This window comes from Bufo bufo, chromosome 2 (genome assembly GCF_905171765.1).
Source record: "Bufo bufo chromosome 2, aBufBuf1.1, whole genome shotgun sequence".
Taxonomy (NCBI): domain Eukaryota; kingdom Metazoa; phylum Chordata; class Amphibia; order Anura; family Bufonidae; genus Bufo; species Bufo bufo.
The window spans coordinates 69,073,532-69,650,247 of record NC_053390.1 but is presented as its reverse complement, the minus strand read 5'-3'; the positions used below and the strand labels follow the sequence as shown (position 1 = coordinate 69,650,247).

The 576,716-nt window shown below is 44.7% G+C and overlaps 4 protein-coding genes across 5 annotated transcripts in view; 2 read left to right on the top strand and 2 right to left on the bottom strand.

Annotated features, from left to right (window-relative positions):
• The first annotated feature begins 53,958 nt into the window (after nucleotides 1–53,958).
• Nucleotides 53,959–124,426, top strand: LOC120992288 (aquaporin-7-like). The gene is made up of 6 exons (XM_040421162.1): nucleotides 53,959–54,259; nucleotides 105,734–105,860; nucleotides 106,303–106,440; nucleotides 107,787–107,905; nucleotides 111,813–112,030; nucleotides 123,447–124,426. Exons 1-6 carry the CDS (start codon nucleotides 54,152–54,154, stop codon nucleotides 123,619–123,621), a joined length of 885 nt encoding a protein of 294 aa, XP_040277096.1. The 5' UTR covers nucleotides 53,959–54,151; the 3' UTR covers nucleotides 123,622–124,426.
• A 17,514-nt stretch (nucleotides 124,427–141,940) lies between these two features.
• On the bottom strand, nucleotides 141,941–156,883 carry TPGS2 (tubulin polyglutamylase complex subunit 2). Its single transcript, XM_040419611.1, is given in 9 exon segments — nucleotides 141,941–142,966; nucleotides 147,015–147,127; nucleotides 147,130–147,147; nucleotides 147,150–147,176; nucleotides 148,730–148,834; nucleotides 150,229–150,360; nucleotides 152,046–152,133; nucleotides 156,193–156,268; nucleotides 156,678–156,883. Coding segments are annotated over 9 exon segments (984 nt in total). The 3' UTR covers nucleotides 141,941–142,747.
• A 3,540-nt stretch (nucleotides 156,884–160,423) lies between these two features.
• Nucleotides 160,424–520,143, top strand: KIAA1328 (KIAA1328 ortholog). Of its 2 annotated transcripts, none has more exons than XM_040421160.1 (11): nucleotides 160,424–160,481; nucleotides 166,245–166,280; nucleotides 167,188–167,333; nucleotides 187,935–188,032; nucleotides 196,591–196,706; nucleotides 236,076–236,179; nucleotides 280,305–280,891; nucleotides 286,564–286,659; nucleotides 307,041–307,189; nucleotides 311,476–311,572; nucleotides 520,050–520,143. In XM_040421160.1, the coding sequence occupies exons 1-11, from the start codon at nucleotides 160,433–160,435 to the stop codon at nucleotides 520,111–520,113; spliced, it is 1,542 nt and encodes a 513-aa protein (XP_040277094.1). In that variant the 5' UTR covers nucleotides 160,424–160,432; the 3' UTR covers nucleotides 520,114–520,143. The 2 variants fall into 2 exon arrangements, with proteins under 2 accessions (XP_040277094.1, XP_040277093.1); XM_040421159.1 differs by lacking the exon at nucleotides 520,050–520,143 and adding an exon at nucleotides 336,260–337,412.
• Nucleotides 520,144–547,085: 26,942 nt separating this feature from the next.
• Nucleotides 547,086–576,716, bottom strand: part of CELF4 (CUGBP Elav-like family member 4) — a 1,014,616-nt gene continuing 984,985 nt past the window's right edge. The window contains exons 13-14 of the mRNA XM_040421161.1: nucleotides 569,635–569,800; nucleotides 547,086–547,635 (exon numbers count right to left, since the gene is read on the bottom strand). Of these exons, the coding sequence (XP_040277095.1) occupies nucleotides 569,673–569,800 (128 nt within the window). The 3' untranslated portion in view covers nucleotides 547,086–547,635; nucleotides 569,635–569,672. The remainder of the gene's footprint in view (nucleotides 547,636–569,634; nucleotides 569,801–576,716) is intronic.

The window sequence follows — 576,716 nt, the reverse complement described above, 5'->3', positions numbered from 1 at the left end:
TTGTTGGCACACCACAATTCAATAGGCGGCAGTGATCAGCTTACTTCAGCTGACACTTAAAGAAAAAACAATTCAGTCCTGAATCTGAACAAATCACATAGGAAGTATTAGGGCACAGTACAGTACTCCCTACGGAGTGGATGGGGACCTTGCTTTGTCTCTCGGCAGAGACCCTCCGGTTTTCACTCGGCTCCAAAAACACACAGTTACACAGAGCTCCACCGTCAGCCAGGTAATCACCCACACCCCTGACCCTGCTTGCTGATTTTTTGTAAGCCTGTCAAAACCCCACCTGGACCGTGGAGAGTAGCCACCCGCCCAGCACTATGGCTACTCCCAGTAAGAGCCGTCCCGGATTAGCTTTTCACAGCTATGCTAACTACCAAAGTGTTCATCAGCAACTGCTGCGGACATATGCACTACTCGCTCCTACTTCACCGAGGCCAGGAACTTCGGTGACACATATCTTCCATCTATGATGGTCCCTTGTGCCTTTCTACATACCGCCCCCCTCTGCCCAAAGCCGGGGGTCTGGGCAACTCAAGCAAACATGCAGTGTACTCTGGACAGGGCATCCACATTTCCTTGTAGCCTGCCCGGCCTATGCTCTACCAAAAACCTAAAGTCTTGTAGGGATAGAAACCAACGGGTGACACGGGCATTCTTACCCTTTTTCTCTCTTAACCATTGCAGAGGGGCATGATCTGAGACCAGTGTAAATCTCCATCCCAGGAGGTAGTATCGGAGATAATCAAGGGCCCCCTTAATGGCCAAGCATTCCCTTTCAATTATAGAGTAATTCCGCTCTGCCGGGGACAGTTTTCTGCTGAGGTAACACACGGGATGTTCCTTCTCATTTATGACTTGAGACATTACTGCCCCTAGGCCTACTTCTGATGCATCTGTCTGAACAATAAATTCCCAGGAAAAGTCAGGGTCTACCAAGATGGGCTGTCTACAGAGGGCGGACTTAAGTTTTTGGAAGGCATCTTCAGCCTCCGGGGACCACTTGATCACACCAGACTTCCCCCCTTTTGTAAGGTTGGTCAGGGGTACTGCTATTTCTGCTATCAAACTTAGGAACAAATCTCCTGTAGTACAGAGAAAGGCTTTGACCTGTTTCTTGGCAAGTGGGCAGAGCCATTTTTGGATAGCTTCTACTTTAGTTACTTGGGTTTTATTATTCCTCTTCCTACGATATATCCCAAGTATCGAGCCTCTTCCAACCCCATGGCACACTTACTTGAATTTATAGTGAATCCGGCCTTTCGTAGCACATTTAGGATGCTTTGAACTTTACTGAGGTAACTCTCTCCCAATCTTGACTGAAGATCACTGTATCATCCAAGTAAGCGGGCATATATTCCCGGTATAGGCGTAAGATTTGGTCCATAGCTCTCTGGAAGGTGTCGGGAGCCCCTTGCAACCCAAACGGCATCCTAACGTACTGGAAGGACCCTAACGTACTGGAAGGACCCTTCCGGTGTAGAAAACACAGTTTTTTCCCTAGCTCCTCTCGACAACGGAATTTGCCAGTATCCCTTCGTAAGATCCAGGTTCGTTATGTATGGAGCTGGCCCTAGTCTCTCAATGAGGTCATCCACCCGGGGCATGGGATAAGCATCTACTTTGGACACCTAATTTAATTTGCGGTAGTCATTACAAAACTGCCATTCTCCATTGGGTATCGGGACTAGCACTATGGGACTAGACTACGCACTTTTTGATTCCTTAATTATCCCCAGTTTTAACATTCTCTGGACCTCTTTGGAATCTCCCTTCGGGCCTCGGGTATCCAGTACGGTTTTAAATTTACTGGCGCCTGAGGTTCCGTTAGAATCTCATGTTCCACGACCTTGGTTAAGCCAGGGGTTTCTGTACACAAGTCCCTATTCTGCTGTAACAGGAGCTGGCATTGGTATTTTTGGGAAGGGGACAGGGTTTCGGCAATTTTTACATTGTCGATGGTGGCGTCTGGTTGGGTCAACAGACATGGGCTCTCAGGAGGGTCCCCATCCTTCCATGGTTTTAGCAAGTTGATGTGGTAGATTTGATAGGGCTTTCTCCAACCTGGCTGATGTACCCGGTAGTTAACTTCACCCACCCTCTCAGTTATCTCATAGGGTTCTTGCCACTTGGCCAGGAACTTGCTCTCTACTGTGGGGACTAAGACTAGAACCTGGTCCCCTGGACTGAACTGTCTAAGACGTGACGTCCTGTTGTATATGTTCGCTTGCGCCTCCTGTGCCTGGAGCATATACTCTTTCACAATAGGTGTTATTTGAGCTATTCGCTCCTGCAATGTAGTAACATGTTCAATTACACTTTTGTAAGGCGTGACCTCACTCTCCCAGGTCTCCTTAGCGATATCTAACAGGCCTCGGGGATGCCTTCCATACAACAATTCAAAAGGCGAGAAACCTGTTGACACTTGGGGTACATCTCGGATTGAGAACAGTACATAAGGCAATAGGTAATCCCAATCTCGGCCATCTTTCTCGACCACTTTTTTCAACATGGCCTTCAAAGTTTTATTGAAGCGTTCCACCAGACCATCTGTCTGTGGGTTGTACACTGAGGTACTCAACTGGGTAATTTTTAATACCTTACAGAGATCCTGCATGACCCTGGACATGAACTGGGTCCCCTGGTCAGTCAGGGTCTCCTTGGGCAGCCCTGTTCTGGAAAAAATCTGGAACAGTTCTCTGGCTATAGCTTTAAAGGTAGCTTTCCTTAAGGGCACCGCCTCAGGGTATTGGGTATGGGTAGCATAATCCATTACCACTAATATATATTGGTGCCCCCTAGCGAATTTTACCAAAGGCCCGACTAAATCCATCGCAATTCTCTTGAATGGTATCTCGATAATTGGTAATGGTATTAGAGGGCTGCGGAAATTTGCGACTGGAGAGGTTACTTGGCACGTAGGGCAGGATTGGCAGTAATCCTTAATTTCTCTGTAACACCCGGGCCAATAAAACCTCTGCAAAACCCTTTCAAGGGTTTTATCAGCCCCTAAGTGTCCCCCTAATACATGGCTATGTGCCAGGTCCACTACCATGCGTCGGTATGGTTTAGGAACCACGAGCTGTTGAGGGTACCTTTCGTCTGCCCCTGGCTCTTGAGGTGCCCCATTGACTACCCCTACATTGTTTAAGGCCACTTTTAGAGTCTCATCTCAGAACTGAGCAGTCCCAAAGTTTCCACAATACACCTCTAAGTCAGGGACTGTCTCCTCAAGGGCAGACTCCTCCTCATTCTCGCCTACCATGGCCGAGAACAGAAAGTCAGAGACCCTCTCAGGGTCAAGAAGCATGGGGCTGTCTGTGGCCCCACGGCGTTGTTGCACTACTGCCTTGGCCCACAGGTCCCAGAACACAGGACAGTCTCGGCCAATAATCATCTCGTGCATCAACCCCTGCACGACCCCTACCTGGTGGTATACCGTACCCTCTTCTGTTTTAAAGGTGACCTGGGCTATTGGGTAGACCTTGGTATGACCATGAATGCAGGTGACTCCCAAGGTCTTCCCAGGAACCAACTTATGAGGAATACGGGCCGTTAGGAGCGCAACCAGGCTCCCCGAGTCCAGAAGTCCCGTTATGGGGTTTTCATTCACATTAATTGCACAAAAAGGAAGTCTTTCCTCAACATTAGGAACCGCACTACACGCAAACATTGAGGTTCGTCTCCCCACAGAACAGTCCATTTGTTCTGGGCGGATGGGACATTGGGCTGCCATATGTCCCAGGCCATGGCACCTCCAGCAGATGACCTCTCTTAAGGACGGTCGTGGCGTTGGTTCTGGTAGACTCTTGGCCTCATAATGTCCACCCCAGGGGGGTTTTAGTCCCTTTCTCTGCACTTCAGAGTCAACCCGCGCCTTCCAGTACGGGGAGTTCAAGGATCCTGAGGCAGCTAGGGTCGGGCTCTATGGCATAGTACCTCTCTACCAAGCCTATTAAGTCATCTGCAGTCTGCAGATTTCCTTGTGCAACCCAGCACTGTACCGGCTTAGTGAGAGCATGCATGAATCGGTCTATTACGACCCGCTCCACCATTTTGGCTGGGGAACAGACATTCGGCTGTAGCCATTTTTTGGACGAGGTGCAGTAGATCAAACATTTGGGACCTGGGAGGCTTGCCTCTCTGAAACCCCCACTAGTTACCCCCAGACGTGCCAATAGTCGGGAGTATTCCTGTGCATCCTGCAACGATAAGTCATAATACGCCTTCTGGGATTCGCCTGAGAGAAAGGGGGCCAGCACCTCGGCCCATTGCTCAGCTGGTAGTCTCTCACACTCAGCGACCCACTCAAAGACGGTGAGGAAGGCTTCTACGTCGTCCTCTGCGGTCATTTTTTGTAAGGCAGATTGCACGTTTTTTCTTCCGTTCACATTCTGTTCAGCCACATACCCCACTGGTTGTGCTGCAACCCTCTCTCTTAGGCCTCTTTCACACGGGCGTTGCGGGAAAATGTGCGGGTGCGTTGCGGGAACACCCGCGGTTTTTCCACGCGAGTGCAAAACATTGTAATGCGTTTTGCACTCGCGTGAGAAAAATCACGCATGTTTGGTACCCGAACCCGAACTTCTTCACAGAAGTTCAGGTTTGGGTTAGGTGTTGTGTAGATTTTATTATTTTCCCTTATAACATGGTTATAAGGGAAAATAATAGCATTCTGAATACAGAATGCATAGTAGGTGATCAATTGAGGGTTAAAAAAATAAATAAAATTAACTCACCTTCTCCTCTTGTTCGCGTAGCTCCCGTCTCTTCTTTACTTCTCAAAAGATGAACTATCGGCTAGGACCTGTGGTGACGTCAGATCACATGCTCCAATCACATAGTCCATCACCACGGTGATGTACCATGTGATTGTGTAGTGTCCCACTAGATAGGCGTGGGCACTACACAAGGGTCAATTGGTGTGCGCGTTACTCCTACTCACAAGGGACAGGAATGTTATATTTAATTGTGCATTTAATGTATTTTTTGTATGTGTTTTCATATGCAATATTCCCCTGTGTAATGTGTAAGCAGGCCTAGTTGGGTGTAGTTAGACATCCCAGACACTAGAGGGAGATAGGGAGCCCCTAGTATAAATGTCCAGGCCTAGACAGGGAGAGGGAGTTCAGAGTCAGGAGTCTGCAGAGACAGAAGTTAGAAGGCACCAGCCAGGGACAAGCTGAGGGCCTCCTCCTGACATGCAGCTAGACAGCCCAGGCTTCTAGTTGTTACCAGGAGGCTAGTAGAGGGATCCTAGCCTACCTGCGGATCAAGAGAGCCTTAGTTAGCTCTGAAGACACCCCAGTCGCAGGACAACACCTCCTGGGAGAAACCTGCAGTTACCCTCAAGCCGAGTAAGGACAATACCAGGTCAGATAAGTACCCTGATGGGCAGAGGTTCTATAAAATACAGCAAGCGCCAATACTGGAGGAAGGATTTATATACCAAGGATTAAAGCCAGCATTTAGGCATCCGGGCCTTGGGATCCAGCCAGCTAGAATAGCTGAAGGGGATAGAGCAGCATTGCACTGCAAAGCATTAACCGTTGTGCCCTCCAAGTATCTTGCATGATTAATACCTGCCAGTATTCAAAGTCTACCTGCTTGTGAAGTATTGTTCAAGGGACTGCATTATCATCACAATCACCTGTAACTGTATGTACCAAGTTGGACTGTGTTCACCAAGTAAAGCAACGTTTGGTTTATCCACTGAGTACTCAGTTATTCCTCCTATAAATCGGTGTGCCACCGTTACAGGCACTGGCGTCACGAATCCAACAGGGACCTTGCCCCAGGCACTAAAAATACCAGTAACATCCAGGGCACCTCATCCACCATCAGGCCTGGTCCCTACATACCGAGTGTGCCCCAGAGGAACTGTGTCTACTTCTCCTTCACTGCCGCATGCCTGCCCAGGGTTCTCCAATACAGTGAGCAACCCTCGATTGCCTATAACCGTGACCTCGCTTCGCTATACCCTGCAGGTCTGGCGTGCTGCATAAATTGGCGTCCCCGAACAGGATTTACGGAACATTCCTGCGCCATTGCAGATTTAAGAACTGTGTGCTGAAAATTGCCTTAAAGTGACCAAGCCCTATTACTTTATTAAAAATTGCTGGGCCAAAGAACTGTCATAATTAGCGGTGTGAAGATAGTGTTTTCTGGACTGTTTGCTGCTTGTTTAAGCCACCGCTTGCTGTCAGTGAATAGACAGCGTTTTGCTAAAGATGGCCGCTGAGCTTGCTTGAATTTATTGCTACGTCATCTTCATCCTGAATTGGCGGTAAAAGTTGGCGCCTTTTTGCTGAAAAGAGCGGGAAAGGCTCAATGTCGGCGCCACCGCCCTGTCTGGACATTTGCATGTCTGCAGAAATGGGCTCCGCCTCCCCCATACTGGAGTACCTGGGGGGCGGCCTCCCAGTGCAATGGGAGGATCTGTCTGAACTTATTGGCGCCACCTTGTCGCTCTCCAGAGAAGGATCGAGCATGTTGGAGAGTGAAGACTGCTCTGTTGGGATGTCTGCGCCTGATTTGTTAAAAATGGACGATGTTGGTGTAGAGCCAGAGGATGCTCCACCGGCCTACTCTCCGGGACCGGAGAGACCCGCCTGCCCACCACCGAGGACGCAACCGGAGACCTACTATGGCTCCTGGAGAGACTTCTTCCAGCCCTCGTTCAAGTGGTCAGCGTTGATGGCAGAGATCCGGGAGGCCGCCAACAAGAAAAATACAAAGTCAAAGATATTCTACGAAGAACTGGCAAAGACCGTTCACGAGCGCCACACTGACACCCAACCCCGCCTGGAAAGGAGAAAGGGGTTGGTTGTGGCCTTCGACAAGAACCGTGGCTACGGTTTCATACAAGACTATACCACCGGCAGAGACTTATACGTAAACCGGAGATCCGTCAAGCGGGGTTACCTCCCCGAGCATATGCATAACCTCCGCGAGGGAGAGGAAGTGGAATTCACCCCTGCCGAGGGCCTGCGAGGCCCATATGCTACTGCCGTGACCCGTCCCAAGAAAGAACCGGAGGACTGGGAGGCAGATGAGGACTACTCTGGCTGCGAGTGCAAACCAGCGCGCTCTCCAGAACCGGCCCATCACGCATTCCAAGAGCGGGGCTCTTTCATTGGCCCTAACGTATTCTGGCAGCCAACCGTATTGGAGAAATGGGTGAGTCCCTATCCATCCCCCGAGCTGCCTCGCCGGGAGAAAACGATCCAAGAAATGGAGAATCTGAAAGGACTCCGCGTTACCCTGGATAATATCCGGAAGGGTAAGAGACCTGATGCGCCACCGGAGCCTGCAGCGGCTGCGTCCGGTGCACCATCTACTGTACCTGTGCCGGCGGCGACGGCGGAGGACAGCGATCCTGAGACCGAGAGCCTGGATGACCAGATCGTCCGTCTGGAGGAAAAGTTGCGGGAGTTACGCAGAATTGCCACCGCCAGGATCCAGACGCCACCTAAGAAGGAAGAGGTAAGGGTACCTGTCCCTACCGGCCGGCCACCTTCTGCTACCACAGCTGCGTTGAGGCCCCCAAGAAGGCCCTCTCACCCTGTGACTTGCTGCGCAGAGCCCACCGGACCGCTTGCGGCGGCGGTACCTAGGCAAGCACAACCTGCGATTGTTATCCCTGCACCGGTGCGGTCAGCAACTGTCGTTACCCCTAGGCCTATGGGGCCAATACCTATTAGGGGTCCCTTTATGCTGCAGCTGCCCCCTAATACCGTGTTGTGGGCACATCCGCCTGTGGAAGATTATTACAGGCCTCATTTGCCAGCAGAGCCAGGGAGCACCACTGAAATGCCAGGTGATTATGATATGCCCCTGTGAATAAGCCTGCTAGGCCGTTGATTTATTGCTTTCATCAAGGGACCTCATTGCTGAGAATTTAACCCTTCCAGGACAGGAGTCCTTTGTTTTGGTCCTTTGTTGCTGCTGCCAGTTCCCCACGGCTCAGTGGTGGTGGTCACCCACTGAAAACACTAGGGATGTCCCGATACCGATACCAGTATCGGTATCGGGACCGATACCGGGCATTTGCACGAGTACATGTACTCGTGCAAATGTCCCCGATACCACTGCCGATACCTGTGCGCCGCTTCTATGTGTCTGTGTCCGTCCGCGGCCCCTGCATCTCGCACAGCTAACAGCTTCACAGGCAGCAGCAGGCAGTGTAATAGGAGCCTAGAGTGGAAGCTAGCCCCGCCCCTCCCCGCCCTCCAACCAATCAGAGACTCACAGCACAGGGAGCGTAGTGCAGGGACTCAGAGAATCGTCTGACAGTTTATTAGTTTAGGGCTCTTTCACACTTGCGTTATTGTCTTCCGGCATAGAGTTCCGTCGTCGGGGCTCTATGCCGGAAGAATCCTGATCAGGATTATCCTAATGCATTCTGAATGGAGAGTAATCCGTTCAGGATGCATCAGGATGTCTTCAGTTCCGGTACGGAACGTTTGTTGGCCGGAGAAAATACCGCAGCATGCTGCGCTTTTTGCTCCGGCCAAAAATCCGGAACACTTGCCGCAAGGCCGGATCCGGAATTAATGCCCATTGGAAGGCATTGATCCGGATCCGGCCTTAAGCTAAACGTCGTTTCGGCGCATTGCCGGAGCCGACATTTAGCTTTTTCAGAGTGGTTACCATGGCTGCCGGGACGCTAAAGTCCTGACAGCCATGGTAAGTGTAGCGGGGAGCGGGGGAGCAGTGTACTTACCGCCCGTGCGGCTCCCCGGGCGCTCCAGAGTGACGTCAGGGCGCCCCAAGCGCATGGATCACGTGATCGCATGGATCACGTCATCCATGCGCATGGGGCGCTCTGACGTCATTCTGGAGCGCCCGGGGAGCCGCACGGACTGTAAGTATACCGCTCCCCCGCTCCCCGCTCCTACTATGGCAACCAGGACTTTAATAGCGTCCTGGGTGCCATAGTAACACTGAAAGCATTTGGAAGACGGTTCCGTCTTCAAATGCTTTCAGTACACTTGCGTTTTTCCGGATCCGGAGTGTAATTCCGGCAAGTGGAGTACACGCCGGATCCGGACAACGCAAGTGTGAAAGAGGCCTAAAAGAATCCAATGAGTCACAGACCGTGTCACCGAGTCCCTGCCAGGCGTCCTGCTCTGCGGCTCCCTGTAAGTCCGTCCGGGGGAAGGGGGGGGGGGGCATTATTAGCATAGCATGTAGTGGAGCTGTGTGTGTACAGGGTGCATGTAGCAGAGCAGGAAGTCTGGTAGGGACTCGGTGACACGGTCTGTGACTCATTAGATTCTTTTAACTAATAAACTCTCAGACGATTCTCTGAGTCCCTGCAATAACTATACATTGTAATTACATCAGTCTGCTCCACTGCATTCACTGCAGCAGAGCTGTGTTTGCCAGGAGCGAGTCCCTCCAAAGGTGATAGTGTCTGTCTTCTATGGCCTGGTCCTTCCCTTCCTGCCTGCAAGCTGCACATTGATCTCTAAAAAGCAGGCATTAGGGCAAGAAGAAATATACATTACTGTATGATGGCCACAAGACTATTATACTGAGGAGGGGGGCTTCAAAAATTGTTTTCCTGACTCCTTACAGTAGCGTCTCCTTGTGGCTGCCCCCATACAGTATAACCTCTCCTTGTGGCCGCCCCATACAGTGTAACGTCTCCTTGTGGCTGCCTCCATACAGTATAACGTCTCCTTGTGGCCCCCATACAGTATAACGTCTCCTTGTGGCTGCCCCCATACAGTGTAACGTCTCCTTGTGGCCGCCCCATACAGTGTAACGTCTCCTTGTGGCTGCCCCCATACAGTATAACCTCTCCTTGTGGCCGCCCCATACAGTGTAACGTCTCCTTGTGGCTGCCCCCATACAGTATAATGTCTCCTCCTGGCTGCCCCCATACAGTGTAACGTCTCCTTGTGGCTGCCCCCATACAGTGTAACGTCTCCTTGTGGCCGCCCCATACAGTGTAACGTCTCCTTGTGGCCGCCCCCATACAGTATAACCTCTCCTTGTGGCCGCCCCATACAGTGTAACGTCTCCTTGTGGCCGCCCCCATACAGTATAACCTCTCCTTGTGGCCGCCCCATACAGTGTAACGTCTCCTTGTGGCTGCCCCCATACAGTATAATGTCTCCTCCTGGCTGCCCCCATACAGTGTAACGTCTCCTTGTGGCTGCCCCCATACAGTGTAACGTCTCCTTGTGGCCGCCCCATACAGTGTAACGTCTCCTTGTGGCCGCCCCCATACAGTGTAACGTCTCCTTGTGGCTGCCCCCATACAGTGTAACGTCTCCTTGTGGCTGCCCCCATACAGTATAACCTCTCCTTGTGGCCGCCCCATACAGTGTAACGTCTCCTTGTGGCTGCCCCCATACAGTATAACGTCTCCTTGTGGCCGCCCCATACAGTGTAACGTCTCCTTGTGGCTGCCCCCATACAGTGTAACGTCTCCTTGTGGCTGCCCCCATACAGTATAACCTCTCCTTGTGGCCGCCCCATACAGTATAACGTCTCCTTGTGGCTGCCCCCATACAGTATAACGTCTCCTTGTGGCCGCCCCATACAGTGTAACAGGAAGAAAAGGAACATCTCTCGGCGCAAGGAACCAACCAGAGGTAGATGGTGAATCTTCAAGAGTTTTATTGCAATCACACAACGCGTTTCGGGGAAAGGGTCCCCTTCATCAGGTGAAGAAAATTGCATAGAGAGTGGACAAACATGCTGGATATATATACACAAAAATGGTCACATGCAAACAAGGTCAAAGGGGAGGTGGGCGTTACCTCAAGCAGAAACAAAAGTCATTGGTACATAAAATAATGCAAATGGGTATACAACTGAACAAACTAAACCTTTTGAGTTTACAGACTAATTCATAAATGTATTTATAAAACATTAACATGAAGAAGCATCGCCTCTAGATGTAGCCCATGGCTGGGGAGGAGGAACAGCATCACACAGAGTCACATGACCGCAGTTCCGATCATGTGACTTGTGATGCAATGCTTGTTGCTGGGAGACAGGATGCTAAACAGCCGGCTTAGAAGGAAGCTCGGCATACTGAAAGGTCCTGCGTCATGCTGCTTTCTTGATATGATCAGCAGCGCTACAGAAAGAAGAGAGGTGACGCCCTACTTCACTAAAAGTAAAAAAAAAAAAAAAAACATTAGCAGAAAGATTACAATAGATAGATAAATAAATGAATGCATGAAATTAGTCCAAGATACAAATTAATGATTTGAATGCAGAAAAAAGGAGCAATCCAAAAGCAAATATCTTGGATGTAGATTTATAATATGACATATATATAAAAAATTCATTAATCCCACAAATAATTCCACAAACAAACGCCATAAAATTGAATAGGTGATATCAGATCTGTACGTATGGGATATATGAATGTATGTATATATATATATATATATATATATATATATATATATATAAAAACAAATGCACATCTATAAAAATAGTGCATAATAGACACTACAGACTAAAAAATAAATAAAATAAAAAATAAATGATTAGATAATAAAAATCAAAATTTATATATAAATAGATAATTATGAACATGATTAAAACAACAATATTGATGATGTCGAAAATTGATAATAAATAATCTATAATATCAGTAACGGTAGTCATGTGACCCTAAAAGTTTATTTCAAAAGCCTCATTCAGACCGTTTGGATTGAGACAGTCGAGTTTAAAAATCCAATACATTTCACGTTTGCGAAGGGTCTGAATGGTATTCCGACAGCTGTCATTTACCTGTTCGATGGGTGTGACCTTAAACCCGGAAAAGCACCCATCGTGATGTTCTGTTGCATGGCGTGATATACTGTGCTGTAAAAATTTCTTTTTTACATTAGACCTGTGCTTGTTAAGCCTATTCCGTAGGGTTTGGATGGTGCGACCTACATACTGTAGGCCGCATGGGCATTCCAACAGGTAAATGACATTCTGAGAGCCACAACTAAGATGGTTTTTTATAGAAAAGGAATCTCCAGTAGATTTGCTGCGAAAGGATGATGTAGTGTTAATGGTCAAGCAGCACAAACACCTCGATAAATTACATTTATAGCTCCCCAAGGGTCTTGAGACTAGATTGCTCACAGTTGGCTTCACACACTGTGAGGGTAAGCGTCTAAGTCTACTGGGGGCCAGAACACTCTTAAGGGCTTGTGCCCTCCTGAAAGTCAGTCTAGGCTGACCGGGTAGCATTTGCCTCAGGTGTGGGTCCCTTTTTAATATGTGCCAATGTTTTGCCTACATTAGCGTTGTGCCTATAATTGCGCAACCCTGCAAGGTGAGCCTCCCAAATTGGGATTTAATCTGAATTTCCAAACGTTTTTACCCTATGGTGCGCCCTCTCTCTTTTGTTTACACAGTAAGCAACTTGCCTTTATCCATACAGTGTAACGTCTCCTTGTGGCCGCCCCATACAGTGTAACGTCTCCTTGTGGCCGCCCCATACAGTGTAACGTCTCCTTGTAGCTGCCCCCATACAGTGTAACGTCTCCTTGTGGCCGTCCCATACAGTGTAACGTCTCCTTGTGGCTGCCCCCATACAGTATAATGTCTCCTTGTGGCCGCCCCATACAGTGTAACGTCTCCTTGTGGCCGCCCCATACAGTGTAACGTCTCCTTGTGGCCGCCCCCATACAGTATAACCTCTCCTTGTGGCCGCCCCATGCAGTATAACGTCTCCTTGTGGCCGCCCCCATACAGTGTAACGTCTCCTTGTGGCTGCCCCCATACAGTATAACGTCTCCTTGTGGCCGCCCCCATACAGTGTAACGTCTCCTTGTGGCCGCCCCATACAGTGTAACGTCTCCTTGTGGCCCCCATACAGTATAATAGTGGCTGCTTCCATACAGTATAACGTCTCCTTGTGGCTGCCCCCATACAGTATAACGTCTCCTTGTGGCTGCCCCACACAGTATAACGTCTCCTTGTGGCTGCCCCATACAGTATAACGTCTCCTTGTGGCTGCCCCCACACAGTATAACATCTCCTTGTGGCTGCCCCCATACAGTATAACGTCTCCTTGTGGCTGCCCCCCATACAGTATAATGTCTCCTTGGAATGTTATAGTTCTGTTTTTGGGCCTTTTGGTTGGTTAGTGGTCAGAAAATACATGTGTGTGTATTTTATTGTTAAAATTAGTATCGTAATTGGTATCGGTGAGTACTTAAATAAAAGTATCGGTACTCGTACTCAGTCTTAAAAAAATGGTATCGGGACATCCCTAGAAAACACCAATGTCAGCAAAGCCATCTTGTTTCCAGGACCTCCTGCCTGCTTCTACAATGTCTCACCAAGTTGTGCCTGTTTCTACGTTGCACCTTTAACCCTTTAACCCCCTTTTCAGGTTGAGTAAGGGTATTACAGCACTTATTTGTACATTATGGCATTTGAAAAATGTGGGCCATTTTATTGTGCTGTCTTTTTATTGTGCAACTTAATTCTAAGGAAACGTGCCCAGTGATAGACTCAAAAGTACCTGAGCCTCTGAGATTTTAGCTTTTTTAAAGAAATGTGCCCAGAGATGGACTCCACCGTAAGTGAGCCTCTGTGATCATCTACCTTGCTGGTATCCTGACTTGTCTGGTGAAAGACACTTGTTCAGAATAAGAAAGAAACCTGGGTACGGACTCATATTTGTTCCTTGAGCCTCCAAGAACTTTAAATTGTTTTATATTGTGTCTTCTGTTCTATTATGGACAATTTGCATTTATGGACTATCCTGGTATCACTGATACGCTGCACCAGGTCAGCGCCCCTGTTCCCTCACACTATCCTGAGAGAAGAGAACAACGCCCCTTTTCACCGTCACTTGTTCCTAAGCCAGTGGAACTGCCTGATTTATGCATATAATGTATTCTTGCAAATGTAGATGAAATTTTCCTGCTTTGCGTTATTCTCTCTTTTTCAGATGCAGTATCCAGCTGGGCAGGGCCCCTCCATGTTGCGCCGAAGACGGGCAACGTTATGGCGTGGTGGTATGTAGTGTCCCACTAGATAGGCGTGGGCACTACACAAGGGTCAATTGGTGTGCGCGTTACTCCTACTCACAAGGGACAGGAATGTTATATTTAATTGTGCATTTAATGTATTTTTTGTATGTGTTTTCATATGCAATATTCCCCTGTGTAATGTGTAAGCAGGCCTAGTTGGGTGTAGTTAGACATCCCAGACACTAGAGGGAGATAGGGAGCCCCTAGTATAAATGTCCAGGCCTAGACAGGGAGAGGGAGTTCAGAGTCAGGAGTCTGCAGAGACAGAAGTTAGAAGGCACCAGCCAGGGACAAGCTGAGGGCCTCCTCCTGACATGCAGCTAGACAGCCCAGGCTTCTAGTTGTTACCAGGAGGCTAGTAGAGGGATCCTAGCCTACCTGCGGATCAAGAGAGCCTTAGTTAGCTCTGAAGACACCCCAGTCGCAGGACAACACCTCCTGGGAGAAACCTGCAGTTACCCTCAAGCCGAGTAAGGACAATACCAGGTCAGATAAGTACCCTGATGGGCAGAGGTTCTATAAAATACAGCAAGCGCCAATACTGGAGGAAGGATTTATATACCAAGGATTAAAGCCAGCATTTAGGCATCCGGGCCTTGGGATCCAGCCAGCTAGAATAGCTGAAGGGGATAGAGCAGCATTGCACTGCAAAGCATTAACCGTTGTGCCCTCCAAGTATCTTGCATGATTAATACCTGCCAGTATTCAAAGTCTACCTGCTTGTGAAGTATTGTTCAAGGGACTGCATTATCATCACAATCACCTGTAACTGTATGTACCAAGTTGGACTGTGTTCACCAAGTAAAGCAACGTTTGGTTTATCCACTGAGTACTCAGTTATTCCTCCTATAAATCGGTGTGCCACCGTTACAGGCACTGGCGTCACGAATCCAACAGGGACCTTGCCCCAGGCACTAAAAATACCAGTAACATCCAGGGCACCTCATCCACCATCAGGCCTGGTCCCTACATACCGAGTGTGCCCCAGAGGAACTGTGTCTACTTCTCCTTCACTGCCGCATGCCTGCCCAGGGTTCTCCAATACAGTGAGCAACCCTCGATTGCCTATAACCGTGACCTCGCTTCGCTATACCCTGCAGGTCTGGCGTGCTGCAATTGGAGCATGTGATCTGACGTCACCAAAGGTCCTTTAGCCGATAGTTCATCTTTTGAGAAGTAAAGAAGAGACGGGAGCTACGCGAACAAGACGAGAAGGTGAGTTAATTTTATTTTATTTTTTTAACCCTCAATCGATCACCTACTGTGCATTCTGTATTCAGAATGCTATTATTTTCCCTTATAACCATGTTATAAAGGAAAATAATACAGTTTATAGACTGTCACCTAGCAACCATGCGTGAAAATCGCACCGCATCCGCACTTGCTTGCGGATGCTTGCAATTTTCACGCAACCCCATTCACTTCTATGGGGCCTGCGTTGCGTGAAAAACGCAGAATATAGAGCATGCTGCGATTTTCACGCAACACATAAGTGATGCGTGAAAATCACAGCTCATGTGAACAGCCCCATAGAAATGAATGGGTCGGTATTCAGTGCGGGTGCAATGCGTTCACCTCCCGCATCGCATCCGCGCGGAATACTCGCCCGTGTGAAAGGGGCCTTAGGGTTGCAATTTTCTCCAACAGTAGGCGGTTCGTCTCCTGCTGTTGGGCATTAGTCTGCTGTTGAGCCAGCCGAGCCTCTGCATGAACCCTTTGCTGCTGCAGATTGCTCTGCACCATCTGCTTTATAAGATCCTCCATTTTCACCGACTCTTGTTAAAGCTCCGCTGCTGCTTTAACCCAGGACATCAATTGGAAAACTTCCTTTCAACAAAAAAAGTCCATTCAGTCATTTAGGCTACTGGTCCTTTAAGAGTCCAACCAGAATAAAAAAAACAGCTTCTGACATTTAACTTGTTGCTGCTTCAAGCAATCCTGGGTGTGCCGCATCTGACACCAATTGTAGGGATTTCCCAAATGGTAGCCTTCGGATAAATACACAGTAGCCTTTAAGTGGTGGAAATCAAAGTAATAAACATCTTTTATTGTTGGCACACCACAATTCAATAGGCGGCAGTGATCAGCTTACTTCAGCCGACACTTAAAGAAAAAACAATTCAGTCCCGAATCTGAACAAATCACATAGGAAGGATTAGGGCACAGTACCGTAGAAGTACAGTAGAAGTGAATGGGGCTGCGTGAAAAAACGAATTGCATCCACAAGCAAGTGCGTATACAAGGCGTTTTTCACTGACGGTTGCTAGGAGATGTTGTTTGTAAACCTTCAGTTTTTTTATCATGTAGGTGAAAAATGCATCAAAACGCATTGCACTACCGCGTAAAGAAACTGAACGCAATTGCAGACAAAACTGACTGAACTTACTTCTTGCGAAATGGTGCGAGTTTCCCTGAACGCATCCGGACCTAATCTATATTGTTCGTGTGCATGAGGCCTCATGTTCTGGTCTGCATCCGAGCCGCAGTTTTTGCGGCTCGGGTGCGGACCCATTCACTTCAATGGGGCTGCAAAAGATGCGGTCAGCCTGAATGTAAGGAAGCCTGAGTGTTGGGTGTGTAACAGGCTTTACATGGTCAGTGTGAATTTCCAAATGAAAATCTTCAACTTTCCAAACCCACAGAAAGGCCCCTTTCAGAAGAGCAAGTTCCACGCATCAGACTCACAGTGTGAGTATGAGGTAGCTCCCGTCCTGATCTTCCAGCTGTCACGGTGTGCTCTGTGCGGAGGTGGGGACGGCCAGGGCGCGCTCGCGTCATCAGCGCGCCCGGCGTCGCCCATTCCCATGGTAATCTCAATGGGCCTGAGCGCCGAGCTGCTCACTTGGCGCTCGGCTGTATTAGAACTCAGGAGTCATGTGACACTGGCCACGTCACATGACTCCACCAGCGCCCTATTTAAACAGGCAATCTGCTGGCCACAGATTGCCTGTTATTGAGGTCCTTTCTACGTTTACTTACCTGGTTTGCTGTTCTCCTGCTCATATTAGACTTCCATCCGTCTCATCCCTTGGTCTTGGCGTTCCCTCCTGGTTCTGACTTTGGCCTCCTCCTGACGATCCTCTGCTTGCTCCTCTGGTACCTTGTTGCTCTCCAGGTTTTGACTCGGCTCATTTGACTGCTCTGTTGTGTGTTTGTCCGTCTTCCCTGCACTTATCCTAGTTGAGGGTTTGTCGACCAGTTGTCCCTTGTCACTAGGACTTGCGAGGTAAGTAGGCAGGGACAGGGGTGCGGGTTGAGCTCAGTGGTCCCTTCCCTACCCCCTGTGTGTGTGACACCAACACTGACGAGGTCGCATAGCTTTATATTGATTTATGATGCTGTGTAACCCTTAGAAGTTTGGAATGTATTGGATAACACTGACATAATTCTGTTAGTGTTATTCTACACTCCAGAACTGTAAGGCTGTTTTCAAACGGGCGAGATTTCCGTGCGGGTGCAATGCATGAGGTGAACGCATTGCACCCGGACTGAATCCGGACCCATTTACTTCAATAGGGCTGTGCAGATGAGCGGTGATTTTCACGCATCACTTGTGCGTTGCGTGAAAATCGCAGCATGCTCTATATTGTGCGTTTTTCACGCAACGCAGGCCCCATAGAAGTGATTGGGGCTGCGTGAAAATCGCAAGCATCCGTAAGCAAGTGTGGATGCGGTGCGATTTTCACGCACGGTTGCTAGGAGACGATCGGGATGGAGACCCTATCATTATTATTTTCCCTTATAACATGGTTATAAGGGAAAATAATAGCATTCTTAATACAGAATGCATAGTAAAATAGGGCTGGAGGGGTTAAAAAAATAATAATAATAATTTAACTCACCATAATCCACTTGTTCGCGCAGCCCGGGTTCTCTTCTGTCTTCATCTTTGCTGTGCACAGGAAAAGGACCTGTGGTGACGTCACTACGCTCATCACATGGTCCGTCACATGATCCGCCACCATGGTAAAAGATCATGTGATGGACCATGTGATGAGCGCAGTGACTTCATCAAAGGTCCTATTCCTCAAAGAAGAAGACAGAAGAGAAGTCGGGCTGCGCGACCATGTGGATTAAGGTGAGTTAAAAAAAAAAATTTAACCCCTCCAGCCCTATTGTACTATGCATTCTGTATTAAGGATGCTATTATTTTCCATTCCAACCATGTTATAAGGGAAAATAATACAATCTACACAACACCGATCCCAAACCCGAACTTCTGTGAAGAAGTTCGGGTTTGGGTACCAAACATGGCAATTTTTTTCTCACGCGCGTGCAAAACGCATTACAATGTTTTGCACTCGCGCGGAAAAATCGCGCATGTTCCCGCAACGAACCAGGATCTTTTTCCGCAACGCCCGTGTGAAACCAGACGAAGGGTTACATAGCATCATAAATCAATATAATGCTATGCGACTTCATCAGTGCTGGGAGGTCAGGACGGGAGCTGCCACATACTCACCCTGCGAGTCCGATGCGTGGATCTCACTCGTCTCAAAGGGACCAAACTGTCTCTGAAAACCTCCTTTAATTTAGGAAGAGAATGAGGCAGCATGTTGATCTATGCATTGCTCGTACCAGGTCCAATCCTCAGAGAATCAGAAATACTGTATATCACATCACATAAATTGATGCTTCACCACTAGCAGTGGCCTAGTCAGACACTGCAAGTACTTTAACCCCTTAGGGACTAGACTGTTTTGGGCCTTACTGACCAAGCGATTGCTTTTCATTTTTTCATCATTGCCTTCCAAGAGCTATAACTTTTTCCATCTATGTAGCCGTATAGGAGTATGTTTTTTGCGGAACAAGTTGTATTTAATGGTGCCATTTTGGAGTACACATAACTTACTCATTACCTTTTATTAACTCTTTCTGGGAGGAGGATAGAAAAAACTGCAATGCTGGCACTGAGTTTTTATGTTATAAATTTTTGGACATAAATAACTTTATTCTCTGGGTCAACGATAACAGATACATATAGTTTTTTTTGCCACTTTTGCACAATTAAAAAAACCTTTTTTAAACAGAAGAAAATGTGTTCATGTTTTTGCATTGCTGCATCACAAGACCCATAACTTTTTTATTTTTCTTTCTACAGAGCTGTGTGAGGGCTTGACGTTTGCTGGACAACTTGTAGTTTTCATTGGTATCATTTTGGGGTACATAACACTTTTTGACCATAGCAACCAATCAGATCCCACTTTTCATTCTCCAAAGGAGCTCTGAAAAATGAAAGGTGAATTCTGGTTGCTATGGGCAACTCAGCCAGTTCTACTTTACACCGGTTTCTATAAATCTCCCCCCATGTCACCAGTCTTAATAAGTAATGCCCTGGCCCTCCAGTGAGCACAGTTCCCCAAATATACTGCAAAAAAGTCAAACCCATTGCTAAATCCCCAAATTAAAACTTACCACACTAATGCTATTATAAACATACACTGCGTGCAGAATTATTAGGCAAATGAGTATTTTGACCACATCATCCTCTTTATGCATGTTGTCTTACGCCAAGCTGTATAGGCTCGAAAGCCTACTGCCAATTAAGCATATTAGGTGATGTGCATCTCTGTAATGAGAAGGGGTGTGGTCTAATGACATCAACACCCTATATTAGGTGTGCATAATTATTAGGCAACTTCCTTCCATTTGGCAAAATGGGTCAAAAGAAGGACTTGACAGGCTCAGAAAAGTCAAAAATAGTGAGATATCTTGCAGAGGGATGCAGCACTCTTAAAATTGCAAAGCTTCTGAAGCGTGATCATCGAACAATCAAGCGTTTCATTCAAAATAGTCAACAGGGTCGCAAGAAGCGTGTGGAAAAACCAAGGCGCAAATTAACTGCCCATGAACTGAGAAATGTCAAGCGTGCAGCTGCCAAGATGCCACTTGCCACCAGTTTGGCCATATTTCAGAGCTGCAACATCACTGGAGTGCCCAAAAGCACAAGGTGTGCAATACTCAGAGACATGGCCAAGGTAAGAAAGACTGAAAGACGACCACCACTGAACAAGACACACAAGCTGAAACGTCAAGACTAGGCCAAGAAATATCTCAAGACTGATTTTTCTAAGGTTTTATGGACTGATGAAATGAGAGTGAGTCTTGATGGGCCAGATGGATGGGCCAGTGGCTGCATTGGTAAAGGGCAGAGAGCTCCAGTCCGACTCAGACGCCAGCAAGGTGGAGGTGGAGTACTGGTTTGGGCTGGTATCATCAAAGATGAGCTTGTGGGGCCTTTTCGGGTTGAGGATGGAGTCAAGCTCAACTCCCAGTCCTACTGCCAGTTTCTGGAAGACACCTTCTTCAATCAGTGGTACAGGAAGAAGTCTGCATCCTTCAAGAAAAACATGATTTTCATGCAGGACAATGCTCCATCACACGCGTCCAAGTACTCCACAGCGTGGCTGGCAAGAAAGGGTTTAAAAGAAGAAAATCTAATGACATGGCCTCCTTGTTCACCTGATCTGAACCCCATTGAGAACCTGTGGTCCATCATCAAATGTGAGATTTACAAGGAGGGAAAACAGTACACCTCTCTGAACAGTGTCTGGGAGGCTGTGGTTGCTGCTGCACGCAATGTTGATGGTGAACAGATCAAAACACTGACAGAATCCATGGATGGCAGGCTTTTGAGTGTCCGTGCAAAGAAAGGTGGCTATATTGGTCACTGATTTGTTTTTGTTTTGTTTTTGAATGTCAGAAATGTATATTTGTGAATGTTGAGATGTTATATTGGTTTCACTGGTAAAAATAAATAATTGAAATGGGTATATATTTGTTTTTTGTTAAGTTGCCTAATAATTACGCACAGTAATAGTCACCTGCACACACAGATATCCCCCTAAAATAGCTAAAACTAAAAACAAACTAAAAACTACTTCTAAAAATATTCAGCTTTGATATTAATGAGTTTTTTGAGTTCATTGACAACATGGTTGTTGTTCAATAATAAAATTATTCCTCAAAAATACAACTTGCCTAATAATTCTGCACTCCCTGTATAATACATGCAGAGGTCAGCACAATTCCAGAACACTTCTTGGGTCCATAGTGTATGGGAAGCCAAGTAAATATGGAGAAGAGATGATAAAAATGCTACCAGACACCTCTGACAGACCTCCCAAGTGTCCCTCTGCTGGAGGGACCATCCCTACTTTTGAGCAAAGTCCCTCTTTTTGATCTGAGGAATAGATTTGTATTATCAGATTTAGGCCTCCTGCACACAAAACTTTTTTTCCCGTTTACTGGCCGTTTTTTGCGTTCCGTATATGGTCCATATACGGAACCATTCATTTCAATGGTTCCACCAAAAAACAGAATGTACTCCATATGCATTCCGTTTCCGTATTTCTGTTTTTCCGTTCCGTTGAAAGATGGAACATTATTATTGCCCGCATATCACGTTCCGTGGCTCAATTCAAGTCAATGGGTCCGCAAAAAAATGCATCCGTATGTCTTCTGTATCCGTTCCGTTGTTGCGGAACCATCTATTGAAAATGTTATGCCCAGCCTAATATTTTCTATGTAATTACTGTATACTGTATATGCCATACGGAAAAAACGGAACGGAACGGAAAAACGGAAACAAAACGGAAACAAAAAACGGATCCAGAAAAAACACTGAAAAAGACATACGGTCGTGTGCAGGAGGCCTTACAATATGGATCCAGCGGTACGTGGAAGTTCTGTTATGAGCCTAAAGGGCGGAAGTTTTCCTTTATAAACTAGTATTTAATATACTGCTCTACTTATCATAAAATCAATAAGTAACAGGTAATAATCCATAAAAGATGATTGCTGAAGGATCCTACATAGTCTAGTGGTAATAAAAAGTCCATTATATGTGTGTAATAAGTCCACATTCTGTAAACGTGAGGTCACAGGGCACAGAGCACGTTCAGACTTTTACTGCCACTCATTGCATTATGTTCACAGCGTCTGTCAGATACAATGTAACAAGTCAACATTGTTTTATGTCTTTATTGACAGATCTCCTGATAGACCTTCATTATGAGGAACAAGCGCTGACATATCCTGAGGTTACCTGTGGTTTAGTACCTCAGGGTCAGACGCTGTCACTTCTCACAATCACCTAGCTGTAAAACGATTGCGATAACATGTGTTTTCTTGCTTTGAGCCCAATATGACCCTGAACCCCAAGATTATCCTGCATAATTTAGAAGCTTATATGTCTTTTCTCAGGGAGCGTGTCCTTTCTGCTGCAGTTGAAGGATGGAACTGAGCATGTGCTTCCATCCGAGTGAGCAGGACAGAGAAATTAGAAAAAGAGTAAACAGCAGGTGGCGCTATACATATGGAGTACAGTGAGTAACTCAGTGGCTATACTAAATGTTTAATTACATGCAGTTACAAAAGTATTCAGATCCAGGGGCTGGTTTTCTTATGACACATTGTACTTCATGACAGTGGTAAATTTGGGTCAGTATGTTTTAACTTTATTTGTAAAAAAATATATATATATATCCAAAATTTACAGAAAAGTTGCCAAAATTTGCAATTTTCTGAATTTGAATTTCTCTGATTTTAAGACAGTGACTCACAAAATAATTAATTAATCAATCAATCGGTTAACATTTCCCACATGTCTACTGAATCATTTTATAAATGTCCTTTTTTTCTCTTTTTGGGACGTTAGAAGGTTTAAAATTTTGGAAGCAATTTTAAAAATTTTCCAAAACTGACTTTTTTAAGGATCAAATTAGATCTGAAGTGACTTTGAAGGGCTTACATAATAGAAACCAGAAATATATGACCCCATTTTAGAAAAATACATATTTCAAATTGTTCAAAACTGATAATTAAGCTGTTAATTAAATCAAAATGGAGGTGAAATAAAAAAAAAGTGTTTTTTTGCAGATTTTCCACATTAATCTATTTTTCCTGTAGCACAGCAAGGGTTAACATCAACAAAAACCACAATATTTATTACCCTGATTCTGCAGTTTACAGAAACCCCCCATATGTGGTCGTAAATTGCTGTATGGGCACATAGCAGGGCTCAGAAGGGAAGGAGCACCATATGGTTTTTGGAGGGCAGATTTTGCTAGAGTGGTTTCTGGCCTTCGTGTCGCATTTGAAGAGACCTTGAGGTGCCCCTACAGTGGAAATCCTCAAAAAGTGACACTATTTTGGAGACTACACCCACGAACAAATTTTCCAAGAGGTGTATTGAGCACTTTGACTCCACAGGTGTTTCATAGAATTTAAAAACAATTGCTTGTGAAAATGAAAATTTTCATTTCTTCCAATAATTGCTTTAGCCCCAAAAGTGGTTATAGGAGAAAAAGCACCCCTGAATTTTGCTGCATATTCTTTTCCCCCAAGTTTAACAATAGAAGAGAAAGATGCCATGTGTATTTGAGGACTAGTTAGGTTATTTTTTATAGCACTGGCCGACAATTGTTACAAGGTCTGTGGAAAAAGTTTTAAAAAAAGAACCTCCCAAAGAAGTGACCTCATTTTAGGAACCTCACCCATCACAGAAATTACCAAGGGGTCTAGTGTACATTTTGACCCACAGGTGTTTTGCAAAAATTAATGCACAGCAGATGATGCAAAGTGAAAACTGCAATTTTTCCACAATTTTACTAATTCAGTGACCAATATATCGTTTGATCAAAACATTTAAAAAAACATTGTTTTTGTATCACCATTTTCTGACAACCTTATTTTTTTTTTATCATTCATAACGTTTATTTTTTTTCAGAAAAAGTATTGACAAGGTTACAAGGTAAATACAAGATTCTTACTGGTGAGTGTAGAATACATAAGGCAACAATAGTTTTTCAATACAATTGGGAGCCTATCCCAATAACAGTAATAACCGCAAAAGAGGAATAGTACCAAAAAGAGAAAAAATAAAAAAATAAAAATTCAACAATTACAAGGGACGAAAAAACAAGACACGGACAAGAGAGAGAGAAACGACAAGGGAGAAAGGAGGGGAGGAAAGGGGGGAACCCTATACGAACACTTGCTGCAGACACGCTTCCCGGAATTCGTCAGAAGTGCGAAACAGCTCCCAGGGGCTCCATACTTACTCCATATAGTAAAACGAGCAACATCTGGAGGGGTAACACAGATCAGGTCCTCCATTCTTTGGTGGAGAGCAATTTCCTCAAACCACTCCTTGAGTACAGGGGGGGAAGATGACTTCCAATGACGAGGGATGACCGTTCTAGCGGTTTGAAGCATATATTTCAGGAGGGAGGCTTTGTAGGCTGGGATAGTCAGGTCAAATATGGACAGTAAGAGGGATTCAGGCGTATTGGGAATAGGAATCCCTGTCACGCTCCGCGTGACTTTATGCACCGAGTCCCAAAAAGGTCGCAGGAGGGGGCATTGCCACCAGACATGAAGCATGGTGCCTTCTTCCGACAAACATCTCCAACAGTTATTGGAAACAGTCGGGAACCATTTATGTAGGAGAGCAGGGACTCTGTACCATCTAGACAGGACCTTATAATTTGTCTCCTGCGCCCTTGTGGGAATCAGCGCCTTGTGAGTCAGGAGGAAGGCTCTCCTCCACTGAGAAGGGGTGAGCTGCACATCCAAGTCACGTCAACCTTATTTTTTTAAAATTATTCTGGCGATAATCTTGTGTGAGGGCTCATATTTTGCGGGATGAAGTGATGTTTTCATTGGTACCATTTTGGGGTACATAAGACTTTTTGATTCCTTGATATTATTTTTTTGGGGGTGTTTAATGGTATTCACCTGACGGGGTAGATCATGTGATATTTTTATAGAGCAGGTGGTTATTGATGTGGTGATACAATAATAAAGGGCTTGATGAGGGCGAGTGGACCTTTTTTTTATACTTGAAAAAAAATTTTTTTAATTCTTATTCTATACTTTTATTTTATTTATTTTTTACATTTTTTTTTTTTTACACTTTGTGCTCCCCATAAGGTCATAAAAGACCTTTTGGGGGACATTTACTGGAACATCTTTTTTTAAATTGCTGATTTCTCCTGTAACTCCAGCATTGCACTTCCTCATCTGTATACCCAGCTCTCATTGAGGCTAATCTAGAATCTATGTAGAGGTGGTTTAGAGGAGTGAAGGTGCCTATGGACTCTGGGTACCAGAAGCTTAGGAGGAACCCTGCTGGCAGACTCAAAAAACAAAAATTCTCTGGAAAGTGAAATAATATATGAGTATGGTGTAACGAGCGAGCGAATGTGAAAAACAGGAATATGCGCTAAGTTTCTTAGTAGAACAGGGGTGCTGTTTAGGACACTGAGAGATAATCTCCGCTCCTGGAAGAGCTAAGAGATTGGGATCTCTAGGAAGAATCCTTGAAATTTTGGGAGCTAGCAGTCATAGAGGTGTTTGAGTTTTAAAAGAGGAGATTGGTGGAGGCTGAGCAGTGGCGTAACAAAAATTGACGTGGGCCTCATAGCAAGTTTTTGAACACCCCCCCACCCCCATCCCAGCAACTTCTGTGCAACCCCCACTCCTGCGGCTAGTCAAGATGGCGTTCTCAGACCAGGCCTGGCAGCCGCTGTGTCCGTTTCCTACTCGTCATTGTATAATACTTTTAGGAGGGGCCTGACAATAAAATCTTTTAGTCCTCATCCTGGGTAGGGCCCCTTTGAGTTTGGGCCCCAAGGCAGCCACTTCCCCTGCTATAGGTACAGCCCTGGGCTGAGAATAGATTAAAGTGTACCTAATTCATTTTTGTAATTTCGATTTTTTTTTTTTTCACGTTCTCCATGCAAAATAGACACATGAAGTTCAGGTGTCTATAGCGCTCAGGAACCCATACACTGGTACACTGCTAACATGTCAGTGGTGTACTGGTATACGTGTACTGGTGTACTGGTATACAGACTTTGCTGTGGGGCTGCAGTGAGCAATGTACAGGCAGGAACACACATTGCTGTGCCGGCTCGGCCCTGCTAAAGCCTGGTTTAGACGTGCCATGTCAGGCTTTGTCAGAGTGGGCACAGGCAGGAGCAGCAAAGCGCTATGTAGAGCTCCTGCCTGCGCCCGCTCGTTCCTCTCTGCAAGGTGCAGGGTGTAGCAGAGTGGTGTGACAATGTGTCAGCCACAGATGTCCCCATAACAGTGTCTCAGTTTGCTACTGTAAAATGCACTTACCTCCTTAGTAATACTTCCCCCTATTAGTGAGTAAAGGATATACAGTGTATTCAAGTGTTTAAGTGTACTGAATAGTGCACCCACTATTCAGCAACGATTTAGTTTACTTAGTGGTGTCTACATAATGTACTGTACACCGCTCCTATGGTTGAGATGAGGATTCAGATCTTTACTCTGCAGATTTCCTCCAGTCCTCATTGTCGAGCGTATTCTCAGGTGCTTTAAAGGGGTTGGCCTCTATATCAGTACTTTACACAACATTGTAAGAGGCAGGGTAAAAATTAGTTTCCAAATATACTTTATTTAAAAAATCTGTCTGCTAATCTTATTATAGTAAGCCCAGCTCTGCCGTACAGGCAGTTCCTCCATGGCTGCACGCGACATGGAGGAGCTTTAGAGAAAGCTCGTCCATGCCTTTATTGTAACTGCACATGCGCTGCTTTTCCTAATCTGCCTAAGAGCAGCGCATGTCCAGTCTGCCTCCCGGCGATCGCTCTGATTGGCTAGTCTGTACAGACTAGTCCATCACAGGATCCTAATGCCGGCTGAAAGGTTCTGATCCCCACAGTCCATGACTGTGGGGGTCAGAACCTTCTAAAATGTGTGTGTATATATAATACCCCCCCTCCCCGTGGGCTGCAGCCCCCATTGTGCCCCCCTTATTTCAGGATGGCCGGCGGCAGCACTGCTGATCCTCCTTCCGCCCCGATCTGTTTCAGGATGGCTGGAGCGTTACCAGAGTGTCAGATATAATATACAGCTTACGCTTTGCTTGAAACGGCCGACATCGGTGTTGGCACCGTTGTCGGCCGTTTAACCCCTTCCATGCTGTGGTCCATAGGGACCGCTGTATGGAAGGGGTTAAGAGATGGAGGGAGTTCACTCCCCCATTGGGCGCTGCTGTGGCAGTGTCCCGATGGTTACCATGCTAGGAGCCTGATCAGGCTTACTGTGAGTGACAATGCACTGCAGTACACTATACAGTGTACTGCAGTGTATTGTAAACCATCAGACCCACTGGATCTTCAAGAACCAAGTGGGTCTGGGTAAAAAAAAAAAAAGTTAAAACAAAATAAAATTTCTTTTTATAGCCACACATTTATAATTGATTAAAAATTTAAAAATTTAATAAAATACACTACACATGTTTGGTATCATCGCATCCGTAACGACCTGATCTATAAAAGGATCACGTTACTTTCCCCGCACGGTGAACGCCATAAAAAAAAAGAAAAACTATGGTAGATTTGAAATTTTTCCCACCTCACTTCCCCCAAAAAGGTATTAAAAGTGATCAAAAAAGTAGTATGTACCCCAAAATGGTACCAATCAAACTGCCACCTCATCCCACAAAAAGTGAGCCCCTACGTGAGACAATCGCCCAAAAACTGAAAAAAGATATGGCTTTCAGAAAATGGAGACACAAAAACATGTTTTTTTGTTTTTAAAATGCTTTTATTGTGTTAAAGTGAAATACATTAAAAAAGTATACATATTAGGTATTGCCGTGTCCGTAACAACCAGCTCTATAAAAATATCACATGACCTAACCCTTCAGGTGAACACCATAAAAAAAAAAAACTGTGCCAAAAAAGCAATTTTTTTTATCACCTTACATCACAAAAATTGTAATAGCAAGCGATCAAAAAGTCATATGCACCCCAAAATAGTACCAATCAAACCGTCACCTCATCCCACAAAAAATAACATCCTACCTAAGACAATCACCCAAAGAATTTAAAAAAATATGGTTTTCAGAAAATGGAGACACAAAAACATGTTTTTTTTTTTCAAAAATGCTTTATTATGTAAAAGTGAAACAAACAAACAAAGAAAGTAGACAAATTTGATATCATCGCATCCGTAACAACCTGCTCTAAAAAAATAGCACATGATCTAACCTGTCAGATAAACATTGTAAAAAACAAAAAATAAAAACTGTGCCAGAACGGCCATTTTTGGTAACTTACCTAACAAAAAACATAATATAGAGCGATAAAAAATCATATGTAGCCCAGAATAGTATCAATAAAACTATCACCTTATCCCGTAGTTTCCAAAATAGGGTCACTTTTTGGGAGCCGCTACTGTAGGTTGCATCAGGGGCGCTTCAAATGGGACATGGTGTCCAAAAACCATTATGCTGACTTGTCTGCGATGAAATGACACCTGAGGCGCTGCTGTTACTATGGTATCACAGTTGGCCAGGGATTTCATGTGACCACTCCTCTGAAGATGCTGGCTGTGATGCATGCTGGGATTTTTACTTTCACTTTGCAGCTGCTTTGCCCACACAGCCTCTCATCTATGGGAGCATACTATCGTTAATTTCTAACGATAATTTGTTTTCCCTTAGTCCTAACAGCAGCACAGATGGGGTTAACTGCCCCTGTGGACTGGTGGGACCGGCGGAATTTTAATGAGCCCAAGAACCAATAAACGATCTTCAGCTCCCTGAAAGGGAGGAGATTACCCCCCAGCCCACCGTGTTTTTAACAAGCATAATGTATTTAGGGTGGGATATTTGTGTGCTGCTGTTAGGACTAAGGGAAAACAAATTATCGTTAGAAATTAACGATTCCCTTACGTCCTCAACAGCAGCACAGATGGGGAGATAGCAAGAAGAATCCCCTAGGGAGGGTCCTCATGCCTGGCAGAACTAAGAACAGTCTGCCCAAAAGCCGAAAACTCTGCCATCCTAGCATCTATCCTATAATGGGAGATGAAGGTTGACTCAGAGCTCCAGGAGGCCGCCTTACAGATCAACTCTAAGGGGAGGAGTCTTCTCTCCGCAACCGAGGTGGAGACCGCCCTAGTAGAATGGGCTCTCACAAACTCAGGAGGATCTAAGGATTGGGAGACGAAAGCTTCCATAATGGCCTCCTTGATCCAGCGACTAATGGTGGCTTTAGACGCTTTACGGCCTTTAGACTTACCGGCAAACAGGATAAGAAGATTCTCATCTATCCTGAACTCACTAGATCTATCCACATAGATCTGGAGGCATCTTGAAATATCCAGCGGGTCTCTAGCTGGAGTATCAGAGGAGGAGGCTGTAAACAAAACTGGTAAAGATATTACCTGATTGATGTTCTGGAAAGTAGGCACCTTAGGTCTGAAGTAAGGTAAAAACTTCAGGAGTACTCTATCCTGTAGAAAAATAATGTACGGGTGAATTGCGGAAAAAGCCTGCAATTCAGAAACTCTTTTGGCTGAAGCTATAGCCAGAAGAAAGACCATCTTTAAAGTCAAAAATTTAAAATTTACCTCCTCCAAGGGCTCGCTGCTCCTTAGGGGAAGCCATAGTCTGTAATGGAAGAAACAAAACAGGTCATAACACCTACAATATCAGGAGGTGGAGAAAACCAGACCTTAAGGGGGCCCACCAGCACTAGAAGAAATAGAGCTGAAAGAAGAGGAAGTACAAAACCCAAGCAAAGCAATACTGCAGGAATATCACAAAGCACAGGAGAGCTCTGGAGCTAACTTGTGAAAGCAACGCAACCAGAGCACTGACTGATGGGCTCTGGGCGCTTAAAAGGAGGAAGCCCCGCCCAATGGGCGGGTTCCTGAAACGAGATCAGTCCCACTCCTTTTTTTTTTTTTTTCTCTTGTAGAAAAACCAGAGCCTATACTGGCTCTACCTATACGAAAATTGTCTCCCCAGACTAGTCCTAAGTCCAGGATGTCCTTCTAGGGAGCCAGTTTAAAAGAAAGGTGAGTTTTATACATCACCGCAACGCTTCGGAAAACCGGAAGTGACGTAGCGCACCTAGGGCGCGTCACTTCCGGAAAATGGCGGCGCCCATAGCGCCGCACACATGCGGTAACGGAGGGACGGAGCACCGTCTACAGATGATGAGAGAAGAGGGGAGGGGACGCCCCCCTCCCCGACGGTACCCCAGACCGAAATCGCCATGATCAGGCCTAAAATAAAGGCACTGAGATCCATAGAAAGCGAGCTAAGCTTAAGGAGGGGAAAAGAACCCCTAAGCAATCTTCAGCTCCCAGAGAGGGAGCGACACGCCAGTCCACCTGTCCAGAGGACAGAAAAAAACACGGTGGGCTGGGGGGTGATCTCCTCCCTTTCAGGGAGCTGAAGATCGTTTATTGGTTCTTGGGCTCATTAAAATTCCGCCGGTCCTACCAGTCCACAGGGGCAGTTAACCCCATCTGTGCTGCTGTTGAGGACGTAAGGGAATGCTGAATTATACATACACAGTATATCTCTCATTATACTAATACCTCGTGGCTTTAGTTATTATCTGGGGCTATTTTATTTATTTTTTTATGCCTATGGTGGGCAACCCCTTTAACGCTTTCCTATAATGAAATAATTCTGGGGCATGTAATGAGATGGGGCTATAGTAAATAACACAGCCTTTGCCGCCATCTAGTGTTCATTTTAAGGCAATGCCAGCTAAAGATTAATCAATGCATTTGTTCTACTGAAACATCTAATATTAATTGCTTTTTTTTTTTTTTTAATTCACAGCTTTCAAGATCTTTATCATTAATAAAAATAAAAAAAAAGTCATGTAATACAGAAATGTCTTGTTTCTCCTGCATTGGTGGTGCAAGGAAATTAAATGGTTGTGCAGTGGCATAATATTGATGACCTACTCTCAGGATAGGTCACCAATATCAGATTCGTGAAATGACACTGAGCCACCGCTACAAAGGAGACGTCATGCAGGTAAACATTGAAGAGGATGCAGCACTCACACTAGCCTTGTGACCCCTTCGATCAGCTGATCAGCGGGGCTGCCGAGAGTCCAACTTCCACTGATACTGATTATCTATCCAGAAGATAAGTCATCAATATTATACCACTGCCTATCCGCTTTAACCCTTTGGATACTGGAGGTTTTGTTTTGTTTTTCTTTTTTTTTTTTCCTTACCTATATTCCTGGAGCTATAACTTTTTTATTTTTCCGTTCACATATCCAAGGGCTTGTTTTTTGCGGAACAAGTTGTACTTTCTAATGCCACCATTTAATATGTAGTGGGAATTGGGAAAAAAAACCCCGCAATTCCTGCACCATTTTATCCCTACGGAGTGCCCTTTGTGGCAAAACTGACCCATGCCCTTTGTTCTCTGGGTAAGTACGATTACAATGATACCAAATATGTATAGGCTTTTCATGTCTAAATACTGTAAAATAAATTAAAACTTTGAAAAAAAAAAAAAAAATTTAATTACCATCTTCTGACCCCCATAACTTTTTGATAGTTATGTCTACTGAGCTGGTGCTCATTTTTTATTGATACCATTTTGGAGTGTGTGTGCCTTTCTGATCACATTTTCTAAAAAAAATTGGGGTAATAGAAGCAATGAAAAAATTGTGAATCGGCCATTTTGATACATTTTACGTTATGTCATTCGCCGTATTTTTTATTTTAATAGTACGGGCATTTTCGGATGTGGTGATGCCCATGATGTTTTTATATATATATATATATATATATATATATATACATATATATATATATATACACTGCTCAAAAAAATAAAGGGAACACTTTGTAACTCCAAGTCAATCACACTTCTGTGAAATCAAACTGTCCACTTAGGAAGCAACACTGAGTGACAATCAATTTCACATGCTGTTGTGCAAATGGGATAGACAACAGGTGGAAATTATAGGCAATTAGCAAGACACCCCCAATAAAGGAGTGGTTCTGCAGGTGGTGATCACAGACCACTTCTCAGTTCCTATGCTTCCTGGCTGATGTTTTGGTCACTTTTGAATGCTGGCGGTGCTTTCACTCTAGTGGTAGCATGAGACGGAGTCTACAACCCACACAGGTGGCTCAGGTAGTACAGCTTATCCAGGATGGCACATCAATGCGAGCTGTGGCAAGAAGGTTTGCTGTGTCTGTCAGCGTAGTGTCCAGAGCATGGAGGCGCTACCAGGAGACAGGCCAGTACATCAGGAGACGTGGAGGAGGCTGTAAGAGGGCAACAACCCAGCAGCAGGACTGCTACCTCCGCCTTTTTGCAAGGAGGAACAGGAGGAGCACTGCCAGAGCCCTGCAAAATGACCTCCAGCAGGCCACAAATGTGCATGTGTCTGCTCAAACGGTCAGAAACAGACTCCATGAGGGTGATATGAGGGCCCGACGTCCACAGGTGGGGGTTGTGCATACAGCCCAACACCGTGCAGGACGTTTGGCATTTGCCAGAGAACACCAAGATTGGCAAATTCGCCACTGGCGCCCTGTGCTCTTCACAGATAAAAGCAGGTTCACACTGAGCACATGTGACAGACGTGACAGAGTCTGGAGACGCTGTGGAGAATGTTCTGCTGCCTGCAACATCCTCCAGCATGACCGGTTTGGCATTGGGTCAGTAATGGTGTGGGGTGGCATTTCTTTGGAGGGCCGCACAGCCCTCCATGTGCTCGCCAGAGGTAGCCTGACTGCCATTAGGTACCGAGATGAGATCCTCAGACCCCTTGTGAGACCATATGCTGGTGCGGTTGGCCCTGGGTTCCTCCTAATGCAAGACAATGCTAGACCTCATGTGGCTGGAGTGTGTCAGCAGTTCCTGCAAGACGAAGGCATTGATGCTATGGACTGGCCCGCCCGTTCCCCAGACCTGAATCCAATTGAGCACATCTGGGACATCATGTCTCGCTCTATCCACCAACGTCACGTTGCACCACAGACTGTCCAGGAGTTGGCAGATGCTTTAGTCCAGGTCTGGGAGGAGATCCCTCAGAAGACCGCCCGCCACCTCATCAGGAGCATGCACAGGCGTTGTAGGGAGGTCATACAGGCACGTGGAGGCCACACACACTACTGAGCCTCATTTTGACTTGTTTTAAGGACATTACATCAAAGTTGGATCAGCCTGTAGTGTGTTTTTCCACTTTAATTTTGAGTGTGACTCCAAATCCAGACCTCCATGGGTTAAAAATTAGATTTCCATTTTTTTTATTTTTGTGTGATTTTGTTGTCAGCACATTCGACTATATAAAGCAGGGGTCTCCAAACCCCGGCCCGCGGGCCACAACCGGCCCGCTTGTGCGTTCGATCCGGCCCGCCCGCAGCTGACAGGTTGCAGGAACGAAAGCCGCACAACCGCCCATGCTGTCACGCTGTGCTTTTTGATTGGCTGCTGGGTGCGGCACCTCCCCTCTTCCCGCCCGCTGTTTGAAATAACAAATCCACGTGTGTAGCAGCGGGCGGGAGTCGGGACTCAGGAGTCCAAGAAGAAAAAAAAAAGAAGAGGAGCAGAAGCCGGCTACAGCGGAGGCAAGTGTTGCACAACGCTGATGGGGACACAATGGGGAACGCTGACATTGCTGTGCTGCGCTGATGGGGACACAAGCTGCTGAGGACACATACTGATGGGGATATTGCTGTGCTGCTGGGGACACTGCTGATGGGGACTTTGCTGTGCTGATGGGGACATTGCTGTTCTGATGGGGACACCGTTGATGAGGACACGGGTGTCCCCATCAATGGTGTCCCCATCAGCACAGCAATGTCCCCATCAGAGGTGTCCCCATCAGCGATGATGGGCACACTGCTGATGGGGACAATTCTGTTCTGATGGGGACATTGCTGGGGACACCGCTGTTTGGCACACTGCTGATGGGGACATGGGTGTCCACATCAATGGTGTCCCCATCAGGATAGCAATGTCCCCATCAGCGGTAACCCCATAATCGATGTCCCCATCAGCACAGCAATGTCCCCATCAGAGGTGTCCCCATCAGCGGTGATGGGGACACATGCTGCTGGGGACACCGCTGACAGGGACATTGCTGTGCTGATGGGGATGTTGCGGTGGACACTGCTGATGGGGACATTGCTGTTCTGATGGGACATTGCTGGGGACACCGCTGATGGGGACATGGGTATCCCCATCAGCGGTGACCCATCATCGGTTTCCACATCAGCACAGCGGCGTCCCCATCAGCAATGATGGGGACGCTGCTAATGTGGAAACTGCTGATGTGAACATTGCTGTGCTGATGGGGACATTGCTGAGGACACCGCTGATTGGCACACTGCTGATGGGGACATTGCTGTGCTGATGGGGACACCGCTGATGGGGACATTGCTGTGCTGATGGGGACAACGCTGATAGGGACACGGGTGTCCCCATCAATGGTGTCCCCATCAGTGGTGTCCCCATCAGCACAGCAATGTCCCCAACAGCAGCGTCCCCATCAGTGGTGTCCCCATCAGCACAGCAATGTCCCCAACAGCAGCGTCCCCATCAGTGGGTGTCCCCATGATGGGAATATTGTTTTTCTGATGGGAATATTGTTTTTTTGATGGGAATATTTTTTTTTTTATGGGAATATTGCTTTTCTGATGGGGACATTGCTGTTCTGATTTGGCCATTGCTGTTCTGATGGGGACACCGCTGATAGGGACACGGGTGTCCCCATCAATGGTGTCCCCATCAGCCGCGTCCCCAACAGCAGTGTCCCCATCAGTGGTGGCCCCTATCAGCTGCTAATGGGGACTCCGCTGATGGGGACATTGCTGTTCTGATGGGGACATCGTTGATGGGGACATTGCTGTGCTTAAGGGTGACACGGCTGATGGGGACATTGCTGTGCTGATGCTGACATTGCTGTGCTGATGCTGACATTGCTGTGATGATGCTGACATTGCTGTGCTGATGGGGACATTGCTGTGCTGATGGGGACATTGTTGTGCTGATGCTGACATTGCTGTGCTGATGCTGACATTGCTGTGCTGATGGGGACATTGCTGTGCTGATGGGGACATTGCTGTGCTGATGGGGACATTGCTGTGCTGATGGGGACATTGCTGTGCTGATGGGGACATTGTTGTGCTGATGCGGACATTGTTGTGCTGATGCTGACATTGTTGTGCTGATGCTGACATTGCTGTGCTGATGGGGACATTGCTGTGCTGATGGGGACATTGCTGTGCTGATGGGGACATTGCTGTGCTGATGGGGACATTGCTGTGCTGATGCTGACATTGCTGTGCTGATGGGGACATTGCTGTGCTGATGGGGACATTGCTGTGCTGATGGGGACACCGCTGATAGGGACACGGGTGTCTTTGCGTTGTTTTGCTAAAGTTTTTTCTCTTTTGTTCTCAGTCATATCATGCTGATTACAAAAACGATCCATGTAAAATATATACATTTAATTTAATACATAACTGATTTTTTTTTCCGGCCCCCGAATACTTGTAAAATCTTCAATGTGGCCCTCCTGTTGAAAAGTTTGGAGACCCCTGATATAAAGAACAAAGTATTTCAGAAGAATATTTAATTAATTCAGATCTAGGATGTGTTATTTTTGTGTTCCCTTTATTTTTTTGAGCAGTGTATATATATACATATATATATACATATAGTTTTTTTTTCTTCAGAGAGACCCAGCATATTAAAGTCAATTGCTGGCATCCCCATTGGCCACAGGGGGATGCCAGTGTTAGATGTCACGGCATCTAAAGGCTGTAATGACCGCGATCAACATTATTACCGATCGCGGTCATTAGCCGTAGCTCCACATCCGAGTGGGCGCTATGTTTACCCATTGCTCCAGCGCCATACATGTACTGCGCTGGCAGCAAAATGTTTAAACACTTGAGGGGTCATTTATTAAGACCGGCATTTTAAACGTTGGTCTTAATGAGCCCCTGCGCTGGCGGTGGATCCATCGATGTAAGGTAGAGTAGTCGGCCTCTATCCTGCACCAGTCTAAGGCCTCATGCGGACCCATTCACTTGAATGGTTCCGCAATTCCGGAGATGCGGAACGGAACACCGGAAGCACTACGGAGTGCTTCCGTGGAGTTTCTTTCCGTTGTTCCGCACAGCAAATAAATATGACATGTCATTTTTTTGGCCGTGCGGACAGACCACGGACCCATTTAAGTTGAATGGGTCCGGCCCGCTGCACGGATGTTACCCGTGCATTGGGAACCGCAATTGCGGTCCCCAATGCACGGAACGGCCGCACAACGGCTGTGTGCATGAGGCCTAAATGTAAGACAGCTTCCTTGCTGGCTTAAATTTAGACCATTTTCTACGCCTAATGACCCCCTTGCTGCCTGGTTCCTCCACAGATTACAGCTGACCACTGGGAGTCCTAACAGCAAGTCACCATGGGGGGAATTTATTGCTTCCTGAACTCCAGGATTCTAGCTTCAAAAAGTCACAAAAGTAGGGCTTTGCAACTTTTAGGCTTATTTGTGAACAGTGATGAGCGGCAGGAGTCATATTCGAATTAATGATATTTCGCAAATATTTAGTAGAATATTCGTCGAATATTCGCGAATTTGAATATTCGTTATATTCTACATTCTTTTTTTTTTTACTCAGAAATCTGCAAGGTAATGATTGCGTAATATGCGAATAATACGCGATCAATACAGGCGTGGGTCAAAAACAAATATATAGCACTATAGAATATAGTGCTATATATTAGTTTTTTAGAATATTCATCATTTTTTCCCATCTGAAGTCATGATTCCTCCCTGCTTAAGTTGCTTGTGTGCCAATGAGTCATTCTGTGTTCAGATGGAAAAAATGATGAATATATTAAAAAACTAATATATAGCACTATATTCTAATATTAGCGAATTCTCGAAGTTGCGATATTCGAGATAAAAATTTGTAATTCGATTATTCGCGCTCAACACTATTTGTGAAACATTTTGTGATTTTTTTTACTTTTACACCACTCACACCAGTTTGAAAAAATAGGTGGAAAGGTGAGAATGAGTAGCTATTGCTAATTACTTTCACGCCAAATTTACTTTTTAAAAAGTCACATAAAAGGTGCAATTTTGCTCCAGTAGGGGGCGACGTAGAAAACTTGAAGTATCATAAGTAGACAAACGTAGACAAACAATATGCTGTATCAAACAATGAGCAATATTTGACACATTTGTCACAAATTATTCCAACGCATGCTCAAGCAAAACTGACTTCAAAAACCCCCTCATGATAAATCCCCCCATGTGATAATATCATTTTCAGGCTGACCACATTCCATACTATCAATACTGCCATATACAGGCTACATACTGTGATAGTACCATATAGTGCCCAGTTGATATGTAGCATCCTCAATCCCATAATACACTTACATAACACCGCTATATTCTTCTCACATTATACTGCAATTCAACTCCCAAATAATATCGTCATATATCACTGGATAATACAAGATGTTTTTTCTTCTTTTCTGGGGTTTCCAACTTTGGAGTCCACCAAGGAAATGGCAACTCTGGGAAACTGTCACTCCCTAAAACCTTTAGGCCCCTTTCACACGGGCGAGTATTCCGCGCGGATGCAATGCGTGAGGTGAACGCATTGCACCCGCACTGAATCATGTCCCATCCATTTCTATGGGGCTGTGCACACGATCAGTGATTTTCACGCATCACTTGTGCGTTGCGTGAAAATCTTAGTATGTTCTATATTCTGCATTTTTCACGCAACGCAGGCCCCATAGAAGTGAATGGGGTTGCGTGAAAATCACAAGCAAGTGCGGATGCGGTGCGATTTTCACGCACAGTTGCTAGGTGATGATCGGGATGGGGACCCGATCATTATTATTTCCCCTTATAACATGGTTATAAGGGAAAATAATAGCATTCTGAATACAGAATGCTAAGTAAAATAGGGCTGGAGGGGTTAAAAAAAAGAGATATTTTTTTTTAACTCACCTTAATCCACTTGTTCGCGCAGCCGGCATCTCTTCTGTCTTTAGCTGTTAGCAATAGGACCTTTGATGACATCACTACGCTCATCATATGATCCATCACCACTTGATCCATCTTTTTTTTTAACCCCTCCAGCCCTATTTTACTTTGCATTCTGTATTCAGAATGCTATTATTTTCCCTTATAACCATGTTATAAGGGAAAATAATACAATCTACAGAACACCGATCCCAAGCCCGAACTTCTGTGGTAAAATGCACGATTTTTCTCACGCGAATGCAAAACGCATTACAATGTTCACGCATGTTCCCGCAACGCAACGCACCCGCACCTTTTCCAGCAACGCCCGTGTGAAACCAGCCTAAGGCTAGGGCAGGGATCAGCAACCTCCGGCACTCCAGCTGTTGTGAAACTACAACTCCCAGCATGCTCCAGTCACTTCTATGGGAGTTTCCAGAACAGGAGGTGTGTATGCTGGGAGTTTCACCACACCTGGAGTGCCGAATGTTACTGATCCCACATGACTGCAAAATGACATTCCCAAAAAATCCACCCAAGTTGGAATTTTGTACGAGTCACGATCGCAGCATGTCGCAGTCTGACACAATAGACTATCATTACAATAAATATTGCACGACGCATGTTGCAGTGTAGCTGTACCCCTTTGTCGCCGTGTAGCCCTAGACTTACACCCCCCCACACACTTCTTTTAACTCCTCTCCCCCCTTAGGCTGGGTTCACACTTGAGCGTTTGACAGCGCGTTCAAACGCGCTGTAAAACGCTCAACACATGAAAACCAATGCTTCCCTATGGCCCTGGTTCTCACTTGAGCGTTTTACAGCGCGTTTGAACGCGCTGAAAAACGCCCTACGCTCAAAAAAGTTCTTGAGCTTCTTTTGGGCGTTTTGTCGCACGTTTGCAGCCATAGGACACTGCTCACTGCTGTTAATCACACAAACGCACGTAATACGCGCGTTGACTATGGACAAAAACGCGCGACAAAAACGCGCGACACAAACGCGCGTTAAACGCGCATATCAAATATGCTCAGGTCTGAACCCAGCCTTAGGCCTCCGACTCATACTGAACTTATTTAAGCAAAAAATACAGTTTTAGTGAGTGCTGCTCGGGCTTTGTTATATTTTTAACTTTTAATTTTTATTTTCAGTTTCTATTTTATTGGCTGATAATAAATATTTGTTTATAAATGCGCATTTGATTAATCTGTGCAACACCAGATAGCAGAGTGCCCTCCTTTTTATACATTTCTAAATTACTAGGTCGACGGCGGGTGTGTCGTGTAGTGTGCACCTGGACCATAATTTTAGCCTGGTTCAGCCATTGTAACTTTGACTCATTCATTGTAAACTTCCAGCATTGCTCTGCCTCTCCCTTCACGTACCTGTCCCCATGTACAGACCTCACCGTAGCTTCTTCTCCTCTTCACTGCTGTCCTCTCCTGCACTGGTCACATGATGGTGACATCATCGCAGGTCCTTCTCAACCACTGCCTTTTTTACTGGTCACATGTGTTGTCATCACAGGTCCTTCAGCTCTTCCAGTGCATTAGATTCAACTGTATTGCTGTCCTGAGGACTTACAGTTGTATCTAGCTGGCAGGCAGGACATTCAGGGCAGACTAGATGGGCCAAATGGTTCTTATCTGCCGACACATTCTATGTTTCTATGTCTCAGGGCCTGGGACAAAACATCAGGGGCCCAGGACCCGAATGTTTTAACCTAGCAATGCCCCTGGTGGTAAAAGTATGTGAACCTTTGCCTTCAGTATCTGGTGTGGCCCCCTTGTGCAGCAATAACTGCAACTAAATGTTTCAGGTAATTGCTGATTAGTCCTGCACATCTGCCTGGAGGAACTTTACTCTATTCCTCCATACAAAACAGCTTCACCTCTCTTATGTTGGTGGTTTTCTCACATGAACTCTGCTCACTTCAGGATCTTGAACAACATTTTTAATGAATTAAGGTCAGGACTTTGACTTGGCCATTCCAAACTTAAAGGGGTATTCCCATCACATACAATGGGGGCATATCGCCACCCCTGGGACCCACACCTACAACGCGAACGGAGCGGGGAGAGAGTTGGTTGGACACCGGATTTCCTGTGTTCCATCCACCACCAAGCGCTGCTCCCTGCTGCTCCCATAGAAGTAAATGGGAGCGCACCACGCACACGCGGCCCCTGCTTCCATTCATTTCTATAGGGGAGACGGAAATAGCTGAGTCAGCACTAGAATGCAGGGCGGCTGCACATGCGCAGTGCGCCCTCCATTTATTTCCCCGCTCCGTTCTCATTGTAGGTGTGGGTCCCAGAGGTAGTGATATGCCAACATTGTCTGTGACTGGAATACCCCTTTAAACTTGATTCTTCTTTAACCATTCTTTGGTAGAACGACTTATGTGCTTAGGATCGTTGTCTTGCTGCATGACCTATGTTCTCTTGACGCTGGGTTCACACATGAGCGTACCTTGTTGCGCTCTGTATGCGCGATTTTAACGGGCGTCTCACATACGCGACTCCGAAACTAGCAAACGCCCATTGTCGCGCGTTCCCGGAAGTCTATGTACGGGAACGCGCGTAGGGCGTTTTACAGCGCGTTCGTACGCGCTGTAAAACGCTCAGGTGAAAACCATTCCCATAGGGAATTATTGGGTCTTGCCTGTTGAGCGTTTTACAGCGCGTAGGAACGCGATGTAAAACGCTCAGGTGTGAACCCAGCCTGAGATGCAGCTCATGGACAGCTGTCCTGACATTTTCCTTCAGAATTTTTTGGTATAATTCAGAATTCATTGTTCCATCAAGGATGAAAAGCGTTCCTGGCCAGGTGATGCAAAACAAGCCCAAACCATCATGTTTCACGGATAGGATGAGGTTTTTATGCTGGAATGCAATGTTTTCCTTTCACCAAACATAACGCTTCTCATTTAAACCAAAAAGTTACTTTTTGATCTCATCTGTTCATAAAACTTTGTTCCAATAGCCTTCTGGCTTGTCCAGGTGACGTTTAGCAAACTGTAGATGGGCAGCAATGTTCTTTTTTGAAAGCAATGGTGGGACAGTGCTGTTCATGTTTGTCACGAGGGTGTCACGACCTATCGCTGACCCTGTGGTGCCTGGGGTCAGAAGGTCGCAGCAGTTGGCTACTCGCCTGATTTCAAGGGATCGCTCCATGACCTAGTTGTGGGAATGGATTCTGGTCCAGGTTTTCCTGTTTTGGTTTACTATCCTTTTTTTCCTATCTAGGTATCGGTAGTTTTCCTTTCAGCTGTTCTGGGTCTGCCACTCCCAGCCACTATTTAGTCTCTCTTCCTACTTCCCTTGTTGCCAGCTATAGACCTTCCTTTCAGGTTATCTATTCTGACCTCAGGTGGTGTTGCTGTGGTTGCTGGAGCAGTTGGAACCAGTGCGGTTGGATCTCCGGTCCTCTTCAGTTTTTGTATACTGTTTGTTGTCTCCCTTCGGGGTTATATGTAGTGTTTGTGTTGTTTGTACACTCCCTGTTGTTGCCCTAGGTGTCAGTGGTGAGGACTAGTGCTCCCACCACCCTACTCACTACCTAGGGCTTCTTCCAGGGTAAGTCAGGGACGAGGCATGTGATCGGCGTACGGGTGAGCAACCCGTCTAGGGACGTCAGGGTAGCCAGGTGCCAGTGATAGGTGAGTTAGGGGTCACCCTAGGTGTCAGTGGTGAGGACTAGTGGTCCCACCGCCCTACTCACTACCTAGGGTTTCTTCCAGGGTAAGTCAGGGACGAGGCACGTGATCGGCGTACGGGTGAGCAACCCATCTAGGGACATCAGGGTAGCCAGGTGCCAGTGCTAGGTGAGTTGGGGGTCACCACTCCTCCCTCTCCCTTGTGTTAGGGCACCCGATTTCCCTTCCCTCTGCGCCGCACGTCTGGTACCTGCCATACCAGACATGATATTATATCTGGCCCTTATTTTGAAATAAATAAATAAAAAAAGTATATATATATATATTTTTTTAAGATCCACAATGGATCCTATTGCTGCTTTGGCAAAGCAGCTGCAAAGTCTGTCTCTTGAAGTCGGTAAGCAGGCTTGGTTTGTACTGTAATTAAACAGATGTGCGCACCATAGGGTAATACTGCGAGAACCAGAGAATAAAAGAATAATAAATTGCAAGGCTGTGCAAGGATGTGCAAATATTAGGCACAACTCTAGTAAAAGCTCATCAGAAGGACCTGAACACCTGTTCTGCAGCCACGGGATCAAGAGAAATCTTCTTATCGGAGATGCCTGGGATCCCCAAGAAGGTAAGTAGTACGTAGAAAACAAAAGCGTCCCGCGGCACAAAGAACCGTCCACAGGTCACCAGGGTCAGGAGTATGATATTTTATTGCAGCAATACAACGCGTTTCGGGGAATCACTCTCCTTCATCAGGTACAAAGGGCTGCACATGTACCTGAGCAGCCCTTTGTACCTGATGAAGGGGAGTGATTCCCCGAAACGCGTTGTATTGCTGCAATAAAATAATATACTCCTGACCCTGGTGACCTGTGGACGGTTCTTTGCACCGTGGGACGCTTTTGTTTTCTACATGTCTCTTGAAGTGACAGAATTGAACACGTCGGTCCTTCAGCAGCAGCAACTGCAGCAATCCTTGAGCCCAGTGGTTGCCATGGGTAACCAAGTTAATCCGGAACCTAAGGTTGCTCTCCCTGACAGATTTTCTGGAGGAAGAGACAAATTTGTGGTGTTCCATGAAGCCTGTAAATTGTATTTCAGGCTGCGGCCAAATTCCTCAGGTGATGAGGAACAGCGGGTGGGGATTATCTTCAAGGGGATCCTCAATCCTGGGCTTTTTCGCTGCCAGCTGGTACCCAGGCCCTCCGGTCGGTAGAGGTTTTTATTGAGGCAGTGGGTCTCATATACGATGACCCTGACCGAGTCCCTCTAGCTGAGTCCAGATTACGGAGGCTTCAGCAGGGAGATTGGTCAGCAGAGGTTTATTGTTCTGAATTTTGAAGGTGGGCCACGGATACTAAGTGGAATGACCCGGCTCTCAAGAGTCAGTTTCGCCAAGGGTTGCCAGAAAAGGTAAAAGATGCGCTTGCGCTGTACGAAACTCCTATATCCCTGGATGCCGCTATGTCGCTATCTATAAGAATTGATAGCTGAGGAGTTCTTGTCCCCCACCGACTTTTCTCAAGCAGGAGTCAGCTGGTCCTGACTCAGACGAACCTATGCAACTAGGGGGAGCCACTCGTCAGTTTGGTCCTCCTGGGGCTCGTCGTAAATCTGGGGTTTGTTTTTTCTGTGGTCAGAGGGGTCATTTCATTGGTGTTTGTCCATCTGTACCTAAGAAAAAGAAGCAACCGTCAAAAAACTACTGACCCCAGTTTGTGCGGAGGACAACCTGGGTGTATACATTTCCTCCATACGTACGTATCAGTTTGTTTTGCCATCTACGGTAGTTTCAGGTAATAAAACTGAGAAGATTTCTGTTTTCTTAGACAGTGGGGGGGGGTCAATTTGGTGGATGCTCAGTTTGCTCGGAATTTGGGTTTTACTCAGATCTATCTCCATATTTGCTATCGACTCTGCTCCTCTTACTCAGGGGAACCTGACGCACATTGTACAAAACATTTGTCTTCGGGTGGGGGCCCTCCATAATGAGGTTATTTCTTGCTATGTCCTGGAAGGGCTTCCTACTCCTATGGTATTAGGTCTTCCCTGGTTGGTAGTGCACAATCCTGTTGTTGATTGGCAGGACAAGGGAGATATTGGAGTGGAGTGAGCATTGTAGGGACAATTGCTTAAGTAGCAGTTGCTTAGCCACCTCCATTACAACCATACCAACATTCGTAAACGATTTTGAAGATGTTTTCTCTGAGAAGGGTTGTCAAGAGTTACCACCCTATCATCCGTATGATTGCCCGGTTAACCTGCTCCCTGGAGCAAAGTTACCTAAGACCAGGTTATATAATCTTTCTGGCCCCGAAAGACAAGCCATGAAGGATTATATTTACAAGAGTCTGGCTAAAGGACATATCAGACCTTCTTCACCTGTGGCTGCAGGGTTCTTTTTTGTGAAGAAGAAAGATGGGGGCCTGCGTCCTTGCCTAGATTTTCGTGAGCTAAATCGGATAGCTATCCGAGACCCCTATCCCCTCCCTCTCATTCCCGACCTATTTAATCAGATTGCTGGTGCAAAGTAGTTTTCCAAGATGGATTTGAGGGGAGCCTACAATCTGATTCGCATTAAAGAGGGGGATGAGTGGAAGACTGCGTTGAACACTCCTGAGGGGCATTATGAAAACCTGGTCATGCCTTTTGGCCTGACTAATGCTCCTGCTGTCTTTCAACACTTTGTCAACAATATTTTTTTGTCATTTTATCGGCAGATTTGTGGTGATATATCTTGACGATATTTTTATTTATTCTCCTGATCTGGAGACACACAAGATACATGTCAGGCAGGTGTTGCAGATTTTACGGATTTTTAAGTTATATGCTAAATTGGAGAAATGTGCATTCGCCGTACAGGAGGTACAATTCCTGGGGTATCTGCTATCGGCTTCGGGGTTCCATATGGATCCAGAGAAAGTCAGTGCGATTCTAGAATGGGATCTTCCGGAGAACCTGAAAGAGCTGCAGCATTTTTGGGGTTTTGCCAATTTCTATAGAAAAATTTTCAGAACTATTCAGTGATTCTCATGACTAAGAATGGGACTGATTTTTCTAAATGATCTGACGCTGCTAAACTGACTTTTCACTCTCTGAAGGAGAGGTGCACCACGGCACCAGCCGGATGATCTCAACCTTTTATTGTGGAGGTTGATGCATCAGAGGTGGGGGCTGTACTGTCTTAGGGTCCGTCTCCAAGTTAATGGCGTCCTTGTGCTTTCTTTTCTAAGAAATTGTCAACAGCTGTGCGAAATTATGATATAGGTAAGAGGGAACTTTTAGCTATTAATTAGCATTTGAGGAATGGCGTCACTTTTTAGAGGGGGCAGCTCATCCCGTCATGGTGATTACAGATCATGATAACCTGTTGTACCTTGAGTCTGCTAAATGTCTTACCCCTAGACAAGCTAGGTGGTCTTTGTTTTTTACCAGGCTTAATTTTGTGATCACCTATCGTCCGGGGGCAAAAAATACCAAACTGATGCGTTATCCCGAAGTTTTCCTGGAGGGGGTGAGGTTGTTGATCCGGTGCCGATTTTACAATAGTAGTAGGGCAACCTCTGAGCTATTGTCTCAACGTTTTTGGTGGCAGAGGTTGCATCAGGATGTAGTCGATTTTGTGTCCACCTGTACAACCTATGCACGCGCTAAAGTCTTTCATACTCGTCCGGCAGGGTCCCTGTTACCACTGGTCATTCCCAACAGGCCGTGGACACACCTGTCAATGGACTTTATCACTGACCTACCTGTATCTGCGGGTAAAACTGTTATTCTGGTGGTTGTAGACAGGTTCAGTAAAATGGTGCATTTCTTTGCTTTACCCGCATTGCCAAATGCTAAAACCCTGGCTCAGGTTTTTATCAGTGAAATTGGGAGCTTCACGGCGTCCCGTCTGATGTTGTTTCGGTTCGGGGAACCCAGTTTATTTCTAAATTCTGGAGAGCTTTTTGTTCTCATCTGGGGGTACATTTGTCTTTTTCCTCAGCCTTCCATGCGCAGTCAAACGGCCAGACTGAACACACCAACCAAAACCTAGAGACTTACCTTAGGTGTTTTGTGTCTGAAAATCAGGAGGAATGGTCATCTTACTTACCTTTAGCAGAGTTTGCTATAAACAATCGCCGTCAAGAATCAACTGGTAAGTCACCATTTTTTGGTGCATATGGTTTTCATCCTCAATTTTGTACTTTCAGTAAGGGGGAGCCGTCTGGAATTCCTGAAGAACGGTTTACGTCGTCACTCTCCTCTGTATGGCAGAAGGTTCAAAGCAATTTGAAAAATATGGGAGGCAGATATAAATGTTTGTCTGATGTAAGAAGGTACAAGGAATCATCGTGGATGATAGGTACGTGTCACCGAGATTCCTGGCCTCAGTGGAGTAAGAGCCGTTTTTTATGTGTCAGCAGCAATTGCTGTATGATACCTTGGTACTTAGCATGGCTGTAATAGCTGATCCAGGACTGCTCTTACTGGGAGTAGTCAAAGTGCTGGGTGGGTGACTACTCCCCACGTTCCAGACCGGGTTTTGCCCGGCATAAAAACCAGCCAGCACTGCCAGGTGGAGAGGATTACCTCTGTCTGACAGTGGAGCTCAGGAGTTCTGTGTGCTGGGATCTGAGGCCTGTGCTGGGCTGGAGAGCGGAGACCCGTGTGTCAGGGGAACAGGCAGTCTAAAGCCTGTATTTGAACTTTCTGAGGCAGAACTGCCACCAAGGTGACTTTTGTTTTATTAACTTGCCATTGGGTGTGAAGTTACACCAACACTGCAAAAGTGACGTTTTGTTTTTGGCAGCATGTGTGAATAAAGACTGACGTTTGACTTACGAACTTGTATTTTGCCTCTGTACTGCGCACGCTTACCCTAACGACCAGAGCAAATCCCCACACTGATAAGAAATGTTCGCCAGGTCCGGACCTAGGGCTGAATTACTATGTGTGGTTGTTGACTAGAAATATTAAGTTAAAAGTTCCCTCTTGGAAACTGGGTCCTAGGTTTATTGGTCCTTATAAAAAAGTCGCTGTCATTAACCCTGTGGCTTTTCGCTTGGAGCTACCTCAAACATTGAAAATTCATAACGTATTTCATAAATCGTTGCTCAAAAAGTATGTCACATCTCCAGAACCATCACCGTTACCGCCCCCTCCAGTTATTGTCGATGGCAATTTGGAGTTTCAGGTAGCAAAAATTGTTGATTCTCGTTTTTTCCGTCGCTCCCTTCAATTTCTGGTGCATTGGAAGGGTTTTGGTCCGGAGGAAAGAATGTGAGTGCCAGCGTCGGAGTAAATGCCAGCAGATTAATCCGTTCTTTTCACATCTCTCATCCAACGAGAACTGGTCCAGAGTGTCCGGTGGCGCCTCATAGGAAGGGGGGTACTGTCACGAGGGTGTCACAAACCTATCGCTGACCCTGTGGTGCCTGTGGTTAAAAGGTTGCAGCAGGTGGCTACTTACCCGATTTCAAGGGATCGCTCCATGACCTAGTTGTGGGAATGGTTTCTGGTCCAGGTTTTCCTGTTTTGGTTTACTATCCTTTTTGTCCTATCTAGGTATCGGTAGTTTTCCTTTCAGCTGTTCTGGGTCTGCCACTCCCAGCCACTATATATTCTCTCTTCCTACTTCCCTTGTTGCCAGCTATAGACCTTCCTTTCAGGTTATCTATTCTGACCTCAGGTGGTGTTGCTGTGGTTGCTGGAGCAGTTGGAACCAGTGCGGTTGGATCTCCGGTCCTCTTCAGTTTTTGTATACTGTTTGTTGTCTCCCTTCGGGGTTATATGTGGTGTTTGTGTTGTTTGTACACTCCCTGTTACCCTAAGTGTCAGTGGTGAGGACTAGTGACTCACTACCTAGGGCTTCTTCCAGGGTAAGTCAGGGACGAGGCACGTGATCGGTGTACGGGTGAGCAACCCGTCTAGCGACGTCAGGGTAGCCAGGTGCCAGTGCTAGGCGAGTTAGGGGTCACCACTCCTCCCTCTCCCTTGTGTTAGGGCATCCCGTTTCCCTTCCATCTGTGCCGCACATCTGGTACCTGCCATACCAGACGTGATAGTGTTGCCATTTACTGGCTGCGGTGGGTGTGAACTGTTACCCGTAACTTGTATGCTCCCTGTGTTTGATTATGTAAGGGTTGATGTTTCCCTGGTCTGAGTGTCTGAACATCAGGTGATCATTTGTCATAATTACTGTGCTATTAAGGTTAGGGCTACACAGCGACACGTGTCACGGCCAGGTTCGCTAAGTAGCAATGATCCCATAGAAATGCATATTAAATCCAGTCACGTTGGATTTCTTGTGAATGTCGCGGTAATCTCATGCATTTCTATCGGATCACTGCTGCTAAGCGATTCTGGACTCCATCTACAGTACACCTAGCCTTAGACCTGTGGGTAGTGTGCAGAAAAGCTGTATTCTGGGTGCTTGCTATCCTGACCAGAGTGTTTGTGACTTCGACCCTGACTCGTGTGGTCAGACTGATTGTTCATCAATGTCTGATATGTCTTCGTCATGTCTTTAGTTATGTCCTGGTCTGCCCATGAATGCCATGCTGACTGTGTGTGGTCCTTATGGGTTCTGGTTTATGCTTTGATCCTAATTCTGTTGATCCTGATACAGTCTTTGGTCTGGTTTGCTTGTGATCTTGATTCATGTCTGTTTAGTATGCTTGGATTACTTCTGTGTGAATAGGTCCCTGCAGTGCTTGGACTAGGTCCCTGCACTTAGCTAGCATAGGGACTGTCGACCAGTTGGGGGTTATCGTTTAGGACAGATTGTCCAAGCAGGTTGGGACAGTGGTCGGGTGATATTAGGTCAGCACTGTTCCCTTCCCGTATGTCCAGTTTGATTCTGATTCTGCTTATGTCTTGTAACCATTGTTAAATAAACCATTAATTTTATCCCTATTGTGTGTCCTGAACTCTTTTCCGCGACCACTTGTGATATGTTCACACTTTTCTGAAATTTGGAGAGACTTCAAAGGGCCTCCAAGTCTGTCAGCATGGTTCAAAGTGATTCCTTTACGATGCATCGAAGAGAAGGAAAGACATACAGTCGTGGCCAAAAGTTTTGAGAATGACACAAATATTTGTTTTCACAAAGTTTGCTGCTAAACTGCTTTTAGATCTTTGTTTCAGTTGTTTCTGTGATGTAGTAAAATATAATTACACGCACTTCATACGTTTCAAAGGCTTTTATCGACAATTACATGACATTTATGCAAAGTGTCAGTATTTGCAGTGTTGGCCCTTCTTTTTCAGGACCTCTGCAATTCGACTGGGCATGCTCTCAATCAACTTCTGGGCCAGTTCCTGACTGATAGCAACCCATTCTTTCATAATCACTTCTTGGAGTTTGTCAGAATTAGTGGGATTTTGTTTGTCCACCCGCCTCTTGAGGATTGACCACAAGTTCTCAATGGGATTAAGACCTGGGCAGTTTCCAGGCCATGGACCCAAAATGTCAACGTTTTGGTCCCCGAGCCACTTAGTTATCACTTTTGCCTTATGGCACGGTGCTCCATCGTGCTGGAAAATGCATTGTTCTTCACCAAACTGTTGTTGGATTGTTGGAAGAAGTTGCTGTTGGAGGGTGTTTTGGTACCATTCTTTATTCATGGCTGTGTTTTTGGGCAAAATTGTGAGTGACCCCACTCCCTTGGATGAGAAGCAACCCCACACATGAATGGTCTCAGGATGCTTTACTGTTGGCCAGTGGCGTATCTATCACGAGGCAAACAAGGCATTTGCCTAGGGCGGCACTTGCCAATGGGGCGGCAAAATGCCCTGTTTGCCCCTGTCCCATCCGTCTTATATGTTGCCGCCGTTATACTCAGAAGATCCGATGGTATATTCTAACCCCCAGGCGTTCCCATGGTGACGGGGACGCTTGCCTAGGTGTTAGAATATACCATCGGATCTGTGTTTTCACAATCTCAGTGAGATCATAAAAACTCAAATCCGATGGTATATTCTAACCCCCAGGCGTTCCCATGGTGACAGGGACGCTTGCCTGGGGGTTAGAATATACAGGGCCACGCCGCTCACAGGAGAACATTTATAAACAAATCATTAACTTTAACTTTAATCATTGCTAATCTCTTTACTGGATATCTTACTCTGTCTTGACTCTTAGCTCTGGTAAAACAGCAGGCAGTGCGGGCGGCGCTCACTCACTGACGTCACGCGCCTGCGCCGCCTAGTTGGAGGAGCAGGTGCGTGACGTCAGTGAGTGAGCGCTGGCCGCACTGCCTGCTGTTTTACCAGAGCTAAGAGTTAAGACAGAGTAAGATATCCAGTAAAGAGATTAGCAATGATTAAAGTTAAAGTTAATGATTCGTTTATAAATGTTCTCCTGTGAGCGTCGGGGAGGGGGATCTGTTGATGGCACTATTTAGGGGAGGGGGATCTGTTGATGGCACTATTTAGGGAAGGGGGATCTGTGGATGGCACTATTTAGGGGGGAGATCTGTGGATGGCACTGTTTAAGGAGGGGGATCTGTGGATGGCAGTGGCACTATTTAGGGGAGGGGGATCTGTGGATGGCACTATTTAGGGGGAGATCTGTGGATGGCACTGTTTAAGGAGGGGGATCTGTGAATGGCACTGTTTAGGGGAGGGGGATCTGTGGATGGCACTATTTAGGGGAGGGAGATCTGTGGATGGCACTATTTAGGGGAGGGGGATCTGTGGATGGCACTGTTTAGGGGAGGGGGATCTGTGGATGGCACTGTTTAGGGGAGGGGGATCTGTGGATGGCACTGTTTAGGGGGGATATCTGTTGATGGCACTATTTAGGGGAGGGGGATCTGTTGATGGCACTATTTAGGGGGGAGATCTGTGGATGGCACTATTTAGGGGAGGGGGATCTGTGGATGGCACTGTTTAGGGGAGGGGGATCTGTGGATGGCACTGTTTAGGGGAGGGGGATCTGTGGATGGCACTGTTTCGGGGAGGGGGATCTGTGGATGGCACTGTTTCGGGGAGGGGGATCCGTGGATGGCACTGTTTCAGGGAGGGGGATCCGTGGATGGCACTGTTTAGGGGAGGGGGATCTGTGGATGGCACATAGGAAGGGGTGAGGTTTAGAGAGAAAGGGGTTTGGCCTTGACAGGAAGGGGTGGAGTTTAGAGAGAAAGGGGTTTGGCCTTGACAGGAAGGGGTGGGTCAAATTTATATTAAGGGGGTGCCCGAGTTTAGTCTCGCCTAGGGCAGCACAAAACCAAGATACACCACTGCTGTTGGCATGACACAGGACTGATGGTAGCGCTCACCTTTTCTTCTCCGGACAAGCCTTTTTCCAGATGCCCCAAACAATCGGAAAGAGGCTTCATCGGAGAATATGACTTTGCCCCAGTCCTTAGCAGTCCATTCACCATACTTTCTGCAGAAGATCAATCTGTCCCTGATGTTTTTTTTGGAGAGAAGTGGCTTCTTTTCTGCCCTTCTTGACACCAGGCCATCTTCCAAAAGTCTTCGCCTCACTGTGCGTGCAGATGCGCTCACACCTGCCTGCTGCCATTCCTGAGCAAGCTCTGCACTGGTGGCACTCCGATCCCGCAGCTGAATCCTCTTTAGGAGACGATCCTGGCGCTTGCTGGACTTTCTTGGACGCCCTGAAGCCTTCTTAACAAGAATTGAACCTCTTGAAGTTCTTGATGATCCTATAAATTGTTGATTGAGGTGCAATCTTAGTAGTCACAATATCCTTGCGTGTGAAGCCATTTTTATGCAACGCAATGATGGCTGCACGTGTTTCTTTGCAGGTCACCATGGTTAACAATGGAAAAACAATGATTTCAAGCATCACCCTCCTTTTAACATGTCAAGTCTGCCATTTTAACCCAATCAGCCTGACATAATGATCTCCAGCCTTGTGCTCGTCAACATTCTCACCTGAGTTAACAAGACGATTACTGAAATGATCTCAGCAGGTCCTTTAATGACAGCAATGAAATACAGTGGAAAGTTTTTTTGGGGATTAAGTTAATTTTCATGGCAAAGAAGGACTATGCAATTCATCTGATCACTCTTCATAACATTCTGGAGTATATGCAAATTGCTATTATAAAAACTTAAGCAGCAACTTTTCCAATTTCCAATATTTATGTAATTCTCCAAACTTTTGGCCACAACTGTAGATATGATGTTTCCAGGTATCTTTCTCTGGAGAACAATGCCCTACAGAGAATTTTATTATCAGGAGACATAATTAGGCGGGATTACATTCATCACATCAGTGTGAAGCAAAACTTCACATTTACCTATTACTGTGAAGTTTATACATGATGCAAATTACATAGGGTACAGGAAACATTGCACATGTGTGTACATACGGTAGTTCTTCTGCCCTCCAATACTATATCAGTATGACCTGGTTTTGTCCAGTTTGAACATCCTATGGACATAGCTTATGAACAGAAATTTTACAAAAACATTTGCTTTGTGACAAAGGCCGCTCCCAGTCTTTGTACCCCTCAGATGCTGCGTTCTTCGCTGATCGTGGCATCTGACATTAATATTAAGGTCTATAATAATAATAAAAAAATAATACTTACCTCATCCATTTGAGCGCAAAGTGCTTGCCTTGGCCATCTTGATTGAAGATACAGCGTGAAATCTCGCGCGGCCTGGTGTGGTGACATCATATGTCACTGTGCAGGACATTTCGCACTGGATCTTCAATCAAAATGGCGGTGGCAGGCTCTTCGCGCTCAAACAGATGAGGTGAGTATGTTTTTTTGGGGTTTTTTTACGCCTTTTCAGGGAAAATCGATTTGTTACCACAAAGCACAAGGAAATTCAGCTTCTTGAATTTTCCCTGAAATTTGGATTGAAGTCGCTCAACACTACTTATGAACTCTAAATGACCCTACAATGAGATGAAGGGGGATGTGTAAGATGTATTGTAAATGCCATACTTATCTTTATCACTGTGTATTGGTGGAGTCCAAACTCTTTAGAGATGGTTTTATAACCTTTTCCAACCTGATGAGCATCAGCAACTCTTCTTCTGAGGTCTTCAGAAATCTCCTTTGTTCATGCCATGATACACATCCACAAACGTGTTGTGAAGATCAGACTTTCATAGATCCCTGTTCTTTAAATAGACCAGGTCACCCGCTCACACCTGAATGTCATCCCAATGACTGAAAGCACCTTACACTTCTCCTTCAAATTATTTGCTAATCGTATTGGTTCACATACTTTTGCCACTCACAGATGTGATATTGGATCATTTTCCTCAATAAATAAATTAAGTCTAATATTTTGACTTGGTTTGATTAGCTTTCAGGACTTGTCTACTTTCAGGATGTAGTTTTAGGTTAATTTTATGCAGAAATATAGAGAAAGGATTCACAAACTTTCAAGCACTTCTGTAGCTTTTTCACCAGGAGTCACCTGTGTAACATGTTTGTGGGTTTTCTGTAATATTTCAGAAAGTAATTTGGAAATTATCAAGAGCAGATGGATCTTCTCCAAGGACAATTGCATATATTCATGTAACAAATGCGGTGAATTGTGAGGTGTGACACAATGTGCCATCCAACTATGTAGGTGAGGTCAGGGGTGCACCACCAATGAGGCCAGATGAGGCGATTGCCTCAGGCAGCACCAGGTAGGGGCAAGAAGGGGATAGCGGAAGGGTGAGGGGCAATGAGCGCTTTCATTGTGGCAAAAGGGTTAGGTTAAGAAATTGGTATGGGGGTGGGGCGCCGTTTCAGTTTTCACCTCAGGCACCAGAAAGGCTCGGTGCACCCCTGGTGAGGTTCCTGAGATAATTACTGGGGAGATCTCATCGCAAACCCCATGATGACCTCTGTCATCATGCTGAGCATTTTCCAAACTGCTTCACAACCTACTGTACATCAGGTCCAGGTAAGTGATTGCATGCTCAGCTCCTGCATCTTCGACATTGTCCTGTACCCCAAGCGTCAGTGTGTCATTATCCTGTACCCCAAGCGTCAGTGTGTCATTATCCTGTACCCCAAGCGTCAGTGTGTCATTACCCTGTACCCCAAGTATCAGTGTGTCATTATCCTGTACCCCAAGCGTCAGTGTGTCATTGTCCTGTACCCCAAGTGTCAGTGTGTCATTATTCTGTATTCCAAGTGTCAGTGTATCATTGTCCTTTACCCCAAGTGTCAGTGTATCATTGTCCTGTACCCCAAGTGTCAGCATGTCATTATCTTGTACCCAAAGTGTCAGCATGTCATTGTCCTGTACCCCAAGTGTCAGTGTGTCATTGTCCTGTACTCCAAGTGTCAGTGTGTCACAGATTTTGAGGAATGATCCAGTAATATGTGGCGAGGAGTCTCACAGTAGCCCCTTTATATGATGGCTGGTAAATTTGGGCACAGTGCCCACGGTTGGCCAGGAGCAGTAAATCTATATTTATACTTGTGCTGGATCCAGGAGGGAGTGATCGGGTTTTGTCACCGCAGTGTGTCATTATAAGTGTTTCCAGGTTGTGGAGAGCTGTGTGTCTGTCACTAGAAGGAGCACTGACTGAACCTTGGAGCTATCAGCGTCGGCAGGTGGAGCTTTACAGCCCGATCAGCATATTGATTGCACTAATCATTTTCCTTCCAGTAACTTTTTAAGCAGCGCTGAGTCTCAGAGATTAACCCAAAGTATACCATCACCTCAGCCGGAGCAGAGCCATCACCATGAAAAGTGGGCGCTTTATCGCCAACAAGATCCGCTCAGCTATATCTATCCGCAACCAATGGGTGAGAGAGTCCATGGCCGAGCTGCTGTCTACCTTTGTGATGATGGTAAGAAATACAGAAAGGAGTTAAAACCATATTGTAACTTTTCGGGTTTGGCCACACAGAGTTTTTTGGAAGAGGTTTTGAGGCAGATCTGCCTGCAGGATTTTTTTGCCAAAGTCAGAAGTAGATTGGAAAAGAATCAGAAATATAAAGGAAGGATTTATACTTCTCCTTCCTGGTGGATCCACTTCTGGCTTCGGCTGAAACTCCTGCAGATCTGCCTTATAACCTCCTCCAAAAATCTCTGTGTGGCCGCACCCTTACTGTATATCACCATCTCCGAACCGTACGACACTACTACCCTCATTATGTAATGGTGCTGAGCTTTATTATGTAACAGTCCACAAGGACAATGGGCTGCACAGCTGGTGTATCTAAGCCTTTAGTGGTACTGTATGCTGGGCTGTTGTATCCTAGCCTATGCCATATAATACTGTCTGACGAATTGCTATATCTAAGCCTATCACATGTGAAACTGTCTGATGAGCTGGTGTATCTAAGCCTATCACATGTGAAACTGTCTGATGAGCTGGTGTATCTAAGCCTATCACATGTGAAACTGTCTGATGAGCTGGTGTATCTAAGCCTATCACTTGTGAAACTGTCCAATAAGCTGGTGTATCTAAACCTATCACATGTGATACTGTCCGATGAGCTGCTGTATCTACTAAGCCGATCACATGCAATAGTGTCTGATGAGCTGGTGTATCTAAGCCTATCACATGCGATACTGTCTGATGAGTTGCTGTATCTACTAAGCCGATCACATGTGATACTGTCCGATGAGCTGCTGTATCTAAGCCTATCACATGTTATACTGTCCAATAAGCTGGTGTATCTAAGCCGATCACATGCGATACTGTCTGATAAGCTGGTGTATCTAAGCCTATTACATGCGATACTGTCTGATGAGCTGCTGTATCTAAGCGCATCACATGTGATACTGTCTGATGAGCTGTGGTATCTAAGCCGATCACATGCAATACTGTCTGATGAGCTGGTGTATCTAAGCCTATCACATGTGATGAGCTGGTGTATCTTAGTCTTTGGTGTGTGATAATGTGCTGTTCAGTCCACGTATCTAAGCTTCTCATGTCTGATAATTGATCTGTATCTAAGTCTAACCCATGTGATACTTGTTGATCAGCCGGTCTATGATGTGTGGTACCTTGCTGCCGAGCGAGCTTGTGTAAGCTTATTATGTACTATACAGTCTGTTGAACCACTGTATCTAAGCCTATCATGTGTGATACTGTATGATAATCTAGTGCAGGGGTGGCCGACCTTACAGACACAAAGAGCCAGAAAAAAAACCGTATGACTGCCAGGAGCCACAAGCTATACATTTACACAAATATGCGTGCACCCGACAGTATTACTGCAATTGAGTTTTCAAACATTTAAAAGTGCATTTAAACCACCTTTCCTACCTGTAATGTAGACAGCTTTAGGGTCCATTCACACGTCCGCAAATGGGTCCGCATCTGTTCCGTTAATATCAAGAACGGGTCCGGACCCATTCATTCTCAATAGGGCAGGAATGGATGCGGAGAGCACACTATGTGCTATCCGCATTGCATTGCGGACAAGAATAGGCATTTCTATGGGGGTGCCGGCCGGGTGTATTGCGGATCCGCAATTTGCAGATCCGCAATACACCACGGACGTTTGAATGGACCCTTAGTGAGACTTCTGGCAATCTTTGTTTTTCACAATGTGTTTCAAATCTGGCTTGTATTCAGTCGTTGCTACTCAAGGCAATTCTTTAAGTGTACTTTCACACTAGCGTCAACGTTTTTCGGTATTAAGTTCCGTCATAGGGTCTCAATACCAGGGGAAAAAAAAGTTTTGTCCCATTCATTGTCAATGGGGACAAAACTGAACTGAACGGAATGCTTCAAAATGCATGCTGCGGTTTGCTTTCCGTCCTGGGATGCGGAGCATGACCCCCAATGCAAGTCAATGGGGACGGATCCGTTTTCACTGCCACAATAGAAAACTGATCCGTCCCTCATTGACTTTCAATGGAGTTCATGACGGATCCGTCCTTGCTATGTTAAAAATATGTTACAGATAATACAACCGGATTCGTTCATAACGGATGCAGATGGCTGTATTATCAGTAACGGAAGCGTTTCTGCTGGACCCTGCCGGATCCAAGAAAAACACTAGTGTGAAAGTAGCCTAACATGTGTGTCACTAAGAATCATCCGTAAGTAATCATCTCAATTTGAGTTGTTGCTTTATCTGTGACCAGCGGAGGGTTTCAAACAAATTATGTGGGAGGGTACTTTGGGGGTCACTTACTATTAATGTGAGGCACATGGGGTACAGTCCAAAAGCATGTGCCCAGGCTGACATTAAAAATAAATCACCCCCATCATGTTTAAAACATGGCAGTGGCAAGTGGCAGTGGCAAGATTGGGGTTAATGAGTCACATTAACCCCAATCTTACTGGCCGCCTGATACATATGTTTTCTGCCTGCCTCTATTTTGAGGCAGGCTCCTCTTGCACAGGACACTCAGAAGGAGGAGGTTGTTGCTGCTGCTGCTGTTCACCAAGCTCACTAGCTCAGACGGCGCAGCAGATTATTCCCTCCCCCATCCCTCCTCGTGCTTTAATTAGCCGCCCATTCATTGGTGGCAGTGGTGCGGGCAGCTTCAGAGCCTGCTCTTTCCATTGGACACATCATAGGAGGGAGGGACTCCCTCCCTCCGTCCCTCCCTCTGTCCCCCCCTCCTTCTCCACTGTCTGGCTGAAGAGACCATGTTCTCTTATAAGAGGAGATACAAGGCTGCGCAGCCTAGATAGTAAGAGCTGGCCAGAACGCTCCCTTGCGAGCCACAAATTAAGGAGCAAGGAGCCATGGGTTGGCCACCCCGGATCTAGTGTATCTGTGTCCAGTGTGTAATACTGTCTGCTGAGCTTGGTGTGTGTAATCATGTATTATAATATGAGGCAGTGTATCTAAGCCTATCATGTGTGATACTGTATGATGACCTAGTGTATCTAACCCTTTAATGTGTTATCATGTTTGCTGAGCTGGTATATCTAAGATTATCATGTGTGATACTGTATGATGACCTAGTGTATCTAACCCTTTAATGTGTTATCATGTTTGCTGAGCTAGTATATCTAAGATTATCATGTGTGATACTGTCTGCTCACATCCTGTACGAGGAGAGACTGCCCGCTGAGCTAGTGTATCTCAGCCTATTGAATGTGGTACTATTTGATGAGCTGGTGTATCTAAGCTTAGCACATGCGATACTGTCTGATACATCACAATCAGATGAATATGATGTGATGATGTGTTGAGCTGGTATATCTAATCTTGTCATGTGTTATACTTGGTGTATCTAATCTATTAAACGGAATCTGTCACCAGGAAATTCACTGATAAGCCAGGCATTGTGCTTTGTAGCACTAGCTCAGCTAAATGTAATGATACCTTGCTCTGTTGCTTCATTCTGGAGAAAAAGTACTTTTAATCCATATGCAAATGAGCAGTTAAGTGCACTGAGGGCGGGCCCAAACCACACTGTGCACCCTTGGTCCTCCTGCTTTCTCTGCCAGCTCCTCCCTCTTCTTCTTGACTGACTGGGCAAGAAGAGATGACTATGCAGGAACCTGGCCTTGTCAATCAAGATGAAGAGGGAGGGGGTTGCAAAGGAAGTAGGAGGAGCAAGGGTGCACAGAGTGGCTTGGTCCCACCCTCAGTGCACTTAACAGCTCATTTGCATATGGTTTAGAAGTGTTTTTTCTCCAGAATGAAGCAAAGGATCACTGCATTCAGCTGAGCTAGTCCTACAAGGCATTTTGCCTGGTTTATTGGGGAATTTACTGGTGACAGGCAGATGTGTTATACTGGTGTATCTAAATCTATCATGTGTGATACTGTCTGCTGGTGTATCTAAGCCTTTCCTTTAGCTGTCAGGGTGAGTTGCCCTTATCTCTTCTTTACATTGTCATTTATTAACCTTTGTGGTTATCCTTTACATTGTTGCCTGTCCTACGTTATTACAAGCAGATAAATGTTTTCCCTGCTGGAGGCTGTGTGTATATAAACAGGGACACGTGTGCCGTCGATTGCCATATCCCTGCCATGGAAATCCCTCAGTGTCCCCTTATGTACAGTAGATGACAACCATTACTTACAGAGGAGCGGTCTCCTATCCTGACATGTCTGGTTTAGTAATAACCTGCTGTATATAGAGAGTGACACCTGAGTCTTTATATCTCAAAGTATATAACAATTCTTATTGAATAAATATACATGACATAATAAAAAGAGATAAATCACATCAATATGAAGTACGGTACTATCCGAGGGAAGAATATGGGAGTATAATCGCAGTGGAGGGTGGCTATAGACAATGATCATTAGGTTACAAGGTATATAATAAATAGAAAATTGCAAATAATACTGTGAAATCAATAGCCAGTGCTAGACCCTAGCACATCCGTATTTTATAAATGGCCCTCCTCTCCTGCAATATTAATCAATAGACAAATTGTAAAAATCATAACATACCCATAATATGTATTCACCTCAGGAGAATGGCATACCACACCTGGTTTAGTAACTACTTGCATTCCCCATATAATGACAAATCTAGGGCACCTATTCTTATGACTCTATGTTGTGTCATTCCTCTGTTATTTCTACTAGAAGTTATGAATGAATTGCCAGCATTTGCATTAAAGGTACAGATGGGTATTACCATTTGGGGGTGTGTCCCTGTAAAGTCTGACACTAGCAGCATTGATTGCACAGAGTCAGACACACCCACTACTGGTAACACCCTTTACTTTACCTTTACTGCCGACTGCTGGCAATTTATCTGTAAACTTCTAGCAGGAATAATACAGGAATGGCACAACATAGCGTCATAAGAATATGCTCCAGAATTGGTATTACATGGGAAATGCAAGTAGTTACTGATACAGACATGTCAGGAGAGGTGACAGCTCCTCTTTAAAGAATAACTCCCGCAAAAAAATGTATTCTCTGCCCTGCTAGAAAGGTCCGTGATGTAATCTGTGGTGAATGTAATCTTCTTACCAGTGTCTGTAATGGTGAGTTATCCCCTCCCTTCTGATCCTCAGCTGTGTCATATGACCATCAATCAAACTTTCCAAATAACACAGCATTTTATGTGTGGACAGGAAATCAGTTTCTCTGTATTCCTATGGAAGCCTCAATGTCAGCCTCATAGGAATGAAGAGAGAAGTAACTGACTTCCTGTCCTGTGTCATTTGGAGATCAGAGAGTTGGTCACTAGAGATGGCCTTGCGGTTCGCCCGGCGGTCGTTTTGGGCAAACTTTACGCTTTCGCGATTTGCCGAACATGCGAACATATGGCGATGTTTGCATGTGCCATATTCTTTGCATTGCGCCGAACTTTGACCCATGACACATGCATCAGGTGGGACAGGACAGCCAATTGAGACGTTTCAGCACATGGACACACCCCCACCCTATCAAAGAACCCGATCTGGCAGCCATTTTACATTGTGTTTTGCCAGTGTAGGGAGAGGTTGCTTTGTGAATGCAGGGACAGGCTGTTAGGGACACCAAGCACTAGCTAATAGGGCCACAAAAGTCATTTTAAGGACTGGGATAGGTGTGCTATCGATAGGTGTGATATAGTGAGGGGTGTGATATACTTATAATATACTTTCTAACATAGAAAGTATATTATAGTGCATTTGTATTGTGTAGCAGATGTGTGCAGTTCTGCTGCGATACCGTAGGTATATAGAGGGACAAGCGCTATTGGAACAGATGTGTTGCCCCCAAAAAAACTGATTGAGGGGTGCAATATACCTGCTTCCACAAAATACTGATTAAGGGGTTTGATATACCTGCTTCCACAAAATACTGATTGAGGGGTGCGATATACCTGCTTCCACCAAATATTGATTGAGGCCTGCGATATACCTGCTTCTACAAAATACTGATTGAGGCCTGCGATATATCTTCTTCCACCAAATATTGATTAAGGGGTTCTATATACCTGCTTCCGCAAAATACAGATTGAGGGGAGCGATATACCTGCTTCCACAAAATACTGATTAAGGGTTTTTTATATACCTACTTCCACAAAATACTGATTGAGGGGTGCGACATACCTGCTTCCACAAAATATTGATTAAGGGGTTCTATATACCTGTTTCCACAAAATACTGATTGAGGGGTGCAATATACCTGCCTCCACAAAATACTGATTAAGGGGTTCTATATACCTGCCTCCACAAAATACTGATTGAGGGGTGCAATATACCTGCCTCCACAAAATACTGATTAAGGGTTTGATATACCTGCTTCCACAAAATACAGATTGAGGGGTGCGATATACCTGCTTCTACAAAATACTGAATAAGGGGTTTGATATACCTGCTTCCACAAAATACTGATTAAGGGAAGTTATATACCTTCTTCCACCAAATATTGATTGAGGCCTGCGATACACCTGCTTCCAAAAAATACTGATTAAGGGGATTGATATACCTGCTTCCACCAAATATTGATTGAGGCCTGCGATATACCTGCTTCCGCAAAATACTGGTTAAGGGGTTTGATATACCTGCTTCCACCAAATACTGATTGAGGGGTGCGATATACCTGCTTCCACAAAATACTGATTGAGGGGTTCGATATACCTGCTTCCACCAAATATTGATTGAGGCCTGCGATACACCTGCTTCCACAAAATACTGATTAAGGGGTTTGATATACCTGCTTCCACAAAATATTGATTGAGGGTTGCGATATACCTGCTTCCACCAAATACTGATTGAGGTCTGCGATACACCTGCTTCTACAAAATACTGATTGAGGGGTGCGAATAACCTGCTTCCGCAAAATACTGATTGAGGGGTGCGATATACCTGCTTCCACCAAATACTGATTGAGGGGTGCTATATACCTGCTTCCACCAAATATTGATTGAGGCCTGCGATACACCTGCTTCCACAAAATACTGATTAAGGTGATTGATATACCTGCTTCCACTAAATCTATCTGCACCCTCCTCACTCTCTGCTGTGTGCACCCCGAAAGACACCACCACCAAATCCACCACCATAGCCCCTCCACTCGAGTCAGAGGAATTATTTTCCCATCCATTCTTGGCATCGGATAAGGAAAAGGATGTAGCAACGGCCGCCACCCAGGGGTCTGACGATAGTACCTTGATCAGCCCAAGGAAGGTTGTTGCTGCCTGATCCGAGATCTCTAATGTCAGTGGTGGTGAAGGTGACGATGACGTGAGCAACAGCGTCAGAACCCACAAAGCCACACTCCCGGTGCTCCACGTCCTGCCTCTTCTCCTTCTCCTCTCTCCTTCCATTTGTCCTCCACCTTCCATCGTGCCGTAGTCGCGTTCATATGGCAGAAGGCAGGCTTCCGTGGCCCAAATGTTTGAGTGTAAAAAGTTGATGACGCCGGATAACCCTCTTGCCCAACGGCTGACCGCTGGCTTGTCGGAACTGCTAGCCCACCAACTACTGCCATATAAACTGGTGGACTCTGAGGCCTTTAGAAAATGTGTGGCCATTGGCACACCGCAATGGAAAGTCCCCAGAAGGAAATATTTCTCCCAGAAGGCCATCCCAGAGCTATATGGCCACGTTCAGTGGCAAGTGAATATATCTCTGGCACACAGTGTCGTTGCCAAGATACATCTGACCACAGACACGTGTTCTAGCAAACACGGGCAGGTAAGGTACATAACTTTACGTCTTGCGGCAGGCCAGGAAAATCTCATTTTAGAAGATCTTACACGGCCATGGCTCGCCTTGCTGACGTTCAGCGGTGACACAACTGCCCGTCAGACGTCTGATTTGTGACAGCCCGACAGCCAGGGCGCTCCACCGCTTCCAATTGGGGGCCTTCTTGCTCCAGTGTTTGAAGAGGGACCCCCGTATAAAAAGAAAAAAGGGCAAGGACCAGTACTGGGTGGCAACGTACTTAGACCCCCGGTACAAACACAAAATGGCGGACGTGTTAACAGCATCACAGAGGGCTGTCAGAATGCAGCATTTCCAGGCCTTGCTGAGAGAGATGCTGCATTCTGCTGTTGCAGGCGCTGGTAGAGGAATTTCCACCCACAGCGAAACAGGTGCGAGTACCAATCCTGCTGCGCCTGCAAGAAGAGGGCGGTTTGAAGATGTGTTGGTCATTTCGGATATGAGATCATTCTTGCAGACAACCTATAGACAGCCGCCTTTTGGATCCAGCCTCAGGGAATGCCCCCGATGTGCCGACAGGTGTTCGACTACATCGGGTTAACGGCCTATGTGGACGCTCTGAGAGGCGAGGAACCCCTGGACTACTGGGTGTTCAGGCTTCACCTGTGGCCAGAGCTGGCACAATTTGCCATGGAATTCTTGGCTTGCCCCTCGTCGATAGTCCTGTCCAAAAGGACATTAAGTGCAGCAGGGGGGACTGTGACCGATAAGTGCACTCGCCTAGCTCACGACAGTGTGGTCTAACTCACATTTCTAAAAATGAATTAGGCATGGATCTCGGAGGAATTCAACACCTGTGATGATCTCCGATGACCACGTGTAATTGAATTTCCTCATGCCAGCCCACACACATCTGCCACCACCCAGAACAAAGAATGGTCCTTGTCTTCTGTATATACAGCGGCATAAAAGGCCTTTTCTGTCAGGTGAATGCCTACTTTTTGGGGCCTCTACTTCAGTGGCCTACAGTAAAATTTTTATCCAGTGACCGCCTAATGTACCTCCAGCCACATCATCACAAGTTCTTTTCTGTCAGGTGAATGCCTAATTTTTGGGGCCTGTACTGGTCTACAGTAAAAATTTTAGCCAGTGACTGCCTAATGTACCTGCAGCCACATCATCACAAGTTCTTTTCTGTCAGGTGAATGCCTAATTTTTGGGGCCTGTACTGGCCTACAGTAAAATTGTTATCCACTGTCTAATATACCTCCAGCCACATAGTCACTTGTTCTTTTCTGTCAGGTGAATACCTAATTTCTGGGCCCTGTACTCCCATGGCCTAAAATAAACATTTTCTAGGCTCCAGCAAGGCACATTTTTGAGAGTTTCCCTTTAAGACGCATAAAAATAGCCTCGGATCAAAATACATATTTTTTGTGGGAATTTTTGCCTGGACTTACCTTCTCCAAGCGCTAGTATCCTGCACTGCGGCTGCGCGAAAACGTTAAAGTGCCCTCGGAATGAACGCTCACAATGCGCCTGCGTGAACACTTAGTGCAAAAATGGAGCTGCGTCTGGACTCACCTACTACAGGCGCTTGGACTGAGGCTGCGCAAGAACTTAAGGATGACTCTGGAGCCTCTGACCTCAATGCGCCTGCGTGCACACTTCGTCAGAAATCGCACCACTCCACCTCAGTGCGGCTGCGCAAAGACTTAGCCTCATAGTAAAATAGGTTTCAGATACATCCACAGCGCCACGATAAATTGCGGCTGCGTGAGGACTTTAAGGTATTTAAGCGAACAATAGTCACAAATCCTGCGTGCACACTTGGTCTCAGTGCGACTGCTTACATACTTAGTCTCGCAGTGTGATAGGTTTCGGGTGCATCCATAGTACCGCAATAGATTGTGGCTGCATGAGGACTTGGACATATGGGCAAACATTGGTCACTGAGGTACCTTCGCCATCTCTTAAACTCCAGGGTTACCACTATTGATGCCCTATTGGCTTGAGCATGATTGTTAGAATCTACATAGTTGCTTCTAAATTAAAGGCTTGACCATCAGCTCATTGCTGATGTGATACTATGGTAGCACTGTATCTTAATTAACAAATCATCCTTTGGACTTCAAACCTTTGATAAATATGGCATAAGGGTTGTAGTTACTATAGTATCCCTTGATCACACATAGAATTATGCATCCCTGACAAGGTATGCATTGTATCCTGTATGGCCATGTAGTATAAGGTTTCACAAATTTAACAAATGGTAGCAGCGTTCCATAATGCTCACAAGGTAACAAAATTTCTTTCAAAATGAATAACTGAAATGTGCAGATTAGTTATTCTAAAAAAGAAGAAAATGTAAAGCCTTCATTTAGGCCTTTCGGGCTGAGACTATTAAGGCGGTAAATCCACCTGGTCTCCTGTCCAGGTCACCTCTTCGTGCACCTAACGTCTTTTTACACCGGCCCCAAAATCTCAGACAGCCAGGATCTCCCCCATGGAAGGTTCTAACATGCCGGGCTATAGTGGTATCTGATTTAGTATTAATACTACTTATATGTTGGCAAATACGTCGTCGAAATTCTTAGGACGTCTTGCCAACATACAGTTTTAAACAAGGGCATTGAGCCACATATATTATACCCATTTTTTGGCAGGTAATAAATTGCCTGATCTCGTACTTTTTTTCATCCACAGGATTGACAAACTCTTTGATCTTTTTAATGTAAGGGCAAAAACTACATCTTTCACATGGATGACTACCCACTACGTTAGATCTGAGCCACATTGTTTTAGGGGGGTCTTTGCTGTAAAAACTCTGCCCTAGATGGTCCTTAAGATTTTTACCCCTACGGTAGGTGATACTAAGTTTATTCAATAACACCTCCCTAAGATCATTATCCGTCTGCAAAACGTGACAATGCTTTTGTAGGATTTGAAAGCATTGGCATACACCTAATAGTAGCAGAAGTGGCACTTTTCTCTCTTTTGCTTAAAAGATCAGAGCGCTGAGTACTCTTTGCTCTATGAAACGCTTTATGTAGGGTCTTCTTAGGGTACCCTCTTTGATGGAAGCTTTCAAACAAGGTGTCACATTCCCGAAGGAACGCAGGGTCATCTGAGCAATTACGGCGCGCCCTTATGTACTGCCCAGAAGGTATTCCTCTTCTGAGGGGTAAAGGGTGATGACTCTGCCAGTGTAACAGGTTATTTTTAGATGTGGGTTTGCGATAGACTTCAGTATTGATGCGGCCACCAGAACCAATGGAGATTCTAAGGTCAAGGAACATTCTAGTTTGTTGATGTATCTCGGAAGAAAATTTCATACCTATGTTGTTGCTAATGAGACTTTTTACAAATTCGTGAAAAAGTGTCATTGTACCATCCCAAAATAAAATATGCTCGGTGTATTTTATTATTATATGCAAATGTGCCTCTAGGAGAAGGGGGGGCACCTGCTCCTAGAGGCTCTGTTCGCCCACCTCATTTCCACACTCTTCTGTCTTGACTGATAGGGCCAGGCCAGCGTTAGTTCTCCTGCTGGCCCCGTCTGCCGTGTAAATCTCGCGCCTGCGCCGTCCCGGTCAGTATTCGGCGCAGGCGCAGGGAGAAAGCAACGCCTCCCCCTGCTCCTAGAGGCTCATGTGCATATAATAAAAGTTAAAATTACACGAAAAAGGGGGGCATACTTAAATAAAAGAAACGCAGTGTTAAATTCAGGTGACATTTTCACATCTATAACGTCAGCCTGTTTAATAGCAAAAATTGGGGTGACAGAAACCCTTTGAAGACAGTAAAAAACAGTCCTTGTATATAGTAACAGTATGTAAGACATACGTCCATACAGTATAGTGTTGATCCAGAGGAAGGCAAAAAAGGACCCCTCAAGAGGTAGTAGCCAATTTTCCTCATCTTAAGCTTGTTTCACATCTGTGGTTGATATCTCCGGCAGGCTGTTCCTCATTACAATACGACCAATCAAGATTGGTGGTGGCCCTTGGGCAAAACTATTTGAGGGACCACCCCACCCTAGTAGCAGTGTCACCTAATGTGTATGAGAGTACTCTACACCCCCAGTATCTGCAGTTATGGGAATTTCTCATTCTTTGCTGGACCTGGTGATATGTCCAGAGGTGTCTGGCGGTTGGTAATTTCCTTTACTAGTAGCAATAAACATGGTTGGTTACAGAATTTCTTCTAGCTAGACGTGTAGGTAGGGGAATAGAGTTCTGACTTCAATAATAGTTAGAAAAATGGATAATTAATCTTTGCTGGGTGATGTAGGCCCTTATGTGCAGGAGGTCCATGGGCATCTGCCCCATATGCTTTACTATAATCTGGCACTACTACTAGTTTTTATCAACGCAGCATAGTATTTCCACATCGAGAAATGTGTCAACCGCCTGTTAGCTTTTCTTACTTAGAATGGTATCAGCTGGCAAGTATACATGATCACATGGACTCTGCCCAGTTTACTAAAGATAAAAGAAAAAAAATGCAGCGGCACACAGTATATTACAGTGCAATATTCTTTCAATAGCAGCATATAGACAGCAACAATGATGGTGGTTATAGTACTCCTCTTTCTCTCAGCAGAATCACAGGCATGCTGTCACAAGACGGTAGTGCTAAGTGCACCCATTAGTCTCTAACCCACCACTTTCCCACAACCTAAATGGCATCTCCCAACTGGGCAACGGTCCCTACCCTGCTAAGTGCATGGGACTTGGGAGGGTAGTAAGACAGTACCAAGACAGAACCAGAAGAAACAAGAGAACAAATGCCAAACTAGAAGCAACCCAAAGTCAAAACCAGAGAAAAATACCAGACCAAACACAAGACAATCACAGACTCAATGCTGTTGTAGTCAGATACGTACCAGGAGGATACAAGGTAGTAAATGTGGCAGGAGTACTTATCATAGGCGACTGTGACCAGCAGTCTCTTATTTAAGCATGCCACCAGCAGTAATATGAAACACCAGCGCAGAATCTGATTAACCTGGTGTCCCAAATGCCCCCTTCAGTGACGTCAGTGCACTGGCGCTGAACCTGATTGGCCCGGCACACCATGTGCCCCCTCAGTGATGTCAGTGTGCATGGGACGCTGGTACCAAGCCTGATTAGCCCGGCATCCCTGCACACGGGCACTCCCAGCAGTACTGCCTCCAGGACCGGTCTCCCTGGTGATGGCGTGGCATCAAGGTCACCACTACACATGGAACATGCCCGTTGTGTGAATGCAGACCGGTAAATACATTACACATGCAATATGGTTCTTATTAAGTCCTTCTGTAGTTCACATACTGAGTGGTGCAGAAATTTTGAAATGGGTGGCCAATCCGTCTTACGTGGAGGATGCCTCAGCAATAATCATTCCACAGCAGCAAAGCCTTTCCACCTTGCTGTCTGAAGCTTGCACATCCTTGTTAGTTCTAGACTTTCTTCGATGTCTGGCCTATCTTTCTTTCTGGAGTACAAAGGTAGTATGGCTGCATGGGACCTAAAGGGGGATTGGGACTGGCTTAATAATGGAGGATTATTACTGTGGAGGTTTAATGGAATCTGTCAGCTCCGAAACACCATCCAAACTAGAGTAAGGGGTGTACAGTGTAAGTAGTGCTTACGTTTCGACACTGTGCTCCCACAAACCAGCAATAAAATGCATTGAGACGACTCCTCTCTGAGTCCTCTCCATTATGTGTGTGAGCTCAGGAGTCCTCTCATTGCACTTTACCGCAGCCTTGTGGGAGCACAGTGTTGAAACGGAAGGGAGTATGAAGATAAAAATTACATAGTCGACTCAGCACCACTTATAATATACACCGCTTACTCTAGTTTGGGGGTGTTTTTGAACTGACAGATTCCCTTTATGTAAAGTCTGCAAGAGCAAGAAGTACTAGTAAAATTTCCATGGGCCGCTATGTAGACCCTAACCCTCCTTATTAAGCTATTCCCAATTACTTTTTAGGTCCCATGCCCCCAGCCAGCCCCACTGAGAGAGCCAATGGGAATTTTACTTGTACTACTCTGTGGGGCTGGTTGGGGGCAGGGAGACCAAATTGGGGATTGAGAATGGAACCCCTTCCTGACCCCTGATGTAACAGTACGTCAGCAGAGGCCGAGAGATGTAAGGAGCAGTGTCATTTGCTGATCCCGCTCCATACACAGCTGGTACTGGCTGTGATGAAGCCGACATCTGCGCCCCAATGACCGGAGATAACTCCAAACATTTAACCCCTCAGATACCGCAGACAATATTGACTGTGGCATCTGAGCAGTTAGATATAGGGAGGAGGCTCCCTCTGCCCTCCAATCGGAGCTCCAGCAGCAAAAATACTGTGGTATACTGTGGGGCATGGTTCTATAAAAAAGGGCTTGTTCACAGGTTAGGGGGCGCAATACTTGGCTTGCCCCGGGCACTGGTAATACATGCTATGCCACTGTGTGCCACTTGGGGACATGTCACTGCTGCAGCCACTAATTGGCTGCAACGGCACCTCGTCCATGCCGGAAGTTTACATGCAATGACTGAAGTGCAGTGAAGACGGCGGTGGGCCACGGTGAGGCAGAGCAGGTAAATATGCTTCCCCTGACAGGTCTTGCTGGTTGGGTATTTAAAAAAACTATATGAAGTTGTACAACCCCTTTAGGGGAGTACTCCCATGTCAGCCATTCATGTCTGATATTGAGACCCCTGTCGTATGCAGCAGACAGGTTGGCAGGGGTTATGGAAACAACCGAGCGGGCTGTGCTATGCTGTCACAGGAGCTATGAATTTGTACTCACATTTGGCATGTGGTTACATTCTCTGTGTCCAATTTATTTTTAGGATCCCACTCCCTTTCACATATAAAGCTCAAGCTTGGGTAAAAATCTGGCAGCTGTAAAATGCAGCCTCGTGGTGACCAACCAGCCGTCACAGGCTGTTCTTAGTCTGATAGTATGACGTGTGCAGAACACTTGGCTCTATACATGAGTTTCCAAAAAATACGGCTGAATAGACTTTGATTTCCAAATCTATTTTACTTTATTGGAGCATTGACCTTTCTTAGGCCTCATCCGCACTTCCGTTTTTCATGGATGTGTGCTGTCCGCATTTTCCACAGACAGCACGCGTACCCATTGCTTTAAATATGTCTGTTCACATTTCAGTATTTATTTACTGACCATGGGTCATTAAAAAAATCACGGGGACATGCACTACTTTGATCCGTGATGCGGACCAAACATGCCCATTGAAGTCTATGGGTTCGTGACAACCACGGACACAACACGGATGGCATCCGTGGCGTGTCCGTTTTTCACGGAAGACAGATAGAAAATACTCTTGAAATTAATTTTCAGCTGAGCAACATCCGTGGATTATGGACGGCACACGAAGGGTAAAAAATGGACACACAGACCCATCACGGATCCTTCACGGACATCTTCCCGGGTGATATACGGACGCTTTTTCTCACGGACGTGACACGGAAATATGGACGAGGCCTTAGGGAAATTCAGTAACGTTGGAGAGACTGCAGGCAATGCTCTGTGGGAAAAATATGCGAATAGATCTTCTTTGACAGAAAGAAAAACTGCCAAGATTTTTGCTAAATAAAAAAACTAGGGCCAAAGAGGTGATTATTAGGATGAGGGAGGGTCATTCATCTCTCTGCGGCAGACGTCCCATCAAGTCACCTAACCAAACCACCCCATACATACATCTGCCAGATCCTGACCGCCATCGACCATGAGAAAGACAGCACTGTCTGCACCAGCTCATCTCACCAAATTTGGCAATAAGAAGCAAAGCACTTGCAGTAAGGCCTCTTTCCCATGTCCAGGTCCGTCATGACATCCATCACAAAATGGACAATGGTTTATCCATTCCAACACACTACCGTCAGAAAGGGGTATTTTAAAAAAAACCAATATTCAGAATTTTTGGGTCCATCTAAGCATTTCTAAAGGGAATCCATCTTCAGTATGAACTTTACACTGAAGATTGCTAACTGTAACACACACACACAGCCTGTCTCTCATCTCCCTTCTTGCCTCCATGCATAGAAGACAGTTTACAAAATATTTTACTAAATTGGCATTGGCGGCCCTGCATACCTCTATTTGCCCATTGCAGCTCTGGTTAGTAAGCACTGGAAGGACAGAGGGGAGCTGGGTTGCCAGTGAGCATATCTGACCCTAAGTGTACAGGAACACAGAAGGCTTTGGCTTCTTACCGCCTTTGTGCTTGTGTGTAACACTTGAAGGCTCTTTTATACAGATTGACAATTGCGCAGTTATTAGGCATGAGTGTTCCTAGAAATGATTGTTTCCAATCATTGCTCTATACTCCCAATAGTTGTCCTTTAAGGGTATGTTCACGCAGATTATTTTCTGAGCTGAAACCGCCTCCCATTGTTTCTATTGGGAGGCCACACCTCCATCAAGGATTTTTGCATGTGGTTTTACAGATTGCGCGAAGAGTGCACCTCGGAAATCGGATGTGGGAGTCTGCTTGTGGTTTAGCTCCATTCCATGGAGCTAATGGACTTTATAAAAGAGCGAGTCCGCACAAAAATCTAAATTAAAACCCACGGCAGAAACCGCTGTCTTTTCTACAGTGGGATACACAGTGTTATGTGTCACAGACAAAATCCCTTGTGTGAACGTACCATAAGGGCTGTTTCTGATTTATAATGCTGTGTGCCTCTGCTTGACCTTACTTCTACAGGATCATACTGACATAAAGCTGTTAGTATGATCCTGTAGAAGTAAGGTCAAGCAGAGACACGCAGCATTATAAATCAGTATAATGCCGTGTTCTCCTGCCGGTCCAGAATGAGGATCACGCTCACACACAGAGTGTGATTCCCACAATGGACTTGTTCTTGTGAAATAGCCCCAAGTGTGCCGCCTAAGGCCGAGTTCACACGAACGTGTGTGACCCGTGCCCGTGCTGCGGCCCGCAAATTGCGGGCCGCAATGCACGATCGCCGGCCGTTGGTCAGCCGCATCGGATCGCGGACCCATTCACTTTAATGGGTCCGGGATCCGCCCGTTCCGCAAAAAGATAGGACATGTTCTATCTTTTTGCGGAATGGAAGTACGGGAGACGCAACCCCACGGAAGCACTCCGTAGTGCTTCCGAGGGGCCCCGTTCCGTACGGCCAATCCGCAATTCCAGATTTGCGGACCCATTGAAGTGAATGGGTCCGCATCCGTGATGCGGAATGCACATGGAACTGTGGCCGTGTATTGCGGCCCGCAATACGGCCACGGATCACACACGTTCGTGTGAACTAGGCCTAACATTCAGGTTTTTTGACGCAGTTTTTGAAGACAAAACCAGGAGTGGATTGAAAAAAGTCGAGAAGTCATAGCTGTCCATAAAGGGGTTGTCTCACTTCAGCAAATGGCATTTATCATGTAGAGAAAGTTAATACAAGGCCCTTACTAATGTATTGTGATTGTCCATATTGTCTCCTTTGCTGGCTGGATTCATTTTTCCATCACATTATACACTGCTTGTTTCCATAGTTACGACAACCCTGCAATCCATCAGTGGTGGTTGTGCTTGCACAATATAGGAAAATGTGCCGACCTCTCCGGTGGCAAGGACTGTGGAAGCAAGCACTGCCACCGGATACAAGCAGTGTATAATGTGAGGCAAAAATGAATCCAGCCAGCAAAGGAGTCAATATGGACAATCACAATACATTAGTAAGGGCTTTGTAGTAACTTTCTCTACATGATAAATGCTATTTGCTGAAGTGACACAACCCCTTTAATAGTTTCTCTGCTTTCATAATTCACTCCTGAATTTAGAATATCATGCAAAAGTTCATTTATTTCAGTAATGCAACTTAAAATTTGAATATTGTGAAAAGGTTCAATATTCTAGGCTCAAAGTGTCGCACTCTAGTCAGCTAATTAATCCATTTGGGGTTTTGGGGTTTTCAGAAGCTGTAAGCCATAATCATCCAAATTATAACAAATAAAGGCTTGAAATATCTCACTTTGCATGTAATGAGTCCCATATGTTAGTTTTACCTTATAAGTTGCATTACTGAAATAAATAAACTTTGCACGATATTAAAAATTTTCGAGTTTCACCTCTATGTTGTTCCATCCCAGCTTTGGCAGCACTGCTGATATTGGTGTAAGGGACGGCCAGTGTTGCATACCTGACCCCCATTTTGAGCTCACTGTAGGGATCCTTCTTATGTATTGTCCACTGACTCACAAATGTAATTATAGAATATAGAAACTAACAGATGTGCGCACCTACAAAGTCTTATCTGGAAAATCTACGACACGTTCTCAAGAGAGGTTAATAGACGCCTCGGTTGTAGTCGTGTTGAGTGTGCGGTACCAATGTAATTACCCCTATAGTATTATTGCACTTGAGGTTTATACAGACGAAGAACAAATGTCACAGCGCTACACAATGTGTTTGGAGTTGTGCTTTATCTCCAGTGATTGAGTCCATTAACCTTTCCCCAAGATGTGTAATTTCCTGGCATTTTTCTTCATTAAAAGACAATATTTTGTCCTTGTTACGGTCTGGTTTCCCCGATGGGACATGTTTTGTATTTGCCTATATGTCACATAGTGCTCATTAGGTCGACTCCAGATCTCGGAGTGGAATCTTCTGCTTGATCAGGTGAACGTGTAAATAAAAGGTTTGCAGAGAAGGATACAGTGGCATAAAATAGATCATGAGGATTACTAGACCTATATGTCACGTGTGCATTGAAACTAGAATAAAAAAAAGCTAATGAAAAGTAGATTGGGGGGTTGCGATGGGGGTTACAAATACCCCAAAAGTCTATATATGGACACCAGACCACACACCTATGCATATGAGCTTGTTGGACATGTCCATGGGTATTGATATAGAGTAGAGCACCCTTTGTGTCTCTAACAGTCTCTCCGCTCTCCTGGGAAGGCGTTACAAAAGATTTTGGATTATGTTTGTATGAATTTGTGGCTGTTCAGTCATTACAGCATTCATGAGGCCATCCACTAATGTTGCATACAATTAATTATCTCAGCCGTGGCCTTTTTTTCTAGGCACTTTTCAAAAGTGATGATTTTAGCTGATTGGTGAAAGATGCAATCAATCAACAATAAACAGGCGATCGAAGGCACATTTACACAGGTCATTTGATGGGAACGAGCTTTCTCCGATCCTCGGCCAGTGTAAAAGGGCCATAATTGAGTTTGGAGAAATTATAGAATACAGATCCTCTGTCAGAGACCAGGGAGTGACAGGGGAGATGCATACAGAGACATATTTGTCCACTATGTAATACCAGAGCCAAAATGTATCCCCACATAGTTAGATGGGTATGAACATGCTTTATACAATAGAATATTAGAAAGGTGTGCACGTACATATATGCATTGAAAGATGTATAATTATATACATATCAAATAATAAGAACTGTAGTTTACAGAGAGGAATAAAATGCAAATGTCAGTTTCAACTGTAGTTAGTTTAAAAGCAAAGAGAGTCAATAGGTGTTCAATGTTACGCGTATAAGGCCACTCATGGACCCAGTAGTGTCTAATATTCTGCTAGTAAAAAAATGGTGTACTCCAGTGTGTCTTAGATGAACTATGGTTTTGAAATGGGTGAGTATATACGGCATGTAGTGATGGCTCTTTTGGTCTCGTCAGGTTCTGTACTAACGGTACCTGTTCGGTGATTTTTGGTTTTGAGGATTGAATTTCGAAGTGCCTAGCTAATGTTAATTTCCGGATGTAAGAGTTGAGGTCAACGAAAAGATCAAATTCGTTGAACTTCCCGCTTGGGCAAAATGACAACCCCTTTTGTAACAAGCTTATTTCTGCTTCATTGGGTTTGTGTGATGAGAGGTTGAAGATCCTCACTGATGTTTCGTTTTGTTCCGTTTGGGACTCAGCTGGTTTGGGGTCTGTTTCCGGATGGCCCTGGTTTTCTTTTCTTTCTGTTGTTGTTCTGCCTCTTCCTCCTCGTTGCCCTCTTCTAGGTTTATTTGTCTTTTTATTCCTCTGTTTGGGACTGGTCTGAAGAAGTCGGTAATCATGGTTGTCCCTGACGGATGCCACAAGGCATATGTTGCTTCCGGGGTCAGGGCCCCGGGGAGGGGTAAAAAAGAGGATGAGTGTTGATTGATTGCTTCAGTGATATCCTGGTTGCTGGTGTTGTGGACAGTGATTGAGGAGCTGTTCTGCTGAGAGTACCGAGAGTACTGTGGTTATGAATGGTGATAAGGGAATCTTCAGAGAGAGCAGATTGATTGAGTGTGAGAGTGGCGTGTTTGGGAGTCCGTGGTCGGGGGTCAGAGGTAGGCATAGGGCTGAGAATGGCAGGTTGCGGCGCTGGGGTAGGGGGAGGGAAAAAGGTGGTGGAGGGGAATTGTAAGCGATTGTTAGATAGGTGATGTAAGTCCGGAGGCGGGGTGGGACCATGGTCATTTGGAATGAACCATTTGATGGGAGTTAGTATCTGACTCAGGTCTGTGGGGCCTTTGGGTGTGAGGTTGGAAGTGCTGGGAAGGGTGGGCTGTGATATTTTGGGGTGACTGGTCTGGTTGATGAATGGTGGTTGGGGGTGTTTGGTGGATGTAAGGTTTGGAGGGTGTCTTTTTTTACCCACAGCCATCTGGCCACTCTTTTTGCCGACGCCCCCAAGGTAAACCTTCCTCTGTCCTACACACTTCCCCATAATTATACTTCAACAAACACCACAACCATACAAGCCACCATACAAACACCACACTAGGGACACCAAGTTTTCCCTACATGCCGTATATACTCACCCATTTCAAAACCATAGTTCATCTAAGACACACTGGAGTACACCATTTTTTTACTAGCAGAATATTAGACACTACTGGGTCCATGAGTGGCCTTATTGAACACCTATTGACTCTCTTTGCTTTTAAACTAACTACAGTTGAAACTGACATTTGCATTTTATTCCTCTCTGTAAACTACAGTTCTTATTATTATTATTTGATATGTATATAATTATACATCTTTCAATGCATATATGTACGTGCACACCTTTCTAATATTCTATTGTATAAAGCATGTTCATACCCATCTAACTATGTGGGGATACATTTTGGCTCCGGCACTTTTGTTATATTCTTTTAAGACTTGAGAAAGGAGTTGTAAACTCCAAAACGCGTTGTCTACTGAACAATAAAACAGCTATTTCACCAAAAGTCTCAACTGAGGTTGTATTTTGTGCGCCAAAGAAATACCCTACTGTGTGCATGCACACACAAACCAGCAACCTCTTCCTTCACAGTCCCTAGGAGTCCTTGGCAACTCCACCCAAAGGGACCGAACGGGTATTGGCAGCACCGACACTTCCCCCTTTTCTCTCTGTGCACCTGCCTTCACGGACGTTGTGCTCCAACCCGCACAACACCAAAAGGTGAGCACACTCCGTCCATTACGCTAAACCACATTATCGTTACCCACCACCCTATGAGCGCCTCGCCCTTCTTTTTGTGTCTCGCCGTAATTGCACTATGTAATACAGTGATACAGCTGAGACCAGTGATTGGCTGCAGCAGTTATTTAATTAGACAGCATGCAACCGAGACCGATGGGGACCAGAGAGCTGGTGGCAATTATTGTAACGCACTCCCATCCTTTAAGAAAAAAATGCCTAAACCTTTAAAATGACCATATACACTAGACAGGACTCGGCCAATCCCTCAGATTTCATCAGGATTGGCCAATGTGTATACTAACCACCTGACTCTCCCCAAAGGTAAATGTGAGGAAAGAGGTATCCTGTATGTTGGATTTCAACATGTCAAATAATTTGCTCCCATGCACGATGGAAGGTGTATGGAGGTGGCTTATGTCCCTCTAGCTTTTGAACATAACATACCAAGGCCAAGCCAAGAGTGTGTGCATTTGAGGAAGTCAGGTGTACATACTGTAGGAAGGCGCAGGGGTCCATCATTGACGAAAGGTACGTGTCACCAAGGTTCCTGGCCTCGGTGAGATAAGAACCGGTAATTTTGTGTGTCAGCCGCAGCTAGTGCTCGCTGACACTGTTTTACTTAGTGTGGCTGTAAAGCCGATCCGGGCCGGTTCTTATTGGGAGCAGCCAAAGAGCAGGGTGGGTGGCTGTTCCCAACATCCAGGCCAGGTTTTGGGCTGGGGTTTAAAAGCCCAGCCAGCAGCTCAGCTGGTGGTGGAATGAACCTCCAGGTGATAGTGGAGCTCTATGGTTTGGGAGCTGAGGACTTCTGCCCTACTACAAGGCTGAGAGCCGCATGAGAGCTGCCAGCTGGTAGCCAGGCGCCCTAAAGCCTGCTGTGGACTTGTTTTGAGTTCTGTGGACTTTTGATGTGTGGATTAACACGAGGATTCCTGCGGTGTGAATTAACACCAGGGCCCTGCCAAGTATTGTGTTTCTTTTCTGCCTTTTTGTGTGAATAAACACTGACTTTTGCTTTTCAACCGTAGTTTTGCCTCTGTCTTGCGTCCGCTTACCCTGCCTACCAGAGCAAATCCCTACAATACACATGAGATGAACATCAGCTGAGCCCTCTAATGTCCATCTAAAGGTATGGCCCCATGGTTAGGTTCCTTGATTCAGTTTTAGAAGCCGAAATCAGGACAGATATGAGTTTTCCTCTTTTTGTAATTCACTCCTAGTTTTGGGTTCCAGAACTGCATCACAAATCATGACTGTGTGGCTGCACCCTAATGTCTCCCTGGATGGTAGATAGGTCAGAAAAAGAAGGGTCAGGCATGGGTATGGAGAACTGGGAAGAATAGCTCTTGGTCACAAGCATTGGCCCATCAGCTATCTAAGGTGCATGTTAAACTTTATATCCTGCCTTATATAGGCCTCCGGAAGTACAGTGCAGCTGTCATTATCTCAGCTGCCCCTAATGATATTGAAATGACTGTGCTGGCTCTGTCCCAGTTTACACGTCAAAGCTGACGAGTGAGCTACAGAGCACCTATTGTGCCTGCTGAATTCTGCGTAGAAATGTCAATATTTTATGATTATTTTTTTTTATGTGGATAATCACAAAAGACATCAAGACTCAAACAAATATAATAAAACCCAATTTAAACTGAAGCTTTAATCACGTAAAAATGAAAGGGTAGAAACTGGATACTACATGTAACCACCTTGTATTATGTACTGTATATACTGTAGGCTCGCTGTTTGGACAACATACAGTTATGTGTATCCTTTATGTTATACCGCATTGTATGTGTATTTGCATGTTTATTACTCATCATTTCTAGCCATGCACACCCCAAACATAAAAATGCCCATATATTAGTAAACCATCGGTTAGATCAGCAGTCACAGTCTGGTAATCATCATCCTTTTACATAGATATTGTACATATTATGTTGCAATTAGAGATGAGCGAAGTTTTGTAAAAATCGATTCGGCTGCTTCGCTTAATAAAAAATGGCTTTGTGATGAATTACTTCGTCATGAAGGGCATTTCTTTTTAAACAGTGGGTGCAATGACAGGGAGCAGCGATTGCGCCGCCCCCCATCATTGTACCCCTCAGATGCCGCGTTCATAGCTGATTGCGGCATCTGATAGGAATAATACAGTGTAAAATAAAATTAAAAAAAATAATACTTACCTAATCCATTTGCTCATGACGGGCCGGCCGCCAGCATCTTGCTTGAAGGTCTGGTGCGAAATCTCTCGCAGCCCTAGATAACGCTGGCCGCCATGGTGACTAGGGATGAGCGAATCGACTTTGGATGAAACATCCAAAGTCAATTCGCATAAAACTTTGTTTCAATACTGTACGGAGCTCGGTACAGTATTAGAATGTATTGGCTGCGATGAGCCGGTTATTACTTCGCAAAGTCTCGCGAGACTCCCGCATAATAACTTCATAAATTGATTTATACTGTAAAACCCATTTACCAAACTTGGGTTCGGTTCCAAGGTACCACAGTTTTAGGAGATATAAGCATGGGCTATAGTTTTTGTTAATATCATTTTGGGGTGCATAAGTGGCGTTCATGTACATGTGACCTCTGAGGCTAGTGACTGGATGCAGTGATAACATGAACGATGAACAGCACATGATCGGAACAAGGGAGATGAGTGATGGCGCGAGACCAATAGGACAGTTATATGCGGGTTTCAAAACAGAATCTCCATGTGAATTTTTGTGCATATTTCTCTCCCTTTCTGCACCAAATCCACGTGTTATTTTCAGATTTTGTTCTGGACTTTGATACGGTTTTGCCCTGATGCATTGCAAAGGCTCAAATATGCATCAAAAATCCGCAGAAACAACTGACATCCTGCCGATATCTAAATCCACCCATCAGGTCAATTTCCGCACAGAAAATATACGCAAAGTCAATTGGCTGCCACTGTATTTATGCTGGAAAAACTGTGTGTAATCCGCAATGTGTGCAGTTACCCTAAGGTGAGTAAGGCTTTTTTAATTTATTTTACATAGTCCCTGGTTCTGTTTAAGTAGAATCTTCAGACACTTCATACAGTACAAGTATAGAGAAAAAGAGGTTTTGTCCAGCTTGTAGTTGTGGTAATCCAAAAGGCTTCTTTATTGAATATTCAGTATAAAATCCAGGTACAGAAAGCAGAGTCTACATGTTTCGGGCACAGTGGAATCTTAGCCCTTACTCATGACTGTTTCAAATACACTGTGAGTTACTTTTGTAGAGAAGAGGGGGAGGCTCCCTCACCTGAGATAATCAGGCTGAAATTCAACCCCTCCCTTCCACAAATGTGTACATAGGTAAAAACATGCCAAAAGACAATTCATATGGTCCGTAAAACAATATATTAAAGAGAATGGGAAATAAAGGAAGAGAAGAAAAGAAATAAACCATTAATTAATACTGCAAAATTAGATCCAGTTTCTTATTTAAACCTTGAGGCTGGCGACTTTCAAGTCGGAAAATCCAATATGATTCTCTGTTTAAGAGTTTCCTTTTTCTGTCGCCACCTCTTATTGTTTTTTTAACCTTTTCAATGCCTTGTACTGACATATAGGAGACATCACCACCATGTACCATGGCAAAATGGAGACTTGCCGCAGATATATTGCGGTTCTCATGGTGCGGTATGTCTGATATGTTTTCTGATGCGTGTTTTTATTGCATTTGTTGTACATCCCACATATTGTAACTTGCAACTTGTGCATGTTATGCAATAAATCGCATAGGTAGTATCGCAATTTAAAAAGGATTTTATTTTGAAAACCTGGCCGTTAATACTGGATTCAAAATTTTGACAGATCTTCATATATCTACAACAAATGCAAATGGAGTGACCGCATTTATAATTTCCTGTTGTTGACAACCATGTGTTTTGTGTTGTTCGGGACTTGTCATTTTTAAAGAGAGATGGGCTCACGGAACTGGCTATGGTGGGTACCTTTCGGGCTGCGCATTTAATGCCATTGTGTACCATGGATGCCCATATTTTGTCACACGCTAGCACTGGAAAGTGCTTTCTAATGATGTTACAAATTTGGGTGTATTCCTTACTATATTGTGTGACAAAAATATTTTTTCTTTCGTGGTTAGATGTCTCTCAGATTTTTTGTCTCTTTGTTTCTACAGGTGTGTTCAATAGTATATTCCTATTCATATGTTGAATATCTCTGCTGCATTTCTTCATCTTTTTTTCGGAATATGCTCTGTGTGTTAATCTACTTATGATGTTTTGCGCCTCTGTTTCATAGGTCGACTCATCGCTGCAATTTCTTCTAGCCCTAATTAGTTCTCCTTTTGGTATATTTGAGGAAGCACTTATGCAAATGAAGCAGTCCAAGTTTAATAGAGACTTACTTGATTACAGTCGGAAATGCGAGCACATACACCAAGATCTATACTAAGAGGCCTGCGATCCAAAAGGGCTCAGCGTCGCAGAGTCTCATTTAGCTCTACGGAGGCTGACTCACCTGAATCGGAATGTGATATCAACCAGACACAGACAGAGACAGAGACATCCAACAATCGCCCTATATTAGGAACCAATCCACACAGACAGGCGGGAAAAAACGCAGAAGAGGGCGACGACATCGCAAGTCGCCGTTATCCCGCAAGATTCAGGAAGGGGAAAATGACCTACAAATAATTAACTTGTCAGCCTGTTTACTGTCAGACCATGAACTTAAAGTTCTAGGTCGAGGTTTAACTTTTGCGCCGTCATGTCATTTTGATTTGTATAAAACCATATTGGACGTGAACAGACTAGCCCGCAGTCTAACTCTGCAGCAGCATTTCCAATCAACAGACTCACAGGTGTGTAGTCCAGGAGATGCTGCAGCTTGTGCGTTCACCTCCAATGTGGATTTTGATCCAGCCATGAATACAATTTTGATTCCAGACCATACATATGATCCAGCCAGTATGTCCTTTAATGAAATGCTACATGTGTATGATCTATTGGAATTGGGAAACATTTGCCCACCGTCTAATCCTGTTTATTGTTCGCCAGACTTCAATCCTTCTAATCGTGATTTCTATCCCGTGCAATCCAGATCTCATGCACTGGATAGATTTCAGGAATTAGTTGAAAAGGACTTAGTCTCTTTGTACAATTCTGCTGTTTCACAACAAAAGGATTTAAATACCAATAATCTATCCAAAAAAGAATCCCAAGCATTGCGCAATCTTAGTAACAGAGATGATATTGTTGTGAAGCAGGCTGACAAGGGGGGAGCGGTGGTCAACCTTGATAGTGAACTTTATAGATCCCTTATCCATCAGATGTTACATAATGACAAGATCTATGATGTTTTACCTGGTGACCCGCTCCCCTCTTTTCAGAAAGAATTGAAAGACTTGTTATTACATGGATCCAATATAGGTGTTCTTAACCAAAAAGAATGTGATTATATCTTTGTTGCATTCCCAGTTATTCCGATCTTACATGCTCTACCAAAAGTGCACAAATCAATCTTTCCCCCTCCGCTGAGACCAATCGTCTCAGGCATAGGGTCGTATTCTGAACGCCTATGCCAGTGGGTCGACTCACTACTGCAACCCTTGATTCCAAATATCCCTGTTTTTTGAGAGATACTAAATCGGTTTTGCAGGCTGTACAAAGCCTGGAATGGTCCCAAGAATATTCATGGGTGACAGCGGATGTAGTCGCACTTTACCCTAGTATCCCTCATAAATTGGTGAATATTTCCCAGGTATGGTTTTTGGAGAATTTTGGAAATTTTTCTGTGGTGCTAATGGAGTATGTGGTGGCTGTGGTGGACTTCCTCCTGAGGCGGAATTATTTTATGTTTGATGGAAAGTTTTTCCTGCAGACATCGGGTGTGTCGATGGGGGCTAAGTTCTCTCCCTCCATAGCCAATATTTTTATGGCATGGTGGGAGAGGGGCTTCCTCCTCATCGACACCAACCCATTTTCGGATAGCATAAGATGGTATGGCCGTTACATCGATGACCTGATCTTTATCTGGTCTGGTGATGTGGCGACCATACCATCTTTTGCTGACTATCTGAACGCATGTGTGAACGGTATCCAATTTACCGTTCAACACAGCGCCAGGAACATTGAGTTCCTGGATCTCCGCCTCAGGGGAGACTCCGCCGCGGCCTCCATATACACCAGCACCTACAGAAAACAAACATCAGTCAATACAATATTACATGCACAGTCATGCCATCCCATGCATACCATTAGAAATTTACCAAAAGGAGAACTAATTAGGGCTAGAAGAAATTGCAGCGATGAGTCGACCTATCAAACAGAGGCGCAAAACATCATAAGTAGATTAACACACAGAGCATATTCCGAAAAAAAGATGAAGAAATGCAGCAGAGATATTCAACATATGAATAGGAATATACTATTGAACACACCTGTAGAAACAAAGAGACAAAAAAAATCAGAGAGACATCTAACCACGAAAGAAAAAATATTTTTGTCACACAATATAGTAAGGAATACACCCAAATTTGTAACATCATTAGAAAGCACTTTCCAGTACTAGCGTGTGACAAAATATGGGCATCCATGGTACACAATGGCATTAAATGCGCAGCCCGAAAGGCACCCACCATAGCCAGTTCCGTGAGCCCATCTCTCTTTAAAAATGACAAGTCCCGAACAACACAAAACACATGGTTGTCAACAACAGGAAATTATAAATGCGGTCACTCCATTTGCATTTGTTATAGATATATAAAGATCTGTCAAAATTTTGAATCCAGTATTAACGGCCAGGTTTTCAAAATAAAATCCTTTTTAAATTGCGATACTACCTATGCGATTTATTGCATAACATGCACAAGTTGCAAGTTACAATATGTGGGATGTACAACAAATGCAATAAAAACACGCATCAGAAAACATATATCAGACATACCGCACCATGAGAACCGCAATATATCTGCGGCAAGTCTCCATTTTGCCATGGTACATGGTGGTGATGTCTCCTATATGTCAGTACAAGGCATTGAAAAGGTTAAAAAAAACAATAAGAGGTGGCGACAGAAAAAGGAAACTCTTAAACAGAGAATCATATTGGATTTTCCGACTTGAAAGTCGCCAGCCTCAAGGTTTAAATAAGAAACTGGATCTAATTTTGCAGTATTAATTAATGGTTTATTTCTTTTCTTCTCTTCCTTTATTTCCCATTCTCTTTAATATATTGTTTTACGGACCATATGAATTGTCTTTTGGCATGTTTTTACCTATGTACACATTTGTGGAAGGGAGGGGTTGAATTTCAGCCTGATTATCTCAGGTGAGGGAGCCTCCCCCTCCTCTCTACAAAAGTAACTCACAGTGTATTTGAAACAGTCATGAGTAAGGGCTAAGATTGCACTGTGCCCGAAACATGTAGACTCTGCTTTCTGTACCTGGATTTTATACTGAATATTCAATAAAGAAGCCTTTTGGATTACCACAACTACAAGCTGGACAAAACCTCTTTTTCTCTATACTTCCGTATTTCTCCTGATTCGGGTGAAGGAGTTGTTCCGTGCTATAACAGTGGAATCCTCGGCAGGTGCGAGCTGCTCAAAATCTCTGTTTTCTTTAGTACAAAAAAACATTCTTTAATTTTTTTTTACATTCATAGGTCAAGCAAGGTGTAAAATGTTCTTTCAAGGTTTAACAATCCACAGAGCGTCTTTACCCATGTGTAAGGCTATTCTCACACTAGCACAAGACATCTCCAGTAGGCTGTTCTGGCTCGGAGCAGCCAGCCGGATGTCTCTAGATCCGGCAATTAGAGTTGAGCGAACCCGAACTGTAAAGTTCGGGTTCGTACCGAACTTTAGGTTTTTCGGCACCCGGACCCGAACCCGAACATTTACGTAAAAGTTTGGGTTCGGTGCTTTCTTGGCGCTTTTTGAAAGGCTGCACAGCAGCCAATCAACAAGCGTCATACTACTTGCCCCAAAAGGCCATCACAGCCATGCCTACTATTGGCATGGCTGTGATTGGCCAACTGCAGCATGTGACCCAGCCTCTATTTAAGCTGGAGTCACGTAGCGCCGCACGTCACTCTGCTCGGATCAGTGTAGGGAGAGGCTGCAGCTGCTGTGAGGGAGAGATCAGGGAGCAATCTTATCAAGAACTGGTTTATGTACTCAACGATCTACAGAAAAAGTGTTTTATGGGTGCAGTGCACAATTGTTTTAAGCCTGCCCTGAGCCAACTACTGCTGAAAACGAACTTTTTTTTCTTTAGTTAGTCAATATCAATACATAATCGGCAACCATTTTATGCAACGATAGTGCACCAGCACAGGCTATCTGCAAGTCCTGAAATACAGCTTTTTGCTTACTGGGGTTAAAAGAATACATCTGTTAAATATAGTGCACATCTGGGATTACACGTGCATAAGTGATTGCCACATTTAGGACAGAAATACAGCTTTTTGGTTACTGGGGTGAAAAAACCCTCTAATATACTGGACATCTGGGATTAGACGTGCATAAGTCACTATCACATTTAGACCAGAAATACGGCTTTTTGGTTACTGGGGTGAAAAAAGCCTCTGATATACTGCACATCTGGGATTAGACAAGCATAAGTGACTGTCACATTTAGGCCAGAAATACATCTTTTTGGTTACTGGGGTGAAAAAACCCTCTAATATACTGCACATCTGGGATAAGACGTGCATAAGTGAGTGTCACATTTAGGCAGGGGCGTACATACAGTGGTCGCAGTTGCGACCAGGCTTGGCACTCCAGGGGGCCCGGCCGCCTGTGGACTCCTGGCCCCGCCCTGCAGTAGTGCTGTGTGTGCTGCGCCTGCCTGTATAACCCGGGCGGCCGACACGGGGCCTGGGGCCCGCCGCCCAGTGTTGCGTTTCTGCGCTGCAGTGCCAGGCCAGCCCTACCCTCCTTGAGTCTCCTCCCCCTGATTCTCCTCCGCGTGGGGGTGCGGTGTGCCTTGTCATTTCCTGTTGGGCGGCCGCACCGTACATGACGTTTCCCTAGGCTGCGCAGGCGCACAACAACGCCGAGACGCAGCAGGGAGAAGGCGCCGGAAAAGCTTTCGGGAGAGCGCGAAGAAGCCGGTGCGGGTCCGGAAGTGAAGATAAGATTTGTAAAAAAAAAAAAAGGTCTTAATAATTGCTCACCACATTTATGGTGAGTGAGTTCAGAGTAGGGTCTGATGGGGGCTGAGAGGGGCTGGCTTTATAACTAACTCTGCTATATTTCTGTAGCCTGCAACCTCTGACTGCCCAGTTGGGCTGAAACTACTACACCCAACATGTTCTGGCAGTAACAGTAAATGGATATTGGTGAAATTCTGAGCTACTAGTCTATATAATACATCCATTTACTATTACTGCCTGAACATGTTGGGTGTAGTAGTTTCAGCCCAACTGGGCAGTCAGAGGTTGCAGGCTACAGAAATATAGCAGAGTTAGGCCTCTTTCACACTTGCGTTGTCCGGATCCGGCGTGTACTCCACTTGCCGGAATTACACTCCGGATCCGGAAAAACGCAAGTGTACTGAAAGCATTTGAAGACGGAACCGTCTTCCAAATGCGTTCAGTGTTACTATGGCACCCAGGACGCTATTAAAGTCCTGGTTGCCATAGTAGGAGCGGGGAGCGGGGGAGCGGTATACTTACAGTCCGTGCGGCTCCCCGGGCGCTCCAGAATGACGTCAGAGCGCCCCATGCGCATGGATGACGTGATCCATGTGATCACATGATCCATAAGCTTGGGGCGCCCTGACGTCACTCTGGAGCGCCCGGGGAGCCGCACGGACGGTAAGTACACTGCTCCCCGCTCCCCACTACACTTTACCATGACTGCCAGGACTTTAGCGTCCCGGCAGCCATGGTAACCACTCTGAAAAAGCTAAATGTCGGATGCGGCAATGCGCCGAAACGACGTTTAGCTTAAGGCCGGATCCGGATCAATGCCTTTCAATGGGCATTAATTCCGGATCCGGCCTTGCGGCAAGTGTTCCGGATTTTTGGCCGGAGCAAAAAGCGCAGCATGCTGCGGTATTTTCTCCGGCCAAAAAACGTTCCGTTCCGGAACTGAAGACATCCTGATGCATCCTGAACGGATTTCTCTCCATTCAGAATGCATTAGGATAATCCTGATCAGGATTCTTCCGGCATAGAGCCCCGACGACGGAACTCTATGCCGGAACACAACAACGCAGGTGTGAAAGAGCCCTTAGGCTACTTTCACACCTGCGTTAGGTGCGGATCCGTCTGGTATCTGCACAGACGGATCCGCATCTATAATGCAAACGCTTGTATCCGTTCAGAACAGATCCGTTTGGCTGCAAGCAGCGTTTTGGTGTCCGCCTCCAGAGCGGAATGGAGGCTGAACAGAGGCAAACTGATGCATTCTGAACGGATCCTTATCTTTCAGGGCTCTCACAAACAGTTCAAAACTGATCAGTTCAGCCCCAATGCATTCTGAATGGATAAGGATCCGCTCAGAATGCATTAGTTTGGCTCCGTTCCTCCTCCAATCCGCTCTGGATGCGGACACCAAAACGCTGCTTGCAGCGTTTTGGTGTCCGCCTGGTGAAGCGGATCCAAACGGATCCGTCCTGACTTACAATGTAAGTCAATGGGGACGGATCCGTTTTCACTGACACACTAAAAGTCAATGGGAGGCGGATCCGTTTTCAATTGCACCATATTGTAAGACAAAACGGATCCGTTTGCATTATCTTTTCTTTTTTTTTTTTTGTGGTAATGCAAACGGATCCGTTCAGAACGGATACAAGCGTTTGCATTATAGGTGCGGATCCGTCTGTGCAGATACCAGACGGATCCACACCTAACGCAGGTGTGAAAGTAGCCTTAGTTATAAAGCCATTGATAGGCCAATGAAGTACTTTACCATAGGAAGGCAAAAGAAATGCATGACAAAACCAGCTCAGCTGTCGCCAAAACAGTTCGCCTGCTACTGGCCACCGTCACCAGGGACCGAGCACACCAAAGACAGCTTCAAGGAGTTCCCTGGCATGGCACTTCTTCACACAATGTGCTGACGACAAGACCCGAGTGGTTTGCACGCTGTGCCATCAGAGCCTGAAGCGAGGCATTAACGTTCTGAACCTCAGCACAACCTGCATGACCAGGCACCTGCATGCAAAGCATGAACTGCAGTGGAGTAAGCACCTTCAAAACCAAGAAAGGGCTCAGGCCCCTCCTGCTACCTCTTCTGCTGCTGCCGCCTTGGCCTCTTCTGCTGCTGCCGCCGCCTCGGCCTCTTCCTCCGCCTCTGGAACGTTGGCACCTGCCGCCCAGCAAACATGGGATGTACCACCAACACCACCACCTGCGTCACCAAGCATCTCCACCATGTCACACTGAAGCGTTCAGCTCTCCATCTCACAAACCTTTGAGAGAAAGTGTAAATTCCCACCTAGCCACCCTCGATCCCTGGCCCTGAATGCCAGCATTTCTAAACTACTGGCCTATGAAATGCTGTCATTCAGGCTGGTGGACACACACAGCTTCAAACAGCTCATGTCACTTGCTGTCCCACAGTATGTTGTTCCCAGCCGCCACTACTTCTCCAAGAGAGCCGTGCCTTCCCTGCACAACCAAGTATCCAATAAAATCAAGTGTGCACTGCGCAACGCCATCTGTGGCAAGGTCCACCTAACCACAGATACGTGGACCAGTAAGCACGGCCAGGGACGCTATATCTCCCTAACTGCACACTGGGTAAATGTAGTGGCGGCTGGGCCCCAGGCGGAGAACTGTTTGGCGCACGTCCTTCCGCCGCCAAGGATCGCAGGGCATCATTCTTTGCCTCCTGTTGCCTCCTCTTCCTACTCGGCTTCCTCCTCCTCTTCTACCACCTCCTCATCCGGTCAGCGACAGACCTTCACCACCAACTTCAGCACAGCCCGGGGTAAACGTCAGCAGGCCGTTCTGAAACTCATATGTTTGGGGGACAGGCCCCACACCGCGCAGGAGTTGTGGGGGGTATTGAACAACAGACCGACGAGTGGTTGCTGCCGGTGAGCCTCAAGCCCGGCCTGGTGGTGTGCGATAATGGGCAAAATCTTGTTGCAGCTTTGGGACTAGCCGGTTTGACGCACATCCCTTGCCAGGCGCATGTGCTGAATTTGGTGGTGCAGAAATTCATTCACAACTACCTCGACATGTCAGAGCTGCTGCATAAAGTGCGGGCTGTCTGTGCGCGCTTCCGGCGTTCTCATCCTGCCGCCGCTCGGCTGTCTGCTCTACAGCGTAACTTCGGCCTTCCCGCTCACCGCCTCATATGCGACGTACCCACCAGGTGGAACTCCACCTTGCACATGCTGGACAGACTGTGCGAGCAGCAGCAGGCCATAGTGGAGTTTCAGCTGCAGCACGCACGGGTCAGTCGCACTGCGGAACAGCACCACTTCACCACCAATGACTGGGCCTCCATGCGAGACCTGTGTGCCCTGTTGCGCTGTTTCGAGTACTCCACCAACATGGCCAGTGGCGATGACGCCGTTATCAGCGTTACAATACCACTTCTATGTCTCCTTGAGAAAACACTTAGGGCAATCATGGAAGAGGATGTGGCCCAGGACGAGGAGGAGGAAGAGGGGTCATTTTTAGCACTTTCAGGCCAGTCTTTTAGAAGTGGCTCAGAAAGAGGATTTTTGCAACAGCAGAGGCCAGGTACAAATTTGGCCAGCCAGGGCTCACTACTGGAGGATGAGGAGGAGGAGGAGGAGGATGGGGATGAAGCATGTTCACAGCGGGGTGGCATCTAACGCAGCTCGGGCCCATCACTAGTGTGTGGCGGGGGGGATACGGAGGACGCAGACGATACGCCTCCCACAGAGGATAGCTTGTCCTTACCTCTGGGCAGCCTGGCACACATGAGCGACTACATGCTGCAGTGCCTGCGCAACGACTGCAGAGTTGCCCACATTTTAACGTGTGTTGACTACTGGGTGGCCACCCTGCTGGATCCCCGTTACAAAGACAATGTGCCGTCCTTAATTCCCATTACTGGAGCGTGATCGGAAGAGAGCATTCCCACCTGACAGCGGGGGCACAGTGGAAGCACAAGGCGAAGGCAGAGGAGGAGGAAGAGGTCGCCAACGCAGCTGGGGCACCGCCAGCACCTTAGAAGGCAGGGTTAGCATGGCCAAAATGTGGAAAAGCTTTGTCAGCCTTGGAGGTGCTGACCTGCCCGGCAGCCAGTGTATAGCGTGAACGTGTGTTTAGCACGGCAGAGAGCATTATCACAGGCCGCAGCCAATGTGGACAAGCTTACGTTTATTAAAATGAACCAGGCATGGATCCCGCAGGACTTGTCCGTACCTTGTGCAGAATAGACATTTATACCAGCCTCAACCATCCATTCTTGTACTCAAGTGCACTTATTCTTTGTTTTATTTTGTTATATGTCCCAATATTTTGGGGGATATCCCAATTTAAAAATAAAAAATAGCACAAATCAGTGTTGGCTACCTATTCCTCCTTCACCGCCGCTTCCACCTACACCGCCACATCCACCCATCCACTTCCTCCTCAACCTCCTACTCCTAGATCCAGATTGTTATTTTTAATTTTTCAGTATTTTATGTTATTTTAAGTCATTTCGCTATCCACATTTGTTTGCAGAACAGTTGCCATGCTCTTAAGCACATTTTGATGCCTTTTGCAGCCCTCTAGCCCTTTCCAGGACTATTTTAGAGCCATTTTAGTGCCCAAAAGTTCGGGTCCCCATTGACTTCAATGGGGTTCAGGTTAGGGGTCAAGTTCGGGTCAAGTTTGGGGTCCCGAACCCGAACTTTTTTTTCAAGTTCGGCTGAACCTGTCGAACCCGAACATCCAGGTGTCCGCTCAACTCTACCGGCAATGCCAGAAGCTACCGCGTTGCCTTTTGGCCCCATTAACTATAAGAGGTTTTCGTCTGGCTGATTCTCTGCATATTTTCCGCTTTTCGCCGGATCCCAACCGGGCCCCATTATAGTTGAAGGGGCCAAACGGCAACGCGATAGCTTCTGGCTCTAAGATCTAGAGACATCCGGCTGGCTGCTCCGAGCCAGAACAGCCTTCTGGAGATGTCTAGCGCTAGTGTGAAACTAGCCTTAAAAAATGAAAAAAACCTACAGAGACATAAAGATAGATAGATAGAGTGACACAGTGAGGGGTTGTGTCTGGCAAGGCAGATATTTTCCTCCCAGCATGTGCGGCTGGGCTAATTTCCACCCAGGTGAGGTCAAATACTGGACCGGAGTTTAAGTGCCAGTCTGGGTTTTGGCAGCACTTGGCTGTCCTTAAATAGGCAGCTGGTCTCAGCAGAGAGGTCTCTGTTTTTGGGATCTGAGGCTTTGTGCCGTGCTGGAGGGATGAGAGCCTCATGCTGGTGAAACAGGCCCCCTAAAGCCTGCTGTGGACAACTGGAGGCAGAAGTGCCAGCAAGGTGACTTGTGTTAAATGAACTTTCCATTGTGTGTGAATTAACACCAATTGCCTTAAGTGTGGATAAACACTGAGGTTTTGAGTTAAGAACTTGTATTTTGCCTCTGTACTGCGCCCGCTTACCCTATCTACCAGAGCGAAACCCCACAATTGGTGGGGGATTCGGGCAAGAGCAGTGAGGCTGGCGTGAATGCCAATATTTTTGGTTTCTGCATTTTTCAGGCACGGTTAAATGTCGTACATTAAACCAGTTGTATTACAACCAGTGCCCCACGACAAAATGGAGGCTGTTGTGAAGGCCCTCATGGAGGCTAATCTGCAGCAGCGAGAGACAAACCTGCAGCAACGCGAGGCTAATAAGCAGCAGCAGGAGACTAATCAGTTGCTGCTACAACACGTGATGGCTTTGCAGACAGCAGGAGCAACCCTGAGCGTCCACGATGCCCGGAAAGCAGTCCGTGCCGCGATTCCTAAGATGACCCCCGCAGACGATGTCGAAACCTACCTGGCGATGTACAAGAAAGTAGCCATCAGGAAAAAGCTACCCCTTGACCAGTGGGCTGAGTTCGTCGCTCATTCCTGGCATCCGATTCCTGGCATGGATAGACTATTGGCTGATATTCTGGAGGACTCTGCCACCCCCTCTCCAGCACTGAATCGGCCAGGTGTCTCCTGGCAACGTCCTAGAAATCGTGGACCTGGTGGAGCGCTACGAGGCTATTAAGACCGTTACAGGGGGATCTTTTGGGAGGGGGGCAGTCAAACCCTGTAAATCTCCATTCCATACCCGGCGACTTATACCAACCAAACCCACCCGGGGTGTACCCTCTATGGACCTGGCACCAATAGAGCTGGCCCGTGTAAGAGCTGACTGTCCCCATCAGGTGGAACCCATGGATACTAACTATGGCTACCGTCAGTCGCTATATGCGAGGAAGTTGTGTGCAGCAGGTACCCCAAAAACTCTAAACCACCTGTGCCAGGTGGAGGTAGGAGACACTCCAGTGGAGGCTCTGCTGGACTCAGGGAGTCTGGTGTCCTAGTAAGGGCTACCCTGGCACGGTCAGCAAAGTATACTGGCCGGAAAGTCAGGGTCATGTGCATCCATGGAGACTTAAAAGACTATCCCACCGCCCTGGTGTCTCTAACCACAGGGACTGGCAGATGACCTCACGAAGTGGCAGTTGCCCCAAATTTACACTACGAACTTATAATAGGGAGAGACTTCCCTGGCTTCCCGGCACTGTGGCCTGCTATGAGAGTGACTGATACCCATGAGACAGGGGTAACCCTAGCAGAGTGGCTTGGCTCAGGGGGGAGACCAGGACCCTGGGAACCTGAGACAGAAGGGCCAGCGGTAGGGGTGACCACCACTTCTGTGGAAGAGGGGGAGACAACCCTGCTTAGTGTGATGGTGGGAGACGTGGAGGACCTACCGCCAGGTCCTGAATTGGCAGACCTCAATGTCTCCAGGGATAATTTTGGTACCGCCCAATGTCGGGACCCAACCCTATCCCACACCTGGGAAAATGTGTTAATAGTAGATGGTGAACCACAACAACCTGGGGCAGAGTCAATGTTTCCCCGTTTTGTGGTTCATCAGGATATGTTGTCTCGGGTAAACCAACTACGGGGGGAGCCTATTGAACAGTTGGTGGTCCCCAAGGCTTATCGCAAGCTTGTGTTAGATCTAGCCCACCAACACGTTCTCGGGCGTCACCTGGGGCTGCAGAAAACTCAGGATCGTATTCTACAGCGTTTTTACTGGCCGAGCATATTCAAAGAAGTGGAAGAGTTTTGTAAGTCTTGTCTGACCTGCCAGATAACTAGCCCCCATCCACATGTCCGTAGTCCCCTAGTGTAGCGGAGAGGCCGTATAATCCATAATAACTCTGCTGGTAGACAGGAACAGCATACAATAATCCAGGTAGCGTTAAAATAATCCCTTTTTCCCAAGAACTAGACGACACATAGCTTGGGAGTCAACTAAATTTATTTAGGCATAGCACACCTACTTTAAACCCCCCAACAGCCTCATTTACGTACAATAGGGTACATAGATTACTATGGTACAAGGAAGGGTGGGGCCAGCAAGGGCTGATGGGAGATTGAGGAAGGACAGAGCAGCTGGTTTAAACTGGTCTCCCAGTGTCCCTGAGACAACACCCTGCTGGGGAAACAATGGGACAGGAAAAAGGGGGAGGGGAAGAGGCACAGAAAAGCAATGCATTTAACATAGTAAACATAACAGTAAGAGCAAGATATATACAAAGACATTCTATAAGTGGCTAGGTTTGCCACAATGCTCGCCCAGAACCAGGACGGCATACACAGTCTGATCCAAACGGATCAACTTGGGGATGTCCGGAGGAGTACCCACAGATCACTTTTCAAGTTCAGTTTGTCTGGATAACCCATCGGCGTTGCCATTTTGCACCCTGTTCAGCCACACCAACGGGTTATGATCTGTGAGTAAGGAAAAGGGTGGTCCATACAAATAGGGCTGCAGCTTTTTAAGGGCCCACACCACGGCCAGGCATTCTTTTTCTAAGGCGGCGTAGCTTACTTCCCGGGGTAAAAGTTTTCTGCTTAAGTAAGCCACTGGATGCTCGCTGCCATCTGCTCCGACTTGGCTCAGTACTGCCCCCAATCCAAACATAGAAGCGTCTGTATGGACGAGAAAGCGTTTAGTTGGATCAGGGGCGGCAAGTACAGGTGAATTCACAAGAGACGTTTTTAGTTGCTGGGGTCCAGACTACTATCTTAGGGAGATTCTTGCGGGTCAAATCGGTGAGGGGTTTGGCCAGGGTACTGTAGTCGGGTACAAATTTACGGTAGTATCCTGCGGTCCCTAGGGATGCCAGTATTTGAGTTTTGGTAGGAGGGGTTGGCCATTTGGCTACAGCCTCTACCTTAGCCTGTTCGGGTTTTTGTTGGCCGCTTCCTACCCGGTGTCCTAGGTATTGGACTTCTGCCATCCCTATATGGCACTTACTGGGTTTCAGAGTTAATCCTGCCTCCCTAATACGGTCTAGTACGGCTCCTATGTGGGTCAGGTGTTCAGTCCAGGAGTGGCTGAAGATTGCTATATCTAGATAGGCGCAAGCGTACTCCTGGAACCCATCCAATAGCCGATCCACCATCCTCTGAAAAGTAGCCGGAGCGTTTTTCATCCCGAATGGCATGACCTTAAACTGGTACAGGCCAAACAGGGTGACAAACGCCGACTTAGGGATGGCGTCTTCAGCTAGGGGAATCTGCCAATACCCCTTACAAAGATCTATTGTTGTGAGGTATTGGCCCCTGGCCATTTTGTCTATTAGCTCGTCTATCCGGGGCATAGGGTAGGCATCGAATACGGTCCTATCATTAAGCCTCTGGTAGTCTACGCAGAAGCGGGTAGTCCCATACCACTTCGGCACCAGAACTACTGGGGAGGCCCAAGGGCTTTCAGAGTGCTCTATGACTCCTAGTTGTAGCATTTCTTCAATTTCCTTGCGCATATTATCCTTTACGGATTCAGGTATGCGGTAAGGAGGTTGGCGGAGGGGGGTCTGTCCTGGTGTTTCTACTCTGTGGGTGGCTAACGAGGTGTACCCGGGGAGATTAGAAAAAGTGGGTGGCCCTATCCGAAATAATCTCCTGGGGAAATCCCATACGGGAGAATATTCGCATAAGGGCATCCGCTATAGTCTCTGCATGTATATTGGTCAACGCCACTGCCTCTGGGTATCTAGTGGCGTAGTCCACTACGGTCAAGATGTATTTCTTGCCGGAGGGACTGGGTTTCGCTAGGGGTCCTATTATGTCTACAGCTACCCGACTGAAGGGTTCTTCAATTATGGGCAGGGATCTGAGTTTGGCTTTATATCGATTCCCTCTCTTCCCTACCCTCTGGCAGGTATCGCACGTTTGACAGTATTGTCTAATATCCTTTGAGATACCTGGCCAGAAGAAATTCTGCGTCAGCCGATGTTTAGTTCGGCTGATTCCTAAATGTCCTGATAATGGTATATCGTGCGCAATGCGCAGCAACTCTCGTCTATACTTTCGAGGTACCACTAACTGCTTAGTGGGCACGGGTTATATCTCTCTGCCTCCAACCCTCCTTGGTCCTTGTTTATCCTATCTTTATATACCTGCAGGGAGGGATCTAGGGCTACCTCACTGCCAAATTCCAGGGGGGCATCCCAGGGGAGAATAGGAGGGGTATGTGGCATATTGTTTACCTGAGCTTCAGAGTGATCGGAAGGAGCCGTGGTGCGTGCTTGCTGCCGGGTAACACCCTGGTAGGCCTCTTGGATAGTTGGTTGAGGGACAAAAGCAGAGGTGAGCTCCCCCAAGTCGTTGCCCAAAATAACATCAGCGGGCAAATCCTGCATAATTCCCACCTCCACATTTCCATGCCCTGCCCCCAAATTCAAATGCACCTTGGCAGTGGGAACTTTGTAAATTGCTCCCCCTGCCACCCGTACAGATACACAGTCTCTAGTGAGGGTGTGCTTAGGCACCAAATGATTTTGGACCAGGGTTAACGTGGCCCCAGAATCACGTAATCCTTGTATACTCTTCCCCTCCATGTGTACCACCTGGCGGTGCCCCTGGCGGTTGTCGGAGGCGGTTTGTATGGGGTTGGTTTACCTCGTGAAGGATCCCCAGAGGCTCTTCTATTGAGGTGACTGTGGATGTTGGGAGCACAGAATCTCTTTGGCAGCAGTGTACTGCAGCCCGATTGGGGGAAGGAGGAACCTGGTGGTTCCAGTTCTGGCGAGGTCGGTTACGTGGGCAGTCTCTCTGGATGTGCCCCTGTTGGTTGCAGGTGTGGCAGCGGATCGGTGGTCGGGTATTGTACCTAGGAGGGTACTGGTTGTGGCTCGTGACTGGTCGTGGGTGAGCCAAGGTAGTCTGCTGGCAGAGGGGTGGTAGATCCATACTTGGTCCGGTGTGGTGTGCGTTGGTCTCGCCTGGTGTCTTGGAACTCATCAGCTAGCTTGGCTGCCTCTGGTAGGGTACGGGGTTTGCGATCTCGTACCCAATTTTGCAGTTCTGTGGTTAGTCCATTGAAAAAAACTGCTCCATTACTATTAACTGGAACATCTCTTCCATAGTGGTGACCCGTGTCGCTTCCATCCACCCCTTGGCGGCTCGCTGTAGTCGGTGTGCCCATTCAGTGTGTGAGTCTTTTGTTTGCTTCTTGATGTCCCGGAATTTGAGTCGGTATGCCTCAGAGGTAATGGCATACCGTGCTAGGATGGCTTGTTTGACTTTGGGATAATTCCTGATGTCTTCGTCTGGGACGGTTCGGTATGCCTCTGCGGCGGCGCCTGACAATCTACAGCTGGGCTGATGTCGTGTAGCTGGTACAACCTTTCGAAATCCTGTAGGTATTCGTCGATATCACTTTCTCCTTCTGTGTAATTTTTAAAAGCTTGGTAGGGAATCTTAGCTTTTCCCTGGGTAGTGCTGGTGGGCGCTGGGGCTCCTTCCCCGACTCGCTGAATAGCGTTTTGCTTAGCTACAATGTACTCCTGTACATCTGCTATCAGTCTTTCTAGTGTCTCCACGGAGGGGGTGTTTGGGTAAAAAGCTAACCTGCTATTGAGCTCTCTTGTAAATTCCGTTGGCTCTGTCTCCTGTGGAGTTGCTGTAGTGGTTGCTCTGTCCCCCTCCATGAGTTCGGCCACAAGAGTAGCTTTGGTTTTGTTGCTGGCTATTCTTCCCCTTGCTTCCAATAATTCCTTTAACGTAGTTCGTTTCAATGTTGCATAATTCGTCTCCATTCACCGTTCGTTCGAATGACTGCACATATTCTCGAACTCCGGTATATCCGAATGGCTGTTTCAATGAACTGCTGCTTTGCTGTGCGGTTTGAATCCTGTTGCTTGCCACCAATTGTAGCAGAGAGGCCGTATAATCCACAATAACTCTGCTGGTAGACAGGAACAGCATACAATAATCCAGGTAGCGTTAAAATAATCCCTTTTTCCCAAGAACTAGACGACACATAGCTTGGGAGTCAACTAAATTTATTTAGGCATAGCACACCTACTTTAAACCCCCCAACAGCCTCATTTACGTACAATAGGGTACATAGATTACTATGGTACAAGGAAGGGTGGGGCAAGCAAGGGCTGATGGGAGATTGAGGAGGGACAGAGCAGCTGGTTTAAACTGGTCTCCCAGTGTCCCTGAGACAACACCCTGCTGGGGAAAAAATGGGACAGGAAAAAGGGGGAGGGGAAGAGGAACAGAAAAGCAATGCATTTAACATAGTAAACATAACAGTAAGAGCAAGATATATACGAAGACATTCTATAAGTGGCTAGGTTTGCCACACCTAGTAACTCTCTGGTGTCTCATGGCGGCGATCAACCGTATCGGCGGTCAGATCACTGTCGGAATGAGGAAACGGTGACGTCGCAGCGGTCCTCCCTGCGAACCGTCACCCACCCCGATAGTTCACCTCACCATCCACATCGTACACTGAGTGACCAGGGATCGTCCGAGGGATCGCGTGATTTGATGTTCCCGCGCATGCGAAGAGACTGAATGGGGACACCGCCGAGACCGCGATGCCGCATGTGTGCAGGCTATCAGCTGACTGTGAGTTTTTATGCTATGGTATTACACCCTGTACAGAATTATTAGGCAAATGAGTATTTTGACCACATCATCCTCTTTATGCATGTTGTCTTACTCCAAACTGTATAGGCTCGAAAGCCTACTACCAATTAAGCATATTAGGTGATGTGCATCTCTGTAATGAGAAGGGGTGTGGTCTAATGACATCAACACCCTATATCAGGTGTGCATAATTATTAGGCAACTTCCTTTCCTTTGGCAAAATGGGTCAAAAGAAGGACTTGACAGGCTCAGAAAAGTCAAAAATAGTGAGATATCTTGCAGAGGGATGCAGCACTCTTAAAATTGCAAAGCTTTTGAAGTGTGATCATCGAACAATCAAGCGTTTCATTCAAAATAGTCAACAGGGTCGCAAGAAGCGTGTGGAAAAACCAAGGCGCAAAATAACTGCCCATGAACTGAGAAAAGTCAAGCGTGCAGCTGCCAAGATGCCACTTGCCACTAGTTTGACTATATTTAAGAGCTGCAACATCACTGGAGTGCCCAAAAGCACAAGGTGTGCAATACTCCGAGACATGGCCAAGGTAAGAAAGGCTGAAAGACGACCACCACTGAACAAGACACACAAGCTGAAACGTCAAGACTGGGCCAAGAAATATCTCAAGACTGATTTTTCTAAGGTTTTATGGACTGATGAAATGAGAGTGAGTTTTGATGGGCCAGATGGATGGGCCCGTGGCTGGATTGGTAAAGGGCAGAGAGCTCCAGTCCGACTCAGACGCCAGCAAGGTGGAGGTGGAGTACTGGTTTGGGCTGGTATCATCAAAGATGAGCTTGTGGGGCCTTTTCGGGTTGAGGATGGAGTCAAGCTCAACTCCCAGTCCTACTGCCAGTTTCTGGAAGACACCTTCTTCAAGCAGTGGTACAGGAAGAAGTCTGCATCCTTCAAGAAAAACATGATTTTCATGCAGTACAATGCTCCATCACACGCGTCCAAGTACTCCACAGCGTGGCTGGCAAGAAAGGGTATAAAAGAAGAAAATCTAATGACATGGCCTCCTTGTTCACCTGATCTGAACCCCATTGAGAACCTGTGGTCCATCATCAAATGTGAGATTTACAAGGAGGGAAAACAGTACACCTCTCTGAACAGTGTCTGGGAGGCTGTGGTTGCTGCTGCACGCAATGTTGATGGTGAACAGATCAAAACACTGACAGAATCCATGGATGGCAGGCTTTTGAGTGTCCTTGCAAAGAAAGGTGGCTATATTGGTCACTGATTTGTTTTGTTTTGTTTTTGAATGTCAGAAATGTATATTTGTGAATGTTGAGATGTTATATTGGTTTCACTGGTAAAAATAAATAATTGAAATGGGTATATATTTGTTTTTTGTTAAGTTGCCTAATAATTATGCACAGTAATAGTCACCTGCACACACAGATATCCCCCTAAAATAGCTAAAACTAAAAACAAACTAAAAACTACTTCCAAAAATATTCAGCTTTGATATTAATGAGTTTTTTGGGTTCATTGAGAACATGGTTGTTGTTCAATAATAAATTAATCCTCAAAAATACAACTTGCCTAATAATTCTGCACTCCCTGTAATGGGACACACCTGCACCAATTACAAGTAATTACAGTACTTTATATGTTGGGAAACACTATGTAATTTAATATAGCACTTTTTATATGTACTGTATCTTGAAATATTTGCGATATTATTTACGAGATTTGTTTATTAGTATGAATTACTGCTCTTCTGAATTTAGGTTTTTGTATGTACAAATTGATCAGATTGTGTGATTAATTGATGCACCTTTATATTGTATGATTGTAACACATGTGCACATAGCTTGAGAAAGACCGCAACAAGCGGTTGAAACGTCGCTGCTGACACTGGGTGAATAAACTGCACGTTTTCCTTTGAAATCCGTGGTGTGCTGCTGGCTTTCTTCTATTTCTATTGAATTGGACCTTGGTGCTGGTCCACATCGGCCTGATTTGCACCCGATTATAACAGTGTGCTGCATCCTCATTCTCCAAAGTTTACTTCCTGCACCAGGGGACGCTTTGCACCTAAGAATGGCTACACCATTCGAAATCCGTGACCCAGATGTCTTTACCTACAGTAGGGAGGATGAACTGAGGATCATGCGGGATACGGTGAGAGACACCACTTTCCTATTCACTCCGTCACTGTTGGATACCAAAAAGCAATTTGAATATGAATCCAGACGCCTAATCAATTTGGAGCTCCATACGTTCACTCTCTGTGAGTATCATCAAAATCAAAGAATACCACGTGGCATGAGGTCACAGTTGAGACCGGATTTATTCCCCAACGATTTTTGCACCAGATTCACCCAAATATGCAATAAGTTTGCTTTTGATATGATATTGCTCAATGTGGAGTTCTTACAAAAAGAGATAATTGTGGTACAGGAAATCATCCAAAAAAATACAGCACTACTGGAAGAATTGATGTCAGCTGAGGAATATGCTGCATATATTACTTCATGTGCACCACCCTTGACAAATTGAAATCCGAATTGCAGGATAAGAAACGATATAAATGTATACGCGATATGGAGGACTATACACGTGGGTTTATTTATATATGGCAACGAGACCCCAAAAATACCAGAGAAGGGGATAGGAGACAGAACTATTCTTCTGACAAAAGAAGTATGCGACCAAGACCCCAAGATCATGAAAATCAAGAGCAGGGAGAGGCTGGTCTACAAGCAACACTCCCAAAACCTTTTTTAGGACTGGGTTTAGATTCAACAGAACCAGGAGGGGCGGTAAACGCCATCTCAAACGGGGAGGACAGAACCAAAAACCACAGACCCCAACGCCAGAAGGCATTAAACAAAAAGAGGACACAGTGGTAAATATTTCTTCTTTTGCCCTAAGTGATACACAGCAATCCGTGTTGGACAAAGGGCTCTCCTTTTGCCCCGTGTCCAAGACGGATTGGTTTAGCATGGAGTTAGATTTGTATAGGTTCCTACGGAACATTAAACTTAAGATTTGGTTTTCTACACAGGGTCAAACCCCTAGAAGTGATGGGGATAGACCAACTGAATTGTCCTTGTGCAATACAGGGTTATATATTAAGAGCAATTTTAATCCTGCAATAGATCACCCAGCAGTTGATGCTTTTTTTCTAGCAGTTCAGAGGGATATTGATGAGTTAAAACATGCTTCTGATATTAACTGCCTGAAATATGGCAATATTACATCGGATGAGATCACCGCGGTGGACTCTCTGGCCTCCAACCACAGCCTCACCATCAAGTCGGCCGACAAGGGTGGTGGGGTTGTGGTTATGGACACCAGTGAGTACATCCGGGAGATCTATGGTCAATTGAATGATTTACAGGTATACAAGCAGGTCACACAGGACACCAAATTTGGTTTATTAAGAGAACTGCGGGACATCTTGAATCAGGCCCGAGAGGCTGATATCATTGATGACAAACTTTTCTCTTATCTTTATTGCGATAAACCGTGTACACCCATTTTGTACACTTTGCCTAAAATCCACAAAAGACTGGAGGCCCCCCCCCCCCCCCCGGGCGACCTATTGTGTCCGGGAGGGGGTCTCTATTCTGTAATGTGGTGATTTTTCTTGACAGAATGCTGCGCCAATATGCCATATCCGCGAAATCTTACATCAGAGACACAGGTGACTTTCTGTCTAAGATAGATGATCTTGACATCCCTGCAGGTGCGGCTCTGGTATCATTCGACGTGTGTAGTTTATACACGTCGATTGACCATGAGTTGGGCCTCCAGGCGGTAGAAGCATGCTTGAAGGATTCAGATTATACTGAAGTTTGCCAAGCCTTTATGTTGACACTATTGAGATTTGTTTTAACCAAAAACTATTTTCTGTTCCAGGACGATTTCTATGTGCAGATGCGTGGGACGGCGATAGGGTCCAACGTGGCACCCACTTACGTTAACATCTATATGGCCCACCTCGAGGAGTCGTCTATATATGGCAGCCACCACTTCAGACATGTTCTGGGGTGGTGGCGCTATATCGACGATATCTTCTTGGTGTGGACAGGCGACACGTTGGGCCTCCTCGCGTTCCACGCATTTCTCAATTAAAACGATCCAACAGTAAAATTCACTGTGGTTCATTCCACTGATAAGCTGCAGTTTCTGGATACGGAGGTCCAGCTCGTGGGACGGGGATTGATGACTGATCTGTTTGTGAAGACCACCGATAAAAACACCTTGTTGCGTTACGATAGCCATCATCCCCGCTCCATGATCCGATCATTGCCTTTCAGTCAGTTCCTCCGGGTACAGAGGATCGTGAGGGATGGACGGACTAGAGACATGCGGTTTAATGAAATGGGTCAGAAATTCGCCACTCGAGGGTACCCCAAGAAATTGATCAGAGGAAGCATCTTGCGAGTGGACAATAATTCCACTTTAGTCAGCCCCAAGGCAAGTCCTAAAAAACCCTGCATTCCATTCTTCTCCCAGTTCTCTGCTGACAGTCCGCAAATCGCGGCTGTCATCAGGAAACATTGGAAGATGATAGGGAACAGTTTCCCTCAGGTTGAGGAGTTTGGTACACCACCTCTATTCTCCTATCGCAGAGGACGCAATTTGGGTGACAGATTGGTGAAATCGGACGTGGGCAGTGCAAAGACCAGCGTTAGAGCACTATGTGGCTCCACGCGGACTGGCTGCTACCCGTGCTATCACTGCATAAATTGCAACCTTATGCTGAAAGGGGATACATTTTTTAATTCAGCTACTAATAAAAATGATTAAAATTACCCAATACTTGACGTGTGACTCGTCCTACGTGGTCTACCAGCTGACATGTCCCTGTGGGAGGTGGTATGTTGGTGAGACCACGTGGGACGTGAAGACGCGGTTAAACCAACACCGATACTCCATTAGAAAAGAAAAAATGGACTTGCCTGTGTCCAAACACTTCAAAGAGGCAGGCCACACACAAAAAAGTTCCGTATTTTGGAACAGATAGAATTGGGAAGGCGGGGGGGAGATAGACAAGCTCTCCTCAAAAAGCGTGAGCTATTCTGGATTTTCACCTTGAAAACCTTAAGGCCCAACGGGTTGAATGTAGATTTTAGAGTGGATTAGTGGTGTCTCTCGCCGGATACTGTTTTGTCCATATTCCCTACTGTAGGTTGAGTGTAACATGTGTATATAGGAATCAAGTGAAATGACTTTGGTCTTTGCAAGAAAGATTTTTTTCTAAAAAGTCTTTCCTTTTGTTTTTAGATTTGTTTACTGATCATGGTCATGACTGATACCCTGCGCAGGGAGAAGAGCATCTTTGGTCCTAACGCACATATACAGGAGGCCCTGGCCGCTGCTATGCTCCGGTTGTGGAGTATGATCCATGGCAGTCGGGAACCTACCCACACAGTGTATATATATAGTTTTTAATATCCTAATGAGATTTTGTTGATAATATTAGTGTTAATTCAGTTCTGGCACTGGTCACTCAGTGTACGATGTGGATGGTGAGGTGAACTATCGGGGTGGGTGACGGTTCGCAGGGAGGCCCGCTGCGACGTCACCGTCTCCTCATTCCCGACGGTGATCTGACCGCCGATACTGTTGATCGCTGACGTGAGACACCAGCCTTCCCTATTGTGTGCACGTTTGAGTGACTTTATGGCCAGACTAAAGGGTTGATAGGACGCCGTATCCTGGATCGCCACATGTGTCTTTTTGTGGGATGTCCGGGACCGATGTGATCTAGACCCATATTCCAGTAAATTACTTAAACCTACTTTGTTTATCTGCTGTTGTCCGATCATGTGACACTGATCACGTGACCACTGGTGGGAGGTAGACGCTTCTGCATGGAAATGCGCACACTGGGTAAGGGGCCGGCCCGGCCATCTTGGATGTGGTTTCCAGTCAGTCTCTTTGCGTCCGAGGGATCGCGCGATTTGATGTTCCCGCGCATGCGCAGAGACTGAATGGGGACGCGGGCGAGACCGCGATGCCGCATATGTGCAGGCTATCAGCTGACTGTGAGTTTTTATGCTATGGTATTAATGGGACACACCTGCACCAATTACAAGTAATTACAGTACTTTTTATATGTTGGGAAACACTATGTAATTTAATATAGCACTTTTTATATGTACTGTATCTTGAAATATTTGCGATATTATTTATGAGATTTGTTTATTAGTATGAATTACTGCTCTTCTGAATTTTGGTTTTTGTATGTACAAATTGATCAGATTGTGTGATTAATTGATGCACCTTTATATTGTATGATTGTAACACATATGCACATAGCTTGAGAAAGACCGCAACAAGCGGTTGAAACGTCGCTGCTGATACTGGGTGAATAAACTGCACGTTTTCCTTTGAAATCCGTGGTGTGCTGCTGGCTTTCTTCTATTTCTAAGGAGATAATGGAGATGTTTTCCTGAGTGGGACTACCTAAAGAGGTTCTCACCGACCAAGGGACCCCTTTTATGTCCAAGGTGATGAGGGAACTCTGTAAGTTGCTGCACAGAAAACAACTACGGACATCCGTTTACCATCCGCAAACGGACGGTCTGGTAGAACGGTTCAACCAAACATTAAAAAATATGTTGAAAAAGGTAGTGTCTAAAGATGGGAAGGACTGGGACCTCCTTCTGCCCTATCTCATGTTCGCAGTGCGAGAGGTACCCCAGGCCTCTACTGGGTTCTCGAACTTCGAACTGCTATATGGCAGACACCCTCACAGTCTCTTGAGCCATGCCTAAGACAGGAATGCCCAGGTCACCAGATGGTTTTTGTTTCTGCAGAATTTTAAGTTCTCAGAGGTACACAGAGCAGGCCGGTTGCAGGGAAACGCGGATGCCCTGTCCCGGGTGCATTGTCTGGCGGGGGTATGTGACCCAGTAAGGTGTTGTGTCTGGCAAGGCAGGTTTTTGCCTCCCAGCATGTGCGGCTGGGCTGGCTTCCACCCAGGTGAGGTCAAATACCGGACCGGAGTTTAAGTGCCGGTCCGGGTTTTGGCAGCACATGGTTGTCCTTAAATAGGCAGCTGGACTCAGCAGAGAGGTCTCTGTTTTTGGGATCTGAGGCTTTCTGCCGTGCTGGAGGGCTAAGAGCCGCATGCTGGGGAAACAGGCCCCCTAAAGCCTGCTGTGGACTACTGGAGGCAGAACTGCCAGCAAGGTGACTTGCGTTATATGAACTTTCCATTTTGTGTGAATTAACACCAAGACTGCAAACTCACGTGCTGTTTTGTGCAATTGCCTCAAGTGTGAATAAACACTGACGTTTTGAGTTAAGAACTTGTATTTTGCCTCTGTACTGCGCCCGCTTACCCTATCTACCAGAGCGAAACCCCACAATAGATAGATAAATAGATAGATAGATATGGTTTACAAGCAGTGTTTACAACAAAATTTACAACTTTTTCGGGTTTTGTGCCCTGCCTTCCAAAAATTTGGTGGAGCGGAGAGGGGGCAGTGCTGGGCCGACACAGCACATTTATTATAGTTTATACCAGAAAATGGGTGTAAATGATGGCTGAAATCAACATCAGCTTCTGACTGGCATAGATCTCAGTCCGGGCGCACGAGTGGCCTGAGATGTCCTCAGGTACAGTGGGGAAAATAAGTATTTGATACACTGGCGATTTTGCAAGTTTTCCCACCTACAAAGAATGGAGAGGTCTGTATTTTTATTGTAGGTACACTTCAACTGTGAGGGATAGAATCTAAAAAAAAATCTAGAAAATCACATTGTATGATTTTTAAATAATTAATGTGCATTTTATTGCATGAAATATGTATTTGATACAATAGAAAAACTGAATTTAATATTTGGTACAGAAACCTTTGTTTGCAATTACAGAGGTCAGACCTTTCCTGTAGTTCTTGACCAAGCAGCAGGGATTTTGGCCCACTCCTCCATACAAATCTTCTCCAGAACTTTCAGGTTTCGGGACTGTCGCTGGGTTACATTGAGTTTCAGCCCGCTCCAAAGATTTTCGATTGGGTTCAGGTCTGGAGACTGGCTAGGCCACTCCAGGACCTTGAAATGGTTCTTATGGAGCCACTCCTTAGTTGCCCTGGCTGTGTGTTTCAGGTCATTGTCATGCTGGAAGACCCAGCCACGACCCATCTTCCATGCTCTTACTGAGGTAAGGTGGTTGTTGGCCAAAATCTTGCGATACGTGGCCCCATCCATCCTTCCTTCAATATGGTGCAGTTGTCCTGTCCCCTTTGCAGAGAAGCACCCCCAAAGTATGATGGTTCCACCCCCATGCTTCACGGTTGGGACGGTGTTCTTGGGGTTGTACTCATCCTTCTTGTTCCTCCAAACACGGCGAGTGAAGTTGATATCAAAAAGTTCTATTTTGTTCTCATCTGACCACATGACCTTTTCGTCTGGATCATCCAGATGGTCATTGGCGAACTTCAAAGGGCGTGGACATGTGCTGGCGTGAGCAGGGAAACCTTGCATGCCCTGCAGGATTTTAATCCATGACGGCGTAGTGTGTTACTAAAGGAAATCTTTGAGACAGTGGTCCCAGCTCTCTTCAGGTCAATGACAAGGTCCTCCCATGTAGTTCTGGACCGATTCCTGAACTTTTTCACAATCATCCTTATCCCGCAAGGTGAGATCTTGCATAGAGCTGCAGACCGAGGAAGATTGACAGTCAAGTTGCCTTGTCACCAAGCTGCTTGCCTATTGTCCTGTAGCCCATCCCAGCCTTGTGCAGGTCTACAATTTTGTCCCTGGTGTCCTTAGACTGCTCTTTGGTCTCAGCCGTGATGAGGAGGTTGGTGTGTGATTGATTGATTGATTGAGTGTGTGGATAGGTGTGTTTTATAGAGGTAACGAGTTCAAACAGATGCAATTAATACAGGTAATGAGTGCAGAGTAGGAGGGCTTCTTAACGGAATCTGTGAGCCAGAATTCTTGCTGGTTGGTAGAGGATCAAATACTTATTTCATGCAATAAAATGCTAATTAATTATTTACAAATCATACAATGTGATTTTCTGGATTTTTTTTTAGATTCGGTCTCTTACAGCAGTTGAAGTGTACCTACGATAAAAATTAAAGACCCTTCCATTCTTGTAGGTGGGAAAACTAGCAAAATTGCCAGTGTATCAAATACTTATTTTGCTAATTGTATTAAGAGGCACGTGACCATGGTGCATCAGGTTACACCAGCAGATTATGACCGGTCTTAACATATCTCCCCCATGTATTTTTGCTTCATTTTTTGTGCCGTAATTTGAATATTAATTAATGGCCGCCTCTGTTGCTCTTCTCCTCAGATGTTCGGCCTGGGAGCGGTAGCTCAGGTGGTTTTGGGTAAGAACCAATTCGGACAATACCTGAGCATTAACTTATCTTTCGGAATTGGAGTGACAATGGGAATCCATGTGGCCGGAGGAGTGTCTGGTGAGTGCCGCCGTGAAGAGGGAGGCTCGCTCAGCGGGGACATGCATGACGGGAGACGGTGACACCATCTGTCTCCATTCCTGCAGGGAATTAACTCTAAAACGGAATCATCCTTAAATCTCTACTGGTTAGAAGGTTCACTTGCTAAAAGCTAATAATAAAGGTTTCCACTGCTGGGACCCCAGCGATCAGCTATAAAACATGTGGGGAAACCAGGCAGTAAGTGTTCAATTTCCCTGCAGCGCCACCACAGGGCAGGGCAGGAGAGGTCCTCCACAACTAGAGACACTCTTTCTCCATTCTGGCCCTTAGATCCTGATACTGAACCTGAGATACACGCCCCCATTACCTCTGAATTCACTAATTGGGTGTAAAAAATGAGTTTTGAAAGAAAATAGATCTGATTCTGTGCTCACTTGACATTACATGTGTTCTGTTTCAGGCGCTCACATGAACTGCGCTGTGTCACTAGTCAACTGCGTTCTGGGGAAACTTCCATGGAGAAAACTACCAATTTACATGATTTCTCAAATTGCTGGAGCGTTCCTGGCTGCTGTCATTATATACTTTCTATACTATGGTAATAAACATTGTTAACATTTGTGTCATGAGTATTACACCCATAAGGTAGAGCCTCAAGAATGCAATCAATGAATTCTGCAGTCACCGGTGAAAGCAATAATAGATTTATATTTTGTCAATGAGATCAGTATTATAGTAGTAATATTATTGTACATATGAGGCAGTATTATAGTAGTAATATTCTTGTACATAAGAGCAGTATTATAGCAGTTATACAGTATTCTTGTACATAGGAGACAGTATTATAGTAGTTATATTCTTGTACATAGGAGGCAGTATTATAGTAGTTATATTCTTGTACATAGGAGACAGTATTATAGTAGTTATATTCTTGTACATAGGAGGCAGTATTATAGTAGTTATATTCTTGTACATAGGAGCAGTATTATAGTAGTTATATTCTTGTACATAGGAGACAGTATTATAGTAGTTATATTCTTGTACATAGGAGCAGTATTATAGTAGTTATATTCTTGTACATAGGAGCAGTATTATAGTAATAATATTCTTGTACATAAGAGCAGTATTATAGTAGTTATATTCTTGTAAATAGGAGGTAGTATTATAGTAATTATATTCTTGTACATAGGATGCAGTATTATAGTAGTTATATTCTTGTACATAGGGGCAGTATTATAGTAGTAATATTCTTGTACATAAGAGCAGTATTATAGCAGTTATACAGTATTCTTGTACATAGGAGCAGTATTATAGTAGTTATATTCTTGTACATAGGAGGCAGTATTATAGTAGTTATATTCTTGTACATAGGAGACAGTATTATAGTAGTTATATTCTTGTACATAGGAGCAGTATTATAGTAGTAATATTCTTGTACATAGGAGGCAGTATTATAGTAATAATATTCTTGTACATAGGAGACAGTATTATAGTAGTTATGATCTTGTACATAGAAGCAGTATTATAGTAGTTATATTCTTGTACATAGGATCAGTATTATAGTAGTAATATTCTTGTACATAGGAGGCAGTATTATAGTAATAATATTCTTGCACATAGGAGACAGTATTATAGTAGTTATAATCTTGTACATAGGAGCAGTATTATAGTAGTTATATTCTTGTACATAGGAGCAGTATTATAGTAGTTATATTCTTGTACATAGGAGGCAGTATTATATTAGTTATATTCTTGTACATAGGAGGCAGTATTATAGTAGTTATATTCGTGTACATAGGAGCAGTATTATAGTAATTATATTCTTGTACATAGGAGGCAGTATTATAGTAGTTATATTCTTGTACATAGGAGCAGTATTATACTAGTTATATTTTTGTACATAGGAGACAGTATTATAGTAGTTATATTCTCTTTCTCTGACAGAGGCTCTGTTTAATTACTGCCAAGGAAACTTCACTGTGACAGGTCCTTTGGAAACAGCCAGCATATTTGCCACCTACCCGCAGCCTTACCTGTCTATAGGTGGTGGCTTTCTAGATCAAGTGAGTGAATAACCCATTAGTTAATTATATTTACTGCATTCATTTTATGCAAATAGACTACAATTTATGGTCCAATTATGTGATGTAATGTAATGCCGGAATGCAGCCTCTACCAGTAGGCACAATACAGTATATTGAGTAATAGAGATACCTCATACTGCAGTCCCATCCAAATCTGCATCTACAATCTGTTATTTTTCACTCTAAGTCCTATAGCACTGTTCTTAAAAACACCCCCTAGAACCTTAGAAGGCCTATTATTCCTTGCTTATACTATCCACTATATAGAAAAACGTATTAGGACACCTACACATTACACCCGCAGGAGCTTTTATGACTTCCCATTCTAAATCCATAGGCATTAATGTGGAGTCCGCAATGCCCCCCCAGGGGCGTATTAAGTGCATGATAGGCCCGGGGCTGTTTACCCAACTTGGGCCCCTCCCTCCATTTTAGTTTATTTGTATGAAGAGGCTGCGGTGCTTCATGAGCGCCACAGTCTGTTCCTAGGCCATATGACATCTTCAGACTAAAAAAAATACCCTAAATTACCCCAAATTGGGTCCTAAACTGAAAAATTTGGTCGCCAAATTTAAAATACATATAATTATAATAAAAAAGACATGGTGGAGAATACAGCACCACATACCTCTTACATCCAGTGACATCTCCTGTCATGTAGACCTTCTCTTTCCTCTTCTCCTCCATTTGACCCAGACCACCATGGCAAATTCTTTCAGCCACATCTCGTCTCTACAGTTTGTAACACAGACACGTTAGATTTATCAATTTTTTCATCAAACCCCCCCCCCCCCCATCCTGGTGTCCCCACAGTGTCATCCTGCTGCCGCCCCCAATACTGTGCCTGTTTTGCTCCCCAATGCCCCAGGTACTATTCTGCTGAAAAAATAGTGACCCTAGTAGACATAATTGAAGTCATTTATCAAACTGGTGTAAGGTAGAACTGGATTTCCAAAAGAGCTGTCAAAAATTAATGGTGGAACCTGATTGGCTGCTATGGGCAACTAAGCCAGTTCTGAGTTACACCAGTTTGATAAATTACCCCAAATGTTCCTATAGTGTCCACAGCAGCTATAATGTCCCCTAGAGTGCCCCCAGTAATAATAACATCCTCTATTGTGCTCCAGGCAATAATCCCTGTATAGTGTCCCCAAAAATAATAGAATTGCCCCTACAGTGCCTCCCCAATAGCAACACCCCCATATAGTAATTTCCACCACACTACCTCCACATAGTAATCCCCCCATAGTAATTTGCCCCCACACAGTAATTTCCCCCAAACTGCCCCCATATAGTAGTTTGCCCCCACACAGTAATTTCCCCTACATAGTAATTTCCCCCATACTGCCCAATATAGTAATTTCCCTACACTGTCCCCACATAGCAATTCCCCCACACTGCCCCTACACAATAGTTTCCCCCACACTGCCCCCACATAGTAATTTGCCCCCACACTGCCCCCACATAGTAATTTGCCCCCACACTGCCCCCACATAGTAATTTGCCCCCACACTGCCCCATATAGTAATTTGCCCCCACATAGTAGTCCCTCACATAATAATTTGGTCCCACACAGCCCTCACATCCCCCCCCCCCCGATGTACTTGATGTTTCTTCACTGATATGTCCTCCTGTGTCCCCCCCCCACATGTGTTATCACGCCCGCCTGCGCCGGGATTGCACTACCGCATAGGCCTCAGGCCTACTATGGCAGTGATCGGCGACGGGACAGGGAGCTATGCGCTCCCGTGCCCCGCCGCAGTATGTGGGCGTTCGGGTCGGCTGCCAACCCGAACGTCCCTATTGTAATCCGCCACTGCCCCCTCCCCCTCCCTTTTGCAGCTAAAACATTTTTTGCTCGTCTGCAAATGCTTTCTACAAGATTTTGGAGGGAGTCCATTATGACCATTCACCCTGAAGAGCATTTGTGAGGTCAAGCACCGATGTTGGCTCTCGGTCCTGGCTCTAGGTCTGTTTTAGTTCATCTCAAAGGTGTTGGTTGCAGTTGAGGTCAGGGCTCTGTGCAAACAGACAAGGTCTTCAACACCAAACTCACACAACCCTGCCTTTATAGACTTTGCTTTGCACGTTCCAGAAAATAGACATTCCCAAACTGCTCCCACAAGAGTGGAAGCATACCATGATCCAAAATGTCCTAGTATGCTGAAACATTAAGACCTCCTTCACTGGAACTAAAAGGCCTAGACAGACCATGTAAGAACACCCCCATGGCATTATCCCTCCTCCACAAAACCTTACAGCTGGCACAGCGCAGACAGGCAGGTAACGTTCCTCTGGCATTCACCAAACCCAGACTCCTCCATCAGACCAACAGATATAGGAGCATGATTCATCACACCACAGAACACATTTCCACTAGTCCAGAGTTCAGACACTTGGCATTGTGCTTGGTGATGTAAGGCCAAGGAAACCCGTGCCATGAAGCTGCTGGCACAGCACAGTTTGCTGATGTGAATTCCAGAGGATGCATGGACTTTGCAGTTATGGAGTCAGCAGAGCGTTGGCGACTTTTACACATTATGCTCCTAAGCACTTGGTGACGCCGCTCTGTAACTTTACACGGTCTGCACTTCATGGCTGAGTTGTTCTGGTTCCTAAACACTTCTACTTTAAAATAATATCATTTATACAAACGCAAAACACAAATGTAATAGCACTCTGCAACCAGCATTCTGCCCTGCCTCTATGCTGGATGAGGCATTGGTGTACATTTTGGCCAAAGCGTAATAAGCCACTCACCACGTCAAGGTCGCCTCTATGGAGTGGTCCCTAACACTAGTTCCTACCTGTTTATGGGCCATGACAGCCACACAAAGTCCAGGGAATGCAGGTCAGCATGCAAGCCAAGCACACTCTGCTTTTAACCCCGTCCGGTGCCATTACAGCTTTCATCGGATCCAGGTATGCAAGTGCCAACATGCATGCTGAGCCCACTATATTTAAAGTCAGTATAAAACTGAGTCTGTGTATATAGCACCAACCAGTAGCCATTTGGCTCCAGGAGAAGTATATAGTGGGCTCAGCATGCATGTTGGCACTTGCATCCCTGGATCCGATGAAAGCTGTAATGGCACCGGACGGGGTTAAAAGCAGAGTGTGCTTGGCGTGCATGCTGCACCTGCATTCCCTGGACTTTGTGTGGCTGTCATGGCCCATAAACAGGTAGGAACTAGTGTTAGGGACCACTCCATAGAGGCGACCTTGACGTGGTGAGTGGCTTATTACGCTTTGGCCAAAATGTACACCAATGCCTCATCCAGCATAGAGGCAGGGCAGAATTCTGGTTGCAGAGTGCTATTACATTTGTGTTTTGCGTTTGTATATGTATTTCGCCATAGTGATGTGCACCTGCATACAGGGTTGTGCTGACTCAATCACCCACAATATCATTTATAGTTGATGGTGGGAAATCTAGGAGGGAAGGAATTTCATGAACTTTCTTGTTGCAGCAGTGACACCCTATTACAGGACCACGCTGGAGTTCAATCAGCTCTTTACAATGAGCCATTCTTTCACAAGTGTTTGTAAAGCTGCACGGCTAGAGGCTGGATTTTATACACCTGTGCCAATGGGACTGAATATAGAGGTGTGTCCCAGTACTTTTCTCCATCTAGTGTACATTACCAGCCACATCCAGAGCCGAGGGCACATTCTTATTTGCCACTTGAAATCCTCTAGTTCTGTTTAAACAGGCTTTCCCCCTTCCTAAAATCTATGCTGAGACTGCCATGAATTAGCAGGGGCAGATGTCAGATTGTGCAGCCTGAGAGGGAACAGGAGAATTTTGAATGAGGCTCTGGATGTGAGTGGATTGTACATTTGTATGGTCAGGGGGTCAGTAATCTTCTAAATGTTGTGTTTGCAGGTGATTGGCACAGGAGCCCTGCTGCTCTGTATCCTGGCGATAAATGATAAGAAAAACTTTGGCGCTCTGGATGGGACACAATCTGTGGTTGTCGGTCTCCTGGTTACAGTGGTTGGGATGTCTATGGGCATGAATTCGGGATATGCTATCAACCCCGCCAGGGATTTGGGGCCACGTCTCTTCACTGCAGCTGCCGGATGGGGAGTAGAAGTGTTCAGGTAAAATCTAAGCTACTGTCTGTTTGGTAATAGATGTAGCAGTGCTGAATTTGTCATTGAGTCGTATCTTTTATACGCAGTGAAAACCCAGTTAAGATAATGTACAGTACAGATGAAAACATTATGATATTGAAGCAGATCATGCCCAATAACAACTCAGCTCTGCTACACCTATGAATGTCCATCCTCGGCATATGAATGCTAGCAAGGGCAGAGCTTTTACACCCACAATTTGAATCACATAGGATTTAAAGGGGTTGTCCATTAGGAAAAAATGGCTGCTTTCCTCCAAAAAACAGCACCACACCTATCCACAGGTTGGTTGTGGTATTACAGCTCATTCACTTCAATGGAGCTGAGCGGCAATAACAGATACCACCCATGGACAGGTGTAGGGCTGTTTTTTTTTGGAATAAAGCAGCCATGTGTTTCTAGTCCTGGACAATCCCTTTAATTAAATGCTGTTGGTTCCGGTGATCAAGCCCATGGTCAGGCAAGGATCCGGCTCAGAACTGCACCTGTATTACACTTAGGTGTAAATCTCCACAGTGATCTACACTAATTACAGCCATTAGGCTCCATTCACACGTCCGCAAAATGTGTCCGCATCCTTTCCGCAATTTTGCGGAAAGGGTGCGGACCCATTCATTCTCTATGGGGACGGAATGTGCTGTCCGCATCCACATTTGCGGATCCGCACTTCCGCATCCGTGCTTCCGTTTCCGCAAAAAAATAGAACATGTCCTATTCTTGTCCGCAATTGCGGACAAGAACAGTCATATTCTATTATGTCGGCAATGTGCGGTCCGCAAAATGCGGAACACACATTGTAGCTTTCCGTGTTTTGCGGATCCGTGTCTCCGTGTATCCGCAAAACACATTGCGGACGTGTGAATGGAGCCTTAAAGGGAAGGTCCACCTTAGCAACCATTTTTTAAAGCTCCAGTGCATCTAAAATGACTAAAGAAGCCGTTCTGCATGTAGTCTCGTTTTGTGTTTGCAGCTCCCATGCCGAGCGATATAGTTCAATAGTAACAGACAATCAACAAACTTTTCGAAGCCCAATTACCATCCATGGTTCTTGCTAAACTACCAAATGTACATTCATAAGCATTAGGGGCACACAGGAGCTGTAGAAACAAAACTGTGGAATTTTTTTTTCTTTAAGGGTACTTTCACACTAGCGTTTTTGTTTTCCGGCATTGTGTTCCGTCCTAGGAGCTCAATACCGGAAAAGAACTGATCAGTTTTATCCTAATGCATTCTGAATGGAGAGCGATCCGTTCAGGATGCATCAGTTCAGTCCCTTTTACGTTTTTTGGACGGAGAAAATACCGCAGCATGCTGCAGTTTTATCTCTGGCCAAAAATACTCAACACTTGGCAGAATGCCGGATTCGTTTACATTGAAGTGTATTAGTGGCGGATCCGGCATTAAGTGTTCCGGCAAAATGGATCCGGCTTTTCGGTCTGCGCATGCTAAAAAAATAATTAATACCAGATCCGTTTTTCCGGATGACACCGGAGAGATGGATCTGGTATTGCAATGCATTTGTCAGACGGATCCGCATCCGGATCCATCTGACAAATGCCATCAGTTTGCGTCCGGATTGCGACGGAACTGCCTGCCGGAATCCTCTGCCACAAGTGTGAAAGTACCCTAAGACTATTTGTCAGATTGTTTCTTTTTTGTAGCTTTTATGAAAACAAAGTATTTTAAGTGCTGCTCCTATGTTCTATTAGGGCTTAGGTATGTCATAGAGGGGGGTTCCAGCTGATCTTAGAGTTGCCGGCAGATATATTACATGGCTCCCACGCATTTCAGTGGCCGCTATATAATTGTACATTCCCCTGGAATGGGGTCCTAATTTAGGAAAGGTTATTTAGATGAGACCACCCCGATAAATCTAAGCTCTGCCAGGACTGTTGCCGCTCATTTCAGCCCTATCGCCTCGACCCTGCTCTCGTGACCAAATGGCCCCACTACCAGCAGCACTGGGGGCTCAGGGTGTCATATCCAACCCTTTCTCAATCTGTACTGCAACATGTTTCATTAAAGGAATCTGTCACATAGATTTTTTAATTACTGGTTAATATGATTTTTTTTCCACTTTTTTTTTTTAATATTCTGGTAGATTTTTATTCTATTCCTGTACCTGATTACAGGGGCAGTCATCTTGCCTGACCTAGTGTTAACAGCATTCAGAGATTTGCTAAACAGCAGACCACAGAGGAGCTCATTAACCTCTATGGGACAGCGGTGTGAGCATGCTCTGTGAGGTCATTGTGCAGGGAGGGGGAGCAGCCGAGCTCTGATCATCACCTACTGTCAATGGTGGATGCGGTCATTTAAAAACAGGTGATAGGTTTGATGATTAGGGAAGAGCTATCCCGACGTCTTCAGGGTTCAGGGTTTGGTGGAATTCCATTATGGATTCTTTTATCACGAAATATAACAGAATTCTATGGCAGACTGCAAAACGGAAGCCTTCAAGAGGCACTCCGTTTTGACCCCCTATAATAGAAGTCTATGGTCAAGCATAATGGATCCGTCTGGTTTCCGTTATGCAGGATGGGAAAACCAAGTCCTGTCCTGCATAACGGAAACCAAACGGATCCGTTATGCTGCCCATTGACTTCTATTATGACGGATCAAAACAGGGTGCCTCTTAAATTGCGTTATATTCCATGATAACGGAATCCATAACGGAATTCCACCAGAACCCGAACCCGAACCCGAACGTGATGATAATGAGATGACTGCTGAGAAGTGAACTCTGCAGAACTGGAAGTGTCAGCCAATTGTGATGCTGTGAAAACGGCAAGATTTTTGGATTTTCACCTATAGTGACATGAAAAGTTAAAATAAAAAGTCTTAAAAAATTCTTTAAGATTGTACTGAACATAAAAAACGTTATTTTAACCATAGGTTATTTTCTGTTGACACAATCCCTTTCAGCCATATAACACGGTATAATATCATACAATTAACGACAAAATAGTAACATAAGAACATATTGGAGCACCGTGATAACACTGCCTGGCTAAAGTTCCCCTTAGTAAATCATGACTTTGCATTGTGTTTATTGGGTAGTTAATAACAATTACCTGAGTTCACGCCATGACAGATATTACACAGCTGACACACCGCCGAAGGATAAGGAGCAGCGGCGCCTGCTCGATGCGTGTCCCATGAATCTGTGGTCACGCCTGCGTTATCAGACATGTATGATTAGACTCTGCCAGCAAAATATTGTGTTTCCATTTACTAGAGAAGGGTTGACATAGGTTTACTTTAAGGAGCTATAATCGAGTCTTATACGATCCTACATGAAATCAGCCTGAGATATGGCGTGTCTGATAGGAGAGGCGTATGCACAGAGATATCGCTGCAACCTAGGAAGACTGGAGGCCAAAAATATTTGCGGCAAATATCCTATCAGGTGATTCATTTTTGGGATTCTGACTTCAGATTTGCAGACTATTAACATGGAGATGTAGGACTGGGGGGGGGGGGGGGGGGGGGTTTAGAAATGTATGAAGATCAATACAACATGAATACACAAGATGAAAAAAGATTGCGGTTCCACAGTGGTTGATACTTTTTAATGGCTAACTGAAAAGATGATGACACAATTGTGAACTTTCGAGGCTACGTGGGTATTTTCATCAGGCGTCTCTTACAGTGTCTGAAGATTCACATATTTTTTTACACCAAAGTACATAGGAATAAAGCAGATCAGTATGATGGAGGAGGAAACAAACAGTTGTAACAGTAAATTGTTGGAGCAATTATAGACAAGAAGTGTGAAAGTTTTATTGTCCTCAAATTGATGTTCTGTCCATGAATGCAATGAACCCAAGAGATCTGAGGGCCACATTCCTTAAGAGATGTAGACGGACATAAATCCATGAGACACATTTGTAACGACCAGGCCGCAGGGGCAACACATGAAGCTACGGTGGGCCGATGGGGGTAGTAGTTAATTTACTCATGGTTAGCAGAGCATCCCTGGGCTGGCGTACAGTGATGGGGAAGACAGCACTAAATCCTGCGGGGCACTCTCTATGGCAGGGAACACCAGCCAGATGGAAGTGGAGGTGCCCTTGATGCTATAGGTGTTTAAGGTGCTTTGGTGGCTGGGCCCCTGTGTTCGTGACGCCAGCACCGTAAGGTGCAAATGTTGAGTGTAGTAGTAGTAGAAATGATCAGGAGTCGGTTGTAATCAAACAGTTTTTAGCTTTACAATTTTAGCTTTATAGGCGAAGAATAATTAGATTTACTTTAAGTCCACTTTCCATAGCACTCAGGTACTAAATATACTGTTTTCTACTTATCTTGAGCTATCCAATAGGGGCGTTTCTCCCTCGTGGCAGGCAAACTCTCTGCGACATTATTTGCAGGATGCTCTCCTGAAGTATTCAGGTTCACTATATCCCGGAAGGCTTCTAGTGAATAAGGACAACTTGGCCCCTTGGTCATCCGGCTGTGTCCAGGAACTTGGAAAGTTACTCTTGGTCTCTTGTGCTTGTGAAGTCCATAGGCCAGACTCAGCTCTAACCTTCACTAGGCTTGCTTTATATTTAGACGTAGACTTACTGTCCAGTGCTAAGCTGCTGTAACTACTCTTAGTTTGTCCTCTTCAGGAGGGATCAGGTCCCAGAGGAAAGAAATTGTAGCTACATCGTTTCTCTCCTCCATACACTTGCTTTCCTCTCTCACTACAATACACTACACTGGAATGTCCCTGAGCTAGACACACCCCAAGCTATATAAATGAGTGGTGCCAGCACCACCTGGGGGCAAATGAGTGCAATGACAATGCCAGCCTGATAATAGGAAATACCATACATTGCAAATACACAGATATTTTAATTTTCCCTTTTACACACATACAGTCAGGTCCATAAATATTGGGACATTGACACAATTCTAACATGTTTGACTCTATACACCACCACAATGGATTTGAAATGAAACGAACAAGATGTGCTTTAACTGCAGACTGTCAACTTTAATTTGAGGGTATTTACATCCAAATCAGGTCAACGGTGTAGGAATTACAACAGTTTGCATATGTGCCTCCCACTTGTTAAGGGACCAAAAGTAATGGGACAATTGGCTTCTCAGCTGTTCCATGGCCAGGTGTGTGTTATTCCCTCATTATCCCAATTACAATGAGCAGATAAAAGGTCCAGAGTTCATATCAAGTGTGCTATTTGCATTTGGAATCTGTTGCTGTCAACTCTCAAGATGAGATCCAAAGAGCTGTTCCTATTAGTGAAGCAAGCCATCATTAGGCTGAAAAAAACACAACAAACCCATCAGAGAGATAGCAAAAACATTAGGCCTGGCCAAAACAACTGTTTGGAACATTCTTAAAAAGAAGGAACGCACCGGTGAGCTCAGCAACACCAAAAGACCCGGAAGACTACGGAAAACAACTGTGGTGGATGACCGAAGAATTCTTTCCCTGGTGAAGAAAACACCCTTCACAACGGTTGGCCAGATCAAGAACACTCTCCAGGAGGTAGGTGTATGTGTGTCAAAGTCAACAATCAAGAGAAGACTTCACCAGAGTGAATACAGAGGGTTCACCACAAGATGTAAACCATTGGTGAGCCTCAAAAACAGGAAGGCCAGATTAGAGTTTGCCAAACGACATCTAAAAAAGCCTTCACAGTTCTGGAACAACATCCTATGGACAGATGAGACCAAGATCAACTTGTACCAGAGTGATGGGAAGAGAAGAGTATGGAGAAGGAAAGGAACGGCTCATGATCCTAAGCATACCACCTCATCAGTGAAGCATGGTGGTGGTAGTGTCATGGCGTGGCCATGTATGGCTGCCAATGGAACTGGTTCTCTTGTATTTATTGATGATGTGACTGTAGACAAAAGCAGCAGGATGAATTCTGAAGTGTTTCGGGCAATATTATCTGCTCATATTCAGCCAAATACTTCAGAACTCATTGGACGGCGCTTCACAGTGCAGATGGACAATGACCCAAAGCATACTGCAAAAGCAACCAAAGAGTTTTTTAAGGGAAAGAAGTGGAATGTTATGCAATGGCCAAGTCACTCACCTGACCTGAATCCGATTGAGCATGCATTTCACTTGCTGAAGACAAAACTGAAGGGAAAATGCCCCAAGAACAAGCAGGAACTGAAGACAGTTGGAGTAGAGGCCTGGCAGAGCATCACCAGGGATGAAACCCAGCGTCTGGTGATGTCTATGCGTTCCAGACTTCAGGCTGTAATTGACTGCAAAGGATTTGCAACCAAGTATTAAAAAGGGAAAGTTTGAGTTATGATTATTATTCTGTCCCATTACTTTTGGACCCTTAACAAGTGGGAGACACATATGCAAACTGTTGTAATTCCTACACCGTTCACCTGAGTTGGATATAAATACCCTCAAATTAAAGCTGACAGTCTGCAGTTAAAGCACATCTTGTTTGTTTCATTTCATATCCATTGTGGTGGTGTATAGAGCCACAAATTTTACAATTGAGTCGATTTCCCAATATTTATGGACCTGACTGTATGTGGGACGCTGCACATTCATTCCTGATCTGAGTGTGTCAAATCATGAACTTGTATTCCCATATTCTCCTGTCCCTCTGTGATTTGAAATTCCCCTTTAATATCAATACTTTCATGACTGTGATGTTGTGGTCATGGCTGCAAAAGTGTTTAGGTAGGGGCAGATCTTACCTTTCTTCCTTTATTGTGTGGCGATGAGAGTTCCTTCTTGATCTTAGTTTTTGGCCAGTTTCACTGACATAGAGACTTTCAGTAGGACATTTTGTACTTACAATCAAATAGACCACATTTGACGTGGTGCTGGGGAATGTACCTGGGATCTTGTAGTCCTGATCTGTATTGGGGACTAGAGATGTCCCGAACTATTCACCGGCGAACAGTTCCCGGCGAACATACCTTGTTCGCGTTTGCCGCGGCGGGCGAACATATGCGATGTTCGGTCCGCCCCCTATACATCATCATTGAGCAAACTTTGACCCTGTACCTCACAGTCAGCAGACACATTCCAGCCAATCAGCATACCCTCCCTTCCAGACCCTCCCACCTCCAATCAAAAAGCAAGGACAGCATCCATCTTAGATTCATTCTGAAGCTGCAGTGTCACAAATTTGACTAAGTTGTAATCGCAATGCGATTAATACAGGTTATATTAATCGCATTGCGAATTCAACTTACCACACTCTGCGTCAACTACGTAATTTTCCATGGGAGTTTTGCCATGGATCCCCCTCCGGCATGCCGCAGTCCAGGTGTTAGTCCCCTTGAAACAACTTTTCCATCATTATTGCGGCCAGAAAGAGTCCCTGTGGGTTTTAAAATTCGCCTGCCTATTGAAGGCTATGGCGGTTTGCCCGTTCGCGAACATTCGCGGAAGTTCGCGTTCGCTGTTCGCGAATGGAAAATTTTATGTTCACGACATCTCTATTGGGGACCTGCACCTTGTCAGTGGTCATTATGTATGGACAGGTCTTACATCTGGTCTGTTTTCAGGGGAATGGGCACATTTACATGAGTGATTTTGAGCACGGACCTTTGGTCCATGGCAAGAAAATCTCAACATGTACCATCCATCTCCAATATTCCTTCCGGCCGGCGTTTGGCAGTGTTCCTCTGAATCCACCCTTACTTTTAAATCCTGTCTGACTGAAAGCTGCAGTATCACTATTGCACAACATGAAACCTGGGGCATTGCCTATGATCAATGTAAATGGTTTCACATTGTGACACTCCAGTCACCAAAAATCAAAACCTGACAGTGCGGACAGACGGATCCGTCTTGTATCTTTTTTCACGTTTTTACCGGTCTGCACATGCACGCACTAAGGGCTCTTTCACACTTGCGTTGTTGTGTTCCGGCATAGAGTTCCGTCGTCGGGGCTCTATGCCGGAAGAATCCTGATCAGTTTTATCCTAATGCATTCTGAATGGATAGAAATCCGTTCAGGATGCATCAGGATGCCTTCAGTTCCGGAACGGAAAGTTTTTTGGCCGGAGAAAATACCGCAGCATGCTGCGCTTTTTGCTCCGGCCAAAAATCCGGAACACTTGCCGCAAGGCCGGATCCGGAATTAATGCCCATTGAAAGGCATTAATCCGGATCCGGCCTTAAGCTAAACGTCGTTTCGGCGCATTGCCGGATCCGACGTTTAGCTTTTTCTGAATGGTTACCATGGCTTCCAGGACGCTAAAGTCCTGGTTGCCATGGTAAAGTGTAGTGGGGAGCGGGGGAGCAGTATACTTACCGTCCGTGCGGCTCCCGGGGCGTTTCAGAGTGACGTCAGGGCGCCCCACGTGCATGGATGACGTGTCGCATGGATCACGTCATCCATGCGCATGGGGCGCTCTGACGTCATTCTGGAGCGCCCCGGGAGCCGCACGGACTGTAAGTATACTGCTCCCCCGCTCCCCGCTCCTACTATGGCAACCAGGACTTTAATAGCGTCCTGGCTGCCATAGTAACACTGAGCGCATTTTGAAGACGGCTCCGTCTTCAAATGCTTTCAGTTCACTTGCGTTGTTACGGATCCGGCGGGCACCTCCGGCAAATGGAGTGCACGACGGATCCGGACAACGCAAGTGTGAAACGGGCCTAATACATAACTATGGGGAAGAAATGCCGGATCCGGCATTCAGGCAAATCTTCAGTTTTTTTCGCAGGAGATAAAACCGTAGTATGCTGCGGTTTTATCTTTTGCCTGATCAGTTAAAATGACTGAACTGAAGACATCCTGATGCATCCTGAACGGATTACTCTCCATTTAGAATGCATGGGGATATGCCTGATCAGTTCTTTTCCGGTATAGAGCCCCTAAGACGGAACTCAATGCCAGAAAAGAAAAACGCTAGTGTGAAAGTAGCCTAAGGCCCAGGGGAGTTGCTAGGGTCTTAAAAGATCCAGGGCCCAAGCCCCAATGAATATGGCCCAGTTCTCTAAGTCGACCCTCCCCCCGCACACCGCATTTTACTGTACTTGCTATACAGCAGCACATACCTCTCACATCCAGGACCTCCCAGGTGACGTCTCCTCGGATGTAGATCTTCTCTGTCATCATCTTCTCCATTTGGTCCATACAACTTCTATCAGGCGCCTCGTATCTGCAGAGTGTGACACACAGACATCTTAGCTTCCTCCCATTTCTATCATCATCCCCCAACCTGGAGTCCCCACAGTGTTATCCTGCTGCTCGCTGTGCTCCCCAATACCCCAAATACTATCCTGAAGAAAAATTAGTGCCCCTCATAGTAATACAGCTCCTCATAGTCCCACCAATAATAATTCCCTTCTAGAATGCCCTCATTAGTAATACTGCCCCCTACAGTTGCAATACGCCAGTCCTGCAGGGTGAGCGAATGTGATGTCACGGGTTAATAGGCAGAACGAGGGTTACTCTTGGTACTCACAATTTGTAGAAGACCCTGGGCAGGCGTACAGCAGTGATGGAGAGGCTGGCACATGGATCCTCTGGGGCACTCTCTGTATATAGGGACCAGGCCGGGTGGTAGGTGAGGTGCCCTGGGTGTTGGAAGTTTAGTGTGCCGGTGGCAAGATCCCTTATAGTTCATGACGCCAGTGCCGGTAACGGTGGCACACCGATTTGTTGTAGGAATAATTGAGGTACACACAGTTGCAGTGAACCAGAACTTCTTTTTACTGAACAGTTCAACTATTTACAGGCTTCAGATAGTTCCATATGTACAATGTTGGTAACAGGCAGGCTTCACATAAGTGGCAGGTAAAGTCTTTGCAAGATACTCAGAGGGAATAACACTTATGTCATCACAGGTCCTTCAACTCTTCTAGAAAATTAGATTCACTTGTATTGCCGTCCTAAGGACGACAATACAGTTGTATCTAGCTGGCAGGACATTTGGGGCCGGGGCTGGGACAAAATATCAGGGGCCCAGGCACCGAATGTTTTAACCTAGCAACGCCCCTGCTAAGGCCTTATGCACACGAACGTGTCTGTATTGTGGTCTTCAAAAAATATGGAGACCTGCTGTGTGCATTCTGCATTCTTCTCACTCCCGTGACTCTGATTATTCTTGTATGCAGTATGGACAAGAATATGACATGTTCTATAATTTGCAGAATGGAAATATGGATGTGAACAACACAAGGATAGACCCGTAAAACAAAAAAAGGGTCTGTATGCGATCCTCAAAAAATGTGGATTTATAGGGCATCTGTCAGCAGCTTTGTCCCTATGACACTGGCTGACCTGTTCCATGTGCACTTGGCAGCTGAAGACATCTGTGTTGGTCCCACGTTCATATGTGTCCACATTGCTGAGCAAAATGAGGTTTTAATATAAGCACGAGAAGATGTTAGGAGAAGTCAAGGCCAAGTGTGATGACATTTACGCCGCCTGGCTCGGTTACTCAAAGTGCAGAGGGCGCAGCAGTTGCTGAGAGAGCAGAGCCTCTAGGTGTAACGGCAACGTCCCCGTTGCTCCAAGAGGTTCATTTCTCTGCAGTGGGACTAAAACAGATGACTTCAGGTCTGCCAGTTTCATACAAAATGTTTCATACAAAACTGCTGACAGATGCTTTAAACAGCTGCACAGCTCCAGTGCTCTAGCAGGTTACAGACAAACACTTGTCGGCTGTTTAGCCCTTGCCTTATGCTGATTGCTAGAACTGGGGCCGCATAGGACTTTTTTGCCTTCCTCTGGATCAACACAGGATGACTGTAGTTTGGACTTGACAGACCTGTGTTTTTTTTTCATCCTTATTCTCTGTGTGAGGGCTCATGCACACGACCGTATGTATTCTGCGGTCCGCAAAACACGGATCCGCATAAAATACGGATGATGTCCGCGTGCATTCCGTATTTGGCGGAACCTGAACAGCCGCCCCCTAATAGAACAGTCTTTTCCTTGCCTGTATTGCGGACAATAATCGGACATGTTCTATTTTCTTTGCGCAACGGACATACGGCAACGGGACGCACACGGAGTCATTTCTGGTTTAAAAGCGGCCCCTTTGAAGTGAATGGTTCCGCATACGGGCTGCAAAAAAAACATAACAGACATGGAAACAAAATACGTTCATGTGCATGGGCCCTAACACAGAGTTTAGCAGCTTTGTAAGAGCTCTGCTTTCTACCAGTGAATAGAAACAGTCTTCTTTACCTCCAGACTGGCTGATAGTCCATCCGCCTCTTACAGCCATGACGCACTGTTACAAGTCGGTTGGACAGGTTTTAATTGAGAGTTACGCATTCGCTGAGCAAGGAAAGATCAAAAACCAATTAGGAGGAGCTGAAATGCAAAATATAGTGAAAATGTTTAATCATGCAATAATCGAGCTGAATTAATATTGTTAACCCTGTCCGGGCTGAATCTCATATCATGCTTGTCGTGTCTTCCAGGGCTGGGAATTACTGGTGCTGGGTGCCAATTGTAGCCCCCATGGTGGGTGGCCTGAGCGGAGCCTTCCTATATAAGCTGCTGGTGGGACTACATCTTCAGCAGAACGAGGAAGAGAAGAAGCTATGTGAGATGGAGAAGGGGAATCCAGAGATGGTGGCCACTGAATATATGTGACCCCTGGCCTAACCTTGTGACCACAGGACGTTAATACCGCGACGATGTGTCGTACTGTAATACAGGGAGGCAGCGCAGTGTGCACACTGTGTAAATACAATCATCTTGAAGGAAGTTTTTCAATGCATTTCCCTAGGACATTCATAGGTAATTATTAGTTATTTCTGTTTTTTTTTTTTGGAAAAGCTGGGTGACAACCAGTAGAGTCGCCATTACAGCTCCCGCCAGGGTTGTCACCCAACGGAAATAAGAAATGGTTAAGTGGAATTCTCTCTGACCCGAGACTTTTATTTACTGGAGAGACCATCTCATGGAAATGCTTTTCAGTGCCTCTTCTCTCTTTCAAGCACTGGCCCCAAATGGGACTTTTGTTTAAAGTTGCAACGAGGAACGGCAGGGAAATTCTCCCTTTTTGTCACCGAAGGACGACTCTATCACTCCATGGTTTATTTCAGTTTCATTGATGGGGAGACGCATGGAGCACAGTCCATACCAAGGACTATTTGCATCAGACTGACTTTTACCTACATAGAACTGTAACATCATGAACTGTGTAAAATAGAATGTAATTACTGTATTGCGGTGGGATCCTGTGTGTGGGGCATGTGCTGCAATTCCTTCTCATATATACGTAATTCACCTTTATTGATTACAGTGTAGACAACGTTCAGCCCCTTTCATCCAATTTACATATGGGATTAGGCGGAGGAAAAAGTTGAGACACTTTGTAAATACGTTACATTATCTATCATGTCCTGATCCTGAGTTACATCCTGTATTATACTCCAGAGCTGCACTCACTATTCTGCTGTTAGTCTACTTTCACACTGGCGTTTTGGCTTTCCGTTTGTGAGATCCGTTCAGGGCTCTCACCAGAGGTCCAAAACGGATCAGTTTGCATTCTAACGCATTCTGAATGGAAAAGGATCCGCTCAGAATGCATCAGTCTCCATTCCTCTCTGGAGGTGGACACCAAAACGCTGCTTGCAGCGTTTTGGTGTCCGTCTGATGAAACTGAGCCAAACGGATCCGTTCCTACACACAATGTAAGTCAATAGGGACGGATACGTTTTCACTGACACAATCTGGCACAATAGAAAACGGATCCATCCTCCATTGACTTTCAGTGGTGTTCATGACGGATCCGTCTTGGCTATGTTACAGATAATACAAACGGATCTGTTCTGAACGGATGCAGACGGTTGTATTATCTGAACGGATCCGTCCATGATGGATCCGCAAAAAACACGAGTGTGAAAGTAGCCTTAGGCCCCTTTCACACGAGCGAGTTTTCCGCGCGGATGCGTTGCGGAAGGTGAACGCACAGCATCCGCACGGAATCCTGACCCATTCATTTCTATGGGAGTGTTCACATGAGCGTTGATTTTCACGCATCCCGATCGTCTCCTAGCAACCATGCGTGAAAATCGCAGCATGCTCCTCTTTGTGCGTTTTTCACGTAACGCAAGCCCCATAGAAATGAATGGGGTTGCGTGAAAATCGCAAGCAAGTGCGGATGTGGTGCGATTTTCACGCACGGTTGCTAGGAGACGATCGGGATGGAGACCCGATCATTATTATTTTCCCTTATAACATGGTTATAAGGGAAAATAATAGCATTCTGAATACAGAATGCATAGTAAAACAGCGCTGGAGGGGTTAAAAAAAAAAAAATCATTTAACTCACCTTAATCCACTTGTTCGCAATGCCGTCATCTCCTTCTGTCCCCTTTAACTGAATAGGACCTGTGGTGAGCATTAATTATAGGTCAAGGACCTTTGATGATGTCACTCCGGTCATCACATGGTACGTCACATGATCTTTTACCATGGTGAATCACCATGGTAAAAGATCATGTGACGTACCATGTGATGACCGGAATGACGTCACCACAGGTCCTGTTGCTGCACAGAGATCAGATGAAGCCAGAAGGAGATGCCGGGCTACGTGATCAAGTGGACTAAGGTGAGTTAAACATTTATTATTTTTTTTTTAACCCCTCCAGCGATGTTTTACTATGCATTCTGTATTCAGAATGCTATTATTTTCCCTTATAACCATGTTATAAGGGAAAATAATACTATTTACAGAACACCGATCCCAAGCCCGAACTTCTGTGAAGAAGTTCGGGTCTGGGTACCAAACATGCACGATTTTTCTCACGCGAGTGCAAAACGCATTACAATGTTTTGCACTCGCGCGGAAAAATCGCGGGTGTTCCCGCAACGCACCCGAACATTTTCCCGCAACGCCCGTGTGAAAGAGGCCTTAGAGTCACTGTGTATACAGGTGAAACTCGAAAAATTAGAATATTGTGCAAAAGTTTATGTATTTCAGTAATGCAACTTAAAAGGTGAGACTAATATATGAGATAGACTCATTACATGCAAAGCGAGATATTTCAAGCCTTTATTTGTTATAATTTGGATGATTATGGCTTACAGTTTATGAAAACCCAAAAGTCACAATCTCAGGTCCCCTTTGCTCAGGGGGTATGGATTAATTAGCTGACTAGAGTGCGACACTTTGAGCCTAGAATATTGACCCTTTTCCCAATATTCAAATTTTAAGCTGCATTAATGGAATTCCTTTTAATTTGCATTACTGAAATAAATGGACTTTTGCACGATATTCTAATTTTTCGAGTTTCACCTATATATGGTACATTACTTATCTTGTAGTGATCCTGAGTTACATCCTGTATTATACTCCAGAGCTACACTCACTATTCTGCTGGTGCAGTTACTGTGTACATACAGTACAGACCAAAAGTTTGGACACACCTTCTCATTCAAAGAGTTTTGAAGCTATGAAGGCATCAAAACTATGAATTAACACATGTGGAATTATATACATAACAAACAAGTGTGAAACAACTGAAAATATGTCATATTCTAGGTTCTTTAAAGTAGCCACCTTTTGCTTTGATTACTGCTTTGCACACTCTTGGCATTCTCTTGATGAGCTTCCAGAGGTAGTCCCTGAAATGGTTTTCACTTCACAGGTGTGCCCTGTCAGGTTTAATAAGTGGGATTTCTTGCCTTATAAATGGGGTTGGGACCATCAGTTGCGTTGAGGAGAAGTCAGGTGGATACACAGCTGATAGTCCTACTGAATAGACTGTTAGAAGTTGTATTATGGCAAGAAAAAAGCAGCTAAGTAAAGAAAAACGAGTGGCCATCATTACTTTAAGAAATGAAGGTCAGTCAGTCAGCCGAAAAATTGGGAAAACTTTGAAAGTAAGGGCTATTTGACCATGAAGGAGAGTGATGGGGTGCTGCGCCAGATGACCTGGCCTCCCCAGTCACCGGACCTGAACCCAATCGAGATGGTTTGGGGTGAGCTGGAGCGCAGAAAGGGCCAACAAGTGCTAAGCATCTCTGGGAACTCCTTCAAGACTGTTGGAAGACCATTTCAGGGGACTACCTCTTGAAGCTCATCAAGAGAATGCCAAGAGTGTGCAAAGCAGTAATCAAAGCAAAAGGTGGCTACTTTGAAGAACCAAGAATATGACATATTTTCAGTTGTTTCACACTTGTTTGTTATGTATATAATTCCACATGTGTTAATTCATAGTTTTGATGCCATCATAGTCATGAAAATAAAGAAAACTCTTTGAATGAGGTGTGTCCAAACTTTTGGTCTGTACTGTACATTACATTACTTATCCTGTACTGATCCTGAGTTACATTCTGTATTATACTCCAGAGCTGCACTCACTATGCTGCAGGTGAAGTCACTGTGTACATACATTACATTACTTATCCTGTACTGATCCTGAGTTACATCCTGTATTATACTCCAGAGCTGCACTCACTATTCTGCAGGTGAAGTCACTGTGTACATACATTGCTTACTCAGTACTGATCCTGAGTTACAACCTGTATTATACTCCAGAGCTACAATCATAATTCTACTGGCTGTTCTTGAATACAGTCAGCAAACTTGTCAATATCCCCTCCTAAACACTTTACTGTAGCTGAGGAACATTTATTCTTTTTCTACTGTGTCTGGTGTAGAGACGACGGCTCCCAGACTGGTAATCACCGTACCAAGCCCTATGTAGACACTGAACACGCAGGGAATGCTGACAGACACAGTTACATATTAGGAGACATATTTCAAATGAGAAGCAACATGTTGTCAGTCAGGGACGTGCACAGAAATCATTGGACTCATAGCAAGAATTAGGGGATTCATGGCCGACCCATTTCCCCCATGGGCTGCATAGCTGCTGTGGGGTCTACTTGTATTAGGGGTACCCCACTGTTGTCAGTACATTTCAAGTTCTCTCCTTAGTCTGTGTTCACCTGTTCTGTTAACCTGGCTGTGTTAAGAACCTCCTCATATTTGACGGAAAGAATAGCGCAGCACTATGCTTCCTATCAAAATGATGGACACCTGACAGAGCCCATCATAAGTCAACTGGGTTCATCCAGCGCTGGTGTCAGTCATGTGATGGAGTCGACGCTCCATTAATTCCATGTTTCTTCTCCTCCGAAGAAACAGATAATTGAATAAATGAGGGAAATGTGAACAGAGCCTAAGGCCTCATGCACACGACCGTTGTGTGCACCCGTGGCCGTTGTGCCATTTTCCGTTTTTTTTCGCAGACCCATTGACTTTCAATGGGTCCGTGGAAAAAGCGGAAAATGCCCCGTTTTGCACCGCATCCGTGATCCGTGTTTCCTGGCCGTGAAAAAAATATGACCTGTCCTATTTTTTTCACGGCCAACGGTTCACGGACCCATTCAAGTCAATGGGTCCGTGAAAGAACACGGATGCACACAAGATTGGCATCCGTGTCCGTGATCCGTGGCCGTAGGTTAGTTTTTATACAGACGGATCCGAAGATCCGTCTGCATAAAAGCTTTTTCAAAGCTGAGTTTTCACTTCGTGAAAACTCAGAACCGACAGTATATTCTAACACAGAAGCGTTCCCATGGTGATGGGGACGCTTCTAGTTAGAATACACTACAAACTGTGTACAAGACTGCCCCCTGCTGCCTGGCAGCACCCGATCTCTTACAGGGGGCCGTGATCAGCACAATTAACCCCTTCAGGTGCGGCACCTGAAGGGGTTAATTGTGCTGATCACGGCCCCCTGTAAGAGATCAGGGCTGCCAGGCAGCAGGGGGCAGACCCCCCCCCCCCCTCCCCAGTTTGAATATCATTGGTGGCCAGTGCGCCCCCCCCCCCTCTATTGTAATAATAGGTTGGTGGCCAGTGCGGCCCCCCCCTCCCTCTATTGTAATAATTCGTTGGTGGCACAGTGTGCGCCCCCCCTCCCTCCCTCTATTGTAATAATTCGTTGGTGGCACAGTGTGCGCCCCCCATCGGCCCCCCCTCCCTCTATAGCATTAACAACATTGGTGGCCAGTGTGCGGCCTCCCATCTCCCCCCCCCCATCATTGGTGGCAGCGGAGTTCCGATCGAAGTCCCAGTTTAATCGCTGGGGCTCCGATCAGTAACCATGGCAACCAGGACGCAACTACAGTCCTGGTTGCCATGGTTACTTAGCAATAGTACAATAGTAGAAGATTCATACTTACCTGCTGCTGCGATGTTCGTGTCCGGCCGGGAGCTCCACCTACTGGTAAGTGACAGGTCTGTGCGGCGCATTGCTAAATGAACCGTCACTTACCAGTAGGAGGAGCTCCCGGCCGGACACGAACATCGCAGCTCCCAGGTAAGTATGAATCTTTTACTATTGTACTATTGCTAGTAACCCGCTGCCACCAATGATCGGGGGGGGGGGGGGGGGAGATGGGAGGCCGCACACTGGCCACCAATGTTGTTAATTCTATAGAGGGAGGGGGGGCCAATGGGGGGCGCACACTGTGCCACCAACGATTTATTACAATAGAGGGAGGAAGGGGGGGGGGGCGCACACTGTGCCACCAACAAATTATTACAATAGAGGGAGGAAGGGGGGGGGGCGCACACTGTGCCACCAACGAATTATTACAATAGAGGGGGGGAGGGGGGGGGGGGGGGGGGGGCGAACACTGTGCCACCAACGAATTATTACAATGGAAGGGGGGGGGGGGGGGCCGCACTGGCCACCAATGATATTCAAACTGGGGAGGGGGGGGGGGGGTCTGCCCCCTGCTGCCTGGCAGCCCTGATCTCTTACAGGGGGATATGATAGTACAATTAACCCCTTCAGGTGCGGCACCTGAGGGGTTAATTGTGCTGATCACGGCCCCCTGTAAGAGATCGGATGCTGCTAGGCAGCAGGGGGCAGTCATGTACACAGTTTGTAGTATATTCTAACTAGAAGCGTCCCCATCACCATGGGAACGCCTCTGTGTTAGAATATACTGTCGGAAATGAGGTTTCATGATCTAACTCATATCCGACAGTATATTCTAACATAGAGGCGTTCCCATGGTGATGGGGACGCTTCAAGTTAAAATATACCATCGGATTGGAGAAAACTCCGATACGATGGTATAAAAGGGACTCCAGACTTTACATTGAAAGTCAATAGGGACGGATCCGTTTAAAATGGCACCATATTGTGTCAACGTCAAACGGATCCATCCCCATTGACTTGCATTGTAATTCAGGACGGATCCGTTTGGCTCCGCACGGCCAGGCGGACACCAAAACGACTTTTTTTTCATGTCCGTGGATCCTCCAAAAATCAAGGAAGACCCACGGACGAATAAACGGTCACGGATCACGGGAAAACGGAACCCCGTTTTGCGGACCGCAAAAAAATACGGTCGTGTGCATGAGGCCTAAGGCTAGAACACATTCTGCATCTACGCAGTTGATACAACAGCAACAGCGCTGTCATTGTAAAGGCAATCTGTCACCACTGACCCAGCGTTTTGCTCCGGGTTTCTGTCACCAGTTTATGCCGCGTTCAGATAACTGGTGTGAGTTTCCCTTTAAGGGTGTATACAACCGACAGGAGATCTTAAGATTCCCTCCACCGTAAAATTCTGGCTCAATTTGTGCAAAAAAAAAAACGGCTAATGTCGCTTGCACTGGATTTATTATGCGTTTTACACACTTTTGGTGCCTAGCTAGCCAGTATCAAGAAAAGGGGAGTGGCTTCAAATGCGCCAAAATATTGGCGTAAAAACAACCAAACCAAGAGATGGTGCAAGAACTGAGAAACTAGGAAGTGTCTAGAAAGATGCATCAAAAATACACCGCATCATGAACGGCTATGATAAATGTGGCGCATCCTCTGCCTGGTCTTAGTTGTATAATATCCAAATCGATAGTGATAAATCTGTCGCAGTATCCCAATGTGTTCATTTACACCATCTGAACGGGTGAAATAAAGGGAATCTGTCAGCAGTTTTATGGAGCCTAAACTACTGGCAGATGCCCTCAGTAAAATACAAGCTCACTTTCTTGAATCGACCCAGTTGTCTTGTATTGAACAGCTCCGGTGCTGCAACGGTCAATCCAGATTGTGGAGCATTGAGTCCCGATAGTCATGAGCTCCGGACTCTCCCTGCCCAGATTGACAGCTTTTTCCCTGCAGTCAGCAGCCGCAGGATGGGCTGTGTATCGCCTGCTGAATTGCTGGGTCATGTCAAGTACGTGAGTCAATGTTATTATGCTGCTCTTAGTTTGGGCACCATAAAACTGCTGACAGATTCCCTTTAAAAAAACAAAAATCCCAAAACCAAAAATTGAAAAAGAAGTGTATATTGTAAAACCTAATGTCTGTGTATCTCATATAGAAATAACATGTTATAACATTTACATCATAGCTGGTCTTTGCCACACTCACCCGCTTCCACCTTCTAAAGAGAAGCCGTCACTATGACCGCTCCCTCCGTATGACTTGTACTTTTTTTTACTAATGAAAAATATATATTGAAACATACTTTTTTTTTCTCATGTTTTCAATTTTCTGACTTTTTAAATCTATTATTATTATTTATTAGTATTATTTCCTTGCAAGGTCGGCCAGCAGTTCAGATTTGCTTTAGAGCAGCCACAATGACATACAGTGGCATAACTAGAAATGACTGGGCCCCGCAGCAAATTTATGGGCTCCCCTGAAACTTCTTCCCAATCCCCACTCCTGTGGCTGGTCAAGATCGCTCTCTCATATGAGGCCCGGCAGCCGTTCTCTCTGTTTCCTACAGTGTCACTGTATATAGTGTCAATAAAATCTTTTAGTCCTCATCCTGGGTGGGCCCCTTCTAAGTTTGGGCCCCAGAGCAGCCACGTCTCCTGCTTTCCCTAAAGCTACGCCCCTGGTGACATGGGAGACTAGTGTCTGGAGATGACTCTTGTCAGAGTGTGGTGGGTACGCTTTGTGACCTGTGTAGAGGTCATTGTGCAGGGAAGGGGAGGGGGGGGGGGGGTGAGCTATGACCATTACCTATTGTCAGTGGTAGATCCTGTGTTTTATATATATATATATATACTACCTGTCAGTGTAATTCTGTCTGTGATGATAATGAGAGGACTGCTGAGAAATGATTTTCCCAGAACAGAGAATTGAATTTAAACAATAGGATTTTTTTTTGCCAATATACTCCCTTTAAAGCAAATCCCTTTCTGAGAGCAAGATTTTAGAGAGGAAGGGAGGTGACTATCCTAATTACCCTGTCCACACACAGTGATTGACAGTCTTCTGTATACACACACTGATACACAGACAACTGTCAATCATCCTGTGTGGGTGGGGTTAGGAGGACTCTTGTCTTTCCTGGGAGTCCTGTTGGGATTTACGGTAATTTAAAAAAAAAAAAAATTCTGCTCCAAATCATATAAACCTATATACACTGCTCAAAAAAATAAAGGGAACACTTAAACAACACAATGTAACTATGTAACTCCAAGTCAATCACACTTCTGTGAAATCAAACTGTCCACTTAGGAAGCAACACTGAGTGACAATCAATTTCACATGCTGTTGTGCAAATGGGATAGACAACAGGTGGAAATTAGAGGCAATTAGCAAGACACCCCCAATAAAGGAGTGGTTCTGCAGGTGGTGACCACAGACCACTTCTCAGTTCCTATGCTTCCTGGCTGATGTTTTGGTCACTTTTGAATGCTGGCGGTGCTTTCACTCTAGTGGTAGCATGAGACGGAGTCTACAACCCACACAAGTGGCTCAGGTAGTGCAGCTTATCCAGGATGGCACATCAATGCGAGCTGTGGCAAGAAGGTTTGCTGTGTCTGTCAGTGTAGTGTCCAGAGCATGGAGGCGCTACCAGGAGACAGGCCAGTACATCAGGAGACGTGGAGGAGGCCGTAGGAGGGCAACAACCCAGCAGCAGGACCGCTACCTCCGCCTTTGTGCAAGGAGGAACAGGAGGAGAACTGCCAGAGCCCTGCAAAATGACCTCCAGCAGGCCACAAATGTGCATGTGTCTGCTCAAACGGTCAGAAACAGACTCCATGAGGGTAATATGAGGGCCCGACGTCCACAGGTGGGGGTTGTGCTTACAGCCCAACACCGTGCAGGACGTTTGGCATTTGCCAGAGAACACCAAGATTGGCAAATTCGCCACTGGCGCCCTGTGCTCTTCACAGATGAAAGCAGGTTCACACTGAGCACATGTGACAGACGTGACAGAGTCTGGAGACGCCGTGGAGAACGTTCTGCTGCCTGCAACATCCTCCAGCATGACCGGTTTGGCATTGGGTCATTAATAGTGTGGGGTGACATTTCTTTGGAGGGCCGCACAGCCCTCAATGTGCTCGCCAGAGGTAGCCTGACTGCCATTAGGTACCGAGATGAGATCCTCAGACCCCTTGTGAGACCATATGCTGGTGCGGTTGGCCCTGGGTTCCTCCTAATGCAAGACAATGCTAGACTTCATGTGGCTGGAGTGTGTCAGCAGTTCCTGCAAGACGAAGGCATTGATGCTATGGACTGGCCCGCCCATTCCCCAGACCTGAATCCAATTGAGCACATCTGGGACATCATGTCTCGCTCTATCCACCAACGTCACGTTGCACCACAGACTGTCCAGGAGTTGGCAGATGCTTTAGTCCAGGTCTGGGAAGAGATCCCTCAGGAGACCATCCGCCACCTCATCAGGAGCATGCACAGGCGTTGTAGGGAGGTCATACAGGCACGTGGAGGCCACACACACTACTGAGCCTCATTTTGACTTGTTTTAAGGACATTACATCAAAGTTGGATCAGCCTGTAGTGTGTTTTTCCACTTTAATTTTGAGTGTGACTCCAAATCCAGACCTCCATGGGTTGAAAAATATGATTTCCATTTTTTTATTTTTGTGTGATTTTGTTGTCAGCACATTCAACTATGTAAAGAACAAAGTATTTCAGAAGAATATTTAATTAATTCAGATCTAGGATGTGTTATTTTTGTGTTCCCTTTATTTTTTTGAGCAGTGTATATAACAGAGCAGGGCTTCGTTCTCTCTATTATATCCAGCTCTCAGATAGTTCAGGTGACAGTGTGATGTGATAATAGTGATAATAGAGGGTTTCTAGTTCAGTGGAGTCACAGGATATATCTTACACCTCCCTCAGTGAAAAACATCATCTGTCATACACTCAACTCCGGAGTCACAATCTGCATCTCATTATCCTTTCCATGGAGGAAAAGGGGTTAGAGAAACATGACTTCTCTCTCCCAGAAACAGCGCCGCACCTGCACCATTTGTATCCTGTTCTTGTAAGAAGGCGGCCATGTTCTTCTCATCCTGGAGAACCCTTGAATGGCATGGTGCGACAGAATCTGGTTGCTAGGGATACATTGTAACAACCACAGTCTTCAAAGACAACACCTCCCTAGCAACCAGTCTGTCTGACATTTCTCAGGTCTTCTGCTCAATGCAGGAGAAGGAGCAAGGACCTACTTTTCTAGCCGTGTTAATAGGATTTTTGTCACCTGTGTTCCTAATTCTTCAATATCATTTCGATGTTCGTACAGTATCAAGGGTGAATCTAATTAGTTTAACAGCTATTTTTGTCTGTGCAAAAGTTCATATTAACTCAAGGTTGTCCGTCCCAATATTTGTCCAATATCCTTAGTAAACAACATTTACGATTATGCAAACAGTGAGGACGTCATGGCCGAACAGTTATCAATGGACGAACGGGTACGGACAGAAGTTCTGAACTATGAAATCATTTGCAGCGGAGAGTTCCCTTAAAGGGAAAAGGAAGAAACACCGGCACTCCACGCGGATGAATAAGGCTTCAGAACTCTTTTGTACAAACACAGACATGTTCCTCCATAAAATACGCTTACGCGTTTTGACCAACGCTGGTCTTAGTCATATATTGTTTTAAAACCTGACAGACGCAACCCTATTCACTGCCTTTCCAATACAGATCATCTGTTCCAATCACTGGGTGACTTGTGGCGTCTGCATGGCACAAACACGGACAACCACCACCAATCAGGGGCAGATTGGCCATAGAACCTACAGGGAAATTTCCCAATGGCCGATGCACAGGGGGCTGCCCAAGCTCTCCTCATAGCCATCAGCCAGGTACATAAGGATCTGATGCAGGAGTATTAGGAACTTATGCACCTGGCCTGCGGCCACAGGTATCCGCCTGAATTCAACTGTATTGTCATCCTAAGGACGATGATACAGTTTCATGTTTCGCAGGCGGCAGTATTTTCTGTTGCACTGTGGTATTTAGTTCTGCACTATGGTATTGCTGGCTCTACCTACATGTGTTGGTCCTCTTTCTGTAAATTTGGACCCACCTACAACATGGGGACACTTTAAGTTCCCAGTCCACCGATAGATAGATAGATATGAGATAGATAGATATGAGATAGATAGATATGAGATAGATAGATATGAGATAGATAGATATGAGATAGATAGATATGAGATAGATAGATATGAGATAGATAGATATGAGATAGCATGGAAAGATCTATGCCTGCTTTGTGGACTTTAAGAATGCCTTTGACTTAGTGTGGCGCCCGGGCCTATTCCCAAAACTTCTTGAAAGCGGAATAGGAGGAAAAACATATGATGTCATCAGAAGTTTCTACACTGAGAAGGTAAATGGGAGGAGAACGGCTTATTTCCAGCAGAGCTGAGGAGTCAGACGGGGCTGCAGCCTCAGTCCAACCCTCTTTAACATCTATATCAATGAGCTGGCGGCGGCTCTGGAGTCCTCCTCAGCACCTGGTCTCACCCTCCATGACACTGAGGTGAAATTTCTCCTTTATGCAGATGATCTTCTGCTACTATCACCAACTGAGAAAGTTCTCCAAGATAACCTGAAAATCCTGGAGAAGTTCAGTAACACGTGGGCACTGTCCATCAATCCAAAGAAAACCAACATCATGGAGTTCCAGAAAAGAAACCAGAAAGCAGCCGGGCGTCCTCCCTTCCTGCTAAACAACTGTCCACTTTCAGAAACTGACAGCTACACCTACCTGGGACTAGAAATCAGCCAATCAGGGAGTTGTAAGAAAGCCATGGAAACACTGAATGACAAGGCGACCAAAACCTTCTATGCCATCAAAAGGTGTCTGTATTATCTTTAGGCACCAGTGATCGCCTGGTTTAAAATCCTTGACACCATCATCGCCCCAATCCTCCTGTATGGCAGCTAAGTCTGGGGCCCAGACATATACCCAGACTGGGCAAAGTGGGACTCTGGGCCAACAGAACTATTCCACCTAGAACTCTGCAAACACTTTCTCCAGGTCCGCAGGAGCACCTCAAACAGCGCCTGTCGAGCAGAACTGGGCAGATTCCCACTTTACTTTGCTGTCCAGAAGAGGGCGCTATCATTCAGAGCCCACCTGCATAGCAGCAGTCCCAGCTCCTACCATCACAAAGCCGTGCTACACCAAGAAGCCCTAGAAAAACAAAGCACCCTGCAACAAGTCACCCAAACCCAGTCTGCCCAAGCCACCAACCAATACAGCCTGGCAAAGAGGGAAATCCGGAGGACGATACACAAGGACAAAGAGGAGTATATCAGCGTCTGGAGGAACAACATATGAACATCACAGAAGCTGACAGTATACCAGATCCTACAGAGGGAGTACAAACTGGCCCCATATCTGGAAAAACTCCTCAATCCAAGATCTCGACAGATCCTGAGCCTCTACAGACTGAGCGCCCACAGGCTGCTCATTGAATCCGGGCGTCACTGACTGAGGTAAAGCCCAGGGAGAGCAGACTGTGCCAGCAGTGCCACCAGGAGGAGCTGGAGGATGAGGCTCATTTCCTGCTGCGGTGCCCAAATACTCAGCAGTGAGGGAGACTCACTTCAGGAGACTGTCTGATCTCTGCCCAGACTTTACCTCCATGGAGGAGGAAGAGAGACTCTCCATACTGCTGGGGGAAGAGGAGAACACAGCGGCCACAGCAGCACAATATATAACTGCCTGCCATAGACTGAGAGGAGCCTGATATACCATGGACTCCTATATCCCCACCCTGGATGTGTCCCCACTCCGCAAACCCTACCCAATTATTTCCCAAAATGTATATAGTCCTGCCAATAAAGCTTATTTGATTTGATAGATAGATATGAGATAGATATAAATAGATAATAGAGAGATATATATGAGATAGATATAAATAGATATGAGATAGATAGACAGACAGACAAATAGATAGATATGAGATAGATATAGATAGATAATAGATATATGAGATAGATAAATAGATAGATATAAGATAGATAGATAGATAGCCCCTGCCACCGATGCACATGAAATAAGAGCAGATTCTGCATGTTTGGAGTTGGGTACGTTACATCATGTCACCATTGTATATTCCAATATTTATACACTAAATCATGTCTACAATTTACGCCCATTGAATGTCTAGTATTTAAAGCAAAACCCCAAAATGCCTCGCGACTTAGGAGTTTCCTCCCTCGATCTCCACCTCTACTCGGTGGGTTAACCCTCTCAATGCCCATACATTTGAAAGAGGAAACATCTTCCCTTGTCCCTAGAGGCTCATTTGCTTAATTAATTAAAACATCATTTTTCTCTGCAATGCGGACACATATGAACATGGGACCAACTCAGATGCCTTCAGCTGCCAAGCGCACATGGAACAGGTCAGCCAGTGTCATAGGTACAAAACTGCTGACAGATGCCCTGTAACTGGTAAAGGGTCAGGGTGAGCAGAATCAGCAAGCAGTCTTTTACAAATCACTGAGATCAGTTCTTTGGTACTGCCTAGGTCTGACTTCTTTCGTATCAAAGGGGTAGGGGTCGCAAGCACTAACCCATCTTTAAATTGTGATTAAAAGCACGTATTTGTCTTGTAAGTTGTAATGATTGATAAAACAGCGCCTGAGGAAGCGAGAACTCTGTCTGAAACTGCTCATAGGACATGACTGTACCATCTGTTTGTAACCGATGCAAGAACAGGACCTCTCTCTTCCCATGTAGACAAGTCCTCTAAATGGAACATTTCCGGAAGGTGGGGGTTACATCATATGGGTGTAACTTGTGTCCACCCTCGTATACGGATTAACTCCTTATATTTAGACCAGATCTTACACATGAAAGAGTTGGCGTTTGATAATTACTGCCATGCAACCCACCCGCTTCTAGTAGAGATACTGTAATTCTTGCCAAGGAACACAAATCCCTATGTTGATCCCCATCCTTTAAAATGCTGAAAGGCTATAAAGTAGGGCCAAGCGTTCGGGATAGAGACGGGATTTTATAAAAAAATAAATCTTTGTGGAATCCACTCCGGGGAGATGTGAAAAATATATAATAATTGGGGAATTAATATCCCCAAGAAGAAAGAGATGCAAATGAGCTCTTAACAAGCTCTGCCTCTAATGCCACCAGATGTAAGGCCACTAAACTATAAGTCAATGTTCGATCCTTCAAATAAGCCTTGAGACGTGACTCGGATTTTAAATAAGCCAGCACCTCATCTGCAGACAGCTGTTTCGGGGTGACTGACCCTCATCGGTGATAGTACCCCCCAAATCCTGACTTAGGCCTATCACCCAGTCCTCTCTGCTCTGCACTGATGAGGGGCAATCACCCCGAAACAGCTGTCTGCAGATGAGGTGCTGGCTTATTTAAAATCCGGGGCATGTCTCAAGGCCTGTTTAAAGGGTCGAACACTGACTTATAGGATAGCTGCCTTACATCTGGTGGCGTTAGAGGCAGAGCTTGTTAAGAGCTCATTTGCACGCCATTATGCCCTATTACAGATATGGGCAGTTTGCACCAGGTATTATTATGACGTCATGTTTTACAAGTATTATGTCCACCTTTATAACAACACCTTTTTACATCTCACCAAGGATCGCAGCATTTCTTGCTGTGTAATAAACTGGGTGCTATACAATGTCCTATGCTGGAAGCTTTTCTGGATGTCCACCAAACTGATCAAGTATCCTGCCCTGTCTTAATATGAGGAGACAATTATAAAACATTTCTGTAATAATTGTTCTAGTAACATTACGTGGAGTGCTGCCGCTATAGTAGCATCTGCTTTTTATTTTACCCACCAACGTATCTTCTCTCTTGAGATGAACTCTACATTATTTTTGGCCAGATCTATCGCCCATCGAGTAAAACATGCTTTCTCCTGTTCTTCTCTCCAGCGCGACTCATCTGAGCAGTTTCTTCTGGCTCTCTAATTCTCCCATCGCTATGACTCTCTTAAAGTGACCTGGATGGCCCAAATTAGCATGCAGGACAGTGTTACCTGAGATAGGCTGTCGATACGTAGTAGTGTACACCCTACCCTCAGACACATTGCTACTGATGTTTAAAGGGTTTGTCCAACTTTTTTTCACACCCCCTCAGAATGATGATCCTAAATACCTGGTCCCTGCCGATGGGTTCCGGCTCCACCACCAGCTTTGCAGCTCCTCGGTGTGCTCTCATCAACATCCTGCTGAACATGGACTGCTGCCGCCAATTACTAGCCGCAGGGGTGATTTGTCACCCATGCGGCTTTGTAACTGGGTCAAGTGCTGCACGGGTGACACGTCAACAGGGTTTTCATACGAGTGTTCTTTGAGGCTGCAGAGCCAGTGGTGGAGAAAAGGAGTCGGAATCCAGTCACTGGGAACAGGTAAGAATGATCACCGTTGTGGGTCCAGCATATGGGGTCTAAAAAAAAGCTGGAGAAACCCTTTAAATCCAAAAAAAGAAACATGAGTGGAATGAAAATCAACTGTAAATTTTAAATTCATTGGATTGTTATTAAGGTGGGTGACGACGTCTGGTATGGCCACCACATCTGATCCCCATAAGAAGATCAATTTGTCAATGTAGCGCCCATACCAGACCAAGCCTCATCACAACCCTCATCAGAAGAAAATATATATAACAAAATTCCCAGCATGCCATAAGGGCATTCGCTAGAGATGCAGAGAGGCGCGAGTCCACTGAAGCTCCTGACTTTTGTGTAGAACTGTCTATCAAAAGAGAAAAAAACTATGTGTGAGGAGATATTCAACAAATACTATGATATATACCTCTAATATACTACACAGAGACATAAACAAGTGCCACATCATACAGGTGTATAGCGAGGTCACTGTGCTCTTAGGAACTTTCAGTGCAGCACAATGGTTTTTTTGTCCCCTTCTTCAGATCTGTGCCTCCACACAATCCTGTCTCTGAGCTCTACAGGCAGTTCTTTCCTCCTTATGGCTTGGTTTTTGGTCTGATACGCATCGTCAGGTGTGCGACCTGATATAGACAAATCAAATCATGTCCAATCAATTGAATTTACCACAGGTAACGCCAATCAAGGTGTAGGAACATCCCAAAGAAGATCAAGATAAATGGGAGGCCCCCCAGAGTTAAATGTTTAGCGTCAAAGTAAAGCGTCTGAGGAGCTCTGACAAATAAAAGGTGGAATCTGATCAGTTTGCTGTGGGCAACCAAGCCCCTTTACAACAGTTTCGATAAATCTATCCCCCTTTATCCATGCCAAATTCTAGTTTTTCCTATTTAATAAATTCGCAAAAATTTCTAAAATTCTGTTTTCACTTTCTCGTTATGGGGTATTGAATGCAGACTGATGGGAGAAAACTTCATTTTATTTTTTAACAAGCCCGTAACTTAACAAAATGATAAATGGTCTGAGGACTTTCCTAATGCTCTGTATGGATCGGGGTTAGTCCTAAGGCCTCCATCCTGGCAGCCCCCCGTTCTTTACTCTTTAAAGGGGTATTCACATCTCAAACATTGGTGGCATATAGCTGGGATATGCCACCAATGTCAGATAGGTGCAGGTCCCACCTCTGAAACACGCATCTATCTCTAGAATGGGGGGGACTCAAAATGAACGAGAGTGCACTGTGCAAACGTATTGACCATCCATTCACTACGGGAGCATCCAGAAGCTTCTATTTCCAGAAGTTCCATAGAGGTGATAGGTGGGTGTGTATGCACGGTGCGCTCTTCCTTCTCTTCTATGGGACTTCCAAAAATAGCTGAGCGCACACTTGCTTGACTAGCGATATGCCGCCAATGTCTGAGATGATACAACCCCTTACAGAGGTCTGGATTTCACAGCAGGGGAACCACTAGAGTGCTACCCCTTGGAGTAGTCTCCCTTCAGTAAACTGCTGATCCATGGAGGTCACGAGACATGGGTACAGTACTTCACAAGCCGAGGGCAGGGCAGGCAGAATTTGTGTGATCTAAAAACCAGTCCAGTCCAAGGATCAGGGCAGGCAGCACAGGGTCAGTATGAGGAACAGGCAGAGGTCAGGCCAGGCCGCAAAGGGTCAAATCTACAAGTCAGGCAGTGGGCAGAAGATGGACAGACAAAACAAGACAATGGTGCACCAGCAGGACATGTTTACTTGAACCTATTGTTCAGGCACCCTCCCACAGGGGAAGGTGCCTTAAAGACTGGGATGGAAAGCCATAGTCTGGGGAAGATTAGTGTGCACGCACTGGCCTGGAGACAGTTTGTGCGCCCCACAGGCAGAAAGAGAGAATGCACACAGGAAGTAGTCTAAGCCTGCATCGAGTGGATGGAGCAGTGTTACAGGGGAAAAGGGTTGATGGCAGGTCCATCAACAAGGACGGAAGAGCCAGGTGAGCGCTCCGGTGGCCAGAGTAGTAAGGTGGGGGATGGTATGGACCGCTAGTAGAACAACATGTGGTTTAGCTGCTTGTAGTTTATAATCATGCTGTTATTGCTGTATAGGCCGAGCTTCTGCCTATACTCCACAAGAACAAGCAGAGCTGCACTGTAAAGCAAGGACAGAACAACTGTCTGAGCCATTGAAGAGACACAGGTAGACTTCTGATTACTTCAGACTCCAATAGACAATGCAGCTGATCTGGAGTCACAGATTGTAATGGAGCAGAACTAAAGAGCAGCAGACAATGAAAGAAACAAACAGTAAGTCAGTATCACCACAACCTTTAAATGGGAGATACAGTAAAAGAAGAATACAGTGAAAATAAAAAGCACGGTATAACACACTTTTTTGGAAATTGGAGCCTACGTCACTTTATGCCTCTACAGCAGGGGTCAGCAACCTCCGGCACTCCAGTTGTTGTGAAACTACAACTCCCAGCATGCATAATTGCTCTGCTCTTTTCAGAACTCCCATAGAAATGAATGGAGCATGCTGGGAATTGTAGTTTCACAACAGCTGGAGCCGAAGGTTGCTGATCCCTGCTCTGCACAGACATTTATTGCAGCTTTCTGTTGGAGTTGTACGTTGGTAAATCCTCGCAGTGTATGTCTGCAGACGTAATGTGAACGGAGTCTAATGAGGAATCACTCTGGTCCTGAGACAGTCTACGCACTCATCTGGTGTGGGGAAGAGTGAATCCATTCATCTCCTGTGAGAAGCGCCCACCTGCCGCTCGATTGACAGGGCTGGATGTTCAGCCCGTCCTTGATAATTTCCTACCTAATAATTCTCAAAGCAGGGGGCAGAGGTTCTACTTCGGTGGGCGCTCCTTCAGTGGCCCCCACCTGTGAACAAAACCTGTTGATGAGATGAATCAATTCGCACATCTCTAGTCTGAATTTGCGCATCAAATTACAAATTGGAGTAATCGCTCATTAGTTGAGTTTATTTTGTAATAACTAATAAAATAAATAAATATAAAATGATCATTTACATCCAGTGACCCCAGTGTATGTACACATCTGAATGAATAAGAAGAAGATGCAGAACCCACGACCCCTGAGGGGCTGATAACGTCACTTCCGGGGCACAGCAGGCTGCTCCGGTTTTTTGGAAGAAGATAGTGGATTCTTCTGGTACCCTGTGGGTGGTCCCGGCAGTTTCTTCTTGGTTACCGGGGTCTTGTTTTTGCCCTTGAAGATCTTGTTTGGGTCCAGTTTGTTGAGGAAGGAGTCTGGATCCTCGGACAGCTGCAGGGGGCTGAAGGTGATGGGCTTGTACAGGTTCATCCATTGCTATCACAAGAATGACATGGGTCAGTGACTCATAAGATCTGGTCTTATGGTCATGTTATACACATATACAAGTGAGCTATTGTTCCCTGATATCAGCCAATTAAGGCTGGCAAGAGGCTGAATATAGGACCGATGAATCCAATCGGTGGACTCCTGATATCACGCATTACAGTCCGCGTGTTCTTCAATGGGATGATGACGCTCCACCATCCTCCAGCCTATAGGTCTCCTCTCCTCGTCTGCAGGCTCCTAAAAGTGTTCAGTAACTTCCTGACACTAAGACCGGTCGTCCGCGTTGAAGGGCATCTGTCAGCATCTTTAATATATGCAAATAAGCCTCTAGGAGCAACGGGGGCGTTGGCGTTACACCTAGAGTCTATGCTCCCTCTGACAGGCCCAGACGAGGAAAAAGTAATCACTCCTGGCCCTGTCAATAAAAGTCACGAGAGTGCAGCAGTTGCAGAGAGAGCAGAGCCTCTAGGTGTAATGGCAACGTCCCCGTTGCTCCTAGAGGCTCATTTGCATATATTAAAACCTCATTTTTCTCAGCAATGCGGACACGTGAACATGGGACCAAGACAGATGCCTTCAGCTGCCAAGTGCACATGTAACAGGTCAGCCAGCGTCATAGGTACAAATCTGCTGACAGATGCCTTTTATAAAACCCAGGCAAGCAGCTGTAAATGTGATAAAATAAAGTCATACTGACCCCTCTTCTCTGCCGATTCTAGGGTCACACTCTGGTCCTGCAGCACTGACGTCATCCTCCTGGTTGCAGCAGTGACGTTCCATAGACACCAGGTCACTCTGCAGCCAATCCCTGACCTCAGCAGTACATGGGGCATGACAGCAGAGGGCCAGTGACCGGCTGAAGAGGTGACATAGTAGGCATAGAACGTCATACTGATGCCAGAAAAACAAGCACTAGTGGAGAGCGCGACACTGGAGAAAAGTGGCGAGTACATCTTCTTTTGTTATTTTATCACAATGACTGCTGCTGCCCGGGTTTATTTTACTTGGACAAACAAGCTAAGGTAACACAGTAACTAAAGACATAGTGGAGAGGACAACCAGGGTGGTAGGGAGGGAGACGGTGCGCAAAATCTACACCTATCAGAAATTGGGGACATATCCTATCGATATTCCTCCAATGTATGAGACTGGGCCAACCCCTTTAAGGACAATGGGGGAATTCTCAAGACCTGCACTCCTAGATTCTGGCTTCAAAAAATTGCAAGATAGGGCTTTGAAAATTTCTAGTCTTATTTGTGCAAACATTTTGTGACATTTTGCATTTCTATATTGCAATGTGGTCATGGTTAGCCTATTGAGCTGATTTATCAACTGTGACTTTTTAAAAAGTTGCAAAATTTGTCGTACTATTCCATTAAGAGGTGGTGTAGAAAGTGGAGTAACATTTCAAGACAGAAGAGTTAAAGGGGTTGTGTCACTTCAGCAAATAGCATTTATGTAGAGAAAGTGAATAGCAGGCACTTACTAATGTATTGTGATTGTCCATATTGCCTCCTTTGCTGGCTGGATTCATTTTTCCAACACATTATACACACAGCTCGTTTCCCATGGTTATCACCACCCCTGCAATCCAGCAGCGATGGCCGTGTTTGCACACTATAGGGAAAAAGTGCCGGCCTATGTGAGCAACCACGGTCCCGGACACCAGAGGCCAGAGCTCCACCACTGATTGATTGCAGGGTGGTCAGAAACGAGCAGTGTATAATGTGATGGAAAAATGAATCCAGCCAGCAAAGGCGGCAATATGGACAATCACAATACATTAGTAAGTGCCTGGTATTAACTCTCTTTTTTATATTACACTTATATATACCCTGCACATGTAGAGGCACTTATTATATATTTACATTTAGTCAAAGACTACTGGTTGCCTGCTCTTGACATGTGCATTTTTTATTTTGTTAGTGTTTATTTTCATAAAATTTTACTTTTATTAGGGCTCTTTCACACCTGCGTTATGTCTTCCGGCATAGAGTTCCGTCGTCGGGGCTCTATGCCGGAAGAATCCTGATCAGGATTATCCTAATGCATTCTGAATGGAGAGTAATCCGTTCAGGATGCATCAGGATGTCTTCAGTTCCGGTACGGAACGTTTGTTGGCCGGAGAAAATACCGCAGCATGCTGCGCTTTTTGCTCCGGCCAAAAATCCGGAACACTTGCCGCAAGGCCGGATCCGGAATTAAATGCCCATTGGAAGGCATTGATCCGGATCCGGCCTTAAGCTAAACGTCGTTTCGGCGCATTGCCGGAGCCGACATTTAGCTTTTTCTGAATGGTTACCATGGCTGCCGGGACGCTAAAGTCCTGACAGCCATGGTAAGTGTAGCGGGGAGCGGGGGAGCAGTGTACTTACCGTCCGTGCGGCTCCCCGGGCGCTCCAGAGTGACGTCAGGGCGCCCCAAGCGCATGGATCACGTGATCGCAAGGATCACGTCATTCCATGCGCATGGGGCGCTCTGACGTCATTCTGGAGCGCCCCGGGAGCCGCACGGACTGTAAGTATACCGCTCCCCCGCTCCTCGCTCCTACTATGGCAACCAGGACTTTATTAGCGTCCTGGGTGCCATAGTAACACTGAAAGCATTTTGGAAGACGGTTCCGTCTTCAAATGCTTTCAGTACACTTGCGTTTTTCCGGATCCGGAGTGTAATTCCGGCAAGTGGAGTACACGCCGGATCCGGACAACGCAAGTGTGAAAGAGGCCTTAGTTATTTATTTAATATATTATGAGCACTTGAATCTAACCTACTGAATTAAAACTCTCAACAGTAGACCCTTTGTGTGCTAAATTTCTGTTGGTTTTCTTCTTATGCCAGCAAGTATTGCAGTAGCAGCGTGTTATTAGACTATCTGTCTTTTCGCTAAGTGCCTCTGTATACACTCTCTGGGCTTGCTATAATAACACTGTTGCTTCCTATACTGCCTACTGGCTTTTCATTGTCTATACTTGCTGACACATTTGTATAACATGTTGCTCAACTTTGTGGCTGTGATGGTAGCTATTCGATCGCTACACTTGCTGCCATCTAAATGCCTCCTTTTACTTATTCAGATACTGTGCTTTGTTTCAGGCAGACTGCCCGATCCCCTGAAGACGCCATGTATATGGCGAAACATGTCGGGGGGCAGTGATTAGGATTTTAGATCATGGCAGACGCAGAATCAGTGTGCAAGCTACAGAGTAGCTAATAGGTAGCTTAGTGAGTGATTGCGCCGCTATTAGAAACAAAGCACAGTATCTGAATAAGTAAAAGGAGGCATTTAGATGGCAGCAAGTGTAGCGATCGAATAGCTACCATCACAGCCACAAAGTTGAGCAACATGTTATACAAATGTGTCAGCAAGTATAGACAATGAAAAGCCAGTAGGCAGTATAGGAAGCAACAGTGTTATTATAGCAAGCCCAGAGAGTGTATACAGAGGCACTTAGCGAAAAGACAGATAGTCTAATAACACGCTGCTACTGCAATACTTGCTGGCATAAGAAGAAAACCAACAGAAATGTAGCACACAAAGGGTCTACTGTTGAGAGTTTTAATTCAGTAGGTTAGATTCAAGTGCTCATAATATATTAAATAAATAACTAATAAAAGTTAAATTTATGAAAATAAAACACTAACAAAATAAAAATGCACATGTCAAGAGCAGGCAACCAGTAGTCTTTGACTAAATGTAAATATATAATATGGTATTAACTCTCTACTTGATAAATGCCATTTTGCTGAAGGGAGATAACCCCTTAAGGTAGATTTACATGGCCTTAATATCGGGGGCAAATTAACAAGAATGAATGTTCCTACGAACGCTTGCTCCCGATAATCTGCCTGTGTAAAGGTGTGAAACACTCGTTCATCAAGTGAAATCATCGGACGTGCAGACACCTCAATCATGGTTCCCGGGCAGCAGATTGTGTTGTCCAGGAGCAATGATTTTGTATGGAAGTGAGCGACAGCAAGCACCCATTACAGCACCCCATATGTCTCCCATAGTGTGTTAGACATGAGCTGTGCACACCTTGGCCTGTGGGCTCAGCCCGTAGCTGGTGAAGGAGTATTGCCACTGTGGAAGCCCCAGGTGACACAGAAGTATCCGGTAATAAGCTGTAAATGTGTCTGTAAGGAAGTGCAGTAGAGAGCGCGGTCCAGGACCAGATGGTCGGGTCAGGAGACGTCTCCCCTGGTGGAAGAAAAGACGGGATCAGTTTCTGAACGGTTTTAAACAGGTAATAACCAGGTGAATGAGGTGACAGTAGAGAATATCTGCTGGATCTTCCTCATATGACGGCAGCCATGTAACAACAGCGCCATCAGGTGGCAGCATGGCACTATATTATAGGACGTCAATTATACACAGCACACAGGTATTCATTTACAGCAATATACAGGAGACCTCCACCGCGCCCCGCCCCCTTATCAGTGACCTCCACAGCAGCCTGCCCCTTTAACAGTGACCTCCACAGTGGCCATTCCTTTATTAGTGACCTCTACAGTACCCCATTTCCTTAACAGTGATTTCCACAACAACCCGTCCTCTTAACTTGACCTCCACAGTGCCTGCCCCTAGGGCATCCACAATGCTATGCTTAGGTCTCACTCAAAGAGGCGACCTTGGCGGGGTGAGTGGGCTTATGCCTTTTGATCAAAATGTACACTAATGCCTCTTGTAACAGCATGAGTATGGGGGGGCTGTACACTTAATATTGCGCTGAGAAGCGAGTTTGATTAGATCTAAGCATAGCATTGTGGATGTTGCGATCCAGTTCTGTTTTATCCTCCCCTTGATTATGCATGTTGAATCATTCTTTTTAATTACTGGTATCAGTACTCCTCCCATTCGGCACAGTGGTTTTAATTCAGCAGAAGTCTGCATATAAGTGGTAATTGACCTGCAGTTTCTGATAGAAAGAACATGTTGTGTTAGACAACTGTTCACATGGTGCAGTTACTGCGTGGTGGCCTTTGTTTTTTGTGGTGCTGTGCTGGTGGGTTTGGTGGGACCCAGTGCCATGGGTGGCATTGTCAGACAGCAGGGTTGCTGTCTGACCCCTGGGTCCTGCCGCCTACTAGGGCACTGCCACGTGTCGCCGCACTGTGCTGCGCCTATTTGTCAGAGTAGGTCCCACTCTAAGAGCAAACCTTGACGTGGCGAGTGGGCTTATGTACATCAAAATGTACACTAATGCCTGTCTGTTTTTCTCCCCTTGATATAATACAGGATGTAACTCAGGATCAGTACAGGATAAGTAATGTAATGTATGTACACAGTGACTCCACCAGCAGAACAGTGAGTGCAGCTCTGGAGTATAATATAGGAGGTAACTTAGGATCAGTACAGGATAAGTAATGTAATGTATGTACACAGTGGCTGTACCAGAAGAATAGTGAGTGCAGCTCTGGAGTGTAATACAGGGTGTAACTCAGGATCAGTACAGGTGCAGTGCTGTATCCCCACCACTGATTAGAGGTGAGTTCTCAGCACTGAACCCCATCATCCTCTCATTCTTCTTACAATCACATCCTATCTTTCTGGAAACTCATGAGTTACTGATGCTTTTCTATGGCAGTGTTGGGCACAAGTCCCAGTACAACCAGTACAGAACCAGTACCCAGCAAGCCATCACAATGGACAATGTGGTTCCCTCGTCACCCGCCATCAATTTAAAGATAAAGCGATCTCTGTAGCGGTGGAGATTAGCCTCTCAGGGATATAACCACCATGCGAAGTTTCACCTGATTTGTGTTTTTTGTACACCAGACACACTTTTCCGTTTCCATTACATGGATCCAGCTCGAAAATCATGCTCCGTGAATCAAAATGTGGTTTTTCCGGAAGGCCTGAAATATCAGGAGAAAAGGAAGACATTAAAAAGCGCCATGAATCTTAAACTTTTTTAATGGCGCTTATTATAAAGGTCACTGACACTGAAAGGCCGCGTTTTATATTTCGCTAAAGACTTTATTGAAACATCCAGCCAGAACTTTTTTTTGCTGACAGACATATGACGGCCTGTTTTTTTTTGCAGGAGGAGGTGTTATTTTTCAATGGCACCAAAAAGTCGGTCTTTTCATGGTGGCCTGAAGAGCCACTCTACCTGCCCCCTGAACTGTGACCTCCACTCCCTTAAACAGTGTCATCCATAGCGCCCTGCAGCAGTGAAGAAAAATAGCTGGGTTGTTATGGAAACCCGGAGTAAAACTGTGTGTATGTGGAGACTAAGGGCCTGCTAGCTTCTATTGGCTGATAAGGGACATGTGACTGTGTGTATGGCAGTTGGGATATGAAGACAAAGACTTGCAGACTTCTATTGGCTAATGTATGTAATTTTTTGGGAATATCTCAGGAACGTTACGTCCTAGAGAGCTGTGGCCCCACAAGATTTCTTTCCAGGTAGCAAGGCATGTGTATACCAAGTTTCGTTGAAATCGATGGTTGCGTTTTTGAGTGATCGCAAAACATTCATACATACGTCCTTGTTATATATATATTTAAAATTTACACTGATTACAAAGAGCTATACGGACATCCATTAATTACAGTGACTCCACCAGCAGAATAGTGAGTGCAGCTCTGGAGTATAATACAGGATGTAACTCAGGATCAGTACAGGATAAGTAATGTAATGTATGTACACAGTCACTCCACCAGCAGAATAGCGAGTGCAGCTCTGGAGTATAATACAGGATGTAACTCAGGATCAGTACAGGATAAGTAATGTAATGTATGTACACAGTGACTCCACCAGCAGAATAGTGAGTGCAGCTCTGGAGCATAATACAGGATGTATCAAGGGGAGAAAAACAGAACTGGATCGCACATCCACAATGCTATGCTTAGGTCCCACTCAAAGAGGCGACCTTAGCGTGGTGAGTGGGCTTATGCCTTTTGATCAAATCATGTACACTAATGCCTCTTGTACAGCATGCAGTATGGGGGGCTGTACACTTTAATATTGTGCTGAGAAGCGAGTTTAATTAGATCTAAGCATAGCATTGTGGATGTGCGATCCAGTTCTGTTTTTCTCCCCTTGATATATTACAGGATGTAACTCATAGTGAGTGCAGCTCTGGAGCTGGACCCCAACTGGTCTGATATTGATGATCTAAGGATAGTCCAGAGTCCTGGAGAACCCAAAAAGCCTGCAAGAGCTCATTCGGAAGGCAAAGCCAATACAAGCAAAGGATTCACAAGCATAGGAGAATATCCGTAAAAAGCTGTGATGGCTCCTTACCTTCCTCGTCAGAGTCATCATCCAAGTCTGCGAGTGTCGGGGAGTTGGGCAGTGAGCAGGACGAGGAGCCTCTCAGGTGAATCAGGTTGGAAATGCTATTGATTACCATGGAGCCGACCTGGACTGGGTTATCTGTCAGAGACGTAAGCGAAAAGCATTAGGGTACATATACACCTCGTGGATACGATGTGGATTTTCCACTGCAGAACTGTAGGTGGAAAATCTGTGACATGTTCCAGTACCGACAATGTGAATAGTCATCAACGTGAGGGCAAACAGCGATTACTTCTGCACCGAACAACCTCCTACCTGAACCGGAGTGACAGGGTATCTAGGAATAGCTGCACGGCCCATCAGAGTTCTGACCTCAGACTATGCATGCAGGGTTGTTATGCCTTTTCAATATGTGGCTTTAACTTCGCCATCTGAATACATCCTTAGGATACTGATACACATACAGAGTTCTGGAGCCAACACCAGGAGTGGATTGGATAAACAGGAAAGTATAAGGCTGGGTTAACATGACCTGGCTGCCACCTGTGGCCAAAGAACTGCCCTCAACAGCCAATAGATGTACGATTATTTGGGTAAAACCAAGGCATCACCAGTGCCCGCCAGGTGATACCTTGCGAAAAGTCTATACCGGAAGTGACGCGGCCGCACCGGCAGAGACGCGACCGCACAGGAATCAGCTGGAGGAGGGTGTGCGCGGCGCTGCGCTGTGCAAGCGCACATTCACTGGCTTAGCAAAGAATTATTGCAGCGCCGCGATAGAAGTACGTAGGGGTATAGGGATTTTGCAGCGCAAAATGTTTCATCAGACCTCCCTACCCCTGAGTGCGCAGGCGCCCACAAATCATCAGTTGCAGTTCATCCTTACCGCAGAGCTGAGTGCTGGATACCGAGCTCACCAAATAGTCGAGCTGAACTGCAACTGCTGATTTGTGGGCGCCTGCGCACTCAGGGGTAGGGAGATCTGATGAAACATTTTGCGCTGCAAAATCTCTATACCCCTAAGTGCGCACGCGCGGTGTACGAAGTATTTCTATCGCAGCGCTGCAATAATTCTTTGCTAAGTCGGTGGATGTGTGCTTGCACAGCGCCGCGCACACCTTCCTCCAGCTCATTCCTGTGCGGCCGCGTCACTTCCGGTAAAGACTTTTCGCAAGGTATAGAGATTTGGCAGAACACCGGCAGCTGTTCCATCCGTTTCCTACACTGTCTATACTGTCACTGTATATCATTTCATTGTGTAATACTGTTGATGGGGCCCTGACAAAATCTTTTAGTCCTCCTCTACTTGGATGGGTTCCTTCTGGGTCAGGGCCCCAAAGCAGCTGCTTCCCCTACAGCTAAGCCCCTGCAAGGCACTTACTAATGTATTGTGATTGTCCATATTGCTGGCTGGTGGTCGTGCTTGCACACTATAGGAAAAAGCACCAGCCTATAGCCACTCCCATGGTCCCGGCCACCAGATAGGCCAGCACTTTTTCCTATAGTGTGCAAACACGACCACCACTGCTGGTTTGCAGGGTGGTCGTAACCCCTGGAAACGAGCAGTGTATAATGTGATGGGAAAATGAATCCAGCCAGCAAAGGAAGCAATATGGATAATCACAATACATTAGTAAGTGCCTTGTATTAACTTTCTCTGCATGATCAATGCCATTCTTAGTTGCATCTGTTCTTGAGAAAGCCGGGTGATAATATGGCCATTGTATATGGAGTTGTCATCCATCTGTCCTACCGCCCTGAATGGTAACTCCGCTTAGTTAGGTAGTGACGGCCCTACTGCTGGAAGGAATGAAGGGACTCACCATCCAGCTTCACAGACCAGGACATGTGGAAGCCATCAGTCATCAGATAGAAGTTCTTCAGATCTTCTGGTAACAGGCAGGAGTGTTTCTAGAAAGTCAAACCAAAATCTCTCATCATTCCAGGTGTAGGCGCATCCACGGCGGGACGCATGTGACATAAATCCAACATCCTTTTTTACAATTTATCAGAAAGGGATTTTCCAGTAATAATTATTTTGTATCAAGTGCCCACAGCATGCCCCCTGAAACAGAACATTCATACTTACCTGCTCCATGCCGCTCCACGCTGCCCCCCGATGTGTCCATGTTCTGGTCCCTGTGCCGTTTACATACGGCTGGCCATGGCGACATGCTCTGCTCTAATGACTGGCTTCAGCAGTGACATGCTGCTTGTGGACATATCACTGCTGAAGCCAGTCATTGGCTGGAGCAGTGCATGTGACCATGCCTATGGGCAAACGGATGTAACAGAGTGGCGACTCTTGATAATAAGCAGAATCTTCCCCTGCATCCTTCATCTGTTGGTAAACCTAGCAGTACCATCACAGGAGAAATTAAAGGGGTTGGGCCATCTTGGATATTGGGGGCATATCTCTAGGATGTGTGACCAGCACCTCTCCTTTGAATGGAAGCCGGAGGGTGCACTGCGCATGTACCCTCCATTTAGTTCTCTGGGACTGCTGAAAAAAAGTCTGGCTCGGCTATTTCTGTCAGCCCCATAGAAGTTAATAGTGTGGTGGCTGCGCTTGTGCACTTAGTGCGTTTCTCATTCATTTCAATGGGACTTCCGAAAATAGCCGAGCGGCACTCTGATAGAAATGAATTGAGGGCAGCTGCGCATGCGCCCTCCATCACTTTGCGGGCTTTGTTCTAAGGATAGGTGCTCGTCCTAGAGGTGGGACCCACACCTACGAGACATTGGGGACTTATCCTATTGATACGCCCACGATGTACAATAGGGGCCAACCCCTTTAAGTATTACCCATTTCTATCAATGTGTAATGCAGGACAGAACACGTCCTCCGGAGTGAGAGATGAGGCTCCTGAACAGAGCACCCCCTTCTATTAAAGGGGCTTTCTGGTACTTAGATATAGATGACCTATCCTCAGGATGTAATCTGGATCAGGTGGGTGGTGGTCCGACATGCCTATAGATCAGCTGTTTCGCACAGCCGCTGGAAACTCTACAGTGGATGGAGCTGAAGGAAAAAGGTTCATCCACGGTGTGGTGGCCGTGCCGGGGTACTTTAGGTCTGTTCCCATTCATGTGATTGGTGGGGGTGCTGGGTGTTGGACCCCACTGGTCTGATATTGATGAGATGACCTATCCTGAGGATAGACCATCTATATCGAAGTACCAGAAAGCTCCTTAAGCTCAGGATTCCCCAAGAGGCTGTATGATTAGGTTTCTATACCTGACAACTCCTTTAAAGGTTATTTTCTTGTTCTTTGTATGTTTCTAACTAGGCTAATGTAAGGACTTTACCATGCACTTACTTTATCTGCAGTGTCTCCTTTCTCAGATCTCACTGAGGGTCACATGACCTGTGATGTCAGCTTCTCTCCCTGCTCTGATGATGTTTCGTGCACAAGCCTGAGACAGATATGTGTCTGTACACGAGACGTCACTGAGCTGGCCACGGCCCCCTGCACTGCCGTCTGCTCTCCCTGGATTCTTCAGGAAAAACATTAACCCCTTCAGTAGCAGACTCAGGGCTGAAGGCTTTACTGAGTAGCTGCAGGCAGTGAGGAGACAAATGCTGGACATAGAGCTGACAGACTAGAGGAGTTCTGCAGAGCATTGCATAAGAACAGGTAAGGGGAAGATCCTGTGTGTATCAGCAGTGTCATTGTACACCTGGGACTTGTAGTCCTACACATACAACATGCGGCTGAGTCTCCTAGCAGGCAGACCTGTCACTCGGGCAGGACTTGTATTCACTTCCTTTGCAGAGCAGGGAGAGGGGCACAAATATTCATGAGGAAAACCTCAGAGATAAACAAAGGGCCAGAAGAGAAACAGGGAAATGCGGTTTTGCCTAAAACTTGATTAGCTTAGTTAAATATTGCTGCCCATCAGATTTACACCGCTATATATTTTTTTCATAAGTCGGACAACTCCGTTAAGACAATTCTAAGCAGATCCAGTAATACTTACGGTCCTGACTGCACCACATGCCGCGCTTCGATGGTTCACAGCGCATTTCTCTTTGCTTACCTGTGTGGAGCGATACGCTGCGGAGTAAACCATGTGAAAATCACCTCCCATAACCAAGCTTTACTGTGAGCCACTACTGCCCCCTGGTGGAAGATTTTAAAGTGTGCAGGTGCTTTCACTGACTCTGCCGCTGATCTAAACGAAGGACGGATAGTTTCATCAGTTTTTCCAGACCGTCACCTGCTGTCATCAATTTTTAAGAAAGGATAAAAGAAAATGTGATGGAATTGATAACACTGCAGATATGAACAGATCTGACATAGCATCCCTGTTCTGGGCTGAAGCAGCTGATCGGTGGAGGTGCTGGCGTCGGACCAGCACCAATCTGATATTGATGACCTCGCCTCTAGAAAAACAGACCACCCGGTGGGGCACCCGCTAGGTGGGAGACCCTTAGGGCATAAAGATGGTTGGTTCTGCTCAATAAAGCGAGCTCGGTCCTTCCATGTATTGACATGTATATACTGCTGTCTGGACTTGATTTCCCCCGCAAGATCCCTTGGGGACACTCTCTGGCAACCCCTCTGTATGGAGGCAAGGGGGAAAAGTCCATATTTTGTCAGACCATGTGATCACTTTGTGTAGTCTTGTTACAACACCTGCACCTCTAGTTCCTGGACGGTAGTGCCCTTTTTAGTATTTTCCACTTTCTATGCCACCTCGTTAGTTATGAAGAGGGTCTAGATAAAGGGTGGTGAGGGGACAATGTCCCATTTCGAGCAATGCTTCCAATTTTCTGGGACCTCAAAATGCACCCTTTTGTACGTCCGTCAGCACAAAACTGAACCCCCACATTCCGCCTGATGGATGGTAGTTAAAGGGGTCGTCTCATCACAGACAGGTGGTGGCTGGAGGACTCCGGTCTGGCCACCTCCTCCAAGCGCTCTCGCCACAGAAATGAATGGGAGCACACCGCGCATGGCCGGCCACCGCTCCCATTCACTTCTAGGGCTCGGCAATTTTTCGGCAGCCCCACAGAAAATGAATGGAGGGCAGCTGCGCATGAGCAGTGCGCCCTCCACCACTTTTGGGGCTCCGTTCTCGATATAGGTCCCAGTGGGACCCGCACCTATAAGACAATGGGGGCATATCCTAGCGATATGCCCCTTTGGCTGTGATGAGACAATCCCTTTAATGTGACCTGCCTTACCTTTACTGTGGCCCACATGACATTGGCTCAAGAGCTGAACCCATGCCACCACCAGCGGGAGTTGATGTAGCACACTCTCCAATAGTGACTGCGACATCTAATGAGCGGCTCACTCTGTCAGCTAAATCGGTGCCCCCCGATGAAGTGACTGCAGCCAATGAGAAGCTTTGCAGGCCAGTGGTCTATAATGTGCCTCCAGGTCATGGAAACCCATGAGGCCCTGGATGCAGAATACACGGCACGACATAAGCAGTAGTTATGTAAGAAATCCAAGGAACAATTGTTCAAGCCCTTGTGTGGACCTAATAAATATGGTCCAAAATGCTAAAATAAAAAATGTACCGCAATGAAAAAAAAAGTTATGGCTCTCGATATATGGTGAAATTTTAATGCAAAAAAAAAATTTTTTAATTGTGAAAAGAAGTAAAATAAAACAAAAAAATATATATATTTGAATTTGTTATCAGCATAATCGTATCCGCGCACATTATATACCGCTTCGTTAAAGTAACGAAGGGAATCCTGGTAGATTTCAGAATTGTGAGTTCTGCTCTGGTGACTTATCCTCTATGCCTGTGATGCTAACCTCCAGCACTCCACTACAACTCACAAGATGTACACTTGCTTGGCTGTTCCCAGAACTCCATAGAAATGAATGGAGCATGCTGGGAGTCGTAGTTTCACCACAGCTGGAGTGCCGGAGGTTAGCCATCGCTGCTCACATTGTACATGCTCTACAATCACATGTTACCATGTACCCGGTATATGACTTTACTCACCGCTCCCAGAGACTTGGTGTGACGCTCGGCGGGTGTCATCTCCCCAATCTTCACCTCAGTCACCCCTGAGACGACTCTGGAGATAAGAACACACATGACCACTGTGTACATGGAGGCAAGCACAAATCGTCCCGTGTGAATGGGGGTCTGAAGGGCGAGCCTCGGTCAGTAAGATACATACGCTGAAAGGTATTTAGGTCCCTAAAACTGTTTTGCAAATTCCTTACAACAAAAATCCTTAAATGACACATTCAGCTCTTAAAAGGGGTTAGCCGAGATCCGCCGCTATTCCGTGCGGCCGCCACTCTAGTTATCAGCTGCTGTACATAGGGTATGTGATCCCATGCGCGTGCATGGGTCTGATCTCTTGCCAATGGCACGTAATCCCAGAAGTGGCGGCTGCGCGTGAATTGTGGCACATCTTGGATAACCCTTAACCACCTAACTGTTTTGCCTGAGCTCAGCTTGGGCTGCGAGAAAAGTACTTTAACTGTTCTGTCTGAGCTCGGGCAGAAGTAGACGGGTGAGGGCTTGCTTTAGCTGCTGATATCCTGGTATCCAGGCTTTCATACATGACCAAAATGACAGCATTAGCCCAAGAGAAGCAGGAGATATCACTGTTAGAAATCGAGTCGGGAATAATCCGGCTAAAAGCTGCATTTGCTTTCACTTTCAGCAGCATTAACTGCATTCTAATTTCTAACAGTGATATCTGCCCATGTACTGAAGATATTGCTGTGATTTTGGTATTGTTTGAAAGATTGGCAGGCCATATCTCTAGCTGCTACCAAACCAGAGATATGAGCAGCTAAATCAGCCAACCACCCTCCCTGTCAGTCTGGAGGAGGAAGGAGAGCAGTTGTAGAGCTGACAGGTTGCAGGAGAGAACAATAGTAAATATATATATATAGAAATGTGGCATTATCATCACTGTACAGACCCACACAATAATGTTACGTTATTTTTACCACACAGTGAACGCCGTAAATAAATTCTGCAAATAATGTTACATTTCCTGGTTTTTTTTTATCTTTCCCCTAAAAATGTTTATAATAAAAAGTTATTTACTACACTATATATACTCCAAAAAGAAAAAAGAATTTAGAAAAAAAATATAATAAAAAAAATGTATGACTGCTGGAACCCAAAAGGGAGAAAATATTATTGGTCATTACGGCTAAAATTTATGACTGTCTGCAATAGTGTCCCCTGAGTTGTGCGCCAACAAGAATTACTGCCCGACACACATTAAAAATCAACATTTTTGGGAGGGTTTTCCAATTTTAATGTGACTGTAACGAGTTTTCCGGCCTTTCATATGGATGGTTTCCCCCCCAGGCCAATTCCTGTGCGATTCTGGCAGTAGCTCCAGCACCGGGACTACGACTACAGTGGGCAGAGCTGGTTACGGCAGCGCTGCTCCCGTTCAAGTGACCGCAGCATAACCAGTTCCACCTGCTACACAGTGGGCGGAGCTTTGCAGCGTTGGCGCCAGAGCTACTGCAGAACGGGTGATCTGCGGAGGTGCAGGGAGTCGCACCTCTGCCGATCTGATATTGATGACCTATCCCAAGGATAGGCCATCAATATAAAAAAGAACTGGAGAAACCCTTTACGGGTCCTGTCACACGTCCGCAAAAGGATGCCGCATCCATTCCGCAAATCCGTTCCATTTTCAATGGGGCTGGAATGTGCTGGCCGCACCTGCATTTTCTGATCCGCACTGCCGTTCCGCAAAAAAAAAATAGAACATGTCCTATTCTTACCCACTGTGCCACCCTGCACACCACTGCATCTCTCCACGCCTGATGACCTATCCATAGGATTCTGATTACTGGGGGTTTGGTTATGGGAGCCCCACTGAAGAAACCCCCCCCCCCCCCTCTCACTCAAGGATCTTGCTTATTCCCAGGGTGATTTCTCGAGATGAGCAGCCATCGCATCTTCTTTCTTATCTCCCATCTGGAAGTGACACTGGACCTAAAGAGAACCACAGGTTAACCATTAAGGGCATGTTCACACACGGCACGAAAAACATTTTGAGAAACAGCGCTACTTAAAAAATCTGCAATTTACGTTTGCGGAATTCACTCTTTGAAGAGCAGAGGGAGAAACCTGCAGCCGCGCTGACGACAAAACCCGCACGTAAACCATCTGGATTTTGCTGTGGATCCGTTGCGTATTTTCCGCTGCATTTCACATCCTATATGGACATACTCTCAAAGGGGTTGTCCAGGAATCATTTTTTTTTAAAATCCGCCCCCGGCAGTACCTGTAAAGAGATCTATACGCACCTGCCCCCGCTGCTACACCTGATGGCACAAATGGGGTTACTGTGCTGCCGCAGCCAATAACTGGCCTCAGCAGTGACTCTTTCCCAAGCAGCATGGGACCCACTGTGATGATGTCACCATTGAGGGGCCAGTCATTGGCTGCAGTAGAGCATGTGACCCTGTCCATTCCAGAAGTATACAGTCGGTGACAGGAAGAACCAGTGAAGGGAGCAACAAGTCGTAGAGAAGTATAGGTCTCTTCAACAGGTACCCGCTGGGGGTATGGGGGGAAAATAAAAAAAAATTATGGAAACCCCTTTAAATTGTAAATATCAGGACTCACAAAAAAAAAAAACACATACGTTGGAAAAATCCAGCATGTGTTTGCAGTGGACTCTGCGGCTGACCCTGGATTTCTGCAGTTTGCATGCCGTGGAGGGCTCATGCACACGACCGGGTTTTCTTTCTGTGTCCCTTCCGTTTTTTTTCCGGACTGTATGCGCAACCATTCATTTCAATGGCTCAGCAAAAAACATCGGCAGTTACTCCGTGTGCATCCTGTTTCCATACATGTCCATTGCGCAAAAAAATAGAACATGTCCGTATAATGGGCCCGCATCCGTTCCGCAAATTGCGGAACGGGTGCGGACCCATTCATTCTCCTTGGGGACGGAATGGATGCGGAGAGCGCCCCCGATCTTCCGGTCCGCGGCTCCGGAAAAAAAAATAGAACATGTCCAATTCTTGTCCGCAATTGCGGACAAGAATAGGCAGCTCTATGGGGGTGCCGGCAATTTGCGGATCCGCAATACACTACAGATGTGTTAAGGGTCCATTCACAAGTCCGTAGGTGTTTTGTGGTCCGCAAATTGCGTATCTGCAAAACACGGACACCGGCAATGTGCGTTCCGCATTTTGCGGACTGCACATTGCCGGCACTAATAGAATATGCCTAATCTTTGTCTGCAATTGCGGACAATAATAGGACATGTTCTATTTTTTTTTTGGAAACAGAAATGCGGACCCGAAGTGCGGCCCCATAGAAATGAATTGGAGTCCGCAATTCCGTTCCGCAAAAATGCGGAACGAAATTGCGGACGTGTGATGGAGCCTATGGAAAAAAAACCAGAAGTTACTCCTTGTGCATTCCGCGTCCGTATGTCCGTTCCGCAAACAAATTGAACACCCATTATTGACCGCATTACGGACAAGGATAGGACTGTTCTACGAACGTCCAGCTGTTCCGTTCCGCAAAATACGGAATGCACACGGACGTCATCCGTATTTTTGCGGACAGTCGTGTGCATGAGCCCTAAGCTCATTCAATGGCGCTGATCTGTGAATCCACAAGGAAACTGCGCCAAGGAGGGACCTGACCCTTCATAAGTCATATCTGAAATCCACTTGTAGGATTTTTACTAGGCTGTTCAATTTCCAGAAAATCAAACCAGGCAGTTAGGTGAAATCCGATAGTCCGCATCATCAATTCAAATGAGAGAAAATCAGCGCTAACAAAAGGTGGTGTAAATGAAGCACACCGTAAAGACCCGCTATATACATACATCCCCCTCCTCCGCTATAAGGCGCGCCCCAAACCTCCACAGCCGCCTCTCTCCACGACTGTCCTCCCCTTTTCCGTAACCAGGATACACAACCCTTACCTTAAAGCACGATGGGAAATGTAGTTTTACCCCTGTCAGGTCTCCCGACCCGTTGCACGCCGGATATTGTAGTTTGGATAACAGTCTTCTTGCTAGAAAATGATACGCACTGAACTACCACTCCCATATATCATTGCGCCGAGGGGGTGACGTCACTAACGTCTAAGTTCCTATTCCTGTGTGTGACAAACCCATGGACCAATAGGAAAGGGAATGGTTGGGACGGCAGCCAGTGAGAGCGCCGGGATCGAGGAGGGCGGGGTTTAGACTTGGTTGCTGGGGCGCTTGGGTGGCGGGTGTTTGAAGATGGCGGATGTTGCTGCGGAAGGAGCTGCGGCGTATTGGAGTCTGGACGGTATCCTTTACCGGGAGCTGCATGTGAGGAGAGACGGCCGCGGCGTCCCGGGGGTGTATGTGTGCTGCTGTGGACGGAGAGCACGGGTCATGTCAGTGTATGTAGAGGGTCACTTACCTGCTGTCACCCGTACAGTGTGGGCACAGGCGCTGGGGCATCTGCAGGAGGCCGTTTGCAGATTTTGGAGGGTGTCTGTGGGGAGTGTTGTCCCTTCCTCCTGAGCAGCACCTGATGATGGAGGAGAGGACCTGGCTCCCAATCCTCATTCTGCTTCATCCCAGGGGAGAGGGGGGTCCGGTCTGGATGGGGCTGAGGTCAGGGCTCTGTGCAGACAGCCCGGTTCTGATGGGCTGAGGTCAGGGCTCTGGTTTTCTTCTTCCTGCCCGGTTCTGGATGGGGCCTGAGGTCAGGGCTCTGTTCTTCTTCCTGCCCGGTTCTGATGGGGCTGAGGTCAGGGGGGCTCTGGTTTCTTCTTCCTGCCCGGTTCTGGATGGGGCTGAGGTCAGGGCTCTGGTTCTTCTTCCTGCCCGGTTCTGATGGGGCTGAGGTCAGGGCTCTGTTCTTCTTCCTGCCCGGTTCTGGATGGGGCTGAGGTCAGGGCTCTGGTTCTTCTTCCTGCCCGTTCTGGATGGGGCTGAGGTCAGGGCTCTGGTTCTTCTTCCTCCCGTTCTGGATGGGGGCTGAGGTCAGGGCTCTGGTTCTTCTTCCTGCCCGTTCTGGATGGGCTGAGTCAGGGCTCTGGTTCTTCTTCCTGCCCGGTTCTGGATGGGGCTGAGGTCAGGGCTCTGGTTCTTCTTCCTGCCCGGTTCTGGATGGGGCTGAGGTCAGGGCTCTGGTTCTTCTTCCTGCCCGGTTCTGGATGGGCTGAGGTCAGGCTCTGGTTCTTCTTCCTGCCGGTTCTGGATGGGGGCTGAGGTCAGGGCTCTGGTTCTTCTTCCTGCCCGGTTCTGGATGGGGCTGAGGTCAGGGGCTCTGGTTCTTCTTCCTGCCGGTTCTGGATGGGGCTGAGGTCAGGGCTCTGTTCTTCTTCCTGCCCGGTTCTGGATGGGGCTGAGGTCAGGGCTCTGGTTCTTCTTCCTGCCCGGTTCTGGATGGGCTGAGGTCAGGGCTCTGGTTCTTCTTCCTGCCCGTTCTGGATGGGGCTGAGGTCAGGGCTCTGGTTCTTCTTCCTGCCCGGTTCTGGATGGGGCTGAGGTCAGGGCTCTGGTTCTTCTTCCTGCCCGGTTCTGGATGGGGCTGAGTCAGGCTCTGTTCTTCTTCCTGCCCGGTTCTGGATGGGGGGGGGCCTGAGGTCAGGGCTCTGGTTCTTCTTCCTGCCCGGTTCTGGATGGGGCTGAGGTCAGGGCTCTGGTTCTTCTTCCTGCCTCGGTTCTGGATGGGGCTGAGGTCAGGGCTCTGTTCTTCTTCCTGCCCGTTCTGGATGGGGCTGAGGTCAGGGCTCTGGTTCTTCTTCCTGCCCGGTTCTGGATGGGGCTGAGGTCAGGCTCTGGTTCTTCTTCCTGCCCGGTTCTGGAAGGGGCTGAGGTCAGGCTCTGGTTCTTCTTCCTGCCCGGTTCTGGGATGGGCTGAGGTCAGGCTCTGGTTCTTCTTCCTGCCCGTTTCTGGATGGGCTGAGGTCAGGGCTCTGGTTCTTCTTCCTGCCCGGTTCTGGATGGGGCTGAGGTCAGGGCTCTGGTTCTTCTTCCTGCCCGGTTCTGGATGGGGCTGAGGTCAGGGCTCTGGTTCTTCTTCCTGCCCGGTTCTGGATGGGGCTGAGGTCAGGGCTCTGGTTCTTCTTCCTGCCCGGTTCTGGATGGGGCTGAGGTCAGGGCTCTGGTTCTTCTTCCTGCCCGGTTCTGGATGGGGCTGAGGTCAGGGCTCTGGTTCTTCTTCCTGCCCGGTTCTGGATGGGGCTGAGGTCAGGGCTCTGGTTCTTCTTCCTGCCCGGTTCTGGATGGGGCTGAGGTCAGGGCTCTGGTTCTTCTTCCTGCCCGGTTCTGGATGGGGCTGAGGTCAGGGCTCTGGTTCTTCTTCCTGCCCGGTTCTGGATGGGGCTGAGGTCAGGGCTCTGGTTCTTCTTCCTGCCCGGTTCTGGATGGGGCTGAGGTCAGGGCTCTGGTTCTTCTTCCTGCCCGGTTCTGGATGGGGCTGAGGTCAGGGCTCTGGTTCTTCTTCCTGCCCGGTTCTGGATGGGGCTGAGGTCAGGGCTCTGGTTCTTCTTCCTGCCCGGGTCTGGATGGGGCTGAGGTCAGGGCTCTGGTTCTTCTTCCTGCCCGGTTCTGGATGGGGCTGAGGTCAGGGCTCTGGTTCTTCTTCCTGCCCGGTCTGATGGGGCTGAGGGTCAGGGCTCTGGTTCTTCTTCCTGCCCGTTCTGGATGGGGCTGAGGGTCAGGGCTCTGGTTCTTCTTCCTGCCCGGTTCTGGATGGGGCTGAGGTCAGGGCTCTGGTTCTTCTTCCTGCCCGGTCTGGATGGGGCTGAGGTCAGGGCTCTGGTTCTTCTTCCTGCCCGGTTCGGGATGGGGCTGAGGTCAGGGCTCTGGTTCTTCTTCCTGCCCGGTTCTGGATGGGGCTGAGGTCAGGGCTCTGGTTCTTCTTCCTGCCCGGTTCTGGATGGGGCTGAGGTCAGGGCTCTGGTTCTTCTTCCTGCCCGGTTCTGGATGGGGCTGAGGTCAGGGCTCTGTTCTTCTTCCTGCCCGGTTTCTGGATGGGGCTGAGGTCAGGGCTCTGGTTCTTCTTCCTGCCCGGTTCTGGATGGGGCTGAGGTCAGGGCTCTGGTTCTTCTTCTGGCCCGGTTTCGGATGGGGCTGAGTCAGGGCTCTGGTTCTTCTTCCTGCCCGGTTCTGGATGGGGCTAGGTCAGGGCTCTGGTTCTCTTTCCTGCCCGGTCTGATGGGCTGAGGTCAGGGCTCTGGTTCTTCTTCCTGCCCGGTTCTGGATGGGGCTGAGGTCAGGGCTCTGGTTTCTTCTTCCTGCCCGCTTCTGGATGGGGCTGAGGTCAGGGCTCTGGTTCTTCTTCCTGCCCGCTTCTGGATGGGGCTGAGGTCAGGGCTCTGGTTCTTCTTCCTGCCCGCTTCTGGATGGGGCTGAGGTCAGGGCTCTGGTTCTTCTTCCTGCCCGCTTCTGGATGGGCTGAGGTCAGGGCTCTGGTTCTTCTTCCTGCCCGCTTCTGGATGGGGCTGAGGTCAGGGCTCTGGTCTTCTTCCTGCCCGCTTCTGATGGGCTGAGGGTCAGGGCTCTGGTTCTTCTTCCTGCCCGCTTCTGGATGGGGCTGAGGTCAGGGCTCTGGTTCTTCTTCCTGACGCGCTTCTGGATGGGGCTGAGTCAGGGCTCTGGTTCTTCTTCCTGCCCGCTTCTGGATGGGGCTGAGGTCAGGGGCTCTGGTTCTTCTTCCTGCCCGCTTTCTGAATGGGGCTGAGGTCAGGGCTCTGGTTCTTTCTTCCTGCCCGGCTTCTGGATGGGGCTGAGGTCAGGGCTCTGGTTCTTCTTCCTGCCCGCTTCTGGATGGGGCTGAGGTCAGGGGCTCTGGATCTTCTTCCTGGCCCGCTTCTGGATGGGGCTGAGGTCAGGGGCTCTGGGTTCTTCTTCCTGCCCGCTTCTGGATGGGGCTGAGGTCAGGCTCTGGTTCTTCTTCCTGCCCGCTTCTGGATGGGGCTGAGTCAGGGCTCTGGTTCTTCTTCCTGCCCGCTTCTGGATGGGGCTGAGGTCAGGGCCTGGGTTCTTCTTCCCTGCCCGCTTCTGATGGGGCTGAGGTCAGGGCATCTGGTTCCTGTCTTCCTGCCCGCTTCTGGATGGGGCTGAGGTCAGGGCTCTGGTTCTTCTTCCTGCCCGCTTTCTGGATGGGGCTGAGGTCAGGGCTCTGGTTCTTCTTCCTCCCCGGACCACGTCTTGATGACCTTGCTTTGTGCACTGGGCGCAGTCATGCTGGGACAGAAAAGAAGCCTTCTCCAAACTGGGTGGAAGCGACAATTGTCCAAAATGTCTTGGTAGCCTAAAAATTAGTTAAAGGGCATGCTGTCAGCAGATTATGTCCCTATGACACTCTGGTCTGACCTGTTACATGTTGCGCTTGGCAGACTGAAGGCATCACAGGTTCATTTGTGCCCGCTTTACTGAAAAAATGAGGTTTTAATATATGCTAATAGGCCTCTAGGAGTAACGGGGGCGTTGCCATTGCACCTAGAGGCTCTGATCTCTCTTCACTTTGACTGGGCCAGTCTGTGTAAATAGATCCACGCCTGGTACCTCCACATAGTGCAGAGGGCGCAGCATTTGGGGTCTTCTTTACTGTACTGATGGCTTTCTGAGTACATTACTATAGACCCCGCGGTCATGCAGGAGGACGCGGCGTCATAGATCGTTCTGATGCAGTAGGTTATCTGGGAAATACCGCCGTCACGGGGGTGCGTTTCCCGGACTGAATATGCAAATGGCCAAAAGTAGACTGCATCAGTGCAAATGGGCCTGAACAAAGCGCTTGAATTCACTGATCAAGGCCTCATGCACGAGACATATCCATTTTGCTGTCCGCGAATCCGTTAAATACGGATAAGTAAACTTTCGCGTGCAAGCCACAGTTTCCTCATTCCAGTTCGGAACCAGACAAACCCCTTTAAGGGCCCTTTTACACCAGGCTCAGAATCTGGCAGATAAATGCTTATGATAGTTAATATCTGGTGGCGTAAAGGTGCGCCGATTAGCGGACAAGCGCTGAGTCCCTGGGTAAATGGATCGTTTGTGTTGTCGCCTAAATCATTGTTTACCGGCAGCAGACGGCAGATGTATAAACCCGCCTCTGCTTGCCGGCCAAACAATGATGTGTGGGGACCGAGCGATGGCATTAGCAATCGCTCCTCCCCATACTGTGGAGGGGATCATGTAAATGTGTCTCCTCCCTTGTCAGAAAGGAACGCTTCCTACCCAACAAATCGCCTACTGAATTGTCCCGTCTAAAGGCACCTTTAGGCTTGTGTGCACACGACCGTATCTCATTTGCGGTCCGCAGATGCGCAGATGTGTGCTGTCCACATTTTATTTGCAGACCCATCGTTTTTAAACGGGTCCCTGGTCTGCATTTCACAGACATATTCTTTTTGCAGAACAGACGTAAGGATGCGGGAAAGCACATGAATGATCATATGTCCATTCCACCAAAGAAGTTAGAACACGTCCTGTACTTCGGACTGTGGACCCATTAAAATTAATTGGTTCGCAAAAAATGTGACGGCAGCATGCACCGCGTCTGTGTTGTGCATACCGTGATTTGTAGATGGCCAAAAGGATTAGATCGTGTGCATGAGGCCTAACCCCCCAGACGCTTAGAACTCGGCCCCCACAGTCTGGACCTGTGACCAGGGGGCTGGTTTTAAGGCCTCGTACACACGGCTGTTGCTGGCCTTGGCCGCAGTACGGCGGCGGAACCCATTCACTTGCACGGCTTAGTGCTTCTGTGGGGTTTCTCACCGTGCCACCACACTGCAAACAAATAGAACTTGTTCAAATATTTTTGTGGTGTGCACAGATCACAGACCCATTCAATAGGTCTGGATCCGTCGCGGCAGCCGCACGGATAGTTGCCGTGCATTGGGGACCACAAATTGCCGAGAAACAGCCATGTGCATGAGGCCTTAGACTGATGCGGGGTTTGAAGTGCAAAACACTGACGTATGATCGTGGCCTAGTGAGTGTCGCGTACTGTGTGGTGTCACGTATGTCCTGTTTTTTGGGGTGTGGGTTACTACACGGGGTTCTCCTCTCGCCACAGCGTTTTCCTTAATTCCCTTCCAAGATTCGGATCAGGAGCAGCAAATGGTGTACGTCCCAGGTGAGTCAGTGCCCCGCGTCCTCCTGGCGCAGTATCTGCTTTTATTCCTCACCAGATCTCAATCACTCATGTCTATAATCTCCTCCTGATCACAGCTGACTTTCTGCAATTCTTTCCAGTCTATAGAATCCTCTACGAGCATGATCCTGGTGGTTTGCTACAGTGTATCAGTGCAGGCTTGTTAAAAAGGTCTTCACATCTCGACACGGATATCCCACAAATGTCAGACAGGACTCTCCTATCTCCAGGACATCGCCCCAAAGTGAAGGAGGGCACCCTGCGCATCCGCAGCTCGCTCTCCGTTCGCTGCTACGAGACCTCAGAAAGCAGCGAAACGCGTGCACTCTGAAGTCCCTTAGCAATGAATGGAGAGGAAGTGTGGCCTCCTGCCCATCCACCGCTGTGGGACTGCTGCAAATAGCACTCTCCTATTTTCATAGCAGTGAATGGAGGGTGGCCATACATCCACAGCTGCTGCCCCTTAATTTTGGGGGCCCCGGTCTAGAGATAGGTGTGGGTTCCACATCTGGGACTTGCTCCTATCAGACATGTCCTGGTTGAGATTGGTAAACTCCTTTTAAAGAACATATATCAGCTGGATCAACCCCATTAAACAGGCATACTACCTGGTAGGGTGGTCCCTGCTGATTAAAACGATATCTGGCTTGTGAAGAACTGGTTCTGGCTTTCCTGAGAAAAGACTTTTATTCTTGCAAAAAGGGGCTACAGTGCACTGAGGGGCGGAGCCTAGCAGCTATTCAGTGCTGACCACGCCCTCGGTGCACTGACACCATGATTTGCATAAAGTGTACTGCTCCAATGTGAGGGTTGTCTAGACGGGACTTGGGGTGTACACGTGGCGTCGTCCCTGTTGTGGCTGATCTTGTTTCCTGTTCATGTTTTTCAGGACTCTGTAGAGAAGGAAACTGCAGACCAGTTGCCAAGGCTAAAAGTTTAAAGACAGCTGCTTCAAAGTCGGGGAACTCGCGCCCTAACTGTTCTGCAGGGATGGATTTGTTATCAGACTGGGGGCAAAATCATTGTGAGCAACAGGTAGGTTCAGGCATTGTACCTGCAATACAAGTACTGTATGTGTCTTTGCCGATCCACAGAAACTTGCAGACTTGATCACCAAGTGCATTCTTAGGGTACTTTCACACTTGCGGCAGAGGATTCCAGAAGGCAGTTCCATTGCCGGAACTACCTGCCGGATCCGGCAGTCTGGACGCAAACTGATGGCATTTGTCAGACGGACCCGTCTGACAAATGCATTGAAACACCAGACCCGTCTCTCCGGTGTCATCCGGAAAAAAACGGATCTGGTATTATTTTTTTTGCATTTTTAAAGGTCTGTGCATGCGGATCTGGCACTAATACACTTCAATGGAAATTGGTGCCGGATCCGGCATTCCGGCAAGTGTTGAGTATTTTTGGCCGGAGAGAAAACTGCAGCATCCTGAACGGATTGTTCGCCATTCAGAATGCGTTAGGATGAAACTGATCAGTTTTTTTCCCGGTATCGAGCCCCTAGGACGGAATTAAACACCGGAAAAGAAAAACGCTAGTGTGAAAGTACCCTTATCCTGTCACGTGTATACAATCCAGAAGATGTGAGCTTGGAGTAGTCACGTTTTCAGGATGAGTTTTACCACTTTGCAAGATCACAGAAAAATCCATGTCCAATTCAGGTGCAATGTCTTCATTTTCTTCAGATTTTGTTATGTTACTGCCCTGTGCTTAAATAAAAAAAATTCAAGTGTCACCCCAGCAATCTGCCCTCTACCCCCCCCCCCCCCCCCCCCCCCCCCATAATGAGAAAGGGAAAACAGAGGGGGAGATTTATCAAACTGGTGTAAAGTAGAACTGTCTTTGTTGCCCAAAGCAACCAATCAGATTCCACCTTTCATTTTCCATAGGAGCTGTCAAAAAAGAAAAGTGAAATCTGGTTGCTATGGGCAACTAAACCAGTTCTACTTTACTCTAGTTTGATAAATGACCCCAAGAATTTTAGAAATGTTTGCAAATTTATTAAAAAGGAAAAACTAAAATTTCAGATGGACAGTCAGTGCTCCAGACTAAAAAAAAAAAACCTAGTAGCCATTGGCTCCTGAACTGAAAAATTTGGGAGCCAAATAAAATTTTTAGTCGCCAAATTGAAACCAAATCAAAATTTTGGTATCATGAAAACGCTACTAAATTTTTGATTCGCTTTCGGCCCATATTAGAACAGTCCTATCCTATTTTTTGGGGTGACAAGGTGACTAAAAAATGGCGAATCGCATGGTTTTTATTTATTGATTTCTGTTGCGGCGCTCACCGCATAGGAGATTCTTTTAATAATTTAATAGTTTGGACTTTTCGGACGCAGCGCTATGTAATATGTTTGTTTGTTTATTTATTTATTGTTTATATATTTTATATGTAAAATTGGGAAAGGGGGGATTTAAACTTAATATTTTAGGGTACTTTCACACTAGCATTTCTCTTTTCCGGCATAGAGTTCCGTCACAGGGGCTCTATACCGGAAAAGAATTGATCAGGCATATCCCCATGTATTCTGAATGGAGAGACACAAGGGGGAGGGAGAGACTCCTTCTCCACTGCGTTGCTGAGAAAAACATTGGCGGCGGGGAAGAGAACTATTATCTCCTGTGCCCTGCCGCTGTATTCAACGGCAGAGCTGCGGCGGCGGGTCTAGTCACAAATGGCGACAAGACTAAAAAGTCTTGTCGCCATTTGTAAATTCTAAGTCGCATTGGCGACCATTTTGGTCACCATCTGGAGCCCTGACAGTATTGAGACCCTTTACTATGATGCTGGAAATTTAGCTCTGCAACCTCCCATTTCTCTTGATCATCTATGAGATGATTGGAGTCACCTGTGGTAAATTCAGTTGATGGGACATGATTTGGAAAGACACAGCCCTGTCTATATAAGATCTCACAGCTGACAATGCATATTGGAGAAAAACTAATCCATGAGGAGGAAAGAACTGCCTGTAGAGCTTAGAGACAGGATTGTGTGTAGGCAGAGATCTGGAGAACAAAGACATTTCTGCTGTACTGAAAGTGGCCTTCATAATTCTTAGTCTACTTTCACACTGGCGTTTTGGCTTTCCGTTTGTGAGATCCGTTCAGGGCTCTCACAAGCGGTCCAAAACGGATCAGTTTTGCCCTAATGCATTCTGAATGGAAAAGGATCCGCTCAGAATGCATCAGTTTGCCTCCGTTCCGTCTCCATTTCCGCTTTTGGAGGCTGCCTGCAGCGTTTTGGTGTCCATCTGATGAAACTGAGCCAAACACTGACAATCTGGCACAATAGAAAACAGATCCTTCCTCCATTGACTTTTAATGGAGTTCATAACGGATCCGACTTGGCTATGTTAAAAATAATACAAACGGATCTGTTCTGAGCGGATGCAGACGGCTGTACTATCTGAACGGATCCGTCCATGACGGATCCGCACAAAACGCCAGTGGGGCGGCTATTCCAAATGGAATAGCCGCCCCGATAGGGGCGATCCTGTGTTCAAGAACCTCCTGCAGTGCCCTAGTTTGCCCCTATCCGGGGATAATTGGGCTGGGTCTAATCACGGCCTACTAGGTGATGACCTGGTCTAAGTACAGAGAATAATAAAGATATATTTTAAAGTTGTTGCACCATATGAATACGTGCTAAATCCAATATGTCGTTAGAGTAAGAGAAAAGAGATGTTCTATGGTACACATTATGGGCAGCTGCTTAGCGCACACAGTGGTGTATTCTCACAGCGCAGCCGTCCATTACGATGCCAAATGCACTATTGGTATAGATATATAGTGCCAACGCGTTTTGCCCACACCAATGACCTGGGCTCATCAGGGGACATACAGTTCAGTAACCTAACAGACATCAATATTAACGTGAATAGGACACAATCTTCCTCATCATTGATGACACTAAATAAGATTGTCACCAGTGTCAGGCTGTCAATCATTACAGCCATACAATTCCAATCAACACTCTTGAATAATACAGTCAAAAAACAATAGGCAGGGTCACATCCCTATGCAGATTTAAGGGATAGATATGATCCCTGTATGGGCAAAGAAATACAAGCGCCGCACTACATCCATTTACACACTGATAAAGTGCCTGCCGGTAACCTGCAGCAGTGGTCACATTAACTCGTTCATGTGCACCACAACATGGAAGATAATTATGGTACTTGCGTGCCCAGGATGACTACATGGGGGTGGTTGCATGCGCCCATTCAATGATGCCGCAGCCCACGATCTTCCGGCTTGACCTGTGGTGGTCTATAGGGAGATATAATAAAAAGTATATCTCTTAGCCATCGCGTGTAGCTGTGTTACTAACCTCCTTGCTCAGGTCGTTGGTGCTTCCAAAAACATACCAGCGCCGGTGCCCCAATGAATTCAATATGGGGTCGCCGGCTGCTGGCTGGCTCTGATTTAAATAGCCTGCCCAACCAAGATGAGGGCGGAGCCCATATGCAGCTCGTTCATAACTGGGCCCGAACAGAGGGAGGAGTGTTCCACAGCCTCCTCCCCCATTACGTCATCGCGTTTCTTGGTAACGACGCACCGACGTGTCGCCGTCACTGGTCACGTGACGCGAATGCCCACAGAGAGGAGTGTCCCAGTACCTCCTCCCTCATTACGTCATCGCGCCGCCCAGTAGCGTGTTACCGCGTCTTTAGTCCGTGCAGCTGGTCACGTGAAGGCGTATGGTCACACCTACCTCCCGTGCCAGAGCCAAGCCTCCATATAAGAGGCACTTTCCAATAAGGTATATTAGTGATCATATAACTGCCTGCTATTTAAAGGGCGATGACACCATCTTCAGAACCACCTGATCACCTCAAACTTGTGCATACATCTGCCGGCCAAGATGAGTATAGCTATTAGATGGACTCCCTAATCTCGCAAGATGGACACGTGTAAATAAAGCAATGATTCTGGAGCCTCAGGAAGGTCACCTGATCGCGTCAGTTTCATATGCATCTTAACCGGCCGATAGCAAGATTATTAGGTAGACCTCCTATTTTTATATACCCCCCCTCTAAGCAGACAACCCTGTACCATAACCTATACAGATGAAAATCCTGACCTGATGCGGTGCAGGTATAAATGGAGATATCCCTGCTGGATAGGGAAATTATAAACCCCATGTCCATGTCTGACCGTACAGTTTTATTTTTTACGTCCTACACATTTCTATCAGATACGTGTATTTGTTTCTTTTTGGTTTTTTATACTAATATATATATTTATTTTATTTTAACGTTCAACTTTTTCCTTATAAGAGAGAGTGGAGTAGCAGAGTGTTGGAGATGCTACATACCCTCTGCTATAGTGTACCCCCACTCTTATATCGATAATCCATGGCAGACTATAGAAAGCAAGAGAAGTCAATGTTCTCATTCAGTCCCAGTGGTGACATTGTATTTAACCTATGAATCCATCTGGACTCCTTTTGTTTCAAAATGGTATCTATGCCACCTCCTCTGATAGAGTATTTGATTGTCTCTATCATGGAGAAACGTAATATATTCGGGTTTGCTCCAATCCATGCTGGAGTACAACATGTCTGGACAGCGGTTTGTCGCGTTTATGGCGGACATCACCGACATGTTCCAGTATTCTCTTTTTAAAGGCCCTGCATGTTTTACCAACATAGCTCTGGCCACAACCGCATTGTGCCTTATACACGCAAATGAGTGAGCCGTGTATGTGTGGTCCTGGTTACTGTTGGAAAAGGTACTGCCCACCCCAAGGAAAGAGCCGGCCTTACATTTTCCACATTTGTGGGTGCCAACACTTCTGTCCATGAGCCAAGTATTTTGTGCAAGAGGTGCTTCAAAGTGACTATGCACCAGCTGATCCCCAATGCTCCGGCCCCGTCTGAAAGTAATTGATGGACGTTCAGGCAGGAGATCAGTAAGATCCGGGTCCGATTTTAATAGTGACCAGTAACTAGGGATCGACCGATATTGATTTTTATAGGGCCGATACCGATAATTTGTGAACTTTCAGGCCGATAGCCGATAATTTATACCGATATTCTGGGAATTTTCATTTTTTTCAAAAAAAATTTCCTACACACATCTGCTGAAAATTAATATGTTTATTGTTAACGTGTGTTTTTTTTTTTTTGTACATCTTTCTTTTTCATTTATACTTAATATTTTTGTGTTTTTTTTTTACTAACTTTTAGCCCCCTTAGGGACTAGAACCCTTGTCCTATTCACCCTGATATATCTCTATCAGGGTGAATAGGAGCTCACACTGTCCCTGCTGCTCTGTGCCCTGTACCAATCGGAGCCCCAGGCTTACACTGCTGGGGCTCCGATCAGAGGAGCAGGGGAGAGGGGACACCAATGATTAATACTGGGGGGGGGGGGCTTGGGGGGGGGGCGCACTGCGCCACCAATGATTAATACTGGGGGGCTGGGGGGGGGGCGCACTGCGCCACCAATGAAGAGAGATCTCTCATTAATTCATATACAGGAGGCGGGAGCTGGCTGCAGAGTCACATAGCCGGCTCCCGACCTCTATGAGCGGTAGATGCGATACGCGGCACCTAAGGGGTTAACTACCGCAGCTACAGCTCATAGAGGTCGGGAGCCGGCTATGTAATTCTGCAGCCAGCTCCCGCCTCCTGTATATGAATTGATGAAAGACTTATCTTCATTGGTGGAGCGGTGGCCACGGCCCCTCCCCTTCTTTTGTCCTCTCTCCTCTCATTTGCGGCAGCAGCAGCACAGGGGGAGGAGACACTGCTTCCTTCTCCCCTGTGCTGCGGAGGGAACACAGAGAGCGCTGAGAGCAGCGCGATCTGTGTTCCCAATACGTTATCGGAATATCGGCAAAATAGATGCCGATACCGATAACTGTCAAAATCCTGAATATCGGCTGATAATATCGGCCAAACCGATAATCGGTCGATCCCTACCAGTAACGTCCTATTTATTTCCCGAATCTGCTGGGACTCCGTATCATATGTTCCTATGATCCTAATGACTTCCTTCGACCCCCTCTGTTTCCCATCAGAGTGGATAAGTGTGGATCTATCCACAGACTCTGCGTGATTCCACGCGTCATACAGGCATGCATCTGAGTAGCCCCTCTGTTTAAAACGGTGGAATAATATCAAGGCCTGGTCCCTAAATTCCATCTGATCTGAACAGTTTCTGCGTATTCTTAGGGATACCCCGTTTCAATGATTTGGGGTGAAGGCTCTCCCATCTAAGCAGACTATTAGTTGATGTCTGCTTACGATACAGTGTTGTCATTAGGGTACCATTAGCATTTCTACTGATCTGGACAAACAAGAAGGTTCTACTCTGATGCTGTAGTTCATACGTAAAGGAGAAGCCAATATGGTTTTTGTTTAAATCCTGCATAAAGCCTTTAAAATCCTCTGACGAGCCTGACCAGAACAGAATGTCGTCGATGAATCTCGACCAAAACATTATATGTCTGGTCCATTTCTGCATGTCCTCGGTAAAGACAACAGTGTCCTCCCACCAGCCCAGGAGCAAATTTGCGTAGGTTGGGGCACATGGGCTCCCCATTGCTGGGCCCCTGAGCTGGTGGTAGAAGCGGTTGTTAAACACAAAATAGTTGTGATTTAACGCGAAATCTAGCAACCGAAACACGAACTGATTATGAAGCTTAAAATGAATGGATCTGGAGTCTAGCCAGGCCTTTATTGTGGGGAATTGACGTATAGAGGGCCTCCACATCAATGGAGGCCACCCATACCCCTGAGTCCACTGTAATGCCATCAATGCGTTTCAAGAGGTCGGTTGTGTCACGCAGATAGCATGGTAATGACGTGACAAAGGGAAGTAATATCCTATCAATGTAGGTGCCCACATGCTCAGTGAGACTCCCTATCCCAGATACAATAAGTCGACCCTTGAGGGGTACGGTAACTTTATGGATCTTTGGGAGGCAATAGAACGTCGCCACCCTGGGATTTGTTGGTCCAAGGTAGTCACGCTCCTGTCAATCAATCAGTCTCCCCTCAAGGGCCTCCTGTAGAATCTGGGATAGTCTCTGTGTATAACCTGGAGTTGGGTCGCATTTCAGTAGCTCATAGCTGGATCGTTCAGAGAGGAGGTACAAGCTGCAAAAAAAAAAAATAATAAAAAATTTAAGTAGAGACACCACCAGTGGTGTGCAGCGCTACAGCAATTTTCTTTGTACAATAAGCCAGGCCTCTAATCCCACTATATCCCTTTTTTGCTCCCCACACAGTAAGAGTGCCACCTAACAATAATGATGCCCTTTTTTGCCCCTCGAACAGTATATCACTTTAGTACCACCTCACAGCTGGGTGATCTGTTGGTTCCCCCACATTATATGATGCCCCCTAGTGCCCCTGGCTCGCCATGATGTGCTCCTGGCTCGCCATGATGTGCTCCTTAGTGCCCCTTGCTCGCCATGATGTGCCCCTGGCTCGCCATGATGTGCCCCTGGCTCGCCATGATGTGCCCCTGGCTCGCCATGATGTGCCCCTGGCTCGCCATGATGTGCCCCTGGCTCGCCATGGGGTTACCTAGATAAAGCTGCCAGACCTTCTTGTTGCTTACCCTAGGCCAGTGATATCACGACCATCTGTCAGTCTTGGAGCAGCTCAGGGCCATTTAAGTGATTGGAGCTGAAATGCGCCTAAGTCAGGTGACCGATGGCTGTGATGTCAGTGGCCTAGGGTGAGCAGTGAGACGGCTGTGGTACCCACAGGAGGGCCAGATCCTTCTCACAGCTGATCAGAGGGAGTCCTCCGTGTTAGACCCCAACTGATCAATTGCTCATGATCCATACAGACTGCCTGTTTTTATTGTTTACCTAAGGTGCATAAGGGCCCGTCTTCCTTAAAAGGCAGGCCCATTGTATCGGGGACAGGCAGCCCGACACATCATTTGGGGATATATGTGGACAATATCCTTAGACCCTTTGTGTTTGCTTTACCATCGTACACAAGGGATTCTATGGATGTCCTCAAAAATTTGGATGGCATCCAATTAGATCCCGACACATATCTGGCCAGCCTTGATGTCGAGGCTTTATACAGTAGTATCCCGCAAGCAGCGGGCTGTGAAAAAGTGGCCCATTTTCTACAAGAAATGGGAGAACACCTTCACCCACATAATGAATTCGTTCTGACACTCTCTTAGAATTTATCTTGACCAAGAATGTATTCCTCTTCGACAGAAAAGTGTACCACCAGCTCAGGGGGGTGGCAATGGGGAGTTCTTGTGCCCCAAGTTTTGCCAACCTTTACCTGGCTGATGGAACGAATTGTTGGGTTACTGAGATGTCACCGAATTGGTCCCAACACATTCTAATGTGGCTTCGCTTTATCGATGATGTGTTATTTTTTGAAAGGGGAGTGAACAATTAATTTCAGATGTTTACCAAGTCATTAAACAGCACTGAACTTGTTTATTCTTTACGTCAGAGATCCACAGCGATGAAATTACTTTTCTGACTTGAAGATTGCAAGTGACAGGACGGCAATATAGTCGGTAACATCTTCCGCAAACCCACCTCTTCAAATAAGTATTCTACATTGGGGACAGTTGGCATCCCTACCCACTCAAGAGAGGTATAACCCAAGGGTCAGTACCTCAGGGTAAGACTAATTGCAGTTTCACTAGATAAATATTATGTGCTGCTGAGGACCTCCATGAGTAGGTTTACTAGAAAGGGGTAGCCACCTAAAGTTTTATACAGGCTCATTAGCATTCCCTGTGTGTAAATAGAGATACTCTCTTGAACCACCAAAGCAAAACCAGAAGGAGACAACACTGGTCCATCATTGCGACCTTTGACACGGCACATAGTGAAGTTCGGCACATCTTAAACACCTACTGGGGTATTCTCAAATCAGACCCCAATATAGGTGAATCTGTGGGCATGGCTCCTGCAACAACATACCGTCGTGGCCGAAACTTGAAAGATCGCCTGGTACATAGTTTTTTTTCAATCACCGAGCAAAACTATCTAGTTCAGCAACGTCCCAAAGGGGAAATCTAGATGTGGAACGTGTTACCTGCAATGTCATTCTGCAGGGCAGGCATTTTACATGTACCAACACGGGCAAGGTTTATGATATCCGATCATTTATTCACTGTAAAACCTTCCGCCTTGTGTACCTTATTACATGCATGTGCGGTATCCAATATGTTGGTAAAACCACTAGAGAATTTAGGAGGCGCATAGGAGAGCATCTGGGTGATGTCGGGAATGGTAATGACGCCCCAGTTGCCAAGCATGTGAAGGATTTTCATGATGCCAACCCTAAAGCCCTAAAATTTCAGGGGATGGAAGTAGTCAAACGGTTACCACGAGGAGGTGACTTTGACAAGCTGGTCCTGAAAAAAGAATCAGGGTGGATATTTAGGATGGGCACAGTCAAACCGGGAGGTCTAAATGATCAGATCTCGTTTGCCTGTTTTATAGGTTAGGCTACTTTCACACTCGCGCTTGGTGCGGATCCGTCTTGTATCTGCACAGACGGATCCCCACCAATAATGCAAACGCTTGTATCCGTTCATAACGAATCCGTTTGCATTATTCATTAAAAAAAAGTTGTCAAAACGGATCCCTCTTGACTTACATTGTAAGTCAGGAAGGATCCGTTTGGCTCTGCATCGTCAGGCGGTCATCCAAAACGCAGCCAGCATGCGTTTTAGTGTCCGCCTCAAAAGCGGAACGGAGACAAACGCAGCCAAATTGATGCATTCTGAGCGGATTCTTATCCATTCAGAATGCATTGGGGCTGAACTGATCCGTTTTGGGCCGCTTGTGAGAGCCCTGATACGGATCTCCCAAGCGGACCCAGAAACACCAGTATGAAAGTAGCCTTAGCGGTTTACAGTTGCAAGAAAAAGTATGTGAACCCTTTGGAATGATATGGATTTCTGCACAAATTGGTCATAAAATGTGATCTGATCTCCATCTAAGTCACAACAATAGACAATCACAGTCTGCTTAAACTAATAAAACACAAAGAAATAAATGTTACCATGTTTTTATTGAACACACCATGTACACATTCACAGTGCAGGTGGACAAAGTATGTGAACCCCTAGACTAATGACATCTCCAAGAGCTAATTGGAGTGAGGTGTCAGCCAACTGGAGTCCAATCAATGAGATGAGATTGGAGGTGTTGGTTACAGCTGCCCTGCCCTATAAAAAACACACACAAGGTTCTGGGTTTGCTTTCACAAGAAGCATTTGCCTGATGTGATGATGCCTCGCACAAAAGAGCTCTCAGAAGACCTACGATTAGAATTGTTGACTTGCATAAAGCTGGAAAGGGTTATAAAAGTATCTCCAAAAGCCTTGCTGTTCATCAGTCCACGGTAAGACAAATTGTATATAAATGGAGAAAGTTCAGCACTGCTGCTACTCTCCCTAGGAGTGGCCGTCCTGTAAAGATGACTGCAAGAGCACAGCGCAGACTGCTCAGTGAGGTGAAGAAGAATCCTAGAGTGTCAGCTAAAGACTTACAAAAGTCTCTGGCATATGCTAACATCCCTGTTAGCGAATCTACGATACGTAAAAGACTAAACAAGAATGGATTTTGTGGGAGGATACCACAGAGGAAGCCACTGCTGTCCAAAAAAAACATTGCTGCACGTTTACAGTTTGCACAAGAGTACCTGGATGTTCCACAGCAGTACTGGCAAAATATTCTGTGGACAGATGAAACCAAAGTTGAGTTGTTTGGAAGAAACACAGAACACTATGTGTGGAGAAAAAGAGGCCCAGCACACCAACATCAAATCCCAACTGTGAAGTATGGTGGTGGGGGCATCATGGTTTGGGGCTGCTTTGCTGCGTCAGGGCCTGGTCGGATTGCTATCATCGAAGGAAAAATGAATTCCCAAGTTTATCAAGACATTTTGTCCACCAGCTGAAGCTCAACAGAAGATGGGTGTTGCAACAGGACAACGACCCAAAGCAGAGAAGTAAATCAACAACAGAATGGCTTAAACAGAAGAAAATACGCCTTCTGGAGTGGCCCAGTCAGAGTCATGACCTTAACCAGATAGAGATGCTGTGGCATGACCTCAAGAAAGCGATTCACACCAGACTTCCCAAGAATATTGCTGAACTGAAACAGTTCTGTAAAGAGGAATGGTCAAGAATTACTCCTGACCGTTGTGCACGTCTGATCTGCAATTACAGGAAACCTTTGGTTGAAGTTATTGCTGCCAAAGGAGGTTCAACCAGTTATTAAATCCAAGGGTTCACATACTTTTTCCACCTGCACTGTGAATGTTTACATGGTGTGTTCAATAAAAACATGGTAACATTTCATTCTTTGTGTGTTATTAGTTTAAGCAGACTGCGATTGTCTATTTTGTGACTTAGATGAAGATCAGATCACGTTTTATGACCAATTTTTGCAGAAATCCATATCATTCCAAAGGGTTCACATACTTTTTCTTGCAACTGTATATAGGAGAATTCAATAACTCCCCCCCCCCCCCCGCATTGTCTGGTTCATTTAAACACCTATGTGCCTTTTTAATATGCAGTTCAGTCAGGGCCACTCCCTTTATAGAGCTGCAATATATGTCTGATCAAGTGTCTCAGTAAACCAAACATCTATACAGAGGATAGGTCATCAGTTAAAAAGATAACCCCTTTAAGTGCCCCATCATAGTAGGTTGATTCCTTAAAGGGGTTTTCTGAGATTTTCATACTGATGACCTGTCTCTCTGGATAGGTCATCAGTATCGGATCGGTGGTGGACCGACACCTGGAACCCCCGCCAATCAGCTGTTTGAGAAGGTATCGGCACTCCTGTGAGCACCGTGGCCTTCTCTCAGCTTTTCGTAGACCAGTGAGCACACGTTCATGTGTTGCTTGGCCTGGGAGCATCTCGGTCCCATAGAAGTGAATGGGGCTGAACGTGCTGCCGAGCAAAGCCACCATACTATGTACGGTGATGTGCATGGTGAGCTGCAGGACGGCAGCGGCACTCGTAGGAGCACCGTTGTCCTTTCAAACAGCTGATCAGCGGGGGACCCAGGTGTATAAAATTTCCGGAAAACCCTTTTAAGTGCACTTCACACAGTATGATATCTTTTTATTGGCCCCCACACAGTGTGATACCCCTTAAATGCCGCTCAGTGCAATATGATGCCTCCCCACTCGCTATAAGTGGTCGCCAAACAGTGCTGGCTCCACATAGTTTCCCCCTAACAGATTTATGCCCCATTAAGTGCCCCCACTTAGTGATACCCAGTATTGCCTCCAGTTTAAATACTCACCTACCCCACATGACCCCTACAGAGAGGCGCAGGTCCGTTATGCTCTCTGCTGCGCTGTCTGTGGGTCAGTGCAGGCGTGATGATGCTTGTGCGAAAATATCGATGGATGGGGAGTAGTGAAGCAGGGAGCTGACTACTCCCTGCATCACCATTGTATTAAAGGAAACCTGTCACCTCCCAAAACTATCCCAAGTCGCCAGCAGCGTGTTTCCGACGATCCCTTTCTTCCCGAAGGCAGATGCAGCAAAAGTACTGAAAATGTTTTATCCCCTGCCCGACGCGCTTCTCCACACAGGCTTGATGTCACGGAGGCAGCGGCCTCCTCGCTTCATGTCACGGTAACCATGCCCCCTTCCCTGTGACTGACAGCCGGCTGTTCGGCAGAGGCAGCCGAACTGTTGTGCATAAGAGCTGTCGGTTACAGCGAATGGGCAGGGAAGGGGGCATGGTTACCGTGACTTCAAGCATGTGTGGAGAAGCGCGTCGGGCAGGGGATAAAACAACATTTTCAGTACTTTTGCTGCATCTGCCTTCGGGAAGAAAGGGATCATCAGAAACACACTGCTGGCGGCTTGGGATAGTTTTGGGAGGTGACAGGTTCCCCTTAAACTATGGGCTCATGCACACAAATGTTCAAATGTGTTTTTTGTGGTTTGTATAAGCAACCATTCACTTCAATGGGGCTGCAAAAAAACTGAAATGACTTCAGTGTCCGTATGTCTGCATGGCCGTTTTGCAAATAAAATAGAACATGTCCTTTTAATTGTCCGCAATACGGACAAGGATAGGACTGTTCTAATAGGGGCCGGCCCTTCCGTTCGGCAAAATGTGGGAGGCAAGCGGGCCGTATCTGTGTTTTGCGCATCTGCAATTTGTGGACCGCAGAACACCCAACGGTTATGTGCATGAGCCCTATTACCTGCCTCCAGAGGACACCACTACAGCTGGAAACAGACAGCTGACATCACATAACTCAGGTTTGGTACAAGACATGTAATCACCTTTGTCGTACTCTACAGTCCTTCATTCTCAGAGCTGAAATCTGTCACCCGTCATTGTACCGTCATCTGATGTAGGAAATCTAAATGTCGCCCCCTCCTGCTTGCACTATAGGAGCTTAGATACGTTTTTAACGGTTGAGTTTGTTCACAAGGTTGTTGACTGTCTCCGGTAACCAGCAGAATTGTGACTGCAGTTTACTGTTCAATGGTGGCTACTATCATTTTTAGTCCTAAACTAGAGATGAGCGATTTGATTTGTCTCATCCACAGTTGAAAAAGCGTCCACCTGCCGCAATATTGACAGGGCTGCACATGGCCTACGCAGTCGCGCCTCTGAACCCGAAGCACAGCCTTTGCCCTTGCTCTGCTAATCGGACCAGCGTCTCAGGCAGGAAATTGTCGGGGCCGGGCTAAATGTCCTGCCCTGTTTAATCTCGTGGCAGGTGGGCTCTCCTTCACCTGTGGGGAACAGCCCCTCACACGTGAAGTAGTCCGGCTGATGAGACATATTGATTCACTAATATCGAATTGCTCCTCTCCTCCTAAAAGTAAAGATTGTTATCCAAAATTATGGTTGCGGTACCTACGCGATATGGGAAAACGAACTGATCGGTGGGGGTCTGACTGCTGGGACCACCCCTGATTCTGAGGAAGGGGCGATGGAGTGATGGGTTGGCCATGCAGCCTAATGCTTCACTCATCTATGGGGCTGCAGGAGATCGGCTGTTTCCGGCAGTCCTATATAGAATGAACGGAGAGACGGGGACCATGCTCGACCTGCAGATCCATCAGATCAGGAGAACTGGACCTCGGGTTTCTTGGGATTGATATAGCTCCCTGCAGTCTGACCCCCACAGATCAGATAGTTACCCCCTATCCTGTGGATCGTGGATAACTTGAAAACTTGGCACAACCCCTTTAACACGTGTATATCATATTGCATAATGTATGGACAGCATAACACATGACATAATGACATTGCAAAGTAGTCCCATCATAATGCCGACTGGAAAATGGGTAGCGGGGTGCTATGTAATGTGAGGACCATCGACAACTAAAAGCCCCCAAAGATCAGCGGTGCTTACTGGATGAGGTCGTGCATAAGCCGGCACCTCACTACTGAAAGCATTAATGGATTCAATGATCTGATCCAAAATAACCAATTGAAGATCTGCCATTTCTTTATTATGATGGACTAAGGGAAAGCGTCTCGAGACATCTGTGCTTCTTCATGTGCAGTCTCCGGCCCACATACTGGATCATAATGACGTTACAGAGCAGTAAGGACTTCATGTGATATCATAACACGTGGCATTATGGCGCCCAAACCTAGTGATGTCATAACACATTATGACATTACAACGTGATATAACATGGTATGAAATCAAATAGCCATGCTTGATAGTGTAATAGTTTAATCTTTAATGATTATCCACTACTGCTGGTACATGTAACACCAGTGACAGCCGTCTCTGTATACACACACAAGGAATGCTATCAATTACTGATAACACCTCCCCGTGTACAACTATCAGTGACTGACAGCTATGTCTGTATACACACTTACACAGAGAATGCGATCAATTACTGATAACACCTCCCCGTGTACCAGGGCTGTGGAGTCGGTAGATAAATGGTCCGACTCCTCAGTTTTTGGTACCTCCGACTCCTCTGTATTTAATATGCAAATGTATTTTATACATTCCTTGAAGGAAAGAAAGGCAACATACATGTCATTACCACAGAACTACTGGCTAGGAAGCCGCTGCCTTCTCCTTTGTGTGCTGATCTTCTGCTGAAGATCGGGCAGTGGGAGGATCCAGGACGGGGTATTTATTTTAAAACATGATTTCCCTAGTAGAATCCCATAGTCATGTTTAACGTTTAGGCTAACAATCTGAGTTTACAAGTTTTTATAGCCTTAGCTGAATGACAGCAGTTTTTCAAATGGTTTACAGCTTCAGTCTTGAGCTATTGACCATCCATTCCCGTCGTCGGGGCTCTATGCCGGAAGAATCCTGATCAGGATTATCCTAATGCATTCTGAATGGAGAGAAATCCGTTCAGGATGCATCAGGATGTCTTCAGTTCCGGAACGGAACGTTTTTTGGCCGGAGAAAATACTGCAGCATGCTGCGCTTTTTGCTCCGGCCAAAAATCCAAAAATCCGGAACACTTGCCGCAAGGCCGGATCCGGAATGAATGCCCATTGGAAGGCATTGATCCGGATCCGGCCTTAAGCTAAACGTCGTTTCGGCGCGTTGCCGGATCCGACGTTTAGCTTTTTCTGAATGGTTACTTGGCAGCCATGGTAAAGTGTAGTGGGGAGCGGCGGAGCAGCATACTTACCGTCCGTGCGGCTCCAGAGTGACGTCAGGGCGCCCCAGGCGCATGGATGACGTGATCACATGGATCACGTCATCCATGCGCATGGGGCGCTCTGACGTCACTCTGGAGCGCCCCGGGAGCCGCACGGACTGTAAGTACACTGCTCCCCCGCTCCCCGCTCCTACTATAGCAACCAGGACTTTAATAGCGTCCTGGGTGCCATAGTAACACTGAACGCATTTTGAAGACGGATGCGTCTTCAAATGCTTTCAGTTCACTTGCGTTTTTCCGGATCCGACGTGTAATTCCGGCAAGTGGAGTACACGCCGGATCCGGACAACGCAAGTGTGAAAGAGGTTAATCAGTTATCAGTGAGAGGCTAGGTTAACCATGGGCGATGCGTTCCCTGTAACAGCGGAACACAACACAATGGAAAGTATAAGTATTGCCGCTCCTGAACTGTGCGTTGCGTGCCATATAATGAAGCATATGAAAAGCATGCTTCTTCATGGTCACTTAACGTGTTCGTTTTGCAGTAGCGTGACGCACTGCATGCATTGGCCTTTATTCTTACAGTAGTGAAGTACCGTATTTTTCGCAAAAGTGGGGGAAAATAGCAGTGCGTCTTATGGGGCGACCGTTCGGTGAATAGGCTGAGAGGGAGGAGGGGCTGGGGGCCGGCATCTGGTTCTGTAATGGCAGCGGGGCCCGGTGCAGCCACTGTATTCTACTACACCGGGCCCCGCTCACTGTAGTATACGGTAATCATATCTAACTTGTGGGTATTGTTAAAGTATTCCAATCATCTTAAATCTAGTGCTGTACTACTTACTACTAACTTCTTGGCAGTCAGGAGGCCGGGTGGGCGCTCGTAGCGTAGCTCACTACGTCACGCGCCTGCTCCGCCCACTTTATGAATGAAGCAGGCACCGGGCCCCGCTGCCATTACAGAAACAGATGCCGGCCCCCATTCACTACACAGGGACACTGTTATGGGGGGGATCTGTGGATGACACATAAGATAAGATGCCCCCATAACAGTGTAATCCACAGCCCCACAATGATCCCCCATAACAGTGCCATCCACAGATGCCCCCATAACAGTGCCATCCACAGATGCCCCCATAACAGTGCCATCCACAGATGCCCCCATAACAGTGCCATCCACAGATGCCCCCATAACAGTGCCATCCACAGATGCCCCCATAACGGTGCCATCCACAGATGCCCCCATAACGGTGTTATCCACAGATGCCCCCATAACGGTGCCATCCACAGATGCCCCCATAACGGTGCCATCCACAGATGCCCCCATAACGGTGCCATCCACAGATGCCCCCATTAGTTCAAAACCCACCAAAAGCACACCTTTTGGTTCAAAATATTTTTTTTCTTATTTTCCTCCTCAAAAACCTAGCTGCGTCTTATATTTATATTTTTATTCCAATTTAAATCTAGTCTGAGTCGGTTCATTTTTTGCCGACTCCGACTCCAGGTACCCAAAATTGCCTCAGACTCCTCGACTCCGACTCCACAGCCCTGCCGTGTACAACTATCAGTGACTGACAGCTATGTCTGTATACACACTTAGGCCCCTTTCACATGGGCGTTGCGGGAAAATGTGCGGGTGCGTTACGGCAACACCCGCGATTTTTCTGCGCGAGTGCAAAACATTGTAATGCGTTTTGCACTTGCATGAGAAAAATCGCGCATGTTTGGTACCCGAACTTCTTCACAGAAGTTCGGGCTTGGGCTCGGCGTTCTGTAGATTGTATTATTTCCCCTTATAACATAGTTATAAGGGAAAATAATAGCATTCTGAATACAGAATGCATAGTAAAATAGCGCTGGAGGGGTTAAAAAATAAATAAATTATAATTTAACTCACCTTAGTCCACTTGATCGGGATGCCGGCATCTCCTTCTGTCTCCTTTGCTGAACAGGACCTGTGGGGAGCATTCATTACAGGTCAAGGACCTGTGGTGATGTCACTCCGGTCATCACTATGGTAAAAGATCATGTGATGACCGGAGTGACGTCACCACAGGTCCTGTTCAGCAAAGGAGACAGAAGAGATGCCGGCATCGCAATCAAGTGGACTAAGGTGAGTTAAATTTTTTTTATTTTTTTTTAACCCCTCCAGCGCTATTTTACTATGCATTCTGTATTCAGAATGCTATTATTTTCCCTTATAACCATGTTATAAGGGAAAATAATAATGATCGGGTCTCCATCCCGATCGTCTCCTAGCAACCGTGCGTGAAAATCGCACCGCATCCGCACTTGCTTGCGGATGCTTGCGATTTTCACGCAACCCCATTCACTTCTATGGGGCCTGCGTTGCGTGAAAAACGCAGAATATAGAGCATGCTGCGATTTTCACACAACGCACAAGTGATGCGTGAAAATCACCGCTCGTGTGCACAGCCCCATAGAAATGAATGGGTCGGTATTCAGTGCGGGTGCAATGCGTTCAACTCATGCATCGCATCCGCGCGGAATACTCGCTCGTGTGAAAGGGGCCTAACAGAGAATGCGATCAATCATGGATAACACCTGTGTACAGTTATCAGTGACTGACAGCTATGTCTGTATACACACTTACACACACTGGTAGTGCAGGGGGTATATAATAACCCCTGCACTGCTAGCGCAATTATGGTGCAGATATAGCATTTGCCATAATTTGTGCCTCTTTAATGCTGCAATAGTGGAATAAAACTTTAATAAATGTCCCCTAGATATCAATCTGCTCAGCTCCTCCTGCTCTATAACCTGCAGATTGCACTGCATTTTGAGGTGACAGGTCCTCTTTAAAAAAAAAAAAAAAAAAAAAAAAACATACGTAGCCATGCCAGAAGATTTAGTAAGAAATTTCATAGATAAAAATTCCAGGCCGATGCGCCATCTGCTTTCTCATTTACATGTTTAAATACAGAAAGTGCGACAAAGGGGCAAAGGTCTGGAGGTCAACGCAGCGCGCTCTTGTATCAGCAGTGACACGGTACACTCGGTGAACCTTTTTTTTTAACCAGTCAGTGTATATATTAATATATCTGGAGACCTGTACAAGTAACTGAATGAATCTGCTCACCAGAGACCGTTGTGCATGAGCAGACACAACCCTGAAGGAGGGGTACCAGTGTGTAGATGTCCGAATGTGACAGCAGGGTATGGGGCGCTGCAAATGTATCAAATGAAATAAGTTAAAAATACGTAAGGCACTTATGCCGACTGTTTAAAAAATCATGGTCAGGTCACTTTTGTAATCTTTTTCCAGTTGATTGACTCCGAGGTTTTTGGGTACACCACTCACTGCTGCAGTCTTGACGTGCCCGTTGACCTCTGGCACTGCTGCAGCCAATCACTGGCCATATACAACACCTGGCCATGGAGGCCAGTAATTGCCTGCAGTGGCGTATAGAGGCAAATCATTGCTACAGCCAAGTGAGCAAAGCCTAAAGCGGATCTGTCGCCAGATTTCATAATTATTTATACTTTGAAACTCCGTGTCTGGCTGTAAGAGCCTTTCTGATCCTCTTTTCTCACAAGTCCTTCCATAATGAAGTCTAGGACAATCTGTTTTAGGTGTTAAGTCCCAAGTAGATGTCATGTAACAGAGACGATCATCCATCAGTCCATAGACAGGATTTTTAAGCAACCAGTTTATATGCCACATGGGCTTGCTTGCCTGCAAGGTTTTCTGCTGCGTCTTGACCATTTTGTGGTCTCGATACCCTTACGGGGGTCTGTCAATTTATAAATGTCTGAAAAGGCTGTAAATGGTAACGTTTAATGTATGGAACCATTCCTCGGCTGCCCGACAAATCCTGCATCGCCTGTGTGCCTAGGAGAAATATGGCGGCTCACATCATGGCCTTCTCTATCACGGTACATGGAGTAACGGTGAGCAAATTGATTCATTCGAATTGATTCATTCTTCAGGTAGAGTTCTTTATCCGCAGGGGCTGTTTCCACCTCCCGACATATCGCCCGGCCCTGATGATCTCGTGCCTGCGCTGTTGCTCCGAGTAGCGGCGCAAGCGTGGAGACTCTGCTACTGATACTGGAACAGTGACTGTGCATGCGCTGCTACACTTCCAGGTAGATGCACATGAACAGTTGCTGTTCTGTTACTGTCAGGGCTGGGCGAGATGTCCTGGGGCAGCTCCTTTGGCAGCGTGGGAAGCCCCTCACAGCTGAAGAACGCTAATTAATGAATCATGTCTAAAGAGGACGCTTCCAGCGCATGAACAGATACAGGGGGTTCTGCTGCCCCCATCTGCGCATACGCTGGGTGCATCCAGTTATCATTCAACACCTGTGCTGAAGTAAAGGCTGCCAGGAACAGCCCAAGGAAGTGGTCAGGTGAACAAGTCACCAGTTCGCTTCCGTCTTGTGTCCTGTGGACGCGGAGGATGCCAGTGGGTCGGCCAGGGGCCTTCACAGCTGGGGCAGAATGCAAACCTGTGGCTACATCTATCAAACGTTACTGCTTATGGCCTTTTTAGAAATTTCTGTAAAAGTTGGCCAACCCTATTAAGATCTCTGGTCCCACTGAATGAACAAAATCTTCTCCCCCAGAGTCTGAAAGCTATCCTGATCAGGTCCAACGGCCACAGGTGCAGGCCCCGTTACAGTGTACCAGAGCTTTCTCCCTACACCCGCTGGATTGTGATGAACACAGAATTGAATATACGTAAAACATGTTTTGTCGTTCAGACAGCAGGGAGGGGGTTTCTGGAAAACTTCTTAAATATGTTTTAACTATGCCGCGCTCTGACACGGCAGAGGATAAGCGGATGTGGTGAGGATTTCAGAAGTGTCTGTTAGATTGATGGCGTCTCGTGGTCCGTTGTGTGACGCTCATCTTAGAGCTGCCTTTGAGGCTTCTCTAGTCTCCTTTGTGCTGTCTTGCTCGGTAATTGTGTGGTAAAGGATTACCTTTGCTTTCCCGTGTCTTTGCCCTCCTTCAGGTGACCCGCAGCCTCACGGAGTGTCCTCTTGCTTCCTCTCTTTCCAGGTGGTTCAGCCAGAAGCTGGGATAAGAAGTGCATCTTTGAAGGATTTGTGCCCAGAAGACAAGAGACGAATTGCAAATCTAATCAAAGAGCTTGCGAGGTGAGACGTTCCCTCTGCCGCCTGATCTCAGCGCTTAGCGAGACTTTACATGGCTTTCCAGGGTACGAGGATCAGCAAGCAGAGTTGTATCAGATGGAGATAACACGATTACGCTGGAAATGAGGGATACAATAGCTCCGCAGTCAAGAGGTCTCCTACTTACGTTAAGATGAGAATCAGGCTTAGGTTTAATGAGAATCTGAAGAGCTTCGGCATTGTAGACATGCTAAATATGTGACGTATAGACAGGCAGGAATTCCAGATAGTGGAGTCTCATACCTGTGCCTATTTAAAGGGGAATCCTGGCAAAAAACGGGATTCTCTATAAGAGGAGCCCTTCAGATACACCTGTTCTATAGTAAGCTCTAAAACCTGGCAGATAGCAGGGACTCTGTAAAATCGATTTAAAAAAAATTATTAGTATTGTGATTTATGCACACGTGAGCGCTGAGGCCAGTGGAGACCTAACCGCTATAGACCCTGCTGGGATCTGAGTGGCTGGGTGTGACCGACTGGACAATTAAAAAGCGAGCATGTCGTGTTTTTTTTTTTTTTTTTTTTTAGAAAGAAATACTATACATTTTATATAATTTTCTATCTCCCACATATAAAAAAAAATTACCTGGAAAAGTAGCATTCCACCAGTAAAAAAAAAAAATCATGCGTTGACCTTTGAATATGTAAAATCTTTACATACGTTCTCCTCTTGTGTATATGGATTTCTTCCTCTCCTCCCCAAGTTCTTCTTGTATAGACAGTGCTTTGGCAATTTCTGGCTGCAGTAGTCTCTCTCATGACACCATCTTAAGGGTCCATTCACACATCCGTATGTGTGTTTTGCGGATCCGCAAAACACGGACAGCGGCAATGTGCGTTCCGCATTTTGCGGACAAAATTAGGACATGTTCTATTTTTTTGGGGAACGGAATTGCGGACCCGGAAGTACGGATACGGAAATGTGGATCCGGACAGCACATAGTGTGGCCCCATAGAAATGAATAGGTCCGCAATTCCGTTCTGCAAAATGCGGAACAGAATTGCGGACGTGTGAATGGACCCTTAGAGGCAGAGACTCTAAGCAGTCAGTGAAGAGCGTGCTCCTGATGCCAGCCACGGAGAATTATGGGAACTGAGTGCCATGGCGTCGGTACACAATGTACTAAGTACCGTGGTAAAATATTGAGGCACTCGGGTTGAAAGTTTTGCAATTCAAGTATAGTTTTATTTCATTTTTCTGCATCATCCATTTGCCCGTGGAATGCCTCCACCCACTCTACAGATAATATGACCGCTGATGAAGGTCCATCGTGATCGAAACGTCCGGTCAGAAATAGTCTGTCATTTATATATACCACAGGCAAATGGATGATGCAGAAAAATGAAATAAAACTAATACTTGAGTTGCAAAACTTTCAACCTGAGTGCCTCAATATTTTACTACTTGGATCACGGCCTAACAGCCCTTGATTGGCATCGGTGACATCCCCTGAACAGAGTGCGGTTCCTCACTTTACTACAGGTACACATTGTACTGGCAGATGCTCCACAACCTCAGCCAGGACGCAGCACTGATGTTGAATGGTTTAAATAGCCTGTGGACATGAAGAAAAATGCTGAAAACTGGAGGTCCAAGATGAAACACATGGTGCTGTTCAAATATATTATGGGGGTCATTTATGAACAGATATATGTATATCTGGCAGACTGGCACAGATTCTGTTGAATGCCATGTTGCAACAGAATCTGTGACTTCTGCCCTGCTCACACTAGGTCTAACATAGTTGGCCTGGCGTGGAAGGGATTGGGCAGGGAGGCCCGTCTTATTCACCGTTTTGTACATAGAAAATGGTCCAAATGTAAGACGGCAAGGAAGCTGTCTCACATTTAGAATTGGCAGTGGATACAGCCAGCGCCTCTACATAACTTCGGTGATCCAGCGCAGGGGCTTAAGACCGGCATCTAAAATGGCCGTCTTAATAAATGTGCCCCTATGTTTTTAAAAGGGTTCCTGAGTTCCGAAAGCAGCATAGGCTGCTGTACTACGCCTATGCCTAGCTTCCATGCACTGCTATGGGAGTTACGGAAACAGGCGCACAGGCGGCTTGGCCGTTTCCTTAGCACTGGCCAGGGGAGGCAGAGTTAAGTCCCATCTCGGCCATGGAAACAACAAGGTGGGACAACCCCTTAAACACGCTTCGGAAAAAGGGCTGTGGCTGTAAGTCATAAAATGTGCAAAAGCCATGCGCCATTTTGATAAGTTGCACTATATGGATTATTCTGTGATTGGTTTCTTTTCATTATTTATTCTGTTAGAAATGTATTAATACACCGCTATACAATGCGCTTCTGTTCAGAAGGTTGTGGTTCTGTTCTGTCAGGATCCATCACAATGGGAATCAAAACGTATCTGTTATTATTCCTTTAATCCTTCATGCAAGCGTGGTAGAGCCCTGCGTTTAGCACCTGTCTGCTCTCCTGATCCTACGGTCTCAGACTGTAGGCGATGGTAATGCCCTGTTGCCAGTTTACCCTGGGACGAGCAGTTGTAATCACACTGCGCACTACTGCAGAGTAGATGGTGCGCAGGTAATTTGGAAGCGGAAGCAGCTCTCGCATGAATGCTGCTCCCTTTTCAAACAGCTGATTGGAGGGTTCTTGGAGTCGGACCCCCACCTATCTGATACGAGGATAGGTCACCAGTGTTGTAGCACCGCTTATATATGTGATTGGGCTGCGAATCGCAGTCCATGTGTAAGCTGCGGCTTCCATGACTTGTATCATAGTCATTTGTGATATTCAGAGTCTCTCTGATCACTGGACTATTGCTGTGTACTCACATCATGCACAATAGACCCATGACCAGATATGAACGGACTGTGTGATAAATTACTATGATGCAGTCAGTTTGGTTCCGGGGAATCTCTTTTGGCCCGTGAGATGCGATTGACACACGGACCTTTCCTCTTGGGCCGATCACGGTCGTGTGATTCAGCCCTAACTCTTGACAAGGTGACTGAGAGAATACCAAGAGTGTGCAAAGCTGTCATCAAAGCAGAAGGGGGGCTACTCTGAAGAATCTAAAATATATTCTGGATTGTTTAACACTTTGATGTTTGCTATTTACCATATTTTCCACCCTATAAGACGCACCTAGATTTTAAAGGAGGTAAATGAGAAAAAAATATTTTCATCAGACCCCCAATGTTAAAGGGGCTGTCCGGGTTCAGAACTGAACACGGACGTAACCCCTTCTTCACCCATTCAGCCCGTATGAGTGGAGTATCTGTGCATTTCATGCTCCGATGCCCCCCCTTGGCCTTTGCTGCATCGCACAGGGCAAGGGCTATTTTGTTTACATTTTTACACTGCTAGGCAGAGGCTTCCGCCTAGCAGTGATCCTGGTGAAGTCACCGTCCCTAATGGGCAGTCTATAGCGCTGTCCTAGGCTGTTGTACAGGCTAGGGCAACGCTAAAACCCGTCCATTAGTGGTGGTGACATCACGAGCTGCCATACAGAGACCTGGTACGTCACCGGATCTAAAGAAAAAGCCCTTGCCCTGCGCAATATAGCGTGGGGAAAGGGGGAGCATTGAAGAATGAAATGTTCCGATGCTCCACTTATTCATGCTGAACGAGGGAAGAAGAGCTTATGTCCGGACTTGGCTCTGAACCTGGACAACCCCTTTAATCAGACCCTTAATGTTTATAAGACTCCCAATCAAACCTCAGATGAGACAAAAAAAATTAAAATCAGCTCACCTGTCCTGTTCCGCACCCTGCTGCCCCTCCTGAGATTCGGCACTCTTCCTTCCATGATGTGCTGTGACCCGACATTGCGCAGAGTGAGGTCACAGAGCGCGCTGACGTGCGCAGGTCACAGCACAGTTTGAGGAGCCGTACAGGAGAAGACTAGGAAGCAGCAGCCAGCTCTGCCTGGGGTCCTGGCGCTCCAGATTGTGATTGGTTACCAGCAGCTCCGCTTGACAACTGCAACCTGAGAGAAAAGAGATGTAGCGATAGGGCGGTGCGGCCTGTGCACTGGGGCTTATACTGGGAGGGACGTGGTCCACACCGGAACCCACCGTTGACTGGCACTGATGGCTAGCTGGGTTCACAGAGACCATGCCGGCCGGGGTTCTGGGACACCGGACCGGAGACTGGAAACCAGGTACCAGCCATGGAGGAAGGCTGTGTCCTCCTCCCTCCACATTGCCGGAGGACCGGCTCTGACATGTTGATGGCTCCTCAGAGCCTCCTGATTAAAAGGGGGCTCCGGCCTGAACGACCTGACATAGATGTGTCCTGGGTCACAGGGCTCCATAGTGACAACCTGACTTACAGAATGAATGGAGCTTATGGTGTGGCTCCAGGCCATCGCTGCATGATCGTTCTCCAGGAGTTCCCCTTTAAACCTGTTTGGCCCTGTCTATAGGTTACCTGAAACCACAGCCCATGCAGAGGCCACTCGGCCCTATAGAGATATGCCAGGAATGGTGTCAGCAATCCCTGAGCAGTACCAAAGGGCTTTCTAGATCCTCTCCATTCTGGAGATCTGTCCGCAGACTTCCCTGATGTGAGGTGGATGCTGGATGTGTCCAATCATCATTTCATCTTGTGAGAGTTTGTTTTATCTGGTGGCACTGAGGGGGCAGCTGATGGAACTGGGGTGTCAGCTGGTGGCACTGAGACTAGCCTGATGGCACTGGGGGGGCAGTTTGTGGCACTGAGGGGACCTTGATGGCACTGGCGGGGGGAAGGGGGGAAGCTGGTGGCACTGGGGGGGGGGGGCGCAGCTGGTGGCACTGAGAAGAGCCTGATGGCACCTGGGGGGGGGGGGGCAGCTGGTGGCACCTGGGGGGGGGGGCAGCTGGTGGCACCTGGGGGGGGCAGCTGGTGGCACCTGGGGGGGGGGGCAGCTGGTGGCACCTGGGGGGGGGCAGCTGGTGGCACCTGGGGGGGGGGGGGGGCAGCTGGTGGCACCTGGGGGGGGGGCAGCTGGTGGCACCTGGGGGGGGGGGCAGCTGGTGGCACCTGGGGGGGGGCAGCTGGTGGCACCTGGGGGGGGGGGCAGCTGGTGGCACCTGGGGGGGGGCAGCTGGTGGCACCTGGGGGGGGGGGGCAGCTGGTGGCACCTGGGGGGGGCAGCTGGTGGCACCTGGGGGGGGGGCGCAGCTGGTGGCACTGAGAAGAGCCTGATGGCACTGGGGGGGGGGGGGGGGGAGCTGGTGGCACTGAGGGATAGTGGAACTGATGGCACTGGGGGGGGGAACTGATGCACTTGGGCTGATCGAACAGGGGCGAACTAAGGGTGTTGGGGGCTGATGGCAGGGGGTCTGAGTTTTTATAAAGGAAAACAGTCTATTAATCCTTTTTTTCATATTAGATTAAACGATTAATCGTAAAAATAATCGGTAGATGTCATAGCTCCAACTTCTTCTCCTGTAAATTGGCCCCCTCTTCTGCACCCCATTTAAGGACTGTATAGTATATCTAGAAGGGTTTCCGATGCCGATGAGGTTGGGCACGGTCTGTATAGCAGCTCCCACATAGGAGAACTATGTCTCAAGTTGCAGAAGAAAGTTTCTAATTTGTCCTCAGGTTCTCCTGTGACCAGCGTCCTGTGAAAGATTGCGTCTAGGCCCTGGGAGCATAACGATGACCTAGATCCGGGCAAAGATGTCAAATAACACATTAGACGCCTAATATTGGACTGTCAGGAGAGTAAGACGGGTTGCTCTTTCGTGCCTGTATTTAGCACATAATTGATCTTTTCCGCGCCTGCTTTGCTGGAACAGGTGGAGAGACGTAGTGGCCATGATGGATAACCCTGCTTAATACGCTTCCTGAGTTATGTGCTTCCATGTTGGATACAGAGAGGCGCCGCTGAAATGATCTCATTTAGACGAGGGAGTTCGGGTGAGCAACAGGAGCACAATAGATTGTGCCGTGCGAGCATCTCTCTCGCGATTAACTCCGCGCTTAATATTTAGTTAGCAATAAAATGCACCATTAAGTGACATGCGAATTCCATAAAGGAATCATTGCTTCGTGAAAGGCGTTAGCATTCAGACGCCCTTCTCCTGCGCTCGCCGCCAGGTGTTTTTAGGAACCAATCTCGTGCACGCGCGTCATTAACCTCTTCACAGCTGGGGATGCTGATATACAGACCGCATCTGAGTAGATGGGATAAAAAATAAAAATAAAAAAAAGTAATAGATTTTTGTCACGCACAGTTTGGCCACGTATTAATGTCCCTTATTTTTCTGTAGATGCTCCATGTTGCTGCACTGCTGCCAGGTCACGTGACTGCACTGCTCCTGTACGGCCCTCGGGTCATTGATGTTTCATATCACGTACACCGTCATCTCCTAAATATAAAATTTCCCCGATCATGTATTACTTCCACTTTTAATGAAGCAAGGGGTCTGAGGCGAGTCGGAGAAGGCGTCGCGGGAGAATCGTGGCAATTGTAGTTTTGATGACAACTCTAGGGGAAATATAACGGGAGCAAGGTTTTGCAAAAAAATTAAGAAAATTAAGAAAACTACACAGAGGGCCTTGGGCTCTGAAGTGAGATTGCAAGGTGGCCGCAGTGAGGTTATGGGCTACTGTGAACAGTTTACCTATGTGAGTCATGCTGTAATTTGGGGATGACTTCAGTGTTTTCCCTATGGGAAAATACGACCACGTTGTATACTCCCATTGAAGTCTCCCAAGGGGCTCGAGCCTGAAAACGAATTTTATAGAAGAGGTGATAAACCTAAAAATACGCCCCGTAATCGACGCTAATAGAAGCTCATTAATGCATTAATATGCACTGTATGCTGGCTCCTGTCTACGAGCTGACCCCACTAAATGCCCCGCGGGGATTATCCTGGGTTTAATAAGATCATGATAACTGTAGTCATTTTGTTTTTGACGGGTAAGATGAATGTAAAACAGCAATTCTGTTTTAGGCCTTCGGATACCATGACAGACCAGTGGCTCCCCACAATCACTGTGCAGGGGCACCTGCTGACAGAGGAAGCCCCCTAAGGGGTTGAGAGCCCAGGATCAGAGCTAGCTCCATTCCTGGCTGGGTGTTCGCTGCCATGCGAGTGACATAAAGATGTGCTGCACATATGGAGCAGCACGGGAAATTGTTCAGTCCATCTTTGTGTATTACCAAAAACAAAAGCAGAGTGGAGCAAAGAGCGAGCACACCAACAACTGGAATCAAGTAGGAAATAAAAACCAGCGTCCTGGTAATGTGGGTGGGTAAAGGTCTCTTTAGACGGGACAGTTCAGCAGGCGATTGTCAGGAAGGAAGCATTCCTCCTTGGCAGGCACCCGCTCGTCAGTGGAGGAGACACATTTACATGCAGCGATCTTCTCCACAGTATAGAGAGGAGTGATAGTGCCATCACTCATTCCTATACAGACTCGTTGTTTGCCGGCAGCAGACCGTGTTTAGACAGCTCGATCTGCTGCCGACAAACGACGATTTAGGTGCCAACACAAGCGATTTCGCTCCTTTGTCGGATAATCGGTGACACCTTTACACCACCTGATAATTGCTAACTAACGTTCCATTCCTATGAGCGCTCGTTAGCGATTATCTGGCGGATTCTCGGCCTGTGTAATAGGCCCTTGATAGTTGTGAACACAGAGTAAAGGTCCCTTTAGACAGGACAATTCAGCAGGCGATTGTTGAGAAGGAAGCTTTCCTTTCCGGGCAAGTTCCTGCTCGTCAGTGAAGTAGATTGCTGCATTTACATGCAGCGATCCCCTCCTCAGTATGGGGAGGAGTGATCGGTAATGCCATTGCTCGTCCCCATGCTGACCTGTTGTTTTGTGGCAGCATAGTGTGTTTAAACATCAATTTTAGGTGTCTACACAAACGATCCAATTACCCAACGAACGAAGGTTTCGCACTTTCATCATGTAATTGGTGACACCTTTACTCCGACAGATGATCTATGAACATTCGTTAGTGATTATCTGGCGGATTCTCAGCCCGTGTAAAGGGCCCTTTAACATCACCAGATAAGGTAGCAGTTGAGGGGTTGCCGTAGGGGGAGGAGCTACAGCCCAGCATGTATCACCCATCAAAGTGGCCTCCTCAGGGGCATCGGAAGTTACTGCCTTGCCCCGGGAATTACTGTGCAAGCAATAAATTTCTGCGCATGCCCATTGCTAGTACCAAATTACAAAAATAGAGACAGCAGTCTGCTTTTCCTGTATGTAATTATTGTAGACCTATAGAACATCAAGGTGTTATCGATCAAGTCGGACCTTTTGGCACAATGGAAAGCCCTACCTGGCTTCTGTCAGCACCATGTTCTCTCATGCTCCGGTGGCCTGTCCTAATGGAGAACCCCCTTTACTGCCTATCCAGTCCTGGCAGTAGACTTCTGCAGGTAGTTCCAGGGTGATGCGTCAGGTGGTTCTCCAGGTCACAGCTCTGCACTGCGTTTGTCTCCATGTATTCTTCAGCGTCTGCAGTCATTTTCATTGAAGTCTCTGCACCTTTTGTACTCTGCGTTAACATTTCTAACCCGAGCCTTTTCTCCTTCCAGGGTGAGTGAGGAGAAGGAGGTGACGGAAGAGCGTTTAAAGACCGAGCACGAGTCGTTCGAGAAGAAGATTCGCCATTTGGAACAGCAGAACAACCTGATTGCTACAGAGAGGGAAGATATCCTTTTTTTTTCTTCATATACATTCAGCCCCCCCTCCTTCTTTCCCTTTCTCTGTTATAATTGTCCTAATTTATGGAGAGGAATAAATCTGCATGTGTTTCCATCTAGTAGCATGACTTATCAGCATGGGACGCTGCCTGCGTTCGGCTGGAAGCGACTTTCCAGCTGTTCCCTCCATGCTTTCCTTCTATGAAATCAACATTTGTCAACATGAATTTCCCATTCCCGCCTGCTGAACAGGAACACTTTCCAGAAGGATAGTGGCCTCGGAATCACTCTGCATTGCCTCATTTTAATCAGATTTTAGGGTACAGTCACATCACACCCTGCAGGCTGCCAAGTGTTAATCTGATTAACTCTTACATGGCGGCTCCCCAGCCCAGAACAGAAGCCTCGGCGGGTCTCCTGGCATTTTGTAGCTGCTATTATGGCTAATGGTGACCTGAGATCATTTTACAAGTGGACTCTTCGCTGTAGATACCGCTAGTCATGTTCTACTGGTTTAGTGGACCATAGGTTTACCTGAAACGGTCTAGACCTGATCAGCTGCATCTCTATGATCAGCTGTTTCTGGTCAGTGGTGGCACTATTCAAAAAGTTCTGTCTTTTAAATTTTAAAGGAAACCTTTTTAAAGGGTTTGTCCAGCTTTTGGGACCGTACCCTGTAGCTTGAAAAAATAAAAATAAAATCACGCTCTTCTCTCTGCCTCTCCATTCCTGTTCCTTGGCACTGTTCAGGGATCTTCCTGTGCCTATGCTGTAAACTGATAGACTGGGTCACATGTGCCTTTGCAGCCAATGACTGACCTCATTGGTGACATGTCCCCAGGCAGAACATTACTGCTGAGGCCAGTTATTGGCTGCAGCGGTGCACGTCACTCCATCTGTCCAGAACTTTACAGGCTGGGGACTGGAAGATGGCTGAACCAGGGAGCTGGAAGTAGTATTACATGTTCTGCATTCAGATAAATAGTCCTCTATGTAATACAAGGATGACTCGAGTCCTGGATCAGTTATAAGTTAAACCCCATAACTGCTAATTACAATGAAACTCTGATATGACTATGTACATATAAACTCCTACCTATAATAAGGTGCTTTTTTTACCATGCTAAACTGCTGACATCACTAGGTAGGGGTTGAGGAGAGCAGTATAAATATTCCCTTTTGTGGAGTTTTTCTCATCTGTAGTAGTGTGAATATGAAGTTTTATTCTGCTTTTGAAAGTGTGCAGGAGTTGGAGCTTTACTGTGCTCTCTTCATTGAGCTGCTTCGTAGCCCCTCCCTCTACTGAGTGACCGCTGTAGTGGTCTCCTGGTGGTCTGCAGCCACGACTCAAGAGGGTAGAGGCTGGAAAGCAGATCAATACAGAGAGCACAGCAAAGCTCCACCTCCTGGACACTTTCAAGAGCAGAATAAAACTTCATATTCACACTACTGCAGATGCGAAAAGCTCCTAAGAGGGTATGTAGGGTTTATACTTCCCAGCCCCTACCTACTGCTCGCAGCAAATTAGCCTGGCCAAACGGAGGGGTTTTTACAGGTTTCTGATATTGATGCGTGCGCTTCTGTGTTGGACCGCGCTGCTGTTTCTTCACTGTAAAAACCTTCCTTCCAGCATAAAACCATTCACATCCCTGGACATAGGGGAAAACGCCAAACTTCCACGTGTAAGCTCCTCTTATTCAACACACTCCTGTGGAATATCAAGGGGGCGCACCGATAATTAAGTACTGATAACTCAGGTCTACTAAAAGTGGTTTATTATACTCGCAAACAAATTCTTTGTAAAAGCATATCAAAGTTGTTGAGACACTAATCGTCCTCCTGCCCGACCCGGGTTTCGCTTTCGCGCTTCATCAGGGGTGGATATTCCACAGGAGTGTGTTGAATAAGAGGAGCTTACACGTGGAAGTTTGGTGTTTTCCTTTATGTCCAGGTATGTGAATGGTTTTATGTTGGAAGGAAGGTTTTTTCAGTGAAGAAACAGCAGCGCGGTCCAACACAGAAACGCACGGATTGACTTTTGTGAACTTGACCCACTTCACATTTGGACCTGCAGCGCTAACAATACAGGCAACGTATTGGAGTTAAACTTTTATTATATTCTGATATTGATGACCTATCTCCATCCATGTGGATTCCAGTCGTTCGTTTTCGCTCATGTGCAGAAAAAAAGATGGTTTGGCTGGATTTGGTTAGAGGGAACCTGTTACCATAAAAATGCAGTGCAATCTGTAGGCAGCATGTTGTAGAGCAGGAGGAGCTGAGCAGATTGATATATACACAGTTGAGTCTACTTACTGTGACCACTTCTTACTTTCGATGTTGGCAGCACGTAGCTCATGAAGGAATCGCATGTGGTGAGCTGGCTTGGTGGGTATATAAGGTTTGCTGAGCTGGCTTGGTGGGTGTGACAACCACCCGCCAATCCCGTCGTACTATGCCACAGTTGCCATCCAGGTCTCGTCCACTAGAGACTTCTGGAGGGGAATCCACTGTGAGCACAGTAAACGTTTGATTGGTTGGTGGGCCCATACATGGTACAATTGGTTAAAATAAAATTATCGATTTTCGCGCTGGAAATCAAATAACTTTTCTGCCACCACTCTTCGTATTGAATCGAGGCGAAGAGAGCCCGGCTAGCTATTCCTAAAGGGATGAAACGGTTATTTGCAACCTAGCTAATAAATCAACAATGTATAAAAATAAGACAATGCGGTAGGGGTGGGCGATATGGCCTAAAATCTATATTGCGATATAATTTTAAGCATGAGCGATATACAGTACAGACCAAAAGTTTGGACACACCTACTCATTCAAAGAGTTTTCTTTATTTTCATGACTATGAAAATTGTAGATTCACACTGAAGGCATCAAAACCTAGAATATTAACACATGTGGAATTATATACATAACAAACAAGTGTGAAACAACTGAAAATATGTCATATTCTAGCCACCTTTTGCTTTGATTACTGCTTTGCACACTCTTGGCATTCTCTTGATGAGCTTCAAGAGGTAGTCCCCTGAAATGGTTTTCACTTCACAGGTGTGCCCTGTCAGGTTTAATAAGTGGGATTTCTTGCCTTATAAATGGGGTTGGGACCATCAGTTGCGTTGAGGAGAAGTCAGGTGCATACACAGCTGATAGTCCTACTGAATAGACTGTTAGAATTTGTATTATGGCAAGAAAAAAGCAGCTAAGTAAAGAAAAACGAGTGGCCATCATTACTTTAAGAAATGAAGGTCAGTCAGTCAGCCGAAAAAATTGGGAAAACTTTGAAAGTAAGGGCTATTTGACCATGAAGGAGAGTGATGGAGTGCTGCGCCAGATGACCTAGCTTTCACAGTCACCGGACCTGAACCCAATCGAGATGGTTTGGGGTGAGCTGGACCGCAGAGTGAAGGCAAAAGGGCCAACAAGTGCTAAGCATCTCTGGGAACTCCTTCAAGACTGTTGGAAGACCATTTCAGGGGACTACCTCTTGAAGCTCATCAAGAGAATGCCAAGAGTGTGCAAAGCAGTAATCAAAGCAAAAGGTGGCTACTTTGAAGAACCTAGAATATGACATATTTTCAGTTGTTTCACACTTGTTTGTTATGTATATAATTCCATATGTGTTAATTCATAGTTTTGATGCCTTCATAGTCATGAAAATAAAGAAAACTCTTTGAATGAGAAGGTGTGTCCAAACTTTTGGTCTGTACTGTATATCGCGATATATTGTTTTCTATATTTGGGTGGGGGTGTTTAAACTTTTTTTTTTTTTTTTACTTTTTATTTAACTATTAGCCTCCTTAAGTGCTAGAACCCTTGTCATATTCACCCTAATAGAGCTCTATTAGGGTGAATAGGACTTTACACTCTCCCTGCTGCCCTGTGCTTTGTGCACACAACAGCAGGGAGCTGACCATGGCAGACAGCCTCTGATCCGCCCCCCAGCCTCTGATCCGCCCCCCAGCCTCTGATCCGCCCCCCAGCCTCTCCCTCTCATCAGCCCCCTCTGGTAAATCATTGGTGGCAGTGGGCAGTTCCGATCGGAGTCCCAGCAGTGTAATGCTGGGGCTCCGATTGGTTACCATGGCAGCCAGGAGTCATGCTACTGAAGTCCTGGCTGCCATGGTATGTTGGTGAGCAGCATTATACTCGTGTGCGCCGTGGCCGCCGGGCGCTCCTTCTTGTCATAGGTCTGTGCGGCGCATTGCTAATGCTATAAGCATTAGCAATGCGCCGCACAGACAGAAGGAGCGACCGGCGGCCACGGCGCACGTGAGTATAATGCTGCTCACTAACATACCATGGCAGCCAGGACTTCAGTAGCGTGAATCCTGGCTGCCATGGTAACCGATCGGAGTCCCAGCAGTGTAATGCTAGGGCTCCGATCGGTTATATGGCCGGCACATTCATTGGTGGCGCAGTGGCCACAGTCCCTCCCCTCCTCCTCCTACTCTGTTCTCATTGGTGGTCAGCGGCAGCCGCGCACAGTGGGGAGGGAGGGACTCCCTCCTTCTCCACTGTGCCGACTCAGGAGAACATGGTGCGTGCCGAGAGCGCGATCATATCGCGGTCCGGCGATATAGGCGATATGCACAAAACCCATATCGTGGCACAAATTTATATTGCATATTGCCTATATCGCCCACCCCTAGCGGTAGTATGTCTCTTCTGAGGACGGAGTTCTTAGCGTAGACCAAATTATCAGGTTACAAGGGCAAAACTGGAATGATTAAATCGTTAGTTTTATTATAAAAGCTATACACCGAAATATACATTTAAAACTGACAGATAAATATACCCGCCAGTCGAACAGATTGGTTGGATAGAAATAAGTAAAGGATGGAAATGAATAGAATGTCTAAGTTCAGATTTACCGTGGTAGAGTCCAGTAAAAGATAAAGTCTTTGCAAGGAATAATCCAAGATGGCGGGGTGCCCGTGTATAGCGGGCCGTCGTGATGTTGTTCAACTTCAGATGGTAGGTGAAGGACCAGGACCTGAGTGGGTCGCTGTGTTTTACCCACTCTGTAGCTGGTTGTGGCTATGACATGTACAGGTCCAGCCTTGTGTAATTGGAACAGTGGGGCAGTTCTTGCCCAAGAGAGAGAAAATCTGGCAGAATCCTTGCTTTGCCAGTTTCTCCGTACCTGTAGGTCAAATTAAGAAATGGAGTCCATATTTATAATCCGTAGAACTTTACAGATCATCTGATACCAAATATGACTGGAAGACAATACAGTGTACCTGAAAACCTTTATATCATATCTCTAAGCAGGAATTTCCGATTTGCTTGCGGATTTCCTGGAAGGTGTGTTAGAATAACCCCAACAATTTCGGAAGAGATTGTTCATTTCGTATTTTCCTAACTCATGAAATATGAAGAAAATATGGAAAAAATATGCAATCTATGGTTTGGAGGTGACTTTCAGGTCATCTTCCTTCTTGTACCAACCAACTGCGTGATCAGAATCTGTCATTCTTCTCTGAAGTTTCTGACCAGGCTTAGGGGTGTTAAGACCCCTGCTGTGCCGGGCCGCTCATATAGCGAGAGGGCACTTTAACGGGGCTTTGTCAAGATAATATCAGATTGATGGATACTTAACCTGGCAGGGGGTGCTCCTAGGCCCAGGAAGAATCTTTTGGCAAGGACTTGGTAATTTTACCTCTGTGAGCTATAGCTGGAAAGGTGAATTAACTTCTGGGTTAAGAACGTGAACTAGCGGCAGAACAGGTCCGACAGGCTGTTCACCCACCGGAACAGCCTGCCGGAGTCCCCTGCTGCTAGTGTGAAACTAGCTTACGGCTACCACACTTAATTCCGGTATTGAGATCCACCAGAGCATTTGAATATCGGAATTAAACGGTTCGGTTTTGATTTTGCACATGAGGATGCCACCGTTCCTTTTGGATGCAATTGTGTGAGATCAAAGCGGAAAAAAAAGGATCAGTCCCTAAATACATTGAAAGTCAATGGGTGGCTAATCATTTTTTTTTTTAGGCTCCTAAAAAAACAGAACCGCTACCATTGAAATTTGTTTTCCGTGACTGATCTGTTTTTTTTCCCCCGTTTTTATGACTGGAAACAAAACCACAGCTTGCAGCGGTTTGGTGTCCGGTCACAAAACGGAATGCTGCCAGCAGGGCTGTGGAGTCGGAGTCTCAGAGTCGGGGGAAATTTTGGGTACCTGGAGTCGGAGTCGGCAAACAATGCACCGACTCCGGCTCCTACTAAATTTAGATTGGAATAAAAAAAAAAAAGAGCACGTTTTAAATGTCCCAATTCACAGAAAGTTATAATTAATGACTTCTCTACTGTAAGAATAAAGACCAATGCATTCAGTGCCTCGCGTAACCGCAAAACGAACACGTTAAGTGACCGTGAAGAAGCATGCTTTTCATGTGCTTCACTATATGGCACGCAACGCACAGTTAAGGAGCGGCAATACTTATACTTTTCATTGTGTTGTGTTCTGCTTTTACAGGGAACGCAGCGTCCATGTGTAACCTCGCCTCTCACTGATAAGGGATTAAATAAATATGTTTTTTGCAGGACTAGAGACTTGTATAAGTGAAGGGAATGGATAGTCAATAGCTCAAGACTGAAGCTGTAAACCATTGGAAAAACTGCTGTCATTTAGCTAAGGCTATAAAAACTAGCTAAGCTATAAAAACTTGTTGGCTTCCCAGCCAGTAGTCCTGTGGTAGGTTGTGTTTCTTTCCCTCAAGGAATGTATAAAATACATTCGCATATTAATACAGAGGAGTCTGAGTCGGGGAGTCGGAGTCTGAGTCGGAAGTACATAAAACTGAGGAGTCTGAGTCGGAACATTTATCTACCGACTCCACAGCCCTGGCTGCCAGAATGGAAGACATCCTGATGCATCCTGAACGGATCTCTTTCCATTCAGAATACATGAGGACTAAACAGAAATGTGTTTTTTTTTTTTTAGTTTTTTTTTTGGTATTGAGATCCTTTGCTGGATTTCAATCCCGGAAAACAACAACGCAAGTGTGAAAGTAGCCTAACAGGTCAGCCAGTTTCATAGGTACAAATCTGCTGACAGATGCCTTCTAAAGAGGAGCTGCCACCTCTCCTGATATGTCTTTTAGTAACTACTTGTATTCCCCATGTCAATTCATTTATAACTTTCTTGTAGGATTAATAGAGGAATGACAACAGAGACAAATGAAAAGATGCTCCAGAGTTTACATAAGTAGTTACTAAAACAGACATGTCAGGAGTGGTTACAGGCTCTCTTTAATGGGATTCTACAAGATTAGAAAAACATGGCTTCTTTCTTCCAAAAGCCGTTCCACACCAGCGACCTCTTTGTGTCTGCTATGGCGGCCTCCTTCACTTCAGTGGAGCTGAACTGCAATTCCAGACCCAACCCGTGGTCCGGTGTGGTGCCAAATCCATTGGCTTGGGAGAGGCTGTAATGTTAATCTGGCCATACAGGTTGCATAGCTGTCGGCGGAATGCTCGTTTAGGGTCCATTCACGCGTCCGTAGAATGGGTCCGCATCCGTTCCGCAAATTGCCACTGCCAGATTTGGAACAGTCTTACCTCTCGTGCACATTACGTGATCTGTCCGGAGCGGCCACCTTCATTCTGTGGGATTTGTGGGAAACTGCACTAAGCTCCCAGTCCCCCATGATAACTACCTGGTCACATATCTCCAGTGCTGAGAACTTCCAGAAACCTGTGTATCCCCGAAATATAGTACTGTGCAAAAGTTGTAGGTGTGAACACATTGCTGCAAAGTAAGAATGCTTTAAAAGATAGAAGTGTTATTCAATTGACAAGATAGAAATAGAAGTGTTAGCAATTGACAAAATGCAAAGTAAAAGCACAAAAGAGAAATCTAATTCCAGTCAATATTCGATGTGACCGCCGTCTGCCTTCAGAACAGCAGCGGTTCTTCTAGGTACACCTGTACACATTTCTAAAGGAAGGTTGTTCCAAACATTTTTGAGAACTAGTCCCAGATCTTCTGTGGATGTAGACTTGTTCCAATCCTTCTGTCTCTTCATGTAATCCCAGACAGACTGAAAGATATTGAGATTGGGGCTCGGTGGAGGCCAAATCGTCACTTCCAGGGCTCCATGTTCTTCACGCTGAAGATGGTTCTTAATGACATTATCTGGATGGTTTGGGCCGTTGTCCTTCTGCAGGATACATTTATATATACATTATTTATATATATATACGGTATATAGAGTTAGTTTGCAGCATTGTTTCTACACCGGCTTAAAACGTTTGCACATTGTATGTAACTATTATCAGTCACTCATAGCACTACTGCACTATTATAAGCTGTGGCTTCCCAGCTGCACCCTATGTATTTTTGGTAAATGCCCATGATTAAAGGGTTGTCTCACTTCAGCAAGTGGCATTTATTATGTAGTGAAAGTGAATACCAGGCACTTACTAATGTATTGTGATTGTCCATATTGTCTCCTTTGCTGGCAGGATTCATTTTTCCATCAAATTATCTATTGCTCTTTTCCAGGGGTTATGACCACCCTGTAAGCTAGCAGTGGTGGTCGTGCTTGCGCACTATTTGAAAAGGCGCCGGCCTCTTTGGTGGCCGAGCCTGTGGGAGCATGCATAGGTCGGTGCTTTTTCCTATAGTGTCCACCGTTGCTGGATTGCAGGGTGGTCGGAACCATGGAAACGAGCAGAGTATAATGTGAAAAATGAATCCAGCCAGCAAAGGAGGTAATATGGACAATCACAATACATTAGTAAGTGCCTGGTATTAACTTTCTCTACATGATAAATGCCGTTTGCTGAAGTGACACAACCCCTTTAAGCCCTTCCATTCCCCAATTATGACAAGGTCCTTGTTTATTCGCTTGTCTTGCAGTGAAGTATTTTTCTGCAATTTTTTTTTTTTTTTTTAAATGCAAGAAATACAAATGTTTGAAAGAAATACAAATTTCGAGCTCTGCCATAACGGTTGCATTCATCTGTGTATTTTTCTGACATTTATTTTTTTATGCAAGAAATACAAATGTCCGTGCATTTCGAGCCCTGCCATAGCGGTTGCATTTATCTGTGTATTTTTCCCACCCGATGCCAATCGGGCAGATTTCTAGATGACGCACTCTTATTCCCCTACCAACCCTCGCGTATCGCAGTACCATACCAAACTGCCAAGAAGGGGTCCATTATTTAAATTTTTTGCTGTAACCCACCCCCCACCTTTGAATGATTCTCATTTTCATTATCGTAAAATAATTGATGGAGTTTGGGCGACTAGCCGCAGTAATGAGGTTTAAACGTAATAATGCACTCCTTTCTAATAACTGAGCACTGCTGGCGTTTAAAAGCCTCCTAAATCAGTGGCTTTACTATGAATTTATTAGGGCTTTTTTGGCATTAGCTTTAATAGTAGTTATTTACATAAGCGTACATCCCATTAACCGCCATCAGGGCTGGAAAACATGCTGAACTGTTCATATTTTCATATAATTATTGAACATAATGGTTTCATTTGCATTTCTAAACCGTGATGCCGCTGTCAGGCTTCGGAAATAGTGCCTCCACGCAGTCCCTATTTCACAGGCACTTATTTGACATCATTACATTTTATGCTAATCTGCATCCCTCGGATCCCATCAAGAAGGACAGATGCTGATACTGTAATATACAGCTCCCTCTTCCCATTGCCCCATTGATACTCGGAGGCCGATTAGCGGCTCTCGAGTACTTTTACCTGTGTCGAAACGTGAAATGGATTGCACTGCGCTCTGTCAGGTACCGAAGCAGGGAAGCGCGCTGTTGTGCTGTGCTTGGAGTAGATCAGTATAATAACTTTAAAGGGATCATATTCAGAGTGAGAAACCCGGTGCATAGCCACGTCTCTGGGGAGGACAGAGCTTCTTCAGAATGACTTATCGAAATCTTAGGACTGCCTCTGCAAAAACAATGTTCTTACCAGTTCCACATAGAAAGCTGATAGGTGATAAATCTGTAACTGCTGGTCACATGGGGTTCAGATCAGTGGCATAACTAGAACTGACTGGGCCCCACAGCAAATATTTGAACGAGCTTCGCCGTCGGTCCTGTTAATGCAGACCTCAGTCCGGACCAAAAAAAATACCGGATGTCGCTCAGCATCAGGTCATAGTGTGCTACTACATGCATGTATTACGTCCCTTCCTGAAGCTGTGTTCTGCAAGGACTTAGTTCAGTGCTGGCACCTGGAGAAGACCAGGGAGCGGTGAGTAATGTCAGTGCTAGGACTAGGAGCCCTGTACTCGCCGCTCCCCGGGCTTTGAAAATAAATCAATTTGTCCTCCTCCTGGGCCCCTTCCGGAGTCCTGGCCCCGTAGCACCTTCTTCCATTGTAGCTACGCCCCCGCTTCAGATGATTCACTCTGGTTTGGCTTCTCTCACCCCCTGGTGAACCATTATTATAGCCTGGTGAAAATACATGTTGCCAGACATCTCCCCCGTACCAGTCACGCGTAGCAGTACATGACAGCCTGTCAGATAAATGGCTGTTCTTGTAAGGCCTCATGCACACGACTGTGGGACCTCTGTGCCCGTGTTGCGGACTGCAAACTGCGGGTCCACAAGTTGGGGGCACCGGCCATGTGCACTCCGCATCCTCAATGCGGACCCTTTGACTTCAATTGATCCGGAAGATGCGGTGAAAGATAGGAGTGCAGACGGCTGATGCCCATGTTTTGCGGTCCCACAGTCGTGTGCATGAGGCCCTGTGCATACAGTTACACTAGAACAGGGTATGTTCTGCCTCCTAGAGAGGCTGATCCCCTCTGAAGGTGGCCAGTCACATCACGTAGATGGATATGGGTTAATGGTTGAATCGTAGAACGTGCAATCGTCTGGGGGACTGTCGTTTGCCAAGCGCAGCCATGCGTGTTTTATGTCCCGATTTGGTTGGTAACGGATGAAATTGTCCATAAGTGTTCACTCTTTTCATCTCTGTATTTCTCGATGAGAGACCTTTCAGTCTACTGCTGGAGGAAGATGTCAAACTTCATACGATGATGGTCATTGGCCCGCTAAAACAATTGTTCACCCCACAAACAATAGTTTGGGTTGAAATCATCTTTCGATCAACTTTAGACTAATGCGTATGGCTAGCTTAAGAAGCTCAGACAGAAATGTAGTTTTCACGCATGTGGCCTACTAGAGGAACACGGGAATCTGTGACAATATGTGTGGGGCATGTTACAGTCCAACACGCCAGTCCTTCTTTTCCCTGACATCTGCTGTTGGAGGATCGGCACAACTTCCATATACACGTTGTCGCCCGGGTTCAGCCTGCATCCATCTAATATGTACTGCAGGATTAGACCACACAGTGGTTGTTGTCGGTGACCTTTGTGTCACATAGGTCTGCATAGGAGCTGTATACACAAAACGGATCTTAAGTAAGACTGCTACTTTTAAATTTTAACCCCTTCTAGACCTTCGCCATATATGTGCAGCGTAATTTCAGTCTTTAAACATGGTGCCTGCCCAAAAGCGGTAAAGGCATTGATGTGATATACAAATGACTGTGAAGGTGGCAGCCTTTAATCGTTGCCTGGTATAAGTCTCGTCCCGTGCAGTACCCCCCTCCCCAAATTCAGCCAATCCCAGATCTCCTCCCTGAGATAAGCGATGGCCGGGGGCTGGCTGTGTGCGGCGGTGGACCTGGCATTGTGTGTACATACAGCTCACTCTCCATGGTGCTCGGCCCACAGCTTTATCATCATGACTGCAGACTTTACAAGTGACTGGCTGGCGTTAAGTCCACATGCCGCACCTCCCAGTGTAAGTTGCTCGGAGCAAAGCTTCAAAGGGGATTGTGCCACTTTGAAGATTGCAGCTTAGAATACGACTTGAAAGATTTGCGATGGACCTACTGTGAAACGGAGTGCCGTCTAATTTCCTTTTTTGTAATGTGTTTTGAAACTTTTTTTTTTTTTTCTCCAGCCCCCCCCCCCCTTCCAGTCTCTTCACTTTCTTCCAAGTTGGTCATGTAATTGGTGGGAAAGACTTTTTGCTTCAAAAGAACCTTTTATCATATTAACTTCTGCTGCTTGGGGAAATCTTGCGTCCTGATTCAAGTTTTCTTAGATTTAAGTCCTGCCCGAAACCAAGCGGTTAATTTTTCAGCCTTGGTTGGGTTTCCTTCATTCTGGGCTGTGCATATGGCGCCAGTAGATGGCCTGTCTGTACCCCATGTTTTGGTGTCAAACCCACCCTTTGGCACAGTATCAGTAGGTTTCCTAGCAGAGGAGATGGTTAAAGGGCATCTGTCAGCAGATTTGTACCTATGACACTGGCTGATCTGTTACATGTGCACTGAAGGCATCTGTGTTGGTCCCATTGTCATATGTGCCCGCATTGCTGAGAATTTTTTTTTAAAAAATATTTAAAGGGGTTGTCCGGGATTGGGGACATGGGTGTACATGTACAATGGTCCCCTACATATTACGTTCATGCCTGTCCTTCCCTTTCCAGACATTTCTGATAGCCCTTTTTCACTTCACAAATTTTCAGCCGGAAGTGCAGTTTCTATCACCGTCAGTGACGTACCGGGTCCCTTTCTGCATAGCGAAGCCTCTTCTTCCGCTTCTCAAGGAGCCCGGTGACGTCAGCCAGCCTCTAATTATTCCAAGCGCATGGAGGGGCAGTAACTAGGCGGCAACAGACCGCGCTAAGCCACGCCCCTCACCGGGCAGGGCGTATTCTTAGCAAGGAAGGAGGCGTTTAGGGGCGTGACTAAGGCGGAGGAATAGTTGCGGCATATGAATTAGGGGGGGGGGGGGTGGCTGCACGGAGGAGCAGGCACACACTCGAAACAACGCGATGCTGCGCTGGGACCCAGAAAGCATCGAGGCAGGAAGTTACCGCACACAGAGAGGTAAACAATCAGTGGGGGACTGTAGGAGCCCTGCTGAAGTGTAAAAATACCTAAAAACATCTGGGGGACCATCAAACCGCTATTAATAGTGATTTAACTGGTTTTTAAAAAAAAATCTTGATCCCGGACAACCCCTTTAAGGTTGGCATACAGCCTTCACTGTAAAACAGTATTTGTTGACCCGTGTCAACTGCAGCGGGCAGCACAGATCTATGGTTGGCACTGTTGCCTTGCAGCATTGGGATCCTGGGTTTGAAGCTGGATAGGAGCCACATCTGCAAGGGGTTTGCATGGTATTGCTTTTCTATCCACACCTCAAATGCATCTTATTAGGTTGGTTCGCCTCTGTGGTTGACTTGACTGGTTGTATATGATCCTCAGACCAGATTGTTAGTTGTTAGGGACAGCTGGGGCCAGTTGAGCCAACGGGCACTACATGGCACAATTCACAGTGTGCTGGACATGGGCATGTCATATACACCAAAGATTGTTAGCAGACCACAGCAACTTGTTTAGCCATGCTGCTTTGCTTTTTCCTCCCCCCCCCCCCCACCCCAATATTTTATGTGTTTGAGAACACGTTTAAAGGTAATCGGTCATCACATACCTCAATAATTTCCTGATTCCATTGTTTTTGTCCCCAGAGATCTCCCCATTCATTGCTTTGCTAGATTTATTTCAAGCTGTCATCTTAAGCTACTTTCACACTTGCGGCAGAGTGATCCGGCAAGCAGTTCCGTCGCATGTGCCGACCGGAAGGACTGATTTGGCGTTCCGGTATTTTGAATGCCTGATCCGGCACTAATACATTCCTATGGAAAAAAATGCATTCATGGAAAAAAATCAGACATTCAGGCAAGTCTTCAGTTTTTTTGGCCGGAGATAAAACCGTAGCATGCTGCGGTTTTATCTTTTTGCCTGATCAGTCAAAATGACTGAACTGAAGACATCCTGATGCATCCTGAACGGATTACTCTCCATTCAGAATGCATGGGGATATGCCTGATCAGAGCCCTTTTGACAGAACTCGAAAAATAAACGATGCTGTGAAAGTACCTTTTAGGGAGATTTTTATTTTCTTCTTCTCAGGGCTTCCGTCTCGGTGAGCTGGACAGAGAAATTAGAAAGAGAAAACGGCAGGTGGCGCTATACAGATAATTTCATTGAATAACTCAGTAGCTATAATACATTTTTAATTACATGCAATTATAAAATCATTCAGATCCATGTGCTGGTTTAAAAACTAGAATATTTTTTGTGGGACAACCTCTTTAAAGCATTAATTCTAAAAAAAAAAAAAAATTATGGAAAAGTAAAATTCCTCCTTGTGCAGCGATATTTGTCCGGTTAATTCTCGCCATATTTGCTTGGTTTAAACCTGATTTTCGCGGGTCCCCGTTACAGTTAGGGTCCATTCACACGTCCGCAGTGTTTTGCGGATCCACAAAACACCGGGCCAGCACCCCAATAGAAATGGCTATTCTTGTCCGCAGCTGCGGACAAGAATAGGACATGTTCTTTTTTTTTGGGCGGAGCCGCAGACCGGAAATGCGGACGCGGACAGCAGAGAGATCCGGCATGCTGTTTCCTGTCGGTGCAGTCTGGGAGATCTAACAAGCTGTAGTATGAAACCAGCTTTAGCATTTTTGAGGAATATGAAATAAAACACTGGGCATTTTTTTTATGGCCATAACTTTATTTTTTTGTTAATGTAACTGTATGAGGGCTTTTTTTTAGTAACACAATCTTCAAGAAGTTAACTTTTTATCACTTTTTTTTTTTTTTTGCATGCGTGTTTTTTTAAATTTTATACTACAACCCCAATTTTATACATAAAGATGCTATATATGTGCCACAGACCTCCCCATAGCGGTGCCCTCCACAGACCTCCCCATAGCGGTGCCCTCCACAGACCTCCCCATAGCGGTGCCCTCCACAGACCGACATGGATTGTGTGTACGCCACTGGTTTAAAGTGAGATATTTTACGATTTCATCAAAAATTAAGTCATTTAGGACTTGATGACGGCAGCGCATGACATGCTCTTTTTATGATGTGACTTAGTAGCAGGTTGCTCCTCCAGCAGTTTATTAGTACCTCTTACTTTTCCAACCTTTTGTTTCCCCATCCCAACTTTTTTGAGATGCGTTGCTGCCATCAAGTTCTATATGAGGTAATATTTTTTTTCATGAAATGGTCAAATGTCGCACTTTCAGCATCTGATATGTTCTGTCATCTATCGTGACTAAAATGTGGGTGTATGAGATTTGCAAGTCATTGCATTCTGATTTTCTTTACATTTTACACAGCGTCCCAACTTTGTAATTAGGGTTGCACTTTTGCACGATAATAGCTCGTCTCAATATGTCGTCCCATTCCAAGAGCAAGAATTTTAGTTTTTTGCGAGGAGATATGGTTTTTTTTTGGGTACCTTTTTTTTTTTTTTTGTGGTACATGAGACTTACAGTATTTATTAACAACATGTATTATTTTTTTAGGACTGGGTGAATTTTTTTTACACCGTTGTTTACATGGCACTTTAATGTGTTACCTTTTATTATACTGTTTCCAGCAAGCTTACTATATCATATTATTTTATTTTTGTTTTTTACCACTTTTACTAAATAAAACCACTTTTTATGGGGAAAAATGGTTTTATTATTTTTTTTTAAATATACTTTATTAAACTTTTAATTATTTATTTATTTTTACACTCATTATAATGCACGGTTTGGTACTGGGAGTCAGTAAGTATTAATCCAACATCTGGATTTGGAGTACAAAATATCACTTTCTTGTAGATTAATTAGAGCATATTGATATAGAAGTCCGACCTACAAATTTCTGATGCACTATGCACGATTAATCATAGCATAGGGTGCGCCAGAAAAGTGTTAGCGGGACTTCTTGATCAGTGTTGTAATTTTAATAGATATTCAGACTCTCTATGCTCCCTACGGACATTGAAACGTGGATCGTTGCTTAGTACAGAAGATGCATTTAAAGGGTTTGTCCGGGTTCAGAGCTGAACCTGGACATACCCATATTTTCACCCAGGCAGCCCCCCTGATGTTAGCATTGGAGCATTTTATGCTCTGATGCTCTTCTTTGCCCTGCGCTGAATCGCGCAGGGCAAAGGCATTTCAGGAGACCTGGGGGCATACCGGACTCTCCATAGGGCTGCCAGGCGGAGGCTTCATCCCAGCAGTGGGCCCAGTGACGTCACCGGTAATGATTGGTGGGCTTTAGCACTGCCCTAGCCTGTAAAACGGCTGGACAGAGCTAAAGCTGGCCCATGAGAGCTGGTGACGTCACCGAACACACTGCTGGGCAGTAGCCTCCTCCCGGCAGTGTGTTATAAATAAAAAGGCCCTTGCCCTGCGCAATCCTGCGCAGGGCAAGGCAGAGCATGAAATGCTCTAATGCCAATCTGATATTTAGGATTTCCAGCTGATCCCATTGGGAGCCTATTGCCACTCAGACTGCGATGAGTGAACTTCTAAGGCTACTTTCACACTTGCGGCCGGGGCGGATCCGACAGCCTGTTCACCATGTCCGATCCGTCCTTCCGCTATTTCGCCGGACCGCCGCTCCGTCCTGATTGACTATAATGGGGGCGGAGCTCCGGCGCAGCACGGCAAAAGGCCACCGGACTAAAAGTCCTGCGGCTATCGTCAATGGGGACGGAGCGGCGGTCCGTCCCCATTATAGTCAATGGGGACGGAGCGGCGGTCCAGCGGCACGGCAAAATAGTGGAAGGACGGATCAGACATGGTGAACAGCCTGTCTGATCCGTCCTGCCGCAAGTGTGAAAGTACCCTTAGGGTACTTTCACACTAGCGTCGCTGGATTCCGGCAGGCAGTTCCGTGGCCGGAACTGCCTGCAGAATTCGGCAATCTGTATGCAAACGGATACCATTTATAGACTGATCCGGATGCAGATCCGTCTCGCAAATGTATTGCAATACCGGATCAGTCTCTCCGGTTGTCATCCAGAAAAACGGATCCGGTATTTATCTTTTAAACATTTTTAAAGGTCTGTGCATGGGCAGACCGCAAAACCGGATCAGTTTTTCTGGAACACTTAAGGCCGGATAAGGCATTAATGCATTTCAATGTAAAATAATGCCGGATCCGGCATTCCGGCAGGTGTTCCGGAATTTTGGACGGAGAAAATACCGCAGCATGCTGCTGTTTTTTTTTGCGTCCAAAAGCCGTACAGTGACTGAACCGAAGACATCCTGATGCATATTGAACGGATTGCTCTCCATTCAGAATGCATTAGGATAAAACGTATCAGTTTTTTTCCCGGTATTGAGCCCCTAGGACGGAACTCAATACCGGAAAAGAAGAACGCTAGTGTGAAAGTACCCTTACACATTAGCACAATTCTCTCACCAATGTGGGAACTTCCATTATATTTTTTATTTGCTAGTCCTAGTCTAGAGCTTGTCCTCCACTAAGCTCACAGAGCAGTGCCCTGAAAATGGGTATGGACAAATCCAGAGATATACAGTAGTTAGATGCAATTTGGGGGGAGTCTTTCGCCAATTTTTGTTGACCGCGCTGGAGAGAGCAGCACAAACATATCTTTTATGGAGTTTTTTTTGAGAGCAGAGGGGATGTAGCTTGCAGCTCAATGCAAGGAGCAATTCACAGTGAAGCTCTACCTCTGTTGCATTTAAAGAGCCTAAGTCAGCATGATCAACCCTATAAAACCAGGCATACTGCCTGGTAGTATTGGTCATGCTGATTAAAACAATACCTTTTATTCTGTATGTTAACGAGCTGCAGTTATATCAGTATGTTTATGCATAGGCAAATGAGCACATTGGAGCACTAGGGGGCAGGGCTGTATCTTTGGAGCACTGCTTTTGTAACACCCCTGTGCTCTGCACACTTCCCCTTCCCCTTGATTGAAAGGGCTAAATGTCTCTGACTGCATTGTAGAGGCATGTCTAGCAGTCAACAATCTCTCACCAAGTGGTTCACTACCCCAAAGTAGCCCCTGAGAGCTTTTTTTTATTTGCCAGTGGGAGAAGCACTTTTATGTCCTCTTGTGGCAAGACCCAGTGTCTGAGTCCACATCTGTAGCCATTTACATATCTGCCTGAGATAACGGCATGTAAAGTTTTGCAGCAGTGTGACATTTCTATAAGGCCTCATGCACACAGCCGTGCCGTTTTTTTGCGGTCTGCAAACCGCGGATCCGCAAAAAACGGAAGCCGCCCGTGTTGCCTTCTGCAATTAAAGAAATGTTTTTTTTTTTTTTCCCCCACAATAATGCCTCTTGTACATCGTCTTATTATCTTTTGGGAGACGCCGATGTCATTTCCCGTCAAAAAATTACTTGCTGGTTGAATAAAAGTAACTAAGTCAAAATTTGCCAGGGGTATGAATAATTATGGGCAGCACTGTATATACAGTGGGGCAAAAAAGTATTTAGTCAGCCACCAATTGTGCAAGTTCTCCCACTTAAAAAGATGAGTCCTATAATTTTCATCATAGGTATACCTCAACCATGAGAGACATAATGAGAAAAAAAAAATCCAGAAAATCACAGTCTGATTTTTAAAGAATTTATTTGCAAATTATGGTGGAAAATAAGTATTTGGTCAATAACAAAAGTTCATCTTAATACTTAATGACAGAGGTTAAACATTTTTTTGTAACTCTTCACAAGGTTTTCACCAGGGTGGATTTGATTTAAATCACTAGTTAGTAAGGCTTGATTTAAATCATAGTTTTCTACATAAAAACTAATTCTTGCTGGTATAACTTATAATATGCAAGTAGATGAAGATTTTTTGAATAACAACTTTTCATATTAGTTTGATTAGGTTGATTCTGCATTCATAGGTTTGTAGAAGTTAGGATTAAGGTATTTTTCTCAACTCTGTTCATGTTATAACATTTTTGCTGTGAAGAAGAGGCGGCATGTGATCTCTGCCGAGTCAAATTCAGTTTTGAGAACTAAAAGTAAACCAAGCATCTGCGATAATATCTTGTAGGCAGAGAAACTGCCCAATAATCTTACAAAAACCTCTGGAAGAGCATGACATTGTGAATGGATTAATGGAATTTATTTACCCAAAAAATTACACATATAGAAACATAGAATGTGTCGGCAGATGAGAACCATTTAGCCCATCTAGTCTGCCCAATATACTGAATACTATGGATAGCCCCTGGCCCTATCTTATATGAAGGATGGCCTTATGCCTATCCCATGCATGCCTAAACTCCTTCACTGTATTTGCAGCTGCCACTTCTGCAGGAAGGCTATTCCATGCATCCACTACTCTCTCAGTAAAGTAATACTTCCTGATATTACTTTTAAACCTTTGCCCCTCTAATTTAAAACTCTGTCCTCTTGTAGCAGTTTTTCTTCTTTTAAATATTCTCTCCTCTTTTACCTTGTTGATTCCCTTTATGTATTTAGCAGTTTCTATCATATCCCCTCTGTCTCGTCTTTCTTCCAAGCTATACATGTTAAGGTCCTTTAATCTTTCCTGGTAAGTTTTATCCTGCAATCCATGTACTAGTTTAGTAGCTCTTCTCTGAACTCTCTCCAAAGTATCAATATCCTTCTGGAGATATGGTCTCCAGTACTGAGCACAATACTCCAAATGAGGTCTCACTAGTGCTCTGTAGAGCGGCATGAGCACCTCCCTCTTTCTACTGGTAATGCCTCTCCCTATACACCCAAGCATTCTGCTAGCATTTCCTGCTGCTCTATGACATTGTCTGCCTACCTTTTTAAGGGCTCTTTCACACCTGCGTTCTTGTCTTCCGGCATAGAGTTCCGTCGTCGGGGCTCTATGCCGGAAGAATCCTGATCAGGATTATCCCAATGCATTCTGAATGGAGAGAAATCCGTTCAGGATGCATCAGGATGTCTTCAGTTCCGAAACGGAACGTTATTTGGCCGGAGAAAATACCGCAGCATGCTGCGCTTTTTGCTCCGGCCAAAAATCCTGAACACTTGCCGCAAGGCCGGATCCGGAATTAATGCCTATTGAAAGGCATTAATCCGGATCCGGCCTTAAGCTAAACGTCGTTTCGGCGCATTACCGGATCCGACGTTTAGCTTTTTCTGAATGGTTACCATGGCTGCAAGGACGCTAAAGTCCTGTTTGCCATGGTAAAGTGTAGGGGGGAGCGGGGGAGCAGTATACTTACCGTCCGTGCGGCTCCCGGGGCGCTTCAGAGTGACGTCAGGGCGCCCCACGCGCATGGATGACGTGATCGCATGGATCACGTCATCCATGCGCATGGGGCGCTCTGACGTCACTCTGGAGCGCCCCGGGAGCCGCACGGACTGTAAGTATACTGCTCCCCCGCTCCCCACTACTACTATGGCAACCAGGACTTTAATAGCGTCCTGGCTGCCATAGTAACACTGAACGCATTTTGAAGACGGATCTGTCTTCAAATGCTTTCAGTTCACTTGCGTTGTTACGGATCCGGCGGGCACCTCAGGCAAATGGAGTGCACGCCGGATCCCAACAACGCAAGTGTGAAAGAGGCCTAAGTCTTCTGAAATAATGATGCCTAAATCCCTTTCCTCAGATACTGAGGTTAGGACTGTATCACTGATGTTATATTCTTCTTTTGGGTTTTTACGCCCCAGGTGCATTATCTTGCACTTATCAACATTAAATGTTAGTTGCCAGATTTTTGACCATTCCTCTAGTTTTCCTAAGTCCTTTTCCATTTGGTGAATCCCTCCAGGAACATCAATCCTGTTACTAATCTTTGTGTCATCAGCAAAAAGACACACCTTACCATCGAGGCCTTATGCAATATATATTAAACAATATGGGTCCCAGAACAGATCCCTGAGGTACCCCACTGGTAACAAGACCTTGGTCTGAATATACTCCATTGACTACAACCCTCTGTTGTCTGTCCCTCAGCCACTGCCTAATACCTTCAACAATATGGGAGTCCACGTACAGCCTTATTCTACATGATTAAAAAACTAATCTTTATTTCATGATGGAATAACCTTTGGATGGTAATATATTTTCCTCCAAAAAGCATTTTATATAAAAAAAAAAAATCTTATTTAAAACCCCCCCCCCCCCCCCCCTTTTTTTTTTTTTTTATCCTTGATTTTTATCCACCCTGCCCACAATGCAGTCAGTCGGGAGGGATCTGTTTTCTCTGACACAATAGAAAACGGATCTGTCCCCCATCGACTTTTAATGGTGTTCATGACGGAACTGTCTTGGCTATGTTAAAGATAATACAACGGGATCCGTTCATAACGGATGCAGACGGTTGAATTATCAGTAATGGAAGTTTTTTTGCTGAACCCTGCCGGATCCAGCAAAAACGCTACAGTGAAAGTAGCCTTACATTAGTTTTTAATAAAGTATATAGAAAGGTGTATGTACACTTTCAGGGTTCTCTTACCTTTTCTCCTTCACTGTAGATGTTTACTCAATATGCTCAATAAACTACATGAATGGTATAACTGATTGTGTGATTAGTTAGGCCTCTTTAACCACTTCCCGACCGCCCATTGACTATAAACGTCCTAGGGCTGCCGAGCGGGGGGCCCCGACTGTCGGTGACAACAGACACCCTATAGAGAAGGCAGGGACCGTTCCTGGGTGTCCCTGCCTTCTAGATCGCTGTATGCACATCGATCAATGAGCACTGTGTATACAGATCAGGAAGCGCCGGGGGAGTGCAAGAGCTGTCGAGTCTTTCATAGACCTCGATCAGCCCTGCACTGAGTCTGTACAGCGCAGTATTATGCTGTACAGCCTCTAGGTGGGGGGTGTATTTCCTCTGTAACTGGGGCTACTATGTCAGCCCCAGTTATAGGAGAAATCGATAGTTAAAAAAAAATTTTTTTTAATGAAGTTAAATGTCCCCCAGAGGTCTTGTATGACCTTATGGGGGACACAAAGTGTAAAAATCAGAAATCTAAAAAAATAAATGAAAAAAAATAAAAAAAAGTTTGGAAAAAATAAATAAATTACATTAAAAATTTCCCCCCAAATCCATTATTTAAAAAAAATGAAAAAATAGAGGAAAAAAAAAAAAAGTCATACTCTACCCCATCAGGTGAACACCACAAAATAAATAAACATTGCGCCAAAACAGCTCACCTCCCAAAAAACATAATGTTAATTAATCAAATGGTCGTATGTACCTCAAAATGGTAGCAATAAAAATGTCACCTCATCCCGCAAAAAATGAGCCCCCACACAAGACCATAACCAGAAAAATTAAAAAAATGGCGCTTTGAAAATTGCAACACAAAAACATGACTTATTTTTCTAAAAATGCGCTTATTGTGTAAAATGTTAATAAATAAATAAATAAAAATAGACATATTTGGTATAGCTGCGTTCGTAACAATTGGCTCTACAAAAATATCACATGATCTACCCCATCAAGTGAACGGTGTAAGAAAAAAATATAAAGATTATGCCAAAACAGTGTCGTCTCACCTCACAAAAAACATAGAATCAATCAATCAAAAAGTTGTATTGGTAGCAATAAAAACATGACCTCGTCCTGCAAAAAACAAGCCCTCACAAAAGACTATAGCCAGAAAAATGAATATTTTTTTTAAAAAAAATATGGCTCTAAGAATATGGCAACACAAAAACATGATTTTATTTTTTTCTAAAAATGTTTTTATTGTGTAAAACGTAAAAAAAGCAAAAATTAGACATATTTTGTATCGTTGCATCCATAATGACCGGATCTATAAAAATATCACATGATCTACCCCGTCAAGTGAACGGTGTAAAATAATAAAATAAAAATAGAAAAATGGCACCAAACTGCTTTTTTTTTTTTTTTTTTTTTTTTGTGATTTCAACTCCCAAAAATGAGATAAAGCAACCAGAAAGCCAAAATGATGCCAATAAAAACTACAGCTTGTCTCGCACAAAATAAGCCCTCACGCAGCTCATTCAACAAAAAATAAGCGTTATTCCTCTTAAAGGGAACCTGTCACCGGGATTTTGTGTATAGAGCTGGGGACATGGGCTGCTAGATGGCCGCTAGCACATCCGCAATACCCAGTCCTCATAGCTCTGTGTGCTTTTATTGTGTAAAAAAACCCTGATTTGATAGGTTAATTTGCATATGTATCAAATAGTTTTTTTTTTTTTTTTTTTTACATTTTATGTCCTCAGCTCTATACACAAAATCCCGGTGACAGGTTCCCGAAAATTCCATGTTAGAAAATCTAGATGCCGCTCCCTCCCTTCTGAGCCCTGGCGTATCCACAAATAACAGTTTATGACCTCAATTGGGGTGTTACTGTATTCAGGAGAAAGTGGGTAGCAAATTGGGGGGGGGGGGGGGGGGGAAGGGGGAAGCGAGATTCTCCTGTTATCTTTTGTGAAAAAGAAAGTTTAGGCCTAAAGCACCATTTTCTTGTAAAAAAAAATCTAAAAATTTAAATTTTTCATTTTCACACCCAAGTATTAAAAAAATTCTATGAAACAGCTGTTGAGTGAAGTTCTCGATACACCCCTTAAAAGTTCCTTGGGTGGTGTAGTTTACAAAATGTGGTCACTTTTTTGGGGTTTTCACTGTGGGGATACCTCAGGGCCTCTTCAAATGCAACATGTCACATAAAGACCATTCCAGCAAAATCTGGCCTCCAAAAAGTGACCTTTTGAAATTTCACCTCTATTTTGCTTTAATTCCTGTGGAATACCTAAAGGGTTAACAACATTTTTAAAACCAGTTTTGACTAGTTTGAGGAGTGTCATTTCTAAAATGGGGTCAATTATGGGTTGTTTTTATTATGTAAGCCCCACAAAGTGACTTCAGAACTGAACTTATCCTTAAAAAAGTTGACTTGGAAATTTTCTTAAATTTCAATTCTAAACCTTCTAGCGTCCTAAAAAAACTAAATTACGGTACATTACTAAAATGATGCCAACATAAAGTAGACATATGGGGAATGTTAATTAATAAATATTTTATGAGGCATCACTATCTGTCTTAAAAGCAGAGAGATTCCAAATTAGAAAAGTGAATTGTTTTCACATTTTTGTTAATTATTATTATAATTTTTTTTTATAAATAAAGGTAAAACATATTGACTCAAATCTACCATTAACATGAAGTACAATGTGTCACGAGAAAACAGTCTCTGAATGCCTTGGATAAGTAAGTGTCCAAAAGGTATTACCACATAAAGTGACACGTGTCAGACTTGCAAAATTAGGCCTGGTCAGGAAGGGGGTAAATGGCGCGGTCTGGAAGTGGTTAACGTCAGTGCTATTCAGGGGCAGTTTGGCCATAGACCTTACAGGGAAATTTCCCGGTGGGCTGCTGCCCAGAGGGCTGCCTGGGTCCTCCTCATGGTCAGACAGTGGAAGTTTTTGGGGATGTTTTTTTTGTGCTTCTGTATTTTGTGATGGACTCTGGTATTTGGCTCGGTTGGGGTGGTATAATGTGCCACAATATGGTATTGCTGGCCCTGCCTTCCATCAAATTGGACCCTACTGCACAATGGGGCTTATTTTAGTTCCCAGTCCGCCCCTGGCGCTATTGGACCACATTTTGGTAGTCTCTTTTGTATTCATGCACATTGAACGGAGTATGTGGCGCGAGGCTGGTGCTGGCGGTTCAGTATGAGCGTTTATAAGGTACCTATTAGGCCCCTTTCACACGGGCGAGTATTCCGCGCGGATGTGATGCGTGAGTTGAACGCATTGCACCCGCACTGAATCCTGACCCATTTATTTCTATGGGGCTGTTCACATGAGCGGTGATTTTCACGCATCACTTGTGCGTTGCGTGAAAATCGCAGCATGCTCTATATTCTGCAAGCAAGTGCGGATGTGGTGCGATTTTTCACGCACGGTTGCTAGGAGACGATCGGGATGGAGACCCGATCATTATTATTTCCCCTTATAACATGGTTATAAGGGAAAATAATAGCATTCTGAATACACAATGCATAGTACAATAGCGCTGGAGGGGTTAAAAAAAATAAATAATTTAACTTGCCTTAATCCACTTGATCGCGCAGCCCGGCTTCTCTTCTGTCTTCATCTTAGCTGTGTGCAGGAACAGGACCCATCCATCACCATGGGTAAAAGATCATGTGATGACCGGAGTGACGTCATCACAGGTCCTGTTGCTGCAATCAGCAAAGATGAAGACAGACGAGATGCTGGCTGCGCGATCAAATGGATTAAGGTGAGTTAAATTATTTTTTATTTTTTTTTAACCCCTCCAGCCCTATTTTACTATGCATTCTTCATTCAGAATGCTATTATTTTCCCTTATAACCATGTTATAAGGGAAAATAATACAATCTACAGAACACCGATCCCAAGCCCGAACTTCTGTGATGTCGATTTTTCTCACGCGAGTGCAAAACGCATTGCAATGTTTTGCACTCGCGTGGAAAAATCGCGTATGTTCCCGCAACGCACCTGCACATTTTCCTGCAACGCCCGTGTGAAAGAGGCCTTAGAGATGAGCGAATCAATTCATCATCAGGTAGATTTCTTCAGCTGTGAGGATCTGGTGAAGAATCTCTCTTCTTCTTGATTGACAGGGCTGGAGAACTCTACCGGGGTTGACAGTCTTGCGCCTGCACCACTGCTTCAAGCACAGAGGCTCTGCTTCCGAAACAAGTGTAGCTCCACATGTGCAGTTGCTGTTCCGGAATCGGAAGCATGGCCTCTGCGATTGCAAAGCTACCCAGAGCAGCAGTGCAGGCGCGAGATGGCCAGCCATATGTTTTCCGCATTTTGCGGATCGGTACACCCTGCCCCCTGTTAGAAATGCCTATTGTCTGCAAAACGGACAAGAATAGGACCTGTTCCATTTTTTTGGGGGGCGGAACAGACATACGGATGCGGACAGCACACAATATGCTTTTGCAGCCTCAGTGAAATTAATGGGTCCACATCCGATCTGCAACTATGGTCATGTGCATGGGGCCCAACTCTGATTCTCAGATTCATAATTATCTAATTTTGTATGGAATTATCAGTTTCTGTTTTTTTTTGTTTTTTTTTTGCATTTTGTCTTGACCATCCCATCGAGGTGCATCAATCATTTTTAGACCAGCAGGTTCCGCAGATGCTCTTTTAGGCCTTTGTGTGTAAGGGCTCATGCACACGACTGTATGTATTTTGCAGTCCGCAAAAATATACGGCTAAAATCCGTGTGCATTCCGTATTTTGCGGAGCGGAACAGCTGCTCCCTAATAGAACTGTACTATGCTTGTCCGTGATGCAGACAATAATAGGACATGTTCTATTTTTTTTGCGTAATGGAAATACGGACATACAGAAACAGAATGCACATGGAGTAACTTCCTTTTTTTTTTTTTGATCGGCCCCGGAAAGAAAATACGTTCATGTGCATGAGCCCTTATTTTGCAGTTTCAGCATTGCTCTTTTGCAGTTGCAGCTTTTGTCGGTAGAGGGCAGTCTTCCCTTATTTTTGGAGGTATTTTTTTTTTTTGGACCATTGTTGGAAGCATTTATTTAACCCTGCCCTCGGTGCTCCGTCCCAGGTTATCTGACCATCCGGCAGCGCCCGGTGGCAGCAGTGCAGTCTGTTCCCCGGACCATTAGAGTTAATGGGGAGGGAAAGCTGTGTCTGTGCACTGTGTGTAAGTGCTGCAGCTGTGAGGCTCTTTTGAAGCTTTCCGTATCTGTGAATGGAGGGGGTGGGGGTTGTAGATGAAGGCTTTCATGTCTTCTTAAAGCTGCGTCTGAAGATGCTCGTCCTGCCCTGTATAATCACATCTCGCTCTTCGCCCCACTCCTCAAAGCCCACTCTTAAGGAAATCATTTCATGCTCGCCCGCTAATTCTCACAATGCCCCCCCCCCTCCCTCGGTCCCTTTCAGATGCGATCTGTTTCTAGAATATTCTTTTACTGTTGTTTATTTCTAAAGGCAGAGCCATAAACGCCTGTGTAATTCCGAAGATGAAGGGAGGCGATGACCTAAATACGAAATGAAAGGCCTGAGAATTGAGGAAAAAGGCGAACGTGCCAGGTGGTTCCTGGAAAGTGGAAAATGAAGGCTGCACCTAGCTTTTAGGTTTGCATTTTGTGCATAGGTGACGCACAGAGGACAGGATCGTAGTCCCCTGAAGCTGCTTGGTGGTGCTGTACAGAATGAAGGCGCTTTTAGGGTGCGACCACAGAAATCCGGAAAATACTCTGCGAGAGATCTGCAATGTACATGCACCTAAGGGCTCTTTAATACGAGCACGTTTTTCATCCGGATGTGATACATGTAACGAACTCATGGCATCCGGACTGAATCCTGACCCATTCCTTTCAATGGCTCTGTGCACGTTTTTCATGCATAATCATGCAGCGCGTTCTGTATTGTGCGCTTTTCACGCAGCCATAGAAGTGAATGGGGCTTGTGTGAAATACGGAAGGCATCCAGATGCAATGCATTTTTCACTGATGGTTGATGAGAGGTTTAGGCTGGTTTCACACAGGCGTTGCGGATTGGGGCCGGATGCGTTCAGGGTGCGTTCAGTGAAACTCGCACTATTTTGCAAGCAAGTTCAGTCAGTTTTGTCTGCAGTTGCGTTTAGTTGCTCAGTTTTTTTCCGCGCGGGTGCAATGAGTTTTGATGTGTTTTTCGCGCGCGTGATAAAAAACTGAATGTTTACAAACAACATCTCTTAGCAACCATCAGTGAAAAATGCATCGCACCCGCACTTGCTTGCGGATGTAATGCGTTTTTCACGCAGCCCCATTCACTTCTATGGGGCCAGGGCTGCGTGAAAAACGCTGAATATAGAACATGCTGCGATTTTCACGCAACGCAGAACTGATGCATGAAAAACAACGCTCATGTACACAGACCCATTGAAATGAATGGGTCAGGATTCAGTGCGGGTGCTATGCGTTCAGGTCACGCATTGCACCCGCGCGGAAAATCCGCTGGTGTGAAAGGGGCCTTAGGCTACTTTCACACTGGCGTTTTGGCTTTCCGTTTGTGAGATCCGTTCAGAGCTCTCACAAGCGGTCCAAAATGGATCAGTTTTGCCCTAATGCATTCTGAATGGATAAAGATCCGCTCGGAATGCCTCCGTTTGCCTCCGATCAGTCTCCATTCCGCTCTGGAGGACTGTTTTCCTTGCAGCAATAAAATGTAATACATGGTCGGGCCGCTGCTCCAAAGCAAGAGGCGTTCTTTGCATCGTCTTCCTAGTCCTCCAGCTGTTCTCAAACTACAACTCCCAGAATCCTCCTTTCACTTCTATGAGCAGCCAAGTATATGCTGGGAGTTGTAGGTTCACATCAGCTGCAGTGCTGTAGGTTGCTGATCCCTGTTCTACCCTGCCCGCCACATGTAATATTCATATGCTCTATACACAGCAGCCAAATAGAAGGGTTCTGGAAGCTGAGATATGTGGTTCTTTACTGCATGGTCATGCACTGTCTAAGAATAGGAATCTCGGTCTTAGCTTTAGACCCTTTTCTGCCGCATGGACCTTTGGGATGTTGGAGTACGGTAAATCCTACACGAGAATTGCGCTAGAATTCCATTTGTGTGCCAGAATTTTGTCTGTGCACCATATTCGCCATCTAGTCTGTTTACCCCACTTCTAAGCTGAGATAGTTTGACCTAAAACAAAAATGTGCCTAAGTGTTGGCGCTCGGAGCTGCATTTAGGCCATGCCCCTTTCACACAGACACACCCCTTTCACGTGAAGCCACGCCCATTTGCCAGAAGAGCCTTAAAATGCTTACAGTCAGTAAATGTGACGCAAAGCAGTTTTTTTTTGGTGCCTGGACAAAAACGGACACATTTTGAATAGTAAATCTGCCTGATTATGTCCTGGTGCTTATTCATACTCCGCGTTGTGGCGGCAGCGGTGCAGGACTGATTTATCTCCCGTGGTCTCCAGAACCATAAGCCACTGGTCCTCGGTCTGTGACAGTACTCCTGCTGTCTTGAACACCCTTGAAAGTCCATGGAGGACGGATCCATTTTCTATTGTGCCAGATTGTGTCATAGAAAACGGATCCGTCCTGGCACACAATGTAAGTCAATGGGGACGGATCCGTTTGGCTCAGATTCGCTGCAGGCAGTCTTTTGGCGTCCGGCTCCAGAGCGGAATGGAGGCAGATCGGAGGCAAACTGATGCATTCCGAGCGGATCCTTATCTATTCGGAATGAATTAGGGCAAAACTGATCCGTTTTGGACCGCTTGTGAGAGCTCTGAACGGATCTGACAAACGGAAAGCCAAAACGCCAGTGTGAAAGTAGCCTTAGGAGAGAGGTGTTCCGATGTTGTTTTTTTTTTTTTTTTTTTTTTTTTTTTTTTTCTCCTCTTGTTCCCCCCCCCCCCCTCTTCAAAGCTGCAGATACAAACTATATACAGAGGTAAATTTTTGCCTGACGTGAATTGATTTCCTCCCCCCCGGTAGGGGACGGAGACGTGTCATGCGTGCGCTCTCCTAATGGCTCTGCACTCGGAGGAACATAGGTCGGTGCAGTCAAGGACAATAGGAAATGGGAATAAAGCATGCGGTGACATGAGGCTACCAATTTTCTCAGCAGGAGAGTGATGGCGCTTGATTTGTTGCCTCTCGGAAGCATCGGTAGGAGCCATATTGATAAATCAGACTGCACTTAAAATTTTGTTGTTTTCTTTAAAAATGGGAGACTTTTTACGTCTCCATCTAAGTGTCCCTTTAATGTCACGCGGGTGTCGTCTGTCTCCTCCAGCAGCTCCTTCTTCCATTAGAAGGATTCACACGCCGTAATCACCGGCACGTACTCAACCTGAAGATAAAATGATTCCAAGCGAATATTGTTTCTCAAGGTTTTATCCTGTACATCCAGCCCTATGGATGTTGCCTGAGATGCTCCATGTCACTAGTGACCATTCTTATGTGGACTTTCCCTCTCTGAGGCCTCACCAGGCAATTGTGTTCTCTTCTGTCCTAAGAAACTCATAGGGAGGCCATAGATACTATTAGGAGATGTTCAATCAATGGATTTTGAGAACACACTGAAATAATCGGCGCGGAATCCACACTTTTTTCAGTGTGCTTTTTTTTTATCCTTTTTTTTTGGGCACATATTCTGCCCCAAGTGGGGAAAACAGTGCTGCATCCCATTGAAATGAATGGGAGGCTGTTGTGAGGCAGTAACGCTCTCCTGTGCATCGCTCTTTGAAGGGCTTGTCTCAGCAATAAATACGAATTTACTGATATTACTAACACCGTAAGTTTTCAGTTGGAATAATTTATTAAAAATAGCTCCTGTTTGTAGATATTGCTGTTACATACCTGAAATGGCATCATGCGGTGGTCTTCTGATTCCTTCTCAGAGAGAAAGGGATCGTAGAAAGAGCCGTCATACAACGGATTTATCACAGAGTGGCATTGCAAAGTCAAGTCGTAAACTTAAAAAAAAAAAAAAAAAAAAACTTATTGTGGGCCTAAATGCACACTATTGGGATCGCGTGCGGAAAATCCGCGCCGTAGGTCATGTACATTGTATTCTATGAGAATTTGAAATGCACACGATGCGGTTTTTTTTTCACGCGGATTTTGACCTGCGGTGCGGATTTTAAAGGGATTCTGTCACCAGGTTTGGGGCTATAGAGATACGGACATGCACGGCTAGATCGCCGATAGCATGTCCGCAATATATGTGTCCTATAGGGCTGTGTGGTTTTAATTTCTTTAAAAAAGGATTTTATAGATATGTAAATGAGTGTTGAATGTGTCCAAGGGGCTGCACTAACCTTCCGTGTGCCCAGCCACGCCCGCCTGTGAAGGAGCCCAGCACCGCCTATGTCTCCTCCTTTCATCAACGATAGCCGTAATCTCGCGATGCGCGAGCTCGCGCATACGCAGTGCCGGTATAGTGTTCCTTCCCTGTGCTGGCATCAGCTTCAGGGAAAGAACTGCGCATGCGCGAGATTACGGCTATCTATCGTAGATGAAAGGAGGAGACATAGGCGGTGCTGGGCTCCTTCACAGGCGGGCACGGCTGGGCACGGCTGGGCACACGGAAGGTTAGTACAGCCCCTTGGACACATTTAACAATCATTTACATATCTATAAAATCCTTTTTTAAAGAAAATAAAACCACACAGCCCTATAGGACCGGTATATTGCGGACATGCTAGCGGCGATCTAGCCGTGCATGTGCGTATCTCTATAGCCCCAAACCTGGTGACAGAATCCCTTTAAAATCCGCAGCCTGTCAATTTATTTTATTTTTCCTGACTGGATTTTCTTCATTCACTTAGTAAAATCCGCACAATTAATGCGGATTGACCGCACGGATTTGCCTGCGAACACCTGCGGATTTCAGTGCGGATTCTCCGCACATGAATCCTGAACGTGTGCCCGTACCCCTTAAAGTGCTTTTCAGACACAATGATGAGTTACGCAGAAAACAAAAGTCTCTCAATGTGTCCACAGCCTTTAAGTCTGCAGAAACTGCTCGGCCCCCGCAGCGTCCGCCGAGAAGTTCCCGATCGCTGTAGATTGGGTCTTGTTAGTTTATGGCGTTTATCGGGGGAATTTACCATTCCACAAATATATGTAAAGTGCGGCGAGTGTGATGGCCGCACAAGTCACTGGAGTGGAACGTGGAGTAAATCTTTTATATTACTGAGGAGCAGATAAAGCAGGAGCACGCGGCACTTTAGCTCACGCTGTTCTGTGTGAGGGATGCCAAGTTCATTAAACGATCCATCTCGGAGAGCGGCCGGTGCGGCGCCGTGCCCATAAACTCCTGTGGCCATGCTGGGTTTTTAAAGGCAGACTAAAACCCATTTTTAAGAAGCGCTCACATCTCCGCTTCCATTTACAGCACAGCAACGTGAAATGAAAAAGATGGAGAGGCATTGTTGGCGGGCAGCCTTATCCGAGTGATGTGGCGCTATGTGAAAGCGATTTATTACACGGCGCCATTTTCTCAGAGGTGTGCAGATCGGCCCTTCTGTCTGGTGCTGGTCTGTGCCGCAGTACCATGGCGCCATGGAGGGCTGGTTTCTGACGCATGGTTCAGATGAACCCAACTCCGATAACGCAGAGTGTGGCAGCCATAACAGTAAAATTAAGAAGCCACAGACGTGTTCCTTTTTGGCAAGACCGTTCAAAACTTAGCATCTTGTATCATGCACTAGTCACCCCCAAAGCTGCATTCACACAGTTCAGCCGGCTTTACATTCACTTGGAGGCTGCACTATTTTACACCTCTTTGCTGCCTTACACGTGGGTCAGTGTCTGTGCAGAGGACGCCTGGTTGTGGTGCATTATGGGAAACGTAGTGTATTTCACAAACGCTAAGGTTCATTCGCGCGACCATTTGTATTTTGCGAAAATGATGTTTTACTGTATGCAAATGAGCCTGGGGGCGTTACACCTAGAGGCTCTGCTCTCTCTGCAACTTCTGTGCACTCTGCTCTTTGACTGACAGGGCCAAGCATTGAAAATGTGATCACACCTGGCCCTGTCAATCAAAGTGCAGACGGCACGGCAGTTGCAGAGTGAGCCTCTAGGAGTAATGACGACGCCCCCATTGCTCCTAGAGGCTCATTTGCATATATTAAAATATCATTTTTCTCAGCAATGAGGACACGCATGAACATGGGACCAACACAGATGCCTTCAGCTGCCAAGTGCACATGTAACAGGTCAGCCGGTGTCATAGGTACAAAACTGCTGACAGATGCCCTGTAAGAATGTCAAATTTACTTTACTGCTGAGTGAATTAGACTGAAGATTGCACCTTACAGTACAGAAATCCTTGTAGCTGTCCAGCCAGCAGGGTTCTGAATGCAGCTTTGGCTGTGACTGGAGTATTAACAGGATTAGGAAGTAACAAAAGCATTGTATGTATCTTTGAGCTTTATTTTTTCTCCTTTAGAAAGAGCGCCCCTCTTGTCCATCAGCTGTGTCTGGTATTGCAGCTCCGACCTGAAGCACCTGCGCAGTGACCATTATACGCACCTATGTATTCTAGCACGTCCTCTCGGCCGGAGCTCAGTCAGTCCACGGGGGTCATTTTCAATTTAGTGCGGCTCATACGGAGTCTATCTAGACCTTGTTCTCATTCTCCTCTCCATTACCGGCAGACACCTGCCAGCGAGATCCTTCACTCCTGTCTAAGATGTAAATGTGTGGGGGGGATTATTGTTACCGTCGCCCCGTATCAGCCGGAGACTCTGGGCCGTTCTGACTATAATACTCTGCAGGTGTAGAGAGGAGATTAGCGGCGTCCATCTCTCTCCGCTGTGTCCGGAGGGAATGTGACAGTAAACACTTCCATGAATACTAAGGAGTCGTGTCACTTTCCTCGGATGAATTAAGCGCTTCTTCCCGGCTTTAGGTGTCATCCTATGGAAACACGTGACCACCCTGGCGAGGACCCCAGAATCCTCCCCGCTGCGATTTTTTATCTTTTAAGTAATGGGACCAATCTCCTGAATGCAAAGAAAAAAAAAAATGACTTTACATCAATAATTTACTAGTTAATTACTTCATAATGAATTTTTCATTGGGATGCCTCGAAACGCACCAACCTACTGGCTGATAGAGAGGGACTGGCAGAGCCCCGCGCCAGCGGAGTGACAGGTCTATGCGTAATCCCTGATAGACACTCAGGAGAGAGGTCTGCAAGGAAGGGGATGGCGTCCCGTCCTGCCCGTATGAGAAGCATGAAGCTGTTCACATGCACTGATTGCCAGGACGTTCAAGACGATGAAAAACATGGCTGCTTCCTTTCAAAAACAGCTCCACGTCTGTCCACAGGTTATGTGTGGTATTGCAGTTTAGCTCCATTCACTTCAGCTCATGGACTGGTGCGGTGCTGTTTCTGGAAGAAAGCAGCCATGTTTTTTCTAGTTCTGGACAACCCCTTATATCCACTGCCTTGAAGTGAAGCTAGTGAACACTCCGTTCTTGAAGTTGACGCGTTGGAAGCGGGAAATATGGGCAAGCGTAAGGATCTGACAAATTGTGGTGGCTGCACAAGTGGGTCAGGGCGAGTCTAAAATGGCAGGTCTTGTGGAGAGTGTTCCTGTGTGAAGTGGTTAGCACCTACCAAAAGTGGTCCAACAGTGACGGAGTTGGGGCCCGTTCACACAGCGTTTTTTTTTCTTTTCTTTGTCCCATGGAATTTTATCACGGGAAGGCCTCATGCACACGACCGTTGTTTGTTTCCGCGTCCGTTCTGCCGATTTTAGCGTATCTGATGCGGACCCATTCATTTCTATGGAGTCGTTGAAAATGCGGATAGTCCACAGTTTGTTATCCGCGTCCGTGGTTCCAATCCGTCAAAAAAAAATATAACCTGTCCTATTCTTGTCCGTGAAAAACTGTTAGTAGACTCTTTCAAGTCAATGAGACCGCCAAAAATGCAGATGCACAACAGTCTGTCATCCGTGTCCGTTTTTGTAGAATCAGTTGCCTGGTGACCAGCATATATACCAGTATCCTGGGTGGGGATATTAAAATGACACTTTCTTTACCTTCCTTCTTTTTGGGGGCTGTCCGCCCCCAAAAAACGGAAGGGACACGGAAACAAAAACGGCAACGAAACAACGGATCCCCAATTTGCGGACCGCAAAAAAAAAAAATGTTGTGCATTAGGCCGAAATTCCGCCAGCAGCCGCATCCTTTCCACCGTTGCTGAAGATCACAAAGTGGAGATATAAAGCTGCGACTGCGCTGGGAAGGGATACGTGCCTTGTTTGTGTGGCCGCTCCGTGACTTTCAGAGCTGCCTCGCATCGAAACATTTGGAAGGCATTAGGATGTGGCTGCCTGCTTTGGGTTCACGCTCAAATTCAGCGGGAAAAACACTGTGTGAACGGGCTCTTATAGGCACCCAAGGCGTATTGACTTGTATGAGGGGCATAGGCTACTCCGATCCCACAGAAGATTGCTGAAAAGTTACTGTGCGTCACCTTCAGAAGTCATGAAGAGTTAATGCAGCACCTCTTGAGTACTAAAGGGGTACTACAATCTGGACTTTGATGGCATATCACTAAATTATGACATCAGTGTCAGATCGGTGCAGGTCCCACCTCTGAGACCCACTTCTGTCTCCAGAATGGGGTCCCCAAAGTGAAGTAGAGCGCACCGCTACACCCATATGCGGCCACCCTCCGTTCACTGCTATGGGAGTTCCATGAATAGTTGAGCTCTGGCTCGGCTATTTCCGTGAGTCCCATAGTGATGAATGGAGAGATGTCTATGCTTGCATGACTTTTCAAGAAGTCCCATGAATGGAGAGCAAGTCACACAAGCCTGGCCACCTCTCCATTCATCACTATGGGACTCGCAGAAATGGCTGAGCAAGAGCCCGCCTATCCCGTAGTGGTGAACGGAGGGTGGCCGCACATGGGTCCCACCTTTTGGGACCCACTTCTATCCGAATTTTGCGATATGCCATCAATGTCCCAGATGAGAATACCCCTTTATGTATGTAGTTGAGCCTGTCTTCTACTCCAGTCACATCCAAAGATGCATTCACCATTCTGCAGTTGGGTAATCAGAATCACTGATTTACTGAGCCTGGTGTTTCATATTACAATCCTAGTAGAAAGACAGCCGTAATATTCTCACATTTGTCCACCAGAAGTTCTATCCTATGCCGGCTGTAAGCTGCTGTGGATTCAAAGTATAATTTACACCAGTTTCTGGTGGTCCGTGGCTAACCCCATCGCTCCTGGGCTGTGAGACGGGCAGGAGACAACCCAACCTGGAAACCACCAACATTTTGCAAAACTTGAGTTAGACCCCCTGCACACGAACGTGTGCGCCCCGTGGTCGTGCTGCGGCCCGCAAAATGCGGGCCGCAATGCACGAACACGGTCCGTGGGGCAGCCACAGCAGATCGCTGACCCATTCTCTTGAATGGGTCCGCGATCCGGCCGTTCTGCAAAAAGATAGGACATGTTCTATCTTTTTGCGGAACGGATGTACGGGACGAAACCCCATGGAAGCACTCCGTAGGGTTCCGTTCCGTGCTTCCGTTCCGTACCATTCCGCATCTCCGGATTTGCGGACCCATTCAAGTAAATGGGTCCGCATCCGTGATGCGAAATGCCCACGGAACGGCACCTGTGTATTGCGGATCCGCAAATGCGGTCCGCAATACGGCAACGGGAAGCACACGTTCGTGTGCAGGGGGCCTTACAATCAGCCACCGATCACATCTAAGTCTCTATTAACCATTATGTTGCATCCTCTCTTGCTCTTCTCCCTTCCGCCCCCTGCTGGGTCAGTCTGTACCTACATCAACTGTGTACATTTTAGCGCCTATCTACTCTGGGAACCAGGGATCGAGCATGTCCGCTTCCATCATACCTTCCTCAGACAGCCTGATATGTTCACCTGCAGCACATTTCACCCACTTTGCTACTTGCCTCTTATTACATGGCGGTGGGGAAACGCCGCATTTACATTCTGCAGCAAGGCCTGTTAAGGCATGGGATGGTCTATGACCCTGTTCACACACGGTAACCTACTGTAGTGACGAGTTTTGCAGCAATCTAAGTAAATAGGGTTTCTAGAACTGATTAATGCAGATTTTTATGGCTTCCTGTCTCCGTTCTGCTGTGGAAAGATGGATTTAGCTTTTTTAGTCCAGCCTGGTGTGTTGAATGGTGTGAATCTTGTTGCAGATTTTTTTCTGCAGCAAATTATGTGTGAAGTTCAAAGCTAAAATCTCTCAGCACTCCTTGCTTGTTCAGTGGGGGGGGGGGGGGGGATATTGAACAGTCACAGGGTGTAAAGAAAGTCAGATCTATTTTGTATGTCCCCTGTTTGAATGGAGCAGTGGTCGAGCATGAGCACTGCCGCTTCATTCATCTCTATGGGACTGCTGGCTGTTTCCAGCACTGCCATAGAAATAGAGTGGCTCGACCGCATCTCTATTCATGCACGGTGGGCATGGGACCCCTGTTCTCATGATTGGTGGGAGTCCCAGTAATCGGACCCCACTGCTGACTCTTTACGAAGCTACTTCATTTTTGCCACAATCTTCTAAAACTGGGATCGGCAACCTCCGGCACTACAACTCCCAGAATCCTCTTCACACTTCTATGGTAGTTACAGGAACAGCTGAGTAAGTGTGCATGCTGGGAGTTGTAGTTTCACAGCAGCTGCAGTGCCGAAGGTTGCCGATTCTAAAAATTCCCCCAAAATGCAGCAGAACCTCTTTCAGTCAATTGTTCTATATGTTTCCATTTTCTTTAAATTAAAAGATTATTTCTGTTTTTCTGTATCTAAACCACAGATCTGCATAATGCAGTTACAGAGTATAGCGTATAGCCCTCCTGTAGAGCAGTTCTCGCTCTGGATCCCTCCGCTTGTCGCCTGCTTTTCTCCAGTCTGACCACTAGAGGGAGCGCTTGCCTCAGCGTCTTCCCTCTCCGAATTGACCAATACTCGGCTGTGCAGATGCACATATGGCTGAATATTATCTTTTTATAGTTACAATTATGAGCAATTGGAGGAAATGACAGCTGAATTATACAGTGCTCATTTTATTTGTTTTACTTTTACATTCTAAATTTGTGCAAATGCAAACATGAAATTAACATGAGGCATTTTGACGGCAGCGCTCACCTTGGACTATTCCCAGCACAGCCACATACACAATTACATGCTGCTTACCTCCGTATAGCAGTCATGTCATCTATTTTACTTGTCAGATTTCTGAAAGGCATAAAGGAGCAGCCGCCGCCACCGGCTGAATCACCGCTTGCTTAGAGAATGATTTAGCCTTCCCAGGTAGAATGTGTCCACCAAATTGCAAATGGCATTTTATTCCTTCTTGGTTGTGCTATGCCTTTAACTTGATTGGGGAAAGGAAAAAAACCTGGAAGTGGGCAAGAACAGGTCATGGCTGGCGCCCTAATTACTATTATTGTACTACGTCCTATGAGAGCGCCTTGTGCATGGTGCCCCCAGCGGGTACTATGTGACTATTGCACCTGCTGAATTGCACAATGGTTGGTACCATATATTGCCCTCATCATGAGATCATGTGCAAAGATATACCACCATAGTGGCAGCTGCTGTCCTGTGGTCAGGGCCCAGAAGTGTTGACTGCCTCAACATGAGGTCGTATGGAGAGAAATACTCCCATTGTGGCAACTGCTGTCCTGTGGTCGAGGCCCAGAAGGGGTGACGGCCTCAACATGAGATCGTATGGAAAGAAATGCTCCTGTCCTGTGGTCTGGGACCAGAAGTGGTGACGGCCTTGACATGAGATTGTATGGAAAGAAATACCACCATAGTGGCAGCTCCTGTCCTGTGGTCTGGGACCAGAAGTGGTGACGGCCTCAACATGAGATCCTGAGCAAAGAAATACCACCATTGCTGTCCTGTGGTCGGGGCCCAGCAGGGGTGACGGCCTCGACATGAGATCGTATGGAAAGATATACCACCATAGTGGCAGCTCCTGTCCTGTGGTCGGGGCCCAGAAGTGGTGACGGCCTCGACATGAGATCGTATGGAAAGATATACCACCATAGTGGCAACTCCTGTCCTGTGGTCGGGGCCCAGCAGGGGTGACGGCCTCGACATGAGATCGTATGGAAAGAAATACCACCATAGCGGCAACTGCTGTCCTGTGGTTGGGGCTCAGAAGGGGTGACGGCCTCGACATGAGATCCTGAGCAAAGAAATACCACCATTGCTGTCCTGTGGTCTGGGCCCAGTCCCCCAGGCATTCCTGCATTGTAGTGTAGTATAGCAAGTGGCTAGGGTGGAGCTCAGAGGGTCAGCAACTTCCAGCACTCTAGCTGTTGTGAAACTACAACTCCCAGCCCGCACACATGCCTAGCTCTTCTTGAATTTGACCCGTGACGTGGCTGCTGCTCCTGTCGTAGTCCCGGTGCAGCAGTGGGGTGGGGGCACTCAACCGGCTTTTTCACTGATTTTTGTGCAGTATTTCAGCCCTATCCTAGCAGTCGTAGCCTGAAGCAAAAAATAAGAAATAGAAATCCAGGGCATTGCAAGTGTAAAAATAAGTTAACATTTTTCAAAAATGCTTGGTCTGTATTTAGGGAGCGTTGCGCTTCCTTCCTCAGGCACATGACCATAGCCTGAAAGCATAGGCCACCTTCCAGAATGATGCCTCATTCACACGTCCGTGATTTCCATCAGTGACTGTGAGCCGAAGCCACACCTTATGTCTGTGGAGGCTCCAATCTTGGTTTTGGCTCACAATCACTGACCAAACACTGACTTGTGAAGAGGCTACTACTCCTGTAATGGTGACGGTGCAGCACTGGGGGGCGCTCCTGTAGGGCCTGGTTTTACACTGTGATGTTTTGCACGATTATCCTCCTTGTCCGTACTTTTGTGAGGAGCAGAGATTTCTGATCTGCAGGTTCAGAGCTGTGTTGTCGGGGCGCTGTCTCTCAGACCCATTTTGTTTTTATATGAAATGTTTATTTTATTTAATTTTTTTTCATTTGGTTCAAATTCCTTAACAAACATTTCCACCTCTGCAACAACAGTACCGGGAGTGCCAGGAGCTGCTGAGCCTGTACCAGAAGTACCTGTCCGAGCAGCAGGAGAAGCTGAACCTGTCCGTGTCACCCCAGCAGGTGAGCCACTCTGCAGAGCATTGCACAGTCACTCAGGTCTGCAGGCTCTGCCACCCTCCGAGAGGAGCGGAGGCCTGTACTCAGTAACACACAGCAGGGTCAGGGGGAGCCCGTTGTTTGTTTTCTAATGAAGAGCAATTAGCGCACTGTATATCCTCTAATACAGTCGAAAGGACATTTTAATGGTTGAATCAATTATGCAAATCGTCTCGCCTCTGCGGAGGTGCAGATAATGTGTGTTGGACACACGGCGAAGTCTATACAAATGCTGAGAGGGGACTCAAGGGAAGGGGTTTCGGCTACAAAACTCGTGCTGCTTATGCCAAGGAGTCTTTTAAAGTGACGGCACCAAATGGTCATTTTACCAGGTGCTAACAACCTAGTAATGGAGAAGGTTATCAGTTTGGAGATCAGGACTTCCCCTTTTTAGATGCTACTATGGTAATGTGTTCAAAAAAACACAACCCCCCCCCCCCCCCCCCCAGCATTTACCCAGTAATCCTCAATGAAGTGCTGAGAACCGGCAACCATCTTACTACCCCTCTGGGGCTGAAGAGAGCGTACTGGCGGCATGTAGTGATTTAAGGTCTCCAGAACAGCTGCAGCCTGAACAAACAGAAGATCATTCATTAGGAGGGAGTCTAAAGGACAATGCAGAGGTCCCCCATCTTTTCATGTTTGCAAGCCTGAAAGACTACTGTATACTGTACTGCAATACAAGCTATTATTAAGAATAATATATATGCTGCTGTGTATGTTCCTCGTTTATAAAAAAAAAAAAATATATATATATATATATATATATATACATATATATATACACACACACATACACACACACACATACACATACACATACACATACACATACACATACACACACACACACACACACACACACACACACGTGAAACTCAAAAAATTTTAATATCGTGCAAAAGTTCATTTATTTAAGTAATGCAACTTAAAAGGAGTGACTTTGGGGTTTTCATAAGCTGTGAGTTATAATCATCCAAATTATAACAAATTAAAGGCTTGAAATATCTCGCTTTGCATGTAATGAGTCTATCTCATATGTTAGTTTTACCTTTTAAGTTGCATTACTGAAATAAATGAACTTTGCACGATATTCAAATTTTTCAAGTTTCACCTGTGTATATATATATACAATTTTTCACCCTATAAGACGCATCTAGGTTTTATAGGAGGAAAATAAGAAAGAAATATTTTCATCAGACCTTCGCTTAGAACCCAAATGTTAATCAAATCTCAGATCAAACCCCCAATGTTAATAAGACCCCCAATCAGATCTCAGATCAGGTCCCCATTCAGTCCTCAGCTCAGACCCCCAAATGTTCATAAGACCCCTAATCAGACCCCCAATGTGAAAAACATCCACCTTCAGATTAGAGGCCCAATGTGAATAAGGGTCCATTCACACGTCCGCAACTGTTTTGCGGTCCGCAAATTGCAAAACACGGACACCGGCCATGTTCCGCATTTTTGCAGACCGCACATGGCCGGCACTATGATAGAAATGCCTTTTCTTGTCCGTGGCTGTGGACAAGAATAGGGCAGGTTCTATTTTTTTGCGGGGCCGCAGAATGGAAGTGCAGATGCGGATAGCACATGGTGTACTGTCCGCATCTTTTGCGGCCCCATTGAAAATGAATGGGTTAGCACCCATTCCGCAAAATTGTGGAACCATTTTGCGGACGTGTGAATGGACCCTAAGAACCACCCTCTTAATCAGAGCAGACAACAAAAAAAAAATTCAACTTACGGTACCTCTCCTTCACCGGATGCTGCCACTCCTGAGATCCAGTGTCTTCCTGGTCTTCCTGTCGCGCTGTGCTCTGACCTGATGTCGCACAGCGCCAAAGTCCTCATGCTGTGCCCAGAGCACAGCGTGCGGCAGAGCCAGACCAGAAAGCGGTGAGTACAGAGCACTTCCGTAATGGAACTTTAAGTGCTCAGTATTTGCCCCCATAAGACGCACTGACATTTCCCCCCACTTTGGAGCTATGCACTTCTTTTCTGTAAAAACAGTACAGCACAGCGTTTGCTTTATGGAAATTTATTGAATTGGATTAATTATCAAAGCACATTTCAGTGGATACAATCTCTAGAAAGAGTTGGTATCTAACCAGAGACACACCGGAGAGCGTCTAGGGAGATGCACACTCAGTCTTATCTAGATGTGTAGTGTTACTCTTCTTCCTTACGCAGAATAATACAGCATTCATTAACTCGCCCACACTCTAATGATAATGAGATGACTCTGCTGATTCTGTCCCCATTTACACAGAGAAGCTGTCAAGGTGCAGATATAAGGAAATGTCAGCTCATTTTGTGAGCTCTATTGGCCAGTGTGAAAGATTAATTATTGGCAATCACATGAAAGACATGAACGCCAAAACTGTAAAAATATATTTCAAATAATATGTTGTATCCTAATACATTTTATTTAGAGGGGTCATCTTGATAGTTTGTAAAATAAAAGTGTTTGTAATAAATGTTATATAATTATAAAAAAATAAAAATATCTATATATTATCGGTTAAATCTCCCGGTGGTGATAAACAGCCTGTTTGCCTTGCTGCAGGGATACCTGTGCCGTACATGCACGGGCCAATGCAGCTGGGATTTGATTCTTTTCTGTCCTGTTCACACTCCTTTATTATTTTACGTTTGACGTGTCTGCTGGGATAACTCCTGATGTACACGCTAAATGGGTCTTTATAGTTTCATTGCACGTGACAGAGGTCAAAGGAGTGTACTTTTGGCCTCTGTAAGGCTGGTACATGTCGACTACGCTATTTAATCCCCGTGGAGTCCAGTTATAAAACACATGGCTATAATGGCATCCTTTAAACCTAATGGGTAACGGATGGCCGTGAGAGGATTGTTGTAGAGCTCCAGTGACGTGTCTATCCATATACAGACGCTTATGACTGTGGGCACCACTCCTCTAGCAGCTCACTGGAAGCAGTTTGCATGCAGCGCCAACATTTTTTGCAGCGAATTGATGCGGAATCTGCAGCCGCCTGCTCTTCATCTTCTGCAGGTTCTTGGCCAGTTGAGTGCGCGAAGCAAGCATCCCATCACTGCAGAGCCTTCTTGTGACGAGTGTGCGGAGAAACACCGGAGTGAATTCAGTGCAGTCAGACAGGACTGAGTGAGTGGGTGGCCCTGAGCTATGGCGCCCCTTACTGAGACCCCCGGCCATCAGATGTTTGAGTAGACCACGGCGTTCTGGTGAGGGTTGCTGCCTGCTCAAAGTTTTCCAAGCACAGTGCCATACATCTCATAGTGGCGGTGTTTGGTATTGCAGCTCAGCCCTTTTCACTTGAATGAGACAGAGGTGCACTAGGCCATGTGACTGATAAACGTGACGTCATTGGCTTATGGTAAGCTGCGAAAAGGCTGTGCAGCTACATGGAGCACCGATCCTTCTCAAGCAGCTGATTGGCTGGGAGTAGATCATCAGGGGATCACCAAAGGGATAGGTCACCTGTATGAAAGTCGAAAATTCCCTTTAAAATCGAGAAAATGCTGAACATCTCTAATTTATTTGGTGGATTTCACCACACTGGAACATGTGTCATTCACAAAGAAGGTGTCAATTTGGTGCATGGCAAATACGTAAAAAATGTATATAAGTTTTCATCCTGATACAGAACTGTTTAGTGATGGTGTCGCTGGCATCCGGCCCAGGTCTGAACTGTTCTCTGTGCATCCACTGCTGCACTCGCCAATGCACTAAATAGGAAAGTGCATCCTTTTTTATTTCTTGCACTAAAGGGTGTATGAAATGGGCAGATTTTCTGCCCCGTGATAACTAGCGATGTATGAACGCTTGTTAGCGATCATCTTGCAGTGTAATACTCTCACTGATTGCCCGATGCTTGTTCAGCATGCTGAAAGATCAAGATTTACCGGAAGCAGATCGCGCTGTCTAATAAAGATCTGCTGCCGGCAAACGACTGTACAGCATGGAGATGAGCGATGGGATAGTGATCACTCCTCCCCATGGTGTGGAGGAGATCGCTGCATGTAATAGCAGCGGTCTCCTCCTCTAGCGAGCAGGCGATCGCGAATTGTCTGCGTGATCGGGGTGTCTAATACACCCTTAAGAATGTCTCTGTGTAACTCCTTATTACACTGCTCAAAAAAATAAAGGGAACACAAAAATAACACATCCTAGATCTGAGTTAATTAAATATTCTTCTGAAATACTTTGTTATTTACATAGTTGAATGTGTTGACAACAAAATCACACAAATAAAAAAATATGGAAATCTGATTTTTTAACCCATGGAGGTCTGGATTTGGAGTCACCCTCAAAATTTAAGTGGAAAAACACACTACAGGCTGATCCAACTTTGATGTAATGTCCTTAAAACAAGTCAAAATGAGGCTCAGTAGTATGTATGCCTGTATGACCTCCCTACAACGCCTGTGCATGCTCCTGATGAGGTGGCGGACGGTCTCCTGAGGGATCTCCTCCCAGACCTGGACTAAAGCATCTGCCAACTCCTGGACAGTCTGTGGTGCAACGTGACGTTGGTGGATAGAGCGAGACATGATGTCCCAGATGTGCTCAATTGGATTCGGGTCTGGGGAACGGGCGGGCCAGTCCATAGCATCAATGTCTTCGTCTTGCAGGAACTGCTGACACACTCCAGCCACATGAGGTCTAGCATTGTCTTCCATTAGGAGGAACCCAGGGCCAACCGCACCAGCATATGGTCTCACAAGGGGTCTGAGGATCTCATCTCGGTACCTAATGGCAGTCAGGCTACCTCTGGCGAGCACATGGAGGGCTGTGCGGCCCTCCAAAGAAATGCCACCCCACACCATTACTGACCCAATGCCAAACCGGTCATGCTGGAGGATGTTGCAGGCAGCAGAACGTTCTCCACGGCGTCTCCAGACTCTGTCACGTCTGTCACATGTGCTCAGTGTGAACCTGCTTTCATCTGTGAAGAGCACAGGGCGCCAGTGGCGAATTTGCCAATCTTGGTGTTTTCTGGCAAATGCCAAACGTCCTGCACGGTGTTGGGCTGTAAGCACAACCCCCACCTGTGGACGTCGGGCCCTCATATCACCCTCATGGAGTCTGTTTCTGACAGTTTGAGCAGACACATGCACATTTGTGGCCTGCTGGTGGCACACTGCGCTACCAATGTTTTTAATACTGGGATGGGGGTGGGGGGCGCACTGCGCCACCAATGAAGATAAATCTCTCATTCATTCATATACAGGAGGCGGGAGCTGGCTGCAGAATCACATAGCCGGCTCCCGACCTCTATGAGCGGTAGCTGCGATCCGCGGCACCTGAGGGGTTAACTACCGCAGATCGCAGCTATTGCTCATAGAGGTCGGGAGCCGGCTATGTGATTCTGCAGCCAGCTCCCACCTCCTGTATATGAATGATTGAGAGAGAGTTATCTTCATTGGTTGCGCAGCAGCCACAGCCCCTCCCCTTCTCTTGTCCTCCTTCCTCTCACTGGCTGCAGCAGCACAGGGGGAGGAGACACTGCTTCCTTCTCCCCTGTGCTGCTGAGGGAACGCGGAGAGCGCTGACAGCAGCGCGATCTGTGTTCCCAATACGTTATCGGAATATCGGCAAAATAGATGCCGATACCGATAACGGTCAAAATACTGAATATCGGCTGATAATATCGGTAAAACCCTAATATTAGTTATCCACATAGAGGTGGTAACCCTTAGGGTACTTTCACACTAGCGTTATTCTTTTCCCGCATAGAGTTCCGTCAAAAGGGCTCTATGCCGGAAAAGAACTGATCAGGCATATCCCAATGCATTCCGAATGGATAGATATCCGTTCAGTTTGCATCAGTATGCCTTCCGTTCAGTCACTGTCAGGCGTTTTGGCAGGACATACCGCAGCATGCGTCCAAAATGCTTAATCCCCATTTACTTGCATTAGTGCCGGATCTGGCATTGCAAAACGACTGAAGGACAGATGCGCAGACCGGGAAAACTGTGACAGACAGCAAGACTGATCCGTCCATCCGCATGACAAGCGGATAGACGGATCCGTTCTTGCAATGCATTTGTAGACTGATCCGCACCCGGATCAGTCTATAAATGCTGTCAGTTGTCACACTGATCGGCGGATCCGGTAGGCAGCTCCGACGACTGAACTGGCTGCCGGATCACACTAACACTAGTGTGAAAGTACCCTTATCCAGCAGTGGGTGCAGTAAGTCCCACACGATCTTCCCACTAACGCCTAGGATGGGGGGGGGGGGGCGGGGCATTCTGGGGGTTCTATCCGGGAATCTTTCCCTTCGTAAATGCGGAACTTGTGGGTGTACCCGGAGCTACTCTACAATCTTTGTACATCTTTATGCCATACCTTGCCCATTTGCTAGGCGGGTACTGGCGGAATCTAATCCTCCCTTTGAAAAGTAATAGGGACTCATCTACACAGACATTTTATCTGGGTTGTACACCTCAGCAAACTTGGTGTTAAAGTGGTCAATGACAGGCCTAACCTTGAACAGACGGTCAAATGTCGTTTTGGGATGGGCACTGTGCATTGTCGTTGTAGTGTAGGAATTTCCGAATTGACTCAAATCATTTCCGGGTCATGGTCTGATTGTAAATTGGAGTCGGGTAGAAAATGTCCGAGCTCCAATATTGTCTAACGTTTGGCTTCTTTACAACACCCATATGCAGCACGAGTCCCCAAAACGTCATCTCTGCTGCACTTACTGGGGTCCAACCTGGGGGTCTAGTGTATGCCGATTGTAGGGATCAGATCAATTAATTGTTGGGTGTATAAATTGGTTTGGGCCATCATTAAATTTACAAAACCTTCAGAGAAGAAGATTTAAAAAAAATCTAATTGTGAACCCCGCACAGTCTATCTGTATTCCGAAGCTGCCCTCAAAATCCGGAATTTGGGGCTGATAATAGTCAGGGGGTGGGGTAGATATGGGCTCACTATGGGCGGCTGCCTCAGCTGCTGCTCTGGGGCGCCTTCTAGAGGGTCCCTCATCATGATGAGGGGTTAGAGGAGTAGAGGAAAGTGGCATCCTTCTCTCTCACTGGCAGACTCGGTATCGGAGGCAAGCATGGCGTATGCCTCTTCAGCTGAGTAAACTCGTTGGGACAGAGGCCATTTTTATTTTATTGGGGTGTGATGTGTGAAATGTGTAAACCTTTATTTAGTGTGAGGGGGTGTGTATGTTGTGTTTTCACACGTGAAGGGGCTTGTAATAAATTGCACCCGCACCCGTCTCCAAAGGCGTTTCAGAGAATTTAGCAGTACATCCAACCGGCCTCACAACCGCAGACCATGTGTAACCACAGCAGCCCAGGACCTCCACACCTAGCATGTTCACCTCCATGATCATCTGAGACCAGCCACCCGGACAGCTGCAGCAACAATCTGTTTGCAATACTAAAGAATTTCTGCACAAACTGTCAGAAACCGTCTCAGGGAAGCTCATCTGTATGCTCGTCGTCCTCATCGTGGTCTGGACCTAACTGCAGTTTGTCGTTAAGGCCAACCTGAGTGGGCAAATGCTCACATTCAATGGCGTCTGGCACATTGGAGAGGCGTTCTGTTCACGGATGAGTCACGCTTTTCAATGTTCAGGGCAGATGGCAAAAAGCGTGTGTGGGTGAGCGGTTTGCTGACGTCAATGTTGTGGATCGAGTGGACCATGGTGGCGGTGGGGTTATGGTATGGGCAGGTGTATGTTATGGACAATGAACACAGGTGCATTTTATTGATGGCATTTTGAATGCACAGAGATACCGTGACGAGATCCTGAGGCCCATTGTTGTGCCATTCATCCACAACCATCACCTCATGTTGCATATTGTAAGGATCTGTACGCAATTCCTGGAAGATGAAAACATCCCAGTTCTTGCATGGCCAGCATACTCACCGGACATGTCACCCATTGAGCATGTTTGGGATGCTCTGGATCGGCGTATACGACAGCGTGTTCCAGTTCCTCCCAATATTCTGCAACTTCACACAGTTATTGAAGAGGAGTGGACCAACATTCCACAGGCCACAATCAACAACCTGATCAACTCTGTGACGTAGATGTGTTGCACTGCGTGAGGCAAATGGTGGCCACACCAGATACTGACTGGTTTTCTTACCCCCCCAGTAAGGCAAAACTGTGCACACTTCACAGTGGTCTTTTATTGTGGGCAGTCTTAGGCTACTTTCCCACTAGCGTTCGGAGCGGATCCGTCTGATGTTTCATCAGACGGATCCGCTCCGATAATGCAGACGTTCGCATCCGTTCAGAACGGATCCGTCTGCATTATTACTTAGAAAATTTTCTAAGTCAGAAAGTTGTCTGAGCGGATCCGTTCAGACTTTACATTGAAAGTCAATGGGGAACGGATCCGCTTGAAGATTGAGCCATATAGTGTCATCTTCAAGCGGATCCGTCCCCATTGACTTCCATTATAAGTCTGGACGGATCCGCACGGCCAGGCGGACACCCGAACGCTGCAAGCAGCGTTCAGGTGTCCGCTCACTGAGCGGAGCGGAGGCTGAACGCTGGCAGGCGGATGCATTCTCAGTGGATCCGCCTCCACTGAGAATGCATTGGGGCCAGACGGATGCGTTCGGGGCCGCTCGTGAGCCCCTTCAAACGGAGCGCACGAGCGGACACCCGAACGCTAGTGTGAAAGTAGCCTAAGGCACACCTGTGCAATATTCATGCTGTCTAATCAGCACCTTGATATGCCACACCTGTGAGGTGGGATGGATTATCTCGGCAAAGGAGAAGTGCTCACTAACACAGATTTAGACAGATTTGTGAACAATATTTGAGAGTAATGGGTATTTTGTGTAAGTAGAAAATGTTTCAGATCTTTGAGTTCAGCTCATGCAAAATGGGAGCAAAACTGAAAGTATTGCTTTTATATTTATGTTCAGTGTATGTATATAAAATAAAATCACAAATACCGCAGCAGAACAGTCAGACCACGTGCACTGGGTGCAATTCCTCACAGATAGGCTTCTCCTCCACGATACGTACTCAACAAATGACGAGGCAGCACTTCCAGCTTTTGGTGATAGGGTGACGACCCTAAACTTTATTCCCAGCAACGTTTCGGCCTACTCAACTATGAAGGCATCAAAACTATGAATTAACACATGTGGAATTATATACATAACAAACAAGTGTGAAACAACTGAAAATATGTCATATTCTAGGTTCTTCAAAGTAGCCACCTTTTGCTTTGATTACTGCTTTGCACACTCTTGGCATTCTCTTGATGAGCTTCAAGAGGTAGTCCCCTGAAATGGTCTTCCAACAGTCTGGAAGGAGTTCCCAGAGATGCTTAGCACTTGTTGGCCCTTTTGCCTTCACTCTGCGGTCCAGCTCACCCCAAACCATCTCGATTGGGTTCAGGTCCGGTGACTGTGGAGGCCAGGTCATCTGGCGCAGCACCCCATCACTCTCCTTCATGGTCAAATAGCCCTTACTTTCAAAGTTTTCCCAATTTTTCGGCTGACTGACTGACCTTCATTTCTTAAAGTAATGATGGCCACTCGTTTTTCTTTACTTAGCTGCTTTTTTCTTGCCATAATACAAATTCTAACAGTCTATTCAGTAAGGATTATCAGCTGTGTATCCACCTGACTTCTCCTCAATGCCACTGATGGTCCCAACCCCATTTATAAGTCAAGAAATCCCACTTATTAAACCTGACAGGGCACACCTGTGAAGTGAAAACCATTTCAGGGGACTACCTCTTGAAGCTCATCAAGAGAATGGCAAGAGTATGCAAAGCAGTAATCAAAGCAAAAGGTGGCTACTTTGAAGAACCTAGAATATGACACATTTTCAGTTGTTTCACACTTGTTTGTTATGTATATAATTCCACGTGTGTTAATTCGTAGTTTTGATGCCTTCAGTGTGAATCTACAATTTTCATAGTCATGAAAATAAAGAAAACTCTTTGAATGAGAAGGTGTGTCGAAAATATATATATATATATATATAATGAAATCGGACAGCACTCCAAGACTTGAAAATCAGCTCACAACTGAGCCTTTCTCAAGGCTCAGTTGTGAGCTGAAACGTTGCAATTGTTCCACATGGGTGAATAAAGACATCACGTTTTTCAAGTCTTGGAGTGCTGTCCGATTTCATACGTATATTAAGGGTGAGAAGCTAATTCCCTTGGACCCTGAGCCCTCACTGGGCGAATTCCTTCATCTTCTATCTATATATATATATATATATATATAGATAGATAGATAGATCTGCAGAATGCACGCAAGCTGACGTTTGGTGCGTCCGTGCACCAAAATTTACTGCAGATACAAAAAAATACTATCTAAAAATCAACTTGTATGTGTGTGTGTGTGTGTGTATATGTATGTATGTGTATGTGTGTGTATATATATATATATATATATATATATATATATATATATATATATATATATATATATTATATTGTATTTTGTGGAGATTCGCTCTGGTCGTTAGGATAAGCGGGCGCAGTACAGAGGCAATATACAAATTCGTAATTCAAACTTCAGTGTTTATTCACACATGATGCCAAAAAACAAAACATCACTTTTGCAGTGTTGGTATTACTTCACACCCAATGGCAAGTTAATAGAACTAAAGTTCTGTCTCAGAAAGTTCAAATACAGGCTTTAGACAGCCTGTTCCCCTGACACACGGGTCTCCACTCTCCAGCCCAGCACAGGCCCTAGATCCCAGCACACAGATCTCCTGAACTTCTGTCAGACGGAGGTAATTCTCTCCACCTGGCAGTGCTGGCTGTTTTTTATGCCTGGCAAAACCCGGCCTTGAACCGTGGGGAGTAGTCACCCACCCAGCACTTTAACTACTCCCAGTAAGAGCCGTCCCGGATCAGCTATTTACAGCCATACTAGATAGCAAGGTGTCAAACGGCAACTGCTGCTGACACAGAAAACTGGCTCTTACTCCACCGAGGCCAGGAACCCCGGTGACACATACCTATCATCTACTATAATTCCTTGTACCTTCTTACAATATATATATATATATATATACACTGCTCAAAAAAATAAAGGGAACACTTGAACAACACAATGTAACTCCAAGTCAATCACACTTCTGTGAAATCAAACTGTCCACTTAGGAAGCAACACTGAGTGACAATCAATGTCACATGCTGTTGTGCAAATGGGATAGACAACAGGTGGAAATTATAGGCAATTAGCAAGACACCCCCAATAAAGAAGTGGTTCTGCAGGTGGTGATCACAGACCACTTCTCAGTTCCTATGCTTCCTGGCTGATGTTTTGGTCACTTTTGAATGCTGGCGGTGCTTTCACTCTAGTGGTAGCATGAGACAGAGTCTACAACCCACACAAGTGGCTCAGGTAGTGCAGCTTATCCAGGATGGCACATCAATGCGAGCTGTGGCAAGAAGGTTTGCTGTGTCTGTCAGCGTAGTGTCCAGAGCATGGAGGCGCTACCAGTAGACAGGCCAGTACATCAGGAGACGTGGAGGAGGCCGTAGGAGGGCAACAACCCAGCAGCAGGACCGCTACCTCCGCCTTTGTGCAAGGAGGAACAGGAGGAGCACTGCCAGAGCCCTGCAAAATGACCTCCAGCAGGCCACAAATGTGCATGTGTCTGCTCAAACGGTCAGAAACAGACTCCATGAGGGTGATATGAGGGCCCGACGTCCACAGGTGGGGGTGGTGCTTACAGCCCAACACCGTGCAGGACTTTTGGCATTTGCCAGAGAACACCAAGATTGGCAAATTCGCCACTGGCGCCCTGTGCTCTTCACAGATGAAAGCAGGTTCACACTGAGCACATGTGACAGACGTGACAGTCTGGAGACGCCGCGGAGAACGTTCTGCTGCCTGCAACATCCTCCAGCATGACCGGTTTGGCATTGGGTCAGTAATGGTGTGGGGTGGCATTTCTTTGGAGGGCAGCACAGCCCTCCATGTGATCGCCAGAGGTAGCCTGACTGCCATTAGGTACCGAGATGAGATCCTCAGACCCCTTGTGAGACCATATGCTGGTGCGGTTGGCCCTGGGTTCCTCCTAATGCAAGACAATGCTAGACCTCATGTGGCTGAAGTGTCAGCAGTTCCTGCAAGACGAAGGCATTGATGCTATGGACTGGCCTGCCCGTTCCCCAGACCTGAATCCAATTGAGCACATCTGGGACACCATGTCTCGCTCTATCCACCAACGTCACGTTTCACCACAGACTGTCCAGGAGTTGGCAGATGCTTTAGTCCAGGTCTGGGAGGAGATCCCTCAGGAGACCGTCCGCCACCTCATCAGGAGCATGCACAGGCGTTGTAGGGAGGTCATACAGGCATTTGGAGGCCACACACACTACTGAGCCTCATTTTGACTTGTTTTAAGGACATTACATCAAAGTTGGATCAGCCTGTAGTGTGTTTTTCCACTTTAATTTTGAGTGTGACTCCAAATCCAGACCTCCATGGGTTGAAAAATTTGATTTCCATTTTTAATTTTTGTGTGGTTTTGTTGTCAGCACATTCAACTATGTAAAGAACAAAGTATTTCAGAATAATATTAAATTAATTTAGATCTAGGATGTGTTATTTTTGTGTTCCCTTTATTTTTTTGAGCAGTGTGTATGTATGTGTGTGTGTGTGTGTGTATATATATATATATATATATATATATATATATATATATATATATATATATATATATAATGTGTGTGTCAGGTCCATAAATATTGGGACATCGACACAATTCTAACATTTTTGGCTCTATACACCACCACAATGGATTTGAAATGAAACAAACAAAATGTGCTTTAACTGCAGACTCTCAGCTTTAATGAGGGTATTTACATCCAAATCAGGTGAACGGTGTAGGAATTACAACAGTTTGCATATGTGCCTCCCACTTGTTAAGGGACCAAAAGTAATGGGACAATTGGCTTCTCAGCTGTTCCATGGCCAGGTGTGTGTTATTTCCTCATTATCCCAATTACAATGAGCAGATAAAAGGTCCAGAGTTCATTTCAAGTGTGCTATTTGCATTTGGAATCTGTTGCTGTCAACTCTCAAGATGAGATCCAAAGAGCATTCACTATCAGTGAAGCAAGCCATCATTAGGCTGAAAAAACACAACAAACCCATCAGAGAGATAGCAAAAAAAATTAGGCCTGGCCAAAACAACTGTTTGGAACATTCTTAAAAAGAAAAATCGCATCGGTGAGCTCAGCAACACCAAAAGACCCGGAAGACCACGGAAATCACTGTGGTGGATGACCGAAGAATTCTTTCCCTGGTGAAGAAAACACCCTTTTACAACAGTTGGCCAGATCAAGAACACTCTCCAGGAGGTAGGTGTATGTGTGTCAAAGTCAACAATCAAGAGAAGACTTCACCAGAGTGAATACAGAGGGTTCACCACAAGATGTAAACCATTGGTGAGCCTCAAAAACAGGAAGGGCAGATTAGAGTTTGCTAAACGAAATCTAAAAAAGCCTTCACAGTTCTGGAACAACATCCTATGGACAGATGAGACCAAGATCAACTAGTACCAGAGTGATGGGAAGAGAAGAGTATGGAGAAGGAAAGGAACTGCTCATGATCCTAAGCATACCACCTCATCAGTGAAGCATGGTGGTGGTAGTGTCATGGCGTTGGCATGTATGGCTGCCAATGGAACTGCTTCTCTTGTATTAATTGATGTTACTGCTGACAAAAGCAGGATGAATTCTGAAGTGTTTCGGGCAATATTATCTGCTCATATTCATCCAAATGCTTCAGAACTTATTGGACGGCGCTTCACAGTGCAGATGGACAATGACCCAAAGCGTACTGCAAAAGCAACCAAAGAGTTTTTTAAGGGAAAGAAGTGGAATGTTATGCAATGGCCAAGTCAATCCCCGGACCTGAATCCGATTTGAGCATGCATTTCACTTGCTGAAGACAAAACTGAAGGGAAAATGCCCCAAGAACAAGCAGGAACTGAAAACAGTTGCAGTAGAGGCCTGGCAGAGCATCACCAGGGATGAAACCCAGCGTCTGGTGATGTCTATGTGTTCCAGACTTCAGGCTGTAATTGACTGCAAAGGATTTGCAACCAAGTATTAAAAAGTGAAAGTTTGATTTTATGATTATTATTCTGTCCCATTACTTTTGGTCCCTTAACAAGTGGGAGGCACATATGCAAACTGTTGTAATTCCTACACCGTTCACCTGATTTGGATGTAAATACCCTCAAATTAAAGCTGACAGTCTGCAGTTAAAGCACATCTTGTCTGTTTCATTTCAAATCCATTGTGGTGGTGTATAGAGCCAAAAATTTTAGAATTGTCGTTGTCCCAATATTTATGGACCTGACTGTGTCTGTGTGTGTGTGTGTGTGTGTGTGTGTGTGTGTGTATATATATATATATATATATATATATATATATATATATATATATACTGCTCAAAAAAATAAAGGGAACACTTAAACAACACAATGTAACTCCAAGTCAATCACACTTCTGTGAAATCAAACTGTCCACTTACGAAGCAACACTGAGTGACAATCAATGTCACATGCTGTTGTGCAAATGGGATAGACAACAGGTGGAAATTATAGGCAATTAGCAAGACACCCCCAATAAAGGAGTGGTGGTTCTGCAGGGGGTAACCACAGGCCACTTCTCAGTTCCTATGCTTCCTGGCTTATGTTTTGGTCACTTTTGAATGCTGGCGGTGCTTTCACTCTAGTGGTAGCATGAGACGGAGTCTACAACCCACACAAGTGGCTCAGGTAGTGCAGCTTATCCAGGATGGCACATCAATGCGAGCTGTGGCAAGAAGGTTTGCTGTGTCTCTCAGCTTAGTGTCCAGAGCATGGAGGCGCTACCAGGAGACAGGCCAGTACATCAGGAGACGTGTAGGAGGGCAACAACCCAGCAGCAGGACCGCTACCTCCGCCTTTGTGCAAGGAGGAACAGGAGGAGCACTGCCAGAGCCCTGCAAAATGACCTCCAGCAGGCCACAAATGTGCATGTGTCTGCTCAAACTGTCAGAAACAGACGCCATGAGGGTGATATGAGGGCCCGACGTCCACAGGTGGGGGTGGTGCTTACAGCCCAACACCGTGCAGGACGTTTGGCATTTGCCAGAGAACACCAAGATTGGCAAATTCGCCACTGGCGCCCTGTGCTCTTCACAGATGAAAGCAGGTTCACACTGAGCACATGTGACAGACGTGACAGTCTGGAGACGCCGCGGAGAACGTTCTGCTGCCTGCAACATCCTCCAGCATGACCGGTTTGGCATTGGGTCAGTAATGGTGTGGGGTGGCATTTCTTTGGAGGGCAGCACAGCCCTCCATGTGATCGCCAGAGGTAGCCTGACTGCCATTAGGTACCGAGATGAGATCCTCAGACCCCTTGTGAGACCATATGCTGGTGCGGTTGGCCCTGGGTTCCTCCTAATGCAAGACAATGCTAGACCTCATGTGGCTGGAGTGTGTCAGCAGTTCCTGCAAGACGAAGGCATTGATGCTATGGACTGGCCCGCCCGTTCCCCAGACCTGAATCCAATTGAGCACATCTGGGACATCATGTCTCGCTCTATCCACCAACGTCACGTTGCACCACAGACTGTCCAGGAGTTGGCAGATGCTTTAGTCCAGGTCTGGGAGGAGATCCCTCAGGAGACCGTCCGCCACCTCATCAGGAGCATGCACACAGGTGTTGTATGGAGGTCATACAGGCACGTGTAGGCCACACACACTACTGAGCCTCATTTTGACTTGTTTTAAGGACATTACATCAAAGTTGGATCAGCCTGTAGTGTGTTTTTCCACTTTAATTTTGAGTGTGACTCCAAATTCAGACCTCCAAGGGTTAAAAAATGTGATTTTCCATTTTTTAATTTTTGTGTGATTTTGTTGTCAGCACATTCAACTATGTAAAGAACAAAGTATTTAAGAAGAATATTTAATTAATTCAGATCTAGGATGTGTTATTTTTGTGTTCCCTTTATTTTTTTGAGCAGTGTGTGTATATCTATATCTATATCTATACTAATTCTAACTCTTAAATAAAATAGCACCAAAAAATGAGCCCAGTTGCTGAACAGTCGAATATGGACTGATCGGCGCCTGGCTGTCACAGCTCGCACGCAGAAAGTGTTGCAGAGCTGGAAAATTGTAAAAAAATAATAATGACCAAAAAAAGCACATGGTCCAAATGGTGTCCTTAAAAACAGGATGGGGAGCTAGGGGGGGGGGGGGGGGACAGGGATAGAGGGTGGTTTAGAGATCTGGAACAGCAGCAAATGGAAAGAAAATCAGTGCAGCTATTCCAGATGTTCTTCTTCTTTTCTTCTTTCAGCAGGAAAAGCTCAAATCCCAACAAGCCGCACAGAGAAGCACAGAACCTTTCTGCATGCAGTCACCAGCTAGAATGGCTGCCTGCACTGAGGTTCAGCCCTTTCCTGTGCTGCTATAGCGCTGCGATTTGCTGGAGTGTTGTTCCAGCCAATCGCAGCGCTGGCAGGGGACGCCAAACAATGGAGTCCCCTGCCTGACCTCAGAGGAGACCGATGCTGACTAGTTCAGCACGATCACCTCCCTATCACACCCCTCCCGCCCCCCGACCCGCCCCGCAGCTTCCTTCTGCTTCCGGTGCTGCGATGTGCCGGTCTTCATTGACCGGCCAATCACAGCGCTTGGAGCTGCAGAGGGGTGGAAAGACACCATGCTGCCCTTACCTGGCATGGATGCCTGCCGGTAAGAGCAGCCATGGTGACCCCATTTCCCCCGCGATCCTGCCCAATCACCCGCGGACCTTGCGCCGTACATGTAAGGCGCTGGTCTTTAAGTCACGTCCAGCTGCGCCGTACATGTCCTTAAGGGGTTAAAGGGGTTTTCATGTTTTGGAAACTATTTTCATATACCTTAGTAGTGAATTTTGAGATATTACACTATGTAATCCCCCTCCACACCTGTATCTCAGTCTGGTCAACTTGTCCTGTCCTGCATTACAGGATCCCATCGCTATGAAGGGCCAACGTGACCTTTGTCTTGCAGAGATGCCTTCCTGCATAGCCTTCTGGCTTGGAGGGTTGGAGAATAGGTTGGAGACCCTTCTCCTTTTGACTGAGCTTACATTAGACTGTATCTCATGCCTTGATTGTCCAGTCTTGTGTAAATAAACCCTAATCTTTGTATTTGGTGGTCATCCATCAAGACTGGCGTTAGTATGGCCATTTTGATATCCCCCTGCGCTGCGGAGGATCTGCTCAATTTATGACAAGGCGCATACCTTCATTTATGACGAGGCACAGCCTGTGCACCTGAATGAAATGTACGACAGCTATTGCGTAGATTTCAGTAATTTATGCCAAAAAAAATAAATTATAATAATAATATTTAATAGGCCAGGGTTGATGGTTCCACCACTGCCACACCCTGGCGAGGGCGACGTAGAAACGCCACTTGTGCTTAGATTTAGGCTTCATGGCACTTATTTGCAAACCCAGGATTTGCAACTCTTTTTTATGCCAGAAAAGTGGCATAGTGATTCACCAAAATTTCAGTTTAATGTCACTGAGTGGAAACATTCCATTCCAAATCTAAAAGTCTACCCAGACTTTGGGTCCATTCACACGGAACCCACACGGACAACGGCAATGTGCGTTCCGCATTTAACGGACCGCACATCGCCGGCATTATAATAGAAAATGCCTTTTCTTGTCCGCAGTTGCGGAAAAGAATAGGACATGTTCTATTTTTTCGGGAATGGAATTGCGCGTCCAGAAGTGCGGCTGTCCGCATCCGTTTCGGCCCCATTGAATATGAATGGGTCCGCACCCGTTCCGCTAATTGCGGAACGGATCCGGACCATTCATACGGACGTGTGAATGGACCCCAAGTCAGACTCCCGCAGATAACAATGGAAAAAAATTCTAAAGTGACCTCCATGGATGGAACGGCAAGACTGTCGCCACATACGAGCACAAATGAAAACTGATGACGAGACACAAATATCAGTGGATTTTTTTAACGGCAGATACTGATCTGAGCACAATGTGTGCTCCCTTCCCCCCCCCCCCCTTTTTTATAAAGACCGCCATCAGACAGTACAGCACAATGCCAACAGTTCCAAGCTGATGAGACAAACTGAGGAGCTGGCAGAGGCTTCATTCAGGTTGTAAAGAGCCTGCGTCTGGGAGCAGAAGGTCCTGGCCTTCCTCCTCCGCTAGCCGCATCCTCCCTAACAAACCAAGCATCTCCGAGGAAAGTGTAAATGTTCCTACTTCAATCTCATTTTAATGACACACTCGAGCCTGGGCCCCGAAATGTCATCCTCTGTATTGTAAAACCTTTACAAAGTTGAATAAAGCTTACACATAAGAGCAATCAGCGCTGATAGCAGCAGCAGGCGAAATATCAGTCTCCGAGAATAAATTTTAGATAAATCCGCTCTCCAGACGATTTGAATTTTAAATGTTTTTTAAAATGTGACATCTTCATAATGGCGAATACTGAGGAAAGAGCGAGAGAACAGTAAAACGTAAATTTGTGGCGTTTTATCTTTCCTCCTCTCCATCCCCTCTTTATTTATCTGTCTATCTCCCAATCATCACCTAGCGGAGTACAGAAGACACCAGCTAAACAAGAATTTACTGCGCCCGTGACCTATTACCAGAAAGCTGCCTAAAAGCTCTGAACTGGAGCAGACGCGTTTCTCCAAGGGGTTTTTGCTGTATGGTTTAAATACCTCCTGTATGGGGGGGTTGAGTAGACCTGAACATTTGGAAAACTGCAGCGTTACGTTCCCCCAGAGCTATGATGATGATACTTGACGATATGGCTGCTGCTACTCTCCTTCTGTCCTTAATTAGGACACTTTTATTTTGTTTAATTCATTGAAAATGTTTTGTCACGTTTTATTATTATTTTATTTTTTCCTAACTAGAATTTTTGGCTACAGGACAAGCGCTTGTGCTAGTTGTTGTATGTGTTAAAGGAATTCTCCAGGCTTTTAAAAAAAATCCTTGCATCTTCTGTCCTGTGTAGGATAGATATAGTTTCATCAGTACTAAGCCCTCCATCACGATTTACTCTCCACTTCTCTTCTGCTTTGGTCCAGACCGGATGTGTCCCTGAGTCTTTCTGTTCAGGTGCGCTGACGTGGCACATCGCCCAGCAGTGACTTGCCACTTGTGGACCCATCGCCGCTGAGGCCAGCTGTATCTTTGCACGTGCCTGAAGTTGATGGATGGGGACCAGAAGTTCAGCGAACTCCTGGACAACCCCTTTAATTACTCATATCTTGCCTATGGAAGAAATATTCTAATATTCTTACTGTCTTGAAGTTGCATAGATCGGCCACTCAGGATCCCAGTCAAGTGACGCTCTTTTGAAAATCTTGCTACCTCTGACACCACGTCCTTTACCAGGTTTCTGGTCGATAGACAGGATCTCACTACCGCTGTGAGCATGGCCAGAACTATCCCTCTCCATGGTGTGTGTGCAAACTCCTGAATCCACGTCAACTTTGCTTGTGCCAGAGAGAGAATTAATTCTGTCCCCGTCCACAACGGTGGGATCAAATCGAATATAGCCAGCACCTGCTAGTTACCTGGCGTTGCCCGGAAGGAGCGTACTCCACGTAAATCGGTGAAAAATCCAGCAAGCCGCGAATATTAATCTTCTTTATTGCTCAGTAGAGTAGATTATTTCAAAATAACGCGTTTCGGCATATAGCCTTCATCAACAGATACATCTCAAATTCACAGTGACTTATACACATCAATTAAGCAAAGTGACATCATCCACCCCCTTATGGGCGGGAACAAAAAATAAACCAACTGATTTCTTGGTTTCACTATAGCATGGGAACACACATGACAGAAGATTTTCACAATATCGAAGCAGATCAGCGAGTCGATAATGTCTACAATAAAGGAAAAGAGAAATTATTTGAATCAAGCAGTACGAAAACATACACATAGTCTCATAACCTTACAACCTCCTAATCACGATTGAGACCTCTGGGATACAATGTATCAAGCGTATGTATCCAAAATGCCTCTCTACGAAGTAAAAGTTTTTTTTATATCGCCTCCTCTCCTTGGTCTCACAACTTGCTCCAAAACCTGAAACCTTAACTGAGATATACAGGGTGGGCCATTTATATGGATACACCTTAATAAAATGGGAATGGTTGGTGATATTAACTTCATGTTTGTGGCACATTAGTATATGTGAGGGGGGAAACTTTTCAAGATGGGTGGTGACCATGGCGGCCATTTTGAATCCAACTTTTGTTTTTTCAATAGGAAGAGGGTCAAACTTATTGGGAATTTCACACGAAAAACAATGGTGTGCTTGGTTTTAACGTAACTTTATTCTTTCATGAGTTATTTACAAGTTTCTGACCACTTATAAAATGTGTTCAATGTGCTGCCCATTGTGTTGGATTGTCAATGCAACCCTCTTCTCCCACTCTTCACACACTGATAGCAACACCGCAGGAGAAATGCTAACACAGGCTTCCAGTATCCGTAGTTTCAGGTGCTGCACATCTCGTATCTTCACAGCATAGACGATTGCCTTCAGATGACCCCAAAGATAAAAGTCTAAGGGGGTCAGATCGGGAGACCTTGGGGGCCCATTCAACTGGCCTACGACTATCAATCCACTGTCCAGGAAACTGTTCATCTAGGAATGCTCGGACCTGACACCCATAATGTGGTGGTTCACCATCTTGCTGGAAAAACTCAGGGAACGTGCCAGCTAGATGAACAGTTTCCTGGAAAGTGGATTGGTCGTCGAGAACTTTTTCTGGTTTTGTCATGGTTTTGTGCAGTTTAATGTGACCAATGCATCTTAAAAAAAATAAAACATACTATTAGGCTTATACAGTATTTGTAAATTGTGTAGTGTAATATAAAAAAAAAAATGCACACATTCCCAGTTTTTTTTTTACTTTATATCCATATATTACATATACCATACCTGTGTTGTAGATGCCATAAGCATTTAAAACAGTTTGTGTCTTCTTTGCTTGGGTGTCTGGCATCCATCATTCAGCCATCCAGTGTGCAATGGCACAGGTTTATGGACTAGGATGTTTATTGCGAAAGGTCCTTAATGGGGCTGTCCACTCATTTTATACTTGTGGCCTATCCTCAGAATATCTGATCTACACAGTGCAACCCTATGTTCAGCTTTTTGGGAGTAACTCCTGTGGCAGAACTACACAGCTCCATCCATTGTGTAATGACTGGAGCTAGTAACTGCAGTACTGCCCCCATTCTGTGGGGTGGTGTTCTGCTGCCAATCACATATTTAATTACCTAACCTGCGGAGAGACTATCTGTATAAAAGAAGTTGCCAAACCTTTTAAGCAGCCCTTTATACAGTATATACGGTAAATACTGAATGAAACTACAGTATAATATCTCTCCCAATTATTACCGGACAGAAATAAATCACGAAAAAATTTACTCACAATCCGTAGAGCCACCAATATCACCCAAAAATTGAACCACAATCTTCACAAAGTGAAAATCAAAAAAACTTTTATTGACCATGTATAATAAATACATACATAAGAAGAAGCCAGGTCACTGGCGAAACGGCGTTGGGTAAGGAGGCGGCTGAGAGATCGACACACCATCCCGGGTACGCTTATTCTTTTCTAATCACGAAGTGTTTGCCCTCATATTTGCCTCTACTGCAGCATTGCCCGGGGCTTATTGTACAGAGGTGTCTTGGTGTTCTTTCATCTTTTATTCTTTTCCCTGTTTTTTGGTGTGCCGACCTCTCGGCCCCCTCTTGGGTCCTGTTCCTCATCCTTGTGTTCCACCTTTGTGCTGCCTTCTATTATTATGTATGTATTTATTATACATTGTCAATAGTTTTTTCCATTTTCACTTTGTGCAGATTGTGGTTCAATTTTTGAGTAGAATATCCCTGATCAAGAGTCCGTCTTTCCCATCACTACCTTTCTGACTTTTTGGGTTGTATAGAAATCAGTTGTCCCAAATGGTCTGCACTTTTCAATTAAAATATTAACTGAACTCTATAGACTCGAAAATGATACAAACATTTTCTCTCATGAAATCCTAGAAATAAATGTGGCACTGTTCAGACCGGGTATGTGCTCTGCCGGCGGCAGCCACATCTGTGTTCAGTCAGCAGCCACAGGGCTCTGCGTGGTTTTAATGAGCGGTTGTGCCAGTTTATTACATTTACTTGGGCATCTCATAACCCCTTGCAATTGCCATGAGTCATGGCTACTGACTGTGGCAGCAACTGCTTTGATGCTATCGGCAGAGAACAATAATTCTTCATTTGCGTAATATCCGCGCACGGAGATGGAAGACGGCATAATGTGTGTGTTTTCACTCTGTGGTGGGGAATGGGCCCCAGGGGTAACTTATGAAGACATTAGCCAAAGTAACAAGATTCGACTTCTCTCTTATAGTCCAGTAGGTTTTAGTTTTGAAGTCCGTTTATGACAAATTAAGATTTATTTATTTAAAGGACCCTGCCCTTCTCTCCATTATGGCACCCATATACATGAAACGGCCCCTTTTAACTATTCTGCTCACAAATAAATCTTGAATTATAAGAATCTTATAAGGTGAATTTCTTTATCTTATAATAAGATAAAGAAATTCACCTTATAAGATTCTTATAATTCATCTTATAATAAGATAAAGAAATTCACCTCATCCCTTTATATCAGGCATGCACAACCTGCGACCCACAATGCCATTCTTTGTGACCCCATCCATGTGGTCACAGAAATGCTTGCCTGTGTCTGGTGGCTGCGTAGCATGGAAGCAGGGGCAGGTAAGTAGTAATGGTGCAATGTGTGCCCATCTCTGGAATCCCCATGTATTGGCCGAATGCAGGTCTCCTGACCCCTGTGTGACACCCCCATAAAATAATAGATGAGGCAGAGAGGTTGGCATGTATTCATGCGGCTCTCTTCATTAGAGTTTCATCAGAGTTTGGAGTCCATGCAGAGAGGCACATTCATGCATGGAGTGTGAGCCCAGAAGGTGGGTACCCTATAAGAGAAACCTGCACTTATCAGACATTAGTGCCATATACTTTCTACACCCATATATTTTCTGAAAGTAAACCCCTGGTACTGTGAAAATACCTTCCAGCACTTTATAATCATAGACGAGAGAAGTGAAAATGATGAGAAAGGCTTCTGGAATCACTAGAGGCGATACTGGGGAAGAGAGAACAGTGATTGGGAAGAAAGGTGATAAAAGTAAGAAAAGTTTATATCACCCCCATGGGGGAGAGAAGTGACAGACACAGGCTGTGATTGGTAAGAGGATGATAACAGTAAGAAAAGTTCCTGTATGAGTTTCACAGGGTCACTGTAGGATGGACGGCGTCAGAGATGACGGACGTAGGCTGTTATTGGTAAGCGGGGTGATGAAGTTCCTGTATCACTGTCATGGGGTCACTGCAGCCTGGTCTGGGATAGAAATGACAGACACGTGCTGTGATGGATAAGAGGGGTGATGACAGTAAATAAAGTTCCTGCATCACTCTCCTGGAGTTACTGAATGTCGCACAGGGGGAGAGATGACCGATATTTCTTCTTGTTGTGACTTGCAGTTTCCATCCTCCCATACAGACACACAGAGCCAGGAAATAAAACTCTCCATACTGCCCCCCAACGCCACACAAGTAATGGCCCCAAATATTACAACTAGAATATTGAGTCTGTGCATAGGATATAAAGATCTGACCATTGTATTCTAGCCGCAAGAAGTGTTTAAAGCCGTATAACCTTTTATGTGGTGCCATGTATTTAATTTTAATCTAATTGGGTGAAAATGCATAATAGAGGAATAATGTGTCATTTAGTTTTTTATTTATTTAGCTGTAGCCATTTATTTTTTGTTTTTAAAAGCTTCCCTGTTGGCTGCCATATTGGGGGCCTAAACGTCGTACTGCATTGTCTATTTAGAGAGTACAGCAGTGTGCACTGTGGCAGTTGACATAAATTCAAGTCAATTGATAGACATTTCATAGATAGTTATAGTTTGCAGGAAGTGATGGAGTACAAATTCTTTCCGAGGGACCAGGAATTGACAAGGTAGATGCATACAAAGCCTTATCTGTGTAGACTTGCTCTTCTGTTGTATCTAGTCTCCAGCAGTACAAATGTGCTGTTACTGGATCTCATTAAGATATCTCATTCTGTCCCAGTCTACACAGCACAGCATATCTTACCCTGTCCCAGTCTACACAGCAAAGGTGCCAAGTAGGGAAAAGTAGTCTTCCTGCAGCCACCACTAGAGGGAGCTCACTGCATACTATTTTATTACTATGTTTAACACAAAACCAGTACGCAGTAAGCTGCTAAGCTCCCTCTACTGGTGGCTGTAGACGGACAGAAGTGTATCCTATATCGCTATGGATATTCAGGGGATTTGAAACTCTGTATCCGAAAAAGCCTCAGTACTATATATATATATTACAAAACTAATCAGGTTAATGGGTGGGGGTTCATTTTAGTCTTTAATTTACGTAAAAGTAGAAAACTCCTTTAAAATCTTGGACATATGATAGTAGCGAGGAAGGGGCTAATATGCCGAGCCTAAATTCTCCTTCTCCGTGCGTCTCACCTTCACTCCCCATCATGAAAGCTCCGGGGAGCTGTAAGTGAAGTGCATCCTATTTACATTATTGCTTGATGAGAGCTTTTCTATCACTTTAATTACTTATAGGAGTCACCAGCCGAACAAATACTTTAATTATTTGATTTTGACCCTGAGATGTTGCGGTGGAAACTTATCTGTATTTCCAGGGAGCTGCAATTTATCATGAGCCGTATAATGACTTTTAATAGATGCAGGAGGATTATAATTACAGGGTGTCCAGCTGTGATCGCTCTGCACCTCCATCACTTCTCAGTCCCCCCTGAGCGGCTGCGGCCACATGAGATGAAAGACGGACCTTTTTTTTTTTTTTTCTCTAATCGGCTGGTGGAAAGTTACACCTTGAGGACATAACTTTTAAATAAGATAAGAATCGGAATGTATAATGGGTGCAGCTTTGGTTTGAAACTGTGCAATTGCCAGGAATCCCATAATGTAATGGTAAACTTTTATCATGTGTTGAACAGGTCATGAATGTTGAAAACTTTGCAAATTAAGCTAAAGATATCAAAATGGTGAACGCGATGTGATAAATGTCACCACTCATGTTCCTTGTGTCTCCTTATGATGATCATTGACCCAGAATTGGCACTGCATGGTATTTGTATGGCAAAGGTGGTGGGAAATACTTGCACATTCAGTACCCCGTGGTAACACTTATATGTTTTTTGTCTGATCTCCATCTCAAGTTAGATAACGCCCGCTACACCTTTCCATTGTATACTGGTTCCCGCTCAGTACTCTACAGATTGTATTTCAACAAAGAGAATCGGTACAACGTGTTTACCTAATAAAGTAGAATTTTTATTGTGACATAAAACTAACATACAAACATACATGTAGAGCCCATACAGTGTGCCTCTAGAGGCAGTTCTACAGATTGTAGTAGAACCTGCTCACTAGTACCATTACATTGGCAGGAGAACGGAGCAGGCATAGGGGAGATTTGTAGAGTCCAACTTCTTAGGATCAGTGTCTCTGAAGGTCCTCAACCCTAATTAGAGGGGTCTGACAGCATAAGTGGTCTACGCTTGAGCTGTAGAGACACACAGATTTTTGAACACATAAAAGTAATTCCCAGACAACTACTTTAAATGGGTTATCCCATAAATAATGAAAAAAAAAAAATGAAAATCGGACATCATACAGTACATGACAACCGCTAGAACCAGCCCTGTACCGCTCAAGGGGAGTGTCTTTTCTGCTGCAGCACAGGGGGCGTGTCCATGCTCTACCTATCACAGCTCAGGAGGCAGTTGAAGGATGAAACTGAGCATGTGCGGCCATCTCAGAAGAAATAAAAAAAAACAAAAAAAAAAAAACGGCAGGTGGCGCTATACAGACACATTTTATTGAATAGCTCAGTGACTATGCTACATTTTTAATTACATGCAATTACAAAAGTATGTAGATCCAGGTGCTGGTTTGAAAACTGTAGAATATATTTTTCGTGGGACAACCCATTTAAGTACAAGTTTTCCATTTAAAACTTTTTTGATTGCATAAACCTAAAAAATACATATTTTGTATTACTCTAATTGATCAGATAAACAGTAACAGTAAATCATTGTGTTCCACATGAAATGTCCCCTGTTAAGTTTGTCTCTGAGGACTCATTTATTTTTCAATCCGCAACCTGCCATGTGCATCCCACATTTTTCTAATAGAACTTCTTATTGTTTGCAAAACGAACCAGAATAGCACATGTTGTATAATTTGGGGAACGGGTGCAGGCAGCACATGGATTTGATATTGATGACCTATCCTAAGGGTAGATTATATATATATATATATATATATATATATATATATATATATATATATATATATATATTATATAAAAAAGAAAAAAGATGGCAGCACCGTCACAGAGAAAAGGGAATGGAGGGTGCAAAAAGCCCAATGTGGATAAAAGCCAATCCAATGATGCAGACGTAGAAAAAGGGCAGCACTCCAATAAATAAAATAGCAAAAAACTTTATTTACCCATAAGGCTGTAGCGACGTTTCGGCTCTAACACAGGAGCCTTCCTCAAGCAGTGTGTACAGATCAAGATCCAAACATATATAGTGTTATAGCTAGTCATAGCCAATTACATGTTAAGTGAACATAATTAATAAATAAAACAAAATACAGAATACATCATACATGTGAATACAGATAAAATCAGCAATGCAATGTGGTTCAATCGTGGTGCACCTGATTGCTTAAAAACTATTACCATAAATATAAAACTTAGTGAGATATTTCTATAATTACATAGTTGATAGTATAATCAGTGTCAACTGTAGATGATTAAATAAAGTGTCACGTGCTTACTATTACAGGTGGTGCATATTGAGGATGCAGGATGAGGGTCGGTTGTGGTCGCTGCTGACATGTGCGGTCCGGCGTGCCCAGGTCCCCACTGCGCATGCCAATACGACGTGTAAAACATGTTGCCGGCCAGTATCAATACGACGTGTAATACATGCTGCCGGCCAGTATCAATCTCGTCACCTGACGCATATGCTCCTACGTCACCGCACCAAGACGGCCATTATGGATAAGGGCAAACAGCCCATTCTGTCGCCCTGACGATCATGCTGACAATTTAATCCGATGCAGTGTACTCCTACGTCACCGCACCAAGACGGCCATTATGGATAAGGGCAAACAGCCCATTCTGTCACCCTGATGATCATGCTGACAGTTTAATCCGGTGCAGTGTGGAATCGGGATGTACTGGCATGGGACAATGCCAGAGTGTCAAGAGTGGCTGAGTGGGCTCGGCTGAGGGATACCACAACAATAAAGAGGTGGATCGCCAGCCGTGACCACAGAGCGGCCGCGCATCCGTACGCAAATACAGAGTCGCGGCCGCTCCGATCAAACCACCTGTCGCCACAACCTGTCGCCACAACATTCAGAGGGCTCTCCTCTTAACCCCTACCACACATGCAACGGAAAATAACAAAAAACAAAAACAGTCTTCTGGAGGGAACATGGAAGTCGCTTTTCGCATAGACAATGGTATCAAGGCATCACGATCGCACCGTCAGCATGAAGGCCACACCGCCCATCATCACCCCAAACTCGCATCATAACACCTGTAAATATAAAGATAAAGTGTGAGCATAAGTGCACGGAAGGGAATACAAAACATACAATATTAAAAGACTATTAGAATAAACGAAGATTTATGTATAGTACACACAAGTCACATAATCAACACTGGGACAATCGACATTAAAAATACAAAGATAGAGGGCAAGACACGCCACTAACCGACCCCAACCTTGTAATCCACATTGAGACCCTGTGGATGGAGGGAGTCCAACGTGTAGATCCATTTTAATTCTCGCTTTTTTAAAGGCTAGTCCTGTTGCCACCTCTCCTAGGCATTGGTACATGATCAATGATGCAAAATCTTAGGTCTTTCTCAGTGTGTTTCTGGTTGGCAAAGTGTTTAGATACTGGTAAATCCAGTCTTTTTTTCCTGACACTAAGTCGGTGATTGTTGAATCGTGTCTTAAAATCAGTTGTCGTTTCACCGACGTACAACAGATTACAAGGACAAACGATAACATACACAACAAAACTGGAGTCACAGGTCAGATAATGTCTCATCTGATATGAAACCCCAGTCCGTGGGTGCATGAAAGCTCTACCCTTAAGAATGAATTTACAGTTTACGCAGGACAAACAGGGAAAACAGCCGACACTGGCACCTGTCAGGGTCAGCTGTCTCGCTGTCTTCAGGGTTCCCACGTCTGCCCTTACCAATTGATCCTTGAGACTCTTGGACCTGCGGTAGGACATGATCGGAGGAGAGTGAAATTCCTTAACTGTATTTAGACAACCGCCCAATATACCCCAGTGACGCCGAATAATGTTACTTATGTCGGCGCTCTGTTCACAGTGGGTGGAGATAAATGGAATCCTAGTCATCTGTTTATGTTTTGCCTTCCTTTTTAGAGTGTCATCCCTGTTCAGTTGACTGACCAATTTCTTTTGTTCCTGTAATAGCTTAATTGGATACCCTCGTTTCTCAAATTTATGTAACAGTGTATCCAAGGTATTGTTGGATGCCACAGGGTCAGAAACGATACGTTTAACCCTCAAGAACTGGGAGTATGGGAGGGATTTAACCATGGACCTAGGGTGATTACTGCTGTAGGTCAGTAGCGTGTTCCTGTCGGTTGACTTAGTAAATAATTCTGTCTGCAATTTACAACTCGATCATGAACTTACCATTAAGGCCGCCGATAAAGGCGGCGCGGTGGTCGTGCTCGACACCCAGAAGTATATTGCCGAAATCAAGCGGCAATTGGGTGACAGAACCGTCTATAGTCACATTGATTTTGACCCGAGGTACAAGGTTGCTGAATTGATTGAAAGTGTATTGACGGAGGCTCTGCATGCGGGGGTTATTGACGAGGGACTTGTGGATTTCCTTACTGTAACACATCCTGTCACTCCGGTGCTTTATGTGTTGCCCAAGATCCACAAGTCCCTCGTCGATCCCCCTGGTCGCCCTATCGTTTCGGGCTCCGATTCAATCTTCAGCCATGTGGCCATCTTCCTTGATAAAGTTCTGTGCAGTTTCGCTTGTGGGGGCAGCTCATATATTCGTGATACCAGCGACTTTTTGCTTAAATTGCAGGATGTTGATCTTGTTGATGTATCTGATGTGATACTTGCATCGTTTGATGTAACTTCACTTTATACATCAATAGATCATCAAAAGGGATTGGCTGCGGTCGGTTCAATGTTGGATAAATCCACACTCACTGATGGTTCCCAACATTTTGTACTATCTTTGTTGGAGATTGTGCTTAGGCACAATTATTTCTTATTTCAAGATTCATACTACGTGCAGGAACAGGGCGTGGCGATGGGGTCCAATGTGGCCCCAACTTACGCCAATATCTTTATGCGCAGGTTTGAGGAGGACGTCGTCTATGGAAGCCACCACTTCCAACATGTTAGGGCGTGGTGGCGGTACATAGACGACGTCTTCCTCATTTGGACAGGTGATGCCAAACAACTCTGTGATTTTCACAGTTTCCTCAATGGAATTGATAGGGCACTACAGTTCACTTTGGTGCATTCCTGTGTTGAAATGCAGTTTTTGGACACTCGCGTGATCCTGTCGGATGGTAAATTGCAGACAGAATTATTTACTAAGTCAACCGACAGGAACACGCTACTGACCTACAGCAGTAATCACCCTAGGTGCATGGTTAAATCCCTCCCATACTCCCAGTTCTTGAGGGTTAAACGTATCGTTTCTGACCCTGTGGCATCCAACAATACCTTGGATACACTGTTACATAAATTTGAGAAACGAGGGTATCCAATTAAGCTATTACAGGAACAAAAGAAATTGGTCAGTCAACTGAACAGGGATGACACTCTAAAAAGGAAGGCAAAACATAAACAGATGACTAGGATTCCATTTATCTCCACCCACTGAACAGAGCGCCGACATAAGTAACATTATTCGGCGTCACTGGGGTATATTGGGCGGTTGTCTAAATACAGTTAAGGAATTTCACTCTCCTCCGATCATGTCCTACCGCAGGTCCAAGAGTCTCAAGGATCAATTGGTAAGGGCAGACGTGGGAACCCTGAAGACAGCGAGACAGCTGACCCTGACAGGTGCCAGTGTCGGCTGTTTTCCCTGTTTGTCCTGCGTAAACTGTAAATTCATTCTTAAGGGTAGAGCTTTCATGCACCCACGGACTGGGGTTTCATATCAGATGAGACATTATCTGACCTGTGACTCCAGTTTTGTTGTGTATGTTATCGTTTGTCCTTGTAATCTGATGTACGTCGGTGAAACGACAACTGATTTTAAGACACGATTCAACAATCACCGACTTAGTGTCAGGAAAAAAAGACTGGATTTACCAGTATCTAAACACTTTGCCAACCAGAAACACACTGAGAAAGACCTAAGATTTTGCATCATTGATCATGTACCAATGCCTAGGAGAGGTGGCAACAGGACTAGCCTTTTAAAAAAGCGAGAATTAAAATGGATCTACACGTTGGACTCCCTCCATCCACAGGGTCTCAATGTGGATTACAAGGTTGGGGTCGGTTAGTGGCGTGTCTTGCCCTCTATCTTTGTATTTTTTAATGTCGATTGTCCCAGTGTTGATTATGTGACTTGTGTGTACTATACATAAATCTTCGTTTATTCTAATAGTCTTTTAATATTGTATGTTTTGTATTCCCTTCCGTGCACTTATGCTCACACTTTATCTTTATATTTACAGGTGTTATGCTGCGAGTTTGGGGTGATGATGGGCGGTGTGGCCTTCATGCTGACGGTGCGATCGTGATGCCTTGATACCATTGTCTATGCGAAAAGCGACTTCCATGTTCCCTCCAGAAGACTGTTTTTGTTTTTGTTATTTTCCGTTGCATGTGTGGTAGGGGTTAAGAGGAGAGCCCTCTGAATGTTGTGGCGACAGGTTGTGGCGACAGGTGGGTTTGATCGGAGCGGCCGCGACTCTGTATTTGCGTACGGATGCGCGGCCGCTCTGTGGTCACGGCTGGCGGATCCACTCTTTATTGTTGTGGTATCCCTCAGCCGAGCCCACTCAGCCACTCTTGACACTCTGGCATTGTCCCATGCCAGTACATCCCGATTCCACACTGCACCGGATTAAACTGTCAGCATGATCATCAGGGTGACAGAATGGGCTGTTTGCCCTTATCCATAATGGCCGTCTTGGTGCGGTGACGTAGGAGTACACTGCATCGGATTAAATTGTCAGCATGATCGTCAGGGCGACAGAATGGGCTGTTTGCCCTTATCCATAATGGCCGTCTTGGTGCGGTGACGTAGGAGCATATGCGTCAGGTGACGAGATTGATACTGGCCGGCAGCATGTATTACACGTCGTATTGATACTGGCCGGCAACATGTTTTACACGTCGTATTGGCATGCGCAGTGGGGACCCTGGGGCACGCCGGACCGCACATGTCAGCAGCGACCACAACCGACCCTCATCCTGCATCCTCAATATGCACCACCTGTAATAGTAAGCACGTGACACTTTATTTAATCATCTACAGTTGACACTGATTATACTATCAACTATGTAATTATAGAAATATCTCACTAAGTTTTATATTTATGGTAATAGTTTTTAAGCAATCAGGTGCACCACGATTGAACCACATTGCATTGCTGATTTTATCTGTATTCACATGTATGATGTATTCTGTATTTTGTTTTATTTATTAATTATGTTCACTTAACATGTAATTGGCTATGACTAGCTATAACACTATATATGTTTGGATCTTGATCTGTACACACTGCTTGAAGAAGGCTCCTGTGTTAGAGCCGAAACGTCGCTACAGCCTTATGGGTAAATAAAGTTTTTTGCTATTTTATTTATTGGAGTGCTGCCCTTTTTCTACGTCTATATATATATATATATATATATATATATATATATATAATATAATAAAAAAAAAAAAAAGCGGACAACCCCTTTAAATGCCATCTCCAATTTGGGTCTACCAAATTTTCCATCCTAATTTTCTGTTTCCTTTAAAGCTCAAAACTGTGTAAAATAAATGACTCACCTTATCGATCTCCCAACCCTCCTGGTTTCCCACTAGTCTCTTTCCCGGCCCCTCTCAACACACAGGAAATGACTGCTCAGCCAATCACTGTAGTAAATGTAGTGAGAGCCTCATATATGTGCAGCTCTATTCCCTGCTTGGAGCCACTGGGACCGGCTGGGACATTATCAGACATGTCATATTTTGCAGAAATGCCATAAATGTACATTATGTGATGCGACTGCCTCTTTAAAGGTACTTATGGTTGATACCTCCCATCCCCTCTATTAGACGTATAGCTTTGGAGGATCCTGCCCCGGCCGTGCATTACACGGTTGTTTTCTGCCGGCGGTTCCATGTCTAGATGCAGAATCTATGTAAAGTTATTCTGCTTCCCTTCCTCATCCCCCCCTCCTCCTTGCTTCTTCTGCTCTCCTCTTTAAGAAGCTCCTTGCTAATAACCTTAATCATTTTATTTTGGATACGGGGAGCAGGAGCTGTGCACTGTTCCCGGAGGGACGCCTAAGAACTTATTAAAACATTGCAAGTGTTTTCCTTCTCACTGTCTGTTCCAGCAGCAGCCTCGGAGCTTGAAGCCGAGCAGAGCAAACCCCCAGGGCCCATTAGCTTTAACTTGTTTACCGCACTGATATCTATATGTTAAACGACAGGAGAGTTCAGGTTATTGAATAATTTAAAATTCTGCTCTAATTGGTGTCATATGACCTGGAAAAGGCCATGGATGACGCCGCAAGCACGCTGCGAAACACTCCTGAATAATTCATTGGCGTGATCATTCATTTGCCGCCGCGTCTTGTTAAGAGACAGAAGTTTGTATGTAATAAAGGATAATGCAACACCTGTAAGTATTTAGTTCAGAAACTCGAAGGTAATCTACCTTGATGATCGCCTCGCGAAAGACGCCAGTGTGCACCACGTAATTATACCGGGGAGATTGCGGGCCATTTATACGGAGCGGGACGTTGGCATCGTTATTGTGCAGCTGTTACCGAACATATTCCGCTTCTGCGGGTTCTGCCCTTCATATAGATGTACAGTATGACACCACCACAGCAGCTTCCGCAGGGTTATCACTACCTGCACAGGACTGCGTCTTAAAGAGGAACCCACACCTTAGTGTTGGAAGGCTATCTGTCCAATAGTATGGAAAACGGTGCTCTTAAAGGAACACTACTCCTAGAAGTGAATGAGGAACATGAACAGGAGGAACACTTTGCACAGTGTTGAACAGCCTGTAGGATATTTTACTGCACCTGAAACAGTAGATATTTTGAGAGTAAATCTACTTACCCCTCGTATTTTCAGTTAACAGATGACTTAGTTAAGTGGCATTGCTTGGCATTCCTGCTGTCTTACTGCAGTCATTTAGTGGGGAAGGGCTACTTCTTGAGCCAGTTGCCTTACAGCCAGAGACAGGTCTAATTAAAAAAAAATATGTATTTAAGAATCAAACAATATTTTCCATACAAATTCAAATGCAAATCATTATTACTTTTATTCCTTTTTAACCCAACCCCTTAATACCCTCCCTCCCCACTACAGTGCGTCTCTAAAAAAAAAAAAAAAAAAAAAAAAAAAAAAGTTAAGGCAAAGAAATTTAACATTTCCAGGCACCCCATATCCTGATCCATTTCCTCTATATTTCTTTGTTTATAAAGAACCTTTTCGTACCTTTTAATCTTATTAACCTAGTTAAGCCATATAATCACATTTTGAATATCCCGTGAAAACCAGACCCGTGTAATCAAAAGTCTTGCCAAAAACATTACTTTTTATCAAGAGTCTTTTTATATTTAGGACCGTTTACCTTGGAGAGATCCCCTAATATCCAGCATTCCACCATAAAAGGAATCACTACTTTCAACTTTTGGGTAATAGTCTTCAATCTCAGCCCAATATTCTTTTAGTTCTGTACAAAGTCGGCTCCTGGTGCATCACAGCGTGGACAATAAAATGTATTCCTTAAACCACTTTTATTAAGCCATACTGGTGTAACATAAACTCTATGTAAATTATTGAATTGAACTAAAACGTGATTAAAGTTGTGGGACACTAGTCTTAAGTTGGGCAATATGTTCTCCCAATCATCTACTTGTATAATTGAACATTCAGCTCCCCAAGCCCTTTGTCCAGGAGATCATGTATTATTAAATAGTGCCTTAACTAATAATTTATAAAGTTGAGCAATCTTAACCTTGTGACCTACATTCCCCATTAATTCATGTAAAGGTGTAGAAGTGTCTACATCTAAAAAGTACTTTTCTTTAACACTGTGCAGTGCCGAACGTAACTAAAAATACCTAAATCACAATAAGTTAATTATATACCCTCTTTGTGCTAAATCCAAAAATGAAAGTATTTCCCCATTCCTCACTACTTCTGCAACATAAAAAATATAGTTTTTTTTTTTGCCAATACTGATCCCCCTAACCAATTCATCTAGAACCTGTAAATAATAATTGTGCCAATGTGGCGTACAACCTAAAGATCCCTTTATTCCAAACCAACCTCTAATAGTACACCAGGACTTACTAAACAATTTCCCAACCTCTCTGTAATCCTGTTGTATATTTGATAATTGGCCGGATTCCATTAGGGTAAAAATGCCATCATAGGAAGATCTACTCACCATGGTCCTACATAGTGGACTTTTCTTCCATTCATAGTATAGCCAGAACTGTGCAGACATAAAGTAAACCTTAAATTATGGAAGGTTCAACTCTCCCTTTTCTATCGGCTTATAAAGATGTTCCAGTTTACGTCTTGCACGCTTTCTTCCCCATATTAGATCATTAATAATTCTCTCTGTTGATTTAAAGAATTTATCCTCAATCCATATTGGGGAGTTCCTCATAATGTATAGGAACCGGGGTAGAATCACCATCTTAATTGGGGATATTTTATCTGCTTTAGATGGAGGGATTCTAAGCCACGTCACAATTTTAGTTGCAAATCTTCAATTTTAGGAGATATCATCATACCCAAATATTTAAAGGAATCGGAAATCTTCAAGATATTTAGGGGCCCCTCATTGGAAAGCTGAAGTCTGTGTCTACAGGCATAAGAGTGGTTTTTGACCAATTTAATATCAAGACCTGAAACTTCACCAAAGGAGTTCACTATTTGAATAATTCTTGGGAGTGTAATATTAGTATTCTGTATAAAAAATAATACATCTGCATATAAAGAAATGCGATCTTCCCTTCACAGTATCCCAAACCCTTCAATCCCAGAATCTTGCCTTACCCTAGCTGCAAGAGGCTCGAGATATAGATATATATATATCTATATCTCTATATCTATATATATATATATATATATATATATATCTATCGAATAGTAATGGAGAAAGAGGGCATCCTTGACAGGTACCTCTATTCAATACGATGCTGTTTGTCAAACTTATACAAAAGCTTAACCATGTTTATGAACCTGACTCCAAATCCAATTTTTAACAAAACCTTCCAGAGGAATCTCCACTCCACCCTATCAAAGGCCTTAGAGGCATCAAGAGACAAGATGGAGCGATGCAGATTATAATGCATACACTTATTGGGAATGAAACCATTCAGGTCAGAATGTATAATTGATGTAATAACCTTAGCAAGTCTTGTAGCGAGAACCCTTGAAAGAAGCTTTACATCAGTAATCAATAAAGAAATCGGCCTATATGCCTCAATATCTAAGGGATCCTTGCCTTTTATTAATATTTTTACGGCTTCTGTCATTGATTCCGGAAGGGAACCTTCCTCCAATGATTCCGTGAATACCTCCAGTAAACATGGGAGAATAACAACCCTACATTTATGGTAGAATCCATCTGAACCAGGGGATGGAATCCAAATATGCATCCATCATTTCTTCTGAAATATTCTTATCTGGTTTATATAAATCCACAAAGTGCTTAACAAAGATTCTTTTTATGGATTTTTGATCTTCTATAATCAGGTGAACGAATACTTGCTATCTCTTTTTTTTTTTTTGGTCTTGATCCGAGATCACCCTAGCCAACAATTTCCCTGGGTGGCCCAATTCGGCAAAATATATTTTTGTCCCTTTAAAAAAAAGCCTCTGCTGTGCCTTATCCAGAAGAAAATCTGAATATGCCTGGCTTGCGTTCTCCATAATTTCCCTATTTTCTTCTTTTTTATTCCTGGAAAACTCCTTCATAGTGCCTAGTTCTTTTGAATCCCTCTCTTTCATACCATGCCCCTTTCTTAAATTGGAAATATTACTAACGAATAAGCCCTTCATAAAGGCATTAAAAGTGTCCTATACCAATTGAGTTTTTGCTGAATTTTTATTGGTACCCCAAAAAACTAACAATCTCTTGTTCCATCATTTTGTGATTATCCATTACGGAGATCCAATGGGGATTTAATCTAAATGGGGGTCGTACCCGATATATTTATTATCCACCATGGATACTTCAAGAGTAAATGGCACATGATCCGATAAAGCCCTGGCCTCATATTTCATCCGCTTTATACATCTAAGATAGTTTTTATTTATCAGAGCCAGATCTATCCTAGACATGGAGTTTCCGGATTTATTTACACAGGAATACGCTCTTTTCCTCTTCCCTAAATAACCCCATACATCAACAAAGCCTGATTCCAAACAAAATCGTGCCAAGGGGGGACCCTTGTGCATGATTAAGGTGTCTCCCTCAATTGAAATGCTATCAATTCCTGGATTAATGACACAATTAAAGTCCCCATTGACTATCGAGGGACATTCAGGCCATTGATCCATGAAAGATAACAAACAAGTAAGTGCATGGAAAGAAAAGGGTGGAGGAATATAGATAAAGGCCAAAATACATAGTGTTCCAGCGAGCTTTCCATAAAGAAACACAAATCTACCTTGCTTATCAATAGAGGATACCCGGCAGCCAAAATCAATCCGCTTATGAACTAACACTGTCACTCCTCTAGGATAACTAGAAAAAGCGGAGTGATAAGTCTGGTTGGCCCATCCCCTACCGATCCCTCCTTGGTGAGTTGAGTCTCCACTAAGCGAACAATCGCTGGTAGGTGTCTCTGTACCAAATCGAGAACCGCCAGTCTTTTTAGCTTATCCCCCAGACCCTGAACGTTCCAGGTTAGGATTTTAGTCAACATCAAATCAATCAATAGATTCCCAGGAATAAAACTATTGATAGTTGATACGGTTGAAAAAATACATAAGTTCATCAAGTTCAACCTATGGATAGGTGGGGACGCGAATCCCAGAAGGAACTTCCCCTCCTTCAAAGAGACGCCCTGCAATCCATCCCATACACCCCCCCCCCCCCCCGCCCCCAAACCTCTTGATCCACTTCATAACTGCACCAGATCTCTTAACCAAGACCACACCTTCCCCTCTCCTCCACCCCCACCACTACCACAAAAAGAAAAAAAGGAAACGAGTGCCTATATATTGTTCCGGTCAAGCCAGTCTATCACGAGACCAGGGGTATAAAAAAAAAAAAAGTTTCCGAAATTTAGCTTGGTAAACAAATGAGTACTTAATGTTCCTTTCTTGCAGCAGTTTTTTAACCGCAGTAAAACTGCGTCTCTTCTTGAATCTCTTTAGAAAAATCGGGAAAAAAAGGACACTTCCATTATATATAATAGGAGGGCATTCCCTAGCCCTTCTCAAAATCATGTCCCTGTCTCGTGAGACCAATATCTTCGCCAGGAGTACCCGTGGCTGCCTTCCCCGGGATAGGTTTTCCCCCTTGGACCCGATGTGCTCTTTCCACCAAGAATAATGGCGAAAAATGTTTTTCTAATTTCTCAAGGATTAAGGCCTGTATCATTTCAGCTGAACTTTTTCCTTCTGTGCCTTCAGGTAGACCTATAATTCTCACATTGCATCGCCTCGACCTATCCAAATCCGCCACTTTTTTTTTTTAAGGGTTTTAACGTCCATACTCAGGGTGGAGATTTCAGTTTTAAATATTTTAGCTTAATTCTCCAGGGCCCCAACAGATTTTTCTATGGTTGTAACTCTGTCCCGTATCTTTGAGACGTCCTCCCTTATCAGAATCACATCAGTCTGGATTGCCCCAAGCTGCATTGAAATATTTTGTATTAGTTCTCCATCTTTTTTAACCGCCACCAAAATTTCTTTTAGTGGGGCGGATTCAACAATAGGCAAATCATTTATGACCTCTCTCTCTGCCCCCTCCTCCTGAGAGTAATCATCCACCAATTCTTCCACTCTGGGTCCAGGATTTTTTTTTAACCATTGGAATCTAATATCCCTTTTTGACCTGCTCCTGCTCTTGTCAGTACGTTAGGAGATCAATTTTGTCTGATTCTGGAGGCTTCTGCCCCGTTTTAGAATAGTCCGCTGATCGCCTATTTTACTTAGGACCCATTTTTCTTCCTTTTTTTTTTTTGTTATATATATAATATTTCCTCTTTAGCTTTCCTTCTCCCCTCTCTTCACTCTCCTCTTCCTTTTTTCTCTCCTCATCTTTCCCGCCTGGTTGATCTTATGACCACCTTAACAACTCCATCAAACAAGTTTTTCGTATTACTCAGGGGGGATGTTTATCAAGTTCAGCAATGTTATATTCTTTTAGATACACAAGGCATCAAGAGAAAAAGCTAAAAAGGAGGAAACACACAAAAAAAAGACCAAAAAAAAAAAAAAAAGTCCAGTATCAGTCACCAAAGAAGCAGCACAAGAAGCACCCACAGGGAGACTTGCAGGGAGGAGGAAGAGCTGCCAACACCTGCATATCAGCAGGATGCTGAGGCATATCCAGAACACAGAAGGGAGGCCGGTTAGGCATGGAGGCGGAGGAGGATACAGGGCCAAGGCACTTAGAAATCCACCAGAAGCGAGGGACGGAGAGGCCAAGAAAAGCCAGAGGAAGCCGAGCGCACCATCAAGCCACGAAGCACTGACCAGGGATCCGTTATGGCAGTGCAGCCCCCCGGCTGGGATCCATCAGTTATCTACGCAGAGCACATACAGCACTCAGCTTGTTCCGCTCGGCAGATGGGGCGCGCAGCGTGGCGGGGGAGGGGAGGAGGACGCAACTCAGCACACCTACGTCATCACGTCATCCACTGTTGCGGACAGGTCTAATTTGAGGTTTGAGCGGAGGGAAGTACTGGCCGCTCTCCTAATATAAGTTCTCATTAGAATGAGAGAACAGACGAGTAGTGAGGAGGGAAATGGGGAGTTTATTTATTTTTATTTTTTGGTCAGCAGATTTGTCCCTATGACACTGGCTGACCTGTTCCATGTCCACTTGGCAGCTGAAGGCATCTGTGTTGGTCCCATGGTCATATGTGTCCACATTGCAAATATATGCAAGTGCACCTCTAGGAGCAGCAGGGCTGCTGCCAATACACCTACAGGCTCTGCTCTCTCTGCAACAGGGCCAACAATGTCTTCAGCTGCCAAGCCCACATGTAACAGGTCAGCCAGGTTCATAGGTACAAATCTGCTGACAGATGCTCTTTAACATAAGGCTACTTTCACATACCGTATGCGTTTTTGGTTTCAGGTTTTGACATCGGCAGAGGATTTCAAAAGCTGACCAAAGCGGTTCCATTTTGATTACACATCAGGATGCATTTGTTCCGTTAGGATGCGTTTGTGTGAAATCAAAACGGAACAAACCCGATTCGTCCCTAAATACATTGAAAGTCAATGGGCGACAGATCTGGTCCTAAAAAAACGGATCCGTCACTGTTGACTTACATTGTTTTTAGTGACCCGGTTTGTTCCATTTCGATGACCGGACACAAAACCGCCGCTTGCAGCAGTTTTGCGTCTGGCCACAGAACGGAAGGCAACCTGATGCATCCTGAATGGATTTCTTTCCTCTGCCGGATCTCAAAACTGGAATGCCAAAACGCATATGTGAAAGTAGCCTAACAAGATTTATTTACGGCATTTATTTTTCGCCCCATACCAGGTACAGCATAAAGCTGTGTGCCAGTCTGATCACATCACACTAAGCCTATATGTGAAAGGTATACTACACGGGCATATGCTACTGTGTATGCAGTGACCTATGTCGGCCATTGTCCACAATGTGAATAGGTATATAATGCGGTATGTTTTTTGTTGTTGTGTGGTGGCCCACTATACGTACAGGAGAACTCAGTCTGCTATGGTTGCTGTATAGTTTTTGGAAAATCAAGAATACGGCAGCCTGTTGGATATGAAAAGGAAACCTCTGGCACTCCGAGTACATGGGGCCTAATGTATGTTTTGACATATGCATCAGTAGCTTTTCTGTTGCATCTGCCAAACGTGGTTCACATAGTATGATGTGAACACAGCCCTACACTGATTATTTCCTGTTGCCCTTTTCCATTGTTTTTACTGATAAATCTAGAGAGATGTTTCTGGTGATTTTAGCTTCTGATCGGTCTGGTAACGGCTTTACAGGTTGTGTGTGGATTTTCATGCCGAAAAACCGCAGTGTAATATAGTACCAGCCAGGTAAGTGAGGTTCGCCAGATCTCATGCACACTTTGCATATTTTTTACGTGCAGAAATTGACCTGCCGTGCTGATTTTAAAACACTCAGCATATCAGTTGCTTGCGTGATTCCACACCTTATGTACGATGTTTCCCCATAGATTTCAATTGGGTTAACATAAAAAGAAAAATGCACCAAAACCACAATTTGCCCTTTTTCTGTACAGATTTCATGCGTATTTTCTGTATACAAATCCGTATTGTGTGCAGGTAGCCTTATAGTTTGTAGGCCTGATGCAGGAGGTAAGTTATGTTTGGTAGGTGATCTTCTATATATCACATTCTTTAAGAAACAATTTTGCTTTACCAGTCTTAGGCCTCATGCACACGGCCGTTGTTATGGCGGCTCGGATGCGGACCAATTCACTTCAATGGGGGCCGCAAAAGATGCGGACAGCACTCCGTGTGCTGTCCGCATCCGTTGCTCCGTTCCGTGGCCCCGCTAAAAAAATATAACATGTCCTATTCTTGTCCGCGCTTTGCAGACAAGAATAGGCATTTATATTAAAGGCTGTCTGTGCGCGTTCCGCAATTTGCAGAACGGCACGGACGCCATCCGTGTATTAAGGATCCGCAATTTGCAGACCACAAAACACACCACGGTTGTGTGCATGAGGCCTTAGGCCCCCTGCACACGAACGCGTGCTTCCCGTTGCCGTATTGCGGACCGCATTTGCAGATCCGCAATACACGGTTGCCGTTTCGTGGGCATTCCGCATCATGGATGCGGACCAATTCACTTGAATGGGTCCACAAATCCGGAGATGCGGAACGGAAGCACGGAACGGAACCCTACGAAAGCACCACGGAGTGCTTCCGTGGGGTTTCATCCCGTACTTCCGTTCTGCAAAAAGATAGAACATGTCCTATCTTTTTGCGGAACGGCCGGATCGCGGACCCATTGGGTCTGCGATACGCTGCGGCTGCCCCACGGACTGTGTTCGTGCATTGCGGCCCGCAGCACGTCCACTGGGTGCACACGTTCGTGTGCAGGGGGCCTTAGGTAAATAAAGTTTAAAGCGATTCTCTATGTTTTAATGCAGTACTCTGTCCTAATATAAATGCCAGCCAGAGCTCAGTTCTTCTGAAACAGATCTCCAAATCCCCTGCGTAAATGTAAAGTTATATGATCTGCCTTTATCTACCACTAGAGGGAGCTTATTGTATACTGTTATTATCGAGATCATTGTAGAAACAGTGCAGTCAGCTCCCTCTAGTGGAAGCTGCACGCCGCAATAATTTTTTTTCAGTTAACCTTATGATAACACAGGTAATAAGGAGCTCCTTATAGTGGTCTGAATTCATATTTTTTTTATAAATGTTTTAGAATATACTCTGTTAGTGAATGGAAACATTCTTCTACATCTGGAGGTTGACCATTTTACATTACTGTGATTGTTACAATATGGCAGTGTTATATATGCCAAAAAATGAACGTTGCAAAATTTATAACGTAAAAACTCAGTGGCAGTATTGCTGTTTTATACCCATCTCCCTCCCAGAAAGAGTTAATAAAGGTTAATCAGAAAGTTTTATGTGTACCCCAAAATGGTATAATTAAAAACTACAACTTGTCCCTCAAAAGACAAGCACTCATACAGCTTCGTAGACTGAAAAATAAAAATGTAGGACCTATTGGAAGCCGACAATGAAAAAAGTAAGAGAAATGCTTGATCAGTAAAGCCCAAAACGGGCTGGTCACTAAGGGGTTAAATATTGTAAAGTCATATACAAGCAGTACATATATACATTTTTTATTTTATTTTTTTCCACCCTATAAGACTCACCTAGGTTTTACAGTAGTACAATAATTTTTTTTTTTTTTTTATTAGATCTCAGATCAGGCCAGCAATCAGACCCCCAATGTTAATCAGACCTCATCTAACAGCCTCAATCAGACCCCTAATGTTACTAAGCCCCTTAATCAGACCTTAGATCAGACCTCCAATGTTAATAAGACCCCAGTAAGACCTCAGATCGGACCCCCATGCCTCAGATCAGACCCCCATGACAGTTATGATCCCCCATGCCAGTTATGAGCCCCCATTATTAGCCCCAGTGATCCCCCAGTGCCATTTCAGATGCCCCCAGTGCCATTTCAGATGCCCCCAGTGCCATTTCAGATGCCCCCAGTGCCATTTCAGATGCCCCAGTGCCATTTCAGATGCCCCAGTGCCATTTCAGATGCCCCCAGTGCCATTTCAGATGCCCCCAGTGCCATTTCAGATGCCCCCAGTGCCATTTCAGATGCCCCCAGTGCCATTTTAGATGCCCCCAGTGCCATTTTAGATGCCCCCAGTGCCATTTTAGATGCCCCCAGTGCCATTTCAGATGCCCCCAGTGCCATTTCAGATGCCCCCAGTGCCATTGAGCAAATAAAGTAAAAAACCCACTTACCACTCTTGCTTCTGGACACCGCCGATACTGGCCTCCAGCGTGCTCTGTCTTCCTCCTCCTCTGTCTGCTGTGCTGTGACCCGGCGCACACAGCGTGAGGTTACAGAGCGCCCTCATGCTGTGCGCAGCCTGGAGGACCAGGAAGCGGTGAGTACAGAGCCTTCACCGCTTCCCAGTCCTCCGGTACTAATGAGCACTTCCAAACACTTTTGAGGGGGGAAAAAAGCGTCTTATGGGGCGAAAAATACGGTGTGTGTGTATATATATATATATATATATATATATATAATATTATGATCAAACCATTGGTGTTGTCTAACACCCCATGCTAAGCGATTCCCCGAGTCACCCCCAAGCTACACCCCTACACCCCCATTTAATCGTTCAATAATTGAAGATTGAGGTTATATGTTAAATTAATCACTCTTTTCATTTTTGCCATAATCGGTCAGCCCCACTATGGTATGTAATGCCCTCCCCATGTCCATCTCCATTGTCTAGAGAGAGATATAGCTATACATTTCTATGAATTCAGTAGCAGGGATGAATTAATGAAAGGTGCCTGGGCCGCTTCACTGTGAGATCTCTATGCCAGCACTCAGAGGAGTGAGTAGGGAAGCTACTGAGCATGTCAGTCCACCACTGAATGCAGGAGAAGGTGGACCAGAATGTTTGCCACAGAAAAACTGCAAGGGAAACTTCCAGAGAGGAAAGCAATGTACATAAAAAAGAAACGTCAATTTTTTATCGCATGTATATTGCAGTATTACTTAATTTGAAATGCCCAGTTGATTGTATAGTAATGCTTTTTGTGGGATAAACCCATGTTCTGGCGGGAGAGTTGGTGGTCCTGTAGTACTGTATATGCAATGACCAGAGCATCTCCTGCTGATGTTTTGATGATATAATCCTAATGGGTGACTTTTTTTAATTTCTTTTTATTCCCTTATAAAGGTCCCTAAAACCCAAAGACCCACAGCAAGTGAGCTCAACGGTTCCTATCTCGGCCAGCACAACAACAAACCCAGTAGTGAAAGTGGCAGCTTACACCCTATTGTACATGATACCAAGCCATTGTGCAGAAGTGACCCCGCACCCAGAAACGGTTATCAGTGCCTCCCCAATAGATGCTCTTCCGAAAACCATCTTCAGAATAAATGCTCTGGTGCACGGCTACCTGACATGCATTGCACAGACTACTCTTGCAGCCATTACTGCGGCAGTGCCTTAAAGCAACCGGTATCCCATTGCTGCTTACATGATACCATAGAAAGAATCCCCGCTGATTTGTCAGTAGTACGACCTCTAGAAAACTGCTCAGTCTCCAGATGCTCCACCATGTCTGGCATAATCAATGGTGAGCGAGCAAAAGTGAAGGATTCAGACAAAGGCATTTCAGAACAGCGAAAGCAGGAGCTGTTGCTGCAGAAGCTGGAGGTGGAGATCGAGAAGGAGCGGCTGCAGCAGCTTTTGGCACAGCAGGAGATCAAACTGCTGGAGAAGCAGCAACAATTACAGCAAGCTCGGTTGGATGCCACCAGGTGAGGACTTAGTTTTAGTTTCCTTTTTTCATTTATGTATCTGAAGAATGTCTTATCGCCTTTTTTCACTGACTGAGCTAATTTCTCTTCTGCCTGTGCTTTAGAAGCTCTTATAACTTGTTTGGCCTCTCTCTGCCTAATCTTATAAATTTGCCGGTCATCCTCATTTTTTTATTTTTAATGATTTTGGCCACTTCTGCTGAGTACCACAGTGGTCTCTTCCTTTTTTTGCTTTTACTAACAAGCCTAATGCAATTTTCTGTTGCCTTCAATAGTGCCACTTTTAAGTAGACCCATTTCTCCTGGACTCCATTGAAACTGTTCCAATCTGATAGGGACTCGTATACCACTAATCAAAATTTTAGAAAAGTCAGTTTTTCTAAAATCTAAAACTTTTGTTTTTGTGTGGTGTCACTCAGTCACTGTACTTTTAGTAAACCACACTGACTGGTGATCACTAGATCCCTAGCTTTCCCCTACAGTAATATCAGATACCAAATTCCCATTTGCGAATACTAAATCTAAAATGGCCTCCTACCGGGTTGGTTCCTCAACTACTTGCTGTAGAGATAATCCCAGTAGGGAATTTAGAATATCTGTACTCCTGGCAGAACTAGCTATTTTGTTTTTCCAGTTTACATCAGGAAGATTGAAGTCTCCCATAATGATAACTTCCCCCTTCAATGTCATTTTAGCTATTTCCTCAACTAGTAGATCATCTAATTCTTTCACTTGGCAAGGTGGCCTATATATCACACCTACACAAGTTACCTTATGATTATCAAGCTGCAAGGAAACCCAAACTGACTCACCAGAAAATTCACTGAAAACCAGGCACGGTGCCTTGTAGCATTCGCTCAGCTGAATGTAATGATAGCTTTCACTTAGCGATCCATTGCTTCATTCTGGAGAACAAGTATTTTTAATCCATATGCAAATGAGTAGTTATGTGCACCGAGGGCAGCACCCTTGCACCTCCTGCTTCCTTTGCAAACCCATTCCTTCCCTTGATTGACAGGGCCAGGCTCTTGCATAGTCCTCTCACCTGCCTCGGTCAATGAAAGATTGGGAGGGGCTGGCAGAGGAAATAGGAGCAAGGGTGCACAGAGCCGATTGCACTCCACTCTCAGTACACTTAACTGCTCATTTGCGTATGAACTAACAGTAAATTTCCTTGAGTCAGTTTCCCTTTAATCACCGAATATTGAAAAGTACTGCAGATTTAAAATACAGTTTGGGGGAGATTTATCAAGCCCCCTCTGCCAAAATAGCTGGGTTTGTGCAGAAATTTGTGACTTTTGCTGTTTTACGCCATGCTTGCCCCTTTTGTAAAAAGTGGCCAGGTGGGTGCTGGGCCCGCAGGCTCCACACATTTAAGATTACTTGCAGCAGCTTTCTGGCCAAAGTAACACCTGAAATCTACACCAGAATCGAGCTGGCGAAGGTTACAGGTTCTGGCCCATAGACCTGCCAAGATGTGCCAAAATGAAATGCTACTTTTGAGAAATCTCCTGTTTGTTTTAGATCCTCATCATTTTCAAACTCTCTGCTTGCTTTTGGTGAATGAATGCACACAAGAATATTTCCAAAGATAGAGAACATGTAAGGACCTAGTCACCCAGACAAATTTCAGGGTTTTAGTTACAGTATATGAGCTAAACACTACAGTGCCTCCTGTCGTGGACTCCGGGATGAGAAGCCGTCTCTGCAAGGGAAAAGCCAGGCCGGACGCAAGGAAATGACAGACTGGCCATGACTTCCCTGGGCAAAATCGGCTGTTAGTTAGGGGTGCTGGGAGTGCAGATCAATTCTTTAGAATTCGGTAGCAGTACTTTCTGGGGAGCGCTTAGGTGTGATCTAACATTACAGCTGTTATCCCGCACGATGCACTACACGTAACTAGCCCTATATAAGGTGACAGTCTCTGATATCCATATGGATTATAATACAGTTTGTAACTCAGGATCAGTACAGGATAAGTAATATAACACCAGCAGAATATTGAGTGCAGCTCTGGAGTATGATATAACAGTGAGGTCTGCGGCCTCTTTCTAGGCCAGTGACATCGTCTACATCAGTCATTGAATTGAATGGCCCAGAATTACATTACCAAGGACAGCCACTATACAATGTGCTCGGTAAGCTGTGAGGAGCCATGACCTCTCCAGAGAGCTGGTCATCCCAGGAGACGGACCACCAACGATTAGATATTGATGACCTATCATGAGGATAGGCCGTGAGTATCAAAGTGTCAAACAACCCCTTTAATCTATTAGAAAGCAACTCAACCTTTTTATGCAGATTATTCTATATATGATCTGTAAAATGTGAACATGCTTCATAGAGATAGAACGACATTGCATTTTGGGTGAGGTCGCCTTTATATATTCTGCATCAGCAGTAAAGATCAAGATAAAAAGTTAAAGCAAAGTTTTGTCTGCTCAGATGTCCACTCCATCTGCTGTCATTTCATGCGTTCCCTTCACCGACTCGTTGTCATAATCGTTACGGCTGCATTACCAGGTCTTCGGTGCAGCACCTCGTTCCATTTAAAGGTTCTCAGTGAAATGTGCAGCGTGTCTGTGCCACTTCTGTGCCTTGGACTGTCTTGGGGATTGGTGAACCAGAGAGTCTTAAAACTCCTGTCCATCATTTCTTTTGTTTGCTGGACCTGTACAAAATGTTCTGTAATACTATAAAAAGTCATAGGAAACCTTAAGTTGCCTAAGCTTATTTTGGTGAGGCCTTCTCCAATTAAACCTCGTCAGATGTATATGCCATCAATAAAAAGAGCAGAGCATACAGTAAAGTATATATACACCAGTAATACATTTGAGATGTTTTTAGTAAATTGTGTGTGTGATATATATATAGCGCATGAGCAACATCCACAAACTATAAAAATAGAAAAAATACTGCAGTGCTCCCAGAAGTAGCAACGTTTCAGTCCTCTTACTGCTATAATACTGCCCATATGTACAAGAATATAAATACTATAATACTGCCTCCTATGTACAAGAATATAACTACTATAATACTGCCCCTATGTACAAGAATATAACTGCTATAATACTGCCTCCTATGTACAGGAATATAACTACTATAATACTGCCTCCTATGTACAAGAATATAACTGCTATAATACTGCCTCCTATGTACAGGAATATAACTACTATAATACTGCCTCCTATGTACAAGAATATAACTGCTATAATACTGCCTCCTATGTACAAGAATATAACTGCTATAATACTGCCTCCTATGTACAAGAATATAACTACTATAATACTGCCTCCTATGTACAGGAATATAACTACTATAATACTGCTCCTATATACAAGAATATAACTACTATAATACTGCTCCTATATACAAGAATATAACTACTATAATACTGCCTCCTATGTACAAGAATATAACTATTATAATACTGCTCCTATGTACAAGAATATAACTACAATAATACTGCCTCCTATGTACAAGAATATAACTACTATAATACTGCTCCTATGTACAAGAATATAACTACTATAATACTGCTCCTATGTACAAGAATATAACTACTATAATACGCCTCCTATGTACAAGAATATAACTACTATAATACTGCTCCTATGTACAAGAATATAACTGCTATAATACTGCCTCCTATGTACAAGAATATAACTGCTATAATACTGCTCCGATGTACAAGAATATAACTGCTATAATACTGCTCCGATGTACAAGAATATAACTGCTATAATACTGCCTCCTATGTACAAGAATATAACTGCTATAATACTGCCTCCTATGTACAAGAATATAACTGCTATAATACTGCCTCCTATGTACAGGAATATAACTACTATAATACTGCCTCCTATGTACAAGAATATAACTACTATAATACTGCCTCCTATGTACAAGAATATAACTACTATAGTACCGCCTCCTATGTACAACAATATAACTACTATAATACCGCCTCCTATGTACAAGAATATAACTACTATAATACTGCTCCTTTGCACAAGAATATAACTACTATAATGCTGCTCCTATGTACAATAATATAACTACTATAATGCTGCCTCCTATGTACAAGAATATAACTACTATAATACTGCTCCTATGTACAAGAATATAACTACTATAATGCTGCTCCTATGTACAATAATATAACTACTATAATACTGCCTCCTATGTACAAGAATATAACTGCTATATAATACTGCCTCCTATGTACAAGAATATAACTACTATAATACTGCTCCTATGTACAAGAATATAACTATTATAATACTGCTCCTATGTACAAGAATATAACTGCTATAATACTGCCTCCTATGTACAAGAATATAACTGCTATAATACTGCTCCGATGTACAAGAATATAACTGCTATAATACTGCTCCGATGTACAAGAATATAACTGCTATAATACTGCTCCGATGTACAAGAATATAACTGCTATAATACTGCCTCCTATGTACAAGAATATAACTACTATAATACTGCCTCCTATGTACAGGAATATAACTGCTATATAATACTGCCTCCTATGTACAAGAATATAACTACTATAATACTGCTCCTATGTACAAGAATATAACTACTATAATACTGCCTCCTATGTACAAGAATATAACTACTATAGTACTGCCTCCTATGTACAGGAATATAACTACTATAATACGGCTCCAATGTACAAGAATATAACTACTATAATACTACCTCCTATGTACAAGACTATAACTACTATAATACTGCCTCCTATGTACAAGAATATAACTACTATAGTACTGCCTCCTATGTACAACAATATAATCCGCACCTAAACTAGCCATAGTTGTCAGGTCTGTCCATCAGTATACAGTATGCTCAACTAGATTAAAAAGTTATTGTATGTTGAAATTATATTTGCTAACTTTTTATTTTATTTTTTAAGATTTGCTAATTTGAAGGCTGATAGCCTAACATGACAGGCCCAAGGTTTGAGGCTGTTCTCCTAGCAATTCTGATGACATCATGCCGTCTTCAAGTTTATCTCAATTGCAGTGTCCTCAGTCAGACTTGGTATTGTTCCAAATCACAGAGTACTTTAGTATCCCGATGTAGACTCCTATAGTTGCCGCTCTCTGAGCCTGCAGGACTGAGGGATTTGGACAAATAAAAAATGTTGGTTTGTCGGAGGGAGAGGTCCTCAGTCCGTATGTCAATTAGCTGGGGTAGTGATTGGCGACCCTGAGCATCTTTTGCTGTGGATTACATGGACAGCTCAGTAATGCTTGGAATTGTACAATTACTGAGGGTTCTCCCAGCAGATCACAACCGAGGCCCCAGCAGCAGGACACCTGCTCATGAGTGTATTATGGTGGAGATTTCCAACTATTCCGGACTGGATGTTCAATGGCCCCTTAATCTTTGAGTTATACCCAAAATATATGCCCTCTTCTACAAAATTTAAGTGGTCATTTAGCTCTTTCCCCATTTTCTCCTGGGGAAAGGGATTAGAAGACTGGAGATGTTAGTAGATCTCTTGAATGGAGTTCAGAAGAAGTCTGAGGAGCAGAAGAAATCTGTTGACTTTTGCCTGCTGCGTTCCTTATGCTTCTGGTAATGCAATTATTGATGCTTGCTATAAATGTAAACTTTCTTTATGGTTTTATTATTTTGTTTTTTTAATCCAGAACTCTGCCAAATCCTGAAAGTCGGAGCAGAGAGACGGTAGTTATGTCCACACCTTTACCTGGAGCAGTCAACTTAGTGAATGGCTCCCGATACAGGTAACCGTTCTTTTATAGTATACTTGCCTCTCCTCGGTTCCACCATTGGGGAGTGTTTTTGACCCCTGCTTCTCTAAATGCATCATACTAAGAAACTGGAAGGAATAGCTTTTCTCACCTTCTGACACCATTCATATCTGTGCCTCAGGGGCTGAATTAATTGCACTTTTATTTTTCCCTTGAAGGCTTAAAGGGGTTGTGTGACTTCAACAAATGGCATTTATCATGTAGAGAAAGTTAATACCAGGCACTTACTAATGTATTGTGATTGTCCATATTGCCTCCTTTGCTGGCTGCATTAATTTTCCCATTACATTATACACTGCTAGTTTCCATGGTTACGACCACCCTGCAGTCCATTAGCGGTGGCTGTGTTTTCACACTGTAGGAATAAGTGCTCTCTGGTGGCTAGGACCTGGCGCTCACATAGGCTAGTGCTTTTTCTATTGTGTGCAAGCACGACCACAGCTGCTGGATTGCAGGGTGGTCGTAACCATGGAAAAGAGTAGCTGTCTAATATCTGTTAGGGAATGGTTGAGTTATTTATCAAAAGAATGGAAAATATAAAGCTTAGCTGTAAATGTTCCTGGAGTAAGCCTCAAAATTCAGTGACCCTGCTTTGTGGGACCAGTGAGGGTGGCCCCCAAGAGACTGCTGTCCATCTCTAGTTCTCGTTGTACGGGAGAGTGGTCAAGAGATATTCTGCCGGGGGGGAAAAAAAGGTGACTGAAAATTAGTTTTATCTTTTTGAAAATTAAATGAAAAGTTGAATTATTTGATGGATGTAAGCCCAGCAGTGCACCAGCAAAGCCCTCCCTCTCCACCTTAAGTCTCGGTGGCGGCATCATCTTGTTATCGGGAACGTTGAGCCACCAGCAGCTAAGTGGTTAAGGCGGTCATTGTCTTCCCGCACAGACGTCTCTCGTGGGCTCTTGAGCGTATAAAGACCCTTTTTACTGCTGACTGAAAGGGGGAAATACATATATTTACTTGTCCTTAGTCTTGCAGGCCTCTATTAAAAATTACCATTTCATTGCTGTCGGTGAGCAAGAAAACGAGTCTCCTGGGGCCTCCTAAAATAAGCTTCTTATCCCCAGTTGGAATAGCAGAGCATTCACGGCGGGACGGAGGCAGCTGCTGCTGGAGAGTCATGACAGGGCAGCAGTGAAGCAGAAACGCACTGACTGCCTGTGAATTAGCTGCAGATTATTCCACATTTCACATGCTGTCAGGTTAAAGCTGAAGGTTTACCGTGCCCAAGCTCCAAACGCTGCTTCTGCCGCCAACCGGCCCGCGCTCCTATAAGCCCGTGCTATGTCTGCCCTTCTCGTCTCCCGGCATACTGCTCTCCTCCTTGTAGCGCAGATTCTGCGCTGCGACATCTCCCGTGCGCATATTGAGACTTTTTTTGTTTTTATTCATGCATATTCTATTGGGGTTACACATTACATGGTTTCTCTTGATTACATTTTACTGGGGGAGAAATAACACAGTGCCACCTTTGCCCTTGGCCAACAGGAGTCCATTATCATGTCTGTTTTGGTCTTCTCCGATTCTTTGCTACTACGTTTTTTTTATTTTATTTTTATTTTTTTCACAATTGATGCTTCTTCTCTTCATTCAAGCAAAGATATCCTCCTTCCTATGAAGGTCAATGTCAAATTGTCAGCATTTAAAGGGGTTGTGCAAGGATTTGTTGGGGCGGGGGGGTTGGCAAACCCCTACCCATTCATCCGGACCTGCTTCCTGGCGCTGGCCTCTGTTCCTTCTCCTTCAGGCCTGCAATGCTCCGGTGGGCTCCCTCGATGTAAACATCTGGTTTGACATCGCTGCAGCCAATTATTTGCCAGAGCGGTGACCGGCTCTTCTTGTGTCATGTGACCATTTGTCATGACATAAGGGGATCCAGTCTCCACCGCGCTCAGTATTTGGCTGCGGGAATGTCAAACCAGATGTTCACATCAAGGGAGCCCACCGGAGCATTGCAGGCCTGAAGGAGAAGGAACAAGAAGCAAGTCACTAATCTTTCTTATACAGGTCTCGACAAATTGGGGGATGTTGGTTGCTTGCCAAAAACCCCGGCCTGTTTGTGCACACCCCCTTTAGCGTTAGTCATATAGAAGATTCATGGCGTCTATGGTTTGGGCAGCATGAAATCCCAGCAGGCACGTTAGCTTTACAAAGAGTGCTGCGGGGGGAGGCTCCTGCTTCTTACAGACACCGGACAGTGAGGAGGAGGACATTGCTGACCACCTGAGTTCCTTATATGCCTCAGTTGTAATTGCAATATGATATAAAATAGGATCAGATCAATGGAGGAGTTAGTTTAAAAAAAAATATAATAATCGTCTTTTTTCTTAATGAACATTAACTAACAGGGCTGTCCAGGATTTTACTGTTGATGGCCAAACCTCAGGATAGTCTATAGTTATCTGATTGGCGGGGGTTCGACAACCTGCACCCCCGCCATCAGCTATTTCGGAGTAGCCCTGGAGCTGGAACTACACAGCTCCATCCACTTTTTTAGTGGACAGCGCTGGCTACTGCTTTTTTTCTGAGGATAGGCCATCCATAGTAAAATCCTGGGTGAGACCTTGACTCTGCAGAATCCTTAAAACAAAGATTTCTGCCTAATTGGTGCAGGGATTTGCTCCTGTTTTCCGAACGTTTAGCTTGGTCTGGTACTTGTCTTCTTGGCGTCCCTGGCCTTTTAATATAGAGAGAAGATGCACATGGTTAAATAATCTGCAGAGCTTATTTACACTTAGAAATCTATCGGCCTTGCGCGTCGCCAAGTGATTAATAGGACTAACATTTAGGAGATAAATATCCGTATACACAGCAACATTAGAGTGCATCCATTAAATAGCCAGCACATACGTCCGTGGTTACTCATGATTCCTGCCTTTGTCAGACACCGGGACTGTGACGAGAGAGCTCATTAGACTTGGTGCGTATCTGGAAAGAAAGCCATTTCTGAGGCTGGATTTATGGGAACCATTATTCACAATTGTTCAACTGAAAATATCGGATCGTAGCGCTAAAATCTGTGTGTGAAAAGGGTCAAATGATGGACCGCTCCTAAACTGGTCAGGCCTGCATCAAATCGTTCCCATCCAGTTGGCATTACTTATACAGTAATGGACGGTCATTGAGAGCCCCTCATAAAGTACAGAAGCCAGAGTTTATTTTTGGTACCATCTTCGCATGTTAACATAAAGCGGCGATGAGCGTTCCAATAATTGATCGCCAGTGATGTGCGGAAATCTATTTTTCATAATAATTAAAGGGGTTCTCTAGCGCTATAACATTTCTTTAAGAACAGCATGCAATTCTATAAAATAACAAAAACAATACCCGGGTCCCCCATCGATATTTTGTACACCCAGCTCCGGCGAAGATGTCAAGTCCACCCTGGAGTTCATGGAATCGGGAAGCGTTGTCAGTGGAGTGGTAAGGTGGGTGTATTACTCCTTTTGTTATTTTATAGCATTGTAGCTGTTTGTGGACAAATCCTTTAATCGGTTAAAGGGGTTGTCTCAGAAAGACGAGGCCTGTCTATGGTTAGCACTGGTCTCTTGCAGCGCTGGGGTCCCAGGTTCAAATCCAGCCAAGGACAACATCTGCATATGGAGTTTGTATGTTCTCCCCACGTTGGCGTGGGTTTCCTCTGGGTACTCCGGTTTCTTCCCACCCACCAAGGAGAAAGAAGAGCAGGCAAGGTTTGGGCTGTGTTCACATTTCATTTTTGTACATAACTGAGAGATACATCTAGACTATTCCCTATGTATACCTCCAAGATGTCCCCCCTATATGCACCCAGCATGTGCCAAAAGAGTGTCCTAGCACATACAATAGAAAGAGGAAGAGTACTGTAGCACGTGTAGGACGGTCACAGAGAGACTGCCCACCTTCCGGCTTTGTGTTCAGGGCACAACACCTCTCCAGGCCTGTACCGAACAGTTGTATGGAGTCCGCTGCTGCCCTGTGTCTGCTCGGGTCCAGATGTCTGTGTGAGTATCCCAACATAAGACAATTCCAAAAACATGGTCTGGTGTGTTTTTAAATGAGTGTCCTGTATAGACATGGTGTTCACGTTCTCAGACTCCAACAGACAATGCAGCTAAGCTGGAGTCACCAATCATAGTTCATGGTTTGGACCTAAATTGGTATTCTGATTCAATATTAGTAACACCCATTCCTAGAATATAATTTATTAGAATCATCCAAATTAATTTTTGATATTTCCACAGCCCATTCTACTCCTTCCGCTTCTTTCCCTTTTCCTCCTCCTGAAGAATGAGATGTTTCTTCTCATGACATCATCATAAAGGAGTCTTTAATTATAAAAGTCACACATCTGCACTTTCCATCCTTTGTCTGGACAGGTTCAATGTGTGCCGTGTGAGCGGAGGCCTCTGTCCACCATGTGGGAGCGCCGTACCGGTGTAGATGAGATGGCCACTTCTACAACTTCAATTACCCAGAACCTCGGCAATTACTCAAAGCAAACAGCAGCCGGAGGCATCTTATTATAAGCAGCCGGGGAAGGGAGCAAGTGGCTGTAATTTTACCAGGGTGTGCTTGTGCTGAACATGAAGCCTGTCTGTGCCCGGTGCCTGGAATATAAAGTAAAACAGAAGTTTTGCCAACAACAATACAAATAGCATTGTTTGCTTTCTTCCAAAAAACGCCACCACCCCTGTATTACAGGTTGTATTGCAGCCCAGTCCCATTCAAGTCAGTGGAGCTGAGCTGCAGTGCCAGTCACAACCTTTGGACAGGTAGGGTGCTGTTTTTAGAAAGAATCAGCCATGTTTTTGAAGGTATGGGCCGTGTCTATGTAGTGACGGGGTTAGACTTCTAAATATGATCTGTATTTTGCCTCCATAATTTGAAATGTGTTAAAGGGATTGTTTCACCTTTTGATATGGGAGCCGCTGTGGCGATCAGGTGATCGCCAGAGAAAGTTTTCGGTCATCTACAGGGAACATGTGGAATCGCATGCAACCATGTACTTGTTAGATGAGATGGTCAGTGGTTGTCCTGATGGGGTGACCCTTTTAAGGGCTGTTTCACACGAGCGAGTCCATTGCGGGAATCACGCTCCGTGTGTGAGTGTGATCCTCTGCTCTGGACTTGCTGGAGCGCACGGCATTATCATGATTTATAATGCTATGTGTCTCTGCATGTCCTTTTTCCCACACAATCCTAGTGACATAAAGCTGTCAGTATGATTCTGTAGAAATAAAGTCAAGCAGAGGCACATAGTGATAATACCGTGCGCTCCTGCAAGTCCAGAGCGGAGGATCACACTCACATGGAGCATGATTCCCGCAATGGACTCGCTCGTGAGAAACAGCCTTAAGAATTTAATATAGCTTTGTAGTTGCACCTGACTGTGAGATAGTTGGGTGACAACCAGTTTAGTGTCTGCAGTAGTTGTCGGCTACTGTCCCTAGAGGTACAGCACATTTGCAGTTGTTGTATTAGTTCTCTGTATCCTCACTCCTAATGTCCCAGGAGTAGAAAGATTAACTGTACAGTTTTGGGATACTAGGTAAGTGGTCACCAACTTACAAAATAATTGAATGTTTGGAACTGTACACTCTACAAATATCTAATGTATAAGACCAGCCTAACAGCCATCTATCCCAAACCCCTATGTACACATGCACGTTTGGCTTAGCCAACGGGAGTAAGCTGCTTATCTTCTAAGAACAGAAGGATCAGGCATGCTGAAATCCAACCTCAACATCTGCCACGGGGAGGCTGTCAACTGTCATTCACATTAGATGGTTGGCCGGGGCTGCTGAAATCTGTAATTTTGACCGATGTACATAATAGGTGTATTGCTAGCAAAATGTTATGCAGTTTTGTACTATACTGTAATTCATTGTGGATTCCACTCTGAAAATCTGCAGTATGTCTACCTCTACTAAATGTGGCCTTCATAAGGTTTGTAGTGGTGGCCACATTAGTTGTCCCCCAGGTTTCCCAGTATCGAATGTACAGTGCATTAGAAAAGTATTCATGTCCCTTGAATTATTCCACATTTTTTCATGTTACACCCACAAACTTAAATGTATTTTATTAGAATGTTATGTGATAGACCAACACAAAGTTTTCCAATTTTTTAGTAAATAAAAATCTGTAAAGTGTGGTGTGCATTTGTATTCAGCTCCCTGTACTCTGATACCCCTAAATGAAAATCCAGTGTGACCAACTGCCTTCAGAAGTCACCTAATTAGTAAATGGTCTTAATTTATTCTCCGTATAATTACAGCTGTTCTGTGAAGGCCTCAGAGGTTTGTTAGAGAATATTAGTGATCAAAAAGCATCATGAAAACCAAGGAACACACCAAACAGGTCAGGGATAAAGTTGGGAAGAAGTTTAAAGCAGGATTAGGTTATAAAAAATAAAAAATTGATCCCAAGCCGTGAACATCTCACCGAGAACTGTTCAATCCATCATCTGAAAATAGAAGAAGTATGGCACTGCAAACCTACCAAGACATGGCTGTCCACCTAAACTGACAGCCCTGGCAAGGAGAGCACTAAGAGGCCCATGGTCACTCTGGAGGAACTGCAGAGATCCACAGCTCAGGTGGGAGAATCTGTCCACAAGACAACTAGTCGTGTACTCAACAAATCTGACCTTTATGGAAGAGTGCCAAGAAGAAAGCCATTTTTGAAAAGCAAGCCATAAGAAGTCCTCTTTGCAGTTTGCCCCAAGCCATGTAGGGAACACTGCAATCATGTGGAAGAAGGTGATCTAGTCAGATGAGACCAAAGTTGAACTTTTTGGCCAAAACGCTGTGTGTGATGGAAAACGAACACTGCGCATTACCCTGAAACACAGCATCCCCACCGTGAAACATGGTGGTGGCAGCATCATGCTGGGAGGAGGCTTTTTTTTCAGCAGGGACAGGGATGCTGGTCAGAGTTGATGGGAACATGGATGGAGTTAAATACAGGGCAACCCTGGAGGAAAACCTGGTAGAGGCTGCAAAAGACTTGAGACTGGGGCGGAGGGTCATTTTCCAGCAGGACAACGACCTTAAACATACTGCCAGAGCTACAATGGAATGGTTTAGATCAAGGCATATGTTAGAATGGCCCAGTCACAGTCCAGACCTAAATCCCATTGAGAATCAGTGGCAAGACTTGAAAATTGCTTTTCACAGACACTCTCCATCTAATCTGACTGAGCTTGAGCTATTTTGCAAAAAAAAATAGACAAAAATGTCAGCCTCTTGATGTGAAAATCTGGTAGAGACATGCCCCCAAAAACTTGCAGCTGTAATAGTAGCGAAAGGTGGTCCTATAAAGTATTGACACAGGGGGCCAGAATACAAATTCACACCGCACTTTCCAGGTTTTTTTTTTTTTTTTAATTTTGAAAACCATGTATCATTTTCTTTTGACTTCACACATAATTGCTACTTTGTGTCGGTCTATCACAAAAAAAATTCCAATAAAATACATGTGGAAAAATTCATGGGGTATGAATATTTTTTCAAGGCTCTGTAGCTCTATGGAGTTATTCCCTCTCCCTATATTTAAGTCAAATTCTCTTTAATGTGATGGGATGGCTTATATTTTCCCATTCTCTGCCCCATTTGCCTATTCTTAAGACTCCTATGACCATTTTCCCAAATCTGAACCTCAGAAGGCTGTTTAGTGGACGCCACAACTGTATACCTGTTTTTCTTTATAGATCCTATAGATCCCAATCTCCATGTTCCTTAAGCCTCATTCACATGTCCATGCTCCAATCCGTGAGAAGTGTCTGTTTTTTGCTGTCCGTGTGTCATCCGTGTTTCACTAACCCTGCACAGCTGAAAAATAATTTTCAAAGCATCTCTTCCTAATGATCCGTGGAAACACGGATGCAACATAGATGGTGTTTGTGTTGCATCTGTTGTTTTCACTGACCCATAGACTCTAATGGGTGTGATGGATCCGTGAACACGGACAAAATAGAGCATGCATGCGTGCTAAAAATGCGGACCCACGGACCGTGGTCAAACACTGATGTGTGAAAACACACATTAAAATTAATGGACGTGTGCTGTCTGTGGAGAACACGTACAGCACACGTATGTGGAACAACGATGTGTAAATGAGGCTTTATAGTATATAGAGTGTGCTTCTTGTGAGCCTCGTCTTTAGAGATTTTGGACTGGTGAAATGGCTGATTTGGATACTTAAAAAAAAAAATATATATATATTTTTAGTAATTTTAAACAAGATTAAAAGTTACAAGGAAATTAATAATAAAGCAGTAGCGTACATAAGTATAATATAATGCTATCATAAAATAAGTAGAGCTAGGGTCTTTTCACCCATTCATTTCCATCACAGAAATGGTTAAAAATAGTGCAGACAAAAGTCAGACATGCAGGATTTTTTTCTCTTCTAAAAAAATAACCTTCTAAAAAAAAAAACCTTCTCCAGAACGGCAACCAAAAAACGGATCCCGTTGTAGTCAATGGAATCTGTTAGTCTGGGGGTAGAGAACAGAACTGGTTCGCACATCCACAATGCTATGCTTTCATCTAACTCTACTCAGCGCTATATTAAAGTGTACAGCCCTCCATACTACATGCTGTACAATTGGCATTAGTGTACATTTTTATCAAAAGGCATAAGCCCACTCACCATGCCAAGGTCGCCTCTTTGAGTGGGACCTACTCTGAAAAAGGGGCAGCGACCATGCGGTGACGAGGCAGCACTGCCCTAGGTGGCGGGACCCAGGGGTCAAACAGCACCTCTGCTGTCTGATTATGCCACCCATTGCACTGGGTCCTACCAACCCACCAGCACAGCGCCACAAAAACAAAGGCCACCACGCAGTACTGCACCATGTGAACAGTTGTCTAACACAACATGTCCATTAGGCCTCATGCACACGACCGTTGTGTGCATCCGTGGCCGTTGTTCCGTTTTCTGTGATTTTCTGCGGACCCATTGACTTTCAATGGGTCCGTTAAAAACTCTGAAAATGCACAGTTGTTCATCCGCGGCCGTGATCCGTGTTTCCTGTCCGTCAAAAAAATATGACCTGTCCTATTTTTTTTGACTGACAACGGTTCACGGACCCATTCAAGTCAATGGGTCCGTGAAAAAACACGGATGCACACAAGATTGGCATCCGTGTCCGTGGTCCGTGGCTGTAGGCTACTTTCACACAGATGGATCCGCAGATCCGTCTGCATAAAAGCTTTTTCAGAGCTGAGTTTTCACTTTGTGAAAACTCAGATCCGACAGTATATTCTAACACAGAGGCGTTCCCATAGTGATGGGGACGCTTAAAGTTAGAATATACTAAGAACTGTGTACATGACTGCTGCCTGGCAGCACCCGATCTCTTACAGGGGGCTGTGATCCGCACAATTAACCCCTCAGGTGCCACACCTGAGGGGTTAATTGTGCGTATCATAGCCCCCTGCAAGAGATCAGGTGCTGCCAGGCAGGAGGGGGCAGACCCCCCTCTCCTGTATTTAACTCATTTTGGCCAGTGCGGCCTCCCCTCTTCCCCCCCCTAATTAAAATCACCCCCCCCATCATTGGTGGCCAGTGCGGCCTCCCCTCTCCCCCCCATCATTGGTGGCCAGTGCGGCCTCCCCCCACCCCCCCCCTAATTAAAATCACCTTGGTGGCAGCGGAGTTCCGATCGGAGTCCCAGTTTAATCGCTGGGGCTCCGATCGGTAACCATGGCAACCAGGACGCTACTGCAGTTATACTTACCTGCGATGTCTGTGTCCGGCTGGGCGCTCCTCCTACTGGTAAGTGACAGGTCTGTGCTATAGGCAATGTGCCGCACAGACCTTTCACTTACCAGTAGGAGGAGCGCCCGGCCGGTCACAGAAAGAGAAGGTAAGTATAATGCTTCTAAAATTGCTAAGTAACCATGGCAACCAGGACTGCAGTAGCGTCCTGTTTGCCATGGTTACCGATCGGAGCCCCAGCGATTAAACTGGGACTCCGATCGAAACTCTCCGCTGCCACCAATGATGGGGGAAGGTGATTTTAATTGGGGGGGGGAGGCCGCACTGGCACCTAAGGGGTTAATTGTGCGGATCACAGCCCCCTGTAAGAGATCGGGTGCTGCCAGGCAGCAGGGGGCAGTCATGTACAAAGTTCTTAGTATATTCTAACTTGAAGCGTCCCAATCACTATGGGAACGCCTCTGTGTTAGAATATACTGTCGGATATGAGTTTTCACGATCTAACTCAAATCCGATGGTATATTCTAACCTTTGTTTTTGTGGTGCTGTCCTGGTGGGTTGGTGGGACCCAGTGCCATGGGTGGCATTGTCATACAACAGAGGTGCTGTTTGACTCCTGGGTCCTGCCGCCTACTAGGGCAGTGCCGCTTTGTCACCGCATTGTCGATGCGCCTTTTCGTCAGAGTAGGTCCCACTCAAAGAGGCGACCTTGGCGTGGTGAGTGGGCTTATGCCTTTTGATCAAAATGTACACTAGTGCCTCTTGTACAGCATGCAGTATGGGGGGCTGTACACTTTAATTTAGCGCTGAGAAGCGAGTTAGATCAAAGCATAGCATTGTGGATGTGCGATCCAGTTCTGTTCTTCACCCCCAGACAATGGAATCTTTTAGATTCCGTTCATGTCAGTTATGTGCCTGTTATTTCCATTCCTCTGTGTCTATGACCTCATGCACACGACCGTTGTTCTGGTCCGCATCCGAGCCGCGAGTTTTTGCGGCTCGGGTGCGGACCCATTCACTTCAATGGGGCCACTAAAGATGCGGACAGCACTCCGTGGGCTGTCCGCATCCTTTGCTCCATTCCGTGGCCCCGCACAAAAATAGCAGAACGTTTTGCGGACAAGAATAGGCATTTCTACAACGTTCCGCAAATTGCGGAAGGCACACGGGCGGCTTCCGTGTTTTGCATGACCGCAAAAAAAGGAACGGCCGTGTGCATGAGGCCTATAACAGAGCAAAATAACTGAAAATAAATAGCGCAAATGTGAAAGCAGCCTAAATTGTCCCTTTTTGGCTGCACTTCTTTTTTTTTTTTTTTTTTTAAAGACTAAAGCACATTTTTAACTTCTAAAAAACCATGCGTTTGAAAAACTGCACTTAAAAAAAAAAAAAAAAAAAAAAGGCATCAGTTTGCGGTGAAACTGTGGTTGGATTTTGGCAAAAACAGTGCATTGTATGTTTACCACCTAATGGGCCCAATACAGCACTGCTCCCCGTCCAGTCCCTGTGTGCATGCGAGGCCTCCAGGAGGATCCATCCCGGTTGTACCTGTTCTGTTTGCAGCTGATGTCGGCTCCAGAAATGAGCGCTATTCCCCTGTGATGTATTGCTGTCACGCATCAAGCTGGAAGACTTGTATAAAGGCAAGACATTACAGCCATGCAATGTAATAAGGTAGACTCAGCAGGGTGCAAGATTGTACACGGAAGGTATTGTATAAATAGCAGACATTAAGGACGGAAATGTCATTCAATAAATCACAAACTTAAAGAGCGATTTGCACTTCCAGGGAGGAGATTTTTTTTTTCCGATTCTGGCTGTAAGGAAAGTGTAGAATTTACATCCATTCATTCTTAAAGAGCACCTCTTCCTAAAGTAACACAGAATAGAAAACTTCTGATTTGCCTGTTTCTTTTTTCTGTTAAGGGTACATTCACACAACAGTATTTATGGGTCCACATCCGTTCCGCAAAAGAGAGAGAGCATGTCCTATTCTTTAATCAAAAGAAATCTGTAGCCATAACATTCCCATAAAATCTCTTTTTTTAGTTTAAAACCCCAAACACAAATAAATACACAGCTCAAAAAAATAAAGGGAACACTTAAACAACACAATGTAACTCCAAGTCAATCACACTTCTGTGAAATCAAACTGTCCACTTAGGAAGCAACACTGAGTGACAATCAATTTCACATGCTGTTGTGCAAATGGGATAGACAACAGGTGGAAATTATAGGCAATTAGCAAGACACCCCCCAATAAAGGAGTGGTTCTGCAGGTGGTGACCTGACCACTTCTCAGTTCCTATGCTTCCTGGCTGATGTTTTGGTCACTTTTGAATGCTGGCGGTGCTTTCACTCTAGTGGTAGCATGAGACGGAGTCTACAACCCACACAAGTGGCTCAGGTAGTGCAGCTTATCCAGGATGGCACATCAATGCGAGCTGTGGCAAGAAGGTTTGCTGTGTCTGTCAGCGTAGTGTCCAGAGCATGGAGGCGCTACCAGGAGACAGGCCAGTACATCAGGAGACGTGGAGGAGGCCATAGGAGGGCAACAACCCAGCAGCAGGACCGCTACCTCCGCCTTTGTGCAAGGAGGAACAGGAGGAGCACTGCCAGAGCCCTGCAAAATGACCTCCAGCAAGCCACAAATGTGCATGTGTCTGCTCAAACGGTCACAAACAGACTCCATGAGGGTGATATGAGGGCCCAACGTCCACAGGTGGGGGTTGTGCCTACAGCCCAACACCGTGCAGGACGTTTGGCATTTGCCAGAGAACACCAAGATTGGCAAATTCGCCACTGGCGCCCTGTGCTCTTCACAGATGAAAGCAGGTTCACACTGAGCACATGTGACAGACGTGACAGAGTCTGGAGACGCCGTGGAGAACGTTCTGCTGCCTGCAACATCCTCCAGCATGACCAGTTTGGCATTGGGTCAGTAATGGTGTGGGGGGGCATTTCTTTGGAGGGCCGCACAGCCCTCCATGTGCTCGCCAGAGGTAGCCTGACTGCCATTAGGTACCGAGATGAGATCCTCAGACCCCTTGTGAGACCATATGCTGGTGCGGTTGGCCCTGGGTTCCTCCTAATGCAAGACAATGCTAGACCTCATGTGGCTGGAGTGTGTCAGCAGTTCCTGCAAGACAAAGGCATTGATGCTATGGACTGGCCCGCCCGTTCCCCGGACCTGAATCCAATTGAGCACATCTGGGACATCCTGTCTCGCTCTATCCACCAACGTCACGTTGCACCACAGACTGTCCAGGAGTTGGCAGATGCTTTAGTCCAGGTCTGGGAGGAGATCCCTCAGGAGACCGTCTGCCACCTCATCAGGAGCATGCACAGGCGTTGTAGGGAGGTCATACAGGCACGTGGAGGCCACACACACTACTGAGCCTCATTTTGACTTGTTTTAAGGACATTACATCAAAGTTGGATCAGCCTGTAGTGTGTTTTTCCACTTAAATTTTGAGTGTGACTCCAAATCCAGACCTCCATGGGTTAAAAAATTTGATTTCCATTTTTTTATTTTTGTGTGATTTTGTTGTCAGCACATTCAACTATGTAAAGAACAAAGTATTTCAGAAGAATATTTAATTAATTCAGATCTAGGATGTGTTATTTTTGTGTTCCCTTTATTTCTTTGAGCAGTGTATATGGGGTCAGGCAAAATTTCCTACAATCGGATATCCCATAAGCTATGCAGTTCAATCCAGTCATATTTATCAACCATCTAATCAAATATTAGCCCCAATTGCTTATATATATATATATATATATATATATATATATATATGTGTGTGTGTGTGTGTATAAAAACACGAAAAAAGTATCAACACTTCACAACTATGCAACCTGTACCATTATCTACAACTAGCAGAAGGACCCAGCTTCGCACAGATATATTTCATCTATTTCATTTAATGTTTGTGTGTCGTTAAAAGATATTGACAGTTTCCACTATAACAGTGACATCTACAGTACCCTGCCCCTTTAACAGTGACCTCCACAGCCCCCCACCCCTTAACACTAACCCCCCACAGTGCCTTGTCTCCTTAAAATGGGACTTCCACAGCAGCCCACCCCCTTAACTTGGACCTTCACAGTAGCCTGCTCCTTTAACAGGGAGTTCCACAGCACCCACTCCCTTAACAGTGACCTTCACAGGGGTCCACCGCCTTAACAGTAACCCCTACAGCTCCCGCCCCTTAACACTGACCATAGGTTACAGTTGCTGACCTCCACCAATCCCGGCCCTCTTAACAGAGACCTCCACAGCGACTGCCCCTTTAAAAGTGACTGCCACAGTACCCCGCTGCCCCTTTAATAATGGCCTCCACAGTTCCCTCCTCCCTTAACAGTGACCTCCACAGTGCCCTCCCCTTTATTAGTGACCTCCACAATAACGCGTCTTGTTAACAGTGATTTCCACAATAACCCGCCACCTTAACACTGACCTCCACAGAGCTCCATTCCCTTAAAATGTGACTTCCACAACACACCGCCCCCTTAACAGTGGCCTCTACAGTAGCCTGCCCCTTATCACTGACCTCCATAGCGGACTGTCCCCTTAACTGTGACCTCCACCGTTCCCTGCCCCTTTAACAGAGACCTCCACAGAATCCAGACCCTTTAACAGTGACCTTCACAGCGGCCCGCCCCTTTATTAGTGACCTCCACAGTACCCCATCTCCTTAACAGTGATTTCCACAACACCCCGCCCCCTAACAGTGGCCTCTACAGCAATCTGCCCCTTAACACTGACCTCCATAGCGGACAGTCTGGCTTTTAGACTCGCTGTCCTCCGTCCGGAGCAGGGCCTGGACGGACACAGGGATTTCCTTTTGAACAGCTCACTCTCAGACAGCAGCACTGTGCTGTCTGAGAGTGAGCTGCAGGGAGAAAGTCACCCTCCCTCCCACCCCTGCAGCTGACAGAAATTGATTTTTATCTTCATTTTTTCAATCCCCGTCAGCTGCGGAGTGGGAGGGGGCATGGTCTAACAGAGTCGGGGGCTAAGCTTAGTGGACCTGAGGTCAGGGTTTTTAAGTCTGTCTTTTGAAGGTGGCCTGAATGGCCACCCTACCTGCACCTTGAACTGTGACTTAAACAGCACTCTGTTCCCTTAACAGTGTCATCCACAGCGCACACCAGCGCATGACTGCTTGGGCGTTCCGAGACCTTCTCTTCCACCCGCGCTCCAAAGGATCGCGTCATGTGAGCGTAGATAGGCGGACGCAGATAATACTATATTTAATCCTTGCTAACTTGTAATTGCGGACAAGAATAGGAATTTCTATCATAGGGCTGGCCGTGTGCGTTCTGAAAAATGCGGAACGCACACAGACGTTATCAGTCTTATGCTGATCCGCAATTTGTGGACCGTAAAACATGTACGGTCGTGTGAATGTACCCTCAAGCTGATGATCAGTAGGGCTGCCAATATAGACGCCACTAACTTTCACAGGCTCCTGAATGGTAGCGTTTCCTAGTTATTCAGCTGAATAATTCAGTGGCTATAATACTTTTTTTTAATTACCATATTTTTCACTTTATAAGATGCACCTGATGATCAGACACACCCCAGGTTTTAGAGGAGGAAAATAAGAAAATATAAGAAAATGTTTTCATCAGTCCTCACATCTGATCTTCAGATCAGACCCCCATATCTGATGCTCACATCAGACCCCTAAATCAGGACCTCACATCAGACCCCTATATCAGGGACTCAGATCAGACTTCCATGCCAGACCCCCCCATCAGACCTCCATGTCAGACCTCAGATCAGAGATAATATAAATAAATTTGCTTACCTCTCTGTCGCTCCTCTTCAGGGCTGGCAATTGCTCCTCCAGTTACCCTCCCTTGTCTTCTCCGGGTCATGCACTGCAGTCAGGACATGCAAGGGAGGGTGAGTAGTGGCAGCGTTCACAGCACTTCACACCCCGCACCTACGATAATGCATACTTTTAGGGGAGAAAAAGTGCGTCTTATAAAGTGAAAAATATAGTACTGTACATGCAATTACAAAAGTATTCAGATTCAGGGGCTGGTTTGAAAAAAATTTAGGTTTCTTGTGGGACAACCCCTTTTAATGAGTTTCACTCAGATTTATCATTGAGACTTTTTTTTTTTTAAAGCACACTCGCTCGAGCAAGAGGGTGGAGTTGGAAAACTGGAGGAATTTATCTAGACAAAAGTGTTTAAGGATGAGACCAATTTATCAAGTAACATGAGACATTTGATAAATGTGGAATAAAGTTCGCCGAGACAGACTGAAGCAAAACTGACTTCAAATATTCCCCTAATGATAAATTCCCCCCATAGTCATTATTTTGTTCTTCCCAGATCAAGCCACACTTTGTCACTTGTAGTAATACCGTCCCCTAGTGCTGTCTCTGCCTTTCTTATATAGCGCTGATATATTCTGTCTCCTCAATGGAGCTCAGAGTGCAAGCTCCCTATCATACTGTATGTCTTTGGAGTGTGGGAGGAAACTGGAGTACCCGGAGGAAACCCACACAAACACAGGGAGAACATACAGACTCCATGCAGATGTTGTTGGATTTGAACCTAGGACCCCACTTTGCAAGGTGCCAGCTCTGACCACCGAGCCACCTTGCTGCCTGTTTGAGCTCTTAGTCGGGTAGTACATACAGTAAATCTAGAGAATGATTTATGTCGGCAGATCTTAAAGTAAACCTTGTGACAGTGCATGAAGTATTTGATATCACTTAATTAAATTCCCAGCAGCAGAATAGACGGCCCTGCCTCACTTGTACATACGTCTTCTCAGGGAAGTTTATTTTTGCAGTTGTATTTTTTTTTTTATGTGATATATGTTCCAAAAGGTGCCATAAAACACATCGGCCAGGTAATATTGTGTGATGCATAGGCAGCCTTGCCGGTAGCCCTGCGATGTGTCATGTTACACCATCCACAACGTCAACTTTCCTGTTAAAATTGAGTACTCACCCGTTGGCAGTCGAAGGAGAAGGACTCCTAGTGTTCCCTAATGAGTCGAGATCCAGTGCTCACCACGCCTAAGCTTATTGTGGCCCCTGTGCCCTTGAATGCGGCTGAACAGAAATACCAGAAACATAACTGACTGAGGGCTCCTGCACAGTACCGTAAGCGGCCCAGGAAACCATGTCGGTGCGTCGGCCACATCTTCAGTGCCAACTGATATCATAGTGTTTTATCATACAGTCAGTTCATACTCTATGTGATCGAGGCTGTTGTAGTGTACTCCCATGGATGCGATTTTTAAGATTCAGTCGGTTCTGGTCAGGGGAGCTGCAGTTAACCCAAGAGATGAGGAAGACACACAGGGCCAATCACAGTCGTATGCATGAGCTCTCGTAAAAGAAAATAAATTCAAAAAGTTATAACACTCAGAATGTGACTGGTCAAAAACAAAAATATTTGGGTTCTGAGACCACAACACCTGGTCCTTATGGGATTAATGGGTTTGTTTGGTTTAGGACCCTCATCTCTTGAGACACATTTAGACGGCTATAATCTAGGTGCAGATCCCTGTGATGTTAGTTTTGGTTGCGCCCGGTTTTGCAGCTGTGCTACGGACGCTAAAATATTCACACATTATGCTCATCTAAACTAGGTCTTCGCTGGAGCACAGAGTGGCCAAAAAGAGCAACTCTCCCTCTGGAGGACATATCCACTCATTCTGCAGCTAGCATAATAAAGGAATGGGGTATATTCCAGCATCCAATTTCCAGATAAAGGCGGTCTTTATTTCATCCAGTAAAAACAATCCAAACAGCAAAGGATACAGTACATAGCTACGCGTTTCGGGTATGTAGCTTGCCCTTTCTCATGGTCATCATGAGTAATTCATTGGTCCGAGTCCAGAGATACTCCGTGCATCCCAGTGGAGCCGGCAGGTGAGCTGAATTTCTTGACTCCTGGCAGCTAGCATATTGGCTGCATTGGGAACTGTGTAATGCTCACTTTCTCCTCTGGTGGCGCTGCAGGGAGATTGCCCACTTGCTTGCTGATCTCTGGTGATCCATGAAGCTGGACACTCTGCGATCACTTCTTATATGTAGGGTTCATCAGTGTTGGACTGGCCCGCTAGAGTACCAAAGGATCCTCCGACAGGCCCACGCTCTGATATAACTATGTACCCCTAATCCAGCAGAAAAATATACAACTTTGAGCTGACTTTACAGGCAATCACCTACCACTAATGTCTACGTCTAATGCCATAAAACTAGGGAGAGCACGTGTACATGTTCTGCATAGGCTGATAGGGTGGCCCCTCAAAATTATTTCTTCTGGTTGGCCCAAGGAAGTCCAGTCCGACACAGGTTTGTTTAATGTGTACAAACCTTTATGCAGAAATTTCAGCTTTCTTGTCTTCTACTCTGATCTTTTAATCTCACAAACCTTCCCGTGATCAGAGATGGATTCATCACATGGAGTCGCCCGCAGAGTTTAGTTTCAGACAAGTTTCTCCGCTCACACTTTGAAAATTAATTATAGTTCTCTCTAAATGGACTTTGCTTTTATCGTCTGCAAGAAGCGGCGGCTGCCCCGTATAGAGCGCTTTCTAATGCCGAGATGCCTTGCCTTAGCCTAAAGAGGAGTAAATAAGACCCCATTAGAAGTCCTGGTCCCAGTAGCCCTTTGTAATGTCCATTATCGCCTTTCCCGAAGATCCGCATCTCATTTTCCAGAGCCATTTAGTCAAATGTGCGATTATTTAGAAAGTTAATTCATGCATGCCGAAATGTAGCTTAAGTAATGCGAGGGGCGGAAGGTAAAGCTCTGCGGAGACCGCAGTCCTTTTTGTTATTTAATGATCAGCCATAATTAACTTGCAAATTTGAAATAATTAGAACAAATTAAAGGTATTTAACTTCCCCATCCCTGAAGAAAGACTCAGATTGCACCCAACTCGGCTCTAAATTATTCACAAGGTGGAGGTGTTTGCTGCAAGGTTCTGCTGCTTTATGGATATTGTGAAAAATACCAGCAATCTACCGCCATCATCCTTATCATACAGTAGGTGTTTACCGCCAGAGAAATGATTTCTCTATGCGAAATGCACAGGTCTGATGGTAGTGTGTGTAAAATGTAGGAGGAGATGGAGAAAGGAGAATGAGAGGGAGAGAGATGTAAGAGAGAGGGAGAGAGATGTAAGAGAGAGGGAGAGAGATGTAAGAGAGAGGGAGAGAGATGTAAGAGAGAGGGAGAGAGATGTAAGAGAGAGGGAGAGAGATGTAAGAGAGAGGGAGAGATGTAAGAGAGAGGGAGAGAGATGTAAGAGAGAGGGAGAGAGATGTAAGAGAGGGGAAGAGAGATGTAAGAGAGAGGGAGAGAGATGTAAGAGAGAGGGAGAGAGATGTAAGAGAGAGGGAGAGAGATGTAAGAGAGAGATGTGAGAGAGGGAAAGAGATGTAAGAGAGAGGGGGAGAGATGTAAGAGAGAGGGGGAGAGATGTAAGAGAGAGGGGGAGAGATGTAAGAGAGAGATGTGAGAGAGGGAGAGAGATGTAAGAGAGAGGGAGAGAGATGTAAGAGAGAGGGAGAGAGATGTAAGAGAGAGGGAGAGAGATGTAAGAGAGAGGGAGAGAGATGTAAGAGAGAGGGAGAGAGATGTAAGAGAGAGGGAGAGAGATGTAAGAGAGGGGAGGGAGAGATATAAGAGAGAGGGAGAGAGGGGAAGAGAGATGTAAGAGAGAGTTATGAGAGGGAGAGAGAGAGGAAGAGAGATTAGAGGGATTGATGTGAGAGAGATATAGGAGAGTGATCTCTCCTTTGTATCTGATATGCATAGATATTAGAGAGGCTATATGTGTTTGGTATAAGGAGTATGAAAGGGAGAAAGTAGAGATCTGTTTCTGGGAAAGCTGGGTGACCACCAATATGAGCCAGGGGTTTGTCACCTGGCTCATTGCTTTGGACAATTAGTTCCTCTGTGGCTTTCCACCATTCTGTACATGGCAGCTCTGCTCAGCCTATGTGTTCGCTGTAGTCATGTTCATCCTGATCCTGATTTACACAGGCAGAGCAGTCGGCGTGAGGAGGCAGATCAGTTTTCAGAAGCGATGGTGCCGCACTCACCACTCCTGTCCATGGCACCATCAGCGAGTAAATCTGGACGTTGCTAGATGTAATGTCACATCTGCCGGTCGTGTGGTGATTATTACATTGTTCTTCTTTGCATGAGCTCTTCACAACACATTGCAAGAAAAAAAAGTGACCAAAAATATGGCAAATTCCATTGGCTGGGCTTGGCCTAGGGGACTTTAGCTTTACATTTGATAAATTGGTCATGAAGTACGCCAACATAGACTGACGCAAAACTGCCTGCAAGGATTTCACCCTGTGCGGGCACTGTACTGCCGACCTTTCCATCACACACCTCCATGCCACTGTCTGAAGAGCTCTGTGTCCTGATCTCTTTGAGGGTAATGATTGCTTCTCCGCAGAACAGAAGCCGTTAAATGCCAATATCCAGACTCTGTCCTCTTTGGCCTGGCAGAATAGGATCCCGTCATCTGGCCCTGGGGCTTGGCAGTGCCAGCTCGTATGATTTTTCCTGCTCGGTTTCATGTGGTTTGATATTTGTTAGCCGGGATCTTCATAGCTGAATGGTTTCTGTCTTGTTCCTTGCAGCCCAGTGATCCCGACCCCTGCATCCAGTAAGGGCAGGAGAAAACCACTCAGTCCCAGCCAAAACGAGTCCGAAGGAAGAGCTTCCAGATTAGATGTCGAGGGGCAGAGAAATGGATTGTGTGCCCCGCAGCCGTCCACTGTCATTAGAGGTAAGCGGGTCCACTCCATGGTTAAAACAATGGGGGAGACTTATCCGAACTGGTGGAGAGAAAAAGTCAAGTAGTTGCCTATGCCAGCTAATCAAACCCACCGCTCATTTCTGTGAAGCCTATGGTTACCCTGGGCATCTGTTCCATCTTTGCCAATGTATTGTTTTAGTTTTCATCTCACCTCAATGAGACTTGTGGATGAGACTTGTACAGATTATTGGCTGGTCATATTTATAGTGAATTTCCTTTCCTTCTAGTGAATCTGCATTGTACAATCTGGTGTTTGTTTTCAGCACAGAACTGCAATAGAATAAGCACTGAGCACAAGACGTTCCGCTTTCTCCCAAGATCTATATCCACAGGGTGGGGGGTACATATCTGATCAGTGAGGGGTCCGCCCACTGGGACGCCCACCGATCTCTAGAACAGGAGTTCCACGTTTCCCAAATGAATGGACTGGTCTAGCATGTGTGCTGCCACTCCATTCATTTTCTGTGGGAGTGCTGTACTTGGCTATCTCCAGCAGTCTCATACAGAGTGAGTGGAGTGGCACTGAGCATGCTCCACCACCCTTCCCATCATTCAGGGAACGTGGAACCCCTGTTCTTATCAGCTGGACCCCCATCAATCCATTAGTTATCTTCTATCCTGTGGTGATCACGGGGACCCGTGTTCTACTTTTTGAATGGAGCGGCAGGCATTAATTCATTGAACTTTGTGGGGACTGCTGGAGATAGCCAAGCACTTGTCATGGACCTGAATGGAGCAGTGGACACGAATGGTATGTCTGCCACTCCATTCATACAGGAGACCATGCCAGTCGGACCTCACTGATCAGAAACTGGATAAGGGGATACGTTGTTGTAATGGGGCAACCCTTTTAAATTCCCTTTAGGCCTCATGCACACGACCGTTGTGTGCATCCGCGGCCGTTGTTCCGTTTTCCGTTTTTTTTTTCGCTGACCCATTGACTTTCAATGGGTCCGTAGAAAAATCGGAAAATGCACCGTTTGCCATCCGCGTCCGTGATCCGTGTTTCCAGTTCGTGAAAAAAATAGGACCTGTCCTATTTTTTTCACGGACAACGGTTCACAGACCCATTCAAGTCAATGGGTCCGTGAAAAATCACGGATGCACACAAGATTGTCATCCGTGTCCATGATCCGTGTCCGTTTTTTCCTATCATTTCAAAGGCAGACTTGACTTAGATTTTTTTTTTTCATTTTTCATGTCCGTGGATCCTCTAAAAATCAAGGAAGACCCACGGAAGAAAAAACGGACATGGATGACGGAACAACGGAAACCGTTTTTGCAGACTGCAAAAAAAAAAACGTCCGTGTGCATGAGGCCTTACAGAAAACTTTAGTCTGAGATCAGTGAGATCTTATGGGTGCCAGATCATCAGATATTCTGGATTTAGCTGACAGTCATCGAAAAGTATATAAAGAATCAGGGAGACCAAGAGCCTAGTGTAAAATTTTACTAAAATTCTGCTCCTAGATCTCCTCATTGGTGTCTGCTCAATGTTCTCCTTCTGGACCTGTACTGGATTATTAGACTTTATTTGGTGCCGGATTACAGGAATTTCACTACATAAACCATATCTCATTGATGCAAAAATGTGAATGAAGCTGGTGTAGTGCTGCACCCCTGCACAGTGGAGCTCCCGGTCACCTAGGTGTGCAGGAAACTGCTGCCGGCCCCTTTCATCCTCAGGACCAGCGGTAGTCTTAGAGGTCGGACCCTAACTGATTGTACAATTGATGGCATATCACAAGACCATTCTTCTGTCTTTTTTCCCACTTTTATTTCTGCACCCTTTGTTGCGGACACTATAGAAATAAGCACAATACAAAAAAGGCAAGAAATTGCAAAGATTTGATCTGGAAGTAAAGAAATAACCCGCGACCCAGCCAAGGCCGTCCTTGCATTAAAAGGAGTTTTCGTCAGGTTGAACCCAAGCGGCAGGCGAGGTTAATCCCTTTCACTGCACAGCAACAAAAGCTCGGAGCCTGCAGACGACTTGTGTCCAGCAAAAATCAATTTCTAATTTGAAGCAAAATCAGTTTTGACTAACAGGGGTTCAGGCCCTATTACTGGGGCTGCATAGTCCGCTGACATTTCAGCGCTTTGTGTTGTGCTCATCGAATTCACAGTCATTTTCCAGCTCTTCAGTCTGGGATAAGCTAGCGCCAATCAATTTCTGCCAGTAAACTTTGTGAGCTCCATTTATATGAAGTCCCTTCTCCGGAGCAGAATTCGCTGCATGAATGAACTTAGGCAGAGTGCTGAATCTCCTTAAAGAGACCGGTCCTGTATGGAGACTTACTAGAAGTACTCCGTACTCCGTGCTCCATGGGAAATATGAAAAGAGGTGTCTCTCAAGAAAGAGAACCATCTCACCAGCGATATTAGCCAGTAGCCACCAGCTAATATCCAGAGTATCCACCGTGTGCAGCAGCTAGACGGGCTGGGGGTGACCCCATAAGGTCCTGGTAGGTGGTCACAGGTATCTGGAGCCATGCTGACTGAAGTGCACCCACAGCTGCTGGAGGGGGCGTGGGGAAGGATCCATAGAGCAAACACAGCGATCGGGGTGGTCCCACAGATGCTCAATTGGGTACAAGTCTGAGGAATTAGGGGGCGAGGGTAGTACTTTGAAGTCTTGGTCATGCCCCTCCAACCAGTGTCAGACATTTCCAGCTGTGTGACATGTTCCATTGTCCTGCGGCAAGATCCAGTCTGCCCCAGGGAATACAATCAGCATGTATGGGTGTACGTGATCTGCAAGGATGGATTCTTATCAAAAAAAATTGGGTGCCTTCCACATGAATGAGTGGCCCCAGAGAATGCGACGAAAACCTCCCCAAATCATTACGCTGCCACCACCAGCTTGTGCTCTTCCACCAATGGCTGGAGGTAGAAGTTTCTGATGTTTCTCACCTTACACGCCAACATCCATCCATTCGTTCAATGAAGAAGAAAATATGACTCTAAGGCCTCATGCACACGGCCGTGTTCCACCTTATGCAGCGGCGGCATGAAGCGCACGGCCTCATAGCAACCAATGACGCCGTGCGCTCCTGCTGTCAGAAGGAATCCCGGCCGGGTTACCACGGACCGCTCTCGTCCGCGGAACATGGCCGTGTGCATGAGGCCTTAAGAGAAGAAACCCTTTGCCATCCAATTCTGATACGGCTGCGAAAATTGAAGCCTTTTGTGCCGATGCAACTTCATTAGCAGAGGTGCCATGACCATATGTCTGTTTCACAGCCCCATATGTAGTAAGGTTCGCTGAACTGTTGTATTAGACACGTCTGGTAGTCCCTGTTCCCACCTCTCTTATTCCACAGTTCCCACCTCTCTTATTCCACAGTTCCCACCTCTCTTATTCGCAATGACGCCATTTGTCCATTCACAATACACTTTCAACACGGCAGCACAAGAACACTTCACACTGCGCAGTTTCATAAATTCCGCCACCCTTGGCCCAAAAGCCAATAATCCTCCCTTTTTGCAATTAAGTTGGCGCTTCTACCCATGACAGCAATGAGGGATATGTGTGCAGACAGCCTATCGCGCAACTTATATACCCACCGAGCCAGTTCAGCACACCTTATATACCCACTGAGCCAGTTCAGCACACCTTATATACCCACTGAGCCAGCTCAGCACACCTTATATACCCACCGTGCCAGTTCAGCACACCTGACCTCCTTCATGAGCAGCACGCTGCCAACGTGGAAAGTATGACGTGCTCATAATAATGGGACTCCCCTGTGTGCTATAATACTTATCATATTGTATAGTAGTTTTATTCCTGTCCATTGAGGAGCAGTATGGCAGTGGTCGTAGTCCTGTCTATAGGGGTTGTTGCTGGTACACTATAATTTGACTTCATTAGGACGGTCAGTGAAGGAGCCTGGAACTTCACAACCATTATGTGATCCAGAAATGTGCACAGAGCGCCTATTACTTGTGCATTAATCAGCAGGGGCAGAAACTGAGCCCAATAGAAAGCTCCTTCCAGGGCAAAGAAAATACAGAAGAAATAAAGAAGACCTTAATAAAAAAAGCCATAATGAATGGAGCAGCTTTCTAGAACCGCTTAAGGACTAAGAATCCCTCCTCATGTAGATTATTGATCTTATTTATCTTTGAGTAAATTGAATCCTTCCTTCCGAATTGGTTGCATCAGAATGTTTCATTTCAGCTTATTGCAGAATCTGCATTATTCTCTTCAATGGTTTATCTTTGCCTTTATTGCTTATCTCTATTTCTTCCAGGATCTACAAAGGATGCCGCTACATCTCCTGCGGTGAAAAGTCCCAGGGTAGAGGTGAAAAACCAAGGGCCATCCCTGGAGCACAGAGAGCTGTACAGGTAGGAGAAGAGGCCGGTGGCATCCTGTACTCTCCTTAGTATTCATTGTATCTTCTTTGGCTGGGTTGCATGTAAATACCTTAATTGTAAGCCACGAGCCACCATGCCAGACCCATCACCGTACAGTGATAAGGAACAGTGCCCCACCCACGAGAAGTTTGAAGAAGCTGATATGTTGCATTGCATCACATCACAGTTTCTGAGCAGTGCAGATATTTAGGCAGGAGGAGCCCCTTTTCTGATGACAGGTTCTCTGGTTTTCCAGGGGTCCACTTGCTGGATAGCTATAGATCAGCTGGTATGGCTGGGGGAAGCTGCCAGCGCCATTATCACTGCAGGGCACAGAGCACGCTTCAGGGGGCCCTCACATTAATGACTTCCCAGCTCCTCCCCACCACTGGTTACAATAAGAAAAAAGATGTCAGTCATGCACATATAAGTTCGACTCGGCCAAACGTGTATGTGTATTCTATGGGCTGGGGGGAGAAAGCTGCTGCCAGGCAGCTCTGGTGGCAATTTATCTTCTGGAAGATCAAAAGCTTTGGTCGAAAATATCCATTTCACCCAATCTGTCTCTCCTCCCATCATTTGTTGGGGGAGTTGGGAGCTCCTCATACACATTAGAGTCTCAGCCCAATCCACTATTCTCAACATCTCATTAATTTGTATGGGGAGAGGGGAGAAAGCTGCTGTCAGGCATCTCTAGTGCCAACTTATCTTCTGGAAGAACAAAAGATTCAGGTGAAAATATTAATTTCGCCCAATCTGTCTCTCTCCCCACATCATTTGTTGAGGGAGATTTGGGAGCCCCCCATACATTAGAGTGTCGACCGAATCTGATTTTCTCAATAATTTGTATGGGGGTTTTAAGACGGGGATCTAAGGCACTTCCAATCTAGGCAGTTTAACCCTTCAGCTGCGCACAACATGAAGTGGGTTCCTCGCTTCAGGAGAGTCCCCTGATTTCTCAGGGACTTGGGGGGGGGAAAGGTCCTTCAGCCCTGGAGACCTAGGAAGAGTCTGGATGCTGTCTGTACACTCAGCCTGTTTTGGGGCGAGTGTTATCCTAATAACAGCCTGCGACATAGGGATTAAAAATGTAATAAAAAAAATTCAATCTAGAGTAAACCATATTTTCTTGTATAGTTTGTGTGTAAAACCAAAAACCTGCACCTATTACAGATCCACAAGAGCCTAATAACACGAAGAATTAATTTAACAGGTTATTTAATGTAGAACAATGTCATTTACAAAATTATGTTTTCTTTTATATCCACGTAGCAAAAAATTATACAAATGACAGAAAATTTTATATATACCCATAAACAGCACATTACACCCGCGTTCAGCCACGTCAGGGAAAGATAAAAAAGATATTGCTCCTGAAATGTGGAAAGGAAAACATTATGTAGGGCATCATTAAAGGGGTTGTCAGATTTATGTCAAAATCTCCCCAGTGTCCCTAAATATGATCATCTAATATGTACCACTTAAAGGGGTTATCCAACCCATGAAATGCTGCACCATACACCCGGGCCCCTCGCACACAATATACTTAGCTCGCTCCCCGGAACCCGCGTTGCTCCTAGTCCCCGCACGACTGCCGCTGCTTCTCCACGAAAGGGGGGGGTGCCAATGGCAGATGGGGGCGAGCCTCCCTAGCATTGAGGTGTGGGTGCTGGGAGGCGTGGTAAGTATATTGTGTGTGAGGGGCCCAGGCATAAGGGGGGACATTTCAGGGGTTGGATAACCCTTTCAAGGCCGCCATACACATTAGTGTATTGTTGGCCGAGAATGGCGGGTTCGGCCAACATTTGAATGTGTTTGGGGAGCTCCTGACTTCACCCCGACATCATAGAGAAGGATGAGGTGAATTGAATATTTTCATTGAATCCTTTTGTTCTCCCTGAAGATCTGGCAGCTGCCTTTTCCTCTCCCCACATTTAATACACGTACACACATGGGGGCGTCAGGAGAGAGAGCGGCCGGCCAAATAACCGTTCAGCCGACAGCTATTGACTGTGTATGGCCACCCTTAGACCCCAGCGGTTTCCAGCACTGCCTCTCCGGTCCACACCTCTTTTTACAGGTTGAAGAAGTGATATCGCTGTATATGGCTGCTGCAGCCAGCCACTGGCCTCAGAGGCATACAGCATGAGACCACTAAGGGGCCATTATTAGCTGAAGTGGTAACATCACTGCAGCAAAAAACTGGAGGAGCAGCAGTGGCTATATGTTCTTATTTTATCACATTTACGGCACTGGGTAGATTTTTACTCTGACAACCCCTTTAAAACCCAGATTGGCCTGGTCATTAAGCAGGTTAATCAGATATGTCCTTAATGGGTTGTCACACTGAAAATATTCTACATTTTTTAAACCAGCACCTGGATCTGAATTCTTTTGTAATTGCATGTAATTAAAAAAAAATATATAAATTGTGTAGCCATTGAGTTATTCAATGAAATCTATCTGTGTAGCGCCACCTGCTGTTTGCCCTTTACTTAAATTCTCTGTCCAGCTCTCTGAGGTTGAGCTACACGCTCAGTTCCATCCCTCAATGGCCACCCGCAGCAGCAGAAAGGACGCACCCTTAAAGGGGCACACCCTTGAGCTGTCAGCTTGATTATAAATCTAGCAGAGCAATGAATGGGGAGATCTCTGGATCCATGTGAGGTACAGGGCTGGTTCTAGCTTTGTTAGAAAGAGATTGTCATGTACTATATGGTGTCTGATTTAGATTTTTTACATTAATCATGGGAGAACCCCTTTAAGGCTTCCATAAAGGGGAAGGTGTTGAGTGCAGTGATCCCTTGCTTATTAATATAATAATTTGATAATGGGCTGATTCTTCTTGTCTTACCTCACCCTCCTCCTGTCAGTCATTGAACCTTTGTTGGTCGGAGCCTGGGTCTCGCCCCTCACCAGTAGCTTCCTCTTACATGTCCCAGTCACGTGTTGGGATTTTAAGGCGCCTAGCCCCATTTCAAGCGTTCCGGGTCACCGAACTGCAGCATAATCCATACAGAGCGTTGTAATGAATCCGGTCTTGTGTGTACGTTAATATTCAGTGACTCCATCTCGACAGCCGGCTTTTCCTGTCATCCATGAACGACTGGGGTGGGGTGGAGGGGGAGTGAAGGGGGTCTCTGCCTATAAATCTATTTGTTTATTGCCTGTCACTAGAAATCCTCTGTAATTGAAACTTACCTGGAATTGAGACGTTCTCCCCGTGTATGGAACAAAAAAACCTGCTTTTGAATATAAATTGAAAATCAAGTCTTGGTAATTGACAGGAACAGTTACCTCGATCCCATAATCCTGCCTTATTGGGATTGGCGTCCGAGGCCGTTTGGAGGCATTTGATATAAATTTAAATGCATTACTTTTGAAATGGAGCATAATTATATTCAGGAATATTATTTCTTGCTGGTGGCAGCTTTTTTTTCTAGTGCCCATTTTCATCAATATTTCATTCCCGGACGGGATGAGAGACAAAATCCCTCGAAATGGAGACAGAATGAACCCTCGCCAGAGCCACTAAATGCATTAGAACCGAGGCGGCTGCAATCATTCTCCTCCGTCTGCTCAGAGAGGATTGTGATAAAAGCAGAATTGTTCATAGCTGGACGTTTGATGCTCCGTGTCAGGGTAGGAGTGTTGCTATTTATCCGTGTTCCAGCTGTACAGTATATAGCTCAGTCGGCCATTAAATGAAAGGACAAGTAAGTTTAGCACTGGATGACCCGATCGTATAGCTTCAGTCATCAATAGGCTAGCGCGTTTTGGGGCCAAACTGCTGAGTTAAGTCCTGTGAAATTCAGCAGGTCCATAGAGCTAGGTTTGATGCAAGCTGGGCTCCAGGGAAGTAAGGCACTCTCAGGAGCTAGAACTAGTGATGACTGATACAGAGAGCATGTCCACAGCTGATGCTTATCTGGTCATCTGATGAGGGACACAAGGTGGACAGCGGCCACCCATGGCTGCATACTTTTGGCACATGAACATGCCTCCGTTCCCACTGCGGGCAGGTGTGGCTTTCCGCATCCTCCCACGTCTATTTTTTCTTCCGTGTGCTATTCACATTTTTTGGCAGATAGCACACGACCCATTTATTTCTATGGGGCCATGCACACAATTGTGTTTTTTTTTTATGGATCCACAAATTATAGAACATGGCCAGTTCCCGGCCTTTCCATTGAGGAGAGTGAGAAGATGCAAGAAATCAGTATTTTGCAGACCGAAATACGAACACGGCCGTGTGCACAAAGCCTTATTCGAAGTCCATGACTTTAGCAACTGAATACTGAACCTGTGTGCATGAATATTGCACAGGTGTGCCTTAGACTGCCCACAATAAAAGGACACTCTGAAATGGAATGAACCAGTCAGTATCTGGTGTGGCCACCATTTGCCTCACGCAGTGCAACACATTTCCGTCGCATAGAGTTGATCAGGTTGTTGATTGTGGCCTGTGGAATGTTGGTCCACTCCTCTTCAATAGCTGTGCGAAGTTGCAGAATATTGACAGGAACTGGAACACGCTGTCGTATACGCCGATCCAGAGCATCCCAAACATGCTCAATGGGTGACATGTCCGGTGAGTATGCTAGGCATGCAAGAACTGGGATGTTTCAGTTTCCAGGAATTGTGTACAGATCCTTGCAATATGGGGCCATGCATTATCCTGCTGCAACATGAGGTGATGGTCATGGATGAATGGCACAACAATGGGCCTCAGGAACTCAAAATGCCATCAATAAAATGCACCTGTGTTCGTTGTCCATAACATATGCCTGCCCATACCATAACCGCCACCATGGGCCAATCGATCCACAACGTTGACTTTAGCAAACCGCTCACCCACACGACGCCACACACGCTGCCTGTCATCTGCCCTGAACAGTGAAAACCGGGACTTATCTGTGAACAGAACGCCTCTCCAACGTGCCAGACGCCATCGAATGTGAGCATTTGCCCACTCAAGTCGGTTACGACAAACTTCAGTCAGGTCCAGACCCCGATGAGGACGACGAGCATACAGATGAGCTTCTCTGAGATGGTTTCTGACAGTTTGCGTAGAAATTCTTTAGTATTGCAAACCGATTGTTGCTGCAGCTGTCTGGGTGGCTGGTCTCAGATGATCATGGAGGTGAACATGCTGGATGTGGAGGTCCTGGGCTGCTGTGGTTACACATGGTCTGCGGTTGTGAGGCCGGTTGGATGTACTGCCAAATTCTCTGAAACGCCTTTAGAGACGGCTTATGGTAGAGAAATGAACATTAATTTCACGTGCAACAGCTCTGATAGACATTCCTGCAGTCAGCATGCCAATTGCACGCTCCCTCAAAGGTTGCGACATCTGTGGCATTGTGCTCTGTGATAAAACTGCACATTTCAGAGTGGCCTTTTATTGTGGGCAGTCTAAGGCACACCTGTGCAATATTCATTCTGTCTAATCAGCACCTTGATATGCTACACCTGTGAGGTGGGATGGATTATCTCGGCAAAGGAGAAGTGCTCACTAATACGGATTTACACAGATTTGTGAACAATATTTGAGAGTAATGGGTCTTTTGTGTATGTAGAAAATGTTTCAGATCTTTGAGTTCAGCTCATGCAAAATGGGAGCAAAAAAAGTGTTGCGTTTATATTTTTGTTCAGTGTATATCCCCGAGCGTCTCTCCCTCTATCCCCTGGCAGAGAAACTCTAAAGCAGATGGGCGTTGGAGATGTAGTTTTATTACCTGGGGTATACAGGATACCTCCCACCAGCCGGGATCCAGAAACGGGGGCAGCACTGAGAATAGATATCACAAGCCATGAAATAAGCATCTTAATGAGACCAAGTCCTCGCAGATGATGGAGGACGAGGCACTACACAAACATTTATTTATACTTTACCCATGCTGCACCGCACATAGGGCTCTGCCCTGGAACTGGATATTTGCTGTGGAGCACGTGGAAGAACTACAGGTGAAACTTAAAAAATTAGAATATCGTGCAAAAGTTCATTTATTTCAGTAATGCAACTTAAAAGGTGAAACTAATATACGAGATAGACTCATTACATGCAAAGTGAGATATTTCAAGCCTTTATTTGTTATAATTTGGATGATTATGGCTCACAGCTTATGAAAACCCCAAAGTCACAATCTCATAAAATTAGAATTTTGTGAAAAGGGTCAATATTCTTCTAGGCTCAAAGTGTCGCACTCCAGTCCGCTAATTAATCCATAGCCCCTGAGCAAAGGGGACCTGAGATTGTGATTTGGGGGTTTTCATAAGCTGTAAGCCATAATCATCCAAATTATAACAAAGGCTTGAAATATCTCGCTTTGCATGTAATGAGTCTATCTCGTATATTAGTTTCACCTTTTAAGTTGCATTACTGAAATAAATGAACCTTTGCACGATATTCACATTTTTCGAGTTTCACCTGTACAAAAAAAATGTTTGTTACTGAACCAAGAGGGGAGAGAATCAAGTGAACTTGGATGTAGAAGATTTTAATGCGTCTGGACTAGGGATGAGCAAATCGATTTTCGGATAAAACATCTGAAGTCGATTTGCATAAAACTTTGGTCCAATACTGTACGGCGCGAGCGAAGTTTTATGCCAATCGCCTTCGGATGTTTCATCCAAAGTCGATTTGCTCATCCCTAGTCTGGGCTATAAGACATGATACTGCTCTTCAGATGTGAATACACCGTTGCAGCAATTGTTATCTGGAGCTTCAATGTTTTACATTGTGTTAAATGTTGCTATAAAGTGTACAACATTTAACGTGTTAAGCCGGGTTCACATCGCCGTTTTGTTTTCCGATTGAGCATAAAACAAAAAAGAGAGAAAAAACGGATCCTTTATTTTAAGCATCCATTGTGCTCATTTTGCATCCGTTTTGGCCATTTCCATCTAAGATCCATTATTTTAGTCGTCCACGAAGGACTTTTTATTGCATATAAAATAACGGATCTCAGATAGATATGGCTAAAATGGATGCAAAATGACCGCAATGGATACTTAAAATAAAGGATTTTATTTTATTTTTTCTTCTGTTCTTCTGACAGATCAGACGGTCGGAAAACGAAACATTGATGTGAACCTGGCCTTAAGTGTCAAGTCAAACTTTGTTCCATCCGTACTTCTTCAGATTGTGTAGTTTCTAATGTCATGGCTACAGTGCACCACAGTCGAGTGTGCCTTGTACAGACACTGAACCAGCAGGGGTCCCAATACAAGAGATTAGGACTGCATAAAAAGCAAACCGTCAAATTCCCACAAATCCAATACAGGCAATCCATTGTGTTAGCGCATCCCTCAATAATTAGCTCCAGTCCGCAACCAAAGCGATGTACTGTTAAAAACAAGCTGTCACCTCACCTGATGTCTGTTTCATCCACATGTTATAACGATTTCGAAGCATCTGTTCTTAGGAGTCTATGTTGTGCCATCCCTTTATTATTCCTACTAGAATTTATGAATGAATTGCCAGTGGTTTGAAATAAAGGTCCAGATGGCTGTTACCAGTCAGAGGTGTGTCCCTGCGCAGTCTTACACTAGGTACAAAGCTGCTGACAGATGCCCTTTAAGGAAGAAATGTGTCTGATGTTGTGGCTTTATTACTGACCAGCAGGGGGCAGCAGTGATATGTGAGAATCAGCAGAAATCTGGCTGCAGCTTTTAATGTGACTAGAGTACAATGCTCCATGTAAGTCCATCTGTAAAACATAACTAAAAGCCAAGACTGTTTATGTAGATTTTATGCGGCAGAGCGCTTAATAAATCAGCGTCTTGCAGTGAGGAGTTTCCTTGTGTCCACCGCATACAGAATTTTGTTTCACACTTGGCAGTCGTTACGCAGAGATAATTTATAGTTTTCCAAGAAGTCGAGGGGGGAAAAAAAAAAAACCTTAAACTTTTTCTTTAGTCCAACTTTTCCTTAAAGGGGAGGGGGAGACTGTGACATTTGCAGTCCTGACGCGGTGAGGGGGGAACGTCAGATTAAACTTGTTTCTTTATTTTATTATCTCTTCAGTGAAAAGTGCAAGTAGCCAGAATTGACCGGTGCAGCTCCATATGCAGGTGATAAAAGCCGGCATCGCTAAATTAATCTCCCACTTACTCCGGGAGCAGGTCGTTAATTGTCCTCTCTGCTTGCTGTCGATATAATGTGAAAATTTTCATTCCCCATTCAGGACAAGATGGGGGGGGGGGGGGGGAGGTTGTAGCCGAAAATGTTAGCATTTGCATTTTTATTTGTTGATTTATATAAAGGACAGCCTCTCCCGGCAATCCATCACTTTGGTGACACCCCGAATATGAATAATGTATTGTGGATTTGGTGGTTACAATCTGTAATAAGCGCCGGCGACTCGGGCAGAATCTTAACGAACCCGGCAAATGTAATATTTATCGACTCATAAACTTTATTGCTTTCGAGGTTCAATAATACTGACCATAGGACATTAATATCACTTATCCCGGTTTTATTTAGGGCAGTTCTGCAAAATAACCAGTCTATTTAACGCTCACTAGGAAATAATTTCAATTTACAGCGTCCAACGAGCAACACGGAAAAGCGGTTAATTGTCGACCGAACCCGCCGAATCGACGCCTGCCGTTCAGTCAGCTCGCGGTTTTCCTAACATTTATTAGATTTAAATGGGTTTTAATGTACTCGGAATAGTGTGCGTCGGTGGGGCGTTTTTTATTTTTATTTTTTTTTTACTTTTCCCCAGCCGTTAACATTGTGAATCTCCAATAAAGCTTTGTTTACAAGGCGTCCTGATATAGAGAGTACTGTAGACTACCATGTCTGGAAAGCTGAGCCCTCAGGGTAATTTGTAAGTATCTATCTGTCCGTGAATAAATGCGAAAGAAAATGAATCTGACGTGCTTGCCAAAAGAGGCCGCTGCCATGATGGGGGTACTTGTCTGGGCCATGTTTAGCGAGGTAATAAATGTTAGTCAAACGAATGCCAGGACCCAAGGTTTCGCAGCAGAACATCACCTGGAGCATCATATTGCCAGGTCACCATCTTCCATTGCTCCGGTTCTGATACCCATTGTACATGGTTTCGGCAGTGGACCGGGCATGGGCGCTGTGACCGATCTGCAGCTGCACAACCCAACAGTAAGCTGCTATACAGACACCTGTCTGTCGTTGCCGTTATCAGACCAGATGGGCTAGCCTCACACCTATCAATGCCTTGGATGCCCATTGCCCTGTTTCTGGTTCACCAGTTGTCCTTTCTTGGACCACTTTCAATCAATACTAACCACTACATACTGGGAACACCCCACAAGACCTACCATTTTGGAGATGCTTTGACCCAGTCGTATAGTCGTCAAAATCTGGCCTTTGTGAAAGTCGCTCAGGTCCTTCCGCTGGCTCGTTTTCCCACATCAGCTGCAAGAACGGACTTGATTTGTGCTTTTCAGTTTTATTGCAGAATAAGCTGCTTAAACGGATATCTTACTGCTCCTTTCACATCCCTGGCTGCATCCACAGTTATGCAGTTTCCCTGTGGCTTGTATTTGCACAGCAGGCAGTCATCTTAGGCCTGTTTCACATCTGCCTTCCGGATCGTCACTGCCGGGATTCCGCCGGGCCTCATTCACTATAACGGGGACTGGTGAAGATCTGGCGGCAACCTGGCAAATATGACGAGAATCGGCCGGAACAGCCTGCTGGAGATGCCTAACGCTAACGTGTCACTAGCCTTACACATTAGCGCCCTGTAACAGGAAGCAACCAACATCCCTGCTCAGGTTTGGATGTGAATGGAGACCAGATACGATGTCAATTAAGATCAGCACAAAGTGACTGTACTTTTTTACGCAGGTCATATTTGTATGGAAACGGTACAGTGGTGTTTAGTGCGGACATTGCCGATATTATGTTGCCCCTAAATTGCAGCTCCAAGTCAAATAACAAATTCATCTCTACTACATCTATATCTAGTGTCGGGTATACACAAAAATCCAGAAGACTTCTGCCATCGATGCGCTATACATAAATGCGATGCCTAGCCAGACGTAAGGCAAGGGCCAGCGTGGTCTGTCCTGTATGATAAGAGTTGATATTTGGAGGTCACCGCACCTGATGATGATTATGGGGGGGGTAGATACCACAAGCTTCAGAAGATGATAGGAGGATTTGTTTCCTTTAAATTCTATATATTAGCAAAAGATATAAAATGGAGGAATCTGGTTGCAACTGATAGACTATTATCATAAGTTTCAAAGGGACCGCAGCTTATTGCAGATCTCCTGATAGATGAAAGAAAAGAGGATCCGGTTTTTAAGGGTTAAGAAGGTGTGCAGCTCGGAGACTTAGAAGACGGAGAAGATGGAGATATGCCGGCAGCACTGGAATATGTCATGTTGGTTAGATGTTGGCTCGCGCGTAAGAACGTTTTGAGATGAAGGTGGCAAGAGAGAAAATGTGTGAGATCTATGGAGGAGAGGTGTAGTAAAAGCGGCACCCACCACCTCCTTCCAGTATGTAGTCCCTCATTACTTAAAGGGTAACTGGGAGGGAAGAAATGCAAATGAGCTCTTAACAAGCTTTGCCTCTAATGCCAGATGTATGGCCTATAAGTCTCCTCTCACTGATTTAAGGTGCTCTCTCCCTAAGGAGAGTTAGTTCCCCCCTTAAAGGGTAACTGTCATTTTTTATTTTATTTGCTAGTTTATTAGAGCTAGGCATGTATACCTGAGTTATTCGGTCAATGATTGTCAAAAGATCTGTAATTGCCTTATAATAACCGCTTTCATTAATGTCCTCTGTCCCTTTCCACTGCTCCCTTAAAAGACCGTTGCTAGGGCTTGTCTGTCTTCCCTTTAGTATAAACAGAAGACTTTTTTTGCATGCCTGCATTAGGCTTCAGAGTGAGGAGGCGTGTCTCTCAGTAATCCAATCTGATTGGTTGGCAGGGAGCTTCTGGCTACAGCAAGTTTGTATGGGAAGTGAGGGAAAGCTGTTTTGGCCTCAGAGAACTGGCAGAGGAGCCATCTTGAGAAGGTCCTCATATTGTAAATGTTTAAACAGCCGTAACTAAGGGAAAAACCTCAATGAAAACAGTGGTATCTGAAGAAACTAAAGATTGCTTTATGCAGAACTGGTGTGTGTTTTTTATAGGGCAGGGCAGCTGTAACCGATATCCCCAATCTCATCTCATTGATTGGACTCCAGTTGGCTGACACCTCACTCCAATTATCTCTTGGAGATGTCATTAGTCTAGGGGTTCACATACTTTTTCCACCTGCATTGTGAATGTTTACATGGTGTGTTCAATAAAAACATGGTAACATCTAATTCTTTGTGTGCTATTAGTTTAAGCAGACTGTGATTGTCTATTGTTGTGACTTAGATGGAGATCAGATCACATTTTATGACCAATTTGTGCAGAAATCCATATCATTCCAAAGGGTTCACATACTTTTTCTTGCAACTGTATATGTCTAGTATGTACAATGAGAACACAGATTATGATGATATTAAAAGGTTGTCAGAGTTTTATAAAAGCTTGGGCAACCTCTGTTCATGGCCTGAAATATCCAATGAATGGATACTCACTAGGGATGAAACATCCGAAGTCGATTTGCATAAAACTTTGTTTGAATACTGTACAGAGCGAGCTCTCCGTACAGTATTAGAATGTACTGGCTCCTATGAGCCGAAGTTATTACTTCGGGAAGTCTCGAAGACTTCTGGTAATAACTTATTAAATTTATTTCTACTGTAAAACAGAACATTTTTCGGGTTCGTTTCCACTGACCCACTAGCGTCATCATCTTGGCTGCAGCAATGGCGTTCCGTTCACACATCTCTGCTGAGGCCAGTGACTGGCTGCAGCGATGGCCAGTGTGCACAGATTTGTGAGTTTCAGTTTTATTGCAGAATAAACAGCTTAAACTAGTGTAAAATAATTTTTCAGATATCCTACTGCTCCTTTCACAACCCTGGCTGCATCTACGGTTATGCAGTTCCCCTGTGGTTTGTATTTGCACAGCAGCGCTCAAAGAAACAGCAGAGAAAAATGAATGGACACTCATCTGTTACCTCCACTGTTTCAGCCCACTGTTGACGTCATCTTCTTGGCTGCAGCAATGGCGTTCAGATCACACATCTCTGCAGTGATTGGCTGCAGCGGTGACCTGTGTGCGCAGAACTTCACTGCTGCAGTCAAAAAAACAAAGAGCAGCATTCAGGAGCGGGGAGCGCAGCACAGGAAGAAGCAGAGAAGAAAACAATTGAGGATCCATTCATTTTAGTTTACTGGGGGTGCCCGAGTTCTTGTATAACTCTATTTAACCCCTTTACAGGGAGTGCAGAATTATTAGGCAAGTTGTATTTTTGAGGATTAATTTTATTATTGAACAACAACCATGTTCTCAATGAACCCAAAAAACTCAATATCAAAGCTGAATATTTTTGGAAGTAGTTTTTAGTTTGTTTTTAGTTTTAGCTATTTTAGGGGGATATCTGTGTGTGCAGGTGACTATTACTGTGCATAATTATTAGGCAACTTAACAAAAAACAAATATATACCCATTTCAATTATTTATTTTTACCAGTGAAACCAATATAACATCTCAACATTCACAAATATACATTTCTGACATTCAAAAACAAAAACAAATCAGTGACCAATATAGCCACCTTTCTTTGCAAGGACACTCAAAAGCCTGCCATCCATGGATTCTGTCAGTGTTTTGATCTGTTCACCATCAACATTGCGTGCAGCAGCAACCACAGCCTCCCAGACACTGTTCAGAGAGGTGTACTGTTTTCCCTCCTTGTAAATCTTACATTTGATGGACCACAGGTTCTCGATGGGGTTCAGATCAGGTGAACAAGGAGGCCATGTCAATAGATTTTCTTCTTTTATACCCTTTCTTGCCAGCCACGCTGTGGAGTACTTGGACGCATGTGATGGAGCATTGTCCTGCATGAAAATCATGTTTTTCTTGAAGGATGCAGACTTCTTCCTGTACCACTGCTTGAAGAAGGTGTCTTCCAGAAACTGGGAGTTGAGCTTGACTCCATCCTCAACCCGAAAAGGCCCCACAAGCTCATCTTTGATGATACCAGCCCAAACCAGTACTCCACCTCCACCTTGCTGGCGTCTGAGTCGGACTGGAGCTCTCTGCCCTTTACCAATCCAGCCACGGGCCCATCCATCTGGCCCATCAAGACTCACTCTCATTTCATCAGTCCATAAAACCTTAGAAAAATCAGTCTTGAGATATTTCTTGGCCCAGTCTTGACGTTTCAGCTTGTGTGTCTTGTTCAGTGGTGGTCGTCTTTCAGCCTTTCTTACCTTGGCCATGTCTCTGAGTATTGCACACCTTGTGCTTTTGGGCACTCCAGTGATGTTGCAGCTCTGAAATATGGCCAAACTGGTGGCAAGTGGCATCTTGGCAGCTGCACGCTTGACTTTTCTCAGTTCATGGGCAGTTATTTTGCGCCTTGGTTTTTCCACACGCTTCTTGCGACCCTGTTGACTATTTTGAATGAAACGCTTGATTGTTTGATGATCACGCTTCAGAAGCTTTGCAATTTTAAGAGTGCTGCATCCCTCTGCAAGATATCTCTCTATTTTTGACTTTTCTGAGCCTGTCAAGTCCTTCTTTTGACTCATTTTGCCAAAGGAAAGGAAGTTGCCTAATAATTATGCACACCTAATATAGGGTGTTGATGTCATTAGACCACACCCCTTCTCATTACAGAGATGCACATCACCTAATATGCTTAATTGGTAGTAGGCTTTCGAGCCTATACAGCTTGGAGTAAGACAACATGCATAAAGAGGATGATGTGGTCAAAATACTCATTTGCCTAATAATTCTGCACGCAGTGTATAGGCAGATGTGTACAAGTTTTGTAGAGACGGAGGGCAGACCACAGAGATGTTTCCAGTGCTGGTTGAAACCCATGCACACCTAGTCCTGATTACACAGCTGAGGCTTTGTCACAGTTGTATCCAGTCTAAGTAATGCTCCACTGCCTCTCAATAGCACCTATTTTCTACAATGTGTCATTGCAGGTAACATGTCTCAGCGTCGACTCCTGGCCCACAGACGTTTGCGGAGACTTAGGCTACTTTCACACTTTCGTTCGGGGTTCCGCTTGTGAGTTCCGTTTGAAGGCTCTCACAAGCGGCCCCGAACGGATCCGTACAGCCCCAATGCATTCTGAGTGGATGCGGATCCGCTCAGAATGCCTCAGTTTGGCCTCCGTTCCGCTCAGCAGGCGGACACCCGAACGCAGCTTGCAGCGTTCGGGTGTCCGCCTGGCCGTGCGGAGCCAAACGGATCCGTCCAGACGTACAATGTAAGTCAATGGGGACGGATCCGTTTGAAGTTGACACAATATGGTGCACTTTCAAACGGCTCCGTCCCCCATTGACTTTCAATGCAAAGTCTGGACGGATCCGTCTGACTAACTTTTACACTTAAATTTTTTCTGAAATATAATGCAGACGGATCCGAACGCTCCGAACGCAAGTGTGAAAGTAGCCTAAAGCTGTACCAGGTCTGTTCAGGTGTTCAGCAAGCAGACATTTTGGTAAAGAATTGAAATCAAAATTAGAAACTTTTATTTTTTATATATTTTTTAAATAAAAGCAGAGGAGCTCTATAAGCAGGCTGACGAGTATCATTTGAGGGATGATTACAAGGACGCAGCACGTTCCGCTAGTGCAATGTCATCATTAAGGGAAGATGAAATTGTCCCTTTCATGTGTGATTAGGAACCCTTCGCCTGGAACTGTCCGTGTCTGCGTGTTACATGTGTAAGTGCTTCTGCTGTCATACAACATCTGTGTACGAAAGCAGCGAGTGCATCCAATTTATTGTTCTGCCGCCACTTTAATCTTTATCGGCTCCTCGCATTCTTCGCCGCAGCGCTCCGGTTCTTTGTTCGCCGGCTTTGAAGATGTTTTTACAGCCTTCGTGTAATTTATGATTCAAGTCACAATTAGTAAGAGGTGGCAGCAAGACGGAGCAAAGAGCTTTAAATTAGCTGCTTATAGCACAGATCATAATCGCTTCGGTAAAATCATTAACTCTTGCCTGTCTCATCTCCGACGCCACCACGTGCCCGATGCAAGAAATCCTACCTGTTAGAGAGAAGACAAGTGCGTGTGTCTGGATGGAGCAGAACCGGACATCTTTAGGTTTACGGAATATGCAGTAGGTGTGTACAGGGACAAAACAAACGGCCATGGGGTGTTGGTGGGTAATGCTACATCACAAAAAAAGTGCAAATTTTTAGTCCGTTTTTAAGGGGATTCTATCCCTGTTCCCGCTATGGAGCAGGACACTAAATATTCTTCCTGCTCTCCTGCCAAAAACAGAGCATTGGGGACTTCATTCCAGCTAATGGTGGGGAGGTCAGGACCAGGTTCCCCTTATAAAGCATTTTAGCTGAGCAGCTTACAGAATACATGATGTCTGGTATCACATGTGGCGGTCCGTTCACATACCTACCGGTAATATCTGGTATCACATGCAGCTGTCCATTTAGATACCGGATCCCCGGTATCACATGCGGCTGTCCTTCAGATACCTGATCCCTGGTATCGCATGCAGCTCTTCATTCAGATACCTGATCCCTGGTATCGCATGCAGCTCTTCATTCAGATACCTGATCCCTGGTATCGCATGCAGCTCTTCATTCAGATACCTGATCCCTGGTATCGCATGCAGCTCTTCATTCAGATACCTGATCCCTGGTATCGCATGCAGCTCTTCATTCAGATACCGGATCCCTGGTATTGCATGCAGCTCTTCATTCAGATACCGGATCCCTGGTATCACATGCGGCTGTCCTTCAGATACCTGATCCTTGGTATCACATGCGGCTGTCCTTCAGATACCTGATCCATGGCATCTCATGCGGCTGTCCTTTAGATACCTAAAGCCTGGTATCACATGCGGCTCTTCATTCAGATACCTAAACCCTGGTATCACATGCGGCTCTTCATTCAGATACCTAAACCCTGGTATCGCATGCGGCTCTTCATTCAGATACCTGATCCCTGGTATCGCATGCGGCTCTTCATTCAGATACCTGATCCCTGGTATCGCATGTGGTTGTCTGTTCAGATACTTGGCATCACACTATGTCTTACACTCCAATCACATCATGTTTCCTTGGTGGCCATCTCAGATTTGTCACTCTCCAGCTGTTGCAGAACTACAACTCCCAACAGATGATGCACAGATCATAATCGCTTCGGTAAAATCATTAACTCTTGCCTGTCTCATCTCCGACGCCACCACGTGCCCGATGCAAGAAATCCTACCTGTTAGAGAGAAGACAAGTGCGTGTGTCTGGATGGAGCAGAACCGGACATCTTTAGGTTTACGGAATATGCAGTAGGTGTGTACAGGGACAAAACAAACGGCCATGGGGTGTTGGTGGGTAATGCTACATCACAAAAAAAGTGCGAATTTTTAGTCCGTTTTTAAGGGGATTCTATCCCTGTTCCTGCTATGGAGCAGGACACTAAATATTCTTCCTGCTCTCCTGCCAAAAACAGAGCATTGGGGACTTCATTCCAGCTAATGGTGGGGAGGTCAGGACCAGGTTCCCCTTATAAAGCATTTTAGCTGAGCAGCTTACAGAATACATGATGTCTGGTATCACATGTGGCGGTCCGTTCACATACCTACCGGTAATATCTGGTATCACATGCAGCTGTCCATTTAGATACCGGATCCCCGGTATCACATGCGGCTGTCCTTCAGATACCTGATCCCTGGTATCGCATGCAGCTCTTCATTCAGATACCTGATCCCTGGTATCGCATGCAGCTCTTCATTCAGATACCTGATCCCTGGTATCGCATGCAGCTCTTCATTCAGATACCTGATCCCTGGTATCGCATGCAGCTCTTCATTCAGATACCTGATCCCTGGTATCGCATGCAGCTCTTCATTCAGATACCTGATCCCTGGTATCGCATGCAGCTCTTCATTCAGATACCTGATCCCTGGTATCGCATGCAGCTCTTCATTCAGATACCTGATCCCTGGTATCGCATGCAGCTCTTCATTCAGATACCTGATCCCTGGTATCGCATGCAGCTCTTCATTCAGATACCGGATCCCTGGTATCGCATGCAGCTCTTCATTCAGATACCGGATCCCTGGTATCACATGCGGCTGTCCTTCAGATACCTGATCCTTGGTATCACATGCGGCTGTCCTTCAGATACCTGATCCATGGCATCTCATGCGGCTGTCCTTTAGATACCTAAAGCCTGGTATCACATGCGGCTCTTCATTCAGATACCTAAACCCTGGTATCACATGCGGCTCTTCATTCAGATACCTAAACCCTGGTATCGCATGCGGCTCTTCATTCAGATACCTGATCCCTGGTATCGCATGCGGCTCTTCATTCAGATACCTGATCCCTGGTATCGCATGCGGCTCTTCATTCAGATACCTGATCCCTGGTATCGCATGCGGCTCTTCATTCAGATACCTGATCCCTGGTATCGCATGTGGTTGTCTGTTCAGATACTTGGCATCACACTATGTCTTACACTCCAATCACATCAAAAGCTGTATTCACAGTTCTTCTGTTTCCTTGGTGGCCATCTCAGATTTGTCACTCTCCAGCTGTTGCAGAACTACAACTCCCAACAGATGATATCCTGACTGCTAGTGTTGATTGTGAATATTTTATTTGTGAATTTTTATTGCGAATATTGGCATTTCGAGAATATGTGAATATCTAGAATATAGTGCTATATCTTTGTAATCGCGAATATGCTAGATTTTTTTCATCAGTACCCATGATCCCTCACTGCTTCTTGCTTGTGGGCCAATAAGAAAGGCTGCAATATCTTTGACTTTAGGAGTAGTGTTGATCGTGAATTTTCATATCGCAAATTTTTATAGCGAATTCTCCGATTGTGGATTTTTGCAATCAAGAAAATGGCAAGATCTCGAATTTGCGAATATATGACGAATATTAGCCCAAATATTCGCAAAATATCGCGAATTTGAATATTGCCCCTGTCGCATGCAGTTGTTTCCTGAACTATTGTGATCCAGGAACATTCCCCTGTGTGACCAGGGACAAAAAGCGAGTCCAGTCACAATTGGCATTAAAGGGATTTCTGCTTTTCTCAGGCAGCTTTTTGGTGTTTCTATTCTTTACCACCTCTGCTTGCTGTCAAGGAATAGGAACATTATTATTTGCACCCAAAGGCCCATCCTGACCTGGGACTTCTCACAGCTGAGAGTTTGTTACAGTTGTATCCCACCTAGATAACATGAACAGCACTGATCCTGTCCTGTTTGCGATATTAGATGAGGCCCTAGATCACAGGTCCGCAACCTTTGGCACTCCAGCTGCTGAGCAACTACAACTCCCACCATGCACACTTGCTTTGCTGTTCTTGTAACTCGCATAGAAGGAGCATTCTGGGAGTTGTAGTGTCCCAACTGCTGGAGTGCCCGGAGGTTACTGATCCCTGCCCTAGATGATTTGATTTTATGTGCAGTGGAAAAACGGCAGCTTTTTTGATCTTGTATGTACGTAAATTATATAAAGTTTCCTTCAGATCACAAAAATAAATCACTAGTTTTGGCCGCAGCTTTTGCTCCATGCCTCAATGACTTTTCTTCTCCTTTGATCCTCCCTATAGGTACAATGCTGCAGAGCTTTGCCTAGCAATGAAAGGGTTAACTATTCTGGAAGCCATGCTACTATCTGCTGGCGGAGTCGGATGTGGGACGTTTTGCATTACTTGTTTTCTGGCTGTGATCTTCTCCATACACGTGACCCATGTCACCCTCGGACCAGTCTCAGAACCGACAGTAAATTGCAGAGCTGCGCGCTGCGGCCCCTGACTCTGCGGCGCTCTGTACCTGCCAGGCAGCCGGCATTGTTTACTCGGGCTCCAGACAGCCTCTAATTGGCCGCTCACTCATAAAACGTAGCCACCTGTCACATTGCTTAACCCGCATGTGAGGTTAGATAGCTGTGTGCTTTGTGGAAATGCCACGGAGCATTGCTGGGCACATAATAAAAGACACGTTATCAGCCATTTAAAAAAAAAAAAGGGAAGCGACTCCCCAGACAGGTGTGAAAGCGGCCAATTCTCAGTCACTCTGTGCAGACAGCGCTCAGGGCTTTCAAATTAAGGAGCGTCTGAACGAGATCCCAGTTATTCATGGCATCTTATTAGCAGAACCTGACGGTACGAGGTGGGGGTTGGAGGGGGCTGCGTTCCATCTCCCTGCTTACTTTAAACCCCACCCGAGCCGCAAAGCATCCCGCAGGGGGCACTGTACTTCTCCTTCCCTTTACTCTCCTCTTATTTTACTTTATTAGTAGCCGTTTATGGTCATTTATTTACTGGTTCAGGTCCAGGGTATTTTGGGCCTTCAGGATCTGATTTAGTTAGCGGTTTTAGAACGTGTCGTTGGTGTAACAGCTGTAGCCTTTTTTTTATTTGTTTTGTTACCAATGTGATTTTTCCTGGTTTACAGGGTTCTTCTTTGTTTTAGCATTTTTATACACATAATTTTTGTTCTTTTTCTTATTTTTTTTTTTTTACAGTTTTGAGAAAATAGTAAAAAAAAAATGTTTTATATTCTATTTTGTTTCTAACGATTCTGTAGATGAACAATTTTAATACGAACAGCATTTCATACTCAGGTCTTCATCTGTGCTCCGCTGGAGTCTGATCAGGCCTTGATAATTGTGGCGCAGTGGTGTGCCTAGGGTTTTTGGCACCTGGGGCGGGTCCTTTCTCTGGCTCTCCCCCCCCAATACTTTAAAAAAAAATTGTACCCCCTCACAGTAGTACTGCCCTCATTGTACAACCGTCACAGTAGTTTTGTACCGATGTGTGCCCCCTCACAGTTATGCCCACATTGTGCCCTCTGTGCCCCTTTCACAGTAATAATCCCAATTGTGCCCCCTTCACATAATAATGCCCATTGTGCCACCTTAATAGTAATAATGCCCACTGTGTTAGTAATGCCCTCTGTACCCCCTCCATAGTAGAAATCCCCACTGTGCCCCCTTCATAGTAATAATGCCAACAGTGCCCCCTTCATAATAGTAATGCCCATTGTTCCCCCTTACTAGTAGTAATGCCCACTGTGCTAGTAATGACCTCTGTGCCCCCTCCATAGTAGAAATCCCCATTGTGCCCCCTTTACAATAATAATTCCCACTGTGCCTCCTTCACTGTAATAATACCCTCTGTGCCCCCTTCATTGTAGTAATGCCCTCTGGCTCTGTGCCCCCTCCATAGTAGAAATGCCCATTGTGATTTAGTAATGCCCTCTGTGCCCCCCTCCATAGTAATAAAGCCCTCTTTACCTCCTCTGTATAAAAAAACAAAAAAAACAGTAACTACTCACCTTGTCCCGTTCCTGAAGCTCACAGTCCTCTCTTCTCTGCAGGCACAGATCGCTCTGCAGCACGGTGTGGGCGGGGCTTATGCAGATTATCGGGCTGCAGGCTCCGCCCACACCGGCGAGCAGTGAGTGACCGGACCCAGCTCCCTGCGCTCCAGCAATAAGCGCTTCCATCTGTATTGATGGAAGCGCTCATTGCTTCTAGAACCCCCCTGAGAGCTGGCACCCGGGGCGGACCGCCCCCCCTTAGTACGCCATTGGGCGCAACTCAGTCTGACCGTGCACCAGAGCTGAAATCTATAATAGCGAAGGCTAGTCTCACACTGCTGCTGTTAGTTTCGGCAGACAAAATCTGGCACTGCGAGATGTTACCGGAGTGGGATGCGGCAGAGATCTGGGTGCCACCCAGCAAATATGCCAAGATTCACCCGGGCAGAAATCCTGTTTGTGTTCATCATCTTCCATCAATTTTAAAATATTTCATGTCCATATTATGGAATTGGGTTATGACAATTATCTTTTTGGGGGGATAATTTGATGCATATTTTTAATTGTTTTAATTATTTTTTTTAACGTTTGTCACCTTCTAAGGTCAAAAAGATCAGCTGTTTTGAGAAGGCACCAGTGCAGCTGTGAGCGCCGCGTCCTTCTCCTTGCTCGCCAAGCACAGCGCCGTGATTGGTATCACTTCTATGGAGCTGAGCTGCACCTAGGCCACGTGATCGATGAACGTGTTGTCACTGGCCTAGGAAACAGCTGATCAACAGGGCTCCCAGGTGTCGGACCCCCACTGATCAGCTACTAAAGATTTGCTGTATGTATACATTGGTGTGGGTTTTACAGACCAGTACCACCTGCCTTATATGTATTGCAGACATCCTGTGGTAAAGCCATACACGTCTGAGGTTGGAATACCCCTTTAAGTATTTTCTAAATGACATAGCTGTACAGTTGGGGTCTTCCAGAATACTGTGCATGGAAAGGGTGCACATAGACCTGGAAGCTGTGGATGTGTCTGGAGTATAAGGCCCAATGTATATTGTTATATGGAGAGCTTTTACAGCCATTTTTCAGACCACTTCTTTTTTTTCCCTCCCCCCCCCCCAGGTCTAGGTCTGACGTGAGGCCATCATATTATTCAGCTACAATGAGAAAGCTCTGCAATTCTGCTTCACCCACTTTGCACAATGTGAAGAGATTGCGGTGAATAATGCCCTGTAATGTGCTTGTGCAGCCCTCCTTATCATTGTAAAATGATGGTATTGATCCGTGGGATCTAATACTGTATACGGGGCCGGAGGACCACAATGTGCCGTTCGCTGCTTTTTCATTAAATACCCCCCCCCCCCCCACCCCCCTCACAGCTCATTCATTCTGCACATTGAGAGCATCATATAAATTCCAAGTCATTACTTCTGTCAAACTCCTATTCTGCTGCAGGATATTGGGGTGATATGGAGTTATGGCTGTGTGCGCCTGGATTTACCCCACCTCATATGGTCTTTATTTCTCAGATCGCCTGGTGTTAGTCATGTTCCACCCAGGAATGTGTAAAATGAATGGAGCGGAAAAACCATTTGCAGCGTTTCCATTTTTACAATTTCACTTATACTCCAGTCACCTCCGAAGCTGTATTCACATTGCTTCCTGCACTGGTAGGCATTAGTTTTATAGGGGGTCTGGAGGAGCAGAGCACTACTATAAACTGGATGGTCCTGACACAACATGGGGAATGGCAATGGTGTGTCTAGACCAGTGGTTCTCAACCTTTCTAAAGCCGTGACCCCTTAATACAGTTCCTCATGTTGTGGTGACCCCCAACCATTACATTTTTTTCCTTGCTACGTCATAACTAATTTTGCTACTGTTATGATGACCCACCAAAAACACGCACAGACACCAATACACCAAATGTTAATTCAAATACACAAGTATTCATTCATAACCACAGAACTTTAGCATAAATACAAAATATTTGTAAACCAAATAAATAACTTTAAAATAAATAATAAACAACAAATACCCCCTAAAAAATAAATCAGTGGTGCGCACAGTACCCCCCCCCCCCCAAAAATAAATAAAAAATAAATCTGTGGTGCTCAGGGTACCCCTCAAATAAATAAATCAGTGGTGCTTTAAGTCCCCCCCAAATAAATAAATCAGAAGTGCTCAGGGTCCCCCAAATAAATAAATCAGAAGTGCTCAGGGTCCCCCAAATAAATAAATCAGAAGTGCTCAGGGTCCCCCAAATAAATAAATCAGCGGGGCTTCAGGTCTCCCCCAAATAAATAAATCAGTGGTGCATCAGGTTTCCCCCAAATAAATAAATCAATGGTGCTCAGGGTCCCCCAAATAAATAAATCAGCGGTGCTTCAGGTCCCCCCCAAATAAATAAATCAATGGGGCTCAGGGTCCCCCAAATAAATAAATCAGAAGTGCTCAGGGTCCCCCAAATAAATAAATCAGTGGTGCTTCATGTCCCCCCAAATAAATTAAGCCTTGCTCAGCCAAATAATTAAAATAAAATTAGCCAGGCTCAATTAAATCATTGGTGGCAGTGGTGCTCAGCGGCGGTGTCATTAACGAAAAAACTCGGACCTCAGCAGACAGGCGGCCCGACTTACCCGTCCAGACGTCAGGCTCCTTCAAGCACAGGCAGTGATAGGACATCACTTCCTGTGCGCGAGGATAAGGGGCCGCTGCCGTTGTGCGGGCGACCCACAATAGGAAGCCTCAGGCGACCCCCCGGAAAGGGCCGATCGACCCCCAGGTTGAGAACCGCTGGTCTAGACGTTAGATGGTTAGGCTACTTCCACATCTACGCTGAAGCTATCCGTCCACAGGCTGCTCCAACAGAAGAACAGCCTGCCGGAGTTCACCGTATCCGCCTAGCAAGATAGGGGCGTGCACCTGCAGCTGTCCCCGAAATTATGTCGATGAACTCAAACGCGAATTGAGAAGACGAGTTGGCCAACATCTGGGTGATGTGAGGAATCGTAGGGATAAACCCATCGCACGTCATGTTGGCGATGTCAGTACCCTTACATTTCAAGTTATTGACATTATACGGCAGTCACCAAGGGGTGGCGATTGGGACAATAAAATTCTCCGGAAGGAAGCCCAGTGGATGTACCGTTTGAAAACCGTATATCCCCTGGGACTCGCCGAACAGATTTCCTTTAGCTGCTTTATTTCGCTTTTCTCTCTCTATGGTGATCTGCTCACTACAAGATGTGAGGTTCGGTTTATCTGTACCTTATCAAACCGAGATCATTTCATAGGGACCTGTCTGGGACATTATTCTGTGTCCCCACAGTTTATTTATCCATGTCCCCTAAAGAAACCCTTCATGAATAAAATGGACTTGGCTATAATGATGGTGTATGTAGAGGTATTTACCCATGTTACCCTAGATACTAGCCTGAGATTAGGAATTCGCTTAGTCTCCTAGTCTCTTTTTTTCACGCCCCTGGATGCGTTCCATATGCAGGAAGCCTCAGGGACAGGAGCACTTCCGGTGTCGAAATCGCATGTGCGTTCCAAAGACCGGCAGTTGCGCTTACACCAACACTGATGTCTCGATATGCTGGCTTAGGAGGTGTGGTATCTTTTTAGGCGCCAGATTCAAGGTAGTTAAGGCAGTGTCATCATAATAGGATGCCTTTATCTACGCAACGACCAAGATTGATACCTTTGACCATCTGATTATTTATCCTTGGTCCCCTGATGAACCAGTTTTACAGACACTGGGGAAACGCGTCGGGACAAGAATCTGAAAACTCCACTGGCAGGGTTACAGCAGGTGACAGCAAGGGCTTTAGCCACCGAGGGGCCGGGTGATCCGCCTGTAGGCAGGGGTGACGTTGAGGGATACATTGGGGATTTCTTCCCCCTCCCCCTGTCCTGACTTCACCTCTCGTATATCCATTGTCCAGGTTGTTGCATTTTTGTTTATTGGATTGTATTGCCCTGGACACGTCCAAAGTAGGGCTTTGTCTATTTATCTGGCATAGTTCACGATTATTTTCTTTATTTATATGGGGTATTATTTTTACATTTAAAAGTAAAAGCTATGTTTTATATTGAAAGTCATTTTTTCTCTGTGATATTCCAATTTGTTACTTTTCAAACCTTTATAATTTTTTTCCAGTGATTACCCTATTTGAATGGCCTACACCAGCAGATGACAGCCTCAGCTCTGCTGTACCATAAATGAAGTCAGAGTCTTCTCTGGTGTGGCGCAAAGTTCTGCATTCATAGAATCTTTGTCCTGTTTCCCTCCAGGTACGAGACCTCTCTCCTCGACATGCTGGAAGCCATCAGCCCCATTTCTGCAGAGAGACAACGACCTCAGACCTATGATTTCAGTATCCTAAGCCCGACCCCCCGCAGCAGGTCCAAGTCCTTCCAGCCAGCTGTCAGGAGACGTGAGCCCCCCCGTGTGGATCCAGAAGAGCGAGAGATGCTGGAGGAGATCTTCTTCATCTGCTGACGCTCTGCAGAACATAGACCTTTAATGCTGCAATCACTGCGGGGTAATCATTGTGCCGGCAGCATCATGAACTTCTCCAGAGAGGCTACAAGTGACCAACGTGCACGTTCTGAGTGTTTTTTGCATCACTTTAAGAGGGTTTGTATAAAGCAGCAGTAAGGAGCTACATTTCCAGTGGTGCCTTATAGCTCCCCAAACCCTGCCAGAACAATGAAATGCTGTGGAGCGTTGCACTGTTTTTTTTGTTGTTTTTTTTTTTGCCTTTCTTTTTTTAAATAATTTATTGAGCAGATTTTTGTGTGAACACATTCATACTTTCGGCTGTAATTTGCCACTAGGCTCCATTTCAATATGAGCCACAGATGAGCTTTCAATAAGCAGGATCATCATGCCCATTAACCCAAGATCAATATGTAAGCCGCCCGGACCCTGCGGCACTACATGGCATTAAAACATGCCTATTGTTTTATGAGCCTTAGCCTGTATGCCGTTAATGGATTCCCCCTTTTTTTGCACTTTTATTTTCTTGCTTTTATATACCTGCAGGTTCTGTCATTCTTCTGACTTTAGGATGTTGAACAGCATATCTGACAATATGGGGTATAAACACTACCTAAACATGAGTCACTTTACATATAAATTGTATTACTCATCCTGTACGGATCCTGAGTTACATCCTGTATTATACTCCAGAGCTGCACTCACTGTTCTGGTGGAGTCACTGTGCACATACATTGCATTACTTATCCTGTACTGATCCTGAGTTACCTCCTGTATTATACTCCAGAGCTGCACTCACTATTCTGCTGGTGGAATCAGTGTACAAAGGTTACTACATACATAAATTACTTATCCTGTATTACATCATGAATTATACTCCAGAGCTACACTCGCTGTTCTGCTGGTGGAGTCACTGTGTACATACATTACATTACTTATCCTGTACTGATCCTTAGTTACATCATGTAATTATACTGCAGAGCTGCACTCACTGTTCTCCTGGTGGAGTCACTGTGTACATACATTACTGATCCTGTGTTACATCCTGTATTATACTCCAGAGCTGCACTCACTATTCTGCTGGTGAAGTCACTGTGTACATACATTAAATTACTCCCCCTGTACTGATCCTGAGTAAGGGCTCTTTCACACTTGCGTTGTTCTTTTCTTCCGGCATAGAGTTCCCTCGTCGGGGCTCTATGCCGGAAGAATCCTGATCAGGATTATCCCAATGCATTCTGAATGGAGAGAAATCCGTTCAGGATGCATCAGGATGTCTTCAGTTCAGGACCGGAACGTTTTTTGGCTGGAGAAAATACCGCAGCATGCTGCGCTTTTTGCTCCGGCCAAAAATCCTGAACACTTGCCGCAAGGCCGGATCCGGAATTAATACCCATTGAAAGGCATTGATCCGGATCCGGCCTTAAGCTAAAAGTCGTTTCAGCGCATTGCCGGATCCGACGTTTAGCTTTTTCTGAATGGTTACCATGGCTTCCAGGACGCTAAAGTCCTGTTTGTCATGGTAAAGTGTAGTGGGGAGCAGTATACTTACCGTCCGTGCGGCTCCTGGGGCGCTTCAGAGTGACGTCAGGGCGCCCCACGCGCATGGATCACGTCATCCATGCGCATGGGGCGCTCTGACGTCATTCTGGAGCGCCCCGGGAGCCGCGCGGACGGTAAGTACACTGCTCCCCCGCTCCCCACTACTACTATGGCAACCAGGACTTTAATAGCGTCCTGGGTGCCATAGTAACACTGAACGCATTTTGAAGACAGATCAGTCTTCAAATGCTTTCAGTTCATTTGCGGTGTTACGGATCCGGCGGGCACCTCCGGCAAATGGAGTACACGACGGATCCGGACAACGCAAGTGTGAAAGAGGCCTTACATCCTGTATTATACTCTAGAGCTGCATTCACTATTCTGCTGGTGGAGACACTGTGTACATTACATTACTGATCCTGAGTTACATCCTGTATTATACTCTGGAGCTGCATTCACTGTTCTGCATGCTGTTTTTGCAAACATCCAACTTGTCATTGTTGCTGAGCTCCTATAATACAGAGGGCAGTTATTTTATTTTTTTAAAACATGAGATTACTGTACAAAGCCTACACTTTCCAGAATGCAAACCCTAACCCTGCGCAGACTTTGATCAAGCAGAGATTGCTGGGAAATTTCAGCGCAGAAGCCATGAATGCAGTTTTGGATTATAATACAGGCTGTAATTACATGATAAGTAGCACAATGTATTTACAGAGTAATGTCATGGAATAAGGCAAGCTCTTTTGGGCGCCCATTAATGAGCTGTGGTGTTCTGGGGGATTTCCGAGTCAGGATATTGGGGGGCTAACCTGAGGATAGGCCATCCGTATCGCATCATATTGAAGCGACTCTGTTCTTTACATGGGGCTGTCTACCTGCATGCCGTCTAATTAGTACTGATGGTGCGGGGGGGTCGCAGCTTCAAGTGAATGGGTCCAAGCACCGCCACGAAGTAGATTACGTGCCGATAGACAGCCTCAAGTAATGGATGGGAGGCCGCAGCCCCTTTAGGTAACTTATTGGCAGGGTGCTGAGAATCAAACGCCCATCAATATCCTGAGCAGACACACGTGGCCGCCATTTCACCCCCTCTATCGTGCACGCATCCATGTTCATTTCAGTGGGAATAAAGAATCGGGCATGTTGATATCATACCTGCCAGATTTATCCTTTCCCCGAGCAGTTGCCGTTGGGCGATCAGGAGTCCCCCTACACATTATCTCATCTATATGTCCATCTTACATGTCTTATGTTCCTCATAGAGTATACGGTGACTTCTGCCCAGATTTCTTCATCAATCCCAACACTGCGAGAATGGTTTTTGTTTTATAATGACCCCCTTTTTAGGAACTAGTATGTATTTTCCGAAAGCTGTAATTTCCACAATATTGCTCGTTCCCCCTCCCCTCGTCTAATTACACCGTGGCGGCATTTATTTCCACTTTGTGAAGCTTTTCGTCCACTAAACAATAAGCGCTTCTATAAATCTGCACCCAAACTGTAATTAAATCTGGAAATTGTAAGGGGGGGTTTAAAAAGTCAAACACAATTACAGAGCTTCCATGGAAATTACCATCCAGCAGTGCGGACGGGATGGAAAACCATTACAGAGAAGCTGAACAACCGCCCATCCCACCGTCCTCATCATCCCCGTATAGCCTCATTCAGACAGGTGTGCTGTACCTGTGTTTGGGATATGACACCCAACATCCTCCTCCCCCAACCCGCATGTGTACTGAACTTACAGAACGGCAGATGGTGCTGCATGCTCGGGACAGGGGGTCTGCCGTTCCAATCATGGCTCTTAGATATGAGTGCAACATACACCTATCAATATGATATGGATGGTAACCCAATGTTAATAATATTTGGGGGGTGGGAGGACTACCTGGGGCCCCCACTGCTATATCAAGTTTTGTAATGCGTAACTATTCTATAAGTGAATGCAGTCTATGGCTTCCTGTTGTCATCCGTGTCAGGATAGGTCAATGATCTCTGATCAGCTGTTTGAAGAAGCCGTGGTGCTTCGGTGTTCTCCTAGACCAGTGACCTCACGTTTATCGTTCATATGACCCCGGTGCAGCTGCAATACCAAGCACGGCCACTATACAACGTACGCCGCTGTGAGGAGGCTGCAGTGCTCGCCAAAGCACCATGGCCCCTTCAATCAGCTGATCGGCTGGGGTGCCGGGAGTCAGACCTCCACCAAATAGATATTAATGAGCTATCCTGAAGATAGGTCATCAATGTCCTATTCCTGGAACCCCCTTTAAAGTTTTAAAAGTCTTGTACGAGTGAAAGTTCTATGTCTAGACCAGGCATGCTCAACCTGCGGCCCTCCAGCTGTTGTAAAACTACAACTCCCACAATGCCTTGCTGTTCAGGCATGCTGGGAGTTGTAGTTTTGCGACAGCTGGAGGGCCGCAGGTTGAGCATGCCTGGTCTAGACTGTAAGCAGCTCATTCCTTCTATCACAGGAGGAAGTCGCAGCAGAAATCGGCAGCCTGTTATCCCTATGGCTGCAGTTCTAGGGAAATAATGAAATATCTTAAAAAAGAAAATTGTGTCCACAATTACGTGGTTTGATGCCGCTAATTTATGTGCCAAGTAACAGCGCCCTCTGGTGTGAGGAGGCAGCAAAAGCTCCATGTAATTCATCTAGCTCCACCATGACGATACTAATCTTTTCGTATTATTTTTAAGTTGTGCAGCAATGGATGGGTTAAATCTTGAGTTTCATTGTAACCTAATTTCTGCTGTTCTCTCAAGTGCATGACATTATTACATAGCCGCAGAGTGACAGACTTCTTTCCCCATATTCCCAGGAAAGCAGACACCAGCTTTTCACTTCTGAACTGATTAATTTCATATCACATGCAGCGTCCGTATCGGGGTTGGAGATCTGCTTTCCTGATACAAAGCTCTGTGTGCCCTGCTTCTCACCCATAGAGTTCAAGGATAACGTATCTGAAGCTCACCACTAGGGGGAGCCTACTGTATACAGATTATTATTGAGCTCTTGGAAGCTCCTAGGCTCCCCCTTGTGGTGGCTGCAGGTACTACTTTATCTTTTAACTTTGCAGTCAATTTGGAGCTCCTTTGTAGAAAATAAATGGAGCTTGCATCTTTATGAAGATATGATATATATCTTCCAGTGTGCTGTCCTGTCGACCACTACTCGGATTTTCTATTTTTTTTTTGTTACTTTTTCTTGATTTTTATTCCTTTTTGCAGAGTTAATACATTCCCAGTGATGGCTGCTTTTACATCTTAATTATGTTCTGATATTTTTTTTGTATGCAATGATTTTTATTTTCTTTGATCTGTTTTTTGGTCCTATACCTGACCCAGCATGAAGAATTTTATATGACTGAGAGAGAATAAACCTTGGTGTTAGACTGCAGCCTTGTGTCGCTGTTCTGTACCTCAGCCTATTGATTCTGCAATTTGCAGCCAGGATTATCTGCACGATCTACAGAAATGGGAACTAAGTTTTGATGGTGAGGATCCATACAGATCATGGTGGGTTCATTCTTTCTACAGCCTGCAGTGTAAAGCATAGAGAGTTTTTACAGTGGTTGTCATGACCACCCCCATTCAGAGCTTTTCATTGTATACTGCATGTATTGTCTTTATGGATTTTCCGATTTCACTCATCTATTTCCCTGCATATGATTGAGTGCTTTTTTTTATGGTAATGGCGGGCTTCTCTGGTGCAGGGGGCTAGTTTTTGCCGCTCCACCGTTCACAAAAGTAAATGGATTGTGCACAATATGACATCAGAACCTGAATGTGGCATATACAAACAAAACTAAATACACCTATACACTGATAGGTAATTTGAAGAGGACCTGTCACCTCTCCTGTCCTATGGTCCCTCGGTAATTTATTCAGGAGGAATAACAAACTGGCGGTTGCCATTCCTCTTGTCAGTGGGACATGCCCGTTCACAGTCAGCTCTGACTGGACAGTCTGAGGGTGTATAGGGACACACCATACAGGCGTCAATTTATTCAGAATTTTGTGGACCAATAACAGAGGAACACAGAGCACAACACAGTTATAAGAAAAAAATGTTATTTCATTGGAAATACAAATATTTGCTAAAACTGGCAGGTTAGGGTCTTTACATCAGCCGCCACCATTAAATAACGCTGCACACGGGATTGGAAACCAGCCTGGGCCGCGCAGACCGTTATTCCGTGGACGCAGCAGATGGACGTCTTGGGGCTCGTGCACCTCCATCCGCAGCAATGTTTTGGACCAGTCTGTCTTGTTTTCAGGTTTCCCTTTCATTTTTTCATACGACGTCTTGTAAGTTCATTTACATTTTTTTACTTTCTCTGTAAAGGGGCGTGCGGAAAAACCGCGGTGTAAAACAGTATGGCAAAGTGAATGGGATTAGACAAATCTTGGGCACTCCACTGTTTTCCTCTGTGCGGAATTTGACCTGTTGTGTAGATTTTAAAATCCGCAGCATGTCAATTGGGTCGCATTCACACAACCAAATGTATTTTGAGGTCCACAAAACGCAGATGTGCAAAAAAAATACGCGTGACGTCCGTGTTGCCTTTGTTTTTGCATCAGGACCCATTGCAACAATGCCTATTCTTGTCTGCAGAACGGACAAGAATAGGACATGTTCTATCTTTTTTTTGCGGGGTTGCGGAACAGACATCCAGATGCAGACAGTACACACGGTGTGCTGTCCGCATATTTGCAACCCCATTGATATTAATGGGTCCGCATCTGACCTGCAAAAATACAGTTATGTGAATGAGGCCTTATATAAAGCTGTTTTCCCCCTTAGATTTCAATGGGGTTTGTAACATAAACAGAAAATCTGCACCAAAAACCACATAAATATAGCACACAAAATGCACCAAAACCATGATAAATAGTGCAGATTTAAGGCTACTTTCACACTTGCGTTCGGGGTTCCGCTTGTGAGTTCCGTTTAAAGGCTCTCACAAGCGGCCCCGAACGGATCCGTACAGCCCAAATGCATTCTGAGTGGATGCGGATCCGCTCAGAATGCATCAGTATGGCACCGTTTGGCCTCCGTTGCGCTCAGCAGGCGGACACCCGAACGCAGCTTGCAGCGTTCGGGTGTCCGCCTGGCCGTACGGAGCTAAACTGATCCGTCCAGACTTACAATGTAAGTCAATGTTGACGGATCCGTTTGAAGTTGACACAATATGGTGCAATTTCAAACGGATCCGTCCCCCATTGACTTTCAATGCAAAGTCAGGAAGGATCCGTCTGACTAACTTAAAGGCCTCATGCACACGGACGTTTTTTTTTGCAGTCCGCTAAACTGATTTCCGTTTTTTCGGCCGTGGGTCTTCCTTGATTTTTGGAGGATCCACGGACATGAAAAAAACTTTTTTTTCATTTTGGTGTTCGTGGATCAAGTCAATGGGGACGGATCCGTTTGACGTTGACACAATATGGTGCAATTGCAAACGGATCCGTCCCCATTGACTTTTACAATGTAAAGTCAGGAGTCCCTATTATACCATCGGATCGGAGTTTTCTCCAATCCGATGGTATATTTTAACTTGAAGCGTCCCCATCACCATGGGAACGTCTCTATGTTAGAATATACCATCGAATTTGAGTTAGATCGTGAAACTCAGATCCGACAGAATATACTAACACAGAGGCGTTCCCATGGTGATGGGGACGCTTCAGGCTAGAATATACTAAAAGAACTGTGTACATGACTGCCCCCCCCCCCTGTATTTAACTCATTGGTGGCCAGTGCGGCCGCCCCCCCCCCCTTGTATTTAACACATTGGTGGCCAGTGCGGCCGCCCCCCCCCCTAATTAAAATGACTGACCCCCATCATTGGTGGCAGCGGATGAGTTCCCAGTTTAATCGCTGGGACTCTGATCGGTAACCATGGCAACCAGGACGCTACTGCAGTCCTGACTGCCATGGTTACTTAGCAATTTTAGAAGCATTATACTTACCTGCAATGTCTGTGACCGGCCAGGCGCTCCTCCTACTGGTAAGTGAAAGGTCTGTGCTATAAGCAATGCGCCGCACAGACCTTTCACTTACCAGTAGGAGGAGCGCCCGGCCGGTCACAGACATCGCAGGTAAGTATAATGCTTCTAAAATTGCTAAGTAACCATGGCAGCCAGGACTGCAGTAGCGTCTTGGCTGCCATGGTAACCGATCGGAGCCCCAGCGATTAAACTGGGACTCTGATCGGAACTCTCCGCTGCCACCAATGATGGGGGGTCGGTCCGCACTGGCCACCAATGTGTTAAATACAAGGGAGGGGTGGCCGGCCGCACTGGCCACCAATGTGTTAAATACAAGGGAGGGAGGTGGGGGGGTCTGCCCCCTGCTGCCTGGCAGCACCTGCCAGGCAGCAGGGGGCAGTCATGTACACAGTTCTTTTAGTATATTCTAACCTGAAGCGTCCCCATCACCATGGTAACGCCTCTGTGTTAGAATATACTGTCGGATCTGAGTTTTCACAAAGTGAAAAATCAGATCTAAAAAGCTTTTATGCAGACGGATCAGCGGATGAGTCTGTGTGAAAGTAGCCCACGGACAAGGATGACGGACGTGGATGGCAATCTTGTGTGCATCCGTGTTTTTTTTTACGGACCCATTGACTTGAATGGGTCCGTGGACCGTTGTCCGTCAAAATAATAGGACAGGTCATATTTTTTTGATGGACAGGAAACATGGATCACGGATGCGGCTGCAAAACTGTGCATTTTCCGATTTTTCAGCGGACCCATTGAAAGTCAATGGGTCAGTGAAAAAAAAACGGAACAACGGCCGCGGATGCACACAACGGTCGTGTGCATGAGGCCTAAGACTTAGATTTTTTTCTGAAATATAATGCAGACGCATCCGTTCTGAACGGATCCCATCTTTTGCATTATAGTAGCGGATCCGTCTGTGCAGACACCAGACGGATCCGCTCCGAACGCAAGTGTGAAAGTAACCTTATCCAGATTTTCTGCATACAAATCTGCACCGTTTGCAGGTGACATAAACGGCACCACCACCAGGGTCTTATAAACATTAAAGATTTGGGTCCACTTGGAGACCTTATTTATAAACACAATTTATTAGACAATATAAAAATGATAAAAGGAATACCCTGCGAAGATAGTGATCCCAATAGATAATCATCTGATTGGCTTCAAATTAATAAATTATATAATACTCTGAGTTATTTCTCAGATGATATTGACTTTGAATTGCCTCTCAGATGATATTTAGGGGTCAATATTCAATCTAAAATACGCTGCTGGATATAGATATATATATATATATATATAGCTTGAAAAAGATAGGACTGCACTCCAGATAAAGTGAAAAATCAGTGGAGTTTTATTCACCCATAACTTTGGCAACTATAAACAAAAGTGCATGTGCGTAAAGTGACAAGTGCTTAAGAGATCCGCATCACAAGAACATAGTCCCTGGTCATCGATCATATAGACATATAATATATAAATAATATAAGTGTATATTAAAGTGCATACATATATTGGATGAAGATCAACGAAGTGACACCTCTCGATGTAATGGCGCCAGCATACAGCATCGTATTCCGTTGAGCGTCTCCATTCTCTCACTGCGCATGACCAGATCCGCGTCATCATCCGTCATAGCGCTTACATGTGACGCATGCGCTCCATCAAAATTACATTAAAGGCACCATCTTGATAGAGGGCAACATTGCCCAACGGTTACATAAGTGCCAATCGTGCATACATTCAATAGGCTAAACACTTTCCTATGTAGTATATTAAGCCGCAGTAGGTAAATCCTACAGAAATCAGCATGTGGAGGAGGTACCAACTCTGCGGAGATGGATCCTGTCCACTAGATGGCATATGTCAGAGGGGGACACGTCAGTATACCCTGCCGGCATCGCCAAACTAATTGCCGAAAGTAACGCAGCCATAAGAGAAATTCTTTAAGGAAAGAGTAGCCGAATAAAGAAAAATTCATATCTGGAAATACGCAGCGAGAAGACTGTTGATGTTGCAGCTCGGTATCATCATCATCAAAGAGGGCCAGTTCAAAGATCTCCATCCAAAAGAATAATTTTTAAAAGAATGTTGTTCTAAAAGGCAAAGATAAATATAACAAATTAATTACAGATTAATTAATCTGTGTCACAATGATTATCAATGTATGTTATCACCGTTTCAGGGCACTTTTATACAACCAAAGAGAAAGATCAAAAGACGCAAGGGAGATCAAGCTAAACCTCAAAGCCAGACATCTCATCTAAAATCTACATTAAGCCCATTAGGATGTAAACTGTCCAAAGTATATATCCATCTTAATTCTCGCTGTTTCAAGATTGCCAAGCGGTCACCACCTCTCCTGGGCATTGCCACATGGTCGATTATCCAGCATCTTAGATCCCGTTCACCGTGGTGAAGGGATCCAAAATGTCTGGAAACCGGCAGATCGGTGCGACTTTTTCTAATTGAATTTCTATGGTTGTTTAACCTAACCTTCAATTCCGTGGAGGTTTCTCCTACATATATATATATATATATATAATCAATATCAATAGACAGTATAAATAAAATAACACTGTTTTCCCCTCTTGTAAACTTTCCTTCTACAGGATGTACATATCCAAAAATGTTAAATATATCCTTTAGAGATGTATGAATAACATCAACTTTTCACGATTGTCCACTTTAGCATCCAGATAGAAGTTGCTGCTTATTAGGAAATGGACTGCTGTTTAATGACAGTGGTATACTGCAGTTGAATAAAGTATTAAAGTCCTGAAATGTCCATTGTATTAAAAGTACTTATTGTTAGTTAGTTGTAAAGTCTATTGTAATCAGACTTTATTTTAGGTGAGATGTAAACACGGTTCCGATTGCTGTTTCTGAAGTAAGTACTGCTTGTGTGTATTTCAATTCAACTACAGTTCATAGTGGCATATATTATATCTTATCCATAGTCAGTTCTCACTGTTAGATGAGTCAAGGATCCCCTTGTGGCGTCCCACGTGGTGGTGAATATAGTGCACTTACCTCAATCAGTGCAATGTTTGGCACAAAAGATAGAACATGATACACATACAGTAAGGCCCCTTTCACACGGGCGAGTATTCCGTGAGGATGCAATGCGTGAGGTGAACGCATTGCACCCGCACTGAATCCTGACCCATTCATTTCTATGGGGCTGTGCACATGAGCGGTGATTTTCACACATCACTTGTGCGTTGCGTGAAAATCGCAGCATGCTCCTCTTTTTGCGTTTTTCACGTAACGCAGGCCCCATAGAAATGAATAGGGTTGCGGGAAAATCGCAAGCAAATGCGGATGCGGTGCGATTTTCACGCACGGTTGCTAGGAGACTATCGGGATGGAGACCCCATCATTATTTTCCCTTATAACATGGTTATAAGGGAAAATAATAGCATTCTGAATACAGAATGCATAGTAAAATAGGGCTGGAGGGGTTAAAAAAAATAATTTAAACTCACCTTAGTCCACTTGATCGCGCAGCCCGGCTTCTCTTCTGTCTCCTTCTTTGCTGATTGCAGGAAAAGGACCTGTGGTGATGTCACTCCGGTCATCACATGATCTTTTACCATGGTGATGGATCATGTGATGACCGGAGTGACGTCACCACAGGTCCTTTTCCTGCAATCAGCAAAGAAGGAGACAGAAGAGAAGCCGGGCTGCGCGATCAAGTGGACTAAGCTAAGTTTAATATTTATTTTATATATTTTTTTTTTTTAACCCCTCCAGCCCTATTTTACTATGCATTCTGTATTCAGAATGCTATTATTTTCCCTTATAACCATGTTATAAGGGAAAATAATACAATCTACAGAACACCGATCCCAAACATGCGCGATTTTCCTCACGCGAGTGCAAAACGCATTACAATGTTTTGCACTCGAGCGGAAAAATCGCGCATGTTCCCGCAACGCACCCGCACCTTTTCCTGCAACGCCCGTGTGAAAGAGGCCTAACGCTGTGGTGTAAGGATTGAGCAGTGTATGCTCGGCGTCCCGGGAAGTTACTACGGAGCTCTGTAGTGCAGGATCTGGGCAGCGTGCGCTCGGCGTCCCACGTGTTACGGGGGAACTGTTCCAACGCAGCCGTAGTGGGGATCAGGCAGGTAATTCCTTCCTCAATCCAGTGAATATTTCTCAAAACCACATATCTTGTCTGTGGTACATTTCTGTGAAGCGCTTCACCAATCTTTAGGTAGAGAATTGTATAGCAAATCCTTAATTAGTCTTAATAATGTCCGTAATTCATAAGTGGACCTTGCGGGTGTGTTCTAGACGTGTTTTGGAGTATGTCCTTACTCCTTCACCCCTATAAACATTACACCTAATATATGCATTCATAGACACCCAGTGAGATTCTTGAAGACTTGCGCAGTGTTGCTAAGGAACCTGTGCCGAAGACATTACCAGCACGGTACAAGTTTGTATCTGCAGACTTGTTATATTGCAGTTTCCAGTGCTGCAGTCAGGGGGCAGGAGCGCTCAGTCATCCGCAGGTGTCTTCCATGCACCATCACTCACCAGCTGGTCTCCCCTGGAGGCTCCTCTGTTCCGTACACTGAAGCCAATGAAAGGTTCTTAAAGTAAATTTTTCCTTTTCCTTGTGACTGTAATCCCATTTTGAGACGACAGCAATAACCTGCGTTCAGCACAGGTGCGACTTCGGGGACGCCGCCGTAATAAAGCACATGATTATTTTTGTCCCCGTTTCCTCGTTTTGTCAGAGGTAGGGAACACTTAAGACGCTGAACAATGGATTGGATAAGGCATCTTCTGAAACCGTCTCAACAAGCCACATCTGCTCATCTGGCACTGCCACGCTGCGCTGTGTGCCAACGCGAAGAAGGTGCCGGAGCTTTCCTTTAACTTTTCTTTATTCTTTTGTTGCAATTAAGCTATAATTATTTTTCATGCATAAACATCCTGATGCCTTCTTCCAACTCAAACTTTAATACGTTGTCGTCATTTATCGCCCAACGCGGCGGCGCTATGCTCCTCCATTAGACACAATGCGTAAAATCCGACGCCTGGATTAATCATCCCTAATGGTCTGGAAAACCAACGGCTGCAATCAAAGCTCCAGATTTGTGTTTCGCATCTAGGTTATATCACTTAGATCAATTCTGCTAGACTCTGTCCCATCGCACCTTACAGAAAATTACAGGAACTCGCTAATGACATTGTTTATGAATCGCTCTAAAAGTTCTGCTAAGTTCCTAAGACGCTGAAAATCTTTAGAATCTTCACAGCTGTGTTGGTGTGTCAGTCTTTACTGCAGCTCTTTCCATTCTCAAACTACTACCTGTAAAAACAGAAAACAAAGGGGTTGTCCAGTATTAGAAAACATGGAAGCTTTTTACCTGTGCACGGGTTGTGTCTGATATTGCAGCTTTACCCTATTCTTTTGAATGTAGCTGGGCTGCAATACTAGATGCAACCCGTGGGCAGGTGTGGCGCTGTTTAGCGATGGTTCTCTAATCCTTGACAATCCCTTGTCTTCAAGAATCAATTTGAATACAAGGGACATGGACATGCACCCACCTCCCGCCTTTCTCAATGTGCTGATGTTTAGGAAAACCTCAAGGAATCCGAATTTTCTAGTGCTTCAGGGTAACGAATCAAGTTTTCCTTCAATGGCGGCTGCACATGTTACAAAGAGAAACTAAGTGTAGAGGAGACAAGCCTGGGAAACGCAAGATCACCCATAATGCCTTGCAGCCAGTCAATACGCAGCTAGCCATCCTTTGTAATGTCACAGCCCTATAAAAGCCTAATCGCGTGGCATTGTCCTTGGAGCTGAGCATAGGGAGAGACATGGCAAGCGCTCGTACGCTAGGGACTGTTGCTGAAAATGATTAACAGAAGAATTCAATACCAATACCAATAAGATGAAAGCCTTTATTATTCTGGTGCCATCATGCCTACCAATACCATCCAGTCTGCACCCCGTAGGGGGGCCAGGTCTTAATGATGACCATCCTCATCTTTTCCTGGCTTTACTTCCTAGAAAAGTCAGTAAGATGCAGAGAGAGGAGGAGCTGGATGTTCCTGATGACATTATTCTCATCGATATTAGATGATGTGGAAAGGGAGGAAAAGCAGATGGCAGAAGAAGGGCTCCCACCTGTAGGACCGGAGAGCGCAGGGGTTGGAGAAGTGGGTATGCCAGAGCTGATTAATATTCAGTGTTTACTGCCAAATAACCTGCAGGAGATTGCAGGCAAGAACAGCAATAATGCATATTGTCCCCCCACCTAACCAGCCGAACCCCATACCAGCAACAGCCCCTGTTTAAAGGTGCCGCGCGGCCATTAACAATGAAGGACTATACAGTGTGGTGTTCATTCTTAAATGAAAGACAGCTGCAGGCTAATTGGCCACGCGGTTCTTCACCGCAGCACGGCTGCTCTGTGTGGCCATATCCTAAGGCAGAGTAGCCTAGGTATACATCATTTAGGCCTCATGCACACAACCGTTGTGTGTTTTGCGGTCCGCAAAACATGGATGACGTCCGTGTGCGTTTCGCAATTTGCAGAACGGCACGGACAGCCATTGATATAACTGTCTAATCTTGTCCGCAAAAAACGCAGACAAGAATAGGGTTATATTTTTTTTGCGGAGCACTCCGTGTGCTAACCGCATTTTTTGCGGCCCCATTGAAGTGAATGGGCCGCATACGAGCCACCAAAACTGCGGCTCGGATGCGGACCAAAACAGCGGCCGTGTGCATGAGGCCTTATAGTGATTCGTGCAAAATTAATTCGGAACAAATTGAATTTCTTGTTTAAATAGGACCTTTCACTACTGTGCAAACTAAAAACTAACTATATCAGTGGGCAGAGCGGCGCCCAGGGGTCCCCCTGCATTACTAGTATGTCTGGGCGCCGCTCCGTTCGCCCGGTATAGGCTCCGGTGTCTGCGCTCCCTCTGAATGATTTCTTGTATGAGGCGTGTCCCTTGCTGCAGCGCTGGCCAATAGCAGCGCACAGCTCATCCTGATAGTTTTTAAACAATTTTTTTTTTGTTTGCTGATTTTTTTTCTTCTTAGTTAAGTTTATAACATATAACAATAAGGCCCCTTTCACACGGGCGAGTATTCCGCGCGGATGCGATGCGTGAGTTGAATGTATTGCACCTGCACTGAATCCTGACCCATTCATTTTTATGGGGCTGTGCACATGAGCGGTGATTTTCACGCATCACTTGTGCGTTGCGTGAAAATCACAGCATGCTCTATATTCTGCGTTTTCCACGCAACGCAGGCCCTATAGAAGTGAATGGGGCTGCGTGAAAATCGCAAGCAAGTGCGGATGCGGTGCGATTTTCACGCGCGGTTGCTAGGAGACGATCGGGATGGGGACCCGATCATTATTATTTCCCCTTATAACATGGTTATAAGGGAAAATAATAGCATTCTGAACACAGAATGCAAAGTACAATAGCGCTGGAGGGGTTAAAAAAAATATAATAATAATTTAACTCACCTTAATCCACTTGCTCGCGCAGCTGGCATCTCTTCTGTCTTCATCTGTGCTGTGAGCAATAGGACCTTTGATGACGTCACTACGCTCATCACATCATGTGATGGACCATGTGATGAACGCAGTGACGTCATCAAAGGTCCTATTGCTCACAGATGAAGACAGAAGAGAAGCCGTGCTGCGTGAACAGGTGGATTAAGGTGAGTTAAATTATTATTTATTTATTTTTAACCCCTCCAGCGCTATTGTACTATGCATTCTGTATTCAGAATGCTATTATTTTCCCTTATAACCATGTTATAAGGGGAAATAATACAATCTACACTACAACTAACCCAAACCTGAACTTCTGTAAAGAAGTTCGGGTCTGGGTACCACAGTCGGGTTTTTTATCACGCGCGTGCAAAACACATTGCACCCGCGCGATAAAAACTAAACATCGGAACGCAATCGCAGTCAAAACTGACTCCAATTGCGTTCTTACTCGCGCGGGTTTGCCGCAATGCACCGGGACGCATCCGGGCCTAATCCGGACACGCCTGTGTGAAAGAGGCCTAAAAGTGGAGTTTTAGCAAATGAAGTATGTAGGTGAAAAAAGCTGTTTATTGTAGTCTAACGACAATGCAATACAGAATTTTACTACAGGATACATTTACATGTCGCGTGGCCATTTCAGAACCGTTGCAGTCCATGGGGCTATTCACATGGGCTTTTTCTTTTTCTTTTTTTTAATGGACAGTGAATAACTGACATCCAAAGATAGGTCATGTCTGAACTAAAGGGGCCTGTTTTGAATGGCATATGGCCTGGTAGTGTTTGATGACGCTGACAAAAACAATACCTTACTTTCTGCTGTCGGTGGTGGAGAAAAATGAACTTGTAAAAATATGCAAATGAAGTATTCGAGCGCCAGGAGGCAGGCCTATGTGGTTCAACCACCGCAGTTCATTTTTCTCCACCACTGACAGCAGAAAGAAAGATATTGTTTTTGTCAGCATCATCAACACTACCAGGCTATATGCATGGTAGGGTAGCGTTGATCCAGGTGACAGCCTCTTTAAAAACCAGGTAACCGTTTTTAACAGTGTACCTGCACGTGTGGGAACGGTTGCTCTGCACTGCTGGCAACAGGACCTAACACTGCCAGTGTCATAGGGATGAAACATCCGAAGTCGATTCGCTTAAAATTTTGTTCTAATACTGTACGGAGCAGGCGCTCCGTACAGTATTAGAATGTACTGGCTCCGATGAGACTTCGTGCAATAACTTCATGAGTTAAGTTGTACTGTAAAAAAAACATTTCCCGAACTCTGGTTCGGTTACAAGGGACCACTTGGAACCGAACCCGAGTTCGGAAAAATGTTTTTTTACAGTACAAATTAATCTATGAAGTTATTGCGCGAAGTCTTGTTAGACTTCGCGAAGCAATAACTTCGGCTCATCGGAGCCAATACATTCTAATACTGTGCGGAGCTCCTGCTCCGTACGGTATTAGAACAAAGTTTTATGCGAATCGACTTTGGATGTTTCATCCGAATTCGATTCGCTCATCCCTAGTCATGACATCAGGTTCTGCTGCCTTCAGTGCAGAGCAAGAACAATTGTTCCTGCACATGCCTATAGAGAGGTTTTTATTTTTTATTTTTTTCGGTGGGGGGCAGGAGAGGCCATTATTTAGACTGAGCACAACAGAGTTGCATTATACATACCACCTCTGGTCTTACGTGCAGTGACTGTCCATGGCCCAAAGACGTCCAGACCAACATAAGTGAACGGTGGTTCGGTGCTTGTCCTATCAACTGGCAAATCAGACATTTGTTGATGTTGTAATTTTCCTCTCGCCTTGCGACATTTAATGCAATGGTGAATAATATGAGCAACCTGTCTTTTTGCTCCCACTATCCAAAGACCTGCGGCTCTTAAAGCGCCCTCAGTGAAATATCGGCCTTGATGCTGGACTCTTTCATGATAATGCCGTATCAGCAATGTAGTAACGTGTTGTTTGGCAGGAATAATGAGGGGATTCATTTCTGAAATCTCTAGCTTAGCCTTGTTTAAGCGACTACCAACTCTCAGCATGCCACGATCATCAATTACTGGTTTTAAGTTGACAATGGGGCTGCCTTTTGGTATATCTTGCTTGTCATGTATATGGGGGTCTTTACAATGAGGGCACTCGGTGGGGGGCATAATACACTGCTCAAAAAAATAAAGGGAACACAAAAATAACACATCCTAGATCTGAATTAATTAAATATTCTTCTGAAATACTTTGTTCTTCACATAGTTGAATGTGCTGACAACAAAATCACACAAAAAAAAAAATGGAAATCAAATTTTTTAACCCATGGAGGTCTGGATTTGGAGTCGCCCTCAAAATTAAAGTGGAAAAACACACTACAGGCTGATCCAACTTTGATGTAATGTCCTTAAAACAAGTCAAAATGAGGCTCAGTAGTGTGTGTGGCCTCCACGTGCCTGGATGACCTCCCTACAATGCCTGTGCATGCTCCTGATGAGGTGGCGGACGGTCTCCTGAGGGAATGGGCGGGCCAGTCCATAGCATCAATGCCTTCGTCTTGCAGGAACTGCTGACACACTCCAGCCACATGAGGTCTAGCATTGTCCTGCATTAGGAGGAACCCAGGGCCAACCGCACCAGCATATGGTCTCACAAGGGGTCTGATGATCTCATCTCGGTACCTAATGGCAGTCAGGCTACCTCTGGCGAGCACATGGAGGGCTGTGCGGCCCTCCAAAGAAATGCCACCCCACACCATTACTGACCTAATGCCAAACCGGTCATGCTGGAGGATGTTGCAGGCAGCAGAGCGTTCTCCATGGCGTCTCCAGACTCTGTCACGTCTGTCACATGTGCTCAGTGTGAACCTGCTTTCATCTGTGAAGAGAACAGGGCGCCAGTGGCGAATTTGCCAATCTTGGTGTTTTCTGGCAAATGCTAAACGTCCTGCACGGTGTTGGGCTGTAAGCACAACCCCCACCTGTGGACATCGGGCCCTCATATCACCCTCATGGAGTCTGTTTCTGACCGTTTGAGCAGACACATGCACATTTGTGGCCTGCTGGAGATCATTTTGCAGGCCTCTGGCAGTGCTCCTCCTGTTCCTCCTTGCACAAAGGCGGAGGTAGCGGTCCTGCTGCTGGGTTGTTGCCCTCCTACGGCCTCCTCCACGTCTCCTGATGTACTGGCCTGTCTCCTGGTAGCGCCTCCATGCTCTGGACACTACGCTGACAGACACAGCAAACCTTCTTGCCACAGCTCGCATTGATGTGCCATCCTGGATAAGCTGCACTACCTGAGCCACTTGTGTCGGTTGTAGACTCCGTCTCATGCTACCACTAGAGTGAAAGCACCGCCAGCATTCAAAAGTGACCAAAACATCAGCCAGGAAGCATAGGAACTGAGAAGTGGTCAGGTCACCACCTGCAGAACCACTCCTTTATTGGGGGTGTCTTGCTAATTGCCTATAATTTCCACCTGTTATTTTTTTGAGCAGTGTATATACTGCAGGGCTTTGGGTTAAAAAAAAATAAAGGCGAGTGAAATTCGTCCAGATGCAAAATAGGTCTCAAACTGATGTTAAAAATGGTCAGGCTGCCAGAAAATGAATAGACACACTGATGCAAAATGGCCAGGAAAAAAATAAAAAAAGACAGTTTTCCGAGCGGGTGCGATGTGTGACGTGAACGCATAGCACCCGCACTGAATCCTGACCCATTCATTTCAATGGGTCTGTGTCCATGAGCATTTTTTTTATTTTCACACATCAGGGCTGCGTGAAAAACGCAGAATATAGAACACGCTGCGTTTTTTAACGTTTTTCAGCATGTGAAGGGGGATTCAGTGAAAAACGCATTGCATCCAGAAGTGTGATTGCAATGCGTTGTTCACTGATGGTTGCTAGGAGATGTTGTTTGTAAACCTTACGTTTTTTTTTTATCCCGCGCGTGAAAAACGCATCAAAACGCATTGCACTCGCGCGGAAAAAACTGAACTGAACGCAATTCCAGACAAAACTGACTGAACTTGCTTGCAAAATGGTGCGAGATTCACTGAACGCATCCGGACCTAATCCGTCACGCTAGTGTGAAAGGGGCCTAAGTGGTTTTTTAAGGTACATTTTTTTTCACTGTCGTGTGTAGCCTAGCCTGTAAATTGCCAGGATCATGTCAGATCTTGCCCCGTTTGACCAGTTCAAGATGGATGTTCTTTGTGACTGTCTCTTCCGTGGCAAGATTGGTTGCTTCTCCTCCTAACACTCATGAGCTGACACTAAGAAATAAAATGTGAGAAAAAGTTAATTAAACAATTTGCCAGTGGAATTAAAATGTGCAATGTTCCCTCATTGTCAGGAATGATATGAAACATGCATGAGGCGAAATAAGCTTAACGATGACAGCGAGCCAAATGTGCTTGTAGGGTGTGCTTCCAAGCAACAATAATCATCCACGCGGCTTGTGTACAGCTCCTCGTGCCCTCCAGTGCCCCCAACGTGTCCTCTCTGGAGGGTTTTATTTTAATTAATCTATTTACACAGCTGACTAAATATCCAACATGCCCCAATAGAGGACACCTCACAGGGTGACAGGATGGGGTGGGGGTGGGATCAGAGGACCCATGTGCAGCAGGTCTCCTTTCTGATGACCAAAGTCATCTCCTCATCCCCATCTAAGCCTGATTTATAGAACCTCTTGAATCTCCCTCTTCTGCAGCCGAGCTTGTCAGTTCCCACATTATATAAAACAAGTAACAGTTAAAATATCCACAAAGATATATCTGTTACTGAAGTCCAGGAGCAGAGCATGCCATATTCAAGTCTTTAAGGAGAAGCTGTCTTCACAAAATGTAGTGCAATCTGCAGGCAGCATGTTATAGAGCGGGATGAGCTGAGCAAATTGATATATAGTTTTATGCAAAAAGATTAAGTGATATTTGTAATTTATACATTTAAATTTCAACTCACTCTGACCTTAGGAGTCATGTGGGCGGTGCTAATCAGTGATTGACTGCATAAAGAGATAGTAATTAGAACTGCCTACATGACTCCTAAGCATCGAAAGAGTAGGGGTTTAAGTGTATAAATTACACATTTTCCCGAATCTTTTTCCATAAAACTACATATCAATCTGATCAGCTCCTCCTGCTCTTTAACCCCTTAAGGACTCAGCCCTATTTCACCTTAAGGACTTGGCCATTTTTTGCAAATATGACCAGTGTCACTTTAAGTGCTGATAACTTTAAAACGCTTTGACTTATCCAGGCCGTTCTGAGATTGTTTTTTCGTCACATATTGTACTTCATGACACTGGTAAAATGAAGTCAAAAAAATTTTTTTTTTTGCTCAAAATAATACCTAATTTACCCAAAAATTTGAAAAATTTGCAAATTTCAAAGTTTCAGTTTCTCTACTTCTGTAATACATAGTAATACCCCCAAAAATTGTGATGACTTTACATTCCCCATATGTCTACTTCATGTTTGAATTGTTTTGGGAATGATATTTTATTTTTTGGGGATGTTATAAGGCTTAGAAGTTTAGAAGCAAATCTTGAAATTTTTCAGAAATTTACAAAAACTCAATTTTTAGGGACCAGTTCAGGTCTCAAGTCACTTTGCGAGGCTTACATAATAGAAACCACCCAAAAATGACCCCATCTAAGAAACTACACCCCTCAAGGTATTCAAAACTGATTTTACAAACTTCGTTAACCCTTTAGGTGTTGCACAAGAGTTATTGGCAAATGGGGATGAAATTTGAGAATTTCATTTTTTTGCCTAATTTTCCATTTTAACCCATTTTTTCCACTAACAAAGCAAGGGTTAACAGCCAAACAAGACTGTATCTTTATTGCCCTGACTCTGCCGTTTACAGAAACACCCCATATGTGGCCGTAAACTACTGTACGGCCACACAGCGGGGCGTACAGTGAAAGGTGCGCCGTTTGGTTTTTGGAAGACAGATTTTGCTGGACTGGTTTTTTTGACACCATGTCCCATTTGAAGCCCCCTGATGCACCCCTAGAGTAGAAACTCCATAAAAGTGACCCCATCTAAGAAACTACACCCCTCAAGGTATTCAAAACTGATTTTACAAACTTTGTTAACCCTTTAGGTGTTGCACAAGATTTAATGGAAAATAGAGATACAATTTCAAAATTTCACTTTTTTGGCAGATTTTCCATTTTAATATTTTTTTTCCAGTTACAAAGCAAGGGTTAACAGCCAAACAAAACTCATTATTTATGGCCCTGATTCTGTAGTTTACAGAAACACCCCATATGTGGTCGTAAACCGCTGTACGGGCACACGGCAGGGCGCAGAAGGAAAGGAATGCCATACGGTTTTTGGAAGGCAGGTTTTGCTGGACTGTTTCTGTCCCATTTGAAGCCCCCCTGATGCACCCCTAGAGTAGAAACTCCATAAAAGTGACCCCATATAAGAAACTACACCCCTCAAGGTATTCAAAACTGATTTTACAAACTTTGTTAACCCTTTAGGTGTTGCACAAGATTTAATGGAAAATAGAGATACAATTTCAAAATTTCACTTTTTTGGCAGATTTTCCATTTTAATATTTTTTTTCCAGTTACAAAGCAAGGGTTAACAGCCAAACAAAACTCATTATTTATGGCCCTGATTCTGTAGTTTACAGAAACACCCCATATGTGGTCGTAAACCGCTGTACGGGCACACGGCAGGGCGCAGAAGGAAAGGAATGCCATACGGTTTTTGGAAGGCAGGTTTTGCTGGACTGTTTTTGTCCCATTTGAAGCCCCCCTGATGCACCCCTAGAGTAGAAACTCCAGAAAAGTGACCCCATTTTAGAAACTACGGGATAGGGTGGCAGTATTGTTGGTACTAGTTTAGGGTACATATGATTTTTGGTCACTCTATATTACACTTTTTGTGCGGCAAGGTAACAAGAATTAGCTTTTTTGGCACCGTTTTTTTTTTTTGTTATTTACAACATTCATCTGACAGGTTAGATCATGTGGTAATTTCATAGAGCAGGTTGTCACGGACGCGGCGATACCTAATATGTATACAATTTTTTTAATTTATGTAAGTTTTACCCAATGATTTCATTTTTAAAACAAAAAAAAAGTTTTTGTGTCTCCATAGTCTAAGAGCCATAGTTTTTTCAGTTTTTGGGCGATTATCTTAAGTAGGGTCTCATTTTTTGCGGGATGAGATGATGGTTTGATTTGCACTATTTTGGGTGCATATGACTTTTTGATCGCTTGCTATTACACTTTTTGTGACGTAAGATGACAAAAAATTGCTTTTTTTACACCGTTTTTATTTTTATTTTTTTACGGTGGTCACCTGAGGGGTTAGGTCATGTGATATTTTTATAGAGCCGGTCGATACGGACGCGGTGATACCTAATATGTATACTTTTTTTTAATTTATGTAAGTTCTACACAATGATTTCATTTTTGAAACCAAAAAAATCATGTTTTAGTGTTTCCATAGTCTAAGAGCCATAATTTTTTCAGTTTTTGGGCGATTATCTTAAGTAGGGTCTCATTTTTTGCGGGATGAGATGACGATTTGATTGTTACAATTTTGGCGTACATGCAACTTTTTTGATCACTTTTATTACCTTTTTTTGGGAAGTAAGGTGGGCAAAATTTTAATTTCATCATAGTTTTTTATTTTTTATTTTTATGGCGCTCACCGTTCGGGTAAAGTAACATGACCGTTTTATAGATCAGGTCGTTACGGACACGGCGATACCAAACATGTGTAGGGAATTTAATTTTTTTCATTTTTAATCAGTGATAAATGTGTTTTTTGATTTTTACTTTTATTTCACTTTTTTTACTTTTTTTTTTACCCAGACCCACTTGGTTCTTGAAGATCCAGTGGGTCTGATGTCTGTATAATACAGTACTGTACTCTATATAGGGTACTGCACTGTATTTTACTTACACTGAACAGATCTCTGCCTTCAGCACAGATCTGTTCAGCACCATGGACAGCAGGACGCCTGAGCAGGCGTCCTGTTGCCATGGGAACCTTCCCCGTCTGCTCAGAACTTCGCAGACGGGGAAGGGTGAGCACGGGGCTGCGGGGGGCTGTCTGGGGGCTCTCTCCCTCTCCATCGGGGGGCTGCAAAGGCACAGCAGCCCCCCGATCGGAGAGGGAGGGAGCTCCCTGAGCTGTTAACCTTTTCCATACAGCGGTCCGTACGGCTGGCACCCTGGTATATCCACTGTACACCAACGATTATTCAATGGGCGGCGGGCGGGGGATCGCGATCCCGCCTGCCGCACCGCCTGCCTCCCGCACCGCCCCCACCGCCCGCAACCCCCCCCTGCACCTCCCACCGGGCTACAATCATTCAGAGGTGCGGGGGGGTGATAAATATATATTTTTGCCACACTAAAGTTTCTGATCGCCGCGGTCAGGGACCGCAGCGATCAGAAACTGCAGAAAGCGCAACAAACCGCAGGTCTGAATTGACCTGCGGTTTGTTGCGATCGCCGACATGGGGGGGTCACGGGACCCCCCCCCCCGCGCATTTAGCCGAGGTGCCTGCTCAATGATTTGAGCAGGCACCGGGTTCCGATCACTGCCAGCCGCACGGCAGTGATCGGAACAACACATGACGTACCGGTACGTCATGGGTCCTTAAGGACTCGGGAAACATGCCGTACCGATACGTCATGCGTCCCTAAGGGGTTAAAGGGAACCTGTCACCGGGATTTTGTGTATAGAGCTGAGGACATGGGCTGCTAGATGGCCGCTGGCGCATCCTCAATACCCAGTCCCCATAGCTCTGTGTGCTTTTATTGTGTAAAAAAAAAAAAAGATTTGATACATATGCAAATTAACCTGAGATGAGTCCTGTACGTGACTCATCTCAGGGACAGGACTCATCTCAGATTAATTTGCATATGTATCAAATCGTTTTTTTTTACACAATAAAAGCACACAGAGCTATGGGGACTGGGTATTGCGGATGTGCTAGCAGCCATCTAGGAACCAATGTCCTCAGCTCTATACACAAAATCCCGGTGACAGGTTCCCTTTAACACTGTGCCTGCAGATTGTACTGCATTTGCATGGAGACAGGTTGCCTTTGAAATCTAAGCCTAATTCAAAGCCATGCTGTGCGTAGGTTAGGGGTTATTGAGATTTTATTCCAGCACTGACAGTCCTTGTGCGAGTTTGGATAGTTACCCAACTTTCCTAGAAACAGGTGATTAGAACAGGACTTGACAGCAAGTTGTTCACTGTCCTTTGTCTTACAAACTGTCCTTTGTCTTACAAACTGTCCTTTGTCTTACTTTAATGTCTCTTATTTCTGAACACGAAAATGTCTCTTTATGCCAAAACCTATATGCAATGATAAGTAATAAAAGGAAAGCTCTGACCTTATTCTGAAGAGCAGGAACAAATGTCAGTCTTATAGGAGACGTGTCTTTTCTTGCTGTGTTGCGATGCTCTGTGATGACTTGCGATGCTCTGTGCAGACTTGCGATGCGCTGGCTTGGATACGCTGCTGCAGGCTTTGGGCCTAGTGGCGGGAAACTAGCTGGCTGCAGTACGTGGCCGCTTCGTGGATAGAGGTGTGGGCACTCTAGCTCTAGACTTTGGCCTTCCACCATGCGTCTTTTTCTCTCTCTAGGGATCGCAGAAGGGTTGGCGCTCTTTCTCTGACTATCTTGCCTTTGCCGTTCTGCCACTTTAAGAGTCGGCTGCAGTTTGACTAATGCACAAGTTCTATGGCCTCTATAGTAGCTCTGCTGAGGTGTCTTTGCTTGCTCACTCAGGGAACAGTTGCTGCGTGGCAGTATATGCTGGCGCTCTGCTGCTCTAATGCGCTCTTTACTGTGCAAGTTGAGGAGCGCTATCTCTTCGCCCTCTGAGGGTAATAGTTCCACTGTGGCAGGTGCAGCACTATGAAGTGCCTTTTGCGCTGTGGCATTAGAAGAATTTTGATATCTCTGACTTTTAGTCTAACCAGACTGTCTATTACTCTGTAATTCCTCTAGCACCGTTCTATGGAAACAGTAGGTTTAAAGAGCACTCCAAATGCTTGAAATAACTTCTTTATTAACTTTTCTTCATATATAACACTGCCGCCTCCGCAGTAGCTAGTCCATGTACAAAACATGTGTTGAATATAGTATCATAAAATGGCGGTATGCATAAGATGGTAGTTCAACTGTTCAATCTTGTCATTCAACATAAAATGGTGGATATATTTCTCTCTTCAGTATCTGTACTCTCACTTTAAGTTATTTAAGCACTTTATGATCTCTGTGAGAGGTATATCTAAGGTCTAACTAATAGTTCTACTTGCTGAATTTGGTCACAATTTGCAGTATGCAGTTAGCAGTAACTATCTGCAGATTGGTTGTGTATGATCTGGTATAGTTGTATGCAATTTGGATTGCAATATGGAATTTGAATTTGGATTGTGAAATTTGTAGTTTACAATTGATGGAGCTATTTTGGCCTCTTGCTTCCATAAAACACAGCTCTTAGTGGAGTGTGTGTCTGTTCAGCTCCTCTCTCTCTCTGGTGAATAATGATTCCAGCAGCTCCTGCTAGGGGAATTTCCCACACAAGCTGTGTGTGAGGCTGGCTGTGATTGTTCTAGACTCCTGCCCAGCAACAACAGTTTAACTCTATGCTTTCTGTTGTTTCTGCTGTGTCATTGAGCTTACCTCTTATTCATATAATGAATCTTAAAGGCATATTATCTTTTCTGCTACTGTGAACACAATATATATAAAAGTTATATGACATCCAAACATGAAGTCACTGTAAATAACACTGCTTTTGTCTTTAACGCACAAACATATGAACTGTATTAAGGTAATTGACAGGTATAGCTGTATAAACATATAAGCTATATTAGCAACCTAGGACAGGTCTTAGCTGGCCAGCTACACAGCCCTTGTCTGTCCTGACACAGGGGATTCCAGTGCAGCTCCTGTGATACTTGGCACTAATTGTTCCGCAGTGCATCATGCTTTTCAGAAGTTTCTTGGAGGAGGTTGGAACCCTGCAGTTCGGCCGGTGAATATATCCTCTGATCTCCGAGAACTCTGTGATACACTGTCTGCTGGCTATCGACATAAGTTCCTGCCGGCGGAGAGGGAGTTCTGAGAGTAGCCTCCAGTATGCTGCCGACTTGCTTGAAGGGGGGAGTTATGTCCTCATGGAAACCCCTAAAAAATGATTAACTAGAATGGCTGGATGGTGCTCCCGGAGAGAAAGGACTGGAGGAATAAAGTGGAGTTATCTACGCGTGTGACACTGAGGAATTGTTCACCGCACCTGATCGTAATTGGACCATACCAGAATGTGGCCCGCTGCTACCCTGTGCTTGGAGTAAATCCATACGCTGAAGTGTGCAGGATTCAAATCCGAGATGCAATCCCTAATCTCAATCTTGATTTGAGTGATCAACATTTACCAGAGGCGTGGAATCAGCGATTGACACAGAAGTTATCAGAATTATCAGACGTATTCTCCATTGATCATGCAGATGTAGGTTGTGGTAAGAGTTCTCAACACACTTTCCGATTGACTGATCCTACTCCCTTCCGGGAGTGACCACGGAGTGACCAAGGATGTTGATGAGTTAAGACAAACTCTACACAAATTAAAGATCAAGGGATCCTCGTGGATAGTAAAAGTCCCTATGCCCCACCTATTGTGGTGGTAAGGAAAAAATCTGGAACAATTCGCCTATGTGTGGATTACAGAACTCTGAACTGAAGCACCCTACCAGATCAGTATACACTGCCAAGAATTGAAGAAGCTTTGGAAGCTCTAAATGGGAACTGTTGGTTCACAGTGTTGGACCTAAGATCTGGATACTACCAAGTCCCAATGGCATCCGAGGATCAGGAAAAGACAGCCTTCATATGTCCCTTGGGTTTCTATCAGTTCACTTGCATTCCGCAAGGTATAAGAGGCGCCCCAGCAACGTTCCAGAGCTTGATGGAAACCGTGTTAGTTGATTTAGTGTCTCGGGAATGTCTTGTATACCTTGAAGACATTATTGTTTTTGGAAAGACATTGGAAGAACATAAAGAACGACTCATGAGAGTACTTCAACGCTTAAAAGAAGAGGGTCTGAAGTTGTCAGTTGACAAATGCAAGTTTTGTAGATCCTCGGTCACCTATGTACAGTAGCTCATATTGTTTCTGCTGAAGGAGTTGCTACTGATCCTGATAAGATTGAAGCTGTGCTGAATTGGCACCGACAGCAAAATATTACGGAATTGCAGTCCTTCTATCGACGATTTGTGGAAGGATATTCAAAAATAGCTCGAGCCCTCCTCGACCTGTTGAAAAGTGATGCAGGAGATCCTGGAAAGAAGAAAGGTTCCTCCAAAAGCCTGTTTGGATATTGGTGGACTTCGGCTTGTGAAGAAGCCTTTAAGTTGTTGAGGAAGAAATTGACAGAAGCTCCTGTTCTGGCCTATGCTGATGCACAGAAGCCATATGTACTACATGTAGATGCCAGCCTTGAAGGATTAGGTAGCGTGTTGCACCAAGAATACCCAGCTGGGTTACAACCCATAGCTTTCATAAGTCAAAGTCTTTCCCCCAGCAAGAAAAATTATCTAGTGCATAAATTGGAGTTTTTGTCCCTCAAGTGGGCCATTGTTGATAAATTACATGAATACTTATACGGAGCCACATTTTAATTAAGAACAGATAACAATCCACTGACCTACGTCTTGACAACCACTAAACTTGATGCTGCAGGACATCGCTGGTATCCAACTACCAATTCACACTCAAGTATAAACCAGGGCCTAAGAACATTGGGGCAGATGCTCTATCAAGACGGCCGGGCTTACCTAGTCCAGAAGCAGTGGATGAATAGGAAGAAGTACCAAGTCCAGTAGGAGCTTTGTGTGCCATGGCTGCTGTAGTTGAAGACTGAGTAGCTTTTTTTAAAACTCGACTTATTGACCCTTTTGGAGGAGGTCCCGAAGCTGTACCAGACATATTTGCATACCCTGCCGCTTTAGGATCCTTTGAGAGTTGCTCTATATCTTCAAAGCGAATGATCTGGAGTCAAAAGACTGATCTTTTAATTGGACCTCTTTATCAAGCAGTAAGTTCAAGATAGAGAAATGTTAGAGACATCTCTACCATCTGAGTGCAATCAATTTCTACGAGACTGGGCGAAGTTTGAAATAGACAAGGGCCTACTTTATCGTGTGGTGTTGTTGTATCATGATCACCCTGGAAGGGGCCAGTTAGTTATCCTAAGTTGCTTTCAGAAAAAGATTTCTGAAGTCTGCATGATTATCATGGTCATTTGGGACCTGAGAAGACTTAATGCCTAATACAAGACCGATTCTACTGGCCCAAAATTAGAGATACTGTGACTCGCCTGTGTAAGTGCTGTCGCAGATGTTTGCAGAGGAAGACTATCCCTGTTCGAGCAGCCCTTATGGGACACCGGAAGAGTTCAGGTCCTATGGATCTTGTCTGCATAGACTTCCTCTGTATTGACAACAATTCCAGAGGATTTGGAAATGTATTGGTGGTGACTGACCACTATACGCTCAAACCTTCCTGACTAAGGATCAAAAAGCAGTTACCATTGCAAGAGTGCTTTGGGAAAAGTATTTCATCCATTATCGGTTGCATTCTGATCAACGCCGGGATTTTGAAAGTAACCTGATTAAAGAGTTGCTTCAGTTGTTGAACATCCGCAAAAGCCGGACGACGCCTTACCACCCGGAGGGAGATGGCCTTCCTGAAAGATTTAATAGAACTTTGCTTGATATGCTTGGTACTTTACGAATTGACGATAAGTGTTCCAGGAGTTAAAAAGTGGAAGTTATGGTGCATGCCTATAATACCGTGTTTCCCCGAAAATAAGACATCCCCCGAAAATAAGACCTACCTCTAGTTTTGTCTATCGCTGTAATATAAGGCATCCCCCCGAAAATAAGGCCTCCCCGATAATAAAGCATCCCCCAAAAATAAGGCCTCCCCGATTATAAAGCATTGGCCGAACATACCGTAATGCCTCCCCGATTATAAAGCATCCGCCGAACATACCGTAATGCCTCCCCGATTTATAAAGCATCCGCCGAACATAATGACTCCCCGATTATAAAGCATCGGCCGGACATAATGCCTCCCCGATTATAAAGCAAGCCACCCCAGAATGTAAGGAGCTCACTGATTGGCCGCAGCCGCCGCCAGGACAAGCTGCCGCCTTCTTCCGCCCGCTGCTCGCTCTGCCCTGATGGAGTCTCACAACTTGGCTGGCACGGACACACAGGGGACGGGGTGACAGGTAGGGGGGGGAATATCTGATGGAAGGTGGGGGATGTCTGGTGAAGATGGGGGGAGGGAGACTAAAAACGGTAATTAAAATGACACAGGGTGATCAGAGGGGGGGAATCAAAATGACTCAGGGTGGGGAGGGGGATCATTTAAAATGACTCAGAGGGGGGAATCAAAATGACACAGGAGGATCAGAAGGGGGTACTAAAATGCTATAGTAATCCCCTCTGATTCTCCTGTACCATTTTGATTCCCCCTTGTGATCCCCCTGTGTCATTTTAAGTGATCCCCCTTCCCACCCTGATACCCCTGTGTCATTTTGATTCCCTTCTCTGATCACCCTGTGCCATTTGAAGTGATCCCCCTCCCCACCCTGATTTCCTTTTTTTTTGTTCAACAATAAATGTGTACCGTATTTTTCTTCATGGAAAAATAAGACATCCCCTGAAAAGACCTAGCGCATCGTTTGGAGCAAAAATTAATATAAGACACTGTCTTATTTTCGGGGAAACAGGGTAGTACAAGGCACAAGAGCACAGGATATTCACCATATTTTCTGATGTTTGGAAGAGAGCCTAGGCTACCCATTGACATCTTGTTGGGGGTCTCCACCGATGGTATCAGTCATCGAAATCATTACTAATATATGGCACGTCTGAAAGAAACTCTTAAGAGCATCTGCAAAAAATAAGCTGACCGGTAGATGGCGGAGTGAACTCTTTACAGTGGTGGATCAACTGCCAGGGATAGCAGTCTACAAGATAAAAGGATGGGAAGGGAGGATCAGTACTTGGCATAGAAATCATTTATTGCCTATACCGCAGATTGATCGCACACATATCTCCAATGATTGTTCAGCCTGCGATTCTCCCCGGTCCTTTGCTAATATTCCACCTGACCTTCCTGATACTATTGAGAGTGATTGGACTGTGGCTCCTGAAGTTCCTAGCTCACCAATATTTTCTCCTTTAGGGAGATCTATGAACCCTCAAACTTCAGAATTCGTGCCTAAATCTGTGTCTACGGATAAGCTGAGATTTAAATCTCCTATGCCACCAGCACCATCACTTCCCATGGCAAACAACCCTAGTTTAGGGCCTGGGAATACTAGTTTACCTCAGAGAGAGGTATGGAAAAGAGAGAGAATCAGACACCCCTCACCTATTCTGACATATGATAGTTTGGGGGACCCCAGATTTGCTACTCAGCCGCATTTATATCATGCTTGGGTTGGTGTAGTGTCCACTTTGGTCAATATGTTACCAATTTTCGCTCCTGTTGGCATGTATACCAATAAACCTGTAGTGCCTCTGTAAATGCAAAAAGCAACCATACTGATGTTGTCATTGGTAATGTTGACTGTATAACATGACTTTATGTTGTCTTTGACGCAACGTAAAGATTTCACAAAACGGAGAGTGTAGGGAACTGCTAATACTGCTGAGATGTAGTGTATCTAGCCTCTTTGCCCCTGCTGCTTTGCTTCAGAAACCACAGAAATTCAGTACAAGGTTAGTTTTGTAAACACAGTGAATTAGAGCCATGAGGGACAGAGCTGCAGTGAGGAGACATCTTATGTCTCCAGAAGTCTAAGGCAAGTGGCATGTGTAATCTTTATAACTAGGAGGAATAGATAAGCAGAGCTTTGAGTATCTATATCCTTAAGATCAGCTAGTGAGGCTGGAGTGTATAAGAATAGATTGCCACCTGCCCCTCACACAGAGCTGGTAGTTTTGCTCTGTGTTCTTTAGTGTTCGGGGAGTCAGGCCTGCATCTACTACTGTTGCTGCTGCCCTGTTTGCTGCTTGGAAGAAATCCTTTCATCATTGTAATCATCTTCTTCTGATCGGCTGTCTGTCATCTGAAAGAGTCCTGGATCTACAGTCATCCACAGGGGCCCCTGCACTTGGATCATCTCTTCTGTTTGCATGTATTGTGCACAGGACTTTATCTCTATATATCTACCCGGGTATATAACTTAAGATTGTTGCAGGATCTCTGGTTATTGCAATACTGCTGTGTTCTCAGTATACTGCATGTACAGTGGATATAAAAACCCCTGTTAAACCCCTGTTAAAATGTCAGGTTTCTGTGCTTTAAAAAAATGAGACAAAGATAAATCGTTTCAGAACTTTTTCCACCTTTAATGTGACCTATAAACTGTACAACTCAATTGAAAAACAAACTGAAATCTTTTAGGTGGAGGGAAGAAAACTAAAAAAAACCTTGTATAAGTGTGCACACCCTCTTATAACTGGGGATGTAGCTGTGTTCAGAATTAAGCAATCACATTCAAAATCATGTTAAATAGGAGTCAGCATACACCTGCCATCATTTAAAGTGCCTCTGATTAACCCCAAATAAAGTTCATCTGCTCTAGTTGGTCTTTCCTGAAATTTTCTTAGTCGCATCCCACAGCAAAATCCATGGTCCACAGAGAGCTTCCAAGGCATCAGAGGGATCTCATTGTTAAAAGGTATCAGTCAGGAGAAGGGTACAAAAGAATTTCCAAGGCATTAGATATACCATGGAACACAGTGAAGTCATCATCATCAAGTGGAGAAAATATGGCACAACAGTGACATTACCAAGAACTGGACGTCCCTCCAAAATTGATGAAAAGACGAGAAGAAAACTGGTCTGGGAGGCGACCAAGAGGCCTACAGCTACATTAAAGGAGCTGCAGGAATATCTGGCAAGTACTGGCTGTGTGGTACATGTGACAACAATCTCCTGTATTCTTCATATGTATCGGCTATGGGGTAGAGTGGCAAGACGAAAGCCTTTTCTTATGAAGAAAAACATCCAAGCCAGGCTACATTTTGCAAAAACACATCTGAAGTTTCCCAAAATCATGTGGGAAAAGGTGTTATGGTCTGATGAAACCAAGGTTCAACTTTTTGGCCATAATTCCAAAAGATATATTTGGCGCAAAAACAACACTGCACATCACCAAAAGAACACCATACCCACAGTGAAGCATGGTGGTGGCAGCATCATGCCAAGGGGCTGTTTTTCTTCAGCTGGAGCTGGGGCCTTAGTTAAGCGAGAGGGAATTATGAACAGTTCCAAATACCAGTCAATATTGGCAAAAAACCTTCAGGCTTCTGCTAGAAAGCTGAACATGAAGAGGAACTTCATCTTTCAGCATGACAACGACCCAAAGCATACATCCAAATCAACAAAGGAATGGCTTCACCAGAAGAAGATTAAAGTTTTGGAATGGCCCAGCCAGAGCCCAGACCTGAATCCGATTGAAAATCTGTGGGGTGATCTGAAGAGGGCTGTGCCCAGGAGATGCCCTCGCAATCTGACAGATTTGGAGTGTTTTTGCAAAGAAGAGTGGGCAAATCTTGCCAAGTCAAAATGTGCCATGCTGATAGACTCATACCCAAAAAGACTGAGTGCTGTAATAAAATAAAAAGGTGCTTCAACAAAGTATTAGTTCAAGGGTGTGCACACTTATGCAACCATATTATTTAATTTTTATATTTTTTCTTCCCTCTACCTAAAATATTTTTGTTTTTCAATTGAGTTGTAGAGTTTATAGGTCACATTAAAGGTGGAAAAAGTTCTGAAATGATTTATCTTTGTCTCATTTTTTTACATCACAGAAATCTGACATTTTAACAGGGGTGTGTAGACTTTCTATATCCACTGTATGTACTATTATCATTCTTACCCTTATAAAGTTACTGTTATAAACTTATGTAGTATCTATATGTATTCTTCAGACTGTGAGATTAGTACAGTAATCCTTGTTATGGCTGCTAACTATACTTCATATGTAAGTCCCAGGAAGAGATCCTCCCTGTAGGACGGAGGCTCTAACCTTGGTGGAGGCACTGATGTACTTTACTTATGTTCCCACTTTTCCATTCAGCAAAGGCTCTAGGTCCCATTATACACAGGTCAGCACCAGAGTCTGTTGTGGGAGGGATATTACTCCCCCCCCCCCCCCCCCCCCCCCCCGGCCAAATAGGGCTACACTAGATAGAAAGCATTATCTGTCTATCTTACAAAGTTTTCCTTTCCGAGCATTGTTATACTGTATGAGGTAAGACATAAAACTTCGGGCGTCTATCTCGCCGCGGCATTTATATAACTGCATGTTAAGTTGTGATGTTACTGTTTTAGGCAATGTTCCTTCCTGACTGGCGCTCTGAGATTCCCATCCGATAGATTTATATGACGTGGGAAATGGTAAACTACATTAATTGGCTTTGTTTTGAAGAAAAAGGTCATTTATCAAGAGGCTTTTCTTATGCCCGCTCAAGATGCCTTAAATCATTTTAACAAATTCATGATATTTGCTGCTCTGGGGCCGGCAATAAATTTGCTTTGAACATGAATGAAGAGAGACACAGTTTTCTCAATATGCTGTTGTGTATTTCTATTCTGAATGACATGCTGCAGTATATCAGGAGGAGCTGTCATACACGTTCCTCAGCACTGCGCTGTCTGGGGACCCGGCCTCGTTCCCTGTGACAGCTTAACCCACTCACTGCTGGAGATAGGAGTCCCTCCTGCAACAAATGTCCTTGATTTAAAAGAAATACTGCAATCTGCAGCTTACTGACCTTAGATCATGGCTGCAAAGGCTTTGGTACATCTTGAAGACTTTTAAGCAAGGTAATATTGAGCTACAGTTCCTGCTCCAAACAGTAGCCTCTTGTCCGCATCTGTCCATCAAATGACGTCTCTTCTGATCTCAGTGACCACAGAGACCAGGCACTGCTTCCTCTGATTGGCATGATATTGGTATTGCGGCTACCTGCCGCCTCCACTAGAGGGAGAAAAACCAAACGCCTAGCCACAGGGGCTTATTACCAAGCTTGACCCAGATTATCCATTTTTACAGTGATAAAATATAACTTTTATTCGTATATAAAAACAGCTATTGTGAGCAAAAAGAAGAGTGTTTAAAAAATAAAGGCCTGTTACCCCTGAGGAAGCCAGTTCTCTGGCGCAACATGTCGGCTGGCAGTTTTAGGTTTTAAGATCTGTTCTTCTGTCTTCAGTTCTTTATGTTAGCATGCTAGTCAATGACATTAACAAGTCCAGATCTCTTAGTGAGTCAGTGATGTAACTGACCGTTAGTGAAGGTCTGGCAGTATCAGTGCTGTCTCTTGGGGACAATGCACATCCCACTTTAGGCAATAAAAAACGCAATAATCAGACACTGGATTCAGGGAGCAGTTTATTTTTAAAACACTCTTCTTTTTGCTCACAATAGCTGTTTTTATATACGGATAAAAGCTATATTTTATCACTGTACAAATTGAGAATCTTGGTCAAGCTTGGTAATAAACCCCTGTGGATAGGTGTTTGGTTTTGCTAATATACCTTCACCCAGATAAGGTCCTTTTTTGTCCACTAGAGGGAGCTCACTGCATTTAGATTTAAGCAGGTCACATTGCATTTAATAGCTGTATAAACCTATATATGCATGGAGCTCCACCTAGTGGATGCTGCAAGCAGCCTAAATTATATACTTTATGGATTTAGGAAAACAGAGGTCTGCTGTACAGATATTTTGCAAAATTAAGCAGCACAGAATTTTTGACATTAATTTTAATCCTGGCTTACTACATTTGGCAAAAACCCAATAAGTTTTTCTGAGATCCCATGATCTGTGAGTTTTCAGTTTTTTTTAGCCTGCCTTGGGCTTAGTTGGAAGGATGAGTGCTTGACCTAGAGATAGTAATGTGTCTACAGTGAGGGGTTTAGTTAGACTGGTGAAGCCAGGGGAGTTTTTTTTTTTTTGAGGGATTGGCTTCCAGAATCGGACTTATCATGATGGAGCCTATTTTGATTCTTAATTTATTTACAAATGGTCACATGGACCAATAATTGTCTCTTAGTTTACATGTGTTAATTCCATACTAGTGTAAAACATAACATTTATTTCCTCTATTAAAATATTCTATTGTCTACTAACGTTTAAAATTCTCAGCTGTGTCTGAGCTTTATTATTATAATAGTTGGTATTGCACTGTTGTGTCACATGGGGCTAACTAAGAGGCGCACATTACTTCCTGCCTCACGGGCTCCCCTGCTTTAAACGGTTACTACCATGATATGCTAGCACTGTTATCTCACAGTGCACTAGAATTGGGGGATGCGTTCCACACACTCTGCCCCCCGACATGTTTCGCCAAACACTTGGCGTCCTCAGGGGTATCGGGCAGTATCAAATCCATGCGCAGTGGAATGATAAGATTAGGTCAATATATAAGTATGAAGACATGCACAGTAGAAAATGGATAAACAAAGCAAGTGTTGAAGTTCGAGCGCATAAAAAAATTATGTTTTAATGTGTACATGTTCTAAGAGCTATAGTTTTTTTATTTTTTGAGAAATTTTCTTATGTAGGGGCTAATTTTTTGACGGTTTTATTGGTACCATTTTGTGGGACATACGCCTTTTTGATCACTTGGTGTTGCACTTTTTGTGATGTAAGGTGACAAAAATGGCTTTTTTGGACAGTTATTTAAAAAAAAAAATAATTATGGTGTTTATCGGACTGGGTCGATCATGTGATATATTTATAGAGCCGACCGTCACGGACGTGGCAATACCAAATATGTCTATTTTATTTTTTCTATTTAAAAAAAATATATTTTATTCCTTACTTGGGGAATTTTTTTTTTTACATGTGAAACCTTTTTTTTTTTTTTTTTTACACTTTTTGTCCCCCATAAGGTCATACAAGACCTCTGGGGGACATTTACTTCACTTTGTTTTAACTGTTGATTTCTCCTGTAACTGGGGCTGACATAGTAGCCCCAGTTACAGGAGAAATGCACCCCCCAGAGAGGCAGTACAGCGCTGTACAGCCTCAGAGCAGGGCTGATCGAGGTCTCTGAAAGTCCTCACACAGCTCCTGCACTCTCCAGTCCCGGCGATCACAGGACGGCCGGAACAGGAAGCGCATAGCGCTTCCTGCTCTGCATACACAGCACTCTCTGGGTTGCCCTGCTGTCACTGGAACGTCCATTCAGAAATAGAGAACCACCTACCGGATGTTTATAGTCTATGGGCGGACGGGAGGTGGTTAAGAGTACCCATATAAACTATAGGAATAATTACACCAAAAACCGTGCTGAGTACACTGACATTTCGGAGTCTGAAGTGTCAAGCACCTCTAAACCAGGAAATAGACGCAGGGGAAGGAATAGATATAATCCCACTCAGAGGAATAATAGATACAATCCGAACGGAAATACAAAATGTCCGAACACCACATTTACAAATCAAAGTGGGACGCAATATGGAGAAGATGGGCCACTATCATCACAATTGCTGCCCTCCTGTCCACAGCCACCTCAAACTACAAGTGGGGGGCAAACTGGAACTACAACTCAAACAATTATGCCACTTTTTTTTGTCCCTGGGATACAACTGAGGGACAGGGACAAATGGGGATACGGACAGGGGACATAGCTGCTGATCAATAACAAAATAAGGGAATGCAGATTATTAATTTAACTAGTCTGACTCTAACATCAGAACATAAAACCCTGTTATGTAAGGACTTATCTTTTACACCAGTACCATACCATGACTGTTGCAGTTGGGTTAAAGATATCAATTTACTTGCAAGGAAACTAGCTCTACATAAAGAACATCTAAATTTAGAGATGGACCCACATAAACAGACTGAAAAAGAAAAAACAGCAATACAGATCCTGGAAGAGCTAGAGAGGGAACACAGGGGTGAAGTCATTCCACCGAGTGCACCCCACAGTACACTGACCCCCCAACCCGAATTCACTCCACCATTTACTAAATATGCGAAAATAAAGTCATTTGTAGATCTTGTTACAAGGGACCTCCAGAAAATCAAAACCAGAAAAGCAACCTTGGGAAAGAACCTAACCAGACAGGAGAAAGTAGCCTTGAACCATCTTATAACTGAAAGATATTTAGAACTCAAGCCCTCAGATAAGGGTGGCAACGTGGTTCTCCTTGACAAAGATTATTACCTGGAAATGGTAATGATGCTACTGAGAGACACAAAAACATACCAACTACTTAAGGAAAACCCAACAAACCGATTCAAAATGGAATTGAAAAACATCTTAGAAACAGCAAAAGAAAAAAATCTAATAACTAAAGATGAATTAAGGGTCTTATAAAATCCCAAGCCCACTATAGCAACATTTTATGCTATTCCCAAAGTGCATAAAAAAACGTGACCCCATACCGGGAAGGCCTATAGGATCAGGCAATCAAAGCCTGTGCGAAGGGATTAGCAGCTATGTCGACCAGATGATCTCTCCCTTTGTCCCCAGCCTCTCGTGGTATCTTAAAGACACTAAAGATACACTGACCAAACTCCAGGAAATCCAAGTCAACTGGACCACTATGATTGCAAGTCTTGATGTAGAGGCACTCTACACTAGTTTCAGGCATGTTCTAGGCCTAGTAGCAATAGAATATTATCTAAACACCAAGGGAACTCAGTACTATGAGCACAAAAATTTTTTTTTTGTCAATTCTTCAATTTTTATTAACACACAACTATTTTATTTTCGATGAAAAATATTATTTACAGACCACTGGGACAGCGATGGGGACGATTTGTGCACCGAGTTTTTGCAAATTTATTTTTGGGGTGGTGGGAAGAGAGAACAGTATTTTCAGAAGAGCACTATAATTTCACTAAACACATTTTATATTGGGGTCGATTTATCGACGACATCTTAATTTTATGGGAAAGCACTGAGAAACACTTTTTTGAGTTTGTTGAGAAATTCAACAATAATGCACTAGGCCTCAAATTCGCAGCTGAGATAGATAACAATAGACTGAATTTTCTTGACCTGACAATTATCCTGGAAACTGATGGGAGTGTAAAAACAGCAATATATAGGAAACCCACCTCAACAAATAGTTTACTTCACTGGGAGAGCCACCACCCCTACTACACTTAAGAAAGGCATCCCAATAGGACAATATCTTCGAGCTAAGCGTAACTGTTCCATAAACGAAGGATTTGGGGATGAATGTAAACTACTGTATAGTAGGTTTCTGGCTAGAGGGTACCCTAAAAAAAGTTCTACATAGAGCATACAATAGAGCTAAAAACAGTAATAGGACTATTTTACTCTCTAATAATAAACAACAGGAAGGGAAAAAGAACAATAAAATAGTACGATGTATAGGGAATTTTGATGGTCAACATGAGAGGGTCCGTAACATACTCAGACGACACTGGCATATATTATTGGCAGGTGAAGAGCTAAAAGAAATTATTTCACCTAATCCTGCCATTACCAATAGAAGGGGTCAAAATATAAAAGAAAAATTGGTACACAGCCACTTTACACGCAATGAAAAACAAGATATACACACATGGTTAAAGAGGACCTTTCACTACAATAAAACATCTAAACTAAGCATACAGACATGGAGAGCGGCACCCAGGGATCTCCCTACACTTACTATTATCCCTGGGCGCCGCTCCGTTCTCCCGGTATAGGCTCCGGTATCTTCATATGTTTGGCTCAACTGGGTGGAGCCTGCCGGCGTCTCCTTCTCCCAGGCTGTAGCGCTGGCCAATCGCAGCGCTCAGCTCATAGCCTGAGAGAAAAAGAAACCTCTCAGGCTATGAGCTGAGCGCTGCGATTGGCCAGCGCTACAGCCTGGGAGAAGGAGACGCCGGCAGGCTCCACCCAGTTGAACTGAACATATGAAGATACTGGAGCCTATACCGGGAGAACGGAGCGGCGCCCAGGGATAATAGTAAGTGCAGGGAGATCCCTGGGCGCCGCTCTCCATGTCTGTATGCTTAGCTTACATTTTTTATTTTAGTGAAAGGTCCTCTTTAAAGTGTGGGGAATACAAAAATTTAAGCTGGGCCCCAGGATGGGTAACTTGGATAGAAGATTGCAACAGGAAGAAACCAGATGGATTTACCGTTTAAGAAGCTTGGCCCCATATGGTTTGAATGAGGGGTTCACGTATGCATCATTCCTCTAAGAGATTCCTAGAATAAGATAATAACAAACAGTATCAAATAAAAGAAACGTGAATAAAAGTATTCTATGTATTCAATACAAAAACAGTTGAAAAATAGGACTGGACAACGACCGTTAACATGCGAAAATAAGTCCATCTTTGGACCACCGAGAGTGGACACATGCGATAAAATTATAAAGTTAGCTACTAGATAAGTTCAAGCATATGCGATGTCCAATAGTGGCAAAGACAACGTCAATATAATCCTAGCGCAAATGCAAGGGTAACTTACCTGTAAAACCACCAAGACTGAGTATGAGCCCAATAAGAAACTAAGTCCAAGAAAAATTATAACAAAGTTTGCACGCCGGCGCAATGAGTAGTGATGTTTGAACATAGGCGCGAACAACTTCTTGGGAAGGTCAAAAATATAAGTCCAATGACATGCGCAGTGAAAATAGATAGGAAAATCTTGACGTCTGCACAAAGAATAAGTCCAAAGACATGCGCATTAAAAGACAGACTTAGTCAATGTATAAGTATGAAGACATGCGCAATAGAGAGTGGATGATAGAATATCTGATGAAGTCTGAGCGCATGCGCAGTGGAAGAAAGTATATAAAAATCTACTAAGTCTGAACGCATGCCCAATGTAAAAATAAGATCGGCGTAATATATAAGTCTATGGACATGCGCAGTGGCAAGATGCAAAAGCATAGTTATAGACAAAGGTATTGCGCATGCGCCATAGAACTCCACTTTGCAAGTTATAAAGATCAAATCCATGCGCAGTGGAATGATAAGATTAGGTCAATATATAAGTATGAAGACATGAACGGTAGAAAATGGATAACAAAGCAAGTGTTGAAGTTCGAGCGCATGCGCAAAGAATAATCTACCTGAAAAATCCATGACGTCTGCACGCATGCCCAATGGTAAAAGGTGACGGGCAGTACATAAAAGTCCATAGACATGCGCAGTGGCGAAATGCAGAGGAGTCTATGTCGAAGATCTGGCGCATGTGCCACAAGAGCAGTACCATTCATTAGACAAGCAAGAGATAGGGGAGTGACTATGTGCTCAACATTATTTAAAACCACCCCTGATAGGCTAGAATATTAACACAGCAACAAAATAGATACATAGTAGCCAACAGAGTCACGACGTCATCAGAGGGAGGATTTAAAAGCCGGGGTCCCGTCCCCTCACCAGCATACCGCCCGATACCCCTGAGGACGCCAAGTGTTTGGCGAAACATGTCGGGGGGCAGAGTGTGTTAGTGTGAATTTAGACAGTTTGTGCCTGTGAGAGTGTGACGATGGAGATGGCATAGAACAGGGAGGTTCAACAAGAGGGAACGCATCCCCAACTCCAGTGCACTGTGAGATAACAGTGCTAGTATATAACGGTAGCAACCGTATAAAGCAGGGGAGCCCGTGAGGCAGGAAGTAATGTGCGCCTCTTAGTTAGCCCCATGTGACACAACAGTGCAATACCAACGATTATAATAATATCTTATATGAAGGATAGCCTTATGCCTATCCCATGCATGCTTAAACTCCTTCACTGTATTTGCAGCTCCCACTTCTGCAGGAAGGCTATTCCATGCATCCACTACTCTCTCAGTAAAGTAATACTTCCTGATATTACTTTTATACCTTTGCCCCTCTAATTGACGTATACAGTTGCAGCAATTTTTAGACACTTAACAAAAGCCATTAAAACGTCAGGTTTGCTGCCACTGTTTATTTAAATGTGTCACATTAAAGATTGCTCTGTCTGTATCTGCTGAACCTGATTAATGTGCTCTGTTTTTCCCACTGTTGTGTCCTGATGATTGATGGGACCATTGGATGGATGATGGGTGCAGCGAGCTCAGAGTGAGAAGAGGCAGGAGCTATAATAGCAGTAATGGTGGTTGTAGTGGTTCCTCACACTGACGCTTCCCTGGGCTGTACAGTGGTGGGAAGGGCGCACCTTTCTCCCTTTTGAGGCACACCCTGGTTCTTTTGCCTGATGGTGGTCTGGGGTGTCCTTGGTGTTGAGGGTTGCTGTGAGATGAAAGGCAGGTACCCTTGGCAGCTGAATATGTTGGTGCAGTGTAGCGGTGCATAAAACAATAAGGCCAAGTTTATAACAAAGGGTTCTTTACTGAAGAGCCAAATTGGAGTACATCAGTCACAGTTTCGGCATGTAAGGACTGACGGGGGTTATACAAGTGCATTTTCCACATATCTCACAGGACACTTGGCTGCAGTAATGGTAAACAGACACAGTTGTCTCTTTGGAGCAATTCTCCTCATGCTGTACTTCTCTAGCTGACCTCAGCATAAGCATCAAGTAATGGAGTGCAACCACAGCGTAGGCTCCAACGCCAGACTAACTTCTGCGCCTATTTTTCTACTGGTTTCCATACTAGCATTTCCACAAATGACCTCTGCAGGATATAGATATTTTTCCTTTATGCAGGTGGCCAGTCTGCTCCTCGTGGCAATGGAGACTCAAAGGTCCTGTGCAGGCAGCTTCTTTCCACAGAACTTCTACTTGCACCTTCTCTTGTGCCACCGGCTTGGGCCTCAAATATATCTTTTGACCTTTTCTTCACTTTTCTCTAGGTTTTGCTTCTCTCTGTCTGGTGAAATCCAGAGCTGGTTTCAGCTACATCTACACTCATCAATGTCTACACTCTGTCTGCTTCTAGACTGTTCTTACTGCTCCTCTCTATGGTGAGCGGATACCGCACCATCTAATGGCGACAATAAATACCTATTGACTGCTTATTATTTGGGAAAATGCATAAATGCACAGTAATGCACATTTTTACTTTCTGGTAGCACATATATAGGAAATGCACACCCCTTTGCAGTGGAACACTGCAATGATAGCAACACCCATCTTTGTCTATGGTATTCTTAACACATTGTCTGGTAAATGTGACTATGTGGTCGAGCAGAGAAGGAACCCAGGAGAAATCCTAAGATCAGATTCATAACCCTGGAGTTTTGCACCTCTTTTAAAATTCAGATCTGATTTATGTACACAGCATAAACTCCATACTTCAGCTTATGTTTGTTGGATCCTTAAACTGTGTGTTGGTAAGGGGCAAGAAGATATCATAAGAGTAGCTACAGTATGGTTTAGGTGCTAACAAAGGTCGTAGACTAAATGTGGAAGATTAGGTGACAACTCCTATAGATGCTGACTTTTGGTGACAATACTGGTGCGTGAGTATCTTTCTTGCACATGTACTGTACAGATACCCATTGGCTTTTTGTTTTAATTTTTATTGCATTGTCATTGAAGTCTTCTGACTTGTCTGCATCCCTATTTCCCGATCCTCTGACCTTTGCTTACCTTGATTAGTCTGAATATTGCTCCGGATATTCTTGTACATAGGAGTCAGTATTATAGTAGTTATATTCTTGTACATAGGAGCGGTATTATATTAGTTATATTCAACATAGGAGGCAGTATTATAGCAGTTATATTCTTGTACATAGGAGCAGTATTATAGTAGTTATATTCTTGTACATAGGAGCAGTATTATAGCAGTTATATTCTTGTACATAGGAGCAGTATTATAGTAGTTATATTCTTGTACATAGGAGGCAGTATTATAGTAGTTATATTCTTGTGCATAGGAGGCAATATTATAGTAGTTATATTCTTGTACATAGGCGGCAGTATTATAGTAGTTATATTCTTGTACATAGGAGGCAATATTATAGTAGTTATATTATTGTACATATGAGCGCTATTATAGTAGTTATATTTTTGTACATAGGAGACAGTATTATAGTAGTTATATTCTTGTACATAGGAGGCAGTATTATAGTAGTTATATTCTTGTACATAGGAGGCAATATTATAGTAGTTATATTATTGTACATATGAGCAGTATTATAGTAGTTATATTTTTGTACATAGGAGACAGTATTATAGTAGTTATATTATTGTACATATGAGTGGTATTATAGTAGTTATATTCTTTGTCAAATTTCTTTTTATTGAGCAGAGAAAATAGAAGCATGAAGGAGTCATCTCCTTGTAGTGTCTGCACAACTGGGAAAATAAAGTAGGCAACAAAAGCGGTCTTGATACAAAGGCACTTGCAATGCATACAGGAATATCATAATATGTTACAATACATGTATTGACCATACCGTAAGATGTATACACAATAAGGCTAATGGTCCAAGAAGTGTTGTTATACTGGGTTAAAGGCACAAAGTATACAAGGCATCTGAACATAGTATAAACAGACATAGTGGCTATAAAGGTGGGAAGACAATGTAATAGAGCAGCACGAAATGCCAGCAGAATGCTTGGATGTATAGGGAGAGGTATAAGCAGTAGAAAGAGTGAAGTGCTTATGCCGCTGTACAGAACACTGGTGAGACCTCACTTGGAGTATTGTGCGCAGTACTGGAGGCCATATCTCCAGAAGGATATAGATACTCTAGAGAGAGTTCAGAGAAGAGCTACTAAACTAGTACATGGATTGCAGGATAAAACTTACCAGGAAAGGTTAAAGGACCTTAATATGTATAGCTTGGAAGAAAGAAGAGACAGAGGGGATATGATAGAAACTTTTAAATACATAAAGGGAATCAACTCGGTAAAGGAAGAGAGCATATTTAAAAGAAGAAAAACTACCACAAGAGGACACAGTTTTAAATTAGAGGGGCAAAGGTTTAACAGTAATATAAGGAAGTATTACTTTACTGAGAGAGTAGTGGATGCATGGAATAGCCTTCCTGCAGAAGTGGTAGCTGCAAATACAGTGAAGGGGTTTAAGCATGCATGGGATAGGCATAAGGCCATTCTTCATATAAGATAGGGCCGGGGGCTATCCATAGTATTCAGTATATTGGGCAGACTAGATGGGCCGAATGGTTCTTATCTGCCGACACATTCTATGTTTCTATGTTTCTATATTCTTGCACCAGAGCATCCGCCCTCCTGCACACATGGGGCAGCCCTTAACGGTTACACTCTAGTACATAAGAGCAGCCACGTAGCGGCCATATTCCTGCACATGGAAGCAGCATCACAGCAGTCATACTCCCTTTATTCAGGATAACTACTTTAACAAAGGGGGTAAGGTGAAAATGTCCTTAAAACTGGACAACAGCAGTCGATAAGACTGTCTGGTATGTCCATCGGGAGCACCCGAGGTGTCTATAACCATCATGTCAAAGGTGTGTATATAGTATACTGAGTCTGATCGTGAGGGGGGGTGGGGTATAGGGGAGTCAACTGACCAGGAACCGTGGCAGGAGAAAGTTAGGGCCCGGTGGAGTGTCTATAGGTAGTCCACGGGGCCCAGAGCCTCTGATGTTTTTCATGGGCTCTGGATTCCAGGCTAGCTAGTTCCTCTAAGCGGTGCAAGCAGTCTACCTTAGCTATCCATTGAGCAAATGTTGGGGGATCTGTGCTTAGACATCTTTGGGGACTGAGCAGGCGGGTTGCCTGTATCAGGTGAGTCGCCAGATTACCTTTTGAGGGGGACAAGGCATTTGTGGGGAGCCACAAGAGAACTAGCTCCGAGGATAACAGCAGGTCGCTGCCCAGTATTGTATTAATGGCCCGCGAAACCTCATCCCAATATGGTTTTATTTTAGGGCAAAACCAAAAAATGTGAAGCAGTGTCCCCCTGTCTTCTTTGCATCTCCAGCATTTGTCGTTGTCACTCAGACCACTGAGAAACAGGTGTTTGGGCGTGCGGTACCACTGTGTGAGCACTTTGTACGAGTGCTCTTGTACTTTCACACAGTGGGAGAATCTGTTTCCGAGAAAGTCACATTCAAGTCTACGGCCCATGTATGAATATATTGTGGTGTTACCCGAGTTTGCGGGGTGTTTAACGCTAGAAATAGCAAGGAGATTAGCTTACGCCGGGGTGTGGAGGGCGTCAACATCCTTTCAAACCATGTAGGGGTGGCAGTTAGTATATTCCGCGACCCCAGCATCTCTCCGACTGATCTCAATGCAATTAGTTCCAGGAAGTTTAAGTTATCCCAAATCCGGCTGAGGGGATGTTGACGTGGCAAGTCTCCCTTGACTCCCTTTACAAAGTCAGCTGTCGTGTAAACCCGGAGCCTATTCCAAATTGGGGGGATCTGTGTCACCTTAGGTCTAACCGAGTATGGGGTTAGGTCTGCAGGCATTTCGGTGGAGGGATTGGGTAAAAGCCCCTGGTCTCTATTCAGGTGTTTGATAACCAGGCTAGTGCCTTTCAGCAGTACGTGTGAGTGAAGTGAAGTGGACGTCAGGCCCCACAAGGCCGCCCTTTGAGGCTGTGAGAGTTGCAGAACCTCTAGGTCAGTGCCTAGTGTGCGGTAGCAGGGGGCATGCAGCTGTAACCACCTCCTCAGGTGTATAGCTTGGTAATACAACTGCGGGTCGGGTAAAGCAAAGCCACCTTGGTTACGGCTCAAAATCAGTCTGTGGTGTGCTATTCTAGCGCTTTTCCCGCCCCATAAGTATGTAGAGAAAAGTCTCCGAAGTTTGGTGAAATATGAGGTAGGGAGGAAGATGGGCAAAATCTGCAGGACATATAACATTTTAGGGAGCACAAATGCTTTCAGAATGTTTTTCCTGCCCATCCATGAGGTGAAAGGGAGGTGTAGGGAATGTAGTTGTTGCTGGATCTCCGTTAATAGAGGAATATAGTTAAGATGGAACAGTTTGTCTGGGGAGGCAGAGATTTTGATACCTAGGTAGGAGACGTGGGAAGATTGCCACTGGAATGGAGTAGCTGCTTTAAGGACAGCAATGGAACTTGGGGGGGCTGTTATGTTCATGGCTTCTGACTTTGAGTAATTTACTTTATAGTTCGACACCTTGCCGTATTGCTCAAATAGTGTTAAGAGGTGCGGGAAGGCTTCAACCGGGTTAGAAACCATTATCAGCAGGTCATCTGCATATGCTACTTTTATGTATTCAATAGAATCATTAGCAGCTCTTACTCCACGTATATTTGGGTGATCTCTGATAGCTTGAAAGAGAGTTTCCATTACCAGGATGTACAGGGCTGGAGACAGGGGGCAGCCCTGACGCGTCCCGTTATGTATGGGAAAGGATGGTGATAGAGTACAATTAACCCTTATTCTGGCACTCTGGTCCCTGTATAGCGTCATGACTGCCTCTTGAAACCGCACCGGTATGCCAAACCTATGCAATGCTTTTCTTATAAAGTCCCAATTCACCCGGTCGAAGGCCTTCTCCGCATCCACACTAAGGAAGGTCAGCGGGAGGCGGTTCTTTATGGCCCATTGCATAGCTGTAACTACCCTACAGGAATTGTGGTTCCCCTCCCTCCCCGGCACAAAGCCCGCTTGGTCTGGGTGAATGATCTTAGGAAGTAGAAAGCTCAAGCGTGTAGCTAAAAGTTTGGCCCAGATCTTTATGTCCACGTTCAGTAGTGAAATTGGCCTATAGCTGCTACAAAGGGAAGGGTCTTTCCCGGGTTTGGGGAGGATGGTGACAGTGGCCTCTAATGACTGTTTGTGTAGGTGTGAGCCAGTTAGTAGTGCATTGCACCAAGAGACCAAGTGGGGAATTAGGAGTTTGGAAAACTTTTTATAATAGCCTACTGGGAAACAGTCGGGGCCTGGGCTTTTGCCCAGTGGCATTAAGTTCAGTATTTTCTTTATTTCTAGCTCCGTGACCGGTGACAGAAGGGAACCCCCCTCCCAAGTAGTGATTTGGGGCAGGTTTAAATAATCTAGGAACTTATCCATCGCCTTCCCTAGTGAGGGATCTGATGAGGTGACTGGACCCGCTAATCCATATAGCTGCTTGTAGAATCTCTGGAACTCAGTGGCTATGTCGGCCGTTTTATGCAGCGTATGGCCCTGTTTCGATTTTATGCTCGGGATATACATGGATTCTTTCTTTTGTTTGATAAGAGAGGACATGAGTTTCGTTCCCTTATCCCCATGCGAATAAAATCGAAACTGGGAGTACAGGTAGGCCTTTGCACAGCAAATGTTGAGGTCCCTCACATTGAAGGTAGTACATTTAAGCGTGGATGACATGAATGATATGTGGGTGGGTTGGTGGTTCATTATCGACCTTAGGGAAAGGTAAAAAACACGCACAACTTCAAACATAACATTAGATAGGTTAACAGTCATTCTGAGGTGATGGCTCCTATGACAGCAGCGTTGCAGCAGTTCAATTAGATGCGACAGAGCGGGCATAAGAGGCCATCCAGTGAGGCGCGTGTACCAGGTCTGCGCAAGGATACTCCTGGTATGAGAGGAAAGGGGGGGAAGTCAGTGCACATCTGGATCATCAATATGTTGATCAGCGCCCCCCGCAAGCCTGGCGCTGTATTGTCCATGGCTATACAGTGATCTGGGCAGCTATGAGATGTAACACGGTGGGGACACCCTCGGCGCCAGCTAAAGGAAAGAATGGGGGGTGTCAATAAACAGCAAGAGTTCAGGTGTACTTGCGTGCTCGGTAAGTGCGAGGTTTAACAAAACAGTTCTCCAACGAATGTTGCTGTCAGATGTTGGCGTCATGCAGGTTACGGTGACAAGGCCCAAGATAGAATCAACACTTCAGGTGTCTCGGAGCTTGTGTGCATTCTGCTTCTTCGCTGTGGCCTTTCTCCACTTCGGTGTCTCCGGCAGGGGCGGGAGAGGGACTCAGATTCCGGCTGAGGGTAGACACGAGGGGATGTCCAGCGGGTAGGTTTGCAACAGCTTCCACGCTGCTTGTAGATCAGATGGTAGGCGGATAATGCATCACTGTCCCCCAACCGCGAAGGTGAGGCCGAAGGGGAAAAGCCATTTGTAGGGGATCTTAATGTGGCGCAAGTGATCTGTAAGAGGTTGTAATGCCCTCCGTTTATTTAGCGTGGAGAGGGCGAGATCTTGATAGATGGAGATTTTAGCTCCTTCAAACTCAATCTCCTTCTGGCTTCTTGCGGCCTGCATTAATGCCGCAGTATCTACATATTTCAGGAGACCAGGAGAGGCTGTGTTGTTTTCACTAGCGGCCCTAACATGCTACAGAATGGCCGCTTGGTTGCCCTCAAGAGTCTCTACATGCTGGCCTATGTGTTTCACGTCTGCCTTTTTTTTTTAAGGTCGTGTATGACCGGAGTGAGGGCCGACGTCAAAGCCTGTTGTAAGAACTGCCGGGGCTGTGCTAAGCGGTGCGAACCCGTCCGCCTGATCCGCGGTGGCCTCTTCCTCCTCTCCCAAGTCTTGCCTCCAGTCCTCATGGTCTGGCGGCGCCATCTTGGAGGCACTCGGCGCGGCCGCAGAGGATTTTTTGATGGGGGACAAGAGTTGGGCCGACTGTGATGGGGTGATAGTAGGCAGCTGGAGGGAGGAGAGAAACTTCTCAGTCGCTTCCCCTATTTGGGCTGGCGAAAGTTGGTTTGGTAGCTCTAAGTTATATAGGTCCCTATAGAAGGCACAAAAGGAATCTGCTATGTCTGGGGTGCTTTTATGTAGCGTACCTTTGGCATCCTTGACAGCTGCGATAAAGGAATCAGCTTTCTGTTTTTTAACTAAGGCTGACTATAGCCTATTCTCCTTATCTCCATGGGCATATGACCGAAATTTGGCACGTAAAAGTAGTTTAGCTGACGTGACATTCAGCAAATTCTTAAGCTTTGTGCGAGCCTCTGACAGGTCCGAGGCACATCTAAGGGCCTGTGAGTTTTTGTGCGTTATTTCTAGCGCTTGTATCTTTGAGAGGAGGGCCGCCACTGCTTGGTTCCACAGTTTTTTAATATGAGCCCCTAGAGCTATCAGCTCACCTCTCAGAACCGCCTTGTGGGTCTCCCAAGTGATGGAGGGGGAGGGCGCGTCCGGGCCTAGGGTGTTAAGTGTGAAAAATTCAGTTATGATAGAGGACAATTTAGCGACATGGGAGGGGTCAGAGATAATGGTGTCATTAATACGCCAATTCCATTCCCTCTTTGGGAGGTCCTGCAGAGACACACTCAGGAATACAGGGGCATGGTCAGACAGGGTGATGTTCCCTATGTGGGATCGGATAGCCCTATTAGCATGGGTTTTAGACAGGAATAGATAGTAAAGTCTATGGTAGGAGGATTTAGCAGCTGAGTAGAAGGTGTAATCCTTACTAGAGGGGTTTGTGGTGCGCCAAATATCTATTACACCTAACCTATGTAAGGCGAGTTTGAGGCGCCGTAAGCGTACATGTGTAATGGCGGACTTCCCATTTGAGGAATCTATGGAAGGCTCCAGGGTGACATTGAAGTCGCCTCCTAGAATCACCATACCTTCCTTAAAGGTGGATAACAAGCCAAGGGTCTGAACCCAGAGCAATGAAGATAAGGAAATCTACAAGATTAGGCAGAGAGGGGCCAAGCAAGTTATAAGAACTTCTAAAGCGCAGGCAGAAGAAAAACTAGCTCAGTCTATGAAAAAAGGGGATAAGACATTCTTCAGATATATAAATGAAAAAAGGAAATTAAAACAAGGAATAACTAAATTAAAAACAAAGGACGGAAGGTATGTAGAAGAGAATAAAGGGCTAGCCGACTGCCTTAATGAATACTTCTGTTCAGTTTTTACAAAAGAAAAAGGAGAAGGACCTCCACTAGAAAGAATGACTATTAAATCGTTTGATGCATGTATCTTTACAGAGGAAGATGTTCTAAGTTTGCTGTCTAAGGTGAAGACAGATAAGTCACAGGGGCCTGATGAGATACACCCAAAATTATTAAAAGAGCTTAGTGGTGAGCTGGCAAAACCGTTAACAGATTTATTTAACCAATCATTAGTAACAGGAGTCGTCCCGGAAGATTGGAAATTGGCAAATGTCGTGCCCATTCACAAGAAAGGTAGTAGGGAGGAATCGAGCAACTATAGACCAGTGAGTCTGACATCAATAGTAGGCAAATTAATGGAAACCCTATTAAAGGATAGGATTGTGGAACATCTAAAATCCCATGGATTGCAAGATGAAAAACAACATGGGTTTACTTCAGGGAGATCATGTCAAACAAATCTTATAGATTTTTTTGACTGGGTGAATAAAATAATAGACGGTGGAGGTGCAGTAGACATCGCATATCTAGATTTTAGTAAGGCTTTTGACACTGTCCCACATAGAAGACTTATCAATAAACTGCAGTCATTGAGCATGGACTCCCATATTGTTGAGTGGATTAGGCAGTGGCTGAGTGACAGACAACAGAGGGTTGTAGTCAATGGAGAACATTCAAAACAAGGTAATGTTACCAGTGGGGTTCCACAGGGATCTGTACTGGGACCGATTTTGTTTAATATCTTCATAAGTGATATTGCAAAAGGCCTCGCTGGTAAGGTTTGTCTTTTTGCTGATGACACAAAGATATGTAACAGGATTGATGTTCCTGGAGGGAAACGCCAAATGGAAAAGGATTTAGGAAAACTAGAAGAATGGTCAGAACTCTGGAAACTGAAATTTAATGTGGATAAGTGCAAGATAATGCACCTGTTTTAAATTAGAGGGGCAAAGGTTTAAAAGTAATATAAGGAAGTATTACTTTACTGAGAGAGTAGTGGATGCATGGAATAGCCTTCCTGCAGAAGTGGTAGCTGCAAATACAGTGAAGGGGTTTAAGCATGCATGGGATAGGCATAAGGCCATCCTTCATATAAGATAGGGCCGGGGGCTATCCATAGTATTCAGTATATTGGGCAGACTAGATGGGCCAAATGGTTCTTATCTGCCGACACATTCTATGTTTCTATGTTTCTATGAACGAGCCAAGCAACCTGCCCTCTGTTGGGAGCATATACAGTTGCCAGGGTAACAGGAGTGTCAGCGATAGTGCCCTTAACAAACAGGTAACGACCCTCAGGGTCCGAGGAGACAGCAGAGTGCTTGAAGGGGAGCTGTTTGTGGATCACTATGCTGACACCCCTGCTAGCCGAACTATATGTGCTATGGAACCATTGGGAAAACCTTTTGGGGGGCAATTTGGGGGTCTTACCCTCTCTGAAGTAGGTGTTCTGGAAGAATGCTATAGACACTTTATCCCTTTGTAAAAGGGCCAGGATTTGGGACCGCTTGCAAGGCTCGTTCATTCCCCAGGCGTTCAGGGAGGATATCACAACGGACGACATTCTGTAAGTGAGAGACAATATTCAGCAGCTACATAGACTCTATATGACATCTGACTACAATGGGGAGGGTGAGACACAAGAGGGAAGGAGGGGAGACAAACGGTTAATGAACAAAACAATAGTGCAAACAATTCTTGCAACAGAAGCTCCACTGAGCACCTGACTGTGAGGAGACCCTTTCTCATCACGGCTACCAGCCGGGGTCTGTCAGGTGGGGGGTCCCGCAGAGCTAAAGAGGGCCAATGACTGACCATCAAAAGGGGAAGGGTGACCCGTAGGTAAAGCCGGGTTAACCCCTGCAAACTAAGGTGAGAGCAGGGAAATGACCAGACCATGGTAATAACCATAGAAGCCTGGAAGAAGAGGGATCCATTATGAAACAATAAACAGACGACAAGACACAGAGTCCCGTATACTTAGAGTGGAACTGGAACAGAAAACGCAGAGAACCTATTCACGGTCCTATATTCAGGTCGGAGCTTGAGCAGAATTTTCAGCCCTGGTTTTGGGCCCTTTTCTTGTGCGGACGGAGCGCCATTCACCCGCATGGGGTGGCGGTAAGGGTGGGTCTTCTAGATCCGCCGGCATCCACAAGGGTATATCGATAGGGGTTAACCCCAGCTGGGACCAGCTAGCCTGTAGATCCGATGGTGAGCGGATAGTGATTTGGCGTCCGTTTTTAAGGACCGCAATGCCAAAAGGGTACAGCCATCTGAATGGGGTGGCAGCAGCTTTAAGGGCATCCAGGAGTGGGCGAAGAATACGCCTTTTAGCCAGTGTGGATGGGGCCAGATCTTGGAAAAACAGGACTGGCGTACCTTCATGCTGTAGCTGCTCCGCTTCTCTGCTGGCTCTCATCAGTGCGGCTGTATCGACATAGCTGAGGAGGCCACAAATTACATCGCGAGGAGGATCTGAAGCTTTCGGTTTGGGCCTAAGCGCACGATGTATGCGCTCGATTATTATCCGATCCGATTTTCCGGCACCCAGGATATTTGCGAAAATTTTGCGAGCAACTTTATCGAGCGCCTCACTGGCAATCGATTCCGGAAGGCAGAGAATCCTCAGGTTCTTCCTGCGGCTGCGGTTCTCCTGGTCTTCAATTCTTAGAAGAGCTTCATTTAGCAGGTCGGTGTGGGATCGGATTACATTGTATGACTTCTCCTCCCTCTGCAGAGCAGCTTCCTGTGTGCTCTCCAGGTCAGACACCCGGCGCCCGATATCCCTCAGGTCTTCCTTTATTTCAGAAAGATCCTTTTTTATAGGGGCTAGTGCTGAGTTAAGCACTTCAAGAAGTGCAGCTTTAGTGAAGGATCTCCCCTGTCTGCGCGATTTGCAGGTAGAAGCATCAGAGACACTCCCGGCATCTGAATCCTCCTCCATGTCAGATAGCTGAGCCGGGGCCATCTTAGGTGTCTCAGCCGACCGGAGCTTCGGTTGTTTTCTTAGAAATTGGTCCATATCTGGTTGTCTGGACCGAACTGGTGTGGGATCTGTTTGATCCTTGGATCTATCTTTACCCACTTTGCTCATTAGAGTGGTGCTGTAAGCTGATTTTAGGGGTTAAAACACCGGCAAGGTTGAGGAGCTCAGAAACTAGCAGCCATTCAGCTACACAGCCAGGCTCCGCCCCCTTAGTTATATTCTTGTACATAGGAGCAGTATTATAGTAGTTATAGTCTTGTACATAGGAGCAGTATTATAGTAGTTATATTCTTGTACATAGGAGCAGTATTATAGTAGTTATATTCTTGTACATAGGAGGCAGTATTATAGTAGTTATATTCTTAACCAAATTTATTTTTATTCAAAGTAAGTAAGGCATATCAATCGATCACAAACCATCGTAGCATCACTGGTAAGGCAAAGTCACAAATCGGTCATGGAAGTGACCACAAATGCATGTCAGTGCAACACATGTTGTACAAAATGATACATCAAATGTGACAGACAATAAAAATCAAATATAACACAAATAAGAGGAAAAGAGAGGGAAAGGAAGGGAAAGGGAGGGGGGGTAGGGGAGTTTTCCCCAACTCCGTCAGGGGAACTTCCTATATGTCTTCCAGGGCGACCAGATTTTCAGAAAGCGGGAACGCGTGCAAGATTCCCAGTGGGCCAGCTCTTCAAACCTGTAGATCTGATCCACCTTATCCCTCCACATCGAAACAGTGGGAGGTTCAGTATCCTTCCAAAGCAGCGGAATGAGCAGTCTCGCCGCCGTGATGAGCATAGTAGTTATATTCTTGTACATAGGAGCAGTATTATAGTAGTTATATTCCTGTACATAGGAGGCAGCATTATAGTAGTTATATTCTTGTACATAGGAGCAGTATTATAGTAGTTATATTCTTGTACATAGGAGGCAGTATTATAGTAGTTATATTCTTGTACATAGGAGCAGTATTATAGTAGTTATATTCTTGTACAGTACATAGGAGCAGTATTATAGTAGTTACATTCTTGTACATAGGAGCAGTATTATAGTAGTTATATTCTTGTACATAGGAGGCAGTATTATAGTAGTTATATTCTTGTACATAGGAGCAGTATTATAGTAGTTATATTCTTGTACATAGGAGCAGTATTATAGTAGTTATATTCTTGTACATAGGAGGCAGTATTATAGTAGTTATATTCTTGTACATAGAAGGTAGTATTATAGTAGTTATATTCTTCTACCTAGGAGCAGTATTATAGTAGTTATAGTCTTGTACATAGGGGCAGTATTATAGTAGTTATATTCTTGTACATAGGAGGCAGTATTATAGTAGTTATATTCTTGTACATAGGAGGCAGTATTATAGTAGTTATATTCTTGTACATAGGAGGCAGTATTATAGTAGTTATATTCTTGTACATAGGAGCAGTATTATAGTAGTTATATTCTTGTACAGTACATAGGAGCAGTATTATAGTAGTTACATTCTTGTACATAGGAGCAGTATTATAGTAGTTATATTCTTGTACATAGGAGGCAGTATTATAGTAGTTATATTCTTGTACATAGGAGCAGTATTATAGTAGTTATATTCTTGTACATAGGAGCAGTATTATAGTAGTTATATTCTTGTACATAGGAGGCAGTATTATAGTAGTTATATTCTTGTACATAGAAGGTAGTATTATAGTAGTTATATTCTTCTACCTAGGAGCAGTATTATAGTAGTTATAGTCTTGTACATAGGGGCAGTATTATAGTAGTTATATTCTTGTACATATAAGTGAGGCAATATTATAGTAGTTATTCTTGCACACAGGGGGCAGTATTAGTAGTTATATTATTTAATATAGTGGATAGCATTATATTAGCAATTTTCTTGTTTTACTTTTACAGTGATATTCAAAAGTTGTAAATTCATTTTGTGAAACACGAATGAGCACAGAGCATACACCGTATTTCACTTCCGCTTCCCCATTCCTATTAGCAGCTTATGGAAAATACATTGCTTAGCAGGGTGAAGCAATGACACGAAGTCCAGCGATTCCTCTCTTTAACTGGAGATGGTATTTTTACAAGGCACATACTGTAGGACTGCAGCACATTGCACCTTCGCATTTGGCTTTGCAGAGCACTAATCTATCCAACTTTTCTTTGCAAAAATGTTTATTTTGTCTCGAGTCTCTCCGTAAAGTCATTGTATTGAATTAGCAGAACACACAGTGATGGACTCTGCTGGTGAAATCTTGTTACCACAATCTCTAGCACAAATTAGACTTGACATTTCAAAGCTTAGTTTTCCCATGAAAGGGAACAGTGAGACGGTGTGAACGCGGGCAGCTCGGAGTTAGCAAAGCAACGTGGCCAAACAATGTCCACCGTGGGGAAAACACAGCAACATGCCAATTATCACCACACTATCCAGCGTAGACCGCTAGACTCCAGTTACGATCACAAGCAGGGAAGGAGCTATAGATATGCAGAGAAAAGTTACAAATGAGAGTACACTGTAGACTTTGGATGACATTTAAGGATATGACCACAAGGCACGGGTGTGACGAGTACCGCGCAGTTGTAAAGGTGCTGCGGGCTCGAAGGATAGGTTCACATGATGGATTTTAACAGTTGACTGCTCCGTTTTCTGCTGTGGGTTTTAATTTCTAATGGTTAAAAGGGTTGTCTCACTTCAGCAAGTGGCATTTATCATTAGAGAAAGTTAATACAAGGCACTTACTAATGTATTGTGATTGTCCATATTGCTTCCTTTGTTGGCTGGATTCATTTTTCCATCACATTACACACTGCTCGTTTCCATGGTTATGACCACCCTGCAATCCACTAGTGGTGGCCGTGCTTGCACACTATTGGAAAAGGCGCTAGTCTCTCTGTTGGCCGGGACCACAGAAATGCACATAGGCCAGCACTTTTTCCTATAGTGTGCAAGCACAACCACCGCTGCTGGATTGCAGGGTGGACATAACCTAGGGGCTGATTGGCAATGTACCTTACCATGAATTTTCATTGTGGACAGGCTGGGCCTTAGAACATGATATTCACTCCTGCTCTGCTTAGGAGTCCCCTGCCTGACTCCATATATGAGGGGCTCAAACTCACAATATTCTGCTTGAGAGGCAGAAGCCTTACCAGTTGTGATACAAAGCATACTGCCGTCTATGAGAAGAATTTCTCTAGCTAAAAACCTTCTTTAGTATGAATGTGCAATGCAAATCTAGATCTCTGGAGAAGGACTTGTAACCTTGAGATTGTTGATATTTTTCCACAATTTTGGTTCTCAAGTCCTCAGACAGTTCTCTTCTCCTCTTTCTGTTGTCTATGCTTAGTGTGGCGCACACAATGCAAAGACTAAGTGAACTTCTCTCCTTTTTATCTGCTTTCTAGTGTGATTTTTATATTGCCCACACCTGTTACTTGCCCCAGGTGAGTTTAAAGGAGCATCACATGCTTGAAACAATCTTATTTATCCACAATTTTGAAAGGGTGCCAATAATTTTGTCCAGCCCATTTTTGGAGTTTGGTGTGACATTATGTCCAATTAGCTTTTTTTCCTCCCCTTTTTGGTTTTGTTCCAATACACATAAAGGGAATAAACATGTGTATAGCAAAACATGTGTTACTGCAATACTTTTCTGTAAGAAATACTTCATTTTCTTGAAAGATTTCAGGGGTGCCAACATTTACGGCCATGACTATGTGTGTATATATATATATATATATATATATATATATATATATATATATATATATATACACACACACACACACACACACACACACACACACACACATAATATGTTTATTGTAATTTATTTTGCTCCATTATATTTTGGTCATTACTAAATAAAGTAGACTTCTGTGGTGGATTATAGTAACATAGTAACATAGTAACATAGTACATAAGGCCGAAAAAAGACATTTGTCCATCCAGTTCGGCCTGTTATCCTGCAAGTTGATCCAGAGGAAGGCCAAAAACCCTGTGAGGTAGAAGCCAATTTTCTCCACTTTAGGGGAATAAAAAATTCCTTCCCGACTCCAATCAGGCAATCAGAATAACTCCCTGGATCAACGACCCCTCTCTAGTAGCTATAACCTGTAATATTATTACACTCCAGAAATACATCCAGGCCCCTCTCTAGTAACTATAGCCTGTAATATTATTAAGCTCCAGAAATACATCCAGGCCCCTCTTGAATTCCTTTATTGTACTCACCATCACCACCTCCTCAGGCAGAGAGCTCCATAGTCTCACTGCTCTTACTGTAAAATTATCTTAGGATTTAAACCCACAAATATTGCATATGGAAACCCAGCACCTTACCAGTATACTACATGGTACACTACTGCTGTAGAAAATAATTTCTCTAACCTAAAACCTTCATCAATATTCCTGTACAATGCCTTACATACAAGTACATTTTAGTTAGAAAAATTCAATCAGCTGTTCACAGTTTGCTCTGTAGCACAATCAGCAGTCTTCTACACAAAACTCATGAGTTCAGGTCCTGGGGTAATAGCAACTACTCTGCAACTGTGTGTATATATATATATATATATATATATATATATATATACAGTGCTGTCCATAATGATTCATACCACTGGCAAATTTTGACTTAGTTGCTTTTATTCAACCAGCAAGTAATTTTTTGACGGTAAATGACATAGGTGTCTCCCAAAAGATAATAAGACGATGTACAAGAGGCATTATTGTGGGGAAAAAACATTTCTCAGCTTTTATTTACATTTGAGCAAAAAGTGTCCATTTGGCGTAAAAAAGGAGAAACCTTCAACCCCAAGAACACCATCCCCACTGTCAAACATGGTGGTGGGAACCTAATGCTTTGGGGGTGTTTTTCAGGCAATGGACCCGGGAACCTAATCACAGTAAACGGCACCATGAAAAAAGAGCAATACATGAGGATTCTCAACGACAACATCAGGCAGTCTGCAGAGAAACTTTCAGCATGACAATGACCCAAAACACACAGCAAAAGTGGTGAAGAAATGGTTAGCAGACAACAACATTAACGTTTTGGAGTGGCCCAGCCAGAGTCCAGACTTGAATCCAATTGAGAATCTGTGGAGGGAGCTAAAGATCAGGGTGATGGCAAGAAGACCCTCCAACCTGAAAGATTTGGAGCTCATTGCTAAAGATGAATGGGCAAAAATACCTGTGGAGACATGCAAAAAGCTGGTCTGCAATTATAGGAAGCGTTTGATTGCTGTAATAGCCAATAAAGGCTTTTCTATTGATTATTGAGAAGGGTATGAATAATTTTGGACTGGACACTTTTTGCTCAAATGTAAATAAAAGCTGAGAAATGTTTTTTCCCCACAATAATGCCTCTTGTACATCGTCTTATTATCTTATGGGAGACACCTATGTCATTTCCCATCAAAAAATTACTTGCTGGTTGAATAAAAGTAACTTTAAGTCAAAATTTGCCAGAGGTATAAATCATTATGAGCAGCACTGTATATACCGGTATACACTCACCTAAAGAATTATTAGGAACACCTGTTCTATTTCTCATTAATGCAATTATCTAGTCAACCAATCACATGGCAGTTGCTTCAATGCATTTAGGGGGGTGGTCCTGGTTAAGACAATCTCCTGAACTCCAAACTGAATGTCAGAATGGGAAAGAAAGGTGATTTAAGCAATTTTGAGCGTCACATGGTTGTTGGTGCCAGACGTGCTGGTCTGAGTATTTCACAATCTGCTCAGTTACTGGGATTTTCACGCACAACCATTTCTAGGGTTTACAAAGCATGGTGTGAAAAGGGAAAAACATCCAGTATGCGGCAGTCCTGTGGGCGAAAATGCCTTGTGGATGCTAGAGGTGAGAGGAGAATGGGCCGACTGATTCAAGCTGATAGAAGAGCAACGTTGACTGAAATAACCACTCGTTACAACCGAGGTATGCAGCAAAGCATTTGTGAAGCCACAACACGCACAACCTTGAGGCGGATGGGCTACAACAGCAGAAGACCCCACCGGGTACCACTCATCTCCACTACAAATAGGAAAAAGAGGCTACAATTTGCACAAGCTCACCAAAATTGGACTGTTGAAGACTGGAAAAATGTTGCCTGGTCTGATGAGTCTCGATTTCTGTTGAGACATTCAAATGGTAGAGACCGAATTTGGCGTAAACAGAATGAGAACATGTACACATCCTCTGATGGCTACTTCTAGCAGGATAATGCACCATGTCACAAAGCTCGAATAATTTCAAATTGGTTTCTTGAACATGACAATGAGTTCACTGTACTAAAATGGCCCCCACAGTCACCAGATCTCAACCCAATAGAGCATCTTTGGGATGTGGTGGAACGGGAGCTTCGTGCCCTGGATGTGCATCCCTCAAATCTCCATCAACTGCAAGATGCTATCCTATCAATATGGGCCAACATTTCTAAAGAATGCTATCAGCACCTTGTGGAATCAATGCCACGTAGAATTAAGGCAGTTCTGAAGGCAAAAGGGGGTCCAACACCGTATTAGTATGGTGTTCCTAATAATTCTTTAGGTGAGTGTATATCACCAAAAAAATTATGGAGCAAAATAATTAACTATACAGGAATACTAGTAAAGGTTTTTAGTAAGGCTGAGTTCACATGTCAGTTATTTTCAGTTATTGTGAGCCAAAACTCATAGTGAAATGAAGGCTACTCAGAGATAAGGTATAATGGGTTCTGCGTTTTTGATCCACACCTGGTTTTGGAAATAACTGATTTCATGACTGAATTGTGAACTCAGCATTAAAAAAAATTCCACCCTCCTAAACCTGTCAAGCCTGTGGCTCAGCTGGTAATGTAGTAAGCTAGTGGCTTGTTTCTGATACAGAAGGTCCCTGGTTTGAGACCCACCAGTGACAATTTGGATAAAAGGGGAATATAAGTTTTTAAAGGGAACCTGTCATCAACTTTATGCTGATCTCACTAAGGGCAGCATAAATTAGTGACAGAAATACTGATCTCAGCGGTGTGTCACTCATGAGCTAAAAGTATAATCATTGCAGCCCAGGCCTGAAAAAGAGTCAAATCTACCTGAGAAGAGTCATGGTTATTCATAATCTCCTGTCTCCCCGTCCATCTTCTGATGATTGGCAGTTCTCTCCTTGAGAGAAAGCAAGAAAACTAGGTAGAAGACTGTCAGCCATCAGCAGGTGGGCAGGAGAGCAGGAATTCATGAATAACCGTGACTCTTCTCTGGTGGCCGTGACTCTTTTCCAGGCCCAGTATGCAATGATTGTGATGTTGGTTCTCGGCAACCACAAAAGTAAAATTGAAATTGTATCTCTATTTTCCATTAATTCTTGTGGAACACCTAAAGGGTTAACAAAGTTTGTATCAGTTTTGAATAACTTGAGGGGTGTAGTTTCTAGAATGGGGTCATTTTTGGGTGGTTTCTATTATGTAATGCTCACAAAGTGTCTTTAGATCTGAACTGGTCCTTAAAAAGTGGGTTTTTGAAAATTTCTGAAAAATTTCAAGATTTGCTTCTAAACTTCTAAGCCTTGTAACGTCCCCAAAAAATAAAATGTCATTAACAAAATGATCCAAACATGAAGTAGACATATGGGGAATGTAAAGTAATAACTATTTTTGGAGATATTACTATGTATTATAGAAGTAGAGAAATTGAAACTTGGAAATTTGCAAATTTTTTCAAATTTTTGGTAAATTTGGTATTTTTTTTATAAATAAAAATGTTTTTTTTTTGCTCCATTTTACCAGTGTCATGAAGTACAATATGTGACGAAAAAACAATCTCAGAATGGCCTGGATAAGTCAAAGCGTTTTAAAGTTATCACCACATAAAGTGACACTGGTCAGATTTGCAAAAAATGGCCTGGTCCTGAAGGTGAAAATGAGCCCGGTCCTTAAGGGGTTAAAGAGAACCTGTCACCTCCTAAAAATATCCCAAAGCCCCCAGCAGTACCTTAGAGTAGCCAGCAGCATGTTTGTAACAATCCTTTTCTTCCTGCAGGTAGTTGAAGCAGAAGCTGTAAAAACGATCTTTATTGCCCTGCCCGGTGCGCTTTTATAGTCAGGCTTGACGTCACGGAGGCAGCGGCCTCCTTGCTTTAAGTCACGGTAACCACGCCCCCTTGCCTGCCCCTTCGCTGTGACTGACAGCCAGCAGTTCGGCAAGGCCAGCCGAACGGTCTTGCATAAGCGCTGTCAGTCACAGCGAAGGGGCAGACAAGGGGGCGTGGTTACCGTGACTTGAAGTAAGGAGGCCGCTGCCTCCGTGACGTCAAGCCTGACTAGAGAAGCGCATCGGGCAAGGGATTAAAGATCGTTTTTACAGCTTCTGCTTTAACTACCTGCAGGAAGAAAAGGATTGTTACAAAGGTACTGCTGGGGGCTTTGGGATGTTTTTAGGAGGTGACAGGTTCCCTTTAAACGTGGCAGTATTAAAGTCATCTGAAACCGCTTTACACTTTGGGTCCATTTTTATGGGCCACAACGCAGGGCAACAAACAATCTAAGCAATGCTAAAAAAGGAGGATTTTTGTATCTTAAAAACAATCTGGTCAACCAACAAATACATCTACATCCGGAACACATCCTCCGGGTATATGTGAAAGAGAGGAACTCCAGCTTCCATAAAATTGTGCTTTATTTTGCCAAGGATGTAAAAGCCAAATACAGTAGACAAGCAGCATCACCCTCAGGGTACAGCCACACAGCACTGCCTTCTCCGAGGGCATGGATGTTGGCGTGTCAGGCGAGAAACATCAGAAAACAAACACCCTGCAGCCATTGCTGGAAGAACGCAAGCTGGTGGTGGCCGCGTTTTGGTCTGTGGACTGTTTTTGTGGCATTCTCTGGGCCCACTTGTCCATGTGGAAGCCACTCTCAACCAATTTAGGTAAGAATCCATCCTTGCAGATCACGTGCTACCCCGGCCCCCTAGTTTCTCAGACTTTAACCCAATTAAGCATCTGTCGGACCGCTTCGATGGTCATGTCCGCTCTATGGATCCTCCCCCACTCCCCCTTCAGCAGCTGTGGGTGCACTGCAGTCAGCATGGCTCCAGATACCTGTGACAACCTACCAGGACCTTATGGAGTCACCCCCAGCCCGTCTAGCTGCTGTCCATGCTGCACAGGATGGTTACTCGGGATAAAAGCTGGTGGTCATAATGATGTGAATTGACCGTGCAGTACATGATAAAACTGCATTGGAATACATAGAGTTACCATTGATTTTCATGGAAACTGTAAAAATATTTCTTTGTACTGAGCCACCCCTAGCTGTAAAGGGGGTCGTCACTATCTGATGAGGGTCCGACCCCAGGGCCAATCAGCTGTTTAAAGATCCCGCAGCTCTCTGTGAATGCCCCTTTAAAGGTGTTGTACAGGATTATGCCTCCTGCACATGGCCGTGCCCATATTGCGGCCACCGCCCATGTGCACCCCGCATCAGGGATGTGAACCCATTCACTTGAATGGGTCCACAATCTGGAAGGTCCGGTGCGGAATGGAGGCATGGAATCCCACGGAAGAACCACGGAGTGCTTCCCTGGGGTTTCTGTCCGTGCCTCAGCACTGCAAAAAAGTAGTGCATGCACTACTTTTTTGTGGTGCGAACGAACCACGGACCCATTCAAGCTAAATGGGTTTGGATCCATCTGCAGAATCCACATGGATGTTGTCAGTACATTAGGGACCGCAAATTGCGGTCAACAATGCACAGAGCGGCCGACCAACGGCCGTGTGCATGAACCCTTAGACAAACATGGCTGCTTCCCCCCCCCCTGCAAAAAAAAAGCTTTACATCTTTCCTCTGGTTATTACAGATGAGCCCCATTCACTTTAATGGAGCTAAGCTGCCATACCAGACACAACCTATGGATAGAGGTGGCGCTGTTTCTGGAAGAAAGCAGCCATGTTGTTTTTTTGTTGTTGTTGTTTGCATATCTGACAGTATCCATTAATTATGTGGTGTCCTGATAAATACGTTCTAATGGAGGAATTTCACCGGGCCCAGCCATCAGTCCCTTTATTCTCACGTCCACCGGTCATAGCTCGTTTGCAGTGTGACGAGCATCTCCTGAATAGAGCGTCTCCCATTAGACGCTTGTGATTTTGTCTCACAAATCTGCTTCAACTTGTTCTAAAGCCCAAAGACAGAAGAGTTATTTTATGAAATATGTAGCAGGGTTTGTTCTGGTGGCGCTGGCAAAGTTCAGATCACTTACAAGCTGAGCGTTTTCTCATTCTCTCTTATCCTGTTTTTTTTTTTTTTCTCTTCGCGGTTATATCCTATTCAAAGACGAGCAGACAGACTTTGAAGAGCGCTCAAAGCTTTTTTTTTTTCTGAATTATTTTTTTATACTCTCTCAACTTGAGACTGAATGAGTCGGCGTAAGAGAAAACATTCAACCCTGAGGTAATTTATGACACTCAAATTATCTAAGAGTACAGAGGGTTTGAGCGATTCCTCTTATGTGTGACCGAGACTCCAGCGCCATCAGTCGGAGGCGCGGTGATGCACGACAACAGACCCATCCCCAGGAAACCTTTCTAAATGAAATTAAAGAGGAGAAGCAGAGGTTTTTTTTAAGCAGAATGATGCGAAGCACTACACTGCGTGCAGAATTATTAGGCAAATGAGTATTTTGACCACATCATCCTCTTTATGCATGTTGTCTTACTCCAAGCTGTATAGGCTCGAAAGCCTACTACCAATTAAGCATATTAGGTGATGTGCATCTCTGTAATGAGAAAGGGTGTGGTCTAATGACATCAACACCCTATATTAGGTGTGCATAATTATTAGGCAACTTCCTTTCCTTTGGCAAAATGGGTCAAAAGAAGGACTTGACAGGCTCAGAAAAGTCAAAAATAGTGAGATATCTTGCAGAGGGATGCAGCACTCTTAAAATTGCAAAGCTTCTGAAGCGTGATCATCGAACAATCAAGCGTTTCATTCAAAATAGTCAACAGGTTCGCAAGAAGCGTGTGGAAAAACCAAGGCGCAAAATAACTGCCCATGAACTGAGAAAAGTCAAGCGTGCAGCTGCCAAGATGCCACTTGCCACCAGTTTGGCCATATTTCAGAGCTGCAACATCACTGGAGTGCCCAAAAGCACAAGGTGTGCAATACTCAGAGACATGGCCAAGGTAAGAAAGGCTGAAAGACGACCACCACTGAACAAGACACACAAGCTGAAACATCAAGACTGGGCCAAGAAATATCTCAAGACTGATTTTTCTAAGGTTTTATGGACTGATGAAATGAGAGTGAGTCTTGATGGGCCAGATGGATGGGCCCGTGGCTGGATTGGTAAAGGGCAGAGAGCTCCAGTCCGACTCAGACGCCAGCAAGGTGGAGGTGGAGTACTGGTTTGGGCTGGTATCATCAAAGATGAGCTTGTGGGGCCTTTTCAGGTTGAGGATGGAGTCAAGCTCAACTCCCAGTCCTACTGCCAGTTTCTGGAAGACACCTTCTGCAAGCAGTGGTACAGGAAGAAGTCTGCATCCTTCAAGAAAAACATGATTTTCATGCAGGACAATGCTCTATCACACGCGTCCAAGTACTCCACAGCGTGGCTGGCAAGAAAGGGTATAAAAGAAGAAAATCTAATGACATGGCCTCCTTGTTCACCTGATCTGAACCCCATTGAGAACCTGTGGTCCATCATCAAATGTGAGATTTACAAGGAGGGAAAACAGTACACCTCTCTGAACAGTGTCTGGGAGGCTGTGGTTGCTGCTGCACGCAATGTTGATGGTGAACAGATCAAAACACTGACAGAATCCATGGATGGCAGGCTTTTGAGTGTCCTTGCAAAGAAAGGTGGCTATATTGGTCACTGATTTGTTTTTGTTTTGTTTTTGAATGTCAGAAATGTATATTTGTGAATGTTGAGATGTTATATTGGTTTCACTGGTAAAAATAAATAATTGAAATGGGTATATATTTGTTTTTTGTTAAGTTGCCTAATAATTATGCACAGTAATAGTCACCTGCACACACAGATATCCCCCTAAAATAGCTAAAACTAAAAACAAACTAAAAACTACTTCCAAAAATATTCAGCTTTGATATTAATGAGTTTTTTGGGTTCATTGAGAACATGGTTGTTGTTCAATAATAAAATTAATCCTCAAAAATACAACTTGCCTAATAATTCTGCACTCCCTGTATGAGCACTGAATTTTCACAAAAGGAAAAACTGTGTCGTCCTCCTTTGTTACAGGGGTGCATAACAATCACAACTTCTGCCCATTTATTGGGGCAATGGACGTCATAGAGGAGACTCCTCCATGTGAGACCCACCCTCCCCTTCTATGTGGATCGATATTTGAGAATCATCACCAAAAAAATGAATGAAACTAACTTACATATGTATGAAGATCCAAAAAACTTTATTGTAAGTATATATAAACATATAAACAATACATACATATATAATAAAACAGGCAGCACAAGGCGGGACACACAGATGAGTAGCAGGACCCAAGGAGAGGGCGGGAGATCAGTGCACGAAATAACAGGGAAAAAAGAATGCTAGCTGAAAAAGCATACCTCAAAACCTCATAGCAGCAATGCCCCAAACAAAGTGCAAAGGAGGCAATTGTGGAGATTGAGGTTGGAATGAAAAGGACAAAGTATAAACATACCCTGACTGGTGCAAAGATCTCTCGGCCGACTCCTGACCCAACGCCGTTTCGCCAGTAGATCTGGCTTCTTCCGGGGATACGGAAACACATAAAAACATCTCCCCTATATAGTGCCCACACAGGTGTGTGGAGGAAAATTAAAATTGCAGGACCTGAATGACGTCAGCACCAATGGAATTGGAGCCCCAGTACCTAAGAGCCAATCAATAGAACCGAAAGCACCTAATGGAGGCAGGACTAAGATGACAGAGCGAGCATGTGAGCAAGCACATGACCGCAGTGTCAGAGGTGCATCATACGACACGCTCTGACCATCCCAGGAAAACCAATCAGTAGCCCATGTAGTCATACGGAGGAGGAGCCGAGGGCAGTGCAGTAGGTGCGGCCAAACATCTGAGTGACAGCAGCATCAACAGAACATGAGGCCTCAGACTCCAAGGGGCGGAGGACTAGTTATGCGGCGATCACATGACACAGCACGCGACCGCAATGCCACGAGCGTCGCTGAGGCAACGCCCCCACTGCAACACCACAAGCAGTGGTGGACGCCCCACCCCAGCAACGCAGGCAAGCCTTAGTGACGGAGCGGTCACGCGATGCGCCACATGACCGCGGCGGCACATCTGAGGCTGCTCCCACACCCGCGCCCAGAGCGGATCCGTCTAGTGGCTGCACAGACGGATCCGCTCCCACAATGCAGACATAGGGATCCGCTCAAAGACAGATCCGTCTGCACCATGGTTCAGAGGAGTTCCAAGTGTGCAAATTAACCAGACGGACCCGTCCAGACCCCACACCGAAAAGCCAGTGGGAGACGGACCCGCTCAAAATCGTGTCACATTGTGTCAACTTCAAACGGATCCGCGCCCACCGACCCACACTGCAGGCCCGGACGGATCCGTCTGGCTCCGCGCAACCAGGCGGACACCCGAACTCGATATTTGAGAAGATTCTGGAAAAACTGGATGACAACCCCAAAAAAGTCATGGCGGTCCTTACTTCACATGGGAAGAAGCAGATTTAACTAATTACCTATCCTTTGGATAGGTCATCAGTATCTGATCGGTGGGAGTCCGACACTCAGGACCCCCGCCGATCAGCTGTTTGAGAAGGCAGCAGTGCTACAGGAGCTCTGCGGCCTCCTCTCAAGTTACTAGACACATTGTATAGCGGCTGTGCTTGCTATCGCAGCTCAAACCCATTAACTTCAATGTGGCTGAACGTGACGTCACTGCAGCTGTGGCGCTACTCCATGCTCTAGTGCCCTTGCAAACAAACAGCTGATCGGTGGGGTTCCGGGTCGTCATTTAAAAAAGTTGCAGGGATGCACCACCAATGAGGCCAGGTGAGGCGATCGCCTAAGGCAGCACCAGGTAAGAGGCAAGAGGGGGGATCAGCTGAAGGGCCATTGGCTGAAGGGAAGGGGTTAGGTTAAGAAATTGGCATGGGGGGGGGGGCGCTGTTTCAGTTTTCGCCTCAGGCAGCAGAAACACTAGGTGCACCCCCTGGGTAGTCATCACACCAAGGCCCTGCTGCCTGAAGGGCCCTAAGGTGAGTCTTCCACATGTAGTAGGTGGAGGGGAGCACTGTTACAGATGTTGTATTGAAGTCCAGGAGCTTGAAGCTACTTCTGGGTGATCCCCCCCCCCCCCCCCCCCCCCACCGTAGCTAAAGCAGTACATTTAGATGTGTGGATAACTAGACTGCTATTTGTATACAGTGAGCTGGCATCGCTTCCAGTTGGTGGAATACGTAATGACTGTTAATATTGGTTCAGTGAGGCAGAAAATAGAAGACAAAATGACTGAAATTCCAGTAGGAGCTTCAGATACAGTGGGTGGATAATAGTGGCTTTATTGCAGTCATTTCCTGTATCGGAATTGGTTGCAGCCCCTCTGGAACAGTCTTCTGGAGATGCACCTGGCATGGGGATGGGCCGAGTGTGAAGCTTGCTGCTTCGGTGGATGACTGGGGGAGTCTTCCAAGGCTACCTCTTGCTGATTTTATTGTACTATCCAATTAGACGAAAATGTCTGAACACAAAAGACCAGCAGTGGCAGCAACTAAGAAAATGGTTATTAGCTCTGGCACAGTAATTGTGGTGCTTACTGTATAGTCCTGCCAGCTCTGCACATTGCTGTCATCACCGCAGACCTGTGCCCAGATAGCAAACGTGCAGAAATAGGTTGCACTCACAGCTTACCAGGGTCTTAGCTTATGGGCTAGGAATACAAGTGGGTCCACTACACAGGGTTAACAGTATTCTTTTATAGCTCTAAGACCATTGGTTGACCATGGGTCCATCTAAAAAAGAGCTGCATCACTGGCACTGACTAGTAAGAGGACTGGTTAAGGGCCTGGGTTATATAGATCCGCATGAAATAAATATTAACATACTAATAACTTGCTCCCTACCCACAATAAAGCAGACATATATATATATATATATACAGTACAGACCAAAAGTTTGGACACACCTTCTCATTCAAAGAGTTTTCTTTATTTTCATGACTATGAAGGCATCCAAACTATGAATTAACACATGTGGAATTATATACATAACAAACAAGTGTGAAACAACTGAAAATATGTCATATTCTAGTTTCTTCAAAGTAGCCACCTTTTGCTTTGATTACTGCTTTGCACACTTTTGGCATTCTCTTGATGAGCTTCAAGAGGTAGTCCCCTGAAATGGTCTTCCAACAGTCTTGAAGGAGTTTTCAGAGATGCTTAGCACTTGTTGGCCCTTTTGCCTTCACTCTGCGGTCCAGCTCACCCCAAACCATCTCGATTGGGTTCAGGTCCGGTGACTGTGGAGGCCAGGTCATCTGGCGCAGCACCCCATCACTCTCCTTCATGGTCAAATAGCCCTTACTTTCAAAGTTTTCCCAATTTTTTGGCTGACTGACTGACCTTCACTTCTTAAAGTATTGATGGCCACTCGTTTTTCTTTACTTAGCTGCTTTTTTCTTGCCATAATACAAATTCTAACAGTCTATTCAGTAGGACTATCAGCTGTGTATCCACCTGACTTCTCCTCAACGCCACTGATGGTCCCAACCCCATTTATAAGGCAAGAAATCCCACTTATTAAACCTGACAGGGCACACCTGTGAAGTGAAAACCATTTCAGGGGACTACCTCTTGAAGCTCATCAAGAGAATGCCAAGAGTGTGCAAAGCAGTAATCAAAGCAAAAGGTGGCTACTTTGAAGAACCTAGAATATTACATATTTTCAGTTGTTTCACACTTGTTTGTTATGTATATAATTCCACATGTGTTAATTCATCATTTTGATGCCTTCAGTGTGAATCTACAATTTTCATAGTCATGAAAATAAAGAAAACTCTTTGAATGAGAAGGTGTGTCCAAACTTTTGGTCTGTACTGTATATATATATATATATATATATATATATATACAGCGCTATATATATATTATCCAGGCAGATAGCACTGAACCACATCCAGGTCTAGCACTGTGAAGGTTCTTGGCTATAATCTTTGGTGGTCTAGGGCAGTGAAAGGGTTAATGTTGGCATCACTGGTGGTCTAGGAAAGTGAGAGAGTTAATGTCAGAGTCCCTGGTGGTCTGGGGCAGTGAATGGGTTAATATGGTTAATATCTTTATCTCCCGGTGGTACAGGGCAGTGAATCGATTGGTGTGTGTATCCTTGGTGATATAGGGCACTGAAGGGATTACGGTCTGTATCCCTGGTGATATACAGTAGGGCAGTGAAGAGATTAATTTCGGCATCCCAGAAAGCACATTGCTTGATCTTATATATTTTCCCTCTAGTCTTTCTTATTTTTTAATCCAAATTTAACACATTTTTTGTTTCCTGCTACCTGAGTAATCTTGAACATGTCTGTGTAACATGGAGAGGCAGTCTACTGAATAGCTGATGCCGAACTTCCTATATTTAATATATATATACATATATATACTGTGGTACTGAAATGATGTTGGGGCCAAATTATATGTGTTATTCTAATACAGTGTATGGAGAGAAGTGGCTACTAGACACGTGCACAACTACTTATCTATAGAACAGAAACAAAACATTGGACAGATTTAAAGGGTTTCTCCATTCTCATAATGAAATTTATATTTTGCCCTATATACCTGTTTCTCATGTCAGCACTTTCCTTCACCTATTCTCAGCATCACTGTATCCTGGCAGGATGTTTACATGCAGAACTTCCTGTTTTCATCAGCTTCGATGGAAGTGGTAGCTCTCATGGTGGCAGTCATCAACCCCGGGCTGTGCATGGGAGGATGCAGCTTTTCTTCCCTCAGGGGAAACACCTTGGTAGTGGGGACCCTTCCTGGTGTCAGATGGGGTGCCATTGGTGTTGCTAGTTTTAGAGGTGCAAGGCAGGACATTGTGGTGAAGGCAATTCATTGCGATCCCTATCTCTGTCCATGCATTAAAATGTATTGCCTCCAATGAGGCTCTTTCAATATCGCAGCTGTTAACGTGAGACTTCATTAGTCTTGCGCATGTCCATTACCGTGAGTAGGGGCGCATACATTAATGCATTACAATACAAAAAATGCATTAACCCTTAATGGTAGATAGTAGCCCTTTTAGCCTGTGAATTAACTCTTTAGACAGTGATCCACTGGGTCATTGCAACTACTGCAGAGTAAACAAGATGGCAGGCAGAGCATGCCCTAAGAAACATTACAGAGCAAAGCATGCTGGGTTTGGCGAGAAATCCCAGCAGGAAGCTGATGAAAACAGGAAGTTCTTCAAGTTCTTCAAGTTCTTCGCTCATGCTGAGAACAGTGGGAGGAAAGTGCTGACATGAAATACAGGTATATGGAGCCATATGCAGTGTGTGGAGTTCTCTGGGCAAATAAAAAAAAAGTGAAGTGAGTTAACTGTAAAGATCTTTTATCAGAAAATCTGTGGTTGTCACAGACATCACCAATGTCACCTTCTCATCTGCATCTATGACCTATCAGAAGATTGTTATGACTGGATTCACCCCTTCAAATGCATCAATTCGTTGAATTTCTTCCTAAATCATGAACATTAGGGGTGATGTGATTTTTCTTCTACTACACCCCACCCCATTGATTGCCTCAATATCTTAAATACCTCCCAGCTTTTTAATGCCATTAGTTTTGTGAATTGATCTCTGGCATCCAATAAGGACCAAATGTGATGATTTCCAGGATTCTTATCCGTCTGTGATTACAGGGCTAATTGGCGGATGTCGTCTCTCTATATCAGGGGGTCATCCACATGGCTCTTGTACAGTTCACTTTTAATGTGCCTGATTTGTGAACTTGTGCGCTATCCGACCCCCTCACATCTGAGCGAGTGACAGGGGAGCAGCAGTCCCTCCCGCACCTTCCTGAGTCTCATTACTCTGCGGGATGTAAAGACTTCCTGACTTAGCCCTGCATTTTTCCTGAGCCGTCCGCCTCCTGCTCCTCACAGAGCTTTGCTTTAACAAACCCTCATTTACTTCTCTGCAGGATGCATTCAGTACAGTGAAGACCACAATCACGTTCCCCCTGCCTCCCTCCTCTTGCAGAGTTCACCAGAGAAAGGAGAATGATCTTTACTTTTCAAGGGAAAAAGAAAAATCTTCAAGAGTTTAGCGGCATTAGAGCTGATTGTGTCTTTACGTTAAGAAGAAAGACATTGTAATCTAAAATACCATGTAATGAGTGCAGGAGCCCTAGAGCAGGCAGTAATGGAAGAATTCCCTTGTATTGGTGTAATATACGAACCCCTTAAAGGTCACCTCCATTTCCGGACATTATTTCACAGGTTATATCTACCTATAACTTGAGTAAATTAAAGAAGTACTCCCACAATTTTTTTTCTCTGCCTGTTAGAAGGGTACATGATGTAAACTGTAGCAAAGGTAATCATCTTACCGGTGACTGTATTTGGGGGAGTTATAACCTCCCTTCCTGGTCCTCAGCAGTGTCATGTGACCAACACTCTGACTCTCCAACTAACATAGGAAAGGAAGTCAGTTACTTATTTATTCCTATGAGACTGACATTGAGGCTTCCATAGGAACTCATAGAGAAACTGGCTTCCTGTTCACACATAAGATGCTGTGTTATTTGGAAAGTCTGATTGCTGTTCACATGACACTGCTAAGGATCAAAAGGGAGGTTATAACCCACAAATACAGACACTAGTAAGAAGACTATTGTATGCTTGGTCCCTCAGGACTTCATGTCACACTGATGTCCCCTGCTAATGCACTGTCTATACAATACATACACTGAACAAAAATATAAACTCAACAGTTTTGGTTTTGCTCCCATTTTGCATGAGCTGAACTCAAAATTCTGAAACATTTTTTACATACACAAAAGACCCATTACTCTCAAATATTGTTCACAAATCTGTCTAAATCCGTATTAGTGAGCACTTCTCCTTTGCCGAGATAATCCATCCCACCTCACAGGTGTGGCATATCAAGCTGCTGATTAGACAGCATGAATATTGCACAGGTGTGCCTTAGACTGCCCACAATAAAATACCACTCTGAAATGTGCACAATTTTGCCTTACTGGGGGATGGGGGGGGGGACCAGAAAACCAGTCAGTATCTGGTGTGGCCACCATTTGGAATTGTGTATAAATCCTTGCAATATGGGGCCGTGCATTATCCTACTGCAACATGAGGTGATGGTCGTGGATGAATGGCACAACAATGGGCCTCAGGATCTCGCCACGGTATCTTTGTGCATTCAAAATGCCATCAATAAAATGCACCTGTGTTTGTTGTCCATAACATACGCCTGCCCATACCATAACCAGTAGATGCCCTCAGTGTCCCCCATAATTTGTAAGCATAAAATACCCCTTCTCAGTGCCCCCGTAGATGACCCCATAGTAGTCCTCTCCCCCCTTCCCCATAGTACCCACCACAATGTGTCCCAGTATAAAATGCCCCTATACAGAGCCCCCATATAAAATAACCGTTCTTTGTGGCCTCAGTAGATGCCCCTATAGTGCCACCAATAATGTGCCAGTAAGAAGTGCCCTTATAGATGCCCCCCAATCATGTGCCAGTAGCCTGAGCCCCCCAACATGTGCCAGTAGCCATAGGCGGCCCCACCCTATCATGTGCCAGTAGCCATAGGGCCCCCCTATCATGTGCCAGTAGCCTAAGCCCCCCATCAACATGTGCCAGTAGCCATAGGCGCCCCCCCTTTTATTATCCAGTAGCCATAGGTGGCCCCCCCTATCATGTGCCAGTAGCCTGAGCCCCCCATCAACATGTGCCAGTAGCCATAGGCGGCCCTCCCCCCCTATCATGTGCCAGTAGCCATAGGCAGCCCCCCCATCATGTGCCAGTAGCCATAGAGCCCCCCTATCATGTGCCAGTAGCCATAGGGCCCCCCTATCAAGTGCCAGTAGCCATAGGGCCCCCCTATCATGTGCCAGTAGCCATAGGGCCCCCCCTATCATGTGCCAGTAGCGATAGGGCCCCCCCCTATCATGTGCCAGTAGCCATAGGTGGCCCCCCTATCATGTGCCAGTAGCCTGAGCCCCCCATCAACATGTGCCAGTAGCCATAGGCGGCCCTCCCCCCCTATCATGTGCCAGTAGCCATAGGCAGCCCCCCCATCATGTGCCAGTAGCCATAGAGCCCCCTATCATGTGCCAGTAGCCATAGGGCCCCCCTATCAAGTGCCAGTAGCCATAGGGCCCCCCTATCATGTGCCAGTAGCCATAGGGCCCCCCCTATCATGTGCCAGTAGCGATAGGGCCCCCCCTATCATGTGCCACTAGCCATAGGGCGCCCTATCATGTGCCACTAGCCATAGGGCCCCCCTATCATGTGCCACTAACCATAGGGCCCCCCTATCATGTGCCACTAGCCATAGGGCCCCCCTATCATTTGCCAGTAGCCACCAGTATTGTACAGAAAAAAACACTTATACTTACCTCCTTGGCAGCGATGCGATGCAGGCCTTTTCCGGCCTGTGTCCCGCGATGTGTACGGCTCAGGGCTTAGGCGGCGCGATGACGTCATTGCGCCGCTTGCGCCGGCCTCTGATATGCTGCAGGCACTAGGCCGGCAGCCTATCAGAGGAAGGGAAAGGGACACACCTCTCCCTCCCCTGCCGCACAGCCATCTGTATCGCTGTCCTGAGGACGGCGATACAAATGACTGGACATGAGCGCTTCCACAATGGAAGCGCTCATCTCCGTGTGACACTGACTGTCCTGCCTGCCTAAAGTTAGTTGCGGGGGGCCCCGGGGGCAATTGCCCCCCTTGCCTCTATGGAAGCGCCAACCCTGGGTGGGATGGATTATCTTGGCAAAGGAGAAGTGCTCACTAACACAGATTTAGACAGATTTGTGAACAATATTTGAGAGTAATGGGTCTTTTGTGTATGTAGAAAATGTTTCCGAATTTTGAGTTCAGCTCATGCAAAATGGGAGCAAAACCGAAAGTGTTGGGTTTATATTTTTGTTCAGTGTATTTTACTGCTGGAAAAGCTACATATTTCAGAATTAAATGCAATGGAGTTCAGGCCATTATGGCATCTCAGGACAAGATTGCATTAGTGTGGATGGATTCCATGTAGAAGCTAGAAAAATTGTGATTGCAGCTCTGGATGTGACTGTGCAGCATCCCACTACAAAGTAACAGTGCATGGCAAAAGGGGTTAAGAATATGTTTTTGCGTGGTAAAAATATTCCTGTGTATCTATGCACAAGGTGTTACTATGCCATAGTATCCACCACCAGCCACTAGGTGGGGCTGTTTCCTTACGTTAAATAGGAGAGCCGAAAGACAAGCCAGGCCTGGGTTAGGCACCAGCCATGGCCAGGTTATTAAAGAACTTTGTATACTTGGAAAAGAGGCCACATATAGAAAAGGAGGTGCAGAGAGAAATTCTGAAAAGGGGCACTGAGTCTCCATTGCTATGTGTTGAGGAGCTTAACCCCTTCAAGACCCTGCCATTTTTCACCTTAAGGACCAGCCCATTGTTTGCAAATCTGACGTGTCACTTTATGTGGTGATAACTTTAAAATGCTTTTACTTATCCAAGCCATTTTGAGATTGTTTTCTCGTCACATATTGTATTTCATGACAGTGGTAAATTTCAGTCACAATATTTTATTTTTATTTATTAAAAATTTCAATTTTTCTGCTTTTAAAACGGATAGTTATACCTCCTAAAATAGTTATTACTTTATATTTCCCATATGTCTACTTCATGTTTGAATCATATTGTAAATTACATTTTCTTTTTTTTGGGGACGTTAGAAGGCATAGAAGTTTAGAAGCAAATCTTGAAATTTTTCAGAAAATTTCCAAAACCCACTTTTTAAGAACCAGTTCAGGTCTGAAGTTACTTTGTGAGGCTTACATAATAGAAATCACCCATAAATGGCCCCATTTTAGAAACCACACCCCTCAAGGTATTCAAAACTGATTTTACAAACTTTGTTAACCCTTTAGGTGTTCCACAAGAATTAAAGGAAAATGTAGATGAAATATCAGAATTGGACTTTTTTGGCAGATTGTCCATTTTAATCAATTTTTTCCAGTAACAAAGCAAGGGTTAACAGCCAAACAAAACTCAATATTTATTACCCTGATTCTGTAGTTTACAGAAACACCCCAAATGTGGTCGTAAACTGCTGTACAGGCACAAGGCAGGGCGCAGAAGGAAAGAAACGTCATATGGTTTTTGTTTTGTTTTAAAATTGTTTTTATTGTTTTCCGACATGAAATAAACAACCAACATAAAGGTCAGCAATAATTCCAGTTTCTTTTTTTTTTTTTTTAAATACTCATACCCTGCGTATACAGTCTACAAGTATATTCATATAGTTGTCCCTATCGAAGAATAACATGCTCATTGTTTTCCAGATGTTACCAGCAAAGAAAACGCCTCTGATCATCTTAATCTAAAAGGTATATGAGTATCCACTATATAATTAAATGGACTGACCCTAAACACAATAAAACAAAACAGAAACGAAAGCATAGGTTGGGGGAGGGGGGGGGGGGGGGAACAAGTAGCTTTGTAAAGCACAGAATTCCATCGAGGCCAGCGTAAAGTGTAAAGTCTCCTACTGACTCCAACCAGGAGCAACAGTATGGGTGTTCACAACCGAATGAGACCCTTTCAAAGGAAAGCAGCTCAAAAGGAGGAGGCCCACCCTTGCAAACAATACCTCTCACAGTAAATACTCAAATCCCAGAAAAATTCCTAAATGTTTTCCATGGATTCCAAACCATTTCGAATTGCATAGGGGTACGAGCATCCCAGTGTGCAATTTGTTCTAGACGATATAGTTGGTCGCATTTGAGGATCCAATTTTGAATAGTTGGTGGGTTTGGTTGTTTCCATGCTATTGCCACCATAAGTCTAGCTGCTGCTAATAATGTGTTACACAACAAACGTCTAATTTTGGGGCACCTGATTTCTCCCAAAACTCCTAAAAGGCAAATTTTCGGGGAAATAAGTACTTTCAAGCTGCATATCTCAGATATAAGTTTGCAGATCTCTTGCCAGTAAGAAGTTATCTTGTTACACTCCCACCAAATATATATGTGTTGCTGTTCATTACTAATCCTGAAACGGCCTTTAAAGAGATTGAATCATTACTTCACGACTTCTTTGAAATGTCTAATTTCTTAGTGAATTTATCTAAGTCTACAATCTTAAACGTCTCTTTACCGGTGACGACTATGGCCAGGATAAAAGATGCTGCGGCCTTTCATTGGTCAACTGACCATATCACCTTTTTAGGAATTAAGTTGACCTCTAGTTTTTCCCGGTTATATCATGAGAACTTCCACACCCTTTCGAAACGTATAAGAAGATCTCATAGTTCATGGGATATCCCATTTTGTTCCTGGTTCGGCCGTAGAACTTTTGATTAAATCTATTCTCATGCCAACGGTTTTGTATTACATTCAGGCATTACCTATTCCAATTCCCAGGCCTTCTTTAAGAAAATCCAAAGCATCCTTTTGTAATTTTTATGGGGTAAAAAAAAGGCTAGGATACCTTTTAAAACAGGTCAAGCAAAGGTCAACTAAAGGAGGGAATGGGGGTGCCAGATGTTTATCTATACCACAAAGCAGTGATATGCACTGCGTTGTTTGGAATGGTTGAAGAAGTTATTCTAAACGCTTAGATTCTTACAAACTGAAGCGTCGGCATGGCTAACATCCCCTTGCGCTCTTTGTTGTTTATGGATGGTACAATGGCTAGAAAGGTTTTGAAGACAGCTAGCTCCATAACTCTATATTCAATAAAGATATGGTCAGAATCTAAATGGCTTACAACATTAGCCCCAAATTATTTGACACTAATGCAAGTAAGAGATATATTATTTCAAGCACCTATACAGTTTCTAGACACTCTGCCAGTTAGAACGAAATCTATTACAACACCTATTTTAAACCTATGCAAAGAAGAAGATGTTCTTACATATGAAGATTTACGTTCTCTTCCGGCGCTAACTAATCTTTCCACTTTTCATCTGGCCTATTTACTCCAACAGCTAAAAAAACACTTAACAACGCTCCCGTCAATTACAACTCACACTCCGTTTGAAAAATTAGCATTACAATTAAAGGAACCAAAAGGGAAAATCTCACAACTATATGAAATACTACTTTCCAAACAAGGTTCAGATTCCCCTATATTTATTCAGCAATGGTCAACAGAGCTGGAGATTCAATTATCCCCTTTAGAAGTAAAACATGCACTCAGAGCGTTTCTTAAGGTGTCCAGGTGCGTTAAGCTGCAAGAGAACAGCTATAAAGTTTTAACAAGATGGTATTATACACCTCAAAGGCTTCACCGCATGTTTCCTGAGTGTCATATGGTTTTTGGAAGGCAGATTTCTCTGGGATAATTTTAAGTTGCCATGTCACATTTGAAGACCTCCTGATGCACCCCTAGAGTAGAAACTCCAAAAAAAGACCCCATTTTGGAAACTACGGGATAAGGTGGCAGTTTTGTTGGTACTATTTTAAGGTACATATAATTTTTGGTTGCTCTATATTACACTTTTTGTGAGGCAAGGTAACAAAATATAGCTGTTTTGGCATCGTTTGTATTTTTTGTTATTTGCAGTGTTCATCTGACAGGTTAGATCATGTGGTATTTTTATAGAGCAGGTTGTTACGGATGCGACAATACCAACATTTTTGGTTGTTTGTTTCAGTTTTACATAACAAAGCATTTTTTAAAAAAAAAATTTTTTTTAGTATCTCCATTTTCTGAAAGCCATAGTTTTTTTTTATTTTTTGGGCGACTGTCTTATGTAGGGGCAAATTTTTTTAGGTATGAGATGACAGTTTGATTAGTACTATTTTAGGGTGCATATGACTTTTTGATTGTTTGGTATTACACTTTTTGTGATGTAAGGTGATAAAAATGGCTTTTTTTTACCGTAATTTTTTTTTTTATGGTGATCACTTGAATGGTTAGTTCAAGTGATATTTTTATACAGCAGGTTCTTATGGATGCGGCGATACCTAATATGTATACTTTTTTATTTAAAGTTTCACACAATAACAGCATTTTCAGTGTCTCCATATTCTGAGAGCCATATTAATTTTTTATTTTTTGGGCGATTGTCTTAGGTAGGGTATCATTTTTGCGGGATGAGATGACGGTTTTATTGGCATTATTTTTGGGTGCATATGACTTTTGATAAACTTTTAGTGATGTAAGGTAACAAAAAAAAATCATTTTTCTTAGCACAGTTTTTATTTTATTTTTGTCTACTTTTCTTTTTTCCCTATATTTTCAAATTATTTTTTTACTTTATTTTGGGAAAAGGACACTTCTTTTCTTTACTTCAAACTTTTAATTTTTTTGTAAAACTTTATTTTTTTAACTTCTTTTTTCACTTTATTTTTTGTCCCACTCTGGGACTTCAACTTTTGGGGGTCTGATCCCTTTTACAATGCATTACCATACTTCTGTATGGCAATGCATTGGCTGTAAGTGTATTACACAGTGTAATACACTTGCAGCTTCCTGCCTGTGAGATCCAGGGGGCTGGATCTCACAGGCTGTCACGGAAGGCAGCCACGAAGCCTAAGTAAGGCATCGGGCTGTCTTTCCTGCCATCGGATCCCCGTCACAGCAGACCCGATGGCCACCCTGCACCCGGCAAGATACCGCACGTGCCGCAGTCAGCGCTGACCGCGGCGGTGCAAAGGTTAATGAGCCAGCATCTGTGTTTTCACCGATGCTGGCGTATGCAGCAGGGACCCGGCTGTCAGTGACTACGGGGTCTGTGCTGCTGATCGGGCGATCGGGCGGGCGCAGCTCCTGCACCCGCCCGATCAGCATGACATACTTGTACATCACTGGTCCTTAAAGGGGTTGTCCAAGTTATATTTATCAATATCCGATCGGCGGGGGTCTGACACCCGGCACCCCCGCCGATCAGCTGTTTGAAAAGAAGGAGCGCGCCGTGCCAGCGCCGCCACCTCCTCTTCACTGTTTACCTTCTAGCCGTTGCATCTGTAGCAGTGAGCAGGTATAATTACACCCAAGCCATCCCATTCATTTCTATGGGGCGGATCGCTCCTATACAAGTGTATGGGAACGATCCGTCCCATAGAAATGAATGGGATGGCTTGGGTGTAATTACCCCTGCTCACCGCTGCAGATGCAACGGCTAGAAGGAAACCAGTGAAGAGGAGGCGGTGCTGGCACGGCGCGTGCCTTCTCTTCAAACAGCTGATTGGTGGGGGTGCCGGGTGTCGGACCCCCGCTGATCTGATATTGATGACCTATCCTGAGGATAGGTGATCAATAAATATAACTTGGACCACCCCTTTAAGTCACCGCCAGATATGACGTACTTGTACGTCATGGGTCCTTTAGGGGTTAAAGAGGTTCTCCAGGAATTAAGAAAATGAAAATACTTAAAGGGTAACTGTCATGTTTTCATTAAAAAAAATTTTTTTAGCATATGTTACTGCTGCAGTAGCATTATGCATAAAGCAATCTTTAGTTTCTTCACATACCACTGTTTTCCTTGAGTTTGTCCCTTATTTACGACTGTTTAAACATTTACAAAATGAGGACCTTCTCTCCCTCAGTGCTTTCCCTCACTTCCCATACACACTTGCTGTAGCCAGCAGGTCCCTGCCAGCCAATCAGATTGGATTACTGAGAGACACGCCTCCTCATTCTGAAGCCTAATGAAGGCATGCAGTGTGAAGGACCGCCCCTCCGTCTTCTGTTTATACTAAAAGGAAGAGAGACAAGCCCTAGCAACAGTCTTTTAAGGAAACCGTGGAAAGAGGACATTAATGAAAGCTGTTATTATAAGGTAATTACAGATCTTTTGACATTTATTGACAGACTAACTCAGGTATACATGCCTAGCTCTAATAAACTAGCAAATAAAATAAAAATATGAGTTACACTTTAAATATTACTTCATTATAAATATATTCCCAAATTACCAAATAATATGCAATTTAATTATTCGTGTATTGCGATATTCTTTTAACTGTATAAGGCAACTTTCCTATTGGTTGGCTATTTAGAATATTCGCTTTTTTTTCCCAATCTGTACAGTTGTTCTCATACTCCTCCCCAACAAGCGTCCCCGTCACCATGGGAACGCCTGTGGGATAGAAAATACCATCGGATCTGAGTTTTCCCTGAGATCGTGAAAACTGAGATCCAATGGTATATTCTAACCCACAGGCGTCCCCATGGTGACGGGGACGCTTGTTGGGGAGGAGTATGCGAACGACCGTACAGATTGGAAAAAAAAAGACGAATATTCTAAATAATGAATATATTCGCTATATTGCTATAACTTTGTTTTTTAGAATATTCGTCATATTATAAAACACGAAGTTATAGCAATATAGTGAATATTCGTGAAATACACATATAGACTGTAATTTAGCTAATAGAGTATTTTTTTTTAATAGTGTTAATTTTTTCCAAATATGAACTTCAGAAGAGACAAAAAAATGGACTATGCGAGTATGCGAACGACCGTACAGATTGGAAAAAAAAAAAAGACGAATATTCTAAATAACGAATATATTCCCTATATTGCTATATATTTGTTTTTTTAAATATTCGTCATTTTATTTTCTATATGAAAACATGATTCCTTCCTGTTTAAGTTGCTTGTGGGCCAATGACTCATTGACCCACAAGAAAGAAGCAGGGAGGAATCATGTTTTCAGATGTTAAAAAATGACGAATATTCGATATAGCAAATATATAGCACTATAATCGTAATATTAGCGAATTTGCGATATTCACGATTAATATTCGCTATTCGAATATTCACGGTCAACACTAATTATAAGTAATGAAAGGTATTTGGGAATATATTTATAATAAAGTAATATTTACGTATTTTCATTTTCTTAATTCCCGGAGAACCCCTTTACGGTGCATGGGCAGACCTTAAGAGCAGATTGGCTGTCTGCATAAAAATACCCACATCCCACAGAGGACATTGTGGAAGCATACATTGTGAGTACAACAACCTGTAAAAAAAAAGGCAGTCTGATGTTAGGGTCTTCCCTGAGGTTGCATTGCAGAAAGAGAGGTGTTAAATCCCATGCCTGTATGCTTGTGCAAGATTCAGCTGGAGAAATGCAGTGTAAAGAGAAGTACATTGTCACAGTGGGGAGTGGGGGGAAACTCCCCACCGAACACCGTAGGTAAACGGGAACAGAAACTATGCCTGTAAACTGGGGACAGGGAGCAGGTCACCTCCTAAAGCATCCCTAATCCGCTCCCTGACTCCTAACCGTATGAGTGGACCCAGATGATAGGAGGGCCAGTAACACTGTAACTGCCTGGACCCCCATGCGGACAAAGTGCATGGTGGCCCCAGGCAAAGCAGCTCACTGACTAGTTTTTCCCGCTCCGGGGAGCCCAGGAGCCCTCTCACCGAAGGCACAGACAAAAACGAGGATGTCTATCATCCATGCAGGACTATACACACAATAGACAGACCAGACATGGAACAACAACTAGACATACAACACCAACCTTGAACATAACACACACCACACATTGAATAGGGAAGGTAGGGGAGAAGACATAGAGGAGACATTGATGTCCCACAAGGTGGCCCTCAAGGACTGGGCAGATGGAATACCCAAGATAGGAGCATAACTCCAGCACCAACAGAAGCTGGAGTACAACTAACCCCAGACTACCAGCCACAGGCTAAATAGCTCCAAGTGACCACACCCAGCCAGGAACTTAATCCCACAAGCACCAGACAGAGAATGAACCAGGAGAAAGGAGTAAAGCACACGCATGCTGCATAAACAACACATTGCCCCAGGCAACCAGCATGCACGGCTAGCGTGTCACGGCAAACAACAACGAGACTATGACACAGTCGTCACATACATTGATAAAATATCTTGACCTATTAACAACCTGTGCAGCTGTGTCATCTGTATTAACTGTGGAAAGTGAGTTTAGGTAGCATCTGCTGGTCCATGCATGCTGAGAACTTTAGCTGATGTACTTGAACTTAATTCTTCAGTAAAGAACTATTCTTCTGTTGCCCTGGCCTCATTACTTCCCACACCAACATCCAGTGACACTAAAGCCCCTGGTGCACAGAAGACAAGCCACACATTGCATTGCAGTTAGGTAGCAGGCAGAGGTTAGTGATGCTCGTCAGTTGGTGCACTACCTGAGGTCCTACGTACGGGCAGTGAAATAATAACACCTGCAGCAGAAGGGGCGTGTTGAGCAGGGGTTGACTACTTTTACTTCCTAGCCCTCGCACCCAGTGAGGGACCAGTGGACCTGTGGTGAACAAGTTAAGGAAACACGGACCAGCCAAGTTGCCACAGTAAAAAAAAAAAAAAACCTGTGTAGATAGTGACGTAATTGATAGAGATAAGCGAAGTTTGCAAAAATTCGATTTGGCTGCTTCACCAAGTTTCGTTAAGAAATTTTATTAAACACGAATTGCACGTCAGTGCGCACAAAAATTGCCATGTTTTCTTCAATCAAGATGGGTGCAACGGCCTCTTCATGCTGTGGTGAGTATGTATTTTTTTCCACGATTTCAGGAAAAATTGATTCGTTACCACAAAGCACCAGGAAATTCGGTTTTGCGAGGAATCAAAATTTTCCTGGAATTCGGATTGAATTCCACTTCGTTAACTTTCGCTCAACACTAGTAATGGACTGTGTTAGAAATAGAAAGTGTGCAGAGTACTGTGGTTCCAGCTCTGTAAAGTAAATGCCACGTGCAGACACGCCATGCTATGGTCAAGCAGCAAAAAGCCATCTTCATCACCTAGGGAAGTTGGGTAAAAAGTTAGAAGCGCCATTTAAAGAAGAGAAGTAAGGCTGTTGCCACAAGTAGCAACTGTGTGTTTATCAATGGCTGTTTCCTCTAACCAAAGCTGTACCCTATTGAGACTGGTTTCACATCACAGTATCATTTTCCGTTGTTCTGACCCTTCAGAAGAACAGAAAAACAAAACAGGATCTTGTAAAAAAGAAGATCCTGTTGCATCCATTAGGCCTCATGCACACGACCGTTGTGTGCATCCGTGGCCGTTGTGCCGTTTTTTTTCGCGGACCCTTTGACTTTCAATGGGTCCGTGGAAAAATCGGAAAATGCACCGTTTTGCAGCCGAGACCGTGATCCGTGTATCCTGTCCGTCAAAAAAATAGGACCTGTCCTATTTTTTTGACGGACAACGGTTCACGGACCCATTCAAGTCAATGGGTCCGTGAAAGAACACGGATGCACACAAGATTGGCACCCGTGTCCGTGATCCGTGGCCGTAGGTTAGTTTTTATACAGACGGATCCGAAGATCCGTCTGCATAAAAGCTTTTTCATAGCTGAGTTTTCACTTCGTGAAAACTCAGAACCGACAGTATATTCTAACACAGAGGCGTTCCCATGGTGATGGGGACGCTTCAGGTTAGAATATACTAAAAGAACTGTGTACATGACTGCCCCCTGCTGCCTGGCAGGTGCTGCCAGGCAGCAGGGGCAGCCCTTCCCCCCCCTGTAGTTAACACATTGGTGGCCAGTGTGGCCGGCCCCCCCTTCCTCCCCTGTAGTTAACTCATTGGTGGCCAGTGCGGCCGCCCCCCCCCTCCCCTGTAGTTAACTCATTGGTGGCCAGTGGGCCCCCCTGTAGTTAACTCATTGGTGGCCAGTGGGCCCCCCCTCCCCTGTAGTTAACTCATTGGTGGCCAGTGCGGCCGGCCCCCCCCCCTCCCCTGTAGTTAACTCATTGGTGGCCAGTGGGCCCCCCCCTCCCCTGTAGTTAACTCGTCGGTGGCCAGTGGGCCTTCTCCCCTCCCTCCCCCTCCTAATTAAAATCTCCCCCCTATCATTGGTGGCAGCGGAGAGTACCGATCGGAGTCCCAGTTTAATCGCTGGGGCTCCGATCGGTAACCATGGCAACCAGGACGCTACTGCAGTCCCGGTTGCCATGGTTACTTAGCAATTTGTAGAACCATTATACTTACCTGCGAACTGCGATGTTTGCGTCCGGCCGGGAGCTCCTCCTACTGGTAAGTGACAGGTCATGTCACAGGATCCATTTTTTCCATAACGGAAAATGAAAAGGTGATGTGAAACCATGTTTGTTGCTCCATGTACGACAGTAACCATCAAGTCAGTTGCCTGTTGTAACTATTCTGTAACCATCAAGCTTGTTGCCCTACATGAGTTTAGCAAAGACTGCTATTCCAGTGTCCTTTTGGTCTTCATCTGGCCAGTCTATGTAAGTATACTGAAAACCAAGGCATTGAACAGTGTACCCATTGCTTGCCCTAATACAGGGTAGTGTCTAGGTAGTGTCTAGGTAGTGTGAACACCTGGTGGCAGCTGAGTACGGGTAAGAGGAGCCAAGTGTACAGCCAAGAAGTGCAGCCTGGTGATCTAGACCAGAGACTATCTATCTATCTATCTATCTATCTATCTATCTATCTATCTATCTATCTATCTATCTATCTATCACAAAGTTATTTTCTCCTTCCAAGGAAATGCAGGACCATGGACAGCAGGCAGTGCCTATGATATCCATGGGATTCACAAGGAAAGACACATTTCGGGAGGCTTTTCATTTAGATACTGGAATTTATCACCTAAATGAAACTTCTGTCATCTTGTCACTTCAATGCTTCCAATACATGACTGCCACCTACTACGTGAGGAAGCAATTAGTGATTTGTTTTAGCTAATTACAAATGAGAAGTATAGAGTAGTAGGGCACACCAACACTTGGGCTACACACGGAGAGTTTTGATATAACGATATATTTATTGTGACATATAAAGCTATCTATTCCGACATATTAAAATACATAGCTAAAACACATAAAATACATAAATACAATATATTTAAACGAAAAAATAAAAAATGGATAATTCTCTATATTTGACCAATGTGTCAGAGTCTATTGTATCAATATAGTCTCTCCAAAAGAATTTCCCAACTAATAAAGTTCAGATAATAGGAATTTTTCAATGGTCAGATATAATTTTGTTCCGATAATTATTTGTGGCTGATAAGGTGCTTCACATGCTCGGCGCAGTATAATACTACTGCAAAGTCACTATGATTGTAAATTCGCTGCCTATTTATAAAGATAAACCGCAGTTGTTTTACTCACTGTTTGTGGCTGGAGTAATCCTTTATTAGTTGGGAAATTCTTTTGGAGAGACTATATTGATACAATAGACTCTGACACATTGGTCAAATATAGAGAATTATCCATTTTTTATTTTTTCGTTTAAATATATTGTATTTATGTATTTTATGTATTTTAGCTATGTATTTTAATATGTCGGAATAGATAGCTTTATATGTCACAATAAATATATCGTTATATCAAAACTCTCCGTGTGTAGCCCAAGTGTTGGTGTGCCCTACTACTCTATACTTCTTGTTCAAAAATTTTAGAGGATTGGGTGAATCCTTTTGTAGGAGCACCCATACCATCCTTGACTAGTAGGCGAGCCCTCTCTAATTTATACTTCTCTAATTACAAATGAGTTCATTATCTCCACCACCTTCAGAAGATGTCTATGTATGCAGAGTGCTGTCAGTCACATCTCCTGCTTGAAGGATCGTCTGGAGGTTCTGAGGAAGATTTCTTGATATCTTTGTCATCATTGTGTTGTCACCAGAAGTGGTACAGCCTCCTGCAACCTCTGCTTTCCTCCTGGTCTCCACCCTTGGATGGAGGCTGGGGCAGTTTAGTATGGGCCTTCATTTTAAAATGCCAGAAATTTGGTCTTCTTGGTTTTTTTTCATGCTTTCTTGGAAAGTTTAGAAATTATATATTGATCAGCAGCACGAAGTTCAGGATTTGTATTAATACATATGATGTCAAAATATTTGAAATCCTCTGACCTAACGTCCGTTGATAGTGAAGGGTGGTCCATAATCTGAAGACTTCTATGATATCTGGGATTCTGACTGATATGTTGGAGTTTTGAGCAAGTATAAGCTGGACCCTCGTAGTCTAGACACAACACTGGGGTGATTTTTATAGAAATCCAATGTAGGATAATGTAGAAACGTCTAACACCCATGGCCTACAAGAGTAATATGATTCATATATTGGTCAGGTTCTATCCCAGCTCAGTAAGGCTTGCCTGGCAGTTTTTTTTATCCAACCAGATCTCCTGTCTTCATGAGGCTTGTATGTTCTCCCTGTCTTCTGGTGAGGATCTTCAGCTTCTCCACCAAACATCTGTGAAAATAGTCATTGGTTTCCTATGAAATACTATATATCCTAATTTCTGATATTACAGATTTACATCCTTGGGTTAGGGATAATAATAGTAACACTTTGTATGTGAGATAAGATTAGATAGTGATCTTTGGGAGAGTGATGATAAGAGTGAGTGTGACATATGGAGAACACTGATGATCGGAGTGGTACTTTATGTGGCATATGGAGACTACAACGTTAGCTCCAGGTTTAGGGATGATAAATTGATACATTATCTAGAACGTGTAAGGGAGTTATCTAATAGGCTTAGGGATTATGAGAGTTATACATTGTGAAAGATTAGATTTTTATCTCGTTGGGTCAGAGATGATGGGAGTGAGCCATATTACAATAGGGTTAATGGGAGTGGCAGATTGTGTGAGATAGGAAGCTTAAATTGTGAGCTATGGCGGCATGGATGCTGGGAGTAATACATTATGAAAGATAGGTTAATATCTCTTGGGCTCCTGGATATATATACTTATTAAAGATGAGCGAATTCGCACCGAATCCGAATTTCCTCACGCTTCGTGGTAACGAATCACATTTTTTCCTAAAATGGCTGCTGCACGTGTTAGGACATTGAGCAAGGAACTCTGGGAACGAGGGATTGCTCACAATGCCATGCATTCAGCCAGTCAGAAGCCAGCCAGCCCTGTGATGTCACAGCCCTATAAATACCCTCAGCCATCTTGGATTCAGCCATTTTCCAGTGCACTTAGTGCAGGAAGAGACGTCAACAGGCGCTAGGGACAGTGGTAGAAAAGACTTTAAAACTTTTATTTTGCTGTATAGAAGTTCAAGGAAAGGATAGGGAGGAATCATTCCACAGTATTGAAGCAGAACAGGGTTCAGTAGGGGAGTTTACAGCATGTGTAATAGGAGCTATCCTATTACACCTTGCTGCACTGACAGCGGATCCAAATTGCCATTATTCAGCTCTGTAATTCCAGCAAACCATTCTTGTTATTGATAATCTAGTAAGATGTCGCACTAGGAAAACTAGACCCCAAACTGGTGCTCCTGTATAATTGAGACCACTCACTCAATCAAAAAAAGGTATATAATAAGTAATATAACAGGGCACTCAAGAAACCGTGACCATGTGGTTCATATGGTTAAACACTTTATTTGCAGTTATAATCAAAATGCTGGTATTGGATGGTATTATCATAAAGATGATTGATATTAGGCAGCAAAAATAAAAATAATTCGATTATCACAATGGATACATCAATTTGTGCAATATACCAATAATGATAAATATAATAATATGACTTGCAACTATGGATCAATAGTCCCAAAAATATCTTGAATGGGTTGGTCAATCAATAGATCAAAACATAATTGTTACACCTGAGTGTCGATGTATAAAATCAGATGTATAGTAGCAAATGTATAAAAATCAAGTCTCTGTGTCCACCCTCAGTATCAGCAGCGTCCCACCGATACGAGGCAAGTAGCGGCGTCCCGCTACGTAATTACTTGCAAGTTTTAAGCTGGTTACCTTGTCTCTGACCACAGATTGTTAGACTTCCTCTCCCTTGATGTGCGCAGCACAATGTATCAGGAGGCTTTTCCTCGACGGCTCTGTCGTTGTATTTCACGTCACTGCCTGGATTTCCGGCTTACGGCCTCTAAGTAAAGGATTCCGCGATGGTATTATACCGGAGGTTTTTGCAGCAGTGTTAGATCAGAGGTTTCTCGTCGGGAACGATGTCCAGTGGTCGATTTAAGGTGCTTGGATCTTTCAGTATAAATAAGCAGGGGGTGTAGCACCAGACGCGTTTCGGGGTCTAACGTATTGCCCCTTCCTCAGTGGTATGCTTCACCCCTACCATTGCCCCTCTTATATACAGCCTCTTCTATGGTTTCATTCGTCACTCAATTAAACATCCGAACCTGTTTGTTAATTAGCCCAGGTGTTGAACTTACTAATCAAACTTCGTCTCAAAAAATAACTTGTCTTAAAAGGATATTTGTACCTCTTAGCAATGTAATATAGTTGTGTAATTTCACCCACTGGTATAACTAGGAGTTATGTTTCTCCTGAGGAAAAAACGCATGGTTACCCCATGCGTTTTTGATGCGGTTTCCATGCGTTTTTTCATTTTTCTTTCTTTTCATGTCTCTTTCCCTCCACACAAACCATTACTCACTTACAGGCATTCTCATATAGTTGTGCTTCATATTAATCAACACAAGTGAGGAACATTACCTAAAATATAAATATAAATGTATATATATGTATATATATAAAACTTTACAATATTAAGTAGCATATAAAATATTAAAATGGGAAATATACGAATATAAAATTTTGACAAATATAAATAGTTATAAATAGTTATAAAAAAATTATAAAATAGATGTATAAAGATGGAGACCCCTGTGTAGAGGACAAACCGCATGCAATATATCAACATGCGGTTTATCGTCGACACATGGATCCCCATCTGACTCATAAAAATCCAAAGAGTTCAAATTCTGCGTTAAGACCCTTCGGTATCAGGGAATCAAATTCAAATATTCTCTTTGTTTCAAGTCTAGACATTCTCTCTATATGATTGCCTCCTCTCCATTCTTTTTCTACTTTGTCTATGGCAAAAAACTTCATACCTGAGGGATCTTGATTATGACTGATTTTGAAGTGATATGATAATGAGTGGGTTTCTACTCCCTTCCGTATATTGTTCATGTGTTCCGAAATCCGCTTTTTTAATGTCCTTTTTGTCCTACCAATGTATATTCTTTTACATGGGCATTCAATAGCGTAAATTACGTTGTCGGAATTACAAGTCAGACAGTCTCTAATTAAATGGCGGTGGTTGTTACTAGTGGATACTAATTCGTTGGTTCTTTTCGAAAAGGATGTTACTCTGCAATTACCACAGATGCCACACCTAAAGAAGCCTTGTAGGCCAATCCAATTTGAAATGGTTAAGTCCCTATTATGCTGTTGTTTTTTAACTGTGGGAGCCACCTTTAAACCCAAATTTGGGGCCTTTGTAAATGTGATTTTTGGATTTTGTGGTATTAATGTGCCTATGATCTTGTCCTTCTGTAACAAATGCCAATGTTTCATCATTATTTGGCGTATTTTCTTATAATTATCACTGAAGGGCAGGACCATCCGCACAGTTTGCTCTAATGTGTCAGATTGTTGTGTCGTTTTCTCTTCAAAAAAGGACTTCCTATCCATATTTTTCACCTCTTGTAGTGCTTTGTCTAAAATCTCGGTGGGGTAATTTTTCTCCAAAAAGTTGCTTCTCATTTTATCTACTTCCAAATCAAATTGATCTTCTAATGTACAATTCCTTTTTGTCCTCCGGAATTGTCCCTGTGGAATGTTGGTTAGCCAACTTGGGAGATGACAACTATCAAATAAAATATAACTATTTCTGGCAGTGGGTTTGGTAAAAGTACTACAAATCATATCCTGATTCTGAATTTTGATGTTTAAGTCCAGATATTCTATATTGGTCTGACTTGTGGTACCTGTGAATTTTAAATTTCTGTCATTGGAATTGATATCTTCCAAAAATGCCTGTAAATTTTCTTTCCCACTCTGCCAGACAAAGAGAATGTCATCGATATAACGTTGCCAGAGCACCAGATCCGTCCCCATCCTTGGCTGAATGGCCAATCGTTCCCACTCTGCCATAAATAAATTGGCATAACTGGGGGCGAATCTGGTGCCCATGGCAGTCCCCTGTATCTGTAAATAAAAATCTCCCTCAAAATTAAAATAATTATGATTTAAGATAAAATCTATCCCCTCTACTATAAAATCTATCTGTTCAGCATTCAATCGTCCTTCTAGTGTCAATTGGGACCTCACAGCTGCTTTCCCCTTTTCATGTTCTATTATCGTGTATAGGGATTGGATGTCCAATGATCCCAATATCCATGAGTCTTGAAATTTCAATTGTTCTACTATTTGGATAATTTGCGTTGTATCCTTAGTATATGACTCCGTTTTTTGCACCCTTGGCTGTAACATTTGATCTATGTATTGGGACAAATTGGACGTAAGAGATCCAATCCCCGACACTATAGGTCGACCTGGTGGATTTGATTGATCTTTGTGTATTTTTGGTACACAGTAGAACATGGGTATTCTAGGAGTTTTATTTATTAAAAATTTATGTTCCTCACTCGTTAAAATGCCTTTCTCATGGCCCTTTCTACAAAATTCTAAAAGTTCTGCATAATACTGATTAGTAGGGTCATTAGGTAGTTTTTGGTAAGTGTTGATGTCCAATAACTGTCTCAGACATTCCGTATTATATTTGGGTAGATCCTGAATGACAATGGACCCTCCCTTATCTGCTGGGCGTATTACTATATTATTTTCTTTTTGTAATATTTTCAGAGCTTTTGTCTCATCATTAGATAAATTATTTCGTTTGTATTTGGTACTGTTTTTTATTCTCCGTATATCACTTTCAACGCATTTTTTAAAACTTGCCATTTCATGGCTTATTTCATTTCTAGGATATTTTTTTGATCTATTTTTGCAAGTAGTATGCACATATTGATCTCCGTTGTCCATATCTCTAGTTATAGGGTTTTTAAGGAAGTACTTTTTTAGGCATAAATGCCTAATAAATTTTTCTACCCCTATAAATGTGTCGAACTTGTTGAGGGTAATTGTGGGGGCAAATTTAAGGCCTTTGTTTAATAATTGTTTTTGGGCATCAGTCAATGCCATTGAACTCAAATTAATGATACAATCATTTGTTATTGGGTCTAAATTTATCTGCGATATCCCCTTTTTCTTCCTCCTTCCTCTTCTTGTTTTGATCTGTCTCCCTCGTATGGCCTTATTCTTTTTGGGTAATATTGTTGTTTGTGATTGTGATGATTCTGTTGTGAAGTGTGGTGCTCTCGGTAAGGAATTTGGTGTTGCTGTGAATTCTCTATATGTTGGTGACGTGGAGTGTAAGGTGCCTGAGGCCTGTTCCTCAGGTTGTATTGGTGATCTCCCTGGTGATTGATGTTGTGTGTTTGCAATTCTTCCTGTGATGTTAACCGTTTGGTCCGTGTCCTGTGGTGGGGTGGGGTCCTGTCTAAAAAAACCTGTCTATCTTCCAGTGCTTCAAAACGATTGTGAGTGGGTATAGTGTATTTATTTTTGTGCATATTCTCTTTATCCACAAGTACTTGTGATTCACTTGAGGGGACCCCATTAATAGTGTCTACATTTATATTATCTGTGTTTGTATTATACCAATTTTTGGGGACAAACAGAAATTTTTTAATTTTCCTATCCATTATTTCTTGTTCGACTTTATCGAGATTATGGCATAATTTAGCTTGCCAATAATTATACTCATCATTCTTTGGTATCTTGTTCATGGTATTTTTCATCTCATTTATCTTATCTGTTACCTCATTCAGCATCTCATTCCTTCTTTTCATGATTAGTTCCACCAATGAAAGGGAATGTGAGTGAAGCAGTTTGTCCCATTCAGAAATGAATGTGGGACTATGGAGATCCTGTGCTGGAGATTTGATAAGTGTCAGGCCCTTTGGGACCTTACCACATTCCAAAAATCTACACAGTGTTTTGATCTCCCATCTCTGTCTTAACTGCTTCACTAACAAATTTTCTAATTCCCTAAATGTATTTCTTATTAACACATTATTCTCCACATTACTTTCTTTACTATTAAACATAAAGTTTTCCACCTTTAATCTTTTGGTTTCCACATGGTCCCAGATATCTAAGGTGTCTATATTTTCCTGTGCGGCCATCATGAGTGGAGTTGTACAAAATAGATAATCTAGTAAGATGTCGCACTAGGAAAACTAGACCCCAAACTGGTGCTCCTGTATAATTGAGACCACTCACTCAATCAAAAAAAGGTATATAATAAGTAATATAACAGGGCACTCAAGAAACCGTGACCATGTGGTTCATATGGTTAAACACTTTATTTGCAGTTATAATCAAAATGCTGGTATTGGATGGTATTATCATAAAGATGATTGATATTAGGCAGCAAAAATAAAAATAATTTGATTATCACAATGGATACATCAATTTGTGCAATATACCAATAATGATAAATATAATAATATGACTTGCAACTATGGATCAATAGTCCCAAAAATATCTTGAATGGGTTGGTCAATCAATAGATCAAAACATAATTGTTACACCTGAGTGTCGATGTATAAAATCAGATGTATAGTAGCAAATGTATAAAAATCAAGTCTCTGTGTCCACCCTCAGTATCAGCAGCGTCCCACCGATACGAGGCAAGTAGCGGCGTCCCGCTACGTAATTACTTGCAAGTTTTAAGCTGGTTACCTTGTCTCTGACCACAGATTGTTAGACTTCCTCTCCCTTGATGTGCGCAGCACAATGTATCAGGAGGCTTTTCCTCGACGGCTCTGTCGTTGTATTTCACGTCACTGCCTGGATTTCCGGCTTACGGCCTCTAAGTAAAGGATTCCGCGATGGTATTATACCGGAGGTTTTTGCAGCAGTGTTAGATCAGAGGTTTCTCGTCGGGAACGATGTCCAGTGGTCGATTTAAGGTGCTTGGATCTTTCAGTATAAATAAGCAGGGGGGTGTAGCACCAGACGCGTTTCGGGGTCTAACGTATTGCCCCTTCCTCAGTGGTATGCTTCACCCCTACCATTGCCCCTCTTATATACAGCCTCTTCTATGGTTTCATTCGTCACTCAATTAAACATCCGAACCTGTTTGTTAATTAGCCCAGGTGTTGAACTTACTAATCAAACTTCGTCTCAAAAAATAACTTGTCTTAAAAGGATATTTGTACCTCTTAGCAATGTAATATAGTTGTGTAATTTCACCCACTGGTATAACTAGGAGTTATGTTTCTCCTGAGGAAAAAACGCATGGTTACCCCATGCGTTTTTGATGCGGTTTCCATGCGTTTTTTCATTTTTCTTTCTTTTCATGTCTCTTTCCCTCCACACAAACCATTACTCACTTACAGGCATTCTCATATAGTTGTGCTTCATATTAATCAACACAAGTGAGGAACATTACCTAAAATATAAATATAAATGTATATATATGTATATATATAAAACTTTACAATATTAAGTAGCATATAAAATATTAAAATGGGAAATATACGAATATAAAATTTTGACAAATATAAATAGTTATAAATAGTTATAAAAAAATTATTGGGGTGCAAGTTCTGTTTGATACAGCCATTAACAGGGTTTATTACAAGGAAATATTTCTGCATCTTATTTGCCCTTGTGCGGTGCAGTTATATGTTCTAAAGCATTGTTTGGCGTGTATTAGTGGGGAAAAAAGGGCTTATTAGCCATTGTGTGGTGAAGTGAGAAAATTAAAGCCCTTTTTTGCATGTATTAGTGGCAAAAAAATATATATATTATTTGCCGTTCAGCGGTGCAGTTATATGTTCTACAGCCTTTTGTTGAGTGTATAAGTGGAAAAAAGTAAAGGCCTATTTGCCGTTCAGTGGTGCAGTTATATGTTCTAAAGCCCTTTTTGTCATGTATTAGTGGCAACAAAATATACACTGCTCAAAAAAATAAAGGGAACACAAAAATAACACATCCTAGATCTGAATTAATTAAATATTCTTCTGAAATACTTTGTTCTTTAGATAGTTGAATGTGCTGACAACAAAATCACACAAAAATAAAAAAATGGAAATCAAATTTTTCAACCCTTGGAGGTCTGGATTTGGAGTCACACTCAAAATTAAAGTGGAAAAACACACTACAGGCTGATCCAACTTTGATGTAAAACAAGTCAAAATGAGGCTCAGTAGTGTGTGTGGCCTCCACGTGCCTGTATGACCTCCCTACAATGCCTGTGCATGCTCCTGATGAGGTGGCGGACGGTCTCCTGAGGGATCTCCTCCCAGACCTGGACTAAAGCATCTGCCAACTCCTGGACAGTCTGTGGTGCAACGTGACGTTGGTGGATAGAGCGAGACATGATGTCCCAGATGTGCTCAATTGTATTCAGGTCTGGGGAACGGGCGGGACAGTCCATAGCATCAATGCCTTCGTCTTGCAGGAACTGCTTACACACTCCAGCCACATGAGGTCTAGCATTATTGTCTTGCATTAGGAGGAACCCAGGGCCAACCGCACCAGCATATGGTCTCACAAGGGGTCTGAGGATCTCATTTCGGTACCTAATGGCAGTCAGGCTACCTCTGGCGAGCACATGGAGGGCTGTGCGGCCCTCCAAAGAAATGCCACCCCACACCATTACTGACCCAATGCCAAACCGGTCATGCTGGAGGATGTTGCAGGCAGCAGAACGTTCTCCACGGCGTCTCAAGACTATGTCACGTCTGTCACATGTGCTCAGTGTGAACCTGCTTTCATCTGTGAAGAGCACAGGGCGCCAGTGGCGAATTTGCCAATCTTGGTGTTCTCTGGCAAATGCCAAACGTCCTGCACGGTGTTGGGCTGTAAGCACAACCCCCACCTGTGGACGTCGGGCCCTCATATCACCCTCATGGAGTCTGTTTCTGACCATTTGAGCAGACACATGCACATTTGTGGCCTGCTGGAGGTCATTTTGCAGGGCTCTGGCAGTGTTACTCCTGTTCCTCCTTGCACAAAGGCGGAGGTAGCGGTCCTGCTGTTGGGTTGTTGCCCTCCTATGGCCTCCTCCACGTCTCCTGATGTACTGGCCTGTCTCCTGGTAGCGCCTCCATGCTCTGGACACTACGCTGACAGACACAGCAAACCTTCTTGCCACAGCTCGCATTGATGTGCCATCCTGGATAAGCTGCACTACCTGAGCCACTTGTGTGGGTTGTAGACTCCGTCTCATGCTACCACTAGAGTGAAAGCACCGCCAGCATTCAAAAGTGACCAAAACATCAGCCAGGAAGCATAGGAACTGAGAAATGGTCTGTGGTCACTACCTGCAGAACCACTCCTTTATTGGGGGTGTCTTGCTAATTGCCTATAATTTCCACCTGTTGTCTATCCCATTTGCACAACAGCATGTGAAATTGATTGTCACTCAGTGTTGCTTCCTAAGTGGACAGTTTGATTTCACAGACGTGTGATTGACTTGGAGTTACATTGTGTTGTTTAAGTGTTCCCTTTATTTTTTTGAGCACTGTATATTTGCCATTCAGCGGTGCACTTATAGGTTCTAAAGCCCTTTTTGGTGTGTATTAGTGGCAAAAAAATATATATTTTCCGTTCAGCGGTGCAGTTATATGTTCTAAAGCCCTTTTTGGCGTGTATTAATGGAAAAAAAATATATATTATTTGCCATTCAGCGGTGCAGTTATATGTTCTAAAGCCCTTTTTGGCATGTATTAGTGGCAAAAAAATATATATTATTTGCCGTTCAGTGGTGAAGTTATATGTTCTAAAGCCCATTTTGGCATGTATTAATGAAAAAAAAGGGCTCATTAGCCATTGTGTGGTGAGGTGATAAAATTACAGACTTTTTTGGGGGTGTTTTAATTTCCTTTCTATTTATTTATTTGATCTAACAGTATGTCAGAAAGAAAAGTGCTAGGCCCTGCACAGGGGAGGGGCAGAGGCTTAAATGTTTATTGCGCAGACACAGGTCGCAGCAGAGTAAGGGGGCTGGGCAGCAGGTGTCGCATTGAGAGGATTGAGCTTCCGGTGTCATCTAGCGGTTGTGTCTTGACCAGCAACCCAGCGGTTCTTAAATGGTTGACCCGGTCATCCACTTCATCCCAATTGACATCAGACACCCCCAGCCAAGAGTCGGTGGGTTCATCAGACACAACCCTTAGTTGGCATGGCCCGGGAGCAGGCCCTGTGCCATCACCTGTCCACAACCTGCCTCTGTCCTTTTCTGTTCCCTCAGCCAGAGAAGTATTTTATGCTGTGGGCTACTAGAGGACAGTCAGCAGCTACTGGCCAGCCAAGATGTGGAGGAGACATCCTCCGCTTCCTCCGCTAGGCGGGCAAGTAGTGATGAGGAGAGTGGCGTGGAAGCTGGTGTTGCGAGCGACCCAGAGACCGTTGAGGAGGACATCAGTGACGTGCAGGCAGTACTCGATGATGAGGATGTAGCCGATCGCACTTGGGAGACGGGTGAATTAGGGGCTTCATCATCATTGGGAGAAGAGGGTGACAGCTTGCCCGTGAGGCAACGGCGCAGCCAGCAAGTCGCTAGCGTGGCCGGGAGTCAGCAGGCTGGCAGCAGTGGGAGGTCGGGAGTCAAATGTCCCCAGGGTAGACCACCCGCTTCGCATGAGCCTACCTGCCCGGAAAGTAGTGGTGCAGGGATGCACGGAAGCAGCGGCGGTAGCAGTCAGTCAGTACGGAGTGTTGAGGGTAAAGTCACCTACTCGACGGTGTGGCAGTTTTTTGTTAAGCTGCCAGAGGAGGTGAACATGGCCATTTGTAGAATCTGTGGACAGAAGGTGAAGCATGGCCACGGTGCCAATGGCTGACAATACATGTCCTTTACGGCTCACTGGGTGAATGTTGTTCCTGCACAGCCACACCAGCAACTTGGCCAGGTGACACCACTTCCGCCTCCACGTTCTCATGCCGTTGGTCCTGCAACAATGTCAGCCTCTGCCTCCTCATCCTCCATTGTGTCCTCAGCCTCCACTGCAGGGACAATTCACAGTGTCCCTCCAGCATGCCACATGTGCAGGGCCTCGTTTGCCTGGGCGAAAGGAGTCACACAGGGGAGGAACTGCTCTGTGTCCTTCATCAAGAAATCGAATCCTGGCTTTCTCCGCTACAACTCAAAATCGGAACCATCGTGACCGACAACAGGAAGAACATGGTGTCGGCGCTGCGTCAAGGAGGGCTGAGACATGTGACCTGCATGGCACACGTGTTCAATCTGGTTGTCAAGCGGTTACTGAAGTCTTCCACCCATCTGCAAGACATCCTAAAAATGGCCAGTAAACTTTGCATGCACTTCAGCCACTCGTACACTGCAAAGCACACCCTCCTTGAGTTGCAGCGGCAGAACAGCATCCCCCAACATAGGCTGATATACGATGTATCCACCCATTGGAATTCCACCCTCCATATGTTGAACTGACTATACGAACAGAGAAAGGCCATAAACAATTTCTTGATGATTCAAGCGGGCAGGAATACTCCCCTGTGTGACTCCGATGTCAGCCAGTGGCAGCTCATGCGCGACACTTGCCGTTTGCTCAGGCCCTTTGAGGAGGCCATGTTATTTGTCAGTCGCCAGGGCTACGGGATGAACGATGTGATTCCACTGCTTCATTTTCTGGAACAGATGCTGGTAAATCTGGCTGGTCAAGGGACTGGAGACGTGGCGCCTATATCTCATGGCCACATGAGCCCTGTGGGGGCTGAACTGGAAAAGGAGGAGGAGGACATTGGAGCACAAGCAATGTGTAGCAAAATTGGTGGTTTTTCTACACAGGTGACATGAGAGGAGGAGCAGAAGCAGCCTGAAGAGCTATAGGGTGATAAAGAAGTTGAGGCAGAGGACCCAAACACACTGTGGCAGAATGCAGTGGAGATGGAGGCAGGGAGTCCCTCCGAGCTACTTGCACAAATGGCCCGATGCATGCTCACTTCCTTGCGTAATGACAGCCGAATTGTCACCATTCAGCAGAGGGATGACTTTAGGCTCTCCACCTTGTTGGACCCTCGCTACCGGTCCAAAATGGGGGCCTTTTTTGCACCTGCTGAGAGAGAAGACAAACTGAAGTACTATAGAGACATCCTATGTAGTCAGTTGGCTGCTGCCTATCTGCACCATCATCCATCCTGTCGCAGGTCTGACGGGGGGGGGGGGGCCCTCTGCGCTCACGTTCCTCTGCCATGGCTGCTGTGGCAGGGTGGGAGGGTAGCAGCAGTTCCAGCTCCATTAGCAGCAACTTGAGTCTAGAGTTGCTGATGAGCAGCTTTCTTCACCCGCCTAGTGAAGAAACTACTCAGCAGCAGCAGCAGCTAGACCTGGAGCAGGACCTGAACGAGCAGGTGGTGGCATACTTGGACAGCACCCTGCCACCCCACATTAAAGATCCGCTGGACTACTGGGCAGCCAAACTGGATTTGTGGCCGCAACTGGTCGAGTTTGCCCTGGAAAAGCTGTCCTGACCAGCCAGTAGTGTGTTATCAGAGCAGGTGTTTAGTGCTGCGGGTGCCACGGTTACTCCAAGAAGAACTCGCATGTCCACTCAAAATGTAGAGAGACTGACCTTTGTCAAGATGAATCAGGCATGGATTTCCACCTACCAGTGCCTGATGCATTAGACTAGATCATCCATGGTGCCACAGTAACACTTTGACAAAAGAGACCAGTTTCTTCTGGCTACCTGCCTCAGCTACTATTCTGATGCTTCCAAACGCCTGATGCCACACATCTGATGCCAAGTGCTCCTTCTTTCACCCATCATATTCAGCTGGTACTACCCCACTCTGTCACCCGGTCACTCTGTGGTCTCCTGATGCTGCTTCCACCTCCACACTATGTCACCTTGCCCCTCTGTCAGTGAGAAACATTTTTCTTGAAGATCATCTGGTGTGCTGTCTCAAACCAAATATTTGAGTATTTATATAGATCTCTGGGGTGGAAGAGATCAACCTGGGAGGTGCACCTATGTAAGCCCTCTGGATGAGTGCTGTAGTCGTACCTCTGTCTACAATTCACCTCCACACTATGTCACCTTGCCACTCTGTGGTCTCTTGATGCTTCTGCCACCTCCACACTATGTCACCTTGCCACTTTGTGGTCTCTTGATGCTGCTGCCACCTCCACACTATGTCACCTTCCCAGTCTGTGGTCTCCTGATGCTGCTGCCACCTCCACACTATGTCACATTGCCACTCTGTGGTCTCCTGATGATGCTGCCACCTCCAAACTATGTCAACTTGCCACTCTGTGGTGTCCTGATGCTGCTGTTACCTCAATACTATGTCCCCTTTCCACTCTGTGGCCTCCTGATGCTTCTACTGCTACCTCCACACTGTCATTGTGCCACCCTGTGGCCTCCTCCTGATGCTGATGCTGCCACCTCCACACTGTTATTGTGCCACACTGTAGCCTCCTCCTGATGCTGCCGCCACCTCCACACTCTGTCATTATGCCACTCTGTGGCCTCCTGATGATGATCCTGCCACCTCCACACTCTGTCATTGTGCCTCCCTGTGGCCTCCTCCTGATGCTGTTTCCACCTCCACTGTGATTGTTCCACTCTGTGGTCTCCTCATGCTGCTGCTGCCACCTCCACACTTTCATTGTGCCACCCTGTGGCCTCCTCCTGATGCTGCTGCCGCCACCTCCACACTCTGTCATTGTGCCACTCTGTGGCCTCCTGATGATGCTGCTGCTGCCACATCCACACTGTCATTTTACCACCCTGTGGCATCCTCCTGATGCTGCTGCCGCCACCTCTACACTCTGTCATTCTGCGACTCTGTGGCCTCCTCCTGATGGTGCTGCCACCTCCACTCTGTCATTGGGCCACTCTGTGGTCTCCTTATTCTGCTTCCACCTCACCACTATGTCATAAGGCCACTCTGTGGACTTCTCATGTTGTTCCCATTCTCCCCACTTCATGACTGGACCACTCTTTTGTCTTTCAGCCTGGCTGACATCATCATTTATTTGACCCTTCTTCTTATCTGTCAGAAGGAAAAATAAAACGCACAATAATTCCTGACTATGTAACAGCTGTAAGGCCTGCATGACATGGTCCCTATTTTGCATCAGAATTGGCTGACTTACTGCTGACACCCTCTCCACTCTGTGGGGGAGGGGGGTCTCCACTTGTATAAGCGTTTAATAGAACAGGTTCTGTAGACATCTATGTGAAATCAGCTGCTGACGTAAGAGGAGTGCACTTCTTCTTGGCGCTAACATCGACCTGTGAGGCTGAGTTCATACTTGAGTTACTTGAGTTATTTGGTCAGTTTTCGACCCATAACTGCCCAAATAAGTGAAGTGTGCAGTGATTATAAGATCAACACCAGTCATCTGCATGTCATACTGACAGTATTGTTTCACTACCACAGCAGACTCCTTATGTGTGTTACTGCAAGGCACACTGTTCTACACCAATATAAAGTCTCTCTGCAGCCAGAAAATAGCAGTTTTTTAATGCAATTTGCCACAACTAAATTCGGATCGAACTTTTTCCCCAAAATTTGGTGAACTGGCCGAATCGAATTTTTGAGAAATTCGTTCATCTCTAATATATATATATATATATATATATATATATATATGAAATTCAATGGCACATCCAAAAAGTAAAATAAATGTAGTGACTTTATTCACCAGGCATGCAACGTTTCGATCCGCTTCCTGGGATCTTTCTCAAGCAATGGCTTGAGAAAGATCCAGGAAGTGGATCGAAACGTTGCATGCCTGGTGAATAAAGTCACTACATTTATTTTACTTTTTGAATGTGCCGTGGAATTTCTTCTATTTATTCATATGGAGCAGGATCGTCTCCTTAGCCGCTCGTACTCCATCCATACGCAAGAGATTGCAGTGCTGCCCAACTGGTATTTATATATATATATATATATATATATATATATATATTTTTTTTTTTATATATATTTTTTTATTTTAGGTGAACTGTGGTGTGTGATATAGAGATTAGGAATGAGCTTTACATTTTCGTAAAAGTCCAGGTTCGGGTTCGGTGTTCGTCGCTTTCTTGGCGCTTTTTGAAAGGCTGCAAAGCAGCCAATCAACAAGCGTCATACTACTTGCCCCAAGAGGCCATCACAGCCTTGCCTACTATTGGCATGGCTGTGATTGGCCAGTGCAGCATGTGACCCAGCCTCTATATAAGCTTGGGTCACGTAGCGCTGCACGTCACTCTGCTGATTCAAGCATAGGGAGAGGTTGCTGCTGCGACGTTAGGGCGAGATTAGGCAGATTAACTCCTCCAAAAGACTTAATTCAGTGATCGATCTCCAGCTGTGGATCATTGAAGTGCTGATATTGAATTGCTCACTTTTTTTAGGCTGCCCAGAGCGTTTTTATATCACTTTTTTCTGGGATGATCGGCGGCCATTTTGTGGCTTGTGGTGCGCCAGCACAAGCTACCACCAAGTGCATTTAACCATCAATAGTGTGGTTATTTTTTGCTATATCCTACATCAGCTGCAGGCTGAGCCTGTGTCACCCAAGTGCATTTAACCATCAACAGTGTGGTTATTTTCTGGCCATATACTACATCAGGTGCAGGCTGAGCCTGTGTCACCCAAGTGCATTTAACTATCAACAGTGTGGTTATTTTTTGGCCATATACTACATCAGGTGCAGGCTGAGCCTGTGTCACCCAAGTGCATTTAACCATCAACAGTGTGGTTATTTTTTGGCCATATACTACATCAGCTGCAGGCTGAGCCTGTGTCACCCAAGTGCATTTAACCATCAATAGTGTGGTTATTTTTTGGCCATATACTACATCAGGGGCAGGCTGAGCCTGTGTCACCCAAGTGCATTTAACCATCAATAGTGTGGTTATTTTTTGGCCATATACTACATCAGGGGCAAGTTGAGCCTGTCACCCAGCGCCTAAAAAATAGCCCTGACATTTATATTCCTCTAAATCAGTACTGTTTTAGCTGGTCAAATTATTTGTAGTGACCGTAAAAGCACAGTTTTTGTTCTGGGTTGAAAAAGTATTCCCAAATTTGCCATTTTCTAAATTGGTAGTTTCTGCTATATCATGCCTACTTTAAATCTATCCCAAAAAGGGTATATTAGATTCAAGGTGCTGATAGTGTCATTCTGAAAAACTTAACACACACGCTACAGTGCAGATACAAGTCTAATTCTGTGATTAAAGGTATACCTGTAACCCAGCGCCTAAAAAATAGCCCTGACATTTATATTCCTCTAAATCAGTACTGTTTTAGCTGGTCAAATTATTTGTAGTGATCGTAAAAGCACAGTTTTTGTTCTGGGTTGAAAAAGTATTCCCAAATTTGCCATTTTCAAAATTGTGGTGAACGGGAACAATGAGGAAAACATCTAGTAAGGGACGCGGATGTGGACATGGTCGTGGTGGTGTTAGTGGACCCTCTGGTGCTGGGAGAGGACGTGGCCGTTCTGCCACAGCCACACGTCCTAGTGTACCAACTACCTCAGGTCCCAGTAGCCGCCAGAATTTACAGGGATATTTGGTGGGGCCCAATGCCGTTCTAAGGATGGTAAGGCCTGAGCAGGTACAGGCATTAGTCAATTGGGTGGCCGACAGTGCATCCAGCACGTTCACATTATCTCCCACCCAGTCTTCTGCAGAAAGCGCACAGATGGCGCATGAAAACCAAGTCCATCAGTCTGTCACATCAACCCCATGCATATCAGGGAAACTGTCTGAGCCTCAAGTTATGCAGCAGTCTCTTATGCTGTTTGAAGACTCTGCTGCCAGGGTTTCCCAAGGGCATCCACCTAGCCCTTCCCCAGGGGTGGAAGAGATAGAATGCACTAACGCACAACCACTTATGTTTCCTGATGATGAGGACATGGGAATACCACTTCAGCACGTCTCTGATGATGACGAAACACAGGTGCCAACTGCTGCGTCTTTCTGCAGTGTGCAGACTGAACAGGAGGTCAGGGATCAAGACTGGGTGGAAGACGATGCAGGGGACGATGAGGTCCTAGACCCCACATGGAATGAAGGTCGTGCCACTGACTTTCAGAGTTCGGAGGAAGAGGCAGTGGTGAGACCGAGCCAACAGCGTAGCAAAAGAGGGAGCAGTGGGCAAAATCAGAACACCCGCCGCCAAGAGACTCCGCCTGCTACTGACCGCCGCCATCTGGGACCGAGCACCCCAAAGGCAGCTTCAAGGAGTTCCCTGGCATGGCACTTCTTCAAACAATGTGCTGACGACAAGACCCGAGTGGTTTGCACGCTGTGCCATCAGAGCCTGAAGCGAGGCATTAACGTTCTGAACCTTAGCACAACTTGCATGACCAGGCACCTGCATGCAAAGCATGAACTGCAGTGGAGTAAACACCTTAAAAACAAGGAAGTCACTCAGGCTCCCCCTGCTGCCTCTTCTGCTGCTGCCGCCTCGGCCTCTTCTGCTGCTGCCGCCGCCTCGGCCTCTTCCTCCGCCTCTGGAGGAACGTTGGCACCTGCCGCCCAGCAAACATGGGATGTACCACCAACACCACCACCTGCGTCACCAAGCATCTCAACCATGTCACACGGCAGCGTTCAGCTCTCCATCTCACAAACATTTGAAAGAAAGCGTAAATTCCCACCTAGCCACCCTCGATCCCTGGCCCTGAATGCCAGCATTTCTAAACTACTGGCCTATGAAATGCTGTCATTTAGGCTGGTGGACACAGACAGCTTCAAACAGCTCATGTCGCTTGCTGTCCCACAGTATGTTGTTCCCAGCCGCCACTACTTCTCCAAGAGAGCCGTGCCTTCCCTGCACAACCAAGTGTCCGATAAAATCAAGTGTGCACTGCGCAACGCCATCTGTGGCAAGGTCCACCTAACCACAGATACGTGGACCAGTAAGCACGGCCAGGGACGCTATATCTCCCTAACTGCACACTGGGTAAATGTAGTGGCGGCTGGGCCCCAGGCGGAGAGCTGTTTGGCGCACGTCCTTCCACGGCAAGGATCGCAGGGCAACATTCTTTGCCTCCTGTCTCCTCCTCCTCCTACTCAGCTTCCTCCTCCTCTTCTTCCACCTGCTCATCCAGTCAGCCACACACCTTCACCACCAACTTCAGCACAGCCCGGGGTAAACGTCAGCAGGCCGTTCTGAAACTCATATGTTTGGGGGACAGGCCCCACACCGCACAGGAGTTGTGGCGGGGTATAGAACAACAGACCGACGAGTGGTTGCTGCCGGTGAGCCTCAAGCCCGGCCTGGTGGTGTGCGATAATGGGCGAAATCTCGTTGCAGCTCTGGGACTAGCCGGTTTGACGCACATCCCTTGCCTGGCGCATGTGCTGAATTTGGTGGTGCAGAAGTTCATTCGCAACTACCCCGAGATGTCAGAGCTGCTGCATAAAGTGCGGGCCGTCTGTTCGCGCTTCCGGCGTTCGCATCCTGCCGCTGCTCGCCTGTCTGCGCTACAGCGTAACTTCGGCCTTCCCGCTCACCGCCTCATATGCGACGTGCCCACCAGGTGGAACTCCACCTTGCACATGCTGGACAGACTGTGCGAGCAGCAGCAGGCCATAGTGGAGTTTCAGCTGCAGCACGCACGGGTCAGTCGCACTGCGGAACAGCACCACTTCACCACCAATGACTGGGCCTCCATGCGAGACCTGTGTGCCCTGTTGCGCTGTTTTGAGTACTCCACCAACATGGCCAGTGGCGATGACGCCGTTATCAGCGTTACAATACCACTTCTATGTCTCCTTGAGAAAACACTTAGGGCGATAATGGAAGAGGAGGTGGCCCAGGAGGAAGAGGGGTCATTTTTAGCACTTTCAGGCCAGTCTCTTCGAAGTGACTCAGAGGGAGGTTTTTTGCAACAGCAGAGGCCAGGTACAAATGTGGCCAGACAGGGCCCACTACTGGAGGACGAGGAGGACGAGGATGAGGAGGAGGTGGAGGAGGATGAGGATGAAGCATGTTCACAGCGGGGTGGCACCCAAAGCAGCTCGGGCCCATCACTGGTGCGTGGCTGGGGGGAAACACAGGACGATGACGATACGCCTCCCACAGAGAACAGCTTGTCCTTACCTCTGGGCAGCCTGGCACACATGAGCGACTACATGCTGCAGTGCCTGCGCAATGACAGCAGAGTTGCCCACATTTAACGTGTGCGGACTACTGGGTTGCCACCCTGCTGGATCCCCGGTACAAAGACAATGTGCCCACCTTACTTCCTACACTGGAGCGTGATAGGAAGATGCGCGAGTACAAGGGCACGTTGGTAGACGCGCTACTGAGAGCATTCCCAAATGTCACAGGGGAACCAGTGGAAGCCCAAGGCGAAGGCAGAGGAGGAGCAAGAGGTCGCCAACGCAGCTGTGTCACGGCCAGCTCCTCTGAGGGCAGGGTTAGCATGGCTGAGATGTGGAAAAGTTTTGTCACCACGCCACAGCTAACTGCACCACCACCTGATACGGAACGTGTTAGCAGGAGGCAACATTTCACTAACATCGTGGAACAGTACCTGTGCACACCCCTCCACGTACTGACTGATGGTTCGGCCCCATTCAACTTCTGGGTCTCCAAATTGTCCACGTGGCCAGAGCTAGCCTTTTATGCCTTGGAGGTGCTGGCCTGCCTGGCGGCCAGCGTTTTGTCTGAACGTGTATTCAGCACGGCAGGCGGCGTCATTACAGACAAACGCAGCCGCCTGTCTACAGCCAATGTGGACAAGCTGACGTTTATAAAAATGAACCAGGCATGGATCCCACAGGACCTGTCCATCCCTTGTGCAGATTAGACATTAACTACCTCCCCTTAACAATATATTATTGTACTCCAGGGCACTTCCTCATTCAATCCTATTTTTATTTTCATTTTACCATTATATTGCGGGGCAACCCAAAGTTGAATGAACCTCTCCTCTGTCTGGGTGCCGGGCCTAAATATGTGATAGTGGCCTGTTCCAGTGGTGGGAGACGTGAAGCCTGATTCTATGCTATGACATGAAGACTGATTCTCTGCTGACATGAAGCCTGAATCTCTGTTACGGGACCTCTCTCCTCTGTCTGGGTGCCAGGGCCTAAATGTGTGACAGTGGCCTCTTCCAGTGGTGGGTGACGTGAAGCCTGATTCTCTGCTATGACATGAAGACTGATTCTGTGCTGACATGAAGCCAGATTCTCTGTTACGGGACCTCTCTCCTCTGTCTGGGTGCCAGGGCCTAAATGTGTGACAGTGCCTCTTCCAGTGGTGGGTGACGTGAAGCCTGATTCTCTGCTATAACATGAAGACTGATTCTGTGCTGACATGAAGCCAGATTCTCTGTTACGGGACCTCTCTCCTCTGCCTGGGTGCCTGGGCCTAAATATGTGACAGTGGCCTGTTCCAGTGGTGGGTGACGTGAAGCCTGATTCTCTGCTATGACATGAAGACTGATTCTCTGCTGACATGAAGCCTGAATCTCTGTTACGGGACCTCTCTCCTCTGTCTGGGTGCCAGGGCCTAAATGTGTGACAGTGGCCTCTTCCAGTGGTGGGTGACGTGAAGCCTGATTCTCTGCTATAACATGAAGACTGATTTTGTGCTGACATGAAGCCAGATTCTCTGTTACGGGACCTCTCTCCTCTGCCTGGGTGCCTGGGCCTAAATATGTGACAGTGGCCTGTTCCAGTGGTGGGTGACGTGAAGCCTGATTCTATGCTATGACATGAAGACTGATTCTCTGCTGACATGAAGCCTGAAACTCTGTTACGGGACCTCTCTCCTCTGTCTGGGTGCCAGGGCCTAAATGTGTGACAGTGGCCTCTTCCAGTGGTGGGTGACGTGAAGCCTGATTCTCTGCTATGACATGAAGACTGATTCTGTGCTGACATGAAGCCAGATTCTCTGTTACAGGACCTCTCTCCTCTGCCTGGGTGCCTGGGCCTAAATATGTGACAGTGGCCTCTTCCAGTGGTGGGTGACGTGAAGCCTGATTCTCTGCTATGACATGAAGACTGATTCTGTGCTGACATGAAGCCAGATTCTCTGTTACGGGACCTCTCTCCTCTGCCTGGGTGCCTGGGCCTAAATATGTGACAGTGGCCTGTTCCAGTGGTGGGTGACGTGAAGCCTGATTCTCTGCTATGACATGAAGACTGATTCTCTGCTGACATGAAGCCTGAATCTCTGTTACGGGACCTCTCTCCTCTGTCTGGGTGCCAGGGCCTAAATGTGTGACAGTGGCCTCTTCCAGTGGTGGGTGACGTGAAGCCTGATTCTCTGCTATAACATGAAGACTGATTCTGTGCTGACATGAAGCCAGATTCTCTGTTACGGGACCTCTCTCCTCTGCCTGGGTGCCTGGGCCTAAATATGTGACAGTGGCCTGTTCCAGTGGTGGGTGACGTGAAGCCTGATTCTCTGCTATGACATGAAGACTGATTCTCTGCTGACATGAAGCCTGAATCTCTGTTACGGGACCTCTCTCCTCTGTCTGGGTGCCAGGGCCTAAATGTGTGACAGTGGCCTCTTCCAGTGGTGGGTGACGTGAAGCCTGATTCTCTGCTATAACATGAAGACTGATTCTGTGCTGACATGAAGCCAGATTCTCTGTTACGGGACCTCTCTCCTCTGCCTGGGTGCCTGGGCCTAAATATGTGACAGTGGCCTCTTCCAGTGGTGGGTGACGTGAAGCCTGATTCTCTGCTATAACATGAAGACTGATTTTGTGCTGACATGAAGCCAGATTCTCTGTTACGGGACCTCTCTCCTCTGCCTGGGTGCCTGGGCCTAAATATGTGACAGTGGCCTGTTCCAGTGGTGGGTGACGTGAAGCCTGATTCTATGCTATGACATGAAGACTGATTCTCTGCTGACATGAAGCCTGAAACTCTGTTACGGGACCTCTCTCCTCTGTCTGGGTGCCAGGGCCTAAATGTGTGACAGTGGCCTCTTCCATTGGTGGGTGACGTGAAGCCTGATTCTCTGCTATGACATGAAGACTGATTCTGTGCTGACATGAAGCCAGATTCTCTGTTACAGGACCTCTCTCCTCTGCCTGGGTGCCTGGGCCTAAATATGTGACAGTGGCCTCTTCCAGTGGTGGGTGACGTGAAGCCTGATTCTCTGCTATGACATGAAGACTGATTCTGTGCTGACATGAAGCCAGATTCTCTGTTACGGGACCTCTCTCCTCTGCCTGGGTGCCTGGGCCTAAATATGTGACAGTGGCCTGTTCCAGTGGTGGGTGACGTGAAGCCTGATTCTCTGCTATGACATGAAGACTGATTCTCTGCTGACATGAAGCCTGAATCTCTGTTACGGGACCTCTCTCCTCTGTCTGGGTGCCAGGGCCTAAATGTGTGACAGTGGCCTCTTCCAGTGGTGGGTGACGTGAAGCCTGATTCTCTGCTATAACATGAAGACTGATTCTGTGCTGACATGAAGCCAGATTCTCTGTTACGGGACCTCTCTCCTCTGCCTGGGTGCCTGGGCCTAAATATGTGACAGTGGCCTGTTCCAGTGGTGGGTGACGTGAAGCCTGATTCTCTGCTATGACATGAAGACTGATTCTCTGCTGACATGAAGCCTGAATCTCTGTTACGGGACCTCTCTCCTCTGTCTGGGTGCCAGGGCCTAAATGTTTGACAGTGGCCTCTTCCAGTGGTGGGTGACGTGAAGCCTGATTCTCTGCTATGACATGAAGACTGATTCTGTGCTGACATGAAGCCAGATTCTTTGTTACGGGACCTCTCTCCTCTGTCTGGGTGCCGGGGCCTAAATATGTGACAGTGGCCTTTTCCAGTGGTGGGTGACGTGAAGCCTGATTCTCTGCTATGACATGAAGACTGATTCTCTGCTGACATGAAGCCAGATTCTCTGCTATGGCATGAAGAGACTGATTCTCTGCTGACATGAAGCCAGATTCTCTGCTATGGCATGAAGAGACTGATTCTCTGCTGACGTGAAGCCAGATTCTCTGCTATGGGACCTCTGTCCAATTGATATTGGTTAATTTATTTTTATTTTTTATTTTATTTTAATTCATTTCCCTATCCACATTTGTTTGCAGGGGATTTACCTACATGTTGCTGCCTTTTGCAGCCCTCTAGCTCTTTCCTGGGCTGTTTTACAGCCTTTTTAGTGCCGAAAAGTTCGGGTCCCCATTGACTTCAATGGGGTTCGGGTTCGGGACGAAGTTCGGGTCGGGTTCGGATCCCGAACCCGAACATTTCCGGGAAGTTCGGCCGAACTTCTCGAACCCGAACATCCAGGTGTTCGCTCAACTCTAATAGAGATGTTAGATTGTGAGCTTCTGGGTTTACAGGAGGTGAGAGGGATACATTGAATGACATATAGAGATTAGTGTCAGGTTCTGGTGACATCTGCATCGTAATGGACACATGAACTCCAAGCTACCTGAGGGTCCCATCAGATTTCTGCAGTGTTTCTTTTTCCAACAGAAGCTCTGAATGCAGTGTGAACATAGCATCACCTCTTCGGTCAGAGATAATGAAAGTGATACATTGTGTAAGAATAGATTTTTAGCTGCTCGGCTTAGGGATGATGGGAGTAATACAATATATCTGAAATAGATATACAATATTGTGAGCGCTAAGGGGCAGGGATGATGAGAGTGACTGAAAGTGTGTGAGCTACTGTGGACATGAATAATGAGCGTTATACATGAGTTACTGTATACATTGTGCCATTTAGGGAGATTAGAATGTTAGCTCTTGAGCACAGTTAGGTTTGCATTAAAAATACAAATAGCTGCTGCAGGCTCAAGTCATTCCACTTTGCGCCCTTGAAACCGTCTTACCATGCTTCCTCCAAACCCACACACCACCTGCCCATAGAGACTGCAGTAGGCTGATCTGAAGGGGTTAAATCTCTGCAGATCATAATGCTTCAATAGAAATGAAGAATAATAAATATCTTTTTTTTTTATGCTGGGTTTTTCTTTTCTCTCTTTTATTTATTTTTTTAACTTTTTTGGCACAAATAAGAAAAAGCTGTGTCTGGGCGCACATAAATACTGCCTGCTATGCCTGTTGTATAATGACTCCCCACTCTCCGCAATTCTGCCGGATTCCTGTCCCTATTATTTCAGCGTCTGTAAATGTTACGTTGTATGATGTTGTTTTTATGTGTTACAGTAAACACTCTTTTATGAATGTTTTCTAAGAGAAAACAAATGACCAAAAGCAAATGCTACCCCCCCTCCATCTCCAAACCCTTCCAAGCTCCCCGGGGGGGACGCAACATAAATGTGACAACGTTGCAAATAGATGAGACGTAGTGGCATTCAGAAAGCGGAGAATTTGCATAGATTTCTTTTATATTGCACTGCTATTTATTTCTCTTTTTTTGTGTTTTTTTTCATGGCCTTGAATTTCAAAGCATTTTCAGAGCAATTAATTACACACAAGCCGTGACTATAGGAAATCGCAGCTATCGTTAACTGCTCAGCCACATCCCACATTCAGCTCTGAGTGCTGATGGTGATAATTGTGAGTTTGCACTAAATGAGCACAAGAGGTCATGTTGACCCATATCGGCATTTACTGGGCCATTACCATCTCTGGGACATATAAATAGTTGCATAGTTGTTAAGGCTGGAAAAAGACAAAAGTCCATCAAGTCCAACCTGTAATCCTGCTGTATCAATCTACGGAAGAAATCCCTGGATCAATGTCCATCTTCCTTTTAAAAAGGGGTTGGGCCAAAGGTAAAGGTTCTGTAGAACAAGATTTCTATACATTGTCTCAAGCCTCAATGTTATTTTGAATTAAAAAAAATAATCTAAACCTTTTCTGAAGCCATCTACTGTATTTGCTGTGAGCAGCTCCTGTGGCTATTCCAGAGCTTCACAGCCCTTACTGTAAAGAATGCTTGTCGCTTCTTATGACTGAATCTTATTTCTCCAGGCGTAGGGAGTGTCCCCTTGTTTTTTGAGGGGGTTTAACACAGAATAGCTTCACTTGATATTTTTTGTATGGTCCGTTCATATATTTGTACAGGTTAATCGTGTCCCCCCTTAGATGTATTTTTTCAATGCTAAAAAAATTCTGTTAGTTTAATCTTTGCTCATAGCTAAGATCTTCCAGGCCCTTTATGAGTTTAGTTGCTCTCCTCTGTACATTTTCTAACTCCAGGGCATCCTTTTTATGGACTGGTGCCCAGAACTGAACCGCGTATTACAGATGAGGCTGCACCAACGCTTTGTATAGTGGCGATATTACATCCCTGTCCCGCGAGTCCACACCTCTTTTAATACAAGACATTATTCTGTTGGCCTTAGAGGCAGCTGACTGGCATTGCATGCTGTTATTTAGTTTATGATCTACTAATATACCCAGATCCTTCTCAACAAGTGACTCTCCCAGTTTTATTCCTCCTAGGACATATGCTGCATGCAGATTATTAACCCCCAAGTGCATAACTTTACATTTATCTATATTGAACCTCATTTGCCATGTGGAGGCCCAAACAGTAAGTTTGTCCAAGTCGGCTTGTTACTTATTAGCATCTTCCATAGACTTGACCGTATTACAAAGTTTGGTGTCATCTGCAAAAAATAGAAATAGTGCTATTAATCCCATCCTCTATGTTATTAATGAATAAGTTAAATAATAGCGGACCCAACTTTGGGGTAAACCGCTTATAACCGGGGACCATTCAGAGTAGGAATCATTGACCACAACTCTTTGGATATGATTGTGAAGCTAAGCCAATTTTCAATCCAATTGCAAATTATATTTTGTAAACCAAAAAATGTTTAGATCTTCAAGATGTTTCAGGTGTACTCTTTATACCTGCCTAACATTATGGTGGGTGGGGGTTTGACCTTTGGGGCCCCCCATGATCATGATAAAAGGGGCTGAGGACTCTTTCTAGCTTTACCTGTACAGAATTGCTACCATCTGTCTGCATTGAAAAACTGTAAAGGAACGTCGGTCTGAAGATGGGTGGGAGATGGAGTCCCTGAGCTCTGCCTTAAACTAATCAGAACGGGAAACCTTAGACTAGCTATGTGATATTTCTTGTGCTGTGAAAACCCCTTTCAGGTCACATTGAAGACTTATCAAGCAAAACAGTTCTGGCCCATTGAGGCTTGGACATCACTGAAGGTGTTATGTGGTCTCTGCGCCAAGATATTTGCAGCAGAGCCATTACGTCCCGTAAAATGCAAGGTGGGTCCTTGATGGGTTGGACTTCTAGTGCATCCTACAGATGACAATCTGATTCAGATCTGGGGAATTTGGAGACAAGTACTCATCTTGATCTGTCTGTAAAGTACCTCAATCAATTCCAAGTTATGCAGTGTGGCTGGAGCATAATCCTATTGAAAGAGGCCACTGCTATTAGAAGGCACCGCTGCCATGAAGAAGGGTACTTGTTTGTACAGTGGTTAGGTAGGGGTACATTTCACATCCACATGGTGCCAGGACCCAAGGTTTCCCAGCAGAACATTGCTCAGAGCATCACCTGCTCCTGGCCACCACGATGTAAAAAGAACAAAAAACTGATTAGGTCACCTTCTTCTACTACACCATGGACCAGTTCTGATGTTTTCTATCATGGCTAGCAGTAAAAAAAAAAAAGCAATTCACTGGTGGTCCCAAGACATACAATTGTAGTGCTGCAATTTCAGTAACAACCTAGATGATAATCAATATACTGTATGCCAGGCATAAGCAACCTTCAGCACTCCAGCTGCTGTGAAACTACAACTCCTAGCATGCATACTGGCTCAACTATTCTTAGAACTCCTATAGAAGTAAAAGGAGGATTCTGGGAGTTGTAGTTTCAGAACAGCCGGAATGTCGGAGGTTGCTGATCCCTGCTGTATGCCATAAAAATTATCAAACACCAGCAAAATTGAATTTTTTCTCCATTTTGGAAAAATAGCAATTAAACACTAAACATTCTTGTATCGAAACAGCACCTAAAGTACATAAAGTGTTTGGTTGACAACCCTTTTAACTATTTTCAGTACCTTCCAGCAAGGAACTTTTTTTCAGACATCGAATTATTTGATGCAAATTTTTTGATATTCTGTTGTTCTGTAGCGTTGGTTATGGCATACAATGTATGGAGATATTATTGGTGCTCTTTTTTATTTATAGCCATCACTGTATACTTTAATTTGGTGGGGCATGTTCTTTAACTTTCCTCATGTCTCCTAAAGTCCTCATATAGATAAATGGGAAAACAAAAAGACCCTAATCAATACCGAATTGGCAAAATTCCAACACCTCTGAGGAGACCATCTGTTACCTACAACCCAGTTCTCAGGCTTTATTGGTCATCATCTTTTATATAGCAGGACAATTAAAAAAATGTCAAAATAAAATCGTTGCTTTTATTACAAATTAAATTAGTAAATGATTCTTTGTAAGGTGGGTGCGGGGTTAGAGCTTGGTCATGGTGATGACAACTCCAGAAAACACCCTAATAATTCAATGCTCAAGCCTTTGTCCAACCAAAGCTCTAATGTCCCATCAGCCACACAAGTTAAAGTTACAAAAATAACAAAAACACCTACTGTAAACATTATAGACTCACAGTAATGAAAGGATCATGTTGGGCTATGAAAGAAGTGGTGGAAGGAGTGGAAGGAAGCATCACTGTAGAGGTCAGTTCAATTATTTGAAGCAGATGTGGGTTTTATGAGGTTTGGTATAGAGAAGGTTTTTTTTTTTTAGAATCTCCTGGATTGTTAAACATTATTAAAGGGCTGATGAGGAGCAGTGTAATTACAAATGCAGTTATCAAAACATCCAAGTGGAGACCATCTGTGAGGCACAGCTTTTATCACAGAACCTAGTGGCCCAATGATACTCCGGCCACTACACACTATCAGAATATGTCTCTCCAGAGGTCTCTTCTAGTGGTTCATCATGATAGACGCTCTGTATGGAAAGTCAGTTACCAGAGTTGATGTAAGTAAACTTGCAGCATAGTATAGTGCATATGCCCCCATTACATTTAAGATTAAACTTGCAGTATGTATCTCATTTATCTCTCTAACTGGAAGAAATATAAATCAACCCTTTGGGATTACAAGGATTTACCAGAAATTTACTGTTAAATCGTGGTCTGATTGTTATCTAAGGCACAATTATAGACAAACACAATGTAACCAAACTAATAAATGTTTATTATTGAGCATATGGAGTAAACATCCACATCACAGGGAGAAAAAGTAAGTGAACCCTTGAATTTATAACCTGTTGATGCCCCTTTAGCAGCAATCAGCTCCATTGAATGTTTCCTGTAGCTGCAAATACGATTTGTATAACACTGAGGAGGAATTTCATACCATTCCACCCCACAAATGTATTTCATCATTTGTAGGATGCCTTGTGTGTATGTAAGGTGGATGGAAAGTACAGTATCTCTACCTTACCTGGGAAGCTACTATGCACAGTGTCATGTTGCTTTAAGATATATTAAATATATTACATTAATTTATATTTAATTTGAAATGTTTTGGGTGATTGCATCAATACAGTAGGGTTGGTGGTAGCTGGCAGGACCCTCAGACTCTGGGTTGGGATGAGTAAGGCCCTTTACTGTGTTGGTTAGGGCAATAAGTAACTGTGTTACCCTGAAAGAATTGGCCCTTACATGCCTAGTCCACCAACATAAAAACCTCATCCCAACGATGAAATCTGTTGGAGTGGACATCATAGTTTGCATCTGCTTTGGTGTTTCCCAGCCTGGTCATCTTGTAATCGCTGAGGGAACAATGAACTCTAAGGTGCATCATGACATTTTACCGGAGAATATAAGGGCAGACATCCACTACTAGAGCTGCTAGACAACACAACAAAACAATGGTCTAAAGCCCCCAAGTACAGTCAGGTCCATAAATGTTGAGACATCGACACAATTCTAAAATTTTTGGCTCTATACACCCCCACAATGGATTTGAAATCAAACGAATAAGATGTGCTTTAACTGCAGACTGTCAGCTTTAATTTGAGGGTTTACATCCAAATCAGGTGAACGGTGTAGGAATTAAACAGTTTGCATATGTGCCTCCCACTTGTTAAGGGACCAAAAGTAATGGGACATAATAATAATAATCATAAATCAAACTTTCACTTTTTAATACTTGGTTGTAATCCTTTGCAGTCAATTATAACCTGAAGTCTGGAACGCATAGACATCACCAGACGCTGGGTTTCATCCCTGGTGATGCTCTGCCAGGCCTCTACTGCAACTGTCTTCAGTTCCTGCTTGTTCTTATGGCATTTTCCCTTCAGTTTTGTCTTCAGCAAGTGAAATGCATGCTCAATCGGATTCAGGTTAGGTGATTGACTTGGCCATTGCGTAACATTCCACTTCTTTCCCTTAAAAAACTCTTTGGTTGCACTGTGAAGCGCCGTCCAATGAGTTCTGAAGCATTTGATTGAATATGAGCAGATAATATTGCCCGAAACACTTGATAATTCATCCTGCTGCTTTTGTCAGCAGTCACATCATCAATAAATACAAGAGAACCAGTTCCATTGGCAGCCATACATGCCCACGCCATGGCACTACCACCACCATGCATCACTGATGAGGTGGTATGCTTAGGATCATGAGCAGTTCCTTTCCTTCTCCATACTATTCTCTTCCCATCACTCTGGTACAAGTTGATCTTGGTCTTATCTGTCCATAGGATGTCGTTCCAGAACTGTGAAGGCTTTTTTAGATGTCGTTTGACAAACTCTAATCTGGCCTTCCTGTTTTTGAGGCTCACCAATGGTTTACATCTTCTGGTGAGCACTCTGTATTCACTCTGGTGAAGTCTTCTCTTGATTGTTGACTTTGACACACATACACCTACCTTCTGGAGAGTGTTCTTGATCTGGCCAACTGTTGTAAAGGGTGTTTTCTTCACCAGGGAAAAAATTATTCGGTCATTTTCCGTGGTCTTCCGGGTCTTTTGGTGTTGATGAGCTCACCGGTGCGTTCTATCTTTTTAAGAATGTTCCAAACAGTTGTTTTGGCCACGCCTAATGTTTTTGCTATCTCTCTGATGGGTTTGTTGTGTTTTTTCAGCCTTCACAGTTCAGTGCATCTATCAAATTGAAAAGAGTTAACGAAGGTTGCCTTCTAAACGCTTTATGACCCAGTCGTGAATGCAGAAGAATGCTGAACCATCTGTCTGTGTTGGACAGGTTTTCAACCTATAGGATGGTGGATGTTTGTTAGTTGCTCATATTTCTTCATTCATTGTGTGTTTTCCCCTGTTTTTCCTTCTGGTGATGGAGCAATAACTTTCCTGGAAGGGTTAATCCACAGACTTGATTCGCTTGTAAATCACTTTCAATTCAAATGGTCAAATCAGAAGGTCACTACTGTCCCATTTCCCGGGAACATCAATTGCAGTCTCCCGGAACGAACATGATGCACAATTAAGTGCTGTTTTGATTAAATGATAAATTACAGATGGAAACGTATAATTTGCGGAGCACAAGGCAGCATTAGGTGCGCGGGGTCTCGGGGGTCAGATAAACAAATCACAGCTCATGAAGCACCCAGACCTTGTTTGTTTGCTTAAATGGAACATGAATGAAAATCATCATTATCAGCAGGAAGGTGGAAATTACTGGAGATCTCCTGTCCTAAATTCAGGGCTTGAGGCTGCAGATAGATTATCTGCTGAGATTTAGGGCATGTTCAGATGATGGCTTTTTCATATTGAAAAATCTGACACTGTTTAGCCAGTGCTGGACCATAATTTTTAGCAATTTATTATTATTTTTGGGCTATTGGTTCTTTGGCAAAGTCCTACAGTACCTTGGGCAAAAGATGGAATTCAGCAAGATTAGCAGTGACCCCTCTATAGTCTCACTAAGTCCTTCATGATAAGCGGATCCATGAGTCTTCTACTCTTCTGTACACTGAGGTCCAGGGAGCATTTGTATTGACCAGGAGTCCAGGACCAAAACATGCATAGGGAAGGATGGGCAACACATGCATAGGGAAGAAATCCCTGTGCATGCAATAACGAGAGAATAGTGAGTGAAGGCTATAGAAAAACATATTGAAAGTAGGGAGAAGGAAAAAATAATTTAGAAAGGTGCTATCCCAGTGTAGAGAGCTCAAAATCATACAAGGGGGTCTACTGTCACCTGGGGGAGTTATTCTAAAGATAGACACAAGTCTATGGAGCGCTTCTTGCTCTAGAAAGTAGTAAGGTACCAGAGCTTCAATCCATTTCATTTGAATCAGGAGCCCATCCATGCAGTTCCTGTGGTGCTCTGTCCAAAGTAGAGATGTGCCCTTCATTACCTTCTAGGATAGAAATGTAACTATATATGCATGTCAGCTTTTCAAAGCAACATGATTTCATGATATTGTGTCACAAGATGTCCATCCTGTATGTGTCTATCTGTGGCCACCCAGTGGTTGTGTTCTGTGTTTTTTGTGTTTTTCTAGCATGCCATAATCTTGTATTGAACTGGATTTAAGAGAAATTGAAGTCCTGCATCAAATTTGAGCTAAGCTAATGGTGGACTACTTCTGCTGTCTGAGGTTCTCGGGGACAAGGAGCAGCACCAATTGTACTTTTTTACCCTTTAGCATATACCTTTCCCAGAGATAACAATGAATCATCCCGTCCATAATTCAGAATCCCCAACTCAATTATTTTTTCTGTGGCTTGGTGTGGACTGCAGCACCGCTGTATCCAAGCTTCTAAGACGCATGAATTTAACCTTCAAAGTTTGGTCATGTTTAGAGATGAGTGAATTTCTCAAAAATTTGATTCGGATGGTTCGACGAATTTCCCAAAAAGATTTGATTTGATCCGAATTTATTTGTGATGAATCACGTTAAAAACAACTATTTCCTGGTTGCAGAGAGCCTTTATAGTGGTGTAGAACACTGTGCCTTGTAGTAACATGCATAGGGAGTCTGCTTTGGTATTGAAACAATACTGTGAGTCAGGAAAGAGGAAAGTTCAGCAGCTCTCGCCTGCCCCACCTTCACCTGTGAGCACGGAGGACCCGTGTCAGGCCCGGGTAACGTAGTACAATGTGGTTCAAGAAATCCAGCTCCACTTCGGCAAAGGAAAAGTTTATTTTGCTTGCGGTAAAATCACATCTAGTTACAGTTACAAAGTCGTTGTCTACGTGTTTCGGGCTACTGAAGACAATTCAAGCCCTTACTCATGACACGATACGACATTAAAAAGTGGCAGTATTTATAGAGGGACTGCATCTGTTCTCACTAATTGTAGTCACATGACTGCAGACACCCTCTAAAAGACGCCTATGGACAAAAACTTCTCATGAGAAAAAAAGAAAATCACGCACTAGACAATAAAAAAGCCCATACAAAAATGCATGAAACATGTAATGGCTGTAGGAAACAAGAATAAAGGAGTGAGTTTTTTGAGAGAGAGAAGATTAGGAGATGCAGGAACACTGACAATATAGGTTTATTGTTGCAAAATTAGATCTAGACGTCTGTTCAGACCATCAGGTTGCCGCGTGTTCAGTGCGAAAATCCAAAAGGATTCTCTATTCAGTCATTTTCTTTTGTAATCTCCTCCTCTTTTGGGCAATAGGACCCTTTCTATACCCTGTACCACTAGATCCGATGTGCCACCACCATGGCGGACAGCAAAATGCAGGCTGGCTGCAGATACATTACGACTGCCATGGTGGGGCACATCGGAAATGTGTTTGCGTATTCTGGTTTTAATGGCATTGGTGGTGCAACCCACATATTGCAGTTTGCATTTTCTGCATGTAATTAAGTAAACTGCAAAAGTTGTCTTACAATTGAGGTACAGTATGTTTTCATTTGAAAAATCCTGCCATTTGAAGCTGAACCAAAAGTGTTGGAGATCGACATGTGGGTGCAACATATGCATCTATGATGTCCGCATCTATAGCTCCCTTTGGTCGTAAGCCAGACTGCGACAACCCCCTCCCCTCTTTCCAGAGGGAATTGAAAAGTATTCTGGATTTGGGAGTTAAATCATGATTTTTGACTAACAGGGAATCTGAATACATGTATATTATATCTCCCGTTATCCCATGCACTCCCTAAGACACACAAAGATATTTTTCCACCTTCCCTCATGCCCATTGTAGCAGGCATTGGATTATTTTCAGAACGAATCTCCCAGTGTGTCGACTCTATACTTCAACCGCTAATACCGCTCATACCAGGTTTTCTTAAAGACACAGTGTCCGTTTTACAAATAATTGAGAACATTGAATGGTCCTCAAATTATACATGGATTACAGCGGACGTTGTGTCTTTATATACCAACATCCCGCACGAACTGGCTATAAAATCATTAGCCTGGTTCCTCAGAACCTATGGAAACATTACCGCAGGGTTGCAGGAATATGTACTTCTGGTGGTGTATTTTCACCTCAGGCGCAATTTTTTCATGTTCAACAACAAGTTTTTTCTGCAGGTATCGGGGGTGTCGATGGGGGCTAAGTTCTGTCCCTCCATAGCTGACATTTTCATGGCATGGTGGGAGCGGAGCTTTCTCCTCATCGACACCCATCCGTTCTGGCATTGCATCAGGTAGTATGGCCGTTACATCGATGACCTGATCCTAGTTTGGACGGGTGATGTGACGGCCATACCGGCCTTTGATTGCTATATTAACTCTTGTGTGGATACTATCTTCTTTAGTGTCCACCATGATTTGCAGGAAATTTCTTTTTTGGATCTGCGCCTGAGGGGGGATCCTTCCACCAGTAAAATCCATACATGTACTTATAGAAAACCTTTGGCAGGGAATACGACCCTACATGCTACATCTTGTCATCTCAGACATGTCATAGCGAACATACCGAGGGGCGAGATAATACGTGCAAGGAGGAACTGCACGGATGATAAAAGCTTCATGATTGAGGCTGAAAATATCGCCCATAGACTACACAAGAGAGCTTATGCCAGAAGTCAGGTTGAGGATGTAATACGGCAGGTGACTGAGATTGAAAGAGGGTCTCTGATCTATCCAGAGCAGGAGAGTATGTCCAAGGGGTGTGAACTCCGTGGTAATATTGCTAATAGAAACAAAATTAAAAAGAAAAACTTCTAAATTAATAGCAACAATAAAAGCAATCTGTTTGTTAGCACGGAGCACGGAGTTCACACAAATCTGTCACATCGTAAAGAGGCACTTTCCTGTTCTGGCATATGATAAAGAATGGACAGACATAGTTGCGGATGGGGTTAAATGTGCAGCCAGAAGAGCGCCCACCATCGCAAACTATGTTAGCCCGAGCCTATACCAGGACAAGAAAAAAATCGCAGCCAGTCTGGCTTACGACCAAAGGAAGCTATAGATGCGGACATCATAGATGCATATGTTGCACCCACATGTCGATCTCCAACACTTTTGTTTCAGCTTCAAATGGCAGGATTTTTCAAATGAAAACATACTGTACCTCAATTGTAAGACAACTTTTGCAGTTTACTTAATTACATGCAGAAAAATGCAAACTGCAATATGTGGGTTGCACCACCAATGCCATTAAAACCAGAATACGCAAACACATTTCCGATGTGCCCCACCATGGCAGTCGTAATGTATCTGCAGCCAGCCTGCATTTTGCTGTCTGCCATGGTGGTGACACATCGGATCTAGTGGTGCAGGGTATAGAAAGGGTCCTATTGCCGAAAAGAGGAGGTGATTACAAAAGAAAATGACTGAATAGAGAATCCTTTTGGATTTTCGCACTGAACACGCAGCAACCTGATGGTCTGAACAGACGTCTAGATCTAATTTTGCAACAATAAACCTACACTCACCTAAAGAATTATTAGGAACACCTGTTCTATTTCTCATTAATGCAATTATCTAGTCAACCAATCACATGGCAGTTGCTTCAATGCATTTAGGGAGGTGGTCCTGGTGAAGACAATCTCCTGAACTCCAAACTGAATGTCAGAATGGGAAAGAAAGGTGATTTAAGCAATTTTGAGCGTGGCATGGTTGTTGGTGCCAGACGGGCCGTTCTGAGTATTTCACAATCTGCTCAGTTACTGGGATTTTCACGCACAACCATTTCTAGGGTTTACAAAGAATGGTGTGAAAAGGGAAAAACATCCAGTATGCGGCAGTCCTGTGGGCAAAAATGCCTTGTGGATGCTAGAGGTCAGAGGAGAATGGGCCGACTGATTCAAGCTGATAGAAGAGCAACGTTGACTGAAATAACCACTCGTTACAACCGAGGTATGCAGCAAAGCATTTGTGAAGCCACAACACGCACAACCTTGAGGCGGATGGGCTACAACAGCAGAAGACCCCACCGGGGTACCACTCATCTCCACTACAAATAGGAAAAAGAGGCTACAATTTGCACGAGCTCACCAAATTGGACTGTTGAAGACTGGAAAAATGTTGCCTGGTCTGATGAGTCTCGATTTCTGTTGAGACATTCAAATGGTAGAGTCCGAATTTGGCGTAAACAGAATGAGAACATGTATCCATCCTCTGATGGCTACTTCCAGCAGGATAATGCACCATGTCACAAAGCTCGAATCATTTCAAATTGGTTTCTTGAACATGACAATGAGTTCACTGTACTAAAATGGCCCCCACAGTCACCAGATCTCAACCCAATAGACCATCTTTGGGATGTGGTGGAACGGGAGCTTCGTGACCTGGATGTGCATCCCTCAAATCTCCATCAACTACAAGAAGCTATCCTATCAATATGGGCCAACATTTCTAAAGAATGCTATTAGCACCTTGTTGAATCAATGCCACGTAGAATTAAGGCAGTTCTGAAGGCAAAAGGGGGTCCAACACCGTATTAGTATGGTGTTCCTAATAATTCTTTAGGTGAGTGTATACACTGTGTACATAATTATTAGGCAAATGAGTATTTTGACCACATCATCCTCTTTATGCATGTTGTCTTACTCCAAGCTGTATAGGCTCGAAAGCCTACTACCAATTAAGCATATTAGGTGATGTGCATCTCTGTAATGAGAAGGGGTGTGGTCTAATGACATCAACACCCTATATTAGGTGTGCATAATTATTAGGCAACTTCCTTTCCTTTGGCAAAATGGGTCAAAAGAAGGACTTGACAGGCTCAGAAAAGTCAAAAATAGTGAGATATCTTGCAGAGGGATGCAGCACTCTTAAAATTGCAAAGCTTCTGAAGCATGATCATCGAACAATCAAGCTTTTCATTCAAAATAGTCAACAGGGTCGCAAGAAGCGTGTGGAAAAACCAAGGCGCAAAATAACTGCCCATGAACTGAGAAAAGTCAAGCGTGCAGCTGCCAAGATGCCACTTGCCACCAGTTTGGCCATATTTCAGAGCTGCAACATCACTGGAGTGCCCAAAAGCACAAGGTGTGCAATACTCAGAGACATGGCCAAGGTAAGAAAGGCTGAAAGACGACCACCACTGAACAAGACACACAAGCTGAAACGTCAAGACTGGGCCAAGAAATATCTCAAGACTGATTTTTCTAAGGTTTTATGGACTGATGAAATGAGAGTGAGTCTTGATGGGCCAGATGGATGGGCCCGTGGCTGGATTGGTAAAGGGCAGAGAGCTCCAGTCTGACTCAGACGCCAGCAAGGTGGAGGTGGAGTACTGGTTTGGGCTGGTATCATCAAAGATGAGCTTGTGGGGCCTTTTCGAGTTGAGGATGGAGTCAAGCTCAACTCCCAGTCCTACTGCCAGTTTCTGGAAGACACCTTCTTCAAGCAGTGGTACAGGAAGAAGTCTGCATCCTTCAAGAAAAACATGATTTTCATGCAGGACAATGCTCCATCACACGCGTCCAAGTACTCCACAGCGTGGCTGGCAAGAAAGGGTATAAAAGAAGAAAATCTAATGACATGGCCTCCTTGTTCACCTGATCTGAACCCCATTGAGAACCTGTGGTCCATCATCAAATGTGAGATTTACAAGGAGGGAAAACAGTACACCTCTCTGAACAGTGTCTGGGAGGCTGTGGTTGCTGCTGCACGCAATGTTGATGGTGAACAGATCAAAACACTGACAGAATCCATGGATGGCAGGCTTTTGAGTGTCCTTGCAAAGAAAGGTGGCTATATTGGTCACTGATTTGTTTTTGTTTTGTCAGAAATGTATATTTGTGAATGTTGAGATGTTATATTGGTTTCACTGGTAAAAATAAATAATTGAAATGGGTATATATTTGTTTTTTGTGAAGTTGCCTAATAATTATGCACAGTAATAGTCACCTGCACACACAGATATCCCCCTAAAATAGCTAAAACTAAAAACAAACAAAAAACTACTTCCAAAAATATTCAGCTTTGATATTAATGAGTTTTTTGGGTTCATTGAGAACATGGTTGTTGTTCAATAATAAAATTAATCCTCAAAAATACAACTTGCCTAATAATTCTGCACTCCCTGTAGTATATTTAAAGGGATTCTGTTACCATGTTTGACCCCTGTCAGCTAAACATATGCTGATGTTCAGGGCGTCTTCACGATTCCTAATGTGGGCTTATAAATGTCATCTGTGGGCTTATTTAGCTAAAAAACAGCTATTACTAACCTGTCAGTCAAACAAATAAGGTGCCCAAGGGGATGTTAATGGGTGCAAGATGCCCGCCGCACCCACCGCCGTTCGTGCCCAGCGCCGCCTTTCCGGACTTCTGCGCCGCCTCCTAATCCTCTGTGCCGCCTCTAGCTCGTGAAGATGCCCTGAACATCAGCATATGTTTAGCTGACAGGGGTCAAACATGGTGACAGAATCCCTTTAAAATATAGTAATATAATATATAGTGTATATTATATATAGTAATATAATATATAGTGTATATAATATGGTGTACAGTCGTGGCCAAAAGTTTTGAGAATGACACAAATATTAGTTTTCACGAGGTTTGCTGCTAAACTGCTTTTAGATCTTTGTTTCAGTTGTTTCTGTGATGTAGTGAAATATAATTACACGCACTTCATACGTTTCAAAGGCTTTTATTGACAATTACATGACATTTATGCAAAGAGTCAGTATTTGCAGTGTTGGCCCTTCTTTTTCAGGACCTCTGCAATTCGACTGGGCATGCTCTCAATCAACTTCTGGGCCAATTCCTGACTGATAGCAACCCATTCTTTCATAATCACTTCTTGGAGTTTGTCAGAATTAGTGGGTTTTTGTTTGTCCACCCGCCTCTTGAGGATTGACCACAAGTTCTCAATGGGATTAAGGTCTCGGGAGTTTCCAGACCATGGACCCAAAATGTCAACGTTTTGGTCCCCGAGCCACTTAGTTATCACTTTTGCCTTATGGCACGGTGCTCCATCGTGCTGGAAAATGCATTGTTCTTCACCAATCTGTTGTTGGATTGTTGGAACCATTCTTTATTCATGGCTGTGTTTTTGGGCAAAATTGTGAGTGAGCCCACTCCCTTGGATGAGAAGCAACCCCACACATGAATGGTCTCAGGATGCTTTACTGTTGACATGACACAGGACTGATGGTAGCGCTCACCTTTTCTTCTCCGGACAAGCCTTTTTCCAGATGCCCCAAACAATCGGAAAGAGGCTTCATCGGAGAATATGACTTTGCCCCAGTCCTCAGCAGTCCATTCACCAAACTTTCTGCAGAAGATCAATCTGTCCCTGATGTTTTTTTTGGAGAGAAGTGGCTTCTTTGCTGCCCTTCTTGACACCAGGCCATCTTCCAAAAGTCTTCGTCTCACTGTGCGTGCAGATGCGCTCACACCTGCCTGCTGCCATTCCTGAGCAAGCTCTGCACTGGTGGCACTCCGATCCTGCAGCTGAATCCTCTTTAGGAGACGATCCTGGCGCTTGCTGGACTTTCTTGGACGCCCTGAAGCCTTCTTAACAAGAATTGAACCTCTTTCCTTGAAGTTCTTGATGATCCTATAAATTGTTGATTGAGGTGCAATCTTAGTAGCCACAATATCCTTGCCTGTGAAGCCATTTTTATGCAACGCAATGATGGCTGCACGCATTTCTTTGCAGGTCACCATGGTTAACAATGGAAGAACAATGATTTCAAGCATCACCCTCCTTTTAACATGTCAAGTCTGCCATTTTAACCCAATCAGCATGACATAATAATCTCCAGCCTTGTGCTCGTCAACATTCTCACCTGAGTTAACAAGACGATTACTGAAATGATCTCAGCAGGTCCTTTAATGACAGCAATGAAATGCAGTGGAAAGGTTTTTTTGGGATGAAGTTAATTTTTTAATGGCAAAGAAGGACTATGCAATTCATCTGATCACTCTTCATAACATTCTGGAGTACATGCAAATTGCTATTATAAAAACTTAAGCAGCAACTTTTCCAATTTCCAATATTTATGTAATTCTCAAAACTTTTGGCCACGACTGTATATAATATATATAGTATATTTAATATATAGTAATATAATATATAGTGTGTATTATATATAGTGTATATAATATATAGTAATATAATATTAGTGTATATAATATATAGTGTATATAATATATAGTGTATATAATATATAGTAATATAATATAATATTAATATACCGGCTTCTGCTGAGGCTAGTTTCACATCTGTGGTAAAGGTATCTGGCAGGCTGTTCTGGCAGAGGATTCGGAATTCACCAGATCTGGTCAGGCAGGATACTGCCATCAATGGGCTCTGGCGGGAATCTGGCCAAACAGGTGCATGCAGCGTTTTTTGTCTGGCTAAAACCCTGCACTCCTCCCGGAAACTGGGCGAATGCCTGCTGGTTCCCATTATGATCAAAGGTGTCCGGCGGTGCACGATGTAGTACTCTATCCGGCCATTCTGGATACTGTGAACTCCAGCATTCTGTCCGCCTGCCAGATACCTTTACCGCATATGTGAAAGTAGCCTAATATGTAGTTAAAGGAGTTGTCCAGATTCAGAGCTGAACCTGGACATATCCCCATCTTCACCCCTCCGGACCCCCTCATATGAGCAAACACTTTTTTGTTTACATTGGTACACTGCTAGACATAGGCTTGAGCCTAGCAGTGTTCCTGGTGATATCACCGGCTCTGATGAGTGGGCTTTAGCGTGTTTTACAGGCTAGGGAAGCACTAAAGCCCACCCATCAGTGCCGGTGACGTCACTGGACTCACTGCTAGGCGGAAGCTCAGATCTGCTGAAAAAGCCTTTGCCCTGCGTGATTCAGCGCAGGGCAAAGGAGAGGGGGCCGGAGGGGTGAAGATGGGGATATGTCCGAGTTCAGCTCTGTGGGCGGTCCTACTTAGTGACTGACAGCTTCCGCTAAAGAAATCAATGATAGCTGCCAGTCATGGAGTAGGACTGCTCACTGGACGTATAAGGAGCAGAGATTTAAATGAATAAAACACAAGTTAATTTTAATCTTTTCCAATCAAACTGTACATCAATCTGCTCTGTAAATCCTCAGCAATCCTTTGCATTTGCTACGTGATGGGTCTCCTCCCTTTACTGTAGGATAGTAGGTGTTGCTATCATGATATAAACATCTCAGTCTACAGGATCAGCCGTCCTTTGTACGAGCCGCACATTTAGAACCTGAACTTTCAGATCTCGTCTTCTGTCCAGATGCTAGGACTATATGTGCTAATAACTGTCCTTTAGTCTGTTATTGCTGAAGCTGAGCTCCATGCAGCAGTTTATCACCTTTACACACCCCCTCCCTATTAGCTTCTCTTAGTTTTGTGAAAGATAGAGGATTCACTTACAATGCTGCATTCTTGTTATTTTCCTGGGGGTCTGAAAATTGCACAATTTAATCACATTACAACTGGATCTCGGATGATTAGGTCATCTCACTTACTTATTACTCTACATTAGTGGGTCCAGCATCTAGAATTACTCCAGCATTGCTATTGGGGGCTGCAGAGGTTATAAATGGCACATGGTAGGTGGAGGCCTTTTTACAGATTTAACATTGTGACCAAAGAACTTCAAGTTACCCCTCTCTCTTGGTGCTAAAAGTGTGTAAAAGGGTAAACAGCATGGTGACTATTGAGCCAATTTATTTCCAAATGCACATCTAGGTCAAGTGAAGCCTACTGAATCACTGTGCTTTAAAACAAAACATGCAATGCAACAGCTCTCTGCAAATCAAATAAAGTACAAAAGTACAAAAAAATAAGTGATATACTTATAAGTTAGAGATGCTTGGCAAATCATTTTGTACAAAATTATTTGAGCCCGTCTCCCGCACGTCAAGGCGATCTCTGTAAGACGGGTTCCTAACACTAAATACTACCTGTTATTTGCCATGACGGCTACCATATAATTCAGGGAGTGTAGGTTCCACATGCATGCTGGGCATGGCTTACTTTCTGTCATTTTTGGTGCCAAAATGGCCTCCATTATATCCAAGGAATGCAGGTACCAACATGCATGCCGGGCCCACTCCACAACACTCCCGGTGCCAAATGGCCACCAAAGACTGCAATGAGAGTCCACACTATATCTCTCCTGGTGCCAAATGGCTTCCAGTGAGTGAGGGAGAGCAGGTCAAACTATATACTCACACTAATTAAAATCAGCCTATGGGGCAGACGAGCTGGTCAGGAGTGCACGACTGAGGTGTCAGCCACACCTCCAGTACAAACTGTAAAGAAAAAGGGGGTCAGTCAGCACATCCCAAATCGCTTATTATATGGTAGCCGTCATGGCACATAACAAGTAGTATTTAGTGTTAGGAACCCATCTTACAGAGATCGCCTTGACGTGCGGCAGACGGGCTCAAATAATTTTGTACAAAATGATTTGCCAAGCATCTCTAACTTATTAGTATAGCACTTGCAATTATTATGCATTTTTGTACTTCTTTTGATTTGCAGAGAGCTGTTGCATTGCATGTTTTGTTTTACAGTGTTGTTCTCAGCCATAGCAATGTGCCCCTGCGCATTGGGATGTGCTGACTGACCCCCTTTTTCTTTGCAGTTTGTACTGGAGGTGTGGCTGCCTCCTTAGTCGTACACTCCTGACCAGCTCGTCTGCCCCATAGGCTGATTTTAATTAGTGTGAGTATATATATAGCTTGGCCTGCTCTCCCTCATTCACTGGAAGCCATTTGGCACCAGGAGAGAGATAGTTTGTGGACTCTCATTGCAGTCTTTGGTGGCCATTGGCACCAGGAGTGGTGTGGAGTGGGCCCTGCATACATGTTGGTACCTGCATTCCTTGGATATAATGGAGGCCATTTTGGCACCAAAAATGACAGAAAGTAAGCCAGGCGCAGCATGCATGTGGAACCTACACTCGCTGAATTATATGGTAGCCGTCATGGCACATAACAGGTAGTATTTAGTGTTAGGAACCCGTCTTACAGAGATCGCCTTGACGTGCGGCAGACCGGCTCAAATAATTTTGTACAAAATGATTTGCCAAGCATCTCTAACTTATTAGTATAGCACTTGCAATTATTATGCAATTTTGTACTTTATTTGATTTGCAGAGAGCTGTTGCATTGCATGTTTTGTTTTACAGTGTTGTTCTCAGCCATAGCAACGTGCCCCTGCACTTTGGGATGTGCTGACTGACCCCCTTTTTCTTTGCAGTTTGTACTGAGTCATTGTGCCACCACCACTTCCAGGTCTTCTCATGATGATATGACATCACTTACCTGCTTAGATGTGGCATTCTAGAGTTCTTCAAGACATATCTGGTTCCTCCTGATCCTGATACAGTCCTGATCAAAAGTTCAAGACCACTTGAAAAATGGCAAAAAATCATATTTAGCATGGCTGGATCTTAACAAGGTTCCAAGTAGAGCTTCAACATGCAACAAGAAGAAATGGGAGTGAGACAAAACATTTTTTTGAGCATTCAATTTAATGAAAACAATGAATAAACTGAAACAGGCTGTTTTTCAGCTGATCAAAAGTTTAGGACCACACCTCCAAAAAAAAACTAAACCCCCCCCCCAAAAAAAAACTGAAATCCAACTTCCAAACATGAACTCAGTAATGAGTAGCTCTGCCGTTATTGTTTATCACTTCCAAAATTTGTTTCGGCATGCTTGATGCAAGCGTTTCCATGAGGTGAGTGGGAACATTTCTCCAAGTGGTGAAGACGGTCGCATGAAGGCCATCTACTGTCTGGAACTGTTGTCCATTTTTGTAAACTTCCCTTGCCATCCATCCCCAAAGGTTCTCAATTGGATTTAGATCAGGGGAACACGCAGGATGGGCCAAAAGAGTGATGTTATTCTCCTGGAAGAAGTCCCTTGTCCTGCGGGCATTGTGTACTGTAGCGTTGTCCTGTTGAAAAACCCAGTCGTTACCACACAGACGAGGGCCCTCAGTCATGAGGAATGCTCTCTGCAACATCTGGACATAGCCAGCGGCCGTTTGACGCCCCTGCACTTCCTGAAGCTCCATTGTTCCACTGAAGGAAAAAGCACCCCAGACCATTATGGCGCTCCCTCCACTGTGGCGTGTAGAAAACATCTCAGGTGGGATCTGCTTGTCATGCCAGTAACGTTGGAAACCACCAGGACCATCAAGGTTAAATTTTTTCTAATCAGAGAATAAAACTTTCTTCCACCTTTGAATGTCCCATGTTTGGTGCTTTCTTGCAAAGTCCAAACGAGCAGTTCTGTGGCGTTCAAGGAGACGAGGTCTTTGAAGACGTTTTTTGTTTTTGAAGCCCTTCAGTCTCAGATGCCGTCTGATGGTTATGGGGCTGCAGTCAGCACCAGTAAGGGCCTTAATTTGGGTCGAGGATCGTCCAGTGTCTTGACAGACAGCCAATTGGATCCTCCGGCTCAGTGCTGATGAAATTTTTTGGGGTCTTCCACTTGACTTTTTTGTTCCATAACCCTCAGGATCATTTAAGAAATTCCAAATGACTACGACAAACGACTCTTACTGCGTCCCACCTCAGCAGCGATGGCGCGCTGTGAGAGACCCTGCTTATGCAGTTCAACAACCCGACCACGTTCAAAAAGGGAGAGTTTTTTTTCCTTTGCTATCACAACGTGTGACTACCTGACAGAAAATGACAATGAATCCACATCTTTGCACAGATTTGGCCTTTTAAAGGCATGTAGTCCTAAAATTTGGATCAGCTGAAAAACAGCCTGTTTCAGTTTAATCGTTATTTTCAATTAATTGAATGCTCAAAAAATGTTTTGTCTCACTCTCATTTCTTCTTGTTGCATGTTGAAGCTCTACTTTGAACCTTGTTAAGATCCAACAATGTAAAATATGATTTTTTGCCATTTTTCAAGTGGTCTTAAATTTTTGATCAGGACTGTATGAGCGTGTCCATCATTCCTTATTTTAGCCTTGTTCATCTGGCTTCTGATTCCAATTCTTGGCTTGTCCTATTCAATGGTTCTTCTGTGCTTGCATAGGGTTAAGGTGCTATGTTCTCAGTTATGGCTCGTCTGCCTATATTAGCTTTGACCCATTCAAAAAAGTCCAGATTTCTGTGCGGGGTGGTTAGGGATGAATATTGAAGTTTCCTTGGCCTTCACTTAATGCTTTGAGTAAAAGACATTGGGGCACATTTACTAAGCTCGCCATTTTTTTGGGGAATATTGGAAAAGTCTGTCTTCAATTTGCGCTTTATTATCATTTCGTACGTAAATCTGTTTTGTCTTTTTTGGCTTAAGCCTGACCTCTAGTGGTCATTTTCTTGTAAGAAAGATTCAAATTCATTAACTGGTCTAAATGGTATGCGCATGAAAGTGTGGCGCAAGTGAGCTGAAACTTGGCACACGTCTCGATGAAAGTAGGAAAATTGTGGCGCAACTCACCACTCATAAACAGAGACGCCAGCCATGATGTGGTGTAGAAATTAGACTATTTGTGCAACAATATCTGACATAAAATAAGGCACACTTACATAAATACGACAGAAATTAGGAAACGTTAGAAAACTTCAGAATTTGTCTTAAAACTTAAAATAGGTGCAAATGCATCCAAAATAGTTGCAAAAACAGTTGGCAAATGAGACTTAAAAAATAAGAGAGTCGTAACCAGGCTTTTTACTCATGAAAATAGTCGGCGACACTTAAGTAAATGTGCCCCATTTACTCACATTTGCTTCTAAATTCACCTGCTCTCCTGTTCATCCCTTCAACAAAATCAGCTGCAGCAGCTATCATTTTATGGCCTCATGCACACGGCAGTTGCTCGCCTGTCCCGTGCATTTGGGACCGCAGTTTACGACCACATATGTGGTGTTTCTGTAAACTACAGAATCAGGGTAATAAATATTGAGTTTTGTTTGGCTGTTACTCTTGCTTTGTTACTTAAAAAAATGGATTGAAAAGGAAAATCTGCCAAAAAAGTGAAATTCTGAAATTTCATCCACATTTTCCTTTAATTCTTGTGGAACACCTAAAGGGTTAACAAAGTTTGTAAAATCAGTTTTGAATACCTTGAGGGGTGTAGTTTCTAAAATGGGGCCATTTATGGGTACTTTCTATTCTGTAAGCCTCACAAAGTGACTTCAGACTTGAACTGGTCCTTAAAAATGGGCTTTGGAAATTTTCTTAAAAATTTTAAGAATTGCTTTTAAACTTCTAAGCCTTCTAATGTCCCCAAAAAAATAAAATGTAATTTACTAAATGATCCAAACATGAAGTAGACATATGAGAAATGTAAAGTAATAACTACACTGACCAAAAATATAAATGCAACACTTCAGTTTTGCATGAGCTGAAGTCAAAGATCTGAAACATTTTCTACATACAGTACACAAAATACCCATTACTCTCAAATATTGTTCACAAATCTGTCTAAATCTGTGTTAGTGAGCACTTCTTATTTGCTGAGATAATCCATCCCACCTCACAGGTGTGGCATATCAAGGTGCTGATTAGACAGCATGAATATTGCACAGGTGTGCCTTAGACTGCCCACAATAAAAGACCACTCTGAAATGTGCACAGTTTTGCATCTCCATTGCATAGAGTTGATCAGGTTGTTGATTGTGGCCTGTGGAATGTTGGTCCACTTCTCTTAAATAGCTGTGCGAAGTTGCAGAATATTGGCAGGAACTAGAACACGCTGTTGTATTCGCCGATCCAGAGCATCCCAAACATGCTCAATGGGTGACATGTCCGGTGAGTATGCTGGCCATGCAAGAACTGGGATGGTCTATAATTACCTGTGGAGGACCTAGAGCCCTTTTTGAATATGGGCACCACGTTTGCCTTGCTCCAATCACTTGGCACTGTACCAGTACCTAGAGAATCTCTAAAGATTATGCACAGGGGCACAGCAATGACTAAACTGAGTTCTTTAAAAACTCTTGGGTATAATCCATCTGGACCTGGAGCCTTGTTAACATTTACCTTATTCAACTTAGCTTGGACCATATCTAGTTATCCAGTTGAGTATATTACCGGATGTACTAACAGCCTGGTTCTACCAATAACAGCTCCTTTCTATTCTTTTGTATATACAGAGCTAAAAAAAACATTTAGTTACTCTGGCTTTTACTTATCTTTAGTCACCACCCCCTTTACAGTTATTTAGGGGACCTACCAGCTCTGACCTTGTTTTTTTCTTATTGTTGTAATACACTGCAATAAAGTACTGAATTTATTTTGAATGGTGAGTTGTGTAACTTATATTCTTCTATGGGATTTTTTGGACTTACGTCTGGAACTGAGCGCCACCAGTTGATTGCTACACTTGCCTTCAGCTTTTAGCCTCTAGGGTAGAAGCAGTGCCAACCGTTCTGCTTGGAGTGGATCATCATTAAGGTTAAACTTAAATTGGCAATATTATTTGAGCACAGTATATCACCACGTTGGTAACACATGGGAAAATATATGGCGGCAAGTGAGTTGACCAGTATGCACCAACATTGGGAACGTGTAGAAGATACCTGGGAACAGATTTTGTTTGAGACATGCTTGAATCTGATCGAGAGCATGCCCAGAAGGATTCAGGCAGTGTTGAAAGCCAAAGGTGGATTACAAAATAATAAAAATATAAAATTTTGAATTTTAGGAGCGAAACAGTAACAATGCAGTTACATGACAAGAATCTGCATAACTGATCATATGCTGAATAATTGCTAGTCTAATTTATGTATCAGATGGCCAAGATGATTGTCTATAAAATGATGGTAGGCTCACGTTCGAAGCTGTAGTGGATGGTGAGATATGGAGCCTGAAAGTGAAAAGTTCAAAATATGGTTAACCTTTTGCTCATCAGTGTATGTGGTGGTATTATTTAGGTTCTATATACCATTGTTATGTGGGCACCACATTGTATATCAGTGTTATTTGGGTATTGTGTGACATTATCTGGGCATTATATGGGGTATTATTCGGACACAGAATGGTTATCACTTGGGCACTGTATGGGGTATCACTTGGGCAGTGTATGGTGGTATTGTTTTTTAAACCCTGCAGTTTTTAGCTCTTTTTGCAGTGTTTGAGGCTAAACTATGGGGACAGAGGCTGGGTATGTCTCCAAAGCAACTGGATTCTGTTTGGCTATATAAAATAGCAATAGACGCCAAAGTTTCCAAGTGGGGATAGGTGACAGAACAACCTAGCTGCACACACTTTCTGGAGTGTTATCGGCAGTGTGCAGCAAGGGTGTCAGCTTTACGGTAATTTGTCACAAGAGAGAGCTACATACTGGGAGTCATATATATTGCAAAGATGCTAATAGTGCTAAAGGCTGCCAAGTTACTTGTAACAGAATGTAATGGAATAGTATGGATAAAGCTCCCCCTAGTGGTGACAATAGGTAGATCAAAGTCAGTCATTTAACTATATGACTGGAAGCAGAAGATTTGGAGCTCTGACCTCTATAGAGTACAAAATAAATCAATATAGAATGATGTAAAAAGGTGGAGATTCACTTTAAGCACCTCACATTGATTGTATATGGGCCTATACATTAAAGCCTGCTGTGCAGGTCATGGACAGAACTGGAAAAAGGGGATTGAAAGGCTTTTCAGCGCTCAGCATCAGTGATGAGGCTGCTCATGCTTTCATCATGATTATTATTCACCTGACGTCTAATAAAATACAGCTCTGGACTTTTCTAGCTGACCGGATTCTTTAATATATCATAAAGAGTTCTGCCGTACACCGTGACCCAATAGTGTGCTTCAATTTCTGCCAATGAAGCATGTCTGCATAAAAGTGCGGCATAATGGCCCGTGCCCATATTAACAGCGCTTTTTCATTTCATATTGGGAGTTAACGCTGCACGACCAGGACAAGCGGCAATCACTTTACAAACAGAAATCATTCTGGAAATGAGTGGAAATACCAAAGGCCAAGGAGCCCATTCTAGGTGTCTGTGAGAGAAGGGCTAGTGACCAGTGCCCATACATCATGGCTTAACCCAAAAATAGGACAATGGTCATTCTACCTATGGCATATGGATACTTCCTCAGAAATCATCATTCTGATCCAGCATATTGTGACCGTGCGGAACGGACATATGGATGCGGACATTGAAGTGAGTGGGTCCGCATCTGATCCGCAAAAAATGCGAATCGGATGTGAATAAAAAATATGTTCAACTGCATGAGCCTTTGTATTGTGTCACCCACTCCAGTTACATGCAAAGCTGCATTCAAAATTCAATTGGTTTAAACCGACAAACACAGATGAGTAGCATCCAATCCCATTCACTGTAATGGAGTTATGCTGTAGTTCCCACATGCAATGGTTGGCCAAGCACCGCTGTGCAAAGACTGTGAAGGGGCCACCGAGTCATCGCTGCAGCCCCTTTGGTCTCAAAATTGGATCCTAGAGATATGCTATCACTTTAAGAGATGGGAAAACAACTTTAAAGGAAATATGTCACCAAAAATGTTATCTGCTAGTTAAAGGGGTTATCCAACCCCTAAAATGCCTCACTAAACGCTTATTTAACCCCTTCAGGACCCTGACATTCTTCACCTTACACTGGGTTCACACATGAGCGTACCTTGTTGCGCTCTGTATGCGCGATTTTATCGGGCGTCTCACATACGCGGCTCCGAAACTAGCAAACGCCCATTGTCGCGCGTTCCCGGAAGTCTATGTACAGGAACGCGCGACCATATGCCTCAAAGAAGCTCCTGTACTTCTTGGAGCGTAGGGCGTTTTACTGCAGTGTCCTATGGCCACAAACACGCGTCAAAACGCCCCAAAGAAGCTCAAGAACTTGTTTGAGCGTAGGGCGTTTTTCAGCGCGTTCAAACGCGCTGTAAAACGCTCAAGTGAGGACCAGGGCCATAGGGAAGCATTGGTTTTCATGTGTTGAGCGTTTTACAGCGCGTTTGAACGCGCTGTAAAACGCTCAAGTGTGAACCCAGCCTTACAGCGCGTTCGTACGCGCTGTAAAACGCTCAGGTGAGAACCATTCCCATAGGGAATCCTTGGTTCTTGCCTGTTGAGCATTTTAGAGCGTGTAGGAACGAGCTGTAAAACGCTCAGGTGTGAACCCAGCCTTAAGGACCAGGCCATATTTTGCAAATCTGACATGTGTCACTTTTATGTGGTGATAACTTTAAAATGCTTTTACTTATCCAAGCCATTCTGAGATTGTTTTCTCGTCACATATTGTACTTCATCACAGTGGTAAATTTGAGTCAAAATATTTTTTTTATTTATAAAAAAAATACCAAATTTACCAAAAATGTGGAAAAATTCACAATTTTCAAAATGTCAATTTCTCCGCTTCTAAAACAGATAGTGATACCTCCTAAAATACACTGACCAAAAATATAAACGCCGCCTTCCCACTAGAAATCGCCGCCCTCCCTGTCTATAGTGCCGCCTTCCTCACCTCAGCCCTGCCTCCGCAATCGTCCGGTCCCTCATGCCTAGTGCGCACGCGCGGGATCTGGCAGAGGGACCGGACGATTGTGGAGGCGGGGCTGAGGTGAGGAAGGCAGCTCTATAGAAAGGGAGGGCGGCGATTTCTAGGGGGAAGGCGGCGCTGGGCACCAGACGGAGATGGCTGCAGCCGGGCACCCTGTATGAAGCGACGTCCCCTTGGACACCTTAGGTAACCTGTTTTATATGCTAATAGAGCCACAGGCACATTTAATAAGGTCAGTTTCGGATTCAGGGTATTAGTAGGGACCTGGCCATATGTTTAGGTTATAGGCCTCAAATCTCATGACAGAATCCCTTTAAGGGACTAAAATACAGGAATAGAGATGAGAGAAGTTCTCAAAATTCAATTTAGTTGCTTTGCCCAATAAAAAAAAAAAATTCACTTAATGACTAATTACTCCATCACGAAGCACATTTCTTTGTAAATAGCAGGTGTAATGACAGGGAATGGTGATTGCACCTCTCCCTGTCATTGAACCCCTCAGATTCCGCATTCATCACTGATCGCAGCATCTGAGATCCATATTAAAACATTTTAGTGGTTGCTATTTTAAAAAAGAAAATTAAAATGTACTTACCTCATCCATTTGATCGCAAAGAGGCCACTGCAAAATCCAGCGTGAAAGCTCAAGGGGCGCGTGATGATGTCATCAGGTTTTCTGGTGTGGTCACGTCATACGTCATCGGGCACGAGATTTCTCACGGGATCTTAAGGCAACATGGCCGCAGCAGCACCTTCGCGGCAAATCAAATATTTCCTGAAATTCTGATCAAAGTCCACTTAGTGAACTTTGATTCACTCAACACTATACATGGGTATGTGACTGTTAATAATATCATGAGTGATAACCAGCATGGGTTTACCAAGGACAGAAGTTTTCCAACTGACCTGATGTGTATTTATGAGTAAGTGAGTAGAAGCCGTGTTCAGAGAGTTGTGGTCAATGATTCCTATTCAGAATGGTCCCTGGTTATAAGTGGTGTACCCCATGGTTCAGTGCTGCGTCCTCTATTATTTAATTTATTTATTAATGATATTGAGGATGGAATTGATAGTACCTTTTCTTTTTTTGCAGATGACACTAAGTTGTGTAGTACTGTACAGTCTATGGAATATGTCCATAAACTACAACCTGACTTGAACACTTTGAGTGATTGGGCATCAACTTGGCAAATGAGGTTCAATGTGGATAAATGTAAAGTTATGCATCTTGGTAGTAATAATTAGAGATGAGCGAATCGAAATTGACGAAGTGGAATTCGATCAAAATTTCAGGAAAAATTAGATTTGCACCGAATCCAAATTTCCTGACGCTTCCTGGTAACGAATCACATTTTTTCCTAAAATGGCTGCTGCAGGCCCTGGACAGGGGAGGGCCAGAGGCCTAAATGTTTCTGGCGCAGGCACAGGTCGCGGCAGAGTTAGGGGGCGTGGCAGCAGGGGTTCGAGAGGACTGAGCTCCCGGTGTCATCTAGCGGTCGTGTCTTGACCAGCAACCCAGCGGTTGCTCGGTCATCCACTTTGTCCCAAGTGACATCAGACACCCACAGCCAAGAGATGTTGGGTTCGTCAAACTCAACCCTTAGTTGGCATGGCCCAGGAGCAGGCCCTGTGCCCTCACCTGTCCTCAACCTGCCTTTGTCCTTTTCTGTTCACTCAGCCAGAGAAGTATTATATGTTGTGAGCTCAGCTTCACTATACAGCTAGGACAAGCTACTAGAGGACAGTCAGCAGCTACTGCCCAGCCAAGATGTGACATCCGCCACTTTCTCTGGTAGGCGGGCAAGTAGTGATGAGGAGAGGGGCGTGGGAGCTGGTGTTTCGAGCGGTCAGGCTCCTGGCTTAGAGACCGTTGAGGAGGACATCAGTGACTTGGAGACAGTACTCGATGATGATGTAGCCGATCGCAATTGGGAGCCGGGTGACGAAGTGGCTTCATCATCATCATTGGGAGAATAGAGTGTCAGCTTGCGCTTGAGGTAGCTGCAGAGCCAGCAAGTCGGTAGTGTGGATGGGACTCAGCAGGGTGGCAGCGGTGGAAGGTCGGGAGCCAAACATGCCCTGGGTAGACCTCCCTCTTCGCAGGAGCCTAACTGCCCGTAAAATAGTGGTGCAGGGGTTCACGGAGGCAGCAGTGGTAGCTGTCAGTCAGTGCGGAGTGTTGGGGGTAAAATCACCTACTCGACAGTGTGGCAGTTTTTTGTAAAGCTGCCGGAGGAGGTGAACATGGCCATTTGCCGAATCTGTGCTCAGAAATTGAAGCATGGACAGGGTGCCAATGTTGGCACCACGGCCCTGAGTCAACATATGCAGCGTCATTATAAAGTGGCCTGGTAGAATCGTGGCTCCAATGTGGTGGTCCAACCTGCTACAGCAACCGCTGCATTACCCAGTGGCACGCGCTCGATTTCAGGCAGTCAAGGCTCCACCACCTCAGCCAAAGGGAGCTGTCTGTCCTTCCCATCATCTACCAGTCCTGATGCTCCTGCTCCTCGCCCCTTCTACTCCTCATCAGTCATTCCATCAGCAATTGATCACCGAAGCGATTGCCAAGAGATAACAGTATGCGTGCACTCATTCAACGGTGCAGAAGCTAAACGTGCTCCTGGCCAAGTTGCTGGTGCTGCAGTCTCTCCCTTTCCAAGTGGTGGACTCTGCACCTTTCAGAGACAATGTCTGCCTCTGCCTCCTCATCCTCCATCGTGTCCTCGGCCTCCACTGCAGGGACAATTCACCGTGCTCCTCCAGCATACCACATGTGCAGGGCATGGCGGTGTCATGCTGTTCTACACATCGTTTGTCTGGGCGAACGTAGTCACACAGGGGAGGAACTGCTCCGTGTCCTTCATCAAGAAATCGAATGCTGGCTTTCTCAGAGACAACTCAAAATCGGAACCATAGTGACCGACAACGGGAAGAACATGGTGTCAGCGCTGCGTCAAGGAGGGCTGAGCATGTTCCCTGCATGGCACACGTGTTCAATCTGGTTGTCAAGCGGTTCCTGAAGTCTTCCACCCATCTTCAAGACCCAAAAATGGCCAGGAAACTTTGCATGGACTTCAGCCACTTGTACACTGCCAAGCACACCCTCCTTGAGCTGCAGCGGCACAACGGCATCCGCCAACATAGGCTGATATGCGACGTTTCCACCCGTTAGAATTCCACCCTCCATATGTTTGACCAACTATACGAACAGAAAGGCCATAAACGATTTCTTGATGATCCAAGTGGACAGGAGTACTCCCCTGTGTAACTTCGATGTCAGCCAGTGGCAGTTCATGTGTGACACCAGCCATTTGCTCAGGCCCTTTGAGGATGCCACGTTATTTGTCAGTCGCCAGAACTACGGGATAAACAACGTCATTCCACTGGTTCATATCCTGGAACAGATGCTGGTAAATCTGTCTGGTCAGGGGACTGGAGACGTGGCACCTATATCTCACGGCCACATGAGCCCTGTGGGGGCTGAACTGGAGGAGGAGGACGACGACATTGGAGCACAAGCAATGTGTAGCGAAATGGGTGGTTTTTCTACACAGGTGAACGGAGAGGAGGAGCAGGAGCAGCCGGAGGAGTAAGAGGGAGATGAGGAAGACGAGGCAGGTGACTGAGGTACACCGTGGCAGTATACAGTGGAGATGGAGGCAGGGAGTCCCTCTGAGTCACTTGTGCAAATGGCCAGCTGCATGCTCACTTGCTTGGGTAGTGACAGCTGAATTGTCACTATTCGGCAGAGGGATGAAAATGGGGGCCTTTTTTACACCCGCTGAGAGGGAGAAGAAACTGAACTACTATAGAGACAGCCTATGTAGTCAGTTGTCTGCTGCCTATCTGTGCCATCAACCATCCTCTCGCAGGTCTGACCGGGGGGGCTCTCTGTGCTCTCGTTCCACTAATATGGCTGCTGTGGCAGGGTTGGTGGGCTAGGAGCAGTACCAGCTCTATCAGCAGCAGCTTGAGTGTAGACTCGATGATGAGCAGCCTTCTAAATCTGCCTAATAAAGAAACTACTCACCAGCAGCAGCAGCTAGACCTGGAGCAGAACCTGAAGGTGGTGGCATACTTGGACAGCACCCTGCCACCCCGCATTAAAGATCCACTTGACTACTGTGCAGCCAAACTGGATTTGTGGCCGCAACTGTCACGGATGTAGTAGGGGAGAACACCAAAAGACAACAAGAAGGAAGGGGAAAGACGCTAGGCCTCACTGCTAGGGAAGGAAAAGGGTCACCACCTATAAAACCCTGCTCCTGGCCCTAACTCTATTCCGTATGGGCACCTCTTGATGGTAGAGGTGCCCATACACAGGAACCTAGAAAATCTTGGTGACCCTCGGATGCCCTAAAGGTAATGACAGGGCATAGACAACCTGTTCCTTCCCTCCTGAAGGAACCAGCGTCTCGCTGAGGCCTAGAAAACAACTAGGCGGGTGGGGGAATACAAAACACAACAAGCGGAACACTTAACTTCTGAGAATAATGGATGAACAGGACTTCAACAAGTCCGGAGCATCCTCCTGTGCCTCCACCACCCTTTCCTCAAGATCAGGATAAAGAGCGGATATGACTACCCCTTCAGATAAAATGGGACTAGGGTCATTAGACTCACCCCCCCTAGGAAAGCTACGCGACAAAGCATCCGCCTTGACGTTCTTAACCCCAGGGTGGTAAGTGACGATAAAGTTAAATCTGGTGAAAAAAAAAACACCATCTGGCCTGCCTTCGGTTCAGTCGCTTAGCCGACTCCAGGTAGGCCAGATTCTTGTGATCCATAATTACCGTAATAGGATCCAACCAATGCCGCCATTCCTCAAACACCAACTTAATGGCCAGCAATTCCCTATTCCCCACATCATAATTCCTTTCAACAGTCGAGAGTTTTTTAGAGAAAAATGCACATGGGCGCCATTAACTGGGTGAAGGACCATGCGACAAGATTTCTCCTACCCCTACCTCGGACGCGTCAACCTCAACATGTCTGGTTGCACCAGAATAGGGGCAGAAGCAAAACATTCCTTCACAGCAGAAAAGGCCTGTAATGCTGCATCAGACCAAACAGAGAAATCGACCCCCTTCCTAGTCATGTCTGTTAAAGGTTTAACCACCAATGAATAGTTCAAGATAAATTTACGGTAGTAGTTGGTAAACTCCAAAAATCGCATAAGCGTTTTCAGATTTTCGGTTCTATCCCAGTCCAACACGGCACAGACCTTCTTGGGATCCATACGAAAACCTGAGGATGAGAGCAGGTAACCCAGAAATTGCACTTCCTGCACTTTCCATCTTAGCATACAACTTGGGCTACTTTCCCACTGGCATTTTAGCGTTTGTGAGATCCGTTCAGGGCTCTCAGAAGCGGTCCAAAACAGATCAGTTTTGCCCTAATGCATTCTGAATGGAAAAGGATCCGTTCCGTCTGGCGAAACTGAGCCAAACGGATCCGTTCTGACACACAATGGGGACGGATCTGTTTTCTCTGACACAATCTGGCACAATACAAAACTTATCCATCCTCCATTCACTTTCAGTGGTGTTCAAGACGGATCCGTCTTGGCTATGTTAAAGATAATACAAATGGATTCATTCTGAACGGATGCAGACGGTTGTATTATCTGAACGGATACATCGGTGCAGATCCATGATAGATCCGCACCAAACGCGAAAGTAGCTTATTCTCTCTTAGGATCTGTAACACCTGTCTCACAAGATACTGATGAGTCTCCATATTAGGCGAATAAATTATGTCATCAACCTCCCCACCAGATGATAAAAGATGTCATTGACAAAGTGTTGAAAAACCGCAGGAGCATTGGTTAACCCAAAGGGCATGACCAGGTTTTCAAAATGACCCTCAGGGGTATTAAATGCAGTCTTCCACTCATCCCCCTCCTTGATCCTTACCAGATTATATGCCCCCCTCAGATCCAATTTAGAGAACACCTTGGCACCGACAATCTGACTAAACAAATCCGGAATCAAAGGAAGGGGGTAAGGATTACAGACGGTAATATGATTGAGCTCACGGAAATCCAGACATGGTCTCAGGGTACCATCCTTTTTCTTTACAAAGAAAAACCCAGCAGCCACTGGGGACTTGGATGGTCTAATATGTCCCTTTGCCAAACTCTCGGTGATATACTCTCGCATGGCCTTTCTTTCGGGTTCCGAAAAACTATACAACCAAGATTTGGGCAATTTAGCTCTGGGAATAAGATTGACGGGACAATCATACTCCCGATGCGGAGGCAACTCCTGATTACCACTCTCAGAGAAAACATCAGAAAATTCTGAAATGAACGAGGGTACAGTTTTAGTGGTAACCATAGAGTATGATGCATTAAGACAGTTGTCCATGCAAAAATCACTCCGATCGAGAATCTGTCTCGCTTGCAAGTCGATGTTAGGGTTATGTTTGCTTAACCATGGTAGACCCAACACCAACGGAGCAGGCAGACCCTCCAACACATAACAGGAGATAGATTCCTGATTAAAATCACCCACTCTTAACCACCTCCGGACCGCTTAACGCAGATTCGCGTTCCGGAGGTGGCAGCCCTGCGCAGAGTCACGCATATATGCGTCATCTCGCGCTAGCCGAGATTTCCTGTGAACGCGCGCACACAGGCGCGCGCGCTCAAAGGGACGGAAGGTAAGCGAGTGGATCTCCAGCCTGCCAGCGGTGATCGTTCGCTGGCAGGCTGGAGATGTGATTTTTTTAACACCTAACAGGTATATTAGACGCTGTTTTAATAACAGCGTCTAATATACCTGCTACCTGGTCCTCTGGTGGTCCCCTTTGTTTGGATCGACCACCAGAGGACACAGGTAGCTCAGCAATATGTTACACCAAGCACCACTACACTACACCCCCCCCTGTCACTTATTAACCCCTTATTCACCCTTGATCACCCTTGATCACCCCTGATCACCCCATATAGACTCCCTGATCACCCCCCTGTCATTGATTACCCCCCTGTCATTGATCACCCCCCTGTAAAGCTCCATTCAGATGTCCGCATGATTTTTACGGATCCACTGATAGATGGATCGGATCCGCAAAACGCATACGGACGTCTGAATGGAGCCTTACAGGGGCACGATCAATGACTGTGATGATCACCCCATATAGACTCCCTGATCACCCCCCGTCATTGATTACCCCCCTGTCATTGATCACCCCCCTGTAAAGCTCCATTCAGATGTCTGCATGATTTTTACGGATCCACTGATAGATGGATCGGATCCGCAAAACGCATACGGACGTCTGAATGGAGCCTTACAGGGGCGTGATCAATGACTGTGGTGATCACCCCATATAGACTCCCTGATCACCCCCCTGTCATTGATTACCCCCCTGTCATTGATCACCCCCCTGTAAAGCTCCATTCAGATGTCCGCATGATTTTTACGGATCCACTGATAGATGGATCGGATCCGCAAAACGCATACGGACGTCTGAATGGAGCCTTACAGGGGCGTGATCAATGACTGTGGTGATCACCCCATATAGACTCCCTGATCACCCCCCTGTCATTGATTACCCCCCTGTCATTGATCACCCCCCTGTAAAGCTCCATTCAGATGTCTGCATGATTTTTACGGATCCACTGATAGATGGATCGGATCCGCAAAACGCATACGGACGTCTGAATGGAGCCTTACAGGGGCGTGATCAATGACTGTGGTGATCACCCCATATAGACTCCCTGATCACCCCCCTGTCATTGATTACCCCCCTGTAATTGATCACCCCCCTGTAAAGCTCCATTCAGATGTCCGCATGATTTTTACGGATCCACTGATAGATGGATCGGATCCGCAAAACGCATACGGACGTCTGAATGGAGCCTTACAGGGGCGTGATCAATGACTGTGGTGATCACCCCATATAGACTCCCTGATCACCCCCCTGTCATTGATTACCCCCCTGTCATTGATCACCCCCCTGTAAAGCTCCATTCAGATGTCCGCATGATTTTTACGGATCCACTGATAGATGGATCGGATCCGCAAAACGCATACGGACGTCTGAATGGAGCCTTACAGGGGCGTGATCAATGACTGTGGTGATCACCCCATATAGACTCCCTGATCACCCCCCTGTCATTGATTACCCCCCTGTCATTGATCACCCCCCTGTAAAGCTCCATTCAGATGTCCGCATGATTTTTACGGATCCACTGATAGATGGATCGGATCCGCAAAACGCATACGGACGTCTGAATGGAGCCTTACAGGGGCGTGATCAATGACTGTGGTGATCACCCCATATAGACTCCCTGATCACCCCCCTGTCATTGATTACCCCCCTTCATTGATCACCCCCCTGTAAAGCTCCATTCAGATGTCCGCATGATTTTTACGGATCCACTGATAGATGGATCGGATCCGCAAAACACATACAGGCGTCTCCCTGGAGCCTTCCGGGGGGGGTGATCACCCCATATAGACTCCCTGATCACCCCCCTGTCATTGATCACCCCCCCTGTCATTGATCACCCCCCCTGTCAGGCTGCATTCAGATGTCCGTATGATTTTTACGGATCCACGGATACATGGATCGGATCCGCAAAACACATACGGACATCTGAATGGAGCCTTATAGGGGGGTGATCAATGACAGGGGGGTGATCACCCCATATAGACTCCCTGATCACCCCCTGTCATTGATCACCCCCCTGTCATTGATCACCCCCCTGTTATTGATCACCCCTCTGTAAGGCTCCATTCAGACATTTTTTTGGCCCAAGTTAGCGGAAATAATTTTTTTTTTCTTACAAAGTCTCATACTTCACTAACTTGTGTCAAAAAATTAAATCTCACATGAACTCACCATACCCCTCACGGAATCCAAATGCGTAAAAATTTTTAGACATTTATATTCCAGACTTCTTCTCACGCTTTAGGGCCCCTAGAATGCCAGGGCAGTATAAATACCCCACATGTGACCCCATTTCGGAAAGAAGACACCCCCAGGTATTCCGTGAGGGGCATATTGAGTCCATGAAAGATTGAAATTTTTGTCCCAAGTTAGCGGAAAGGGAGACTTTGTGAGAAAAAAATAAATAAAATCAATTTCCGCTAACTTGTGCCAAAAAAAAATAATTTCTATGAACTCGCCATGCCCCTCATTGAATACCTTGGGGTTTCTTCTTTCCAAAATGGGGTCACATGTGGGGTATTTATACTGCCCTGGCATTTTAGGGGCCCTAAAGCGTGAGAAGAAGTCTGGGATCCAAATGTCTAAAAATGCCCTCATAAAAGGAATGTGGGCCCCTTTGCGCATGTAGGCTGCAAAAAAGTGTCACACATCTGGTATCGCCGTACTCAGGAGAAGTTGGGCAATGTGTTTTGGGGTGTCATTTTACATATACCCATGCTGGGTGAGATAAATATCTTGGTCAAATGCCAACTTTGTATAAAAAAATGGGAAAAGTTGTCTTTTGCCGAGATATTTCTCTCACCCAGCATGAGTATCTGTAAAAAGACATCCCAAAACACATTGCCCAACTTCTCCTGAATACGGCGATACCAGATGTGTGACACTTTTTTGCAGCCTAGGTGGGCAAAGGGGCCCACATTCCAAAGAGCACCTTTAGGATTTCACAGGTCATTTACCTACTTACCACACATTAGGGCCCCTGGAAAATGCCAGGGCAGTATAACTACCCCACAAGTGACCCCATTTTGGAAAGAAGACACCCCAAGGTATTCCGTGAGGGGCATGGCGAGTTCCTAGAATTTTATATTTTTTGTCACAAGTTAGCGGAAAATGATGATTTATTTTTTATTTATTTTTTTCCTTACAAAGTCTCATATTCCACTAACTTGTGACAAAAAATAAAAACTTCCATGAACTCACTATGCCCATCACAAAATACCTTGGGGTGTCTTCTTTCCAAAATGGGGTCACTTGTGAGGTAGTTATACTGCCCTGGCATTTTAGGGGCCGAATGCGTGAGAAGTGGTTTGAAATCAAAATCTGTAAAAAATGGCCGGTGAAATCCGAAAGGTGCTCTTTGGAATGTGGGCCCCTTTGCGCACCTAGGCTGCAAAAAAGTGTCACACATGTGGTATCTCCGTACTCAGGAGAAGTTGGGGAATGTGTTTTGGGGTGTCATTTTACATATACCCATGCTGGGTGAGAGAAATATCTTGGCAAAAGACAACTTTTCCCATTTTTTTATACAAAGTTGGCATTTGACCAAGATATTTATCTCACCCAGCATGGGTATATGTAAAATGACACACCAAAACACATTCCCCAACTTCTCCTGAGTACGGCGATACCCCATGTGTGGCACTTTTTTGCAGCCTAGGTGCGCAAAGGGGCCCACATTCCAAAGAGCACCTTTCGGATTTCACCGGTCATTTTTTACACATTTTTATTTCAAACTACTTACCACACATTTGGGCCCCTAGAATGCCAGGGCAGTATAACTACCCCACAAGTGACCCCATTTTGGAAAGAAGACACCCCAAGGTATTCGCTGATGGACATAGTGAGTTCATAGAAGTTTTTATTTTTTGTCACAAGTTAGTGGAATATGAGACTTTGTAAGAAAAAAAAATAAAAAATAAAAATCATCATTTTCCACTAACTTGTGACAAAAAATAAAAAGTTCTATGAACTCACTATGCCCATCAGCGAATACCTTAGGGTGTCTACTTTCCGAAATGGGGTCATTTGTGGGGTGTTTGTACTGTCTGGCCATTGTAGAACCTCAGGAAACATGACAGGTGCTCAGAAAGTCAGAGCTGCTTCAAAAAGCGGAAATTCACATTTTTGTACCATAGTTTGTAAACGCTATAACTCTTACCCAAACCTTTTTTTTTTTACCCAAACATTTTTTTTTATCAAAGACATGTAGAACAATAAATTTAGAGCAAAATTTATATATGGATGTCGTTTTTTTTGCAAAATTTTACAACTGAAAGTGAAAAATGTCATTTTTTTGCAAAAAAATCGTTAAATTTCGATTAATAACAAAAAAAGTAAAAATGTCAGCAGCAATTAAATACCACCAAATGAAAGCTCTATTAGTGAGAAGAAAAGGAGGTAAAATTCATTTGGGTGGTAAGTTGCATGACCGAGCAATAAACGGTGAAAGTAGGGTAGGTCAGAAGTGTAAAAAGTGGCCTGGTCTTTAAGGGTGTTTAAGCTATGGGGGCTGAGGTGGTTAAATGAATGTCATTCACTACCTGCGACAAGCATTTTTGGGTGAGAGGTGCTGAGTCAATTGCAAAGACAGAAATACTTTTCTCTAATGCATTAGTAGTCAACCCGTGAATGCGAACAAACTGTCCATCAAGTTAATTCCTGCCCCACTGTCGATAAATGCTTTGATTTTCACAGTTTTGGACTGTAGCGCCACCTCAGCAGACAGGAGAAAACGGGTACTACCAGTAAAATACAAAAGTAGGTTTTCTTGCACCCCACCCACACCACCAATATTAATTTGGGGATTAAATGTCTTTTTCTTTTTGTTTACACCTTGATGCTGCAAGTACGGATAAATATTCACAAAATGTCTCTTCTTGCCACAACAAAAGCAGACTTCTTTCACATGACCCAAGCTTTTGCCAGTAGTTCCAGGAGTAGCTCCTCCTAACTGCATAGGCTCATCACAAGGCGCAACCACCAGTGTCTCTCCACCATAAGTGTCAAAGGAAGCAGTACCCTTGTTGGACAGTACGTCCTGAAGGTGAGGACTCCTAGATCTCTCCCTCAGGCGTCTATCAAGATGTACAGCAAGGAACATAGCTGCTTCCAATGACTCAGGATTTTCATAAAAAGCCAACGCGTCCTGCAGTCTCTCAGAGAGACCCTGACAGAATTGGCTATGGAGAGCAGGATCGTTCCACTCTGTATCGGTAGCCCATCTCCTAAATTCAGAGCAATAGGTCTCCGAGGAACGTTCTCCCTACTGCAAACTCCGTAACTTGGTCTCGGCCTGAGAGATCCGATCCAGGTCATCGTAGATAAGACCCAAGAATTCATCTACTGATCGGAGGGATGGTGATCCGGTCGGCAGAGAAAAAGCCCTAGATTGGGCTTCCTCTTTAAGCAACGAAATAATCATACCGATGCGTTGACACTCATCCCCAGAAGAGTATGTACACAGCCTAAAGTATAATTTACATGACTCCCTGAACCGGATGAAATTGTCACTATCCCCGGAAAACCTGTCCGGGAGATCCACCTTCGGTTCAGGGCAGGCCTGGGACCCACCACCGGAAACAGCAGCCTGTGGACTCTGAATCTGCAAGACCGTCGCCCGGAGGTCTGCTACCTCCAAAGTCAGATTCTGCAGCTGTTCGACCAGTGCAGACATAGTATCCATAGCTGCACAGATCAGAACAAAAATGGCGGTATTGGCTCTGGATAATGTCACGGATGTAGTGGGGGAGAACACCAAAAGACAACAAGAAGGAAGGGGAAAGACACTAGGCCTCACCGCTAGGGAAGGAAAAGGGTCACCACCTATAAAACCCTGGCCCTAACTCCTATCCGTATGGGCACCTCTTGATGGTAGAGATGCCCATACACAGGAACCTAGAAAATCCTGGTGACCCTCGGATGCCCTAAAAGTAATGACACGGCAGAGACAACCCGTTCCTTCCCTGGTGAAGGAAGCAGCATCTCACTGAGGCCTAGAAAACAATCAGGGGGGTGTCGGAATACAAAACACAACAAGCAGAACACTTAACTTCTGAGGATGATGGATGAACAGGATTTCAACAAGAACCACATTCCAGCTCTTCCAAAACAAAATGAAGCTATCCAGAGCAAGGAGTGATTGGTAAAGTTAGACTAAATAGGGAGAGGTAAAGGTCACATGGTCCACACCTGAACAGGAGGTGTGGACTTACCAGCAAAACACACAGACAAAGTAAAACCAAAAGAGGCTGTCAGATCACGCATGTGCAGTCAGTCTTTCAGACCTTCTAACACCTGTCACAGGTGTGACTGCAACTGGCCGAGTTTGCCCTGGAAAAGCTATCTTGTCCGGCCAGTAGTGTGGCATCGGAGTGGGAGTTTAGTGCGGTGGGGGCCATAGTTACCACAAGGAGAACTCGCCTGTCCACCCAAAATGTGGAGAAACCGACCTTTGTCAAGATGAATTAGACGTGGATCACCCAGGATTTCCACCCACCAATGCCTGATGCATCAGACTAGATGATCCATGGTGCCACACCAACACTTTGACAAAAGAGACCGGTTTCTTCTGGCTACCTGCCTCAGCTACTATTCTGATGCTGCCACCAGAATGATGCCACACATCTAATCCCAAGTGCTCCTTCTTTCACCCACCATCTTCAGCTGGTACTGGTATTGCCACTCACCTCCCCACTCTGTCACAGGGTCACTCTGTGGTCTCCTAATGCTACTGCCACCTCCACACTATGTCACCTTGCCACTCTGTGGTCTCCTGATGCTACTGCCACCTCCACACTGTCACCTTGCCACTCTGTGGTCTCCTGATGCTGCTGCTACCTCCACACTATGTCACCTTGCCACTCTGTGGTCTCCTGATACTGATGCCATTTCTACAATATGTCACCTTGCCACTCTGTGGTCTCCTGATGTTACTACCACCTCCACACCATATCACCTTGCCACTCTGTAGTCTCCTGATGCTGCTGCCACCTCCACACTATGTCATCTTGCCACTCTGTGGTCTCCTGCTGCTGCTTCCACCTCCACACTATGTCACCTTGCCACTCTGTGGTCTCTTGATGCTGCTGCCACCTCCACACTATGTCACCTTGCCACTCTGTGGTCTCCTAATGCTACTGCCACCTCCACACTATGTCACCTTGCCACTCTGTGGTCTCCTGATGCTACTGCCACCTCCACACTGTCACCTTGCCACTCTGTGGTCTCCTGATGCTGCTGCTACCTCCACACTATGTCACCTTGCCACTCTGTGGTCTCCTGATACTGATGCCATTTCTACAATATGTCACCTTGCCACTCTGTGGTCTCCTGATGTTACTACCACCTCCACACCATATCACCTTGCCACTCTGTAGTCTCCTGATGCTGCTGCCACCTCCACACTATGTCATCTTGCCACTCTGTGGTCTCCTGCTGCTGCTTCCACCTCCACACTATGTCACCTTGCCACTCTGTGGTCTCTTGATGCTGCTGCCACCTCCACACTATGTCACCTTGCCACTCTGTGGTCTCCTGATGCTCCTGCTACCTCAACACTATGTCACCTTGCCACTCTGTGGCCTCCTGATGCTGCTGCTGCCACCTCCACACTGTCACTGTGTCACCATGTTTCTTCCTCCTGATGCTGCTGCCGCCACCTCCACACTGTCATTATGCCATCCTGTGGCCTCCTCCTGATGCTGCTGCTGCCACCTCCACACTATGTCATTGTGCCACCCTGTGGCCTTCTCCTGATGCTGCTGACGCCATCTCCACACTCTTTCATTGTGCCACCCTGTGGCCTCTTCCTGATGCTGCTGCTGCCACCTCCACACTCTGTCAATGTGCCACCCTGTGGCCCCCTGATGCTGCTGCTGCCACCTCCACACTGTCTTTGTGCCACCCTGTGGCCGCCTCCTATTGCTGCTGCTGCCGCCACCTCCGCACTCTGTCATTGTGCCATTCTGTGGCTTCGTAATGCTGTTGCCACCTCCACACTGTTATTGTGCCACCCTGTGGCCTCTTCCTGATGCTGCCACCTCCACATTGTCATTGTGCCACCCTGTGGCCTCCTCGTGATGCTGCTGCTTCCCCCACCTCCACACTCTGTCATTATACAACTCTGTGGCCTCCTGATACTGCTGCTCCTGCCACCTCCACACTGTCATTGGGCCACTCTGTGGCCTCCTGATGCTGCTGCTGCCACCTCCACACTGTCATTGTGCCACTCTGTGGCCTCCTCCTGATGCTGCTGCTTCCCCCACCTCAACACTCTGTCATTGTGCCACTCAGTGGCCTCCTGTTTCTGCTGCCACCTTCACACTGTCATTGTGCCACCCTGTGGCCTTCTCCTGATGCTGCTGCCACCACCTCCATGATCTGTCATTGTGCCACTCTGTGGCCTCTTGATGCTGCTGCCACCTCCACACAGTCATTGTGCCACCCTATGACCTCCTCCTGATGCTGCTGTTGTCACCTCCATGATCTGTCATTGTGCCACTCTGTGGTCTCCTCATGCTGCTGTTGCTGCTGCCACCTCCACACTGTCATTGTGCCACCCTGTGGCCTCCTCCTGATGCTGCTGCCACCTTTACACTGTCATTGTGCCACCCTGTGGCTTCCTCCTGATGCTGCTGGCGCCACCTCCGGACTCTGTCATTGTGCCACTCTGTGGCCTTCTGATGATGCTGCTGTTGCCACCTCCACACTCTGTCTTTGTGCCACTCTGTGGTCTCCTCATGCTGCTGCTGCTGCTGCTGCCACCTCCACACTATCATTGTATTACCCTGTGGCCTCCTCCTGATGCTGCCGCCACCTCCACACTCTGTCATTGTACCCCTTTGTGGCCTCCTGATGCTGCTGCCACCTCCACACTGTCATTGTGCCACTCTGTGGCCTCCTCCTGATGGTGCTGCCGCCTCCAGACTCTGTCATTGGGCCACTCTGTGGTCTCCTCATTCTGCTTCCACCTCACCACTATGTCATAGGGCCACTTTGTGGACTTCTTATGCTGTTCCCACCCTCCCCACTTCATGACTGGGCTACTGGCGGCTGACATCATCATTTATTTGACCCTTCTTCTTATCTGTCAGAAGGAAGGAAAAATGAGACGCACAATGGATCCTGACTATGTAACAGCTGTAAGGCCTGCATGACATGGTCCCTATTTTGCATCAGAATTGGCTTATGATTTGGTATCCAAAAGCAGGAGTGGGTACAAAACACAGAAGACATGCAAATATTCCATTCACGTGTCATCTCTGTTTTGGATCCACTCCTGTTTTTTTGGCTTTAGCAATACTGATGGATTACTGACCAAATGCTGACCGAGTGAAGGCGGATGCTCCACAGACAGGATCCGTTTTTTGGGGGTTATTGTTCTGACGGATCAGAGGAAGGGCAAAATAATCAGTGACGTCAACACAAACTTACTGCTGACACCCTCTCCACTCTGTCGGGCTCTACTTGTATAAGCGTTTAATAGAACAGGTTCTGTAGACATCTATGTGAAATCAGCTTCCGATGGTGCAAAAGGAGTGCGCTTCTTCTTGATGCTAACATTGACCTGTAAGGCTGAGTTTATATTTAAGTTATTTGGTCAGTTTTGGCCCAGTAACTGCCCAAATAAGTGAAGTGTGCAGTGATTCTAAGAGCGACGCCTGTCATCTGCATGTCATACTGACTCACAGTATTGTTTCACTACCACAGCAGACATCCCTATGTGTGTTACTGCAAGGCACAGTGTTCTACACCACTATAAAGGCTCTCTGCAGCCAGGAAATAGCAGTTTTTTTAACGCGATTCGCCACAAATACACCCTGTACAGAATTATTAGGCAAATGAGTATTTTGACCACATCATCCTCTTTATGCATGTTGTCTTACTCCAAGCTGTATAGGCTCGAAAGCCTACTACCAATTAAGCATATTAGGTGATGTGCATCTCTGTAATGAGAAGGGGTGTGGTCTAATGACATCAACACCCTATATCAGGTGTGCATAATTATTAGGCAACTTCCTTTCCTTTGGCAAAATGGGTCAAAAGAAGGACTTGACAGGCTCAGAAAAGTCAAAAATAGTGAGATATCTTGCAGAGGGATGCAGCACTCTTAAAATTGCAAAGCTTCTGAAGCGTCATCATAGAACAATCAAGCGTTTCATTCAAAATAGTCAACAGGGTCGCAAGAAGCGTGTAGAAAAACCAAGGCGCAAAATAACTGCCCATGAACTGAGAAAAGTCAAGCGTGCAGCTGCCAAGATGCCACTTGCCACCAGTTTGGCCATATTTCAGAGCTGCAACATCACTGGAGTGCCCAAAAGCACAGGTTGTGCAATACTTAGAGACATGGCCAAGGTAAGAAAGGCTGAAAGACGACCACCACTGAACAAGACACACAAGCTGAAACGTCAAGACTGGGCCAAGAAATATCTCAAGACTGATTTTTCTAAGGTTTTATGGACTGATGAAATGAGAGTGAGTCTTGATGGGCAAGATGGATGGGCCCGTGGCTGGATTGGTAAAGGGCAGAGAGCTCCAGTCCGACTCAGACGCCAGCAAGGTGGAGGTGGAGTACTGGTTTGGGCTGGTATCATCAAAGATGAGCTTGTGGGGCCTTTTCGGGTTGAGGATGGAGTCAAGCTCAACTCCCAGTCCTACTGCCAGTTTCTGGAAGACACCTTCTTCAAGCAGTGGTACAGGAAGAAGTCTGCATCCTTCAAGAAAAACATGATTTTCATGCAGGACAATGCTCCATCACACGCGTCCAAGTACACCACAGCGTGGCTGGCAAGAAAGGGTATAAAAGAAGAAAATCTAATGACATGGCCTCCTTGTTCACCTGATCTGAACCCCATTGAGAACCTGTGGTCCATCATCAAATGTGAGATTTACAAGGAGGGAAAACAGTACACCTCTCTGAACAGTGTCTGGGAGGCTGTGGTTGCTGCTGCACGCAATGTTGATGGTGAACAGATCAAAACACTGACAGAATCCATGGATGGCAGGCTTTTGAGTGTCCTTGCAAAGAAAGGTGGCTATATTGGTCACTGATTTGTTTTTGTTTTGTTTTTGAATGTCAGAAATGTATATTTGTGAATGTTGAGATGTTATATTGTTTGCACTGGTAAAAATAAATAATTGAAATGGGTATATATTTGTTTTTTGTTAAGTTGCCTAATAATGATCCACAGTAATAGTCACCTGCACACACAGATATCCCCCTAAAATAGCTAAAACTAAAAACAAACTAAAAACTACTTCCAAAAATATTCAGCTTTGATATTAATGAGTTTTTTGGGTTCATTGAGAACATGGTTGTTGTTCAATAATAAAATTAATCCTCAAAAATACAACTTGCCTAATAATTCTGCACTCCCTGTAGATTCAGATTGAACCACATTTTTTAGAAAAATTTTGCGAAGCGGCCAAATCTAATTTTTACAGTACCATAAAGGCAGGCAATGGGATTTCTAGGGGGTCCAAGGAAAATGGGAGGGGGGATTTGGTGACGCTAAACTGCATTTTTCAGTAGTGGAAACTTAGAACAAAGAGATTATTTACAGCTTATATTGAAGTCACTGTTAACTGCATACATTTCTATGCACTGAGCTCCCCCTAGTAGTGGCTTCAGGCAGCCAATTTTTAAAGGGGACCAGGAGATTTATACATGTATTTATACGATTGGTCTTTTGCAAATACATTGAGCAACACAGTGTTCAGAATGAGTGCCATATGTATGAAACACCCGTTCCACTTTTCCAATACAGAAGTCGGATAAAGAGGATGACTTTTTTGAGATACAATTTTATTTTTATTTTTTATTTCTTTCACTAAATAGCTGGATCTGATCACAGAAGCCATAGGGGGTCACTTATTATACTAAAGGCGTATTTCAGGCGCAGATGGCAGCACAATGGTTAGTTGCCCCGCTATCTGTGATTTTGCCCCACTCATACCAAGTCTAAAATTGTGGGCATGGCGGGGAAGGGGACAGGCCGGCATCACTTTTTACGCCTGTTTCAGGTGTAGAAAATGGTCTAAATGTAAGACAGCTTGGAAACTGTCTTACATTTAGACTGGCGCTTGATGCCCGAAGTTATGGAGAGGCCTGCGCCTCTTCATAACTTTGTTGGATCCTCCGCCAGCTATGGGGCTTTATTAAGACTGGCGTCTAAAAAGCCGCTCTTAACCTCCTCATGACCGCCGTACGCAGGATTGCGTCTTTGCGGCGGCCCTGCTCTTCTGGGTGGACGCGCCGGTGCGTCCTCTCGCGAGACGCGAGATTTCCTGTGAACGCGCGCACACAGGCGCGTGCGTTCACAGGATCGGAAGGTAAGCGAGTGGATCTCCAGCCTGCCAGCGGTGATCGTTCGCTGGCAGGCTGGAGATGTGATTTTTTTTAACCCCTAACAGGTATATTAGACGCTGTTTTGATAACAGCGTCTAATATACCTGCTACCTGGTCCTCTGGTGGTCCCTTTTGTTTGGATCGACCACCAGAGGACACAGATAGCTCAGCAATATGTAGCACCAAGCACCACACTACACTACACCCCCCCTGTCACTTATTAACCCCTTATTAGCCCCTGATCACCCCATATAGACTCCCTGATCACTCCCCTGTCATTGATTACCCCCTGTCATTGATCACCCCCCTGTAAAGCTCCATTCAGATGTCCGCATGATTTTTACGGATCCACTGATAGATGGATCGGATCCGCAAAACGCATATGGACGTCTGAATGGAGCCTTACAGTGGCGTGATCAATGACTGTGGTGATCACCCCATATAGACTCCCTGATCACCCCCCTGTCATTGATTACCCCCCTGTCATTGATCACCCCCCTGTAAAGCTCCATTCAGATGTCCGCATGATTTTTACGGATCCACTGATAGATGGATCGGATCCGCAAAACGCATACGGACGTCTGAATGGAGCCTTACAGGGGCGTGATCAATGACTGTGGTGATCACCCCATATAGACTCCCTGATCACCCCCCTGTCATTGATTACCCCCCTGTCATTGATCACGCCCCTGTAAAGCTCCATTCAGACGTCCGCATGATTTTTACGGATCCACTGATAGATGGATCGGATCCGCAAAACGCATACGGACGTCTGAATGGAGCCTTACAGGGGCGTGATCAATGACTGTGGTGATCACCCTATATAGACTCCCTGATCACTTCCCTGTCATTGATTACCCCCCTGTCATTAATCACCCCCCTGTAAAGCTCCATTCAGACGTCCGCATGATTTTTACGGATCCACTTATAGATTGATCGGATCCGCAAAACGCATACGGACGTCTGAATGGAGCCTTACAGGGGCATGATCAATGACGGTGGTGATCACCCTATATAGACTCCCTGATCACTTCCCTGTCATTGATTACCCCCCTGTCATTGATCACCCCCCTGTAAAGCTCCATTCAGACGTTCGCATGATTTTTACGGATCCACTGATAGATGGATCGGATCCGCAAAACGCATACGGACGTCTGAATGGAGCCTTACAGGGGCATGATCAATGACTGTGGTGATCACCCCATATAGACTCCCTGATCACCCCCCTGTCATTGATTACCCCCCTGTCATTGATCACACCCCTGTAAAGCTCCATTCAGACGTCCGCATGATTTTTACGGATCCACTGATAGATGGATCGGATCCGCAAAACGCATACGGACGTCTGAATGGAGCCTTACAGGGGCGTGATCAATGACTGTGGTGATCACCCCATATAGACTCCCTGATCACCCCCCTGTCATTGATTACCCCCCTGTCATTGATCACCCCCCTGTAAAGCTCCATTCAGACGTCCGCATGATTTTTACGGATCCACTGATAGATGGATCGGATCCGCAAAACGCATACCGACGTCTGAATGGAGCCTTACAGGGGCGTGATCAATGACTGTGGTGATCACCCCATATAGACTCCCTGATCCCCCCCCGTCATTGATTACCCCGCTGTCATTGATCACCCCCCTGTAAAGCTCCATTCAGACGTCCGCATGATTTTTACGGATCCACTGATAGATGGATCGGATCCGCAAAACACATACAGGCGTCTCCCTGGAGCCTTCCAGGGGGGGTGATCACCCCATATAGACTCCCTGATCACCCCCCTGTCATTGATCACCCCCCCTGTCAGGCTGCATTCAGATGTCCGTATGATTTTTACGGATCCACAGATACATGGATCGGATCCGCAAAACACATACGGACATCTGAATGGAGCCTTATAGGGGGGTGATCAATGACAGGGGGGTGATCACCCCATATAGACTCCCTGATCACCCCCCTGTCATTGATCACCCCCCTGTCATTGATCACCCCTCTGTAAGGCTCCATTCAGACATTTTTTTGGCCCAAGTTAGCGGAAATACTTTTTTTTTTCTTACAAAGTCTCATATTCCACTAACTTGTGTCAAAAAATAAAATCTCACATGAACTCAGCATACCCCTCACGGAATCCAAATGCGTAAAAAAATTTAGACATTTATATTCCAGACTTCTTCTCACTCTTTAGGGCCCCTAGAATGCCAGGGCAGTATAAATACCCCACATGTGACCCCATTTCGGAAAGAAGACACCCCCAGGTATTCCGTGAGGGGCATATTGAGTCCATGAAAGATTGAAATTTTTGTCCCAAGTTAGCGGAAAGGGAGACTTTGTGAGAAAAAAATAAATAAAAACAATTTCCGCTAACTTGTGCCAAAAAAAAAAAATTTCTATGAACTCGCCATGCCCCTCATTGAATACCTTGGGGTGTCTTCTTTCCAAAATGGGGTCACATATGGGGTATTTATACTGCCCTGGCATTTTAGGGGCCCTAAAGCGTGAGAAGAAGTCTGGGATCCAAATGTCTAAAAATGCCCTCATAAAAGGAATGTGGGCCCCTTTGCGCATCTAGGCTGCAAAAAAGTGTCACACATCTGGTATCGCCGTACTCAGGAGAAGTTGGGCAATGTGTTTTGGGGTGTCATTTTACATATACCCATGCTGGGTGAGAGAAATATCTTGGCAAAAGACAACTTTTCCCATTTTTTTATACAAAGTTGGCATTTGACCAAGATATTTATCTCACCCAGCATGGGTATATGTAAAATGACACCCAAAAACACATTGCCCAACTTCTCCTGAGTACGGAGATACCAGATGTGTGACACTTTTTTGCAGCCTAGGTGGGCAAAGGGGCCCACATTCCAAAGAGCACCTTTAGGATTTCACAGGTCATTTACCTACTTACCACACATTTGGGCCCCTAGAATGCCAGGGCAGTATAACTACCCCACAAGTGACCCCATTTTGGAAAGAAGACACCCCAAGGTATTCCGTGAAGTGTCACACATCTGGTATCGCCGTACTCAGGAGAAGTTGGGCAATGTGTTTTTGGGTGTCATTTTACATATACCCATGCTGGGTCAGATAAATATCTTGGTCAAATGCCAACTTTGTATAAAAAAATGGGAAAAGTTGTCTTTTGCCAAGATATTTCTCTCACCCAGCATGGGTATATGTAAAAAGACACCCCAAAACACATTGGCCAACTTCTCCTGAATACGGCATGTGTGACACTTTTTTGCAGCCTAGGTGGGCAAAGGGGCCCACATTCCAAAGAGCACCTTTAGGATTTCACAGGTCATTTACCTACTTACCACACATTTGGGCCCCTAGAATGCCAGGGCAGTATAACTACCCCACAAGTGACCCCATTTTGGAAAGAAGACACCCCAAGGTATTCCGTGAGGGGCATGGCGAGTTCCTAGAATTTTATATTTTTTGTCACAAGTTAGCGGAAAATGATGATTTATTTTTTTTATTTTTTTTTCCTTACAAAGTCTCATATTCTACTAACTTGTGACAAGAAATAAAAACTTCCATGAACTCACTATGCCCATCACGAAATACCTTGGGGTGTCTTCTTTCCAAAATGGGGTCACTTGTGGGGTAGTTATACTGCCCTGGCATTTTAGGGGCCGAATGCGTGAGAAGTGGTTTGAAATCAAAATCTGTAAAAAATGGCCGGTGAAATCCGAAAGGTGCTCTTTGGAATGTGGGCCCCTTTGCGCACCTAGGCTGCAAAAAAGTGTCACACATGTGGTATCGCTGTACTCAGGAGAAGTTGGGCAATGTGTTTTGGGGTGTCATTTTACATATACCCATGCTGGGTGAGAGAAATATCTTGGCAAAAGACAACTTTTCCCATTTTTTTTATACAAAGTTGGCATTTGACCAAGATATTTATCTCACCCAGCATGGGTATATGTAAAATGACACCCCAAAACACATTGCCCAACTTCTCCTGAATACGGCGATACCACATGTGTGACACTTTTTTGCAGCCTAAGTGGGCAAAGGGGCCCCCATTCCAAAGAGCACCTTTTGGATTTTACAGGTCATTTACCTACTTACCACACATTAGGGCCCCTGGAAAATGCCAGGGCAGTATAACTACCCCACAAGTGAAACCATTTTGGAAAGAAGACACCCCAAGGTATTCCGTGAGGGGCATGGCGAGTTCCTAGAATTTTATATTTTTTATCACAAGTTAGCGGAAAATGATGATTTTTTTTCCTTACAAAGTCTCATATTCCACTAACTTGTGACAAAAAATAAAAACTTCCATGAACTCACTATGCCCATCACGAAATACCTAGGGGTGTCTTCTTTCCAAAATGGGGTCACTTGTGGGGTAGTTATACTGCCCTGGCATTCTAGGGGCCCAAATGTGTGGTAAGAAGTTTGAAATCAAAATGTGTAAAAAATGACCTGTGAAATCCGAAAGGTGCTCTTTGGAATATGGGCCCCTTTGCCCACCTAGGCTGCAAAAAAATGTCACACATCTGGTATCTCCGTACTCAGGAGAAGTTGGGGAATGTGTTTTGGGGTGTCATTTTACATATATCCATGCTGGGTGAGAGAAATATCTTGGCAAAAGACAACTTTTCCCATTTTTTTATACAAAGTTGGCATTTGACCAAGATATTTATCTCACCCAGCATGGGTATATGTAAAATGACACCCCAAAACACATTCCCCAACTTCTCCTGAGTACGGCGATACCACATGTGTGGCACTTTTTTGCAGCCTAGGTGGGCAAAGGGGCCCACATTCCAAAGAGCACCTTTAGGATTTCACAGGTCATTTACCTACTTACCACACATTTGGGCCCCTAGAATGCCAGGGCAGTATAACTACCCCACAAGTGACCCCATTTTGGAAAGAAGACACCCCAAGGTATTCCGTGAAGTGTCACACATCTGGTATCGCCGTACTCAGGAGAAGTTGGGCAATGTGTTTTTGGGTGTCATTTTACATATACCCATGCTGGGTCAGATAAATATCTTGGTCAAATGCCAACTTTGTATAAAAAAATGGGAAAAGTTGTCTTTTGCCAAGGTATTTCTCTCACCCAGCATGGTATATGTAAAAAGACACCCCAAAACACATTGGCCAACTTCTCCTGAATACGGCATGTGTGACACTTTTTTGCAGCCTAGGTGGGCAAAGGGGCCCACATTCCAAAGAGCACCTTTAGGATTTCACAGGTCATTTACCTACTTACCACACATTTGGGCCCCTAGAATGCCAGGGCAGTATAACTACCCCACAAGTGACCCCATTTTGGAAAGAAGACACCCCAAGGTATTCCGTGAGGGGCATGGCGAGTTCCTAGAATTTTATATTTTTTGTCACAAGTTAGCGGAAAATGATGATTTATTTTTTTTATTTTTTTTTCCTTACAAAGTCTCATATTCTACTAACTTGTGACAAGAAATAAAAACTTCCATGAACTCACTATGCCCATCACGAAATACCTTGGGGTGTCTTCTTTCCAAAATGGGGTCACTTGTGGGGTAGTTATACTGCCCTGGCATTTTAGGGGCCGAATGCGTGAGAAGTGGTTTGAAATCAAAATCTGTAAAAAATGGCCGGTGAAATCCGAAAGGTGCTCTTTGGAATGTGGGCCCCTTTGCGCACCTAGGCTGCAAAAAAGTGTCACACATGTGGTATCGCTGTACTCAGGAGAAGTTGGGCAATGTGTTTTGGGGTGTCATTTTACATATACCCATGCTGGGTGAGAGAAATATCTTGGCAAAAGACAACTTTTCCCATTTTTTTTATACAAAGTTGGCATTTGACCAAGATATTTATCTCACCCAGCATGGGTATATGTAAAATGACACCCCAAAACACATTGCCCAACTTCTCCTGAATACGGCGATACCACATGTGTGACACTTTTTTGCAGCCTAAGTGGGCAAAGGGGCCCCCATTCCAAAGAGCACCTTTCGGATTTTACAGGTCATTTACCTACTTACCACACATTAGGGCCCCTGGAAAATGCCAGGGCAGTATAACTACCCCACAAGTGAAACCATTTTGGAAAGAAGACACCCCAAGGTATTCCGTGAGGGGCATGGCGAGTTCCTAGAATTTTATATTTTTTATCACAAGTTAGCGGAAAATGATGATTTATTTTTTTTTTCCTTACAAAGTCTCATATTCCACTAACTTGTGACAAAAAATAAAAACTTCCATGAACTCACTATGCCCATCACGAAATACCTAGGGGTGTCTTCTTTCCAAAATGGGGTCACTTGTGGGGTAGTTATACTGCCCTGGCATTCTAGGGGCCCAAATGTGTGGTAAGAAGTTTGAAATCAAAATGTGTAAAAAATGACCTGTGAAATCCGAAAGGTGCTCTTTGGAATATGGGCCCCTTTGCCCACCTAGGCTGCAAAAAAGTGTCACACATCTGGTATCTCCGTACTCAGGAGAAGTTGGGGAATGTGTTTTGCGGTGTCATTTTACATATACCCATGCTGGGTGAGAGAAATATCTTGGCAAAAGACAACTTTTCCCATTTTTTTATACAAAGTTGGCATTTGACCAAGATATTTATCTCACCCAGCATGGGTATATGTAAAATGACACCCCAAAACACATTCCCCAACTTCTCCTGAGTACGGCGATACCACATGTGTGGCACTTTTTTGCAGCCTAGGTGGGCAAAGGGGCCCACATTCCAAAGAGCACCTTTCGGATTTCACCGGTCATTTTTTACACATTTTGATTTCAAACTACTTACCACACATTTGGGCCCCTAGAATGCCAGGGCAGTATAACTACCCCACAAGTGACCCCATTTTGGAAAGAAGACACCCCAAGGTATTTGCTGATGGGCATAGTGAGTTCATAGAAGTTTTTATTTTTTGTCACAAGTTAGTGGAATATGAGACTTTGTAAGAAAAAAAAATAAAAAATAAAAAATCATCATTTTCCACTAACTTGTGACAAAAAATAAAAAGTTCTATGAACTCACTATGCCCATCAGCGAATACCTTAGGGTGTCTTCTTTCCGAAATGTGGTCATTTGTGGGGTGTTTGTACTGTCTGGGCATTGTAGGACCTCAGGAAACATGACAGGTGCTCAGAAAGTCAGAGCTGCTTCAAAAAGCGGAAATTCACATTTTTGTACCATAGTTTGTAAACGATTTAACTTTTACCCAAACCATTTTTTTTTTTACCCAAACATTTTTTTTTTATCAAAGACATGTAGAACAATAAATTTAGAGCAAAATTTATATATGGATGTCGTTTTTTTTGCAAAATTTTACAACTGAAAGTGAAAAATGTCATTTTTTTGCAAAAAAATCATTAAATTTCGATTAATAACAAAAAAAGTAAAAATGCCAGCAGCAATGAAATACCACCAAATGAAAGCTCTATTAGTGAGAAGAAAAGGAGGTAAAATTCATTTGGGTGGTAAGTTGCATGACCGAGCAATAAATGGTGAAATAGGGTAGGTCAGAAGTGTAAAAAGTGGCCTGGTCTTTAAGGGTGTTTAAGCTATAGGGGCTGAGGTGGTTAATAAATGTGCCCCACTGTTTCCAATTTTGCCATGTGGGCGTTTAGTAATTTTGTAACTTTTTGGTATATATATTACTTATATACTTTATCTATTACTTGTGCAGAATAGATGTATCTTTAGACTGTGGCACTGCTCTTAGTATCATATGTATACATGTTGAAATACTGACAGCTAGAGATGAGCACATTTCTTAAAATTAATATTGTATCCATCCTACCCAAATAAAAAAGTGTTCCAATTGGTTTGAAAATGTGTATATATGAGATTTTTTTTCTTACTTTTTAAACAAATGTATTTGGTCTCTGTTTCTTTCCCCCATCCATATCTCTCTCTGTCTCTCCCCTCCCTCTCTATTTACCTCTCCCCTCTCTCTCTCTCTGATTCATTAGAATCAGAACTTTTTGGAAAAATTGTGTTAAATTTCTCACAGCCTATGTTTTTATACTTAATCTACTAATTTCTATATACTGGTTTTTAATAGTTTTCTATTGTAGTGTATTAATCAAGATGAGGATATTTTCTCTTTTTGTAGGATTTCAGTTTATGCTTTTGTTTAGTCTGATATAAAAGGCCTACATTTTCTTCTATCTGTACAGATTGATACAACATCTAAGAAATATTTTTATTTTATTTCAGGAAGCAAATCTAAATATCCTTTAGTAGGTGTCGTCAGTGCAATGATATGGTGTAATTAATTAGGAGTAATGAGCGTTTATTTTGGCTGAATGCCTCCGATATGTGATCCCTCTTTGATTTCGTGTTGCACATAACATTTTTTTTGTCAGGGAGTCTCTGAAATAAGCCGCTATCTCAAGGATAAAAATCATTTGCAGCCCTGGAGACACTACAGACGGTTGACTAAATATTTACTCCACTTCCATGGAAAGGAGAAATAAAAGCTTTTTCATTTATTTGATGCAAACATTTATTTTATTAATGTTTCACGCAACGTGGTGAAAGCCATTTGCGAGCGCATAACGCAGCGTTATTCCTCGATATATAATAACACAAGGCAGCACATTACTGGACCGAACAGCATAAAGCAGGGAGAAGGGAATAAAACAGAAGGAGACCAATTAACAGCTAAGCCTTCCTAATGCCTGTTAATCTAGCAGCCAAGCTCAGGCTGACAGCCACTGGTGTCATAAAACGCTATACGATGACGAGACGCCTAAATGCAAAAATTCTATACTGCATCCTGGGGACATAGAGTTAGCACCGGCAGGAGACGAAACAAACCGGAGTAGAGGAAACGACATTAAGTCAGTGCTTTACATGCCAGGATCACGCCGTAATATCAGAGAGTTGTCTAATCAGGGCCAGATTAGAGGGATAATGCAGTGAATTGTAAACCAGACCTCATACAGTTCATGACAATATCTTTCTAACAAAGCTAGAACCAGACCTGTACCTCACATGGATCCAGAGATCTCCCCATTCATTGCTCCAATTTGCTCTGCTAGATTTATTTCAAGCTGGCAGCTCAGGGGTCATGTCCTGCCGCGGCTCTCTCCCTATTACAGCTCAGGTGCTCTGCCCCTTCTGCTGCAGCTCTCTCCCTATTAAATGTCAGGGGATCTGCCCTTTCTGCTGCAGCTCTCTCCCTATGACAGCTCAGGGGGCAGGTATTTTCACTGCAGCTCTCTCCCTATTACAGCTCAGGGGGCAGGTCTTTTCTGCTGCAGCTCTCTCCTTATTACAGCTCAGATGCTCTGCCCCTTCTGCTGTAGCTCTCTCCCTATTAAATGTCAGGGGCTCTGCCCTTTCTGCTGCAGCTCTCTCCCTATTAAATCTCAGGGGCTCTGCCCTTTCTGCTGCAGCTCTCTCCCTATTACAGCTCAGGGGGCAGGTCTTTTCGCTGCAGGTCTTTTCTGCTGCAGCTCTCTCTCGCTATTACAGCTCAGGGAGGCGGGTCTTTTCTGCTGCAGCTCTCTCCCTATTACAACTTAGGGGCTCTTCCTTTTCTACTGCAGCTCTCTCCCTATTACAGCTCAGGGGCTGTGCCCTTTCTGCTGCAGCTCTCTCCCTATTACAGCTCAGGGGGGTGGGTCTTTTCTGTTGCAGCTCTCTCCCTATTACAACTCAGGGGCTCTTCCCTTTCTACTGCAGCTCTCTCCCTATTAGAGCTCAGAGGCTGTGCCCTTTCTGCTGCAGCTCTCTCCCTATTACAGCTCAGGGGGGTGGGTCTTTTCTGTCGCAGCTCTCTCCCTATTACAACTCAGGGGCTCTTCCCTTTCTACTTCAGCTCTCTCCCTATTAGAGCTCAGAGGCTGTGCCCTTTCTGCTGCAGCTCTCTCCCTATTACAGCTCAGGGGGGTGGGTCTTTGCTACAGCTCTATCACATCTTCCTGTTTTATAATGGCATATATGCTTTACTGAGTATCTTTCATCAGTTTTTTTCTTTTTAGCTATAGTCATATGTCATGTGTAGTGTTGAGTGAATCAAAGTCATCTGAATGTCAGAAAAAATTTGATTTGCCTCAAAAGCCGAATTTCCTTGTGCTTCCTGGTAGCGAATATATTTTCCCTGAAATAGTGTAAAAAAAAAAATCATACTTACCTAATGCATTTGCTCGCGACGGGCCAGCCGCCGCCATCTTGATTGAAGATCTCGCATGAAATCATGTGTGCGGTAACGTCATCACAGGCCGCACAAGATTTCGTGCTAGAGCTTCAATCAAGATGGCGACGGACGAGCCCTTCACGAGCAAATGGATGAGGTAAGTCTGATTTATTAATTTTTTTTATTTTTACACTATATTATTGTTAGAGATGAGTTAATGTTTCAAAAATTTGATTCGGCCGGTTCGCCAAATTGAAAAAAAAAATTTGGTCCAATCCGAATTTATTTGCAGCGAATCGCGTTAAAAAACTGCTATTTCCTGGCTGCAGAGAGCCTTTATAGTGGTGAAGAACACTGTGCCTTGCAGTAACACACATAGTGAATCTGCTCTGGTAGTGAAAAAATACTGTGAGTGAGTATGACATTCAGATGACAGGCGTTGTTCTTAGAATCACTGCACACATCACTTATTTGGGCAGTCACGGGGCCAAAACTGAACAAATAACTCAAGTATGAACTCAACCTTACAGGTCGATGTTAGCGCCAAGAAGAAGCGCACTCCTTTTACACCGTCGTCAGCTGATTCCACATAGATGTCTACAGAACCCGTTCTATTAAACGCTTATACAAATAGAGCCACCCGACAGAGGGGAGAGGGGGTCAGCAGTAAGTTTGTGTTGACGTCACTGATTATTTTGCCCTTCCTCTGATGCTTCAGAACAATAACCCCCAAAAAACGGATCCTGTTTGTTAAACATCCACCTTCACTCGGTCAGCATTTGGTCAGTAATCTATCAGTATTACTAATGCCAAAAAAACAGAAGTAGATCCAAAACAGAGATGACCAAGACAACCATTCAAGAACCGCTGGGTTGCTGGTCAAGACACGACCGCAAGATGACACCAGGAGCTCAGGCCTCTCGCTGCGACTCCTGCTGCTACGCCCCCTTGTGGCTGTGCCAGAAACATTTAGACCTCTGCCACTCCCATATGCAGGGCCTGGCACTTCTCTGTCTGACATACTTTTAGATCAAATAAATAATTAAAAGGAAATTAAAACACCCCAAAAAAGTCTGTAATTTTCTCACTTCACCACACAATGGCTAATAAGCTAATTTTTTCCCCACTAATACACACAAAAAAGGGCTTTAGAAGACATAACTGCATTGCTGAACAGCAAATATATTTTACTTTTGCTACTAATACACGGCAAAAAGGGCTGTAATTTTCGCATTTCACCACACAATGGCTAATAAGCCCTTTTTTCCCCACTAATACAAGCCAAAAAATGCTTTAGAACATATAACTGCACCGCACAAGGGCGAATAAGACGTAGAAATATTTCCTTGCAATAAACCCTGTTAATGGCTGTATCAAGCAGCACTTGCACCCTAATAAGAACGGTTTGCTGGAATTACAGAGCTGAATAATGGCAATTTGGATCCCCAGTCAGTGCAGCAAGGTGTAATAGGATTGTTCTATTACCCAGGCTGTAACCTCCCCTACTGAACTCTGTTCAACAGAAATGCTGTGGAATGATTCCTCCCTATCCTTTCCCTACACCTTGAATAATCTTTCTCTGCACTTGTAAATCGTTTTTTTTAGCACAATAAAGTCTCTCCTAGCACTGTCAGCAGTAAGTGTGTCAGCAGTAAGTTTGTGTTGACGTCACTGATTATTTTGCTCTTCCTCTGAACCATCAGAACAATAACCCCCAAATGCCCAAAAATACAGGAGTGGATCCGAAACAGAGATGACCGAGTCAACCATTCAAGAATCGCTGGGTTGCTGGTCAAGACACGACCGCTAGATGACACTGGGAGCTCAGGCCTCTCGCTGCGACTCCTGCTGACCACGCCCGCTTCCCCTGCTGCGACCTGTGCCTGCGCCAGAAACATTTAGGCCTCTGCCCCTCCCCTGTGCATAGAAACATAGAAACATAGAATGTGTCGGCAGATAAGAACCATTTGGCCCATCTAGTCTGCCCAATATATCTGAATCCTATGAATAGTCCCTGGCCCTATCTTATATTAAGGATAGCCTTATGCCTATCCCATGCATGCTTAAACCCCTTCACTGTATTTGCAGCTACCACTTCTGCAGGAAGGCTATTCCATGCATCCACTACTCTCTCAGTAAAGTAATACTTCCTTATATTACTTTTAAACCTTTGCCCCTCTAATTTAAAACTGTGTCCTCTTGTGGTAGTTTTTCTTCTTTTAAATATGCTCTCCTCCTTTACCGAGTTGATTCCCTTTATGTATTTAAAAGTTTCTATCATATCCCCTCTGTCTCTTCTTTCTTCCAAGCTATACATATTAAGGTCCTTTAACCTTTCCTGGTAAGTTTTATCCTGCAATCCATGTACTAGTTTAGTAGCTCTTCTCTGAACTCTCTCTAGAGTATCTATATCCTTCTGGAGATATGGCCTCCAGTACTGCGCACAATACTCCAAGTGAGGTCTCACCAGTGTTCTGTACAGCGGCATAAGCACTTCACTCTTTCTACTGCTTATACCTCTCCCTATACATCCAAGCATTCTGCTGGCATTTCGTGCTGCTCTATTACATTGTCTTCCCACCTTTAAGTCTTCTGAAATAATTACTCCTAAATCCCTTTCCTCAGATACTGAGGTCAGGACTGTGTCAAATATTCTATATTCTGCCCTTGGGTTTTTACGCCCCAGGTGCATTATCTTGCACTTATCCACATTAAATTTCAGTTGCCAGAGTTCTGACCATTCTTCTAGTTTTCCTAAATCCTTTTCCATTTGGCGTTTCCCTCCAGGAACATCAACCCTGTTACATATCTTTGTGTCATCAGCAAAAAGACAAACCTTACCATCGAGGCTTTTTGCAATATCACTTATGAAGATATTAAACAAAATTGGTCCCAGTACAGATCCCTGTGGAACCCCACTGGTAACATGACCTTGTTTTGAATGTTCTCCATTGACTACAACCCTCTGTTGTCTGTCACTCAGCCACTGCCTAATCCACTCAACAATATGGGAGTCCATGCTCAATGACTGCAGTTTATTGATAAGTCTTCTATGTGGGACAGTGTCAAAAGCCTTACTAAAATCTAGATATGCGATGTCTACTGCACCTCCACCGTCTATTATTTTAGTCACCCAGTCAAAAAAATCTATAAGATTTGTTTGACATGATCTCCCTGAAGTAAACCCATGTTGTTTTTCATCTTGCAATTCATGGGATTTTAGATGTTCCACAATCCTATCCTTTAATAGGGTTTCCATTAATTTGCCTACTATTGATGTCAGACTCACTGGTCTATAGTTGCTCGATTCCTCCCTACTACCTTTCTTGTGAATGGGCACGACATTTGCCAATTTCCAATCTTCCGGGACGACTCCTGTTACTAATGATTGGTTAAATAAATCTGTTAACGGTTTTGCCAGCTCACCACTAAGCTCTTTTAATAATTTTGGGTGTATCTCATCAGGCCCCTGTGACTTATTTGTCTTCACCTTAGACAGCAAACTTAGAACATCTTCCTCTGTAAAGATACATGCATCCAACGATTTATTAGTCATCCTTTCTAGTGGAGGTCCTTCTCCTTTTTCTTTTGTAAAAACTGAACAGAAGTATTCATTAAGGCAGTCGGCTAGCCCTTTATTCTCTTCTACATACCTTCCGTCCTTTGTTTTTAATTTAGTTATTCCTTGTTTTAATTTCCTTTTTTCATTTATATATCTGAAGAATGTCTTATCCCCTTTTTTCATAGACTGAGCTAGTTTTTCTTCTGCCTGCGCTTTAGAAGTTCTTATAACTTGCTTGGCCTCTCTCTGCCTAATCTTGTAGATTTCCTTATCTTCATTGCTCTGGTTTTTTTTATAATTACAAAATGCTAGCTTTTTATTTTTAATGATTTGGGCCACTTCTGCTGAGTACCACAGTGGTCTCTTCCTTTTTTTGCTTTTACTGACAAGTCTAATGCAATTTTCTGTTGCCTTCAATAATGCACCTTTTAAGTAGTCCCATTTCTCCTGGACTCCATGTAATCCGTTCCAGTCTGATAAGGACTCATTTATGACTAATTTCATTTTTGAAAAGTCTGTTTTTCTAAAATCTAAAACTTTTGTTTTTGTGTGGTTGGACTCTTTCACAGTTCTTATATTAAACCACACTGACTGGTGATCACTAGATCCCAAGGTTTCGCCTACAATGACATCATATACCGAATCCCCATTTGTGAATACCAAATCCAAAATGGCCTCCCTCCGGGTTGGCTCCTCAATCACTTGTTGTAGAGATAACCCCAGTAGGGAATTTAGAATATCTGTACTCCTGGTAGAACTTGCTATTTTGGTTGGTGCAGGGCCTGGCACTTCTCTGTCTGACATACTGTTAGATCAAATAAGTAAATAAAAAGGAAATTAATACACCCCAAAAAAAAGCTGTAATTTTGTCACTTCACCCCACAACGGGTATTAAGCCCTTTTTTTTCCCACTAATACACGCCAAAAAGAGCTGTAATTTTCTCACTTCACCACACAACGGCAAATACTTTTTTTGTGCCACTAATACACGCAAAAAAGGGCTTTAGAACATATAGCTGCACCGCTGAACGGCAAATAGGCCCTTATTTTTTTCCACTTATACACAACACAAAAGGCTTTAGAACATATAACTGCACCGCTGAACGGCAAATATATTTTTCTTTTGCACTAATACACGACAAAAAGGGCTTTAGAACATATAACTGCCCCGCTGAACGGCAAATAGGCCCTTATTTTGTTCCACTTATACACTCCAGAAAAGGCTTTAGAATATATAACTGTACTGCTGAAAGGCAAATATATTTTTCTTTTTTCCACTGATACACTCCACAAAAGGCTTTAGAACATATAACTGCATCACTGAACGGCAAATATATTTTTCTTTTGCCACTAATTAGAGTTGAGCGAACACCTGGATGTTCGGGTTCGAGAAGTTCGTCCGAACTTCCCGGAAATGTTCGGGATCCGAACTTCGCCCCGAATCCGAACCCCATTGAAGTCAATGGGGACCCAAACTTTTCGGCACTAAAAAGACTGTAAAATAGCCCAGGAAAGGGCTAGAGGGCTGCAAAAGGCAGCAAATGTAGGTAAATCCCCTGCAAACAAATGTGGATAGGGAAATGAATAAAAATAAATAAAAAATTACCAATATCAATTGGAGAGAGGTCCCATAGCAGAGAATCAGGCTTCATGTCACCCACCACTGGAACAGGCCACTATCAGATATTTTTAGGCCCCGGCACCCAGACAGAGGAGAGAGGTCCCATAGCAGAGATTCAGGCTTCATGTCATAGCAGAGAATCAGGCTTCATGTCACCCACCACTGGAACAGGCCATTGTCAGATATTTTTAGGCCCCGGCACCCAGACAGAAGAGAGAGGTCCCATAGCAGAGAATCAGGCTTCATGTCATAGCAGAGAATCAGGCTTCATGTCACCCACCACTGGAACAGGCTACTGTTCAGATATTTTTAGTCCCCGGAACCCAGACAGAGGAGAGAGGCCCCATAGCAGAGATTCAGGCTTCATGTCATAGCAGAGAATCAGGCTTCATGTCACCCACCACTGGAACAGGCCATTGTCAGATATTTTTAGGCCCCGGCACCCAGACAGAGGAGAGAGGTCCCATAGCAGAGAATCAGGCTTCATATCATAGCAGAGAATCAGGCTTCATGTCACCCACCACTGGAACAGGCCACTGTTCAGATATTTTTAGGCCCCGGAACCCAGACAGAGGAGAGAGGCCCCATAGCAGAGATTCAGGCTTAATGTCATAGCAGAGAATCAGGCTTCATGTCACCCATCACTGGAACAGGCCATTGTCAGATATTTTTAGGCCCCGGCACCCAGACATAGGAGAGAGCTCTCATAGCAGAGATTCAAGCTTCATGTCATAGCAGAGAATCAGGCTTCATGTCACCCACCACTGGAACAGGCCACTGTCAGATATTTTTAGGCCCTGGCAACCAGACAGCGGAGAGAGGTCCCATAGCAGAGAATCAGGCTTCATGTAATAGCAGAGAATCAGGCTTCATGTCACCCACCACTGGAACAGGCCACTGTTCAGATATTTTTAGTCCCCTGAACCCAGACAGAGGAGAGAGGCCCCATAGCAGTGATTCAGGCTTCATGTCATAGCAGAGAATCAGGCTTCATGTCACCCAACACTAAAACAGGCCACTGTCAGATATATTTAGGCCACGGCACCCAGACAGAGGAGAGAGGTCCCATAGCAGAGAATCAGGCTTCATGTCACCCACCACTGGAACAGGCCACTGTTCAGATTTTTCTAGGCCCCAGAACCTAGACAGAGGAGAGAGGCCCCATAGCAGAGATTCAGGCTTCATGTCATAGCAGAGAATCAGGCTTCATGTCACCCAACACTAAAACAGGCCACTGTCAGATATATTTAGGCCACGGCACCCAGACAGAGGAGAGAGGTCCCATAGCAGAGAATCAGGCTTCATGTCACCCACCACTGGAACAGGCCACTGTTCAGATTTTTTTAGGCCCCAGAACCCAGACAGAGGAGAGAGGCCCCATAGCAGAGATTCAGGCTTCATATCATAGCAGAGAATCAGGCTTCATGTCACCCACCACTGGAACAGGCCATTGTCAGATATTTTTAGGCCCTGGCACCCAGACAGAGGAGAGAGGTCCCATAGCAGAGATTCAGGCTTCATGTCATAGCAGAGAATCAGGCTTCATGTCACCCACCACTGGAACAGGCCATTGTCAGATATTTTTAGGCCCCGGCACCCAGACAGAGGAGAGAGGCGCCATAGCAGAGAATCAGGCTTCATGTCATAGTAGAGAATCAGGCTTCATGTCACCCACCACTGGAACAGGCCACTGTTCAGATATTTTTAGGCCCCGGAACCCAGACAGAGGAGAGAGGCCCCATAGCAGAGATTCAGGCTTCATGTCATAGCAGAGAATCAGGCTTCATGTCATCCACCACTGGAACAGGCCATTGTCAGATATTTTTAGGCCCCGGCACCCAGACAGAGGAGAGAGGTGCCATAGCAGAGAATCAGGCTTCATGTCATAGCAGAGAATCAGGCTTCATGTCACCCACCACTGGAACAGGCCACTGTTCAGATATTTTTAGGCCCCGGCACCCAGACAGAGGAGAGAGGTCCCATAGCAGAGATTCAGGCTTCATGTCACCCAACACTGGAACAGGCCACTGTCAGATATTTTTAGGCCCCGGCACCCAGACAGAGGAGAGAGGTCCCATAGCAGAGAATCAGGCTTCATGTCATAGTAGAGAATCAGGCTTCATGTCACCCAACACTGGAACAGGCCACTGTCAGATATTTTTAAGCCCCGGCACCCAGACAGAGGAGAGAGGTCCCATAGCAGAGATTCAGGCCTCATGTCATAGCAGAGAATCAGGCTTCATGTCACCCACCACTGTAACAGGCCATTGTCAGATATTTTTAGGCCCCGGCACCCAGACAGAGGAGAGAGGTCCTATAGCAGAGATTCAGGCTTCATGTCATAGCAGAGAATCAGGCTTCATGTCACCCACCACTGGAACAGGCCACTGTGAGATATTTAGGCCCCGGCACCCAGACAGAGGAGAGAGGTCCCATAGCAGAGAATCAGGCTTCATGTCATAGCAGAGAATCAGGCTTCACGTCACCCACCACTGGAACAAGCCATTGTCAGATATTTAGGCCCAGGCACCCAGACAGAGGAGAGGTTCATTCAACTTTGGGTTGCCCCGCAATATAATGGTAAAATTAAAAAAAGAGGATTGAATGAGGAAGTGCCCTGGAGTACAAGAATATATGGTTAAGGGGAGGTAGTTATAAATGTCTAATCTGCACAAGGGATGGACAGGTCCTGTGGGATCCATGCCTGGTTCATTTTTATGAACGTCAGCTTGTCCACATTGGCTGTAGACAGGCGGCTGTGTTTGTCTGTAATGACGCCCCCTGCCGTGCTGAATACACGATCAGACAAAACGCTGGCCGCCGGGCAGGCCAGCACCTCCAAGGCATAAAAGTCTAGCTCTGGCCACGTGGACAATTTGGAGACCAAGAAGTTGAATGGGGCCGAACCATCAGTCAATACGTGGAGGGGTGTGCACACGTACTGTTCCACCATGTTAGTGAAATGTTGCCTCCTGCTAACACGTTCCGTATCAGGTGGTGGTGCAGTTAGCTGTGGCGTGGTGACAAAACTTTTCCACATCTCTGCCATGCTAACCCTGCCCTCAGAGGAGCTGGCCGTGACACAGCTGCGTTGGTGACCTCTTGCTCCTCCTCTGCCTTCGCCTTCGGCTTCCACTTGTTCCCCTGTGACATTTGGGAATGCTCTCAGTAGCGCGTCTACCAACATGCGCTTGTACTCGTGCATCTTCCTATCACGCTCCAGTGCAGGAAGTAAGGTGGGCACATTGTCTTTGTACCGGGGATCCAGCAGGGTGGCAACCCAGTAGTCCGCACACATTAAAATGTGGGCAACTCTGCTGTTGTTGCGCAGGCACTGCAGCATGTAGTCGCTCATGTGTGCCAGGCTGCCCAGAGGTAAGGACAAGCTGTCCTCTGTGGGAGGCGTATTGTCATCGTCCTGCGTTTCCCCCCAGCCACGCACCAGTGATGGGCCCGAGCTGCGTTGGGTGCCACCCCGCTGTGAACATGCTTCCTCCTCCTCCTCCACCTCCTCCTCATCCTAGTCCTCCAGTAGTGGGCCCTGTCTGGCCACATTTGTACCTGGCCTCTGCTGTTGCAAAAAACCTCCCTCTGAGTCACTTCTAAGAGACTGGCCTGAAAGTGCTAAAAATGACCCCTCTTCCTCCTCCTCCTCCCCCTGGGCCACCTCCTCTTCCATCATCGCCCTAAGTGTTTTCTCAAGGAGACATAGAAATGGTATTGTAACGCTGATAACGGCGTCATCGCCACTGGCCATGTTGGTGGAGTACTCGAAACAGCACAACAGGGCACACAGGTCTCGCATGGAGGCCCAGTCATTGGTGGTGAAGTGTGTCTAATCCGCAGTGCGACTGACCCGTGCGTGCTGCAGCTGAAACTCCACTATGGCCTGCTGCTGCACACACAGTCTGTCCAGCATGTGCAAGGTGGAGTTCCACCTGGTGGGCACGTCGCATATGAGGCGGTGAGCGGGAAGGCCGAAGTTACGCTGTAGCGCAGACAGGCGAGCAGCGGCAGGATGTGAACGCCGGAAGCGCGCACAGACGGCCCTCACTTTATGCAGCAGCTCTGACATGTCAGGGTAGTTGTGAATGAACTTCTGCACCACCAAATTCAGCACATGCGCCAGGCAAGGGATGTGCGTCAAACCGGCTAGTCCCAGAGCTGCGACGAGATTTTGCCCAATATCGCACACCACCAGTCCGGGCTTGAGGCTCACCGGCAGCAACCACTCGTCAGTCTGTTGTTCAATACCCCACCACAACTCCTGCGCGGTGTGGGGCCTGTCCCCCAAACATATGAGTTTCAGAATGGCCTGCTGACGTTTACCCCGGGCTGTGGTGAAGGTGTGTGGTGAAGGTCTGTCGCTGACCGGATGAGGAGGTGGTAGAAGAGGAGGAGGAAGCCGAGTAGGAGGAGGAGGCTACAGGAGGCAAAGAATGTTGCCCTGCGATCCTTGGCGGCGGAAGGACGTGCGCCAAAGAGCTCTCCGCCTGGCTCCCAGCCGCCACTACATTTACCCAGTGTGCAGTTAGGGAGATATAGCGTCCCTGGCCGTGCTTACTGGTCCACGTATCTGTGGTTAGGTGGACCTTGCCACAGATGGCGTTGCGCAGTGCACACTTGATTTTATCCGATACTTAGTTGTGCAGGGAAGGTACGGCTCTCTTGGAGAAGTAGTGGCGACATGAGCTGTTTGAAGCTGTCTGTGTCCACCAGCCTGAATGACAGCATTTCATAGGCCAGTAGTTTAGAAATGCTGGCATTCAGGGCCAGGGATCGAGGGTGGCTAGGTGGGAATTTACGCTTTCTCTCAAATGTTTGTGAGATGGAGAGCTGAACGCTGCTGTGTGACATGGTGGAGATGCTTGGTGACGGAGGTGGTGGTGTTGGTGGTACATCCTCTGTTTGCTGGTCGGCAGGTGCCAACGTTCCTCCCGAGGCGGAGGAAGAGGCCGAGGCGGCAGCAGCAGAAGAGGTAGCAGGGGGAGCCTGAGTGAGTTCCTTGTTTTTAAGGTGTTTACTCCACTGCAGTTCATGCTTTGCATGCAGGTGCCTGGTCATGCAGGTTGTGCTAAGGTTCAGAACGTTAATGCCTCGCTTCAGGCTCTGATGGCACAGCATGCAAACCACTCGGTTCTTGTTGTCAGCACATTGTTTGAAGAACTGCCACGCCAGGGAACTCCTTGAAGCTGCCTTTGGGGTGCTCGGTCCCAGGTGGCGGTGGCCAGTAGCAGGCAAACTCTCTTGGCGGCGGGTGTTCTGCTTTTGCCCCCTCTTTTGCTACGCTGTTGGGTCGGTCTCACCACTGCCTCTTCCTCTGAACTCTGAAAGTCAGTGGCACGACCTTTATTCCATGTGGGGTCTAAGACCTCATCGTCCCCTGCATCGTCTTCCACCCAGTCTTCCTCCCTGACCTCCTGTTCAGTCTGCACACTGCAGAAAGACGCAGCAGTTGGCACCTGTGTTTCGTCATCATCAGAGACGTGCTGAGGTGGTATTCCCATGTCCTCATCATCAGGAAACATAAGTGGTTGTGCGTCAGTGCATTCTATGTCTTTCACCGCTGGGGAAGGGCTAGGTGGATGCCCTTGGGAAACCCTGCCAGCAGAGTCTTCAAACAGCATAAGAGACTGCTGCATAACTTGAAGCTCAGACAGTTTCCCTGATATGCATGGGGGTGATGTGACAGACTGATGGGGTTTTCAGGCGCCATCTGTGCGCTTTCTGCAGAAGACTGGGTGGGAGATAATGTGAACGTGCTGGATCCACTGTTGGCCACCCAATTGACTAATGCCTGTACCTGCTCAGGCCTTACCATCCTTAGAACGGCATTGGGCCCCACCAAATATCAATGTAAATTCTGGCGGCTACTGGGACCTGAGGTAGTTGGTTCACTAGGACGTGTGGCTGTGGCAGAACTGCCATGTCCTTTCCCAGCACCAGAGGGTCCACTAACACCACCACGACCATGTCCGCGTCCCTTACTAGATGTTTTCCTCATTGTTACCGTTCACCACAATAAGAAAAAAATTATTTGGCCCAATGTATTGAATTCAAATTCAGGCCTTTTTTTACAGGCACCTAACACTATCTGGCTATCTACTTAGGTACCGTATTACACTAATACAGGCACAGCAGTAACCACAGATTTAGCTGAATATAAATTGTAGGCCTAGTATTTAGGCCCGGGATGACAGGTATCCCTTTACGGACAGAATTAGACTTGGAGATGCACGGTAGCGTGTGAAGTTATTGAGGATGACCCTATCAGCACCTTCAATGTAATATACCCTTTTATGGATAGATTTAAACTTGGCCTGCTACAACAGAAACCACTGATTTAGGGAATTGCTAATTTGGGAATTGTATTTCAACCCAGAAAAAAATATATCCTTTGCCAGACAGCAGACAGTATTATAATTGGCTAGCCACAGCTGAAACACCAGATTTAGGGTACTGCTATTTTGGCAATTGTATTTCACCCCTCAATAAAATAGCAAGCACAGCCAAGCCCCTGATGTAGGATATAGCAAAAAAAAAACAACAACACACTATTGATGGTTAAATGGACTTGGTGGCAGCTTGTGCTGGCGCACCACAAGACACAAAATGGCCGCCGATCACCCCCAAAAAAAGTGACAGAAAAACGCTCTGGGCAGCCTAAAAACAATGAGCAATTTACTAGCAGAAGTTGAATGATACACAGCTGTAGATCGATCACTTCAGTAAGTGTTTTTGATGAGTAAATCCCTGCCTAATCTGGCCCTAACAGCAGCAGCTGCATCCTATCCCTACACTGATCAGAACAGAGTGATGTGCGGCGCTACGTGACTCCAGCTTAAATAGAGGCTGGGTCACATGCTGCACTGGCCAATCACAGCCATTCCAATAGTAGGCATGGCTGTGATGGCCTCTTGGGGCAAGTAGTATGACGCTTGTTGATTGGCTGCTTTGCAGCCTTTCAAAAAGCGCCTAGAAAGCGCCGAACACCGAACCCGGACTTTTACGTAAATGTTCGGGTTCGGGTCTGTGTCACGAACACCCCAAAATTTGGTACGAACCCCAACTATACAGTTCGGGTTCGCTCATCCCTACCACTAATACATGACAAAAAGGGCTTTAGAACATATAACTGCACCGCTGAACGTAAATAATTTTTTTTTTGGTGCCACTAATACACGCCAAAAAGGGCTATAATTTTCGCACTTCACCACACAACGGCTAATAAGCCCTTTTTTCCCACTAATGCAAACCAAAATGAACCCTGTTCTACATAAATGCTGTGGGATGAGTCCTCCCTATACTTTTCCTACGCCTTAAATAATCCTTCCCTGAACTTGTAAATCTTTTTTTTAGCACAATAAAGTCTTTCCTAGCACTGTCCCTAGTGCCTGCTGACGTCTCTCCCTGCACTAAGTACACTGGAAAATGACAGAATCCAAGATGTCTGAGGCTATTTATAGGGCTTTGACATCACAGGGCTGTCTGGCCGCTGATTGGCTGCATGCATGGCATTATGGGTGATCCCGCCTTCCCAGAGTTCCTTGCTCCATGTTCTCACACGTGCAGCAGCCATTTTAGGAAAAAATGCGATTCGTTACCACGAAGCGTAAGGAAATTCGGATTCGGTGCGAATCAAATTTTTCCTGAAATTCATATCGAATTCCACTTCGTCAACTTCGATTCGCTTATCTCTAATTATTGTTATTAGATGCTGTGATCAGCTATGAAAGCAGCATCTGAACGGTACAATGACGGGGGGCGGCACAATCGCTTTGTGACAAAGAAATTTGTCACAAAGTGAATTTGTTTTGTAAAGTTTGGCGAATCAGCCGAATTGAATTTTACAATACTTCACTCGTCTCTAGTTATGTGTCTGCAGCGTCCCACTACGTGTGTGTGGGCACTGCTTAAAAGTACTTTTTGATCTCAACAATTGCATTGTACAGTATGGTATAACTTTGCATTTATGTCTCTGCAAAATCCCTGTTAACAGGCCTATTAGGTGTAATTTATACATCCCACCTCTAGATGGGGATAAAGTTCAGGTCCTATATATACCTAGGTCAGGCCTAGTGAGGCAGTTCAGTTCAGTGCAGATCAGATCATATTAGGCAGATTAAGACTGGAGTTCAGTTGAGACCACAGGTCAGTGTGAAGATCAGTGAGTATATTTGACACTGAGAGAGTGAAAAGAAGTTTTAGTCCAGAAAGGGACAAGAGAAAAGGACAAATTCAAATTCATCCAAAGGATAAAAGCTGTACACCAGGCATAAAGGACCTTTGGGATATTTTAGGTGAAGGATACCATAGCCTCCGGCAACCTCACCAGAAGTTCCACTAACATTAAAATAACCCACTGCTCCAAAACCAAGAAACCTAAACAGCCTAAAACAGTGGATTTGCAGAATTAACTCTGTACCATCTAGAGACTGCATAATTGTACTGCTGCAACCAAAAGACATCCAAAGTAAAAGTTGTGAGTTGCATCTTACCACTGTCTACCTCATTATTACTACCTATGGTTGTACCACCATTAACAGTACTGGCGTCACGACAAAAATCAAGGGACTCAGCCGCAACAAGCACCCCTAACATCAAGGGCACCTCAACCACCATCTTGGCTGATGCTTCCCTACACAGAGCGTGCCCCGGAGGATTTCGTGCTGTCCACCTCAACACTGTGCTGCCAGCCCAGGGAGGCTTTCTGCTAACTGAGAGTAAACTGATGAACTGTGTGTTATATTATTTGGCCCCTCATCGGTGAATTTCTTAAAAATTCGATTTGGCCGATTCAGTGAATTTTTCTAAATTTTTATTTGCGGTGAATCGTGTTAAAAAACGTCTATTTCCTGGTTGCAGAGATCCTTTATAGTGGTGTAGAACACTGTGCCTTGCAGTAACACACAGTATTCACTCCACAAAAGGCTTTAGAATATATAACTGTACTGCTGAACGGCAAATATATTTTTCTTTTTTCCACTGATACACTCCACAAAAGGCTTTAGAACATATAACTGCACCGCTGAACGGCAAATATATATTTTCTTTGGAGCCACTAATACACGCCAAAAAGGGCTGTAATTTTCGCACTTCATCACACAACAGCTAATAAGCCTTTTTTTCCCCACTAATGCAAACCATTATGAACCCTGTTCTATATAAATGCTGTGAAATGAGTCCTCCCTATCCTTTTCCTACTCGTTGAATAATCCTTCCCTGAACTTGTAAATCGTTTTTTAGCTCAATAAAGTCTCCTAGCACTGTCCCTAGCGCCTGCTGACATCTCTCCCTGCACTAAGTAGACAGGAAAATGGCAGAATCCAAGATGGCTGAGGCTATTTATAGGGCTGTGACATCACAGGGCTGGCTGGCTGCTGATTGGCTGCATGCATGGCATTATGGGTGATCCCGCCTTCCCAGAGTTTCTTGCTCCATGTCCTCACATGTGTAGCAGCCATTTTAGGAAAAAATGCGATTCGTTACCACGAAGTGTGAGGAAATTCAGAGCTAATCAAATTTTTCCTGAAATTCGGATCGTCAACTTCGATTCGTTCATCTCTAGTCACATACTAAAGTTATTTTATTTATTTTTTTATTCTGATGGATCCATAAGAAAACCTACTTGTGCCACAGTGTTAAATCAAAGGCACTTGGAGACACAGTGCAGTATGATCCATATAGAATTCTATTCTATTATAGATGTGTATTACACGTACCAGTAACACACATATACATGAGGCTTCTATGCTGCTGAATTTAGACCCTAAAACTAGATCCTTCAAACGATATCCCACTAATAAGTCATTGGACCTTTTCATTTGATGCCTGGTTTGTAGACATTTTCACAATTAAGGTTGTGCTAATGTAATGGTATTTCTAGTCTGTTTTGCATATTGAATGGCTGCCATCATATCAGGATTGGCTAACACTTTTTACTTACCGTAGCAGTACCTAAAATCATAGATCCATCAATCACTGAATGCCACTTACCCAACAGTGCACCACCATTTATTGGTAGTGACCTGATGATTTTATTTATGATTTTATTACCCACAGAAAGGGGTGTCTTGTAGTTCAGTGTATTACCTTCTTTACTTGGGGTCCAAATTCAGCCAGGTGCCATCTGCTATAAATGGTTGGCTTTTGGATCCAACATTTCTCCTAGTGTGCATTGTGCATAGAGATAATGAAGCAATTGCCTCTTCTCTATTTTTATAGCTCTCTCTAGCACCACCTATTGGTGACTACCCTGTAAGTCAATGCCTGACCTCTTACAAGAGACACCAATCTGTAGACAGCCGTGTTTTGCAGTCGTTGCTCAGAGGTTTAACTTAAAGAGGTTGTCCCATCCAGTGGCGTGCCTAGGTTGCCGGGGCGGGTCCTTTCTCTGGCCCCCCCCCTTCAATACTTGACCACATACCTCTTACATCCAGGGACATCTGCTGTCATGTAGATCTTCTCTTTCCTCTTCTCCTCCGTTAGACCGCCATGACAAATTCTTTCAGCCGCATCTCATCTCTACAGAGTTTATAACACAGACACATTAGATTTCTCAGTTTTTACATCAACCTCCCCATCCTAGTGTCCCAACAATGTCATCCTGCTGCCACCCCCAAATACTGTTCCCGTTGTGCCCCCCAATATCCCAGGTACTATACTGCTGAAAAAATTGTGACCCAAGTAGACATAATTGGGGTCATTTATCAAACTGTTGTAAAGTAAAACTGGATTTCCAAAAGAGCTGTCAAAAATGAAAGGTGAAATCTGATTGGCTGCTATGGGCAACTAAGCCAGTTCTACTTTACACCAGTTTGATAAATTACCCCAAGTGTCCCTATAGTGTCCACAGCAGCTATAATGTCCCCTAGAGTGCCCCCAGTAATAATAACACCCTATAGTTTTCCCCACATTGCCCCCATACAGTAGTTTTCCTGACACTGCCCCATACAGTAATCTCCCCCCACACTGCCCCATACAGTAATTTCCCCCACACTGCCCCCACACAGTAATTTACCCCACACTGCCCCCACACAGTAGTTTGCCCCATACAGTAATTTCCCCCACACTGCCCCCATACAGTAATTTCCCCCACACTGCCCCATACAGTAATCTCCCCCCACACTGCCCCATACAGTAATTTCCCCCACACTGCCCCCACACAGTAGTTTCCCCCACATAGTTATTTCCCCCTGACTGCCCCATACAGTAATTTACCCCACACTGCCCCATACAGTAATTTACCCCACACTGCCCCCACACAGTAGTTTGCCCCATACAGTAATTCCCCCCACACTGCCCCCATACAGTAATTTCCCCCACACTGCCCCATACAGTAATTTCCCCCACACTGCCCCCATACAGTAATTTCCCCCACACTGCCCCATACAGTAATTTCCCCCACACTGCCCCCATACAGTAATTTCCCCCACACTGCCCCCATACAGTAATTTCCCCCACACTGCCCCCATACAGTAGTTTCCCCCACACTGCCCCATATAGTAATTTCACCCACACTGCCCCAATATAGTAATTTGCCCCACACTGCCCTCATATAGTAATTTGCCCCACACAGTAATTTCCCCCACACTGCCCCTATACAGTAGTTTGCCCACATTGCCCCATACAGAAATTTTCCCCACACAGTATTTGCCCCCACACTGTTTCCCCACAATCATTTCCCCCACACTGCCCCCACACAGCAGTTTGCCCCACATTGCCCCATATAGTAATTTGCCCCACGCAGTAATTTCTGCCACACTGCCCCTATACAGTAATTTGCCCCATATTGCCCCCATACAGTATTTTCCCCCACACTGCCCCATACAGTAATTTCCCCCACACTGCCCCATGCAGTAGTTTCCCCCACACTGCCCCCATGCAGTAGTTTCCCCCACACTGCCCCCATGCAGTAGTTTCCCCCACACTGCCCCATATAGTAATTTCCCCCACACAGTAATTTCCCCCACACTGCCCCTATACAGTAGTTTCCCCCACACTGACCCCCTACAGTAATTTTGCCCACACAGTAGTTTCCCCCACATTGACCCCCTACAGTAATTTCCCCCACACTGCCCCCACACAGTAGTTTCCCCCACATTGCCCCATATAGTAATTTTCCCCCACACAGTATCCAACCATAATAATTTTTCCCCCATATAGTAATTTGCCCCATACTGCAATTTCTTCCCCGATGTACTGTCCCCCCATGTCCCCCAAAGTTGGCACATAAAATAAAACTAAAAAAAATAAAAGCTAAATACTCACCTATGTCCAGGTGCTGCATCCCGGCACAGGCGCGCTCGATGATGTCATCACGTACGCCTACGCTGGGATTTCACTACTGCATAGGCCTCAGGCCTACTAGGCCTGAAGCCTATAGCGGTGATCCGCGGCAGAGCAGGGAACTATGCGCTCCCGTGCCCCGCCGCAGTATGTGGGCGTCAGCGCTCCAGCAATGAGCGCTTCCATCTGTATTGATGGAAGCGCTCATTGCTTCTGGCACCCCCCTGAGATCTGACACCTGGGGCGGACCGCACCCCCCCTAGGGACGCCACTGGTCCCATCTGGAACATTTATGGCATATAGATACCGTAGATTACACCATAAACGTCAGATATAGTAGGTGCAGGTCCCAACTCTGGGATTATCTCCTGTGTCTAAAAAGGGGCTCTGGATCGTGCTTGGCTATTTTTTGCAGTCCAATAGCAGTGAATGGAGAACAAGCCACGCAAGCTCTGCCACCGCTCCATTCCTCATTATGGGACTTCCAAAAATAGCTGAGCCAGTGATTTCCTATTTACTGAAGTCCATAGTGGTGAATGGAGGAAATACCCTTTTAAAAGTCCTGGTCCAAATGAAAACTCTATAACAATTCACCATTTGCCATCCATAATACTTGTGTGTTCCTATGTGGTAGAGGGGTCCCCTCAGATACTACTGCTACATCTGTAACTGCTATAACTATGCCCCTGTCCTCATCAGTACAGAGTAGGGTTCTGGCTGGATGTTTGAGATGCCTCTTGGGAAGGTATTGATTCTCCTTGTGAAGATCTAGGTGTTAGGAAGTTCTTAGGGCAGTACTCGATTTGCCAAAGATAAGTAAGTCAAATTGATTTTGGGAAAGTCAAATCATCCAGATAATTTTCAATATATCTCAAAATACAGTATTAGACCTAGAGGATGGTGATGCAACTGGAAGAATGGTGGTCTAATCTGTATGACAGTGGGCTAACCTGAAAATTGGTGGTCTAATCTGTAGATTGGTGGTCAAACCTGAAGAATCGTGGTTTAACCTGTAGGATGGTGGATGATGGTCTAACATGTAGGACGGTGGTCTAACCTGGAGAATGGGGATCTAATGTGTAGGATGGTGGTCTAATCTGGAGAATGGTAGTCTAATCTGTAGGATGGTCATCTAACCTGGAAAATGGTGGCCTAATCTGTAAAATGGTGGTGTAACTTGAAGAATGGTGGTCAAACCTGTAGGATATTGGATGATGATCTAACCTGTAGGATGATGGTCTAACCTGGAGAGGGGTTGGCTAACCTGGAAAATGATGATCTAACTTGGAGAATGGTGGTCTAATTTTAAACACTGTAGCCTAAAAAGCCATCTTGGCAAATGTAACAGTTCTCCATTACTATTCATTTCTTGAAAGCTGCAGACATCTGAGGCAAGAATCTGGACACGTTGTTGAAGGGTTTTATTTTATTGCACACTGACAAACTCCAGATGGAATAGAAGTCACGCTGCAGGGCTGAGACACAAAATATTTCTATTCAGGGATTATAGGGATCTCGTAAAGCATAGAAAGGAAGCTCAAGTGGTTTGAAATGTAGCCGGACCCTCCAGCTAAAGACACCGTGGAGTTTTACTGCCATTGAAATGTTGCTCTGTACGGATTGTAGCTCGAAGGCTCTTTCTTTTTACTCCCTGGACGCAGCTCTTGGACGTGAGCGAAAGCTGATGTCCATGGCAAAGCTTCGAACACTTCATTGTTTTTCTTTCATCTTTTTTATTTTTAGACTTGTCCTCTTCTTTTCGCCTGGCCCTTCGGCAAAGGCCCCATGGTGGAGACAGGAAGGACACATCAATGTCAAGAAAAATGTGCTTTTTTTTCTTTTTAATGTGAGCTTTCATTGCTTTTTATGTTTTGAAGAAAACTTGACTGATTCTTGCATCACCTAGTAGAACTTCATGACCTAATACTGATTAAATATGTCTGGCTTCTCAGCTTTTACTGAAAGCCAGCAACGAGCAAGAGAAAGCAGACAACTGTGTGATTACAACTGGTCTAAGGCTACTTTCACACTTGCGTTGTTCTTTTCCGGCATAGAGTTCCGTCACAGGGGCTCTATACCGGAAAAGAACTGATCAGTTTTATCCCTATGCATTCTGAATGGAGAGTAATCCGTTCAGTTTGCATCAGGATGTCTTCAGTTCAGTCGTTTGACTGATCAGGCAAAAGAGAAAACCGCAGCATGCTACGGTTTTCTCTCCAGGTAAAAAAACTGAAGACTTGCCTGAACGCCGGATCCGGCATTTTTTCCCATAGGAATGAATTAGCGCCGGATCAGAATACCGGAATGCCGGATCCGTCGCTCCGGCATGCGCATGCGCAGATCGGTAAAAATGTGAAAAAATGTACAAGACGGGTCCGTCGGTCCGCATGACAAGCGGAGAGACGGATCCGTCCTTGTAATGCATTTGCGAGACGGATCCGCACCCGGATCCGTCTCACAAATGCTTTCAGTCAGCGGCAGATCGCGGATCCGGCGGGCAGTTCCGACGACGGAACTGCCCACCGGATCACACTGCCGCAAGTGTGAAAGCACCCTAAGGGTTTGGCCACACAGTCAGGTTTCTGCATGCAGTTTTGGAAGCCAAAATCTGGAGTGGGTTTTAAAAGGAAAGAAAGTATACAGGACAGATCCAATTTCTCTTTTTTGAATTTCACTCCTGGTTTTGGCTCTTAAAACTGCATCAGGAAACCTGACCGTGTAGCTGTACTCTAATGCTATTTTGGCCCTGCCTCAATTATTAATATCATAAGCAATAATATTTACACAAGCATTGACTTGCTACAGAGGCACAGAGCTGAATTTGTTATATGGCAGTACTCAGTGTAAGATTTGTAATTTTCTATAGACATGAAGGTAAGACACTTTCAGACTAACTCAGTTAACATGAGAATGGAGGTCCCCAATCCACCATGTTAATGGGTCCATAGTACACATGCTTGACCTCCTTTCCATAAAAGTCTGACTGAATAAGATAGTACTCTGTTTGATCTCCAGTATTACCATAGACATGAATGGAGAGGAGGTCATACAAGTATGCATAATACTGCTCCATTCACATGGGTAATTGGGGATGTCCGATCTGATGATTGCTTGGGGTCCTATTGGTTGGACCAGTAGTCAACTGACACTTATTCCCTAACCTGTGGTTAAGAGATGAGTGTTCTTTGTGGAAAATATATAGAAATATCAAGATACTCATATTGTAGCTGTAGCCACCAATGCACTCAATAATAAACACAGTGTGTCCAGAATTTTACAATCATTAACAGTGATAAGAGTGTGTGGCAAGAGAATGCAGTAGATGTTGCTTCAGTCCTATGGAAAACCAAGGATAACACCTCATGATATCACAGGACCTCATGCCAAATGACCAACTCAGGTCTGCCATACCTGTCTTCATATCCCCAGAGATCCCTAGAATGTGAGATGCACAGTTGGTCTACCGGCTGAATGTCAAAATTATCAGTGGAGAGGATAGATGCCCAGAAAAGACAGCTATTTCTGACTGGTATCAATTGTTGCCCCAGGTTATCTGCATGGACTGGAATAAAGGAAGCTACCTGCTCCAATATACTGTACTTGCATTATATACTGTTCCTTTGTCTCATTAGCAGACAGTTCTGCTACCTGTAGATAAGAGAGTCTTTCCCACAAGGAACACTTGTCCCATATTTACAGGATAAGGGATACGTGTCTAATTGTTGGTGGTCCAATCACTAGGTATGTGGTATCTCACCACTCTAGGATGGCAGCACACGTGTAACTTAAAGAGAAATGCGCTTTATCAAGTAGGGAGAGCAAGCTTGATGGTCATAATAGTCATTTGACGGGCCACAGGTTTAAATTAGGTAGTACACTGTCTCTGGCTTGCGTTTAACCCAGCTTCCTGGGTGCAACATAAGCCTGACTCTGGTCTCTTCAGCGTGGCAGCAATGAAGATGGTTGTATATACAGTTATCACCACAGCTTTCTCTAGACATCAGCACAGCTCTTGTCAGTCACGGTATGTCCTTCCTCATAACAAACAGTATTGCACACAGCCTCTGACACAGGATTGTCTTCAGGCAGCAGGCTGGCTGTTCTTAGTCCCAGATCTATTATACAGGACTAGGCTGCTATGAAGATACACAATTCCCCTTTTTTGTCTCTCAGCTCAGGCTTCAACTCATCTGTGAGTGCTCAGCTGCTGTTTCCTTATCTATACCCTGAGGAATACTCTTATGACTAGTACCAATTCCCTCCACTTGCTAGCTAGCTACATGCAGGAATATTACTGGTTTTGTTTGCAGTTGCGACTTCCCACCTCATCCTGACTTGAGGTCTGCAGAGCACTGTTTTTTGCAGGAAGCTGAGAAAAACAGGAAGTTCTATGTGTAAGCAACCTTCCATGAAGCAGTGATGATGAGAAAAGGGGAAGGAAAGCACTGACATGAAAAATGGGTATATGGGACCAATATATGTAGTGTTTCGTGTACTCAGGGCAGATAAAAAAAAATCACTATGAAACCAGAGAACCCCTTTAATATCAAGCATCTGAGGTGAAAGAATTCTTTATTTTACCAACACTGCTGAGGAAAATGGTGTTATACATTGTTAATAATGATCAGCCAGTGATCAGGTCATTAAAAGCTAATGGACATGTGGGATGGTTTATTTAGTTGTATGCAACCTTTTTTCATTCATTCCTATCGTGGGCCACATCTGTGTATTGTGAGGTGCTAATGCAGTCCTGCCATTATACCATCATACCAGGACGAAATGCCATCCCATGCAGTAAGCAAGACACAACCCGTGACAGGAGATTCTTCAACAGTAAGTCTTCTGGTTCAAGGTTATTGTATAGCCCTGGTGTACACAATGATACCAAAAGCGAAAGTAACAGGGTCTCCCAAGTATAGCTGCAAGGATGGTTGCCTGGCACAGTTTTGCAAGATGAGGAAGCCAAGTGCTGCTGTATCCAAGCTTGCTTGACCTTCTGTAACTCAACTGTCATGCCCCACTCTGACGATGTGCGGAGGTCGGCCAGGATTGCAGCACGAGTTTAGTTTTTGTTTTGGAGCCGTGCTGGATCCGCCTCTCATCAGGTGCACTTGGTGGGGTCATTAGTTTAAAGGGCTCACCAGCCCAGTGCTCTGAGCGGATTATACAAATCATTGTGGTCTTGGAAGCTAGGAAGGAAGGTTCATCTTTTCCATCCAGGTTCTGTGCGAGCAGGCTGCTCCTCTTTCCCCTCTTCACCATCTCAGGGAAGTTAGGGTTTTGTCAGCCCAGGCACGGGGACACCTCATACCTACCTTAAAGGTCTGCAGGTGGGCTGAGCAGTGCAGGGAAAGAGGTCAGGGATTAGCTAGGAGGTGACCCTTCCCCTGTCTCTCACCCAGAGCCTGGTTGGTAGGTTTTCTGTTATTCTGAGTGCACGCCCGCCGTGACATCAACTTACAGGAAACAGGTTAGCTCTGTTCTTCTGATAATTCCAGAGGAGCATGTATGGCCTATAAGCCTCCTCATGCCGATTAAGGCGCTCTCTATAAGGAGACATAGCACTCCCAAATCCTGACACAGGCCTCTCACCCAGTTAAGCCAGTACTCTTTGCTCTGCACTGAAAAGGGACAATCACCCCAAAACAGCAGTCTGCAGATGAGGTGCTAGCTTATTTATTATCCAAGTCATGTCTCAAGGCCTATTTAAAGGATCAAATACACCGCGCAACAATGATTTTGCTACTGAGAGAAAAACATGTGATTTATACTAAAATGAGCGCACTGATTCTAAATATGAACTCAGAATTTGCCTGACATGTCTAGATTTTAAGTGCATGCAAAGCCTATTCAGTTATAATATCAATGCATTATATTGGAGATATTCCAATGGACATGTCCAAACCTGTTCGGACGCACTCAGGCTGATGTCAGCAGTAAGTATATAAGGCAAGCTGGACAGATTTTGATAAAGTGATCTGTTATAGTGCTATCAGTTTTGAAACTTAAGATGGATAAACGCAAATGTGTTAACGATCCAGACAATTTCTGCTACATATGTGGCAAATACACTACCTATGATCAGTGCAAGAATCTGACAAAGCGAGTGCGTCTTGCAGCTTGAGATGCATTTGTGCTAGTAGTGCAGAACTTTCTTGGGAACAGACGAGCTGCGAACTATCCTGAATTAGTAGACAACATGCTTACAGCATATGAACAACTTGGCTGCCGAATGTCATTGAAAGTGCATTTCTTACATTCCCATCTTGACTTTTTCCCACCCAATTTGGGACACGTAAGTGACGAACATGGAGAGCGGTTCCATAAAGATATTTCTACAATGGAGAACAAGGTATCAAGGCCGCTGGAATCCCAACATGATGTGAGACTACTGCTGGTTTTTGCAACGGGAAAATATGACCGTTCACAAACGCAAAAGCAGATGCCTGAAGCACTTTTAACAGTACTGGGCCTTGCTCAAGTAAGACTTTTAAAATGAAAAACAAGACTTTTTGAAATTTTTGTTATTCCATTACATTTTCATACACTGTTTACTACGCAAACTTTGATGTAGATCAGGTAATTGTTGGAGTAAAACACGTTCTGTTCAAAATTATTCAATGCTTTCCAAGTGCTTAATTCATTTAGGCATACTTATGCATAGCAAAATTTTGTGACGTGTTACAACACTTCTGACTTCGGACTTGTAATCCGCACACTCGATTTAGTATAGGACAAATGTTTTTTGCCCAGTAGCAGACGAAAAGATTTTTTTTTTTTTGTTGCGTGGTGTAATTGACTTATAGGATAGCTGCCTTACATCTGTTGGCATTAAAGGCAGAGCTTGTTAAGAGCTCATTTGCATCCCTTTCTTCCCAGAATTCCAGAGGAGCATGTATGGCCTATAAGTCTCACGATTAGGGTGCTCTCTGTAAGGAGAGATAGCAGTCCCAAATCCTGACCTAGGCCTTTCACCCAGTTAAGCCAGTACTCTCTACTTTGCACTGATGAGGAGCAATCATAGGAGGAGCCCAGCTAAGAGAAATTGAAGTCATAAGGTGGGAAGTCCTTTTAATGCTGAATTCCAATCAAATTGTTCTTCTGGCCATAGATACATTTGAGAAGATTTGGTCCATTATTGAAGTTATCTGCCAATGATTTCCAAAATGAAAAGGATCTGTAGAGTGTGAAACAGTCTCAGCAAGATAGTCTTCACTTGAATAGTCCTTTTCATAGCGTGTTGTGTCAGATTTCCTGTCAGAGAAGTATTATAGGACACTGAGCATTCTACAGACCTCTTTTATTCTGGAAGTGGTGGTTCATGATCACACATGACATATCAGAAGATCATTTTTTCTTACATTCCGGTCCATTGATCTAGCAGTTTATCCATTTATCTGTTGGATGTGCTGGTCCAGTGGTGATGGTGAATCTATGCCTTACCTATGCCTTACACATGACATAGTTTTTAACTTGGTATATTTTAGGGTCTCCTAGGCCTGCAAAAGGGTTTCAACTGGTTTATTGTGGTGTTTGTTTATTTTTTTTCTGAATCGTTGTTTTTCACTCTGGTGTTTTTTAAATCTCTGAATAAGAAACTCAAAGGCAATTCATGAAATTGCTGAACAGCAACCAGCGAATGTCTTCAATGAGTTGGAAAATCAGATTCAGCCTTGACATGTATTACAGAAGATGGCAAATATACCGAAGCCTAAAAATGGCAATGTGTTTTGTGAAAACTTTATCAATTATGTTGTCACTATGTTTGTTTTCATCAAAAAATCTGCAGAGTTTCGAGCTTCACACTGATTTCCTAAAAACCTACAATCTGTGTGATCCAGGATGGGGCCTTACTTTTCGCTGCTTTTGATGACTGATACAATTGCATGTGGTCATTTGTGACAATTAAGGGGCGTCTGTCAGCAGATTTGTACCTATGAAACTGGATGACCTGTTACATGTGCGCTTGGCAGCTGAGAACATCTGTGTTGGTCCCATGTTCATATGTGTCCGCATTGCTGAGAAAAACATGATAACCCCTGGCCCTGTCAATAAAAGTGCAGAGGGCGCAGTAGTTTCAGAAAGAACAGAGCCTCTAGGTGTAATGGCAACGCCCCCGTTGCTCCTAGAGGCTCATTTGCATGTAATAAAACATCATTTTTCTCAGCAATGTGTGCACATATGAACCTGGGACATGTAACAGGTCAGCCAGTGTCATAGGTACAAATCTGCTGACAGATGTCTTTTAAACATGACATCATTTTTAGCTATGGTTCCTGTGAGGGTTAGGAGGCAGTTACAGCCAAACTTTGCCCCTGGTTTATATGTGTCAATCAATAATAATGGTAGATTTCTACCGATAACTGGATTTTACTGGCTAATGGGTATTACCAGAAGACTATATGCTAGCGTAACGGCAATAAGGTGTGTGCAGAGGAAGCAATATCATACTAACATTTAAAAAGTAAAAATTGGGACATTTAAGAACCAACCTTGGACCACCTAGGAATGCCCCCAGAATTCTCGAAGCAGACACAAAATGCCCACATTTGGGTAGGGCTTGCACAAGTACGTCATCGGGAGTGGGGGGTTCCTTAGATCAGTGCCCCCTTCTATGAGGCAGAATGGAGAATTGCTAAGAAAGGTAGTTTCTACTCTGGCAGACTCAATCCAATTGTGTGTTACATGGTCACCCATCCTTTGAACGTCAGCCATGTAATAATTACAATGTAGTTATTCAGCTGAATATGATAGTTTCTGAAAATAAGGGGGTCCAAATGATAATAATGATTTCTTCTCTATATTAGATCACAATTACTGGTAAATTGTTATAACAGTGAGGGATTTTTGTAAAGTCATGAACCAGATAGTCTTTATCATGCTGGTGTGTATCAGGTAAGCTGCTGTGGCATCAAAACTGTTTCCCTCAGGTAAACTGCTGGTGACATCACAACTGTGTTTTCACCGTTGGGTAAGTGGCTGTGACATCACAACTTTTCTCATAAGATAAGCTGTTTTGATGTCATAAGTGTGTTTCCATCAGGTAAGTTGTTGTGATATCAGAACTGTGTTTTCATCAGGCATCAAGCCTGATGAAGGTGGCAGCTCGCCACTGAAACGCGTAGCTACTGTTTTATTTACCCGTGGTTTTTAATAAATGTTTTTATTGAAGTCGTCAGTGCAGCACACTTTGTGTTTTTTTTGCTCTTGCATTGACAGTGAGTTCTTCGATTGCCTTTTCCGGACCTCCATGTGATGCATCCGGTGAACAAGCGAAGCAGCCTGGTTACCCTCCCGTCTGGGAGATACTTCGCTCTACACTAGTGTTGTGCCTGGGTTGCACAACACTGTTCGGTAAGGTACCCTTGTCTCCCAGTTCCTTCTAGGTGTCATTTGGGTGTTACACTAGGGAGCTCCCCTATTGTGTTTTATTTATCAGGTGAGCTGCTATGACATCACAACAGTGTTTCAACCATCAGGTAAGCTATGCTATGACATCACAACTGTGTTTTCCTCAAATAAGCTGCTGGGACATCACAACTGTGTTTCAATCATCTGGTAGTAAAGTAAATATGACAATCGCACACCAATTTCAATGCAGAAAAGTAGTTCTTTAATTAAAATAGGCAACTTCACAATACGGTGTGACGTTTCGGTCAAAACATGACCTTTATCAAACTCTGTGAGAAAAGGTAGCATATATAGAAATAAGATACATGTAAATTACATGTGGACTGAGAGATGCATGTAGTAATAATATAGAGATGATAGTAATATCTCAGGTTATACTATCATACAATTCGCAACAACAATGATTCTTAGACACTTCATATATGGTGCAAACACAAGTCACATGGTCTATGATTGAAAATAAATAGCGTGAGATCTACCAGGGGTCCCTGCACGCGAAAATGGCATATACAGATTTTCACAACATATAGACAAAAATAGCAAACAAATACGAAGCTGTAGAAAATTAAGGAAAATGTACTCTTAATGATTTGACAACATCTTGAAATGGTATTCTAGGTGGAAGAACCGGGTGCCCCCTTCACTTACCAGGTTGCTAGGTGGAGAGACGGATAGTGAGCAGGAAAGATAGGTGGTAAACTTCACCCCAGGAAAGCTGCTGTTGGACTAAAGGAATGCTGGGTTTGAAAAGACCGGGGATCGGAAGTATGTGGGAGGGGCCTAGCATCGGCATCTAGTTAAACAGTATCACCAAAATAGTAAGGTGATAGATTAGGACCCAAAGAAATATGCAGTAGAGGCCCAGAATATAAACCAGTAATCACTGGTAAAGTATAGTGTACGGGCCAGGACAGGGAGACAACAAAACTAGTATGCGTTCCACTGTGGAACTCAACCGGAAGCGGAAAGGGTAGCGGCCCACAGTGGAGAGGAAGAGGCAGGATCCTGATGCGTTCCAGCTTGGAGCGCATCAGAGGACTAGATGCCGTTGTATGCAGGGCAGCAAAAGGCCAAAAGAGGCCGATGCGTTCCACAGTGGAACCCAAGCGGCATCCATACAGAGTCCGATATCAAAAGAAAAAGGGGAACAAATAAAGTAATGAGTGTGGAAGGGAAAAAAGGAATTATGAGAAGGAAAGTATGTTTATTGGAATAGAGTGTAAGAAGAAAGAATATCAGAAGTGGATAGATATTAACGGAAAGGAGACAATAAAAAGGACAAAGACAATAAGAAAAAAAGGATATTGTGCAAAAAGAAATACGGCACCATGGCGGAGGCAGTCCGGTATTCTATTAGATCTGTAAGGCAATGGAAAAGTTGTTAGTTACTATTCAGGTATGCCCAATGCAAATTGTGATACATAGAAAGATTTTTTATAATATTGACTAAAAACGACTACATAAATGATGAGAGCTCGTAGTCCCTATTTAGTCCTTTGGGCTCCAAGGTTTGCAATCTATGAATCCAATAGGCCTCACGTTTTTTAAGGAGGCGTTGTCGATCTCCTCCTCGTCTGGGTATATCCACTTGTTCAATAATTTGGAACTTTAACTGGGAAAGATTATGCTTCATCGTATAAAAGTGATATGGAACCGGGAGGAGAAGATTCTGACATCGGAGTGTGGATTTATGCTGACATATTCTATCCCTCACTGTCTGGGTCGTTTCGCCGACATATACCAATCTGACAGGTGTAATAGCGTTTAATAGGGATTTTTTCTCCTGTTTGTGGATGATAGATATTATAACCTTTCTGTACAATAGTGCATTGAGCACAATGTAGGAAGGGAAATGTGCCATTCTTCGATTTACCTAAAAAATGCTGTCTGGGAACCTTACCACTGGGGCCTATATCAGCTCTAACTAGCCAGTCCCTTCGATTTTTCGGGCGACGGGTGCAAGGTAACAGTTTGGACTGAAATTCTTGTATCTGAGGGTAGGAGCGGGAAAGTATATTCCAATGTCTATTGAGTATGTTGGTTATTTTATGTGAATAGGGGTGATACGTATATGTACAAAGGGAACTCGTTTAGAAGCTGATTGGTGGTATCTGGTTTGAGCTGAGGAATCAGCTCAATATACTTTCCCGCTCCTACCCTCAGATAGAGGAATTTCAGTCCAAACTGTTATTACTCCAAACAGAGCTATGGGGACTGGGTATTGCGGATGTGCTAGCGGCCATCTAGCAACCCATGTCCTTATCTCTATACACAAAATGCCGGTGACAGGTTCCCTTTAAGTGCCGGTCCAGGTTTTGGCAGCACCTGGCTGTCCTTTAAATAGGCAGCTGGGCTCAGAATCAAGGTATCTGTTTTGGGATCTGAGGCATGGTGCCGTGCTATAGAGGGCTTAGAGCCACATGCAGGGAAACAGGCCCCCTAAAGCCCGTTGTGGACCGCTGAAAAAACCTGTTAACAAGGTGACTGTTTTGTGCTTTGGACTTTCCTTTGTGTGAACGAACACTAAGACTGAAAAATGTTGCTTTGTTTTTTCCTCCTGTGTGACTAAGCACTGAAGTTTTGTTTTGCACACTGTTTCTTTTACCTCTGTTCTGCGTCCGCTTACCCTGCCTACCAGAGCAAATCCCCACAACACTTTCAACAGAAATAACTGCAACAGTGCAGTGCGTATATATTTTTGTTTTTTTACTGAAATACGCCCCTATACGCTTTCAACAGAAATAACTGCAGAAGTGAAATGCGTATATATTTTTCTTGTCGTACTGAATAAGATACTAAGATATAAGCCACTAAAGGCTTTTCAACATAACACTTGCAGCCCAATAACTAATAGCTGGAATGACAGAGCTGTCTAATGGCTATTTGGATCCCCAAATAATCGTTCCCTGAACTTGCAAATCGCTTTCCTATCAATGTCCCTAGCGCCTTCTGACGTCTCTCCGTGCACTAAGATGCTGTGAAATTATTCTTCCCTATCCTTTCCCTGCACTTATAAACCCTTTTTTCATTAATTTTTTTCAAACATTGAGGTTTTTCCAATAGCTGTCCCTAGCGCCTTCACACGTCTGTCCCTGCACTCTGAACACTGGAAAGTGGCAGAATCTAAAATGACTGCCGTATTTAAAAAGACTGGGCTGGCTGGCTGCTGATTGGCTGCATGCAGGTATGTCAATCTGGGTGATCCCGCCTTCCCAGAGTCCCTTGCCCCATGTCCTCAGTCCTCACACATGTAGCCGCCATTTTAGAAAATTGTGATTCGTTACCACGAAGCGCGAGGAAATTCGCATTTGTTGCGAATCTAATTTTTCCTGAAATTCGGATCGAATTCCACTTCGTCAGCTTCAATTTGCTCATCTCTAGCTATGACATCACAACTGTGTTTCTTTCAGATAAGCTGCTGTGATGTCACAACTGTGCTTCTTTCAGGTAAGCTGCTATGACATCACATCTGCATTTTAATCAAGTAAGCTGCTCCTCTAGCTTAAACCCCCTTAATGACCAGACCACTTTTTACAATTCTGCACTACACTACTTTCACGGTTTAATGCTCGGTCATACAACTTACCACCCAAATGAATTTTACCTCCTTTTCTTCTCACTAATAGAGCTTTCATTTGGTGGTATTTCATTGCTGCTGACATTTTTACTTTTTTTGTTATTAATCGAAATTGACCGAAATTTATGCAAAAAAATGACATTTTTCACTTTCAGTTGTAAAATTTTTCAAATAAAACTACATTTCTATATAAATTTTTCTCTAAATGTATTGTTCTACATGTCTTTGATAAAAAAAAATGCAATAAGTGTATATTTATTGGTTTGTGCAAAAGTTATAGCGTTTACAAACTATGGTACAAAAATTTGAATTTCCGCATTTTGAAGCAGCTCTGACTTTCTGAGCACCTGTCATGTTTCCTGAGGTTCTACAATGCCCAGACAGTAAAAACACCCCACAAATGACCCCATTTCGGAAAGTAGACACCCTAAGGTATTCGGTGATGGGCATAGTGAGTTCATTGAAGTTTTTATTTTTTGTCACAAGTTAGCGGAAAATGATGATTTATTTTTATTTATTTTTTTCTTACAAAGTCTCATATTCCACTAACTTGTGACAAAAAATAAAAACTTCCATGAACTCACTATGCCCATCACGAAATACCTTGGGGTGTCTTCTTTCCAAAATGGGGTCACTTGTGGGGTATTTATACTGCCCTGGCATTTTAGGTTACCTAAAGCGTGAGAAGAAGTCTGGAATCCAAATGCCTAAAAAATGCCCTGTGAAATCCTAAAGATACTCTTTAGAATGTGGGCCCCTTTGGGCACCTAGGCTGCAAAAAAGTGTCACACATGTGGTATCGCCGTACTCAGAAGAAGTAGGACAATGTGTTTTGGAGTGTATTTTTACATATACCCATGCTGGGTGAGAGAAATATCTCTCTAAAAGTCAACTTTTCCCATTTTTTTTATACAAAGTTGGCATTTTAGAGAGATATTTCTCTCACCCAGCATGGGTATATGTAAAAAGACACCCCAAAACACATTGCCCAACTTCTCCTGAGTACGGCGATACCACATGTGTGCCACTTTTTTGCAGCCTAGGTGCGCAAAGGGGCCCAAATTCTAAAGAGCACCTTTAGGATTTCACAGGGCATTTTTTAGGCATTTGGATTCCAGACTTCTTCTCACGCTTTAGGTACCCTAAAATGCCAGGGCAGTATAAATACCCCACAAGTGACCCCATTTTGGAAAGAAGACACCCCAAGGTATTCCGTTCCTAGAATATTTTTTTTTTGGCACAAGTTAGCGGAAAATGATATTATTTTTTTTTTTTTCTTCTCATATTCCACTATGAGAAAGTCTCATATTCCACTAACTTGTGACAAAAAATAAAATTTTACATGAACTCGCCATGCCCCTCACAAAATACCTTGGGGAGTCTTCTTTCCAAAATGGGGTCACATGTGGGGTATTTATACTGCCCTGGCATTTTAGGGGCCCTAAAGCGTGAGAAGAAGTCTGGAATATAAATGTCAAAAAATTTTTACGCATTTGGATTCCGTGAGGGGTATGGTGAGTTCATGTGAGATTTTATTTTTTGTCACAAGTTAGTGGAATATGAGACTTTGTAAGAAAAAACAAAAAAACTAAAAATCAATTTCCGCTAACTTGTGACAAAAAAAACTCGCCATGCCCCTCAAAAGTGATCTTTTTATAGCGCCGCAGCGATTTGACGGTGTGTTTGCAGTGATCAGAAAAAAAAAATTCTGTCACTGCGGTGGGGCGGACTGAACGCAAGTGTGCGCACAAGATCAGGCCTGATCGGGCGAACACTGCGTTTTTTGTAGAGCCTATAGAACATGTCCTATTCTTGTCCGCAATTGCGGACAAGAAAAGGCATTTCCTATATAGTTCTGGCAATGTGCGGATCCGCAAAATGCGGAAAGCACATTGCCGGTGTCCGTGTTTTGCGTATCCGCGGTGTCAGTGTTTTGCGGATCCGCAAAACACATACGGACGTCTGAATGGAGCCTTACAGGGGGGTGATCAATGACAGGGGGTGATCAGGGAGTCTATATGGGGTGATCACCCCCCTGTAAGGCTCCATTCAGACGTCCGTATGTGTTTTGCGGATCCGTGGATCCGCAAAACACATACGGACGTCTGAATGGAGCCTTACAGGGGGGTGATCAATGACAGGGGGGTGATCACCCCATATAGACTCCCTGATCACCCCCCTGTCATTGATCACCCCCCTGTAAGGCTCCATTCAGACGTCCGTATGTGTTTTGCGGATCCGTGGATCCGCAAAACACATACGGACGTCTGAATGGAGCCTTACAGGGGGGTGATCAATGACAGGGGGGGTGATAAGGGAGTCTAATATGGGGTGATCAGGGGTTAATAAGGGGTTAATAAGTGACATGGGGGGTGTAGTGTAGTGGTGTTTGGTGCTACTTTACAGAGCTGCCTCTGTCCTCTCGTGGTCGATCCAAGCAAAAGGGACCACCAGAGGACCAGGTAGCAGGTATATTAGACGCTGTTAACAAAACAGCATCTAATATACCTTTCAGGGGTTAAAAAAATCGCATCTACAGCCTGCCAGCGAATGATCGCCGCTGGCCGGCTGTAGATCAACTCGTTTACCTGCAGTTCCTTTGAACGTGCACTCCTGTGTGCGCGCGTTCACAGGAAATCTCGCGTCTCGCGAGATGACGCGCCGGCGCGTCGAAGAGGAATGAATCGACCGCTTCCGGAACGCAATCCTGCGTTAGGCGGTCCGGAGGCGGTTAAGGGATTCTTTCACCAGGATTTCACTTACTGAGCTGTTAACATGACCACATCAGTCTCCATGATTTATATTACAATATACTAGTATTACTGCCCCGTGTTTTGTAATTTGTCTATAAAATCGCTTTTATTAATATGCAAATTACCTAAATAAGGACCCCAAGGGGCTGTCCCTCTGTCTGTTGGAGCCCAGCCGCACCCCTTCTCCTTGAGTCCAGCACCGCCCCACTGCTAATTTATTCACTCCTCATCACGACCTCATAGGCCTGGTGCGCCGTAATCTCTCGTATGCGCTGTGGAAAGACCAGTCAGCGCCCACGCAGTGTCCTGGCATCGGCCTCACTGAACACATTGCGTATGCGCTGACTGATCTTTCCACTGCGCATGCGCGAGATTACGTCTTCTTAGTATATGAGTGAATTGTGATACCATAACTACTGTCAATCATGAAGGCTCAGGTGGACATGCCAACTAATCTAATTATATCGAATTAAGATTTGGAAATGAAGAAGTCCATACCATACACTGTTTTTGCACATAGTTCCTCTGTTGTTGGTATTAGGCCTTGACTGGCTATCTGATGTTTCCAAACTTGCCATGGGTCTGTCTTCTGAGACCCCATCAATCACCTAGTTGCCAAGTTAGCTTTCCTGAGAGAAGAGTTTGTCTTGTTAAGACAACCCCTTTAATTTGGTTAAGTTTTACAGCAAAATCCAAAGGTGGCACAACCAACATGTCATTTTTGGGGGGAAAATCCAACTTGCAAAATCTGTGGAAAAATGTGCTTGACTTACATTGTGATTTGTCGCAGATGTTGCTGCAGATAAAAGTGTGAAATCTATGTTGGAATCTGTAGCATAAATGGAAATGATGCACCATAGGTAATTTTTCGCTGCAGATGGTTTCAGTAGTGGGTTTATGAGATTTGATAAAATCTTGTCCACTTTGCTGGTTCTGTAATATGCTGCAGATTTACTGCTTACAAATCTGCTACAGCAAATCCACAATATATCTGTCCTATGTGGACGTACCCTAGAGGAGATGTGGTCAGGTATAATTCTACTAAGGTGTTAGGCCGGTTCACACATCTGAATTCCAGGGTCTGTATGTCCCAGGCCTGTTCACGGGTTTAATGACCCAAACTCATTGCATCATAGTGCTCTATGATGCAGTCAATTTGGATCAATAAACTAGTGGTCGGTTCAGCTAGTTTTGGTTACTAGCTGGGTGGCTAATACTTCAAGATTTTACTTTCAGCTAGCTGCCCAACCAAATGATTAGACTTAGAGACCTTCATTCACTGCTATAGTCACACCAGTAGTGGTTGGGTGGGAAGTATGACCAGCCTTAGGCTGGTTGGCGCTAGAGCAGAATCTTCTATTGACACCCCCTCCCTTATATTGTATTATATAGTGCCCAAACAACACAATCATAGACAGTAGAGATGGCCTTGTGGTTCGCCCGGCGGTCGTTTCGCGGCGAACTTTGCTCGTTCGCAATTCGTAAACATATGGCGATGTTCGCATGCGCCATATTCTTTTGCATTGCGCCGAACTTTGACCCATGACATATCCATCCATATCCAAGGGGTTCTATATACCTGCTTCCACAAAATATTGATTAAGGGGATTGATATACCTGCTTCCACAAAATATTAACTGAGGCCTGCGATATACCTGCTTCCACAAAATACTGATTAAGGGGATTGATATACCTGCTTCCATCAAATATTGATTGAGGGGTTCTATATACCTGCTTCCACAAAATACAGATTGAGGGGTGCGATATACCTGCTTCCACAAAATACTGATTAAGGGGTTTTTATATACCTGCTTTCACAAAATACTGATTGAGGGGTGAGATATACCTGCGTCCAGCAAATATTGATTAAGGGGTTCTATATACCTGCTTCCACAAAATATTGATTAAGGGGATTGATATACCTGCTTCCATAAAATATTGACTGAGGCCTGCGATACATCTGCTTCCACAAAATACTGATTAAGGGGTTTGATATACCTGCTTCCACCAAATATTGATTAAGGGATACTATATACCTGCTTCCACAAAATACAGATTGATGGGTGCGATATACCTGGTTCAACAAAATATTGATTAGGGGTTTGATATACCTGCTTCCACAAAATACAGATTAAGGGGTGCCATATACCTGCTTCCACCAAATATTGATTAAGTGGTTCTATATACCTGCTTCCACAAAATACTGATTAAGGGGATTGATATACCTGCTTCCACAAAATACTGATTGAGGGGTGCGATATACCTGCTTCCACAAAATATTAATTAAGGGGATTGATATACCTGCTTCCACCAAATATTGATTTAGGGGTCTGCTTCCACAAAATACTGGTTAAGGGGTTTGATATACCTGCTTCCACAAAATACTGATTGAGGCCTGCTTCCACAAATACTGCTCTTCTCTAGGGACTTTGGCACAGGGTAATTTTGAAAATGACAGGCAGAGGAAGAGGCAGGCCGTTCCACAGGGGTGGTAGGGGTCGGGCAGGTGCACCAGGCCGGAGCCTAAGTGGGAAGTTGCATGCGATTGCGTCAAAGGACGCACCAGAGTTGGTTGAGTGGCTCACTCAGCCTTCCACTTCTGCACCCTCCTCATCCTCTGTATCTGCACCCTCCTCACTCTCTGCACCCCCAAAGACACCACCACCACCACCATAGCCCCTCCACTCGAGTCAGAGGAATTATTTTCCCATCCATTCCCAGACCTTACCGATGCACAGCCATTCTTGGCATCGGATGAGGAAGAGGATTGTCAGGAATGGAACCAGGAAACTCTTGTGTCCCAGATGGTAGCCACTGAGCTACTGGCTACTCAGGACAGCTCCGCTCCTGAACCTAGTGAATAGTTTCCTAGTCTTGGACCATCTCTGCTTGTTTAGCCTAATCAGCCACACCGTGGAACTTCCTATATAAACCAGACCTTGTGACTTCCTCGTTGCCAGATTATTGTGCTTCCTGCCTCTATCTAGCTCCTGAGCCTTATCCTGAACTGCTGTGTTTACTTGTGTACCAAATTTGGATTGTTACCTGACCACACTTCTGCCTTATCCAACTGCTGTGTTTACCTGGTACCAACCCTGAAACTGCTTGCTTCCGCTACACCAGTGCTCCAGATTGTCTCAGCCATTGGACTCTTTACCTACCTTCCAGGCCTGGACGATTCCTCATTTCAGGTGAGCAATTGTGACATCACTCTTACAAGGATGTAGCAACGGCCTCCACCCAGCGGTCTGACGACAGTACCCAGATCAACCCAAGGAGGGTGGTCCCCGCTGTTGCTGCCTACTCTGAGATCTCTAATGTCAGTGGTGGTGATGAAGGTGACGATGATGACGTGTCGATGGACGTCACATGGGTGCCCACAAGAGAGGAAGAGGAGGGGAGTTAAGAGGGAAAGACGGAGCAGCAGATAGAGAGGATAAGGAGGAGAAGCAGGCAGAACTTGCAGTACACCGGAGACAAAAAGCAGACTGCAAATGTCACATCTTGCGCTCCCAGGATGCCAGCACATGGCTCCGCAGTGTGGGCTTTTTTTAACGTGTCAGCTGCTGACACTAGTGTTGCCACCTGCAGCCTGTGCTGTCAACGCATCGCGGTAAGCCCAACACTCACCTAGGGACGACCGCCTTAAGAAGGCACCTGGCCTCCCATCACCGAGCCCAGTGTGAGCAATGCCGTCAGAACCCACTAAGCCACACTCCCTGCGCTCCACCTCCTGCCTCTTCTCCTTCTCCTCTCTCCTTTCATTTGTCCTCTACTCCACATTCCACCATGCCGTCATTGCGTTCATCTGGCAGAAGGCAGGCTTCCATGGCCCAAATGTTCGAGCGTAAAAAGTTGATGATGCCGGATAACCCTCTTGCCCAACAGCTGACCGCTGGCTTGTTGTAACTGCTAGCCCGCCAACTATTGCCATATAAACTGGTGAACTCAGAGGCCTTTAGAAAATTTGTGGCCATTAGCACACCACAATGGAAAGTCCCTGAAAGGAAATATTTCTCCCAGAAGGGCATCCCAGAGCTATATGGCCACGTTCAGCGGCAAGTGAATATATCTCTGGCACACAGTGTCGTTGCCAAGATACATCTGAGCACAGACACGTGGTCTAGCAAACATGGGCAGGGAAGGTACATAACTTTTACTGCCCACTGGGTGAACCTTCTGACGGCCATCAAGCATGTAACCCGTGGCACCCGTGTGGATTTGGTGTTACTGCCACGGATTGCATGTAGGCCTGCCTCTTCTTCTCCTTCTCTTTATCCATCCTCCGTCTTTTCCTCGGCTGACTCCTCCTTTTCCACTGTTACCGCCTCTTCCGCTGCACCACCCAAGCTCCCCAGAACCTATTCCACGTGCCAGGTCAGACGTTGCCATGCTGTGCTGCGGCTGTTGTGCCTGGAAGCCAAGAGCCACATCGGTCCTGCAGTGCTTTCAGCTCTGCGGTCACAGGCCAAACAGTGGCTAACCCCGCTCAATTTGACAGTTGGTAAAGTGGTGTGTGACAACGGTGCCAATCTGCTGAGCGGGCTGAAACAGGGCAAAATGACACACGTGCCGTGCATGGCACACGTCATGAACTTAGTCGTGTAGCGATTCGTTGCCAAATACCCCAGGGTCCAGGATGTCTTGCGGCAGGCCAGGAAAATCTCTGGCCATTTTAGAAGATCTTACACGGCCATGGCTCGCCTTGCTGACGTTCAGCGGCGACACCACCTGCTCGTCAGACGTCTGATTTGTGACAGCCCGATGCGCTGGAACTCCACCTTGTATATGCTTGATAGGCTGCTCTAGCAGCAACGTGCTGTTATTGACTACCTGTGCGAACTCTGCTGCAGGACAGGTTCTGGGGAGCTTGGTTTCTTTTCACCATGCCAGTGGCTGCTCATGCGTGACCCATGCATTCTTCTGCAGCCATTTGATGAGATCACCAAACTGGTCAGTCGCAGCCAGGGTGCCATCAGTGACATCCTACCTTACATCTTCTTTCTGAAGCGTGCATTGCGTCGTGTCATTGATCAAGCCGTTGAGGAGCAGGAGCTGGAAGATGAGGAAGTCGCAATGCTGAATGAATTCCCAGGGGGGGCTACTCCATCTGAGACTGTCACAGTCATTACCTCTAGCTGTGACCTTCTGTCTATGCTCTCGCTGCAGCTCCGTTCCTGTGTGTTATTTGTGGTTCTTTATTGGTTAACTCCCCTGGGTGCCTATTAGGAGTTAATCCTCTCTGCTCCATGGGTGTGGCCTCTCTGCTGCACCCATGGAACCTGTATATAAGGCTGAGGTTTCCTCAGTTCTGTGTCAGCTCTCCTGGTGTGTGTTGTCTTGTCCTGCTCCTTGTTTGTACTCTCTCTCCCATGCTGCTGACCCATGGTATCCGTGTCTGTCTGTGCTCTGTGGGTTTCCTACTTGTTCATTCCCATCCTCTTTCCTGTGTTTCTGTTATCTGTTCTGCCAGTTATGTTTGAGTCACCTTGTGTGTATTTATATGTCTCTGTTCAGCAAGCCCTTGCTGCAGCGTACCTTGCTGCAGAGTGCTATGGGCAAGGCCACGCAGTATACCACTGGTGGAGCTAGTCCTCTGCTCATTGCCACTCCTGTTCCCTTGCGTGAACTCCTGCTTGTATTTTTAGTTGCCTGTTTGTTTATGTTTGCCTACGTACCGTCGGTACCTTCTGGTACCTGTTGTCCATTTGCTCCTGTTGTCACTGTCTAGTTCACGCTCCAGAGTGGACCCTGGCAACTCCCTGCGGAAAAGCCTAACCCTACCATCTGGGGCGGCCCTAGTGAATACCAGGAGTTGCTTAGTCACGCCCCTCTCGAGTATTACTAGACAGTGGCGCAGTGGGGGGTTTCCTCCCACTGTGCGGACGGTACATAGAGCTCTCAATTTCCCTGTGTTTCCCTCCTTGGATTCTGTTTGTGCAATAAACTCTTGTGTGTCTGTACCTGATTTACATTTGTTTTTGCTTGACGACCCAGAGGTCTCTCCTAGGACCTCCAACTCGTGACAGAGACAAGTCAGCAGAAGTGTGAAGATGAGTCAGAGGAGGATGGTGGCTGGGGGTAGGTGGAGGAGGAGGAGCAAGAGGAGCAGGCTTTGAGGGGGACTTTAAACTTTTCGGGGATCCCTGGTGTTGTCCGTGGCTGCGGGGAGGAGACCGAGGACGACATTCTCCTGGGCAATGAGCAGGAACCAGCGCACACTAACGCTTCCAATTTAGTGCAAATTGGGGCTTTCATGCTCCAGTGTTTAAAGAGGGACCCCCGTATAAAAAGCATAAAGGGCAAGGAACAGTACTGGGTGGCAACGTACTTAAACCCCCGGTACAAACACAAGATGGCGGATATGTTACCAGCATCACAGAGGGCTGGCAGAATGCAGCATTTCCAGGCCTTGCTGCAAGAGATGCTGCATTCTGCTGTTGCGGGCGCTGGCAGAGAAATTTCCACCCACAGCAAAACAGGTGCGGGTACCAATCCTACCGCACCTACAAGAAAAGGGCGGTTTGAAGATGTGTTGGTCACTTCAGATAGCCGCCCTCCGGATCCAGCCTCAGGGAACGCCTAGACCGGCAGGTGTCCGACTACATCAGGTTAACAGCCGATGTGGACGCTCTGAGAAGCGAGGAACCCCTGGACTACTGGGTGTGCAGGCTTGACCTGTGGCCAAAGCTGGCACAATTTGCCATGGAACTCTTGGCTTGCCCCTCATCGAGTGTCCTGTCTGAAAGGACGTTCAGCGCAGCAGGAGGGCTCGTGACCGATAAGCGCACTCGCCTAGCTCACGACAGTGTGGACAACCTCACATTTCTAAAATTTAATGAGGCATGGATCTTGGAGGAATTCAACACCTGTGACAACCACGTGTAATTGAATTTCCTCATGCCAGCACACACATATCCGTCACCACCCAGAACAAAGAATGGTCCTTGTCTTCTGTGTATACAGCAGCCTTTTCTGTCAGGTGAATGCCTAATTTTGGGGGCCTGGACTCCACTGGCCTACAGTAAAATTGTTATTCAGTGACCGCCTAATGTACCTCCAGCCATAGAATCACTTGTTCTTTTCTGTCAGGTGAATGCCTAATTTTTGGGGCCTGTACTGGCTTACAGTAAAATTGTTATTCAGTGACCGCCTAATAAACCTCCAGCCACATAATCACTTGTTCAGGTGAATGCCTAAATACAATTTTTCTAGGCTTCAGCAGGGCACATTTTTTGAGAGTTTCCCTTTTAAGATGCATAAAAATAGCCCCTGATTAAAATACATATTTTTTGTTGGAATTTTTGCCATCGATCCCCCTCTGGTATGTCACTGTCCATGTTTTGGGACTATTTGTGCACTTCTAGTAAGTATTTGGTGGCTGCAAATATTACCTGATGGTTTTTCAGGTTCGCCTGCCATTAAAGTGAATGAGGCCCTCCTGGAACGCGTGGTTTGCGAACATTTGATTGCGAACACGCTTTCGCGAAACGACCCGGACGATGTTCGTCCATCACTAATAGACATTAAATGCATGAACATCTTGCATTACCCAGAGCTGCTCACTGTTCTGGCACATAGAGAGAAATTCCACTCAGGGCATTGCTCATGACCTCCTTATGGAGGCATATGGACAGGGGTTGATTTGATGAGCCAACCCCTTTAAGAAATGAACCATAATAGAATGACTTGCCATAACCTCTCGTTATACAACTTTTCAAAGCTCATGAAGATCATATCGCCTGTGGGAGAAGATCTATTTAGCTTTGATGAATTTTGAGCTTAAACGTCTTATACTATGGATGTTTTTTCAGGTGCTTAATGTGGAGTTTTCTAGGATACACCATATTCTTCACCTCTCGTTCACTTTCCAATATTCTAATACTGAGGAGAAATTACAAAATGTTTTGCCACAGTTATTTGAATATAGAAATTGATAGGATACTGCTGGGCAGAGGTACTCTCTTAGTAATGGGGGAGGCGGTACAGCATACTGCAGATAAAAGCATAAAACCACATATATGTATATCTACTGTATCTACTTGTTATCTATCTATCTATCTATCTATCTATCTATCTATCTATCTATCTATCTATCTAAACATTTGACCAAAAGGGCTGAGAGTAGTTTAAAGGGGTTTCCTTAGCTTTTGATACTGATGACTAGGCTTGACCGAATCAAGCTTCGGATCATAGATCCAAAGTTGTTTCATTAAAAAACTTAGTTAGTAATACTGTTTCCGTACAGCATTAAAACATATGGGCTTTGTGTAGGCAAACTTTGTCTTGGCCGAAGTTACAAAAGACTTTGGTAAATGACTATCTGCGTATTTAAAAACATTTTAAAATAGGAATCCAAAGTCGGCTTCAGTACCAACGTACTAAGCAGTACCAAAGCCAACTTCGCAATTCTATTTTAAAGGGATTCTGTCACCAGGATTAACGATATGGAGATATTTATATGTGCCCATTAGTCTTCATGCAGTGTTTCCAATCATCCCTCTGTTTATGACCTGTGTGCTTTATATTCTTATAAAAATCGATCTTATTCATATGTCAATCACCTCTGTCAGGAGCCCAAGAGGTTGTCCCACAATCTCCTGGAGCCCATCACCGCCCATCGATCCGGAGCCCAGCACCGCCTACTACTTTATATTCACTGCACTATCCTGATGTCATGTTATCTCTGCGCCTTAGTCTCGCGCAGGCGCAGTGGACACTGTAGTCTGCGCCCGTGCGGACTACTGGCATCGGCTTCCACTTGTCCACTGCACATGCGCGAGACTACGGCGCAGAGATAACATGACATCAGGATAGTGCAGTGAATATAAAGTAGTAGGCGGTGCTGGGCTCCGGATCGATGGGCAGTGATGGGCTCCAGAAGATCGCGGGACAACCTCTTGGGCTCCTGACAGAGGTGATTGACATATGAATAAGATCGATTTTTTATAAGAATATAAGGCACACGGGTCATAAACAGAGGGATCATTGTAAACACTGCATTAAGACTAATGGGCCCATATAAATATCTCCATATCGTTAATCCTGGTGACAGAATCCCTTTAAAATGTATTTAAATATGCGAATAGAAATGCCAAAGTCCTTCACCAAAGTCTTGCGTAACTTCGACTTATACGAAGTTTGCCAACACAGAGCCCATACGTTTTAATGCATTACCAAAGAAGTATTGTTAATGAATAGACTTCGGATCTATGATCCGAAGTTCGATTCCGTCAAGCCTACTGATCAGTGGGGGTCTGACACCCGGGTCCCCGCCGATCAGCTGTGAGCACAGCGGCCTTCTCCGTGCTTCCCAAGCACAGCACCATGCATTGTATAGTGGCTGTGCTTGGTATCGCACTCAGCCCCTTTAAAGTGAATGGGTCTGAGCACGATACCAAGCACAGTCGCTATACAATGTGCCGCGATGTGCTTGGTAAGCTGCGAGAAGGCCGCAGCACTCACAGGAGCCACTGCCTTCTCAAACAGCTGATTGACGGGGGTCCCGGGTGTCGGACCCCCACGATCAGATACTGATGACCTATCCTGTGGAAACCCCCTTTAATGTGCACTAGTGTATGGTATATACCTGCCATTGCCCAGATATACATCTATCTATATTAATATTTCCTACCTAGAAATACTCATTGTTGTCTTTGGTCCAGATAGAGAGCTAAGGGAAACATCCATTTATTTATTCATTTATTTTATATTTTTTGTTTGTTTAAAGGCCTAAATACGCATTAGTGGATTGTTAAGCGAATCCTAAACCTGACTGAGCTGAATGTGTACTGCATGTGTATAGGGGAACCAGGAGGAAGTCGGGAGAGACAGCTGTTTGTTCAGCCACAGCTATTGAATGGATATGGCCACCCTAACACTTTGGTTATGCCTGCAAACTTTGCAAAACCCGCTATTTCCCAGGTGCCCATTCATGGAAGAAACATTTTTGAACCTGTTTTGGCAGTGCCCCTTTGCATAGAATCAGTTGGATCTTATATCTGTCCTGTTTTTCAGTCTGCCTCTCATCTCCCTGCATGTGCTGTATAAAACATAAACAATTTGTTGCCCATGGGAACAGCTTTCATTTTTGCCAATAGCAAGCAATCACAGCACAGATTTCATTTTTCTACAGCAGTTCTCAATCTGCCTCTCCCTGCATGTTATCAGAAAATAGGCCCTTTGTGACTCAGATCTCCTTACATTTTGTGGATTGTAAACTCTTGCGGGCAGGGTCCTCTACCCCTCTGTACAACAGTTTCTTGTTTATTGTATTTTTATATTATGCATGTGCAACCCCCTCTTGATGTACAGCGCCATCAAATTAAAGGGGTATTCCCATCTGAGACAATGGGGGCATATCTCTAGGATATGTCCCCAATGTCTGATAGGTGCAGGTCCCACCACTGGGATCCGCACCTATATCAAGAACGGACCATGGAAGGTGATGGCTGGAGGACCCCGGGTTTCCCTGGTTTCCAGGCCACCACCATGTGCTCTCCCCTTAGCTGCGAATGGGAGCGCGCCGCACTTGCATGGCCACTGCTCCCATTAATTTCTATGGGACCGACGGAAATAGCCGAGCCAGTGTTCGGCCATTTTCGGTAGCCCCATATAAATGAATGGAGGACTGCTACTCATGTGCAGTGCGCCTTCCACCACCTTTCCCTCTCTGTTCTCGGTGTAGATGCAGGACCCGCACCTATCAGACATTTGGGGCATATCGTAGCGATATGCCCCCAATTGTTTGAGATGGGAATACCATAATGTACTATTTTATCCAAATCACATCACACAGTAAACAAATAGTATACAGAAAAACAGCCATAAAAAACTCTAGTCACAGATTTTTTTTTTAAACTGTGCTTTATTTAGGGCTAAGCTGAAAAGCGTCATTCAATAATTACAGAAGATTACAAGGAGTTTTTTTTTTTAAAGGTAATTGAGAGTGAAAAGAGCAGTTGGACGGAAATGCAGCTGCAGTACACACCTGTACTTACTAACAGCATGAATCAAAGGAAGAGAGAAAGACTAAGAATGGAAATTCCTTAGTGAGGGCAAGGAAAAAGAATTAGAAGGAAGCAAATTGAAGGAATATAAAAAAGGATCGGCCAGCATTCTAATGAACAAGTGGACGAATCACAGAGTTATTATCTCATTAATTACAATTAAGAGTTAACTAAATTTATTGTTCTTATTTTGTAAAACTACCCTCCCAATGCAAGACGGGCCACAAGATTGTATCGAGCTGTTAAAGGAAATAGCGAACTGGTAAGAACCCTTTAAGTATTCAGCGTGAGGGTGCTCCATGCCCATTATAAATTCAAGGCCTGACGGAAAGTTGACATAAACAAATAGAATGGAAAATAAAATTGTCGTGATCCATTGAAAGAGTTAATACTATAAGTGTGTATTTATATATATCTATATTTCTATATATTTGTAAAAAAAAGAAAAAGGAAAATTAAATATGATCATTGCACTCTTTTAGTTCAACTAAAAGGAGTGACAGCAATGCAAAATCAAATCCGAAAATTCACACCGTGGAAATAACTTAAATAAATATGATATATTTTAAAATATATGTGTTTTTAATAGTTCATTGACTTCTTTTGTGAATCTGAGATTTATTCTAACTCAACATTATTTTTTTTAAACTGCTCTAAAGTCAATTACCAAAGATAAATATCGTGCTTTTTCATTTAAATATTTTTTTTCCTTGTTTTTTTTCTCTATCATTACAATTAAAAGACCTACAAAATATGCAAATGTATTTACAGAAAAACAGAGCCAGCATCGTTTTTTTTTAAACATCCCCTGTTTTTCAAAATTCCTTGTAAACAGTTTCAGAAATTCTTTAAAGATTGTGTATATATATATATATTTTTTTTTACTGTTTTTTTTTTTAACATTAAGGTTCTAGGCTGTCTTTTGCCCTGAAGGTCTAGAACAAATATGGAAACTACTAAAGCAGAGGATGATGGGAAGGTTAGCAAATAGCAGGTTACAAAGATATGAAGCGATAGCTCTGTCATTCTTCAAGTTAAATTAACTGATAAAAAGACAATAGCTGTTGTATCTTGAATATTTCATTGCATCGTTTTACAATAGTCAAGTTTTATTTCTTAGGTGGAATGCTTGCAGTTAAGAGCTGCCATTACAGCCTCTCATATCCTCCTCAATACATTATGCAATTGGCAAAGAGTAGGAATTTATGCTTAGTCTAAACTCTACAAAAATTACAGTTCTACAACATCTTTCTTTTAGCCATAATGCTAACGTCTATATTTATTTTTTTTGCTTTTTTTCATATTTTTTTTTTGCTCTCTAATTTTTTGACTATTATATAGTTATCTTAAACTTTTCTGTTAAATCTGTACAACTATTAGGATTTTCAAGGGGGAAGGGAATAGTTAGAAGCATTTACAAACTTTTTTTTTTTTTCCACTACCATCTTTCTAATGCATTTTTATTTTTATTTTTTTCATTTTATTCTTTTTTTTTTTTCTTTGCTTTTTTAAATAGCTATCCTCTATTTAATCTCTACATACTTATCCTTTCATAATATACAGAAAACCATAGGAAATTTTCATAATTGAATTAATGTAACCAAAGAACCTTCTATAGTATCAAATAACTATTATCTTGCCATTTTTTTTTTAAAAGCGTGTAAGCATTTTTGTACATATTTCATATAATTGCTCTCATACTGTTTTAAGAACAGCCGAGAAGTAGGAAGTTAACTCCATATTTTACATACAGCTACAAGTCTGCGATAAAAAGTTTGGTCCTTTGGTCCCTAAATAGCTAAGGAATGACGGATACGGATGCTTCTTGTAACAGTTGCTATGGGGATACCATGGCAACATAACTCGTGGTGAAAAACAGGCACTCCTTGTCAGATTTCAGGTTTCCTGTTAGAAGAAAAAGCCTGTTGTTTTTTTTTTTTTTTTGTGTCATATTGTCATTGTCTATTCGGAAATTCCGATTAATCTTGATCCTGTTTGATGTTTCCAACTTAAGTTCCCGTCCACGTAAGCAGAACGCAATACTTTCATTGAAGAAATATTACAGTCTAAACAATCAAAGAAGAAAAGTCTGTTGTCTTCAGCATGATTGGTACTTTGCTGATATGTCAAAGTTGTGATCCAGCGCTTCTCAATCATATATATTTATAGACGTTTGTTGTATTGTTATAATACGGCCCATTCAATTCCTGCCCTAAAATAAGGAAAAAAAGACATACATGTGAGTTTAGGGATAAATTGATAAATTATAACAATAAATCACTAAGATAACACAATAAAAATCCTTAGGGTGGACCCTTTTTTTTTTTTAAACATCATGTTTTCATATTATACCAAAAATTTGAATACAATCCATTTTTTGTATAATTTTTTGAAATTTATTATTAGCAAAAAACACTTTGTTGGGGTTTTTGGTGGCTTGTCATTGAATTATTTTACAGCTATAAAATACTTTTGAAATTTCCAACAATAAAAAATTCTATTGCTACAAATTGATTTACCTCTTTTACTCCAGTGACCACCAATGTTTATGACACATATCAACTGCTTGTTTTAAGGCTTTTCAGCTCTAGGAAGTGACACATTCTATCTCTCACCAACAAAAGAAGAGAAATTGTATTTCGGAGCTCAAAATCCAATGGATTAATGTCTACATGATAAGTGTGTTATATTATTAACAGTCAGTAAATGTCCATGTGCTAATTAGTTATGTAACAACTTAATTATCATTTTTATATATGGTGATATATTTTGAACTATAACATTATTAAACTACTAAGTAATAACTACAAAAAAATGGGATTGGCCATTTCCTAATAATGCGTTATTATTGCAGTAGGAGAATACTGGACCCAAGAAGCTCAGTTTGAAAGTTTTTATTCAAGGAAGTGCATTGTACAGTATAAATACCCAATAAAGAAAAAAATCACAGGTGGTGAAGGAAAATATTTTTAGAATTTTTGACCTCCAATTTTTTCTGCTCTCCCCCACTAAATATCAAATAGAAGGGTTTTCCAAGTGTTTAAAAGGGTTGTGCAACGCAAGAATATTGATGACCTATCCTCAGGATATTCTAAGTGGTAGCGACACCTGAGTGAGCGGCGTTGCTTCCGCTTCTGTTGTCATCTTGCTAGTAGAGTTGGAGTAGTGTAATTACAACTGCTCGTCCCATTCATTCACAGTGTCTGATCGTTGGCAGTCTGGCACCCCTGCTGTTTAGCTGTTTGAAGAAGCCACGGCGCTTCGGTGAGCACTACGGCCTCCTCGCAGCTTCCCAAGCACAGGGGTATCCATTGTATAGCGGCTGTGCTTGGTATCGCAGTTCAGCCGCAATTACTGGAGGCACCAAGTTACCGATGAACATGACGTTACTGCCCTAGGAAGCTTCAAATATCTGATCGGCGGGGGTCTTGGACATCACTATAAGACACTTGGAAAACCCATTTAAACCACCAAAAAAATAAAGAAAAATAATAGTATACACAAAAAGTATATATCTGTCTAAATTTATGAGAAAATTTTAGGTCTTCAAAATTTAAGTGTTAAAATTATTGATTTTTTTTTTCATATGGTGTAATCATTATCAGGCTAAGCTTGGCATTTTAGCCGGATTCCTAATCATTGAGGATTAGCTCATGAAACCCTTATCTCTTGCTCACAAGCTGGTTCTTCCTGAGCACTCTTTGATTTATTACATCAAGAAACTGGAGCTGAGAGGATCCACTCTGGTAGGTTTGTCATGCGAATGTCAATTCATGCTGGCAGGTTTTCAACACTGTTGCTTCAACAGACAGCGAACCATACGCAGCAGGTAAACAATTACAACACCAAAAAAAGAAAGAAAGAAAGGAAACAAAGAAGTGCTAGTCATGGACCCTTTTTCACTTGCAATATAACAAATATATTAAATTTTATTTTTTTATTTTGTCAAATAATTTTATTTAAAGATTCAGTCCCTTTTTTTTAAAGTTCTGTCTAAATCCATCATCTATAAATTCACGATATATAAAGTTATATACTATACAATGACTATTCCAAGGGCACCATCCCATAATTATATGATTCCGGAGGCTTGTCCAGGATCAAAATACATGGCTGATTCTTTAATAATCAACATCACACCTGTCTACATATTACTCATAGTATGGAAGCTCAGCCCCATTCACTTCAATGAGCCAGAGCTGCAATACCAGGCGCAACCTGTGGAAAGGAATGGCACTGTTTACGGTTTATCTAATCCTGTATCATCATTACAAATTATCAACTATCAATAGGATAGGTACAACTTAAGCAGGGTACTAGCTGTCCTTAAAGAGACCAGCCCAGTGTGTAGACTTACTGGAAGTGCTCCATGGGAAAATAAGGTATCTTCCAGGAAAGAAAACCATCTCGCTATTGCCACCTTGTGGAAGTGGCTCCCAACTTTTTAAGAAGTCTTGAACTATGGCAAGGGAAAAAGCCTAGCCAAATATCTATCCATAGAAGGCTGTTTCTGAGCGCTTGCCCCTAATCACTACAGAGTTGGAGTCTAGCTGGATGGTTGTGATTAGGGATGAGCGAATCGACTTCGGATGAAACATCCAAAGTCAATTTGCATAAAACATTGTTTCAATACTGTACAGAGTGTACAGTATTAGAATGTATTGGCTTCAATGAGCAGAAGTTATTACTTCACGACACTTTGCGTAATAACTTCATAAATTGATTTCTACTGTCAAAAAACATTTCTCGAAATCGAATTGAACTCGATGTTTCATCTGAAGTCGATTTGCTCATCCCTACTTGTGATGCCTTGGATGCACCTTAAGCAGTATACTGCCTCTCCTTAGAAATACCAATCCTGTATGAAGGCTTAGTGGCAATGCTTTATGGTAAAAATAATATGCGAAGAGGCCAGAATTCTACTCCATACTGCTGACGGGCAAGCACCCCGAAACAGCTGTCTATGTATGGATATTTGGCTTGGCTACTTCACTTATCTTATTCCAAGGCTTGTTAAAAAGTTGGATTTTGACTCATAGGGAGCCACTTACACGAGTTGGCACTAGCAAGATGGTTCTCTGTATTGTAGGATAGGTGATAAGTACTGTATGTGTTTGGTTGGGGTTTGACTGCTGGGACTCCCAATAATTACAAGAACTGGGGTCCCTGAGTTCTCCAAATCAATGGAGCAGTGGTCACATTCCATTCAACTCTACGGGACTGCTGAAGATAATCAAGTACATTAATCGGCAGTCCAATCTCCAGCAGTCCTATAAAGATGAGTGGATGCCAGTTCGGATGCATGATTATCTCTCCATTCACTTTAGGGGACTTAGAGATCCCCCTTCCTGTCGTTCGCAGCGGTGACCTGTACAAGGTTGATTCCACTTCACCCTTACTCCAAAGAATGACTGATTATCCGGATCAAAGGAATAATTATTTTTTACATTTCTTGTATTTTTTTTTAAAGAAAACACAAGTGTCTTAGGCTACTTTCACACTTGCGTTGTTAATTCCGGTATTGAAGATCGGGCAGAGGATCTCAATACCGGAATTAAACGGATCAGTTTTGTTTGCACATTAGGATGCAGCCGTTCTGTTAGGATGCGGTTGTGTGAAATCAAAACGGAAAAAAACGGATCCGTCACTAAATACATTGAAAGTCAATGGGTGGCGGATAGTTTTTTTAGGCTCCTAAAAAAATGGATAAGTCACCATTGACTTACACTGTTTTCAGTGATGGATCCGTTTTTATGACTGGACACAAAACCGCAGCTTGCAGCGGTTTTGTGTCCGGTCACAAAACGGAATGCTGCCAGGACGGAAGACATCCTGATGCATCCTGAACGGATCTCTTTCCATTCAGAATGCATGAGGACTAAACGAAAAAATTTTTTTTCTGGTATTGGGATCCTCTGCCGGATCTTAATACCGGAAAACAACAACGCAAGTGTAAAAACTTGCCTTAGGCCTCCTGTACACATGAAAGTTGTGTGCTTAGAGCATGTGTGCGAGCTCATGGTGATCCTAAGGTTTAATATTACACTCTGCTATACAGAACTGTAGCCACTCTATGTACCTCAATATTATATTGGATTCTCTGAAAACAATGCTTCTCCGTAACATAACATGCAATGGAACATGCAAATGATTTTTTTTCTGATTGGCGTCGTATGAATTTGTATGAAAAAAAAAATTCCATATAAATTTAGAGGATCACGGTGAGTTACAGGTCTTATTTTTGTCGATGAAAGTGAGGGACTGTGTCTTTAAACAAAAAAATCACAGTTTAAAAAAATAACCTAATATGTATCCAAACTGAAAAAAGACACATTTCTAGAATTTCTCTAAATTAAATTATAATTAAAAAAAAATAAAAAATTCTGAAGTCAATTAGAAAAAGGCCCCACATTTCTGCAATTATATAAAAGGATAAGAAGGCACAATAGCACCAAGTGCAAAAGAACCATCCACAACATATTTTATCCTTTGTGATTGTATAAAAAACAGTTCACATAAAGCTTATACAAAGATATATATCACTATTTTCTGTCTAATTTACCATTTTACATGACACCAAATAAGCAGATATAAAAGCAAGGCTGGACAAGGAAATCAGGGCACAAAATACCTCCACAAGCACCAATTAACAGAGTGAGTACAGCAAAGTAAAAGTCAGGACGGCACAAAAAAACTAAAAAAGTTACATGTGATCATGACTGGTCAAATATGAACTGATACAACAAGCACAGCACCTCCACAAAACAGTGTGTCATGCAGCCAGTTTATCAGCTTTTTTTTACATGACGCCATCATTTCACATTTTCTACTTATCGTTGATTGAACTTACGGATTGGGGGGGCTCTTTTCTTCACTCTCACGTCATTACGTTAACTTTTTCGGCACAACACCATTTGTTGTGTCTGGTTAGGTTGGGATTGAGTTGAATGACAAAAGAAGAAAATAGTTTTGTTTTTTAGGTGCATTTTTGGGTTGGGTTTAGTTTCTTTGGTCTTTGGAAAAGAGGAGGAAGGTGGAGGGGAGAGATATATAGGTAGCAAGCATAGGTAACTTAGGCCGCTGCAATGACGGCAGGTGACAAAAACAATGTTGAAATAAATTTTTGAAGAAAAAAAAAAGGGTCACAAATGAGAGACGATTAGATATGATGAGAGCAACATAAAAAAGGAAGACATCGTATGTAGTAGACATGCACTTAAAGGGGTTGTCCGAGTTTTATAAAAACTTGGGCAACTCCTGTAAGTCGCCTAAAACAACAAATAAATTTATACTTGTCTGTTTTATCCACTGCTGCCCTCATGGTCCTCAGCAGGTGAGTATTCATTCATTTGTTATTTTTGGCCGTTTACAAGGGTTACCTGAGTTTTTATATAACTTGGACAATCCCTTAAATGAATGACAGTACACACATTGAAAATTGGATCAGCATTTCCAGCCAGGCATTTAAGATACCTTATGGAGGTCTACATGCACTGTATTGGCACTATGGAGAGTGCCTATTGTATGGTATATGCTACAAGTATGGATATTAAAAACACAAAAATATTGCACTGGTATGGACTGCTATACACAGCACAAAGTCCTATAGACCCACAGAGTTAGGACACTTCTTTTCAAGCAAATAAATTACTATGCCTGGCCTTTAAGTGACACTCACTTCAGGAATCGTGTTGGCACATTTTATTATACTTTAACCCAGTCTCCTGAATGTAAGGGGCAGGAAGATCAATGGGACAGCATGGTCATGTTTCTGCCATTTGATGCAAAGGACTGTAGATGGAGAAGGAGGGGACTGGAGTTCTACTTTAAAATTTCAACAAAATGGCCTTCTTTTTTTAGATTTAAAGGAATTGTCCAGGATTGATGGTTTAGCCTCACGTGAGCATTTAAGTCAACGGGAGCAGCGATCCAGTAATAAACTTTATCTGCTTTATAATGGATGGCGCTGTGTAGTTTCGGCACCTACTTGCTGCGTAGGAGCTACATCAAAACAGCTGATTGGTGGAGTACAGGTGCCTATCCTCTGCTAATCACATATTGATGACCTATTCTGAGAATAGGACATCAATATAATAATCCTGGATATCCCCTTTAAGAATGTTCTAATAAGTACATCATGCTCTATAAAGGGATAATGTTCTTCAATTACGGTAACTTAAACTTTGACTCTCCTGAATTTGAATAAAAAACAACTCTCTAGAGAGACTCTGCTATTTTAAAGCCATCTTAGAATTTAGGTGATTTGCTATTGATTTCATATACTGTGCAACTTATAACAGGATTGGTCAAAGCCATCACTCAAGTTCTGGTCTTTAGACTCATTCATTCACAAATTTCCTGCCAGGAAGGTGAAATGAAATCTAAAATGCGAACTGAAAAAGAGTTGACTGATTATTTTGGAAGAAAAAAAATCTAAGAAGAAAAAGGTCTGCTGGACACCTAACAACCCATAATACAGTGTTGGGTCTTGCCAATCATCTCCTTCTGCCTAGGACCAGACATGTATGAGCGCGACATCTGAGGGGTACAACGATGGGGAGAGGCGCTAGCGCAGCTTCCTGTCACTGCACCTGCTAATTCATCACAAACCAAATTTTTTTTTTTTATTCGGCTGAGCAGCCGAATCGAATTTTCTAAAACTTCGCTCATCTCTTGTCTTCATGTAAGGCAAGTAATGTGTAGCTAACAGAACAGCAATAAAAGACGGGATTAGCGCCATCAACAATGGAGAGAAATAATTTGCCATTAACAGTTTTTTTTCTGCCAGCATTTGAGCACATTTTATTCTCCAACACTTTTCATTATTACAAAGTCTTTCTTGTTGGATCTAATGTTCAGTAATAGAGAGAGCCAAGGTTTGACAGTGTTGCTTGTGTGTCATGCTGTGATTGTTATTGTGTCTTCTTCCCTCTTTGTAGGCACATCTCTATAATTCTGCAGTCACAGCAGAGTCCAGTGGACAAACACACTGCACCGCATTCCCTTCATCTCAAATCTTACGGATCTAATTGAGGCCATTGTGTTTCTTTATACCCTCCAAGACCCTGGCGTCATCTTTGAGGTTAGGAGTTTACATCACCCCATGACCTGTTGGAGATCAAGAGAGCTTCTTGGCGTTGAAGCGTCGTCTCGGATGGGATAGAAGGGGCAAGTATGAAACAAATTGCTGTGTGATAAATACGAAATGTTGAAAAAAAGATTTCAAAGCCATAATTGACAAGGGAGTTTGATATTTTTTTATTCTAGAAATAGCATTTTCACAGGTTAAGGGGTTCGACCTGTTGAGTCTGAAATATAACCAAGACAAGGGTCTACGAATTACCTCACATAAGTGCTTTTGATGTGGAGGTTATTAGGTGATGTGAAATCGAGCATCAGTGTGAGGAAGAAGGTTTGCAGAGTATTAAAAAAAAAGAAGAAATTGTACTTTTAGGGCACAAAATCTATTTCTAAATCTTTATACACGTCACTGTCATACCAATTGGAATAGCAAAATAAGTCGGGAAATGTTGGATAGTAATAGAAATAATAAAAATTATACACTCACCTAAAGAATTATTAGGAACACCATACTAATACGGTGTTGGACCCCCTTTTGCCTTCAGAACTGCCTTTATTCTACGTGGCATTGATTCAACAAGGTGCTGATAGCATTCTTTAGAAATGTTGGCCCATATTGATAGGATAGCATCTTGCAGTTGATGGAGATTTGAGGGATGCACATCCAGGGCACGAAGCTCCCGTTCCATCACATCCCAAAGATGCTCTATTGGGTTGAGATCTGGTGACTGTGGGGGCCATTTTAGTACAGTGAACTCATTGTCATGTTCAAGAAACCAATTTGAAATGATTCGAGCTTTGTGACATGGTGCATTATCCTGCTGGAAGTAGCCATCAGAGGATGGATGCATGTTCTCATTCTGTTTACGCCAAATTCGGACTCTACCATTTGAATGTCTCAACAGAAATCGAGACTCATCAGACCAGGCAACATTTTTCCAGTCTTCAACAGTCCAATTTTGGTGAGCTCGTGCAAATTGTAGCCTCTTTTTCCTATTTGTAGTGGAGATGAGTGGTACCTGGTGGGGTCTTCTGCTGTTGTAGCCCATCCGCCTCAAGGTTGTGCGTGTTGTGGCTTCACAAATGCTTTGCTGCATACCTCGGTTGTAATGAGTGGTTATTTCAGTCAATGTTGCTCTTCTATCAGCTTGAATCAGTCGGCCCATTCTCCTCTGACCTCTAGCATCCACAAGGCATTTTTGCCCACAGGACTGCCGCATACTGGATGTTTTTCCCTTTTCACACCATTCTTTGTAAACCCTAGAAATGGTTGTGCGTGAAAATCCCAGTAACTGAGCATATTGTGAAATACTCAGACCGGCCCGTCTGGCACCAACAACCATGCCACGCTCAAAATTGCTTAAATCACCTTTCTTTCCCATTCTGACATTCAGTTTGGAGTTCAGGAGATTGTCTTGACCAGGACCACACCCCTAAATGCATTGAAGCAACTGCCATGTGATTGGTTGACTAGATAATTGCATTAATGAGAAATAGACAGGTGTTCCTAATAATTCTTTAGGTGAGTGTATATATGATAAAAAAAAAAAATTCTAACAGTAATTGTAACCGTTTTAGGATATGTTGTTGAAGACAAAGGAATCTTATGTAAGAAAGAGAAGGAAGAACTGGACGTCGCCGGAGATGGTGAACCTGAAGAATGGAAACCATCTATCTTAATAAAAAATCTAAGGTCATATATTTTAATAAAAATTACTTAATAATGAAAAATAATCATGGTAAGTAAAGTATTTGTGACATGTTTTTGAACATATATAGATGAATATGGAGGTTTCTTATGTAAGGAATAGAATGGAGATCAACAGGCAACAAATGGTAAAAGCACAAATTAAAAATAAAAGAAATTGAGGCACTAGGGTTATTTTCTAAATAAAGTAAAATAATGTTAAAAGACTTCTCTGCTAATAATGTTAAAAGACAATCTCAACTTTTTAGAAGAGTTTCTTGACCATAAACAGATAAAAAATGTTCCCCTTTCTGGAGCATCTAACATACAGCGCCAGTTCTAAATGTAAGACAGCTTCTGACCAGTCTTACATTTATACCTTTTTCTATGCCTTAGGGCTCATGCACACGACCGTTGTTCTGGTCCGCATCCGAGCCGCAGTTTTTGCAGCTCGGGTGCGGACCCATTCACTTCAATGGGGCTGCAAAAGATGCGGACGGCACTACGTGTGCTGTCCACATCCGTTGCTCCGTTCCGTGGCCCCGCAAAAAAATATAACGTGTCCTATTCTTGTCCGTTTTGCGGACAAGAATAGGCATTTCTACAATGGGCCGCCTGTTCCGTTCCACAAATTGCGGAAGGCACATGGGCGGCTTCCGTGTTTAGCGGATCCGCAATTTGCGGACCGCAAAAAACAGATAGGTCGTGTGCATGAGGCATAAAACAGTAGTAGAAAATGGTGAATGAGACTGGCCTGCAAACTCGTCCTCTTGCCCGCTCACGCCGGGTCTAAAATTGTGGGTGTGGCGAAGTCGCAGATAGTTCGACGCTATCTGCGCCTGAAATACGCCTAATTTAAGTGTATTTCAGCATAGTAAATTGTCCCCTAAGTGTTCAATTTTTCTTCAGTGCCACTACATGGGACATTAGGCAATACACAATGCTCAGGTTGCCTGCGACATTTGCACTATATATCATACTATGGCATATATAAACTGTACTGTATAAAAAAACAAAAGGCTAAAGAGATGCCTAAAGGACACTTTTTTTTGTACCTTTCATGTCTATAGGGCATCTAAGAATGAGTCATTACAAGTAAAGCCTGTATTAGACAAGCAGATTTTCATAATTCATAATAACGCTCGTTGGCAATCATCTGGCAGTGTAATACTGCTGCCGATTAACTGATGAACAAGCAAACGCTCGTTCATCGGGCAATCTAAATCTTTTGACATGTTTAAAAATTATAAATTGCATGCGGCAGATCATGGAGTCAAATCACGATCTTCTGACGGCAAACAGTGATTCATTATAGGGAAGAGCGATGGCATAATGATCGCTCCTCCCTATACTGAGGAGGAGATCTCTGCATGCAATAGCAGCGGTCTCCTCCGCTAGCAAGCATGCGATTGCTGGGAAGGAATGTTTCGTTATCGAAAATCGCCGGCAGAATCGGCTGTCAAATACAGGCTTAAAGGGATTGTGTCACTTCAGCAAGTGGCATTTATCATAAAGTTAATAGAAGGCGCTTACCATACTAATGTATTGTGATTGTCCATATTGCTTCCTTTGCTGGCTTGATTCATTTTTCCATCACATTAAACATGGTTATGACCACCCTGAGCAATGAGCAATGCATAAAGTGATGGAAAAATTAAACCAGCCAGCAAAGAAAGTAATATGGACAATCACAATATATTAGTAAGTGGGTTGTATTAACTTTCTCTACATGATAAATGACACTTGCTCAAATGACACAACCCCTTTAAGGCTCTGCCAAGTCCTGCAATAGATAAGATTTGATTTCAGGTCTATTTTAATGAATTTGCCACCCCACCCCCCTTAAAAATCACAATCTTCACTTCTTTCTTTGGCCTTCGTTTAAATGTGAAATGTCTATATTTATTTTTCATGAAACTGAGATTCGTAATTACTATACTTAGATAAGCGTAATCCATTTCTAATTTATTTTTGTTGGGGCTTCATGGACTGACGCACAATTTTTTTTTTTAGATGATGTTCATTTCATTCTTTATATCACACCTAACATTTACATATTTAGCCATTTATTTATTCTGAGCTTTATTCAAATCCATTGTAAAACCTGACATTTCTATAAATTATTTTCCTTTAGATTTTCCACATATTTTTTATATTTGTTCAATTTCCACACACATACCCGCATGGAGTTATAAATAAAAAAAAATAGGGGAAAAAGCAGCACAACTTCAGCAATCTAGAACGAGTGACAGTGTATACCACCATGATCCTGGGTCCAACCATAAACAAAGAAAATCCACGGAGCTCCAAAATGTAAGAAGAACAGCATGTGGACTTTATTCACCCATGCCTTTGCGATGTCAAGCTTGAGAAAGGTGCTGTGAGAGGTCTGAAACGTCGCAAAGGCATGGGTAAATAAAGTCCACTTATTGTTTATCTTAAATATTGGAGCGCCATGGATTTTCTTTGCACATGGAATTATATACTTTTTCATTTACATTCTTTAAACATATACAATGCATTCCGAAAGTCTTCAGATGTTGCATCCTTGTGTTAAAATAAAATAAAATAAATAATCAAGTTTTCCCCATCAATCTACACTCAATGAGAAATTTTAGCAAATTTATTAAAAATGAATAAAAATTGTATGGACATAAGTATTCAGACCCTTTGCTATGACATTTGAAATTTAGCTCTGGGGCCTTCCATTTCTCTTAATCATCTTTGAGATGTTTCTACACATTGACTGGAGTCCACCTATGGTAAATTCAGTTGATTGGACGTGATTTGCAAAGACATTCCCCTGTCTATATAAAGTCTCACAGATGAGAATGCATATCAGGGCAAAAACAAAGCCATGAGGAGGAAAGAACTGACTGTAGCGCTCAAAGGCAGGATTATGTGGAGGCATAGATCTGGAGAAGGGGACAACAATTTCTGCTGTACTGACAGTTCCCAAGAACCCAGTGGCCACCATATTTATTTGATCAAAGAAGTTTGAAATAATCAGAACTCGTTGAACAGCTGACCGCCCCATCAAACTAAGTTATCGGGGTAGAAGAGCCTTGGTAAGAGAAATGAAAAAGAACCCAATGGTCACTTTGGCTGAACTCTAAAGATCCTGTGTGTAGATGAGAAAAACACCCAGAAGGTCAAAAATCACTGCAGCACTCCACCAATCTTGGCCTTATGGCAGAGTGCCCAGAAAGAAGCCTCTGCTCAGTAAAAGACACATGAAAGCTTCCTTGAATTTGCAAACACCTAAAGGACTCTCAGAAACAATATACTCTGATCTGATGAAACCAAGACGGAAGTTTTTGGCCTCAGTTCTAAGCATCCTGTCTAGAGAAACCTGGCAATGCCCAATACAATGTTCCTACAGTGAAGCATGGTGGTGGCAGCATCATGCCGTGGGGATGTATTTCAGTGGCAGGGAGACTGGTCACGGTTGAGGGAAACCTGAATGAAACAAAGTACTGTATGGAGATATTCTTGATGAAAACCTGATCCAGAGCACTCTGAACCTTACACTGGGCCCAGAATTTACCTCCCAACAAGACAATGACCCTTAGGACACAGCAAAGACAAAAAAGGGGTGGCTTATCAACAACTCTGAGAACGTTCTTGAGTGGTCCAGCCAGAGCCCTGACTTGAACCCAATCGAATATCTCTGGAGAGAACTGAAAATGTCTGTCCACCGACGGTGCTCATCCAACCTGACAGAGCTTGGAAGGATCTGCAGAGAAGAATAAGAGAAATCTCCAAATCCAGGTGTGATAACCTTGTGGCTTCATACCCAAGAAGACTGGAGGCTGCCAAAAGGGGCTTTAACTAAGTCCTGAGTAAAGGGTCTGAATACTTATGTCAATGCAAGATTTTCATTTTTCCTTTTCGATAAATTAGAAAAGATTTTGAACATTCTGTTTTCACTTTCTCATTATGGGATTAAGTGTAGATTGATGGGGAAAAATTAGAACTTTTTTTAATATTAGCACAAAGGCTCAGCATAACAAAATGTGAAAAGGTAAGAGTCTGAACACTATACGAGTGCATTGTATTTTTTATTGCCTAATATTTTCGTACTGTTCACATTGCTAGGCAACTTCTGCTTCATAAAGTAGGTGACCACTCTTAATGATCTTACTGTTGTGTGACTGGTGATGTCACAAGTTGCGTTCATATATTGATGATTTTCCACCAGTACGCCCTATTAGCATTTCTCTAGTAAAGACAGCCACCACTAAAGTCATAAACAACATGGGCACTTTAGAAGGTGTTGGATACCTGAAGGGTGGCATTCTTTGGTTTTGGAATATTTCCTTATGAATTAACTATTATTATGTGGGTTTTTTTTCTTCAGAAATTAGCAGTGTAATTAATTTGTAGCATTCTGATGCTCTATTGCTTAAGTACAAAGTTTCTTCCTCACAAACAGGCTGTAAAAATATAACCACTAGGGGGAGAAATTTTTTATAGAGCTGCATCCAGTCATTTTTTAAAGGTGTTGTCCCATGAAAATTATTCTACAGTTTTCAAACCAGCACCTGGATCTAAATACTTTTGTAATTACATGCAATTATACATTTTGTAAAGCTGCTGAGTTATTCAATAAAAGGTATCTGCATAGCGCCACCTGCTGTTTGTTTTTCTCTTATTTCTTTGACCTGCTCACTGAGATGGCCGCACATGCTCAGTTTTATCCTTCAACTGCCTCCTGAGCTGTGATAGGGAGAGCGTGGACACGCCCCCTGAGCTGCAGCAGAAAAGACACTCCCCTTGAGCTGTCAGTGTGATATAAATCTAGCAGAGCAATGAATGGGGAGATCTCTGGATCCATGTGAGGTACATGGCTGGTTCTAGCTTTGTTAGAAAGAGCGTGTCATGAACTATATTTTTTACATTTATCATGGGATAACCCCTTTAATAGGGGGGCATAGAGATGGTAGTATGGTGAGATTGTGGGAAAATATTAATGGAAATGGAAAACTGCAACCGTATAAAGTATATTAGGAAAACACTCAAAATCAGTTACATTACTTTCTTCTGTAAAAATAAAATGCAATGGCAGATACTCTAACTACGACTCAATCTGCCACAATTTCCATATAGTTCCAGTCTCCTGTACTTTACATTTAACATACCTGAACATATTGTCCCTGCATATTGAGCCTGAAGCTGCAAATATGTCCACAGTGGCTATAAAATCCAGTGTCATCGTGGAATTACCAAGAACTCGGCGCACGCTTTCCCAAGAGCTGAGCAGTTCCATGCACTGAGTAAGCAATTTCTCTACAGGTCGACAGCCAAAAGCAATGACTCTGCTTGGCCCGTCTGATGGATTTGGTGTCTTCATAACAAAATTAAAATTTCAGCAAACAAGGGCCGGTACTAAGGCCTGCGCCGAACAAATGACAACGCCAAACTGCTAACTCCTTTTGCTTATTCTTTGCTGTGCACTCCCCATCCGTCTCTCCCCAGATTATATTTTCAGCTGAATTTAATGAAGATCATTTATTAAAGAAATGCTCAGGCCCTGCTCCGGCCTCAGACAGATGCACTCACTAATATGAATCATTTCTTTAAATTGGATTATTTTGATGGAGGATCAGGCTCCTGCATTCTGCAGTACGGGGAGCCGCGGCGACTCGCACAAAATCGTGACAGGGAGGCAGTTTGCGCTCATTAAAAAACAATCTCGTGCTCAGAGCAGGATATAGAGATATGGCGTCGTTATCATTTGCAGTCAGTGACAGCGCTCGGGCCCCGCTCCGTGCAGTAACTGCTGCCATCCTACGGAAGGAATAATGAGCATGCACAAAGCTCATTTCACTTTTGTTTACTTAGTCCCATTGTAAAATTTACCGGAACACATCCATGGGTGTCGGCAAAATACATTAGAGACATCTTCTCGCTGCTGCTCCATCAATGGAATGATAACATTGAGACTTTATGAACAGTGGGGAGTATCTGCCTGCCAGCATTTTACACTTCACAATATGTGCAAGTCATTCGTACAAAGCAAATGACGACTTAAAGGCAAACTCCGACCAAAAATGAAAACTTGACTATCATTATATTCGTATACATAGCAGCTTCTTTGGGGGGAGGGAACCACCTCCAGTGGAAAAAATAAATAGGTAGGGGGAGATAGTGGTCACTGCTTTACTGCTGCTGAAAATAGAAAGAATCTGGATAATGGGGAAAGAGTGGGGGGAAGAATTTGTGCCCTTCATTCCCTAGTGGACTAGGGACATTCTGAACCTCAAATATGGACTGAAAAACATTAAAATAATTACTGAGGCACGTGGCCATAAAGTTGTGCTATGGTCCCTCTTAGACAATGTAAAGGCTTTGTATTTGCTATATTCACTGTGGTTTCTAAATTGTAACAGTTCATGTCTAAAATTTCTAATGCCTAAGAACATTTATGTGTCAGACTCAACATACTATTATCAAGCTGTTAATTATTTTCGTTTCACAGTAAGTCATGAAATCAGGGCTGGGGCATATGACCTGAGGCTTCCACCACCTTTTGGATCTAGGGAGCCTCCACCAGGCACCCTCGATGATAGCCATTGGGTGACCCTACCCAACCAAGAAGAGATGGAGTGATGGCCAAATATCGCATTTCTCTCTCTCTAGATCTAGATCCATGACCATAAGCATGCACAACCAGCTCTCCAGTGAGATGGGGCCCATGTCTCAGAAGTGAGATGATGGACCAACCAAGCTTTATCCTACCTGGCGTTGAAATTTTTCATACTGATACTTGACTGGAAATATGATTAAGTAAAGTACAAAGAAAAATATTACATTTGGGCAAAGTTACAACCTCCACCATATGAATAAGCCAAAATATATACAGCTCTGCACCTTGAAATGTACCTCAAGTATCTGAGAAACTGTTGTTAGGCTGTTCCCTGTGCTTTGTCCCCAACCATTACCAGAATAATGGTCTGTGGCTCTTGATGTGTTCCATGAAGAAGCCACGGATCATTCGTCTGTTCAGCTTCTCTTAGCTTTATTTAGGAGAGGAAACACGGAAGCGCCATTGACTGTAATGCCCCTCGGTGATGTGCCCAGAAAAACACACCTCTTTTAGCCCCCTTGCCCGCCCTTCTTTCATATTATTACCAGAGGATGGCGGGCTGGCAAGTCTCAGTGCAACTGTCTTTAGTTGGCCAGCGCATGCGCAATATGAAAAGTTGTTCCTCTGCCCATAATGGACAGAGCAGTGCGCAGGTGCGGTCCAACTGCGCTGAGACTTGCCGGCCCGCCGGCCTCTGGTGCCGATCGTGTCTTCAGCTGGCTGGAGGCAGAGGAGGAGGTTATAATAGGAAAGAAGTGTGTTTTCCTGGGCCCATGCAGAGGGGCCTGGGCACTTGCAGCAGTAACGCCGCCCCTGGGCACTTGCAGAAGCTCATCGGCATACGTTTAAAAAGTGCCTTTTTCATGATCTCGACGAGGTACACAGAAAAGAACGGTACCATTGAGGGTCAAAGAGTCTATAATGAGGGTCAAAGAGTCTATAACCTGATCTGAGCGGTCTAAAACGCTCAGATTAGGTGACAGACTCCCTTTAAACCAGGTACAATGCCTTGCAGGTCTAACTCAGCTGTATGTAACAGTGGTCTTCTGCTTCATTCTGGACAAAAAGTACTTTTAATCCATATGCAAATGAGCAGTTAAGTGCATTGAGGATGGGCCGAAGTCACTCAGGGTATCCTTGCTCCTCCTACTTCCTCAATAGCCCCTCCTTCTTGATTGACAGGGCTAGGTGATATGACTATGCAGAAACCTGTTCATGTCAAACAAGCAGGGGCTGGCATACGAAGCAGGAGGTGCAAGGGTGCAAAGAGTGGCTTGGCCCGTTTAGTTACTGGATTTCTGGAGAAGGGTCGTTGATCCAGGGAGTTATTCTGATTGCCTGATTGGAGTCAGGAAGGAATTTTTCCCTCTAAAATGAGGAAATTGGCTTCAACCCTCACAGTTTTTTTTGTTTGCCTTCCTCTGGATCAACTTACAGGTTAACAGATTGAACTGGATGGACAAATGTTTTTTTTCAGCCTTACAAACTATGTTACTATGTTACTATCCTTGGTGCACGATATCACAAATTAGCTCTCTTTCTGAAAAGAAAGCCAAACCTCTGATGCCACTAGATGTAAGGTAGCTATCCTTTAGGTCAATATTCGACCTTTTAAGCAGTCCTAAGGCATAACTTGGATAATAGCCAAGCCAGTACCTCATCTGCAGACAGCTGTTTTGGGGTGATCGCTCCTCATCAGTGCAGGGCAGAGAGAACAGACTTAACTGGGTGAGAGGCCTTTGCCAGGATTCAGGGGGTACTATATCTTCTTATGGAAGGCCTTTCAACCAGTTAAGCCAGTTCTCTGATGAGGAGCAATCACCCTGAAACAGCTGTCTGTAGATGAAGTACTGTCTTAGCTATTATCCAAGTTATGCTTCAAGGCCTGTCTAAAAGATTCAGCATTGATTTATAGGACAGCCACATTACATCTAATGACATCAGAGGCTCAGCTTTCTTTTCTTTTTAGAAACGTTGCTAAATTTACATACTTTTTTCCCCCAGAGGATCATTGTCTGGCCTATAAGACTCCTTTCCCCTTCTATGTGCCTTCCATAAAGAGAAATAGTACCCCCTGAATCCTGAATAAGGCCTCTCATCCAGTTAAGTGAGGTCTCTCTGCTCTGCACTGATGAGGGGCAATCACTCTGAAACAGCTGTCTGCAGATGAGATACTGTCTTATCTATACTCCTCATCATTAAAATTGCAACACCAAGAAGGATAGGCTGTAAGGTTATGCATGTCAGGGAAGTGGCAGGTGTCACTAGGATCTGCAAATTATCACATTTTCAAGCACCTAGCTCCAATCTGTAACATGTGGAATGGTCATAAAAGCCAAGTTGAAACCTCAAAAATTGTATCTAGTTATCTGGGATGATTATGCAATGCATTGTTGCATACTGAGGGACAGAATCCTTGGACTTTAGTTTTCAATCAGATTGCTACCCGCCTAAGCTGAGATGTCAGCACCCGTCAACTTTACGTGTCCAGGTGGTTGGGAGAACAACAATAAACCGCAAAAATTACTGCAAAAATGGCACGGAGGCAAACCTCTGATTGTCTGATTAGAAGAATGGTGTGTAGATATCTATTCAGTACTGCAAGTGAAATACATCACATTCCAAGCCTAAGGTGGCAAACACTGTCTACACAAACTATAAGAATGAGTTTGCATGACACTGGGTTAAGAGCCAGATGTCCAGCTTCAGGTGTTCCACTGACATCATGCTATCGTTCTCAAAGGCTATCATGATGCACAGCAAGATGGCAATGGAGGTCTATCCTATGCAGCGATGCCCCATATTTGTCTTGGATGTACGGATAGCAGGAAATTGGTTTTGAGACCATGTTGGCAATCCCATAAAGGGCCTTCACTAGAGAATGCCACATTGGTCCTACTCCCGGGATTACGGTGTAGGGTGGCATAACATATGGTAGTCATACCCCTCTAGTCTTTATGCCAGGTAACCTAATAGCTTGCTGGTACAGTGATTTATTTATGGAACCTGTGGTACAGCCAATTCTCCAAAGTGTCTCAGGAACCGCCAAGCCACATGTTGCTTATGCTACTGTGAACAGCCTGCGTAGCCTAAGCATGCCACCATTGTATGCAGCATCTGTAGACTTGTCTCCCATCAAGCTCACCTGGGATGTTATTGCTCAGCAATTGCAAAGGGAGCCACCAGCAGCAGATCTTGATGATTTGTGTGCCTAGTTATATTCAGCATGGCAGAACCTCAGACAACCATTAATAACCTTGCTGATAGCGTGCCAAGATGTGTAAGTACATGTATGTCTGAATGTGGCGCTCATAGTCGATACTAGATAAATTGAGATGTTTTGTATATTTTGTTTCTATTTTTTTTAATCATTTGCATATCTATCCAGTGATTTCCATAATTCCACGACTTTTCCTTCTTTGTGTCAATGTTTAGGAGTGTATTATTCAAGTTATGCCTTGCATACCGTCTTCCCAGAATTCCAGAGGAGCATGTATGGCCTATAAGCCTTCTTACTCCAAATACGGCGCTCTGCATAAGCAAACCTTTGCCTGGCCTATAAGCCTCCTTACACCTACTAGATGCTCATCATAAGCAGACATAGTACCCCAGGTAACATTACATTAACCGATTTAGCCCTAAAAGCCGTTATAACTGGTTTACCAGGGAATATTCTGCCAACTGATTCCATTTAATTAACAGAGGATTGATGTACATTTCTCCTCTATGCATCGACGAGCTTGGTTATCTTTTTGCAGAAACGTAAAGAATGAAGATATAAGCAATCTAAATAGCGTCATATACTGTACTGTTCTGCATTTTTACTGTAGGCAAACTGTAATTTATTGCAGGAAGGCGATCGCACTATAACAATGCATGATGGAGCAAAAATAATTTTCAAGGGAAATGTATTTATCTTATGAAAAAATGGATAGTCCCAATTTCAAGGACTATTAAGTTTTTTTTGTACATGATTTTGCTATGAATTCTCTATTCTTTATTCTAATGTACATGGCTTTGACACTGCTCTGTGTACTTTGTCATTTCAATATAGGCAGAAGACTCCACACATTTATATCTGAAAATCAACAGGAGGAGACAGCCTGCTAGATTTCTGGAGGTTAGAACATCTACAGTCTGTGCTCCAGCTGAGCTTTTCCTTTGATAGTAAAGTTCTTAGTTTCTGTTTCCGTATGATAAAAATATAGTTTCATAGTTGAACATTAATGCAAAAAACTATCTATCTACCTATCTATCTATCTATCTATCTATAATAAAAGATTCCACGGCACTCCCAAAAAAAGCAACGTTTTGGTGGTTTAAGAACTCTACTTTTAATGTACTGCTTTGGGAGTGCCGTGGAATTTTTTATTTTATATACTGGATGTTGGGTGACTTCTACAGCCTCTATCTATCTATTTATCTATCTATCTATCTATCTATCTATCTATCTTTCTACATCTAAAATTGCAGTATATTAAAAGATCTTCACCACTCACATTTATTTTCTATGGATATGAAAGAGAAAAATATAATGGAAAACATAGCCATGTGAGTGATATCTATACATTTGATGTTTGTGGCCATACGAAAACTTTATTTGGGTCAAGACAAGTACACCACATCATCAAAATCCCACCATAACTATTCATACCTATTGTGGAACCTCTCTCTGTCTCAGGCCCAGGAAGGTATGTGGAGATCGAGGGTGAACACAGCTAAAAGCAGGAAATCCTAGAGGAAAACCTGCTGCAGTCCACAAAGGAAGTGCAAATTGGAAGAAGGTTTATTTTTGAGCAAGGTAACAACTTAGAGGCACTAGCTGATATAGTAACAATGTTGAGGACCTTGAGGAGCCAGTCCTGAGATTAAAGCTCAGTCTAATTTAATTCTGGCTGTTCAACCATGATCCACATGCACCATGACATGAGGACTCTGCATGTGTAAAGGCTCACAAATTTCAACCATATCATGGCTTTGTGTAAGTTATGGGTTGAACAGAGCTGTAAAATGGCACTTATAGGTGTGACCAGTGAACCTCCAAGGACAACATCTGTATGGAGTTTGTATGTTTTCCCTGTTTTTGTGTAGGTTTCCTCCTACACTCCAAAGACATACTAATAGGGAACTTAGATTGTGAGCCCCATTGGGAACAGCTTGATGCTAATGTCTTTAAAGCACTGCGGAATATAGTAGCGCTATATAAGTGCATAAAATAATAAATAGAAGCATGACATCCCTATGACAGCCATGCAGATGTCATTAGCCTCCATACAGAAAGAACCATGTGCAAAATATATCTCTGGCATTGCACCTTAAATACTGACTAGAAGGGTTTGAAGTTATGCATTCAGATATATTGTTTTAGATAATTTTGTAGATCATTTTTAAGAAATGTGTCTTCTCAGCATAGAAATTATTATTCAAAAATTATTATTAAAATACTAATTAAAAGTATAACATGAAAAATCCCCAGAACGGTCACTTCCTTTTCCCACACATAGTGAATAGGAAGGAAGCGGTCTTAGCCCAAGGTACTAACTGGTGAATCACAAAAGCATGAAATGAAATGTAATTATTATATAAGTTATCTATCAGATAAACAACATTCAAAAATCAGTATTTTAGTTGTATTTGCCTGTAAGCTTTGCACACTGTGAATGGGTTAAGAAACTAACTGGAGATAATGCCATGGAAGGTGAACTTGTGTTCATCACTTAGGCTCAAATTAGCAGCCCAGATTCCCTCATCCATCTTCTCCAAACTGCACACAATGCTGACTCGAACTCAAACACAGTTATATTTAAGGAATCTATCATGTCAGCTGTGATTTAGATGGTGGATTTCTTAATTGTCTGCCTTTATTTCTCCATATGTCTTTTTCAAGGCGTTAGCTGTTCCCTGCGCTGTCTTAAAGCAGCAATCTGAATTTCCTTAGAGCGCGGTCTATCAGGTCTTTAATGTTATTTTAAAGTGGTCATTTAAAGGAAGAAAAATGTACTGTCACCCAAACAGTCTCATCGCATTTTGGTTTTCTAAAAGAAAAGCGTAGTACGCAAATTTGTAAGTTAATGACCCCCTCCCTTTCAATCCCAGCCAGCCAAAAGTGCAAGTAAGCAACCCGCAATAAGGAGTTTTCAGGAGAAGGATGACACCATCATCTTAAATCATTACGGCCAGTTCTTGGCCATCAAAAAATCAGGTTTTTCAGAAACAAAATGTTAGGAATTAAAAATCACTGTGTGCAAAAAGACCTTCAATCCAGAGTGGTCAACTTGAGAATCTAAAGAGTATAAAAACTTCAAATCTCTAAAATAATGGCTGGGAAAAGACATGTTTGGCCAAAATGTCCCCATTTTTATGTAATTGTACATGTATTAAAGAAGGAGCAATAATTCATCGTGCCTCTGGCTTCTTGTAATCGCTATCACTAATTTTTCTTCAAGGAAAATAAACTTATATTGACTTATAATGAGGTCCATCATAGAGTCCATTATTTACTGGACAAACTGTATTTTTCCTATTAAATGTGATGGAATTCATGATGTTGACTCCTAATGGCGTATAAGTAAGTATAGTCATGGCTTAATACCGGTCAAGCCTCCTTGAGCCTTTTCGTCCTGCAATTCAATGGCAAGTAAAACTCTAGACTCTACGAATAGCCATTATTAAAACTCATACAGAAACCTCCAATGGGACTAGTGCTTGTTATTAAATACATTACCTTCTGGATTTCCATGGCCTCTATGACTGGACAGTACCCAAGGCGCATATTGGTTCATCTCAGTAAAGGTAATATTCAAACGTTCTGCCCTCTTTTTTTACAGTACTTTGGTGTTTTCTTGGTAACTTACCTGTGCTAGTCCTTGTTTCCCGCAGCTCCTGAAAAGTCTCAGTAAGGGCGATTGGCATCTTTCGGCCTCTTCAGTTGCACTTTAAGCCTCTTCATGCCAATCTGAAAGCCATTCATAGCCTGTATGGCAGCCTGGGCACTGGCAGGATTGTCAAAACTCACAAAACCTGTCAAAACATGAAGCAATGTGGGGGCTTAACAAGCCGAAGGCTACCGGGGACAATACACATGGAGCGATACCATTAAGAATGACCATGGGGAGGAATATAGATAGATGAGAGATGGATATATTACAAAACATTGCATATCCTAAAAAGCAGCACCCATGATTAAGATAAATGTAGCTACAAATCCAAAAATACTCTCCCTATCAGATGGCTTCAAGTAATTTACAATCAGCAAGAGAGAAGAAACACATGTTAAAGTTATATAGGATGAGCTATCGAACAATAGGCAATGCTTCTATGGAGACTAACATAATTCCACTTCTACTCTTAATTTTACAACTTTTTTACCTTTGGCAAAATCAACCAATAGCAATAGTTTCAAGCCTCAATTAATTAAAAAGATTATAAAAAGATGCAATAGAATACTATCTCTTGGTGAACAGGTCTGAAGAAGGATGCACAGAGATGGAGGCCAGGTCAATTCATGATAGTATACATTGTAAACTATAGCCAGAAGCTAAATGTTTCTTTTATGATATAGATATTATCACAAAACAACTAATGACAAAAATGGACCATCGTATCTAAAAAAAAATATAATTTACCTCCACTGCCTAGGGTTATGGAATCCTTATCTCCAAAATGGTTGTCTCATTATAGAAACCCTTTTCACATCAGAGCCTTTCCCTTGTGGTGGCTGTTGATGGAAAAATTAAGTATTACATGACACCCATTCAGATGAATGGCTGTGTCGGTAATACACGGCTGACTCAAGTCCATTAGAGTTGGAATAGCTCAACGAGATTGGTTCTCTGCTTTAACTCACTGGGGGGGGGGGGGGGGGGGGGGGGGGGTCCTAAGCGGAAGACTCTTGAACTCTAGATTTCAATCACATGATGGATGGAGTAACTAGTAAAAATTTTAAATAACTCAGCCTAGCCAATTTGCCTTGACCAGGGTATCTCATTACAGGGTTAAGGCAGAAAATGGAACCTTTGCCCAAGGTGAAAAAAAGACTAGCTTTGGCACTAGCTTATGATAAAAGAAGGTTAAAAGTTGTTTGCTGGAGGAGACATCAATCTCCTCCATCTGCTATATCATCACCAACTAAAAGTATTCAGCAATCCCTGGGGCATATGCATTTTAGGAAGGGCGAGATAGTAAGACTCCCAATGTTCTTCGATCAGTTCTGCAGTAGGTTCAGAATGAAGGAGGCGACTATGGGTGACAACAAAATAAAGAAATGTAATAGTTGGTTATGGGTGTAGTGATCTATGAATTTAGGGTCATCTTTTTAAGCATTGTAGACTAAACTTTACATAAACTTGGAATGAATATATTTGGCAATATAAGGGAATAAATGAGATAAAGTCTCATAATTTGTCCTTGCAGATGGTGAATGAACTTGTAGAAAAGTTACTTTCAACTGTTTGGCACAGTAGAACGTAAATGTTCCACATGATATAGTTCTTGGCTTTCTAACCTGCACCAGATAGTTCAGCCAAGGGTTTCTGCCTGATTTCCCCTTCAAAGGCATGAACAATAGAGACACCTGCATACTTGATACCATGTTAACCACTGAAGTCATTGATTCTTCTTAGTAATTACCCTGAGAAATAACTGAATTTCTCAGTATTTACCCTCTCGGCACACCTGTTGACAATTCTGTTTGCTCTGTAAGGGCCTATTTTGAACCACACAGTCACCCTTGAGCATTTGTATGGCAATTAACAAGTATGCTTGGAAAGAGATTCTTTCCAATTAGTGGTGATAATGTCTTAGAATAAGTAGTGGTTTAATGACAAATAATACTAATAATATGTTTTTAATAGGAAGAATAAATAGGACACCTCCCTCCCTATAAAGTTTTGTCAATGACATAAAACATGTTCTACGAATAAGAATGGTCTTGGGAAAAGATTGTGTCAACTTTAACTACTAATATAACTTGCAATCTAGTAGCTTAATTGCTTGAGTTTTTCCGTGTTTTGTCATATTTCTATTTGTCTGCGTAGGCTCCTCAAGAGTTTTTCATTTAAGATAACTTTGAGAAAGGTTTTATGGTCATATATTAGGAAGACAAAATGAAGAATGGTGGATCAAAAGTGGTGTGATCAGCTTCAGGCTGAGGCTGTTCTTACTAATAATATTAAATTGTAAATGGTCTTTTAGAAAATTGCGTCAACTTTAACTACTGATATCAATTGTGATCTACCTGCTTAAAGAGTTGGGTCTTTCCTTTCCTTTGTATTATATTCAAATGTTTTCATGGGATCCTCATGAGTTGTGCATTTACAATAACTTAGTTGATGTCTCAATATTGTTTCTTAGGTGATTTTGGCTCTGGAAGGGGAAGTCAAAATGAAGCCTGATAGAACAAAAGTGGTGTGCTCAGTGTCAGGATGAGGTTGCTCAAAATGTGAAAATGAGCACTCAGTGACAGGCTGAAGGTGCTAAGATTCATGTCATTTAGGTCTAAATTATGGTCTAAATAAAAGGCCATTGGGAAACTGATAAGAAAAAATTATTTCACTATTTGTGGCCATGAACGATCACAAATGGGAATACAGATGCAGCCGATGTAAAATTGGCTATGATAGCACGTTTATATAAAGATAACGATAAAAAAGTACAGAGATTTAGGTGATTGGTGGTTGATCACATACTAGTTTGTTTTATAAGAAAATAGGACTAAGAACCATCGAAGAACTGTAATCCTTTCCCAAAAAACGGGGAACTTTCCTAGAAGCCCATATACTTTTTGAATCTAGATTCCATTGTAGTTTCTCATCTGGGATTGCTCTTTGAAAATAGGGGAAAAGGCATTTACATTTTTGGTGTGTGATAATAGAGGTGGTGATGGACACCTCAGCACCTCCAGAACTGCCCTGGCTTTCTCAGTGTATCAACTGGACATTTTTTAAATAATTACCATTTATGGAGGGTGTGGGTCATTATAGGCTAAAAGTATAGAATTGGTTTCTATATAGTGATCCTTTTTCTATTCTTAGTTGTTTCACAATTTCCTTGAATTGACATTTTACTTTTGGAATAAGCCAGCTTCTAACGGAAGCATTCTTAATGAAGTAGAGAACAAACTAATCAAAATCTTGACATTGCTTGATTCCATAAATTAAGGTTTAACGAATAGCCATATTGGTGGGCATGTCTTATTACCAAAATATTACTATTTTAGTACATTTGTGTTTTAGTGTATTTCAAAATATACTAATAGGTTATAAGAAGGTCAGATGCAATTATTATGAGGGCTCAGTCTGTTTTTGCTTGTTGTCTTGAATATTGCTCCAACTGCAAAATGGTTTCCTCCTATGGACAACATGATGGATATACCAGGAAAGGGTTACTAAACATGATATTAATTTTATTTTCTTTCTATGTACTGTTTGGAGTGTGTTTGGCCAGTGTTAAAGTCAGTAGCATAACTGTCATTTAGATTTATTTTCCCAATAAGCCATCAACTTCATTGTAATGAAAAAATGCCTTCATTGCACCTTTGGGAGAACAAAAGAAATTAATCTAAACATCAAATTAATTATGGTTTGCAAATGAGAAATTGCCTGCACGCCTAACATGTTTTGTAAGAGTCTTCCCTTGTGGCTAATTGCATTGACTGTTTTCTGCATTTTTTTGGGTGGAATTGGAGTCTAAGATTAATCATCCAATGCAGATAACCATAATGACCTGCACTGTTTCCTACCCTCTTTTCTTGGCCCAGGTCTCTTATTTCTGGGCCGATGTAAGCATTTTTTTTTCCACCTTGTCTTTCAAATTGTTATGCAACCTGCAAGCCAGGATGCTGTGCAGTTTCACAAAAGGGAACAGTGGGGTATGTTTTACTGGCTCGGATACCAAAGACGTTGCCAGCCTTATTAAAAGCAAATGAGGAAAGTATTGGCGTTTGTTGTGGTCTATTTTTTTTTCAGCTCAGGTCATTTCAGGCTGTGCTAAACAATACCAGATGTGAACAAGAATTATAGTGCTACTTGTCTTTTATTCACATTGCTAATTGTATTATTAGTCTTAAGAGTAGTATGGTAGTTTATCAATAAGTGCTGGCCATACAGGTCCTCAATAGATGGCTCAAGTTGAACACTAGATGCTAATCGATTGGTGGAAGAGAGAAATCATTGGAAGGAAAGGCAAGTTATTGGGTCACAGACATATTTACCGTAAGAAACATAGGCAATGAACCTAATCTTTTTATTTAATAGTTTTTATGGGATTTGGTCCCTTCTTAAGTGGCATGTGGTACCTAAGGAAAAAAATAATACTAAACTACTTCATGCCACTCTGGTCAGCCGCCCTGGCTCTGTTCCGTGATTTTCTGGTCCACGGCTTGTCTAATTTTGGCAGGAGTATGGATAAGGTCACATGAATGCCAATGAATGGCCTAAGTGGTGTCACCAGGCTGCAGGCCAGTCTTTGCCTGCGGAAGTGCACATGACCCCATCCATACCCCTGCCAGAAGTGAACAAGCCATGGAATGGAAGATCAACATATGAAGTTAAGCAGCTGGCCGAAGCAGTTGGAATCAGGTTAGCATGATTATTTTCTTAGGTATTACTCAGTAGGGGACCTACTTAAAAGAGACCAAGCTCATGAAAACCCATTTAAGTGTTGTTTAGGTGCCACTGAAAAGGCCTTGAGAAATCCAAAGACAGATAGATGTCTCATAGCCATCAGACAGCCGTCCATCCTTGGCTACTGTTAAACATTAAGAATTAAATAGCAGGATTGCATGATTCTCAAAATGATTTTGGAAGAACAAATATACATGATAAAATCCTAGGTAATTTGACTAAAAGAGTTAACATGGGGATCATTTCTAAAAATCTAGTTTAATAATGTAATTATTTAAATGTTTGGGTCAAGTAGAGGCTTAGATGCTTATCAGTTGTCAGATGAGACAGATAGTAGTAAAGGTATTTATATTTAAAAAAAAAAGAAAATTAAAAAAGAGTGGTCTTGCATGAAGTAGCAAATGATTGGCTGCATTCAGCCATAGACTTGCATTTTCAGCTGAAAACAGTCCAAAAAAATCCAACCTGACAGGCCAAATTTTTGGCAGACAACAGTCTGCAGTCAGCCAATGCATAATTTGGATGAATGTCAATGTTGAGAGACGTCCAGAAGTTCTCTGAATATTGAGAATAACATAATTAAGTAGCATATAGCTGTAGACTGGATGCTAATTGGTTGGTGGATGAGGCAGATAATGAGTAGATCTAGTGGAAGGAAATGAAAGATTTTGGGACACAGAGATCCTCCAAGGGGGGAAACCTCCTTATCATCCTTAGAGTGGTAACTGTTTAGATACTGCCAATGGGGTCTATATGATTAAGCTCAGGAGGTCTAAAGATAGATGTCTTACAGACCATCAGTGACGGTAAGATACTGTAACTGTTCATCTACAGTACTGCTTAAATTGTAAAAACTGAAGTGCAGAATTACCCTTATAAAAAAAAAATCTTTCAGTTTTGTTTATTTATTTTTTTTACAGCTGAAAAAAATATAAACTTTGAGATGATTTGTTTTAGATAGTAAATTCATTTGAGATTATTTAGATGGGATACTCAAAGTTGGAGGATTCGGAAAATCTCTACAAATCTATCATATTAATAGAATGAAGTCTGAACATGTTGGCCAAAAAACTGGACCACAAACATCTTTCAAGGTTGGAAACCTCTCAGCAAGGAATTTAATCTTTTCCTGAAAGTGCTTGTTGTCCTGGGGCGGAAGATCGACAAGAGGTCAAAAGGTGGATAGATGTGTCACCAACTGACAATTGTCCATATAAGCTAAATGTTTGGACAATCTGGATGGAAAGGTTAGGAGATGTCTATTAGATTTCTAAAAATCTACTTTCTAGCAAGCAAAATTAATGGAACCACTATAATATAAGATATATGTAATATGAGCTGTGAAAAAAACATATATTGATCTGGTCAAATTAACAATGAGCAAAAATCTTAGTCTTAACTTTCAACTATTTTTTTATTCTCTCCTGCTTGGTGATGCCCATCTTTCAATTTGAACATTTAAATTCAATTCAATTTAGACAAAATCACTGCTTGTAAAGTAAAATGTAGAAAGACTAAATCACCAATAAAAATACTCAAAGATAATTATTATTAGTAAATATTTTAATCTACCGGTGCTGCAATCAGGATGGCCTTCAAATCACAGAAATGGAAACACAGTCCACTGTGACTACACAGCACGGCACATCACTAAATCCACTGCTGTATAGAATTACGCCACATCACCACATCACCACAGCACACCAGTTAATAAACATCAAGAACGTCCAAACACCAAATCCCTCATACCTCCCTCCCACCCTCAACCCATCATCGTTTGTTTGTGAAGGTCTTCCTCGGCATGGAAGACCTGCCCTGTGGAGTGGTAAAGTGACCTGTGGTGTCATCTTATTTGTAGATAATCCTTAAGAGAGTTTTAAGAGTTTGGTAGATAAGCCTTAAGAGAGTATAGTGGACATGTCCTTAATCATAAGATTTTGAGTGGAGATGCAACCATTTCTAAAACTTTATGTATCACTCTAATTATGAATGATTTTACAAATACAATGAGCAGATATCTCTCAAAACCAGTGAACTGATGCTTTCACCAATGGTATCAACCAATATCAACAACAATCTTTACACTAGTTTTAAAGGAACACACTGTGTTATGTCTAGTGCAGGGCCTGAAAGGATGGAGCATGACACAGATATTCTCTCTTTGATGTTCCTTGAACTCCTGTGTCATACACCTCCTCCTTAGGACCTGCCCTAAAAATAACACAATGTATTTGTTTTGCACATAATGTTCCTTAAATATTTTTCTCGGTAATAATAAAAAGCTGAAATATTTGGTAAGCATAAATAACTAAAAA

Excerpts from the sequence above, each read along its gene's own strand:
- KIAA1328 (XM_040421159.1), top strand. The coding sequence starts at position 160,433 with ATGGCGGATGTTGCTGCGGAAGGAGCTGCGGCGTATTGGAGTCTGGAC. Across the intron at positions 280,892-286,563 it reads GCTCGGTTGGATGCCACCAG|AACTCTGCCAAATCCTGAAA; the intron begins GTGAGGACTTAG and ends TTTTTAATCCAG. Across the intron at positions 311,573-336,259 it reads GAGCACAGAGAGCTGTACAG|GTACGAGACCTCTCTCCTCG; the intron begins GTAGGAGAAGAG and ends GTTTCCCTCCAG.
- LOC120992288 (XM_040421162.1), top strand. The coding sequence starts at position 54,152 with ATGAAAAGTGGGCGCTTTATCGCCAACAAGATCCGCTCAGCTATATCT. Across the intron at positions 105,861-106,302 it reads TGTGGCCGGAGGAGTGTCTG|GCGCTCACATGAACTGCGCT; the intron begins GTGAGTGCCGCC and ends GTTCTGTTTCAG. Across the intron at positions 112,031-123,446 it reads TGGGGAGTAGAAGTGTTCAG|GGCTGGGAATTACTGGTGCT; the intron begins GTAAAATCTAAG and ends CGTGTCTTCCAG.